The 487587-nt window shown below is 41.4% G+C and overlaps 1 protein-coding gene across 2 annotated transcripts; it reads right to left on the reverse strand.

Annotated features, from left to right (window-relative positions):
* Positions 1-215206: 215206 nt before the first annotated feature.
* On the reverse strand, positions 215207-487368 carry NLGN4X (neuroligin 4 X-linked). 2 transcript variants are annotated; one of them, XM_027050607.2, is made up of 7 exons: positions 487271-487368; positions 450623-451408; positions 339826-339885; positions 335010-335162; positions 231298-231483; positions 226418-227207; positions 215207-217994 (listed from the first exon to the last, which is right to left on the reverse strand). In XM_027050607.2, the coding sequence occupies exons 2-7, from the start codon at positions 451092-451094 to the stop codon at positions 217145-217147; spliced, it is 2511 nt and encodes an 836-aa protein (XP_026906408.1). In that variant the 5' UTR covers positions 451095-451408; positions 487271-487368; the 3' UTR covers positions 215207-217144. The 2 variants fall into 2 exon arrangements, with proteins under 2 accessions (XP_026906408.1, XP_014921328.2); XM_015065842.3 differs by lacking the exon at positions 339826-339885.
* Between the last annotated feature and the right edge of the window lie 219 nt (positions 487369-487587).

The raw sequence follows: 487587 nt of genomic DNA on the forward strand, positions 1-487587 counted from the left end.
AAGGTTGCTTCGGTCGTAAGCAACAGAAACTTGCTGTTGATAGCTTAGGCACAAAAGGGACCCATGCAAAGGATACTGGTGTGTTTCACCCACTGTCAAAGAATGTGTCTATAACAGAATGGACCAAGACAGCTCTGGAGGGTTCTGAGTGGGAGTGGTTGTACTTCATTATTAGAAAGCTATCTGGAGGTGCACATCATTTCAGATGCCCACTCGTGGACCAGTCATCTGACGCCATGCCTTGGGCTCTTACTAGAAAGTTATGGACACACATTCTGAGATGGATACACATCTAGAGATGAAAAGGGGTGGATGCAAAGCCATTTCTAGAAGATGTGATCAGTACTGGAGCCAATAAAAAAGTGTGAATCCAAGAGAAAAGCAAAGTGTTGAGAAAGGCAAATCATATCCTAATTCATTCCAGGTGGGATATTCAGAAATAGAGGAAGGGTGCCTGGATAGCTCGGTTGGTTAAGTGTCTGACTCTTGGTCTTGGCTCAGGTCATGATCTGTTTATGGGTTTGAGCCCCATATCAGGCTCTGTGCTGATAGCATGGAGCCTGCTTGGGATTCTCTCTCCCCCTTTCTCTCTGTCCCCCACCTCCCCACCCCCGCCAGCTTGTGCTTTATCACTCCATCTAAATAAACTTTTTTAAAAAAGAGAAGAGATGCCATATATTGCCAATGTCCTATTTATCTCTTTTGGTCTGTTTAGTGGTTGATTTTTACGCACATGCAGACAGCACGCACACACACAGAAACCCAGGGCTATTCCCAGGCTGCATATACAGAGACATTGACTGTGGTCATAATGGGAGGAATTTGGACTGGTGAAATGCAAGGTTTACTGCTGGCCATTCCATTGAGTGACAAACATCCCCAAAGGGGAGACGTAATGGTGTGGATCATCCTCACCTAATTATGAGAGCCAAGCAGTAAAATGTTGTCTGCACTGTGCATAAAACATAACAGTGCAATCTGCCTACATCATCCACAAGAGGAGAGCAAACAGTCACTGAGACCGCAAAGATGTGCCATTTGGGGACATCCCTGTGGCTCTAGGAGTAGAGGCTTATTTTTCAGGAGCGCTATCTGTGATGTTGGGAGCTGGTTTCCCTATTCTAGCCACGAGGGCACGTGGCCCTGGCAGGTGAAGGAGGAAAGAAGATTGAGCTGTTGTCACCATAAGTCTTGTAAAGGCGACAAGGAAGCCATGACCATCATTTTCACAGATAAACAGATGACCCTCTTTATTTTCACTATGTATTTTAAGCCACGATCTTGTGTGTAGAAATCATGAATCCACACATTGCAACATCACTGATTGCACAGTTTATATATTCCTACTAGCCCAGGGTCAGACTATTTCAATATATGTCTCAATATGTTTCCATCAATAGGAATACTATTGTGACATCCCGAAATCGGTTTCTAATATCTAAACCCAGATAAGACTGTGTAGTGTTTTTCTTTTCTCTCCCCAATGAGGTAATGTACTCTGAAAATTTAGCTCTTTACAAGGATTTATGCAAAGTGAAATTCTTTGTGCCCCAAAGAATATCATATATCCTATCCTACACAATGTGCAGAAAGATACAGTGAGCTCATCTAATTGATATGTGAAACACTACCCATCTGTATCTATTTGTTACACAGAATCTTTCACAATTCATTCAAAAATCAAATTTCCATAGTAACAATATTTTTTTTTAAATGCACTGACCCATCAAGTTGCAAGTTCTCAGTCATAATCTGGCAGCTGTCCTTAGGGGAGCTAAAAATAAATACTGAGTTTATGGAAAGCAACTCCATAAAAGTATATTCCATTTTTACAAACATGTTTTTGAAGTAGACGTTTTGATAATATCCTTGTTATCAAACTGCTTAACGTTTCTCATGTATTTGGTGCTGAGTAGTTTTAGTATATCAAAAATTCTCTAAATTTTAGAGATGTTGTTGCTCTAGTTCCAATGTTGGCCAACATACATTTCCATTTTCTGTAGTTGGTAGGGTCCATTTCAGAGAAATCATGATGTCATTGTCGCTGGAACTGCCTGTTCTATAAGCTAGGGACTGAAAAATCAAACTGTCGTCCTAGGTCTACCATTGGATAGACCATCTATTTCAGTACAGAAAGCCTTCAGATAGCACTGACACCCAGATGTTCCTGAATGGATGGTTACACTCCATGGAGGTATCACCTCAGTTAGCAAAAACTCCTCCATGCCCCTGGCACACGGGCCTAAAGTCACCCAGGCAAGCCTCTCACACAGCATCAGAGGTCTGTTGGAGTTTCCTGGACACCTAAAACCTCCTGCAGATAAGAGCTTTACATTTGCAGATGGCGTGTATTTGAATGGTCACACAGAGGCTCTCTGGTAGGTAGAGGTCAGAGATGTCCCTAAATATCCTAATGTGTACACAACAGCCCCATGCCACACTAAAGAGGTACGTGAGATCAGAGAAAAATGTAGGACATGGGAGCGGGACTCAAAGTGGAATAATGGATCGTGCCTCTACGCGAGGAAGCCCCCATAAGATCCCAATAGTATGAGGCACAGAGAGCCTCCACGGTTGGCAAACACATCTGCATGGGGGCGGGGGTCACACGTCCCAACCCCATGGGGTCAGAAGCCCCAGTGCCCCGACTCTCCCAAACGTCGCCCTGTGTATCTCTTCATCTGGCTGTTCATCTGTATTCTTTAGCAGCCCGTTTAATAAACTGGTAAACAGGAATGTCTCGCTGAGTTCTAGGAGCTGCTCTGGCAGACTAGTCAAATGTGAGGAAGAGAGCTTCAGACTTGTACTAAACTGGAGAGAAGTTGTGGGCCGTCTGGGGACCTGCTATTTGAAACCAATGTCTGCAACTGGGGCCTGGTAGTCTTGTGGGGCTGAGCCTTATCCTGTGGGGCTTGATAACATCTCCGTGTACATGGTGTCAGAGTTCAGTTCAATGTAGGGCAACCAGCCGGTGTTTGAGGAGTGAAAGAGACACACAAGGAGACAAACTGTTGGGAGTGGGGGAAATTGGAGGTGTTTCTAATATTCTAATTCAAGTAGATCTCGAGCCCCAAATATCAGCAGTGCCAAGGTTGAGAGAGGGGGTTCCGATGCCAAGAGCAGAAACTCTGCTTCTTCTCTACCTTGCTCTATTCTAGAAGACCGCGTGTCTTCATTCTAGCCTCTTGATTAAAAACACGGCCTTTCAGGGGAACCTGGGTGGCTCAGTCAGTTAAGCATCTGGCTTCTCAGGTCATGAGAAGACCTGACCATCTCAGGTCATGGTCTCACGGTTTGTGGGTTCTAGCCCTGCGTCGGGCTCTGGGCTGACTGCTTGGAGCCTGGATCCTGCTTTGGATTCTGTCTCTCTCTCTCTCAACTAAATAAACATTAAAAAAAAAAATTAAACAAAACACAGCCTTTCCACTGGGGACCCTGCCATCTCCCATGTCACCTTTGATGCACTTGCTAAATTACCATCTATTTTTTATAAGGATTTATCACCTCTTCCTATTTTTACATGACTTCGAGCTTCCCACATTCAAACCTTGTTCTCTTGCCTGGTTCCGGGGAAATTTTAAATTCTTACAAATTGTCGTCCCTATCAACTTAGTATTTAAACTATTACCATGTATTCTGAAAAATCTTTCTCTGCTACTCACAACAAAACCCTTCAGTAACTGTTTACACAATTCTTTCAATATAAACTCCACTCTATAAAAGTTTCAAAGGAGGAAAGACTGTACAAGCCAGAATATCAGTAGTAGCATACTTAAAATAGTGACACCAATCATTTTATTGTTTTATATAAAGCATATATATGCTTCTCTAGGTTTTATCAAAATCTCATTACAAGTATCTGATATTCTGTCATGAATTATCACTCTTTCAATTCCTCTTCTCTTAAGCAACATTTCCCATCTGGATGGCACAAAGTTCCCTATTTAATCTCAAACTCAGCTCATGTGAACTATGCTAATAGTGTTTTTTGTTAATATATTGGAGTAATGATCTGTGTCACAAGTACATTGTTTACAATACGCTTACAGGATCCAATGGCCACTTGTATTAACATAGACTGGCTTTAAAAAACCCAGCAAGAATCGCATAACACCATTCGCTGGCTCTATTGGTAGCATAATCCATAATGTGACCACATATTTCACCGAAGCATTAGTGGTATGGTTGTTCAGATGTTATGTGTCTGCAATTACATTAAATCTAAAAACTTCCCCCAAAATGAGCTTAGTCATTGTGTAACTTGGTTTTGTTCCTTGAGTAAACCTGTGAAACACCAATTACATCCTGTTCTCTGTTGTTCGTTTCTAAACGATCAGAGGAAACCAGGTCTGGCAACTTAGACAATTGCAACATAAAACCACTCATGAACACCCTTCAGTTAATTGTAAACTAGAGAACTCAGACCAAGCTCTTTGTTCAAAGGAAGTGGCAAAGCTAGACAAAATAATGTTTTTAAAAGTGTTGCGGTGGTCATTGGGCCAATATCTGGGGCATTTAGGGTAGATTTTCTTCTAGGGTTGTCTCCCAATACTTGCAGAGGCTGAGAAAACTTTTCAATAGCCTCATTGATTTAAAGAGGAAAAACTGAGTGCAATGCCCACAAGCATCGATAAAGCTCCCATGCTTCTTGGTTTGAGACTCCTAAATGCTGTATCTTAGGAGTAAGTGTAACCTACTCCAAATCTGGCTGGCGCCAGAACTAAGCCCCAGTGAACCCTATGTAATACATCACCATAATCTGGGATTAGCAGTGCTAACTAGCTACCCAGTGGCAGCAGATGCAAATTTTTTTCTGGATGAAGAAGATTATTCATATTTTGTCGTGGATGATGTCTGGCAGTGAATTAGAAATGACTAGGTACTTAGAGAGAGAAACCCACATCACTCAAACCAAGAAAAAAAATAGGGACGCCTGGATGGCTTAGTCAGTGAAGCGTCCGACTTCGGCTCAGGTCATGATCTCACGGTTCGTGGGTTCGAGCCCTGCGTCTTGCTCTGTGCTGACAGCTCAGAGCCTGGAGCTCGCTTCAGATTCTGCGTCTCCCTCTCTCTCTCCAACCCTCCCTTGCTCACACTCTCTCTCTCTCAAAAATAAACATTAAAAATTTAAAAAATAAATAAAATACAGCCATAGGGATCCACTCCTTTCTGTAATTAATAGGAACATCAAAAATAAGGTTTTCATGTACAGAAGTTTCAAAAACCACAGAGGCAAAATCGGCCAAATTAACATATGCAGTATATTGCATTTGAAAAAAATGGAGACTATGCGTTCATCTCAAGAATATGTGGAATTCTTACAACATTTTTCATGTTTTGGCTATACAGCAAATGTCAACAAAGTTAAAAACAATTGCAAGCATGCAGAATATATGGACCATAGGCCAATTCCCAGCCATCAACAGTCAAATACAATGAGAAAATCAGTACGCTTGAAAAATAGGAAAGCATATTCTTAAATGCTACGTATCGAAAAGAAGTCAGAGAGTATCTTAACTAGATGGTGAAAATGTTCCATCTTCCTAGGATAGAGACTTAGATCAGTGCACAACTACTTTTTTGTGGTTACATGCGGATATGTGTAATTTTGGCTAAAACTTTCCCTCTGTTTCTGCATGAAAGACATCCAACACTCTGAGTTGAGAATAACACCTGGTAGCCTTTTGTCAATATTTCCATGCAACCCTTTGGAAACATGTGCCGAGACAATCAAAAAGAATGAAAGATGTTGAAATTGAAATATAAAACTGTCACTTACAGATGTAGTTGTGTATGTAAAAAATCCAAAATATTTTACACAAGAATGGTAAGAATAAATAATTTTACTGGTGTTGCTCAATACAACGCAGATGTATAGGTTTTTATTAACTTTAACTATACACCAGCAACAAAATGCAAAATACATGCTATCCATATATCACAGAATTGAACATGTACCTGTAATTCTAACAAAAGATGTGCAAGATTCCATGATCTCTACAAAGATTCATACAATATTAAGGTAAATAAGAATATAGAAATAATGTATGCAGTGTGCCTGGATTAGAAAACACAATACAATAAAAATATCAATGTTCCTTCAAGTTGATGTATGGATTAAATATAACTGTATATACCATACTGGCTGGAGATGCTAAAATTTGTGTGAATATCCAAGTGATCAGGAAGAATATATTGGATCACCTGGGTGGCTCAGTCGGTTAAGCATCTGACTTTGGCTGAGGTCATGGTCTCAGTTTCTGAGTTCCAGCCCCGCGTCAGGTTCTATGCTGACAGCTCGTAGCCTGGATCCTGCTTTGGATTCTGTGTCTCCCTTTCTCTCTGCCCCTCCCCTGCTCATGCTCTGTTTCTCTCGGTCTCAAAAAATAAATAAAACATTTTAAAAATTTTAAAAAAAGAAGAGGAATATATTCTTGAAGGAGAAGAAAAAAAGGGTGGTAAGCCTACCCTTCCTTACTGTACCACTTGAATGTGCTATAAAAAGGCAATCCGCTATTGGCAAAAGAGATTAAGCAGATCAACGGAATGACAGAGAGTTTCAAACAGACACACAAAGGTTTCTGATCAAAGTGAAATGGCAGAGCCCTGGAAGAAAACAATGGTGTTTTTGAGACATAGCGCTGGTTCAAGAGGTCCCCTGAAGAGAAGGAAATGTATCTAGGCCTACACACCACACTAGACACATGAACTCCTCGTTGATTCCGGCTCTGGATGTGCACACTCAATAGCTCGTCCAGCATACAACATGAGAAAATAACTTTCTTGAGATCTGCATAAGGAAGAAGTGGTTCAAGAGGACTCAACTAGCACTGACCATAAAGGGAAAGACTAATACATGAAATTGAAAGACAGCTACAAATTTCTATTCATCAAGAGTCATCATTAAGAAGATGAAACACGAAACCACATAGTGGAGAGCAAGAGGTAGATGATAGATATAAGACTGGTAAATCGGTAGACAGGTATGTATAGACTTCTATTACAACGGAAAGACTATTGTCTTTATCGTGGGCTGTCCAGTTGCCCCAAAAGTTTGCTTCTTCACAAGGTTCAAAGGAGTGATGCATTTTATGAGCATATGCATCATGAATGAGCAAGGCAAGCGGTTGTGAACATTTTAAAGCATATTACAGACGCAGCGTATCACAGAATAGGGCAAAGATCACGCTCAGTTATTTGTACTAAAAAGGCAAAGGGTCACGTCATCCACTGCCTCCCTCAAAAAGTGAACACTTCCAGAACTGCAACATCTCCTCCGTGCAACTTCCCACATAATCTTGGGCATTTCGTTCCTTGTGCCCAGTATTATATTCGTGAGAATAGTGCAGGTTGGTGAACACGTTTTCATGGCGGAGCTGTATTACATAGAACACCATTTATTAATCCATTTTACTGTGGATGGACCGCTCTCCCATTTTGGAGTGGTCACAGGTAACACTGCAACGTTTTTTGTTTTTGTTTTTTTTAACCTCTCTACAGGTACACGTATGTGAGTGTTTTGGGAGGGGTGTATACATAACCACAGAATTTCTAGATCACATGATGTGGTAGGTGGCATTACCACCCTGAAAGACATCCATGTCCTAATTCCAAAAACCTGTGGATATGTTCCCTTACGTCTTCTTGGTCGCCCTGTCTTCCTCTTATACGGGCTCTCTGATTACATTGGACGCTTCCATATAACTCCAGATTCAAGATGGAAAAAGAAAACCCAAAGGTTTAAAGCAGCCTTTAAAATGTCTGTTTCAACCTATCTGCAAATAACTGTTGAAAGCACTTGTAGCCTACTTATACATCACTGGGCTAATTAAGGGAAATCGTCCCCCATTTTTTTTTTGATCCAGGTTTTATGAGCCCCGAGTCTAACAAAAGTAAGTGTGACAGGCATTAACCTTCTAACAGGAGTTGATGTCCAAAGGGGCCATCATACGGTTCTCTGTAGAAAATAACTGTGTACTGAGCACACGGTCAGCATTCTTGATTCAAAGGACCTCAGCAGACAAGTGGGTATTTTCTTAAAGGTAGTTTGGGGAGAAGCACATGTGATCTTCCAACCAGATGGACAGATGTCCTGTGCAAACACACTTCAAAAGACATGAGTTCTAATGAAAACACACACTCTTAGCAATTGATACAAGCGTGAGCATTTCTAGATTTTCATTTTCTCAAACTGAAATCAGGGGGAAAAAATTCCTGTTGTTTCAAAGGACAGTTAATACAAATATCAAACTAAGTGTGGAATTCTCCAAAGAAAAAACTATAGAGATTTCTAATCTAAATGGCTTACCTCAATCACTTTATTAGATTATCCTTAGATTTCTGACTAATTTATTAGACTTATCTGTTATAAAGATTGACATCAAATGTAACTGTGTATCATTTCACTATAAAAATCTTCTATATGACATTCCTGTCATATTAAGGGTGAATATAAAAATCATTTAATACAGTTATAACTTTAATATATGAATATCCTAGTATTTAAACATCTCTGGAGATCTTCCTTTTAGTCTTGGTCATGTTCATCCAGGAAAATGACAAGTTCCCCTGGAGAAAGAAGGCTTAGGGGAGATTCTGAGTTTTGCCACATACCAATTCATTAATTCTAGGGTATTTCCTCAAGCATACCCTTTCTCCATTAAAAAGTTCTGCATCTAGGGGTCATGATCTTGTGGTTCATGAGTTCAAGCCCCGTGTCAGGCTCTATGCTGATGGCTCAGAGCCTGGAGCCTCCTTCAGGTTCTGTGTCTCCCTAAGTTGTGCTCAGTCTCAAAAATAAACATTAAAAAACAACTTTAATATTCATAACACTAACAAAAAACACTTGTCAAACTAGAAATCTATACCAAGCAAAAATATCTTTCAAAAAACAATGAAAACTTTTTTGTTTTGGACATACAAAAATCTGAAAGATTCATCACAAGCAGATCTGTAGTATAAGAAATTTCAGTTCAAAGTGAGATTATGCCAGATAGAACTATGGATCTAATCAAAGCAACTGAGAACTACAATGATAATATGTGGGTCAGTGTGCCAGATCTTTTTTATCATTTAATCTCTTTAGTAGATAACTGAATATGTAAAGAAAAGTTAAAACGCTGTGGTTTATAGCATATGTAAAATTATAATGCATGACAACATGGCACAGAGGGAATACAATTATTCCAACATTTTTTAAGTTTTTATCTATTTTTGAGAGATAGAGCACATGAGTGGGGGTTTAAGGGAGAGAGAGAGAGGGAAAGAGAGAATCCCAAACATGCTGAGTGCAGAGCCCGATGTGGGGCTCAAACCCCACGATGTGGGGCTCAAACTCAGGCCATGACCTGAGCCGAAATTGAGTCAGATTTCAGTCGGTTAACTGACTGAGCCACCTAGGCGCCCTACCAACATTCTTTTATTATTCATGAGATAACATCGCCAGAAGGTAAATTGTAACAAGTTAAAGATTTACACTACAAAGAAGGTCATTTCATAATAAAGGGTTCAATTCATGGAGGATATAACATTCTTAAAAATTTACATGTCTAATAGAACTTCAAAACACTAAATACTAGAAGTAAAAATTAAATTGCAATGAGTAAGAGATTTCATTTTCCCTCTTTAATAATTGATAAAATGAGAAAATCAGTAAGTATATGGAAGTAAATAAAAGATTGGGACAAATCCCCTAGTCTTATTTTCGTAAGAGCCCCAATTTTTGAAACATGATGATTCAGGTAGAATGGAAATACACTAAATGACACATAAAGTGCATAACTGGATATTTTGATGTATATGGACAACCATGACAGCAAAACCCACATTTCCCTCCTTTTCTTGGTAATTTCTCCTATATGTCCCATCTACCACCCCCGCCCCTTGTCAAAGAGCCTTGATTCAAGGAGGCAATCAAGGAAAACTACAAAATATCCCACACTGTGTGACAGGAATGATAAGCACACTAACATTCATTTGTGGGGATGCAGCTAAGGAAGTATTAGAGGAACATTGATAGCTCTATATACTTGGAGCAGAAAACAAGTGTATTGTTATCCACCCAAGTTCCATCTCAAGAAGGCAGTCCCCCCACCAAATTTTTTAATTTATAAAGGAAAGAATAAAGAGAATAGAGGAAATTGACTATCCACTATCCATGGAGTCTTGGCAACGTGTGGCAAGGACAGGATGATGCATGTGGCAGCGTGTGTGGTGGCTGCTGATAATGAAGTGGGAGAAGGAAGGCAAACAAAACCTGCCAGGATGCTACAACACATACATTCACACACTGTAAACTACGTGCATCCCAAATACAAAGTCCTATATTACACTAAGTGACCAAAACATGATTCATGAAATGCATGAAAACAAACCACTTTCCCCTAAAGACTGCATAGAAAGGTTTTCAAAGTCACAAGGTAGGAAAACAAGGAAATTAACAAAGATAACCATATAAACCAGAAAGAAAGGGATTTTTGTCACATGAATTCCTCCGATTGGTTCTTGTTACTTCTAGATCAGCAATGGGTAGAGGTCATAGATTCTTATTTAGAATGGGGACTGAAAAAAAAAAAACGTGTCTACTACCCTCGTTTCCAAATCAATAGATTCTAACGTGCTAAGAAACACTTAGGATAACCCAGCAATAGAAGGCACACTATTTTTCAGAGAAGTTTATAGTTAAAAAGTCGTTTTTTTTTTAAGAACCATATTTAAATTCAGCACTGCAGTCTAGGTAATAGTCTTCTCCATAAAATATGTGAAGGTCATAAAGATGTTAACTTTTTTTTCCAATTCAAATTTATTCCTTGGGATGCCTAAATATTTTTTTTAGAAGCTTAAGAATATTTACAAATAGGGGCGCCTGGGTGGCTCAGTTACACATCCGACTTCAGCTCAGGTCATGATCTCCTGGCCCAGGAGTTTGAGCCCTGAGTTGGATTCTGTGCTGATAGCTCAGAGCCTGGAGCCTGCTTGCCATTCTCCCTCCCCCTTTCTACCCCTTCCCTACTCATTCTCCCCACCCCCTCTCTAATAAATAAATCAACTTAAAAAAAGAAAGAAAGAAAGGGGCACCTGAGTGGCTCGATTCGTTAAGCTCAGGTCATGATCTCATGGTTTATGAGTTCAAGCCCTGTGTCTGCCTCTGTGCTGACAGCTCAGAACCTGGAGCCTGCTTCGAATTCTGAGTCTCGCTCTCTCTCCACCCGTCCCCTGCTCACATGCTCTTTAACATTAAAAAAATACTTACAAGTAATCAATATATTTCAACTCTACATGCCAAGCAGAACATGGTCTCAAATTACTTCTATTACATGTTTTATATTTAACTATTAAAATAGCATTCACATACATTACTACCATAAGATCCTGAGCCCTCAGCAACATGCTTTGAAGATCACCACAGAAAATACATTGATTTTCCATTTTTATCTCCTTTCACTTGTTATGTGCCCCGAATCTCTGGGCATTAAGCAATGCTATTTCATCTGGTTGTGTCATCTTTATGAAACCGAATTGTGCCGATTGACTTTGAGAAACCTGCTTTGTTCGTGGGCTGGGGCTGGCCGCGATTTGCTTTGGGATCTGGAAGCTTCTCATCTGTTGCAGGGACAGGCTGGTGGCCATATCCACACATCTATCCCTGTCACAACAGATCTATTCACAGACGACTCTGAGCATGAAAAGCCCCACTGCATATTTGTAACCCATTTTTTCGGGGCATTTCCAGTTTCACTGCAAAAGATTACTATCTACAGAGTCTATTCCCCAAAGCTGAACTTGCTTATCATTCCCCACATTATAAACAGGGCTTCAATCTTCTTGGCCATTTTCCTTAAATGGAACATTTCGGAAGCCGAGATTTTGATGATAATAGTGGCTGGTAGGAAATAATGCAAAAAGAGCATTCAAAAAATATATAAAAAGAGAGAGAGAGAGAAACACTAAGGGATATACTTTTCACCAAGTTTTATAGATTTTGAAATTTTTAATGAGAAGCCTACCTGATTAGGATAAAGAATTTCACTTCATACAGGTAGACATAATGAAAAGTTGAGCCACTCACTGGCAAACAACACAAAAACTATCTCATTCCAGCTCCCAGAGATAAATGCTATTTAAACATTCTCAGGACACCTGGCTGGCTCAGTCAACATGGCATAGGACTCTTGATCTCGAGGTCATGAGTTCAAACCACACGCTGGCCATAGAGATTACCAAAACATAAAAAAATAAGATTCTCATCTATCTTTCTGAGAAGATTTATACATGAGGAGACCTACATTCGTGATAACTAGGTGAACTCTGCAGTGTGTTATGAGATACTAAGTAGATGGTCCTCCTTCAGCTGGGACTTTTGAGGTTGTAAAGTCATGCTCACATCTTGCTTACCCCCTTTGCACCTGTCTCTGGCATGGACCACCTCAGCCACAGAGACTCAAGAACACCCCCCCCACCCAGATCCTGGGCCACCTGCATGCACAGTGGTACGTGCAATCATCCCCACTGCCTGGCCTGCACACTCCAGCCACTGAAGATGCTAAGAACTCAGACAAGCACCTCCTATGCTCAGGGGAACCACCTTGCTGTCCTTAACCATCAGCTTACCAGGTGGAATTTCTACTCAGGCAGAAAACCAGGCTCGTGCCATGTAAGCCCTTCTTTTCTTAGGCACCCGCCATCTTGGGTGCCTGTTGGCCAAGGTCAAAAAAGGGCTGGCTGGTAGAACTTGTCATTTTTATGGCTGTTTGGTGGACGAAGGGTCCCTCCATCATAGCTGGAAAGAGACGTTCTAGCACACTCTGTCCATTCCATGTTAAAGGTGGTGAATGACAAGGAGTCTTCTGTTCCCAGAAATACCATGGATGCATTTTTTGTACAAACACGCACATTTAAAACACCTATAATATTGCATACTCCATACGTTGAAATGCATACCTAGGAAGACATAAATGTAAGGGAAATTCTTGAGGGTCAGAAAACCAGGATGTTTAGATCAGGTAAGTCACTACAGGGGACTTGCACCAAGGATCTCCTGCTCCTGCTATAGAATTTGCAACTTTTTAAAGTTTAAGTTTGCGCCTCACTTTCTCACTTAAAACTTCTGGACCTGAAGTTAAGACCATGGTCTGAAGTTTCCCAGTCTTGGCATATGACTGATCTATTCTATTTCCATCTATTTTGATCACTTGTTTATCTGTATTGTTTACTCCATATAGAGTTTTGGGATTTACTTGTTTCGCAGGACTTTATTTTTAACTCAAGGTAAGATTCTTGTTCGTACAAATTGTGAGTAGATCTTCTCAATGGCTCCTTGGTACCTGGGAAGTTTCCATTGTCTTGAGAAGGAATTACATAAGAATTTTCTTCATGAGAAATGCTGGCTATGGGCAGTTTTCTCACGTCAATCCATTTGCTAATGACTGAAATATGCTGTAATTTAGGAGGTAAACAGTTTCATGAAAATGTTCCCAAGGTCTCTTGTATTTGGGGGATTTGGAGCTCAAGAAAACACCAGCTTCTGTATTTAAGGACGTCTTGAGGGGCATCTGGGGGGCTCAGTGGGTTAAGCATCCAACTCCAGCTCAGGTCATGATCTCAGTTTGTGGGTTCGAGCCCCGTGGTAGGCTCTGTGCCGACAGTGCGGAGGCTGCTAGAGATTCTGTCTTCCTTTCTCTCTGCCCCTCCCCTGCTCTCTCAAAAATAAACAAACATGATTAAAACTGTTTTTCCCCAGACTTAGATATGTTGCAATTTCTATACCCCTCAACCACACCATGTTTAATTTCTCTAATCTAAGAGAATATAGAGTCTTGTACTTGATAAAAATCACTAGTTTTCTCCCCCCACCACAAGAATTGCAAGAAAGGGTGTGTATCTTCCTGTCAGATCTATCGCTAATTGTAGCCTAGAGGAGTCCTTTGTATTAACTACTTTGCCAGGAGACACAGCCGTATGTTTTTCTATTGGTCATCAAAATTCCCTGCAAAGGCCACTTGGTTCTGTGTGGGAAACAAAAGAACAGATTTGTTGAGCGACACTAAAAACGTCTCCTAAGCTTTTGGGTGGAAACTTGTTTGTCCAAGAGCTTCTGAAGTCCAGCACAAGGGTCTTTAGAAAAGCCCCATCCATGCTGCTAGTGAACATTTCACCACCGTGCAAGGGATTCAATTCCTATCATTTCAGATCATTCCTACTGTGCATGAAGGAGCCACGACCAAGTTACTTTTGAGAGTCCAACAAATGGTTTTGTTCCTGGGACCAAGTTGGGTATTTCCGTAACACATGCCCACGTGCCGCGTAGAGAAGGCAGGTGGTATTGTTTGGAAACACATAAGAGAGTTGACAAGAGATTAAGCTGGAGAGGGTGATGGTCCCAGCCTTTTATATGCTGTGAGGGCAGATCACACAGGATGCTTTAATTACAGGAGCCCCTGCTGACCCTCTCTGGTCTCTTGAAACACGCGGCAATAAATTAGGCTGGGCAGGATCTTCTCCCGGGAAGCTGTCCGGGTTCGGCTTGCTTTCCAATTCTTCATCACAAGAGAAGCTCAGAGCGCCCCTCGCAAACCTCAGATGTCACCGTTTGGATCACAGCTGGGCAAGTCTGTCTGATGACCCGCGCTTCATCATAAATGAAACGTTTATTCTTTTTTGCCTTCCATTAAATGTCACCGAATAAAATATCACATTTAAAAGTGGTCTGTTCTACAAACGTACAGGATATTTTATTCATATGAACTGTTGAAAGGGTGGCAGGCAGTTGGTTTCCATTTGAAGGCATGGCAGATCTACCTTCTGAAATTTAAATCCTTACAGAATGGGTCAAACTAGTAGCTAAAAGGATAGTCTTTGCAGCTAGAAGGCTCTGGAGGAAATAAAAAGCTGGACATCAGAAAGTACATAAATTCAGTGCAAAGTCTGGGATTTTGGCATGAATGGGCTTATAAGTGCACGGACCTAAAGGGCAGAAGGGAACACGACGTTCTTTCCAACCGGTAAAAACAAAAACAATTAGTCAAGATGATTATGTATTTATAGGCATCAATGCTTGTCAATTTCAAGAACAATTAATAACTGACCGTTTTCAAAACAGTATGCCTAGCCTTCCCCTCCCCCCCACCTTTATTTAAAAAAATTTTTTTAATGTTTTTATTTTTGAAGGAGAGAGAGAGCATGAGCAGAGGAGGAGCAGAGAGAGGGACACATAGAATTTGAAGGAGGCTCCAGGCTCTGAGCTGTCAGTACAGAGCCCGATGTGGGGCTCGAACTCATGAACTGTGAGATCATGACCTGAGCCGAAGTCGGATGCTTCACTGACTGACCCACCCAGTCACCAACCCCCAATGCTTTTTTTTTTTTTTTTTTTTTAAAGGAGAAGACATCTGTCTGGTTCTGGACTAATGCTGGATGTTAAGGGGTGGCCCTATTGCAAGAATCCTGATTCAGACAGAACTTAGACCACATTAGCCATATGTTCAGCTCCAAGGTGGCTGTGCTCGGACAGTGTAGGTGTGCTGACATTAAGAGAAAGCATTCTTCCTGTTTGCCCCTTTGATCATGGCTTGCCCTGATCAGCATAAAGAATTAGGTAACAGAAAGTAACATATGTGATGGACCTCCAACCTACTGGATTTCACGTAAGGGAGTCCTAGAAGTTTGCTTTCCTACAGAGTATTTCATCACACCCCATTTGGATTGAGCAGCAGGAGACAGATCTATGGGGAGGAGAGGACCATGGTTTTCTGAGGACACTGCCAATGAACACAAGAAATTTCACCGTGGTTCCTGGCTTCGGAAACGAATAACTCCAAATATATGCATAGTTTTGTTTGAACAACAAGCTATAACAAGCAGAGAGGATCCCATAGAAAATTTGGGCAGAAAGGCTATATATGCAATCAATCTGGACTGTGTTCACATCCGGTTTCTCTCAGTCACATGTTACAGCTCTTTACTCTTCAATGAAAGGCCATACTTTTCACATTACATCACCTCAGATTGAAACTTGACAAAGTAAGGTTGCCTTCTGTAATCAGTGTTTCGTCCCAGAAAGTTATATTCCTCTCTGGCAAAACCTGAACCCTGCACTCCAAGTCTTATATTTGGAAAGGGAAATATTGTAAGTTGCCTTCAAGATGAATAGACTGATAGGCTGACTATATACGTCAACCTATGTATAATATATAGGATGATTTATAGTATATAGGTAGTATATTTAACATATTGCCAACTCTGTACAACCTATATCAACTCTATAGGAGAGAACGTTGTATATGATAAGCTGTCGTTACTTTTATTTCTTGAGGATGGTGATTCTTAAACTGGAAGCTTCATTCCTGGGGCAAGATTTGAGCAGACCCACCCCCATAAAAATCCCCTTCTCCCAATCAGATGTGTCTGCTATTTTCCCTACTGGAAAATATTTCAACTGGCCCAATTCACAGTTCAACGGATGTCCCAGTTGGTTCCTAATATGCATACCACTCTTCTCAGCTCACATTTATACAAACTCTCCCTGGAAGACTCACAGTTAGGGAGTGCAGTGATTTTCATATAATGAGATCTAAATGATTATTCCCTAGTATCATACACCCGATTGACTACCAGAAATATCAGCCTCCATCAATTACTTCATTCTCTAAATCCTGCTTTTTCCAAATTTACTTCTGGATTTCACATTTGACTACAATATGGATCACGTTCTACATGGCCATTAATCATCTTTAAGTCCAGATTTTGGCAATATTCATAGGACATATCATGGCAGCATATCTAGTCACCTTTGCTACCCAGATTTACTACAGCTAGACAAAGCCATCAGAAATAACCGAGCCAAGTAAGTTTTCACTGGATTTCATATCCAACGAAAACTATTTCTATGAAGTTAAAACTATAATCGATTTAGAATAACACATTACTTCCCAGAGTTCCACGTGAGGTCGAAAATGTTTTCTCTGCTCCACAAAATAGATCTGAGGAGCCTACATTTGGGGATGTTATCTTTAAAAGTCATCTATTGCAATGTATATTATTTCTCCATGTTTACATAAAAGCAGTATTCAATAAATGAGGAGGTTCCATGAGTTCCTGTTTTCCATATCTATAAAGCTTTCCAAAATGAACAAAATGGAAGATAGCATGCAAATAAATCAATTAAATTGTGCAGTTCGTTATCAGCAAATTCTAAAGAGTGCAAACAACTCATACCTCAGGGGTATAGATGTATTTGCAACCACATACAATGAACTGTCAAAACAAGTTTAACAGAAGTCAGTTAGTGAATCATGTGAGAAATTCTTACTAATTGGAATAAAAATAATTGGTTTGTTTAAGCCATGCACGAAAGTTTGGGACCCTCGTCACCATAAAATCTCAGTAAAAATATTCTAGCAACTTTGGTCCTAATTTTTGTTTCCTCTGCAAATTAATGTTCATTTGAGGAAACACATACATTTATGAAATTTACATAGTATTTTGCCACATAACACATGCATTTTTGGAGTTCTATATTCCTGAAAAAGGACTTCTAAGAAGGGAAGTTGATATCCCCTTATTCAATGTAAACTTTACATATCATGTAAATCCTGTAAATCATGTAGATATTTTATGTTCTTTAAATTATCTGTAAATACAGGATTTTAATCTTTGGATAAATTTCAAATAATGTTAATTATTTTAATATTCCATCTGTGCAGGAAAATTTGCTGACAGAATAGGCTATCTTTTTACAATTTGGCGATGTGTAAACTCAAACTTAGTATTTATCTTATGTAAATATTGTATACCTATAAATTACATGCTTATGTTGTTTCAATTTGCTAACTGCATACATTAGCCTCCTTTTAAAGCCATGTTAAAACCTATTCCATTCTACATATGGCAACATTTTTCTCAGGAGATAAAGCAGTAAGTAGAGAATAAGGCAAAGGAAACAGGATGGTCAACTTCTGCTTAAAAACATGTTTTCCAGGGGCACCTGGGTGGCTCAGTCCGTTAAGCATCCGACCTCAGCTCAGGTCATGGTATCACAGTTTGTGGGTTCAAGCCCCATGTCTGGCTCTGTGCTGACAGCTCAGAGCCGGGACCCTGCTTCAGATTCTGTGTCTCCCTTTCTCTCTCTCTCTCTCTCTCTCTCTCTCTCTGTGTCTGTCTCTCTCAAAAATAAATAAACATAGAAGCACCTGGGTGGCTCAGTCAGTTAAGTGTCCGACTTCGGTTCAGGTCATGTTCTCACCATTCATGAGTTCGAGCCCTGCATCGGGTTCTGTGCTGACAGCTCAGAGCCTGGAGCCTACTTTGGATTCTGTGTCTCCCTTTCTCTCTGTCTCTCTGAAGAATAAATAAAACAGAGGCGCGTGGGTGGCTCAGTTGGTTAAGCATCTGACTTTGGCTCAGGTCATGATCTCATGGTCTGAGTTCGAGCCCTGCGTAGGGCTCTGTACTGACAGCTCGGAGTCTGGAGCCTGTTTTAGATTCTGTGTCTCTCTCTCTCTGCCCCTCCCTCACTCATGTTCTGTCTCTGTCTCTCAAAAATGAATAAATGTTAAAAATTTTTCAAAGAAATGTGTTTTCCAAAGTATTTGGACATGTTACATAATGCCCAAAACACCTTTTCAAAATCAGCTGCACAGTAATTAAGATACCTACTAGGAAATGTATGTGTGCAACTTTGTGGTCATTCCACACAGAGACCAAACAGAAGTGAATTCACGGGAAGGTCATGATTTTAAATTACTGGGTGTTCCTGAGGATCCTTGATGTCTCTGCTCATACCTGGCTCCTGACTCTCAAGGACGTGACCTTCCTGAGTTACCACTTCGCTGCTACTATGGTTTTCTTTGCTTTTAAGTAATTTCTTTCATTAACCTCCTGACAATAATCCAATGTTATGCTGTGGATGTCCAAGTATTTCTCAATGAAATGCAATCATGAACACCGTGACTCCATGTTAGCAGGTCGCTAAGGGATCATAGGACATGTTGGGGGGGGGGGGGAAGGGCAGAAACGAAATAAACATTTGCTGTTGTTTGCTAAGGCTAGCTACGGGATAGGTCAGGATGCTTGTAATTGTACCTGCTGCAAATAACTCTCCATAATTTTCTTGAGTCTTCTGTTCACGAAGACTTGAAAACTTCATATAGTTGTGATAGCATCTCATCCCATAGCCAAGGGAACTAAAAGCTACTTTAATTATAGTGAATTACCTCTTTTCCCCAATCACTGCATGGTTGCTGCCCTTTCATTCACAGTTCTGTCTAGGTCATTTGATAATACTTGGAAATGTCATAAGCTGATCAGATCTGCATTTTAGCCCATTCCAGTTCTCCTTAAACATTCTTCATCATAAAGAAAAAAAAAACGGGGTGGGGAGGGCAAGAAATGGTCGTAAAGATTTTTCTCCCCACTGGGTAATTCAAATATTTTCAATAATGATTAAATGTGGCTTGTGTGTACGTGTGTCTATTTTTTGAGCAGGAAATCGATCTTGTGTAAACCTGGTTATCCCAAATTGGCTGAAAATACTTATGACACTACACAAATGGGTGAAGTTAACTATTAACTATTAAGATGCCCAAAGGTATCTTTGGCATACAGATCGGCAGATGTTGAAAGAGTTTGAGCTCTAGGATCTAGGATCCTAGGATCACGGATTACAAAGGAAACAAATTGAGGAATTATTGGACACTGGAAATTAGTCAACATACGGCAAGAGAAGAGGAATACTAAACAGTCTTTCTATGAATACGTAGCTCAAGGCAACAAGAAATTAGTTCAGAACAAATTGCAACAGCAGACAGCCTAATAAATGACCCTAAAAAGGGCCCATCTGCCCAATCGGGGTCTGGGTTTTTCCGTGAAGACATGCTGGGGGCAAAGTCTCACACCTCCCGGAGGTGGCCTATTGTGATGGACAAAGCCTTTCTGCCCTGGGACACCTTGCTTTCTCATACTTCTTACAGGACAATGGATTTCCCGAAAAACAATCTAATCACCTTACCCGTAACCAGAGTCATTTGAAAACATGATAACCTAGGTCCCCATTTCCCCAGACTCAATAGCTCTACCTTCCTAGAATGGTTTACGTATGAGAGGATTTGGATTCCTTATCCTAACCCCCTTCAACATGCTTTGAAAACGCTCATCTAAGCAAACACTTCTTCAAAAATGGAACCCAGAACTGAAGGCTATCATCCAGGTATCAACTGACCGAGGAGAGGGAAAACAGGCTTACCGCTAACCGTGAGGTGTTTCTGGAAGGATGCCTTCACGCTGGACGACCTAACCCTGCACATTGGGAAAAGAGCCCTCTGAAGCTTTGTGCACAACATCCCTAGGCCAATTACGAATTATGCTTTCTTTCCCCCTATAGTTATGCTAAAGATTTCCTGATTTACATGCCTATCTCAACAGGCAATTTCTATCTAGACTTTATTCTGTCCATTAACGTAATGGCGAATTCCTTCCAATCTCATGCCATCTTAACGTTTCCCCTAAACATGATCCATACCTTTAAGTTACTGATAGAGGTGTTGAAGAGGCCATATAGGTAACGGTCTTACTTGTCAAGTCTCTCCCCAAAGAGTCATCTTTTTTTGACATGGCTCCACCACTCACGTCACTTTGCGCCACTATTGAATCTTTTGCAATTTTGGGTCTCTATCCCTGTGGATGTAGTGATAACTTCACCACACTGATTTTCTGTAGGCTTTGATAACCACTACTTTCGTATTTTGGTTTTTGAGGATTTCTCCTCTTTCATGGACCTGTGAAATATGAGTGTCTCCCCCAATTTTCATTCTCATCAACTGGGTTTTCATACCGTTCCACCATCCTTGGATGGGTGCTTGTAGCTTTAGCTCAGTGTGAACTTTAGAGGCAATATCCAACTTTCTAGAGCATGTGTCTACCTGATATCCCATAAGCCATGACAAACAGAAGCTTGGCCCAGATAGGTCTCTGTTCCTACACGTGCAGTTTCCATCAACGACCATTGAGAAAAACAATGAGCTTACAAGTGAAGACTTTTTTGGTCCTTCATTCCCCAGCAAAATAGCTTAGGACACTAATTGGTCTCCAAAATATTTCTCCAACTCCTCTCATCTAACAAGATGTGTCATCTATTTCTCAATTATCAATCCCATTAATCAATTCTTAAATCCATCCACTCTTTGGAAACGAGTTAAGAACTTTCTTCTGCACTCCTATGACTTTTGACAGCGCTATAATCACCAATTTTGAGATAAGGGTTTATTTTCACCATCGTAGTAGAAATAGATTTTTTTTTTAAAAGAAAAATGGGCACCTGCTGGGATGAGCACTGGCAGTGTTGTATGGAAACCAACTTGACAGTAAATGTCATATTTAAGAAAAATAGGGATAACATGTATCTATGTACGTTAACACAAAAACTTCTTTATATTGAAAAGAAAGAAAGAAAAATGGGATTCTAGATCAGGAGAAAAACCTACCACACGCCCTTGAAAGAAAGAAGAAGTTGAGGGGTACCTGGGTGGCTCAGTCAGTTAAATGTCTGACTCTTGATTGACGCTCAGGTCATGATCTCAAGGTTCAGGAAACTGATCCCCATGTCAGGACTGAGCGTGCTTGGGATTGTCTTTGCCCCTCCCCCACATGCATGCCTGCTCTCAAGATAAAATAAACCGAGGATAAACTTTAATCCTCAGGATTAAATGCCCAAAAATTGCCCTTGGTTTCTGACATTGGTGATTCATTCTGCTTTTGCTCATGTACACTGAGTGATGTGTTGGTCAACCAGTTTAGCCACCGGGTCTGTGGTATTTAGTTACAGGAGCTTGAGGATGAAGACAGAAATCGGTACCAACATGTGCAGTGTCAGTCTAATGAATACCTAAAACCTCGGAAGCAGCTTTGGAATTGAGCAATGGACAGAGGCTAGGAGAGCCCAGAGGTACATGCTAGAAAGAGCCCACATCGCCATGAATGGACCTGTAAAGGGGATTCTTAAGAGGACTCAAGGAAGAGGGAGGAGAGGAGCCACCTTCTTACTGAATCGCTAAGGGGCTGTAAGCAGAGAAAGGTAGGACCCTAGACAGCAGAGCCCTTCTGATGCTGTCCCCCACAGAAACAAGGACCTGTTTTTGGACAGTGGACGACACGTGATCCTTGTTTACAAAGTGGCCGTGAATTTGGCTGGACCGAGTTCATGCCCTAGCATGTTGGCAAAGGTAGGCCTTGTGAGTGACGGCATTGGATGGTCCACACTTCGTTCGGAAAGAGCTTCAGCTCAAAGAGCAGCCCGGGTCCATGTGAGCAGTTAGCAGACGATGGGGAAACAGAAGTCATTTCAAGAGAAAACCGCTCAAAGAGAAAACAGAACTCGGGCATCTGGAAAGGTCTCAGCTGGTCCATATCCAAGGCAATGGATGGATCAACGTGTTGGGGAAAGAAGGAGGGTGTGGACACAGAACCGACCGATGAGGCATTCGACCACTGTCTAAACAGAAGCCAAGATGGTTGTGCAAGACAGCAGAAGCCTGACCGTGAAGGCAACTGGGATTTGCTCCATTGGGTCTGAGACTTGGTTCAGGACTTCTTACCCTTTTTCGTTCTTTCCTCATGCTCCCGTTTGGGACGGGAAGGTCTGTCCTACATCTGCCCCACCACGTCCTTTTGCAAACACACACGGTTTACTCTCCCAGGTTAACAGCTGGGGACGATAGGCCTCAGGATGAACAGGACCTTCAGTCTCACCCAGACCTGACTCACATGTTCAAGATACAGAAGGCGAAAATAAATTCTCAGAAGAGAAAACACCTTAAGAAGAATCCTTTCTCTTCACGGAGATTTCTTTTTATGTCAATATTAATATTCAGCCCTGGCAGAATCCACAACCACCTGTCGTGTATAACACGACAAGTGAGCCCTAATGCGAGTGCTTTTAATATGAATAGACTTCCGGGATCTCGTTCTAAGCTAAATCTGTAAATGAAAATTCACAGCTGGTAGACGTGCTGATACCATCATGAATTAGAGTTGCTGAGTCCTGCAGTCATTATAATGAAATCCCAGTAATCAATGTTGACTGACTGTCACTGCCCATACAGTAAGGTACCGATTTCCTACATGCGTGAGAGCATCGCTAAAATGCAAAGAATATTAACAACTTCTGGCATGCAAACCTTTGTACTCCCCTTCATTACGTGTTAATAGTTCACAACGCAATTTCTTCTATTAAAATATCCCACGACGTTGTTCCGTATTTAGGGGAAACCATGAGTTAGACTCTTGGAGGCTTCCTTCCCCTAAAGACTTAAATTCAAAGCCAATGTCTGTATTATCGTGTGAAAATGCACGTTTAACATGTTTCGTCGAAGACCTATTGCATCACAGAACCACTGTTTACTTCGTGGACAGGAAAAAAAAAAAAATCAAAGTTCATTAAGTGCAAGTAGGAATCTCAGCACCGACAGTCAAGCCTGCGCTGTGTCTCCTGGTCTCCAAGAGGAGAGCTTCCCACTTTTCTTCTGACCTTGAAACCCTCAGCACCTGCCTGACTCCTTCTCAAGTGATGAAATCAACCTACAGAAACTCAAACTACACAAAACCAACAACTACCTTTCCCAGAAAGTTTAGTGTTAGGCGCCAAGCATTGGTTTTCCATTGTTATTATCACCAATTAGCAAAGACTGCATAGCTTAGAAGAACAGGGTCACCTTACTGTGCTGGAGATTCATGGTCCGTGCACAAAAACACAAAAGCACAAATTGTCAGCAGTTTTCCTTTCTTTCTGGAGGGTCCAGGGAGAGCCCGTTTCCAGCCAGAATCCAGCTTCAGGAGGGTGCCACGCAGGGGGCGGCGCCACGCAGGGGGCGGCGCCACGCAGGGGCGGCGCCACGCAGGGGCGGCGCCACGCAGGGGCGGCGCCACGCAGGGGCGGCGCCACGCAGGGGCGGCGCCACGCAGGGGCGCGCCACGCAGGGGGCGGCGCCACGCAGGGGGCGGCGCCACGCAGGGGGCGGCGCCACGCAGGGGCGGCGCCACGCAGGGGCGGCGCCACGCACCCATGTAGACCGTATTGAAAACTATATTAGACACACCTTTTGAGTACAGATACAGGCACTACTGTATGAAACCAACAACTTTAAAATCAGAGTGATGTTTCCCATCTTTAATTGTATCATCAGCAGAGAAATTTGGGAATTAAATCCTGTCCAGAAAATGCTGGGAAATAAAGTAGCTTCTGTGTAAATATGCCAGCAATCAAACATTGTGTCGCAAGGCCAGTTTCAAGGTTTTGGAATGAAGGAGAATGAAAATGGTAACGGTAAACAGGTGTGACTATGCACAGCATGCAGTTGTTAGGGTCCATATTCCAACATATTGGGGAACCTTTTAATGTACAAATTCTTTCAGGTACAGGAGGTACCAATACTCAACGCACGGATATAATGTTAGTATTCTGGATTTAGTATAGAACCAGACTTCATTAAGATAGTTCCAGTAAAAAGAAAGGCAAACCAACAACAACAACAACAAAAAACATTGGTCTATTCAACGACAAGACATTCCTACCTTTTGCCCAAGCCTAACAAAGGCTTATTTCCCAGTTATTCTAGGAGGTTCACATTGCCCGGATAAGAGGAAACAATCCTGTTCTAAAGGAACTCTGCACACCAGTTTCCCTCATGACCACCAATCTAAAGATCTTTAATAAAGCATTAGAAGATCTAAGTCCAACCTCATATAAATGTTAATACATCAGGATTAAAGGAGATCGATTCCAGGTATGCCAGGGTAGGCTGGCTTTAAGCACACACGTGCGCAGCACGCTCAGGACCCCCTCACTCCAACCTCCACGCACCACCAGTGACCCACCCAACCAAAAAAAAAAAAAAAACCAAATTCCAACCACCACCACCAAAACCAACAAGTAGACCCAAGAAATTATTATCTATAGGATATCAGACAAGGGATTTAAAAAAAAAATGCCACATCCAATCTTGATGAAAATTCTCAGCAAACTAGAAACACAAGAGGCCTGACTCAGCATTTATGAAGAGCCTCTAAGAAAAATCTACAGCTATGTATAATAATGGCAAGTGACTGTTTTGCCCCAGTATTAGAAAAACAGGGCCAAGGTAGCTTTTCTTGCCTCTTCAGAGTTAAACTAGAATCCCAAATCAGGTTCATGCTGACAGCCCAGTGCCTGGAGCCTGCTTCAGATTCTGTGTCTCCCTCTCCCTCTGACCTTCCCCCATTCATGCTCAGTCTCAAAAATAAATGAACGTTAAAAAAATTTTAAAAAATAAAAAAGGAAATATTGTAGGATTTCATTTATGGGGCATTCTGGGAAAAGGCAAAACTCTGGAAGAAAAAACACTAGTGAGTGCCCATGTCTGGGGCTGGAGGACTGGGTAATAGAAATATTTTGACTGTAGTACAAATACTAATATTAGGTTTCTTGAACCTCTTCCTAAAGTCAGTAAGGTTTTACTGTACATGTATTCTATTTTTTTAATGTTTATTTATTTTTGAGACAGAGAGACAAAGCATGAATGGGGGAGGGTCAGGGAGAGGGAGACACAGAATCTGAAACCGGCTCCAGGCTCTGAGCTGTCAGCACAGAGCCCGACGAAGGGCTCGAACTCACGGACCGCGAGATCATAACCTGAGCCAAAGCCGGCCGCTTAACCCACTGAGCCACTCAGGCGCCCCTATTTTTTTTTTTAAGAGAAAGAATAAAAGCAAGGAAGGGACAGAGGGAAAGAAAAACTTAAGGTCCACTCTATACATAGTCCAACACAGGGCTCAATCCCAGGACCTTGGGACCACGATCTGAGCCGAAATCAGGAGTTAGACAGTCAACCACTGAGCCACCCAGTCACCTCAGTAAGTCTGCCTTCAAATCAAAAGGGCAAGAGAGCTATGTTTGCAATCGTGCAGTCAAGATCTTTCTTATAGATGGGACAAAAATGGAGCTCTATGGTTTGTTATTTTGGAGTACCCTATTCATAGAGGCAAAAGAATCTTTTTAAATTTTTAACATTATTGACAGAGAGAGAGCATGAGCATGGGAGGGGCAGATAGAGAGGGAGACACAGAATCTGAAGCAGGCTCCAGGCTCCGAGCTGTCAGCACAGAACCCAACGCAGGGCTCGAACTCACGAGCTGTGAGATCATGACCTGAGCCGAAGTCGGACACTTAACTGACTGAGCCAACCAACTGAGCCATCCAAGTGTCCCTGAGGCAGAAGCTCTTTGATGTAATTTTTAAATTCAAAATGAAAATCTTATACTTTTAGGGTACTTAGGTGGCTCAGTTGGTTGAGCTCAACTCTAGGGTTCAGCTCAGGTCCTGATCTCAGAGTCGGTGGGTTCCAGCCCCTTATTAGGCTCTGTGTGGACAGCATGGAGCCTGCTTGGAATTCTCTCTCTGCCCTATCCCCTCTGCTCATGGTCTTGTTCAAAACCAACACCAACACCAACAGTATTATACTTGTATCATCCTTTACATTGGATTCTGAAACAGTTCTATGAGGTAGGTAGCAATTATCATTTTAGGATAGCATAGGACAATGAAATCTGTCACCCCAAATGTGTCTCTTTGGCATACGCATTATTTTAGGCTGATTGCTTTTAAGAAGCAGAAGGCTCACAAATTCCCCTTGACCTTCCCCTAAGGGCCTGAAAGAATTTATACGTAAGACGCACTGCAGGAAAGGAGCAATCACTGTAGAGACCCACGTAGAATAGGAACCAGGTCTGAGAGATGAAGAACCCCAGCAAAGTCCGTTTCTGAAAATTCCTGTGTCCCATCCCTTCTAGATGGCCCAGCAAACGTTGACCAAACATTTGCCCCCTTTTGTCTTCCTCCACTTTGAGGTCTCAGCTCAGCATGGCCTTAAAGTTTCAGTTGCCCAACCGCCTGGGTGTCTCCTATTCTTACACACATACACGATCATGTTTGATTTTCCCCTGTTCACCGTCTTGTGTCGATTCTTAGACCAAAGAAACCTCGCGGTATAGAAGAAATTTTTCCCTAACACTGGGGAAACACTGAAATCCAAAGGAAGCAATTAAACCCGGAGGAGACAAGAAGTTAAAGCTACAATCCATCTCCGGGTTTTCTTAGCGTATGCACAGTGTTCTTTCCAACACCCCACAGTTCATTAAGGCTTTGAATCTCTGAAAAGGAAGCGTATCACACGTTCCTAGAACACAGCTGCATTTGCAGGCGGGCACCCACAGGTGATCGTGGTCGGTGATTGCCTGCCACGATTTTCTTGGAGGCAGCTAATGACAGTCAATACAAATTAGAGCAATTTCCTCAGGATGAGAAATTAACCTGCTAGAGTCTTGCCAAGAAGGAGGGGCTCGGGGGTGGGTATATGTTGTGAAGAACCCAAATCTTCAGGACATTAAAAATAGGTTGCAGTAATTGGAGAGCGAGAGCTGCGTCGGCTCCCTTTCCTGGTTACCCTGGCATAGGCTGGAGCTGTTTATTCAACTCATTACCCTAAATGCACTGAACTGCAATTATTTAGATATACAAGTTGTAGAAGCTGAATCACATGTGCCCGGGTTGCTGTTTTCATGTTAAAAAGGCAAGCATCAAGCTATGTTTATTCAATTCGATACAGTCCCCCTAAAGAGCTCTTGGAGAAAACAGCTTAGTGGGAACCCAATGAACAGAACTAGGACCCGAGGAGGTAGTGAGAGCAAGAAAACGCTGTCTAAATCAAGGATAGAGAAGTACAAAATAGGTACAGAACGTTGAAGCAGTAAGAATAGGGCCAAAAACCACCACCTCTTAAATATCGTAATGAGTTCTTTATGCAAGTTTCTCCATTGTGCTTGGATTTCTTGATGGACGATCCTTATTTTTTTTCAATCCCAAGCCTGCTGCACAGATGCTCAGAGAAATTAGAAGAGATCAGGAATGAATAGAGGAAAAGACAGAGTGCGGAAGAAAGAAGGAAATGTAGTAGGATGGACATTAACTAGGCATCAGAGGGTTAGTGAAGGTGTCAGAGAGGGAGCATTTAAGTTGTGGCTTGAAATTCCAGCTGATTTGCTGTTGGAGCAGGGAGGGTTGCAGAATGCGATAGCAAATCAGTCTCCATCTCATGTGGAAAGAATACCATTTGGCTTGATTTATGATGGAAAGAAACAAACCCTGAGCCAGTGCAGCAAGGCAGGAGTCCCAAACCCCGGCCCTAGCACCTTGCACAACCAGGCACGGATGAATACAAGTACGCTCCAGGACAACCCCTACAGCATTCAGACTGGGAGCCGTTTGGGGATGGGCACATTTCAGGAAGAAAAATCAGGAGCCCACTGCCCATGGCCCATTTTGGCCTCCCTGTCGTACCCATTTTCATTTGTGGAGAGGTCAAATAATATAAGTAGTCTACTCAACCTCTCTTCCCAGTGGTGGGAATCTTTCAGTGAAAGGCAGTATCTGGTCAATGCCAATACCTGCCTCTGGCACATGCTTTCTGAAGCTCCCGGATCGTAAGATTCAAATGCCTGGAAATTGGGTTGATGGTAACTGCCAGTGTCCTAGTCTCCTAGGAGAATCTGACAGAGGAGCTTGTACCACACCAGTTGATAACGGACTCCCAGGTGGAAAGGTGATGGGGGAAGGGTAGGGCAGGAAGACAGGGAAACAAAGATGTAGTCACCCCTGCAGACGATCTTTACTTGGAGCCCTAGGAGACCTGACTCTTTCACAGCTCCTGTTCCCAACATGGACGGGTCCCCCAGACTCAATAAGCGATTGTTGGACACTACTAGGGTGTTCCACATTTCAATTCTGACAATATCTTCCCAGAGATAGTGTCCACATCACAGGTCAAGAGCTCAGTCCCGCAAGACTGCACGCGTCCCTCACTTCAGACACCAGTCCTATACCCCAGACTGTTCCCCGTGCTTCCGACCAGATGACTATAGATCGGAGGTTCCGACAACCTCTCTCCTAGGCTTAGTTAACTTGCTAGAGCAGCTCACAGAACTCATAGAAACACTTACCAAGGTTCACCAGCATCTTACAGGAGAGGATACAGGATATGAATCAAGAGACATCTGTAGAGATTCATAGAACAAGGTCCAGAACAAATGAGCATCCGTCCTCGTGGGGCTCGGGATCCGGGTCAACGGAGGCATATGAAAGCACTCTGACTCCCAAGCGGCCAAAAGCACTTGTCTTGGGTTTTTATAGAGGCTTCATTGCAAACTCATGATTGAGTCACTGGCCATTGGCTGACTCAATATCTAGCCAAGGTGAGGGGGTGGGACTGAATGTTCTAACCCTCTAATCACCTGGGTGGTCCTCGTGGCAACCAGCCCCTGCCCTTGGAGGGGAGTGGTGTCTAAAAGTCACCTTCCTTAATAACAAGACACCCATTTCACCCTGAGGGCTCTGAAGTGTTTTCAGGAACCATGGAGGAAGACCAAATATATCTAAGCAATATGTTTTGGTCTTGTAATAAACAGATAAGTATTTGTTTTAAATCGTTATATCACTGTGCAGTTCAGTAGTTCTCAGACCAAACGAGCTTCAGAATCACCTGGAAGGCTTGTTAAAACGTGGCGACTGGCCCCAACTGCAGACTTTCTGATTGATGGGCTGTTGTTCGCCCAGCGTCTACACAGTGAAAACCATTATCGTCGAGTGTAATTACTTCATCGAATTAATCCCACCTGGAGGAAAACAGGCTGACCTTTTGCATCCTATACCTGTCAGCTGGTGGTTATAGGACATCCCTGGGTGGTGGGATGGCTTAACCTCCTCGATTATAGCAGCCAATTAAATCCCAAAACCAATTCTCCAGGATAGGAGTGAGCCCTTAGCAGTGAGCGTATCGCTGCTGGGGCTGGGTATTATGATTATATTTAAAGGGATTATTATGATATGGGGTAGAAAGTACAAATATTAGTATTTGTGCTTGAGAGTGACCTCAGGTGTTTGCTCATTTTTGTCATGAATTTGTGTCTGAGTTGCATGAATTCCCAGTAGTTTTGAACATGGTTTGCAATTAGTGGACAGCTTGTTGTCAATACTTATTTATTGAACTGAATTGGGTATGGGAACAAGAGTTTCTCAACCATGGATCTTCTTCTGTGGGCTGTATGTTTCAAACCCTGTGGGAATGTCACATTGTGTTATTTACCACAGACCTGTGATATTTTGGACATCTGGTATGTTAGGTCAGTTTTATTGAGGCACAATTTGCCCATGGGGACTTTTGGGAGACGAGTAAAATAGTTTCTTCTGTCTTGTGCTGGTGGTCGTGCAATTATCTTTCATTTTTTGTTTGTGTTTTAAATAACATAGGATCTGACACAGTAAAATAACCTCTAAAGTTAAATCTGAATGACACCCCACAAAGCCAACAACATCATGGTAACGGGCACAAAGGCATCCTTGAACAGACGATGCAATTGGTTCTGTTGCATTTCGACGATCTGGGCTGTGCTGCTGTGGTCAATCTGAGTGAGCCAGGAAACATCTCTTCTACTCACAAAGTGCTGTGGCTGGTCCTTCCTCTTGGCATCAACCGCGTGAAGCAGGAGGTTATGACTCTGCATTCTTCACGTGAGGAAACACGGTGTTCCGTAGAGGGGCAGAGTGGACAAGACCAGTAAGTGATGGGCTAGCAGGGCCGCTGACGCTGAATGAATGACCCTACAGATGAAGAAGGTTAAAGCAGCTGCCTTTTGGGATATTGCAAGCAAAAATGAGGAGTGATCTTTTAGGGCTCACATGCCCCTTCTTCTCTCCATCTCATGGGCAACGCCTGGCGGCTTATGGAACTCGAGGACGGTGGGTTTTCACTTTAATAATGGAGTATTTGAGCACCATCACTAATGTTTTCTTGGCATTCTCTGAGGTGCTTCCTTGGTGCAGTGAGTTCTTGAGAATGATTTCTAGGATATCTCCAGGCTACCCTCATTTCTCTGAGAATGTATCTTTGGAAAATTAACATGTCAGCGCAGAAAATATGATGTCAGTTACCCTATGGCATTTCATGATGGTTTCACCTGTGACCTTTCGTTCCTACCACCTTTGGAGAGCCGGGTAGCCTGACTCCTGCTTGCGGGGCACAAGAGAGCTGTAAAGGCTAGCCTGCCCAGGCTAGCACATAAAACACGTGCTGTTTTATGAGATGCGGGGATAGACGCACAAGGCAACACTAAGTTGAGAGTATCCCAGCGTGACAAGTATCTGTGTGGGTGCGACGTCTCAATAAACACTGATAATCCCAGCCAAGCGGAAGGCGGTCCTTATCACAGTTAATTTATGAAAAAGACAAAATCTGAGCCCAGTGCTTGCCTGCACATAACATCGTCCTACCTACATTTGCAAATGATGCCTCACCCGATGGTCACCATTATCTTTGCCATTCATGCCACCTGTCGATTACTTTGGTTTAAATTGGAGAGGGGAGACCTACCTAGTGAGCGAAAATGTGAAAAGGTACACACCTGAAAAGGCAGGGAATCCGGATGCTAGTTCCGCTATAGTTGATCTGTACGATGATGGATGAGTTACGTAACTTTTCATCAGTCTTGCTATCCGGAAAAAGAAGCAAAATTATTAGACCAAGAGGGCCCCCTTGAGGACTAAAATAAGGACATGGGTTTAGCAGCAAGTGGCTTACAGTGACATTTATGATTTCCTGGGTTTTCTGGCAGGTGACATCCAGGGTAGAGGACTGGGCAGAGAGGGGTCTTGTTCACACTTTGCATTAAGAGCATCTTAATTTCGCCTCTATGTTTTAACTTCTTTTTCTCCTGTTTCTTTTTTATTCCCATCTTCCATTCTCTTTGCCATAGGCGGTGGTTGACTTTCCGTACGGCCAGAGTCGGCAACATTGACACATCCTGCCTTTGCCCTATTTCCGGGGTTTAGCATGTCAGCTGTGACTCCATAATAGCAAACAAAGACAATAAGCGAATTTCCTGTGGAAATTTCCTATCCTTCATAATTTGTATTCTTCCTAATTTCATTGACATCAATGCTGTCATTGTATTTATGAATATGGTATACTATACACTGCAAAAACCCATGTCCTTATTTTAGCCTCTCAAGGAGAGATTCGGGACCTTGGCAATGAGCAATGAATGTGTAGGCTATGGTGTTTTGGTCTTCGGCAATGAGAAAGTTCCTAAACCCTCCCTAAAATAAGGACGTGGGTTTTGTGTCGTGAACAAAGCGGGTTTCAGGGTACGAGAACCCATAGGTCTCCTGAACGTGTCCTATGTTTGGGAGAATAGGGAGGGTTTAGGAACTTTCTCATTGCCGAAGACCAAAACACCATAGCCTACACATTCATTGCTCATTGCCAAGGTCCCGAATCTCTCCTTGTACAGCTTAAATGTGTGTGTGTGTACATGTGTGTGTGGGGGGGAGTGTGTGTCCACAGAATTGTCTTACTGAAAATATTATTTTGGTTGCACAGGGTGTTTTTATTTTAAGGAGAGTTTGGGACTCTGGATATTGGAATCGAGACAAAACTATGCATTTTTGTTTGAGATGTATCTTACATTTCAGGCAAATCAACTTGCATGTCTTTCTTTTTCTTTTTTTTTTTTTGTCACAGCATCCATTTGTGTTTAAGCACAAGTGTCTGCTTATATAACCACTGAATTTTTCCCTGTGAAGAAGAAAATCTAAGGGGTTTATTACCAGCACATTGAGGTATGCCTTGTTTAGACCAAATTCAATGTTTGGATTGGATTAAAAAGTCCTTGCGTTCAGTACCTGCTCAGAGGGAAGGGTTTGGGTAGATAGCCCTGTGGGTTTTATAAAGACAGACATACAGAATGCCTTGTCTCTGGGACCTGACAGCCAGCAAGAAAAATCATTCTCATTTGCAAAGAAACCAACCCGGGGTGACTTCCTCTTTGTGGTCTCTGTGGTTTTCTTCCTTCCGTTCAATTTCTCGGCTCCTTCCCTCCACCTCCAATGGCAATAAAACTCCCTACAAGACACCGCGTCTCCAACGTGCCAACGGCTACAAGGCAGCCGCACCCCTTAAATTCCTTGTCAAGTGTTTTGATATCAACACAGGCAAGACTTTTCGTTCTGCTCTCTCTCTCCACTGTGCCGCATGTCCGTGCTGCCGATATGTAGCCATGTGCGAGGACGAGCAGATTTCAGCGGGACCTGTGGGGGGGGGCTCCGAAAGCAGCCGATTAACCCGAGTGGCTCTGTGCTCATTGCTGCAGCCGTGTGTGCAGCACGTTTCCATTAGCACCTCAGGGAAACCACTGCGGCCGGGGAGGAAGGACTGGCCTTGCCTTCATTCCCGGCCAGTGTTTGCTGACCTGATTCAACCTTCAGCCCTCTCGTGTCCCCGAAGGGCTGCCCGGTGTTCATTCCACTACAGAGTTGTGACCGACACTGGAGAGGTAACCAGGGTGGTGGGGACAACGCAAGGGAGATGACCTTTGGTAAAGCTGCCCTGGGCGGCGCGGTGATTGCAACCTAATGTTTCGGTCACTGGTGTTCCTCGTCAATGGCTCAAGCCGTCGTGTGACACGAGCGCTTCAAAGCAGGATAAGAGGAGGCTGGGAGTGTTCGCATCGCTTATGTAGGAAGGCTTTGATCTGGCTGAAGGTGCAGTCTCTTTGACTGCTGGCTCTGTCCACATGTTTCGCCGTGAGCTGTTGATGCAAACGTCTGCAAAATACAGCACAGTGCTTGACAGCGTGGGTTCCGAAGATGCCTCGAGTTACGTACCTTCTGACATAGGTACATCGTTACCAAGTGGAGTAAGCGTCTAGAAGACTGTGGATGGGAAAGAGGAGCCCCATCCCGGTTGGATGTGCGCAGGGGCCGTCCAGGGTAGACTTCTCTGAGAAAGTGACCTCAACGCTAACGTCTCAACAGGGCGGCTGGGGATTCACAGGGTGCAGACAGAAAGGCAGGCAAGCCATGGCTCTGCATGAGGTCCAGGCTGCTCCTCGGTGTAGGCGGTATTTTGAAGTTGCAGGAAGGGATCGGAGCTCTAAGAAGGCCCCGTGCAGAGTGCGGTGTGAAATGAGCAGGATGGAGTGGTAAGCAGGGAAAGGACCGGCTATCTCTTCTGCCCGGTTACCTGCTCCAGGAGACAGGAGAGCCCAGCCCGGCCAGGGAAGGCTCCAGAAGGAGAGGCCTGGTAGGAAAGCAGAGCAGGAGCACTTTGCCAACATCTTCATTGGGCATAGGAACGTGCATGTTTCCCTTGGGAACAGGACCAGACACTTGTCCGGGGTGGCTCTCCAGACGTGGAACCAAGGAATCTGCATCTTGAGGAACCTCCTGGAAGACTCTTCTTCATACTCCGTTTGACAGCTGCTGATTCAGTAAATAGGACCTGGGCATCAGGTTAACAGGAAAGGGAGAAGAAGGAGGAGGAGGAGGAGGAGGAGGAGGAGGAGGAGGAGGAGGAGGAGGAGGAGAAGGAAAAAATAGGTTCTGTTTCTCTGGAGAACCCTGACCATACAATCTCCTACCATTATGTACTGTTTTGGGCTCTTGGGATTTTCCATCAGACCCTAATTTAGATGATGTTTCCTGTCCCTAGGTATGGATTTATGTCATGTTTCTTACTCACTTTGAAGAATCTGATAGGATGGATGTGCCATGATGGCCTTGACCATTTTCACAGTGACGGAGACTTGGTTAACGTTTATAGTGGTAACAAGCAACAACACTAAAATCTGTATGCGGTTGTAATAAAAGCTGTTGTGGTAAAATCTATGTCTATATCCTGTATTCCAGCATCACCGAGAGAAATGTAATATGAGCCGTGTATGCAAGGTTCAAATTCTCAAGTAGCCACATTTAAAAAAAAAAAAAAAAGGAATGGCAGAGATTAACTTTTCAAATGTAATTTATTGAACCCGATGCATGAAATAGGATTTCAAAACTCAGTATAAAGCATCATGAAACGATTCTATAGTTTTTCTTCTGTAAAGAGCCTCTGAGATTTGGTGTGTATTTTAGATTTAGAGCGTATCTCTGCACGGACGGAACATATTTCAAGAGCTCACAGAAATGTGTGCCTACAGAATGCTTTTTCACATTATGCATGGGCTCTGTCTATACTACAGTCTACACACTTTTCAGTGGGGAGAATCACTATTCCAGAGGATAGGTTCTTAAAAAATGGAAATCCAGAATCTCACAGCATGGACCCTTTTAATACCGATATAACCCGGCGGCAGTCAATCTCCAAAGGAATGCTATCAGCATTCTATAAACTTAGAGCTTATGGTACTTCCTGCTAATTTAAACACTTCGTGAAGCTTTTGTAGGATATTGTCAAGGAATACCCTTGGGGAAGGACTACAGGTGAGTCTGAGGAATAAATATCCCCAGAGATAGGAACACTGAAGCAATCCAGAAGTTCATCTGAGACATGGGGCTTTTTGTTATGGCTGAAGGCACTACCAGATGTTGCATTTGCTATTAATTTAGGCATTAAGAAATTGATCATTAAGATGTTATTAAAAATTTACTGAGAAAGAATATCCCCTGGTCACAGGGTGAGTAAATCCTAAATCCGCCCCACGCCCCTTCCTTGCCAAACTCCCTTCAGGTCTTGGGTGACCTTCAGTAGTTAAGATTATTGCTATTAATATTGAAAGGTGACAAAGGACTTGCTTTGAGTTTCTGATGCAAGCACAGTTGCCTTATACAAGATAAAGTTCCAGGAAACAGAAATCTTTAATTTGTTGATGTTTTTCAATTTTATTGAGGACTAAGAGACAAATATAATTGTATATATTTAAAGTGTAAAATAGGATGATTTGGTGCGTACGTTGTATAATGATCGCAAGACAAAGACAGTAAACGTGCCCAACACCTCACATACTTAACCTTTGTGTGTGTGTGTGCTGAGAACATTTACCATCTATCTTTAGCGACTTTCAAGAAAAAATTCTGAGGCTGTAATGCACATGGTGACAGGAGTTCATAATAAGGGATTATATACTTAACCATTAGATTTTGTAAGAAAAAAGTATCTCATAAAATACCCATAAATGTGTCCTTAATGTGAAAAGAATACTTTTATATCAGAAAAAAAAAGGCCCCCTAAGGACTAGGATGTAAATATCAAATTAAGATATTTTTAGCAAATGACAGGCTTCTGGGTGGCTCAGTGGGTTAAGCGTCCGACTTTGCCTCAGGTCATGATCTCACAGTCTGTGAGTTCGAGCCTTGTGTCGAGCTCTGCGCTGACAGCTCAGAGCCTGGAGCCTGCTTTGGATTCTGTGTCTCCCTCTCTTTCTGCCTCTCCCCACCCACACTCTGTGTCTCAAAAATAAATAAACATTAAAACATTTTAAAAAATGTTTTTAGCAAATGAAATGACTGATCAGTGCACATGATTCCAGCATCGCAAAAGCATTCCGAACTTTCACAGACCAGGGTTACCAAACTGAAGAGCTTGATAAGAGAAATAACAAACATAACAGACTAGACTTTGCCGTGTCTTTTGTAGATAGTTCTAGAAGATTCTGATGATTAAAAAAAAAAAAGAAAGATGGATTGATCCTTTTTAAACTTAAACATGGAAAGCCACATCTCAACTCAATTAAATAAGCCTAGAGCAAGCTAAAGAAATGATATATGCAACTCATTCATTCATTCATTCATTGTTTGAGAATATCTACACCAAACTAGTTACTTCAGATTGAACCAATGCCAAATTGGCATAAATAAATAAATAAAGAGGGTTTGAGCTGATGTTTATTTACTTTTTTTTTTTTAACAAACTGCTTGAAGAATTAATAACATGAGTTGAGAAGAATAGATTGTCCTGAGATAACACAAAGAACTAAAGAAATCTCAACTCCGTTACGAGCGCTGGCTGGTCTGTTAACGTTAAATCGTGTCTTTTGCTTTTGTAAACCGATTCTCCTGCCTTGGAAGTAATCCCATAGCAAGGAAATTCTTTTTAATTCAGGTATCTTGTTAATTCGTAATGCTTCCTCTTTCAAATCGTCCAGATAATTGATATTTGACTGTTTTAAATGTTGACATGAACAACTTAAAACTTCAGGGGTCATAAGTGCTGTAGTGGTGGCCAAGGTGTGTGGATTGCAAACTTAGAGTTGCCTTTTCGGAGACTCTCCGACAAGGAATAGGTCATGTTGGAACTGCAAGGGAAATGTGCAAGTTTTTCCTCTCTCTTTTACACCTTTAGAGCACAGGCTGGTGTTTTTAATCACCAACATAAGTGTGAAGGATATATTTTAAGTAATTTGTCTGGCAGGCTTTAGGAAAATGAATTATTTAAAATAGACCATGGCCCCAATTTTGCTTTTGCACAGCTACACCATTTTCTCCTTTACAAGGACCGTGTGTCAACTGTTTCCAGGTGAGCTCTGTCATCATGCATTCTGGGAGAAGTCGTGCCCGGGTCCCAATCTGAAGGTGTTAAGTGATGGACCAGAAATAAGACAATCTCAGCTCGCTTGTGTCCTACATGTGACAGAGCGATAACAGGAAGGCAGGTTGTTTCTAAAAACAGCACATGATTTTACTACACATACTTTTCCGCAATACTTTGCTCTCTGTTCTCGATAGTGAAATATGTGACTGATTAGGAAACAACGAGGAAGACAGCATACGAATGTACTTAAAAATCGTAGAAATTTTTACCTCTTATACAGCAATGGACACGATCATTTCCTTTGGTCTTCTTTCCGGACATGGTAAAATAGGTTAAACTTCATGCTTTGAATTTTCTACCATATACTTGATCAGACTAGTTTCCTGGCACCAATCTACAGAAAAAAATATATATATTTAAGATACATATAGCATTGCACTCATGAAATACCTAGTTTATTCATTTGCATTGAGATATAATTAACTTATAAGATTGGATTCATTTTAGGTGTACATTCTAAATGATTTGATACTTGCATGCATTGCAAAAATGATTACCAGAATAAGCTTAGTTAATATCCATCACCACAGTTATAATTTTTCTCTTGTGATGCAAACTTACTCTCTTAGCAACTTTCATTTAAACATATTTTTTAATGCTTATTTATTTTTATTTTTTTTTTAGTTTTTTAATGTTTATTTTTGAGAGAGGGAGAGAGAGAGAGCAAGCATGAGCGGGGTCAGGGCAGAGAGAGAGGGAGACACAAAATCTGAGGCAGGCTCCAGGCTGTGAGCTGTCACCACGGAGCCTGACGCAGGGCTTGAACTTGAGTCAAGAGATGATGACTTGAGCCAAAATTGAACGCTTAACCAACTGAGCCCCCAGGCACCTCTATGTTTGTTTATTCTTGAGAGAGAGAGACAGACAGAGTGTGAGTGGGGGAGGAGCAGAGAGAGAGGGAGACACAAAATCTCAACCAGGCTCCAGAGCCTGATGCGAGGCTCGAATCCATGAACCATGACATGAGCTGAGCTGAAGTCCAACGCTTAACCAACTAAGTCACCCAGGCGCCCCTTAGCAACTTTCAAATATACAACACAGGATTGCTAACTGCAGTGACCATGGCATACGTTATATCTCCATGACTTGTTTATTTTGTAGATGGAATTTTGTACCTTTTTTGTTTACCTTTACCTATTTGATTCATCCCCAAGCCTCTCACTGCCTCTGGCAACCACTAATCTCTTTATCTATGAATTTGGGATTTTGTTTATTTGTTTGTTTTTTAGACTCCACATATAAGAGAGATTACAGGGATTTGTCCTTCTGTCTGATGTATCTCACTTAACACAATGCCCTCAAAGTCAGGCCATGTTTGTCCCAAATGGCAGCATTTCCTCCTTTTTACGGCTGAATAATAAATCATTTTATATATATCACATCTTCTTTATTCATTCCCACTGATGAACACACGTTGTTTCCACGTCTTGGTTCTTGCAAATAACACTGCAGAGAATGGGTGGGGAGACACATGTATTTTCAAGATTGTGCTTTTTTTCCCCCTTTCAAAAGATACCCACAGGTGGGATTATTGGATCATCTGGTAGTTCTCATTTTAATTTTTTAAATATTCTCCGTACCGTTTTCCAAGGTGAAATAAACCAACGGTGCAGAGTTTGAGAGGCATTGATTGATTCATTCCTCCCTCATACCTTTCTAGGAAAAGGTACCATTATCCCCATTCTATAGATAAGGAATCCAAGGGTGAAACAGGTTGGTAACTAGCTCTGCTAAGTCCAGACTCTGTTACCTGAGTCCCTGGTTCTAACGTCTGCACCACACTTCCGAAAGGAAACATAAAGTAAGAGTCTTATGCTGAGGGAGAAAAAACAAAATCTACCTCCAGTTAACAATCTCGAATGGTTTCCATAGGGGACAATTGTGAAATGACAGATTTGTAGAGGTGAGGAGGAGATTAGAGATTGCCAGGGACAGGGGATGGAAGGGGTCAGGGAATATGTGACGTTGCTTCTTTATCATCTTGGAAGTTACCCAAATTTATGCATGTGATGAAATCACATAGCACTGCACACACATGCATGCACGTGCCAACACACCTAGGTGCCTATAAAACTGGAGAAAAGAGGCACCTGGGTGGCTCAGTGGGTTAAGCATCCAACTTGGGCTCAGGTCATGATCTTGCAGTCCGTGGATTCGATCCCCACGTCGGGCTCTGTGCTGACAGCTCAGAGCCTGGAGCCTGTGTCTCCCTCTCTCTCTGCCCGTCTCCTGCTTTCTCTGTCTCTCAAAAATAAATACACATTTAAAAAATTAAAATATTTGAAACAGCTTTCTAGGTGCGAGTGGGTGAAGGTTCATCAGCAGATGAGCAGGTTGCCAGCTGGAGGCAGGGACACAGGTGTGGAGGCTGACACCTCAGCGCTAACAGATTTTCAGGTAAACTACGGGGTGTGCTCGTGGAGCACTGAGGAATCATGAAGACATCAGCAGCTGTGTTCTTTTTACAACTACTAAATAACAGGAGGCATTTATTTTGCCGGAATAGGCGAAATGGTTCCTCATTGGAGCGTTCTCAAATGTAGTCTCCATACTAAAAAAATATCTCCGATCCCAGCCTTGGGCAGTGGGGGTGGGTGGAGGGTGGGAGATGCAAACACATCCCTCAACTTTAGTGTGATGCCTGGGGTATACATCATATAGGATATACACAAGCTAAGCGGGAGAAATATTCGATGTTGGCAGACCTCGTGAGCCAGCTGCTCATCCTGATGAATGAGAATAAATTCAGCTCCATCAAGCGTTACACTGACTTAGTTGACAATTAACTTCCACCAGGATGTGCTTATCTCTGTGACTTTGGTTTTGCACTGTTTTTATTTCACCTATTTTTTCAGCAATACTTGGTGACTACTCCCGGTTGTTTGTGACCTAGAGCTGACTTAGGCACAGGCTACCGGTGCTTCTCAAATGTAATATACATGGAGAGCTGTTAAAATGCAGATTTGGATTTGCTAGGTCTCTCTCTACCATGGTCTTCTCTATAAGATTGTGTGGACTGGCATCCTCTCATGGAAAAGGGTATGCCAACATTCTGACTCTACAGAGTTGAAACTGAGGAATGCCAGTTTTCCCCGCATGTTGTAATGTGGATGATAGGTAACGAATCCACTAAGAGATAAGAGGAGTAATTACACGATCTATCTATCTATCTATCTATCTATCATCTATCCATTCATCCATCCATCTACCCATCATCCATCCTACCCTCCATCCATTCAATTATCTATCTAACATCTATCCATCCACCCATCCATCCATCCATCCATCCATCCAATTATCTATCATATCTATCTATGGATCCATCCATCCATCTAACCATCCATTCTATCATCTATCTATCATTTATCCATCATCCATCCATCCATCCCTCCCTCTATCCCTTCATTTATCTATCTAACATCTGTCCATCCACTCACGCACCCATCCATCCAGTTATCTATCTATCCATCATCCATTCAATTATCTAACATCCATTCATCCATCCATCCTGCCCTCCATCTATTCAATTATCTAACATCTATCCGTCCATCCACCCATCCATCAAATCATCTGTCTATCCATCCATCCATTCATCCACCCATCCAATTAACCTTCTATCTATCATCTATTTATCATCTGTGCATATATGTATTCATGTACACACACAGAAACCAAAATACAATAGCCCATAATCATATTCTAAAGAAAAAAATTAACCTTGTCAAAGAGTTGAAAGAACTGGAAATAAATATAATGATAGCAAGTTTTGATAGAATGAATCTTTGGTACTTTCACCAAAATATGTTTACTTTAAACATGAGCTGAGCAGACCTTCAAACTCAAAACACATATGCCCCCCCCCCCCCCACCACTCTTAATATAGAAAGTAAGAGAAAGTACCTAGCCACTCTAGACTGGCCCTGGACACCTGTTAGATGGGTAGCCATGGACAACAAGGAAGAAAACTTAGAAATTAAACTCTACCTGGTTTGTAACAATGCTTTCTCTACAGTGATTTCTTGGAGTGTACAACAAGCCAGATATCTTGTAGGTTCCTAATCCACATAGAGATTGCCAGGACTGCCTGGTACAGGAAGCACGTGCATGTATCTTCCTATCTTACTTCTGTTCCCTTTGCTTGCTAATGGTCCATCCCGACACCAAAAAGCATTACTGGTACCACACTGTCCATAATCTCACTTTATTTTTAATCTCTAGATGTCCTCTCTTTGAGTTCCTACATGCTTTCTCTGAATCTTTTCCACTTTTGGTATATGGATTATTTCAGTATCAGTTAGAACTTTGTAATGTTTCATTTTTGTTAAAAGGTTATATTTAAAATAATTTGGATGGCAGGGGCACCTGGCTGGCTCAGTTGGAAGAGCACCTGATGCTTGACAGTCTTGGGGTCGTGAGTTCAAGCCCTACGTTGGGTGTAGAGATTACTTAAATAAACAATTCAAGATTTTTTTTTAAAGTAAAAATAAAATAATTTGGATAACACAAAGGGCCGACATTTTATTACCAACACTTCCTGAAAAAAAAAAAATCAAAGGGCCAAAAGTAATCTCCAGTTACCTGACAACATTTGCATTTGCCTTGCACTTTCCACCACACTGTTTAAAATATAGACAGCTCTGGGGCGCCTGGGTGGCGCAGTGGGTTAAGCGTCTGACTTCAGCCAGGTCACGATCTCGCGGTCCGTGAGTTCGAGCCCCACGTCAGGCTCTGGGCTGATGGCTCAGAGCCTGGAGCCTGTTTCCGATTCTGTGTCTCCCTTTCTCTCTGCCCCTCCCCCGTTCATGCTCTGTCTCTCTCTGTCCCAAAAATAAATAAACGTTGAAAAAAAAAATTTAAAAAAAAATTAAATAAATAAAATAAAATATAGACAGCTTTGACAGAATCTAGGAGCCATTGATCTAAACACATGTTTTCCTATATGTAAAGCATACGGTTGGTTTTCTCAATGCTTTATTGCATTTATGATGAGCATGATTCACTGGGGCCCTCATTCCCAGTGGATTTCTTTGGATAGAGCTGCAGGTGCTAAATTCTAGTGAGCAACCATCTCTGTTGCATGCAAATGTTTGCACCTGAAAATGTTGAGGCATATTTTTAGACATGTATTTAAAAGTTAACATTATCATTTTATGTGCTACCCAAGATTATCTGAAACTCTTCTCCTTTTTCCAGGTGGTATAGTCAAATGTTAGCTCTGATGCTGATTGGTGGATAACAATATTATTTCCAATGAGTTTTCTTTATTAATTGAGGATAAGATTTGATTATAAGTATATTTGTAATGCTCAAGACACCCTACGAAATATCAAAGAAAAAAATCGTATGTGTTGTTAGAAAATTTTAAAGTGCTTGAAACATGTTTCAGGCATTTTCCTCACTTAACATATTTAAATAACTTTACATGTTTCCTAATAATAAATAATGAATCATGTCCTTACCATTATTAGCAAGGTCAATGCCTTCCTTTGTGTTCATAAGAGTCCAGGCATGAACATCAGTGTTTGAAAGACAAGCTGATGTTTAAAAGGAGCTTTAAATTAAAAAAAAAAAAAAGGCATTGGGGCACTTGGGTGGGTCAGTCGGTTAAGCACCTGACTTCAGCTCGGGTCATGATCTCACAGGGGCTTTGTGAGTTCAAGTCCTGTATCAAGCTCTGTGCTGACAACTCGGGGCCTTGGAGTCTGCTTCAGATTTTGTGTCTCCCTCTCTCTGCCCTTCCCTGCTCACACTCTGTCTCCCTCTCTCAAAAATAAGTAAACATTAAAAAATTTTAAATAACAAAAGGGATTTAAAAGATGAGAATTATTTTCTGTGATATAGAGAAAGGAGGCATTCATGTTAGTTATTGCTTGATCAAACAGGGCGGTGGGGAGTCTCAAGGGTCCTCTGGGTGGTGTTGACAGGAACATGCTTTATTCATAGTGGCTTGGAAACTTTACTACCACTAACACCCCACTGCCATGCCACCAGCACTACCTGGGTTATTACTGGTGTTATTACTAATGGTCCTAAAATGTGACTAACCTTTCTATCAGGCGGCATTCTCAGGGCTGTGTCTCCAGTAAGTCATTTAGTCCTGGGGGTAATCTTATGTTTCATCCCAGTATCATGGATGAGTTCACCACTTCTGGTGGTAGAGTGTTGTATAAACCATGCTCGTGGCTTTGTTTGTTCTTGCTCTCTCCGCCTTCGTACTTATCTGCTCATTCCAACTGCTGGCCCTGTAGACTCGAAAGAAAAATGGCAGCCTTACAGGGTTTGCTAACCTGCCGTCATCACTGGGTAAGGTGACACCCTGATGCTGCTTCTCCAGTTGTACCCTGGTTGACGTACCACCATGATTGCCAAGGAGATGGTCTATACCTTGGATGGACTAATTTGTAGCTATGAAAGTCATGTGATGGAACAATTTTTACTGATGCAATAAAATAGGTGTGATACATATTTAAAATTTGTAATGCAGATTGCACCTCTAAAGTAACATACAATCCTTAAGTTTGTTTGTTTGTTTGTTTATTCTGAGTGAGAGTACAAGTGCAAGTGTACGTGCAAGCAGGAAAGGGGCAGAGAGAGAGAGAGGGAGAGACAGAATCCCAAGCAGGCTGTGCGCTGTGAGTGCAGAGCCTGATGCAGGGCTCCAGCTCAGAACCGTTAGATCATGACCTGAGCCGAAACCAGACACTTAACCGACTGAGCCACCCAGGCACCCCACAATCCTTACTTTGAGAAACAATGAAAACACCACAATAAGTATGTATTCAAAGTTACAGACAATTTTTTATGCTATGTGTTTCAAAAGTTCAGTGAATACTTAAAAATGAATATACTTTACATTTATAATACAAAATATATTTAAACTTAGGGATGTTTGTGTGTGATTTTAAGTACCTTTGGTTGTGGGCATGGGAATAAATACACCAAGTCCCTGAATTTCTCCAATCCATTTTAAACCAAATGATTTAAAATTTCTAACTTACCGAAAGATTTTTTTTAGTGTACTATTAAATTCATAGCTTAACTAATTTTCATTGTGTCTCTAATTGCCCGAGTTCCATTTAAAATGTATACCCATGGACAAATAATGAAAGAATAAAGAAATACGAGAAAAAGCTTGGACATCATATCCACTGGAAAAAAAGAAGCCATTAATGAAACCAGTTAGTTTTCAAAAATAAGATAGACAGCTGGTTTGTTGACAAAAGGTGATTCCTTGCCCACTGTGTCTGTATATCTTAGGTTGAATGTTGTTATGCACAAAAAGTTTTATTTACCTCTCTATAAATGCTTTTTCAAATTTTCACACTCCTTAGATGATTTCTCTGCTAGAGCTATGCGATCTAGAAATTATAGTAGCTTTCAACTGTAAAATTTAAATGGATTCTAATGGGAATTTTTCATTAAACTTTTTCTGTCTTGGTTTTTTGTTTTGTTTTGTTTTGTTTTGTTTGTTTGTTTTTGCCTGGCCTATAAATGACTATTTATTCTATATTTTGTTACCAATAAACAAATTCCCTTAACATTAACCCCTTTCCTTTGTCCTTCACACAGACACATTTTAGCATATTTTGACTTCAGTAATATGAAAAAAGATGAGTATTGTGACCCATATTTTTGGCATAATATTAGACATTCAAACTCAAATGCTTTAGCTGATGCATATGATTTTCTTGACACAGAGGGTAACTTTCAGGAGCAGAGAAACCATTTTTCCCAAGCTGTAAATGTGTATGGGGTCCTGGGAGATGTCTGCCTGGCTTCTATCTATGGAAATCATTATCTGACGATGTGCCACGGTTTTATATACATGTCCCTGTTACATGTTTCATTTACAATTGCAGATATTTTAATACATATTTAATCCATTCTATATGTGTTTTCAACTTATTACAGGACACCACAAATTCAGGGCCACTCTAATTTCAATGTTAAAAACAGACATTTTTCACTGTCTTTGACCTCTTTCTATGAGTTCCTTGCAAATGTTTTCCAATACTGATGAGTATATTGGAACCTCCTTAGAATAGAAAAATAGATGGGGTGGATACAATTTTCTAGGTTGTTGTCTTGGTTTTTGATTTTGTTTTTACATTATTCAGATAAATTGATTTTCATTTTGTTCATATTGATTTGGTTTTGGCTAAAATGAAAATATTATTTAGAAGTTATGAGGGGCAGTCTTTTTATTAAAAAAAATTCATTCTACCTACATGCATGATTTCTTCTAACCAGAGGATTTGTTTGTTTGTTTGTTTGTTTGTTTAAGTAGGTGGGGCTTGAATTCACCACCCTGACATCAGGACTGAGCCAGCCAGGGACTCCCCCTAACTAGAGATTTGTAATCCAATTCTACACCATTGTTGTTGTATTTGCTTATTATTACACAGTAGTTTTGCAATATATTTTTGCCTTAATCTTCTTACTTACCAAAGTTCTTTCAGTTGTAACACTGGAATAGTTAAAGAATATTCAATGTTTGAAATGTTCTTGTTAGACTTTAAGTAGGAATTTTAGTTTAAAAAAAGGAAACCGAACCAGGAATGATATTAATAAGCCTTTGTTTTTTCAGAACAATGAATCTACATATTTTCAAGTATTAATAAAAAGCCAATTTGCCTCTCAAATGCCACAAACACATATTTAAATTTCTCTGGAGAGTTTCACTATTTTTGTTTCAATTTAATTAAATAGCAAGATAGCACTGATTTCATAAATCTCTGAATCAAAGCTCTCTACAACACAATTAAAGAAGGTTTTTAAAGTAAGCATAACCCTGAAATGCAAGGGGAAAATTCATTATGCTTTAAAGTGAAATACCTTTATTTGAACTCAAATTGCAGGAATAACTCTGATTAAGCTACTGATATTTTACAAAACTAACATCTCTTCATGTTTCAAAACGATTGATTTCAAAGGGATCCCCACACCGAGTGTTATACAACTGTAGGCTTTGCATTTGCCTGTGAGTCCCTAAAATTGAGAAACCATTCATGAGTTTGGAAAACTGTGGAGATCTTCCTCTCTACTCCCTTTCTTTCATGACCTACATCTAATCTGTCAGATGAATCCCTTTAGCTAGACATTTCACATATACCAAGAATCAGGTCCCACTTCTGACTGAATTCCATGGCTCACTCCTACCCTGAGCTGACATGTTCATTCCCATGAATTTCTGCTGGCATCCTTGGTCTCCACACTTGGGCACATCCCCACGACTTTTCTCAGCACAGACTAATTGGTTGCCATTAACTCTTTTTTGTTGTTGTTGTTTATTTATTTTGAGAGACAGAGTGTGACTGCGGGAGGGGCAGAGAGAGAGAGAGAGAGAATCAGAAGCAGGCTCCAGGCTCTAAGCTGTCAGCACAGAGCCCAGTGTGGGGCTCGAACTCATGAAGCGCGAGATCATGACCTGAGCTGAAGTCGGTCGCTTAACCGACTGAGCCACCCTGGTGCCCCTGCATCAGCTCTTTCAATAGCACCTGCTACTCTATTCTATTCTTCTAAAATGCTGCTTAGTCTATTTTTTCTATTCTTTATTGTCTGTGTCTTTTACTAAAATATAAGACCCTCAAGGATAAGGATCTTTCTTTTGCTCATCAGCACTCTGCCCAAAACACCTGTCTATCAGAAAACAGGTATGCGATAAAGGAGAATGTGAACATGTAACTGAGTGCCTTCTGTTTCTCTTAGAACTGAGTTAACTCAGTATTGCATAATACCCAGCGTTGCATAACACCCATAACAGCACCTGATGGCTAAAATAACTATTGCCATTAACTACAAAGCTTTCCACCATCTTCAGCCCTTATGAAAGTATTTTCTCTCTGAACCCCTAATACAATAAAAAGTCAACAACAGACCCATATTGTGACTTTCTAAATGAAGAAGGAAATCTTTTCACTTGTGTCACAGCATTAAATGAGGCTGAAATTCAAGCAACACCAAGACTAGAGAGTGGCCCCCACTTTTTGATTGTGGCACAGATTATTTTTGGTATTTGGTAACTGGTTTTATGAAGGAAAAAATCTGAAGGGTCCAAAATATTTAATCATTTACTTAATAAAAGAAATAATGGTGATATGTAGGGTTTTACTTTGCAGATGCCCATAAGGAAAAACCAATCATACTGTTTATTGTAGGCATAATAATAAATTCACAAAACTCTTAGTTGCATCATGATATGGAGACGTTGACTATAAATAGGGGAATAATGTATGTGCTGCTGAAGTCAGCACTACGAAAGAGGAATAAAAGAATTTCCTTAGTTTTGAGAAACTGTGATCCTACCATTAAATGTTCTTCTGTGAATTTTATCCTGAAGTTTAGAATTCTCTTAGGTGAAGGGCTGTTTTTAGTGCTGAGAAACCACAGGTGTCTGACATAAAACAGGCATAATTTTGACAAGGCGAATTCATTTTGAAACACTGTCAGGAAGAGAAACTTAACAGAAGACCATGGGGGAGGGGAAGGAAAAAAAAAAAAAAAGGTTAGAGAGGAAGGGAGCCAAACCACAAGAGACTCTTAAAAACTGAGAATCAACTGAGGGTTGATCCAGGGGTAGGAGGGAGGAGAGGGTGGGGGAGGGGCATTGAGGAGGGCACCTGTTGGGATGAGCACTGGTTGTTGTATGGAAACCAATTTGACAATAAATTTCATATTAAAAAAAAAAAAAAAAAAAGAAACACTGTCAGGAAGTATTACTTTTGGAAATGTTAAAAAAGCCAGAATCACTTTTGAAGTAGATATAGAGAGTGCAGGCATCTGTTTCTTTGATCCTTTAAACACACAAAAAGTAGTCACATTTGTATACTGGATATTCCGTATTTTTGGCTGCACAGAATTAGGTACAAACGTAGAGTAGCTGGTAAACGCAGAATACAGCAAGACCTGTGATATCCATTGGTATCAATATTACACATCACATGTTTTAAAGTAAAACATGGTACTTTTGTATTTCTCTACAAAAATAATACTGCTATCCAAAGTCATTTAGAAGCTCAGGAAGTACAAACCACTAATAGATTTTCATGGTCGAGAAATACATATTCTGAGTGAAAAAGAAAAATATTATCATACCAATAGATACATTTTACCACATCCAACACCAATTCATGGCAAAAACCCTCAGTAAACCAGGAATAGAATGGAACTTTCTCAACTGGATAAAGACTATCTATGAAAAACATGCGGGTGACATGATAATCAACGGTGAGAAACTCAAAGCTTTCCCACTGAGGTCAAGAAAGAAGACAAGAATGTGTCGTGTCACCACTCCATTTCAGCATTGTCATGGAACTTCTTCCTAATGCAGTAAGGCAATAAAATGAAATAAAAGGCATTCAGGTTGTGAAGGAAGACATAATACCGTATTTGTTCACAGATGACATGATCGCCTATGCAGAAGATCCAAAATAACCAATAAAAAAAACTTCAGCAAACAGTAAGCAATGACAGCAAGGTTGTAGATACAAAGGTAACGTACAAAAGTAAATTGTTTCCCTATATACCAGTAATGAGCCAGTGCAATTTAACATTCAAAATAAAATACCATTTATATTAGCATTTCAAAAATGAAATACTTGGTATAAGTCTAACAAAATATGTACAAGGTCTATATGAGGAAAACTACAAAGCTTTGATGAGTAAAATCATAGAACTGGATAGAGGTGGCCCATGATAATGGATAGGAAGATTCAATGTTTGTCAGTTCTTTACAATGTGATCTATAGACTCAATGCCATTCCAATCAAAATCCTAGAAGGTTATTTTATGGATATTGACAAAGTGATTCTAAAGTTAATATCGAAAGGCAAAAGACCCAGAATAGCCAATACAATATTGAAGGAAGACAAAAGTGGATGATTAATGCTATCCAACTCCAGGACTTACATAAAGCTACAGTAAAAGAAAAAAAAAAATAATAATAACCAGTGTGGCGTTGGTAAAGGAATAGACAAATATATCCACGGAACAGAACAGAGAGCCCAGTAGTAGACCCTCCTGAATATAGACCAACTGATCTTGAACAAAGAAGCAAAGGCAATACCATCAAGCAAAGATGTTTCTTCAGTAAATGAAACAACCAGATGTCCACATGCACAACAAATGAATCTAGATGTGAACATTACACGTGTCATGAAAATGAACTCAAAATGGATTATAGACCTAAAGGTAAAATGCAAAACTATAAAAACCCCTAGAAGATAATGTAGGGAAAACCTGGATGATTTGGGGTGTGTGATGTCTTTTTAGATCTCACACTAAAGACACAGTCCATGAAAGAAAGAATTGATAAGCTGGACGTCATTAAAACAAACAAACAAACACTTCCACTCAGTGTAAGACAATATCAAGAGAATAAGAACATAAGTCACAGGCTGGGAGAAAATATTTGCAGAAGACTCATCTGATAAAGGACTGTTTTCCAAAATACACCAAGAACTCTTAAAATGCAACAGTAAGAAAACAACAACAACGTAAACAAAACTATTAAAAAATGGGTCAAAGCCTTTAACAGACACCTCATCAAAACAGATATGCACATGGCAAAATATGCATATGAAATAGCGCTCCAGACCATAAATCATCAGGGAAATTATGTGAATTAAAATCACGATGAGATATCACGACACACCCATGAGAAGGGCCAATTACAGAACACTGACAGCACCAAATGTCCCTGAGGATTTGGAGCAACAGGAACTCTCATTCACGGCTGGTGAAAATGCAAAGTGGTACAGCCACTTTGGGAAGACAGTTTTGTGGTTTCCTACAAAACGAAAGAAACTCTGACAGAAGATCCTGCAATGACACCCCTCGGTATTCATCCCCAAAGAGTTGAAAACACATCTACACAGAAACCTGTATATGAATGTTTATAGCAGCTTTATTCATCATTGCCAAAACTTGGAAATAACCAAGATGTCCATCAGTAGTAGGTGAGTGGACAAATAAGCCATTGGTGTGCCAGATGTCAACAATGCAACACTATTCAGAGCTATAAAGAAGTGAACTGAGAGTTCATGAAATACTAAGCTACAACCTTAAATGCACATTACTATGCATCAGCTGCTTATCAAGTGCCTTCACCTGAAAATAATCAATATGCCAAAGCAACATAGTTGGGCTTGGTATGTTCTGATTTCCTTCAGTACTCTCACCAAAAGACAAGCACGAGAATATTATTAATAATAATCAAAAACTGGAAACAACCTAAATGTCCATCATCAGTAGAATGGGCAAATAAACTGGGATATTCATACAATGGGATACTACACATGAAATATCCTTGATGGAAAAATAATGTATAAAGTCCCTCCTGGAATAGAGGGCTGTTGTGTCCTCACTTCTGGGGATGTCTCAAACTTAATTCCATGCCCTTTGTGCTTGTCACAAGGTTAAGGAGCAAAAAAACAAAACAAAACAAAACAAAACAAAACAAAACAAAACACCTCATGGTACCTCCAATACCACACCATTTCAGTATCCTTGATTAGTTTGTAGGGCTTCACCTACTAGAAGAACAAATGCGTATCACCTCAGTTACTTATTTTCTCTCCATGATCATTGATGATGTCACTTGTTCCTTACAATCAAGTAGTTCTTTTTGAAAACCCATATTGTGTTTCTTTAGCTCTCTGTTTATCCTTCTACCCAACTGCTCATATTAATAAAAAATGTATCTCTATGCCCTATCTCGACCACTAGTAAGTCTCTGTCTCCGTTAATGCATTATGAAAATTTTAAATTCATTTTTATTCTGTCAGAACATTCCAAATTTCCTGGCCCACAGACAGCATCAATAAGTAACCTCGGTCTTGCATAGAGGGAGATGTCTAATCTTCCCAATTAGAGAGGTTTAAAAATAAATATATGCAATTTGAATACATAAATATTTAGGGAATTAGATGAAAATTTAAAATCTCTAATTAACTAGCATGCGTTTAAATTTAATGTGAAATAACATCTTAATTTAGAAACACTGCTTTATGACATAATTTAACGCATAGTTTCAATACATTTTTAAAAGAATGTCTTCCAAACATGGATAACCGAATGCAATTGTTCACGCATATAAAATTTATTTCCACCTAAGGTTTTTGGGTTTCTTTTTAAAGTTTAATTTTCTTTTAGAGAGATTGCACGCATGTGCGTGTGTGTGTGGGAGAGGGGCAGAGAGAGAGGGAGAGAGAGAATTGTAAGCAGGCTCTGCAGTGGTAGCACAGAGCCTAACGCGGGGTTGATCTCACAACCCAGACCAACGTGGGGCTGCATCTCACAAATCAGAAGATCGTGACCAAAGGCAAAATCAAGAGTCAGATGCTAAACTGAATGAGCCACCCAAGTGCCCCCATCTAAAGAATATTTGGACTCAAGCAGATTTCCCTTCCTGCATGATGTGGTCACTGGAATTGTACTGCAAGCCACAAGTGCCCATTTCTATAGCATTAGGGCTTTATTTTTCCATTCTACAAACAAAGCCCTATGGTACGATTTTTTTAATGTTTATTTATTTTGAGAGAGAGAGAGAGAGAGAAAGAGAGAGAGGGAGAGGGAGGGGCAGAGAGAGAGGGAGAGAGAGATCCCCAGTCAGGCTCCACACTGTCAGCCCAGAGCCCAACATGGAGCTTGATCTGACAAACCATGAGATCATGACCTGAGCTGAAACCAAGAATTGGATGCTTAACCAACTGAGCCATGCTGGCGTCCCATGGTATGACTTTTTATATGGTTTTAAAATGTTTAAAACTCACTTGGGTGTTTTCGTGTGGAAATAACATTAAATATTAAATCACTGATTAGTTATTTGTGATATATATATTAGTAATATTATAAATATTTATATGTAATGTATAATTATATACAGTAATATATATTATTAAATATACATATACACTATACATACATATATACTCTATGCTTATATATTATAGTATATATACTATATATTATTACATATAGTCATGTGTCATTATTACTAATGACTAATATATATTACTAATACTTATGTATTAAGTATTATTCTTAGTACTTATGTATTAGTCATTAGTAATAATGACACATGACTGTATATAATTGCATATGCTATATATATAATTGGTTAATATAATATGTATTTCATTTCTAATGTACACATGTTATTATACATAATAATTATATAATATACATAAGAGTATAATATACATAACAATATATAATGTATATTGTTATAATTTTATTATAATATGTATTTGTTACTAATTAGTTATTACAAATGCATAGTAGTTATCAATATATACATATACTCATATTAGTAACATCAGTTACAAATTAGTAATATTAGTTATTAGTAGTAATGACATATAACTAGAATTATATATACCAGATATGGCATATAATGAATAACTAATATAAATGTAAGTATATAATATGAAATATATACGTATAAACTAGTTCTAAGTAATGATCTATATACAACTGTATAATCATACATGATCTATATATAACTGTATATCTAGTATAAATAATTAGTAATAACTAATATGTGTGTATACGCACTTATCTGAGGGATTCATTCGAGGCTCATGTACCTTCTTCAGAGATTATATGGGGATTCAGTTTCAGCCAATTGTGGAACACCCCTGTCTCGACTCCCAGTGTGTGGATTAACTGCATCCCGGACCAGTGTGAACACTACATCCTGCCCTGTCGGCTCCTCGGAAGCCAGCCCGATTGCTAAGCCTGGACCTGCTTGCTGCCTTCCCATGTCACTCTTGTTTGCAGCACTTTGGGAGCAAGAACCAGGGACGGAATGGTGTGGCTATGCATCTTTTCTGCGTACTCCTGTCTCCTCTTGCTATCCAGGGCAGTGTGCGCTCTGTCTCCCTTTCTCAGGTATTCTGGTTTCCAGGTTTCTGGGAGGCATTCTCCTTGGAAATCCACGTCTGCCGCAGAGTGAAGTCTTAGTTTCACTGGTGACGTCAGTATTGATGTACACACTCAAGGACTTCTTCCTTTTCTCTTCTCTTCTTTTTTCTTTTCTTCTCTTCTCCTCTCCTCTCCGCTCTTCCCTTCTCTTCTTTTTTCTTTTCTTTTGAGGGCTTCATGGCCGTCAATCGGCTCCCTTAGTGTTTTATTGACATTGGTGTTTCCAGTATTGGCTTTGAAAGCAGAGATGGTTTAAAAGAGTCCCAGCCCAGCAGCAGCTGCATGGGGTGTGCATGGGTGACAAACGGAGCAAACTAATAGGGGTTCTCCCCTCCTTCAAAAGCAAACCCTCAAGCGACTCCATAGTTCTGCTTTACAGTGATTGTTCTAAATGTTGAGACAGCCCCTAACTTTACCGAAGAATGAGAACCAGATACACAGGCTGGTAAGCTCTGTACATAATGAGTGACGTGGTACATTAATGCTTATTACTGTGCCGTTTCAGCCCTCCAATTTTAGCCTTGTATTCTCTTACCATCCTCCAAATAGATCTCGTAAACTGTGTTTAAGAGAGTTTTTAATAAAATCTGTTCTGGGACCACCATGTATTGACTGCATTTCAAGGGTTTTAAATTTAAGTATGACAGACAAGTCCACACAAGCTTTTTAAATTTAAATATAACAGAATCAGGGAGACCAACACTCTCTAGGCTGTAATCCCAATGCTTTAATTTGAAGGAGATATTTATAATAGGAATAAATGACAGCATATAAACAATGAGTGTAAATGTGGATGCAACCAAGTGGCACTTCAGTAGGCGAATGGATAAACAAACACTAGTCTGGGGGCACCTGGGTGGCTCGGTCGGTTGAGCATCTGACTTGTGGTTTCGGCTCCTGTCACGATCTCACAGTCTGTGACCTTGAGCCCAGAATCAGGCTCTGCACTGACAGGGTAGATCCTGCTTGGGATTCTCTCTCTCTCCACCCCCCTCTCTCTCTGCCCCTGCCCCCTCTCTCAAAATAAATAAATACACATTTTAAAAATAAATAAAATACAAGTCTGTCCACCCAATGGAATGTCATTCAGCAGTAAAAGGAAACGAGTTGAAAAGATATGTAGGAAACTTAAATACATTTTACTAAGTGAAAGATGCTGATCTGAAAAGATGACAGACGGTATGATTCCATCCAGATGACATTCTGGAAAAGGAAAAACTATGGAGACATGAAAAAAAATCACTGGTTGCCTGGGTTTTGGGGGAAGGAGGGATGAACAGGCACAACCCAGAGGATTTAGGGCTGTTTATGATAGTATAATGGTGGATACCTGACATTATACATTTGTATAAACCTATAGAATGTATAACACCAAGAATGAAGGCTAATGTACACTGTGGACCTTGGGCATTATGATGGGTCAACAGATCCATCAATGGTAACAGATGTACCACTCTAGTGAGGGGCGTTGATAATGGAGAAGGGTATGCACGTGGCAACGTAGGAAGTATATGGACAACCTCTGGGCATTCCACTGAATTTTGCTGTAACACTAAAACTGTCCTAAAAATGTGAAGTCTACAGAAAGCATAAATCTGGGTTTGGCCCACCTGATTCGCAGCTTCGATCCTAACAGTGTGATCTTTGAGGATCCTCTCCGGATCATTCTATAGGCTTGTGCTGTTAGCACGTGGCTTCCGAATGCAATGGTGAGTCTTCATGCTCGTGTGGGAATTTGGAGGGAGGGGACAGAATACCATTCAGTGGCAGGTATGCAACAGGGCCTGATGTCACCTCCCCATCTCGTGGCAAAGCACACAATGACAGGTGAAAGATCTGCACCGGGAGACAGCACACGTTTTTGTAAGTTGGAAGACGTCTTTAGGAGAAGTAAATCAGCAATGTCACCAGGCCAACTCTCAATGCCTGACAACCACAGCGTTTCGGCACCAGCTTTAGCTAGAAGTGGCAGCTGATAATTAAGTCAAAATCTCAACATTTGCTCATAAGGGTCCCTTTTCTCCAACACAATAAAATGAGTGCATGAAATTGCAGAATAATGATGTTTTTTAGGGTGATAACCTTGACCTTGCTCTCATTACAGGGGGAAAAAGTTGGCATCTTGGCTCCTATTAATTATTGAAGAAAAAAAAACGCTTGCAAAATTATTAGCCAACAGTAATTTAAGGACAGGAGCATTTACAAGCACAGTTTTCTCCAGCTGGTAAGAGAGGGTGGAATGAAAGACACAAAGTCTGAGAAGGAGGTGATATGCCATCCTGGATTAAAAGATACACGGGACCTATGATTTCACATCACAATTCTCAGGTAGCTTAGCACGTGCGTTATAAGTGAGGAATAGCTTGAATACGTAAGCATTGGAGGAAAAAAAATGACAGCAAATGTGTTAGAGGGAAGACTACATCTTTCTTCTCTGAGAATTATTCAGCAGACTATATCCATATGATATATATATTTTTTGTTCCGTAGTAAATGTGTGCATAGCATTTAATTCTTTGCGTTAACCACGTCACAAGACCACGTATGGTTCTCCGTTCTTAGTGCTTTGAGGGTAACAGTGGTGTGGACCCCCCTTTGGATGAAGCACTTAAAATGTGGGGAAATGGACATATTATAAGGTCTTCAGCTTCCTTTTTTGAAGAAGTCAGTACCATGGGTATAACACTTTTTTCTGTGGAGTTTGCTTGATACGCAGAAATCGTATCAAAGGGGCGTACTGCTCAACTTCCCTAAAATCTGGGTCAGTAATCTTTGGTTTTCTGTGCCTAATGCCTGTGTAATCCGTAATCTATTTTTTCTATGTTTTATTTATTTTTGAGAGAGAGAGACATGGTGTCAGTGGGGGAGGGCAGAGGGAGAGGGAGACACAGAATCCAAAGCAGGCTCCAGGCTCCCAGCTGTCAGCACAGAGCCGGACATGGGGCTCGCACTCACAGACCTCAAGGTCATGACCTGAGCCAAAGTCAGATGCTTAACTAACTGAGCCACCCAGGTGCCCCCATAATCTATTTTAATGTATGCAATCTACTTAACCTATGGCTGGATTAAGAGGAGAATGATATGGACTCTGTGCATGTTAGTATTTATATACGTTTGACTCACTTGGAAGCAAAATTTGAGGCCACATTTTTATCAATTTTTTGATAAAAATTTAACAATGTTTTAGGCTCAGTTTTATCAATCACGCCTGGTGTTTTTGTTGAAACCATCTGACAGCAGTAATAATACAGCTAAGAATTGCCTTGTACATATCAAGACTCAGTTCCTCCTCCACTCGTGATTGGATAAAGCTTTTCATTCACTGCAACTTTTAAAATGTAAAACTTCAAGGGCACCTGGGTGGTTCTGACAGTTCCCCAGCTAACTCTTGGAAGGCGAAGAGGCCTTAGTACATTGTATGTTTTCGTATGCTTTGTTAAATTATGTTTACACATCAATTATTCGTTTGTTTTGTTTTCTTGTTTTGAATTTTAAGTGTGAGTTTACATACATCTGCTAAAAATGGATGTAAATGAGGCACAGAGGCACGTACGACAGAGTAGAAAATATATGAAATGAGATGAACGTTCTCTGGCTGGGAGCATATTTTCTCACGAAAAATAAAACTTCTCTTCCTCCAAATTAACCCAGCGGCCAGAGTGTGGATTCAAATAGCTGTATCTTGACGTCACTCGCTTAAAGGTATTTCAAATGTCAAGTGCTCACATTCCTCCTAGAAGTCTGCCTTTCTATCTCTCGGAATACATCACCATGTCCGAAAACGATCAGACAGAAAACCGTGCGTCCCCACGAGAGTCCTGTCTTTCCCTCATGCCACACACCAACCCCCTATCAGTCGTTGGTCTATACTATGTGCTTAAAGAAATGTCTGCAGGAGGGATCAGCCTGGCAGGCTGAGTCTGAGATACACAGCAGAGACTACATCATCTCCAAATTCTGGGGCGTGTGGGAGGGGATATTACAAATGGTTTTTTGAGGAGCCCCCAAAGTCGTAACCGCAGGATGTGCATCGCCGGGGGCCCAATGCAAAAGAAGAAACATGAGGGAGAATTCCTGGACACAGAAGGCACAGAGTCCTGGCCACAAGCCTCGCCCATGCTGGGATCTGAAACCACATTGGATATTTCCTTTCATGTGCTGTCTGCATTTTTTCTTTATTTTCTATATTTTCTATATTTTCTACTATATATAGCTAACACACCTCAGGGAGAACCCTCTGTGTGTTAAGAGAGTCTAGTACCTTTGGGGACACCTGGCTGGCTCGGTTGGAAGAACATGTGGCACTTGATCTCAGGGTCATGGGTTTGAGCCCTACTGGGGTGTAGAGATTACTAAAAAAAAAAAATAACTAAACAAACATAAGAAAATAAAATAAAAGAATAGTATCTGTGATGTACCAGGGAAATTGCAATCACGCTCCTTGACCTTACCAAGAATTTTGCCAAGGAAAGGGCTCAGATAGAATCATTGGTATTAATAATTCTCTTGCCCCTCATTTTCTGCTAGGGATAATTAGGTTAGTAAAAGCTAATTAACTAGCTCGTATCAAAACTGCCAGCCAGGAAGAAAGCTTCAACTCCATCCTGCCAATATGCAATCACACGCCTTGCATTGCACACTATTTTACCTGAGCATCACATATCACATTGGTGGGCGTATAAAATATTGGCCAGTTCCCAAATGGCGCTTACAAAACGTGTGGAAATGTGTCAACATGACGTGATGTGCGGGCTTCTCATTGTGGTCACATTAAGAATGTATTTTAAATAACATTGAATATCAGGTGGTAAAAGCTTATTCTCACATAAATTCTGCCAGTGTCAGAAGTACTTTCATTGTGAAGCCTTTTCTCTCCTTTCCGTGACACACAAAGGCATCATCGACTGACAAAAAAGAGAAATCAGTTGGAAACAGCGTTTTGCAAAAGGTTCAAATATCCATTTCAGGAGAAATGTGCTAATGCCTTCTAGAACACCACTAGTCACTTCTTTTGGTGCTAAATCCGTAGCATTCTAAAAATAAATTATAAAGTAGGCTGTCCTATTGAGGCCAAATTCTGTTTCCTTTCGACTTGGATATTCTCCTTGCCACCTGCTTCCGAGGAAAAAGCCTGTCTTCACAAAGCAAATGAAGACTTGACACAATTATGTCAAAAGTGGGTGTCAAAAGATTATTTCCGTCTATTTCCCCACTTAAAATTTTTATTTCACATAATTGCATTATTTATAAATTATAAGTATGCAATTAGACTTGAAGTACCTGTAATATGACCGAGTTCTCATCTCCCTGATGGTGATGTAGGTAGAAAGACATGAAACGTGGATTGCATTGGACTACAAATTCAATTTTTCCTGGGAGGTTTTCCCAGGGTGTTCATGCAGTGACAGGGCCGTGCATTGGCAGAGCGCTGGAGCTCCCCGGCTGCACTGGCTGACTTCACTGCACACCTTTGACGTGGGCACAGCTGGTAAGGTCTACATCCAACAGCCTGGGGCTAGAGGCAGGGATTTAATTTGACAAGGAGCTGGGCTGGTAAAGTTGAACTCAAGTCTTCCGCTTTCTGTGAATCCAGGCTGATTTCTTTTTTAAAAAATTTGTTTCAGAGAAACTTTTGACCCTGGAATAATTTTTAGATTTGCAGATAAATTCCCAATGACAGCACAGAATTCTCATCTATAACCCTCAGTCAGTTCCCCCTTCCATGAACATCCTGCATAACCATGCTTCTCTGGTCAAAGCTATGAGGCAAATATTGGTGCCCCCTCATTAATGAGAGTCCAAATTTATCAAACTCGTGTTGCCTTCTTAAATAGATAAAGATGTGCCAGGTACCTGTTATATGCCAGGATGGTGCTTTTTATGTGCATTTTCTAAATAAACCCTCGAAGTAACAGATGTGTATGTTGAGTCTGAGGCTGGTGGGTCCAACTGTCTCAAGGTTGGGCAACCTACACTTGACTTATCCAGGATGGAAAAAGAGGACCATCTTACCAGAAGACTGTATTAGCCTAATTTCTCTACTGTGTTGATGTTCATCTTTATGAGCAAAATATGTTTGCTGATGAATCTGTTTTTTTTTTATCATCCTTGTTCTTATTTAAGCTAATTATGTATTATATTCAAAGTCTAGACAACAGATAACATGCCTCACCTGCCCAAACTCTCAAAACGGAGTAGGTTGGATTTTGACAGCTGGAAGCTTCCATTCAACAGAGGCAAGAATACTTTCTAGGTAAACTTTAAGACACGATCAGAAATGACTGAGATCATAGAACAATTTACAATATCTCTTTAGAATCTAAACATGTTCATGTAAAACAACCACCAACCCACGGTAACTTTTAGCGGGGTTAAGGTCAATCTTGATGGCTGTGTTTGCCAGCTGTATTGTCATGAGTAAGGGCAAGTTTCTTCAGGGAGTTACATAAATCCGAAACACAGCACAAAAATAGCATTTACAGATTGCACGTTGATAAAAATAAGTGTCTATTTTATATAACCATATTTTTAAAAGGTGATGCTTCCCTTGGATAATAATAATTTGGTGTCTGGAAGACAATACTGTTGACTTTTATCTATGAGTATTACTATTCTTGTAACCAATGTGAGTACATGCTTATCACAACACGAGAGTGCAGCTTGCTAAATGTCCCAGGATGACGTACGCATAGAAATCTATGACTGAGGGTCAATCTGTGCACTACCTCCTAAAGCTGACAATGATTGGTTTACCTTACAAAATTCCATCAACCAACTATTTGTTTAAACAATCATCATTTTCCGAGTATCAGTTTGGTCTCCAAGAAAGTAACATGCCCTAGTTCAAGATTGTATACTCAAAACATACTCTCCTTAACTTAAGAGGTTATAAAATTGTGGGGCACCTGGGTTGCTCAGTTGGTCAAGTATCCAACTTAGACTCAGGTCATGATGTTGCAGTTCGTGAGTTCGAGCCTTGTGTCGGGCTCTGTGCTAACAGCCTGGAGCCTGCTTTGGATTCTGTGGCCCACTCTCTCTCTTTGCCCCTCCCCCCCCACTCACGCTCTGTTTCTGTCTCTCTCATCAATAAATAGATAGATAGACAAAATTGTCTCCTGCAATACTTTTTCCAACTACGTTGCTGTGTTGATATAGATTCGTTGTGGAAAATACCAGAAATTCTCTTCAGATGGATTAATAAAAATGGAACACGAATGCCTCTTAGGGAGCCACTTCCTTCCTTTCCCTCCATAAAACCTATGATGAATGATCTGTATTAGAAATTGCTTCACCCATTACAAATGGTTAAACCAACAGAAGGACGCCCAATTTAAACTTATTTGCCAATAACTTGACCTCTTTATACATCGGACTTAAGTGCCATCACGAAAATCAATGGCTATATTTTACTTGTCATCTGCTTTTGCTTTAGGGTCGGGTCCTGTGCATTTGCCAGTCTGCTCTTTTTTTCGTATGTGTGGTGTCTTTTTATTACATCATAGTCCCTAGAGGAATGTTGAAGAGTATCCAAAAATAAATTAACAAATACCTCGCTCGGGTGATTCATGTTTTGTTTTTAATGTCCTCTCTAGAATGGCTGGGAAAACCAAAACTAAAAATCTGCTCTGGCGATTTGTTTTTCCCCATCTGCACATTTGTGTGTGTGTGTGTGTGTGTGTGTGTGTGTGTGCTGTCCGTCCCTGGGAAAGAAGGGTGATGTCTTTGTGACTCCTGGAGAGAGCCTAATGGCAAAATCTCTGGGAGAATAACAGCCTGTGCTGATAACATTCCTCCCTTCCTGGGGAATCTGGGCCGGCTGATCTTCCCAGGCAAACTCCTTCCAACATGCAGCCACAATTAATTATTCCTTGTTGTCACAACGCACCCAAAATATCTCATGAGTTGTCAGCCTGCCACTGTGGAGAGGTGACACATTTTGACAACTACCTATTTGTTGATTTTGCAATTTACATTGCATGTGACAAGTGCACTTTAAGATAGAAGTTTCTGCCTGTTCTTTGTTTTGACCCTTTCAGTTTTCCACGCGAGTTAATTTTTCCGGTTACGGTCATGATGCCGGATTGGGGTTTGGCCTCCAAAGGACATCTTCGGTCTCCTAGAGAATGCAACAAAGTGGTGGGTGGGCAGGGGCGGAGACAGTATCTGCTGGCTTCAGTAAGTGGAAAAGCTGGTGGCAGGGGCCTACTGCTGTCCCAATATAGCGAGGCCATCTGCAGATAGGGGGATCCACGGCCATGACACATTTTGACGATCAGCATTCTTGAGAATTTGCAAAAAGTGAGTTCACCATAAACAAGCCTAGATGATTCTAGTTGCACCAGACTTAGAAAAGTCCTTGCTACCATTCATTATACAAGGTTCTCATTAAAAAAAAAATTGTGTGGTGTCAGTAAATTGTAAATCAAAGAGATTGCTAGTGTCTTGACGAGGTTAGTCAAAGTGTTCAAGTGTTTGATTTAAAAGTAACAGAACGGTAGGATTGGGGAGGAAGAGAGAAGACAGAAGGGTCCCGTGTGAGGTCAGTCGGGTGGAGCCCCTCCTTCTTACCTGGGGAGCAGAGAAGACGGTGTAAGAGAGGCTCGGAGGTGTTATACATACTGCAGATGTCCTTCTACACGAGGCAGCAAGCCATACAGGGGATGCGCACGTCCCTACAATTATACCTCTAGAGAAAATAGGAAAAAACATTTGGCTTTAGGACTGTATCAGATACCCGACTTTACACGTACTTGCATAACACATTTTTTCTTAGAAGTTTTGTCTTTTCTGTGCATACCCATGGATGGTGTAATGGGAAATCAAAAGGATGTCATGCTCTCCTACATGTGCCCTTGGTCTATTTGGTTAATCAGTAGGACACGGTTTCCTTCACCCGTGTAGGAAACACGGTAAATCCAGGGTGTTGCCAAAGACACAAATTATGCTTTACCATTGCATTGAGTCCTATGACCTATCATCTTGGTGATGAAACTCATTGATCACATATCAGGCCGTTCATAAGTTTAATACATGTTCTGGAAAACATTCATCACCAAAGGCAATGCACATAATTTTAATTGGCACAGCCCCTGGATGCTTCAGGTGCAAATGGTAAGTCACACATGGTGACAATCACTTTGAAAGAACTTCCTTACTGGTGTTCACTTCAATTCCCAGTGAATTTTTCTGTTCACGGTTGTCCCAGGCAGCAGTAAAGGGAAAGCTCTGTGTTTCTCTTCTTCATGGAAAGCAGGGGTGATTCTAAGATGCTCAGTAAATCACAGCTCAGCAGAGATAGTTGAACAGAAAAAAAAGACATCCAATAAGCCCAACTTTTAAACAAAAATGTTTATTTATTTGAGGAAGAGTGAGGGTATAGGGGTAGAGAGAGGGAGAGAGAGATTCCCAAGCAGGTTCCATGTTGTCAGTGCAAAGCTGGACGTGGGGCTCAGTCCCATGAACCATGAATCGTGAGATCATGACCTGAGCTGAAATCAGGAGTTGGACGCTTAACCAACAGAGCCACCCAGGCGCCCCTCGATCCGCCTGATTTTAATGAACATCTACTACATGGTCCTGCATGACAGCCAGAAACAGAATAGACTGCATTCGTAGAAATGGTTCCCTCTGTGGAGCTGAACAATTGATGATAAGGAACCCCAAATCCCAGTTGGGTGGTTGGGAGTCACAAGGGCGTGATGGCATACTAATGTAGACGCCATGGAATTAGGACATTCCAGCAGCTCTCTGAAAGATGAGTCTTTATTGTAGCTCATCTGGCATGTATGTCCCATCCTTCTTGGGAGAGTCCTTGGTGTGCTTTTACTGTATTTAAGGTTGACTCTCAGCTGCTCAGCTTTGGAGTCTGGATGAATCACGTTTTTGTGTTTTGTTTTGTTTTGTTTTGTTTTGTTTTAAGTAGGGCACAGGGTTGTCATCTGTGAGTCCAAAATCTTGTCTTCTGCTCCCATTTCTGAAATGAACAGCACTGTGATTCTTGGTCTACCTAGTTCCCTGGGGAAGGAAAGGCAAAGTGAGACCATCTTTGGTGGCCCTTTAAAGTTTGCTTACTTATGTAAACTCTCTGGAAGACCAGGCATGCTGACGTGCCTGGACACAAGTTAAACAATCCGGAAATCAATCAAGACTTGAATCTCATTTCCCCCTTCATGTCCTGCCTAAACCCAAGCCCTGCATGTGGAGAAATGTATAAGCCACTGACTGTAAATAATAAAAAGTGACACATACGAGCATGGGCCAAAATATCTGTCCAGCCATGTTAAATTGAGGTGAGAAGTGTGTACTTGAAAATACGACACTTGCTGGAAAAAAGGTGTGAAACAGAAGATGATATCGATCCAGGAATGGAACGCAGGGCTCATGCTTTGCTAAAAAAAAAAAAAACAAAACAAAACAAAACAAAACAAAAAAAACCCAAAAAAACAATGCTTAAATTACTTCATTTAAAAAAAATTTTTTTTAACGTTTATTTATTTTTGAAACAGAGAGAGACAGAGCATGAACGGGGGAGGGTCAGAGAGAGAGGGAGACACAGAATCCGAAACAGGCTCCAGGCTCTGAGCGGTCAGCACAGAGCCTGACGCAGGGCCCGAACCCACGTACCATGAGATCATGACCTGAGCCAAAGTCAGCGCTTAACTGACTGAGCCACCTAGGTGCCCCTAAATTACTTTAGATAAACATTGTGTACTGCGTTCCTTTTAAGGAACTATAAGTTCTTTTTTTAAGTTCTTTTTTTCTTTTAAGTTTTTATAAGTTCTTTTTCCTTTTAAGAAACTATAAGTTCTTCAGCTCTCTATAGTACTAGCGACTTTTACTGCCCATACAATTGTTGTCATTAACTCTACATAAACACGTATATGATGCTGTCATTTTTTTCTCTTTGATCTGTCAATGTTTTCTCGAGCTCCTTCTTCAGCCAAGAGGCCACAACTGGATCCTAAGGGTGTGACTTCTGTCTCTCTCAAAGCTTTTTTTGTCCCCAGGGGGCACCCATGGTCTGACTTGAATAATCCATTCAGATGCAAATTATTTCACCTGGGTAGGAGTCAAGAGCACTTGGGCACTGAGACTCAGTCCTCACTTAAAATGCAGTCCCTCAAATCTTAGGTCACAAAAGGAAAAACAGGTGTTTTATAATGACTTCCTGACAAGGTACAAGTGGGGAGGGGTCGATGGGAATGATGGTTGCATTACAAATGAAACAGAAACTATGAGGCCATAACAGCCATGGGCTAGTGATGTGTTTTGGTGGCAGCTGGTTAATTTGGGAAGCATGGGGAGAAATCTGGAAACAACCAGTTACTGATTAAGCTTGCTAAGAAAGAGGAACTTGTAATCTTTCTTTCTTACCAAATCAAAAACAGGACAGCCAGGATGATGGATTGAGAGTACTTCTGACTTGCTCTCTTGGGAATAATCACAATATTTTGTAGGTTACAGTAAACCCTGCATCACAGGCACCAAGATCTTTCGTGGCAAAAAAGTACCAGGTCAATCAAAGGAGGAACGTTGTCCCTTTGCGTTAGCATGATGGGGCCACGTTTGCATACTTGTAGTTATAATGCCAAAGTCACTGAAGTACAGTAAGGGTCCCACAGACGTAAATATTTGTATTAAAAATTATTTCCCACTAAGCTTGAATGTCTCCTCAAATACCTCAGACCTGATTTTGCAGGTAATGACCTGCCAAAAAGAATCCAATCCAAACACAACTTGAGAGACAGTGTTGTCATAAACCTGTTTTTAAAAGAAGGTATGCATGTCTTTAGATACTCATGGCATGGTATACTGATGCCTTGTGATATATTTAGAATAACAAACTGAAAATTATTTTGAAACTGCATAGATGTGTGTGCGCACACACATATACACCACATACACATATAGAGATTTCTAAACTGCATATATATATATGTATACATATAGTGTATATAGAATATGTATGTACTCATGTATGTATACCTATATATAGGGAGAGAATTATAGGTAAATAGATACATAGATAGATATGTGGATAGATGGATGGATGGATATAGATACATAGATAGATAGGTCACCTATATTATATATGACATGTGTTGCATAATTAAGATTCTCACTTTTAATCCAAAAGTGAGTTTATTGCTTCCAGGAATATATATTATATATAATAATATATTACAATAGACCTACATATCAAGAACACACACATACACACACACAAAACACATATCTATATACATACATGTAACATGCATATTTACATATATGTGTAATAAATGTATAGAACAGAAATGAAACATACCCATATAAACATGTATTAGAATATATAATATAATGTATAAATTCAGAATTGAAGGTATGATTTTCTCCATTTCCAGAAGAAGAATTTGAAATGTAGCTCTTTAAACGTGTTATAAGCTGTTATAAAAACCGTAAAGAATATAGCCGAAACCTCCTTCTAGACACCAAAAACTACTATCTGTTCAATACAGCACTTACTGCCCCCCAAGCCCCACATATATTTCAAGCACTTTTACTTTTTAAATTCTACATAGGAAATCCCAAAGCTCTTGTAATAGGCATAAATAGCATACCTCTTAGGGATGTCAGAAAAGGCAAGAGGATCCATAGAGATAGTTATGGAGTGTTCCAATAAAAAGAATCATGTTCAGGCACCTGGGTAGCTCGGTCAGTTAAGCATCGACTTTGGCTCAGGTCATGAGCTCACAGTTTGTGAGTTCGAGCCCCGAGTTGGGCTCTGGGCTGACAGCTCAGAGCCTGGAGCCTGCTTCAGATTCTGTCTCCCCTTCTCTCTCTCTGCCCCTTCCCTGCTTGTGCTCTGTCTCTCCCTCTCTCAAAAATAAACATTAAAAAAATGCAGACCTTCAAACTCTAAATAATCGAGTAAGGGGATATGTTCTACAAGTGACTACAAATCAAAAGTAGTTTGAATAAAAGAGACTACCAGTCAGTGTCTGGAAAGAAAAAAATAACCGCAAAGACTAAGTGCTTGCTTGCAGAGCTCTGCTTCTAGGTTAAAGTGTCTAGGAACTTAGCAAACCGCGCAATACCTGGGAATCGTGAAGGTCAGTTCTGGCAAAGTTTCGAAATGGAATTTTTGTGGGGTGATCTTAATGTGGAAACATGGTTTCTGGTGTGAGGTTTGTCACTGACACGGGCTTGCTTTCCAAGATATGGGGCTCCATGATTGGGCAGGTTTTGGTACCGCTGTTCCTGGTGTGATGCTGACATTGATAGATCAGGGCGGGTTTTTATGTTGTTTGTTTGTTTGTTTGTTTAATATAATTTATTGTCAAACTGGTTTCCATACAACACCCATTGCTCATCCCAACAACAAGTGCCTTCCTCAATGCCCAGCACCCACTTTCCCCTCTGCCCAACCCACCATCTACCCTTAGTTTGTTCTCAGTCCTTAAGAGTCTCTTATGGTTTGCCTCCCTCATTCTCTGTAACTTTTTTTTTTCCCTTCCCTTCCTCCATGGTCTTCTGTTAAGTTTCTCAAGATCCACATATGAGTGAAAACATATGGTATCTGTCTTTCTCTGCCTGACTTATTTCACTTAGCATAACACTCTCCAGTTCCATCCACGTTGCTACAAATGGCCAGATTCCCTTCTTTCTCATTGCCACGTAGTATTCCATTGTATATATAAACCACATTTTCTTTATCCATTCGTCAGTTGGTGGACATTTAGGCTCTTTCCATAGTTTGGCTGTTGTTGAAAGTGCCGCTATAAACATTGGGGTACAAGTGCCCCTATCCATCAGCACTCCTGTATCCCTTGGGTAAATTCCTAGCAGTGCTATTGCTGGGTCATAGGGTAGGTCTGTTTTTAATTTTTTGAGGAACCTCCACACTGCTTTCCAGAGCAGCTGCACCAGTTTGCATTCCCACCAGCAGTACAAGAGGGTTTCTGTTTCTCCACATCCTCGCGGGGAGTTTTTGAAACCAGTTCTGGTGTTTCATGTGGCTGTGGACAAGGAATAATCAGTCTCCCCCTGTCCCTGATTTTGAGCATAAGACCTTTGTATTCCCATAAATTTCCAATGCATGACCACATACACTCTGTTCCCTTGGTCCATTTTACCTCCCAACCCTCTGGTTCACATGTCCATATCTGAAATTGTCTATCTTGGCTCTCTTTGGCCTCCACAACTCAATGTAACCTGTGTGGGTTTCTGCTTTCAAATTTTGTCAAAATATGCCTTCTTGTGAGTATCAATTTTCCATGCAAGAATTTCAGGGGTCCCATAGTCCTTTCTATGTAAGAATTTCAGTGGTCCCATAGTCCTTTGTATAAAATTCAAAATGTAATAGGCACACAGCCATCTACAAAAAGACAAAACCAAGGACAAAAAAACCCCCCACAGAAATCTAGTAACTGAGAAATAGTGCTGCTGACACTGCTTACATGCGTGGATAACCAATCACGCCTCTCTCTAGAAAATGTTTTGCTTGTAATTTGAAGATCGTTTTTAGGTTAAGAGTTTTACGGTATTGCTAAGATGTAACTTTAATGAGCCTCTCTGTGTCTCCAAAAACCATATTCATTGATACCTTTTCTGTCTTCAATTCTTATGGTGAATGTGGGTGAAATCAATGTTTTGGAATAAAACTTCTAAACGAGGAAACAAAAGTATTTCAAAACCCTCCTTTCATTAGGAAGACAACGGATTCATATGTTGTTTGTGTTTCTGATAGACACTTATTCAAGAGAAGCTTGTGGCTTTCCATTTAGAAATGATAAAAAAAAAAAAAGTCCCATCCACCACAGGGTTGTCCTCAATACCCTTCCACTCTTCATCTTCAGTTAATATGCCAAATTCTTTGTCCAGCCCTGGCCAGGAGGAGCACAGGCTACCTTTATCAGTGCCTCCTGGGCTTAGGGGTGGCCATGGGACCACATTCAGGACAATGTAAGCGTGATTCAGTGATAGCCAGGAAACGTCCTGGAAACAGAGATGTGATGAAGGATCCACCCAGATCTAACTTGGATCCATCCATATCTAACCATAGGTTATGCATCAGTCTTAAACCATGAAAACACACCGGCAGGGGAAAAGGCAGAAGAATCTTTCATGGTGATGCCATCCCCTTCCATGCACTCCCAGGGAAAATATCTCCAGCTGCTTAATGGTGGTAGCTACTATTCTTTCTGTCCAAAGCACTGGATGTGTAGCACTTTTTGCAATTCTAAGCAATGCAAATCCAGTTTTAAATACAGTTTCTATCTTAAAATGGTAAAAGGAATTCTCCCGTGTTCAGTTGACCCTTGAACAATGCCAGGGGTAGGGGCACTGACCCTGTGTGCAGTCAAAACCCCGTGTATAACTTTGGACTCCCCTAAAACTTACCTATTAATAATAGCCTACTGTTGACCAGAAGCCTAACCAATAAGTCAATCAACACACATTTTGCATGTTATATGTATAATATACTATATTCTGACAATAAAGTAAGCTAAAGAAAATGTGATGAAGAGAGGGGAAAGTGGGTGATAGGCATTGAGGGGGGCACCTGTTGGGATGAGCACTGGGTGTTGTATGGAAACCAACTTGAAAATACATTATGTTTAATATAAAAAAAAGAAAAGAAAATGTGATGAAGAGAATCATAAGGGCTAGAAAACACATTTACAGTTCTGTACTGTATTTATAGAAAAAATATCCCCATACAAGCGAACCCACGCAGTTCAGATCTGTGTGGTTCAAGGCTCCACTGCATTTTTCTTCTAAAGTAATTTATTACAGCCTATGTTTCTATGGCTACAGTTGAATAAAACTGGTTTCACGTGGTTTCAACACACATGTGATATCCACACCGTGTGATATAATGAACATAATGCATATTTATGGAAAGACAATCATCCCTGAAATTTCTGGAATCTGAATGCTCCATTGTGGGAGATCTATTTTAAAAAAATGACTGCAGTTCAGACATACTCTATTTTCAGAAGCAGAATTCAAATGGTATGCTTTGTAACTTCTTACTTCTGTAATCGATATTGGCAATGTCAACTCTTCCGATATTTGTGTAGGACAGGTAGGTAAATGTTTGGGATTTCAGGCCAGTGTGGCATCAGGTACGCAGAATGACATTTTTTTTTTTTTAAATAAAAATGTGCTCTAGATGTAAAGCTGATGTAGGGTAGAGAAAAAGATGTCTTTCTTATACATGCAAGAGTGTTGCTGTGTCTGTTTGGTTAAACTATTGAAATAAGCAGTATAAACTGTCTTTAAATATCACGCCTGACAAGGATTGGAGGTGATTCAAAGGATTAGAGGAAGCTCAAAATGTTTACAGTCCTTTCTCAGAGGCCAGCAGGTGGACACACACATGATGCCCCACTTTGCAGAGGTTCAGCTAGGGGTGAGAAGGCAGTGGCAATGCAGCATAGCACTACAGAGCATCTGTGTGGCTTTGGAGAGAAGGTGGTTATGTGACCAGGTCTGGAAGAAGGAGTCTACACTTGCCTGGCATTGAACTTTTTCAGCCAACCCCTTTTCTTTGAGCTGCTACGTGCTCTCATCCACCTTCTCCCAGATTCCAACTCAATCAATCTTACTGCTGCCTTTGCACTGTGTTCATGGAGCCTAAGGCATGGATGTCCCCAGGAAATGGAAGAGAATGAAAAGATATGCCAAAGAAGGACATGCGTGGGTGTTATAAAGAGGGTGGTAAATGCATATTTATGATGTGATTGAATATGTTAATTAATCGATTGTGCAAGTAGTTAGTGGGAAATATTCCGCTGTTACCCAGCAGGGCCTATTTTGAGGCATTGCAAGGGGACTGAATATGAGGGCATTTGCAGATGCCTCGTTAAACATAGCAAATTGAAAACTTATTTCCCATGAACCCACAAAAAAGAATGTGTAAGTAAGAGGCAAATTTTTTCAAGACAAAAATAGGACAGCAGATGACCACGTGTTAAGATTTCAACAAAGTAACACAAGCTGGAAAGCAGATGGATGAATCCTAATGTCTCCAGATTGGAGAAACTCGGAACGCCTCATCCTCGGGAGAGTAAAACTAGGAAATAGGACAACTCTTGACCCTAAATGCCAGAAATGCTTGGAAATTGGTGAGACCGGAAGCCTCTGGTGGTGAGGGGTCAGGTGGAGATAAAGCAGGGCTTTCCTGAAGAATGAAATCTCCCAGCCCCAGTCCCTCCCACGCGGCTGCAGAATCACCTCTTACTGGGCCTGGCGGGGACCTAGGGGAAATCGTGTATCTCTTGAGGGGACTCCATTCTTCCAGACACCAGCTACGGCTCGTGGGGCAGGGTGGAGTCATACAGAAAACGGGCGCATTAAGGGAAAGTCACACACCACATGCTGAGCAGCTCAGCCACTTTCCACACTGGATTCTCAAATTGCTGACAGCAGGGGTTAAAATATTTCTCTCTAGGAAAACTGAGAAGTCCAGAGGAAACAGAAACAGATACTGATATTTACATGTCCCCACTGAAAACACATGTCCCCAATTGAAGTGTTAAGTCTCAATGACTTAGCAAAATCTCTCCAGTCACATACACATTCCAGTCTGTTTTGGTGCAATGAAGGATCAGCCTTAATTGGTGGTACTCTACCCAACGGGAGAGAGACAGACGAAGAGACTGCTACAACAGTCGTTCTCAAAGTATGGTCCAAGAGCACCTGGGGTTGCACCGAATCGAAACTCTTCATAAAAATAATGGGACTTGACTTACAGTTTGCATCCCTTTTTAAAAAAATTTTTTGAGAATGTACTGAGATGCTTACCACAAGTTTATGTGGCTTTAGATGTCACAACAGGCAAAATGCAAAAGGCAATATCAGGCCCCAGGTGTGTTTCAGGAAGCTAGACATTAAGAAGAGTTGCAGGAATGTAAGTAAGACGTTGTGTCTATTCTAGTTTTCTCTTTTTTGGAAAGCAGTTATTTCTAAAAGTATTCCATTAAAAACACAGATACCACATTTATTTTTGTGATTTAAAACTAAATAAATGAAGAATGGTTTTAGAAAGCCTTAGTTGTAATTTCGAATATGGTAAATACTGATGGATACTCACCTGTAACACGTATCTGTGTAGTGCACAGATAGATCATGCACATGTATCGCAAAGGTGGGGAGTGATCTTGCAAGTGGTGATTTTCACTTACCTGGTCTCAAGGTTTTCATCCTGTCACCGTAGAGAGACACAAAACTCTTTTTGCCTGGTAAGAATGTGCCGCAAGAGGCTGTCTTTAACTTACATTTGGTAATTTCCCTGTGTGTGTGTGTGTGTGTGTGTGTGTGTGTGTGTGTATTCACACATATACGTCCATATATATACACCATATATATATATATATATATATATATATTTATATAATATATGTATATGCATCATGTATATTCATGGGGAAAGACAGGTAGATTGATGATATAGATAGATAGATACAGTAGATTATAGATGATTTAGATAGGTGGGTAGGTAGGTAAATAGAAAGATAAATAGATGATAGATGACAGATATGACAGATTATGGATGCTTTAGATAGGTAGGTAGATAGGTAATGGATGATGAGCATAATCCCCATGATATCCTGTTTCCTCCTCAAAACTTCTAGATAATTTCACAGAAATGGATGTATCATAATAAGACAGCATGTTTTACAGCTGTCTCCCCACCCCAATTTCTCATGTATTACTTCATTAGATCCATTTGTTAATTTCTCCTTAACAGGCAACTTGGCCACTATTGGGTCTCATCTCTGAAATGTGCAATAACAATGGTGAGCACATAAATTAGGTCAGCGTCTCTATGTCTGAAAGCAGTGTGCAGGCGATGTGTTAACTGGTTCAGAAAAGATGGATGTTAGCTCTTCACGTCACGAAGCGTTTGCACCATCTAATAACCCATCCAAAGCTTTGTTTTCACGTGATCTTTTCCCCAAAGTGCTGTGATATTTCCAAGCCTAACCCCTGCAATAAAAGCAGGAATGTCCCTCCTGTCTTACAGGCCTTCTGTCCCTAGCTCCCTAGGTTCAGATCAAGAAGCAAACACATTTCCCAGTTAGAAAGCACAATGTAATTTGAGATATAGAACGGAACCTATTCCAAGACTAAGAAATTAATGCCCACACCCAAAGGCACAAAGTAATTATTTTCCAAAGAGTGTGCCTGCTAATCCATAAATGCCAGATGCACAGAACTTCAATAAGAGTTGCTACGGAGAAGGAATATTAAACAACTCTTTGTACCTATTAAATCCTGCCCTTGTCCTATGCCACATGACGCAACGTTCTATAAACATCACAGCAACTCTCTCAAAAAAGCAGACCCAGCCGCCTCACTTGTCTATATTTTAATTCAGCCATTTATGGCTTCACCCACTTGTTAAGGCTTTGTTTATGATCAGCTGCTGCTGGGAATCAGAATCTGAGGAGGTGCACGAAAGAGACAAAAGAAAAATAAAGTGGAGTCGATAGGAAGGTACAGGTGAGCAGGGAGAATAGCATTGCGCTCTCCTCTCTCGGTATGCATGGTTTAGACTCTCACAGGTCACGTAGATTTCCAGCTCCCTAATGGCTAATGTGGGCTCCTTTAGCATCTCTTTCTCGACAGTCAGATGGTGAACCAGGTTACCTTTATGGCTGGTAGACCATAGCCAGATGGTCCTGTTTTCACCCACATCCCTTTCCAAAAGATAGCTGCAGACATCCACGGGCCCGAGAGATTTTCTCCCTTCACCTGTGCCCAGTGACTGACCGATGTATTGCTGTAAGAACTGAGACCTCTCGCCTCAAGCAGAACAGACTCTGAGCTGCAATCCACACTCCTGAGCTCCCCGTGGGGCCGGGCTGGGATTCCTTGGCCTCTCACCTGCCCATTCTGCTCCCATCACTTTCTGACAAGATTCTCCTGTGACCACCCCATGCTACAAACCTTGGGCTTGTACAACAAGCCCTGTCTCAGCTTCTGCTTCTAGAAGGCCTGAGCAGTATTTCAACACTAGGATGATTACCACCTGCTGCTCCAACAGCTCCCAGGGTTACCTTGAAGAGTCAGCCATTCCCTGTGTGGTCCCTCCGGCTTTGTGGTGACAATCAGCGGAGGAAGGCACAAAGCCCAGCAGAGATGTGCTGTGCTGTGTTGGCTTCTGATGCTCCACCATGCGCCTCTGAATTGGCTCCGTGAAGACAAAGCCCACAGCGATGCTGCGGTGGGTCACGCCCAGCCCCGTTCTCCTGATGCCTTTCCTGCTCTGCATCCTCCCATGGAAAGGGGAAGGAGTCTCTGTCTCCGATTCTGCTACCCTGATGTGAAAATATTCTTGCTCTTGGAAGCACTGGCCAGGTTCTTCCATACTTTCTACTCAGGAACTGGTCAACATGCCAGGTGGGACAGATGGCTGTTCAGACCACTCGCCATTGGTACAACGTGGATGTCTGGGTGAGTCCATTCTCAAGAGCTCCTAGAACTCTGCTTCACGTTCATCCCAAATGGGGCTCTACTGTAGCGAGAGATTTCTAAAGACAGCAAGTCCTTCTGGCTAAATGAAAAACAAAAGAGCTTCTTCCAAAAGCAGGGCACAGTAAAAGGAATCTCCAGGAGAAAATAAGAGTGTAGAGCACTGGTAACTTATGAGTGTTCTTTAGCCACTGTTTGCACTGCACATAGGCACGTGGTTGAAAGGCTATGGGCAACACATGGCCCTACCCCTTCTTCCTGTAACACGAGGGCAGGTGGAGGAGTAGAGCAGACACAGTCTTCTCCACCTGGCCTCGAGACATGCCGAGAGAGCACAAGGTCCTAGGGTAAGCAGGGTTTACAGCGAGCTGGGATCTCCCTTCTGCACTGTAGAGACAAACAGAAAACTTGCATTTAAAACCGTATGTGTGCCATTCAATAAGACATTCAAAAATATAGACAAGACAGCATACTAAAACATTTTATAAGGCATGCATGTCTTAACAAAGTTTAGCAGAATATATAGGGGAATATTAGGAAAGAAAGCATGCCTGATCAAAACCAATAAGCAAAGTTAAGATAGCAGGTCATATGTATCGGGATTGCGGCTACATGTTCATCATCTGCAAGTTCTCACCAATGTTTTAAGACATAAGTCAATGCTTGACGGAAAATAAGGACCCATGTTCTTGAAATCGAGTCCAAAAATATTATCAGTTCCCATGAAGAGCCCATGCAACTCAATGAGGACTATCCTAAAGCTACCACATACGAACTGGTTTCTTGTGGGCCATTTCTCAGAATGTTCAACCAATCGTCTAAGGTCACAATTACAAAACATGGCTAATGAATGAAATGATTCAGAAGCCAGACTCATATGGAATATGCTTCCCTACAGATAATTCATGCCAGGTTATCTATCAGGATGCCTGAAGCCAAGAAACGTGCAAATGCGCACACACACACACACACACACACATTACACATACACTACACATATATACACATACTACACATACACATTGTACACTAGAAACACATTGCATACACATTACACGCACATTAGGCATTTCTACACATAACACACTACATATGTACACATTACACACGTTACACCTACACACACACTTTGGAAAGCTGGAGTTGTGCTTCTGGAAAGGCACAGGTGGATGCTTCTGGTTGAGAAGCAATGCTTTGGAACAATACACAGGTTGTGCAATTCCAGAGTGGACTCTGAATTCACGATAAATAATGCAGTGACTCTGGGCATGACGTGTCAACCCTTGGCGAAACCTTAAGTACACTGGTTTATGTCTTAATCACGCTGTAGCATTCCCTCTCCTCCAGGAAAGACTAAAGTGTTGATCCATTTATGAGAGGGATTGCGGGAGCGCCTGGGTGGCTTAGTCGATTAAATGTCCAACTCTTGATTTCGGCTCAGGTCATGATCTCACGGTTTGTGGGTTCGAGCCCCACACTGGACTCTGTGCTGCCAGCTCAGAGCCTGCTTGGGATTCTCTCTCTCTCTCCCTCTCTCTCTCTGCCCTTCCCCTGCTTGTTCTCTCAAAATAAATGAATAAACTTAAAGAAAAAGAATGATTCTATTGGATGCACAGCATTGTACCTCTAGGCCAGGAGAATGATACAGAGCTGGTGTCAAATGTCCATATTAGCAGTGGGGTATGGATGTTACAGGTTCTCTAAGCTTGACACAGGACTCAAAAATTAGAAAAAGTTTCACAGGTTTGGCACCATAGAAACATACATTTCTGGGATCTGGCATAGCATGCGGTAAAGTGTCAGAAAAATAATACGTATTATAAACACACACGAGATGCTATTCACCTAACATGTATCTATCACTATATCAAAGTAATATCAGTTTTATGGGGAGTTCTAATTATTTTACAAAACCAATGTAGTCACGGTATGACTAATCAAGGGTGAATGCCCATCTCCCCGCATAGTTAATCAAAGATTTATATTTTCTATTTCTTATTTTGCCAATGTGATAAGCTAAAAAAATGGTTCCGTGTCTGTGTTTATTTGCCTCTTTTTTAAATTACTAGTGTGACTAGCCATTTGTCATAGCTTCTTTTACCATTTAAATCTGTTCTGTGGATACATTTTATTGTATTTTAAAATTATTACTGTGGTCATATCAGTATACATGTTACTTCCTTGTTTGAAGCACTCATTTTAAAAAAAAAACACACATGAAAATGGGCCCACTGTTCCTTCTATGTGTTGAAATGATAAAAGAGACAAGACGACGATTTCAGTTTTGTTTCTTTGTTTACAGTTTCTGGCTTTTATAGAGTCAAGATGGTCCTTGATATCATGAATTTTGCCATCTAACACCATGATTTTTATGATTCTCTGCTGTCATGTCAAGCTTAGGAAGGCTGTTCCACTCCAAATGTATAAAAATATCATTCCTCTTTTCTCCGCATGATTTTTTTTTGAGTTTTTTTGTTTGCGTGTTTCTTTTGTTTTTAAGAATTAATATCTTATTTATGCAGGTAGCGTTCTATCTTTATACTAGCCCCCAGCCCCCAGTAGATAGCCAGATGTTCTAACACTGTTTATGGAAATGGTTGGCTGATTGGATGTGATCTGATGTATGATAACTGCCTTATATGCACGGATCTGCCTCTAGAGTTAACATCGTGTTCTTTAATGCTGTATTTCTCTCTGCCCCAGTTACCCACTATTTCCACTACAGTTAGTAGGGAAGAACCCACTAATATTTGAGGGCAATAGTCCTACCTTACATTTCTGTCTCAAATCCTTTTTTTTCTTAATTATCATAGCATATTTCTCAACCCCAATATGCGGGACCCAGTTTGGTTAAGTTATGCCAAACCTCCTGTCCCTTTGTTTGAACCACATCCCATTTATAGATTAATTTAAGATGCATGGGTATCTTGAGCTTAGCATTTCAAAGCCACAAGAAAAAAAAAAAACAAAGCAGTGGTTTAAAATAATAAATATCCCAGAAGAATTTGGTAAGGGCACACTGTTTACATTTCCAATATGAGATTCTCTGGACTCTGCTCTTTTCCTGAATTATTTTTAAGCCACGGGAGCCGTAGGATATTCTGATGATACATGGTCTCATGAGGGAAGCTGAATTTCGCACGGGCTGCTTTACATCAGACCTGAACCAGTAAGATTTAGTAACTGATCTTGCAAGGAAAGAACATTATGCATTAATTGACTTCTGCAGGCTTTTCATCTGTGTTGTCTCCATTGCAAACAGCTGGTGTAGCAGGTGGTATACTAGAATGTGTACAATGGTGGAGAGTATGAACTCAAATTTTTCTTAAATAAAACAACTAACGGTAGATATCCCAGATCCTAGCTACCGTGGTATAGAGAGAGCACTTAAAATGATGAAAAAGGCATGCGACAATTTAATTCCTTGGCTTTCAAAAGCTGACTTTGCCTTGTTATCAATATCAGATTCAAAATTAATCAGTATTGTTCTCTCTTTAAACACATGTAAACAAAATGAGACTGATGGAAATAGACATGTAGAAAGCATGAATGATTTCTGTATACACCTGGCTGAGAACCAGGTCTCTGGACGTTCCCCCCCTCCCACACCCCAATCTACTGCAGTTTTATTCTCAATGGAAACAAAGTTGTGGGAACATCATTAAACAAAACTAACATACCTAAGCAATGGTGTGGTGTTTATCTAAAGGAAGGGCTTCATGGGGTGCCGGCATGGCTCAGTCGGTTAAGCATCTGACTTCAGTTCAGGTCATGATCTCGCGGTTCATGGGTTTGAGCCCCACATTGGGCTCTGTGCTGACATCTCCGAGCCTGGAGCCTACTTCAGATTCTGTGTTTTCCTCTCTCTCTCTCCCTCTCCCACTTGTGTTCTCTCTGTCTCTCAAAAATAAACATTAAAAAATATTTCAAAAAATAAAGGAGGGGCTTCATCAACTTCCAGAAAATCACTCAATTTGCTGAGTTTTAACAAGTCATTGCCTCTGTATCCTGCATAAAAATATTTCTCTAAAGTCAACACACACACACACCTTAGAGGAAAGAAAGCTCATTCTTCTGACATTGCCAGTTTTCCAAAATGAATATTTCACTTTTGAGTATTAATAACAGTGTCAAGTTGTTAAGCCTCATTTTGGTAAAGGAATGGTTAATGAATATTTTATGTTTGCTCTATGGGGCCACAGCATGTGTTTCTAGATGTTTATTACAGAATGTCACAAAATGGGAATCTCCATTTGTGGGAGATTTGAAAATATCTTGCCACAAAATTGATGCAAAGACTACTTCCTCATAAATTCTAAAGACTCCACAGTAATAGAGGAACAGATATTGTTGTGTTCAGATCGCAGAGGTCAGAGCAATTCAAAAGACTCTGTATCTGATCTGTTCTAGAGTATTCTATGATCTCCAAGGACACACACATCATGTCTTCCATTATATCACTAGGTCACTCATGACCTTGTGTGCTATCAACTCAAATAAAAACACAAAGCTACCAATGGGAATGATGGGTTTGTTCTGTCCTTTGCCAAGGTAGCAATGATGCTATATCCACCTATTTGTATACCATCCCCAGAAATGTCTCTTTCTCTTTCTCTTTCTCTCTCTGTTGAACCATTCCCTTGTCACACTGTCAGTCAAAACCCACATTGTCTCTGCATGCTGAGAGTTTTTCCAGCCCCTATTCTGGATCTTTTCTTTGGCCTTCTTCCACCCCCTTTGCTGTGTCAGAAATGTGATTGTTTTGTGAAGACAGATACATAAAGAGAATACATAAAGTTGAATCTTTGCATAAGGCAACAGGTATGGAACATATGAAACTCCCATAATGCAAATATGTATGAGGTTGAACATGATGATATACTACAACAATTCATCTGATTGGAAAAAGAAGATGTTCGTTTCTCATCAAAAATGTTCAGAATATGTCTCCTTCCTCTTCCTACCTACATGTATTTCACTAGCAAAGATACTCCTTAAGCTAAGATTGTATCTTTGATATTAGTTTTTTTGCTTTGTTTTGTTTTCACGGGAGGAGGAAGATCTCAGGCAAGAAAGTCTATAAATAGGCTTCAATGTAATTGCATGCCATTTTAATTGAAGCTGTCGTCATCTCTACAATAAAATTACTACTTTACAAAATATAAACTATGTATTCCAGTAACTATCAATCCCACCGACAACCTTGTTAGTAAATGCAAGAATTTACCTAGATCATCTCTCCCTGCAATTCTTATTCTATTCATAGAGGCCCTCATGGCACTGATTAGGACCCATGTCAGGGAAATTTTCTCCAAGTCTCTTGTTCTGCCCTCATCTTCTTGTTGTCGTTGCTATTTTTGCAATGGTGGCTCTGTTCTTAAACCACGGCATAAGCTCTGATTGACTTGAGAATGAAGACATTTTGTAACACTGCGTCTCAGCCAGTTAGCCTTCATGAACTTTTATCGAGACTTCATTGCCATAAATCTGAATGCTGATAAAACTGACAACGTATGTGAATAACTGCTCATCGATGAGAAATATAGGATGACTCTTCATGGATTAAGTTAAAGCAATATTTTAAAGAAAATTACTTTATACTCCCTAATGGGTCACGAGGAAATGGTAGAATACAGTTCTGGCCTCTCTTGTGCCTTTCTAGCTTATATTAGTGTCTGCACAACAGTCTTTGTGATAGTGACCTGAGTGTAAATTTCTAATCCAGACCCCGCCACCTGTGGTTACCTCATTCGTCATTCTCCTCTTTTCTGTATCTTTTGTGTCAGAGTCATGGGGATGATTTAGAATCATATTAGATCTTGCTGATGCAAAACACTAAACTTTTTTGGGGCAATAAAGACCATAAAGGAGCCCCTCCCCCTCCCTGATTAACTGCAGGGATAGGTTCTAAGACTTCCAGTGGATGCCTGAAACCGCAGACAGCATAAAACCTGTATGTGCTATGTTTTTTCCTGTACGTGCATGCCTGCGGTAAGGTTCGGTGAATAAGTGAGGCACGGTAAGAGATTAACAATAGTAACTAATGATAAAATGCTGTTCTCATGCTTCTTCTTGTGATAATGTGAGATGATAAAATCCCTACGTAATAAGATGAAGTGGGGTGAATGGTACAGGTGTTGTGAGGTCGTGTTAGGCTACTGACCTTCCTAGCACATCTCTGGAAGAGCGTGTTTCCAGAATGCTATTGACCGCGAGCAACTGAAATTGCGGGTAAGGGGGGGGCGGGGAATGCAGTCTGTAGATACTGTAGAAAAATTACAAAGCATAAACACAGAACTATAAATACTATAAAAATCATCTTGAATCTCATGAGTCAAGGATAACTACTCTCAGGGAGTTCTATCATCTGACATACTCTATGGCTTTAAAGATCCACACAAATTTTTATTCACAAAAATGGAATCTAAGATGCACCTCATTTTTAGTTCTTTTGTTTTGTTTTGTTTTGCTTTGTTTTGTTTTGTTTTGTTTGCTTTTCTTTCAGCCTTTTATCCTGGACCTTTTTCCATTTCGATAGACATACACTGACATCATCATTTTTAATGGCCACCAGGTCTAACCGTTCACTAGTATTCCTGTTTTCCTTGTTTGGATAGCCACGACGTTTCCTCATGTTGATGGCCACTCTCCAGGCTCAGTTTTCAAGGTAGGAAACTGAACACACCTACCAGCCACTCTTTGTTAGCTCACCCAGCTAGAAATCAAAGGAAATAAATGCCCCGAAATGCTCAGAAGAACACATAACTTGCGAAATTCCCTGTAGAGGACACATGAAACATCAGATGAAAGAAGAAATCAAAACCGAAGGCATGATCTGAATTCTGCTTCATGAGGTAAGAACCGTGCTGTGTTTCTCTAAAGAACTAACTTTCTAGAAGTTTCCATCTCTACAGTGGACCCTTGAACAACGCAGGTTTGAACCACTTGTATGCGGATTTTTTCAATAAGTGCAGTGCAGTACCGTAAATGTATTTTCTCCTGTGTTAATTTTTCCTTATTCACATTTCCTTTTCTCTAGCTTACTTTATAGTATGAATACTGTGTGTAATACATAGAATTTACAAAATATGTGTTAATGGACTGTGTGTATTGTTCGTAAGGTTGGTCAACAGTAAGCTATTAGCAGTTAAGTTTGGGGGAGTCAGGACTTATATACAGATTTTGGGCTGCACGGGGAATCAGTACCCCCAGCCCCCAGTTGTTGGAGAGTCAGCTAAATTTTTCGTCTTGTGCAAGTTGATGAAATCCAACATCTTAGGAATTGATTGCTAATAGTAATCCACTGTGGAAACATATCACTGACTGGTATTATTTATGATGGATAAATATTTAACATGAATAGCATCATTTTATGAAGCAGGTTCCATATAAGCCATGTGTAATTTGCATTCCATTGGACCTACAGGTCATAGTTGGGGAAGGTAACATGTATTTTACTAATTTTTTTTTTTCAAACTTGACCTAAATCTAATCTAAATCAGGACGTCCTCACAAATAATCAGGACTGGCATGCTTTTATAAATTTTGTGATAATAAATAATTGAGCAGAGAACGTCACTTTGCTAATTGAACACGTGATTTTATCCAAAGATAATCTGAAATCAGATGAGATGAAATGGTCCGTCAGGGGAGGAAGTGATCTCCTCTCTCCACATCCAATTGGGCATCAGACTAAATTCCGCTCTGAGGAAGCACCTGCAGGGAAACGTTGCCTGCAGCCTAAGCCTCTCCTCCTACTCAGCTGGACTCCTGCCCACCCAGAGCTGCGAACTCCCCCCCAAGGCTAAGACAGCTGCAAGAGAAAGAACGCTCATCTTCATGAAAATAGGCTTTGAAGCCCTTCTGCGCATAAACACTCTTCATTTGTTAACGACTTAATCCTTTAATTAAAGCTCACTTTGTTAGGTGGCTGGGCTTTCAAAACCGGCCCATGGAGATATTTGCATGAGTCCGTTAAAGACCATCAGACCACAGGAGATGGTTGAAAATATGGTCCCAGGCTTATGGTAAAGCTAGGCAATCTATCCCTCCCCAGGCTGGGAAAAAATTACAGAAGGGTTTGTGCTGAATTAGGTTTCTCGAAACAGAACTCTTCCTTTGCGTCCATCTGAACGTGATACGTGTCGTTGTATTATTCACTTTTTAATAACTCGGCAATGTTAAGGTTCTTCCTTTTTCTTTTCCTTTGAGTTGAAATTGTAGAGTAGTGAAATGGATTCATGGAATTAGCAATCTAAAAAGGCTAAGAGCTAAATTGAATTGGGTCACTACAACATTGTTTCGCTGGCAAGGGTGGCTATGGTGTATCCTTAGTTCAGGAAGGCAGTTAATCGAAGGTGCAGTCTGGGTGGTGTGTGAAAATCTCATTGCTGCATTTAAAATGCCTGTGGGTGTTTTAAGCTTAAGGGATAGAACTAATAATATTGACATTTTAGCATACTACAGGTATCATGCCAAATGGGAGGGGTGTTGTTTTGTTTGGTATATCTGGAGAGAGAGAGAGAAAAGTGACAGAATGCAGAAGTGATTTTCAAATTAGAAGAGAATGCACATTTAATGACCACTTCTTTTGAGGGGGCGGGGGGGTGCATCCCAAGAGATGAGTAATCACATATAAGCTAAAACGCAGTCAGACATGAGTCAAAACAGAAAAGTAAGAACTAGGAGAGTTAATAAAAACACTCAAGAAAGCGGACAAATACAAGGTGAAAATATCAATATCTGTACGTCTGATATGGCCACAGTAAGGAGACTGAAAGCAATCGCACTCAAAGACGCAAAAGGAGTAGTTTTAAATCTCCTGTAAATGTGTTCGTAGAAAAATGGGGCTACTGTAGAAAAGGACCACATTTTAAATTAAAAAAAATAAGGATTAGGAAAGGAGTTGTTGGCCAGAACGGACTAAGAGACAAGTTTTGGCATCCTTCCGGAACCCGCCGAACATCCTAGAAATAGAAGGGCAGCTTTTGAACGTGGCGATCGGGAAACAAAGAGCAGTGATCTTTGAGAGATAGAAGACAAGTTAGTTGACGCCCATTACTGCCCCAGCATATTGTCTTGAGAGTGTTTTCCAGACATGACCTAGGGAGGCAGAGTCCAGGCAGAACCCAAAAAACTCTCAGAATCTCAGGAGACCAGAGCAGGTTGGCTTCTTTGGACAGAGCACCAGAAAAGAGGTCTTCACCCAGAGAGAAGGATGGAGATCTGTCCAGAGGCCTGATGCTTCCGCTGGAGTAAATATCAGTGCATTTAGATGAGGAGACTACTAGTCAGACTGCTCAAGGCTAAAGAAATAACCAATTAAAAATATCCTATGATCTACTGAAAGCTACATGCAGCCAGGAAACGAATCACCACAGATGAGAGGGAATGTTTCCCCAAGATGGCCCAGGACCAGGACCAGCCCCTGTTCCAATCAACCATCCTGGAAAACTTGATAGAATTTTGCCTCACTAGGAGATGGTTTGTCCAGTCCTGACAACCACTATGGTCCAGACTAACACATCTGTGAAAGAAACAAACTGTGTCCATGTGATTTAAGTGTATCCCAGAACAAATGCCTAGGATATCTATAGGAACTCAAAAATATCCATCACCCAGTGAAGCCACATTCACAATGTTTGACATCCAATCAAATAGATTGCCCAAGACATAATCAGTGCACAGCAGTCAATTGTGTTTCTATATACTGGCTGTTAGAATCTAAAGTGGAATACCATCGGTCAAAACACACCTTTTACTTTGCCATGAACAATACATCATGCACGGGGGCAAATGTAACAGAAGATTGTAGAGACCCGCACACCATTCCTCAGAAACTTGAGTCTGAAGACTCAGTATTGTCAAGATGTCAGTTATCTTCAAGTTGATCCATACATAAAAAAAAAAAAAAAAAAAAAAAAAAGAATCCCACCTGAATTCCCAGTAGGCTCGTTGGGTAGAAAATGCCAAGTTGGATTTGACAAATTGGATGGAAATGTAAAATACTTAGACTGGTCAAAACAATTTTGAAAAATAATGAAGCTGAAACCATATATTACCTGGTTTCAAGTCTTTAATTTGAAAGCTACTGTAGTACAAGACAGTATGCTATCCCCAACAACAGAGACTCATCAACGAACAGTCTATAATGTGTGGACAGAGACACACACATATTTGAACAACTGATTTCTGAAAAAATGGTGCAGGTAAGTGCAGAGAGGACAGTATTTTTAAGCACATGATCACGGAAAAGATATCCATATATAAAAACCAAAAGCAAAAACAAAACAAAACAAAAAGAATACCTCACCATTGCATCATATTAAGGATTTAACTCAAAATGAAGTAAGCTTGAATCTAAATTGAGATTGAAAATCTAAATGTATTAAATTTCTAGGAGAAAACATAAGAGAAACGTGGCAGAGGGTCAGCCAGTGATTTCTTAGATAAGACACCAAAATCACAACCTGTAAAATATCATAAGTAGAACTTCATTTTTTTTTAAATTTTTAATGTTTGTTTCTTTTTGAGAAAGAGAGAGAATGAGTGCGGGAGGGGCAGAGAGAGAGGGAGACACAACCTCCGAAGCAGGCTCCGGGGTCTGAGTTGTCAGCATGGAGCCTGATGTGACACAGGGCTGGAACCCACAAACCGTGAGATCATGATCCGAGCCGAAGTCAGACGATTAACCCATTTAACCGACTAAGCCACGCAGGTGCACCTGAACTTCAAACTTTGAATGTACCTGCTTTTCAAAAGATACCACTAAAAGAATGAAAATAGAAATGGCAGACAGAGAAATCACATATCCAATAAAAAACCTATAATCAGAATATGCAGAGAACTCTCAAAACTGATTAATAGAAAACATTAATAGAAAACATTGATGAAAACATAATTTTTCAAAAAGTAGGCAAAGATTTGAATAGACACTTTACTAAGGAAGATATATGCATGGCAGAAAAGCTCATGATAACAGGCTCATGGGATCAGTCATTTGGGGAGCACGATTAAAGCTAAAACATGACTCTGCTGGTAAAATAGCTAAAATAAGAAATCCTCACCGTAGCATGCAGGAGAATGCTACACGGGGACGGGCACTGTCATTCACTGCTGGTGGGAGTAGTAGTAAAGAGTGGAACCACTTTGGAAAGCAGTTTGGCAGTCTGTTATCAAGTTAAATATACACCTATCATACACCCCTGTCTTTCATTTCTGGTATTTAACTCCCAGAGACACCAAAGCATTTGTGTCTATCAACGCTTGCAAGCAAATGTTCATAGATACTTTTGCTAACTGGAAACTACCAAATCATTCATCATGGGAAATGGATAAATAATCTATTGGGTATGCAAGGGAGGGTTGCTCAGATATACGAAGCAATGCACTGTTGATACATGTAAAAATATGGATAAAAATAATCGTATGCAGTGAGAAGAGTCAGACCAAGAGTAAATACTGCGTGATCCCACTTATTTACATTTGGAGGAAATGCAAAGGAATCTGTAAGCCCAGAAGCAGATCATTGTTTGCCTGGGGAGTGAGGCAGGTGCTGGGGTTTGAAGGGCTCAGTAAGGAAACTTCCAAGGGTGATGACAATGTTTGTAATCTTGATGATAGTGATGATTTCACAGATGTTTATACATCTATATCTTTCAACATTAACCAGTTAGTAGACTTTAAATATGTGCCCTATGTCAATTTTATCTCAGTATGACTTTTAACACACTGACAGGTTGACTGAGTTGCACTAATTGAGGTTTGAATGCTAAACAAACTTCACACTATGGGATAAAATCTACTGCGTTATTGTGGGCTATATTTTTGTCCCATCTCCTCTGTATTTCTCTAATTTCTTCCTTTTGATTAATGTATTTTTTGGTAACATATCTACCATATCTTTGCTCTTCACCTTTAAATGTTTCTTAAATCTGTATTGATCTATAAATTTTAAATCTGTAAATATTACTTTATTTATTTGTTTGTTTATTTATTTATTTATTTATTTATTTATTTTTACTTTTGAGAGAGAGAGAGAGAGAGAGCTTGAGTAGGGAGAGGGACAAAGGGAGAGGAGAGAATCTTAAGCAGTCTCCATGCTTAATGCAGAGCCCAACATGTAGCTCAATCCCATGAACCTGATCATGACCTGAGCCCAAATCAAAAGTCAGACGCTCAACTGACTGAGCCACCCAGGCATCCCTGTAAATATTACCTGTTTTTGTTGTTATTTTTTGAAGGGAGGGATCTGAAATAATTATGGGGTAAAGCTTTCATATGTGTTAAATATAGTTAACTGGGCTTTGGATATTGAAATATTTTGTAATTTAAACATGTAAAATACAAAAAAAAATGGGTAATAGGTTAAAAAACACTAGAAATGGGTATGTTGCAAAGTTATGTAAATAGCATGTTGAAATTCCGTTGGGAGAAAGTACTAAGATATCGGTAATTTAACCTGTATAGGAATTGACAATCATTGAGTCTTTAACAAATTTTTTTTGTTAATGTTTATTTATCTTTGAGAGAGAGAGCAAGAGCATGAGCATGAGCAGGGGAGGGGCAGAGAGAGGGAGAGGGCAACACAGAATCCGAAGCAGCCTCCAGGCTCTGAGCTGTCAGCACAGAGGCTGACATGGGGCCCAATCTCATGAACCACAAGATCATGACCTGAGCCAAAGTCGGACGCTTAACAAACTGAGCCAGCCACCCAGGGGTCCCAACAATCATTGAGTCTTAAGGGGGGAAAAAATCCAGCCTTGCTAATAATAAATATATTCGATTTTAACATGTTGCTATAGTGCTTCTATTAATTTCAGATTGCACTGTCCCGGTTTGACTTGAATGTTGTGGAACTCTTTCTTCCAACCATAGTCATGACTTCGTAAAAGCATAGATTTGGGGAAAGCAGTTCGTTAATCTGAATGAAAAGCCAAGAGACGATTGACACACTCTGATCTAGCAATTCAATTGCTGAAAAAGTATACTCCTGATTTCCTCCAAAATATGGACCAAACAATTGGTAGTTCAAAGGTGTTTGAGACACTATTTCTTATTATGTCAGAATGTTGCAAATAGTCTAATGCCTGCATGTTCTTATAACAACATGAAGCCCAGAAATTGCAATGAGCAGGTGTATTGTAACAGCATGGGAGATGTCTTATGATGTCATGTTGAGTGGAAGCAAAGTATAGAAAAGTAGCCTTGAAAGACAAGGAGACAGAGTCAAGTTGCATAAGTTAAGAGGCTAAAGAGAAATATTCATAAAATGAACGGTAAGTAAAGTACATTTATCTAAAAATTTTTCTATTATGGGATTACATTATTTTTATAACTAAAATAACAGGGGGAAGCAAACATCGTCATAACTATGGGGCATGGAAATAAATGAAGTATAAACTACATTTCCAAATGTGCTTTGCAGAGGCACACCGACGTTACAAGAGATATGGAATTTTGAGGAACTGATACCGTATGAAAGGGATCCTTATTTTTGAGAAAGGATGACCGTAATGCATTTTGTGATGGCTTCCACACAACAGCTTAAGGCAAGATAGCTATGCTGGAAGGAAGGAAACATCCAGGGGTGGAAAATTATTGCCACATCAGATTTAGTTCAAGGACACATCCTCTAGGTCACGGTGAATTTCCATCTTACACTTGCAAGAAGGAGCAGACGGGAACATTACTTTGGGTTTTAATATCTTGAGGCTCTGGGTTCCCAAACTTTGAGCTGTATGGGTCATGGAAGCAGAGGCTGATGATCAGGTGGACCGTGTCCATGAGTGTCTCTGTGCGTGCATGTGTGTGAGGGAATGAGGGTGTCCGTGGATGTAGCAGGTGGTGAGGGAAGACAACAGTGGAGACACAAGCGTGCCTTGAAAATGGTGCCCTCAGGGGTGCCTGGGTGGCTCAGTCAGTTAAGCATCCCACTTCAGCTCAGGTCATGATCTCATGGTTCTTGGGTTCGAGACCTGCATCGTGCTCTGTGCTGATAGGTCAGAGCCTGGACTCTGCTTTGCATTCTGTGTCTCCCTCTTTCTGCCCCTCCCATACTCATGCTCTGTCTCTGTCTCTCAGAAGTAAACATTAAAAGAAATTAAAACAAACAAAAACAAAACGGTGCCCACAGTCCCACATATGTATGACACAAAAGCTCAAAACCCTTCTCTTGTTCACATGTGAGTCCTTCCTGTTGCCCTTTGGGCAGGAAGTCTTTATAGAGGACACAAGGACTCACATGTCTGAGGGGCAGTTCCCCAGAGCCAACAAAGCCAATGCATGAACTTGGAATAGGGTCACAGAAGAACAGAACGAAGACCCAAGCCCTTCCCTGCTCCTTGGTGACAGCATGTGGGTATTCTGCTAAAATTTTCACTTGCGCTACAGATGTCTTGCTTAGTGATTATGGAAAAAGATCACAAATGTCTTAACTCTCTGTCATGTGCACTCATGCCCCCCCCCCCACTCCATCTCAACTTGGCTTGTGGCATGCCCATAAAATGCCCACAAAGCAGCCCATTCGATGAGCTGGTGGCTCATGGTCCCACGGTGTCCCCTGAGGATAGAAAATGATCCATCAGAGCTAGGTATTCTGGAGTAGTACCTGTTTCAAATTTCCTCATGCTTCACTGTCTCCTCACCCTCCACTCGCTCCCCCTGCCCCAGTCACCCTAGGCTTGTGCTCATAGGATGAAATTCATCCATACCAGGAGTGACAGGTGCATCTCACCCCAGTCCCCTCCAAATATTGTATCTGCCCAAAGTATCTCAAACTGGTTGGTGTTCACCTACGTGCATGTAATATTTGGGCATTTTGAGCTTCCTCTTGGATCCTATGATTCAATGTAGCCATTATTTAAGTGTGTGGTATTCCAGGAAAGGGTGGCATGGGAACTGAGGAAAACTTCCTTTCTACCAAGGTTCCCCCGAGGCGTCTGAAGTCTGGTGATATTTTTCTTATATAACAGTTAACAAAGGATTGAGGTGGGGGAAGTCATGCAGTGATCTTAAGTATACCTTAAAATGGTAATATCACAACAGCTGGAACACCTCTACAGTAGCCAAGCTGAGTATTCCAGGAAAACCTAAATTTTTCCTTCCAAATATTCAGAATGGCTCCACTGGTTTTAAATCTAGTGGGGGACACATAGCTCAAGCCAATTCATATACTGCCTTTCCTAGTCAAGTCTCAATTTGAAATAACATCTTCCCATTGGCTCCATAATGGGATTTGAATATTTCAGATCCATTGACCACATTGACCACATCACCATGATGTTTAAATCTGGTGAGTAATTTCTTTCTTAATTTCAGGTTATCTTTTCTTTTAACATGGCTCCATAAATCCTTTGGGTATCATGGATCATGGACCCTTTTATCTTGTTAACAACCTTATGTAGTTGTTAGAATCTCCTGGGCAAATTGCCATATTCACAAAAATGCATTCCATATGTAGATGGCATCAGGTCAGAAGACATAGTTTTTTATAACAAATTCATGCTGATACATATAAATATTTGCTAATTATATACATCAAAAGATTGTTCTGTATTCTTAAAAAAATGGATGAAGTAAAAGACAAGTTATGTTACCAAGATTAAAGCAAAGAATGAAAATCCACAATGTATACTGAAAGTCCACCAACATGTTGCCCTTCTTCATAGATCATCAGAAAATTTCACAATGACCTAATCATTTCCATGCATTTTCAACTAGAAAAGTTATCATCAACATATGTATTCCTTTTTCACATTAAAGCCACATCCCTTCTCATGAGCAAAATAAATAAATTGATCAAATGTCATTTTTATACTAGATGCTACCTTTTGTAATTTAGAGATGTAAGCAGATTGACGTCATTAGAATATCGAGCTGAATTAGTATGTGTGTGATGCAAATAATAATAGCTATCACTAATAACTAAGGATTCGGAGAATGCAAATTTTATATACACAGAGTAATCTGTCAGCCATCTGACTGAGAATGTCAGCTATGAATTTGGGTAGTTGGCATTAGATCTTTAGAGAAGAGACATATAAAGGAGATACAATTGACGTATATATTTAAAAAAAAAAATCAACTAGCCATGCAATTGCCCTATCAGATAAGGATCAGAGGATGACCAACATGACTCAGAGCAAGACGAAAATGGCAGAAGTTACCTGGTGGCTCATTGATTCACATCTGCTCATTAGCTCCCATCAAACTCTGGGCTTAACACTCCACATTGACATAACGGTTATCAGATTTCAGTGTCACAAAATCCCCCTGGTAAGTTTCTACAAAACATGGTTTCCACTGGATCAATAACACCATGTTTAACAATCATCCTCAGGAACATTGGCAAGTCACATGGATCATGGACAATATTTGTGAAGACTATTTATGAGGGTGGAGGGAGAGAGAGAAGGAGGAGGGTGAGGAAAAGAAGAAGGGAGAGGAAGATCAGTTGGTAGGCAATTATACTTTAACATTTCATTCACATACTACAATTTGGGACCAACTACTTATTTAAAAATTTTTTTAAAAATATTTATTTATTTTTGAGGTGGGGGGGGGGTGGTGGCATGGGTTAGAGAGAGAGGGAGACACAGAATCTGAAGCAGGCTCCAGGCTCTGGATTGTCAGCAGAGAGCCCAATGCAGGGCTCGAACTCACAGACTGTGAGATCATGACCTGAACTGAAGTTGGACACTCAACCGACTGAACCACCCAGGACCCCAAGGGACCAACTGCTTCTTAAAAATAATGTTTAACCCTATGGTAGATAAAGTGCTGAAAGGTGCAAATGATGACCTTTTTAACACACAAAAAGCAAGATGAATTACACATATTATAGTACAAAAGGGACTATACCACACCCCCCTCCAAATCCCAGTTTATCGAGTAAAATATCACATAGAAACAAAGTGAGAATTTGTAAAAAGCGGTTTGCTAAAAATGTGATGTCATAAATATTTCAATAAGCTATTGACTTCAAAAGAGATGTTTTACAAGCATTTCTTGCAAATACTGTTCATTTTGTTTGAATAATATTATAATACTTGATATAGCATTGGGGGGACAAAAGGGTTTTCATACACTCAACTCAATGATTTAACAGAAAGGCACTTCTTAGGGAAACATACACTTGCTCTGAGTAAGTGTTAACTGTTTTTTCCCTAACTTTTTTGTCTCCTTTCTTATTCCCAAGGAATTAAGCCCTGCACAATGGAAAGGCAGTTAACGTGTATTGAAAAGATTCCACCAGGTGAAGGTGAGGAGTACATTTCTAGGAAATAGAACAAAGTGGGAAGTGAGGAAATAAAGGACATTTTCATTTTATTTTATTCTCAAGTGAAGTTGTCAACCCTTTGGGAATCTGCCCCTGAGTCATTCACTGAGTCTACAGTGTCTGACCCTGAAGCAGTTTGTTGATTTTTTAGATGACTAACACTTATTCGAAATGCATGAAAAATGGCCGCTTATCTCTGAAAGATGTCTACACTTTTTTGTGTGAAACGTGATACTTTTCCTTGAAAATCAAGTCCATGGAACACACAAATTAAGTTAGTTCTGAAATATGAAGTTAGACCCTAGAAACCAATAACCAGGCTATTGACTGCCCCAGTACCTTGTCTTATAGAGGTTTAATAAATACCTTCCAGGGCCTAGTTAATAACACTTTATTGAGTTTTAGGGGGAAGAAAGATAGCCATCGTTTTTCACTCTGCATTAAACTGACGAACATAGAAATAATAAAACATACAATATGATAATGCCACCACATTTAACCGATCTTGCATGAAAAGGTCATCTTTTGAGCATTTTCGCTAGATTCAAATGAAGTCTCTAGATATACAAGATGGATATTGAAACGTTAACTATGAAAAAATCAAAGGGTGCCAGTTCTCAGATAAAGAAAATCTTGATCTCAGTTCAATTGTGCTCCCATATATATTTTATGAGTTGTGTAATTATTAAAATGCTACTACATAATGGAATTTGAAAATGCATTTTAAGGAATTATTTTTGCTTTAGAAAAGATATGGCAATATTGAAAATTGCCAGTGATTTGCCTTTAAGAAACAGAATTCATTCTCTTTCCCTGGATCCTTTAGACTAGCACTGTTTGACAGAACTTCCTACAATAACGGGAACACTTTATATGTGAGCATTACAATATGGTAACACCGACTATACTTGGCTATAAATTGTATCTACATTGGTGTTAGAGAAAAACTAGTCAAGGATGAATCCCATACATAAAATTCCACATATTTCATACAATCGCATGTAAATACAAAACTTGAAACATCCTTTAAAAATATCTCCACAGATTTCAATGTACATTGAGGGATATGTACATATCCTTCAGAATTATATGAACATGTAGGAGTCTTTCTTTTGGTCTCTTTGGTCATGACTTTGAAAGGCACTTGGATCTCATCCCAACCACAGCACTTTTGGCAGAACACGCTCTTTCATAATAAAATATCTGAGGAAGTTAAGGCTGCAGTGAAACAATATAAATTCTCTTTGATACGAGACCCTAAATTACAATGTTGTCAGAGATTTAAAAATATATTATTATGATTACTGATTATTAGCAAACTGTTGGTCTGATTAATATATATATATATATATATATATATATATATATATATATATATATATATATATATTTACCCATAAGCCTACATGCAGTCTTAATGGATTCTAGAGAAAGCAAACCTAACTTTCATTTGATGAATTTCTTGGCTCAAGCAGACCAACTTTGAAGTGTATTCATGTGGAGGATGGAGACATATGGACGGGAAAGAGTCAGTCATTCATCCACAGCCATCTCAGCTCAACTAGCCTCTTCTAAAGAAAAACAAAAAGTGCATATAAAAGGGTGGTGCTCAGCCTCCACGTGTATAACAGTGACTGTTTGTTGCCTCTGCACATTGTTTCTAATATATACACACTCTCTGCTTGGATCTAGGAAAAGGAAGGGAAAAATTTTTCTGTAAAATGTCAAGATCATAAAGCTTTTAGGTTTTGAGAACCATAAAGTCTCTGTTACAACCAACAACTCAGTTGTAGTGTGTTAGTGCCCACACAGCCATAGGCAATAAAGAGTTGCCCATGGTTCTTTCTCAATAAACACTGTTTACAAAACCAGATGTCAGGCTGGACTTGGTCCATGGCCGTGGTCGGCTGACCCCTCTCATCCAACTCTGGCAGATTCAACACTTACTTATAATTTTCTCATGGCCAGTTTGGAAAGCTGACCTCTTATTTTAAGAGTATGTATGTACGAACCTCATTTTGCTTTAACAGTAACCGTTTTCTCCAAACCCAAGCATGGACGCATCAGTGGCGATGGTGGTCACAATGGACAAGGCCACCTTGCTTACAACAAAGTCTTTAGATATCCAACAAACTCTTAAAAGAGCTCAAAAGTGGTCTTCAAGTCCTCTGAGAACAAGGGGATATTCAGCCATTTTACAGTTGATCTTGTTAATAGTTATCTGAGAATTAGTTGGATGTTGAATGGGAATTGCAGCATTGACCTAGTGCCTCTCTGTTTATAGAAGAGAAGAATGGATTTATCCCTTTAAGCCTGAGGGAAATGATTGCTCATTTTGGTTGAGCATTTAGAATATAAGAATGCAAAACACTGCGACAGCCCACATCTGTTGGGTCTGTGACAGCAAAGATCCTGTACAGTTAAAGCTTAGTACAGTGCATGCCAAGGGGGTGGGGAGAGAGACAGAGAGAGAAAAGAAGGCGAAAGAGGGGGAGGAGGAGAAGAACAAGAAGGAGAATGAGGAAGAGGGAGGAGAAGAAGGAGGAGAAGGAGGAGAAGAGGGAGGAGGAGGGGAAGGAGGGGGAGGCAGAGAAGGAGGGAGAGAGGGGAAGGGGGAGGGTGATTAAGCACATTTTGACCTCTGGGGCTTTGCTGACCCTAAAGGGATCACCTCTCCCAGGACTAACCAGTTCCTGCAATTCGTAAAGATAGGAAACAACTATAGCTCACGCATGTGGTTTTTACATACAAACCAACAAATCTGAGACCCACACCCCAACCCTCCTCTGTAGGGCTCTCATATTCCAGGTTACTATCTCCTGCCCTAATCTCTCCAGAGCCAGGTACTAGACAAGCAGGGACAGCCTTTGCACCTGAGGGCCCCTGAAACTATTCAAGCCAGCCAGTCCTAAGCCTGCTCACCTCTTCGTAAGCGTGTTCTCCTGTTCCCCACCTGTACGTGAATTATAAAGGAAAATCAATAAGGAAGAAAGTAGGAGTAGGGATTCACGTCATTCCTAACATGGGAGCCAAATGTGGAACAAAATGATAGTAAAGGTTCTTGTCTGTTTTCCTCCTGCTTTGCCTCCCGACCACCCTGGGGCTTCCCCTGGTGCCCCACCCCTTGGGAACTGTGACTCACAAACTGTTGCTTCCATGGCGATCGTCTTCTGGTCTGTTGACCTGACTGTCCCTCAGATGTCCTATAATGTACTAATACATTATATCATGAAACTATATATTCAATATGTATACATTATGTCATATATTATATTATAGATTTATGTTCAGGTATATTTATATAATATATGCTATATATTATAAGTACATATATCTATTATAAATACCTAAATAGTATAAGTGTGTTTTACATTTTATACATTTTACGTATATGTATAAATATATGCAATATTTACATATAATATACATAAAATTTGCAATATTGGGATACTGTACTACCGAAATTATATATATAAGTACGTATTATATACACACAGAAGAATGTGCCATCAAGGGCTACATGGGGGGCGGGGGGAGGGGGCAAAACCAGTTGGCTAAACGTCACACACAGAAAAGAGGTGTGGATGCCCTCGCTGTGCAGAGGTCAGCGGGTTGCATTGCCACAAGTAATTCTCGCAGGTGTGTTTTCCTTGTTTGAAGCCTCTCGCTGTGCTTTCGTGCAGGAGTGTCACTGTACCCATATATTGTCTTATTTGAATAAAATAAAACTACCTAGAGTAAGCGTTAGCCTGTGTAGGTCCTCACTGGCGATCAGTAGGACCTCTGAGCCCTTGGATTGCAGCATGTTCTCAGGTGAGTTTGAAAACAATGACTCCAAACTAGCAAGCCAGCTACGTTACAGATGTGTTCGTGGCCTTTTTTCCCCGTATTTTCAACAAGATGTTCCAATGGGATAGGCTTCCGGCTCCGCTGTAATGCCTGGCAATGTATACAGCTTTGTGTAAGGCGTGAGGTAAACAGACAAGCCAGTTTGAAACTTTGACCGAATAGAGTCCACATCACAAGGACGGTACATTCCACCTAGTGCTATTGACCCAGCTGAAGAAAGGACGATGATTTGTGTCTCATCAGGTCAGAGGAAATGACAAGAAACAACTGTCCCCTGGAGATGGAAATTAACATGTGCCAGTCTCCATGGTCATAATTTGCTCATAGAAATCTGCTCTGAAATTAGGAGCACATAGAAGAGGGAAAAGTAAAGGAAGACATCACATTACTAATGATTTTTAAGCCCAAGAGTGAGCACTGAACTGCAGTGACAAGATATTAAATATGCTTGAATATAGAAAGTTAAGCTTTTATATTGGTTTGTAGACACATATATTAAAATCAGAAAGAAATAGTTTAATTACTCATTAATACCACATGGCAAATATAAATGTGTGCATCCGTGTTGACAGTTAACGACGGCTTTGTGCTTTATCAGTTGGGATGTGTTTTCTCAGACTCTCTCCGTGGGATCCCTACAGCTGAGCACGAAAGCAAGGGCAGGTCCAAGTGTCCATCCGTGGAAGAACAGATAAAGAAGATGTGGTGTATATACATACGGGAATATTATTCACCCATAAAAAGGGATGAAACCTTGCCATTTGCAACAACATGGATGGAGCTAGAGGATATAATGCTAAGTGAAATAAGGCAGAGTAAGAGAAACACCATATGATTTCACTCATAGGTGGAATTTGATAAACAAACCAACAAAATGAAGGAGAACACTGAGTGACATATGGAACAGGTGAATCGTTATATTGTACACCAAAAACTAATACGCCACGGTATGTTGATTATACGTGAATTATAAAGGAAAATCAATAAGGAAGAAAGTAGGAGTAGGGATTCACGTCATTCCTAACATGGGAGCCAAAGGTGGAATAAAAACCACAGGGTTCCGTAGCCTTGACCTCAAGCACTTTGCATCGTCCTGCACACGCTGTGTGTCTTGATAATTAAGGGGGGAAAAGAGAAAATAAATCAACGGTGGGGAAAGAAAAGCAGCCAGACATGCAATAAATCAGAGAGAGGGGATGCAAGGCCAAGATTCAAGCACGGGGCATAGAGATACCGGGGCACACACTCACCGAAAGAAGACGACACCGGGTCAACGTAAAAATAGAGTGTATTCGTTTCCTGGGTCTTCCATAATGAACTTTCACAGATGGGATAGCTTGCAAACACAGAAATGCATTCTTTCACAGTTGTGGAGTCTAGGTCTGGAAGGCAGGTGTTGTTAGGACCATATTCCCTGGGATCACAGGAGAGAATCCTTCCCCCCCCACTCCCTGCTAGCCATCCTTGGCTGACAGTGGCTTCACGCCCATCTCTGTCTCTGTCATTACAAGACAGTTTCCCTGTGTGTCTACTTTACCACATGGAAGTCTCCACTCCATGTCTATCTCTGTGTGTCTGTCCTCTTCTTATAAAGACACCACTCATCCTGGGAGAAGAGCCCACCCTACTTCTCCACTATGACCTCATCTTACAGACATTCATTCATTCTCATGACATCTACAAAGACTCTATGTCCAAGTAAGATCCAAGTCTCAGGAGCCAGTGTTTGAGGACACCAACTTTATGGTTCAACCCATAATATAAACAATAATTTTAAAAATGGTCTTATAGATAGACAGACAGCCATGAAGACCTGAGATGTTCACACACAGGAAGACTGTCGAATGTTACACCCACGTTCCCGGGAAAGTCTGAGGTCAAGTATAAACAACAGCAAGAAAAGAGACATACCGTTCTTTCTACTGTGATGGTAAGATGGCCTCATGAAATAATCTTTTCAGTTATTCCCTGAAAACAGGTAGAATGGCACTGGTTTCTGTTTGTTGTACTTTATTCCCTCTCCGTCTCCCAGTCATTGACATGGTTAAATTGAGGGCCAGTTCCCTACACAAGACGAGGGCGCCTACTCTGCCATTTCCTGCTTTCTCGTGAGCCGCAAACAGCGATTTGCACACTTGATATTGAAGGATTATGTAAGTTCCTGCTGGCACTTAATAGCTCATCAATAACGTGTCAGGAATACGTTGTCAAGAAGTTAAAATAAGTCTGTTGGAGAAGGGGGAGATTTTCATTTTACCTTCCAGCACTTATCAGAATGACATGTTTACGAGTTAGTTCAGTGTAAGATGTGCAATAAATTAGGGCATACCAGTATGCATATTTGTTAATTATAGGGTATAAAAAAGAATAAAGAAAGAGGTATTTTCTTAGAAGATCTCAGAAAACACTCAAAAGACATGAAACCAATCAATCACTCAGAAGAAGGAGGCTGAGGAACATGAATATAAGAAATACTTTAAAAAAAGCTCACAACTTTGGGAAAGTTCTCTCTGCTTCTTAAAGCATTAAGTCAGAGAAGCCAGATCTTTCTCTCTACACATCTGAGGGATTTTATTCAGGAATGTGAGCCAGGCCAGGCCAGTTTGACAATTGCCACAATGGTTGGGAACCAAGCGTGCCCCCCAGCATCCCACCCCCTCTTTCAATCCTATCTCATTCGTTAACTTTCTGTATCGAACGTTTTTCAAGTATCAGCGACCACTCTGCCACCAACTGAACTGATAAGCCGTTGGAGGGTGAATTGCTTCTAATGATATAAAAACACCTGCTGTACCCGAGTCCTTATCTGCTTCTCAATGCCAACTTCTCAGTGTGTGAACTTTTCCAATAAAACACATCATGGGTCCAGCCCTGGGATAAGATACAAAATGCAGCAGGGAGAGAAGGAAAAGTGTTGGTCTCCCGGTTGTGAGTCCCAGACCCACATTGGGTGTAGAGGTTACTTAAAATTAAAATCTTTAAAAAGAGAGAGAGAGACACTGATAGTGGATGTGTCCAACAACAGAACTATGGTTTGTAAAAAATATTTTATATTTATTCTACTATGCCACTTTCTGTTGTGGATTTCTTCTAGCAGGAAATGAGAGAGAAAACCTTAGCAATGAGACGGAGTAAGAGAGGAAGGGTGAATAACTTTAAGGAAGAAAATTACAGTGGTTTTACTGAAATCTGTAGCCTGAAAAGGAAAACAGGTCTAGGCTCTGAATTTAGACTTTATTTATTTCTGTTATGCCACCTGACTCAGAATTTGGAAATCAACAGTGACTATACTAGTCTGTGTAGAGCGTTCCAAGGAAGTAAAAAAAAAAAAAAAAAAAGGAAAGTCTTGTTTATTTTCAGACAACCAGTATGGGGTCAAAATGCCAAACTGAACTTTACATTCTAATATTTATTTTGTCTAATAGGGTACATTTTACAGAAAGAATCATATATTCTATAATAGCCTATTTTAACAAGTACCAATCAAATGGTAATTTTTTTAATGTTTATTTTTTGGGGGGGGCGGGGGGAGAAGCAGAGAGAGAGGGAGGCACAGAACCCGAAGTAGGTTCTAGGCTCTGAGCTGTCAGCACAGAGCCTGACTCGAAGCACGGACTGTGAGATTATGACCTGAGTCAAATAGGATGCTTAACCGACTGAGCCACCCAGGCACCCAAAATGGCAAATATTTGATGGTGGGTAGGTATCGCTGTACAGCACCATCAAAAAGGAAAGCAGTCATCCAAACATTCAAATCCAAAAGCACTGAAAGAAAACTCTGTAAAAGTATACATTTTTGAAACTCAATATGGCTTCCATAATTTGAATTTGTGAGATATAGAATAAAAACGCCTCAAAGAACAACTGCATCCGAATTCCAAAGGAGATACTTTGTCCCTGCCAGGGAAATTTTAAAAAGTGTTGTTCATGCAAAAGAAATTTTTAAAAAATTAAATAAGATGAAAAGGTCAGCTCTCCATAAATCAGTTGTGAGCAGTTTTATGGCTTTGGAAGTTTAATTCTACACAGTAAAAAAATGTATGACAAACTGCAATTCTCTGCATGATGAGTGTTAAATATAGTAGGATCCCATCAGATATCTGCATTTGGGGTGCACCAGGTGGTTTCAGGTTGATGGGTCGTCAATGTTTCCATTTGTTCTCGTAGTTTGAACCTTTGTACACAGGTGTGCCCGCCTACCCCAATGTATGCTAGAGTTCTACAAGATTACGGTATCAGTCCTGGGGTTACGATTTTTGGATAATTGTCCAAAGTCGATTGCATTTCAGGTCATTTTACAGAGTGCCTTCCACACAAAAGTTCATGTTGCACATTTCTGTTCAAGCCAGAGGCCAAAAGTACTACAGGCAACTCGTTCATTTCTCATTACAGAAAAAAAAAAAAAAAAAAAAAAAAAAAAAAAAAAAACCTGATATTGTTCAGTAGCAGGACTTATGCCAGACAGAAGCAAACTGCCCTTTATAGGAAGGAATGCTTTATTTGAGCTTTTAAGTGAAGCATAAAAATATCTCCTGTAATACCACCTTTCATCTTTATAATGCTGTGGAATTTACATAGTGCTTTTCATGCATTTTCTCTTTTTATTCTTGCAGTGAAAAAAAAATTGAGAGGAGGATAAGCATTATTAGCTCATTTTATAGAGAGAAATAAATGTAGCCCCAAATCATTGTGTGACTTGCACAGTGTCTACCGGCTGGAAAGTGAAGCTAGAACAGGAACCCAGGGTTTCTGAAGCCCTGATTCTCCCTACGAGTCTTTGGTCCCACTAACAAAACAGTCCCCCAGGGGTATCCCCTACGTTGCACTGACTTCTTGGACACAAGTCCTGAATTTTCTCTCTGGATCTGTTACCTCCTGCATGACACTGGGTGAACATTCCCTGTGGCAAGAACGTATCACTCTTTGATGCCACGGACCTACTGGGATGCTCTGTGTGGAGAAGTCCGTTGTGTGCAAGAACACAATGCATAGCACAGAATTTTCCTCAGAGACAGAAGCATATGCTGGCTCATGGCTTCTCTTTCTGTCCTACATCACGGATATCGCTTGGATCTCCTGGGACCTATAAATGTATGGCTTGAAGATAACCACGGTATGAGGAAATCACAACCCCTGAAATGATTGAGAAATGACATGTGTTCTGAAGATGTGAATAAGTATCGACATCATAAGTGCAAAGTTCTAACCACAGGATTGCTCATGAGGATGTAACCAAGTTGTAATTATTCTGACCCAAGCCTTCATACCAGTGACTGGTTCTCCCAAGAGCCTTTCCTCAGAGATGAAAATTCTTTCCTTTAGAATAATGAATGGGTATCACAATCAACTAAGAAAGTGTCTCAAGCCACACACACACCTATGTGGCCCCTGTTCCATCTCAGGCTGTGTCAGGAGGCAACCACAGAGGAAACCACACTAGGGAGGAGAAATCTGTGTACTTAAAAATCATACTGAAAACATCCAATCTTCCTTCCTCTTCCTTGGAGTGTTTACAAATGCCTCCTTGTATATGGATCCCACTCAATGGATAGTCTTTTCAGAAAAGGGGTCATTCGGGAAAATACGTCCAGGAAGTAATTCAAAATATTGTAGAGAGAGTAGGGATAAAATTGGAATTGTGCAGATTGTTCATAGAGACGATAGTTTGCACCTCCACGAAGGGTGACTGGTGGAAAGAGATATAAAGGGTAGAAGGAGGTGGGCACTGATGGAGAAGCCATTGGAGGAAAAAGTACAGAATTTGGAAATCCACAATTCCCTGGGATTCACAAGTACAATCCAAGCCCAGCCCAGCCACGATGCTTCAGGGAGGAGGACAGCTACTATCCAAAGTCAAAGAGAAGGACTAGAGGAGAACGATCACAGGATTTGGACCAACAAGTAAATCATTGTTGGACTCCATGAGTGCATTCTGGGGAGGTGTTGAGACGACACTCCAGACTACAATGTTCAAAAAGAAGTAATCATGAATACATGACCTCCTGCAGGATGGAGAAGGACTGGAGCAGGTTGGTTTGGGATGCAAGACAGTACCTTCCCAGAGGGCAAACCGGTCACGACTGAGCCCCAAATGAAGGACAGCAAGGAGAACATGGTGGCAGGTTCCCTCTGGTGTCCCCATCAAGGTAGATAAGACAAACACTGTGATTGTTGTCGACTTTAGAAGGCAGCATACTTCTGTTCTCCTTTGCATTCTTTTCTGTGTGTTATTATGAACTTCATTGAGCCAATACCCCTTGCTCTTTGGATAACTTCTGTGCTTTACCTATTTATTGGCATTGGATGAAAAATCTTTGGCTGTAACAGAGGCTGGCTTGCCTAGCACTCTAAATAATGATACTAAATGTATGAACCTACATATTCTTTGTCTCTTCTCTGTCTCTGTGTGACTAACCAGCAAGATTTATGAAAGGTGATTCGAGGTTTGTTTTGAAGGATAATATAGGTATAGTTTTCTTGAAAACAAAGATGGGGGAACAGTGATAATAACAGGGTTTAATTCCCTAACTGCTTAAAAATGCAGTCACGTTCCATGGAGCTATTCTTTCTCGCTCTCTCTCTCTCTCTCTCTCTCTCTCCATATATATATATATATATATATATATATATATATATGTATTTTTTGCTTTGACAGTCTCTTGGCCATTTTTCTACTTATTAGCACTTCCATCAGAAGGAAGGAAAAGGAGATGAAACCAAATATGTCAATTTCAGACACAGAGTCTTATATTAGGCACATCACCACTGTGAGGTGTCTAGACGATTCTTGCTCCCCTGGGAGGGTTCAAAGCCGCCAGCCCTGTGTCCCTACAAAACAGTGGAGATTTCCAGCAAATGCACTTCATCCTTCTTATTCTCCTGTATGATCATCACATTTCACACTTCATCAAAACAGAGGCTCTAAGGCAATTATTCTAGGTGGGCTGGAAGTAAAAATATTAGACATCGTTATCTGCTAATAGGAAAATTGCCTTAAGAACATTAAGAACTTTTAAAAAAAGAACATTAAATATAGACACAGATTTACTTCATATGACTTCCACTTTGAACATAAATAATCTTGTGGTTGTTTTTCTTTCTTTTGGTTAATACTGACTGAACATTCTAAAAGAAACAATTAATATAAGCCAGGATGAATGGATTCTTGCTTTGGATAACTTGTGTTGATTTTACAGTCATTCCATTTTGCTAGCAAGTTAAATTATTAAAGAATCCCATGTATGTCAGTATTTATAGTCTAGCGAGGATTATCACAACTTAAATCTGGCTTCTACTGGGTATTCAACTAATATAGAACAGGTAGCCAAGATACTCCATGGGTAAAATATAGTTTCTGTAATACAAGGTGTCGAGGAAACTGGATATTCACATGCAAAAGAATGAAACCGGAACCCTATCTGACATAAAGTTTAACTAGAAATGGGTTAAAGATTTAAATGTAAAGCTTGAAACCATACAACTCTTAGAAAAAGGGATAGGAGAAAAGCTCCTTGACATTGGTCTTGGCAATGATTTTCTGGATATGTCACCCACGGCAAAAATAAACCAGTGGGTCCACATCTCATGAAAAGGCTTCAAAAGATGAACAAAGATGAAAATCTTAAGTAACGGAGGGAAATATTTGCAAACCATATATCAGGAAGAGGATTAGTATCTACAATTTGTAAGGAACTCACCTGCAAAACACCCCAAATAAACCAATTAAAATGTGGGCAGAAGATCTGAATAGGCATTTTTCCAAAGAAGACGTGCAAATGGCCAACACAGGTACTGGAAAATTTCCTCCACATCCCCAATTATCAGGGACGAGCAATCTCTACACCCAACATGGGGCTCAAACCCACAACCACAAGATTGAGACTCACATGCTCTTCCTACTGAGCTAGCCAGGTGCCCAGGGAAAAGCAAATTAAAACCACCATAAGACATTGTCTGACACCTGCTAGAATGATTGTCACCAACAAAATATAAGAGATAACAGGTGTTGGTGAGATGTGGAGAAAAGACAACTCTTGCACTGCTGGTGAGAAAGCAGACTGGTACAGCCACCCTGGGAGAACAGCATGGACGTTCCTCAAATAGAACTACCATGTGATCCAACAACCCCACTTCTGGGTATATATCCAAAGTCAATGAAATCATTATGTTGAAGAGATGTCTGCACCCCACCCCTCCATGTTCATTGAAGCATTATTTATAATAGCCAAGACGTGGAACAACCTGGATGCCCATCCGAGGATAAGTGAATAAGGAAACAGCGATGTGTGTGTGTAGTTCAGCCATGAAAGGTGAATATGCCACTTGAGGTAATATGGATGAGCTTTGAGGGCATTACGCTAAGTGAAATAAGTCAGACAAAAAAGACAAATATTGGATGATCTCACTTAGATGTGGAACCTAAAAACAAAGACGAGAAAGCACAGACACAGAGTCGACTGGTATTTGCCAGGGGCTGGGGTGGGGGAAATGGATGGAGTGGTGAAAAAGTACAAATGCTCAGTCATGAGATGGAACTTGTGGGGTCTAATGTACAGCATGATGACTATAGGTATCCACAATGAATCGTCTGCTTGCAAGTTGCTAAGCAAGTGGATCTTAAAAGTTCTCACCACACACAAAAATGGTTAAATGTCCTGTGACAGATGAGTTAACTGGCCTCATTGTGCTAATCATGTAGGAATATATACATAGATCCTCACATTAGACACTTCAAATGTTTCTTAATATTTATTTACTTTTGAGACATAGAGAGAGACAGAGCATGAGTAGGGGAGGGGCAGAGAGAGAGAAGGAGACAGAATCTGAAGCAGGCTCCAGCCTCCAGGCTCTGAGCTCTCAGCAGAGGCTGACACGGGGCTGGAACTCACAAGCCGTGAGATCATGACCTGAGCCGAAGTAGGACGCTCAACTGACTGAGCCACCCAGGCGCTCCACGTTGTACACTTTAAATGTACACAATATATCAAATATATCTCATTACATATTATATTATATGTCAGTTCTATCTCATTAAATCTGGAAAAGTTTTTTAAAAATGAAAACCTGGCACATAGTGTGCCTGTCTAATGCTTTTCTGAGACTCAAATTTTAATATCTCTTAGAGTCATTAATACACGGATGACACTAAACTTTGAGAAGCCTTACTGTTAGTAAGAGTTAAAGTCTGGATTTTGCTTTTAAACAGGTTATTTTACAAGTTTTTATTAAACAACAAAGTAAAATTGTGGTAAAATTCCAAAAAGCACATAATTTCCTTAGGGCATTGACTTAATTTCCAGTGATTCTACTATTCAAAGGGTGCTAATGCACACTTATTGAAAACGATTTGGCTTTGAGACATTTTCCATTAGCACTAATATGGGTAATCACACTCCTTCAGTACAAAGTATTTTATACAGACGTTGTGAAAGAGCCGAAAGTCACTATCATACTACAAATCCGTTTTGTAAGTGGCAACATTTAACACTAGGCTCATCAGCAAAGAAAGCTGGGGTAACACTCTGAACAGCAGCACCAAAAAGACCGGCTCAAGTAGATGGTTTGGGTTCATGGAATCCACCCATTCCTAGTTCAGATTCAACAACCACAAAAAAGCCATGTTTCAAACACCTGGGATTTTTACAATTGTACATACGATGGGAAATCCCTAAGTTAAATACAGAGTAACTGAAACCTAGAAGAAGAAAGAAGAAAAATGGAAATCGTGATATAAAGCTTGGGTAAGAGTCAATAGAAGAGATTAGAAATTTAGTACATAGGGTTCCATTCGCAGGATGCCTTTAAATTCCAAATATTGCTTTCAACTATGTATCCTTGCCTCCCTCATACTTTTGGCACACAATGCTGTCTTTAAATTCCTAAAGTATATAAAATTCCACTACTGTTTGCTTTTTTTTTTAAGTAACCTCAACGCCCAATGTGGGGCTCAAACTCATGATCGCAAAACTGAGAGTTGCATGCATTATAGACTGAGCTAGGCAGGCACCCCAAATTCTGCTGTTTGATGGCACAAATCCATGCTATTTCCTCATGCTTGTATTTACTTCACTATTTTATTTTATTTTATTTTGTTTTATTTTATATCTTATCTTATCTTATCTTATCTTATCTTATCTTATCTTATCTCTAAGTAATCTCTACACCCAACATGGGGCTCAAACTCGGAACCCTGAGATCAAGACTCTCCCTCTCTACCCACTGAGCCAGCCAGACGCCCCAGGGCTTGACATTTTAAATAGTTACCTTTCAGAGTGCCAGAGTCAAGAGTGTCTGACCTGTGCAGAGTCACAGTCAGGAATGTATTTAGCTGTTTAAACCAGGAACTACACTAAGTGATTAATCCTGCTGATGATGGAGATGCCATAAGGGAGCATTCTAACCTAAGTTGGATTTTCCAAGCAAAATGCAAAATACCACACACAGGTGCTTCAGCATTTAAAGACAAATTCATAAAGATTAAGTGTCAATGATAAAATGTGAAATATAAATGATGATAACACTTAAATGAAAATGCCTAATATTGGTTCTTTGGTAACAATAACATGTAGTAGATAAAGTATTTAATATGATAATCATTAAAAGGGGGGACAGAGCCCACATATATAGGGTAAGAAATGATGTCAGGACATCACAGCTATGAAGGACACGAAGGAATGGAAAGCAACCTGTTTGATCCATTCGTAGAAAATGCACTTGAGCACTCCAATGATGTGGCTGATTTGCTGTATGTACATATTTCATTTTTCCCAGAAGAAATGGGAACTGGAAACTGATTAATTATATAATCCCAGAGAGACCAGACCTCATTCCCCACCTCATCCACTCTCCTCCTCAAAGACAGCATTTCCAGATGGCTTTACAGTTCTTTCCCCCCCTTGGAAACAAGACTTACTTGCTAATATTTACCCTGATTTAGAACATAGAAAGCGAGAAACAGTTCCAAATTTTTATCACGAAGCAAGCAAAGCATTGACATGAAATACAACAAGTAGAGGACAAACAACAACACAGGGATAGAAATATTTTCAACAACTAGCAAAGAGAATCCAGCTGATGTTTAATGAAAAAAATCACTGTGGTGAATTGAGATTTATTTCGAGGACAAATGTGAATGTCCATTATATGTCAGTTTATTATAGGTATTCATATAATCACAGCCTACATAAGTCATTGCCATAAGTAATGAAAGGCGTTGAATAAAACTTAAGGCTTCTCCTTCATTGAGAGAAAAAAACACGGGCTTCTGGGTGGCTGAGTCAGTTAAGTGTCCAACTTCAGCTCAGGTGATGATCTCGCAGTTCGTGAGTTTGAGTTGGGCTCTGCGCTGACACCTTGGAGCCTGGAGCCTGCTTTGGATTCCGTGTCTCCCTCTCTCTGCCCCTCCCTAGCTCGCCCTGTCTCTCAAAAATAAAGAAACATTAAAAAAATTTTTTTAAAACAGTAAAACAGAAATACACGTATATTATATATGTTTATGCATGATGTTAATATATATCATGCTAATATATATGCTATATAAACTATATATATAAAGATATATAATGTAAATACATATAACGTTGAAGGTACTGGTTAATACAGTTAAATCAGTAAGCATGAAGGGCATCCATATTTGAAGAAAGGAGGTGATTTTTATTATCACTGCAGAGTTTTGATTGCATGGGAAGAAAACCCAAGGATGTCAAGAAAAATGACAGCAAATAACAAGGTTACGAAGTTAGAAAAAATGCATAGGATATGTATTCTATAAATTTCGAGAAAAGGATTAGAACATATAACGGGAGACAGAATTTATAGGAGCATTGAAACGATATATATTTGACAGGGACTGGGAAGACTCATGAATCTATTCTGAAATGTTCTTGAGGGCAGCATAATCCTGATTCTAAACCCTAATAAAAACAATAAAAAGGAAGAAAATTGGAGTCTAATCTTTCAACAATCTTTCTTATCAATGCAAAATGTAGAAAGTTATATATAGTTATTATATATAATAATATGCATTCTGCGATATAATTATATGTATTATAATTATATATTATAATACATAATACATACATACATAATACATAATATTATATGTATACGTATATTATATATAATATATAATACATATATTAATGTATTATACATATATACATATATACTATATAATACATATATTAATGTATTATACATATATACATATATACTATATATACATATATACTATATATATACACACATACGTTTCTAGTGATAAATCAAAGGAAAACGTATCACAGATTACAGCCTTTTCAAGCAGGATTAATTTCAGGAGTACAAGCATATGAAGGTGGTTAAAATTTGAGTCATTTAAAGTAAACAGGCACATTAAAAGAAAAAGGAAAATATAGATGTGACATCTCCATAAAGGCAGAAAAATACATTTTTAAAGGATGCTGAAATGAAGAGGGGGAGGAGCCAAGATGGCGGAACGGCACGGATGTTTCTTTTGCATCTCTCCTCCCTGACATGCAGCCAGATCAACACTCCAGCATCCTGCACAGCTAGAAAACCGATTGGAGGATTAACACAACAATGTGCACAACCTGAACCCCAGAACTCGGCAGGTTTGTGGCAGCGTGGAAAGGTCAACTGGGGGAGAGAGAAGCCGCGGAGGGCAGGGGGAGCTGTTTTTCCTTGCCTAGAGAGGACACAGACTGGGTGGGGGGAGGTACAGGGAGCATCCCCCGCCCCAAAGCAGCCGGAGAGAAAAGAAAGAGTATGTAAAGGACTGAACAAAAAAGGGAGGAAGGAGAGGGTTCAAATCCCACGAACCTGGTGTGCTCTGGAGGGAAGGGCTGATCCATGGGAGCAGAGAGCAAGGTCCCCGGGCCACGCGGGGACCGGCGGTTCCCCTGCTGGGAGGACGTTTAGTATCGTCCGTGCAGCCACCCCAGTGGACCCCAGAGGCCCCAGCGGACCCCGGGGAACGACCACATTCGCTGGTGCTGGAACAGGGTCATTGGGGATGAAGCCTGCTGCCGGATGTGTGTTGTGATTTTCCATAATCCCTGAAACGCTACCACATGATCGATCGCGTGAACTTTTTCTGGGGTGGGCTGGCCCCCAGCTGCAGTCTCCGGGCGTGGGCAGCAGCACAGTCTGGCGAATGTTCCTGGGTGCGGCAGCACCGGCCATCGCTCCACGGGAGCCTCCTGCAGAGGATCGGAGCAGGTCAAAGGTGCGGTCCCTCCGACGGGAGGGGTCGGGAGACACAGCCGCATCTGAGATAAAACTCGAGGGAGGTTCTGCCTGGCAGCCTCACGGCTTGGTCACGGACAGGGTAAAAGCCGGGAGTGGACGGAAGCCGGAGACAAAGGACAGGTGCGCGATTGCAGGTCGGGGAGATCACAGAGTTCCAATACTAGAGCCCCGGCAGCTGGGTGACGCCATAGTCACCGCTCCTGCGCATGCGCACACACGCACCTAGGAGCGCCACAATTCATCCCAGTAAGCTAAGCAGCGCCATCTGGTGGAGAACGAGGTCATTACACTAAGCCCCACCCTACTGGGCCAACCTCGCTCTTCAGGAACACAAGTCTCTCCGCTGGCTTAGTTTACAGACTATAAAGTGCTTCATAGCTTGACTTCTACGGGAAACCAGACATAATTTCAATCATGCTTCATTCTGTTCACTGGCCTTTTTATCCGTTTTTTTCTCTTTTTCCTTTCTTTTTTTATTCTTGAATACAGAAATTTAAAAAATCTATTTTTATTTTCCATTTTTATTACAAAGATTTTTCTTTAATTTTGTCTACCATATTTTTTACTTCTTTGTAAATTTTTTAAATTCTATCTTACTTCCATCATTTCATTTTATTCTATTTTATTATATTCAGTTTTTCAAATTTTCAAGCGTTTTTCCCTTGTTTTTGCTTTTCTCTTTTTTCTTTTATTTTCTTTCCCCCTTTCCCCCTAATCTATCAATCTTCTTTCAACAACCAGACCAAAACACACCTAGGATCTAGCATCCTTTATCTGATTTATTTGTGTTGTTTTTAATTTTTTAACTTTTTTTGCATTACTAGTTCCTTTTCTTCCTCCAAAATGACAAAAAAAAAAAAAAAGGAATTCATCCCAAAAGAAAGAACAGGAAGAAATGATAGCCAGGGAATTAATCCACATAGATACAAGCAAGATGTCTGAACCAGAATTTAGAATCATCAGTACTCATTCTAAATGTCAATGGTCGAAACACTCCAATCAAAAGACACAGGGTAATCTAATGGATAAGAAAACAAGATCCATCTAGATGCTGTTTACAAGACACCCATTTTAGACCTAAAGCCACCTTCAGATTGAAAATAAGGGGATGGAGAACCATCTATCATGCTAATGGCCATCAAAAGAAAGCTGGAGTAGCCATACTTATATCAGAAAATCTAGATTTTAAAATAAAGATTGCAACAAGAGATGAATAAGGGCATTATATTATAATTAAGGGATCTATCCACCAAGAAGATCTAACAATTGTAAATATTTATGCTCCAAACATGGTGCACCCAAATATATAAACCAATTAATCAAAAACATAAACTCATTGATAATAAGACTATAATAGTATAGGGGACTTCAACACCTCACTTACAGCAATGGACAGATTATCTAAACAGAAAATCAACAAGGAAACAATGGCTTTGAATGACACACTGGACCAGATGGACTTAACAGATATTTTCAGAACATTTCATCCTAAAGCAGCAGAATATACATTCTTCTCGAGTGCACATGTAACATTCTCCAGAATAGATCACATACAGGGAAACAAATCAGCCCTCAACAAGCACAAAAGATCGAGATCATACCTTACATGTTTTCAGACCAGAACACTATGAAACATGAAATCACTCACAAGAAAAAAGATTGGAAAGATAACAAATACTTGGAGACTAAGAACATCCTACTAAAGAATGAATGGGCTAACCAAGAAATTAAAGAGGAAATTATAAAGTACATGGTAGCAATGAAAATGATAACACCACAGCCCCAAACCTCTGGGATGCAGCAAAGGCTGTCATAAGAGGGAAGTATATAGCAATCCAGGCCTTCCTAAAGAAAGGAAGAAAGGTCTCAGATACACAACCCAACCTTAAACCTCAAAGAGATGGAAAAAGAATAACAAATAAAACCCCAAGCCAGCAGAAGACAAGAAATAGGAACGATTAGAGCAGAAATCAATGCTATCAAATCCAAAAGAAAAAAAACCAACCAACCAACCAAACAAACAAACAAAAAACCCAGAAGAGATCAATGAAACCAGGAGCTGGTTCTTTGAAATAATTAACAAAATTGATAAACCACTAGCCAGTCTGATCAAAAAGAAAAAGGAAAGGACCAAAATAAATAAAATCAAGAATAAAAGAGGAGAGATCACAACCAACAGAGCAGAAATACAAACAATAATAAGAGAATATTATGAGCAATTATATGCCAATAAAATGGGCAATCTGGAAGAAAAGGCCAAATTCCTAGAAACATATAAACTACCAAAACTGAAACAGGAATAAATAGAAACTCTGAACAGACCCATAACCAGTAAAGAAATAGAGTTAGTAATCAAAAATCTCCCAATAAGAAACCAGGGCCAGATGACTTTCCAGGGGAATTCTACCAAACATTTAAAGAAGAGTTAACACCTATTCTCTTGAAGCTGTTCCAAAAAATAGAAATGGAAGGAAAACTTCCAAACTCATTCTACAAGGCCAGCATTACCTTGATTCTAAAACCAAAGACCCCAGTAAAAAGGAGAACTATAGACCAATTCCCCTGATGAACACGGATGCAAAAATCCTCAACAAGATATTAGCCAACCATATCCAACAATACATTTAAAAAATTCACAACGACCAAGTGGGATTTATACCTGGGATGCAGGGCTGTTTCAATATCTGCAAAACAATCAATGTGATACATCACATCAATAAGAGAAAGGACAAGAACCATATGCTCCTCTTAACAGAGGCAGACAAAGCATTTGACAAAATACAGCATTCTTTCTTGATAAAAACCCTCAAGAAAGTAGGGATAGAAGGATCATACCTCAAGATCATAAAAGCCATATATGAAATACCCACTGCTAATATCCTCAATGGGGAAAAACTGAGAGCTTTCCCCCTAAGGTCAGGAACAAGACAGGGATGTCCACTCTCGCCACTGTTATTCAACATAGTATTGGAAGTCTTAGCCTCTGCAGTCAGGAAACACAAAGAAATAAAAGGCATCCAAATCAGCCAGGAGGAGGTCAAACTTTCACTTTTCACAGGTGACATGATACTCTATATGGAAAACCCTAAAGATTCCACCAAAAAACTGCTAGAATTGATTCATGAATTCACCAAAGTTGCAGGATATAAAATCAACGCACAGAAATTGGTTGCATTCCTATACACCAACAGTGAAGTGACAGAAAGAGAAATCAAGGAATCGATCTCATTTACAGTTGCATAAAAAACCATAAAATGCCTAGAAACAAATCTAACCAAAGAGGTGAAAAATCAATACGCTGAAAACTATAGAAAGCTTATGAAAGAAATTGAAGCAGACACACACACACAAAAAAAAAAAAAAAAAAAAGGGAAAAAGATTCCATGCTCCTGGATAGGAAGAACACATATTGTTAAAATGTCTATTCTACCCAAAGCAATCTACATATTCAATGCAATACCTATCAAAGTAACACCAGCATTCTTCACAGAGCTAGAACAAACAATCCTAAAATTTGTATGGAACCAGAAAAGACCTTGAATAGCCAAAGCAATCTTGAAAACCAAAGCTGGAGGCATCACAATTCTGGACTTCAAGCTGTATTACAAAGCTGTAGTCATCAAGACAGTATGGTACTGGCACAAAAACAGACACTCAGATCAATGGAACAGAATAGAGAACCCAGAAATGGACCCACAAACATATGGCCAACTAATCTTTGACAAAGCAGGAAAGCATACCCAATGGAACGAAGACAGTCTCTTCAGTGCTCGCTTTGGCAACACATATACTAAGACAGTCTCTTAAGCAAGTGGTTCTGGGAAAACTGGACCGTGACATGCAGAAAAATGAACCTGGACCACTTTCTTGCACCATGCACAAAAATAAACTCAAAATAGATGAAAGACCTAAATGTAAGAGAGGAAGCCATCAAAATCCTCGAGGAGAAAGCAGGCAAGAACCCACAGCAACTTCTTACTCAACTCGTCTCTGGAGGCAAGAGAAACAAAAGCAAAAATGAACTATTGGTACCTCATCAAAATAAAAAGCTTCTACACAGTGAAGGAAACAATCAGCAAAACTAAAAGGCAACTGACGGAATGGGAGAAGATATTTGCAAATGGCATATCAGATTAAGGGTTGGTATCCAAAAATCTATAAAGGACTTATCAAACTCAATACCCAAAAAACAAATAATCCAGTGAAGAAATGGGCAAAAGACATGAATAGACACTTTTCCAAAGAAGATATCCAGATGGCCAACTGACACATGAAAAAATGCTCAACATCACTCATCATCAGGGAAATACAAATCAAAACCACAATGAGAAACCACCTTACACCTGTCAGAATGGCTAACATAACAACTCAGGCAACAACAGATGTTGGCGAGAATGTGGAGAAAGAGGATCTCTTTTGCACTGCTGGTGGGAATGCAAACTGGTGCAGCCACTCTGGAAAACAGTGTGGCGGTTCCTCAAAAAACTAAAAATAGAACTACCCTACAACCCAGCAATTGCACTACTAGGCAACTATCCAAGGGATACAAGTGTGCTGCTTCGAAGGGACACAGGCACCCCCATGTTTATAGCAACATTATCGACAATAGCCAAAGTATGGAAAGAGCCCAAATGTCCATCGACAGATGAATGGATAAAGAAGATGTGGTATATATGTATATAATGGAATATTACCCAGCAATCAAAAAGAGTGAAATCTTGCCATTTGCAACTATGTGGATGGAACTGGAGGGTATTATGCTAAGCGAAATTACTCAGAGAAAGACAAATATTATGTGACTTCGCTCATATGAGAAATTTAAGATTCAAACAGATGAACTAAAGGGAAGGGAATACAAAATAATAATTTTAATAATACAAAATAATACAAAAACGGGGAGGGGGGCAGAACAGAAGAGACTCATAAATATGGAGAACAAACAGGGTTGCAGGAGGGATTGTGGGAGGATGGATGGGCCAAATGGGTAAGGGGCATTAAGGAATCTACTCCCGAAATCATTGTTGCACCATATGCTAACTAACTTGGATGTAAATTAAACAATAAATAAATTTTTTAAAAATTTAAGAACTAAAAAAACAGTCAAAAGAAATAACCACTTAAAAATTAAAAAAATAAAAGGATGATAAATTCTAACTATAATTAATAAAATGTATTACCAGCGTGGAATACTGTTTAGGAGCTTCCCTAAATATACAAAGGATTTCTACTTAAAAAATAAAACAGAAACCTCAGCAACTCCTCAAACAGCATATTTTGGGGCTGGAATAGTGAGAGTCCCCTGAGATGAGGAATGAGGTTAAGTACACCCGACAGCCATGGGTCTTTCCAGAATGCATCAGGAGTACCAGGTAGCATACTCAGAACAGTAGGAAAATCAATGAAAATAACATGATTGGAGGGGCGTCTGGGTGGCTCAGTCGGTTAAGCGTCCGACTTCGGCTCAGGTCATGATCTCGCGGTCCGTGAGTTCGAGCCCCGCGTCAGGCTCTGGGCTGATGGCTCAGAGCCTGGAGCCTGCTTCCGATTCTGTGTCTCCCTCTCTCTCTGCCCCTCCCCCGTTCATGCTCTCTCTCTGTCTCAAAAATAAATAAACGTTAAAAAAAATTAAAAAAAAAAAAGAAAATAACATCACTGGAAAAGAAGAACCAACCTTGCGAGCTTAAAATCAGAAAAAAAAATCTACAACTAAGCAATGAGAATGAGTGAATTTACCGGTCAATAAACAAAACAAAACATACAAACAAAAAGAAAGAAAGAAACTCCGAAAACATCCACTGTCTGTATTGACTATGCCAGTAAAAGAAAAAAAAATTAAACTTCCTTCAAAGATGTCATAATGTTTGCCAGGGCATAGATAATATCACATTCACAGCCGCACCTTGCCACAGTTGTGCAAAACGCACAGAGAAAAGTAGAGGACACATCCGTCAGTGTTGGGGTATGTCGTGTGTGCAGATGGGAATACTGTCAGTCGTAAAGGTGTTAGTTTTTCCAAAAGTGATCTATGGAGTCAACGCAGTGTGTGTGTGTGTGTGTGTGTGTGTGTGTGTGTGTGTGTGTGTGAAATAGAGAGAGGAGAAAAAGAAGAAGGAAGCGGGGGGGGGGGGGAGGAGCAGAAGAAGGGGAAGGAGGAGAAGGAGGAAGACAGAAGAAAGCAGTAGAGACGGGGATCCAAACACTGGCGATCAACCACACTCCTCATGTAGACATACTTACAACAGATACTCATGAAAATGATCAAAGCCATAATTGCCAGCAGGCTGTGACCACCTGTGTTAAATGACCACAGAACACAGTAATGTAGAACCTTCCTAAATCACTCACATTCAGAAATAAGGTCATTGCAGATAGAGCTAATCTAGATGAGGTCATGGCACAGTAGGGAAGGGCCCTGATATGCCTGGTGTCCTTATCAAAAGGGGAGACACAGACACTCATGCAGGGACTGTCGTGTGCAGATGCAGGCAGAGATGACAGCAAGGTGTCTATTAGCCAAGAAACGATGAACACGGCCAGGCAACCACCAGAAGCTGGTGGAGAGGCACAGAACGGATCCTCCCTCACATCCTCAGAAGGGACCAACACCTTGATCTCGGGTGTCTAGCCTCCAGGGCCATCAGAGAATAAACTTCCATTATTTAATCGCATCCAGTTTGTGGAACTCAGCTCTGGCAAGAGTCAGAAAGGAGCAGTCGTGCTATTAGCAAATCCTTGCCCGGCTAACCAATCTGAGCAACTTCAACTGCCTTTATGATGCTTTTATTCTTCCTCTTGCCCTCTTTCCACTGACTGGTAGGGGACACAAGGATTAAACATGGAAACTATCTGCAGAATGCAACCGTTTTCCAGAATCTGGAAATCATCTTCCCTTCCCTGAAGATTACAAATATTTGAAGGAGAGTAATACCTCTAACTGTAGTAAAAAATAATGCTGGGATGGGCACTAGCTAATTGCACATGCCCGTTCAATTTTCTTGTAATGTCTATACTTTGGTTTAGAATACAAAGTGAACTTACGTTAAAGTGAACCAAGTGTTGTCGAACTGATGTTTCTAGAAGTCTCCCAGCTTTAAGGAATATAAGGTAATGATAAAGACAGTAACAAATTTACTGAAGATTCATACTGACGTTTCCATGATTGGATGGAAGAATAGTGTATCATCTGCATTCATTTTGAATATATATAATATAATATAATATAATATAATATAATATAATATAATATAATATTTATACTTGGATACCACATTATTTCAAATATTTGTCTTAAATATGGAACATGTGTCCTCATTCACTGCAGCGCCTCTTAGTGTATAGAACCAAGGATGAGGGAGATGTGGCATTTCTTCCCCTCTGGGGTTTATCATTATGTGTCCTTGAGAGGCAACAAGGAAGAAATGGATTAATTAATACCGTAGGGAAGTTCTCTTTCCTATTCAGTAAACCGGGCGGTATCCTGGAGAAACGCATCTTACAGGCAAGATAGTTCCCAATTAAAATGAAAGTTCCGTGATGCACAAAAAAAGTGAAATAGAAACGATGAAGAAAATGCAAATTATATTGATGGTATATATGGTTTAACACCATTTACGCGGAGCATCTATGAATTTACTGCCATTGGGGTAAAATTACCAGAATTGGATTTGCAACAGGAAAAAAAAAAAGAAAAAAGGAAAAGAGACATGTAGTTACGGCATTTTTTGTAGGAACAAAACACATGACAAAAATATGAATACAGACGTTAATGAGCAAGTGATACATACATTTCATTTTCGCAATACCTATCTATTTGTTAAAATATGATGTGGTCTCAGTTCAGAAATGGCAAATGCACATAAAACAATTCCAAAGACTAAATAATGCAACTGGCTCAAATTGATCTGTGCTACTGTCCTAGAATTCTATTAAAGAAAGATTAAGGGGTTTTTCCATGTAAGGTATAAAGTAAGAAATGAAAGTCTGAGCGATTTCAGGGGGGAAAAAATCAAGCCTTCATACAAAGACATGATTCTGAATGAAATGAATCAGGGTAGATCTCTTCAAATAGCATAAATAGCTCAGGAATGGCAAGATAAACTCAACCTTTTACTGAAAAATGATAAGGTTATGAAAGGGGGAAACGTCCTGTATAGTTTTCATACCCTCAATCGGACTCATTTTCCATGGTCTCACCAAAATAATTAAAAACAAAATAGAAAGAAGGAGGTATCTTGAGACTTCCTTTTATCATATCTATGCATTTAAAGTACAGAGTTCCAATTTCAAAGTAAAACTAACCAAAGCCTGGTTAGTTCAGATAATTGCTGATTTTTGTCTAAGTTTTAGAAAAAAAAAAAAAGAACACAGAAGGAAGACCCACAGATACGTTATTAATACATTGCTTCGGATGTATACATTTCACATGAACTGAAGGTGTCTCCAGTGGAGCTCATCTGAGAGGAAAAGAGAAGAAAAACAAAGTATGTTCTTTCTCCTTCACATTTTTATTTTGGTCTAACACTTATTGTGTCTTCACAGAAATGGAAATAATAGGATTAAGAAAAAGCAATAGTTGGGGCACCTGGGTGGCGCAGTCGGTTGGGCGTCCGACTTCAGCCAGGTCACGATCTCGCGGTCCGTGAGTTCGAGCTCCGCGTCAGGCTCTGGGCTGATGGCTCAGAGCCTGGAGCCTGTTTCCGATTCTGTGTCTCCCTCTCTCTCTGCCCCTCCCCCGTTCATGCTCTGTCTCTGTCCCAAAAATAAATAAACGTTGAAAAAAAAAATTAAGAAAAAGCAATAGACTGCTGGTGACAATTAGGTAGATTTTTTAAAGAGTAAATTGTCAAATTTATGATGTAAACGCGAACACAGTTCTTTGTGATCTATTTCGCTTTACCTAGACAGCTCATTATTCAGCAGATTCTCCCTCATTCCCATCTACTCCTTGGGAGTATTTGTGCACGTGCAATACAAACTTAACGTTGTTCAATGTATTTAACAAGATCATGGGGTCGTAGGACTTTGGAATATTATTTTCTGAGATCTATTGGACTTCTATGAAACCATGCTGCTGAAATCATAGTCCCATAAAGTTCTTCTGATTTTGAAAAAGGTAGAGAGAGATCAAGAAGGTATGAGATTGAAAGATCCTATAAATTTGTAAGAGAGTGCGGCGGCCTGATTCTAATAAATCTTATTCAAATAAGAGACGGACCCAATTGATAGAAGTGTAGCGTTAATCCCCAGGTAAACTCTACAATATGGACACACGTAATTATCTAGCTCCACGTAGTGAGTTCTCTGCCACGTAAATTCTGGAAACAATTCTGTCGAGCATGAGAAATGCAGCTGTGAGATAAAGGGTGTGAGTTTTGGCTAATGTATCAGCCTTTCTCTCCTTCCAATTTTGTTATCCTAAAGCAGAAAAGAAAAAAAACCTTCAAGGTTTTCTGGAGTTTTTCATGTGTCAACAAGTTCCTGACTTGAAAAGTCTATCCTAACCCCTACCCCCCTTTCTTTCCTCTTTTCCTCTCTCCCTCATGCCTTCTTTCACACAAACCAGCTGCAAGGTAACATCTTCCAACTCAACAGTGTTTGACCTCCTGAGTGCTGGATTGTCCACTCCTTAGATCACAGTCCATCCAATCCTGTAGGGGACGCTTCACTTGTGCCATGGTTAAAGCCAAACACAGTGATGACAGAAACATTCCAGTTTGAAGTCAGAGCAAGGCGGATGGTGTATTATCCACGTGGAGCGGTAGCCAAGGCATTGAGGCAAAAAAGTGGTCAGCGGGCCTGGGAAGGTAAATTAAGAGAATATCATAAAAGTCTTTGTCTACCAAGTTGTGACACTTGTCCTTCTTCCTTTTGAGCAGTAGAGCATACTTGGCTCTTTAGTATAACAAAGTCTTGCTCACAAATGTGTTAGACTCTATCCCAGAGGGAGAGATTGGTGGTCATAAAACCACCCTGTGGACTATGGCATGCACCCAAGTAAGTGGCAGCAGGGACATATGGTGGAGTGCAGACATCTGGTTGAGTCACGAAGGGTTTACTCTCGGCTGTAATTCCCATCAGTTGAAGAAAACAGTTGAAGGAGAGAAGGGCATGTCATAAACACAATTCTGGGAATCAAATAGAAGGGGGGTCACCACTGGGTGAGAAGCCTCATAAATTTCTGGATGATGGAATGCAGATGGGGACATATCGAACAATTAAACAACTTCAAGAAAGGTGCAGCCCAGAGAGTTCCAGAGGAGGTAGTGACGGCATATGTCATGAAGAGGCTGGCAGCAAAGTCATAATTTGTTGGGCCAAATATAGTGATTTATGTAAAAATATTGTATGTTCTATAAAATGACCACCACCGGGGCACCTGGGTGGCTCAGTCGGTTGGGCGGCCGACTTTGGCTCAGGTCATGATCTTGCGGTCCGTGAGTTCGAGCCCCGCGTCGGGCTCTGTGCTGACAGCTCAGAGCCTGGAGCCTGTTTCAGATTCTGTGTCTCCCTCTCTCTGACCCTCCCCCGTTCATGCTCTGTCTCTCCGTCTCAAAAATAAATAAAACGTTAATAAATAAATAAATAAATAAATAAATAAATAAATAAAATGACCACCACCATCAAGCAATAGAAACATTGTGAGTTCTAGTTAAAAATTGTCCCCTGGGGCTCCTGGGTGGCTCAGTTGGTTGGGTGTCCGACTTTGGCTCAGGTCATGATCTCATGGTTCCTGGGTTCGAGCCTGGCGTCGTGCTCTGTGCTGACAGCTCAGAGCCTGGAGCCTGCTGCGGATTCTGTGTCTCCCTCTCTCTCTGACCCTCTTGTGTTTGCACTCTGTCTCTCAAAAAATGAATAAGTGTTAAAAAAAATTAAAAATAGATAAGCAATTAAATTAAAATTGTCCCCTAAAGTGCCTAACACAACACACAGAAGAATCTGTATTGATAGCCAATTAAGACTACACTCATATGTTTTTTTCTCTGATTTTTTCTGATAATTTTTTTCCAAGTATTTTGCCTTTCTGCTGCACATGAATTTGTCCTGACTGAAGCTCTAGAATTTTCCTTTGTAGAAGTATAAGTATGTTAATTGAAATTAATAACATATATAATCCATTTATTCACATAAATAAAATTTCAACAGATAGAATTTTATTTTTTTGCCTTGTTTTCACAAAGGCTATATTTTTGCTGGTGGTGGTGTTTGGCCATTTGGGTTTTTCATTGTATTAGTTTCTTACATATCTACTTTTTACACACATAAAAGGGAATAGCTGGTGTTTTGGCTAATGTATACACCTGTGAATACAGGTAATTGACATCCCTACCAAAATAAAGGATATTTCCATCACCTCAGATGCTACAAGACAAACGATATGTTACATTTTCCATATGATTCAATCCAAAATAGTTTGATTTTCCCTGTGATTCCTTATTTAATGGGTAATTTGGGTAAATACCTTATTTCACGGGTAATTTGGGTAAATACTTGTTTAATGCATAACAAAGAAGATATATCACATGTCACTCATGTTTTAACATTATTACTTCCTAAAAGAATAAGATTTTGTGTATTGTGGTGTAGATCTGCTGGGCTGTGAATGTACTCAGATTCATCTACAGATATTGTCCTTTTCCCCTCATTTTTGAAGTTCAGTTTTTACAGATGGAGTCATATTTCCTATTTCTTCGAGTTCTGGTAGTTTGTGCTTCCAAGAGCTTGATCATGTCATCCATTTTACAGGGTGTTTGTCACACAACTGTTCACAGTGTTCTCTTGATATCTATTTCATTTTGATAAGATTGGTAGCCATGTGCCTCCTTTCATGTCTGACTTTACTAATTTGATTCTTCTCTTTTTTCTTAGTCTGTCCAGGTAAAGACGTGTCAATTTGGGGCATCTTTTCAAAGAACCAACCTTTGGGTCCGTTGACTCTCTGTAGTGGTTTTCAGTTCCCTATTCTGTTTTTCTCCACTCTATTCTTGAAGATTTCCTTCCGAAGGCTATTTTTACTAAATATACAATCATAGGTAGATACATATGTGGTTTTTCGCCCCCTTGGAAGAGACTTTGTCATGCCTAAAATAATAAGGAAGAAATGGTCAGGATTTTATATGTGTCGGAGAATGCCAAGCTCTGAGGGAATGATCCTAGAGAAGACATAGTTGTGATAGCATAAGACATATTTAAACTCAACAACTAGAAATGCAGAAAGATGGGATTGTCTGAAATTTATCTTAAGGGCCAGTTCTATGGACATGACATTTCAGAGCACCTACACCACCATGAGACATGGAAAGCGAAGGCGGCCGGGCGGGAAGGCTCAGCTGGTGTCAGACAATGCAGGAGAAAGTCAGTATTGATAAGGCACAATGCCATCTGCTTTCCCAGCTACAAAGGAGTCAGAGAATTTTGCCAATCTCTTAGTTGTTGTACAGGAATTTTTTTGTATCACCAAATTAGTTTCTAGTCTCCTTTAGATATTATTTTATAAAGCTCTACTCAAATTGTCTGTATAATACATCGGTGGGCTCTTTAAACATCTTTATTGAATGATAATTTACTATACGTAACACTCGGCCATTTTTAAGTGTCTGCTTTAAAGACTTTTAGTAATTTACAGAACTGGGATCATTTACTTATTTCAAACTAATTCTTTTTTGGCATCATAAAGTTCTTTCCCACCCAACCTCCAGTTCCCTCAGATTCTTTTATCCACAGACCTTCAGATAAGGCAGAATTGCTAAGATATGGCACAAATGCGGTCGATCTTTAACATGAATGAGCAAATCAAGCAGTCTTGGTATAATAATAACTATTAATATATTAATGTTTTTCAAGGAACAGAAGAAAGCATAAAATGGACACAGGATAAAAGAAACCGTGATAACAGACATTTATGGGATGCTTCTGTGAGTTCCTTCTCTTCATTTGGTCCTCAAAGCAATCCTATGAGGTGGAAAACGTCTGTGTCCACTATACCTGAGTGACAATCGCTCTGGAAAGTCAGCTTCAATGAATGATCTACTTCTGTGTAAAAAAACTTCACAGAATGAATTCCTTGCTAACTCCAGGTTCATATAATGACACGTGTGTCTAGCGGGGACGAAAAAAACGTGCCGTTTTTCCCTAGCCATTTTTGTATCTTATGACTACTAGTCAAAGAATATGTCATGGAACCTTCCATCGGAAACTGATGCCATCTTGCTATTTTCTCCAAACACACATGCTCAGAAAATGTTGTCCTCTATCTGAAGCACAGTTGCTATGCTTTCATATAAGAATGCTAATGTATTGGGGCACCTGGGTGGCTCAGTCGGTTAAGCATCCGACTCCTAATTTTGGCTCACGTCATGATCTCACAGTTCACGGGCCTCACATTGGGCTCTGTGCTGAGCGGGGAGACTGCTTGGGATTCTCTCTCTCTCTCGCTCTCTCTCTCTCTGACCCTTGCTGGCTTGTACACGCACTCTCTCTCACTCTCTCTCTCTCTCAATATAAATACACATTTTTTAAAAATGCAAAATTATTAGTACGTTACAACCCTCTGAATGTAATATGTGTGTTAGTAGTTCTGAATCATGGGCACTTTCTGCAGCACCTGGCTGGCTCCGTTGGTGGAGCATGTGACGCTTGATGTTGGGGTCATGGGTTTGAGCCCCACGCTGGGTGTAGAGATTACTTAAATAAATAAATAGGTAAGTAAGTAAATTAAACTTAAAAAAAAGAGTCATGAGCACTTTCTTAAACCTCATGTTCAGGGAACGTACAACATAGGGGTCACCGCATACAAAAAATTTACAAATTCAACAATATGTCTCATACGTGCAACCTTTGCTTTTGAAATGTGTGATGTGTACGATTTGAACGTTTGTGAAAAAATATATATAATGATCTCTATCTATTGAACTAAAAAGTATGCCGTGCTACAGCAGGCTTCAAGATACCTCAAACATATCCAAGGGGAATGAATGAAGGTGCAGAAATGCAAGAAGGCAAGAACGGGACTATAAATTGTTGGTCTCCTTTGAATAAGTGAGAAAAGACGTAGCGACGCGGAAGTCCTGCAATTCACAGAGGCTGTGTTCACTCCTAACAGTGCAGCAATAAAGATATTCTATTTTTTTTACTTGTTTATTTATTTTTGAGAGAAAGACAGTGAGCAGAGGTGGTATGGGGCGAGAGGGAGGCACAGACTCCAAAGCAGACTCCAGGCTCTGAGCTGTCAGCACAGAGCCCGATGTGGGGCTTGAACCCATGAACTGCGAGATCATGACCTGAGCTGAAGTCAGATGCTCAACCAACTGAGCCACCCAGGTGCCCCAAGATATCATCCTATTGTATTCCCTTCAAAGAGGCCATGAGTGCAAACAGTCCCTAAGCACATGGGTGCAGAAAATCGCCACCTGGGCTCCATTTAGCCAAAGGATTTGGCCAAATACCCTCAAAGTATTAACATCCTCCCTTTCCTGCAAAATGAAGCTATTGATGGCTCCTTTTGAGCGGGATGAGAATGACTCTCCTAAAGAAAACTGTCATAATGACTTTGGTTTCCTTGGTAACTAATAGTAGAAAAAAAAAGAGGGGACAGTGGACAGGTTATAATCACATTTTCACAAGCTTAAGGTCAATATTTGCTTTGCTTTAGGGAACAAGGAGAGACCCGTTCCCAATGTGGCTCTGGTCAAACAGAAATACAGCAACCAGCCAGTGACGTCCCAGGAAAAGTCTGGCGTCATGTGCTGGGGACACCTGTGCATCCCAGGCAGGAAGCCTTGCCTTAACACACGAGAGCCAGAAGCACAGGGTATGGACAGAGGCCTCCCAACCACTTGGTGTTGGCTTTGGAGATTTTTTAGTATTGAAAACCCAATTATAACATCAAATTAAAACTCAATGATAGGATTTTAAAATTATCTTTTATAAAACTTCAAGACTAAAACATCTCATGTTAATAAACACAGGATTGTAATAGCTGCATTCATAATAGGTATAAATGGTGCTCTCAAAAATTCAAACACGCTGAAATATATTTTGAAGCACACGAAGGCATATTTCGGGTGATGTTTTTAAGATCTTTTTTTTTTTTCCCCACAACGGGTTTTAAAACACCTAGTCCGAACCACACTTCTACCTTTAACACGTTAAGAAGCACACAGTGACCTTCAAAGAAGCTATTTGTGGTCCCATCAGATGTATAATATGGAGCACAGAATTAAAATGGGAGACGTGAAAATACTGAGCAATTTATCTCCCCTGACCCATCACTGCGAGGCATCAGGATTCTTAATCACACCTTCTAAATTAGTATCTTTATGTAAGCAAGTCTGCCCGTGAGGAAGGGGTAAATTAGTAACATAGAAGGAATTCATTACTTCTCTCAGATAGCACAAATCTACTTATTAATTACATCTGTCCAGGGCATTCCTTAGCGTCATACTAGTGTGGAAAAGCCAGTGCAAGTGTAAAGGGTTCAAGTACAGAAGCCAAAGCAGATGGAAATAAAGCCAGACCCTCAATGTCTCAGCCTCATGAGCTATTTCCAGTGAGGACAGCAGCCATGCAAGATTCTTCTCCCGGGATGGCAAATCTAACAGAAAATCAGGCGAGGTCAGGCAGCATTTACAGGGCATCCCACGGGTACGAAGGCAAGGGTGTCTCAGCTTTGATTGCACGGACGAATCCCCGGGGTGTCTGGACACAAAGCCAATGCTGAATCAGAAGATCTTGGGTGGTGGGGCATAAAAACTATATACATTCCCATTCGGTGCCATATTCTTTCTTTTAGTTATTTTTTTTTTTTTTTAATTTTCAAATTTACTTGAGAGAGAGAGAGAGAGAGAGAGACTGCCAGAGATGGAGACACAGAATCTGAAGCAGACTCCCGGCTCCCGGCTGTTGGCACAGAGCCCGATGTGGGGCTTGAACCCGTGAACCACGAGAACCACGAGATCAAGACCTGATCACGGATGCTCAACCGACTGAGCCACCCAGGTGCCTCTCAGTGCCATATGCTAACCAGGAAGCAGCATATCCCAAATCTTCTGGGAAAACAAAAAGAAGAAAAGAAACAGAGACGGACTGAGTCATCCTGGGGACCTGTTTCCATTAAGTCGTGCGTGACTTTTAGATTCTTTACCTTTACATTTAATATAAATCTGAGCGACTCTTTTATTATGCGCATGGCTACATGCAGACAGCCTTCAACACAGGACATTTTGTAGTTTGCCAGTGTTTCATTAGGATGGTTCTGCAAAGCTAAATTAGATTCCTATCCAAACAAACCAAGCCTAAAAAAGTCTATATTAGGAATAGTGTAACTATTTTCTCTTTGTTTCACTGAAACAGTTAAAAGAATGAGGAAGAGTTCTAGCAATAAACATGAAATCATTGGAGGTTACAGTGTTTTCAACCTCCAGATTACAGGCTGATAAAGCTCATTCTAACCCCCTTCATCCTGAAAGAGTGTTCCAGTAGGATAGATACAGCTTTGTTATTTCTAAAATTCATACAGCAGTTAGGGAAGTATTTATAAATATATCGTTCTGCAGGGTCCCTGTTGCATGCAGTAAGTGAGATATCATCCATTTTCCATGCCTGGGTTGCTGAATGATCATTTGTGAAAGCAATCACCCTTTGAATATAGCTTCTAATAATCCTGTCCATCAATCACATTTTTTTCTTAATCCACCCATGCACCATTTTAAATGCAAATCAAGATCACCTTCCCAATATCTATGAAAATTAAATCCCATCACAAATGAAAATTTACAGCCCTATCTTATATTAGTTCATAGAGCTATATTCTCGATGGCTAAATCTCTCCAACACAGTCAAATAAAGTTAAGGGAGAAATCTAATTTGGCATGCTAATTCAGGCTTGTGGTACTGACCTCTCTTTTTTTCACTGTGTCATTGTCGAACTGGTGACCCCACCCCCCAGCCACCGGACTCTGCAAGTCTGGGATACCCTGGGAACCACTGGTTGCCTACCTTGGCTGCTCACTTATGTTGAGCTCAGAAGTGGAGAAGGCATCATGGCCAGCCAAATAACAACCCTCAAGGATGCCCACATCCCAGTCCCCGGCAACCTGTGCATGTGTGAACGCACTTGGTAAAAGGGACTTTGCACATGTGATCGTGTTAAAAATTCTGAGATGGGGAGATGATCCTGCATTATCCAGATGGGTTTCACGTAGTCACAACGGTCTTTTTAAGAGGGAGGAGGGACGGTCACGGTCAGAGAAGGAGATGCGAAGATAAAGCAGGGGGCGGGTGATGCACTTCGAAGATGCAGGAAGGTGCCTCTAAGAAGCCAGAGAAGCCAAGAATCCGGATTGTCCCTTAGAGCCACCAGAAGGAATGCAGCCTCGCGAACACCTACAGATTAGCCCGGCAAGACCCATTTTGGACTTTGACCTCCAGAAGTGTCACACAGTCTATCAGTGTTGTTTTAAGCCACAAGATTTGTGACAGTTAGTTATAGCAGCCGTAGGGGACTCACAAGGACTTAACCCAGATTGCCTCCATTTGGACCATTTTAGTCTGCGATGCAGACTTCACGGAGGAGGTGACATGCGTCTTGGCCGCCTTCCTAAGCGTGACTACATCACCCGTGACATGATCCAGAGACTTGGGAGAAAACGGGAAAATGTCATCGTGCCTTCAAGCCGTATTGCTTGTCTCTCTGTAAGGACCCACCCCACGTCCCCTCTGCAGGACGACAAGGTGGAACTGAATTACTCAGGAAGAAAAAAACCCACACCCAATACCCAACGCGAGGCAGGAGACGAAAGGGAGACATTTGCAAGAGTCCCTGGGGTTGCAAGGCTCAGGCCAAGAGCTGTGCCCTTCACTCTGCTACACAACAGCCCACTGATACACAGCCTCGCACGACAGGGACACCGAGGCCGATGGGTGCCGCCTCCCCGGTAAGGCACTTAGAGCAAGCCCCATGAAGATTGATATTCCTTCATTTTAACCCAGAACAGCATAATCACAGCCTGACGACCGGTCGCCCCCACCTAATCCTTCCCCTACTCCCTCCCTGCACCCCAAGGCAATTCGGTCCCTGGGCCACCTGCTCCGTCGTAATTACAGCCTTGATGAAGATAAAGCATGTTTGGATCTTTGCTCTTGAGCAAGACATCATTATGCAGGCACGAAGGGATCACTCTCCCGGGAGCCAAAGGTCAGTGTGAGTTGTGAGTGATGGATCTCTATTCCACTGCCTGCAGGCGCTCTGCAAATATTCAGTATCTATGAGCTTCCTCGACTTCGACGGATGTTTCTAACTGCAGGGGGACGGTCTCCGAGATGTATATGCAAGGGTGCAAGGAGAGCACAGGTAGGTTTTCTGCTCGCGGAAATAATTTACGGCAGGAGGGAGTGGTGCTGAGAAATGGTATGGCTCCACAAAATGTATTTTAAAAAATGACTAATGATAAATTCTCACATTCACAGACTCATCGGTATAGCTTCTTTCACAAATATCTGTTCACGGAAGGAAAGCACTGCGCTCCAGTTAAATACCTTAATAATACATTCTGATTTTAAATGGTATGACCAAATCTTCAGGAAGCGACATCGTTTGATTTTTCCCCTAAAAGGGTAAACCGTGTAAACCTGTGATTCTAAAAATATGAAGCATGTAAAACAAAGCCCATGTATAAAATAATGCATCATTTGTAGTGATTAAATTTTTTTTTAATGTTTATTTTTGAGAAAGACAGAGTGTGAGCAGGGGAGGGGCAGAGAGAGAGGGAGACACAGAATCCAAAGCAGGTTCCAGGCTCTGAGCTGTCAGCACAGAGCCTCACACGGGGCTCGGACCCACAAACCACAAGATCATGACCTGAGCCAAAGTCTGACGCTTAACTGACTGAGCCATCCAGGCGCCCCAAACTCAGAACTCAGTAAGACCCATACACTGAGCTGAGAAAACATATTTTGTGATTGTATTCTAGAGAGATATACATATTTATATGACATTTGTTTATTGATATACTGATAATATATGCACACATTATTAAAATTATAAATAGTATATTAGTATTAATGTAATATATAAAATTTATATCCCTATGATATGGCATACTGTGCAATATGAATTAGTATTGCATATAAATGTATACATGTATTCTTTAACTTCATCCCATCCTATATCAACACAAGATGTTGTCATTGTTTTTTCCCCATTCCACACATGATAAACTGAGGCCCAGAGACTTAGCCGTCTTGGCCCCGCCCAGATCTACAGAATCAGAATCCTGGGGCGGGCCTGGAATGTGCATTTGTAGTGCATTTTACAAGTGCTCTTTAAGTAACCCAAAATCTGAGAATCAATGCTTTCCCAGTTAAATTGGTACCAAAGCTGTTTCTTTAGTTTTACATTCTAAGGACTTAGAAATTCAGTGACAATTTTGCGATGATAAACGCAGGTCTTTTGGCTAATTATACGTTGTATTTCTCATAGAGAGATGTAGAAGATGTGAATGGTAATCCTCTTAAAGCCACCCCAAGGAAGATAAGTGATCAGAAATGTATCACTGATCTGCATTGATGTAGTTCCTTTTTTTAAAAAATTTTTAATGTTTATTAATTTTTGATAGAACACAAGGGTTGGGGGAGGAGAAAAGAGAGAGGGAGACACAGAATCTGAAGCAAGCTCCAAGCTCTGAGCTGCCAGCACGAGCCCGACGCAGAGCTCAAGACCATGAGACCCACAGACCAGGAGATCATGACCTGAGCTGAAGTCGGTGGCCCAACCGAATGAGCCACCCAGGCGCCCGTGCATTGATATGTTTTGAAAGCAGGAAAGACACAATGTACATTCTGTATAAATTTGTATATACCAAAGAAGTCCTGTCTCTTAATCAGATGCAAAAGTACTACTGATTATAAATGTCCAATATGCTAACAATGACTGTGTTCATTTCCCAGGGCTGCTATACACAAAGCACCTCGTGCTGGGTGGCCCCAAATCCTGAAACAGTCTCTCCGTCGTGGGGACCAGAAGTCTGAGATCCAGGCGGGCGGGGCTGCTGAGATCCAGGTGGGGTGAGGCTCGCACTCCTCTAAAGGCTCTAGGGAGGGTCCTCGCTGCCTCTTCCAGCTTCTGGGGCTCCCGGAAATCCTTGCAGCTCCTCGGGTTGCACCTACACCATTCCCGTTTCTACTGCTGCCTTCGCAAAGCACTCTTCCCTCTGTGTGCATCCACATTTCCCTTGATTTCAGTAATTGGATTAGGGCTCCCTCTGCTCTAGGATGACGTCATCTGGACTTGATCACATCTGCAAAGACCCTGTTTCCCAATAGGGTCACCTTCCCAGGTACTGGGTGGGCACGAAGTTTGAGGGGGCACGAGTCAACCCAGTAGGGTGACCTTCAAGATGAAAAACGGTTTTCCTATTACACGGGAAGATCACATTTGCGTCATTTTAGACACGTCTGATCACAAGGAGGATGGAACTTGTTGCATAGAGGTGACCACTACAGGAACCACATCGTCCCAGTTCTAGAGATTTCCCGGACATCACAGTGCCTACGGTTAACAATACTTTATTGAACCCTGAAAATTTTGTGAAGAGAATTGATCTCAAGTTAAGTGTTCTTATCTCAAAGAAAAGGAGGGTGAGCAAGAGGGAAATTTTGGCGGTGATGGATATGTTCGTTACCTTGGCTCATAGCAGTGATGGCTTCATAGATCTGTGGCTATGTTCACATGTATCGAATTGTCGTGCGTTTCTTTGTATATCAATTATACCTTAATAAAGGTGTTAAAAAAAACAAGAAGAAAATCCATATCCCCCACAGGTCAGAGGTAAAACTATGATGTAACAGGTCAGGAGCAGGGGGCGATGTGTCTATGCACACTGGATTCCCATGCAGGTGGAGGGCATGTTTGATTGGATTCATTTTCCAAGATACATCCATTTTCTTCTAATGCTACGTACAAAGTTTTCCTGGGTGTTCCACTGACCTTTCCATAAATCTGTTATCCTTCTCACATTCCTCTCCACAGACCCCCTTTTTTTTTTAAATGGTACTTGTAGAAGGAAGATACAGAAATCTATTACACTTTCCTTCCTTGAACCTTTTCCTTTGGTGATGTTTTTCTCTTCCTTTCTGCGTTGTGATAGCATCTGTTCTGTATGTACAAACCATGAAAGGACTTCATGGTCAAGACACTTCCTTGGGTGTTTATTACATAACCAGGTCTATTGAAGTTTTGTAATTCTGCTAATCAGCATAAATCCCTGAAGGAAGATTTAAGAATACAGCTAAATTTTCCTGTTTATTGGCTGTTTTATTTTGCATGCATTGGTTGCTCCTATCTAAATATATTTGGTTTAATTTGTTTTATCGCAGTAACTAATTTGTTGTTGAATAAGCTGGATGCACACTGCCCTTACCATCTACCTCCCAAATTGATTTCCTAAGTGTGAAATTAAAATGTCACAAGAAAAGCAAACTTTAAACAATGGGTTGCCATGCCTTCTGACGGATGCTATACTCCCACCACTAAATCCAGCTTCTCCCGTTATATTGGGAATACAATTAATAATGATTAACTTCAGAATATGGCTTATCACGTCGTTCTGTATTTTCTAGGAGAAAATTAATTCTACACACAGTAAAGTAAGCCTATCTGTCATGTGTTAAAGAGCTATTCAATTCGGAGCCAGGATTTTGTTGAAAACACAAAAAATGGTAGTCCTTTGGTATCATGCTTTTTCCTGTGATGGGAGGAAGGTACCAAGGTAGGTGTTTAAGGAAGATCTACAGGTCCATGAAAAGGTGAGGAGAAAGGTCTATAACACTGGAAATCCTGCATGTTTCTCTGGCCCCATGTGCACAGCCTTGAGCTCAACTCCGTACGGACAAGTAGCCTGCAGATGACAAGAGGGTCAAAAATCACATCCCACTGAGGGTCTCTTATAACAATATAATAATTGCTCCCAAATCTTCATCCTGGTCCGCTGTTTTGCAGATAGATGCTTTTGCTCATCAAGAGGATTGGGCAAAAAGAAATAAATAGTTCACTCCCTGAAACCACACCATCACCACAGGGAAGTAACTTGTGTGAATGTTTGCAGAGAGCTGGTGGGGATTCCACGTGGAGGACATTTCTACAGAAAGAAGATGGCATCATGGAAAGACAGTGGGCTTCTGGAGGCCGGTGGTACCCAGGGGAAGACAGTTTCTTGGCTTAGAAAAAAGTTATAGAATAACTGTGAGTTGCTGCATCTATGTCTTACAAAATCATATTCACATCAAAGATAATGACAAAATGCACTATTTTATGTGTTAAATTAGTATGTAATGATTTAGGAGCAAAGGAAATGGCCTATCAGCAACTGAATTCTCATGCAAACTCTTGTGTTGACTACCCATGAGACTTTGAACAACTGTCCATGGGACTTTAGACCATTTGCTTAATTTTTCTGTGCCTAAATTTCCTTAGATGTTAAAAGGGGAGAAAACCGGACTTTCTTCATGGTGTGACAGACAAATGATGTAATACATCCTGAATGCTTACAGTCATGTCTGGCGTGCTGTAAATGCACACATACCTTATATATTATTCTTACAGGGGAAACCGTAAGACGGAGAGCTTCCCTTATTTGTCAGTTTTCTCAGGGACAAAACAAAGGTTGGAGGGGAAGAGTACATTTCTGCAGTGGAGACTTGGAGAATATCTTTGATTCCCTTAAAGGCTGATAAAAGAGACAATATTGAACTCTGTTGAATCACACCCGTTATAGATGGTTATGCTTGGAGGACACATGGGATCCCTGTTAGCATCAAATCATAGAAGCACTTCTTGTCATTAATTCTTTATTATGAATACAATTCCCCCAAAGGGAAAAAGTATCACTGAAAAAGAAATTCTTATTATTTCACTATAAAATAAAAATGTAAATACATGATTTTTGCAACGGGCTTAAAGCCACTGTTAAAACATTAAAATTAAAAGGGAAAAATCCCTGTGTCCAAATAATGATTCTTTCCAAAGTAATATTTTGGTCTTTTTTTTTTTTTTTTTATAATTGTCCTTTTGAGAGAGTGATTACCTTGAATCATGTTCAATACTTTGTAATGTTTCAATAAGCAAACAGAATTTCCCCGAAGGGCACTTGTGGGACTAAATTGTTTGTTCAAAACATTTTTTTCCAAGGTAAGCGAAGTCCTGTTTAATTTCCCATTTAGATGATTCTTGAATTTCTTACGAAAATCACATTACACTGAATTTTTACTCTGGCATTCAGATTTTGACACACACATTCACATGCAAACACGGGCCATAATGTTCTTTTTTACATTATAGTCAACTCTTATTTAAGTATTCTTTCACAATTGGCTTTAAAGAATCTGCAATACCTCATTTCCCTTGGGCAATCAGTCCACTTTAAATATTTAACATTTAGCAGGGGGAAAAAGGACAAGGCATTGCCATGTTAAATTGTGTAAGAGTTATTTTTAGGGTGGTAGAATAATGCTAATTTCTTCTTTGCACATTTTCTGCATGTAAAGTTCTCTTTCCTTTAACTGACATTACAAAATAAAAGATCCGCTTGCCCCCCTATAAGTTCTTTGTCTTTATCCGGTAGATACAAGATTTTTGTCATATTATGATCACTTGGAACTGATGTATTTTTTCCCCTTGAATTCTTTCCAATATTAACATGCACTTTCACAAAAAAATAATAATATGCCATTATCTACCTGTATCCCTTTCACGTATGCATTTATCTATAAACTCTCCTTTCTCATTAGCTTCCTTACGTTTTGCAAAATGTCATTTCATTTGTTTATTTTTCTAGAATGTGCCTGGGAATATCTATCATAGGGAACAAATGGTCTTCCCATGAAATTACAAGTCCTAATTAAAAGACTGTCTGTTCTAACACAGACAGCCTGTATTGAAGATACAGCTCTCTGGATAGACGTAACAAAGACTTTGTCTTTTCCAAAACAAATTGTTTGGTGGGGGGGGGGGGGATCACACAAACCAGAAAAACCCACACGAACCATCTTGTGACACAGAACAGGGATCGGCACATTCTCCACAAGGGTCAGATAATCCATATTTTTGATAGTGCACACCACATGGTCCACTGTGACCTCAGAACACAGAAGCGGCTGTTGGCAAAATGCAGATCAACGCGGGGGCCTGGCTTCCAGCAAAACTTTACAAAAATAGGTCACAGGGCCTGATGGCCCTTTGTAGTTTCCGAACCACTGGTGTAGAACCCGCCTAACAAGGATCAAAATATGCGTCTCACCATTTATGCAATGCCCAGTGTAATGCCCAAGGTCGCGAACCCCCCGCAAGAGACCACCAGCGTCGTAAGTCAAAGCCAAGCGGCAAGGGTCATTTATTGCAGGTTCGAACCTGGACCTCTGCGCACTCGTCGCCAGTGACGCTGAGAGGTCCCGATCAGGGTTGGTACAGCGTTTTTATAGACAGAGACAAATAGCACAGGGGAGGTTTCAAATTATGAGGGGCCTGATTAGTTGATTTTAAAGTAAGGACATTTGTTGTTCTCTGATTGGGCGTCCTTTGTCTGTCCTTTGGCGGGAAGGCTTTGTCCGTTACTTGTGGTGGGAGAAAAAGGGGGGGAAGGGGGAAGGGGGAAGGGGAGGAATGTGTTAAGCAAGCAGGTTTACAGAAGCGAGAAATGCCGGTTAGTTTATGTACAATTACTCATTCCATTACATATCAGACTACATTTAGGAAGTTTCACAACCCATTCTACTACACAGCGGGTTACATTCAGGAAAGGTCTCACAATGCTCGTAGCAAACAGCAAGGAAAACAGACTTCTCAGCAATTGTATTTCTTATCAAAGATCCATAATAAGCAGAAAAGAGAACCTAGCTTTAGACTAAGGCAGGGCTGTCATTTGGATTTAAAGCTGTTCTTTTCACCCAGGCTTAAATTAAAAACCAAACACAGTCGGTTAAGCGTCCAACTTCAGCTCAGGTCATGATCTCATGGTTCTTGAGTTCGAGCCCCACGTCGGGCTCTGTGCTGACAGCTCGGAGCCTGGAGCCTGCTTCTGATTCTGTCTCTCTCTCTCTCTCTCTGCCCCTCCCCTGCTCGCACTCTGTCTCTCTCTCTCTTTCAAAAATAAATAAACGTTCAAAAAAACCCACAAGGAAAACCAAGAACACATAAGCGGTGCCTGAATCCTGAATCCCTGCAGAGCAGATGCTGGATGGTTCTCTGTCCTGAGTATAGTCTACCTGTATACACGTTTCTGCTGCGGCTTCCATGAAACCGGGGACAGGGTGCAAGTCCCAGGACGCTGCAGGACACAGGGGCACAGAGGTTGTCAGGGCACAGCGTGTCCACAGAGCGCATTTCCTAAACAGAACGTTGTAGAAGTGAGGGCAGAGAAGAGAAGGGGTACCTTTAAAACAAATTGCTTTCCATTCAGCCCAGAAAAGCAGGGAAACAGAACTCTCACAGTGCCCTTTGGACCAGAGAGGACCGGACACTGTCCAGGCCGGGCCGCCTCCCCGGCCCCACACTGTCGAGCAGAGGGTTGCAGGGACTCCCCTCCGCCGGCCTGGGGACAGCAATCGCCTTGTGCAAGATGAGGAATGGAAACCGCCCAGCTACACACACACAAGTACAGGATGAAAGAATGGTAAGTACACCCAGGACATGTCAACAAAGAACATAAATCTAAAAGAGCTCACCACACCCCAGTAGCAGGAAAAAAATGCCTTACAACCAGGTCTCCCACGTATACACGAGATAGGAAATGTGCAGAATAAAATGTGACACCGTGTGACTCGATCCAGCAACTTTTCACCAGCATCCACGGTGCTGTTTTAGAACTAGGCGAGGAAGGGCAGACACTGCAGCAGATCAGATATCCTGCTGCCCCAGTGGGGTATCTGCAAGAATTCGTCTTGGGGGGGGGGTGGGAAGCAGACAGGTGAAGACGTGGAGATAACCCAGGTTTCTATTTTTAACTTATTGCTAATTTCTATCTCAGAGATAGAGGGAGCACCAGCAGGGAGAGGGACAGAGACAAGACAATCTTAAGTAGGCTCCAAGTGGAGCCCCACGCGGGGCTTGATCTCACAACTCTGTGTTTCTCAGGGAGCAGCTGCAGTCACCACACCTGACCCATAAGAGGGCGCCGTGCTTGTAAAGACCGAAATTTGAATACAGTCTGATAAATTCATTGGGATGCACAGGAAAACGTTCATCGGACAGACATCAGGCACATTTAAATAGTTGTTTACTGGGTCAAGTAATTGTATGAGTTAAAACTCTTCCCCCCACATGAATAGCTTGCTATAAACAGTGTTATGGAATAAAAATGACTATTATTCTTCCTAATTATCCAGGCACTCGTTGCCTTACCATGGAATCCAGCCGGAGGTGTGTTATTCTAGGATAGTGCACGCAACGAGACCAGTTGGATGGAAGAAATCATAGAAACCGGTCAGGTTTTAAAAATTAAATTTTATTCTATGGTTTAAGGGAGGCTAAATCAGCAGAAAATGAAATCCTAGCAAAAAAAAAAAAAAAAAAAAGAACTGGAAAATGAAGTTTTGGCCTCAGGGGAAATATCAAAAAATGACTAATGTGAGGGGGAAAAAAACCCAAAAAAACCAAAAACTATAGCTCAGATTGAGCACGTGGAAAAAAAAAGAAAAAGAAATGGAAATCACTAATCAAAAATGTATGACAGAGTCTTCAATAATAAATGATGTGTAAACACAACACTAATGGGACCTTGTACATTGTGGTTTAAAAAGAAGAAAAAAATGTAAAGGATAAAATAGCAGGTGCAAAAGAGGTGAATGTATTTGTCCAGGTAGGTGGTACTTTGGCTGCATCAGGAGGAAGGGAACATTTCCTTTACCATCAATGGAAGGGACAGGTGGCCCAATGGGCTCCCATCAGGGGGCTCCTGTTCCTTGGGATTGAACGTGCTCTTTCAGCAAGGAACCAATTTCAGCAAGGAACAAATACATCTCCTGCCACTTACACCTGCCTTGTTCTCCTGCTGAGAACCATCCAGGTATCTTGGAGCCTGGCTATCTGGAAGATAGCTTTGGTCAGAGCAACATGAATTCAACCAAGCGATGGGTAGCTTTGGTCAAAGGGGTACGGCTTCTTTCTGTCTTGGTGATTTATCTGGTGAATTGGTTGAGTACTTCCAATCTTCGGGTAACAAGTAGAGAAACATTTGGGAAAAGTCTTCTAGTAGTTAGGGCGAATCTAGCAAACAGCCCAGGTTGGGTCTGGAGCCTGTTTGAACATCAATAGCAGTCAAGCAAGTGACCTGCCTTCAAATCCTCGTGGGGACTGGTCAGGCCCTGAGATGGCCTATTACCATAGTAGGTTGCTTGGTGTTTAAAGAGGAAACTCGCTGTCCATTCTGACATTTTCTACAACTATAGACAAAACACTGTACTATGGACCATCCGTGAATATATATGGAGTACTTTTATTTCTCTTTGCTTCATTTCCTTGGGAAAAGAAATATTTTCTATCTGTGGAAGAAGTGGGGCCAAGGTGTCAACAGTACACATCATTTCCTTTTGGTCTAAAGTAAAGCATTTGTGATAAAATTTAATAGTCACTGTGGTGATTAATTCCATGCATCAACATGACAGGGCCATAGGGTGCCCAGATACTTGGTAAAACATTACTCTGGGTTTGTACATAAGGGCGTTTGGGGGTGATCTTAACGTGTGAATCGGTAGAGTGAGTGAAGGAGACTGCCCTCCCTGACTTGGGTGGGCTTTGTCCAATCAGTTGAAGGACGGAACAGAACATAAAGGCTGTGTCTCCCATGAGTAAGAGGGAATTCTCCTGTCTGACTGCCTTGAATCTGGGACATCAGTTTTCTCCTACCTTTAGACTTGAACCAAAACATCAACTCTTCCTGGGTCTCAAGCCTGTGGCCTTCAAACAGGAACTATGCCACAATAATAACAAATAATAAAAAATAGTTGCAGAAATCTAGAGAGAGTGTAGAGATACGAAAGGAAAGCATTCCATTTCAGACCAACGCTCTGAATCTTTTAAATACTTCACAAAACTTTTCCTTAAACCATCGCTGCATATGATACACAGATTTTGCCTTTTCTCAGAGGAAAATGTGGATTTTCATCAAACATGACGTGACTTTTTTGAGCCTGAAAATCCTCGAGTCCGGCTGAACCACATGCAGACGCCTGGAACATAACATAGATCACAGAAGAAATTACCTAGTTGACCACCTGGGAAACCACTATACAATATCGAGGGTGCAGGAAAACACCATTTGAAAACCACTCTGTGTGACCGTTTATTACTAGCAGTGGGACGGAAATGATCAGTAACAGGTGTGTAACCCATCCTTGCTCATCCCTGGTAAAGAAGGAAGATAAATGGGTCAAATCTTCTGGAAACATGCTGATAAGACACATCCTGGCAAGCACTCCGTTGTAATTTGTCAGCGGGAAAGTCTCTATCTGTGGTCTCTATGCATGGAACGCTGTGTGTAGGGTGTATCTAGCCCGGACAGAATTGCTTATGGAAAACATTTATAGGACACGGCCTCATGGAAAATTGTCCGTAGGCTACGTAACTGAGGAGAAACTGGAGACGTCGCATAAGCAACATGGGTCCCTTCGGGGTAAGTAATGCGACTGCATACATCGATGAGTGAATTCGTGTAAGTCTGGCCAGAGCTTGTGTTGATATGGTAAGAAAGAACCACGCTGGAGTCCCCAGACCACCTCTGTTTCTGCTGTACCTCGTTTTGCCATTTGCATCATGGATGGACCTTGACAGCATTATGCTACAAGAGATGAGTCAGAGAAAGAGGAATACCGTGTGATCTCACTTAAATGTGGAGTCTACAAAGAGCCAAACTCATTGAAACAGAAAGAATGGTGGCTCCCAGGGGCAAGGTTGGGGGAAACAGGGAGGTATTGGTCAGAGGGCACACACTCCCTGCTCTAGGATACGCAATTTATGAGATCTAATATTCAGCATGGTGACTGTTGTTAACAACACCACTAACTATAATATACTGGAAAGTTGCTAAGAGAGATCTTAAGTGTTCTCACCACACACACACACACACACACACACACAAATTAGGCTGGAATTATGCAGGTTAGAGGAGTTGTTACTTAACCTTATCCTGGTAATTCTCTCAGTGTATGTGTATCAAATAATCACGTTGTACACCTTAAACTGACACAGTGTGGTATGTCAGGTCTATGTCAATAAAGCTGAGGGGGAAAAAGTAAAATGCAAAGAAAAATATAAAGTGTCTTAAGCAAAGGGAGTGTTAAGCTACTCTCATTAGTTAGTAAATTCATTTGTCACATGAGATATTCTTTAACCAACACTTGATTTTAAGAAAATATGCTTCAGAATACTTCTTTAAAATATCTTTGAGATAATTGTTTTCTCTTTAATTTTTTGTCTTTCTTTATTTCATGTCAGAATAAGAAGTGTCATGCTTTCTTCTCTTTCTCCCTTCCTTCTATTTTGTACAGGGCCCTATATTAAGGACTATTGAGTAATACTTTTAGCATTATTGTGGAAATTCCAGCCTCTGTCTTCAGTGGGATTCTGTCAGCTTCATGGAAAAGGTCTATGTGCCAGGGACCCCGGTGCAAGGCAGTGATCCCATGAGACATAAGCTATATGGCTCGTGAAAGAGGCATCCCCAACATGTACTACGTAGTTATGAAAAGAGGCGTCGTCTTTGTAAAGTGTTTAAATTTTTAAGAAAAGGTAATTCCATTATAGAATGTACAACTTTTACTGTCCATGATGATAAAAATGGACCATTTGCTACTAATATCACCTATAGCACGATGGCCTGAAAGCACATACTTCTCTATAACAGTGGGTGTTGAATATTAAACAGTGGGTTAGTTATCTATCACATTGTTGCTGTGTGCCCATGTCAACTAACAAGTTTCAAAGAGCCTTCTTTGCCCAGATGTCTGGAAGGTAGAATTTTTTGCAGCTTCCTCACTCATATGCCTTGTACCAAGGCTGGAATGCATTAGAGGTGGGGCTCACACGGATGATCAGTGGAAGCATCAATGTATGGCCCATGCGTGTGTCTTGGGCTTCCTCACAAGATGGCAGCCATAGCGTTTCCTTAATACCAATGCTGCTGGGAATCTATTCGTTTGCTTGCATGTTATCTGCAGGTCTCCCTTGGTGAAGTGTTTTAAAACATATTTTGACACATGTGGGTTGTTTATTTTCCTATTATTGACTTTGGGCATCTTTCATATAAGAAATACATTGTAGTAGGTCTTATGGGAAATTGTTTTGCCAATGCTTCAATTTCGTACGTCTCAATCTTACCTATCTTATCGTTGTTGAAGGGCAGGTTAAGTGGGTATATATTTATAGGTGGAAAATTTCTTCCTAGAACACCTTACAACATTACACCATTTTTATGGGATCTTTGGTTAATGACAAGAAGCTGAGAGTCTTATTGTCAATCTTTGTAATTATTTGTTTTCAATTGGCAGTGTTTCCTTTATTCTCATTCTTTTTATTTGCTCTGCCCACTTGTGAACTATTGAATTTGATTGTTTTGAGCGCAGCTGTGTAAAAACCACTCAAATTTTCCATCAATTCTTCATATATTGCTACTCTTTGAGAGTTTGCATAGATATATATATTTTGTACCATGTTTACTAATCTCTTTTGCTCCTGACCTGTTTGATAGTTTACCTGTGTTTATCTATGCCCTGCCTCCTTTATAAATTCCTTCATAATAATCTTTTCTTTCTGCCCCCCACACTATGCAAATTACTGACTCTTTCTTACACATTTCTAATCTATGTTTGATTCTGAAAATCAAGGTATATATTTTTAAAGTAAGATTTGTGGGTTTTCAGTCTAATAGGTCTATTTGGTTTACTTCCAGATTTGTCATTTCGTGATAAACTTTGTCTTCTTCTCTTGCTGTATCTGTTCCTTCTATTATTTTTTTTAGACAGACTTCCTTAAATTCAAAAACTTAAACTATTTTTAGCGATTAATCATTGTAATCCTAGTGGCGATTACTACCTTGTGTTACAGGATAAAGCAATTTTATTACACCAGTACACATCATTTAAGAACTTGACTCAATTCTGATTTTGGTCCCAGACATAAAGCAGATTAAAAGTTGGGTGTGTAACTTTTTAATTTTAGCGCGCGACATCTTGGCTAATGCTGTTTATCTCACACTAGAATCCCTTTGCCCCATTCTCTATTAAAAATCTTCATTCCTCTACACTTTTCAGATAAAACACCCACATCTCCAAGAATCTATATCTACATCCTTTAAGATTTAGAAAATGACTTCTTGCTTCCTTTAGCATCAATGGTATAAATGTCTATTTTTACAATTGATTTTAAGGAATCATTCTCATATGCCATCCTCACTGCATACATCAGCCCATTACGGACACAATCTATGTAGATTTGTTCACCAGAACTTTGCACATAATAATTACTCAAATGTGAGGTGAACTGAATTATTCAAGTAAGCTGTTTTGAAAATATTAATGCCTAAATGTACTCATACATGATTTCAACATTTTCGGTCAGAGTAGGAAGGGGAACCAAAAAGCACACTACTATTTTTCCAGACAAATGTAAGTATTTCCTCATATAAATACATATTTAAAAACTAGTGACTTAATGTATTTTTAAATATACATTGGCAGAGAGAATATACATGTGGCAGAGAGAAAGGTACTAGTTCCTAAGCAATTACAATCAGGAAAGGTGAGAAATAAATAATATAAATATGAAATAATTATTTCATGAAATAGAATGAATTTACTTTGAGACACTAAAAACTTTGTTGGGCTTAAGAACACTCTATTGTGTCCTTGCTGTATGTGATAGGATTGCCCACACTGTGGATTTAAAGCAAGGACAGGTTTATTCAAAAATAAATATCACGATGTGCCCAAAATATCACATTATGCATGATGACAACAGAAGAGGGCACAGGAAATGGGCATTATTTCACTTCAACCAAATACAGTTTCCAAAATATAAGGAGAGGACAGTAAGGGACTAAAACGTAATTAGCAATCATTAAAAGGCAGTTATGATTCCAGGTACCATGCAAATGTCCCATTGAATCAACACATCGACTCTGAAAGGGAGAGATCATTCTCCATTTCTGCATGAATAAAGACTAAAGACAACCGGCAGTTGCCCAATCACACAACTAGCAAAGGTCAGAGCTTCTATGAAAAGCCGGACACCCTACCCCGCCCCCAGCAGTCACACCAATGAAAGTGTTCTTGCCTCATGCAACCCTTTGCTCAGGAAGGAGGATACCATTGGTTCTATCCATCAGCGTTCCATGTTTTATTCCCCCCTACCATCTTCCCTGTCTACTTTCCTTTCAACCATCATACTAACGTGTGTTTCACCGATTCCCAGTTCCTGACAGTAAGAGACGATTCCTATATCATGTATACTCACCATGATCATTTTTTCTGATGCTTATGTATTTTTGAGAGAGAGGTAGAGGGTGAGTTGGGGAGAGGCAGAGAGAGGGAGACACAGAATCCAAAGCAAGTTCCAGGCTCTGAGCTGTCGGCACAGAGCCAGATGTGGGGCTCCAACTCATGAAACATAAGATCATGACCTGAGCTGAAGTTGGATGCTCAGCCACTGAGCCACCCAGGCACCTTACAATATTTCTTTAAGTTTATTTATTTTGAGGGGGAGATAGAGAGTGCAAGTGGGGGAGGAGCAGAGAGAGAGGGAGAGAGAATCCCAAGTAGGCTCCACACTGTTAGTGCAGAGCCCAACATGGGGCTTGAACCCATGAACTGTGAGATCATGACCTGAGCCGAAATCAAGAGTCAGATGCTCAACTGACTGAGCCACCCAGGGTCTCTATATTATTTCTTAAAGAACAGTTTTAATTTTTGTGGGACAGAAAACAATACTTCTAATATACATTTCTTTTCATGCTTTAGTCTGATGATAGTTGAGCACATACTGATCACACAAAACTTCTCAGCCAAATTTATGTCAATGAGTTAGGGCTTCATAAATGTTTTCTGTTTCCTGATGAGTTTTCTATGCTATGGGAAAGACACAGTATAAGATTTTAAAGGACAAATTATGTTATCAATATATACCTGTAATTAGGAACTTACTGGACATGTCATAATTGGATTAAAATTGCTGTTAGAAGCTGTACCTTGACCAAAATGAAGCAGTAAATCAAGTTTTAAGTAGCAAGATACAAAAATGCTGGTTTAAAGGAACACATGAACCCCAATGTTTACAGGAGAACTCTCAACAATAGCCAAATTATGGAAAAAGCCCAAATGCCCACTGATGGATGAGCAGTGGAATATTACTCAGCGATGAAAAGGAATGAAATCTTGACATTTACAACAACGTGGAGGGAAATAGAGGGTATTATGCTAAGCAAAATTAGTCCGAGAAAGACAAATATCATAAGATTTCACTTATATGTGGAATTTGAGAAACTAACAGAAGAACATAGGGGAAGGGAAGGAAATTAAGATACAAAGAGAGAGGGAGGCAAACCATAAGAGACTCTTAAATACAGAGAACAAACTGAGGGTTGCTGGAGGGGAGGTGGGTGGGCAGATGAGCTAATGGGTAAAAAGTAAAAAAGTTTTCCAAGACATTTTTCAGTTTATTTATTTATTTTGAGAGACAGAGCATACAAGTGGGAGAGGGAAAGAGAGTAAGAGGGAGAGAGAGAATACCAAGCAGGCTCCACACTTGTCAGTGCAGAGTATGGGGCTTGAACTCATGAGACACAAGATCATGACCTGAGCTGAAGTTGGACACCCAACTGACTGAGCCACCCAGGCGTCCCCAAAATTTTAAGTAACAATTGAAGGAACACTTAGCAATGATAGCACACCAGTAAAATTGCTATTTAAGTGGTTTAGGTGGTACCAGATTATGTCTATTTTCAACAAAATCAGATGTAGTCATACAGGTTTGTTGAGTTCTATTCAAATAATGGAGGAAAGATACATAGACCAGCATAAAAACATTTTCAATAAAATTGTTGTGATGTGGATTTAAGTTTATCTTTACTTTCTGTGGGTTATTTTCCCCACTTAAGTGAGAGAGAGAGAGAGAGAGAGGGAGGGAGCATGCATAAGTGGGGGAGGGGCAGAAAGAGAGAGAGGGAGAGAGAAAGTTCCAAGCAGACTCTGCACTGTCAGCACGGAGCCTGACACGGGGCTTGAACTCATGAACTGTGAGATCATGACCTCAGCTGAAATGAGGAGTCAGATGCTTATCAATTGAGCCACCTAGGTGCCCCTTCCCCACTTAATTTCTATTGATTATAATCTTTGATGACCAGAAGAATCTTGTCTTAATAGTGATCTCTTTATTCATTCATTTCCTCATTCATTATATAAATATTCATTCTATAAGCATCTATTGAATATACATGACAACACACAGCTCCCAGTCTTGGGAAATTATCAGCAAATATTATCATCTGATATGTTAGAGCTTAAGCACTACCTAGATAGACAAAAAGATAATAGATATATAAATTATAAACATCATAGATATGGTTTATAAATATAGTTTAGAGATAGAGATACATAGTATAGGGGCGCCTGGGCGGCTCAGTCGGTTAAGCATCCAACTCTTGATTTTGGCTCAGGTCATTATCTGATTATCTCTTGATTTTGGCTCAGGTTCATGAGTTCAAGCCCCGCATCTGGCTCTGTGCTGTCAGCTCAGAGCCTGCTTAGGATTCTCTCTCTCTCTCTCTCTCTCTCTCTCTCTGTCTCTGACCCTCCCCTGCTCATGCTCTCTCTCTCTCTCTCTTTCTCAAAATAAAAAAAAAAAAACTTTCGACGCATATATACAGATATGTATACAGACACACACATATAAATTCTAATTGCTGTTCTCATGAACTGAAAAATGAACACAAATACATACGTGTGTAGATCCACACAGAATTTCCACAAACAGCATCAAAGCCATTGCTGGGACATGTAGCGACTCTAGTCCCATAGGTGCTATTATTTGTTCTTTGTCTCCTTCATTTCACACACTCTACACCATCACCTATATATATGCAAACTGTCTAATTTTGTTGCTGGGTCATTTTCATGCTTCGATACGTAAAACCCAGGCCACAGTTCAGAGTAGGTCTTTCTTGTACAGACACGTGCTTTAGAGGTCCTGCTTTTTACCTAATTTGAAACCGAGTTTCCTTCTGTTCGTTAGAAAAAGTCCATGAATTACAAGGGCAGCAAATGACATTCGAATATGTCAGGCAGGAAAACCCTGGCAAAGATGATTCAGGTGATCTTTGCTCACTTGTGATGTTTATGGATAGAGATCACCTAAACGTGTGTTAGTGGAATTTTAAAGACTTCTTGTGAATGCAGGTAGTTGGTGGTTACGCTAAAAGAAATTGACTAAGCACCCAGACTGAGGTCATTATCTGCCTAACCCAACCATTTATTTAGAGGGTTATTTTTTAAAATAATCTAAACCTGATAAATCCGGTGCCGTTAAGGGAGATTTGTAATACTCCACTGACTTCATTTTTAAGCCTCTGTCTTCGGGTGCAGATAGAATCGAGTGCTTTTGCGTTCTTTGAGGCATATAAATGGGTTCCATTGTCGGCCATCCCCTGGGACTTTGTTAGTCCCTGTCAGGGATCAGAGATAAGGGCCGGGGGATGAAGGTGACGGGAGAGAAGAACACAGTGTTGATAAAAATCAGCGCGCCCTTCTGATACTAAGGGTGCTATCAAGCAGCTCCCTGATACAAATAGCTTTGCGGGCTCTTTGGAATCCAACAATTTCACTTCGCGGGAAGTAATTACCCTGTCTGACCTTCCTTCCACGACGGGGCCAGGCTCCCAGATACCAGGCAGCTGGCTTTGCCCCCGGCTGCTAGGGGCTTTCCTTCAATACGTCTTGCAACCGCAAAGATTTGTAGGATTCCGCTTGGGAGAGCCTGTCATTATTTTCTGCTCAGACCAGGGAAGAGTGAGAGGAAGTGTTAATGGCTCATGCGGGTTCCTGGTGTCCTGTTTCCAGCACATGTGGGCTTCAGGAGAAAATCTGTGGGCGTGGACTCCTTGTGAATGGTTTTTGTTCAGCACTAACATGTTCATGTTTGCTTAATAATTACATGACCTATAGGAGAACATGATTACTTGGGGCCCCTTCTGGCTCAAAGGCTCCTTGACCAGTCCGCCCACAGCATTTTGGAAAACGCCGACAAGTACTCCACAAGGGCTATTTAGCACATTTCCCTGGCACTGGCCCTGGTTTCTGTAAGTCCTGTGTGCTTTAAAAAAATTTTTTTAACATTTATTCGTTTTTGAGACACAGAGAAACAGACTGCAAGGAGGGGAGGGGCAGAGAGAGAGGGAGACACAGAATGGGAAGCAGGCTCCAGGTTCTGAGCTGTCAGCACAGAGTCCGACGTGGGGCTTGAACTCATGAACCATGAGATCATGGCCTGAGCTGAAGTTGGAGACTTAACCAATGGAGCCCCCAAGGCGCCTTAGAAATAAGCTTTTGTTCTATATTTACTCTGCTGACCCAGGAAATATTATCATCCCAGCACTTAGAATTAATGATGCTATACCCTTGAGGATTTATAGCAACCTGCGAATAGATGCAGACTTAAATATATAAAATTTTGTTAATGTTTACTTACTTTTGAGAGAGAGAGAGAGAGACAGAGTGAGGGCAAGGTAGGGGCAGAGAGAGACGGAGACACAGAATCCAGGGTGCAGGCTCTGTGCTGACAGCTCAGAGTAGGGCTTGAACCCGTGAACTGTGAGAATCGTGACCTGAGCCGAAGTCGGACGCTTAACCAACGGAGCCACCCAGGTGCCCCTGGATATATAGACAGACAAGCATCAGGCTGCACACATAGACTCGTGCACACGGAGTTCAGGCTTCACCGCCCGAAACAAGCATCAGACGTTCACCTGCCTGTCCGTCTCCAGTCTCAGCTGTGTTCTCCCATCAAGCCCCATCCATAGAAAGACAGGCATGACACTTAAAAGCAGAGCCACTGCGGTTTGACTCATTTCTCTGAAGCAGAACGTCCTTTGTTCTCAGGATCCTTAACATACATGGTTCAGGAGGAGCTGGGGACAAGAGAAACCCTATGATCAGTCCTCCGTCCTGGGAGCAGAGAGAGGGGAGGGAATGGAAACAACACGTGCTACGTGCCCTTAACTGAGTTTGCCGCAGATGAAGATATTGGTAACTATCTGGAGAAAGAAAGAAAGAGCGAACAAGCAAGAGACAGAGTGAGAGAGAGAGAGAGAGAGAGGAGAGAAGGAAGGATGGATGGAAGGAAGGCTGGAAGGGAACGTCCCTGTCTGAATGGTATTTGGGGAGACAGAAAGTATGCAAGAAATTAGAATGTAGTTTATGTTCTGTGGTCAGGGAAACAGTGGCATCCTCAGCAGACGGAAAAATTATAGTTCATGGCAGCCTGGATCATCAGAATAGGCTAACATTGGATACGGCATGTCCAGGATGCTGCCTGGTGAAAAATGGGCCTCATTAAAGCTGATTTCCTTTGGTTCTCTTTTCTATGATTGCACAAGTGACTAAACTATGAACCCGACCCCCAGCCCAAGGCTCTCGTATCATAGAAATGTTAGGTTAGACGGGGGCACCTGGGTGGCTAGGTCAGTTAAGCGTCCGACTTCGGCTCAGGTCATGGTCTCATGGTTCGTGGGTTCAAGCCCTGCGTCGAGGTCTGTGCTGACCGCTCAGAGGCTGGAGCCTGCTTTGGATTCTCTGTCTCCCTCTCTCTCCCTCTGCCCCTCCCCTGCTCATGCTCTGTCTCTTTCTCTGCCAAAAAAAAAAAAAAAAAAAGAATAAACATAAAAAAAAAAAGAATAAACATTAAAAAAAAAAGAAATGTCAGATTGGACAGAAAGCAGACTTTCTTCAATGGGTTTTCCCATGCCCAGAGAGCTAGTGGATCCCTAAAGTTTTCCACCTATCCGTCCATCTCTTGGGCAATTAGAAACACTTCCTATGGTACCAGCACCATTTTTTCAAACACAAGTGGTAAAGTCCTGAAGGACCATGGCAAGATACGCAGCACGTGGCTGTTGGTTTGCTTTTAGGTGATTGGTTGTGTCCTGGCAGAGCGCTATTTGCAGGCGGTCCCTGCAGCCCATGTGACTGGACACCCAGGATCACAACACACTCCTGCCGCACTCTGGAAGCCTCCGTACCCCCAGGCACCTCAAAGCAGCATGGTGAAACGAATGGAAACAGACTTACACTTTCAGCTATCACATGTAATTCGCTTGAAAGCTTCCCAAACTGAAATTCAAAGAGAATGAAAAAGAAGGAACAACAGAATGACCAAGAATTGTGGAGCAAATTCAAAAGTCATAGACTACTCACGCTGGGACTAGCAGAAGGGCAAGAAACAAATAATGAAATACAAATAAAGAAATAAAGAAATAAAGAAATACAAATAATGAAAAACAAATAAAGAAATCCTTAAGGTCATAATGACAGAGTGTTCCGAAATCAGTGACTGACAGGGACCTCATAACACAACTCGGGATAAATACCAAAGATAGTATCTCTGGGTTTCATAGTCAAACAGCAGAAAATTGAAAACAAAACAGAACAAAACCTTGAAAGAAGCCAGAGGATGGAGGAGAAACACGTTGCTTATACGTAAACAAAGATAAGAATTTAAATGGATGTGCCATCAGAAATCACACAACCATTGGGGCGCCTGGGGGGCTCAGTGGGTTAAGCGTCTGACTTCTGGTCAGGTCATGATCTCATGGTCTGTGGGTTCCAGCCCTGCATCAGGCTCTATGCTGACAGCTCGGAGCCTGGAGCCTGCTTCGGATTCTGTGTCTCCATCTCTCTCTGCCCCTCCCCTGCTTGCCCTCTGTCTGTCTCTCTCTCTCAAAAATAAATAAACAAACATTAAAAAAAATGGGGAAAAAAAGGAAATCAAACAAGCAGGAAGAGAACAAACTGGCATATTTAAAGGGTTGAGAGAAAACCATCACCAACAGAAAATTCTATGTCTAGTGAAATGATCCTTTAAACATGAAAGAAAAATACATTTTCTCATAGAAACAAAGGCTGAAGGAATACATTCCACAGACCTGTTCTGCCAGAAACGTGAATAGGTTGAAGGAAAATTATATAGATCATGTAGATGGGAACTTTGGATCTGATAAAGGAAACAAAGCTTCAGATAAAGAATAAAATGGAGGTAGAATAAAATATTTTAATATTGTATGCTTAATTGAGCTAATAGATAACTCCTTGTAATTATAGTAATATATTGAGTGATTTTAACATACAGATAAATGAAATAAATTAGAGCAATGCTGTAAAGGAGAAGAGAGGAATTAGGGACATTTATTATAAGTTACTTTCATGGAACATGAAGTGATACAATGATTATTAAAGGTGGATATCAATTACTTTAAAAGGTATATTGAGAATTCTAAGAAAATGAATACTTTTTAAAAAGAATTAATATGGGAGGAGGGTGCCTGGGTGGCTTAGTCAGTTAAGTGTCCGACTTAGGCTCAGGTCATGATCTCACAGTTCGTGGGTTTGAGCCCCACGTCGAGCTCTGTGCCTACAGGTCAGAGCCTAGAGCCTGGAGCCTGCTTCAGATTCTGTGTCTCCCTTTCTCTCTGCCCCTCCCCTGTTCGTCCTCTGTCTGTCTATCTGTCTCTCTCTCTTTCAAAGATAAACATTAAAAATAAAATTAAATTAAAATTAAAAAAAGAATTAATATGGTGAGAGGGACGATAAATAGAAATTATACAAAAGGCATAATTTAACCAAGAGAAGATGGAAAATAGGGAAAAAGAAAGAACAAGTGTAATAAAATATTTATAAATATGGTAGATATTAATCTTACTGTATAAATAATTCCTTGAAATGGGATGGTCTAAACATGGATTAAATGACAGAAATTATCAGAGTGGATAAACACATAAGACTCAAAAACGTTGTCCCCAACAAACTCAATTCAAGTATAAAGACACAGATAGGAAAAAAGTCAAGGGATGGGTTGTTTCCAACCCAAAGAAAGCTGGAGTAGCTATATTAGTTTCATACAAAGCATATTTCAGGGCAAGGAAAATTGTTCAGGGTAAAGACACACACATTATGCAATGACACTGAGGACAATTCTCTAAGAAGATGTAAAACTGTTTATTATGCATGTGCTGAGTAATAGGACATCCAAATACATGAATAAACACCTCTCTTTTATTTTCATTTCTTTTTTTTTTAAAGTAGGCTCCAGCCCCCATGTGGGACTTCAACTTATGACCCTGAGATCAAGAGTCAGATGCTCTACTGACTGAGCCAACCAGGTGCCCCAACACCCCTCTTTTAGTAACTGATAAATCAAACAGGCAGGAAGTCAATAAAAATGTAGCTAACCTGAGCAAGACTGCCAATCACCTTGATCTAACTGATATTTATAAAATATTCCATCCACCAACCACAAAATACATGTTATTCTCAAATTCATATGGAACATGCACCAAGATAGACCACACCCTGGGCCATCAAACACTCCCTAACAACCTTAAAATCATACAAAGCATGCAAAGTATGTTTTCAGAAACCAACAGGAATTGAACATGAAATCAACCAAAGAAAGATGTTTGGAAAATCCCCAAATATTTGGAGAGCAAAGAACACAATTCTAAAACACACTATTTAATATTTACAATATTAAAAGTAAATCCAAATGTAAGGGGACCTGATCAAAATTTGTGAGATGCAGCGAAAACAATGCTTACAGGCACATTTTTACCACTCAGTGCATCCATTAGAAAAGAAGAAAGACTGACAATCCATAATCTAAGTTCCTGCCTTAGGAACTTGCAAAAAGAAGAACAATTTAAGGCTAAAGCTAGCAGAAGAAAAGAAATAATAAAGAGGAAAGCAGAAATCAATGAGCTTGGAAATAGGAAATCAACAGAGAAAATCAATGAAAGCAAAAGCTGGCTATTTGAAAAGGTCAATAAAATAAAAGGCCAGGGTAGAGGACACAGATGTTCAGGGCATATCACGTATATATGTCTATATAGATTGTATATATTTATAATACATACATTTAAATATATTTTATATATAACACATATTGTATACTTTACAAAATAAAAATCGTTGTATATCTGTAAACCTAAATACATGTTTATATGCAATACATATGAATACACATAGTAATATGTATTGTATAGAATATATCATATCCATTATATACATATGTCTATACATATATAATGTGTGCAACAGTGAATCGCCCTTGTAGTTGTATAAGACTAGGTGTCACACAGCCTTCTGAATAATAGGAGACAATTCCATTCCAACCCTAGGTATTGAGCATTTGCACTATGTTGAAATGTATCAAACAGAAAGATGGATAGAATATTGGTGCTAATCCCAAGTTGTTCACAATATAGGACAGGAGGAGCATTTGGTGCATTGTGGGGAGGTACACAAGGATGAATTTCAGAGTGTGGTAAGGAAGGGATGAGGGGGACCCCAAATGCCAAGTTGAAATACACTGATATTTATTGATGAAGGGCCCGCTATGATCCGAGTGTTTCTATATAGTGAGTCTATAGTTTTACCGGAACTCTTGGAGATGTTATGGATCCCAGTTTTACTGGAAAGGAAACAGCCGCACAGAGAATTGACATCGTTGGGATTCGGGGATTGGTCGGTGGGGGACATTCTTTCAATCTGGCTCTGCCCGCCCCCAGCTGGCACAATCGTCCCCACACCAGTGCCTTCCAGCCCACGTTCCCTGGAACCCCGGGGTCCCCTGGAGGAGGGAGCCCCCACAGGCAGAGCAGAATGAGGAATGAAACGAAGCATACATTCCAATGTGTGTGTTGCATGAGTTTGGCTCAGCAGAAAATTCAGCTGATGGAACATATCGCTGCTACGTTTACATGTGGAACCCACCACACTGCACACTATTAAAGTATGAGGGACACATCAGACATCTGTCTGCACCCACGTTCTGTGCCCTTTGACACCTATTCAACCCAAGCTCTCTGTATAATAGGACACCATAGTTTTCATCTTAGGAGAATATTTCTAATCCTCAGTGTGCCCATGCAAGGGTTTGTTATCAGTTAATCAGGATATGTGTGTTTCACTTTGTTAGAAAATTGGAGACACTTCCCCAACCTAATGACCCAAGGGTAGAAGATGGATAAGAATAACATAAGCAAGGGACAGATCTGTTGTGCTCTTAGTAACATGAGAAAACACTAACCGCTATCCCTCATTGAAGTTTTCTTTGCCCCCAGATGCTGATACTCCCTGGAGGGGGTCTCAGAGAGAACCCAATGTCTCCTGGCAGCCAGGATGTCCTCTGGTCCCCACACTCTCCCTGGAAGGTCATTTTATAAAGTCTGTGTCTTTGAGCGCCAAAGTAAATGGAAAGGTGTCACCGTTCTGTTTTCTGTTTTGGAGCAGAGTTCTCCTGGAGGTCAGGACAGGGACCATTCAATCTTTCTTTCTTCATGACATATCCATTCAGCTTGGTTGTAAGAGCTAGATTTGAAACATGTTTCCTTATTTGCCTTAGCCACGGCATGCCACGTTAACAAAAAATACCAAATCCAGTACAGCCGTGGCTTTTGAGAGGGGCCTCTTTGCGCACTAGGCAAAAATACTCCTCTTCATAGATTACTAATGCCATGTTTCTATCATTTCTGCATTCCAGCCCCACCCTGGAAATGCTAATGACTTACGATCCTCTTGAGAAACTGTAAACGTGCACCATGGCGGTCAACATCGATCCTACAAATAATCACGTTTGAATTGTTGGCTAATTTCACTTCTTGGGTGGATTTTAGTTTTACAGAAAAGAAAAAAAAAGTTATGTGGCCAATTCCCTGGCTGTTCACCGTCTCCTATGAGGCGGTTTTGCACATTCTGCCTTTCGTATACTCAGCCCTATGTATTTCCTTAGAAGAGTTACCTGCAGGAAACACAATGGACTTCCCAGACTGGAAAAACATGAACATGAAATCTATTAAAACAGAACAAAGAAAAATGGATTTCTTTCCCCTCAAAAGGAATTCAAGACTACTAATTCACTTTTACATTCTTTAGTGAATGGATGGTCAAAATGGTCTCGCGTAAGCTAGCTTACATGGAGTATGGACAATGCATCGTGTATCCCTGCAGATTAGCAAATAGTTTCCACATCATGATGTTTGGTTAGTGGTTACACACATCATGTGGTGTAAGGAAACCCCCCCCCCCACTTCTTTTCTAGGAGATGAAGAGGAAGGAAGGAAAGAAAGAAGAATAGAGGACAGGCAGGAGGAGGCATGGAGAGAGGAAAGAGGAATCTCTGAAAAGACAATGAGGGCGGAAAACAGGCACAGGTGCACACGTGTCTCCAGATGTTGCATGAGCCATCTGCCCTGACTCTGTAGATGAGTTTTCGAGATGAGTTTCACCAAAGTCCTTCTTTCCTCCGAGTGGGCTACCATTCAGTCTCTGCACTCCTAACGCCACCTGCCTATAGAGAAGGGATTGCACCTGTGTCTGTATGTCTGAAAAAAAACTACAGAAGGTATTCTTTTAAAAACACCTAAAATCCTTTTTGTGTCACGAAAGGCAAGTTTTATATCTGCCCCAAATTATAATTTCTAAGAATGTCAGGTAACTATATGGCTTTTTGATTTTTAACTGGTAGCCCAAGAATTAAGATATACAACAGAAAGGTAAGTATCATAAGATATATAAGTGTTTAATGGTGATATGCAACTATATATATTATCTATTTATATAACTACCTACCTATCCATCCCTCCACCATCTATCTTTCTATCCATCCGTATATCTATTGATCTGTCTATGCATCCATCATATCTATCCATCCATCCTTGTACCTTTCTAACATCTATCTATCCATCCATCCACCTACCCACCCACCTATCCATCCATCCATCCATCCATCCATCCATCCATCCATCATATCTATCTATCTATCTATCTATCTATCTATCTATCTATCTATCTATCTTCAATCATCTATGAGCTATATGTATATTAGCTACACGCAGACAATTCACTCCTGAAATGATTGTCCCTTTCTTCAGCATGCATGTGTTCCAGGAAAGGTTACCAGCCATTTTGGAGAGTATGTGAAACATAGTGACCCAATATAGGTCCCGATACGGGAATATGGCACACCAAGAAGCCAATTCAGCTGTCTTTGCAACCGAGATAGACACAGGAAGAGCAGTCCACCTTCTGGTAGGGAGCAATGTGCCCCTTTAAGACACTCTGGCAGAGGAAACAGTCAGGGGGTTCATATGGAAGCCCCAAATGGCAGGGTCTCTTCAGGGAGTGAGCTCTGATTTGCAGCTGCTGGTGACTGAGAAGGTTCTCTCTCCGCCCCCTCCCTCCACAGAGCATGCCTTGGGGAAAAGAGCAGCGGGATTTATTTATGAGGCAATGGTAAATGACTCTTTCAGGCCACACTGGCATGGCTCGCTATTCAGTAAATAAAATGCAATCCTTTCAGACTGCTGGTGTTGCCTTGCAGGACTAATATCTACCTGGAGGCTAACAGAGTTCTGTCCAATTTTGGCCATGAGAAATTATATTCCAGATTAGATGATCTGAGCGTACAATATCATAGTCTTGAAATAATGGCCTGAGTTACAATGGTTTGTGCTATAATTCTATCTCTCATTGCTTAAAAAAATATCTTCTCAAAATAAAGATATACTAGTATCAGATTGTATGTGGCACTGAACAGACAGAAATATGCTGGTCCAGGAACAGTGACAAATGAGCACAGGAGGCTGTTTAGAATTTAGAAATATAAAGAGCTTGCTTACCGCAGAGATTCAGCAAGTCAGTTACTCCAGATGTCCATGGGTCTTATAGCAGGAGATGACCCTGGAAATAACATGAAAGAAGGTGACTTCAGTCTTCATTTATTTTTCTCATTCAAGGGAGACCCCTTCTGCATCGGTGAATTCAATTAGGAGGTTGGAAACCCGAATGTAAAGATATATTGTGTGCCTTGAGACGTCTAGCATACCATCAAAGCAAACAGGAAGTTCAGCTCAGCCTATAAAACTAATTACCGGGAGATCTCTCTGCAAACAACCGCCTTAGAGTTTCTGAAGGTGAAGAAATGGGCAGCAGCTTGGATTTTAGCTCTATGGTACTCGTATGTTTTCAGGCGTGACGACATGCTCTTTGCCGGCTTTTCAATCCATTTTAGGAGTACGCGCACAGACGGTAATGCGTGTATAATACATGTTCTTGGATTATTTCTGCTTCTGTCCTGAAACAGATGTTTGTGCTTAGAAATAATCTCTGCAGACTATTTCACCTAAATGGGAAGGACTGATAAAGGGAGTTACCATATTTGTGACAAATACTGTGTGCAATTCGTTTGTAACTAAATCTGCACCGTTTTGTCAGGTAGCAAAATTAATGACTAATGGGTAGGGGGCCCTTTAGAGGTTGCAAAGCTGTTTTGTAGTGCTTATACCCAGAATGATTTTTCAAACATGTGGATCTAATGAAGGTCCTATTAGTCATGGATCAGCCATAAGCCTGTGGGCGAGTTTCTCCACCCTTCTGATGTTCTCTGTTCTCATCTGTAGGGATGCTAGCTGGATAATGTGCAAAATGTGTGATGTACTATTGAAAAGGCACAGTGCCTATTAAGATGATATTATGATGATGATGGTGATGATGGTGATGATAATCATGGTGATGAAGATGAAGAGGAGAAGGAAGAACATGAACATGTTGAAATATTTTTCTGTCTTGGCCTGAATTCCCTAAAAGCAGCACCTGCGGTGTGTGATTTATTGCGAGCGTGGAATATTCCCAAGAAAAGCTCGTAAGAGGGTAAGGGAAGCCAGTAGGGCAGGGGAAGTAAGTTACGTGAAATTGGTGTTTCAGCTGGAGTCCGGCCTTATCCTGGGCCTGGAGGGAGCTCTGAGTTGTGAAGAATATCTCCAAGTGGTCTTCCTTTGAGGGAGCGCTGAATTTTGTGTCCTCTCACCAAACACTCACTGGTTGGGAGCCAACCCAGAGGAGGAGTGAGTGACCTCTTAGGCATTTCCGGGCAATGTGGCTCTCATCAGCTGAGGGCAGCATTTCTAAACCTGGGTGCCTTTGCAATATTACCAGGGGATATTTGGTAATACTTGAACACATCTTTTATTTGACTGAGGATGCTACTGACATTAAGTAGAACCCAAGGATCTTATTAAACAGCTTATAATCCACAGAACAGCCCCTACAAATGAATTATCCAGGCTCTCATGTCAATAGCTCCAAGTGTGGAAAGCCCAAAGGACATGTTTCTGAAGAAGAAAGAATCTTTGTGGGATTGGCAGCCAATACTCATGGCAGCTGGTGAATATGTGCAATGACCCAATGAGGAGAGTCTGGCGGGGCGAACCAAGTCTCCACTGGCGTTTGTATGTCTGTATTGGCAACTATTTTGGAAGAAGAGCTAGTCTTCTGTCTTCTATTCAAGATAGCAATTCTTTAGGGGTACCTGGGTGGCTCAGTCAGTTAAGTGTCCGACTTTGGCTCAGGTCGTGATCTTGTAGTTCATGAGTTCAAGCCCCACATTGGGCTCTGTGCTGATAGCTCAGAGCCTGGAACCTGATGCAGATTCTGTGTCTACCTCTCTCTGTCCCTCCGCCCCTCATGCTCTGTTTCTCTCTCTCTCAAAAATAAACATTAAAACAAAAAGAGAGCAATTCTTTCAAAGTCAGGAACTTATTTTTCTTTTCTCCGTGAATGGTTTCCAAAGATAAATAGCTGGCTGATGCCAACCCAGGTCACTCGGAAACTCCATTTTGCCAAGGATTTGGTACCAACTGCAAAATTAATGTTGGTGTTGCTGGGAAATTCTGAAGGAGCTGACAGGCTTTGAGGAGGTGATGAGAACCCACTCCTGTGATGAGGTTTCCTTGCAAAGTTTGGATGTTTGATTCCCTAGTGCTTTCATTAACATAATTGAAGGGAGGATTTATTTTGTGCTGGTTAAGTGAACTTAAGGAGACTAATTATATGCTGCCCTCCTTGCAACATTAATTTAGTCTTGGAATTCTTAACAGCAGGGAGAGGATGTGCTTAAATATTATACACAATGAATGTCTTTGGTTGTCTCGAGGACAGGGACGATGGCTTTTGTCCATTTGAATTACTGACAATTCATAGTATATTTCTATGTGTTTAAGTAATGAGACTATTTGCTCCTGATATTCATGATTAATAAATCAGAAATAGGAGAAATTGAAAGGAAGGGTATCTCTTGGGGAGATATCTTGGCAGCTCTTTGCCAGAATGATTGATGTCTTGGTTCTTTCTTTATGTGACTTGGAAAATATACAATAGACTGTGGAGGAATATGTTGGTTTTTATCATCAAATGGTGTTCGGGGCAACTGTCCCTGCTCTTTTGTGATTTCCTTCATTTCTAAGCCAACGTGTTAATTTAAAACATATATATGTAATATAAAAATACGTATATGTTATTTCCAGCTTCTTAGAAGGAACTGCTTTTGCAGAAATATATCAGTTTTGTTAAATAACCAAAGTCAGAACTATGACTCTTGACTCTTGCTCTAGAGTAAAAAAAGAAATGAATCAGCAGCAGGTAGCACAGCCAGCAAGACACGGAGTCTTCTAATAAAAGTACTGGGTGCAAACCTAGAAAAAAATTACTTCTATTTTTTGAAAATTACTACCAAATTCCCATTTTTTAAAATTCATAAAATTAACGTTACTTGTGTCTCTCCCTGAGTGACCTGGCTTTTCTCAGATATCTAGTTGTAAAATTTTGAATTATGGTGTGGCGCTTGCTAGGACGGCCTACTCTGGAGAAATGGGGAAGGGGCGGGGATAACACAATGTGATGTCATAGGGTTGCAGGAAAAATAATACTTCAGAAGAACCAAAATGAGAAGGATCGGATGCAGGTGATACTCAAAGAGGTACATGGGTACCGGTGAAATTCTATGAAAAGCATAAATTGCTACGCTATCAAAGAAAATTTCCGAAAGAAGTAACAGTTCCATTTTAACAGGTGAAGTTCAAGTACTTAGTAGCTGAAAATAACCTGTGTTCTTGACTCAAGTCTTCCCATAATCAGGGGCGCCTGGGTGGCTCAGTCCGTTAGGCGTCCCACTTCAGCTCTGATCGTGATCTCATCTTCCGTGAGTTCGAGCCCCGCGTCGGGCTCTGTGCTGACGGCTCAGAGCCCGGAGCCTGCTTTGGATTCTCTGTCTCCCTCTCTCTCTGCCCCTCCCCCACTCATGCTCTTCCTCTCTCTCTCAACAATTAATAAACATTAAAAAATAAACAGTCTTCCTGTAATCGAGGAGCTTGGTGGAGGTTGTACTTAAGATGTGTTAGGGAAGGTGGTTGGCATCTCAGGTAACATACTGGTCATCTGAGCTTGGGGAGCCTGGCAGTGTCTGAGTCCTGAGCCCCAGGTGGCGGGTGTGGAAAACTGACGTCATTCATTCCCTTGTACAGTCACCAGGTATTGAGGTGGGAGGGAGGGGGCTTTGAGAAACAAAAACCCACACGCCCAATGGGATGTCTATGCCATGAACTTTCCGGTTTTCACAACCACTGTGGACTTAAAATAGTAACTACACATCTGTTTTAAGAGAATAAAAACAAAGCAAACAGAGTCAAATGGGACCGGCTATGGGAAATTCTAAGCGGACATGCCCCAATCTCCAATCATGTATGCATTGTGGGAACAGGAGCCCATGGTGATGCGGCGGTCAGCCTCATGTGAGACACAAAGGTCAGAAGCCATTTGCCTACGGGCTTCACGCAAAGGAAGTAAAATCTGCTTACAAAACGCACAAAGGTTTGCCCCATAATTCACAATTCTAAATAAAATTTATAGAACTTTCTGAGATAAAAGTTGAACCCAACCCCGTTTTTATGGGCCTTATATTGAGACTATTTTTTAGGATGATAGGATGGCTTTGTGCTGTCATTTTCAAAGGCCCGTAAAATCAGCACCACCTGTCGCAGAGAGCTGAGATTTATTTTTCAGGAATTTATGGTTTCAATCAGAGTTTGCCTACTGGATTACTGGTTACCGATAATGATTCGGATCACATATTGCTTGGTTACTAACCAAAGCAACTATCATGGGAATCGAACTTTTCATATATTCCTTGAGAGTCACGGGATTCCAAAGAAAAGGATGATAAAGACAGAAAATCAGTAGACTCCACTAATTCCTTCCACACGTACCGAGCACCTGTCACGTGTCACAAGTCTAAACAGCAGAGATGAGGAGGAAAAATCTAGATTCTAAGCTTAAACGCTCATCCCTTAGAACCATGGTTAATCCTCAGCGGAGGGTGAATCCATCAGAGACAGATCCTGAAAGATATGCTACTTTGCCTCATGTAGTGAAGTATCTCGAAACGAGAAATATTTTGGTGTTGAAAATCGGTTTTGGAGGCCGGTCCCTTATGTTGACATACACTGGGTGGATTTAGACGCATGTACCCTTGGACCCAAATCCTGGCTCTGGTTAACTGTGCCAGTGGATAATTTATGCACTCACTGATTCGGTGGCTCAGATGCCTGGTGGAGGTAATGGAAGGAGACAGATTGCCAACTCGAGGGGAAAAGAAGAGTAAAAGGCATTGTGAACACACACAGCAGAATTTTAATGGCCTTACCCACTTGGAGATGTGTCGGTCTCTAATACGTGTGGCATTAATTGAGTGGTTTATTTATTTTCTTCTCAGCATTCTTAACCGACTGAGCCACCCAGGCGCCCCAACTTCTCAGCATTCTAAAGGGCAAATACCTCAAAGCGAATCCTATTTATAAAGCGTATCTCTGTTAGGGAAGCTTGTAGTATATATTTATATTTTGGAAATCTCTATTTATTACTCCAGTGCTTCAACATCTTGGTTAGGTGCACAGACATTCAAGGCAAACCTTCTGGGCTCAAACTGTGGGTTCAGTGCTAGTAGCAGGGAGAGTTCAAGCCAGTGACTCCCCAACTCTTTCTTTCTCATGGTCCTCATCTGTAAATTGCGAATAAAGTACTAACTACCTCATAAGGTTCCTACGGGGACAGATGAGCAAACACACGGAAGCTGCGTGGAAAAGTATCTTGCTCCTATTAAGTGCTATAAAGTGGTATCATATTTAATGATTGATCTATATGTATTAATTATATATTATATTATTGTTATCCTACTACCAGCAGTAACCTTCTGCCTCAGTTCCAGACTTATGTTCATTCAGGTAACACACACATATTTATTTTGGTGACGTCTGTATCAGGTATGATGATGCCTCTGAGTAGCAGTCATAGCATCCCCCCTTGGCTGGGTACCCACTACACTTGCAGCCACTGACATGTACCATTTTAATCCCCATGCCCACCGCAAGTTGTCCTCTGGCTCATACACTGCACTGTTAGCTGGGTAATCTTTCTCTCCAGCAAGAACGCACTTTCATAAAATGCGTGTATTTTCTGTATCTCTATGCAAAGCCAGGGCGCAGTGCTTCACATTTGCTCTATTCAGCGTGTGAATAAAGAAATGGGTCAAACCACCTGTGGAAGTGGAGGGCCCTTTAAAAACGTGTGTTCGCTGATGCCTCTTCAAATCTTGGCCAGCCCCCCCCCCCCCCGCCCCCGTCTCAGCCACGGAGTAAGAGCTACATTCAGTGAGGTGCCAGGAACGTCACCTCCATGAGCTCTATTTCTCATAGCAGCTCCCCAAATAGGTAGAGTTTCGAGAAGCAGCCAAGACCACATAGCCAGTGAGCCCAACATCAGGCTCTGAGCCCCTAGACCAGCTGGGTGTTAAACCTGCAGGACTGCCATTCCTATGGGAGTCTTTGGGGTGGCACAAAAATAATCAATTTAAATCTATATATTTGTCTACGTGTAATGATGATGAAAGAATAAGCCAGCTATATGGACTCGATGGGCCTTTCCATTTCTCTCAACCCTGGCATGTGCCCGGACCAACGTTTTTGTGACCTTGTTAATGCACGTTATGTTTTGCGTGATATAACTACGTGGTGATTTAAATGTACAGGCGTTTAAAGTTCCAGATCTCTTCTCTCAGCCTTACGCAACAGTAGGGACAAGTGGGTTAAATAGCCAGTGTTTGTAAAATGCTTTGTGATTCTGTCTGTGTTTTTCCTACTTCAGTGTGTTTCCAGTGGAGAGCAGAAAAGATGGTGAACTCTGGGAATACTGCCTGGGATATTACTGAATTACCGGTGTCCTGTTCAGTGATTTACAACCTGTGGGACCACAGACCTTAAGGCACTTGTGTTCCAGGGATATTCCCCAAATTCCACTACTGCGTATGCTTTCTTTTGATTTAAAATGTACGTTCGTGGGGCGCCTGGGTGGCTCAGTCGGTTAAGCGTCCGACTTCGACTCAGGTCATGCTCTCGTGGTGTGTGAGTTCGAGCCCCGTGTCGGGCTCTGTGCTGACAGCTCAGAGCCTGCTTCGGATTCTGTGTCTCCCTCTCTCTCTGCCCCTCCCCTGCTCATGCTCTGTCTCTCTCTCTCAAAAATGAATGTTAAAAAAATTTTTTTTAAATGTACATTCATGATAAAGGAGATTTCTTAAATATGTGATACAAATTGTAATCACCATTATGCTGCATTTTGCTCCTAAGGAAATGAAAGAATGATCTTACTATATAATAAATGGAGCTGGAAGTTAAAAGGATGATATCTGAAATTATTCCATTTGTGTTTTAAGAGAGTTATTATAATTTATTTCATATTTATCTAATTTTGCCATAATTCATTTGGTTCTTTCATCTCACCTGTTTTGTTGGACTTAATTTATCTCATTTATTATTACAGGCATTGGAATCACCGGGAAATAACTCACACCACAGGTAATGATGAGATGTTAATATGCTCCAATAAATTATCTTTATTTCTTCTGGAGTTATACTCAAAGACAGATAACTATGTGCCAGCAGTCAACAAAGCAAGAAAAATACTTTCAGATACTTTCTTCTAGGCACACACAACACAGTCCTGACTACATGCTGGGGTTTCATGATAAGAAATAGCCCAATGGATTCTGTGCCATTGTTAAAATGCAGCATGCTGGCTTTGGTTTTTTGTTTTGTTTGTTTCCTGGTTTTAGGGTTCTGTTTCTGCATTTTTTTGATCATATCCTATTGAGCTGGGATCACATTATACTAACATTAATTATATACCTGGTTAACAGATCTTTGTAGAAAACTGAAGATCTATGTTTACACAATATGTATTTGCAAGGATTCAATAAAAAATTAAAATTTAAATTCAGTTTTTAGAAATTAAAATTCTATTGACGGGGGTGCCTGCATGGCTCAGTCAGTTAAGCATCTGACTTGGGCTCAGGTCATGATCTCATGGTTTGTGAGTTCGAGCCCCACGTCGGGCTCCGTGCTGACAGCTCAGAGCCTGGAGCCTGCTTCCCATTCTGTGTCTCCCTCTCTCTCTGCCCCTCCCCCACCCACGGTCTGTCTCTCTGTCTCAAAAAGACATTAAACATTTTAAAAAAGTGAAAAAAATTCTATTGATTAATCTGAACTAGAGTTTGTAATAGGAGAAGTGGGATATGTCTCATTCCCATTATTTCCTAGTTTGCAAAGTAATGAGTTGATTCACAAATATTTTCTAAAGATAATCAACGTGCATATTTTTAGCATCATCACGAACTCACGCATTTAAATATACATTTAAATGTATATGTATATATATTTCTTAATTTTTTTTAACGTTTATTTATTTTTGAGACAGAGAGAGACAGAGCATGAATGGGGGAGGGTCAGAGAGAGGGAGACACAGAATCCGAAACAGGCTCCAGGCTCTGAGCTGTCAGCACAGAGCCGGACACGGGGCTCGAACTCACGGACCGCGAGATCGTGACCTGAGCCGAAGTCGGCCGCTTAACCGACTGAGCCACCCAGGCACCCCTTAAATGTATATTTTAATACATTTAAATTATTATCCTTATTAATGGTCAGAATGTATCATCTTTGGCCAGTGGGAGCCTATTCAAGTCGGCTCTTGAGTCCTTTAGATACCATCCTAGAAGTCTTCCAAGGTTTTGCTTCCTAGTGACTACCCAGTTAATAAAAAGGAATTCTTTTTTGTTTGTTTGTTTATTTTTTTTTTTTTGAGAGAAAGAGAAAGGGAGAGTGAGCATGAGTGGGAAAGGGACAGAGAGAGAGGGAGAGACTGAGAATCCCAAGTGGGTTCCATACCATCAGCACAAAGCCTGACATGGAGCTTGAACTCACAAGCCACGAGATCATGACCTGAGCCGAAACCAAGAGCCACCCAGTGCCCTGACTTCTTCTTTACAGATGAATTGTAAGTGGAAAATTAAGAAAGGAGGGTATCAGTAAACTATCACTATTTTTCAGCCCCTTCAGAATTAATGCATTTAGGCAATGATCACCAAGGCCCGCCCACATCCCAAAGAGAGAGACAACCGTGTCTTTGTAGATCCTGGCGGGAAGGCTCCATGCCACTTATGAAGAAGTCCTGCCAAATTCAAGCTAGTCTTGAATCTGGTCAAAATTCTAGACCCTGCAATTTAAGTGCAACAGAGGTCCAAACTACCTGGTAGGGAGTTCTAGAGCCAAAACTTATTAGATTTCTCCTGAATTGATATAAGTGGCCAACTGCTTTTATCTCCACACCCACCACTGGTCAAGGTCCACCACTTGAGGGATGTGCACACGTGGGGGGAGGCAATACTATGCAGCGCAGGGTAATTCTCACAAAGGGATGAAACTAGGAGCAGTTAGCAGCCAACATTTCCAGCAGATAAGGAAAAGGAGGCCACTCTGAAGATGGGTCACTTAGGACCCCTGTAATGTATGCCACCAACCAGTCCATAATAACTCCTACATGTCAAGCTGTTCCATGTCTTTGAGATTTTCCTTAACAAACCTCATTGTCAATCACTCACTGCCAACTGCTCGATGCCAATTTAAGCTGCTTGGAAGGTCACACGTATGGAGCAAAAGTTGTCCAAAGGAATATTAATGAAAGCAGAAAACATGAGCTTGGGGAGTGATTTTTCACATTAATAGGTTTTACAGTATAGTCTACGTTCCTAACCACCTCTTTGTCACGTATGATAGGACACTCCTTTTTCTTTCTTTGCTTTAAGCAGGAAGCATTTCAACTATCTGCCATCTCTCCCTCCCCATCAGCCTCCAGGCATTAATGACCAGGAAGGCAAAATTGATTCTGGAAACACCAAAGAAAGAGTGGGTATTGTTGTCATTGAATATTGCATTCTGATACATGATCTTAGGTTTCTAGACTCATGATCCTATAGCTATGATGTAAATTAAGCTGTTTGAAAGAGTGGCAATGGACATTTCTAAATACGTATTTTTAATGTGATTTCACCACTTCATGTCATTATATAAACCAACAGATACATTGTCAAGAAATCTGCATGGTTGCAAAAATCCCAAAGAAAACAATATGACCTTTCTCTATTATGTAGAGATTACTTTTAATATTTTGTTTTATATTCCAGTCATTGTCTATGGGTAGAAATAATATCATATGATGCTTACCATAATATTCACATGTTCTACACCTTTTTTGAATATGCATTTTTTCAATTGGTAAATAATAAATATCCTTTGCTATTAAATATTTTTCTGTATTATTACAGTACTTGATGGATTATATGGATATAGTACAAATAATTTATTCAGCCCTCTAATGATAGGGATTTAGAAAGTTGGGGTATCCTTTTATTTACTAACTTTTATAAAAAAGTTAGTAAAAACCTCACTGAATACCTTAAAATGTCCCCCATTATTTCCTGAAGAAAATTCCTAAGATGGAATATATCATCTGTTTTTATTTTTCAAGTGAGAATTGTGTTGATATCTCTTCCAGAAAGGGCAAACCAAAAACAAACAAAAAAAAATGCAATCCAGCAAATTCTCAAGCTGAATTGGGATGGAAAGTTCTGGTTGATGAGTCTTAAGAAAAGCAATTCAGGCTTAAAAAAATTGTGATGTGTTAACAAAATGCACCAAATTTTGACTACTTGGAATGAGAGCAATATATATTATTTTATCTTCTTTTATTACTTCATGGACATTTGGAGAAAATGTATATGTATTTAATGCATTCACACCCTAATTTTCCTGTGAACATTTAAAAGGTTAAAGACCACTTACTATGTATGAGTTTGTCTGTAATAGGAAATTAACTACTCATGCAATTAAGGCCCCTGCTTGGAGCTCCCAGTCTGACTTTGAAGTGCTAATAAGACAAAATTACTCAAATCCAGGAAAGAAATTAGGAAATGTAAAATGTTAATTAAATTCAGAAACAGAACTAATACAAAAACCAATGTGAAATGGAAATTAAACACGGGAATATATATATGTCTGTGTGTGTGTGTGTGTGTGTGTGTGTGTGTGTGTGTGTGTGTGTGTGTTTGTGTGTGTTTAGATAGCAGGTAAAAAGAATCCAAATTAGGTAGAAAATTACAAATAGATCTTTAAAATTGCATCAAGTGATTTTGCCCACCTTTAATAAGTTCAGTGATGGTTTCTCAGAAGGTAAATAAGGATCCAATTACAATAATTGGGTGGATGTTTCCTTCACAAAAGGACAGTCCCATAATTATAACAATTGAAAACAGAAAATCAACTTATCGTCAGATGTCATGCAAGGGCCTTTTCTAGATGGAATGTGGTGGCTAGGATCCCTGAATTTTCCTTTTAGCTCCATTCCGAAAATGAGAGTCATAATCCCAACTAAACCGGGGCGATGTAGGTGGGGTTTACCATGTCATGCCCTCGAGGAGACCTGATCCAAGGTAACTGTCCCATAAACTTCCCAGGTGATTTGAATTTTGACAAAAATTCAGTGGACCAGGGATCCTTCCAGGTTCGTTCTCTGGGTTGCAGTGAAATGGCACTTAGGAAGAGTTTCCTCAGAATCACATCGCGTGTTACCGCTTTTCCCTCCCCTAAAGCAAATCTGTTTTGAACCTTCAAGGTGGTTGTTATTAGTTTTTTAGCACATGGTGAGCAGGAAGAAAATGCAATTTAAACCCATTTAAACCAATGCATTTCGGACCATATGTATATGTGTTTCACACATCCTGCCACATATTTCTGAGAAAAATATTATTGAAGATGGATGTTGAATCATTTTTCTTAGATTTAACATGTACTAACTTTAAAGATGCATCCCAGCAAAGACACTCCTGGATCAATAATATTTCTTGACAAATGTTGCACCTTTCCAATACGGATTTAATTTTTACTTTTAGTATGTGTTGACTGTTAGTATCAAGTTTGTGTTTTTCTCACGAAATTATATTTCAATTGAAAGTATGAATTTTTCGTTTTTTGGTTTTTTTAGTAAGCTCCACGGCCAGCACAAGCTCCATGCAGGGCTTGAACTCATGAACCTGAGATCAAGACGTGAGCTGAAATCAAGAGCGGGATGCTTAAGCGACTGAGCCACTCAGGCGCCCCATGAAGTTTTGCTATTTTATTTGTTCTTTGTTCAGTGATACCAAACATGTGTGTGTGATATCCGAGGTGTCTCTCCTCGAGAATTCGTGTTCTCCACTTTTTTTCACTGAGGTATAATTGGCATATACTATTACGTTTGTCTTGGGTGTACAACATAGTGATTTGATATTTGTATACATTGTGAAAGAGTATTTACTATAATTCTAGGTACTATCTGTGACCTTACGAAAGTAATATAGTATCATCAACTATATTCCCCATACGGTACATCACATCCGCCTGACTTATATGTATTTTATAACTAGAAGTTTGAACTTAATTCCCTTCACCGTTATGCCTTCCCCCACACCCTACCCCTTTCCTTCTGGCAACCACCCATGTGTTCTGTCTGAGTCTGCATTTTGTTTTGTCGGTTTATTTCGCTTTTTAGATCCACATATGGCGAAATCACGCAATAGTCTTCTTCTGTCTGACTTATTTCACTTAGCATCACACCCTCTCACTCCATCCACATTGTGACAAATGGCAAGCTTGTATTTTTTTAAGTGGTTGAGTAATATTCCATTGTGTGTATGTGTATGTGTGTGTCTGTGCGTGTGTATGTGTGAGTGTGTGTCTTCTTTATCCTTTCACCCATGGGTGCACACTAACGTTGTTTCCTAATCTGGCTATTATAAATAATACTGTAATGAGCTCAGGGGGCAGGTATCTATTCAAATTAGTGTTTTTGTTTGTTTTCTTTGAATAGATGACCAGTACTGGAATTGCTGGGTCATATGGTACTTGTATCTTTAATTTTTTTTAGGAACCTCCCTATTGTCTTCCACAGTGGCTGCACCAGTTTGCATTCCCACCAACAGTGCACGGTGGCTCCTTTTTCTCCACATTCTTGCCGACACCCGTTGTTTCTTGTCTTTTCTATACTAGCCATTCTGACAGATGTGAGGCGATATCTCATTCTGGGTTTGATGTACATTTCTCTGATGGTGAGTGATGATGAACATCTATTCATGTGCCTGTTGGCCATCTGGATGTCTTCTTTGGAGAAATATCTATTCAGATCCTCTGCCCCCTTTTTTAGTTGGATCGTTTGTTTTTTTTTTTTTTTTGGTAGTGTTCTTAATTTTTTATGTTCTGATTTTTTCTCTCATTTCTCTTTGGGACCCTGATTCCAGGTATTGTTCCACAGGTAATGGTACTATGAAGGCACTAAGAGATTGGAATAGGAAAGGATTGGGATATATACACATATATATGAATATATATAATTGTGTGTGCACACACACTGTTGGTGGGAATGCAAACTGGTACAGCCACTACCAGTGGGAGGAAGATGGTAGGGAGGTTCCTAAAAAGGTTAAAGACACAAGTACCATATGACCCACCAATTTCAGTACTGGTCATCTATTCAAAATAACAGAAAACATATATGTGTGTGAATTGTGTGTGTATGATATGACACTTGTTACATCATGACACTGTGATGTGTTTCTTAGAAAAGTATAAATATACAAGTACAATCCATCTTTTATTCTAAAGTGGTATGTATTCTTTTTCCTGTTGAAACCATTGTTTTCTTTACATTAATTTTATAGGAACGGCAGTATTTTATTGATTTTTTTAGTTAAATTTTTTAAATGTTTATTTATTTAATAAATAATATTAACAGGGGAGGGGCAGAGAAACAGGGAGACACAGAATGCAAAGTAGGCTCCAGGCTCTGAGCTGTCAAGCACAGAGTTGCTGTGACCTGAGCCGAAGTTGGGTACGTTACCGACTGAGCCACAGAGGCACCGCGGAACAGCAGTATTTTAAATATTAAGAGTTAATCATACCTACACAAATTATATTCTAAAACTGGTGTGAATTCACAGTGAAATTTCTGAAGCTCCTCAGTTAGCTTAGGGATCCCCATCTTCTTAAGGGCAATGTGTAGATTTGCCAGTCTGAGACAGAAAGGCAGTGTAGACAGAAAGTATTTCCTGTCAATTCCCCAGGGTGGACCGTTCTGGGACATTGTCTGGTGGGGCAGAAATAACACAGAAAGCTGTCACCCTCTCATGCAGGTTGTGATTAAGCAGGTGTATGACCATCCTTTCCAAAGTGCGTTCTTACTCAGAACACTCATTTCAGGAGATTATCTGAGGGAGAACAGTGTGGGTGGGTCCTGGGGTCAAATAAAAGGTACGGACTTGCAACACATAGCAGAGTATTAAAATCTCTGAAATCGCCTACAGGGGAGAGTCCTGCTCTCCTTTCTCTTCCCCTGCATTTATTTATACACTTTTTAAAATGGGGGAGTGCCTGGGTGGCTCTGGGTGGCTCAGTCGGTTGAGCGTCCGACTTCAGCTCAGGTCATGATCTCACGGTTAGTGGGTTCGAGCCCTGTATCAGGGTCTGTGCTGACAGGTGAGAGCCTGGAGCCTGCTTCAGATTCTGTGTCTCCCTCTGTCTCTGCTCCTTCTTGGCTCATGCTCTGTCTCTGTCTCTCAAAAATAAATAAACGTTAAAAAAAATTAAAAAATGAATAAAAATTAAAATGAGGCATTTTCTCCTCCCTAAGTATGGGCATATCTTTTTAAAAGATACGATGGAAGGTGAAAAAATTTGAATTGGGAATGCAAATAAAATACAATCTTTATCCTCAGCTTTCTTGTGTAAGTATTAAGTGGGCTGAAGAGAATACTTTTTATGTTTCCTTTTGTATCTGAAGATTTATATCTCATGGCAATAGTTAATTCATTTGACTATTTTTCCCCAAATCACAGCACATGCCTTTTCCCCACTTTATTTTCTGTGAGGCAGATACGTTTTTGATAACAGAATATATTATCTGAAAATATAAGAATATTCTTTTCTTCCACATGACCATATTTTCCTCCAGTTTAGCAAGAAAACAATGAAATGTATTCTTTGGAATATCTTCAGTTGAATCCAGAAACCTATGCATTAATGCTAATTCTACCAGTTACAACTTATATCATGAAAACACACGTATATAGGGATCTGAAAACCAGGCAAGACTGAAATATAGCCTTTTGGAACTTTCCAGAAGAACATTGTCTTTAGTTTCAAATTTGCTTTTTTTTTTTTTTTTTCTGGAAAGAGAAACCTGCTGAGGGATGAAACGGTCTAATTAACTCTCGGGTTTGTCGGAGACACATGTGAAAAAAATAAAGGTGAAAGGTAACAGTTTCCTGTCTTCATTTGTAACATGCCTTGTCATCCACATGCAAGGTTAGTTATTTCTAAATATCTCACCTTGAAGATGTAAGCGGGCTGTCACAAAGGTATGCGATGGTGCTCAATTTCGAAGTCATTTTTAAGAGAAGTGCTTCCAGTTGGAGACACTTGTTACAAAGATGCATAAAACCGCTGGTTTTACTAAGCTCTTCATTCCACTGCCTGTAACATGGATTTAGCCCAGTGACAGTAATAATTGAATAATATCTAACCGGGCTCCAAAGCAACTCAATGACGCCAGTGCTTTTAAGGTTTGGGCAAAGAGTTAAGGGCACATATTATGGGCAGCTATCCATCACAGGAGAGCATTACTAGCACAGATCTATATGCAAACACCATATCATCTGATCTAGAAAAGCTGACAATGTAATGCCAAGGTGTTAAGGAGTGGTGACGAGATCAGTATCTTGAACAGATACCCGCATTCCATGTCCATCGTACCATTAGTTACAATAGCCAACGTATGGAAACAGCCTACGTGTCCACTGATAGATGAATAAAGCAAATATGAGAGAAATGGAGAGAGAGATGATAGACAGATGATAGGTAGGTAGGTATATAGATAATAGTGGATAGATAGAAAGAAAGACACACACGTGGAATATTATTCGACGTCTAGCAAGAAGGAAATCAAGGAATTTTGTCATTTGCCACAACATGGATGGACCTCGTGGGCATTCCACTAAGTGTGGTAAGCCAGACACAGAAAGGTAAGTGACGCACGGTCTCACTCACGTGGAATCTATAAAAGTTGAACTCAGAGAAGCAGCAAGTAGGATAGTACTAGCTAGGAGCTGGGAGAAATGACAATATGTTGGCCAAGGGAGAAAAAGTTACATTTATGCACAGTAAATATACCTGGTGGTCTATTATACAGTGTGGTGACCACAGTCCATAACACTGTGTTGTATACTTGAAAGTTGCTAAGGAAGTAGATTTTAAGTGTTCTCACCATACACACACACACACACACACACACACACACAGATGGTAAATGTGAGGTGATGGACACATTAATTAACTGGATTGTGATGACCATTTCAGAATGTGTACATATGGCCAAACACCAGGTTGCACACCTTAAATATGTATAATTTTTGTCAATTATACCTCACAAAGCTGGGGAAAAGGATAATAAATAGCACCAGCGTATTCCAGGAGGATATGCGTGTCACTTTGGTACACCCTAAGATTGTTGGAGAGTTGTAACAAAACCCACAGTCTGAAAGGTCATGTGAAGAAAAGTCTCAGCGAGCAGAACAGAGTTTTATAGAATTATCAGGAGAATCAGAATTTTGACAGGATCCTTCAGCCACCTGGAAGACATCACTTCCACATTTGGGATCTTTCATTGACTTGCGAAGTGACTTCCATAATCTCACGAAGGTCTAGGGGCCTCGGTCTTGTTAGTACAATTTGCCAGTTCCCCCATCACTTTGTAAATCCTACTTTAAGACGGGTGAATCCTAGAGAATGAAGTCATCCAGATGCACTTTCTCATGGACATTTGATGCGGGGACTTTGGAGTCCCGAGGTGTCATGCCATGAAGGCACACTCAACATCCCAGTGCTTGTCTTCTGACTCTGCATCCTGTGCTCTTTTCAAAACTTCCGTCTACCTCCCGTCTTCCATGTTTTGTATAAATGCCCGCCCTTCTTTTGGATCTACCTCCACTTTCTTTATCTTAGGTCATGTTTTCGTGTGTGGATCCATGGAAGGTTTAGGCGAGCGCCCCAACTTGGGCATTTCTGTATCTCGCGCTGGACTCAGCACACTTTACTCAGCGACTTAATCCTCATTAAGCCCTTAAAAGCATCAGTCTCCCACAGCTTCAGTTTCGGTTTAACCTTTGTTTATCAGTTAATCGTTTATTGTCCAAACTGCACAAGAAAAGTGCTTGTGGACGATTCAATAATCGGCCCCAAGTTCTGACTCCTGTGCCCTGAATGATATATCCACAAGCTTGCCATGTTCTTGGGGGTTTGGGTTGGACCATACGACTTTTTTTGGCCAATGGAAATGAGCCACTAGTATGTGAAGAAAAGACAAAAAAAAAAAAAAAAATGCCTGCACAGATATCATCATCCTTGGGCTTCAGTGATACGCCCCTGTCCCTCCTGTCTGAGCTCCTAAAGGAGCATCGATGAAACATACCTGACGTGAACTGAAGCCTTGGCCCCAGCCGCAGGCAGGAGCAGAGAGGCTGAGACTAATCCACGCCAACAATCCTTTTCAGAATTCAGAAGGGAGGTCACGCTGCAGAAGTATTATGGCCCAGGTGCCATAATAGAGTGCTTACAAATTCTTTCTGAGGTAATTGACACACATTTTCGACGAGTGGCTTTTTCTCTCGGTGCCTTGTATACAACATCCACCTGCACCTCTGCCCTAATAAGTAGCCACTTCAAAGCTGGAAAACCCATCAGTGACCAGCCTCTACAATTGTGTTTCCAGGAAATCTTAAGAGCTGCATTAATGCGCGCGTAACCTATCTGTAGTCGTCTCACCGCTTCAGCACGTGGCAACGACTTCAGCTCTGGCCTTTATAAATATCAGGGCTCGGAAGAGAGAAGAGGTTATGCATTCTTTGTAAGGCACAGGCAGGAAAGCCGTATAATTAGCTCACCTAAGTCAAATATTATCAAGACTGCAGAACTGTGGCCAGCGCTGGCTGTCATGCTAATGTCCCCTTTCCCTCCCAAACTTAGCAGCTGTTGCTTTTACGTTCTTGAAGAAGTCATCCATATAACATTTAGCCTTCACGTTATCTGAGAAATCGAGTAGTATAGATTACAGTACCCACTTCCTGCTTTTCCCTGGACCTAATCCTCTTTTCTAAGCAAGAGTTGATAACCCAAAGGCCAGCTCCTCCCAAAGTCCTCCCCTCCATCCACGTGTGTCCTCTGTTTGACAGAAGCTTCATGTCAATGATTCAATCCTTTGACCTACTCTGGATGGGAAGATCTGTCATATTAGCAATTGAAATTGGATTTTTCCAACCAAATGAAAAGAGTATCTGACTCGACTCATTGTACATTTAAATCACCCCAATCATATATTTTTGTATGGCATGCACTTTTTTTTTCCAAGAGGACAAGAGAAGGGGCATTGAAAAATCTATAAGAGAAAGATGACCTAACTGAATAACTATATCACAACCTCAAGAAATATTGTCCACAGATAAAAAGAAGGCACCTGTCCCTGTAAACACAAGAATTAGGTGGCATATGGAGTGCCTGGGTGGCTCAGTCAGTTAAATGTCCAACTCAGCTCAGGTCACGGTTCGTAAGTTCGAGCCCTGTGTCGGGTTTGTGCTGACAGCTCAGAGCCTGGGCCTGCTTCAGATTCTGTGTCTCCCTCTCTCTTTGCTCCTGCCCTACTCATGCTCTGTCTCTCTCTCTATCACAAGTAAATGAACACTAAAAACAAGAAATGGGTGGCATTTCATCTTGACTCAACCATCAGCCCAGGTATGCAACGATTCAGCTATCAGCCTGTAAGTTAGACCAAAATTGGCACTGAAATCCAACTGATTTCTTTTCCACCCGGGCACTACCCAGAGTCCATTGAAAATTGTACTACACTGTCAACATACTCCTTGCTAACACCCGAACAAGTAATTCAGGCACATGGCAGACCAGCCCATGTGTGAGAGCCAAGAGACATATTTGAGGAACTACCTTTAGCCCTTCAGTAAATTTAAAATAAGCCACATCAAGAATGCTGGTGAGGTTATACCATCACACTTCAGGGGTTTTTTAATGCTGTGGTTCCACTTTTATGTAATAATTATGCCCTAAGTGAACAGTCCTCAACCTACACGGTCAAGAAAGGAATGCCTTCCGTAACCCAAAATATAACTGACCCATCACTCTCTGGGACAGAATTTAGAATGGAGACTCATGCTTTTTAACAGCAAGCCAGGCAATAATCAACAGTTGGGGTTGAGTGGCTGATGCAATACTGTGCTTTTTGGTTACTTATAAAGACAGAGAGTATCAGAATTGAGTGATAAGTCCTATTTTAGTCTGTCACCACTTTCCAATGACAAGGGCCAGCTACAATCTCTTCCACTCAGACCTCCAAGCTACCTGTCCTAATCATGATTTTGTATTCAGCAAATAGGTCTCTCTTCTGGAAATTGCACTTAACGGGAATATCTTATCGGTACTCCGATATCTTAGAGGAAATTCAATGTGGTGCAGATTGAGGGACATGGAGATCTTGGCAAACTGATTCCTAGGTTGAGAGGCAATCCTCTGATCGATGATCAGAATGTATGCGAATTTAGTGGCTTTCAGAGAAACAGGACAGTGAGGCTACGAAAGCTGCACAGGTGACTTCTATCCCTGAAGCTTTGTGACAGCAGAGATATGTCAGGGGTGGGTCCAACTTTATTTTCTCCTTCATCCAAATCAGAGCACGGAAATTAGAGTCAGCAGTGATTAACAGTATCACATAGCAAGTATGAAGTTCTAGGATGCAGTGATGTATACACATCGTTTAACAATTTATATCAGCAACATCCAATAGATGGAAATATTCTTTACAGAAATTTCTATTGGACGCCGCTGATATTAATAGTTAAGTGACATGTAGACCATGTGGTAACCGAGCATGAACAGTGTTAAGGATCCACGGACGCCTTGGGTTTTCATTTATATTCAAGCAAATTTCAATTTTAAAGTAAATAGCCACACACTGAATATATTGGACAATACAGATTTATGGTTTTTTATGTATTTTTTTCAAATTGTAGACTTCACTTTTTTTCTAGGAAATTTGATGCTAGGAATGCTTTTGGGTGTATTTGGAGGGATAGATATACTCTTACATAAAGGTAAGGAATAAGTCAATGCACTGCATATCCCCCATTTTACCAGTTCCTTTCCCCCCAGAAAAACCTTTACTATTAAGTTTATGGGTTCCACATCAAGCCAATGCCATCCACCTGAATGATTCCAGTTTCAATCGTATATTAACTACAGGGACATAATCACTGACTATAGGATTGTCTTTCAGATGGAAACTTGTGCACCATAAAATCATATTTGGGGACTGGTGGGGATATACACCTCATGCTGGAGAGAGGTTAGAATAAACAGGGCAATTTGAGGTGAGCCAGAGCATGGAAATGAGTCAAGAAGGTATGAGTTAGTCAAGAATATCAGCTAGTCTGAGGAGGTTGGTGGACCAATTACAATATTTTTTTTTCAGCCTGCTGTATATCTATATTCCAGTACAGATTTTTTTTCTCTCTTGAATCTCACTGTCTCTTGTCACCCCAGACAAGTTATCCCATCTTGATGTCCTCCTAGAGCAGGAATCCCTCAGTCAACTGCCAGCCAGCCTCCAGGAGGAGAGCCACCAGTCTGACGCGTACGGGCCAAAGCCCTGTGGCCAACCAGCCCCGACCAACAGCACCAGGCAAATAAGGTCATGCTAAACTCAAAGAAGGGCAAGCTAAACAGTCATGTCCGCTCTTGCGGCAGATGGGGAAGGAAAAGCACAACAGACTGATGTTTGGTGGGGCAAAGTTTGGTTAAACATGGGATGGCATTAGGCAAGCCTGTGTGAAGGCAGAGGTACAAAGAGCATCCAGAATTCAGTTAGAAAGGTCAGAAAAGAGGCTACTGCATGGGAGAGAAGTCAGTTCGACCTCCAGTCCTGTGTTGACTCTTTTAGTGTCTGAGCCAGGAGGGTATGGTTTCTACCTGTTCCTAAATATGGAGGCACGTAGACACTGTAATTCCCCAAAGATGCTTCTGGAACAGAGGATCCCTGATACCTTTTATCTCCATGCTACACATGCATTCTCCAATTTATAAAGCATGAGATGCCACCCACCGCCTTTGTAAAAATATAATCATTTGAGCTTTTTAATACTTGAGGTTATAAAGGACTGAATGCATTCCTAAGATAGGCATTTTGAATAAAACGTATTAGAATAACTTTATGGAGACTTGGATCAGCGGGGATTACAAAATGGTATGTGAAGCTGAAGAGTCTATTGAGGAAAAGTAAGTAGCCTTTTCCATCCACGTTGCTAGGTCATATAATACCGAGCGCAAATAAAAAGTTTCTCGTTATTGTTCTCAGTGGTTGGACCTTATATAATGTCTTAAATGCAAAGGACTTCAGCAGATTCACAGGTATGAATTTATATGTAGGTATATATAGGGATATATATCTATGTATATATGTGTGTGTGTGTATGTATATATAGGTATATACTACATATAATAATACATATACCACATATAAAAGTATATATAGACGTACATACTTATATACACTTATATATATACTATATATTCTATATACTATACACACACACTTACATATCAGTATTTACTTATACCATACCAAAAAAGAAATATAAAACATAAATTAAATATATATATTTATAAATACATAAATTATATATACTATATATTATGTATATACTATATACACACATGTACATGTAAGTATTTACTCATACATGCCAAAAGTATACCAGAAAGGAAATATAAGACATAAATTAAATATAAACTTACATTTATATACAAATAAATATGTATTTATATCTATACATATATATGCCTCTATATGCATAGTTATAAATATATGTAAGCATATAAATATGTGCTTATATACACTTATATACAGCATAGTACATATATAAATGTACTTATATATAGTATATACTTATGTATATAAACTTGTATATACTTATAGACTTATATAAATGTATAAACGTATATAACATATTTTATATAAATTTTTATATTTATATTTATATTTATATTTATATTTATATTTATATTTATATTTATATTTATATTTATATTTATATTTATATGCCACAACTGGTTACATGAGGTCCTGCTGTCATTTCTTTTTTGGTAGGAAGTCAATTTAAATTTTATATTGGGTCTTCTTCTGTTTCCAGTTAGGATATAGAAAATATGAAGAAGAAATCACTCTTATGTTATCAAACAGTGGATATGATACAAATTGTATTTATTATGAACACATCAGAGATTTGAGGAAGCCAAGAAACCTATTAAGTTAAATTGTAAAGGAGATGAGCTCTCGGTGTGAGAGAATGGCCAACGGCTGTTATTATCCCCAAGGAGTTGGAGGAAGGAGTAAGAGAAGGGAGAAGGCAAAAAGATAAGGAGGAAGATTTGTTCCAGAAGCTAAATTGCAACTAATTCTCCATGGCTGTATGGTCCGGTGAGACGGTTAGAATCCTGAAGAGACCCACAGAAGGATTCTGCATTTCCCACTGACTATTCACACAAGGTCTGTGCAAATGTACAAAGAGCTCACTCGTGCCTGAGGGCAGAATGGGAGACTTGGTGTACATCCGCAGTTACTAGGTATTCAGGCCTCATCCAAGAGCCATGTAGCCATGCTCTGAAGGCAGAAGCTTGGGACAAGAGCTGAGAGTCATCCTCCAAAGCACTCCTGGCCTTCCTAGATTGTAAGGTGACAGTCTTCTAGAGTCTGGGGGAAGACCATGGGTGCAGAGAGATGCCTCCCCAAAACAGAAATATCAGAGCAGCAGTAGAGAATAAGGGGAAAATCCTTAACAAACCTAAAAGCTGGCCACTGGGCAATAAACAAAAAAGGCCACACATGGAATGAAATTATGCAAACGCTCAGCAATTATGCTGAAAAAACAAAAACAAAAACAAAACCTAAAGCCTACTCTCAAAACACCTGAAGGAATTAGTCAAGTTCAATCAAATCAAAGCTGTAAAAGACAAATTTAGTGGAGATAGAGGTCATAATAACACAGCTTCACACTCTAGTGACTTAATAGGAAAAAGGATATATTTTCCCCCTGAGGTTAAAGATTATATGGTTCACATTCTACCCTTCTTTAATCAAAATACATGGTGTGCAAATCAAGCATCATGAGACATGCAAAGAATTAAAAATTTTAAATGTGTAACACATGTTTAAAAGAGAAATAGTCAATAAAAGCAGACCCAGAGGTGGTGCAGATACTGGAATTACCTGACAAGGAATTTAAAATAACTATGATAGGGGCGCCTGGGTGGCGCAGTCGGTTAAGCGTCTGACTTCAGCCAGGTCACGATCTCGCGGTCCGTGAGTTCGAGCCCCGCGTCGGGCTCTGGGCTGATGGCTCGGAGCCTGGAGCCTGTTTCCGATTCTGTGTCTCCCTCTCTCTCTGCCCCTCCCCCGTTCATGCTCTGTCTCTCTCTGTCCCAAAAATAAATAAAAAACGTTGAAAAAAAAATTAAAATAACTATGATAGATTGATAGGTAGATTGATAGATAAATTGATAGGTAGATAGGAGTTAATGCAGAAGATGCACAAAAGAATGAAGACTGGATGTTTTCATAAAAAGATTGGAATTCTAAAAAGTTACCAAAAAGTAATAGTGGAAGTTAAAAACTTCAGTATGAAAAATGACATATTCACTAGATTCAGCCAACAGGAGATTAGAACAGCAGAAGAAAAAGTGTATGATATGTTGACATAAGTGCATAGAAAAGTACCCAAACTGATAAACAAAAATTTTAGGGCACCTGGATGGCTCAGTCGGTTAAGCACCTGACTCTTGATTTTGGTTCAGGTCATGATCTCATGATTCGTGAGATTGAGCCCTGTGTCGGGCTCTATGCTGACAGCTTGGAGCCTGCTTGGGATTCTCTCTCTTCCTCTATCTTTCTGCCCCTTCCCACTTGCAAAAGCACACACGTGCATGAGCGCGCGCTCTCTCTCTCTCTCTCAAAATAGATAAACTTTAAAAAATTTACATCAAATAGTGGAAAACAAACAGAAGAGAGCATCTGATACCTGATGGAATTTATTGGAAGCTAAACATATGTACATTTGGAATTTCAAGAGATGTTGTATAGAAAAGGCCAGAATAAATATCTGAAAATGAAATAGGTGAAAAAATTCAAGAGTGGATAAAACACATCACCCAAGTGACATGAGACGCTCAAGAATCCCTAAGCAGCATTAGTACGAGGAAAAGTGCACTTGGTCACACTGTAGTCAAGCTGGTGAAAAAGGAAGTGATACGTAAACCTGAAAGCAATCAGACACGAAAGACATGTTTGAGGCAGAGAAACAACGAGAGGGAGAAAATCTGACACGTCACCATGTAAGGGGAGCCCAGAAGACAATGGATTGAAAACCAACTTGCTGAAGGTACTGTGCTCTGGAAATCTTGCAACACCAGAAATGTAAATGATGGAGCCTTAAAATGTAGGAAATAATGTAGTTCTAAAGGGACACATAGAAAACAACCCACCCACATTGAGTAACAGGTGGAGGAAATATTCAAGGAAGACAGGGAAGGTTTGAACAAAGTTACCTATTTGAAATTTATGTAAGGGTATACCCAGCAACTTCAGAGTATACATTGATTTTCAAGTGCATACTCTGGTTTCTCTTCAGATCGTATAAATCTTTCGCCTTTTACTAAAGATTTTCAAGTGCACTTGGAACATTCAGTTATGGGCTGCCCTAAAAATAAAGCTCAAAAATCATTAAAACTCTAGAACCACACTCAGGGTATTCACTGACTAAAAGGATATTGTACATTAAGAGCAATTACATAGGTAGACAATCTCCCAGGTACTTCAACAAAGTAACGGGGGTGTGAATGTGTATGCATGCACCTGTGTGTGTTTGAGTGTATTTGTGTGTGTCTGTATTGTGATAGAGAGATAGAGAAACAGAGAGAAATAAAGAAAATCTACATGTTTAAAAATTAAGAAAACATTTAAAACAATCAGCAGTCAAAGAAAAAACAAAGACAAGAGAAAATAGAAAACATTGACCTGCCTGATGATGAAAAGACCAAAATATCAAATATGTGTGATGTGGTTAAACAGTGCTTAGATTCAAGAAAGAGCATAAAATCAATACTCTAACATTCTACATGAACAAGCTAGAAAAAACAAAATGAAACCATGGTAAGTTGAAGAAATTGATAAAAATTAATGCAGAAATTAATATTTTAAAAATATGCAAAACAGAGATATCAAGATTAGATGGGCTTTATGGGGGAAATTTTAATGAAATTACAAACATTTATAGTGAATGATAAGGAGAAAGACAGAAACAGAAATTAGTAATACCAGGAGTGGAAAGGAGACAGCAGATGTTCAAATGATGAGAAGGCTATACTATAAATAACTTTATGATAATGAATGCGGAAACTTACATAAAAAAATTTCCTCAAAAACCAAAATTTATCAGTTGGATATGTATCAGGGGATATGTAACTATTACAATGAATTTCATAGAGGATAATAAAAAATATCATTAAAAAAAAACCGTCCAGGTGCAGACAGACTTAATGGTAAATTCTCCAAAACATTCAAGGAAGACATGAAAGCAATACTACATAAACACTGCTAAAAAACCAGGAATATTTTCCAGTTTGTCCTAAAAAAGTCAGCACTACCTTGAAACGGAAACCTAATAAACACATCACTAGATTAGAATATTATATCTTTGGTAGCTATATACCTACACTATCCAATAGGGCAGCCATTAACCACATGTGGCTATGGAGTGCTTGGCAATTCAGTAGTCCAAATTGTAACACACACACAAGAATTTCAAGACTGTGTATGAAATGAAAAATATCTTAGTAACTTTTATAGTGATTAAACATTAAAATGATAATACTTTGGATGTACTACACCAAATACATTTAATATTAAAAAAAATAATATTATAGGACAGCCACTCCATGAATGGAGATGCAAGAATGCTTTCCAAACATTAGGCAATTGAGTCCAGCCATGTATGTAGAAAAGTGGTTACCTCATGACTTCGAAAAAGGAGGAGAATGTACACTCTCTGATATCAACATGTACCATAATACTGCCATCAGAACAATATCACTGGGTCATTTGTACACAGGATATTGTACATTAGTAGCAATTAAATAGGTAGACGATCTCCCAGGTACTTTAACAAAGCAATGGGGGTGTGAATATGTAAGTAGACCGCAGGAGGAACCAGGATGCCACAGATAGACCCAAGCCTACATTTCGATAAATGGTGTTGGGATAGCTGGCACACCAAAAAACATGAGAGCTTACACTTCTGCCTGAAGACTTCTAGCGATTGATCCTATATGGGATATGTACCTGAGTTTAAGAGAAATATTTGGGAATAAATCATAGGAGAATTTCATCTGACCATGGAGTAGTACGGTTTCATTGAAAGGACATGAAAACAACCAAATATGAAAGAACAAATGGGAAAATTAGACTCAATCAAAATTGGTAATTTGTACATATGAAAGGTACCATTGATAAAATATTTAGGCTAACCATAGACTGAGCAAAATGGTATACACATATGTTTTGTTATGTATAAATCTCTCTCTATATGCACATATATATTTTTAGAGTCACATCCAGAATATATAAACAATGCCTACAAATGAACAATGAAGGAGAAAATGCAATTAAATGGACTAAAAATGGGTAATTCACAATTGAATACGTAAAAATTGCCAATAAACACATGAAAGTTGCTCAAAATTAAATTGAAAACAAACTACCAGAACGATCTGAATGGCAAAAAATGACAATTCCAATTATTGGTGAAGACTGGGGACAGGTGGCATTTTCACACATTGCTTGAAAGTACTCAATTGGACAACCTCTTTGGAAAGCCTGGTAGATCCTTATGTACAAATAAAAAATATCTAATATTATACATTAGATATTAAAAATTGGTGATTTCTTAAGACACCAAAAGTATATCAATCCTACAACTCAGCAAGTCCCAAGAACGCAAAAAATATATGTCCGTGCAAAGACATGTGCACAAATGTTTATAGAACCTATATGTGTAACAGCCCAGACCCAGAAGATGGCACAGATATCCAACGTCCGGAGAATAGATAAACAGCTGTATATATTTCCTCAAGGGACTACTAATATGCAGTCAAAATGAATGACGTATTGATAAATACAACACTATAATGCATTCCAGCAATGTTATAGTGAGGTTAAAAAATGATACAGAAACACATAGTGTTACGTAATTAATAAGAAATACAAGAACGGGGAAAACTTTTCCATGGCAATAGAAACCACCAAATGGTTTCCTCTGGTGTGGACTCCACACCAGATGGGAATGGGTTTATGGGGTGGGGATATTTGTAGGATACGGAAATGTGCGCATACACTGGGTAGTTGTCACATCGAATGCCGGCGATCGACAGAAAAGCATTAAATTGAGAATTTAAAATCAGTGCGTGTTCTGTGTGTGAACGGTATCTCAGTAAATATGTATATTTTAATCCAACATTCAATGCTTCTCCATAAAACCTGAAAGAAAATGACTTCTCTCCAGCACAAGGCCATAAAAGAAAAACAAAAGGCAAAAACAACTCTGAAGCAAATGATTTAATACCTGGCACAAATTCTATTTAAGAACCAAACGTACGTTGAATGTATTAAGTGTGACACAACTGAGTTTTTAGCATGAGAAATAGCCCACAAAAAAAAAAAAAAAAAAAAAGGAATATAAAAATTCCAGTCCAAACCCTACCAACATCTTTTGGGGATGTTTCTATTCTTTGTTGGGTTATAATTTTCTCCGATTGATTTATGAAACATACTCTTTTATCTGTTCGCATGCTCTGCTGTGTTTAAGGAGTAAGGAACAACAAAAAAGACAGAATGACCATGCTCGATGTTTCAGCCAAGAGCCAAAAGATGGATTGAATTTGGAGAAATCGGTGGGAGCAAGTTTAGCTCCAGATGCAAATGCTATTAAATTATATCCCACTCTTATTCCAGCACGGTCAGCTTCACATGTTTTATTGTATTCCAATTTGATGCTAAAACAAGCCGCAGAATTTAAATCTTCCTTGCTCAGCGTGTGATGACAAATATGGTCTCAGTCATCGTTTCTGAGTCACCTGGGTGTTTACACTCTGGGGAGAATGTAGCCCTGACCTTCTGCATGTAGGCAGTAGCCGATAAAAATAACAGACCTGTTTACCAGTGGCAGGCAAAAATGGAACTGCCTTCTCACTTGCACATGTCACAGAAAAATCTATTGAGACAAGAGACAGGCAGCAATGCAAAGATCATTAACTTAAAAGGCTCTGTCAGAAACCTCATCACACAATACTTTGCTCACAATGCGTAGCAGAGCATTTGGGTCTCATTTGGAAGCCTTGAAGCTTTCAGATTTAGCGCGTAACTGAGAATTTAAGGGGGGAAACACACCTTCGTGAATTTTCATGAAATGAGTGGGCTTAAAGACGAGCCCCTCTCATTTTAACCCATAATATCACAGAATCCCCCGTGCGGTCGGGGGATCCACAACGTTACATTGTTTCTAACGAGTTGAAAGCTTCACATTTTTTTCCCTCCCCAAATCATTTATTTACTTATTTAAGAGGTCTACCAAATAGAAAAATATTATTTCTAGATTACGGTCATGATTTGTAGGTAAGATAATCAAATGAGATAAGCAATCGTCTATAAGGTCCATTTTTATTTTTTCTTTCATTAGGTCATAGATTTCTAGATGTATAGTTACTTGTGTCCATTGGAAGCATCAGAAAGTTACCTGTTACCATGACAGTGTATGTGATGCTATCAATGACTTTTAAGAGAAAAATAAAGGAAAAATACTTTTCTAGCATCATTAAGAAAAAAAAGCAACCAAATTTTAAAAATTACCCATCTGGTTTACATGTTTGTGAAGCACACAGGTGAACGAAATAAAGAAACTTTGTAACGTCTTTTGATTATTTCCATTCACTGAAATCTACTCTTTCACAGCGAGTGTTCTGCGGCGAATAGTGAAATTCAAAATCTTTAACTTCATCTCTCTGCAGTAATGTGTCATTTATCTGGAATCATTCATCCATGAGTTCTTCCAGGAAAGTAGCTTTCCCCAAATCTCACACATCTGGAGGAAAATACTTCTACAAAAGTAGGTGATGATTTAATGTCATCCTTAAGTACTCAGCGCTGTTTAAATGAGAGCTTCCCAAATGGTGTTGTCAAACACATTGGTGCCCTAGGTATTTATTACCTGATATATGAATTTTTTTGCATTAACACCTATTAAAACCCTGTGGAATTGTTACTTCCACAGATCTATTTTAGCAGATGCTAACGTACTGTGTTATCTTTAAAACTAATGGTATTTCAAAGAATACAAGTACAATAGGGTAAATACATCTTAAGTAAGCAGCCTCATGAATTTGCAAAGCAGATGTATCCGTGTGATCATCACCCAGAAGAAGATACGAAACATTTCCATCATCCATCAGGAAGGAAGATTCTTCATGGCCATTTCCCCCAAAAAATCCTTATCTCAAGATCATTGTGGATTAGTCTTGTCTGATCTTAGACTTTTTCTGTCAGTGGCATCACATAGGAGGTGGGCTTCTGAGTTGGCCTTCTTCCACCGAACAAACTGTCCCTAAGGTTCATCTATGCTATGGTCAAATCAGTAGCATTTTGTTTGTATAATGGTATTCCATTGTATGAACATGACACTTTTTTTTATGGGCATTTAGGGTTTTTTTCCCAGCTTAATTTTGCTTATTCTTGATAACTCAGGGTTACAATTATGGAGATCAGTGATCGTATGATAGGATAAATAACTTTATTAATTTTGAACCATCATGCTAATCCATCTAATTGATACTGAATGACCTAACTGTATTTCATTTTTAATATGGTAAGAAATTATAATGTGAAACAACTCAAGGAAGCAGACATAAAATCAAAATGGTCCAAAGTAGAATCCTCTTAATATTATCTAAAATATACATTTTAGGGGCACCTGGGTGTCTCAGTAGGTGAAGCGTCCGACTTTGGCTCAAGTCATGATCTCGAGGTTTGTGGGTTCAAGCCCCATGTCAGGCTGTGTGCTGACAGCTCAGAGCCTGGAGCCTGCTTTGGATTCTGTGTCTCCCTCTTTCTCTGCCCCTCGTCCACTCACACTCTGTCTCTCTCTCTTCCTCTCAAAAATAAATAAACATTAAAAAAATAAAATATACATTTTATCTATTGGTTTAATATTCTCAAAGAGAATTTGGTAGTGACTCTAAAATCTAAATCTAAATCTAAATCTAAATCTAAATCTAAAATCTAACACCAGCAACAACAAAAGTTCACTGGTACCTACCAGGAACGGACTGAAAAATCCACTGGTGTTAGATCTCACCTCAGATTTCTGCCTAAGAAACATCCACCTCTAGAAAATTGTGTTCGAGTATTTAGAATTGCATATCATTCTTATAACATCTACATGAACACTAAGGCCGTGAAAAATTCTCACTCCCGAAAATCACTCTCTTTTATGCATAGGCATTTCAGGAAATTCTGGTAACTTATCATTTTTATTGTGAATCCTTGCTGGTAGTTATCTTTTTAATTCTTCTTTCTCCCAAACTAAGAGAGGTGACTTCTTCTTCAAAGCATAATTTACTTTCTGAAGGAGGCATTCTTAACCAGTGATCCCTATATGGGCTGAAAATTCCTATAACTATTATGTGCAAAGGTACATATAAGCATTGTCTGGTCAAGGTCAATAGTTTTGATCAGAAACTCATAGGTGTTTATGAGTCCAAAAATGTTAATAAATTCTGCTTAAATAATGAGACCTTGTCTAACCTTGCTGATACCTTGACAAATGTCAGAAAAGACTAATTTCTTTTTTTTAAACTTTTTTTTTTTTAACGTTTATTTATTTTGGGACAGAGAGAGACAGAGCATGAGCGGGGGAGGGGCAGAGAGAGAGGGAGACACAGAATCGGAAACAGGCTCCAGGCTCTGAGCCATCAGCCCAGAGCCCGACGCGGGGCTCGAACTCACGCGAGATCACGCGAGATCATGCGAAATCATGACCTGAGCCGAAGTCGGACGCTTAACCGACTGCGCCACCCAGGCACCCCAAGAATAATTTCTTATAATTTAGGGACCCAATCTGTCAGTTGTTAAAAAGCACCGATTCCTGTTTTCAGATGGCAGCAAAGATTTCTATAAAAGTAAAGATTTCACCTTCTGGTAAATTCTTCCAAGTTTCAGATTGTTCAAAAACTAAGAAGATTTAAAGAAAATGAAACTTTTGCCAGATTATCGAACCCACGCAATTGCACGGCTATGGTTTCAGACTTTCTGACCACAAAGAAGATAGGGAGATAAATTATATCCATAATGTGATTTCATGCAGGGACAGAGTAGACGAGTTATATTCACAGATGTCTTCTTAGGAAGTTGTAGGAGAGTTTGTTTCACATTATATTTTATACTTAGAAGGGAGTATTAAAATACCTTTCAATTTAGTTTCTTTTTAATGTTTAATGTTTATTTATTATTTTAAGAGAGAGAGAGAGCGCATGAGCACAAGCAGGGGAGGGGCAGAGAGAAACAGAGGGAGACACAGAATCCAAAGCAGGTTCCAGGCTCTGAGCTGTCAGCACAGAGCCCGATGCGGGGCTTGAACTCACAAACCGTGAGATCATGACCTGAGCCGAAGTCAGACACTTAACTGACTGAGTCACGGGGCCACCTCGACACATACATTTTTTTTAAATCATGGAAATATAAGGAGTCTTTGAATAAATTCCATCTTGGGTGAAAGAAAATGACTAGAATTTTAATATTAAAATTGCATTTTTTAATTTCCTGGCAAGACAAAAACAAAATCTGAAAACCAGTATAACTTTGGATTTTTTGGTGATGCAAGCCCCAAGGGAAAAATAACGGATTGATGAAGCCAGGACAAAAGGTACTTATTTAGATGCTCTTGAAACATTCCAAATGCCTAAGAAACTACATGCAACATTCACTTGTCAAAGCCAAATCTTTGTAACCAAAAGAAGAGAAAAAAGAACAAGGCGTCTCATTTTGGAATATCAGGTTCCTGATGCGGCCACGCTTATGCCTGTAACCCTGCCCTGTTCCCTTCTTGAGCAACCAGCTCATGTCTCAGCCACGCCTAATGGCCTGTGACAGCTAACATCCTTCACGGAAAGAATGTCATACTCATGACTCCCTTCTCCTCGATTCACTGACATTCCTCACAAGTCACCTTAGGTTCAGTTTCTCCAGGAACTGTGCCCTGATACTCTCCACCAGCTCACTCCAAGGCGTGTCAGATGACAATTCTTTGTGCTTCTGTGACACCCATGTACACTTCAATTGCAGGACTTTCTATCTTGTGCCTCAGCTGTTTGTTGACTCTTAACTTTTACACTGTGGATTGCCAGAGGGCAGGTGCTACATTTTTCATCCCTTACGTACTTAGTCCCAACACAGTGTCTGGACATATATTAAATATTGTCAGCCATTAGTTAAAAAAAGAGATGAACAATAATTTTACCGATATCTTGCCTTTATAGCTTAAGGACAGTGAGAATATTATTTAATTTCTTTGGAATTTATTTTGATTTTGGAAAAGCTGTTCCTGTTAAGCAAATCCTTATCTATTTACTGAGTTGGAATTTTACCTGCATTAATAATTCTGGAGATAAAAGGACCCTCAGCTGAATGCTTTTTTACATTGATCATTTGAGTCCCAACAAAACCTGAATTACGGATTAGATGGTTTCTTTAAAAAAAAATATTAAGTCTTTGAACTGCATTAAAGAAAGTTGTCTTGGGGCGCCTGGGTGGCGCAGTCGGTTAAGCATCCGACTTCAGCCAGGTCACGATCTCGCGGTCCGGGAGTTCGAGCCCCGCGTCAGGCTCTGGGCTGATGGCTTGGAGCCTGGAGCCTGTTTCCGATTCTGTGTCTCCCTCTCTCTCTGCCCCTCCCCCGTTCATGCTCTGTCTCTCTCTGTCCCAAAAATAAATAAAAACGTTGAAAAAAAAATTAAAAAAAAAAAAGAAAAAAAGAAAGTTGTCTTTGGGAAAAATGTGTTTTTTTAATTCTTTCTGTTACTTTCTTTGCTCCTGCCCCAGTCAATCTGTTCCACGGTTTCTTGTTTTCTGGTGAATTTCTCAGATTGCCCTACTTTCCTTTTCATAGATTTGCATTCTATTTTACATTCTTGACACGTGTATTTTCAATTATTGCACAACTGCTTTCACTTCTCTCCCTGCATCACATCTTACTCTGATTCAGCCCATCTCACAGTATGTATTCCTTCCATGTGACGCTCCAATGCTTAAGAACTTTCATTAGTTCTCAAGATGAAATTCCTTCCATTCAAGACTTCCAATACTCTGGGCTCCACAACCTTGTCTCACCTTCCCCCTCATGTTACCCATAACCCCTTTGCTGGAACCTGTACAGATGGGAATGCCTTTGGCTGAAAGTAACGAAACATTAAACACCAAAGCAGAGTGCTCCCATGTTGACAAATCCAGTGGCTCAACAAAATTTGCAGAGGATCACCCTCCTTCCATCTTTCCATTCTGCCATCTTGTTCTTCAAGCTAGCTTCTTTCCTTCCCCAAGAGGGCAACTATGGTCCCACACATCATACCACACCTCACAGAACAAAAGTACAACAGAACAAATACACCGTACAGATAGTAACATCCAGTGGTAGAGGAGAAGTTGACTTGTCCTTCCCAGAAGCCCCCCAGGACACATTATCTAAACTTTCCACTCGTTTGAACCAAGGACTTTCTCCCTTCTAGTCAAATCTCAAGAAAGTGTTTGGACTTCTGAGAAGGGCTCACACCAAGGAAAATTATCCTTTGATTAAGGGATAGGGTCAAGAGTTTTTGAGACATCTTAGGGTTGGGTTCATATCTGAGACATACCAAAATTATAAAAAAAAACCCAAAAACCATCTTTTATTTGTTGTCAGACCATTGTCTATTCTGTTCTCTGCCCCCTGAAGCTTAAATGGATGGATTACATCAATGGGATCCTCTGACAGCGGGAAGCCAGGTTAGTAATTCCAATGGGGATCTCTGGCAGGAAAAAAAGAGTTCCTGATTCCAAATTGGTGCAGTGATCTTATCATGGGTTTCCAGAAGGTCAGATCAAAGCTTCTTCTTTCAGGCACTGAAAACTTGCCTCTGTCTTTATTTCTCTGGGCGTAGGGCTGCACTCCCACGAGCCCTGTGGGTCCTACCCTAATATTTGGGCGTCTGCTACACCCTACACTATTCTGGAAAGGAATCCCCCTGGGTGCTACTTGCTACAAAGTTTTTCCACAAAGAGAAAGGGGAATTTGCTACTTGGTAGGGAACTAATGCTATAATACATTATCTGTCTTTATTTATAGATTCTTGACATTAACTTTTGTGTCTTTCCTACTGAACTGTAAATTGGAAATTCTCTATCTAAAGCCCATGAGTGTGCACATTTTTGCATGTATGTACATTTTGGCATTTACCTAAAAGGCCACCTGCTTTCATTTAAGGAATAATCACAGAGATATATGTATGCTGGTTAAGCTCTTAGCCATAACAATGAGTTTATATGTTGTTTCTTTTTTTTTTAAGTTTATTAATTTATTTTGAAAGAGAGAGAGAGCATGCACACCAGAAGTGGAGGGGCAGAGAGCAGAGGAGAGAGAGAATCCCAAGCAGGCTCTGTACTACCTAACACTGGACTCCATCTCACGAACTGTCAGATCATGTCCTGAGCCAAAACCAAGAGTCGGATGCTCAACCAACTGGGAAAACTGAGTGCCCCTGTATATTGTTTCTTAAGTTTAATATCACGTATGAGAAGTATTTTAAAGTCACGTACATGAATTGGCATGTTGGCAACTGGATTGGAGGCAGCTTGACTTAGAAATATTTATTTAGAAATATTCTTCACTGTTACCTTTAAACATAAATCCTATGTGTGTTTATTCCTGAATATAATTCAAAGTAATCACTCAATTACTTACTATTTAAAAGAGCTTTCTGAGCTGTGTACACCATGACCCATAATTTAGATATGGCATTTGTAAGGTATTAGAAGAATAAACGTTGCTATATATTTATATGAAAAATGTTTAAATGAATGAAGAGATTCTAATCAATAGAATTAGCATTCAATATAAAATGCTCATCAGAACACAAAGTTTAGAGCAAATGCTACTACAAATAAATAAAAGTAGTAATTAAGCTACAATAAATTTCCAGTCAAATAAGTCAAGCTGTGATGCTAGACTTAGAGACCCGATTTTGTGAGTAAATTAACTTTAGTGATGACTATAATAGGGACAAAATGTATAGACTACAGAATTAAAACCCATACAAAAAATCTAAACACTATTGTCAAGGGACATCGTATAAAATGCAACCAAACAACTGATTTAAAGGCTTAGGGTAATATAAACTAACGTGGTCATATAACCAAAACTTTAGTTTTTGGATGAGAAAGATTAGAAAATATTTGCATAATATAAACACTGGCTAAGGAAGTGAGTGATCAATGATTTGGGAGGCTTTGAGAAGAAATAACTTTTTTAAAAAAAATTTATTTTGAGAGAGAGCACATGATCAGGGGAGGGGCAGACAGAGGGAGAGAGGGAGAGAGGGAGAATCCCAAGCAGACTCTGCACCCTAGGCACAGAGCCCAATGTGGGGCTTGAACTCACAAACCATGAGATCACGACCTGAGCCAAAGTCGGACACTCAACTGACGAAGCCACCCAGGTGCCCAGGAAATCACTTCTTGATGGCAAAAGCATCTGAGAAATAATTTCAAGGTTATTACATGGTCTTTTATTGATGATTCCAATATTTTAGAGACTAGCTTCATTTTTACACTTGACTTGGTTGGACCCAGCTGTGGTTCTAGATATGGACAAACTCACTACGTAACAGCTGGAATTTATGTCACCGTGACAAATCTGCATTGGCTCTGGGGACATTACAGCAGACCCCTGAACAACTCACGGGTTAAGGGCACCAATCCCTTGCAAAGTCCAAAATCCATGTGTAACTTTTGACTCCCCCTACATGTAACTACTAATAGTGTATTGTCGACCAGAAGCCTTACAGATAACAAAAACAATAATACATATTTTATATGTTCTATGTAGTATATACTGTGTTCTCATAATAAAGTAAGCCAGAGAAAAGAAAATGTTACTTAAAAATCACCAGGAAGAGGGGCGCCTGGGTGGCGCAGTCGGTTAAGCGTCCGACTTCAGCCAGGTCACGATCTCGCGGTCCGGGAGTTCGAGCCCCGCGTCAGGCTCTGGGCTGATGGCTCGGAGCTTGGAGCCTGTTTCCGATTCTGTGTCTCCCTCTCTCTCTGCCCCTCCCCCGTTCATACTCTGTCTCTCTCTGTCCCCAAAATAAATAAACGTTGAAAAAAAAATCACCAGGAAGAGAAAATACATTTGTGGTACTGAATGCCTAATTTATTGGGGGAAAAAATCCACTTCCAAGTGGACCCACTCAGTTCAAACCAGTGTTGTTCAAGCGTCAGCTTTCATTTAATTGCTGTGTTAATCAGACAAATGTGAAATGGGTCTTTGAGACACTGTGTGGTGATAAGTAAGACTTAACTCTTCCTCTTCTCAGATTCCTTCTGACATTCTGAGTTCAGAAAAATCACTCTGTACAATCAATTAATGTATTAATTACAGGAGCTCACGTGGACACTTTTTCAAACCTTTGTCCCTCAAAGCGGAATTCTGTTATATCACAAAATACTACCACAATGTTGGACTTTACACTGCAAATGCCCTTTATCTCGGTAGCCATTGACCATCTTTTTTTTTTAAGTGGTTAGATAGGAAATGTTGCTGGTTTTACGTGAAAACTACTGAACTCTGCCATCTTAGTGTGAAAGTAGTCGTAGATAATGTGCGAACAAATGGGTACAGATGTGTTCCAGGCAAACTTGATTTATAACAACTAGCGATAGGTTGTGGTTGACCAGAAGCGTTAGACTGCAGAAGATAAAGATGAAAAAAAGTATAATGCTGAGAGCATTTTGTTTTTATAAGGACCAGAGGTGAGGTGGAGATTGCTTTTTGATTAAAGGCGGTTGGAACTGGACCCTGCTGACAAGCAAAATGAGGAGAACACGGTAAAACAGGGGACTTTCATGACCTAGGCAATATGCAAGTTATCCATGCTGACTGTCCTTAATTTCTGAAAAAGTGTTTTCAATCTCACCCACATTGTATTCTGAAATCGTGAGGTGTGGAGACTTGATTGGAAGTCCACTCGAAAAAGTGCCAGTGATGAGGGACCTTTGCTACCTTTGCACAACATATTGTAAAGACTGAATCGTGTTCTCTGTGTGGTGGCAACCGCTAAAGACAGAGAGGAAGTACAAAGCAGCGCGTTGTCAAAGACCAGGTCCCCTTAGCTGTCACGCTATTGCGTTCCGAGTTTGCCAACCAGTTCCTGTAACACAACAGGAAGAAACACTACAGGATTTTTTTTTTTTTAAGAAGGATGATCTACCTTTGGTAAAATTTTCTTTCTTGAAAGGTGGCAGTTTGTGAGCTTAAATGTGGAAGGGGGAGGGAAAAAAAGCATTTAGCAGTATAAATGCTATCTTTAATATACCTCAGTTTAATATACCTTTAACATACCACTGTTGGGAACATCTTTTTGATTTATGTTTTGTTCAAATATCTATCATTGAAAAACGTACTTTTTAATACAAAGATATTATCAATATTTCTTTGTAGCAGATACTAGGGATGATTTCCTTTTACCCTTAAACTGTTACTGTACACCATGACCCATCGTATGTGTGTGTGTGTGTGTGTGTGTGTGTGTGGTTTAGTTCAACACCCGACTTTATGTAACTCTCAAAATAACTGTTTATAGGCTGCTGGATCTCCATTCCCAGGTGTAGAGACCTACATGTACCTGGGAACCCCTTAGGCTGGCCATTAACCATATGACAGTCCACCTTCCTTTATTAAAACTGACACAACCTTGAATTTACAGTTCAGACCTCCCATAGGGTCAGGCTGAGTCTAGGAATTTGTCCCGTCTTCCTGTCTCTTATGTCACTACCTTCCCTTCTGGCTCCCTTGGGGACACTTCCTCAACATCTTTGTTAACTCCACTTCTTACGGTTAAATCGATACTGTATGCTCTCAGTCTAATGAATAAATTCAAGTAGACAATGAAATAGGAATCCCCACACAAGGCGATGGTTGAGGTTTTCAAACGTCAGATACATTCATGGAACTTTACCAAGCCAGTGGTTCGTTGTCTTACATGAGAAATATGAAGAACCACACTGCTAAAAATTACCAAATCACCTTTTTTTTCCCGAGCTCTGTCATTGTAGTTGAGAGGTGACGTAATCAAGTGTTGTCTGTGTGGTTGTACTTCCATGGCATTTGGAGGGGGAAATGGGCTCAGCTCTTTGAGGCAAGGGACACTTGTGCTTGTCTGGTTTGAGAAAGCCTTGTCAAAAATGGTTGTGTCGGGGTGCCCGGGTGGCTCAGTCGGTTGATCCTCCGACTTCAGCTCAGGTCATGATCTCATAGTCTGTGAGTTCGAGCCCAGCATCAGGCTCTGGGCTAACAGCTTGGAGCCTGGAACCTGCCTTGGATTCTGTATCTCTCTGTCTCTCTCTGTCCCTCCTCTGCTCATGCTTTCTCTCTCTCTCTCTCTCTCTCTCTCTCTCTCTGTGTCTCAAAAAAAACATTAAAAAAATGTCTTTAAAATGGTTGTGTCAAATTTTAAATTCACTGCTCTTGCATGGGTAAGACACATGGGGGAATAGTTAGGGAGATAGGTAGAATGCACCCACTCTTCAAAGATGTTCATGTACTGATCTTCAGCTGCTAAGAATATGTTAGGGTTATCCAGCCAAAGTAATTGGGTTCTCTGATGGAAGTAAAGTTGTTGGCTGACCTAAAGATAGGGAGATTATCCTGGGTTATCTGAGTGAGCATGATATAAATCACTTCAATTTGGAAGAGGGGGACATGAGAGTTGGTGTCACATAGACAGCAGCATGAGGAAGACTTGACTGGTGACTGTTAGCATTGAAGATGGAAGGAGCCATCAGGTCAGGAATGGAGGAAGCTTCTAGAAGCTGGAAATGACAAGGAAACAGATTCCCCCACCCTTAAAGCCTCTGTGCTATAAATAAAAGAACTACCAAGAGCTTGGTTTTAGCCCAATAAGACACCCAGTACACTACAGTAATAAGATATGCACATATAGTGTTTAAGACGCTAAGTTTGTGGTCATTTGTTATGGCGGCAATAGGAGACTAATCCAGTCATCACTGACCATCACCCAAAACCTCACCTACCCCCCAGAGACAAAGGTCAATGATTGGATATAGGATGATAATAGAATCAGATGGAATGAGCGTCAGGAAAAAAAGAGAAAGTTAAACTTATTTCACATGCCAGAGAATTTTCTTATGTTTCTTTCTCATGGAATCATCCATCCACGCTTTGGGATTCCACTGGCTTCCATCTAGTTACAATATTTAATTAGGAATCCTTCCCCCTTCTTGCCAAGGGTTGAGTGGATGACCCACTTAGGTCAAGGGATCGATGCCTTTCATCTTACACCTATTAAGTGGGGGATTGATCAGTGGCAGGCAGAGAATGCACTGAGTTAAGTCCACCAATCAAAGATGGGCAAACGCAGAGATAATTGTGAATGTCAGCTCTGGCAGTTCAGGGCTCCACCTAAAATGTCACCCAGAGGAGCAAGATTCACGTTGCCTGTGGGGAAAAGGCTGTTATTTGGGTAAGGACACAGGAGATTTGTTTCCAACTCCCACTGAGGTTAATGAGTTCAGTTTTGTATAGACTGAAGGTAAAGAAAGGGAAAGCATTCACATGGAAATGTATTTTTCTAGGCGGTAAAATGCCCAGACCTGAAATTTGAGAGAATGCTGAGCATTTCAGAAAGAATCTTAGGTTCCTGCTGTTTTGCAAAGTGAGTACAACTGTGTTGAATCAGGCTGAAGACATTCCTGGTGATATTATTTCATCTGAGGCAGTGAATGCCTGTTACAGAAGTCAAAAGTTAGGCAAAAACAAAAAAAAATATTCCAGGCTTAGTGCCTTTTCTTGAATAATAAACTATTAACATAATAAAGAAGCATTATTTCTATTTTCCATGGGAGATTATGGGTGCAGCACATACTTTAAAGCAAGAATAAAAATGTGCATCTAGTTTTGAGATGGTCCCTTTGTCCTTGCCTTTTTTTTTCTTTCAAAAGTCTTGATCCAGACTTGTATGTTAGTTCAGATCCTCTGCGAAACAGAAAGGACAGGATTAGAGGACCAAAGGTTTATGAGGGGATATTTGTGAGAGAACATGAGGACAGAGCCTGCAGGGAGGAGGAGAGCCATCAGACCAGATGGGCATGTCCCAGTGGTGCATTGGGGCAGGCAGGCAGGAAGGTGGTGAGGAAGCATCTTGGCTTACAGCACAGTTCAAAGACAGATCCACAAGGCTGTGGGAGTATTCTCAAGTCAGTCACAAATCATCTGCCAAAGGCATCCTGTGACACCGAGGAACAAACTTGCTTTTGACTCTCTGTGGCTTTTAGGCACGGGTAGGGAACACCCCCAGGAGGCTGAAATTTGGTTCAAATGCAGTGGTGGATTCCCGAGCTCAGTAGCTGGGCTCCCCAATCAATGATGCATTCAAAGATGTGCCTGGCACATTTTTATGGCTGCCATAGCTGACTACTGCTTGCTTTTGGCCTCTCATTGTTAGCTCCCATGCAACTAATTTTTACAGTCTGGAAGCATGAGTTTTAGTGTTGCTTTGGCCTGGAGTCCAGTTCGTTTGGGTGGGCACCAGACTGCAACCACTGATGAGAGCTCTTGGTTGACTGTCACTAAACCAACTCTTCCGGTAGAGAGGATGGCATGCAAGATGTTCTCAGCAGCTCATTGGAGAAAGTCTCCAGAATCATGTTGGTTTTCCAATGAACAAAAGGACAAGTGAGGGTATAGGATACTTAGGTTGCCACCATAGATGCCTTGAGTTTCATACAAGAGGGTGTTAGCCTTCTTGAATCAAGCCCTGAGTCTCCTACCCATGGAATCATACGTTGGGCATGTCTGGAGCCTAAGATTATCCCTAAGGAAGATTTTGACAAGGAGTCTTTGCATCCTTTATGCTATGCCCTTTTGAACTCAGTAGAAGAAAAATCTGCTTCTGCCCCTTAAAGAATCTTATTTTCTTTACATTCAGAGAGGAAACAGTATTGATTAAATGTTTCAGGGAAAAAAAGATGGTCATCATAGTGGTGATGATGATAATGATGGTGGTGATGATGGTGATAAAGACGATGACGATGGTAATGGTGATGATGGTGATGGGGTTAATGATGGTGGTGTTGAAGGTCATGATAATAATGGTGGAAATGATGGTGACGGTGATATTGATGATGGTATTGGGCTTCTTGTTTTTCCAAGTGCTGTTTACAACCCCCATATGGTGGCTTGTGAAAGTTTGTATTCCAACCTCAAAACCTTTGTGGTCCACACACTCACATGTGTCTTGAAGCAAAGTGCTCATCTGAAATACAGAATCTCACAATATTCCTTAAATGAATTACTGAGAATTTGGACACACTCTCTACCTATCGTTTCTAATTTCTTCAGAGTTTTTGGTAACTTGCGCATCTTTGGGTTGGCTGTGTTGTCGTAAAGGCTACTTGAGAACCTATATTAGTTGAAAGATGCAGTAAAAGATCTATTCTGATATGCAGATATGTGAGGTGAATAGGTTTAAATGACTCACACTCTCTTGGTCTGTTTAGGGTGCAGTAACAAAAATGCCACAGACTGGGCAGCTTAAGCAAGAAACATTTATTTCCCACAGTTATGGAGGCTGAGAGTTGAAGAGCAAGGCGCTGGCAGATTTGGTGTGGTCAGTACACGCCCCCTGGTTCATAGATGGCCATCTTCTCACTTTGTCCACCCATCATGGACTGGACAAGGTGGATCTCTGCACTTATTTTTTTATTATTATCATTATTTTTATTTGAGAGAGAGTGCGTGAGCATGAGCAGGGAAGAGGGGCAGAGAGAGAGAGAGAGAGAGAGAGAAAGAGAGAAAGAGAGAGAATCCCAAGCAGACTCCACACTCAGCACAGAGCCTGACATGGGGCTCAATCCCACAACCCTGGGATCATGACCGGAGCTGAAATCAAGAGTTGGATGCTCAACTGACTGGGCCACCCAGGCACCCCTGGGGATCTCTTTTATAAAGACACCAAACCCATTCATGAGGTCTCCACTGTCATGACCTGATCACCTCCATAAAGCCCTGTCTTGATAACATCACCTTGGGGGGTAGGGTTCAATATATGAATTTGGGTGGAACACAAATATTCAGTCTATAGCACCGCTGAGAAGCTTTATTCATATGGTTGTAACAGTTTTATTATGCATCAAATGTGGACATAATATCCTCTTTGGCAAGTAGGAGTGACATCCTCGTAAATTGTTAATGTGTGAAAAGAAATTGCTTCTTCCTCTGATAGAGGTGATTTCCTCAGACTCTGAGCTGTTTATTTGAGGCCTCTTGCAGTGTTCAGAATAAATATCTGACAGGACAGCGACATTCCCAGTGACTTAGGTGTTATCATGCCTGGCTTGACGCTGACTATCTCTTTGCCTAGCTAAAGAGAAAGTTTTTTGATTTGTATTTAATCTTTTCCAGTTTGTAAGTTTGTACTAAAATTGGCATAATTCATAAGGATTGAACTGTGGATTTTGTGGTATGTATGGCTTCTGGTTACTTCCTGTGTATTATAAATATAATTGTGAAATTGTTCTTAAAATCAACCATACCTTACGACTGGTATACAGAAGAAGGTATGAAATTAAAGAGAGGCTGGGTGGCTCAGTTTATTAAACATCTGATTCTTGATTTCAGCTCAGGTCATGATCTCACAGTTCATGAGTTCAGGCCCTGCATCGGGCTCTGTGCTGATGGTGCAGAGTCTGCTTGGGATCCTCTCTCTCTCTCTCTCTCTCTCTTTCTCTGCCCCTCCTCCACTAGCACTCTCTATCCAAATAAACAAATGAACTTTTTTTTTAAAAAAAGAAGGTATGAAATTAACAGATCTACCTTGCATGACCCAGCTGTGCCTTCGAGTATAGATAGAAACTCTCTGGACTCTAGTTCACCATGGGGGAAACAAAGAAGGTTTCAGTGGCTGTAAATTCTGGTATTTGAATGAATGTTTATCATTGGCTTGAATGCAATGTCTTCTATGGGCCACAAAATGTACTCGTGAAGATCACTGATCTTCTTTACGCCTTGAGACACAAAACACGAAACAATACCTAAGTAACGAGGGAACAAAGTTCCACAGTAAAAACAGCAACAATCCTGTGGTGCCACAGATGTGCAGATCAATCTCCACTTGCCCACAGAGGAGGTCTGTGGGTTCAGGACATAGCTCAACTCTCTGAGCATCTGCTGTGTCACATGTACGAGATACTTAATAATACCAACATGACAATATGATAAAGACTCGATGTAAAGTGGAAGTAAATTTTCAGGTACGTGATTGGTGCCCATGAAGAAGCTTTTCTTTTTATTATTGAGGAAATGGAAGAGTGACCTCATCATGGCTTTCCCATTTATTCTGATGGCAGTGAGGAATAGAAAGGCAAATCTACAGCGTGATCTTAAACATCTTTAAAACATGAAAGAATTTTAAGTGTTTTGGATGACATGCATGCCATCCAGGATTCTCTGAGGCTATTTGTTAGAAATAGAAATGAAAATTGAGGCCCCCAGTGAATGCTGTGAACAGATACAGCTAATAATTCTTGCATTGCCTTGACACGTTGAAGAAAGCATGTTCTGTGTCCCATCTTGTTGTCCCATTGCACATGGGCTGTGGAATTATTTCATTCCACTCGATTATTTCATTACACAACCAGAAAATCTTCTCACAGCACGTAACGATAGTGGAAATTACATATTTATCCATGTCAGTGCCTTGTTTTTCCCTACAGATGCTTCAGTGTAGTTCAACAGATGAAGAGTCTACCATAGGGCCAGGCTGGGCAAGGCTTTCAGACAGGACCTTGTACGTGGTGCTTTTCAGCTCTGAGAGGACCAAGTCAAATATTTAGAGCTGGTTGGCAACTCAGTGGTATTCTCTCTTGCAACCCAATAGACTTCTTTGGTATTTTGCTTTATACATATGAAAACAACCTACAGGACAAACAGCAATGTACTTCGAGCTTTCTGTGGGCATACCCCAGCTCGTGGACTTCTGAGCGAGAATCCTCTTTCCATGCAGGTGAAGAATATAGAAGGGCACATAGGCCTTCTTTATTATATCATTCAGTGGAAATACGCCCTTCTAAATAGAAATTTTAAGACTTTGACCTTTAAGCGGACTCCAAGTAACCATTCATGGCCAAGATGGAATTGTGTTCATATTCATCATGTAGGCACAGAGAAGTGGTATGGAGGTATTTGAGGAGCTATAACTGACATGAAATCTACATTAACTAAAAGAGTGAATAATCACCGTAATGAAATTTAGAAGAAAACGTGCCGTACAATGACGAGATGAGGATTTCAGAGAAGGTGTCACTCCAACTTTATGTTTAACCAGAATTAACTCAGAATCAGGATGTCTGTTTATATTCCAATAGATTCAGTCTTCCATGGGAGTTTCACTCGAGAAAAATAAGCACCGGTTCTTTCCTTTTTTTTTTTTTCCAACGTTTATTTATTTTTGGGACAGAGAGAGACAGAGCATGAACGGGGGAGGGGCAGAGAGAGAGAGGGAGACACAGAATCGGAAACAGGCTCCAGGCTCCGAGCCATCAGCCCAGAGCCTGACGCGGGGCTCGAACTCACGGAGTGCGAGATCGTGACCTGGCTGAAGTCAGACGCTTCACCGACTGCGCCACCCAGGCGCCCCAGCACTGGTTCTTTCAAGAGGAGACAGTAGGTAGGTATCAGTTCTCACTTCCATAATTTGTAAGTTGTTTCCTTTCCCATGTATATTACTCTATGCATTTCCTCTACATTTTCAGTCACTGTTAAACACTGGAAGACCTTGCTTTTATTGGTATTGTTAATAGAAAATGTCATAAAGTGTTAAATGTTTTGAAACAATCTTTGAAACAAAGGTTTTTATCTGGAGAGGGTGAAGGACAGGCTCCATCAGTTATTATCTTTCACAAAAAGAAAGATGTGGCAAGGAATATGGAGGAACCCCTTCTGTAATCCTTGAGGTACCCTTATGGGTGTGTCGCTAGCCTTCTTCAGATTCTGAAGTCTATGTAAGGAATTAGGAATCCACAATTTTCATATATCTTTTGTCTTCTGGTGCGTGGAGATACCATGCACAGTGGGTGCCAGGCTGAGAGGCAGACATGTACTAGGGGCACCCTTCATATCTGTTCACTTCTGAACTTTGTGCAGATAGTATGAAGCTGGATAGTCCAGGAGAAGCTCCCTGTAGAGGGTTCATTCTAACAGAGGCTCCCATGATCCCCAAACCTGGTATTCACATCTTTGCATAATTCTGTTTCATTGAGTGTTGGCCGTCCCTTGATTTCCTTGTATCCAAAAGAATAAGAAAGAAGTGATAGGATGTCATAAAAGACTATGACTTCTGTCTTACTAACCCTCTTCTTTTTTTTTTTTTTTTAACACTTTCTCAACTTATAGGGATTGATAAAGTAAGTAGTCACGTTTGAGAACTTCACATGGCTAGGATATTAGGGTGGCCTCTGACCAATTGTTATGAACTGAATGTTTGTGTCCCTCACAAATTCATATATTGTAGCTCAAAGTCCTGATGTGATGGTATTTGAGGTACAGCGTTTGGGAAATAATTAAGTTTAGATGAGGTTGGGGGCTACCATGATGGGCTAGTGTCCTTATAATAAAAAGAGACAGCAGCTCTCTTTCTCTTTTTGTCTCTGCAGGCACACTAAGAAGGGGTCATGTGAACACACAGGGAGGGGGTGGCCATCTACATGTCGAGAGAAGAGAACTAAAAATAAAACCCTACCTTGTTGACACTTTCGTGTTGGACTTCCCAGTCTCTAGAACTGTAGGAAATAAATGGCTATTGTTTGAGCCACCCAGTCCAGGGTATTTCTTTATGACAGCCTGAGCAACAGGCTCATTGACAACAACAACGAAGACCTTTATCCAAAAACCCTGGGAAGCTAGATGACTAGTGTCAGCTATTCTGGAGAAATAAAGTCTAGCAGATAATTATCCAGGGCAGTAAATTGGTCGTAGAGAATGGATTACAAAGGATGAAAAACATGTCCCATGATTTGCTCAAACATCTGAGTCTCTTCCATTTTCGACTTCATGTCTGTCTTATTTGGCTCATTATCCACTCTATTGGCAGAAGCCAACTCTTGAGTTCAAGGAATCTTGTCTGCCTTTGGAATTCTGGCAGTCACGTAGGATTTTGTTTGTTTGTCATTTACTCGAATCTTTAGTTCCAATGCTTAAGCCAAAAGTTGGGGGTGGATAGGGAGGGGATGGGGATAGTTTTGATGTTGGAACAAAGTGATTGGGTGCCTATCACTGAGTGTGGAAGATGGGTTGCATATTGGGAGAACCCAGAGGGAGCTGGAAGGCATAACTGTTACCAGCGCTAGGAAAGACCTGCTGGAGAGTGCAAATCAATAATTCACAATCTGCATCTGATAAAATTACTGCTAATTAAGTCTTCCCAATCAACAAGAGGAGTCATTCATTCACGAGGCTGGGAATAAATCCTGCATCAAACTTATGCAAATAGTGATTTTGCTCCTTTACTCAAACTTACTCTGGTACTGAGAGCACTAAATAAAACATTACATATCTTCCTTCCTTCCTTTGATGTTCTAAGTCTCTTGTTCATTATAGCTATAACAAGCTCAAAGCAACGAATTACATGAGAATCATACAGAACTGAATTACGATGCATATGCTTAACTCGGGTTGGCCCATTAAATAGCAAAGGGGACTCTGTTGTCATTTATATTTCAGTGGGATCTATCCATGGAGGCCACAAGTGTCATCACAAGCATTTAGCAGGAAGATAAGAGGGATGCTAAGGAGGTGGTAGTCAGCAGTGTTCTTCAATTCCTATTGCAAAAGTTAGAACGAGGAACGTTGGCCTCAAGTTTCAGCAGCAATGAAGTTAGCTAGATTTCATTAAAATTTTTGAGATGCAAACGTGTGAGCAAGTTGGTATCTTCATATGGCAGAACCAACGATAACCCTTCTAGGGCTCCTGGGTGGTGTCTAACTCTTGACTTTGGCTCAGGTCCTGATCTCGTGGTTATGGGTTCAAGCTCCACATTGGGCTCTGCACTGAGAGTTCATCCTGTTTGAGATTCTCTCTCTCCCCACCCCATCTTTCGAAATAAATAAGTAAACATGTAAAAACCAAAAAGGAATAACCCTTTTATCTCCAAGTCTATATCAATAAAAGGAGAGAGAGAGAGAGAGAGAGAGAGAGAGATTGATCACTGCCATTACTCGTCAGTGAAAATAGAGGCTGCATGATACGTAATTTTTCTAACACACGGTTCTGGATTTCAGACTGTGCACCTAATAAAGCTGAAATACTTAGTTCACATTACAAAGAGTCCAAGAGAGATCACTAAATACGGTGAAGTCTTATCTGACCACTCTTCCTTATTTCATTTCAATACATGGGATAGAAAGATAAGAAGTTGGAAAACAATTGGAGAAATTAATTCCTATGAGAATATTCTTTCTAGTGTTTTTTCAACTTAAAAGAGCACCAGTAAGAGTTTCTCGGGAAAGGGTGACATATTAAGAATGTAATGTCAGGCATCTATGTCTGAGCAGGTGGTTGGGACATTGCTTCCTTCCAGTGTGATCAAAAATACTGTTCTAGGGTGCACTGGTGGCTCAGTTGGTGGAGTGTCTGACTCAGTCTCAGCTCAGGTCATGATCTCACAGTTTGTGAGTTCGAGCCCTGTGTTGGGCTCCATGCTGACAGTGCAGAGCCTGCTTGGTATTCTCTCTCTCCTTCCCTCTCTGCTCATCCCCCACTCATGCGTGCATGCAGTCTCTCTCAAAAATAAACAAACAAACAAACCTTAACAAAAGGTTTTATAATTTTTTTTTAACGTTTATTTATTTTTGAGGCGGAGAGAGACAGAGCATGAACAGGGGAGGGGCAGAGAGAGAGGGAGACACAGAATCAGAAGCAGGCTCCAGGCTCTGAGCCATCAGCCCAGAGCCTGATGCAGGGCTCAAACCCACGGACCGCGAGATCGTGACCTGAGCTGAAGTTGGACGCTTAACCGACTGAGCCACCCAGGCGCCGCAACAAAAGGTTTTAAAAATACTCTCCCAGCAGGGTTACTAAGTGGAAAGAATCTACCTGTGACTGTTATGATAAAAGTATGTTATAATATATTATTTTCTTACTAGCATGACTTACTCTATGGCGAAACTCTACACTGTTGGTATCTCTCTAAAATAAAGATGCAACAAAACGTGGCATATATTAATAGCTCTGCTTTCTCAGTACATCCATGATCGGAAGGTCATGGCAGTGTACATCTTTGAAAGAAAAACACCTTTGATTTAAGAATGAATATAGTTTTGGGGATTGGTGTGTGTGTGTGTGTGGGGGGGGATATGTAGCTGTGTTTTTTAGGTGTTTGTATTTAATCACCATACACACTGAGTTATCTCTCTTCTATCCACTCAACTCACTTAGTGTCCCACCCAAATACTTTAGACGTAGCAATAAAAAGACAAATAGCCCCATTTAAAAAATGCACATAGGATTTGAATAGACTTTTCACCAAAGAAGAGGTAGAAATGGCTACCAAGCACATAAAAAGATGTTCAACACATTAGTCATTAGAGAAATGCAAATCAAAATCTCAGTGAGATACCACATCACGGAGTGGCTAAAATTAAAAAAAAAATGTTGTTAAGTAATCATGAGGATATAGAGTTTGGAGCTCCCATACCCTCCTGGTGGGACTGTTAAATGAGGGAGCTGGCTTTAGGAAACAATTCAGCAGTCACCCCAAATATTAAATGCGGAGTTGCCCATGACCCAGCATTCCTTCTCCAGGCTATATATGTAGGAGAAATGAAAACATACATCCACACAAAAAGTGGCCCATAAATGTTCATGATAATTACACAGAGGAAAAAAAAAAAAACTTCAACGTCCATCAACCAGTGAATGCACACACCAAATGTGGAATAGCTATATGATAGAATATTATTCAGTAATAAAAAGGAATTAAGCACTGATACATGGGAAAAAATGGATGGACCTTGATCGTGTTGTGCTAAGTGAAAGAAATCAGACACAAAAGGCCACCTGTTGGATGATCCCATTAGTAAGAAATGTCTAAAATAAGCAAATCTATAGAGACAGCAAGGAGGTTAGTGATTTCCAGGGGCTGAGGACAGGGTGTGGACAGGGGTGACTGCTAATGGTTTGCAGTTTTCTTTGGGGTGATAAGAGCATTACGGAATTAAATGTAATGATGACTGCGAACACACTAACATATGTGAAATATTGAAAAGTGTGGACTTTAATGTTTTCTGGATTATACTTCAATAGAGTTGTTATTTTTAAAAAAATCTAGGTAGCTTTTCACCAATAGGTAGAAATTAAACAACACCACTTTTTTCTTTTTAAGATTTTACTTATTTTTGAGAGAGAGACAGATGTGGGAGGGGCAGAGAGAGAGGGAGAAGGAGAGAATCCCAAGCAGGGTCCGCACTGTCAGCACAGAGACTGATGTGGGGCTCAAACTCACGAACGGTGAGATCATGATCTGAGCTGAAATCAAGAGTCAGACGCTTAACCGACTGAGCCACTCAGGCGTCCCTAAACAACACTACTTTTAAGCAACCAATGGGTCGAAGAAGAAATTAGGAGGGAAATTGGAAACTATCTTGAGACATCTGAAAGTGAAAATACAGCAGAAGTGGCTGCATTAAAGAAGAGGAAAGGTCTCCCATCAACAAACGAACTTCACCCTCCAAGGAACAAGAAAAACAAGAACAGACTGAGGCCAAAGTTTGCAGAAGGAGGGAATAATGAAGAATTCAGCAGAAATAAGTGAAATAGAGAACAGAAAAAAAAAAAAACCAATGAGACGAAGAGTTGTTTTTAAAAAAATAAGAAATAAAAAAGATATTAAAAAGGTGCCACAGACATCAACAGGATCATAATCTACAACTGAATAACTATCTGCTAAAGGGTCGGATCACCTACAAGAAATTGATAACTGAGTTCCTAGAAGCACACAATCTAGCAAGCTTGCATCCTGAAGAAGGAGAAAATGGGAACAGACCAAAGTCTGGTAAAGAGATGGACTCAGGAATGAACAACCTCCCAATACAGAAAAGCTCGAGATTAGATGACTTTGCTGGTGAATTCTATCAAACACATAGAGAATTAATGACAATCCTGCCATGTTCTTCTAAACAGGTGAAGAGGAGGGGATACACCCAGACCCATGTTTGAGGAGCCCTGGTTACTGTCCCCAACCAGGGGTTCGCCTTGCCTACACCTGGGCACACGCCTCCCTGCTCCCCCCCAAGGCAGCTCCTGGCCTGTGCGGAGCTTTGCTGAGCTGTGTAGACACGCGGGCGGCCCCTGTCGCTACACTGCGTAGACCAGCAGCTTCTCAGCAAGTTTACCAGAATCTATCAATCTCTCCCCAGGACTACACGGTCACACACTGGGCTTCTGTGCACAGTCACGAGGTCACCTTTTCACCCACGCTCTCCTTTCCCATCCCATTGACTCAGGACTTCTACTGTTCTTGTAAAGGTCCTCACCTCCTACTGAGTCGCCTTCTGTCTAGATATCTTCATCCTCCCTGGCCCTAAAGATCGGCTTCCTTCCATCCTTCAGGATTCACTTCTCACCAGACGGTCACTTGTTCCTGGGCAGTTGCCTGTCCGAGGACGCCCCCCATACACCTGCTGTATTTCATCATCACGTCCTGTACAATCCAAAACACCTCGCTGTGAAAGTGGGGTGCTTTCCCCTTGTTCCTACTGGTTCCTTTGTGAGCTAACAGGTCAGCTCTTCTCTCTGAAACTGGGTCTGTCCTGGAAGCTAGCAGGAAACCAGGCACATAAACACCGCTAAATAAATATCCGTTGCATAGACCCATTTTAAGAAAGGGCTTTTGGTACAAACGATTTAATGCTTCAGAATGTTGGGTCTCCTGAGCTGTAAAAATCAGAACGTCTCATAAAGGATCACCAGTGTGAATATATTCTAACACAGTACAGAATTATTTTAGTGGGGCCATGAAATAAATTTCATGGTAAAACAGAATTTCCAAGTGAAATTTCCAGGGAAAAATGGCAGTGGAGCTTTTACGGATCATGACCTTACTTATGATGCAAACCCCATTTGTCCCAATCGAGGGTCTTATACAATTCTCTTCTTGTCATTTTGAAATAATCACATTTTCCTAGAACCAATTTTATAAGTGATGAATACGGTAATTCCCCAATTTGTGTGAAAGCAGTGTATGAAATTTCTCCGAAGTAAGATGCTGCAAATTCCCAGTGTAATATTTTGGAGCATTTGAGCTCAACCATCACAAGACAGGCTCACTGTGCGGGACGGTGATGAGACCCTTAGAGGAGCTTTGGGAGGGGCTGATGGGAAGCCTGGTCACCTGGCTCCAAGTTCATAGGTTGTGAACCTGGTCTCAGTGCCAAGCCATCCAGTGTCCTTCTCTTCTGACACAGAGCGGATAAGGCCACCTACTGGGTCACTCCGGTGGCTTTAGTGCATGCCCTGCATTTGTGTTTTTCCTCTGTGAAAACACCTTGTTCATTATCGTGGGACATATACACGCAGTATGAAAACAGGAACAGATAAGTATAACTGTAATATTTGTATCATGTATATGACATTGTGTGTAGTATGACCCTAAAATCAAACGAGGAAGAGACCTACAAAGTTTAAGTGATTGGCCCCAGGTGTGGGAGGGGAAAGGGAAAGGTATCAGTATAAGTTATCTCCCTTGTCACAAAATCCTCTCTCTCTCACGTGACAGAAGACGTGAATGGAGCTCAGAGTCACTGTGTAATTGTCTTGTATTGACACGTTTTCAAAACTGTCTGATCCAAATGCATAGCAAGAACGGTTAATGGCTTGGTAAAACATGTATGTATACATTCACACGTATATATGTAATATAGGTACACATATGGTAAGATTCACACATGTATATTATTTATACTTATCAACCCATAACATATACTTATTTACAAGGGTTTGGTGTCAGTACAAGACAGTACAAGACAATTAGACAGTGACTCTGAACTCCATTCACATCATCACCGTCTGGGGCTTCCTTCTCCAACGTCAGGCAGAACTCCCCCCGTGGGTCACCCGAGAATCATGCACTGGGAGAAACTGTGCAAAGCTGACCCATTACAGGTAGAGTGTGTCCATTTATGTCTGATGTTTCCTGAAGGTTCCTGAATTGGAGCACTTGGATTTATTACTGTTATCACTGCCCGTTCTTATGGTCTTGAGTTTGACAGAATAATGCCCTTATACAAACACACACATCTTTTTAACCGTACATAATAGTGTGTGTGTGTGTGTGTGTGTGTGTGTGTGTGTGCATGCACATATATCCTTAGCTGGTAAAAATATTTTCTAAAGCACGAAGCATAGCTGATCTTTGGTTGTCCTACAAGTGAACTGGGGGAAAACTGACCCTCGATCCTATAACCTTCTTCAGTTTGCAAGTATTGGCTTTTATGTTGCTGGCATAAGAACATGAAAACAAGAGACTTGTTATGTTGGATGTCTACGCATACCCAACCCAGTGTTTGTTCTTGCCTTTGATGGAGGTGTAAGGCCATGCTCTAGACCACTGTTGTCCAACCCAATGCTCATGTTAACACACTCACCACGTGTCCCAAGAATCTTCTTCTTTTTTGTAAGTGTATTTATTTATTTTGAGAGAGATAAAGTGTGAGGAGGGCAGCGGCAGAGAGTAGAGAGAACCCAAGCGGGCTCCACGCTATCGGCACAGAGCCCAACTTGGGGCTCAATCTCACGAACCGTGAGATCATGACCTGAGGGGAAATCAAGAGTCCAGTTGCTTAACTGGATGAGCCACCCAGGTGCCCCAAGAATCTCCTTTAATCGTATTACTGTAGGCTTAAATTACTTTCAAATAAAGGGTAAACATTGTACTTACCTAAAGATCATTCAAATAGTTAAACAAAAGTAAAGATTCATGTTCAAAAACCATATGTAACGTTTACAGGAGTAAATCAGAAAAAAATATGCAATTTTTACATTTCAAAAGAAAAGTTTGTATGTTGTGCAGGCCTTTCTTCTCCCCACCAAAAATAAGTTATGAGTGTGTATATATAGAATGCATATATGGGCATATGTAATATATACAGTATATATTATACACTATATACTATGTCACTATATATAGCATAAATATATACTGTATGTATACAATATCATGTCTCATAGTATATATTATGGTACATACATGTTATATACTATATATGTGTCATTATTTTTATATGGTGTGTATATATTTTTATATGGTGTGTAATATAGCCATAATTATGTATATCTATATAATTATATATTTGCAATATATATAGCCTAATAAAATTATATACAGTAAAAACCTTGGTTTGCAAGCATAACTAATCTGGAAACATGCTTGTAATCCAAAGCACTCATTCATCAAGTTAAAACTTATTAGAAAGGTTTGCTTATCTTGCGGAACACTGACAGAATGAGTTACTTGCAATCCAAGGTTTTACTGCATATGATTGTGTATATATATATATGATAAATAAAATTATATATAATTATGTATAATATATATTTAATAGCCAGTATTACAGTATATACTAAGCACACACACACACACACACACACATACACACACATATATACTTATATAAGCACACATGAATAAGCAAGTAAGACTTGCTACTGATCGGGGCACCTGGGTGGCTCAGTCAGTTAAGCATCCGACTTTGGCTCAGGTCATGATCTCACGGTTCATGGGTTCAAGCCCCGCGTTGGGCTCTGTGCTGACAGCTTGGAACCTGGAGCCTGCTTCAGATTCTGTGTCTCCCCCCTCTTTGCCCGTCCCCTGCGCATGCTCTGTCTCTCTCAAAAATTAATAAACATTAAAAAAATGTATACCTCAGTATGATTTTCTAAACTTTATCACAGTCTCTTTTCCCTTACTCTGTGTGCTCAGGTCTGCCAAGTGGAGTGTTCCCCATACAGGAGATAAACGGCACAGGCTTCTACTTTTCATGCCAAATGAACAGAGAACAATAAAAAAAAAAAAAGTGAGTCCACATTGATAAGCACAGTTCCTAGAAGTCAGCAAGATAGAGTGACCACTTTCTTCAAATATTGTTTAGAAAGAATCAGATTACCCAGGACCCTTTGAGATTTATAGGAGTTTATAACAAATTCTCAAATGTGCCATTTTGTTTTACCTTCAACTGGATGCGGGGGCGGTGGGGGGGAGGAAGCAAGTCTAACCAACACGGTCCCTCGTTGGCAGGTCAAAATGCACACAAATTAAGTGGCTTGTGTGAGGTCACTTGACCTTCCTTTGGCCAGTGCAGGAGAAAATGCCAGGTCACCTGACTCTGACCCATAGGTGCTGGGGTGTTTCGCTCGTATTTAAACACATGCTTTGCAAGCTAACAAGCGTCCTTAGCACAAAGATCCAACTCTTTTCCTTTCCCTAGAGGTTCGGTGTAGATTTATCTCCATTGTTGAAAAAGGAAGAGGGTTCGTATTTCACTTATTGATGTATCTCTTGTGACCAAACATTGATTCAAAAAAAAAATGCCCTCAATTGTTGCCCCTTTTTACAATTCTGTAAGAAAGCACTTACAGATAGGGTTTTCACACTATCATTATTTTAACACTATCATTATTTTTCTGGACACGCACCTTTAAAAAGACCAGTGGGACCAAAGTAACTATCATCATCCGTTGCAACCAAGAAACATGGCAAATACGGCCCTTATGTTTGTATTTTGCACCTGTAGCTCAGTCCTAAATAAGGGGTCAATGAGAAGCTGAAGGTGTATTTTTTTTCTCCCTCCGCGCCTCTTGGCACATTAAAGATCATACTGTCTCTACCTTCTGTACCAAAGGGACAGGCTAGCATCTGGTTTTAGACTAAAAGGATGCACAACAAAAAGAGACATTCTGCATAACCATAGTTTATAGCGAAAGCATCATTTCATATTATTTCAAGAACTGAGACTCAATACTAGATTTTGTTTGCAACAGACTAGCAACAAACACATGATTTTTTTCCCATTAAAATCTAAGAGATGTTTGTTCCCACCACAAACTACGTTCCGCTTTCTCTCTGACGCAGTTGTTTACAGAGTGTGGTTGACACATGCCTGTTCCAGTCAGTTAAACGGGCCTCTCCAATAGGCTTCGTCTAGCCGGAAGATGCCTCACCGGTCCACACCGGACTTGTTACCTTAAAGAACAAGGGGCGGGGCAAGAACTACCTTAGCTCCCGCTTCTTTTGATGTCCCATGGGCATTATGGAACACTCTGTAAAAATTTAGGATAAAACAGAATAGGGTTCATGACCAATTTACGAGCACGCCTCCTAGGAAACTCACTTCCGAGGTGATTTTGGTATTACGGTTCAAAAGAAAGTACAAAGGAGGATGCTGTTCCAAATAGGATGTGTTTGGGGATGCAGGAAAAGGATGTGACAGAATCAAGACATAGGTGTGGGTTTTGTGGAAGTAAAATAGTTAGCAAGAAAAATCCCCATAAGAGGTTGAAAGGAACGAGTGTGACTTTAATCAAAGGGACACAGTCCCACTTTTATTCACTTATTTCTAATTTTCCCTCTTCGTTGTTCATCTGAGTTCACAAGGATATTTCTCTTAAAAAACCTTTTTTTTGGAATGTTTATTCATTTTTGAGAGGCAGAATGTGAGCAGGAGAGGAAAAGAGAGAGAGAGAGAGAGAGGCAGATTCTGAAGCAGGCTCCAGGGTCTGAGCTGTCAGCACAGAGCCCGACGCGGGGCTCAAACTCACAAACCATTGAGATCATGACCTGAGCCGAAGTCACATGCTTAACTGACTGAGCCCCCCCAGGCGTCCCCGCGACGATATTCTTAGTAAAGTGCTTCAGCACCCCACAGCCGAGGTAGAGCATCATGGGACAGGACGCACGCGTGCACACACACACACACACACACACACACGCATGCATGCATGGTCTACTTCTCTAGTAAGAAAGGAAATAATAATAGCAAAATATGGATGAAATCAAACTGCTATCCCCCATGATGGTGAATTCAAGATAATGGCTACAGCATCCAACTGTATGGACATTTAGCAAAGATCCTGCCATCTCTAATGAGTAAAACTAGCATGGGCTCAAACCATGCACTGTTAAGGGAACCACTGTGATATTTGCTTATCATAATTATATTGTGGGCTCATATAATGAAAGTCAGATTTCTGATGTTTATTCATAGGAATATTGCCTTATGTCTCTCCAACATTTCTCTCAATGTTACAGAGCAATTAAGCACATTACGGTAGATGAGAGAATGGAACATGAGGAACTTTATGGCTTGTTGGTGGAAATACCATGAGGAGAATCCATACATTCTGGGAATCTTGGTTCCAAAGTGCACACTATTCCTTCCTACTTTATTTTCCCCAGAAATCCAGTGTTCAAGGGTCCCAGGAAGACAGAGGTAAATGTAGGATTTAATTTTCGTGGCTTACGATTGAAGGTCATCATTCCTCTAATTTTGTGCCCTGAACACCAACAAAGATAGCGTCATTTTAAAGTTCCAGATCATTTCTGATCATAACTGTCAGCTGCTAGCTTTTTTTTTGTTGTTGTTGATAAAGGGAACAATTAAGTGTTTTCCTAGCACACATGGATCACCCAACATTCAGATACTTTTGCATACTTTGTGCAGACAGGAGGTCCATTGTTATTTTCCCTAGTTACCCCCGATAATTAATTTAAAATACAAAACGTCAGGGGCGCCTGGGTGGCTCAGTCGGTTGTGTCCGACCTCGGCTCAGGTCATGATCTCACAGTTCCTGGGTTCGAGCCTCGTGTGGGGCTCTTTGCCTGGATCCTGCTTCGGATTCTGTGTCTCCCTGTCTCTCTGCCCCTCCTGCTTGCACTCTGTTTCTCTCTCTCTCAAAAATAAATAAACATTAAAAAAAATTTAAATATGAAACGTCAGCTCTCCACATTGTAGAATATCTACATTAACCAAGAGGCACATCTTAAACTGTTAGTTTGTGCCTTATTCCTGTTAGTGCGTAGGATCCATTTATATGTGATTAAAAGGGGATTTGGAAGAAAGGTGAAAAGTTTTGCTGTGATGAGCCGCGTATAGGTCCATAATAAAAATGAGGCTAACAGGTGTGAACGGCGACCAGGTGTCCTGTTAATTTCTTTCTTTCTTTTTGTTTGTTGGGACTTTGCCTGCTCCCGGGATCTGGCGTCCGTTACCTGGATGCTTGTCTCAGTGGTGTTGAGGGCAGAGGAGGGAACTCCCGAGACAGCCACTGACCACTGTTGTCTTTGACCCTGAGCGCATCTGGGAAGCGGGGCTCCCCGGAACCCCCATGGGGACAGCTCAATGCGCCGGGGCTCGTGGCATTGTGATGGTGGGTGGCTCCTATTTGACAAAGCATGAGCTGAGGCCACACGGTTCAGGTGGCCAACACACCTGCCTATGAACCCGCCTCTTCTCTGTGCTTTCTCCTCATTCAAATGCTGCTTCTTTCAAAAGCAGGCTTTATAACACGTAGGGTCAACATTTACAGCAGGTCGCATCTCCCTCTCCTTAGGTTATAAACTACTTACAGTGGGTCCTGGTGTAACTCTGTCCCCTTTATGTTGTCTTACCTTAACAGGCCAAGATTCCTGTTCTATATCCATCCATTCATGTGAGAAGCCGGCATAGCAGGTGTTTAAAAATAGTGCTTCAGTAAAATGAGATCCCAATGATTAACGACACAAAAGGAACCTAAAATTGTAAGTAAGACAATAGGTGATGCTGATAAATTATTATTTTTTTAAATAAAGGAACACTCTACAAAATCATATAGGCATCTGAATGTGTGTGTGCAGGTGTGTGTGTGTGTATGTGGGCGTGTGTCTACATGCAAAGAGCTCTAAAATTTAAAGCTATCACTTTTCTCAAGACAGAAATGACTTTTTTTTATCTTCCAAAATTCCTACAGGAGACATAGATTTCCGAACCAACCGGCTACATTACAGAATAGTTGATAAGCACAGCAAAGCACAACAGATCTTACCACTGACGCTGTGTAATGCTTCCCATATTTGCAATTGGGCATCAGTTGATTTCCCAGTTTTTCAAGAGACATCTCCACTGGTGTACGTTGGGGTACCAGAAATGTATCTCCCCATTTCCTCCCTACATCAACGGACGCACTCAATACCAAGGTCCTGCATTCGGGACCTGAGACGAGGGACTTGGATGAATTTGCTTTTCAAAGCTTCTCCCAGCTGAACCTGCTGGCAATTTTTCTCAATACCCAGAAGCCCCCAAGCCATTTCTATTAGGAGCCTCTGACCTCAGACACTAGAATGAAGACTTTAATGCATTCCACCTGTTCATTCTGGCCAGCTGCTTCTCCGCCCTGGCCAAACGTGGAAGAGGACGCACCCTCCCCATTTTCTCTCAAGCCCTTGTCTGGAGGAAAACACAATTATTTGTAGGTTTTCTAAATATGCGGGTAGTCGCTTTGTGAAAAGGTAGAGTCCTAAAAGACCTCTCTCTCTCTCTCTATATATATATCTATATATAGATATCTATAGATATCTCTCTCTCTATATATATATATATCCATTTATTAAAATATAATCATGAGCATCTGCAGAGAAAGTATTGCTTTTGCTTCCTTAGCAGAGACTAGATTTACAACTTTTTTTTTTCTAATCAGGTGGTCCAGAAGAGGTAAGATGATGAGATGAGAACATTTTGAGGCAGTTCTGAGAAGGAAATGAAGAGCCCTGCCATCTGACTGCTTTGAACTAGTCTGATGGTTCATGGCTCGGTCATGTTGGGCTCTGCTAAAAGTGACCAAACGTCTACTTTTATTCCAGTTTCTTTGCTGATGACAAGTCTGGACCTGTTCCGCTCCTCTTGCTTCCTGCCGAAACATTGTACACCACAAATTATCCTGAGGGTAACTAATCCAGAACAAATTCTTGTTCCCAAAGCCCTCTTAACGCCGTCCTGTGTAAGCCCAAACGCTCCTCTCTGCCGTGTGAACGGCCCGCCCAGATGGCTCACTGTTCTTGCGTGTGCCTGCCTTTGCTGCAAGTGACCAAACTCGAGCTGGATGCCAGAAGTGCCCCTGGTCATCTCTGACCACTGGGCTGTATCAGTTCTGGAACACAGGGCTGTAAAACAGCTCTACCCCTGTCCCTGTCCCCACCACCTCGGAGAAGGATGGTAATTCATTTCTCACGTTGCTTTAGCTTTCCACGGAACAGCTTTCACGGCGCCCAGGGCCCCCTGATCGTGACCGTCATGGCTACTTCTGAACATTCTCAATAGTTAGGGACAGTTGGGAACCAGCAGCCTCTCCAGCACTTGAGAAGTTGTTGGAAATGTGGGGACTCCAGCCTACACATCCCCAGCTGAATGCTCACCACTCTTAGCAGGTGAGGTTAAGGTGCTGTGTCTACACTGCCACTGGCACTGGGTACCATCTCCAAAGCCTGCTGCTATTCTGTCCTTTCACTTCACACACCATCCCTGGCACACGGCCTGTGAGGAGGGAGATGGTCGGTAAACGTTTGCTGCGTGAACACATGAGTGAAAGAGTGCATGAATGAATGCATGCACTCTTACTATTTTTCCAGTTAGAATGCGCAAGAATGTATATATACATGGTGGAAAAAAATAGTGACTCTCCCTCTAGCTAAAATTTACTAAAGATTCGGTTTTAAACATTTTTTTTCAATTTTGAATCCATGAACATGGCATTTCCATGAAATATATATTACATATACATATATGTATGAGAATATTATACATTCACATATATATACATGTAATATACACCTATATGCAATATATAAAATATGCATATAAATACATAAAAATGTATTGCAGATTATATAATACATGGTATATATTTTATGTTTTATGTATTTATATAAATACATGCTATATATTTTATGTTTTATTTATATATATGAAATATAAATATAACATATGTTGTATATAATATATAAATGAATGTGTCATACTGTGAATATTAATAACATTTATATTTTCCTTTATATAAGATAAATACTATAATTATATTACAAATAAAATATATGATGTAAATTCTGTATATACAATATTTCTATATCAACTTAATATGCAATATATTATAAAATATATTTTTATATTACACAGTATGCATATATTACATATGCTATATTATATATTATGTATAGTTTATATCATATAAGCATATAATATGTAGTTATAATAAAATATAATAGGAAGTATACTACTAAATTATTATTATGTAACATATTACATATATATTTATCTCCCGTTTGCCTCATACTAGCAAATGACCCCAATCAATATGTAAAAACCTTCGGTGCTCCAGTGCAGCAAACAGTCACAGGATTTGCTGGGTTTCTTTATCTGACCATCGGCTAATGCACGAGGACACGTGTGCACCTGCATTAGAAATTCCTGCTGTCTTCCTTACTGGTGGAGTTGGGGCTCTGGAGCACACTACCTTCGTTTGAACCCAACCTGTGCTGCCTGGAGGCCACAAGTTCCCAACTCTCAACCTCTTCCACTTTAAAGGAGGGGTATTACAGGTGCCTGTGCCTGGGGGCTCTCCTGAATGTTAATTAAAAGGATAAGAAACAGCCAGATGCACTTGTGAGGACTTGGCCAATTTGCTCTCCACGGGCCCGGGAGGCACGTTCTGCCTCTTGCGTTTTACTCACAATTTCTTGCTGTCACCCGAAGACTGACTCAAACAAGGCTGTTTGGATGCGGGAGGGCATTATTATGTCAAACTCAATGCCAAACCCAGCACCATAAGAACGGGCAGTGATAACAGTAATAAATCCAAGTGCTCCAATTCAGGAACCTTCAGGAAACATCATCATCCCCGTCTGGGGCTTCCTTCTCCAACGTCAGGCAGAACTCCCCCCATGGGTCGCCCAAGAATCATGCACTGGGAGAAACTGTGCGAAGCTGACCCGTTACAGGTTGAGAGTGTCCATTTACGTCTGATGTACCGCGTAGCTTTTAAAATGAAAACAGCAGTCAAAGGGGTAGGAAAAGTAAATAACATAGGCCACCTACAAAAAAAGGATGGACGCGTAATTATTTGCACAAAGCATTAGAAAATACTGTGATATTTTATTATTAAAAATGCTGCTGAAAAGTTTATACATATGTGTCCAGCCATATATATCTTCTATCATTACTTAAGGCAAAATCAAAAACAAAATTTCAAAATCATAACCCAAGAAACCATTAAACCCTGCGTGCCTGTCAAGGTCAAGGATAAAAGCCTAGGAAAGTGTTTTTTTTTTTTTAACTTATTTTCTTTTTCTCATTTTTTTTCTCATTTTTCTCTTTTTTATAGATAGCAAGTATATTTTATTCTCATAGAACTCTATGAAGATTCTATAACTTCTTTCCATGTAGAAATAAGATATCATTTAACGTGTATTAAATTTCTTTTGATCATATCCTCTGGAAAAGCTATTCACTTAACAAGAACTCTTTTTTTTTTTCCTTATCCAAATGTCACAAGCCTGATACATTACTGTGCATATTGCTAGCAGAAGACAATTGGAAATACTAAACAAATATTGGAATTCACATTACAAACATACCAGACCCACACTGATGCCAAGCATCACCTCTCGGGTAGTTGTATGGAGAGTCTATTTGCCGTACCCCGCTGGGGGTAATACATAGCTTGCAGAAATGACCTGACGATACCTTTAGAAAAGGATGAACTGGGGACAAAACTTGTACCCGTGACACGTCTAGCTGCAGGAAAGGATTGTTGGTTGGCCATGTGCAAAGTGGGGATTATAATAGTTCACATATGTATATACAGAGACCCACTCTCAAATCTTAACCCAGATGGACGACAGAATTTATCGTGGGACTTCTATGCACCTGTAAGAACTGTCTTTTGCTAAAGGGCGTTTTCGAAGACGTTGGTATGTGTAGGGGTTCAGTACTCGAGCGTTGTGCCAAGGGGCAAGGACGCTGGACTTATCTTGTGGAGCATCCCCAACGTAGCAATGACTTGTAAGCCTCGCTTTCTGAAATAACCATAGTCAAGCCCAGAGACAGGATTTTCAAACATCTTTGGCTGCTACTTCCTGATGTTGCAATAACTCTTGAAAGACAAACTATAAAGTAACCATTGTTCTTTTCCCTTCCACCGTAGGAAACTCAAAATATTCCTTCAGATAAAATTAAAAGGACAATGGGAATGTGAGGAGGTGTTGGGGGCAAATGTCCAGTCCCCAGCTTGCCAATTTTAAGTGGGGCGAATAATTTCCGTAACTTATCTTGACAGCGAAGGCGACCCTAACTTTGCAGAAAAACCCATGCAGAGGGCTTTTCACGTTCTGTCCTTTCACGTGGGTTTGTTCTCTCCCCGTACGATTCATTGACCAGTGACTGATACACAAGTCTCACAGTACTTTAGACAAGCATATGTGTTATCCCATAAACGATGTAAAGAATAAAAAAAAAATCTTGCTTCCTGATAAATAAGGGACTTACTGCTTAAAGAAAAAACAGGAAACACACATGCCCTCCTTCAATCTGATTAGCTAAGCCGAGCAGGTAGCCCGGCACCCACAGCCCTTTCTGCAGCTGCTGGGGAACACTGAGCCGTATTTACCCGGCGGGGCATGGCCCCACCCCCACTAAAGGCAAGCTTTCTTTCCTTTTTGGCAGGACCCCTGGGGGTGGGCAGCAGGTCTCCCTAAACATATTCAAAGAACCACAACCACAGACCAAGACTTGTATTTTGTTTTTTGTTCCTGCAGTGTCTCTGTGTGTGTGTGTTTCTAATTCAGCAAGCTTTACATAAACTCCACGCTGGGGATGGGGGATCCATCTAGGTGGTGCAACTCCATGGAGGCTAACACACACAAAAATAAAAGTTTGCTAACACAACGGTCGGTCTCCTAACAATGCTGTCGCATGCATCCCCGAAGGGGGGGTGAAGAGCCCCACCACACAGACAGTCTGGGTCCGCTGTGTGACACCACATCGTCCTACAAATGAAATGCGTTAGAAAACCCCATGTGTTTGCTTACCACGAGGAATTAAGAACATCCTCCTGTGTCCTGGAGGAAACAGAGGTGAATGACTAATGTATATATATATATATTTATATACATACAGACCACAATGGGAAGCACAATCTTGCTAAAAGGTCTTTCAAACTGAAAACACCAATAAAAGCTTTTTTTGTTGGTTGTTTTTTTTTTTCCTTTCTCTGTGTGTCTTTTTGTTGAAACTCACAGCTATATACATTTGTTTTTTCTTTTTTTTTTTTTTACAAAGTTTCTTAAATATAGTTCAGGCTGGCGAAACACCTCTTTGCACAGAACTATACATATGTTACTGCATAGTCGGCTCTTGTAATAATAAAATTCTACTTCTCCTTCTGTCTGGATGATAGCTCCATGCACTGGGTAAAATCCCACAGACTCGTCCTTCCCTTAAGTAGAGCCATCCGTCGTATGGCACATATTGTATTTTTCAACTGTTAATTAAAAAAATTTTTTTTCTTAAGTGTCCCTGGCTGAGTCCCCAAAGTGTCAGCTTCTGTTGTTAACACGGGAAGCATCCAGGTCCTGAAGACGGTGATGTCCTAGCCGAACTAAACGTTCTCTGGAGAGGTGGAGATGTTAAAGCAGTATTGTAACAGCAATGTATACTTTTTCACATTTCATAGGGTCAGAAGTAGATCTTGTCGTACTGGGAAATGCCAATGGGATGGGTCTACAGGGACACGATGGTGGCCCTGTTCTTTTTGTCTTATGTCAGTGGGATGACCCACACTCCTCGTGGGCACACGTTGCTTCTCTCTTTCTCCCTCTCTCCAGTGGGAAGGAGCAGATGTAGCGGAAAGGAACAGCAAAGCTATACTCTAGTGGTCGAGTGTCCGTGGGGGAGATTGGTACTGTTTTGTCCTCCGCTGAAGGTGTTGAATGTGTGCAAAGGCTGCATGCCCGTCAGTGTGTTTGGGATCATGGTGATGGTATTTGGTGTCATGAGTGGGATGTCATCTGGAGACCTGCGCAGCGTCAGGGTGTAGTCTGGAGGACAGGTGAGCCTCAGCGTGTCGTGAGCCTGCAGGGACTCACACTCGTGGTCATGTTCCAGCTGCTTCATCTGCAGGGACATGATCTCTTCGTTCTGGATGTGAGCGATGTCGTTTGTGGTATTCCTCTGGGGACTGGGGCGCCTGTGTGTCTCGTGGCGTCTCTTGTCCTTCTTGTAGTACAGAGCCGCAAATGCCAGAATGTTGAGGAAGAGCAGGGAGGCCCCCACGGCGATGGTGACGCTCAGTTCAGTGGAATAATCCCGTTTGGTTTCGATGAGGACGGTTGTGTCCTCGGGCCCTGTCTTATGAGGGTCCTTGGAGTGTTTGGGGTTGTTAGCGGGAGTGATGGCTGGGCGTTTGGTCGTGGGCCATATCTTGGCGGGAGACCGCCGGGTTCCATAGGGGAAGGAGGTCATGTCGGGAGGAGGGACCTTCGTGGTTGTTGACACGTACTGGAATATCTCATTCAGGTTGTGCAGGTGGGGAACCAGTTCCAGCCAGAAAGCCACCTTGGTAGCTCGGTAGTGATCCCTCACTCTGGGCTTCAGGCCAATATGTAGATAGAGCTGGTCTTTGGGGTTATACTTGGACCAGGCCACTTCCTCAAAGCGATTGGGTTTTGTATGAATGAACTTGGTGTCCTGAGGAACAGGCTGATTTGGGTCACTGGGGACAGAAGGAAGAGAAAAGAGGGAAAAAAAGGTCACACCCTTCGACATGTGACAAGTAAATCTCGCCATCAAACAAAACAGGGAATTAGGACCATTTAATTGAGCTCACCAAGACCTGTTTATGAACACCAAGTACTCAAATAGCAACGGACACACTGTGGTTTAATTCAACCATGGCTACCATTTTGTATTTTCCTTAAAGTCTTCTCTTCCTTTTATTTTAAAAATAATTCCTGGTGGCAGAGGTCTGGCATTTTCATAACATTTCTACTATTTTTTTAAATGCATCAAATGATCTTCAAAAATAAAAAAAAGTAAGAAAAAAATGGGTGTAAGAAATTTTTTCAGTATTTCAAGTTTAGCTACTCTTGAGCCATAAATCTCAACCAAGGCGTGTTGTCCACACAGGGACATTTGGCAATGTCTGGGGACATGTTTGGTTGTCATGTGTGGACTGTACTGCCATGAAGGAGTAGAGGGCACAAACATCAATAGTATTGAGGTTGAGAAATCCTGATTTAGAGGCAATTGTTCAAAAAGTAGGCATTTTCTTTCTTGCACCAGGGTGGCTTCTGAGGTGGACAAACACATACCGAAGTTTTAAGAACTAAAATTGTGTTAAAAATCAAATAAAAATAGGACCTGCCATTGCAAAATGTGAAGACACGGTGAAACGAAGGCACCACGAGTTTGCTGTCTTTTTGAAAGAGGAATAGTTGAATATTTGAAAACCTTTCCAAGACTGAGCCACGTAAATATCAAATAACATTCCATTAATTCTAAGAACGGTGATAAGATCACAGCTTTACATATGGTGAAGCTAACATGTTTAGGAGAAGTAAAACACGGTGCAAGAAATTGAGAGTTTCTGTAGATGTTAAGTGTGCCAGGCCAACTCTGAACCCAAGAATTGTCTTGTTATTTACATAAATGGGCACAGGCAGAAAGGGAATCACCAAAATTAAAGGGAAATCCAGAAAACATGGTACTTTAAACATCTTTGCCACCAATTCTTTTACTATAACAAAGAACCTCCCCAAAATATCATATTCTCATTTCTTCCATCTATTTTTACGGTTGGCAAAGTGAAGTGTAAAACATATTTCATCTTAATGTTTATTTGTTTTGAAAATTTTGAGGTCATGCACAGTAAAAGATCACCTAGTAGACAACACTGAACGTTCAGACGTCAGGGACAAGCCAGAGCAAGTTGGGATGTGCACACACAGATCTGGCTCTTCTCACTTCTGTTTTCCATGGAACAACGTTCTGGCAGCATGGACAAAGCTGCCTCTAGCCACTGCCTATATGCTCACATGCCAGAACACTGGCCAGAAGTCCTACCTGAAAGTCCCAAGTCCACACACGACCGTGCATGGTGCAGGATGCAAACGATACCCTGGCCAACTGGTGCATGCAGCCTTTGCTAAAAGAAGGACATTTGACCTCAGTCTGAGGCTGTCAAAATCATCTCCAGGCATTAAGCTCGGAGGCTCTCCCTCATTACAGCTGTGAAATCTTGCGCAAATTTCTGAAGCCTCTCTGGGCCTAATCATCCTCATCTACAGAATGGGTGACGATACTGGGATTAGAAGTAATTGATGGAGGCTCAATAATCATAACAAAATTTTTGGAAAATAGCTACAGCCTAGTAAATATTATCCCCTTCGGCCAATATACAAAGTAGAATGCCTAAAAGTTGCTTAGGGAGGGAGAGAGGACTGTAAAGTAATATACTGTAATACCCACAGCATGTACAGGGTACCATATCCTGCATACAGTATATGCCATATAAAAGTATACTGTTTACCACCGTATATATGGTATGCTATACACTGTAAATAATATACATCATAGCATGTATATTACATGGTACATAGTACACATCACAGTATATTATATTACATATTGTATGTATTGAATACTACAGTATATACAGTATAGTATATACTTCATATAGCATATATTCTATACCACAGGATTTATGCTATATGCTATATGTTATATCCAGTATATGCTTCATAAAAGTATAATGTAGAATATATACTCTGTGAAAGTATACTATATATCATAGTATATACTGCATAATGTACACTATATATATGGATATCTATATCACTAGATATATAGCTATATATAGATACATATAATTATATGTAAATATAACTATATACACGGCATACAGAAAAAGAAATTTTACTACTTAACTGAGTGCACACTCACTTTTATTTTACTCATGGGATCAAGAAAAAAGAATACAAATTTGTAGATCCTAATGCATGAGTTTTCTTTTTTATCTGTTCATTTATAAACATTAATATCTTTAAAATCTTTTTATCTGATTTTTAAAAATACTTGCATGTTTCAGAAACATGTTGGATTCAATATAGCACCTCATGTTTCTTTTATTTGAGTCTTCTGAAATAAATTTTTGAAAAAATTCCCATTTAATTGGAATGTGCCATGGAAACTTTTGTCACCGATTTTTATTTTCTAAAAGCAAGGAAAGGTGGTAAGGACTCCTACTATTTTTCCATTGATCTGATTTCACTGAATTGGGTCTATTAGCTGTGTGGACCTTTTATTAAGCAGAGGGCATCTAGGAAAAAGAGTATTCTGTTCCTGTTGGATATTGGACTCTTTTTGATGAAATTCGGTGTGCATTTGAAAGGTAAAGAAACACATTTATTTTGTTCTCAAAGAATAGAGCAGAGGATTTTGAAAATCCAGATAAGTAAGCTTTAGCCTGATACAATCTATCTATTAAAGTTCTTGGAGGTGCACGGTCAGAAGCCTTAAACCAAGATAAACTCGCAGAGCTCATGAAAGTCCATCATTTTCCCTTGTCAAACACTCCAAAGACAGCAAGACCTCTAAGTGGGATATCAGTGTCTTTTTAGACTTGACTTCCGCATATGGCATGTTTTAATTTCCATGAGTAAAATTAAAGATCGTGATGATTAAGGATAAAAGCAATGGACGCATCTTCTCTCCCTAGTGAAAACCTCAATGCTACCTGCACCCACATTTCCCAGCACCTGAGACACACGTTTTCACCCGTCACAATTTATTTGAGACATCATCTTGGCGGAGGACAGTCAAGTGCATTTCTAAGCCCTTGTGAGCCATGTTATTTGCTAGAGATAGGTAATATGATTCCTGTAGAAACACCAGTAAACTCTCTGATGGGCTCCTTTTGATGACACAAGATTGTCCTCACATCTAGCATAACGTAGTACCTGGTATTTGTTACCAGGTGTCTAAGAAGAAGGCTACCACGTGCACCTACACAACAGGTCAAGATGTTCATTCACTCTGCTTACAATGCTTTTTGGCCGTAAAGGTCATTTTAAGACCAGACACGGGCTGCAGTTCTCTGTAAGCCATGCACCCTGAGGGCCTCTTGAGTTTTCGCAAAGGTTGAAAATAAATTCATCATCACAGGATGATGACGTCAACAGTCAAGATAGCCTCTCGTTAGAACTACACCGAGAGCCTTGGTCCTGAGACCAAGTCAAAAAATTGAAATCTGTGTTGGTTGCGTTTGCCGTGCCAGAATTATCTTTGCATTATCTGAACTCCAATGGCATTTAAGTAAGGCCCTCGATGGACAATGAATCATCTGGTTCCTTAAAGTGCTGATTGCTGCAATATGTCCTACAGAGACCAACTTTGCTTTGGTGTCCCCACAAAAGAGTTCAGGCTGAATCGGTGTTTGATCCACAAGCACCTGGATTCTATGGACCAGTCAGGGCTCGCATTCCCAAAGAGATTTTCTATGACACAGGTTGTAATTCTTTCTAAGCCTTTGTAAACCTTGGGATTAGTTTTCATTTTTCCTTGACATCGCTTTTCATTGAGCAAAACTTTCCACATGAGCTTTACTTATCGTTTTGGCCTATGTTCTTCTTTTCCAGCACTGTTTCGGTTGAGTCTTCTTTTTTTATTTTTAACATTTATTTTTGAGAGAAAGAGAGTGTGAGCAGGGGAGGGGCAGAGAGAGAGAGAGAGAGAGAGAGAGAGAGAGAGAGAGGCAAGGGAGGGGCAGAGAGAGAGGGACATACAGAATCGGAAGCAGGCTCCAGGCTCTGAGCTGTCAGCACAGAGCCCGATGTGGGGCTCGAACCCAGGAACCGTGAGATCATGACCTGAGCCGATTGGCACCCTGGCAGCACCTTGGCTGAGTCTTCTAAGCTGGATCATGGAACCCTCCTTCCTTCCCTCCCTACCCGCCTTCCCCCTTCCGTGTCTTCTATACCCATATTCCCAACATTTACTTCTCTGTGCTCCACAACAACAAAAAGTTGGCATATCATGTATTTACATTGACATAAGGTCACACCTGTGAGCTGTGGGTTGTATACGAAAAGCAGCACCAGGGTATACGCCTTGCCTAACATCCAAACAGTAAGGAACAGCAGCGTGTTGTCTGTAAGGTACAGAAGACTGGAAACAGCAGCCAGTGATAATGGCAAAGCATGTCCTGATGCCATGGACTCCTCTCTCTGTAGACAAGGGCTGTGACCAATGGCTGGGGAGATGTTCTTATAATCTAGGTCCTGTTCCTCTAGTGCTGGTGGGGAGCAGTTGATGGTCTCTGTGTCACGGTCTGAGAATGTGTTCTGAAGAACAGAGTTAACCAGCATGCTCACACTGTGGCGTCAGACATGGTTTATCCTACATTGTTCCATTACTGGCACCATTTTGGCTCACCTTCCCTGGGACCACCGAAGCAGCCCCCACCGGGGACAAGGAAATACGCCCCTGCAGAGAGCCTACTGCACCACTACCCTAATTAAATAAATGAATAGCAACCACCTCTCATGACTTTGCCAAGTATTGACAAATACCTAAATCACTAGACTGCCCACCCGTTCCATCCTCTGTCTCCTTGTTCAACTGGCCACCATGGAAATATTATCCCACACATACTGACGCTGGAAGACTCCACTTTGCATTTCACATTAGAGGAAGTTCTGAGTGACTCTCTTTAAGGATGATTTGAGTCATTTCAATGACCTTTCCAAACGAATGAAGAAAACTGACTGCATTAATATCCCTAAGTATTATTTCAGCCATGGCCCACAGGCACTGCGGAAGTAAAAATAGCTCCTATTTGGATCCAGTCCAGGTTCTTCAGCCTGACATCCACAGCTCTCCATTGTGTCTTTCCCGTTTGCTCAGGGAGAGCTTGACTCTCTCTGAAGTTCTAGACTCCACTTAGATGACACCTGTTCCCCCAAAGCGGACGTCCTCCCCCTTCCGAACCCTTTTCCCATCTGTTCTGGTTGCTTTGACACCTTCATGAACACATACCATGAATGGTCACACAAATGCCTTTGGCCGTGATTAAGCCCAGGCTATTTAACAGTTCCGTCACTACGTTCCCCACATGAGGGTGTGAACCACAGGCGCCAGGCACAGAGATCTTAGGAACCAAGCTATGACATGAAAAGAAGCACTCAATAGCAGAATGCTGTGGTATTTTTAATCCTGGCTCAGCCTTTGATAGGTCTTGGTGAAAATATCCATTTCGCTCTAGGAGATCTTTCCCATCGCGTGACACTAATTAATTTCCTTTACTGTTCTTCTTTCTTTTTTAAACGCCAAGAGGGCATCAGCCCCAGAGCTCTTGGCAAGGCAAGAGGAGCTAACGAGAATTTAATGGCTTTGTTTGGAGTTTGCCATTTTTTTCATGGTTCAGTTACACTGGTGATGAATGATCACCATGTAAGAAAAATCATATAAAGTCCATTTCCAAAACACATAAGGGAAAGAAGTATGTGGTTTTAACTAAAGCGAGTAAGGATGTTTAGATATTACTTAAAGAGTGCTATGTTTGGATGAAAATGTAGGGAAAGCAGATGGCCATCATTTGGGAAATCTTTCTGCTTCAAGAGCATGACACTTGGTTAGGAAAGGCATCACACACCTGAGTTCAATGACACAACTGGGCATCATCCTGCCTTTAAAAGGGGTGATGAGTTGAATTGTTCCCCCATCAAATTAATACCATATGCCAAAGTGCTAACCCCCAGGGCCTCAGAATGTGACCGTATTTGGAAACAGGGTCATTCCAGATGGAATCAGTGAAGATAAGACGGGGCAGGTTGGACTTCTAAACCAATATGACGGATGCCCTTAGAAGAAGACGGCCATCTGCAAACAGACACATAGGGAGGCCGCCACATCACACAGACACAGAAACCACAGTCACGTGGCTATAAACGGGCAATGCCACAGATAGCCTGCAAAGCAGCAGGAACTAGGAAGGAGCACAAAACTGTCCCCTAGAGATTGGAGACGGAACTCGGCCCTGCCAACACCTGCATTTTGCATTTCTAGCATCCAGAACTGGGCAACGATAAATGTCTGTGGTTTGAAGCCACACCGTTTGTGGTACCTGGTTACAGCACCCTAGGGATGTTATAATAACATCATAAACAAGGGTAACATAAAGATAGTTGTTGACTAGGGGACGCCTGGGGGGCTCAGTCGGTTGAGCATCTGACTTCAGCTCAGGTCATGATCTCACGGTTCATGGGTTCGAGCTCCGCATCGGGCTCTGTGCTGACAGCTTGGAGCCTGGAGCCTGCCTCGGATTCTGTGTCTCCCTCTCTCTCTCTGCCCCTCCCCCACTCGTGCTCTGTCTCTCTCTCTCTCTCTCTCTCTCTCTCTCTCTCAAAAACTACATAAACATTAAAAAAAATTCGTTGGCTTGATGTCAATCATCTCTTTGTTGATGAAAGAACCCTTAGGTGACAGGCAAGCATCTGTCCCAAATATCTGTACATCCTCCCTCTCCTACTGCCTCCTATGCCCAACCATGGTTAGACCAAATGTAAAATGTGACAGTTGGACGTGGGTATCCATACAATACACTTGCCACTCTATAAACACGCCATACTTTTGCTAAGACCTCCAAAACTCTGAAGACAGCGTGCACACAGTAACGTTTGGAATCGTTGTGAAAGAATGAGCCCTGAGCATTGAGCCCTCAGCACCACGAACCCTGTCTCTAGAGCTGCCTCAGACTCAAGCACTGCGGGCTGCTGTCGTGTGGGCGCCTCTGTCCCACATCTGGAGTGCCACGGGAAGACGCACATTCCCGCGGAGAGGGAGAGCGTCTCCGATTTTAATTCAGGGCAAGAGGCTCAAGGTTAATGAGAGAAGCCCACCCAGGTAGAACAGAATGATACCTCATTAATTTCCACAATCACGTTGTTAGACAGGAGAAAGATAAAAAGTTGCTGTGACTTTGTAGCCATTTAAAATGCTGGGGAGTCGGGGCACCTGGGCGGCTCAGTCGGTTAAGCATCCGACTTCGGCTCAGGCCATGATCTCACGGCTCGTGAGATGGAGCCCCGCGTCTGGCTCTGTGCTGACGGCTCAGAGCCTGCAGCCTGCTTCGGGTTCTGTGTCTCCCTCCCTGTCTCTGCTCTCCCTCACTCACTCTATCTCTGTCTCTCTCAAAAATAAATAAAAACATTAAAAAATATTTAAATGTTGGGGAGTCTTCTGATGCCTGGGTGGGTCAGGCGGTTGAGTGTCAAACTCTTGATTTTGGCTCAGGTCATGATCTCACAGTTCGTGGGATCGAGCCCTGGGATGACAGTGTGGAGCGTGCTTGGGATTCTCTCTTTCCCTCTCTGTGTACTCCTCACGCATCACACGCCCGCTTTCTCTCAAAATAAATAAACCTGGAAAAATAAAAACTTGGGGAGACTCTTCTATCCTTGTTTGCTTGGAAGCTGCTCAACAGGATATCGGTGGACCTGTTGTTATGTGTGCCTCTTGTGGGTTTTGTACTACATTTAGCTGAGGTCCTTTCCTGTGAGGTATGTATATACACATATATATGAAATATATATTTGTTTATGAAATAAATATGTATAAATGATATATAGATGAATAAGTATTTGCCAGTATGTGTATATACAGGAAATAAATCTCCTAACTGTAGAGAAACATACATACGTGTGTGTTCATATATAGTATAAACACACATGGATCGTATTTCTTAGATGTATTATGAGACTGAATTTGTTCTCGTGGCTATGCAATAAGCACAAATTGCCACGTGGTACACGTGTTTTGATAACCCTACTATTTACCAAAGGACACAGGGTCCTATTTGATAACCCTACTATTTACCAAAGGACACAAATTCTGGGATTGGCTTCCAAAGGTATTGCCGTTTACCCCTGAACCCTGGAGTGGCAGGTAGAAACAGACTTTTAAGTATGCAATGAGCACTCTTAGTAAAAATCTGGTTGGCAGAAAACAATTTAAGGAGGAGGAAAAAGCGAGGCCCCCCACCGTTACCGTGTGTGAATGCATCTTGCACTCCATTCGTCATGGCAGAACCAGACAATCTAGGAGAAGAGCAAGAAAAACCTGCTGTGGGGAAGCACGTACCCGGTTTTGGCAAAATTGGTCCAGTAGGTCATGACCACTGCGCTGAGCATGACGTCGTTCTTGGAGAAGTTACAACTGAAGAGCTCAGTAGGGCCAATCATGGGGATCCCAAAGACGTAGGGGACTTCGTCACCATGGGCTGAGTCCGCCCAGCTGGGCTTCATTTCACTCTGGCAGTGGTGGTAGAAGGCATAGAAGTAAGTCGGGGAGCCGTACTGAGCATGCAGGTCGGCCGTGGCCACTGCGGGGGCCACCCACTGGTGATCCGTGAAGAGAGCCACCAGGGTCTTTCGCCGCGTCTCGGGGTTTTCCTTGTCTGCCCAGTCCGTGTACATGAACTTGATGGTCTCCCGCAATGTGTCTTTCCCCTCTGGGTAGCCGTAAAGGTTGTCCACAAAGTTGGACACGGAGAAGTCAAAGTCGTTGGGCGTCACACCATCTTCGTTGTCCACGATGCCGTCGACAAACTTCAAGCCTTCCCCCTGGTTGACACCAAGCATGATGTCGTAATTGAGGAACTCCCCCTGCTCCATCAGGATCTGAGGGTCGTCTGGGATGACGTCCCCGTCGATGACGGGGCCAAAGGAAATGTGGTACGTGGCCGGGGTGATGGTCTGCTGAATGAGCTCCTTGTAGTTCTTATTCCGAAGGCATTCCACCATGTCCGTGGTGTCCAGCATGTTGCAGCCGACTTTATCTGCCAATATCCGCGTGTACTTGGCTGGCTGGTAGTTCACTGCCCAGCTGGACAGTGCGGTCCCGCTCTGGATGATCGCCTTCTGGAACAGACCTGCAGGTGCAACGTTGTACACATGCAAATGAAAACCCGAAAGACAGAAAAGCAGCTTTTACTTAGCAAAGAAGGCTCTGATTGTCTCTCGGGCATGTGAATTTCTGGATACAGTGGCATTCAGCGCTTTCAGATTTTTTTGCTCATTTCCATCTCCTTCTCTCCTCCTCCCCTTCCCGCTGGACATTTGTTTTATGGGATGTTATTACACACACACACACACACGCACGCACACAGACACACACACACACACACACACACACACGGTTTAAGAAAATGGTAAAAAAACTTTTAGCTCCAGTGGTAAAAAACGTGCAATCTGTTTATCACTCCACAATTTAGGGTAGTCTTGCCATTGGCATCCCCAGATGCTGTTATAAATAAACCCACCCAGGGTAATCACCTACCTCCCATTCCTTAAAAATATGCTTTGAGCCAAGAAGATGTTAAAGACCATTTTGCCTCACTGGCAAATCCAGGTACCACTTCAACATGCAGAAAGAAAAAATCCACTAAAATCAATTTCAGGGTAAAAATTCAGAGATGTATTTCTGTTTCCACCCTCAATATATTGGATGTATTAAGCTTTCACAACTAAAATATTAATTAAGCTAGCTATTCCTAAAGGAATCCTCACTTGATTGCCCAAGTAAAATGTATTTTTTAAAAAAAAATCACTGGTCTCAAAATTGCATCCATTCGAATCCCAGACTTTCCTCTAATGTATTCTGCCACATGTTCAAAATGTCTGTTTCATGAGAAATAAAAAAAAAAGGGCAATTTGATGAGTAAAATTCTGTGTGGCTTACAATATTCTCTCAGTTCTGTCTAGTGCATGAATGTTGGGAAGTAAAAAAAGATTTTTTTTAAACCCTGTATTTTTCACTACTACAGGACAAGAGCTGATGGGGTATAAAATGATAGCATTCTGTTTCTTATCTCTTCCTGCCATTTTCTTGAATTCCAGCATGATGTAGCTCTCATGCCTCAGGGGACGCTGGCAGAGTAATTCAGCTGGGAGCCCAAAAGTTCGTGCCCTGTAGAGTTTTAAGGTCATGCAAGCAATCAAGTGAGGAAACATGATTGCAATCAGGAAGATGTGATTCTAAAGACTGGAAGATTGCCCAAAGATGACACACAAGAGAAGACGTTAAGTTGATCTGGTTTTGCTCAATGCATCATCAAAGTCATTTGGGGGCCATTCTCCCAGAGTTTATAATGCTCTCAGACATGTACAACTACTGACGTTTGTGTTTGGCTCTAAAGATTAATGTGTTGAAGCCTCTTAAAGAAATGATATCAATATGTGATCGACTGAAGATTTTCACAAGTTAAAATAATCAGGATTAGAAAAATTTTGCTAGATGTTTTTTTTTTTTTTATCCTGTTACAACTATTGGCCATGACTGACGTAGCTATGTGTTTGTGTGTGTGTGTGTGTGTGTGTGTGTGTGTGTGTGTGTTACAGAATACAATTTGTGATAAAACTTGAATAATTGGATAAAGAAAAATACCACTCATACTTCATACTATAAAATTCAAGTTTGGTTAGCATTTTACTGTCATTCCTACTTGGCTATCTACCTCCCCTTCAACGTTGTTTTGTACAACTGTGTCCAGTAGATGCATAGCTTTCACACTGTGTTTCCCAGACCACTGTACGTCTTCAGCACAATTCTTAAATATTTTAATTATTGTTCCTTTGAGTAAATGCATGTGTTCCTTATAACTTTCTTGTCTTTTTAATCTTGGAGCTTCTCATTTGATTCTTTGCTATGATACTGTGGCAAACATCTTCAAGAAAACATCATTTTCCATGCATCTGTTGATTGCTTTTTTGGGGACTACATCGCTAGAAGTATAATTCTAAGGCCAACTATCTAGTTATTTTCATAGTGCTCATTACATTGCTGGGTTGTTTTGAAAAGCTGCTGTGTAGAGACGCGACCCATGCCCAGCACTGCCATGGAGCTTGATCACTTCCGACATGCTGATTTAAGTAATTAATGCTCTTCCTCCAATTAGATTTGGTTTCCTGTGTTTGATTACTAAGGAAGCTGGTCCTGACTACTTGCTAACTTGAGAACTGGGATTATATCAGTTGAAAAGTGGGAAAGTCTAAATATTTTCTGTAATGCTATAGGTATTGATATTGCCAACAACCCCTCTAATTATCCACGGTTTCATTTTTGTAAAAATGAAGTGTTAATATAAATGCGAGCCTGTAATGTGACCTCTCCTTAGACATTATGAAATAATCTATAGCCCTGGCACCTTTGATTTGATTGATGGTTGCTTATGGCTCTTGGACTGAGCATCCTAATAACAGGTGCATTTTGAATCTCCTTACTAAGCCGCAAATCTACTGGTCACATCAGTGCCTGTTGCTAGTTAAAATTTCTACTCGAGCTCAACATTTGTATTTCCTAAGAGCTACAGAATACCTTGAGGAAATCTGAACTTCAACACTGGAAGCTGAAAGTGGAGAAGCAGTTGGTAGGTAAAATACCAAATAGGAGAGACAATCAGGGCTTTCCTGATAGTTGTTCTGTGCGCAGATATCCATGATCCCGTACAGCCAGTCTATTCTGCACAGAAGATCAAGGCTACCCTCTGCTCTGGCACAGTTTTTAATAGCTAAGGAAGAATGGTGGGAATAGGTTTGAATCAGGGTCTGGGAAGTTGGGTTTCTTCCTTGCCTCCATCACTTGCTGTGTGACCCTAGGCAGGTTATACAACCTCTTTGAGCCTCAGTTTCCTTTTTGATAAATGAGGGCTTTGGGGTAGATACACTTCAAGGTCCTCTTCAGTTTTTTGATTCTATTTTATTAAAATTCTATGTATTTATTAGTCTTTAAAATATTTTGACCTTTTCATTCCTTTTGCAAGACTCTTTGAAGAAAAACAAATAACTCCTTTAAGGTTTCAAGTGCTTTTGATGAAAATGGTTCAAATAAAAATGGTGCAATTCTTCAACCAACCAATGACATGGAAGGAAATATAACATGACCCTGATAATTTAGATCATCACCGAGAATGTTTATTTGCATTTTCCTGGGTTGTTTGTTTATTGTTTTTTTTAATGTTTATTTATTTTTGGGAGAGAGAGAGAGCACAAGCGGGGGAGGGGCAGAGAGAGAAGGAGACACAGAATCCAAAGCAGGCTGCAGGCTCCAAGCTGTCAGCACAGAGCCCAACATGGGGCTCAAACCCATGAACCGTGAGATCATGACCTGATCCAAAGTGGGATGCTAACCGACTGAGCCACCCAGGTACCTCTGTTATGTTTTTGTTTTTGAGGGGGGAGCCAGGAAGTTATTATGAATGCATCTAATTCTAGTTGACTTCTCTTAAACCCCTCCTCTCAAATTGCTTGGAACATCGGTCATCAGTGGACACGAGGGAGCCACCCCAAGTTAGTGTGGGTGACCCAACTGACTTTTAAAACCACACGACCACGAGCTGCGTTGCTTATGGAATGTAAAAATGTGCATCCGTCTTCCACATGACTGTTTCTCTTCTGTATTACCTCTCCCAAGTTGAAACGAGAAGGCCTTAAAATTTAAAGGTGACGGAATAAAGTCAGGAAGGCAAAAGCAAAGTGTTGGTCTTCCTATAAGAGTCATTATGTTCCAATTGTTGTAACCAGCACTGAATTGTTGTCATTTAAATGGTTAAAATACAAACAAAGCTGAGCTAAAAGAAAACAATGTGAGGGGCTCCTGGGAAGCTCAGTCAGTTAAGCATCCAACTCTTGGTTTCGGCTCAGGTCATGATCTCATGGTTCTTGGGTTCAAGTCCCACAATGAGCTCTACGCTGACAACGCGGAGCCTCCTTGGGATCCTCTCTCTTCTTTTCTCTCTGCCCCTCCATCACTCATGCCTTTGCATGCTCTCTCTCTAAATAAAAAAAACTTAAAAAAATTTTTTAAAGAAAGCAATGTGAGCTCATGTCATCTGGGGACTTTCTGCAGAGGATTCGAGAGAGACTTATGGTGACACCACCAGCAGGCACCTTGGATATGAACTCCACATGTGTTCACCAGTCAGCCCTGGGAGTCGTGCACCAACACGGGGATGCCCTTGTTACCTTCTGAATAGTGCGACAAGGTCAACAGACTGACGCAAGACGCCCCCGCGCCTGAGCCGAAGATGGTCACTCGCTTGGGATCCCCGCCGAAGGCCCCGACATTCTCCTCAATCCACCGAAGTGCCTGGATCTGGTCCAGGAGCCCATAGTTGCCTTTGGCCGCCTGGTCACCGGTACTTAAAAACCCTACAAGAGAACACAGGATATTTTGGGTTGTTGATGATAACAAAGCACATAAACCTCTCCGGTATTTGGAAATAAATCTCATGGGGGTGCCTGGGTGGCTCGGTCGGTTCAGCGTCTGACTCTTGGTTTTGGCTTAGGACATGATCTCTCGGTTTGTGGGTTCAAGCTCCACATGTCAGGCTCCGTGTGCTGATGGTGTGGAGCCTGCTTGGGATTCTCTCTCTCACTGTCTCTCTCTCTGCCCTTGTCCCTCCTGGCTCGCACACATACTGTCTCTCAAAATAAATAAACACTTAAAAAACAGAGAAAATATATCTCATGGTTTACCCTGTTCATTCTTTGGTTGTCTTCCTATAAATGAGAAGCACCAGTGGAAAGCATTTTTCATGGCTGGAAGGATTATATTATGTAAATAATCGTGATGATGGTTATTGCTTCTGTTTCTATTGGTTCTGTTTCTGATGATAAAATGCCTCCTCTATGAGTCTGTACAGGGCTAACATATCAGGCACAATCAATCTCAAATATTTATAATATATGATAATACCAGAGACCATAAATTTTACTAGATTCAAGTTATCATTTGTCTACACACGTTGGTTGTAAAATGAGAAAGTCCTCCTTGAAAAAATTTTTCAGGGATATCCTAAAAGAAGTTTTTCAGGGAAAAATAAGTGTGTGTGTTGGGCTGGGGCATCTGTGTGTTGGTGTCTGTGTGTAAGTGTGTGTGTGTATACAGAAAAGCATTACAGGTTGTCAGCTTTTCCCCATTGAATTCCTTATTGATATTTTCCTTCTTTTTAATGCTTAAGTTTCAAACTAAATGACAGATCCTGGGACTCCACTCTTACTTAGTGCCCACCCCTCTCTATAAATTGAGGAACCAATTTCACCAAAGGCATCACATTCCTAATTTGCCCTTAGAGGCTGCAAAGAAGGCAACCCAAAGCTTTTCCTGTAGCAACGTGGTCAGATGGATCCCAGACTTGTCTGTTTCTCTCTCGTGGCAAAAACGATCGTGACCTCGAAACAAGCCTTCCCTCTGATGTCTGAAGTCGTTTTCCGGACAGACAGGTCCTCTCCTTCTCAAATTCGAAACTACCGCTGCTTGCTTCTGCCAAGGTTAACGTACCGCAGACATGTTGGTCTACCTTTGTATCCACTTCTGTCTTGCCTAGGCCTTCTGACAAAACAACACCAAATGCTAAAAAGGTGTTTTGTTTGCTTCTTAGTCATTTTACTTTCTTATGTGCCCTTGCCCCCAAACACCCCCTTCCATCCCACCTCCTTTTTGCCAGCCATTTCAGTAAGTGCTTATTACGCTCCTACAGCCACCTGCTGCAGTGTTTGGGTGAAGACAGACTGACTGAGGCCCTGAAGTCACATGAAGCAAAACCTGGTTCTGAAAATGCACTAAGTGCACTCACGATCTCCTGTATCTGCTGAGATGCATGGCCAGGGCATCTCGAAGATTCAGGCCTCTCCAGCATTCTCAGGGGTGGAGCTGAGATGAGCTTGTCATTAGGGGGAACGTTCCGACGTTACCAACCCCTCCCTTATTTAATTAGCAATTACTAATTAGCGTTTCATGCCAACGAGTGTTCCCTGGCTCTGGCATTCATCGTGCAACCTTTTGCACAGTTTCTCATAAAATGCATCGCGCCCTGCTTGGGAGCAAAGGCCCTTTCATGCAGCTTTATGTATGAAACGGGCTCATAACGGTAGTTTGGGTGCCGTTTAATAACCATAAGACAAGCCTCTCTTTCCCCATTAAGGAAAGCGGTGATTCATTCCTAAAGGCTCCAGTAATTTTCTGGCAGAACCCCTCTGTCTTCAACACATCCTTCCTCCACTCCCTCTCCCCCTCTGTGAGCTCTCCCAGAATGACCTATTTGCTTATTTTGTTTCCGCGGGGCACCAGTGAGGATTTGCAACATACGGTGAATCGCTAGCCTTTATGGAACTGAAGCCCCTCCCCAGCAAAACATGACTGTTGTAACCTCTCCAATGGCAGGCTAATTAATATTCTATACCCTGGCAAATCTTAGCTTTTCTAACAGCCTCCTATTGAAAGGTTTGATCTTTGCGATTCTGAATTCCTTCCAAAAGTCCTGAGGGAAACAGCTCTCCGTGCATGCCTGAAGTTTAGCAAATGAACGTGGGTTTTTTTGAAGTTGGTGTTTCCATAGTTGCTGCCATGGAATCTTCATTCACTGCATCATCCAGGGATTTTTTTCCACCGTCTCTTTTAATTTAAACAATCAACAAGGCACAGTTTTTATTGCAGGTGCAGAATGAAGGCAAGCAATTTTATTTTACCCTGCAAGAATATATTTCTTTCCTATTCTGATTGTGGAAATAGAGTGCTTGATATAATGCAGAAACAAGATGTGTATCAGTTTCCTATCATGCAGTTCTATGAACGTGGGAGTAGATAATCCGTTTGGAAACGGCCATGCACATCACCAAAGCCGAGTGCTGGTAGAGGCATCCTTAGAAGTCTGTCCCCTCGAGAAGCACATCTCTTTCCACATACGCTGTAGATGAATTAATAGAAGCAGCCCCTTGGCTGGCTAAAACCAGAGATTTTAAACAAATGGCTTCTTTCACTGATAAGCACCCTTGGCTCCAGATCCGTTAAGCATTTCAGCTGATGAAACATTTGGCTTTTGAGATTTACTGTCTCTGAAATGAAGGTTGTAAATCAGTCAGCTCCCCAGCCCCCCTCCCCCCGCCCCAACCCCCCCGCCCCAACCCCCCGCCAACAACAGAACAATGAGACAGAAAGCACATACTTGAACTCAGACCTACTGTGACAAGATCGGGACCAAGTTTCATTCAAAGCGCTGGAAGGAACCAAACGATATACATATTCACAAGAGATAAGCTCAGGTGTCCAGTGGTTATTTTCAAATATGGTCCATGAGAGGGGTGCCTGGGTGGCTCAGTCGGTTAAGCGTAGGACTTCTGCTCAAGTTGTGATCTCACAGGGGTTTGAGCCCTGTGTCGGGCTCTGTGCTGACAGCTCAGAGCCTGGAGCCTGCTTTGTATTCTATGTCTCACTGTCTCTCTGCCCCTCCCCTGCTCATGCTCTGACTCTCTCTCTCTCTCTCTCTCTCTCAAAAATGATTAAACATTAAAAAAAATTTTTTAATATGGCCCATGAGAAATGCCCGCAAGCCAGAAATCACATTTCCCGCCTTGCTCGTTGAGTGAAATGGACATTGTGTAACAATGAGCACTGAAGTCGGTCTTCATACTGTGGCTAGGATACACAGATTCAGGCTTTTGTGGTAGGACATCACAATCTAAAGGTGTCTTGCTCTTCTGAATTGCACCATAGGGCTTAGGAGAATGATTCCAGGTCACGTGGCTTTTCACACAGGCAAGTCAGTGGTTGTAACGAAGCCCGATGGTGTCGGATGCGACGGCCCTTTTGTTCTTCTGGAATAGAACTTTAAAGCTACAGTTAATTTTCTTTTAGGACGTAATTCATTACATAAGTACAGGAGACCTTTTCTTGGGTGACCATTAACTAAAAGATAATTACCAAGAGAATACAGAATATTTTAGTGTATAATTTTATTGTGTGTATTCACTGGTGATTGGTGGAACTGGAGCCTCAACTGTATTTCTTAAAGAATTTCTGAAATACAGTGGAGACTATAAATTATTATTAATAGTACCTATACACATATGTATATGTAGGTCATATATGTATATACATATTTGTATAATGTATATGTATATAGAATGTATATGTATAAATACGTCATTGTGTGAGAACATACGTGTATATAAGTATGGGATAGATTAGATAGATAGATGATAGATAGATAGATAGATAGATAGTTATAGGGATGGATAGATAGATATAGATGGGTGGGTGGATGGATGGATGGATAGAGAAACAGATACAGAGTAGCATGGGAATTGACAAATCATTAGCCATTATTAAATCCTAATACCTCTATCTTATAAATTTAATAGAGCAAAAGCAAAATGGAATGTTTACACAAAAATTCTTCAACAAGAATAGATAGAATTCACTTTAGGTCACATAAAGGAGCCTGGAAAGGAATCTATGATAAGAATAGAGCAGAGGTATAAAAATGAAAATCAGCCACATAAATGCAAATGTCTATTCTCTGATGTTTATAGGAAATCATTCACTGAGTGCACTTATTACAATGTGAAACTGAAGTTTTCCTGCTGGAATCATTTACGATTTAACAAAAGGGTATATACCTGCACAGGATGGATGGAAGGGGAGAAAAGGTATATATTCCAAATTTTTGAGCCTGATGGGGGACAACTAATTGAAATTTAATGTCTCTACTTGTAGTTTTTAGTTTACTTAACAATGACACGAGTCATAACTTTCTACTGCATTTAATTATCACACCAAAGTCATACAGGGTCAAAATCTATTTATAAATCTATTTATAAATAGAACAAAAATTTATAAATCTATTTATAAATCAAAGACAATTACGAACACACACGATTTCTGTAGCACAGGTTTCCAAACAAAGGGTCCATTAAGTTGTTAACGGGAATCCTTGCATTATTTCCATAAAGTATATTATATTTCCACACAGTATTTACACCGAGGCTGTGCAGGTCTTTCATACTACTTTAGTTGAAATTACATTAATTCACAAACTAAAACCAATTATATTCTGGAAACAAAGCACAAAATAAGAAACACAGTTTTGTTTAGTATATAATATAGATCAATATATGAAGGTTATTAAGTTTCACAGTGATGAAATTTGTGGGACTTGCATTTACTTGGCCCTCAAATCTTTTTGCTTTTATTTCTGAAACAGCTAATGTACCTCATCACTCTGCTGGGTCCACACCCCAGAGCCCAAGATAAGACTTCCAGCTCACCCCTCCATCCTGGCCGCTTCCAATCTATTCATTACCATTAGTCTAAACATAGTGCTCCCCAACTTGAAAAAAATCGACAAAACCCATGAAGATGAAAACCTGAAACCCTCTGACACTGAAGTTCTATTTCTATGCTTTCTAGATATATACAAAAAAATCTTTATTTAAAGGTATAAAAGTTGCCAGCCACCCAAGGATCAATCTTTTTGATTGTGACTTTGAAAATGAGAGATGACAGCAATGTCAGTGCCCATGCATAAAAGATTTGTTGCGTAAATCATGTTGGCTGAACCATATAATGAGAGGTTCTTGATTTCTGTGGACACAGAAAAACATTTAAGATCTCTCAGGAGAAAACAGTGAGTTTCTGAATACCGTGTGATAAGATCTCTTTTTTATTAACACAATAAAGTGGGGTGTAAATTATAACCTCTGGAAGGAAATCCAACATTTAAGTGTTTAGCTGTAGGAATGTGAATTGTTTACACTTAATCCTACATCTGAGTTTACATTTTTTCCCAATTTTTGCTTTCTTTAGCAATCACTCTCACACACTCCCACACACACCACACCACCCTAAAGCAAATATGTTTTATAGTCAAATTCCTTAGTGGGACTTCCAGAGCCCCTCCGTGAGGTATCATGTCTATACCGCTGACCATGTCCTATGTATATTCTTCAGCAGACAGACCACGTTAGTTGTTTGTTTGACTGCCTCCAGGAAACGCCTTGCATTTCTGTATCTCTTTGCCTTTTTACACGCAGCCTGCTGCATCCAGAATGCTCTTGACCAAGCTGCGGTCAGCCTGTAACCTGCCTGGTACACATTGCCCGGGTCTGCCTTGCTCCTAGAAACCTGGCCTCACTGCAAGGTGCACCATTTGCTCAGGGAGCACCACCTGTAGACCAACCCCATCACTTCCGGCTGCAACCACTGAGGCAGGATTTCGCACCTCATTTTCCTTCCTTCCACCGAGGCAGGTCTCTTTTTAAAAGTTTCCTGATGGCCTCAAATCTCTCAGCTCGGCAACTTTCTTTCAGTGACTTCCTATTGTAGAACGTACTGCTCTCTAGGAAGGATGTGTGCTTGTAGTTCAGCAGCAGGTTGGAATCTATGGTAATGCCTTGGGCATGCAAGTTTAAGATTCCAAAGCCCCACATGGCTCCAACGTGGAATCAAGAAGTCCCATAGCATTGCTTGGGGGAAATAACTGGGCAAGACCAGTAACATACAAAAGCACTGTGCCTGGTGTCCAGTGTGTATTTTTAAAAAACAGTCACCGAGTACTATGACTTCCTTGATATCAGAAACACTGCTATTTATTTCTGTTTCACGTATGCGTAGCAAGTATGAAGAGATGCCCTTTGATTAAAGAAATGGATCCAGAGGAAAAACTGGTCACTGGTCTACTTAGATTCCGACTTTAAGATTCTGCAGGTGATAGATGAAGAAAACATGTGGCTTATGCCAGATTTTGCATGAAGGTGATGCATATTTATTAATTCTGTTTACTAAATGTTCATTATGTGCTTAAAGTCTAAGGAGAAAAGCAAGGCAAGAAAAAACCCAAACAAAACAAAACACCCCACCACATAATCTACCTTTTCTCCATGTTGTGAATTAGGGAGATGCCATTCTACCAACATTTAGATATACCCAAAATGACCCAAGCAACATGCTAAAACCTGGGGTGGGGTGGGGTGGAATATAGTATTTGAGTAGATTTCTACAGATACCTTGAAAACTTGCACAATTTTTTTTTTTTGCATTTGCAAGCTTCTATTTGGTTTCTTTCTTTATTAAAATTTTTTTTTCAACATTTTATGTATTTTTTAGAGACAGGGTGTGAGCAGGGGAGGCGCAGAGAGAGAAGGAGACGCAGAATCTGAAGCAAGTTCTGGGCTCTGAGCTGTCAGCACAGAGCCCCACGCGGGGCTCAAACTCACAAGCTGTGAGATCATGACCTGAGCCGAAGTCGGACGCTCAACCGACTGAGCCACCCAGGCGCCCCTTTCTTTCTTCTTCTTCTTTTTTAAATGTACTTATTTAAATTCAAGTTAGTTAATATACAGAGTAATGCTGGTTTCTGGAGTAGAATTCAGTGATTCATCTCTTACATAGAACGCCAAGGGCTCATCCCAACAAGTGCCCTCCTTAGTACCCAGTTTTATTTTGAGAGACAGCAGAGGAGGGGCAGAGAGAGAGGGAGAGAATCCCAGCCAGGCTCCGTGCCATCAGCACAGAGGCAGACGTGGGGCTCAAACTCACTAATGGTGAGATCGTGACCTGAGTGGAAACCGAGAGGTTTAAAAACTGATTAGAACTGAAAGTTCTATTTTTGACGTCAAAGTGTATTTATAAAGCACACATAGGATGCACATTTTGTACATGGTAATCAGAGCCCTCTAAAGTGCATATAGAAGAAAAGCCAATTTACACAACAGTATTTTACAAATAGGAAACATAATTGCCATAATTTCTTCTAAAGTACAGTAATTCAAAATATGCTGCTCTGTTTCAACATGATTTTCTAGCCTCCATTGCATGCTAGTGGAGATACTCACAGTGTTTCCTAGTACTTACCGTTAGATACTATCTGGGGGCAGACCAGAACTACTCTGGTCTGTCTTATTTTTCCATAACATAATCACAAGAACTAAATGAAATAAGGACAACGCAGTCTCTCTCAACTCTGTCAAAACCTGACATTATCTCGTAGCTCACACAATCTTTTCTGTGCCCAGAAACATCCCTAGGTTTTCCATCACTGCTTTTCTCCAGCAAATCTGGAACACAGATACGGAAGTTGTTTTAATTGTTTTTAAGGTCTGTTTATTTTTGAGAGAGAGAGAGAAAGAGAGAGTGTGAGCAGGTGAGGGGGAGAGAGAGAAGGAGACAGAATCTGAAGCAGGCTGCAGGCTCTGGGCTGTCAGCACAGAGCCTGATGCAGGGATTGAACCCACGAACCGTGAGATCATGACCTGAGCCGAAGATGGGTGCTTAACCTACTGAGCCACCCGGGCACCCCCGTAAGTTGCTTTAATTAAGAAAAAAACAACAACATCTCAGATGAAATAGCACACTCTTGAGTAATAAGTAAGTGTGAGGGTATATGAAAGAGTTAAAGTCCCACTGCAAAGTTTAGTTTTGGGAACAGAAAGGTCTTTAAAGATGACCTTTTCCAGAACTGAGTGAAGGCACAGTTGTGCACATATCCTCCGTGTATCACGCGCTAAAGCAGTCCCTTTGGCTGAACGCTTTCGAGCGCTCGCTGCTTCCTTACGTTGTCACTTATTATAGATCATGCCCATGACCGTTCTAACATCAGTGTTATTACTGTCTTTGCTATTTTTCTCAGAGCTAGCTGGTATGCCCACGACTCTCAAGGTCCTGTTCCCCACAAACACAACACAGCTGGGGAGGCCCTTCCTAAGGCTCATCACGGTACCTTTGCTCACACACGTGCAGTCATGGTGGACTGGAAGATGTAGACATGTAATGTAACCTAAGGCACCAAGGGAGGAGGCTAGGGGAGCCCGCGTGGCTCAGTCGGTTCAGTGTCCTCCTCTCGGTTTCCACTCAGGTCACGATCTCACCATTAGTGAGTTTGAGCCCCACGTCTGGCTCTGTGCTGATGGCACGGAGCCTGCCTGGGATTCTCTCCCTCTCTCTCTGCCCCTCCTCCGCTGTCTCTCAAAATAAATACTACAAAAAAAAATTTAAAAAAAAGAAAAGAAAGTGAAAAGGTTTTCACCGCTTGCAAGCAGCTACCACATCCCATTCTATCTTTTACTGTACTAATGCTTATTGTTATAATTGGTATTGTCATTTTGGGTAACTCTGGTGGCACCTGAAGAGGCAGGGAATGCTTTCCTGAGGATTTAAAAGGCAGAAATTGAGATTTCTCAGAGAAAAATAACGTACAAAAACATTAAATAGACCATATGACAAAACAGGTATGGATAGATTCATCTCAAAAAGAGGGTAACTCTGGTTTTTAAAGATTTATTTTTAGTGTGCCTGGGGGGCTCAGTTGGTTAAGCATCCGACTTCGGCTCAGGTCATGATCTTGCACTTTGTGAGTTCGAGCCCTGCGTCGGGCTATGTGCTCACAGCTTGGAGCCTGGAGCCTGCTTTGGATTCTGTGTTACCCTCTCGCTCTGCCCTTCTCCCACTTGCACTCTGTCTCTGTCTCTCTCTCCCTCCCACTCAAAAGTAAATAAACATTAAGAAATTAAAAAAAAGATTTTTTTAAGTAATCTCTACACCAAATATGGGGCTTGAACTCACAACCCCAAGATCAAGACTTGTATGCTGTACTAACTAAGCCAGCCAGGTGCCCTCATAACTCTCTGCTCTTAAAGATTAGACAGTAAGGAACATTAATTGTGCTGATTCTCCACGTAAGAAATTTTATCCCACCAACTTTTGCTTAAAGAAAGCAACGTTCCAGAGTCAAGAACATCTGAAGTCTTTCCTGCACAGACGGCATGTAGAGACCACGTTGGGTTCACTGAATTTTGGCCGGTACCCTTGGGTTCAACTGGATACCATTATCCTTATGACGGCCAGAAAGTAAAAGCAGAATCAGAGCCAGAGTCAACTGTGGAAAAAGCAGAGATCTTAAAATAATGAAGATGTAATAGAGATCAAATATTTAACAGGCGTAGGGGGGTAATTTACCTATGAGTCAGTTCAACCTGATCTTCATGGGTGCCTACAATAGTCTAGGCACTGCTTGTCCTTGTGGTAAAGATGTAGCAATGAACCCGTTTTTTGTTTTCTGTTTGTTTGTTTGTTTTTTTGGATGGCTTGAAACTCATATTCCTGCAATAGGTAGATCATCAGCAAACAAATGAAAATTAAATGATGTTTATATTAGCTTCCTTTTGCTGCTGTAACAAAGTGCCACCAACCTGGTGCCTTAATCCCACACGTATTTCTCATCGTACAGTTTTAGAGGTCGGCATCTAAAGGGCTGGACGGCGGGTTCCTTCTGGAGCCTCTAACACTGGGCCTGCTCCCTTCCCTTGTGCAGCATCCAGAGGCCGTGCACGGACTTTTCTTCATGGTTCTGTCTTCCTTCGTCTCAGCAGGCAGCATAGCATCTTCTCTCTGAATTCTGCTTCCAAGTTGAAATGTTCTCTGGTTCTGACCCTCCAGCCTCCCATCCTTGAGGAGATTTTCGATCAGACTGCATCATCCCAGATATTTGAGGCCGATCTCCGCATCTCAAGATCCTTAATATTGCTGCAACATCCCTCCTACCACATAGGCTATGTTCTCAGGGTGAGGATGCACACATATGAACAGAAGGGGACTGGTGTTCTGTCTACCAGGGATGGCTGGCCTTATCCTCGCTGAGTCGGGTACATTGTCCCCAGTCCTGTGACTCTGACAAGCTGAATCAAACCCAGGTTCCTCTTAAACTCTGAATGGTGTTCTGTCCCCATGCTGCCACCACCACATGGCATGCATCGGACGAGGAATGTGAGGTCTTATACAGCTCCATGGAAATGTGATTTACTATTGTCATCTTGTGTATGAAAAATACTTATTAAGGGCTTGGTGGTGATGACGGTTATGAAAAAAAGGCCAATAGCATATTTTGCTCAATTTACCTTTAACGAATGGCACAGTCACTATTTTTAAAGCAGTGAGAATTTACCCAAGTGTTCTTGTACACCAAAGGCATGTTAAACAAGACCATGCATAGTGAATTTAAAAGATCTTCTAGTTAAGAAAAACATATATGTGTATGTATGTATAGATAAAGATATAGGTGAAGACAGATAGATAAACAGATAGGATATATAGATGATGGATTAATGGATAGATTGATGGATAGATGGATAGATGGATGGGTCAGTGGGTGGGCAGGTGGATGGATGGACGGACAGATGGAAAGGTGGGTAGATGGAGGGATAGGGGGATGGATGACTGGATGGATAAAGGGATAGGTGGAAGGGTGGGTAGATGGATGGATGGATGGATGGATGGATGGAGGGATGGATAGATGGAGGGATGGATGGATGGATGAGTGCGTGGGTGGATGGATGGGTGGATGGGTGGGTGGGTGGATGGATGGATGGAAGGATGGAGGGATGGAAGGATGGAGGGATAGAGGGATGGAAGGATGGATGGATGGATGGGTGGAAGGACAGATGGATGGAAGGATGGAGGGAAGGAAGCATGTATGGAGGGATGGATGGAGGGATGGATGGAGGAATGGAAGGATGGATGGAGGGATGGATGGAGGAATGGAAGGATGGATGGATGGATGGATGGATGGAGGGATGAGGGATGGATGGATGGAGGGATAGAGGGATGGATGGAGACAAAGAAAGATAGAATAATTTCAAAGGCTGAGGCATAGCACAGACTCATTTCATTACTATCAGAACAGTTTCAAGGTTGCCAAACCTGACAGACAAGGGCAGAAAGTACTAAAAATAGGGACTCAGAGGGAAATGTACTCAGTTCCTCTCCCAGATGCTTCTGCCACATGACTGTACATTGCCTCTCACTATGTGACTCAGCTGCATTGAAAATGAACTAGAGAGAGCGATGCCACTGAGCACCTTCCGGGTGCAGGTGTACCTTTGTCTCCTGAACACATTGTTACGAGCATGTCTGCATCCTGCACTGTGTTTCCTGGGTGAGCTAGGACCATCCTCTCCAGGCTTCATGGTACTTCGAGCCAGGGAGGGCTGGGCTATCTCAGAACCAGGGTGAGGGATTCATCTGGACCAGCCCGAGTTCCCAGGAAAAATGGACATAGGTAGGCTCCATCCCAGGCCACAGAAGCAGAACCTTTGGTGGTACAACTCAGGGGTAGACACTAAAAACCAAAAGGGATTCCCAGTCGGAGGAGCATGGCTGTCCACAGTTGCACTTGGCAGGTGTAGCTATCCAGGGTTGGCTTTTTAAGAACAAATGGAGCAAAACCAAGGTAGTATTTTTCCAGGTTCAAGACTCTAGGCGGTCATTACACATAATGGGCAGAGTCTGCTGAGCGAGGTTGTCTCAGACTTTGGTATATTTTTCTTAATGTCATCGGGGAAGGTGCCAGCCACTGAAGAAGAAAGAGAACTTGCCACCTTCAGGCACTACCTCCTCTATTATCACCAGCCCCAGAACTGCTCTTCAGAAAGAAACACAAGAAAAAAGGAAAAGCTGTCTCTTCCCAGAAATAAAAATTCTAGAATCAAATGTTTTTGTCTCTTTCTCTCTCTCTCTCTCTCTCTTTTTTTTTTGCTTCATCTGCAGAATTTGTGACCAAATTCATGCTTACCTTCGGTACCTGAAACTCTGAGTGAATCTGGTTTTTTTTCTTTTTAATTTTTTAAATGTTTATTTTTGAGAGAGAGAGAGAGAGAGAGAGAGAGAGAGAGAGAGATATGAAGACACAGAATCCAAAGCAGGCTCCAGGCTCTGAGCTGTCAGCACAGAGCCCAATGTGGGGCTTGAACCCACGAACTGTGAGATCATGACCTGAGCTAAAGTCAGATGCTTAGGCACCACCTAGGCACCCCATAAATCTGGTTTGTTTTTGAGAAAAAAACATGTATGGGGTATTACATTTTCATGCTACCTCACACCGTCCTTAATTTGAGGAAAACTAAAACCAAAAATCTTATAAAGATATGTGTATATACATTTTTCTGTTTTCATCATTTTTTTTAAAAGTTTACTTATTTTGAGAGAGAGAAAAGGAGAGAGAGAGAATCCCAACGAGGCTCTGTACTGTCAGATCCTATGAACTAATGAGACCATGACCTGAGCCAAAATCAAGAGTCAGACACTCAACCGACTGAGCCACCCAGGCACCCCTGTTTTCATCGTTTCTAAGCACGCAATTCAGTGGGATTAATAATATCCATAGTGATGTGCATCTATCACCACTAGCTATTTCCAAAAATTTTTATCACCCCTAACAGAAACTATATGAGGCTACCAGTTCCCATATGGGAAATACTCTGGATCGTAGTGTCCATAAGATATGTCACATACACACTGGGCTAAGTCCACCTAATAAGGTATGACACCTGGATTGAATGACTAAGGCCACTCCCATTCTGTTCCCCCTTGCAATGGACTGAATGCTTTTATTGCCCCCCAAATTCCTATGTTGAAATCCTTATCCCCAAGGTTTATTATTGGGAGATGGGGCTCTTGGGAGGTGATCAGGTCATGAGGGTAGAGCCTAATCCATGAGCAGGACCGTTGCCCTCCAGAAGGGTGAGAAATAAACATCTATTGTTTTTAAGTCACCCAGCCTATGGCATTCAGGCTATAACAGCCCAAGTAGCAAAGAAACCAGTAGTGCTCATGCTGCCTATGAGGTCTGGACATCCATGTCTCCAACCAAGAGTGAAGGTCCTTGCCAAAGTCCACAGGAGTGCTTGTTAGATCCCTTTGCATGACTTTAACGTTGTCGTTTTGTAGTCTATATTTACATGAGTAAAGCGCCCACAGAAGGTGTTTACCTTGAGTGGTGTTAAACGCAAATGATGGAAAACGGAATCCTTTTCGTCTAATTATCCAAAGTTGATTGAAAAGCCAACTAATACACCTCATCCTGGGGAGAATTTGGGTCCGCCAAGATGTCTCTCTGGTTCAGTTTGCTCAGTGTAGAGTCATGGCTAATTGTCAACAGGATGACTCCAAAACTTGGCATTATGTTCAATGTGTAAGAAAGATCCCATTATGTTGAACACCTTTTTTTTTTTCCCATGGGAAAAGTCTTTTAAGTGCTTTCAGGAGAAAAAAAAAAATCAAATGTAAAAAACATATTATTTAACTGACCATGGCATTTAGATAGAATCTTCAAATAAGAGCTAACCTCTTTACACAAATCACCTTATCATAATTTACAAAGTGCTTTTTACACTTTATCTTATTTGTGCCACTGAAACTGGGGTTCCTTTCATTTACCAATATTTCTGGCTCCTTGAGTTATGTGTGTGGTCACACACCTATTATTTTCAAAGAGTTGGGTAACAGGAAACAGGTGACTACCCTCCCTGTCCACACTAAATATCTGGACATCTTTTAAGAAATAGTCATGCCCAAGCCCCAGTGGTAGAGATCCTTAATTAGTTGTTTTGGGGTAGGGTGCAGGCACACATAGTTTTCAAAGCTTGTACAAGTAATTTTAGTGAACAACAAATAACGTGATCTGCTGATCTAGAGACAGAGCAAATAAAAATAATGAGAAGATCTCTTCGGTAATAAAATTCGTTTCATTTTCTGATGACATCAGTATCTTTAAAACATCAGGCAAATATTGCTGTGAAGCAAGGCTGTTCCATGTTAGCAGGCATGAACATCGCCAGCAGGGTCTGTGAAAACACTGGACCCAGGGGGCCCCTGCCCCAAATTTGAGATTCAGGAAGCGTGGGGTGGAAGCCAGAAATGTGCATTTCTAACAAGCTGATGTCACCCTGGTCTGTGAGCTACAGTTTGAACACCACTGCTGAAAAATATCCTGAGTTCTAGAACAAACTGAATGTTTCCTACGCTGTCTTGTATCTCATCCTGCTGTATTTCCTAAAAAACAAAACAAAACAAAACAATTAGTATTTAGTTCACAGGTTTGGTTAGGTTCATGTTGCCTACTGGAGGCAAAAATGCTCTGTTTCATCATATATCCTGTAAGAACGTAAATGGTGCACCACTGTCTTATTTTTGACTATCTTAACAGTGATTGATCATTGGATTCAGGTGGTAACTAATCCCACCAACTATAAAAAAACATCTACCAAGTTTTTCAATGGATGTTTTACAAGGCACTGGTGAAGATCGACATCTATGATTTCATCTGGGTTCTACAGAATTCTGATTGCCTGTTGTGATTATTTCTTCTGCATTCCCTGTCTGGAATGGCACAAAAGTTCCCCAAATTTTGTAGTTGCTCTGAGTTTCAGAGGGAAAGTGGGAGAAAAGCAGGATTCTTTCAGTTGTTGGTATTCAAAGATGTGTGATGGTGCCCTAGCAACGGGACCAATGAGTTGTACTTGTGAAATACACTTCAGTTTTAGAGGAGTTTAGCTTCATGGCAAAATTGACAGGAAGGTACAGAGATCTCCCATGTACCTCCTGCCCCCCCCCCATATAAGCATATGCTCCCGAATTATCAGTGTTCCCCCAAGAGTGGTACGTTTGTTATTATCAATGAACCTACATTACCATATCATAACCACTCAAAGTCCATACTTTACATTAGTGCACTTGGTCGTGCATATTCTGTGGGTTATGACAAACGTATAATGACATAGATCTACCATTATGATATGATACAGAATAGTTTCACTGCCTTAAAAGTCCTGTGTGCTCTACCTGCTCATGCCCCCGCCTCCCCACCCCTTGACAACCACTGATCTTTTTACTGTCTCCATAGTTCGCCTTTTCCAGAATGCCATAGGGTTGGAAGCATACAGTATGAAGCCTTTTCAGATCAGCTTCTTCCACTTGGTAATATGCTCTTAAGGTTCCTTCATGTCTTTTCAAGGCTTGGCAGCTCATTTCTTTCTTAGTGTTGAATAATATCCCATGTCTGGATGGACCACGGTTTATTTATCCAGTGACCTACCAAAGATATCTTGGTTACTTCCAAGTTTTGGCAATTATGAATCAATCTGCTACAAACATCCATGTGGAGGTTTTTGTATGGATGTGTTTTCAGCCTCTCTGAGTAAATACCAAAGACAATGATTGCTGGATCTTATGGGAAGAGCATCTTTAGTTTTGTTAGAAACTGCAAAACTGTCTTCCAAAATGGCTGCACCATTTTGCATTCCCACCAGTGGTGAACGAGAGTTCCTCTTGGTCCACACCCTCTCCAGCATTTGGTGCTGTCACTGCTCTGGATGTGTGGCATTCTAAGACATGCCTAGTGGTATCTTGTCGATGTTTTAAGGTGCATTTCCCTGATAACCTATGATGAGGAGCATCTTTTCATATCGGTATTCATCACCTGTCTATCTTCTTTGGCGAGGTGTGTCTTAAGGTCTTTGGCCGTTATTTGTTTTCTTACTATTGAGTTTTAAGAATTCTTTGTAACCAAAGAAGTATTATATGGAGTATCATGGCGAATGTATGGGTTATTATAAATTTGTCAGGTTTTAATTCACTACACCTGTTATTCTTAAGGATGCTGAAATTGTCCCGTTGTGGCCAGGGAGGGTCTTACCAGTTGGCGTTTGGAGACTTTGTGTTTCTATTGTTTCCTTGTTTTTTCTTTCTTTCTTCTTTCTTTCTTTCTTTCTTTCTTTCTTTCTTTCTTTCTTTCTTTCTTTCTTTCTTTATGTACTTACTTACTTATTTAGTGAACCCTTGAACAATGCAAGGGTGCTGACCCCCTCTGACCCACGCAGTTGAGAATCCAAGTATAACTTTTGACTTTCCAGAAAGTTAACTGCTAATAGCCTAGTGCTGGGTGGAAGCCTTACCAATTATGTAAATGGTTGGTTAACACATAGTTTGTATGTTAAGTATATTGTATAATGAATTCTTACAATAAAACAAACTAAAGTAAAGAAAAGGACAGTAAGAGAAATCACAAGGAAGAGGAAATACATTTCTGGCACTGTTCAGTATTTGCGGGAAAAAAAAATCCACACGCGAGTGCAGTTCAAACCTGTGTTGTTCAAACCTGTGTTCTATATACATACACCCACACACGGACACATACACATATATTTTTTTTTTTATGCCCTTTGACTTTCTAAATTTATAGCATTGAAGATGTGTTATCTCAGCAATGAGACAATTAGAAAAACATAAAAATATTACACTTCAAGAAGGGTATCATCTGAAATAGAAGTCAGACAGACACTCCACACCGGAGGTGTCTTATCGTCTTAGAATAGTTTCGAGAAGCAGCAAGTAGGCTCTAAAACGATTGTTGTTGAGTTCCTGCAGCCAACTTTTGATCAATTGTACTTTCTGTAGCAAATCTGGGAATTCCTGAAAGCAAATTGGATGTGGAGATATAGTGTGAATCAACAAACTTGAAGGAAAAATCATTAAATATTAAGTTTGGAACTCAGCCTGAAACAAATATTTCTGCTTTATCTGTTTTTCTAACAGATGGATAGCATCGGTGAATCCCTATTATTCTTGCCCATCTCTTCACAAAAGTACCAAGGGGAGCATAAAACCAGGTAAGAGTGAATTTACATTAATTCTTGCAGCACAAAAGCAGATCCTTCAATAAGGATGTACTCCCAACATGGGTCTGTGAGCCCACACTGGCCTGGAGCATCGAGGATCTGATGACCATTGCAGCCTGGATCTTTAGGGAACCACAAGGGGCTCCAGTCTTACACGCTGCCCAAGCATCATGGAGTTGTTTCGCTCCGTTGTGCTCCTTGTCTGTCAAGCTCAGTGTGTCCGATACGGAGCTGAACATCTTGACTTCCCTCCGCCCGCTCTCCCTTCCTTCTCACTCCCTGTGCCCATATCAGGAGCATGTCTCCAGCTACTGAGGCTGACACATCTGAAAAGGCGTTTCTGGCTTCAGTGCCCGTTTAGAAACCCCAGCATTTGGTTAACATTCAGGCTGTGCTGATTTTACTCTCGTGTATTGCAGTCCTTCCTACGCATTGTCACACTCACCCCCAACGCCGGAGGGAAGACCCGTATCTATGGTAAAGACACAGCTTCCCAGTTACTCCCCCCCTCCCTGATTCTAAACTTTACTGAATGCCCACACTTTGTTGACTGTCCTCTTGCTAAGTCTTGCTTAAAACTTGTATTCCTCAGAATTCTGTAGGAGTTGTGTGATACAAACACGATTGTGTTCCTAGTCTCGTCCGTCAAACTGTGCACACAACTTGCTTTTTCACCTAACATTTATTACCCTCCTGTTTCTGTGCAGTCAGGTTAGTCCTGTAAACTTTATGTTCTCAAACTCATATTGTGTCCATTAAATGGATGTTGAACGAGTAAGCAAATGCCCTCTTAACAGGTGACAGATGGCCCCAACTCCCTTCCAAAAATTACTGCTCCAGTATCAGGGCGATCTGAGTGGGGAAGGCGGCCAGGGATCAATTGATAGGAAGAGAGATGAGGTTACATTTAGAAAGGTGTACAGATATTTCGGACCGCATGCTTGCTGGATTCATGTGTTTTCCAATACGCAGCGAATAGCGGACCTTTTGAAAAGGTATCTGTCGATTGTGCAATTGTGTATTTAGGAAGAATGTGTGCACATCTCCTATGGCAGTGACTTTCAGCTGGAAATGCTGTCCTGAGCTTTGCCAAAGCCTGTGAGCATCCTGCCTCCCGTCAGCAAGGACGTGACCTGGGCAGAGCTTGCTAACTTGACGTGTGAATCCCCGTTCAAAAATGTCCCCTAAGCCTGTCACGCAGTGGTTAACTTTTTATCTGACTCGAGCTACTAATTAATCCGTTGAATGAAAAATGCAATGCTTCTTATTTGGCAGGCCCTGTTTTAGAGACTGAAGCTTGTCTGTTTTGAAACAAAACAGATATAAGATTTGTTAATAAACCACTGTATGTTAATTTTTGTTTCATATATATCTTTTTATATATTATAACATTTAATAATATATGCATAGGCTATACTGATATTCTATAAGATTTAACTTCAGTTAATGTGGATAATTAGGGAATTGTTTAAGAAAACTCTTTGAGTTGGCTTCTCTCTGTAGTTATAGTCTAGAATAAATTCATTTTAGCCTAATACAATACAGATAGAGATTTTAGGAAGAGAGTGGTTGGGAACTGGCCAGCAATAACAATTACAGAGGACAAGTCACAGTTTTTATGACATCCAGAGGTCTATACACAGCACTACTCGAAGTGTGTCCATGGACCCACAACAACCACATCATGTGGGAACCAGTTAGCTCTATGAATATGCTCCCTTCCCATCCTCTAGAGTTATTGAATCCAAATTTTGGAGGATGGGCTCTGGAATCTGCATTTCAGCAAGCCCTTCAGCGGATTCTGAGAAATGCTGCAGCATGGCAGGTGACTGGGTGGCTCGGTCAGTTAAGCATCTGACTCCTGATTTTGGCTCAGGTCATGATCTCAGGGTCATGAGAGAGAGCCCTGCATTGGGCTTTGCATGGAGTGTGGGAGCCTGCTTGGGATTCTCTCTCTCTCTTCTTCTAGTGCTCACCCTCTCTCATAAATAGATGGATGGATAGATAGATAGATAAACAGATGATAGATAAGGCTAAAGCATGAGAAGCATTTTGGAAGAGTGTTTGGTCATAGAAGTAATTAGCACTCAAAATAATCAATTTGGATAAACATTAAGAAGACACTTGACAAGTCAACTAATGAACTATAGTTCCACCAACTTGATAAAATGTTTGTGCAAGAAGTCTTCAGACTTGTGAATTAATACGACTCGTTTTGTTCTGGGTTGTGGGGGAAGGCACTTGGTCCCTCTTCCATTTAGCATCTGAATCTGATAACGTATGAGATCAATGGGAAAAGGTGGTGAGATAGCCACCTATCAGTAAACATTTCTTAATCTGAAAAAGGCCATTTACCAATACCGTCCTCCAAATCTTTCACAAATGGTAGAACAATAGAAGACTTTCTTCTAAAGACAAGATGCCAAGATACACACTCTCATTTCCACTCAACACTGTGTTCAGATGCCCTAGCAGCTCTATAAGAAACACAACAATGACAACAACAGAAAGTCTGGACGGAAAATGAGGATTGCTATTTCCAATTGGAAATAGTTGCCGAATCCTATTCTCTATGACCTATGCAAACCAACAGGATGTAAATGTTATTCACACTAATGACAACATTTAATAAGGTATCTGCATAGAATATCAGTACACAAAAGCCAATATTATTTTGACGAATCAGCAAGAATTTATGGGAAAATGTTCAAAAGATGTCATTTACCAATCCGTGGGAATGTAAGAGAAACTATACAGCTGTACATGATCTGTATGGAGAAAATACAAAACAACTTGTTAAAATTGTTTGTCAAAAATATCGTGCCCAAAATTTCAAACTCATGGAATTACACACTTAAGACATGTGTATTTTGTATGTAAGTTACATCTTTAAAAAGAAAGGTTTACAGGGGCAACTGGGTAGCTCAGTGGGTTGAGCGTCCGACTTCAGCTCAGGTCATGATCTCATGGTGTGTGAGTTCGAGCCTCCCATAGGTCTCTCTGCTGTCAGCATGGAGCCTGCTTCGGAGGGTCTGTCTCTCCCTCTCTCTGCCCCTTGCCCGCTCACAGTCTCTCTCTCAAAAATAAATAAGACATTAAAAAAATAAAATAAAATAAATGTTTACAGTCACCAGGTTGAAAAATAAACATAAAACTTAGACAACACCTCGTCCAGGGAAGAGGAAGGTCAATGGAAACTCAGATACTACTCTTGGCATAAAAGCTCAATTATTCAAAAAGTTGCTGCCTTTCGCAAGTACATGTAAATATGCACATAGAATGTGGCACAGTGGGCTGGTTATCGGTAATACCACTTCTACTTCCACAAGAGAGCTCTACAAAGTGTTCATGGCCGCAGTGTTTATAAAAGGTCAACCCAGAGTAAATTTCCAGTTTCAGAAAAAAGTTAACTACACGGTGGCCTAGCCACACAATGTCATTCTGTGTATCGGTGAGTATAAATGAATTATAGCTTCACACATCATCTTGGCTGAATACCAAACATATAGTAATCAATGAAACACCAGGCGAAGAATATATAATAATCCCATTTATAAAAGATAGAAAACAGACCATACTTAATACGCATTTTTAGGGTCACGCTAGTGGTGACAGTTTTGAAGAAATTGACTTTCCTAAAGGAAATTTCCTAAAGGAGCTTTGATTTCTTCAAACTGTTAAGAAGGAAGTCATAAGATTCAGAAAGGTTTGTGCAGGAGGGGAAAAGAGATCCAGAAATCTTCCCTGTGTTCTAATTTCAGGCCAGATTGTGTATAGAAAGATGTTTAATTAATTCTTCATGTCTATGGAGGAAGCATTCCCTAACAAAAAAAGAGAGAAAAAGAATAAAATGGTCTTAAAAAGCTAAAGCTGTAAATATCTGGAACAGCTAGAGATATAAAAGAGGTAAATCCTTTCTGTGCTTTAGATCGAATCCACCAGTTCAATAACCAGTATAACCACCAACCTTGCACTTTATCCAAAGAAACCAATGGGTTTATGTTCATGGCATAGCTCCAGGGACACATGAAAATAACTGTTTCTCTGGAATGAAGAAAATGATATGTGTTCTAAGTGTTCTAATTCTTCCGTGTCTTGTGCCAAATGCTAATTCTCAGGAGCTAGAACAACAACAAAGAATCTAAATAATTCAGTCTCGGGTAGTATGGAGAAAGGCTTTATTTAAATGGTTTTTTAAACGAACGTTCGACTGTTCTCTGTTGCCCAGCCTGCAGAATTTACTGCTTATTATAAATTTTTACCAGTGGTTTCCAGACCCAGCTGAACACCTGGGGTGTGTTTTGCAAAAGTCCCCAGAGATACCTCCCGGGGATTCTGACCTATAGACTGCCTACTGGCACTGGTAGAAGGTAATTATTCAAATTGCAAGCGTAGCTAGGAGAAAGGATGTAGCTTCCAAGGGGACGTCCCTGTGTATGTACAAGTCTCTTAATAGAAGCACACATTGACTATTATTGTACCCTAAAGAAGCAAAACTCATCTTAGGGAGAAAACGGACTTTCATAGCATTCCTTCTTGAATCGTGAGTGACAGAGGGTAAAACTCCAGCAGAAGGACAGACTATAAATCTGTTCTGGCAGATCAGTGGCTTTAGTGAGTCAGGGTTCAGACATCTAGGAGAAAACCCCCAGTTTTAGGATGCCCGAGAGGTATCTATCACAAGGCCAGGGATATGTTCCATTTGAAAGGTTTATCTTTCCATTATTTTGATAAAATGCTCAGTGTCTCCTCAAATCATAATTACAGTTTGATGAAAACCACACTACACTACACACACACACACACACACACACACACACACAGCTCGACACCCACAGTTAAGTGGATTTCTGTATATACTGAAGAGTAGCTAAGTTTCTTATGTTGCTGTCCAAGGTGGAGACTGCACAATGCATAACTGGAAGTAGAGAAAATTGGCTCCAGAAAGAGCTGTGTTAACCAGAGTCTCCATCCATGCCCTATGGAAACTGTGCAGGAATATGTGGGGAGGGGTTAGGAATTCCCTGTGGAGTGAATCTTGGAACTGAGTCAGAGTTATCCCTAACCACTAGGGGATGGCCATTCCAAGGGGCCAGGCATCTGGGTCTGTACTGCTCATGGCTATATCTATGTGCCTACCTCGTGGTAGGCACACCACGGGTACTGCATAAATACTTGTTGAGTAAATAGATTTTCAGGGATACAGAAGCCCACTGCTATCTCTGAACCTCAATTCTGTAATTAGGAGTATCACAGGTCAAGCCATGTGAATGTCAGTCACCTCGTGCTTTGTACAGACGACAGGAACCTTCCACACCTGGTTCTCCTTTTTCCAAAACTTGCCCAACTGTGTGGTGTCTGTAGGGCTGTAGGGCTGCAAATCCCATATCTACCTTCTAGAACCGAGACACTCACGTGCTCCTGTTGGGGTCAGTGACAAGGGTGGGTTTCAGATCTGTAGCTGCGCTGGGTTGAGTTCAAGTGTGGGTTCGGGTTATGGTTCAGGTGAGAAAAAGGTTTTGAGTACAGATTTAGATTCCTGTCCAGAATGAGGGTTCATGCCCAAGAGTTAAGGCGTGAAAGGTTTTGAGTATGGATTCATGTTCAGGGTAGGGTGAGGTTAGATTTCTGATTGGATGTTGAGTTAGGGTCAAAGGTCAATGTTAAGATCAATGGATCATTCCCATGTTATTAGGATGGAGGTCAAAGGTCAGGACCAGGATCAAATGCCACGGGTCAGAGATTCTCTGCAGGCTGGTTTTACAGTATGAGTGCAGGGTTAGCAGTCAGGGGTTATGGTCAAAGGTCAAGACTCTGTTGAAAAGTTCATTTTTTTAAGTTAATTATTTATTTTGAGAGAGAGAGAAGGTTCTATCGGGGTGGGGTGCAGAGAGAGAGGGAGAGACAGAATCCCAACTCGGTTCCCCTCTGTCAGTGTGGAGCCTGACAGGGGGCTCACACTCACATACTGTGAGATGAAGACCTGAGCCAAAATCAAGAGTCAGGACGCTTAACCAACTGAGCCACCCAGGTGCCTCTAAAGAGAAAATTTATAAATGCACGTTCAGTGTCCTGGTACCAAAGGCAAGAGTCAAAGAGCTCTGGGGTTTGCACGATTGGATAGAAATTTGGGAAGCACTGCACACAGAGAAAAGCAGAGTGCAGAAATATTTCACATAAGTGTGTCAACATTTAAATTGGTGTCTCCCAAAATACTTCGACTAGGTACATTATGGAAAAAAAATCTGATCACTCAGAGGGACTGAACACACAGACACACCCTTCTAGCTCCCAACAGGCTGATCTGCGACCAAAATCAATTTGCTGTGTGAGCTACCAAGAGGTCAAGACATCCATATTCCATCAAGCAACTTGGCAAAATTATTGTATTTATACAACAGCCACTCCTGATATCTTTTGTGCTCTAAAACTGCAAAATAATTTATTTTTTTAATAACCTTTCCCCTACCACGCCTAATTATTGTATGGTTGATCTCTTTCCACATCTCTGTCTCATAAAAGGATGCATGGGTTATGAAGCTCTCCCCTCTCCATGCATTTTTCTAATTATGATCTTCAATCACAGGACCCAAGACGTAAGGATCCCTGTGGTGTGCTCAGCTTTCAGTTATGTTCTGAAATTAAAATCACACGAGGGAAAAAAAAGGTCAGGAAGAAACACCTAAAATAATTCGGTTTACTTAGCAACACTGACTCTGCAGGATATAAAGCATCAACAAGGGCCCCTGTTTTTTTAAGTACCTGGAGATTCTGCTTAGATATTAATTCTTGACATTTGTCCCTGGAAGCTTACGCTTCCTGTCCAGGTAAGACAGTACTGATACACTCACAGAAGCCCAAACTCACTGGACAATGGGCTAGCATAGGCAGAAAATTCCAAAATGGCATGCCATTGCTTCTCCTAACCCAGTCAGCCATCTGCAAGGTTGGGGAGACCACACTATCACAATATTAGGTATCCTGGAATCCGCTGTGCCCATACATTTCTTCTTTTAAGAGTTGGCGTTTCATTTAGGAAAAGCAGATACGCTTATTTCTAACACTCATTTATAAAAATAAAGCCATGTTTTTCAGGGATTCAGTCAGCACCTATAACTTTATTTTAAATGTATTCTACTGTCTTATCCCGGCACTGGATTTTAAACCCACTTTCGTATCTTGTAACCACAGTTTTATTAAACTATCTAATTTCTTCTGGTTCTTAATTGACAGAGGATTTTTGAGGGCTAAATAGATGAGTCGAACTCTTCCTTAGAGTTCATCTTCAACGTATTCTCTTAGAAGAAAGTAATTTGATCGCCTTGAGTAAAATGGTTTAATAAATGGGAGAAACAGTAGGATCGTATCCTTGTGAGGATAAGGTGCTAAAAGGGTTCCCATTAATGTTCCATATATTAAGAGGAATATATAACACAGTGACACCGCTTGGTCCTATTTTCTAGAGAAAAACTTTTTCAGCTGAGCAAAATGAGATCTACAATCAGAAATTACTTTAAAATATCTTTCTTCCACTACTCGGTGATAACCTACCGTGGCCCCAGAGAAGCTGTTAAAACATAAGAAGCTACAACAGTAAATTAGCAAGCCAGGCCACTACTTGCAAATTTGGTCTGGAACTGACACAAGGCAATGGAAATGTGAGTTAGAAACAAAGCTAAAATGTTGGTCTGGACGTTAGGCTGACATTTTCAAATTATTATTAGGAAAAGTAGTTTAAAGGCAGACTGTTGCACGGACAAAGCAGTATTTCCTAAGAAATGGCTAATTAAAGTACCAGAATGGCCCAAGCAAGACCCCAAGCCAGCAGACAAACACCAGGAAAAACAAACATCGGAAAATGTGTGTAGGTCAGGTGGAGTCGTACAAATTAACAGTCCTTACCGAGCCCGCTGGGGTTGCAAAATCACTTTGAATAAAATAGGTAAGGATATGTATAGAAGATGGTGGGGGCACCGGCTCTGAATTTCAGCAAGGAAACACCCTAAATATGAACAGTTTCGCTCTCTGGAAGGGAGCATTAGACAGAAGGCATTGTAACTCTCTTCCTAAGAATGTAAGACTTCCAAAGCGTAGGATTATCTCCCAAGGTCTTCCCCTGTTCTTTGACGTGATTGAAAGCTGATTAAAAATTCAAGGGCTGCCAAACGGTTGCCTTATGGAAATGTATCCACCTTTAGATTCACTGCTGGAAACTGATGAAGGTGAAAAAAATTAACCTGGGATGATCCAAGGGAAGGGAGAAAACAAGATGGGAATTCAAGGGGGCTCGGGTACTAAGTCCCTTTTAAGGTGACAGAAAAATCACACCCTAAGTAGAAATACTAGAAAAACAACCACCGTATTGGTAGAGTCCATCAATTTCAGGATGTGGAATTTTGAGAAAAAGGATGTACTAAGTAGAGAACAAAGTTAAGGAATAGAAGGATGTTGGCATTTTGAGTCTATTAAATAAGAAAGCACAAATAATTGGGGTGGTGGCCAGCCACATCAGAGAGGAGAGGCAGATATGATTGTCCCTGATGAGAAGCAGTGTCAGCTGAGGAATATTACATAGAATGGGGCAGGGTAAGCAACCTTTGGCATATCTTTCCCAGTTGGGTTTTCCCTCAACCTGGGGAGCCTACCGGCTGAGTGGAGCCTAGCCTAGTCTGGTGGGTGCTTAAAGCCAGATGTCAAAGTTCAACCAACCGCAACAGTCATTTATATAGGGGGATGTAGTAAGCAGAATTCTAAAGATGTTCCCCCCCCCCCAAGATTCTTCTCCCCCTGATTATTCAGTCAAATGTGAATCTAGGTATTCTTGGGAAGGGACTTGCAAATGCAATGAAAGGTACTAGCCAGCAGACCCGAAGATGAGCAGATTATCCTGGAATATCCAAGATGCTCCAACGGAGTTGCATGACCCTTAAAAGCAAAAGATGGAGACAGAATCATCTGGGAGATGCCACAGAAGATGGAAAAGGAGCAATGATGGAAAAGGGAAGTCAGAGTGATTCAAAAGATTTGAAGGCACCATTATGGCTTTGAAGACAGAGGAAGGGGACAGGAGTTAAGAAATGCTAAGGTCCTCAGGAAGCTAAGAATGACCCACAGCCAAAAGCCAACAAGGAAACAGGAACCTTAAATACATGGTACTGAACTCAGCCAACAAACCAAATGTTCCTGGGAGTGGATTCATCCCTAGTGTCTCCAGGAAGGAACATAGTGGGTCCCCTACACTGATTTTGGCTGTGTCAGGATTGATTAGAGAAGCCGTCCTAGAAATGTGGACTTCTGGTCTACCAGAAGTGTGCTATGATAAATTTGTGTTGTTTTAAGCCACTGAGTGTGGGATTATTTGATGATACACGGGCCACAGGAAACACATGCAGCGACGTGCAGGCAGGACTAACCCCGTGGACACACCTGAAGGTGCAGACTTTGGGATTTGGAGAAACAATGACTGAAAATGCTCAGAAAGATATTTCCATGGAGTCCGAGACTCAGAACCCACTGGGAGGTGAACGTTCCTTCTAAGTTAAGGAGATAATTTGAACATATAGAGTGACCATTTCTTGTTAAATCATGTACTTTCCCACCTGAATGAACCTGGAGAACATGCACCGTGGCAGTTCGCCACAATTGCTTCAGAACAGAATTGTTTCCTTCTTGTGTGCCTTACTGGGGATCCCCTAACAGTATCTACTGGGACTGACAAATACCAGGACGATTCGAGAGGAAAATGCAACTGTGGGCACCATCTCTGACCATAAAGCTTATAAAGGGTTCATTCCAGATCTTTCTCTACCAGATCAAGGTGCCCAGAGCTTCAATGAAGAAGCCACCTATTTGGGGGCACCCCATCTGCAACACCAATCCCCAATCTTGAATGAACAAGGGTAGCTCAGATGAAATTTCGGTTTTGTTACAGTGCAAAGAGTTGCTGTCAGTCTAACGTGGAGGTGAAGGCCGCCCAAGCTATGGCAAAAGTCACCAAGAGTGGTGTCCAGAAGCCCTAGGGACAGATATCTAGTTGCCATGGGGCAGGGATGCTGCCCTCTGGGCTCATTTTGCAGTGGTCTTCTCCTGGCTGCCCCCATGCCTGCCTCCCTCCAGAACCACTGAGCAGGACCCCAAAGCTGCCCTCATTAATCAGTTTCCTTCAAGACACCAGTGAGGAAAGCATATGAATCCACACCAGTTAGGAAGATACGTACATCCATGGCTCGCCCCAACCTTGGAAACTCCAGTCTGAAAGAAGAAATTGGCCAAAGGAGAAACACTCTTAAAGTTTTCTTTAGTGTTATTTTTAGTAGAATAATAGCAAATAGCATGGAAAGAACAATCAATATGGAGCCAGAGGACAGCATCCAGATCCCCAGGTTTGCTGATTTTTGGCTTCGAGATCCTGGCGTGTGATGAAAACCCTTCTTCTGTCACATAAAACACAGGTGTAATAATGATACTTTCATCACGAAATTGTTGTGGAGGACAAAAATGAGGCAGGAGGAAGTCTTTGGAAAGAGTATTTATTAAAAGGACACAAAAAATAACACTAATAATCGTAAAGAAGGACGAGAGCATAGCAGAAGGGCTACTGGCCATCTTGTTTCACTGTCCAATATGCAAGAGTCGCAATGACTGATGATAAATGCCAAAGAGGAGTGGGGGCTCGTAAAGACACAGAGACGCTGGGAGAACACAAGGGTAGCAGTAAACAGTTTTCAGAAAGGCTACAGGCAGTGGCAAGATTGATGGCTTAGGTCAGCAAGCATCGTTATAAGAAACCACTTTGAGGAAGCACCGAGAGCAAACTCACCGGGAGCGACGCTTAACCAGATGTACAGCGTGATTTAAACTCCCAGAATAAAATAAAATGGCATATGCTTCAGAAAAGAAAAATGACATATGATTCATTTTGTGAAAGTTTCCAGCAGCAGAAAGTAGGCTGTCTGGCATGCCTTGTTGGTCAGCCTGGAGTAGTCAAATTTGGAAGGGGTTTTTTGCAACAGTGAGAAGGTAGGTGACCTGAAGGAGCAAGAAAAGCCCACAAAATGTACCATTTCAGGGTCACGGCACTCGCGTTGCATTAGGAAACCTATGTCCCCAGGGAAGTCGGTGGGCGCCATGGTTTCCCTAACATGGACCATTCTGGGAAGTATCTTAGCTGATAGGTACTTCTCTCTTTGCTCCAGAATTTGCATAAAGCACACAAGCAAAATGGTACTCATGAATTCCATACAACCAAGGCATTATTTCCTCCTGTGATCTTTTTTGTTAAATTTAATCACGCATAAACCATGTAAGGGAAAAGCAATTCTAAGTCACACTTTGTGCTTATCAATATACTCCTAGACCAGGGATCCTCAACCTTGTCACTAGTGATACTTGGAAATGGATGAAATCTTTGTCACTGTTCTGGGCATTACAGGATGTGTAGCACCGTCCCTGGCCTCTACCTTCTAGATGTCTGTCTAGAACAGACTTCCACACAGCTGGGGCAACGAAAACTATGTCCAGATACTGAAAAACTTCCCCAGTTGGGAACCACCGGCCAAACAATCAGACATCTACTTATCTACTTTACTTCTTTTAAGTGACTTTTCAAAAGTGCACTTAGTTATTATTGCATGTGTTGAAGATATTAGACAACTCGTGTATTTTTACAGTCTTTGTACATGCCCTCAAGGAAAAAAAATAAGAGAGTATGATGGTACTGTACATGGAGAATCAAATTAGGAAATAGTGCTTCCATGGCTTATAAAGAATTCAGTCAAGCAGGAATCACAGCAAAGCAGAAACAAATGTGGACAGAGAGAAACTGATTCATAAGCACAAGTAATAAAAAGATGTTTTTGAACTTTAAGAGAGTGTCTCTAAGATCAAACGTTAAAAATAGGTATGTAAATATGGTGGATGAAGACATATCATTTAGGACTAGGCAAGGAATCAGAGGGATAAGGGAATGTATTCAAAGTGCTGCAGGTCTGAGGTACAAAATGCATGCAAGTTCGGGCAAAGTTTGCAAAAAGGAAGTTTGAAATTCATTAGAGAAGTAAAAATAGCTTCCAGTGATTTCAGACCCTGTACGTGGGTTGATACTGAGGCCAGAGGACCTGAGTTCCATGCAGGGGAAGAACATATATTAAGTAGATATAAGTTTGAATGAGTAGTCATTTTTCAGAAGCTGATGGTATTGTGTGTGTGTGTCTATGTGTGTGTGTGTGTGTATGCATATTTATATTACATATGTACCATACACAAACATATCTGTGTGTATGTATTTAAGACTGTCAAATAGGAAAATACTACATGTTCATAAAAAAAAAATAACCCTTCTGTAAGAAGCTATGAATGTGCTTTCTTTATGTATCTCTTATCCTCACAATATAGATGTTTGTAGTAAAACTTGAACCTGAGCATGGAAATATGTATCTCTAAACAGAAAATGAAATAACTATGCAACTTAAATACTTGTTAGGCAGATAGAGGCTGAAAGGAACGTGGAGGGTATTTTCTGACTTTACACAAACATTCAAGAATAGGTAGGAATGAATTAAACAAAAGAGTAAGTACACAGTTACACAGGAATACACATGACGGAAAACTTGTTGAACACTCAGTCTGAGAGGAAAGATAACTACAAACTGATGTTTTATAAATTGTTATTTTCTGTGGGAATATGTTTCACAAGATTCCTAAAGTAAACATAGATCTTTATGTGACTCCAACAATGGGAAAGTCGTGGATTAGATGACAAAATAAAAATGGTGCTCACAATTGACATTTAAACATAACAGAAAGAAATAAAAAGGAATATGTTATTATAATTACATCCTTGACCTTTTGCTATGCAATGGAAATTATACTATACTGAGATTATAAATAACATACACCTCTGAAATTCATGTTAACTATTATATTCTTTAGGAATTACTGATGACAAATGTGTTCATCAGGATGTTATCTTTCCATTTGAAAAGACAAATATAAGTTTATGTGAAATTGTACAATGCCCAAAGCTATTTTTTTCCCTATAAGAGTCTGAATAAGTTAGTTTTTTGTATGGTTCTCTCTATCCATCCCACTTTACCAGAACCTCATTTTCTTCCCGTTCTTTAAGCCCACTGTCTTCTACCCATGGCACTTCTGGCTCCCATCTGCCATCCAGTCCTAGAGGTCAACACCATACATTTTAGGTTTGAGGTTGTTGCTACAACAAAAGTGTCTTGTTTCAACGGCGTGCTGATTAGCTCAGGCCATATAACAAACCAACCCAAAATGTGAGGCTTGCAACAGTTTACGATGATCTCTCATGGGTCTTTGGGTTGACTGAGTTCAACCGGGAAGTTCTCTTTTGAGATTTCCAGGGTTATAGCCTGTTAGAAGCTGGAGACTGGATCATCTGAGGGTTTAGTGGTGGGATGACCTGTGTACTCACATGGCAGGCACTTAATGCTCTCAACAGAGTGTGTGGCCTCCCCGTGGGGCTTGAACGTCTTGCAATATGGAGTCTGTGTTCCAAAAGTTACTGTCCCAAGTAGCCTAAGCAGAAACTATATGACTTCTTATGATTCAGCTTCTACAATTGCCAGCACATTACTTCCAGAACATCCTATCGGTGAAGAAAGCCACTGAGGCCAGCACAAGATGCAAAACCCTGTGCTTCTAAGTTGGAAAAATATTTGTGTGGTTTTCTCTGTTACACCCAGTACATGAAATCTGTTTAATCACGTGATGATTTCTAAAAGATAGATTATAGGGGCCATAAGAAGAACAATGCATTGAGAAGAATTCACTCTTAACTCAGAAAACCAGAATGCTATGATCAATTAGTGATGTCTACCAAATGTAACAATGGCCTACCAGTTGAACATGTGACTCATACCAAAGTCATCCCTTTAAACACAGGAAACTTGAGAGGGCAGATGATGAACTTGCCTTCAAACTGCCCCAGATCATACATCATATGTCAAATCATACATATGTGGTTGATCACAAGTAGTACGTCAAATGTGTTCCAACATATTGTTTTAACCATGAATTTCAACGGCATCGCTGTTGAAACATTGTAGTTTAATTTTTATAGTAGTAATAAGGACATGTGACATCAGCTGGAATTTGACATTAGCTCATACTTTTTTTAATTTAATTTTTTTTAATTTTAAAATTTTATTTAAATCCGAGTTAGCATGTAGTGTAATAATGATTTCAGGAGTAAAATTTAGTGATTCATCTCTTACCTGCAACATCCAGTGCTCATCCCAACAAGTGCTCTCCTTAATGCCCATCACCCTTTTAGCCCATCCCCCCATCCAACACCCCTACAAAACCACAGTATATACTGCATCATCCATTACAGGAGCAGAAGGGATTTTTCATACATTAATTCAACTCAGCTGGTGGGGGGGCTTCTATATCTGTTATGGTTTAGCCTCTCCACTAGGCATGACGGCTGGATAGTGAAAGGAGACACTGTGCCATCTTGGAGCTTATAACCCAGAACCGAGGCCAGATATACTCTAGAGACCAAAGGCATGGTAAATGTAAAGTAAAGAGCAAAGTGCTTAGAGGTTTGGTCAGAAGACCTACAATATGAAGAAGGAAAGACAGATGATGTGCAAAGAGGCAAAATGGCTTACTAAGTAACAGACCACTTTGAGTCTTGATGACCAGTACCCAATTATGAAGGTGATTCAAAGATATAGATGTGTTTTGATCATCTGTTTAAAAGGCCATTTGGTCTTTCTAGAGGCCAATTAATTTGGTGGGGCAGGAGTGGATGTCTAGAAGCCAAGAGATTGTCACTGAGGTAGAAGTGAGAAAGTATGGGTGAATGGTGTAAGTGTTCAGACTTGGGGCGCCTGGGTGGCTCTGTCTGTTGAGCGTCCAACTTTGGCTCAGGTCATGATTTCATGGGTCATGAGTTCGAACCCTGTATCAGGCTTGTTGCTGTCAGGGCATAGCCTGCTTGAGATCATCTGATCCCCCTCTCTCTTTGTTCCTCACTCACTTGTACTCTCTCTCTCTCTCTCTCTCTCTCTCAACAAAACAAAACAAAACAGAACAAAAACAAAAACAAAATATAAAGAAAAAGAAGTGTTCAGACTTTAATACCATGGTTTCCAATATGGTAGCTGTAAACACATGTGGCTACTGAGCCCTTGAGATGTGACCTGCACAAATTGAGGTGTGTTCTAATGTATGTGGACATCAAACATTTAGTAAACTATACACAAAATATCCTCTCGATAGTTTGTCTGCATTACATGTTGAGTTAATAACACCTTAGAAATATTGGGATAACCTAAATGTATTATTAAAATTATTGCTATTGGTTTCTTTTTACTCTCTTTCATGTTGTTGCTAGAGAATTTAAAGGTACACATATAGTTCATACGACATGTCAGAGGGCACTGGTACCTGGGAGGAAACTGGTGGTTCTTAGATGTCTTGGTTTTCTATGGTTTGCAAAGGTTGGCAGACATAAGTAACCACATTTAACAGCTTAATGAGTGTCATACAACGTTGCCTTGTTCCAGAAACTTTGGTGCTAAGAACTTTTCTTTACGAGGAGATAAATATGTGTGACAGTGAAGGTTCCAAAGTTACCTATGGACACGTGGAGGAGAACTCAAGGGCCGATGGAGTAGTCTACCAAGGTGTGTGGTGGACGATAAAAATCTTCTGAAATTGTTTATGCTGTTCAATCACTGTGACCTTGAAACTTCTGTGCACACATGAACAATGGAAGAGACTGAGATGTGTTCCTATCTGCCTTCACTCCAGCAAAATGCTTACACCATTCTCAGGAGGAAGAAGGGTGGGCAGGAAACACTCCCCACCCAAGGTGAGTACAAGAAGACTCAGATTGGCCATGGTCTTTCAACTGCCTTTCTCTTATGTTTCTGTCACTGCAAATCAGAATCAACTCTGAGAATCATCATTAACCTTTAATAATCAGCATTCGGCCACAGCCAAAGAGGCATGTTTCTTTCTTTCTTTTCGTGAAGTTTTTATTCAAATCTCAGTTAGTCAACACACAATATAATATTGGTTTCAGGTGTACAATACAGTGATTCAACACTGGCATACAACACCTGGTGCGTATCACAAGTGCACTCTTTAATCCCCTTCACCTACTTCACCCATCACCCCCCTTCCGCCATATTTATTTCTGGAGGGTGATGTATAGTGATTCATTGTGTTTTCAACTAATTCTTCTGTTATAGAAGATGCCTACTCACTTCATATGATTATTACCTGCTCCACATCCTCAAGCACTGGGAATGTCCTATTTATTTATGGCTTAATAAAACAAGAACTTGCCACAAGTTCGAGAGTGCACCAGAGTCTGACCACCCACCTTTTCCGATTCTACTCCAGAATCCCAAAGAAGTCATGTGACCCATTTTTTCCTGACATTTGAACAACTGGACAACTGATTGCATGGACCAAGAAAATCAGAAATGTAAAGCAGGTCTTTCACCCTACCTGGTGGACCAAAGGGCACCGAAGTTAAAGTGTGTCCTGCCTTCCCTGGGCTGTGTGTTGGAGCATGAAGGTGGAGAGCACACAGGAGTGTGAGGGCTTCTCCATTCCTTAGTATTTCCTGGGAACAAGCCCAACCTCATGACTTCCCCCAAGCATTTTGAGATGTGGCTTTCTGAAACCCTGCCGGAGCAAGCTGGATGATGACTTGGGAGTTAACTCCTGGATGTAGCAGCTGAGGGCTCAATGGTGAATTAGCAACAGGAGTCTGATGGGAGTGGTCAGAAAGGTACACTGATGTGAGCAGATTCCAGAGAGGGTCAGGAGGAGAGAGACTGAGACATTCATTGGTGAGAACCTTCCATGGGGAAGGGACTGGCATTAGAAGAACAAAGACTTGGGGCCACAGGAGCCGTGGAGGGAGCACTTGTGAATGGGACACATGAGAGAACATTTACAAAGGGTCAGGTATGACCAGCGGGCATGAAGAAATGCAAGATGTAGATGCTGGCGCAGGAGAGTGGCCACATGTTCTGAAGTAGGTGTGAAAAGGATGGGGTTTTCCACACAAGATCATCTATGGTTGAGTCTCTTTTCCTGTCTGCAGTGCCTATTTTTATGTTGGGCTGTTGATAGATCTCTTTGTGAGTGGGTGCGTGTATGTGTGACAAAAATGCCAGACAATGACTTATATTTTAGTCTAAGTTATTCCAATTTCTCTGAAAAGAGCCAAGCAAGAGTGGGACCAAGATGAATCAGTCACAGCTCTCTGTTAAATGTGTTCACCTGTATAGGTTGAATTGATTAACACTGTCTATTTTAAGGAATTGGCTTGTGTGCCTGAGGGGGCTGGGAAGACCGACATCTGCAGGACCGGCTGGCTGGCAAACTGGAAACTCAGGCAAAAGATGAAGTTACAGAGTTGACTCAGAATTCCGTCTTCTTTTGGAGACCGCAGGTTTTGCCATTAAGGTCTTGGCTGATTGGATGGGGGCTCACCCACATAATGGGGGGAAATCTCAAGTTGACTTGGAGTCCACTGACTTTAGATATTAACTGTATCTACAAAACTCCCACACAGCAACACCTCCACTCGAGTTTGATTATATAATTGGGTAAAATTCAACAGGCCTATTTTTCTGCCGGTAGGTTAACAGAGGAGTGGAAGTAACCTTGGTGTATTTGTGTAGATAATACCAGGTCTTTCTGCACGCCCGTCACCAACTAAGCTCAGGTCAGGGCTACTTTGAGAGATCTTTTGATTATCTTTCACTGCACGTATCTCCGAAAGCCCCGTCGGTAGGGAGATCCATCAAAAAAGTCAAGTCAAATACGTCACGAGGATGAAAAGTACAGCATAGGGAATATAGTCAATGATACTGTAATAACGTATGGTGACAGATGGTGGCTATACTTATCATGGTGAATACTGAGTGATGCACAGAATTGTTGAATCACGATGTTGGATAGTGAAAAGTAATACAGCACTGTATGTGAAAAACGGTTCAATAAAATAAATAATTTAAAAATTAAAGAAAAATAAAAGCAATCTACAGGGGTGTCTGGCTGGCTTCGTTGATACAGCATGGGACTCTTGGTCTCAGGGTTATGAGTTCAAGCCCCTTACCGGGTGTGAAGATTATTTAAAATATATTTTTAAATCCTTTTTAAAGAAAAGCAATCCATGAGAAAAGGCGAGTCAAAGACATCATTGTGTTCATTTGAAAAAGCAACTGGTAGAATTAAAAATCGAGAGCTTTCCATTTTAAATTCTGATGAATAGGCTGGAATATTGCTCTTTTGTCTTCCTAGTCTGGAAATGCAACATGACTGATTGTTGCACTAGGAGCAAACGGGTTTGGGAACGTTTCCTGTGCTTCACTGCATTTGCTGTGTTACCAGCCAGGATAGGAAGCCTCCTAAGGAGGTCTAAGGCAGGCTGTAGTACTGATGGCCTCATCCTTCCTGCCATGGACTGTGAATTGAAATGGAAGAGAAGACACTATGTGCCAACAGGCTGGGCCGTGGAGAGTCTCCGGTGGATAGCGAGCATATGTGCTCACCCTAATAAAGCTGTGATTTATGCCCGCTCCACAAAGCCCGGAGAGGAGGTGGGCACTGGCTGGTCGCCAGGGATTCCAGGGCAGCTGTTGCGAAAACTCAGATTCTGAGCTCCGGTTCCCTTTCATCTGGGGAATTTAGGGAAAATCCATTTGTAGGAGATTGTAAGGCATTTAGGAAATAGAAAGGACTGGAAAATCATCACCCCATGGCATTACGTGATGATTCCCAGTGAAATGCTCCCATACTATTCCACCTTAGTGTGTGCTCTCTCTCTCTCAAAATATATGATAGGTGCTCTCAAATCTATCAAAGACTTCACTGATTAAATCAGATACTTTAACTATAAAACTATTCTAAAACAAAACTTGGAAACTTTGACTTTACGGAATCTAAAGTAGACCCTGCCATTATCAGAGGATCTTGTTTTTACAATATTTCCCAAATATAAATCCTTATCATCGGGCAACAACTCAGGACTTCAGCTCAAAATAACCAGATTGTGGTCAAACAATCTATTGAGTACCAGGAGAGAGTCCTTTACTCATCAGTAAGTGATGCAGAAATAGTTCCGTGACATCAGACACAGCTGATGTGTCAGGTATGACAAGAAATGGATTTGTCACCAATGAGAATTTCAAACCTCACTCTCATATGGATGGATATTTAAAGCTTTAGCACATCAAATCATAAAAAGAAATATGTTCTTTAAGAGGCATTCATTGAACCAGTAGAAAAAAATGGTAATTTCCATGCACATATCAAAACAAAATTAGGCTGAGTCTTAATATGTCAGAGGATACAAGTATGTCATTATCCAATCCAGTCAAATAAAAACCACTTCCCAGTGCTAGAGAAAAAAAAAAAAAGAGGTTCCAAAATCGTAGTATAACATAACAGAAAATACTCAGATGGTGACAGACACATATTTAACCATAACATTAACAATATTTTAAAACTATTGTTTCCATTAGAAATGCGTGTTATGACCTTGCCCTGGCAAAGGAAACTATAGTCAACTCTCATTCTCAGTAAGACCGGTCTTAAAAATATGAAGCATCTCAATATGTGCTAAATTAAAGAAACAAGGAGGGATATGAACTAGAAGACATACAAAAGTCTGTGGGAGCACAGACCCACATACAGCAGTGGTCAAGGAGACATAAGCAATGCTGCTGGTAGGGCATGTTTGTTTGGAAAACCCAAGTAGACTAGTCTTGAATAGTCAAGGACGTGAGAAGGTCACAGGGCAACAGGAAATGAATACACTGTAAGCGTGTGCCTTCCAAACACTGTCGGCATGTAGCCTTGGGGGTGGGGGTGGGGTAATGCATGGATATAAATTTTGTGTTGGGTAGAAACTGACAGGAAGTACAAAAATGAAAAGTGCTGGTTGAGCGCGAGGCTACCTAGCCATGCCGTCTGAGGATTACCAAGGTGACCGCCTCTCTCTCTGTTTCTGTCTCTTTCTCCTCTGATGGTGATCCTGTTATTTCCACTTCTTGTGCACTAAGTCATGGGAAAAGTCAGTGTGTGTGTGTGTGTGTGTGTGTGTGCGCGCGCGCGTGCGCAGGGGCAGAGACAGAACCAGAGACCCAGAGAGACAGAGAAATAGACACAGAGAGAGAGAGAGAGAGACAAAGAAGAGAGAGAAGTCAATCATTGGTAAGGGAATCCTCAAACCTGTTTGCCCACTCATCCACAAGCACCCCTCTACAATCTTAGTATTATTTTTTTTTAAGAAACGCCAGTTACCGATAAAAATCCAATGCACTTAGAGCCACCTGCATTTTAATGTGTAAATAAGTAAAATATTCACATCTACTTTACGGAGGGGGCCCTGCTTCTAGCATCACCTTGACTTGCCATCTTTACTGTCGTAATGCTGGGGAGAAACCGGAGGGAGAGGCACCACAAGATTCAGGATTTATGAGGTCTTTCACACAAGGACTGACTCTCGCATTTAACATGTGTGACATTAGGTTATTGCCTTTGCATCGATACGATCAGTGGCAAAGCCCTCACAGTAGATCGTTTTTTCCTCAGGGAGAAAACTTGTGATATGAAATATGCATTTACTTTTTAAGTTTATTTATTTATTTTGAGAGAGACAGAGACAGCGTGAGTGGGAAGGGGCAGAGAGAGAGGGAGACAGAGTCCCACGCAGGCTCCACACTGTCAGCGCAGAGCCCAACGTGGGGCTCCAACTCATGAAACAGCGAGATCATGACCTTAGTGGAAACCAAGGGTCGGATGCTTAACCAACCAAGCAACCCAGGCGCCCCTGAAATATTTATTTAAGCCTCCCTAATGCCAACCCTCCCTTGTGTATCCCACACAGACACACAGGCAGCCGCTGTCTGTGCTCCCTGACTTCCAGATCCTGCTAGTGCACTGAACACAGCGAGGTACAGGTGACGTAAAATCGCACGTCCTGCAAAGATTACAGGACTTGGTGAATTTAACTACAGAGCTGGAATTATTCCTTGAACTACTAACAGATTGTAATGTGGATGACTCACATGTGATGTCCCCAAACCAAATCCTGCCAACAACAGTGACCCAAAAGCCCTTGGCCAATCTTTATTTTCCGTGGCTTTCCATAGAGTTTCATGTATATCTTACCTTTTTCTTAAATAGGAGATAAAAATTCCAGAGTTACAATGTTCCCCAAAGCATTTAAGACCAACGTTTTCCCTATGATGGAGAGAAATAAAATGTTGATTCTAAAAAATATGTTTCAGTGAGTTCCTTTAAATGGCATTTTCCTGGTTTGTGATTACCACTGGGTAATGGGAACCATTTTTAGACATTTACTATAATAACATTTTTTTGCCTTCTACCCGACAAGGACAAGTTTCTATCTAACCAATTTTGCAGACTACATGTGATGGACATATGGAATGCCATTAAGTGATATTTGCTGAGAAATCCACTCACACTAAGGGTCCGGGACAGCAGGGAGCAGTGAGGAAAAAGCTGAACATTTCTACCAAAAAAAAAAAAAAAAAAAAAAAAAGGGTCATCTATGCATTTGACAGGGGTAATGATGATTCTCGGATCTTTTACAGACTTCTGGACAAAACAGAAGAGTATAATATTACATTTATCAGAGTCAGTTTAAATAGGTATCATCTTCTGCCCGATCAGCGTCATTATCTAACTACACATCTAGATCTATGCATCTGTCTGTATGTCCATCTATCCAGCCATCCGTCCACCCACCCACCCATCCATGAATCTTTCTTTCCAACTATCGTTAAATGGCAGCAATGAGGATTGAGGAAGAAATAGAATAAGTAGGACTACATAATGATTACCGTTACATTGTCTGAACCACCTGCCTAAGTTCCATTAACTGGATAAAAGTGTATTTTATCCACTTGAGGTCTAAGGAGCTATGCTAAGGCCAGGGACTCTGGCGGTTGCAAATCACTTTAAATGCTTAACATAGTATTATTATAACCTTAAACATGGTTTTCCAAAATAATTATGTCTCCTAAATTTGTAATGGAACATGGGTGTTTATACCATTTTGGCTCACATTCAACACTGCTGTCTTATCCATTCCCCAAACTATCCCTCCACCTAATTGCCTTCCTCTTCTTGCTTGGTCATGATTTATTTAAGATTTGCCTACAGCCAGGGCATGCAGCATTTCCCTCTACAGAAAGGAGGTTGTGGAAAGCCAAGTGATACAGTATGCTGCAACTTTATGTAACTTGGCTGAGTTTCATTAGGCTCAGCCCCTGGGATAGCCCTGGGTTCACTCTGTAAAGTCAGTGTCACACATCTCCCTGAGCCAAGTTGCTAATGCACAATTCGCAGGTTCGTTTCAGTAGGTAACAGTAACCCCTGAAGATCCAGGGGCAGATGGTTAGCTATACTCCCCCTCTGCCCCTATTCCATCCTATACATCTTAAACTCAAAGTTCACACATACAACCATGTATTAGATTCCTATAACAGACACACCCCACTTCAGTCCCCTTTCAAGAGATCTGACCTCTATCTTGCATCAAGCAATGAGAAATTGTTTTCCCTTCTTCATGGCTCTGCACAGGGCTACTGTTCAAAGCCAGGAGCATGGAGCCATGTCAGAGGCATAGACAATGCTACATTTGTGTACCTCGATCGTGCAAACGTGAAGACTGTCTCTAAAACATTTCAGGAAATCCACATATCTTCACTATCTTTAATGTCACCAAGAAGAGTCCAAGCTAACATTCCTTGAGACATAACACGTAATTCATTTCATGAACAAAATGCATTGCTGACATGCTAATCATAAGCAGCACAGTTGGCCGTGATGTGGATGCCTAAGGGACTAGGCTATCTGATTTTGGGCTAACTGGCCAATCGTGGATGGTGGACATGCCATTAAAATAACGGTATTCTCTCAAAAATAACGAGCACATACGTAATACCATACTGTCTATGCTTTTTGTTACCTCGACTTCCCTTTTAGCTGTATATATATGCTGTGCTCCACATCGTAGACTCCACAGGACATAGGGCAAGGGGAGACAAAGAAAACTGTTAGATCCTCCTTTAAAAGCTAACTATGAAGTATTTGGGGAGTTGGGGGCACAACACCCTCAAGGAATGTTGTTGTTAGTTTTGGTGGTTTGCTTGTTTGGCTGTGATTTACATTTCTACTGCAGGGCACCTCCAACCTCACACGAGAAAGATCAGTCTGCATTTTCTCGACAAGGAAAAGAGCTACTTACAGAGATGTGAGCTAATTGGCGCTGTGTGTCCAATTTATTCCAGCGACATTGTGACGTGTCATAGACACTGTGAATGGACCGAGCCCTAATCAGCTTCCAATTACTTCTGGGATTTCCACAAAAGTGCAAATGGGTACAAAAGGAGAGTTTTCATGACAACACTGTCCATAAACGACCCCAAACAAGGGTTAAGGCAAAGTATGAAAAATAAGACAACAGGCCCCAAATGGTTGTTTATGTAAAGCCCTAGGTCACTAGGACTTAGTTTAACTATGGTGTCGGCTATCCCAGAAATGGGAGTACCAGTCAGTCAGGAATGGCCCGGACAGCACTACTTAGGGTAATTCGACTGACACACCCCTGCCATCCATTAAAGGAAGGTAACCTTCAAATAATCAATCAGAATTTTTGCTTAGTACAACTTCCTTCTGCCTATGAAAGTCTTTCATTTTGTACAGCTCTTGGGAGTTCCTTTCTATCTGCCAGATTGAATGCCTGATCTGAATTGATTTTTACTCAAATAAACTCCTAAAATTTTTAATATGCCTGTTTATCTTTCAACACAAGGAAGTAGTTAAATAAATGGTGGAGCATTCAGTTGAATATTATATAATTGTTTGAAAATGAATTCTTTCTGTAAACTTCCATACTGAGATACAGATTGTAGTAAATACAGCAACTTGCAGTACAGCAGGAATGACAGAATACCAATTTTGTGCAAAGATGCTAAAAATAAACATGCCTATAAATGCATAAATGTGTGTGGCATAGCTGTATGATAGATGTAGATAATTCAAGAAAGAACTATAAAAATTATACAGAAAACACTGATGGAGGAACTTAACTGTCCATGTCACACGTTTCTAAATTGTTTGAAGATGTTAAAAACAATAGATTTTTGAGAATCTATTCTCGAAATATATATATTTCGAGAATATATCTTAAAGACATATTTCAAAAGACTTAATCAAATACCAGACTGGAAGTTAGGAAGTAATAAGGTATAAGAATGCCTAAGGATGCTTCCATTTTGATGGAGAATGGGCAAGAATTTATCTTTACTAAGCTGTTGTGTCTCATATATCACAGGAAAACCATATACGCTATGTTTGAGAGACCTAATTAACCATCTTTTCTATTAGCACATTAACCAGGAGCCTTCCAAAGACGTGATTCCTTAAGATAAAATATCATAAAATTGAGGGGAATTTAAGGTAAAATGGTATCTCAGAAAGGGAGGTTTTGGAAAGCAAATGTATATTCATTTTATAAAAATGCAACAACCAGGCTGCCATGAGAGCCTGGCCATATGGTCCAACAATTACTTTATAATTAGTGTAAATATTCCATCAACTTGGTGAATTTTATACTTTACTGTGGTGTTTCCCATAGCTTGCAATATTGTTCCAAGAAGGTTTTCTTCTAAAAATGTTTCCAATTTTCACATCAATAATAAATTTCAGATTTTAGGAGAGAGACTATTGCATACACATATACAGTAACAGTGTGGGACCTTCTTTGTGAAAGTAAGTTAAATTTTGAATAGTGATTTTTGTGACAAGAAGTAGCTTTCAGAATCAAATAGATACTTTGGTAGAGTCATAATAATAATACTGAAAAGCTTTGGATGCTAATCATAGAAACCTACAGACACTCCATCAAGACTGTTTGACTTTCAAAGCAGTTCTTAGTTAAGTAAATTATAATAATTCCTTCAGAATTTCAACCGTGTTTTCAATAGGGATAGATATCCTATCACAGACATGCTAAATTCTTGAATCTGAAATTTGCATGCATAGAAAATGTAGCACAGGCTGGATGGATATCAAAATCTATATTTTAACACCATATCCCTTTAAGATCTAAAAATGAGAATGTTAACTTGTTTTATATTAGGTTCCATGACATTTTCTGGAATATTCAATTCCATAAAAGTCAGCACAGCCATTTACATAAGACACTGGAGTTTAAAAAGAAAAAGCTAATTCTGATTTACTAAAATGTCAATGTCAATTTGAAATCCTATTAAGGTTGGAAAAGAAGTTCTTTGCCATGGATACTGAAAAACATGAGTCATTTCAAACTTTAAACATGTTTTTACATTTTTGTGAACCTCTGAGGTATCGTCAGGTGGATTTATCACCTGGAAGTCTTAAAACATAAGAAATATGTTACAGGCATACTTCAGATATACTGCAGCTTCTGTTCCAGAGCACTACAATAAAGGGAATATCACGATAAAGGGAATATTGCAATAAAGCAGTATGTTTACACTATACTGTAGTCTATTAAGTGCGCAATAGCATTAGGTCTAAAAAAGTCTACGCCTTATTTAAAAACACTTCATTGCAAAAAAAAAAAAAAATGCTAACCATCATCTGAGCTTTCCGCGACTCACAATCACCAATCACAGATCACCATTTAGCGAATAGAAGAATAATGAAAATGTAAGAAATGAAAATAAGAAATGAAAATGAAAATAAGAAAATGAAAATGTGTGAGACTGTGGGAATAACCAAAATATGACAAGGAAACACGAAGTGAGCAAATGTTGACAAAATGGCACCAGTAGTCTTGCTCATGGCAGAGTGGCCACAAACTTCATTTGTAAAAAAAGAGAAAAATGCAATATTTGCAAAGTGGAAGAGAGCAAAGTGCTGTAAAGCAAGGAATGCCTGTGTGTTGAACCCTCAAAAGCAAAGGTGGCCTTCTATTTCAACGATAGAGGCACACATAGAGTGTATCACCTCTCCAAGACGCGCAATAACCCAAAGAGAAATTTGAAAAGTTCACCGTCACTTTACGCCGTGTTATACCTGTTTTCTCTTTTGTACACCAGGTTCCTCTGCCTCTGTGTTCATAAAAATGTGAACCAAAAGTTCATTTTGTCCCGAGTTCCAGGAAGAAGAGTTCCCAAAGAATAGACAATCTAGTAATCCGAATTATTTGACATTAAGTGTTAGCGTGTGTGTCCATAGAAACAGGAAGTAGAAAGTCCAATGGATTATAATAACTCCTAGGACTGGGGTATCAGAGCCCTTGTTGATCTGTCTTTTGTTTATGAGGGCCTTGGCCAAGAACGTAGAAGGATAGTAGAAAAATTATTCTCTTCTCCCCCCAACACTCATTTTAAGATGCAAAAGGCCAAGTTCTCAGATATTGGGTAATCTTTCCAAGATCGTATCAACTCAGAGAAGAGGCTTACAGCAAATCAAAAGCCATGCTTTTGCCAGTATCTTAGACGACAATTAAATACAACCAGGGGCACCTGGGTGGCTCAGTTGGTTAAGTGTCCAACTTTGGCTTAGGTCATGATCTCACTGTTTGTGAGTTTGAGCCCCGTGTCGGGCTCCACACTGCAGCTCAGAGCCTGAAGCCTGCTTCAGATTCTGTGTCTCCCTCTCTCTCTGTCCTTCCCCTGCTTTTACTGTCTCTTTCTGTCTCTCAAAAAATGGAAAAATGTTTAAAAAATAAAAAAAAATAATTAAATACAACCATGTACATTTATTTTCTGGATAACGAATAATATACAGAAAGTACACGTAGCAGAACCAAAAACATACTTTGAGTATATTTTAATCAAAACCGTAGAAGAGTTTATGGATTTCAATAGCTTTCCTCTACCATCTCCTTAGCTCTTTAACAAATATCTTAAAAACCAAAATCAGGGGGATTTTGTCTTGAGACTAATATAAGTAACTGCCGTTAATAGAGTATGTAGGGAATCCTGTGCACAGCAGCAGAGATGGGCAATACACGCAATCCTGTATCACTTGCTGGGCACGCAGAAAGAAATAAAAGAAAATCCCTTCCCTGGAGGAATCCTCAATTTCTAGGGCCGATAGCACATTTGGCTGATGGAAGTGCCCAACATAAATCATTAAAATACAATGCAAAGTTACTAAAATAACAGTCATTACACTGTATGCCTGGAATGGTACCATTTTTTCTAGTCATAGGTATTCTAAAAAGATTACAACTAACATAAGAACTGGCTGCCATCTAACAAGTGACAGAAAGAAAAAGGAATCTCAGTTGAATTGGCCAGTTAATGCCTCCAAAGAATGCAGCCTGGCCAGTTGTTCTTAATTTTAGATGAGTCTTTTCTACAAAAATGTAAGTAAGATGAGATGTTGATGTCTACTCATGCTTTGCAACTTCAGGAAGAAGAGGGAATTTTCTACATAAGGCGTTCAGTAGTAACAGCTCAAATGTATAAAAATATGAGAATTTCCCCATCATTTGTATGAATTTATCTGGTATATACAGAACACCAAATACATCTAAATCAACCATATGCAGCTGTGCTATGTGGACCATGAGGGTAATGAATATAGATGTTGAGTTGAAGGAAGACATGTGCAGTGATCAGTCGAAATGCCACCTAAGCCTGTCCCATGTAATTGTTATAGACTGAGTGTCTGGGTCCCCCCTACAATTCATATATGGAAACCCATCCCCCCCAGTGGGATGGCATTAGGAAGTGGGGCCACTGGGAGGTAATCAGGTCTCGTGGGTGGATCCCACGTGAATGGGATTAGTGCCCTTATGAAAGGACTCCAGACAGCTCCCTCACCTCTTACACCATGTGAGGACATGGCAAGAAGACAGCCATCTATGAACCAAGAAGAGGGTCTCACTGGACACTGAATCCACATGTGCCTTGATCTAGGACTTTCAGCCTCCCAAACTGTGAGAAATTAGTGTCTGTTGTTTATAAGCCCCTCAACCTATGACATTGTGTTGTAGCAGCTCCAACAGACTATGACGCTAAGTGAATGCTTTACCAGCCTGAGAAAAAGAACAAAACCAGTACCTGTCATAGGCACACAGTGAGCAGTGCTTGATGCACCTGATGATTAACAGTCATTACTTGGTAAGCCAAGGCAAGCATCACATATCACACAACGAATCTCTACATTCACCTTGACCTACTTGGGGGTTACTGTAAAAGCAACACCTGAGAGGGGCACTGGGGTACAGGTGGTTTATTTGGGTAGGGGAACAGTCAATAAACGGAGCTTGCATGAGTGTGTTTCTAATGTGGGCAACTGGAATTCAGTTCTTCTGGAAACCTCTGAGGAACTCTGTAGAACGCGCTTCAGAGCTGTTCCACTGTCTCGACAGAAAAGAGGCTGAGTGAGTGGGGCATTTTTCCACCCACACTTTTAGTTGAGAGCCATTCCTGGATTCTGCTGGTGTTACTTCCGTTGCTCTTCTGGGTCGTGCCTACATACAGCATGGTCCTCAACAGCTTCAGAGTGAGCACGGCAAAGAGAGACCACAATGGTACACATTTTTTTTTTTTTTTTGGTGGGATGATGGTGAAAATGCACCATTTGGAACTGTCCGCTGGGAAGGTGCTGAAGTTGGGCAGAGAGAGGGTGAGTAATCAAACTCCACGCTTGCCTCCTACAGCCCTTCTCTGATGGGCATAATTGCACTACGTAAATGATAAAGTGGAATCTGGGAGAAGCTAAGTCATGGACCCACATTCAAATTGCCTGTAAGTAAGAAATCCTCACTTCCAAGTAAATGTTCTACAGTTCATGTAGGCAATGACCCCCAGACTAGGCAAATGCATGTGAGATATCCAGACATTCCAAATAGTGTCACTCAGTTGGAATGACAGGGAAAATTCAGTGCGTGTTGCCCACAGCACATAAAACCCCAAGAAGCATCTCTCAGTTCCTGTATCACTAGCCTCAACTTCTAACATCTTTTTCAGTTAATAAAATTTAATGTCTCATTGGCTGTGAGGACCCCTGGAGGGAATGTGTCACGGTATAAAGAAAAACCAGCCACACGCCAAGATCCCTGAAAATGTTACTGGTCACTGATCCACTTCTCACACGTTGTAAAGGCACAGCTTTGAAATATTCTTAATTATGGTTAAAAAGAAAGCATCCGGCAACATTTGTTCATTGGAGCTCTCAAAAGGGTAAAATATGGTATATCCTTTACTTTCATTACTCTTTTTAAATATGCTGTCACAAAACAATACAGACAGTTGGGAAAGAAACAGACTTTGAGTGTGAATAAGATGCTGAATCATGCATAGCTTAAGTTAAACATTAATAAACACTTAGTAAATTAATCATTTTGATTTTCCATCACACAGCTTAACTTTTCAGGGCATACTTTGCTGCTTCTTTACAAAGCTGATCTGTTCCTGTGCTTCCTAGAACATGAAAATTCATAGAGAAAGTACAATTTGTATAATAGCGTAAGGGGAATATAGAATATATATAAGGGGAAAAGCCAATGGGTACACTGTACTTTTAGAACACAGAAGAGTAGTGACTTCCCACATACCACATCGGCCCATGATTAAAAATTAAATGTACTTAAGACTAAATAAATACAGGCAGATGTCGACATGCTTTAGTGTCGCAGTTAAACACACTCTTCAAACAAGCTTCCGTGTGACATCAGAGATAAAAGCATCGCGGCCATATATAAAATTTTAATTTTGAAATGAGTCCTTCAAGATAGCTTCGATGGCTAAGGTAGAAGAGGTATCCTTTAGTGAAATGTCAAGGTTCAACCGAATTGCCAGAATGTAAGCTGAAGTCATTTGAGAAGCTGGCCACAGTCCAAGCTGGACATTAGAACAGATTAATGTGAAACTCAATTCCTTAAAACGTGGAGGGAAGAGGCAGCCTTGTAGAAGCTTTCACCTGAAAGTCGATGCAACATCTGTAGGACTGTTTCCTAATCTTACTATTTCCATAAAACATAGTATCCCTGCACATTTCTCCTCAAGCCCCTCAAGAGAGCAGGTGGCAATAAAGCTCCAAATCAAACTGGGGACAAGTTCAGTCTGCCATCTGAGATGAAGGGAGAAAGGACTTCAGTTGACAGAACGAGGCCACTTTATTATGGGGGAAGAGATGTGACACCAGTGAGTAGGGCACAAGGAGCGCCAATGAGGTCTTACATTTCTTCCTTTCTAGCGCCTAGGACAAAATACTAATTTTTACAGCAAAAGGTATTGCAGTCTTACTTAAAATATTATGAAATATTTTTACATAAAATATTTTTACACAAAATATATTTCCATAAAATATTACAAAATGGTGATTGTCACAGAATTGCCTTTAAATCTTCATGGTGGGATTCATCTTTTTAATCAGCCATCTAAAAATGTTAACATGCTTTGTAATAGAAGCACCAGGTAGGGGTTGGATGAGAAAAAAAGGGGTTTCTTATCCCTCTGCATCCTGGCCCCTGTCTGGTTTTTGTCATGTATGCTTCTGAAGGAGCACAAGAGAGCTCCCCTATAAAATCTCAAAACCAAAAGCTAAGGAAGGCAGAAAAAAAGCTGAGCCACTCCACTCCCCTTCTCTTTGTGGGCATTCAGCCTCCTTGTCACTCAGTCTTGCTCAGGGGAGTTGAATCTGGTGCCTGAGAAAGTAGTTCTAAGAAAGGTTTATTTTTAAACCTGTATCATCAGTGCTGTGCTTGGGTATACTGGAGAGAAGCAGACACAGATTGGCTTTCTCTCCTGCAAACCTCCAAAACATACACAAAGAAGGGTACTTGGAGGACAGGCAGGAAAGATTATCGCCCTTACAATTTGGAAACGTTGTTAGCCGTGTGGTACCAAGCCTTGTTTACCTCTTACCACCAGATACTACCTGCCATATGGTGTACTGAGGACTCAACCCTGCTCCCGTTACAAAATATCCACTGACCCTGCCCCTCATCATCTATTGGACACACTGGAGTGTGCCCTGAGTCTTTGGGAGGAGGAGAAGCCACAAGCCGAGCAGCTGATCAATACGTTCTCTTCAATGAAGGGATCAATGATTGATACTGAAAAGGACCCTAGAAAATTCTTACCTCACTGTGTTCTACTGTTCTAGACATTTCCTTCTTTCCTGTCCATCAAAGGACAAATAGAAGTGCTCCATAAAAGTGCCTTTAACATGTCTTAGTGTATTTCCAATTTATGTGCATGGCAATTTTATCTACATGTTGTTTGTACCAACTGTATCTGGTTGTGTTCTCTCTGACCGAGGTGGGATTCAGGAAATGCTATCTCAAAATATGGCACCTTGGCACACTGAAAAAAAAATATACACACATGAATATTCATTCATTCATTCATTCGTTCGTTCATTTAAAAACCCAATAGTTTAATGAGAGCAATTAAATAACACTTAAACTAAATGGAGATAATGTACCATGTTTACATATTGGAAAATTCAATATTATAAAGATGTCAACTCTTACGTGGATCCTGAGAAACTTAACAGGAACCCATGGGGGAGGGGAAGGAAAGAAAAAAAAAAAGAGAGAGGTTAGAGTGGGAGAGAGCCAACGCATAAGAACCTCTTAAAAAATGAGAACAAACTGAGAGCTGATGGGGGGTGGGAGGGAGGAGAGGGTGGGTGATGGGTATTGAGGAGGGCACCTTTTGGGATGAGCACTGGGTGTTGTATGGAAACCAGTTTGACAATAAATTTCATATATTTAAAAAATATAAATAAATAAATAAATAAATAAATAAATAAATAAATAAATAAGATGTCAATTCACTCCCTATTGATCTAAAAATTTACTCCAGTGATCATTAACATCTCAGTGGGCTGCTTTGTGTGACAAGCTCATTCTAAAATTTATATGGAAAGACAGGGACTAAAAGGGGCCAAGAAAATTTTGAAAAAGTAGCAAGAATTGCTCTATCAGTTATTGTGGCTTACTATAAAGCTACAGTAATTACACCAATGTGGTATTGGTACAAGGATGAATGGAAATCCAACTGAACAAAAAAGGAAGTTTGAAAACAGACCTTTGCATATTCAGATGCCTGCTCTGTAACACATTAAAGAATGATGCATGCATGTGTACAAATATACATGTACCTAAGTTTCCACAGGTACTCTGAGTATTTTAAGCTGAAGGAGTTTAAGAAAATGGCAGAGGCCAGAAGGTCACTTAGACCTCTTCCCTCCACTGGCCTTTCTCCCCTGAAACAGGTCATAAGATCCTCAGGTGACAGGTGCCTTCCTGTATCTGGAGGAAAGGAACATCCTTATCTCTAAAGCCAAAGGGACCTTGAGAAGCATCCCCATGAACAGGCCTTTCCCCCCTGGTTAACTATACTTGCCTCAAACTCTGCCCTATCATATTTCTCCATGGCTGTCCACACGTCATCATACCCAGTTTATACTACTGAGGTCTGGTGGGTGGAACTAGATAGAGTGTGTTATGCTAAATGAAATTAGTCAGAGAAAGACAAATAATCATATGACTTCACTCATCTGTGGAATTTAAAATACAAAACAGATGAACGTAAGGGAAGGGAAGCAAAAATAATATAAAAACAAGGAGAGGGACAAAACATAAGAAGAGACTCTTAAATACGGAGAACAAACTGAGGGTTGCTGGAGGGGCTGTGGGTGGGGGATGGGCTACATGGGGAAGGGGCATTAAGGCAGACACTTGTTGGGATGAGGACGGGGTGTTATATGCAGGGGATTAATCATTGGATTAGACTCCTGAACTCATTATTGCACTATATGCTAACTAACTTGGATGTAAATTTAAAAATAAATGAATGAATGAATAAATAAATAAATAACAAAACAAGAAAAAAATTTTAAATAAAAAATATTACTGAGGTCTGTCTGCTTCCTCCCATGTCTGTTTCCTTATTTTCCTGTCCTCTGTTTCCTGCGTGCCATGGATGTAAAACTTACACTAAATAAATGCCTGAGTTTTTTTTTCTGTTCATGTGTCTTTGTTAGTTTAATTTTTAGACCCAACCCGGGGGCTCAAGAGAGTCAAGGGAAACTTTTTCCTCCCCTACAACAGTGAGCATTTGTGCATTTATGTGGTTGATCTAAAATTCCGACATATTTGAAAAAGAAAACCAACTCTTATGAACGAATTCATGCATCTGAGTAATCACGGTATTCCCTGAGGAGTTTACGAAATCTGGGGCCCAAACAGCCAGTAAATAGCAGTTTGTGGTTTAAAAAAAAGTGTGAGGGGCGCCTTGGTGGCTCAGTTGGTTAAGCGTCCGACTTAAGCTCAGGACATGATCTCACGGTGTGGGGGTTTGAGCCCCGCATCGGGCTCTGTGCTGACAGCTTGGAGCCTGAAACCTGCTTCGGATTCTGTGTCTCCCTCTCTCTCTGCCCCTCCCCTCTTCACACTCTGTCTCTCTCTCTCTCTCTCAAAAATAAACATTAAAAAAACCTAAAAGTAAAATAAAATAAAAAATTTAAAGTGTGACTTTTATTGCTAAGTTGCTCTGGTCCCTTTATGACCCAGCCGGTGAGATGTGGAGGGGTGGTTTCAGGAGTCACAAGCAGTGCCTGTTGTGATGTAACAGGATCATCACTGCAGAGACATGCGAACTGGACCCTCGCCCACCGAACCCTTAGAGCTGCCCAAGCTTTTGTGAACGGCCCCTTGAAATCTCCCCCTCAGCAATTCCCACCTCCCCTCTAGAACGAGCTTGGCCATCTGTGTCAGCTCAGGGCTAGCACAGAGTCATCGCACTCATGAGAATATAAGCATCTATGCTGAAGTCCTTCGCAGGTAACCGTATCTGAATTCTGGGAGAATCACCTCCTGCCTGCCTCACCAGGCGTGTGTTCGCCCGTCTAGAAACCAAAGGAACTTCCATGAGCATGTCCACCGTCCGTAGCTTTTTTGAGGCCTTCTCCCCAAGCTTCATCATTTAGCATCTTCCTACACTATCGGTAGCCATCTTATTTTGGACCTCAAGCCATTTATAAAGCCCTCTGCTTTAAGATACTGTTCTTCTCTGAATGTAATAGGAAGATGCCCCCACCTCCAGTTCTACCTTAAGAAATGCACTCCTATGACTTGTAAGTTTAAGTAACATGAATGAGATGCTGGCACGGAAGAGCGTGCAACTCTCCTGTGTGGCTAGGACCCTCTGTTTCCAGCCGTAACTTTCAGGCCTTAGAAGCGGTGAGAGGCCTACCTTAGCTGCCAATCAATATAGCTGGCGATGATTTGAACAATGACGATGTTGGGACGGTTTTGATATTGAGGGCCTGGGCTCAGAGAATCTCAGCATGGCCAAGAAACAGAGACCTGGTTCAGTTCCAATGTTCTTTCCAAACGGGAATGAGCTTTGAACTGTCTTGACTACTGCCTCTGTGGCTGATGTGTAAACACCTTCCGTGATATGAGAATTCACGGTCTCCTGAGGAAGCTCACCCCATGGCTCAAGAGCTCAAATGGAAACGAATGGTAGTTATTATAAATAATTAATAAGCACTGGAAATGATATCCTATTATTAGGAATAGTTATGGGAGAACCCACAAGCCAGGCACAATCTTAGCTTAGCTCTCTCGAATAATGGGAAAATCATCAATAATGCTGTCTTGCTCATTTCGTTCCGAAAACCATGGTTGCCTAGACATTTAAACTTGTCATTCACCGGATCAGGCAACCAGGTGAATAATAATACCAGGGCTGGACCATGAGATCTTCTTCTTAGGCACAATCCGTGGGACCAGCTTTGGAACAACTCTAAGTCAGACCTCAAATGTGCCCGAGTCCATGCTTTGCAAACGGGCTGCTGAGGTTTTTTTTGACAGGTATTTCTGCGGCCTGGGAAAAATCATAATGAATCCTCTCCAGCACGTCTTAATAAAAACCATGAAGTTGCATTTGCAATGATTTGCTACGATTTTCAACTATTCCTTTACAGACCAAGATACCTTCAGTCATGATGTGAATCATTGCCTCCTCTGTGACTTTAAAACGGTCCCTAATAGAAGGAGCAAGTCACAACAGATCCAAGGATAATGCATCCTGATTTTCACTTCTGAGAAATGCTTTCAGCAGGTAGATGGTTTTTTTTTTTTCCAACGTTTATTTATTTTTGGGACAGAGAGAGACAGAGCATGAACGGGGGAGGGGCAGAGAGAGAGGGAGACACAGAATCGGAAACAGGCTCCAGGCTCTGAGCCATCAGCCCAGAGCCTGACGCGGGGCTCGAACTCACGGACCGCGAGATCGTGACCTGGCTGAAGTCGGAGGCTTAACCGACTGCGCCACCTAGGCGCCCCTCAGCAGGTAGATGTTAATTTAGCAAATAGGAAAGGAACAGAAGAGTGATGTCAATGCTTGGGTCCCATCAGCCACAGTTTCCTCAGTGACACTTTGCTTTTTGCAAGGGGATGACATTTCTTTAATCAATTTCATCTCAACTGCCCATATTCTCATTTGGGCATGATTTGCACAATAAATGACATAACAGGCTTTGGGGAAATTATATTAGACAGAATTGGGCTTTGCACAGCCACCCTGCTGTGTTCCCACAGTATGTTCTGTTCTGGGTCAGAGGAGTGAAAATATTAATTGAATCATAATGTGTGTCCTAGAAGCAAAGACCACTGCTGGTGGGTGGACAGAGTGAAGTAGGACATTACTTCAAGACCTTGATAGTTTTTTTTTTTTTAATTTTAATGTTTTCCTCTGTGCCAGACTCAAGAACATCCTTAAAGGCAGTTAATTGCTTTCTGCCATGAGAGCAATTTGAAACATTTTTTAGATCATGGTAATCTAGAACGTTGCGCTATCTCAATAAACATTATCTAAGAAATGATGGACGTGTTTAATACACAGAAGGAATGTGAAAGGTAACACCCCAAACACACATCATGTGGGGTTTTGTGTGTGTGTGTGTGTGTGTGTGTGTGTGTGTGTGATTTTTTACAACTATTTAACTAAGGAACATAATCCTGAAGATCTTGCCTCTCAATACCTTCTCAAATTCTTTCTGTTTTGTTTATTTACTCATGGAAACTCGTACTTTGAGACAAATTCTGTAGCTGTCTCCTTGCTATACTAAGAAACAAGTGATTAGTCACTAAAAGTTCAAAGAAACCAACACGCCACACATTTAAACACGAACCCTTTACTAAACAATAAAAGGAAAAAAAATCTTGGCAAGGTATTAAAATTCGTGTAAAATTAACATAGCTAATGTAAAAGTCAACGATACCTACTGCCTATCCTGGGCAAATGTGAATACATGATTCTTGTCAATTTAACAGTCTGTGCATACATGAATGAGTGATTTACCAAAAAGAAATGTAAGGGCCTAAAAGGAATCCTCCGTGGAGGGGTGGCTCTCCCAGGGCAACTAGGAAATCTCACTTCTCTGTGAGAGACCGCTGTATTAGCTATCATCTCTGCATTAGATAGCCATGTCAACAAGTGTTTTTATTTTTATTTATTTATTTTCATGAATATAATTTATCGTCAAATTGGCTTACATACAGCACCCAGTGCTCATCCCAACAAGTGCCCTCCTCAATGCCCATCACCCACTTTCCCCTCTCCCCCACCCCCCTCATTAACCCTCAGTTTGTTCTCTGTATTTAAGAGTCTTTTGTGGTTTGCCTCCCTCCCTCTCTGTTTGTAACTATTTTTCCCCCTTCCCCTCCCCCATGGTCTTCTGTTCAGTTTCCCAAGATCCACATATGAGTGAAAACATAGATCTGTTCTTCTCTGATTATTTCACTTAGCATAACACTCTCCAGTTCCATCCACGTTGCTGCAAATGGCAGGATTTCATTCTTTCTCATTGCCAAGTAGTATTCCATTGTATATATAAACCACATCTTCTTTAACCATTCATCAGTTGATGGACATTTAGGCTCTTTCCATAATTTGCCTATTGCTGAAAGTGCTGCTATAAACATCGGGGTACAAGTGCCCTTGTGCATCAGCACTCCTGTATCCCTTGGGTAGATTCCTAGCAGCGCTATTGCTGGGTCATAGGGTAGGTCTATTTTTAATTTTTTGAGGAAACTCCACACTGTTTTCCAGAGCGGCTGCACAGTTTGCATTCCCACCGACGGTGCAGGAGGGTTCCCGTTTCTCCACATCCTCGCGAGCATCTGTTGCTTCCTGAGTTGTTCATTTTAGCCACTCTGATCAGCGTGAGCTGGTATTTCAGTGTGGCTTTGATTTCAACAAGCGTTTTTCAATTGCTGCCACTGTCAGAGTCCGTACCCCACCCACTGGCACCTCCCTGACATCCCATGGCAGGGAAGGTAAGCAAAAGCAAACCTGGGCAGAAGTGAAGGGCAGAAATGAAGAGAACAGGAGTGCTGGTGAGCTGGCTTGGGAAGAAGACTTCTTGGATGTATGCGTGCACCTCCCTAGAGGATAGTTAAGCTGTAACTCTAAGAATGTAGGACGTCTGATTTGAGAGGTATTATTTTAATCCCCATGGCAACTGGAAGGTGGGGGGTATAAGGAAAAAGAAGACCCTAGGACTGAAGTCCAAAGCTGAGTTACAGACTCAGGTCCATCTCTCTAACCTATCATCCAGCTCAGGCTACTCTGAGACTCAGTTTCTTCATCTGGACAATTGGAAGGCATCTCAAAGTAAGGATGTAAAGATCACATGCCACACAGTTGGTTGAAAATACTTAGAAACTACAGAAGTGAACACCGATATAAAGTTGAAGTGTCTTTAAATATCACAGGGCCACCTACGTGGCTCAGTCGGTTGAGCGTGCGACTTCGGCTCAAGTCATGATCTTGTGGTTTGTGAGTTCGAGCCCCGCATCGGGCTCTGTGCTGACAGCTTGGAGCCTGGAGCCTGCTTCGGATTTTGTGTCTCCCTCTCTCTCTCTCTGCCCATCCCCCACTTGTGCTCTGTGTCTCTCTCTCTCTCTCAAAAATGAAAAACAAACATTAAAAAAAGAATAAATGTCACAAACCAAAGGGGCATAAAATAATATTTACTCAGTTCTATGTAAAATAGGAATTTATAGGAAAATCAGCTGTTATAACAGCTAAGAGATCATTATATATTCAGCATATATGAAATGCTTAGGTTTCAAATATATAAAAAGCTCTCACAAATCAATAAGAGAAAGTTCAAGTGCATTATGAAATATGAACAAAGGATTTAGACAGATTTAACAGAGATTGATACCTAAATGGATTTTAAACACAAGAACAGATTTCCAAGTTAACTCATATAAAAGAAGCAATTTAAAAATTATTTTTGAGCTATTGGATACATCAGAGTCAGCACACTATGGTTCATAAACCAAATCTGGCACACCACCTGCCTTTTCAAATGAAGATTGGAACACAGCCATAATAGAGTTCATTTATGTCATCATCTATAGTGCTACCAAATGACAATGACAGACTGGAGCGTTTAGACCATACGGCCCACAAGTCTAAAGTATTTACTGTCTGGCCCTTTACAGAAGTTTGCTGATCTGTGGCAGATAGAAATTACACAGTTTACAATACTTTGTGTTGGCAAGAATGTGGCCAAGATGCACTTTCATAGGTTATGGTTAGAAGCTGGTTTGGCTAACTTTCTTAAACTCTATAAATATCCCAACATCTATATAAATTTAAAATAGATATGGAATCTAACCCCCACTCCTAGGGCCTGTTTTTAGCACACCATGGTTTATAGCAGCCAGTGTTTAGAAACCATGTAAGCTGGTCAAGAATTATGTTACGTCCATATACCCAACTGTCATGGAACCTTTCTGAAAATGGGACAGATTCATAAGTGTCAAAATAAGCAATCTCAATTTTATGTTATTAAGTGGAAACAGCAAAATGTTAGGATAGTGATTTGCAGTGGCATTTAAATACTGGTTAGATACAAATATCTCTGGAAGCTTTCTGTAGACAGAAGGAACAGTGGTGTTTTCTGGGAGACCTGAGTAAAAGGTGTGTTGATGTGCGGTCACATAGTTCCCTATATACCTTTTGTTATGCTGGGAGTTTCAACCACAGATACAATTAATTTTTCAGAAATAAGAACAAATACCTGGTCTGCTTAAATGAAAAGTGGTTCAGATATGGATATCTGAAACACATTTGTGGATGCACCAAAAGGACAGGCTTGAGAGTTAGTCCGTAAAAGAAAGACAAGTTCAATTTCAATCCAAAGTCATGAAATAAGTCAAGTGAGGAGACATTACATTTGGAGAGGCTCAAGGGAAAGTAAGAAAAGGAGAAAAGAGAAACCATGAATTCAAAGAGAAAATAAATTCATGAGTTTTTCCTTCCCCAAATTATATTGACTGACATCATAATAAATTTAAAATTCTTCTACAGGATATAGTGGATCAAGAGTTAAAATGACTAAGCAGAGTGGGTGCCAATTCAAAGTCACCAAAGGAAAAAAGACAATCAATGAATATAAATCTCTTGAAATATTGCAAAAATGTTGTACGAAATAAACTTATTATAATTTAATAAAACGTGTAGACCTGATTACAATTCTACAGAAGACACTTTGGGTAGAAATACTGTTACACCATTCGTTAGTGAGACTAAATACATAAATTGCTTGGCAAAAGATGAAGATTATTCTATGCTAAAAGAAAGAGCTATTTTCTATTTATTAGCATAACCCTCCTATTTTAAAAACTTTAATATTAAGACAAGACTCCACCAGAAGCAACAAGGACCTCCAAGCTGCAGAGCCCCTGTTTCCCCTTGCCTCCTCCTTCATGCAAATACTACCCAACCATAAAACCAAATCAAGCCACTCACTCTTCACGGAACCCAGAACCAACATGTCCCTTTTGGAAAGGCATAGGCAATGAAAAACTCCATTAAACACAAAGCAACATCTATGGATTGCCATGTAATTTAAAACCAAGAGCATCACCTCACAGGTAGCTTCCCAGATATTAACAATTACAAAGTTTCCAACAAACATACAGTCTGCCTGTATGATGCTACATTTTAAATTGCAGACAACAGGAAAGTACCCTTTGGGTAGGTAGATAAAAACCGATCCTGTCTTGCCCAGTTACCAAAGGCTGCGCCACGGAGAGTGGACCATCAAAACTGTGAAGGCGGAAGTATAGATCTTCCAGCAACATGAGTAAACACAAGAGAAATGTAAAGGTTAGAGTTTCCATGCTTCTCATCCTGTGAAAACATAGTACAGAGAAAACTCATTTGGTAACTGATGGAACTTCTTACAAATCTGCTTCTCTCCTGCTGTGAAATCACTTAACTCATTTTTCGAGAGGGGATAATATACACTGAAGATTCTTAACCTTTTGTGAATGTGTTTTTCTTTTATAGCTCTCAAAAAAGAAAATAAGCGGGCCCCTTTCATGGCTGATATATCCTAGCGTTTGAAACTGAAGAGTCCCTCCCACCTCAACACCCTTTACTTTGGGCTATACAGATACAATTTTGTTTTAGAAAATCTGTGTATCAGTATGTTTAAGGTACTTCATTCTAAGTCTCCATCGTCTTTTGACAAAGTTGAAAAACAACAGTAAAATCTGGCCCTCTGCTTATATGCAAACAGGCCCTATGGTAGTGCGTTCTGATTATGTTTTTCTCATGATGATAATAGAGGCGTGAACAATTTCATAAAACGACTGAAATTTTCTACCTGCCTGTACTATTCAAAGATTTTTTTTTTTTTTAAAGATGTCCAATAAGGAGCGCCTGGGTGGCTCAGTCGGTTAAGTGTCTGACTTGGGCTCAGGTCATGATCTCATGTTTCATGGGTTTGAGCCCTGGGTTGGGCTCTGTCCTGCTTTGGATTCTGTGTCTTCCTCTCTCTCTCTCTCTCTGCCCCTCCCCCACTCACAGTCTTTAGCTCTCAAAAATAAATAAACGTTAAAAACATAAAATAAAAGATGTCCAATAATATTTCCTCAATATTTCTTGTGAATATAAAGAATATTAGGAAATACACTTTAAGACAGATCTACATGTTTTTTTCTTGATAATTGGTCTCACGTAGGGGAGCATTAAACTCACATTCACAGAATTGAACTAAAGAGAAAGGCCCAACATTTTTCCATACAACCATTTCTGTTCCCATAACCAACATCAGAAGTGAAGTAAAATTATCTTTTAGAAGGTAAGTGATTAAGAAATTTAATTTCTTTTCTGTTTAATTACATAGCTCATAAAGAAGACCATGAAATGAAAATAAAATCGTTTCACTATTCATTAGTTTCTAGATATGCCAGACCTCATGGGGAGAGTGAGGGTCAGGAAGAAATACTAGTTAATTTTAAACCTTGTTGACGTAGGAAAAAAAAAAGAAATACTAATAGAAATACAAATACATATCCATTGCATACTGGGTAGAATTTTTTTTCTCAGAAATGTAACTGATATTCCTAGATAAATAATTTAAAAATAAGCCAGATGCTTTTGAGTAGAAAATAAATGATATTCCACAACACATTAAAATTTGACACAGCAAAGGAAGCCAGCAAGAAAGCAAAAAGACAATTTATTGAATGGGAAAAGATATCTGCAAATGATATAGCAGATAAGGGATTAATCCAAAATATGTGAAGAACTTACACAACTCAACACCACCACCACCACCACCAACAACAATCTGATGAAAACATGGGCAGAGGGGGCACCCAGGTGGCTCAGTCAGTTAAGTGTCCTACTTTGGCTCAGGTCATGACTTCATAGTTCATGGATTTGAGCCCCACATCAGGTTCTGTGTTGATAGCTCAGAGCCTGGAGGCTGTTTCAGATTCTGTGTCTCCTTCTCTCTCTCTGCCCCTCCCCTGCTCCCATTCTGTCTCTCTCTGTCTCAAAAATAAATAAACATTAAAAACTTTTTTTTTAGTAAAAAACATGGGCAGAGGACCCGAATAGACATTTTTCGAAGGAAGACATCCAGATGGCTAACAGACACATGCAGAGAGGTTCAACATCACTCATCATCGGGGAAATGCAAGTCAAAACCACCATGAGATATTAGCTCACACCTCTCAGAATGGCTAAAATAAAAAAAAAAAGATAAGAAACAACAAGTGTTGGTGAGGACGTGAAGAAAAAGGAACGCTTGAGCACTCTTGTTGGGAACGCAAACTGGTGCAGCCACACAGTACAGAGTCTCCTTAGGAAATTAAAGACAGAGGTATCGTACGATCCAATCCTTCCCCTGTTGCGTATTTACTCAGGGAAAAATGAAAACACTGGCTGAAAAAGATACATGCACTCCTATGTTCACTACAGCATTATTTACAAGAGCTAAGATATGGAAGCAGACTTAAAGGTCTATCAACAGGCGATTGCACAAGGAAAATGTGGTGTATATATACTATGGAATATTACACAGCCATGAAAGGGGATGAGATCATGCCATTTGAGACACTACAGAGGGACTTAGAGGGTATTATGATAAGTGATATAAGTCAGACTGAGGACAAATACTGTATGATTTCACTCACAAGTGGAATCTAAAAAATGAATAAGTAAGCAGAAACCACCATCAGAACCATAAATACAGAAAACAAAATGATGGTTGCCAGAGGGGAGGGAGTTGGCATACGATCAAGCATATCATCAACAGTATGCTATAGTCTCATTGTTTGCATTTTTAAGTTTAGTTTTGAGAGACAGAGTGTGAGCAGGGGAGGGACAGAGAGAGGGAGACACAGAATCTGAAGCAGGCTCTGAGCTCTGAGCTGTCAGCACAGACCCCGACGCAGGGCTTGAACTCGCGAGCCGTGAGATCATGACTGAAGCCGAAGCTGGACGCTCAAATGACTGAGCCCCCCAGGCGCCCCATCAGTGATAATTTTCAATGCAGATGCTATGTGTGTACTTTCTCGGATCTATTACTACATGGTGTATATATTCATACCAGAGTACCTTTCCGACTTGGATTGCAAACAAAAGACAAACAGCCAAACACAAAACCTAATTATCCATGACAGATGGCTGAATCGTGTTGTGCTATGAGATATTCTTGAGAAATACGATCATTTAAAAATTTTCCCATTTATAAAGTAGTAATTCTGATGAGATTTCACCTCCTCTTTCTGCTTTCCATTGAACAATTGATAAAAGTTTTGGCAAAACGTAACTGAGCCAGTTTTACAAACTTAGTTTGCAGGGCTGCGTTTGATGTACATGTTTCCCTTCTATTGACTTTAAATTTACCGCTATTGAAGCACACTCAAGGGGCGCCTGGGTGGCTCAGTCGGTTGAGCATCCGACTTCGGCTCAGGTCATGATCTAATGGTTTGTGAGTTTGAGCCCCGCATCGGCTCTGTGTTGTAGCTCAGAGCCTGGAGCCTGCTTTGGATTCTGTGTCTCCCTCTCTCTGCCCCTTCCCTACTCATGCTCTGTCTCTCTCTGTCTCTCAAAAATGAATAAACGTTAAAAAAATAAAATAAATAAAGCATACTCAACACTCAAATTTTTCAAAGTTGATTTGCATTAAGAGTAAGGTAACTAAACTTAGGGGTCCAAGCTGAGTCAAACATTCAAATTACCAATATAAAAGCCTAATTTGCATTCCTGGAGAAATATAGGTTGTTACTATCCCGACAAATTTTAATTTTGGCATAAAATGTACCATTTTTCTTTTATATTATGCCTGGATTTCAAACATAAATTCACTGCTATGGGACTGATCAGTAGACCTACAATCATAAGATGATTATTTATTGAGTAATTAATGTATACAAAGAAGCTGGCTAGGTCCTTTACAGACACTGTCTCATTTATTTCTCTTAGTTGCTCTGCAAAGTAGCTACCATTATTGCCATATGATAGATTTAATTCAGATACACTCATGAACAGCTGGCAATAACTCCGTCATTAATCTTTAAGGTCAATGATCTTACATTACATTATGCAAATATAAAGGAGGACATTTTGATTGGAAAGTTCTAAAAATCTGAATTGTAAATGCAACACTAGCTTTAGTCGTTTCCATTTAAAACACTCATGAGTTTATTTCCAAAATGGCTCTTAATCATGCAGTTTAAAAGATCAAACACTCTTCAACAAACCAAAATAACCAAACTCACATTTTCCAGGAAACACTCAAAGAGTGATTGAGAAGGGTAAAGAAACCTGTGAAAAACCAAGAGTATGACTCAGTGTTTCCTAGAGAAATGTTAATGAAAATATCTCCTCGTCCATAACTCTAACATAAATCCTAATTAAAATCCAAGTTGCGTGTGCTGTCTTGTTAAATGATGATTAACTGTCTGAAATTTCTTTGAAGTTCAAGTTGTTAGGAACAAGATTGCCTATTTAATGCCCGTAAAAGAAAGTAGTAATTCTCTGAATTCTGAACTGCTGTTAAGAGAATATAGCTCTAATAAAATATTTTGCATTATTTCTATCAACTGGTATCTCCTACCTTCCATTTGTGTTAAAATTAGAATAAATCAGCCATGTACATCTTATAGTAACAGACGACGTAACTGAAGCCAACCCCCTTACAGAGAACAAGTGAAAATTTGCATGATTAAGTAAGAATTCTTAAAAAAAATTCCAACGCTAAAATCATACTTAGAGATTGCAGTACTAAACCAATGAGAAAGTCTTGATCCGGGTCGGGAGACCAGTAGAATCCCCAGCACACAAAGCGGCTTGTGCCCCAGGGCATTTTCTATTCTGCAGGACCGACAGTCACCTGCACAGCCTCATTTTTTTTTTGTTTTGTTTTTTTTTTTAAGCAGACCACCATCAAGCCCCATTGTCTGCCAAAGGTATGCAGGACCATGCAGCCCACCCTCCACAACATCTAAACAATTCAGAGAACAGCAGGTCTTGGTTGATTAAATCATCTGGAATTTTAATGTCCATAGATGTCTGCCCTGGAGAAAGAGGCCATTAACCCAAGCATCAATTTATTACTATGCGTAGGTACTTTTCAGCAGCAATGGCCAGTTCACAAAGATGACCAAACACATAAAGAAAGAAATAAGAAGTCACTGGTAAGACCAACAGAAGTAATCGTCACTAAAAGAGACCCTGGAAAAATTAAGAGAGTGTCTTGATCAGACATATATGATAACCTAACTATTTCAGAATAATACACAAGGAAGTACAAAAACAAAAAAGAGAGATTGAAAATTTCTGCAGGGTGAGAAACTATTAATATGGGGGAAAAGATATCATAACAGACCAGCTAGAAATTCTAAATCAGAGGATCATAGAAAGAAAGAAAGAAAGAAAGAAAGAAAGAAAGAAAGAAAGAATGAACTGATAAGTCAGGTTCAAGGGCAGATCACTTAAAGCTGAAGGGAGGGGCACCTAGGTGGCTCAATCCATTAAGTGTCCAACTTTGGCTCAGGTAAAGATCTCATGGTGTGTGAGTTGGAGCCCCGTGTCAGGCTCTGTGCTGACAGCTCACATCCCTGAGCCTGCTTCGGATTCTGTGTCTCCCCCTCTCTTTGCCCTCCCTTGCTCGTGCGCTCTCTCTCTCAAACATAAATTAAAAAAAAAAACATTAAGAAGAGAATTAAAAAATAAAAAAAATGAAGAGAAACGAGTGACTATGAGTACAGGTGAGAAGGAAGTGTCCAGAATACATCACGGAAAGATATCAAAAAAGAATATATATAAAAGAGCATTAGAAATAGGGAAAGTCACATGAGAATTTCTCAAATGTGTATAATCTCAATGCTCAGGATATGAAACCATCAGACACTGAGATGAACTATGAAGGAAGAAAGAGTCATGGGGTGACTGAGATAATGGCAATACCAAATGTAACAGTTAAATATTTTTTGTTCATTTATTTTTGAGACACAGAGACAGACAGAATGTGAGTGGGGGAGGGGCAGAGAGAGAAGGAAACACAGAACCCGAAGCAGGTGCCAGGCTCTGAGCTGCCAGCACAGAGCCTGTCTCTGGGCTCGAACTCACAAACCATTAGATCACGAGCTGCGCTGAAGTCGGATGCTTAACCAACTGAGCCACCCAGGCGCTCCCCAAACGTAACATGTAAAATAACTAGAAAGAGTATATGCAAGAAAATGCAAAATTGAGAACTTCCAACATGTGGAAATTATAAGGAGGGTCGAAAAATCTCAAAGTGTAAAGAAACTATGTAACTAAATTATGAATTGGATGCATTTGCTTAACCACCCATTAGAGACAGAGAAAGGAGATTTACTGGAATAGAATGGAGGTCTGGGGGGAAATATTCAGAAGGAAGCTTGAAAATAAAATTAGATGAAAATTCAAACAGAAAGGACAGAAATGGAGTGGTAAAGATAAAGTCTAAGCTATGTGCAAGTTGACCACAAATAGGAAAGAAGGAAGAAAATAAAACAGCAATATTAGAAGCGGTAATGATGAAGCGTTCTCACAACTTAAGAAAACCATCCTTGCAAAGGTGAAAGGTGATTAAGGAATTCCAATCAGGTAAACAGAAAAAGAATGCAATACCTAACTGCATCAGAGAAACACTGAAGGAACTCAAAAGCAAACAATCTTCAAAGCATCATGGGAATGAAATCTAGAGAATGTATTATTTTCAAAGGAGAAACTCTTGAAGTGACAGCTAAATTCTCTACAGCAACAATGGACTCCAGACAAGAGGAGAAGGATTTCTTTGATGGCTGGAGAGAAATAACCACAAATTAAAATTCAGCAAGAATACTCTTCAAGAGGAGGGAATTGTAAAGACATTTTCAGACAAGCTATCTGAGGTTTCCAAAAGCTCACATGCTCTGAAACATATTTCAGATGATTATTGCGGTTTCTCATAAGAGAGGCTCACAGATAAAGTCAGAGGCACAAGAAATAATGAGGAACCAGTAAATGATGGGACTGTGGGGAAATCAACATTAATGTGGAATACATCAAATAAACACATATTTCCTAGGAGATTCCGAAAAATACACACAAAATCAAATGCCAGTAATAGTAGGTCAGCCAGGTATGTGAACATGGAGGTTAAAATATACTAATTAGGTGGTATTTGCAGAGAAGTGGAAATTGCATTAATTAAAATTAGTGATCACATTAAGGGCCCCTGTTGTAATTTCTGGCGTTCTGCATTAAAAGATTACAGGCACAGTGCTTTAATTTGTAACACAGAGGGAGAGAGGAAACAAAGGGATGAGATGATTTAAAAAACCAGCAATTCACAGGAAAGCAAAAAAGAGAGGAAAATACAAAAGAAGTGGGCTAGTAAAAGCGCATGTTTAGGGTGGAAGATTTAAACCTAAATATATCAAAAAAGAAATGTAAATATAAGTAGATCTACAGTTGAAAGAGCAAAGATATCAGACCCCAATGTATACTACTTATGAAACACACAATGAAAATATGAGTCAGCAGAAAGGCCAGAAGTAAAAACATGGAGATGATCCACAACTGAATTACTAACAAAATACAACATCATTAACATCGAGCTAAATAGATGTTAAGGCATGAAGTGCAGACTGATATAAAGGACCACATCAGAAAAAGAATTTTAATTTGTCACAAGGTATACAAATGCTAGCTATCATCCCCTAAATTGATACGTGCATAAAATATGTAAAATAAAACTGTAGAAAATATAAACGAAGAGAGAAAATTCACAACGATGGTGGGAACACTTAAGAGACTCACTCTAGTCAGTGACAGAATACTCAGACTATCAATAAAGTGATAGAAAATGTGTAACATATAATTCAAAAACCTGAGTTATTAGATGTATATAGAATATCGCTACCAATTCCGGGAAAATAAACACTTTCCTCAAGGATGCAAAACACACTGAGAGGAAATAAACAAAACAATTTTAAATGTAACTAGAAAGAGCACATACATTTCGAAATTAAAGAATGGTCTCTGACAAAATTCACAAGTCAAAGAAAAACTCATAATGGAAATCGTGTAGTATTTCATACGGACAAAAAAAGTATCATTCATGATTTATGAAATGCAACTAATGGGTTCCTTGAGCAAAATTCACAAGTATGTATTAACATGTTAGAAAATGAGGACATTGGATCACTAATAAAATAGGCTTCTATTTCAAGATGATAGTAAGTAAAAAACAGTAAGATTAATGAGGAGGAACCAACAGAGATAAGAACAGTAATGAAAATTAAATCAACATACAGTAGAGAGAAGAGTAAAATGAAAGTTGGTTCCTTGGAAAGTGTAATCAAAGATAGAAACTGATGAGTTTTACTGATAAAGTGGAAAAGCATACATATTTTGGGTATTGAAAAAATAAAACACCGGCATACACTTGCGAAAGTAAAAACATAAAAGAAAATTACTAACTTCTATACTTTTGATAAAAGAACATTTGTAAGGCATTCAAAGACTTCTAGAAGAATGTAGCGTAACAAACTTGACTCAAAAATAAACAGAAAACTGGAATGATGCTACATCCGCTTAAGGTACACATAAGATTTATTGGCCACAAAAGACAACTCAATGCAAAAATGGTGCACTTACCAGTTCTGGAAAACATTAAGGAAGAAATACCTCAATCTTTTTTTTTATTATATTTTTTAATCTTTACTGATTTTTGAAAGAGAAAGGCAGAGCTAGAGCAGGGGAGGGGCGGAGAGAGAAGGAGACACAGAATCTGAAGCAGGCTCCAGGCTCAGAGCTGTCAGCACAGAGCCCGAGGGGAGGGGCGGAGAGAGAAGGAGACAAAGAATCTGAAGCAGGCTCCAGGCTCCGAGCTGTCAGCACAGAGCCCGACGTGGGGCTTGAACTCACAAACTGTGAGATCACGACCTGAGCCAAAGTCAGCCGCTTAACCGACTGAGCCACCCAGGCGCCCCCTTACCTCTGCTACTTTTTGATAAAATGCTCACCATTCGTGAGTTCGAGCCCTGCACTGGGCTCTGCACTGACATCATAGAGCCTGCTTGGGATTCCTTCTCTCTCTCTGCCCCTCTCTGGCTCTCTCAAAATGAATAAATAAACATAACCAAAAAAACAACAAAACAAAACAAAACAAAGAAAAAATACAAATAGCATTGTTTAAATGTTGGAAACACTGTCTTTAAAACCAGAAGCAAAAAATCAAACACCCAAATAATACTTTGCAGTATTTTGCCAGCTAAGGTGAGAAAAACAAACATGTGGTTTTTACTCACAGATGATATGAGTGTATATGTAGGAAATCTCAGATCACATAATTTAATAAATTTGCTGGCTGTAAAGTTAACATTAAACAAAAATGTATTTTAGGAGCGCCTGGTGGCTCAGCCAGTGAACCGTCTGACTTCGGCTCAGGTCATGAGCTCATGGTTCATGAGCTCAAGCCCCAAGTCAGGCTCTATGCTGACAGCTGGGAGCCTGGGCCCTGCTTCAGATTCTGTGTCTCCCTCTCTCTCTCCCTGTGCCCCTCCCTGGCTCACAGTCTGTCTCTCTCTGTCTCCAAACTAAATAAACATTAAAAATTTTTTTTATATAAAAAAAACAAGAATAATTTTCTGAGGGCATCTACCTCAGTCAGTTAAGCATACTACTCTTGATTTCAGCTTAGGTCATGACGTCACCATTCATGAGTTCAAGCCCCACATGAGGCTCTGTGCTGACAGCTCGGAGCCTGGAGCCTGCTTCGGATTCTGTGTCTCCCTCTCTCTCTGCCCCTCCCCTACTTGTGCTCTGTCTCTCTTTCTCCTCTCAAAAATAAATAAGTAAATAAACATTTTTTAAAACTGAATTTTATATTCCAGCAGTAACAGGAAACAAAGATTTTAAAAAGATAAACATTACAAAAGTTCTGAAACCTTTCCTACAAAGGTTTCACAAACCTTTGTAACACAAAATGACACAAAATGCGTATAAGACCTCTATTTGAAACATGATAAAATATTACTGAGAAAAAAAGACTTAAATAAGCTATAGGGACATATCATTTTTGTGAATTGGTCTAGGCAATGTTGAAAGATGTGCAATGAAGCCTGACTGGGCCAAGACATTACAGTTTTCATTCAAAATCAGATGTTTGTTTTCCAACGGGAGATGCTTAAGTGTATACAAAAATGCAAAGTTTCCAGAATAGCTAATGTTCTCTTAAAAAAAGAATAAGAAAAATACTCATTACACTATATATTGTAGTTTATTATAAAAGGCAATTTTTAAGGGGCATCTGGGTGGCTCAGTCGGTTGAGCGTCCGACTTCGGCTCAGGTCATGATCTCACGGTTCGTGGGTTCAAGCCCCGCTTCAGGCTCTGTTCTGACATCTCAGAGCCTGGAGCCTGCTTCAGATTAAGTGTCTCCCTCTCTCTGCCCCTTCCCCGCTTATGCTCTGTCTCTCTCAAAAGTATATAAACATTCAAAAAAAAAAAAAAATATATATATATATATATATATATAATTTTTAAGAATATATGATACTGGCAAAAAGGTAGGCAAAGGAAGCAATAGAACTTTAGCAATACGGTATACATGTTTTTCTCTTTTAAAAATGTTTATTTATTTTACTTTTGAGAAGGGGAAGGAGGCAGAGAAAGAGGGAGACAGAGTTCCAAAAAGGCTCTGTGCTGTGAGCACACGGCCCAACGCAGGGCTCGTCCCACGCACATCGAGGTCATGACCCGAGCTGAGATCAAGCGTTGAGAGCTTAACAAAGTGAGCCTCCCAGGTGCCCCATATTATTTTCAATAACTGGTATTGTGACCTCAACGTGTCTACAGGGGAAAATAAAATGTACCCATTATCTACACAAAAGAAGAGTGTTAAGTCCCTGTGAAATTTAATATAAAAATTAAAAAAATGTGTTGAAGATACTGTGCTCTTATCCTTAGGAAGGAAAATATATTTTTCCCTAAAATTATATTTAGGGAAAAATATCTTCATATTCCAAAAGCAGTAATCCTAAAGTAAAATAATGTAAAGTCAATAAAGTAACTTTATGAGCAGTGGCTCATGAAAAGACACCCTTAGAAACAGTGAAAGGCATGCCAGGGTATGGAAGACATTTGCAACTCACGCAAGACAGTTCATCCAACAGGAAATACGAATGATCCAGAGATAAATGGACAAGCATCAACCTCAGGGAACAGCAAATTATAAACACAGTGAGTTTCCATGTTTTCAGGAAAACAAATACTGGTGCAGATCTCACGCTGCTGGTGAAAACACTGATTCCCATATTGGAAAATGGCTCAGTCTTACTTAAAGTAGATTTACAGTAGCAACTCCACAATGCACATATGTCTCCAAAAACCCATGTGCTTGAGAAATGAGGATGTATTTCCAAGAATGGCTGTATCATTAAAGTTTGTAATAGCCGGGGCTGGAAATAACACACATCTCTATTAACGAGAAAATGGGGGAAATACAAGGTAATGTATCCACACAATGGAATACACAGGACTTCAAATGAGTGAAATAGATCTACAGAAAGGAACATAGACTTTAAACACAATTGTGCATAAAAGTAACATGTCAGAAAAGAATATAAAGTTCCATTCATTTGGAGTCCCCAAATATGGAGAATGGAACTGTGATGCGGGGATGCCTATATTGATGTGGGAAAAATATAAAAAGCAGGTAAGTGATTTGCATAAAGGTCATGACAATGGTTATCACCTGGGTGGGGAAGAAGATACGGTCGGAAGAAAACGGGTGTCTTTATGAGGAGAGGGACATCCTATTTCTTTTATTTTTTTTATTATTATTTCTTTTTTTTACCGTTTATTTTTGAGACAGAGAGAGACAAAGCATGAACGGGGTTGGGTCAGAGAGAGGGAGACACAGAATCTGAAACAGGCTCCAGGCTCTGAGCTGTCAGCACAGAGCCCGACGCGGGGCTCGAACTCACGGACCGCGAGATCATGACCTGAGCTGAAGTCGGACACTTAACCGACTGAGCCACCCAGGCGCCCCTAGGGACATCCTATTTCTTGACACGGCGGTGTTTACTGGAACATTTGCTTGATGTTTTCACGTCGCTCTAAACGTCAATGCTCTATACAAGCTTTCCTTTCTGTGTGTTATATTTCAGAGATGTTTTATTTTTCAATCAGTGTCCATCTAATTACACCATAAATGTTGACCAACATACCTAGTGTCTACTGTCTACCTTCATATGGTCCCATCATTTGTACCCGCACTGCACTGAAGAAAATGCCGAGAGAAACGTGACCACGTCCCTGGAGAGCTAGTCATGCAAAAAGGAAAACGATGAAGGAGCACTTCTGTCCCCTGCTTCCAGATAACCAGGACAGCTCCTAGGGAAGTCCCTAAATCTGCACACTTTCCTACAAACCCAGCGGCAGAGAGCGCTGAACCCACTCATTCTCAGATGATAAACTCCAGTCTAAATGGAGCCGTCTATCCACACAACTCACGCCTCTGCTCACGTCGACCGCACTGTCTGAGGCTTATGTGGCAACTATTTTTTTTTTTTTCTGATTGTATGTCTGCACGTGTGATAACTTATCACAACTCTCTACAGGCCTAGAGCAATTGCTACTGCAGCTTTTGCGATTTATCTAGTCCCATGAAATATTCAGAGCTATTCCTACACAAATGATATGGTACAATTTTTAATTATTCAAGACATTTTGGGGGAAAAGGACCTAATTCAAATGGCAAGCAGATTAGCTAGGTTTTAACACCGGGCGGGTACTTTCAGTGGTGACCCGTGGCTCCAGTGATACTGAAGACGCATTGAACGATCAAGAGCCACTTATCGAACGGACTTCTGGAAGATGAGGGTGCCAGATGAGCATTGTAAAAACGTAAATTTTTTTGTGAAGGTAAATGTAAATGTAAATCGAGCAATGTGAAAATAAGCACGGTGGAAGTCATAGCTCCAAATGGATGCTCTCCTTTGCAACAGTCAATTCCGAAAGGTGTGTATGTGACACTTAGGCTGCACAAAGCATTTTGACTTTCTCCTTTCAATGTGCCTTAAGAGTGAGCTGAATCAAGCTTACATTTATTTATAGCTGTACCTTGTTTTTGAAGTAAAATTGCATTAGCCAATGTAGTCAGTGACCTTACTCAACAGAACCTTCATGTTTCCAAATATAAATCCCTCTTTAAGGATTAAAAGTTGCCTCGTAGCAAGATATTGAAAATAAATTATTATGGGCTCTAAAGGGATTTAAACAAGCAGAAAGGGGAGACTGGGTGGCTCAGTTAAGTGTCCAGCTTCGGCTCAGGTCATAATCTTGTAGTTTGTGGCTTCGAGCCCCGTGTTGGGCTCTGTGCTGACAGCTCGGAGCCTGGAGCCTGCTTCAGATTCTGTGTCTCCCTCTATCTCTGCCCCTCCTCCACTCTCTCTCTTTATCTCAAAAAAATAATAAACATTAAAAAATTTAAAATAATAAATGAATGAGCAGAAAAACAAATGTTTAAGCAATCTTCTTCATTATAATTAGCATATTGCCTACAAAGTGACTGATTTGTGTATAATCATGCTCATTTGAGTATATAATTTCTGATATACTTGCTAAATTATTTCAGCCTAACATACAAGAGTTGGTGCCCATACACCTTTAATATTTTTACCATTAGTCCTTAGACTATTTCCCAACTAACATCGTCCTTCCGTATGTGATCGGATACATAAACTGTGGTCCATCCAGACAATGGAATATTATTCGACGCTAAAAAGAAATGAGCTATCAAGCCCCAAAAGACACAGAGGAACCTTAAATGCGCATTGCTAAGTGAAAGAAACCAATCTGAGAAGGCCACATCCCTTTTGTCAGATCCTGTAGGAATCTATAGAATGATTCCATCTATATCACACGCTACACAGGACAAAAGTAAGGAGACAGTGAAAAAGTCAGTAGTTGCCAGAGATGAGGGGGAGAGAGGCTTGAATATGTAGAACAGAGAGGATCTGCAGGGTGGTCAAGCTACAGATGATATAACAATGGATACAGGTCATTATAATTCGTCCAAATTCATGGAGTATGCAACACCAAGAGTGAATGCTAACATAAACCACAGGTATGACAACATCCCAACGTAGGGTCATCCCTGGTAAGAAAGGCACTAACGTGAGCAGGATATTGATGACAGGGAGGCTGTGCATGTGTGGGGCCAGGCGGTACAGGAAAAATCTCTGTATCTTCTCAAGTTTCCTGTAAACCTCAAATTGCTCTAGAACAATAAATTCTTTAGAGAAAAATTTTTAACATTCGTTTATTTTTGAGAGAGAAAGAGCGACAGAGTGCAAGCAGGGAGGGGTAGAGAGAGAGGGAGACACAGAATCTGAAGCAGGCTCCAGGCTCCAAGCTGTCAGCACAGAGCCTGACACGGGGCTCGAACTCACGAACCATGAGATCATGACCTGAGAGGAAGTCAGACGCTTAACCGACCCAGCCACCCAGGAGACCTGAAGGAAACAGAAGTCAATCTCAAATAATCCCTGAAAATACATCAACTATTATGAGAATTTTTTTTTAATGGAACATCTATTCTATAAACAGGGATGCCAGGAAAGAACACTCCTGAAAAGTCCTTAGATTGTTTTAAGTATAGAAAATAAAATTTTATCATTCTGTAAACTTTTTAAAATTAAAAAAAACCCAGCTGGAATTAAAAATTAAACATTTTTAATTTTAAATACCAGCTGGAGTTATAAATTAATTAAAATTAATTCCCTAGAAAGCAATACAAAAAAAACCATAAAAAGTATGTGAGAAAGCTGAAAAATAATTAAATAGTTTAGGTATCTGACTTCTGCAATTTGGGAGACTTTTTCAAAGATGAGAGTATCAAAACCAGGTGGGAGGAAATTGCCAAAAAGAAAATAATAAATCAGAACATTTCCCAATACCAGAGGAACTAAGTCTCTGAAGGGACACCTGTCGGGCATAAAAAATAATAAAAAGACACACACATCTAGGCACACGACGTTGAAATTTTTGAATACCAGAGAGTCAAGCCAAAGATGGTGTTTCAAAAAAGACAAACTGCACACAAACTCAAATAAGAGAAGTAGAATCAGAATTATATATAAAAGCAGATAAGGCAATGGACATATTCATTCTGCCTTTTGTGAATTTGCTATTTCAAAACCTGTAGTTGTTTTATCCGACACACCTTTGCTGAAGGTCTTCCAAGTTTCCAAGGAATGATTTAGGCACTGAGGGTAAGGTGGAAGAAATCCCATCAAGTTGGGTCAAACAGACAAACATATTAACAAGGAAATACCCAGCATATGTCAGGAATAGGGTGAGGGTGGGGAGGGTTGGGGGAGCCTGTATCCAATGAGGCACCTGCTATTGGGTGAGGTGAGAACAGCCACACCTCTGGCCATATGATACAACTCCACAGGGATTGCTGAGCGTAGGGCTAAAGGTCAGGGTCGGCTTGTCCCATCAGCCTCCTGCCTTTGCACAGTTCAGGAATTACCTGAACTGGATTACCTGGATACAGGTCATTATAATTCAGACAGATGTTAGAAGATGTATGTACCATCACTGATAAGAAGTTAATTCATCAATAATGCCCCAAATCACACTTTCTTAGACATTGGGCTCAGATAGCAGAGCTGTCCGTAACAGTGTATATGTGTATGTATATGCACTTTTTATTATCTTGAATCACAAGAAGACTGTCTTTCTTGCTTGTCTACCAGCAAGAACCCATAGGTCAGAGGGCAGTCCTCAAATCAGAAGACATGGCCCAGAATTTGGGGGTGAAATCTGCAGCCATCTTCTCCCTGTGCAATTGGCACCTGTTCTAGGGAAGCACACCGATTCTATGGTAGGAAAGAGAAAGAAGAAAATGGCCATGTGTTTATTGGCTTCTTTTGCAAAGGAACAGTATCAGAGGAGATGGTGTTTCCCTTAAAGACTGCCTCCTGTTGGGTCCCCCTCATGGTGTAATCCAACATGGAGGCATCACCCACCTCATGGGTCAGACAAGAGATGGGAGAGTGGAAAACTTCCTCCCTACCTCTGATTTCCAACTTGTGTCTGAAGGGCTACGCAGACCTGCACCCCACAAGGTGCCTGCAGCTGACAGCCTTTCCATAAGCTAGTGTGTTCTCTCATGAGCAAGATGGAAATCGATGCGGTGAAGCTTTGGAATTCCCAGGTCTAGAAACCCACTAGGAAATTAGGTCTCTTCTTCGGGATGCAGTATTCTGGGGAAGACATGAGGATTCTAGCCCCATGAGTGCTAATAACAGTACACAAGTGTGAATGATGCCGGCCACTGATGAAAACCCCCGAGAAGACAAGAACATCTACTGTGGCAGATAACGCCAATGAGCTATAATTGAAAGGGATAAAAAAGACACTAAGACTTGCATGTCCAATGTGAAGACAGCCTTCTTACTGTTTGCTTTATGTTACGTGCACTTTAATTTCCTGAGAGTAGCATAATCTGATTCCATTTAATGAACGAAGCAAGGGGCAGGAGAGGAGATATTGAATAAATTTTGACTAGCGGGATTACTTGACAATGGAGGGTCTACTTGCTAAGAGAGGGGGTTTGTGTGTAAGCGATGCTAATGCCTGCCTTCACTCCTGCTACCTCCCCAAGCTGAATACAGAGGGCGGTCAACAAAGTAATACTTCCAAGGTGCTTACTCTCGGCCAGGCACTCCGACATACTGCACCGACATCTACAATCCACAAGTTACCTTCAGCGCTGCGCCTTATGAGGCATAGAAAAACAAACAAAGGATCTAGAGGCACAGAAAGATGAAGTAACTTGTCCACGACCTAAGATCACAGACAGAGCTACAACGGCACAAGCCGGGACTCACATCCAGGGAGTATATTCCTATCTAGGGAGTTCAAGATCTGTGCTCTCTCTTCCTCTTCCAAGCTGCCCCTGCGGCAGCTTGGTGGAGGACACCAATAAGTAACTCTACATTCTAAACCAAGGTCTCTAAATCTTAACAGTAGTGACATTATGGGGCAGAGCCAAGGTTCTTAATCAAGGGACTGCTTCATCCATGCAAGATCTGCCAAGACCTTAAGGCTGGCTCTGACATCATTGGCCTATCATGGTCATTCTAGTGTTGTCAGACAGAGAAAAGAATATGGTAGCAGTTGAAGATACTGAAGGGTTTCTGAAGAGAGGACCCTGTGAGCCGTGACAATGTGGAGACAAAGGGGCACCTCCTGGAAAGAATCATTTTCTAGTCATCTAGAAAGAGTACTTGCACAAGAAAACCACCTCTAGGACCAGGTGGGTGTAAGAAAATAGATGCATCCGGAGATAGCCATGGATGAGAAAATTCAGTAGAAGAGGGCTACCCCAACTCAAACAAATTGCAGTTTGAGGACCCCACCACAAGACCCTGGAAATTATAAATGCATCCAATGTAAAATTCAGCTGTGGACACCTGTCACTCCTAGAAGCCAGCAGTAACAGATTTTAGCTCTAATAGCCACGTGAGAATGTGTAGTTTCCTCAAATTTCCTCGCTTTTTTTGGTGAGGGAAGAAGTCAACATCACCCTCTATCCTTACTGAAATTTTGCCACAATTATGGTTGTCCCAGAGAGTGAGAAAGCCTTAGACTGGAGGCGAAATTGCAATAGGCAAAATTTGGATTGTTATAATCTTGGAGTGCCTAGACTTGGTACACTTCATGCCGCGTATTTCAGACAAAGGCGAAGAAGTCTACAGAGTGCATTGAAAATGTAAACCACAGAAAGAATAACTTTGCTTCTCGCATATGCTATGCGGAATGATGTTAGTCTGGAATCTATCTGTGGATCTCTCCCTCCAGGACACAGGAAAACTACTAAACTTCTAATATCTTAGACCAGACACTTACCAAGGGTTGGGGCTGGAATAAGATAACCCGTGGGGTCCCTGAAATCTCTTATTCTATTTTTAACTGTGTTTTTAACCTAACAACAATGAAGATTGTATATCCTCAGCCAAAACCAAATTGGTAGGTGTATTCTGTTTTGCCAGACCAGACCTACCCACTAAACTTAGCAGTATGAGGATGATTTCAAGGTAGCCCTTCTCAGAGACTCTTAGAAGATCCACAGGGATAGTGAGGGTGTCAGCTTGGTGGAAGGAGCCTCTGACCTCCTGGCCCAACCCTGTAGAATGCAATATCCCCAATGGAAATTGTAAACAATTCTCACGTATTGACAACATGGTAATCACAATGAAGAAGCCTGAGATGGCTGTATGGCAGAACGGTGACCCTTTCACTGTAATTTGGCAATCTTTGTGGGTTAAACATACTCAGTGACTGTCTGGTTACCCGGGTGGCTCAGCTGGTTAAGCATCTGACTCTTGATTTTGGGCTCAGGTCATGATCTCACTGTTCGTGAGTTTGAGCCCTGTGTTGGGCTCTGTACTGACAGTGCGGAGCCTGCTTGGGATTCTCTCTCTCTCCCCTGCCCTCTGCCCCTCCCCTGCTCATGCTCTTTCTATAGATAGATAGATAGATAGATAGATAGATAGATAGATAGATAAACGAACTTAAAAGAAAACATAGTCATCAACTGCTTAATTCTGATGATGTTAGAAGATGTATGTACCATCATTGATAAGAAGTTAATGCATCAATAATGCCCCAAATCATACTTTCTTGGACATTGGTCTTGCTTAATACTTTTGATATTTTAGAATACTGTTGATAATCCTGTTTTGGTATTATTCGTTTCTATAAACTTTGTAACTATTCTCTCTGAGTAAATACTTTTAATAGTCCCTCTCAATTTAGCCAATTTTTTATGAGACTTTTTCCACCCTCACTTGGTAAACTGAAGGAACTCTCTTGGTTGAGTAAATGCATCCTATTTAATAGAAAAGAACATTCCAGGAAGGCACTGGCCTCTTCTGCTGTTGGTGAACCTTACGTACCATAGTGCTCCTGGGTTCAGAAAGCAGTCTGATGCTTTACAAAGCTTCACCCAAAGGGGAGGAGGGCACAGGATCAAAGAGATGACTCAGGGACAAACTAGGCGGGTAGAGGATGTCGGTACACACACTCTGGAAGACCTTCACTCGGAGCATCCTGGTTAGGCCTGACTTATTCCTCACCTATTGTGCAAAAGTAGGAACAAAATGTAGCGCTCAGGCTGATGCATTTGGCAAAGTGGAAAGGGAGTTCTGCAGAGAGAAGCTGGAGAGATCTGACCTCATCCGGGTAAGAGTTGGCCAGACTTTAGGAACTAAGGGCATGCTGGGCTTTACCGAATGGTTACATACAGGCTTTTTTCTTTTATAATTTCTCATGTTATCGAAGAGATCTACATGGCACCATTTCTGAAACACAGACTTCAAGGACGCAGAACAGTAAAGGGGCTGGCAAATTGTCATTGTCACACACATTGAGCGAGAAGTAATGGAGGGAGAGGAAGTTATGTACAACTCTGGGTTGGAACTGGAGGGAAAAACCTGTTCAGGACTGAAGGGAGGTCCTTGGTCTCTAACAACAAACTTCGTCTTACTACAAACCTCTCCTTGAAGAAAGACTACACAGGTAAGAGTGTCAGTTTACAAAAGCCACTGAATTGCACAGAAGGCGTATTAGGCAGGAGAAGTGGCCAGGATGGAAAGGGTGTGGGGACCACGAGTCAGGGATGGCTGTGAGACCCAGCTGGAGGCTGCCACTCAAGTCCAGGACCTGCAGGGAAAGAGCAGGCAGAAAATCTAGAAGCACAGGTGAGTGCATTCACCCAAAGTCCTTGCTTTCCAGTCAAGCTCCTACAATGCTTTCTGCCAACAGGGTCAAAGAGGCCATTTCTGAGGGCCATCAAGAATGTGCTTGGTTTGTACAGGGAGTTGGATGAGAGACAGCTGAACTACCTGCAGACTCTGGAATGAAAATCACACATCAGCTTCTTCTGACCAACAAGAACCTCTCTGGGTCCCTGACTCCGGTATCAACGTCCACCCTATTCCTTTTCTGAGATCTTAAATCCTAGGTCATCTTTAACGAGGAAGTCAGTGGGCATCTACCGTAGACGCACAAGCAGCGCCATCTGGAAGCCTCTATTTCTGTGAATGAGCCCTTGGTCTTATATTTAAGCTTCTTATAAGCCCGGAGCTCCTATGTCTCCATCACGTCACATGGACAGACACCTAAGCGTATCCTGTCACAAGTTAAGAGAGTTATGCCATCAGGGCGATGCCAGACATACGTCTGGAAAGGGTCCCGTCCAAAGTCAGACCCAATTTACCCATTCAAGACAGTGCCTCTGCTGATATGAAGAAAAGATCAACATGTGATCAGTTGAGCTTATCAGAGGTCTACCGGTGTTCCTGAATTGCAGTTTGGGAGCCCGTGGTCCAGGTGAGTCCCCTCCAGATCGGAGCCCAATGTGGACACGGGGGATGACAGCTTCTCTTTCGTCCTTGCCTTTTGGGCATCTTGCATCGCTGCACAGCCTGATTTCAGCTGTTTTTCCCCCCTGCCCCTGTCACTTAGGTGCTGGTAGATGACAGAGGGCAAAAGGTTCACTTCTACAGAGCACTGGAGGCTGCAGGAAGCATTCGAAGGCGAGGAACAAGCCTCCTTTGAAGCTGTGTCAGAGGTAAGTGGTGGTTTTCACACTTTCGGCAGCTGGGTCCGAGGGATCGAAAGGTGTGGACCTGCCCTCAGAGATGACAGTACGAATCCCTGCCTTGGTGGTTTAATGGAAAGAGATGCAGAACCGTGGAAGAACACAGATAATTACTGCATAGATCATCATGTCTTCAACAAATACTGCGTTTATGAAAAAGCCTCAAAGAAAATACTATAAGATAATGTCATTATTATTAGTATCCTTTGTTGTTTCTGTATAAATCAGGTGAGATTTGAGATTCCTTTTCTTATACTGTCTATTTCTGTGTGCGTGTGGGGGGGGGTGGGGATGACCGGTTAAAACAGTGTCAGACTGTGTGATGAGTACGTGTGTACCATGTGTAAACATATATTGTATATGATATATAATACATAGGTACAGATCTGTGTTATATATAAATGCTTTTTTATTAAAATTGTTTTAACGTTTATTTATTTTTGAGAGAGAGAGAGAGGGAGAAGAAACAGAGAGAGAGGGAGACCCAGAATCCCAAGCAGGCTCCAGGCTCTGAGCTGTCAGCACAGATCCCAACACGGGGCTTGAACTCATGAACCATGAGTCCATGACCTGAGCAAAAGTCAGATGTTTAACCGACTGAGCCACCCAGGTGCCCCTATATGAATATGTTTTATATGAAACCATGTACAGATACATTATAATAAATATATACATTACATATATCAAATTTTATATGTGTAAATTATACATGAATGCATACATAACAAGGCTTGTAAACATTTTATATATATTTTATATATTTATATGTTGTATATATTACTTAGAAATATGTATATAAGTATATGCATGTATATGCTATATATTTTGATACATGTGTATATAGGCATGTATACTCATATATACTATGTATAAATATAGGACACATATTTACATATATAAAGATAGGTATATGTAGTATACAGTTATATATATAAGGTCACATGGTATTATATACAGTTTTATTTATGTACTATTCTGTTAGTATATGTCCTGTATATGCTACACTGCAGTATAACGCATATGTAGTGTGTATATATATATATATATATGTACTGAACTATATAATTATAAATATATAGTGCTATATCATTTCACATAGTATACATATAGTATGAACATACATATATAGTACAAACTGAACGCACATATAAGTATATATACAGATCTGTACATATATAAATATACGTAATTTTCTAACTCTTCTGCCTGAGCAACTATTTCTTCCACCATCTCCCAAGATCCCCTACCTTCTGCCACCTGTTCGTTATTTATTACCCAAAAGGATGTGACAAAACAATTGATCTTCCTTGCCTGCAGCCAGACCTTGGAAATTCTCATGCTCAATGGGGAAGTTAGAAGTCCTTCTGCAGGGACCAGAAGAACAAGGAAGGGCTTGAAGCCAGGACAGTGAGGTGAGGTGAGCGGTGACTGTCGAGGACGTAGCATTCCTTCAGCCCGGGGAGAATGGGTGACAGAAAGAGCTGCATCTGGAGAACACAAGGCCCCCGCTTGGGAGGATGCTGGTATTGGAGCACGTGTGGACACAAGGACAAGGGAGCTGCACAGAGAGCAGCCAGCAAGGCGGGGGGGGGGGGGGGGGGTTGGACAAAGGATTGCATGAACACGTATAAGCTAAATTCAGTTCTTGGCAGTTTTCTCCCAAAAGGTGCACGCAAGTTTAAAAAAAATTTTTTGTAGGGGCGCCTCAGTGGCTCAGTCGGTTAAGCGTCCGACTCTTGATTTCTGCTCAGGTCGCAATCTCATGATTCTTGAGTTCGAGCCCCTGCATCAGGCTCTGTGCTGACGGTGCAGAGCCTGCTTGGGATTCTCCCTCTCCCTCTCTCTCTGCCCAGCCTCCACTCATTCTCTCTCTCTGTCTCTCAAATTACCATTTTTTTTAATTAAAAAATTTTATTGTATTTTTCTAATTATAGAGAATTTGCAAGGAGGATAAAAGCAAAGTGTTTACACTCATCCAGAGATATCACCTATGTATTTATGCATATATAGTATACACCCTTTTTTCATACATATATATTACTTATACTATGAAATTGAGACTGTAATCTGTACTTCATTTTTCTGAGTTTAAAATTTGTAAGCATACTGGGGCGCCTGGGTGGCTCAGTCTGTTAAGCATCCGACTTCTGCTCAGGTCATGATCTCACAATTTGTGGGTTTGAGCCCCGCGTCGGGCTCTGTGCTGACAGCTCGGAGCCCGGAGCCTGCTTCGGATTCTGTGTCTCCCTCTCTCTCTGCCCCTCCCCTGCTCGCTCTTTGTCTCTCTCAATCTGTCTCAAAATTGAACATTAAAAAAAAAAAAGAAAACTACACATATGAAGAGGGGACACTGATTATTTGGGGGGGCAACGAATACAAGGTACACAGCTTCATGTAAAATCATGCTATTATTTAAAGTCTTCCTTTAGCTAATCTTATACTATGTTGAAACCATACACTCTGCCCCTCTCCTGCTCACGATCTGCTTCTCTCTCTCAAAAATAAACATTGAAAAAATTTTTTTTAATTTGTAAGCATATTTAAAAATTTTGCGTTTTGGACTTACAAAGTCTTCCTCCAATATTTATTCAAATTCCCTTCATCATGTGGGAACATATAAATTAGCAGTAGTGAATTAAGGAAAATTAGAATACTTGAACAAAGCAATAGTCAGAAACACAGGGGTAGTTTGGGGAGGAAACTGGGCTAACAAAGTTATCAAAGAACTTCCTAAAATAAAGCCTTTTAGGTCCCGACCACTTTTGACAGGTGACCTCTTTCAAAGTGCAGAATAAGAAATAGTTTCCACGCTGTGCTGCTTTGGGGCACCGACAGGGAGGGGACTCTCAGCACCAACGCAGATTTTCCTTGCGTGTGACAGCTGGGAGCCAGTACGTGATTTGGGGCACATTTACCTACGCTCTTGTAAAACCTTAGTTCAGGGGCTCCTGGGTGGCGCAGTCGGTTGGGCGTCTGACCTCAGCCAGGTCACGATCTCGCGGTCCGTGAGTTCGAGCCCCGCGTCGGGCTCTGAGCTGATGGCTCAGAGCCTGGAGCCTGTTTCCGATTCTGTGTCTCCCTCTCTCTCTGCCCCTCCCCCGTTCGTGCTCTGTCTCTCTCTCTGTCCCAAAAATAAATAAACGTTGAAAAAAAAAAAAAAAACCTTAGTTCAATGTCTGTACACAAGGATAAGAATAGGCGGTCAGCTGATTTAGCCTTTCCACACGGCAGGTGGCTTTACTACCACACCATGTGTAAGAAGCCCTTTGAGACTCACAGAGAATCAAAGGAGTCTTCGGGGGAAGTCACCTGCTTGGCCTCACAGGGCTCACGAGGCTGCTGGACAATCCGGATTTCACCCCCCCGGGGAGGGCGTCAAGCAGGGCAGACACGCATTCCGACCGCCTTGATCTGTCTCTCTGCTTTCACACTACATCTTCAGCTCTTTGCATGTTTTTCTGGTATTTCATGGAACATTTCCATTTAGAAATCTCCACATACAGAACGGCACTGTGCACATTTTTACCGTGTCCCCTGTAGTGCCTCTCAAGAACGGTTTTATTTAGATACATTTCTCAACATCAGTGCCGCTGCTGGAGAACTCTGGGCTAATGCTACCTTGAGACCTGAAACATGATTTTCTATCACGTTAAAACATGCTAAATGGCTGCCGAAACTTTATCTCCGGAGTTCCTGGTCAAAGATACCGTCAAAAGCATAATGGATTTTCCCCCAGCAGCTAAAATGAAGAGTTGTGCTGTCTTGGCATTGAAAAAAAAAAAAGTAGCCAAAAGCTGATAAGTCTCTTGGGCTAACTATGACAGTTTTGACAACAAATAAATACAGAAATTAATACACAAATCTGTACAGGTTGCGGGCTTCTTAAAACAAAATGCCCCAAATGAGACCCTTTGTATGGTGCATTTGAATTTTCCAGTGTGAATTACCATAGTTTCATTGTAAGAAAGTGCAGGTAAATAGGCTTGCATGAGGTAGATGCTACCGAAAACTTTGCACAAGGTGCCTACTCAGGGCTGTAGAAATTACTGTATCTCCCAGCCGGCGATTCCTGAACGTGCGCCCTCAATTTAGGGAAGGTTTCGAAGCAACTTTTTTGAAGCCCTGAGCTTTGAAGCAAAGGAAAACCCACTCAGGCACCAAGATGGTATTGACCCAGCTGTGATTGCCACCGTCTCTCTCTCCTGGTTAATCAGAAGCAGTTCCTTCCACAAGAGGAGAAATACACACACATCTTTCCACTCTTTGCTCACTAGTCATATTTGCCCCGGCAGCACTTCTGCAGCTTGAATGGCTGCATGGCTGGTCTCCGCCATCATCGGCCCCATTGTTCATGGCCTCTTGTAAAACTCTCCAAACATTTAAAGGTGACTGAAATGCCACAGGATTAGTTATCCACCTACAGGAGCCGAGGTATAAAGCTCTTGACCTAAGAGACAAAGCTGTCAATCAGCTCGTTTTTCAAACTGGGTCTCTTAAAATCTTGAAAAGTAATTTTGACAAACTTAAGACATACTGTTATTTAAAAAAGCACATGAGAATAACTAAAAAAAAAACAACAACAATATGATATTCTTGCCTTTCCTACAACCTCATCCCAAAATGACATGCACTCACTCATCAGGAACAAGAGAACACAGCATTCACATGTGGGATCAAGAAAAGTTTCTTTGCAGACGCCTCTGGCTCTCAAAAGCCAGAATCCCAGGCATTGGAGGAAGTGAGGCTGAATCTGTGCGATCCAGGCTTAATGACCTCAAATAGGTTGCAAAGACTGTCCTTTGTCTGCATTTTTCTTTGCATTTCATCGTGCTCTTCAAATCCAGGGAGAAATGCACATGAATGGATACCTTAGGGTTTTTCTGTTTTAGGTAACGTACAGAGCAATATTGGTTCCAGGAGTAGAACACGTTGGCTTGTAAATGTAGTGCCTGTTGATGAGTTCAGACCCTTCTCCTCTGCATGGCTGGCAAGTCCTAGCTGTCATTACGTGGAAACCAGAAAGGGGAGTGACAGATTGGTCTGTGGAATTCAGCTGCAGGGGGAAAGCCAGTGTTCGGCACTGAATCCGGCACCTTCAAGGCGGGAAGGCTTGGCCACAAAATCGAACAAATGGCGCAGCGTGGACAGGTCACAATCAGCCACAGAAAATACAACAGTAAGATCAAAAAGTTAAAGACACTGCTATTGGCCGTCCCCACCCAAGTAAGGTCCGTGGAAGAGGTTGTGCAGGCTGTACATGGAGGGCTCCCATCCTCTCCATACCCTCAACCCTAGAAGAAAGATGGCACCCGCTGGCCAGCCACAGAGCGTCTCCCACCTGCCAGTGACACGGCTCTCTCCTTCAGCTTCCTTACATTCTACGGCTGTGCCTGATTAAAATTAGATCCCACTGGAAAATGTGCTGGCCGTGTACGACATCTCGTTTCTGCAACAAATATGTTGGCATTCAGGTTCCTAGAGAAAAGCTGCAAGTTCACAGTCTAGACCCCATTCTACATTTTGTTGAGATATCAGTGCTGCCTCGTGCCCTCTGTGTAATTTGGACCGCGTTATCTGGTGCATTTAATCCTTGGTTACCTGAGAAAGAGAAAAATAGCCCGTTCACTTGGCTGCGGGCCAGGGGTTACCATGCCAGTGTGGCTGGGAGCTGGCTCAGCCCAATCCCAGGCTGTGGTGGTCTCCCGCGGAAGATAAATATTTCATGGAACAGCTACATCACGCAAAACTTCTGAACGACGCTCAGCGATTCTTTGCCCAGTATGGTATCAGCTTTCATCTAATTTTTCCTCCTTTTACATAAGCAACCCTAGAATTACCCTCACTTCTTCAGACTTTGCACTGCACAGCCATGCCTCACTTCCTGGGATTCTCCCTAAGGTCACTTAGGAGAAGCCTACATCCTAGAAGGACTTCTTACCCCTTCCTACTAAGCACCCCACACAGGGTGCATTCTCACACTTGTTGCAAAGAGTCAATAAAGCCAACGTTGTTCAAAGAGATATGTGCATCTAGTAGTTTCTGTTGGAAGACCACAGATATATCAGCTGGGAAAATAAAGGTACAGTGGGACGTTTTTGAAAGTTACCAGGCGGATGATGGGTGTGATATTTTCCCAGTCATAGCCTCTGGAGGAACGTGTTAGCCACTATTTGCATCCCTACTGAGTGCTGGGGATAAGAAAACAGGTCTCTACCCACACAGTCAATGGGTCTTCACCGATGGTTGTAAGCCCATCCAGAATTAGTCAACTTGGCGAGGACGTCTCACTCAGCATTCTCTTGGCAATCCAAGTCTCTCTCAAATGCTGACATGTCACTTAATCATAACATACAACTAACACAGCCCAAATCATGGGCATCAACATCATCACTGACACTACACTATCACTACCATTAAACCATGCTGCACAACTCACACATCTTCCAGAACTGTGGTATTAAGGCAAACGACTAATTAGAGAATGGGCAGAAGATTCTCTACGGTTATAGAATAAGGTGATTTCTCTCGCTCTCTCTATCCATCCACTCACCCATCATACCTACCTATCTACCTATCATCTATCCACCCATCATATCTATTTATCCATCCATCCACCCACCCATCATATCTATCATCCATCCATCCATCCATCCATCATATCTATCCATCTATCTATCTATCTATCCATCCATCCATCATATCTATCATCCATCTATCTATCTATCTATCTATCTATCTATCTATCTATCTATCCATCCATCCATCATATCTATCCATCCATCCATCCGTCCATCATATCTATCATCTATCTATCTATCTATCTATCTATCTATCTATCTATCTATCCATCCATCCATCCATCATATCTATCTATCTATCTATCTATCTATCTATCTATCTATCTATCCATCCATCCATCATATCTATCTATCTATCTATCTATCTATCTATCTATCTATCCATCCATCATATCTATCCATCCATCCATCCATCCATCCACCCACCCATCATATCTATCATCTATCTATCTATCTATCCATCCATCCATCTATCATATCTATCCATCTATCTATCTATCTATCCATCCATCCATCCATCCATCATATCTATCCATCTATCTATCTATCTATCCATCCATCATATCTATCTATCTATCTATCTATCTATCTATCCATCCATCCATCATATCTATCTATCTATCTATCTATCTATCTATCTATCTATCTATCCATCCATCCATCCATCATATCTATCCATCTATCTATCTATCTATCTATCTATCTATCTATCTATCATCATCCATCCATCATATCTATCATCTATCTATCTATCTATCCATCCATCCATCTATCATATCTATCCATCTATCTATCTATCTATCTATCTATCTATCCATCCATCCATCCATCCATCATATCTATCCATCTATCTATCTATCTATCCATCCATCATATCTATCTATCTATCTATCTATCCATCCATCCATCATATCTATCTATCTATCTATCTATCCATCCATCCATCATATCTATCTATCTATCTATCTATCTATCTATCCATCCATCCATCATATCTATCTATCTATCTATCTATCTATCTATCTATCTATCCATCCATCCATCATATCTATCCATCCATCCATCCATCCATCCACCCACCCATCATATCTATCATCTATCTATCTATCTATCTATCTATCTATCTATCTATCTATCCATCCATCCATCCATCCATCATATCTATCCATCTATCTATCTATCTATCTATCTATCTATCTATCTATCCATCCATCCATCATATCTATCCATCCATCCATCCATCCATCCATCCATCCATCCGTATATCCATCTATCCATTCTCTCTCTCTCTCTCTCTCTCTCTCTCTCTCTCTCTCTCTCCTCCCTAAGGTAACAAGTCCTGCTAATGGTTATGCATGTGGCTCTGCAGTTAAACTATGTGGATTCCAATCATATATCCAAAGATGACCAGCAAGACTGTCATTGGGATTGTGCTCAACCTCTCTGAGCCTGGGAGTAATGTCTGGTAAAGGAAAGAAAATGGCACCTTCCCTTTACACAGGATTGAGTGGGACATCACAAGCAAAGATCTAGGAACTAGGTGAAAAGGGGGAACTGTCATTATAATTACTGCTTTTAGTGCTCGCATCATTATGAAATGCCTGAAAGAATAGATTTTCCTATTAAGGTTTAACCATGTACCGTAGCCCTTTTAAAAAGGCAAAAAATAAAAAGGAGAAATGTTTTTTCCTTGATAATTTTACCATAGAAAACACAAGCAATGGTCATCATAAAGAGACTGGTTAGTTTGGTCTTTACAGAATATAAATTTTACCCCTGTTCGCACTCTCTCAAAAATAAATGAACATTTAAACAATTTCTAAAGAATAGAAATTTTAATATTTTAATGATTTGCAAGGTACTTAAACTATTTAACTTTTAAAAAAATCCTAATAGGTTTTCATACCAAAACTACTATAATAGTTAATGATGAGCTGAAGGTTTTTGCTGTTTTCATTTTAACTTTCTTGCCATCCGTTGAAATCTTTCTAAAACAGGTCTAGAAAAATATTATTTGAGAAATTCTGTCTTTGTTAGAGTGTCAATTACAATGTGATTTTCAGTAAATCATGTTAATAGCATTATGGTTTCCTCATTCCCGTCTAGGGAACTGAACAAACAATAAAGTCAGCAAAATTTCTTCAGTCTGATCTTTCCTTCTCTTTAGGTCAGATGGACGTTTCAATTCCAAGAGCAAAGATCAATTCCATTTGGGAACACAGTTGGGTACCAGCAAGCATTTGTTATTCATGCCGCGTCTTGTGCATTCTACAAGTTTATGGGGTGAGTCTGACCTACGCATCGTGTCTGAAGAGCTAAGCTTCAACACTTGGTATGCACGGAGCATTTATTAAATATAGAGTGCTGACTCAGATCATATTTAAGTACGGCTAAAGGAACATTTGATCCAGAGAGATCTCCTGCCACAGCATGCCTGGATCTTATCTGTGAAATGACTTCCAGATGAATCCCTTTACTCCTGAACGAGAAAATGTTCTCAACCTTGCTTCTGAAGCCCAGAAAGATTTATGTCTGCAACACTATCAAGTGAAATCAGTGGGAGTCTTTAACCAAGCCCAAGTTCCTATGTGAACTGTATAAAGGAGACTAAACAGTGTGAAAAGAAAAATATAGACTTCTGTTGAGACAGAATTGGCGGAAATATGTGCAGCTCACTTAACATACGTCACCAAGAAGTGGCATGATCTGAAATGACTTTTCATCATGGTTGGAAGGCATACGTTGTCATTGGGAGACTAAAGTCCCGAGTTTCTTACAGCAAATGGCCGATTCACACATCAGGATCACAGTCATGAGAAACTTTGTACCTGCAGAAGGAGGATTCTAATAAAGGACTATCTACTGATCTTATGTCTGACATGTCTAAGTGAAAAGTAGTATGGGGCTTAAAAAAAATCCCACGTCTCTCATGGACCATGTCAGAAATGACTAGGAGAATAAACTGAGACCCTGGAAGTGTTCTCTGAGTCATAGCTTTTGAACACAAAAACCACTGAATGTACACTTAGGTCACCACCAAGCCCTGCCAGCGCCCTGGCAAGAAACACCAGTTACTAATTCAACTTAGTATGAACCAAAACTCTAGGAAGGAAAGGACGGGAGAAGCCAAAATGGAATACACGCAATTCTATTTTCTTATAGTGGAATCTGTTGGATTTGGGTCACTCACTCCTTTTAAAGGATGTGGAACATATACAACTAAGTGGCTAAGGGACTTGGAAGGAAGTAATAGGATCTGTGTTTATTTGCTACACTGGGCTGGGAGCTTCCCTAAATCATGGACTATGTGTGACAAGGCTGACACAAGGTATGAACTCAACCTGAATTTGTGTTCAATGTGTGACAGGGGACTTAGAAATTAAATGTTTATTTCACTTCATTTTTTATTTTTTTAATGTTTGTTTAGTTTTGAGAGACATAGAGCACAAGTTGGGGAGGGGCAGAGAGAGAGGGAGACACAGAATCTGAGGCAGGCTCCAGACTCCCAGCTGTCAGCACAGAGCCCGATGCGGGGCTTGAACCCACGAAGCGCGAAATCGTGACCTGAGCCGAAGTCGGACGCTCATCCGACTAAGCCCCCCACGTGCCCCAGAAACTAGACCCTTTAACATCCCGGACAAATGTTTGTCTTGCACACCATAGGTACACAGGAAAACATATTCACTGATAATGAATGCAGCCCCTCCTTCTGGACTCAGAGGTGTGCAGACAGCACATATACGGTTAAAGTATAAAATGGGACGGAATAAAGAGAAAAGTTGCTGCAATGTGCTAGTTAAATGGACGCCATCCATTTGGATGGAAGGAAAAGTCTCCCTCACAAGCAGAGGTCAGCTCTTCTCAGAGACACAGGACAAGCTATCCTGGGGACAGGAAAAACAGCATTGCATTGGGCACGAAGGGTGGAGCCAGAAATAACCAGGAAAAGTAGGCAAAGGCACCCTTTTCTTTTTCCACCCCTCAAGGCAAAGCCACACCAATTTCCTCCTGGTTGAGCAGGAGTTGGGTTTTAAAACCAGAAAACTCTGGAGTCCGTTGAAATCTGGTGTCATGTTCCTGAAGATGTTTGGGGACTTAAGTTACGTCGTATATCACATGTGCATACTGACATGGAAACGCTGTGAGGCTGGGATTCCAATCTGGCAACAGGTGATATTTGGGTCAGGGGTTAGAAGCTTCAGGAACCCCTTGGGTTGACATAGCCCAATATAACACTATGACCCCCTTTTTAAATTATATTTTACCTTCAGACTACTGACATTCTTTAGGTTTTCTTTTAAAAAAAAATAGTGTCACCTTCTCCTTAACCGTGTGCGCTGTGCAGTTGAAATATATAGAACTGGGGCGCCTGGGTGGCTCAGTCGGTTAAGTATCCAACTTTGGCTCAGGTCATGATCTCACGGTCCGTGAGTTCGAGCCCCGTGTTGGGCTCTGTGCTGACAGCTTACAGCCTGGAACCTGCTTCAGATTCTGTGTCTCCTTCTCTCTCTGCCCCTCCCCTGCTCATATCTGTCTCTCTCAAAAATAAACAAACATTAAAAAAAAATTAAAAAAAAAAACCAACCCTTCAGATGGATTTGAATCAGTTCCTTTTTAAAACCCTGTATTAATCTTGTACATTAATCTTCAGGACCTGCGTTTTGATGTTGCCTGTGGCCAACTTGCAATCCCCAGATAAGGCATTCAGGAGCATTCGTAATTGGATTTCATAATACGGAAAAGGCGCAAAGAACAGAGCAAAGTGATAGTTTTCGCTTTATGTTTACAGCTTTGTAACTGAAGATATCAGACGCAGCCCCACACGTGGCTGGCACAAAGGCAGAAGCTGTGTCCCGGGAAAAATGCTTCTGCTGCTTTTAATACTAGTGGGGACGCTTTAAAGGTTCAGAGGAGACACTTCTAGATACTGCACGACTGACTACATTATTGGAAAGCGAAGAGGAAGGAGGAAGGAGGTGAAGTCACAGGAAGTCCTAGGATGTTCCATGAGGGTGGTGGTGAGTGAAAGACAAGGTTGCATACGGTGGCATCCCAACACAACGATGCAAACACTGGATACCCCTGTGCCCACCCACAATATCGAGATAATGACCCAGTTGAGAAAGGTAGGAACACAGGTTAAATGCTGTCTTCCAAACATTCATGCCTCCTTGGAGCCTTAGAATGCCACCTTCCTTAGAAATGGGTCTTTGCAGATGTTATCCATTAAGTGTCTTGAGAGGAAATCATCCTGAATTCAGGTGAGCCCTAAGGTCAATGACCAGTTTCCTTATAAGAGGAGAGATGCACACAGGCGAAGCCATGTAAAGATGGAGGCCAAGACGGGAGGGATGCAGCCACAAGCCCAGGGACACTTGGAGCCCAGAAGCTGGAAGAGGCAGGAAGGACCTTTCCCTAGAGCCTGCAGAGGGAGCATGGTCCTGCCCCGCCTGGATCTCAGTGGTCCTGCCCACCCTGGATCTCAGGGGTCCTGCCCCTCCTGGATCTCAGTGGCCCTGCCCTGCTTGGATCCCAAAGGCCCTGCCCTGCCTGGATCCCAGTGGTCCTGCCCTGCCTGGATCTCAGCAGCCCTGCCTGGAACTCATCAGCCCTGTCACCCCTGGATCTCAGGGGTCCTGTCCCCCTAGATCTCCGTGGTCCTGCCCTGCCTGCATCTCAGTGGTCCTGCTCTTCCTGGAACTCAGTGGTCCTGCCTGGATCTCAGCAGCTCTGCCTCACCTGGATCTCAGTGGTCCTGCCCCCTGGATCTCAGTGGTCCTGCCCGCCTAGATCTTAGACTGTGGGAGAACAGACTTCCATTGTTTTAAGCCACCAATTTTCTGGTAATTTGTTATGGCCACCCTAGAAAACTAATACATTGAGATTTTAGGATTATTTAAGAAACTTGCCAGCCATTTGCAAAAAAAAAAAAAAAAAAAAAATTAAGCCAGTTTAGGGAAAAATCACAATTATTGCTTGTTTACCAGCTTTGTTTAAAATAGCCACGGAAAGGGGTGACTGGGTGGCTCAGTCAGTTAAGCACCTGACTTTGGCTCAGGTCATGATCTCAGGATTCAGGAGTCTGAGTCCCGCGTTGAGCTCTGTGCTGACAGCTCAGAGCCTGGAGCCTGCTTTGGACTCTGTGTCTCCCTCTCTCTCTGCCCCTCCCCCACTCACGCTCTGTCTCTATTTCTCAAAAATAAATAAACATTAAGAAAAAATTTTTTTTTAAATTAAGAAAATACCCACAGAAAGAGCCAAAGAGAGAAAATCTCTATCATGGAGCTCTATTGGTTTGGTTTGTTTTTACAAATCTCAAAGCCTGATAAAAAATATAAGGATATGCAAATTTTCAAATGTTTCTTTAAGCTTATGTTTCCATTCAAGATCAAATGCATGCCACGAACATAAACTTGTGTGTCTTCAAGCTAAGTCACACATTAGGAAGATACATCCTGAACTCGTCACACCAGCATCAGTAGATGTATCCAGGAAAATGGAACCTTTCAATATGTGGGAAAAAGGAACAGCTGGTGAACGTAACAAGTGGAAATACATATGGCTTACACAAAATGAGGCATTCGTAGAATTTGACAACCAGGAGTTCACTCCTAGTGCAATAAAAAAAAAGTTGTTCAAATCAATATATTCTCTCCTTTATTAATTAGCTTCCAATTTGCAATTTGGAGCTAAACGCACGGCAACCGCTAATCATCCAGAAGGTGTTTATTCTCTGGTAGACGCTCAGAAGACAAAAGGCAGTATCCGCTATGACCCCGGCCCTCAAGGAGCTTGGAAACCGGTTACAGGAAGTAAACGTTGTCTGCAGGAGGGAACAAAACCGTATACAACACGTTCCAAATGAGTTGAGGGACAGGGAGCAAAAAGCCAATTCTGCTCTGCTTCTGTCCACCAGGGGACACTGAGCGGGGACCGGAGGCATTTTTGGTGGTCACCATTGGGACTTGGAAGAGGTGCCTGGCAGCTACCATGTGGAGGCCAGGGTCGCTGCTCAATACTTTTAAGTGCACAGAAGAAACATCAGTCCAACGTGAGAGGCTACATGCTTCCGCAGGAGGTGAGATTAAGGGAAAGAAGGCTGCTCTATGAATCAACGGAAACCAAACAGGATGAACTTGAGCAGAGGTATAAGAATTATGAAACAGAACCAATCTAGCAGCCTTCCATGCTAAATATTTATCCATAGCAGTCACCATATTGTATGATACTGTGCATTTTATGGTGTGTGTCTGGTTTTTATGGCCTCCTCACTGGAATAAAAAGGGAACGTGCTCGGGAATTTTTGTCTTTTTTCTTCACTAGCCTATTCCCAGTACCATGTGGAAAACCTTAGGATTTTAGTATACATTTACTGAATGAAAGAAACAATGAACGAATGAAAACCACGATTTTTTTTGAATGTTCATTCATTTTTTGAGACAAAGAGAGAGACAGACTGTGAGCAGGCAAGGGGTAGAGAGAGAGGGAGACACGGAATCCAAAGCAGGCTCCAGGCTGTGAGCTGTCAGCACAGAGCCCGACGTGGGGCTTGAACCCACGAACCGTGAGATCATGACCTGAGCCGAAGTTGGACGCTGAACTGACTAAGCCACCCAGGTGCCCCTGAACGAAATCCACTATTGTATTTTCCGTGGCAAAGCTATCTTTGTAAGGGCGTGGAAAAGTGTCTTACCACTTACACTTTACACAAACAAGTCTCTTTCTCCCCCTCTCATTTTTGTAAAATTTAAATTTAGGGATGCCTACAACACCTTGTGAATTGTGCTTGCCAACTCACAGCTGAAGGATTGCTTATCAATGTTTTGTGGATAGTTATGAAGGGCTTTATGACTCCCGGTCAATGACTGCATCTGCACTGCAGTTTGGTTAATGCTGGTCTTCCCCCGATATATGCATCAACTGCTCACAGATTTACATTTCCAAGCCTGCAGTATCAGGATGAAATCCCCAATTACGGTAAACGTGGTGGAAAGGAACCCATATTTGTAGACCCTCAGATGCTTGTCTATTCTGGGTGCACCTTGCCCGTTCTTACATCCAGGAATCAGGTCGGTGCAATGGTTACACAATCTTGACAGGTACGGAAGTCTCTGCCCTGGGGGGACGGGGGGCGATGGCACTGGGCTCGAGACATGCCAGGAGGTCATTATACAGAGCGGTGGATGTGTGAAAGTGAGGACAAAGTTTTCAGACACGTAAATGGTACAAGAGACACAAAGAGTGTGCAGGCTTCCCTCTTTGCGGTGAGTTTTATGAGTAACATGGAGTCTTTTCCTTTGAAAGTCTTGGTGGCAATTTCAAGGGGGAATATGCTGTGGATATGGGTAGAAGGATGGGAATGAAAACTGAGTGCAAATACCAGCGTAAGAGGTGGGAAGTGAGGCACCATCACCTTCCAGGTAGGCGCTGAATGTCTACCGGCAAAGGAGCTCCAAAGACGGACGAGGAAATGTAGACAAGTAGACAAAGTGAATCAGTAAGGAAAAAATTTTCCTCAAAGAACATCCCAGGCCCAGATGGCTTCCCTGCTGAATCCTACCAATTGTTTAAAGGGGAATTAACACCCATCCTTCACACTCTCTTTACAGAAATGAACTGCAGGGGACACTTCCCACTCGTTCAGTGAGGAGAATGGAACCCTGATACCAAAAGCTGATGAAGGCATCACCAGAAAACAGACCTATGGATTCATCTTTCTTATGAATATGGATGTAAAAGGCCTCAAAAAAATGCCAGGAAACCGAATCCAGAGACATATAAAAAGGATTATACACTATGACCAAGTGGGATTTATTCCAGGAGGCAGGTTGGGTTTAATATTCAAAAATCAAGAGTCGGACGCTCAACCGACTGAGCCACCCAGGCTCCCCTAAAAGTTTTTTTTATTTTAGTAACATATTCTGAATACATATTTCTTATCAGATACAGGATTTGCAATACTCTTGATTTTGGCTCAGGTCGTGATCTCATGGTCCGTGAGTTTGAGCCCCACGTTGGGCTCTGTGCTGACAGCGTGGAGCCTGCTTGGGATTCTCTCTCTCTCTCTCTCTCTCTCTCTCTCTCTCTCTCTCTGCCCATTTGCCACTCATGCTATCTCTGTCTCTCTCAAAAATGAATAAACAAACTTAAAGAAAAAACTTTTAACAACTCAATAAAAGCCGAGTCCCCCAATAAAAATGGGCAAAGGATGGACATTTCTCCAAGAAAGATATATGGCCCATAAGCACATGAGATGATGTTCAACATCATTACCATTCAGGGAAATGCATATCAAATATGGTACCTCTTTGCACCCACTAGGATGGCTCTACTAAAAAGACAGATGTGAATGAGTGTTGGTGAGACTACATCCTTTATGCTGGTACCAATGCAGCCCCTTTTGGAAAGAAAGTGGAAGTTCCTCATATCGTTAAACCGAGTATCATATGGACCAGGTATCATACTACTAGGTATATACACAAGAGAAACGCTTACGTAGAATCCCACAAAAACTTGTATGTACATCAGTATCTAAGGCACCTTTATGCATAATATCCAAAAAGGGGAGACAACCAAAATATGCTCACCAAAAGATGACTGAATAAACCAAGTGCATCATATTAATACAATGGACCACTATTTGAAATTTTTTTGATGTTCATTTATGTTAGAGATAGAGAGAGACAGAGTGTGAGCAGGGGAGGGGCAGAGAGAGAGGGAGACACAGAATCTGAAGCAGCCTCCAGGCTCTGAGCTGTCAACACTGAGCCCAATGTGGGGCTCAAACTCACGAACCGTGAGATCATGACCTGAGCAGAAGTAGGACACTTAACTGACTGAACCACCAGGAGCCCTGACTTTTGTCCCCTTTCTTAGAAAAAAAAGCCTTTACAATCATTTTTCTCTTAAAATAGAACATTTTACCACATTACAGGTAAAGGGGAAAAACGAGGTCTTAAAAAAATGATCGAGTTTAACACAAAATACACATAAACTGGACAAATCTTTAACTGTGAAATTCAGTAATATTTTATGGATGAATACACCTATGTTACTATCACTCTGTTCTGATGAAATATGTTTAGCGCATTGAAAAAGCGGAGAAAGCAGAGACAACATAGCATTCGCTCAGGATGCTTTCAGATGTGACATCCATGCATGGTTTTTAATAAAGAAGTTCTCCAGAAAACCATCAGTCATATTTCTAGAGGACTTTCATATAGGTAGATGCTTAGGAGGGACAGAGATAGCAGTGAGGGGAAAGGATATTCAGAGGTTCAGAAACGAACGGAAAACAGGCACTCCAGTGGGGTGTCTTCTGTGTGTTCAGAAAGCAGAGGATGGAGTAAAAGAATATTTATATATAGGGGGTGCCTGGGTGGCTTACTTAGTCAGTGAAGCATCCGACTTCAGCTCAGGTCATGATCTCACGGTGGGTGGGTTCGAGCCCCGTGTCGGGCCCTGTGCTGACAGCTTGGAGCCTGGAGCCTGTGTCTCCCTCTCTCTCTGCCTGTCCCCTGCTTGCGCTCTGTCTCTCTCTCAAAAATAAACATACGTTAAAAAATTTAAATAAAATATTTATATATAAATATGGCATATTATTATACACATATATACACATACCTGTATACAGTATGTGTATATATATGTGTGTGTATGCGTGTGTGTATGTGTCTGTATATGGGGCACATCATTAATAAAAAAGAGGAATAGAGTCATCTAAACCATTATCAGGGTATTTTAGTAAAGAGTCAGGGTCATTCTGAATGATAGAAATTGTTGCTCAATCCAAACTGGAAATATTTCCTCTTTCGAAAACTGTTCTCTCACTTCTGGTACAACTCTTAGTTACACTGGGTAGAATTGATGATGTTTTTCCAGGAGGCCAGGTCATACCTCTGTCTATACCAAAATGTGTGTCTTTTTTTTTTAAGTTTATTTATTTATATTTGAGGGACAGAGACAGAGAGCAAGGGAGGGGCAGATGGAAAGGGAGAGACAGAGAATCATAAGCAGGCTCTACACTATCAGCAGAGCCCACCATGGGGCTTGAACTCACAACCCATGAGATCATGACCTGAGCTGAAATCAAGTCAGACACTTAACCGCATGAGCCACCCAGGTGCCCTCAAAATGTATTTCTTTTTTGAAAAATTTTTAACATTTTTATTCATTTTTCAGAGGCAGAGTACAAGTGAGGGAGGGACAGAGAGAGAGGGAGACACAGAATCCAAAGCAGGCTCCAAGCTTTGAGCTGTCAGCACAGAGCCGATCATGGGGCTCAAATCCACGAACCATGAGATCATGACACTTGACCCACTGAGCCCCCAGGCACCCTAAAATGCACTTCTTTATAATGCATTTATGCTACCCACCTGTTCATGACTGTTTCACAGGACATTTCACAAGACACAGCCTTCCCTCCGTAATATCTGAACCTATAATAAAAGCTGTAGTACTGAATGCAATGAATATAGTTCATCCAGTGTCATATTATTAACAGAATCACCAGAGCCTTGCGACTGATTTACCTGCATAAAGATTTTAGCTCATCCATATCTAATGGCCAAAGGATGGTTCCATGCAGTGTTCTAGAATATTTCTGATTCTTTTATACTGGGAAATGCACACTTCATTCAAAAAGCTATTGTGTTTTTTTGTTTTTAAATAAAAGATACACTGTCCTAAGCATTAGGCTCAACATACCTAAGCAACATGTTCCAAGGTGATTTTATTTGAGAAATACATTTTCATTGTTAAATCTACAAGACAGCCGCGGTATCTGAGTGAGATTTTTCTTCCCGAGAAATTGACTTTGAATCTGCACCTTGCATCTGCTAGGGTCATTTTCACAAAGCCAGTGACTTCTTGACATGTGATTGGGAAAAAATAGGAAGGTATCATCAAGAATAGGGCACCCCGGGGTATCCCTGCCGCGGGCTAGGTATAGATGCGTACATTCCTTCCACACTTCTTGTAAAGGAGGTGTTCAGGCAAAAGGCAGAATAAACAAAAACTGATCTGCAGGCCAGATTCTTTTGGTCATGAAGCGTTTCCGCCTTAGGGGTCTTTAAATGTCCCCCTCAGGTTGCCTTTGGGAGATTTTTCCATTATGTGACTTGGAAGGACTAACTTCCTTGAATATACGAAGGGAAGGAAGTCAAGATACAGGAGAACTATGGAGGTATTTACCTTGTTAGGGATTGTTTAAAACCCATTTCTCTGACACAATCATCAGCAGAATCTGAATTCCCAGCCATGTCCAATCAAGCTAATGCATTCTGACCCTCAGGTTCAATGCTTCTCCTTGGAAAAATTCCTACCTTTCTCCCGTACCCAAATGCCCATCACTGTTTTCCTTGTCAGTAGAAGGATGCCTGTGTTCCTTTTCCCAATAAAGACAGCAGCCACTTTACCTAAAACAACTGAAAAGAGTCAACCGTTCATGTTCATACGCTGGGTGAGACGAAAAATTAAGAAAACCTGCAAAAGAAAGAATGTGTCTTCTTTTTGACTTAATAATCAGAAAAGGACTCTGTTCTGAATGCAAACATTCCAAGGAAGGGACAGTTTTCAAGGGTTACCCCATGCAATTGTTAACTCAAGCTTACACAGTCCTCTGCAATCAGTTAAGCAGCAATTACTGTATTTACTTAATAGGTTCTTCAATCAAGTGTGTCCTAACACCTTGATTTCCAAGAATGGCGATGCACACGGATCTAAAATTCCATCTTCCTTGAGGAAATCCTGAATCATTCTTAAAGGATCAAGTATATTCTCCGTAGAGTGGCACGGGCTGGTCATAGTCAGGCTCATTTGAGATTAAAAGTGAAAAGTCTTTGGTTCTGATTTCTCTCAACCATGATTTTCTTCACCCCTCAAAAAATCCGTTCATATCCTTGGGTGTCTACACTTGCCACAGACGTCTTATTCTTCCATGGACCCAGCAGCTTGCAACAGAAGGGACCTGTCTCCCTTGTTCATACTCATCCTCCTGGTTACAAAGTCTCCACCCCACGGCAATGCCTTCCAGATCTGCTCCCAGGGCCCTCTGAAGTCCCAAACACAGGACTTTATTCTTACACGATGCCTCTAACTTATTTGCTGAATGCATCAAATCAATGCAGTGGGCATTTTCAGCCACCTGAAAGGCAGGCAGAAGAGGAAAGTCCAAGCCAATGGTCACCAAGGGCAGAACAGGGCCATGAACTTGTCTACTCCCAGAGCTCAGGTTCCACACCAGCAATAACAAAGACCCGATTATGGTGTTTCCAAGTGGGTTATTAGATGCATCGAAACCTACTGATGAAGACAACAGAAGGTGATGTATTTTTCTTCGGGGGAGGGAGGACATTTCTTGATTTTTCTATTTTGCATAAATTTTGGCACAGAGAAGAGGCAAGGCCAACCCTCCTTTGAGCAATGTACGCATCCTACGATTGTGTTACCTGCAGTATACACATCCGTCCACATCCCAGCCCATCTTAGAGAGTCACATGGGCAAGCAGTGCAGCAGGGAGACCCAGAGCTTGTTCCTTTCTACCACCGACTTTCAATATCCTGGTTTTGAGTGGTCCCACATAATTCCTCTCACCTCCAGATCCCATTTCTCGCCATTTTCTCCCATATTCCTTTACTTCTCTAAGATTATGTATATTTCTCTAAATGCAACACCTCACTTTTCCTCTCGACGCCCTGAACTTTTCACCGCATTTTAAAACAATGTTTATTTTTGAGAGAAAGAGAGAGACAGGGTGTGAGCGGGAGGGGGCAGAGAGAGAGAATGAGACACAGAATCCGAAGCAGGCTCCAGGCTCCAAGCTGCCAGCACAGAGCCTGAAGCAGGGCTGAAACCCACGAACCACGAGATCATGACGTGAGCCAAAGTCGGACGTCCAACCGACCGAGCCACCCAGGTGCCCCTATGTGGCATTTAAAATGCGGCTTAGCAATGCATGGTTTCTAAGACACAGAATGGCAACACTTCCAGTGGGAAATCAAATCAGGGCAAACCCGTAAAGAGGGAGAATATAACGCGAGTTAGGAGGGCAGCAGCAAGACGAGGAGATCCTCAAAGTGGGCCAGATTATCGTTTCCCTTTATAGATACGTGTATGAACTTTTGACTTGATCTTAAGATGGGTTCCATTTGTAATTTAAAACAAAATGCTTAAGGGACGCCTGGGTGGCTCAGTCGGTTAGGCATCCGACTCTGGATTTCAGCTCAGGTCATGATCTCACAGTTCGTGAGATCGAGGCCAGCAGTGCGCTCTGTGCTGACAGCACAGAGCCTACTTGGGATCCTCTCTCTTCCCCTGCTCCACCACCACCTGTCTCAAAATAAATAGACTTTAAAAAATTAAAATAAAAAGCAAACCAAAATCCTTAGTAAGAGATAAAAACAAACCAAAGACAACAGAGTGTCTAAGAAAAAAAAAATAAAACAGTGACATTAGCAAACAGCAACCAATAAACTCCCCAAAAAAGGAGATGTATCCTGGGTACAGCAGCTTACCATTTTCAGCAGAGGTGTCTAAGGCGTGTTATAGGGACCCACCAAAGTATCATGGATGTAAAATGCTCGTGCACAATGCACACAATATGTAATTCAGACCATAGCTCTTTACAGGAATGTATCAATCCTTTGCCCCAGTGATTCCCAGACTCCTTTTATGGACTGGAATCAGACATAGAACACCAACGTATCAAATGGATGATGGCGAGAGTCCTCTGGCTGATGTCAAAGAGCTGCCTACAAATGCCACCCACCTACCCCGCATTTCAGCTGGAAATCGAGACCCCACAAAGGAGACGAGAACCATGAAGGTGGACACACCGTCATAGCAGGCATACGGCTCAAATCCTGTGAATTTTATTGATTTATTTTAATGTTTATTTATTATTTTGAGAGAGGGAGAGACAGAGTGTGAGCAGGGGAGGGGAAGAGAGAGAGGGAGACACAGAATCTGCAGCAGGCTCCAGGCTCCGAGCTGTCAGCACAGAGCCCGACGCGGGGCTTGAACTCGCGAACCGCGAGATCCTGACCTGAGCCACACTTGAGTGCCAGCAACTGAGCCACCCAGGCACCCCAAAGCGTGTGAATATTTGCTCTGCAAGTACACTGCCTTTACTTCAAACCATTTCTGTGTTATATTCAATGCCATGATGTCACTGCGTGTGAATGAACTTACGCAATTACTCACCTTAAAGACAACTTCAGGATAACCCCTACGCAACCTTCCCTGAGGCAACAATTTTACACCAGTTACAACACCTGAGAAACAAGCAGGTGTTTCTGATACTTTTTTGAATCCTTGAAAAAGTCAGTTATATAAATCTATGGGCAATGTTTGCTAAGACCGTAGAATACCTGTCAGGCGAGAAATCTGTTGAAGTCACCAACTGGCTTAGTGGCATGGACTCCATTATGGGCAGCACGCAGCAGATAGGCAACGAATGGGCAATACCAATCAATCCCACACCCAACTGGCCCTTATATAAATCATTAGATCTACAGCACCGAAGAGCTTTGCTGTGATCCATCGATGGTGCTGCTGGGGTGAATACCACCCTCACCGTGCACCATGATAACGAACGAGCAATCAAGACCCACTTGGAGGCACCTAACTGTAAGCATCGTAATCATAATTTTGTATCTAGATCAACTAATAAGCACATCTGACTTTTTTTGCGTAATTATAGAAGCTACATCGGTTTCCAAACTCATTCTGTAGTTTACCTGATTCATGCTTAATACAGACAGGAAAGCCTGGAGGTGGGATCTTAGTGGAAAAAGTACAGAGTTGAGGCTTCTCTCAGCCCTGAGCTGGGAGCCCAGCACTGATCCCCACAAAGGGTATCGCTGGGAGTCAACCCTTCACCCTTCACCTCTACATGTCCTTTTCTTGTAAGTAAAGTAAAAGCAAACCCATCCAATGGGCGTGGTGAGGATTAAGTGAGCAACGACAGCCATCCATGGCTGGCCAGCCACAGGTTCTCGATGAGTGGGTACTAAAGCATAGAAGTCAGACTGTTGTAAAGCAAAAATAATTTAAAGCATGCATGAGGCTTCAAATTGCAGGTGAATCACTCCCCAAAAGGGAGTGATACCATGGGAGGTAAATTCAAATGAATGTTTAAATGGTGGGAGAATGAACTAATTCAAGATGTAAAGGCAAAGTGGAGACAATGAATGAGTGAATAGAGAGGTTAAGAGCCACAAATAAATACATTCCGGGTATTTCCATCAGAAGGCATTCGTCAGGAGCTTCTCTTTTATGTCTAAGGTCTTTGGACGCTTGTCATGAAAAAATAAATAAATAAGAGGCAGATGTGATGGAACTCAAGTCTTGGATATGTATGCCTTCCTAATGACCAAGGTGCAGAGCAGAAGAGGAGATATGGTTATAAAAGAGCATCTTTTTGGAAAATAAATGGAAGACGAGTCCAATGACTAGACTTCATGGAGACATAAATAATGACCTTCCAGTTCTGATGATACGTACCAGTTTGCCTGGCTTCATTCCAGCGTATCAATAGCATATTAACAGCTCTCAACGCATCCTGGACTAGATAACAAGTTATATGGCCAATGGCTGGCAAGACTGTGCCACACAGTCATGAGTAAAGAAAACATCCATATTCCAAAACACAAGTGTCTTCTAATCATTATTTTTTTTTTAATTAAGGTTCAGGTTAGGGGGCGGCATTTGATACATACTAGTGATTACATTGTTTCGCCAGCTGCGATTACACGTGTAGAGCAACATTGATATTCATATGTTGTCCACAGGTATTAGTAAGAATGGAAATTATAAGGTGATTCGGTGTCCTTGTTGCCACTACTGGGCTATGAGATTTCACACCTAAAGCCTCATGCTGAAATCTGTGTTCGTTCCATGCACAGCCTCCTGTGTATGCCGTAATTCCTGTGGTCCAACCCTCCTCCTTTGGGTGGGAAAACAACATTTATTACTCCATAAAAACAATACTATCAAACAATATTTTTCCAATTTCTTAGACAGAAAAAGAGCACTTATGCACTAATGGCTTCTTTGAAGAGGAAACTCAATATTTCCACGTTTTGCGAAAAACATATCTCTCCGTATCAAAAGCACTAATTAGAACGTTCGTCCCCACGCACGGTTGTGCCGTTTTATCGGATCATCTTTTTAAATATCCGGACGGCAATGGTTTAAAAATATTTCTCAACACCGAAAATAGCCGGCTTCCTGCAAGCTAAAAGGAAGGGTCCCTTAACAGTTTTGAAGAGGGTCGGGAAGAAACGCAAGATCCGTGGTAAAGACAGATAAACTAAGTCACATTTCAGAATCTCTAGCACTCTGTATAATCGGCCAAGCTGGCACGGTTCACCCCAGCAAATAAAAGGGGGTCTGTGGCCTTCGCAGCGTCTCCACAGTAGCTCATTCGTGCACTGTAAATAGACCGGCACAGAGATGCTAAATTGATTCTTTGATTTCTCTGTCGCCCACTACAGCTCTCTGTTTTGCCACCGCGAGTTCTTTTCTAACTCTCGGGAGCAAAACGTGGACTTAATGTCTTTCAACGGGAAATATTTTAGAAGCAAACTTTTGTCTTTTGCTTAAAAGATCCGTATGTATACATGTATAAATGTGTACATATGTGTGTGCATACGTACATGCATATATAAATATATATACACATTTACATGTGTATATAGTGTGTGTGTGTGTGTGTGTGTGCATAATCCCACAGCATTTCCCAGATCTGCACATAATTTCACAAACATGCCAAACTGATAAGGGGTCACCATGTAAATGGAGCTACATCCCACAGCTGGGCTTCAGAGGGGGAGAAAATCGATTTCCTTTCAAATCTAAGGTTTTAAGGAACATCAACGCATCATGCACCCAAGAGAACATTCTGTTACTCCACGGAAGCAAAAGCTTGTTCAATGGGCACTGCTTCATTCAGAAAACAGAGCCCAGGGTTCCGTGCTCGGTCTGATGATGCTACAATGCCCTCTTCGCAAAGACTATATGCACTGTGCTGACACGTTGTATCCTCCCTCCACCTCTATGTCAGAATGGACCTTTTGTAAGAGACCAAGAAACACGATTTCCTGTTTCAAGGACTAGCGGCAGAAGCAACTACCCAGAAACGGCTGAAAAAATGTTCAGAAATGCAGGCACTCATGGGGATGTGATGTTAACTACAATGATTCTACAAGGACCTGGCTCAGAGGACCTATGAAAACAGAAAACGAAATGAAATCATAAAAACGAGAGGGTTCTTGAAGCTAATGCTTTTTATTTTCTTTCATGTGCAAAAACCAACGGGGAATTTTGAGGACTTTATCAACGCTCCAAAAGGCTCAACTTTGCAAACATCTGTGGGTGATTTGCATTTGTAAACTACAAATGCATTTCTACCACTGTCCACCCCCCCACCCTCCCAGCTCCAGGGGTCTTTCCTAGGTGAAATGTTTTCACATGTAAATGAAAAAAAAATGCTCAAAATAACATGAAAACATCAAGGTGAAAATAAAATATTCTTGGTAATATTTGTCCCTTTGGAGAGAACATTTTCAGCCACAGATTTTGTTCGGCAGAGCTCCGTTTACGCGCTCTATCGTCTTAAAAACAAACGTTTTCATGTACGCCTAGGAATATTAGTCGTGAAATGTACAACGGTAGACAAAACTACAAAAGAAGATAAATCTCAAAATAGAGCCCACCCCAAATATCTATTTTTCCAAGCCCCCAGTGGGGAAAAGGAAATAAACAGCAAAACCATGGAGAGCTCTTACTGGTGGATTTCCATGCCCTCACCCTTTACGGTAAATCAGAAACTGTTGCAAAATTCAAGTGAGAGCCAAACTCCATTGTGTGCAAATACAACAGTCATTATAACCCCGCCAAAGAGGCACAACGCTCACAGATGATCAGTTAAGGAATTAGGTGAAAGATTTTCCAGCCCCCAAGCTAAAGACAAGTAAAGAAATCTACCATCTACGGCCCTCCATCGTCACTGCTTCCCGAAGGATCACCCATCAGCAAATGAGTTCCCTCTACAGGACTGTGATGCCCAGAAAGTATTCATTTGGCCCAAAGATAGAAATGCGCTTGAGTAACATTTGATTTTAATTTGGGACCTTGGAGTCTGCCTTTGTTGGAGGAAGGATAGGGGTTCCCCGAAACACAATTCAACGATGAAAAGCTGCATGCCGGAAAAAGACGACCAAACCTCTCCTGCCGCGAGCCCAGGGAAATAGAACCTTCCAAGGATCGGAGTAACACAGTGCAGATCAGCTACTTCCCACACAGTAAAAAGCACCACTTTGTCACCGCCCCTTGCACATTTACCCGATGCCATCACTCACCTAGAATTCCCAGCCGGTAGTTAATGGTGATCACAATGACATTGCCGTAGCTGGCCAGCACACTGCCGTCTATCATATTCCCAGTGCCCTCCATGTAAGACCCGCCGTGGATATAGACCATGACCGGCTTCTTACTGTTCTGATCATGGATGTCTGGAAATAGAAAGTCAAGTAAGGAAATAGAATAAAAAAAAAAAAATCACACTGACGAACGGATACTATGCAACAGACAAAGGGCACGGATTATTATGTTCTTCCGTCTTTGGACTGCAATCAACCATGCATCTATGTGGAATTACATACACCATCGTAAGACTGCCTAAGAAAACTGCTCAATGTTATCATTTTTTCTAGTCACAGAAATGGTATTTTTGAGAAGCGCACGGACATCTGGAGTAATATGAACGCCTATGTACATTTCTGTATCTACCTAAAACACTAGAAACTAGAAGATTTTGATGAAATGCTTACTTCCTAAACAGTGCTCAACTCCTAAAAGGTGACTTATTCAAGAAGCACACGGCGTAATAAGTTTCATCATCTCGGGAAGTGTGCAATCTGCTTCAAAAAGAGCATTTGTTTTTACCTCTCTATTCAGAGATGAGCCTACAGATGCATTTTTAACTGAAACATGAGAATACATGAGAACCAGTGAGGCTGAATGTAGCAAACTCCAAGTAAACGGTTAAAAATTATCAACAGAACAGAAACGTGTAAAACTGAAAACAGGGCAAAACAAGATGTCCGAGCAAAGGTCTTTGTTCTAGTTTGCTGACTGCGATAAATATCTCAACATATTTAAGTAACAATAATGAAAGGGGCGCCTGGGTGGCTCAGTGGGCTCAGCATCCGACTTTGGCTCAGGTCATGAATTCAAGGTTCACGAGTTTGAGCCCCGCGTAGGTTTCTGTGCTGACAGCTCAGAGCCTGGAGCCTGCTTCGGATTCTGTGTCTCATTCTATTTCTGCCCCCCCTCCACTCACGCTCTGTCTCCTCTGTCTCTGTCTCTGTCTAAGAATAAACATTAAAAAATTAAAAAAAAAAATGGAAACAGATGTAATAGAAATGACACAAGACTCCCACCTCAACATGAAATGATTGACATGCAATCTATTTTCAGAGGGATACGAACCCCAGTTGAGATCTGCAACCACTGGGCACCCTTGGTAATGACTTTGTGGCTTTATTTCATAATGATGTAAAAACAGTGTTTCACAATGGTCTGTGAGGACAGGAATTCAGAGACCATCTGTCCATTTGTGGAGCCTGCTTTGTGAACAGGTATTGATTAAATCACCTTTTAAAATCGGTCCTTAAGTTTACATTTAATGTATCACACTGATTCCTTTTACAATTATTTCTGAATATCTCTCTACATGTATCCATAGATATATACACATAGGTGTGTGTAAATAATGTATATATCTGTCTGTCATCAAAAGAAACCCAAATGTATCCAATGTACATTTATTGTCACCTTTTTTTTCAGTCAAGTGTTTTTTCTCCTCCTTCAGCAAGACGCTTTTGATATCTCAAGAAAGGAATTTTAAGGAAATGAATCACTATCATTTGGATGAGGGGGGCTGCTAATAAAATGAATTCTGATCACAATCTCAAAATGAGTTCATTGGGTGCCTCAGGAAGGCGGCTCGAGAAACCCACTGGTCACAGTCAAATACAGAAAAAAGTGTCATGCTGCCATGTCCCTGCAGATCCTGAATGGATAGCAGACGAACCGATCTTATTTTCTCAAATAAAATTCAAATATACGTAAAAATGCTTTCTTCATCCCTTGTTCATCAAGCGCTACGTGGAATTCTGAAACACACGGGTGTTTGGAAAGGTGTTGGGTTTTGAACCACGTACTCCTGTGTCTGGCTCCTGATTTGCTGGTTTTCCCCTTATTTCTTTTAGCAGGTGCAGGCTGTTGGGCGGTCCACTGTGGAACAGGACGTGGTAGAGACTTGGAAGGGCTACTTGAAGGGGTTTTCTCAGAGAAAATGCTAGGTTAACATCTCTAAGCTTTCCAAAGGCATAGAACAAGGTTCTCGTGAACTTGAAGAGTAATAAATAACGAATGCCCTGTTAATTCAAAGTCAAAAAATATATATCACAGGGTGTTGGTATTCAGTGACTAGGGGGCATTTTAAGGGGAATAAAGTTGCATTTCGAGCATTGGGAAAACAGATCCTAAGAATCAAAAATGCTCTAAGAGATGCAGAGTAAGAGGAAATTATATCCCTGGCTGGTGTAAGAGAACCCAAAAAAAAAAAAAAAAGTTTTGGGTTTTGTTTTAATACATTTTCTTTTTGTTTCTTTTTAGATGATCCGATAGAATCTTTTTAAATTAAAACAAAATTTTGTTTTCATACATTTCTTTTTTTTCATTTTACATGATCTAATAGAATCTTTTTAAATTTTTAAATTATTTTGTTTTAATACATTTGTTTTTTTTCTTTTTACATGATCTAATAGAATCTTTTTAATTTTTTTTGTTTTAATACATTTCTTTTTTTTCTTTTTACATGATCTAATAGAATCTTTTTAAATTAAAAAAAATTTTAATACATTTCTTCTTTTTATTTTTACACGATCTAATAGAATCTTTAAATTTTTAAATTTTTTTTGTTTTAATACATTCCTTTTTTTTTTACATGATCTAATAGAATCTTTTTAAATTAAAAAAATTTTTAATACATTTCTTCTTTTTATTTTTACACGATCTAATAGAATCTTTTTAAATTTTTAAATTTTTTTTGTTTTAATACATTCCTTTTCTTTTTACATGATCTAATAGAATCTTTTTAATTTTTTTTTGTTGTAATACATTTCTTTTTTTTTCTTTTTACATGATCTAATAGAATCTTTTTAAATTAAAAAAAATTTTTTTTTAAATTTTTTTTTTTCAACGTTTATTTATTTTTGGGACAGAGAGAGACAGAGCATGAACGGGGGAGGGGCAGAGAGAGAGGGAGACACAGAATCGGAAACAGGCTCCAGGCTCTGAGCCATCAGCCCAGAGCCCGACGCAGGGCTCGAACTCACGGACCACGAGATCGTGACCTGGCTGAAGTCGGACGCTTAACCGACTGCGCCACCCAGGCGCCCCATAAATTAAAAAAATTTTAATACATTTCTTTTCATTTTTACATGATCTAATAGAATCTTTTTAAATTTTTAAATTTTTTGTTTTAATACATTTCTTTTTCTTTTTACACGATCTAATAGAATCTTTTTAAATTAAAAAAATTTTGTTTTAATACATTTTTTTTTCTTTTTACACGATCTAATAGAATCTTTTTAAATTTTTAACTTTTTTTGTTTTAATACATTTCTTTTTTTTTCTTTTCACATGATCTAATACAATCTTTTTAAATTTTTATTAATACGTTTTTGGATTCAGATAAAATGGCAGGCGTTCTGGGGCCCGCCACAACAGAGAGGCTGGCGTGCGAGTCAGGTGCGGGATGAGCTATTCTAAGGCCATCGGAAAAGATCTTGCGGAAAATATCTTGCGAAGAGAGGTAGGGACAGCCCTAGAAACACACGGGAGTTACAACAATAATTAAATAATAACAATGTTAAGACAAGAGCAGGTGTGAAACCAGCATTGGACCCACTTCTTGGACCCAAGTTGATTAAACGGCACCACCAGGGACTCCTTGCTGTCATCATCCGCTTCTGTGCCTCGAATTGTGTTTCCCCCCAAAACCCAAATGTTCCTCAAGGGCCTTTGCCCTGTAAGGCAAATGCACAGAGGTCCGTGCACTTTCCTACTTGGACGGCAGAAATGGAGTCTCCCTGGCAACTTATCTGGGACTTTCTGTCTTGTCTCTTTGACACTGTTTGTTCTGCTGAAGGTACAGGTACAGTGTGGTCCTGGTTGTTAGAGACCACTCTCTTCCAGAGTTTAAAAAGCATCAGTTTAGTTCCAGTGGCTGATCTGTCCAGCAACTTGGAATCCTTCAAGAAACAACAACTTTCCACGGCAACCAAACATTTTTTTGGGGGGGGAGGGTAACAAAAAAGCTTTCAAAACAGCCTTGGTGTTGGAAAGGAAAAGATAGACATGTAGGTTTTTGACCTTTTCATTTTTCACATCTTTGCTATCCCTGCTTCCTACCCCCCAACCCCACCCCCCTTTAAATGCTGCTAAAAGGCAGGCAGCAGAGAAACAAGATCTTGTTAAAACACTTTGTCATGTATTTCACTGTGAGCCAGAGAAGATTCTTTGAAACTTAACTGTGAATCCGGATATTTAAAAGAAAAAAAAAAAAAAAAAAAGAAAGAAAGAAAAAAAAAAAAAAAGAAAAAGAAACAACCAAAACCAGAAATGCCAGACACCCAAAAAGTTCTACGAAGGTGTCTCACAGAGTTTGGCAGCTCGTAAAAGGAATTAAGAAAACCAAATCTCCAAAATACAATATTAACTTACAAATAACTTTGGAAGGAAGAAAAGAAAGTATACATGCATGTGCTAAAATTTCATTTTCTCTTCTTATGACCAAGCCAAAAAAAGGGGGGAAAAAAGGAAAAAGGAAAAGAAAAACATACGATGCCTTGTAAATAACATTTTTTTATTAACTCACTTCATATTTAGAAACGTTTATACTTCTTATGGGTGGTTTGCATTCAGCGACAGGGTCATTGAGATTAAAAAGCACAGTGGTTTCCAAACAAGAAGAAAATAAAAAAAGCACACAAAAGTGTACTCGTTTCAGAGAAGGGGAGGAAAAAGAGGTTGAAATAAAAAAAAAATAGAGAGAGAGATATAAAATCATGCATCAGGGTCGAGCTTTGAAAAAACAAAAAATACCTTCGTCTTCAGGACGATCATTACTGGTTATATCATCTGCGTTTTTCTTTGTGTTGGCTCCTGGGGTCATAATGAGAAGGAAAATAAAGGGAAAAAAAAAGAGAATTCAAAAACAACAGGTTTGCAAAAAAACCAGAAGAGAGATACTACCCAGTAAAAGAAAAAAATGTCACACAAAAAGTTGAAATTTGTTACATTTGGATTTCAAAAAAAATGAGGTAGGGGGTCGATGCAAAATGCATAAAAACATAAAGATGTCAAGAAGAACAAATTCAAAATGTTACTTGCGAAAAATATTCTCTATCCTGTGAAAATGCAGTTTGGGGGGTTATAATGATAGTACTGCAAAAAAAAAAAAGGAAAAAAAAAGAGCTAATGTGAGTTTGAAAAAAAGAAAATTAAATTATTAAGAAAGATTTTCCACATTCTCAGAAGAAATGCACATGAAGTATTCAATGTCCCTCTAATTTTAACATATTATAATCTACATAAATTCATGAAATGTCACCGATACACCTTGGTTATAAAATTCCATAATGGAAGAAGAAACACATTTATGCAATAAACACAGAAGGACTTTCAGTAAAATACTTAAAATTGACATTAGTTCCATGCAGATGAACTTAAAACACAGCGTTTCAAATACAAATCAGAAATGTCAGTTGATTTATTAATTTGAATCATGAAATTCACCTCTCACCAGTGTCTAGAGAACTACTCAATATTTGCTCCTGTTTAGTATAAAAACAAACACAACAACAAAACCAGCATTATCAATCAGGATTTCTTAAGTTAAAACATTATCAATCATGTTCTCTCTGACTGAAACACTTATTAAATATTATTTCAACGTTACCACTCATTGAATTTAAGATAAGTATATAATAAAGTCACCTACCTTGATGACCTGAAATTTAAACCAGATAAGAATGTCCATGTAGACAAAATATGGCGGGCGGCGGGTGGGGGTGGGGGGTCCCTCAACTACACCACAAACACTCTCTTCCATATTCGGTATGAAGTGCACCATTTTCCTTTTTATATTTTCCAGATACAAGATGACAAAACATTTAATAATGCTTGAATTGTTTGGTTAATTAGCTCAATTGTCTTCTTTTCATAGATAGACACAATCAGGACATGCATATTCCAGATCCACTAGCTGCAAAAAGGTCTGAACCACATCCTTCTAGAAGTTCTAAGTAACTCAAAAGAACTCAGCATGTTGTGAAGCCAAAATGTGAAACTGTGGTGTTTTTGTAGTCAGAGAAGTCTTGCATATTTTCTATTTTATGTGGTTTAACACCTTTTAATGAGCACACCTAGGTGGGTGGGAAATCCGATTTGTTGATTTTTGAGGCTTAAATATCCCCAGTCGATAATTTCAAGCTACCAACATAAGGTCGTTGAAGACAGCTGCAGAGAGGTGCCTGGGACCCCTAGAAACTCCAGCCTAATTCCACCCTCATCCACCTAAAATTAGAGTCAAGTCTTATAGAAACCACCTCTCCTTACAAAACTTTCATTTCTGGTCCCTTAGAAAGTATCCTGATGCTGATATCCCAATCTATCATAGTCATTACCTTGATATCAACATCTATTTATTGCCCACAATCCTACTGCATTTGAATATCTAAAAAGGGGCACCCCGGGGCGCCTGGGTGGCTCAGTCGGTTAAGTGTCCGACTTCAGCTCAGGTCACCATCTCGCGGTCCGCGAGTTCGAGCCCCGCGTCGGGCTCTGGGCTGATGGCTCAGAGCCTGGAGCCTGCTTCCGATTCTGTGTCTCTCTCTCTCTCTCTCTCTCTGCCCCTTCCCCGTTCATGCTGTGTCTCTCTCTGTCTCAAAAATAAATAAACGTTAAAAAAAAAAATTAAAAAAAAAAATAAAAAGGGGCACCTGGTTGGCTCAATCGGTCTGACTCTTGATTTCAGCTCAGGTCATGACCTTGTGGTTCCTCAGATCAAGCCCCACATCAGGATCGGCGTTGACAGCTCAGGGCCGGCTTGGGATTCTCTGTCTCCTTCTCTCTCTCTGTCCCTCTTCTGCTCATGCGTGTGCATGACATCTCTCTCAAAATAAACAAACTTTTTAAAAATAAATGAATAAATACCTAAAAGAACTTTAAAAAATCAAATTAGCTTGACTGTCTTTGGGTTGTGTTTGTCGGGGTTTATCAGTATAGAACCTGTTTCAAAGTGAACTCATGGACTGAATTTATGACAAAACTATGTAGAAGCTTATAAGGGACACCCTTCTCAGAGAAGTATGCTACGGGAGTGATCCACAAATCTGTGTTACAAGTCCTCCCCTCATTTCTGGAAGAAAAAAATTTGCATTCCTCCATGTAAGAAGATTTTGTAAGTAAAGTGTGAGTGACCTGAAACACATCGCAGGCTGGATGAGAGGCAATGGTTAGGGAACCTTCCCCAACAAAGAGAGGAAAGTTCTAAAGACTACGAATGCTTTTACAATTTTGATAACATAGTTCCAAGGCTGATTAAGTAGCAATCCAGGGTAATCTACTGCCTCTTTGATTCTTTACCAAACTTTCTGGTTAACCAAAGTGTGATTTTTAAGAGCTTTACTGAAGCATGATTTACATCCCATAAAATCAACTCATCACAGTGTAAGATTTGATGATTTTTTTTTAACGGAGTTGTGGCAACTATCAGCATAATCCAATTTTAGAACATTTGCATCAACCCAGAAAGACTGTGTTCTAATTATAGGTGCCATGTTCCTAGCCTCCGTCTCATTAACCTACTTTCTGTCTTTCTACATTTGCCATCTCGGGGCGTGTTGTATAAAGGAATTCGTATAATGCCCAGTCTTTTGTGTCTAAAGTAGACACTCTCACTTAGCGTGTTTTCAAAGTCCTTTATGCTGTAGCCTGGATCAGTACTTGATTCTTTTATATGGATGAATAATATTCCACTGTATGGATAGACCGAATTTTGTTTTTCCATTCATCTGTTGGTGGCCACTTGTACTGTTTCCACGTGGTGGCTATCAGAACGCTGCTCGGAACATGTGGGCACAATATTTCCATTAGGATATAGGTGTTTCTTTCTGTTGGGTAGATATCTAGCAGTGGAATTGCTATTTTATATGCGAAATTGATGTTTAATTTTTTTTAACTGTTTTAATGCTTATTTATTTATTTATTTTTTTGAGAGAGAGGGAGAGGGTGAATGGGGAAGGCGCAGAGAGAGAAGGAGACACAGAACCCGAAGCGGGCTCCAGGCTCCGAGCTGCCAGCACAGAGACCGATGTGGGGCTCCAACTCACAAACCATGAGATCATGACCCAAGCTGAAGTCGGACGCTTAACCAACTGAGCCATCCAGGGGCCCCCCAAGCGTAACATTTAAAATAACTAGAAAGAGTACATGCAAGAAAATGCAAAATTGAGAACTTCCAACATGTGGAAATTACAAGGAGTCTCTGTCTCTCACGGTCTCCCAAAAATAAATAAATGTTAAAATGTTTTCTTTACATTGGGTTCTGTGTCCCCTATTATTGAATTGTTAAGTGTTCTTTATTTTTTTTTTAATTTTTTTACATTTATTTTTGATAGAGACAGAGTACAAGTGGGGGAGGGGCAGGGTGAGAAGGACACATAGAATTTGAAGCAGGCTCCAGGCTCTCAGCTGTCAGCACAGAGCCCGACATGCGGCTTGAACTCATGAACCATGAGATCGTGACCTGAGCCAAAGTCGGATGCTTAACCGACTGAACCACCAGGTGCCCCTACATTTTTTAGATACAAGTCTTTTTCCAGAAATATGATCTGCAAATCTTTTCTCCCAGTCTGTGTGGCTTCTCTTTCAGTTTTCTCAGTGATGTCTTTTGAAGTGCAAACATTTGTTTTTAATTGTGATGAGGTCGATTTTGTCCATTTTCTTTCAAAGCTTGTTGCTTTGGATATCATATTTGAGAAATCCTTGCCCAAGCCAAGATCCTGAAGATTTTCTCTCATGTTTTTCCCTCAATGCTAACCAGTTGTCATTCTTCACCTTTTAAGTGTCTGAGTTACTTTCAGTGTATGATATGAGGTTAGGGTTGAAATTCATTGTTTGCGTCTGAGTATCTCACTGTTTTAGGACCATTGATTGAAACGCTAACGTTCCCTCGTTAAATTCTTGAGACAATATTGCTGAAGCCAGTTGACTATAAATGCCAGGACTCTATTTATTCCTGGACTCTTTTAATTATATTCCATCCTGCGTTTCTATCCCCATGAGTCCCTACCTGTCCTGAAGACTATAGCTTTATGGTACGCTTTAAAATGGGGAAGGAGCGGGGCGCCTGGGTGGCTCAGTCGGTTAAGTGTCCGACTTCGGCTCAGGTCACGATCTCACGATCCGTGAGTTCAAGCCCCCCGTCGGGCTCTGTGCTGACAGCTCAGAGCCTGGAGCCCTTTTCAGATTCTGTGTCTCCCTCTCTCTCTGCCCCTCCCCTGTTCACACTCTGTCTTTCTCTGTCTCAAAAATAAATAAACGTTAAAAAATTTTTTTAAAAAATAAATAAATAAAATGGGGAAGGAGAAGCCAGCCAACTTTATTCTGCTTTGTGAAGATAATCTGCTCATTGTAGATCCTCTGCCTTTACACACAAATTTTCAAACGAGCTTGTCAACTGAAGAAACAAAAAAAATCACCCATCGAGATTTTGACAGAAGTTATTTGCCAAACTGCAATTCTGAATTAATTTCATATAGCACAGTACGACCCAGAAACATCATTAGGTATCACCTTTAATGTTCAATGTGTACTTAATGTTTCACCTTTTTGTTCACGTTTAGTAAGTTGTTGCTGCATTTTTCTTTGCAAATATAGCTGATTGAACGTCCTTTAAAAAAAACAATGGAGTTATCCTGAATATCTAATTTAGTTAGAATCGTGAGCTATGGGAAAAAGATTCTGGTGGGATTCATTCCGCAGTAAACCCATCTTGCACAAGCCAAAAAAAAAAAAAAAAAAAGGCATTTCAAAATCCACACACGCCATGAGGTTTTTTTTCCACCCACTCCATGTCTATACCATCGTCCAAGTGGCAGAAAAATATTCCTTTACATCTAATAATTAGGCCCTCTATGAAACCTCCATGGGGAAATAGCTCTAAGTATTAAAGGGAATATTTAAGCAACTTCAAACAAATGCATAGCTGTTCCATTATTAAAATTTAAGTATGATTTTATAAATAAAATATCTCAATGTCGCTGGTCCTTGAAGGGTGTCCATCATTTTTTATACCTGTGCTTCTGATGTGCGCTTCTTATGGTTTATCTGCATCATTTTCAAAAGTAAAACTATTTAAAAGAGTACTCTGTATCCTAAATGGAGAGGAACTACTTTGTAGAGAATTCAGAAAAGGTAGAGCATGGTAAAGGAAAGGAAAATCAATGAAAATCCTCTAGATGCTGATTTTAACATTTCAAGGCAAGAGAATAATTTCATAATTCCTCTTTTTATTATCCATTACCTTTGTTACCAGTTATGTATGGAAATCCTCAAACACAGTCATCAGTGTGAGATGATCGCGTCATTTACGCGAGAACGTAACGAAATGATAGAATATGGAAAACCTTTAAAGTATTGTTTTCAAAATGAGATATCATATTAAATATGTATTTATTAGTTCACATTGTTTTGGGTCTCTTAACAGTGCAAATTCCAAGCAGAAGGTAGACTTGTTTTCTTAAATACAAAAAGAGTGTGTCTTAGCCAAAAGCATTATTTTCATCACACGGGAAGTTGTGTAATGGGCTACAGGGGACATAAATGCTTTTCCCGGACATCACACACGTGTGTGATTGATCGCTTTGTCCCTCGGCCACAGAGGAACGCTTCTTTAATCTTCTAATTCAGTAATGGGCTCATTTCAGCAATAATACGCTGAATGGGATCTGATCCATGAGAGAGTGCCCATGCCTCATCACTTAACTCACTGGTAAACCCATTCCTTCTAAAGACAGGTATGGATGCTTTAAAGATGCCAGCCTTGGCCGCCAGTGGGTACCACGAATAAATACTCCACACATACATCTTAATATACGCTCTCACCCTTACTGGAACATCGAAGTGAAAGATAACACGAAACACTTCATTCAGAGGGTTTCATCCAAAGCATATGTACCTTGAAAAATGGGGTCCCCACAGATGAGTTCACTTTCTGCATCTGAAGCAATCAACATAGTTGATCTTCATCACCACCCCCCCCACCCCCGCCGCCTGGAATCATAACATCTGAACCAGATCGAGTTGCACTCAGGGAAAATACAGGCAAGGCTGGGGAGCCTGTCTAATTAATGCAGCCTTCAACGAACAGGCTTCCTGACATCTGCATTTGGAATTTCTGTTCATTCCATGCCTTGGTGACACAGGACAGGAGGGTGATACGGGACAGGGTCGACTATGGGAAATCAAGAGCATTCCTTTTTTTTTTTTTCTTTTAATGTATTTATTTATTTTGAGAGAGAGAGCATTAGTGGGGGAGCAGCAGGGACACAGGGAGGCAGAGAATCCCAAGCAGCCTCCCCACTGTCAATGCAGAGCCTGACGCGGGGCTCAATCTCCTGAACCGTGAGATCATGACCTGAGCCGAAACCAAGAGTGGGAGACTTAACCAACTGAGCCACCCAGGTGCCCCAAGGGCATTCCTTTTTAATGTGGAAGGAGGATTCTTGGTGATCAAAAGCCTTAGGAAACAGAACATATGGAAGCCGGTGGATTTCTCTGAAGTCATAGGCAGACGTCTATTTTGAACACATTTTGTGATGGCATCCCCAAGTTTGAAGGCTTCTGCTCCAAGACATATGAAGAGATATGGAATTGCTGGCTTACTGGGTGTGGTCTTGAGGTCAAATACCTAGGATTCATCCCACAGACATTTATTATGTGACTTACACGTGCTTGAGATTTTCCTAATCGTTGTGAAATGTTCTGCCAATCACCTTATCCTGCGTTGTCCATGTATCTGTGACTACGGTAAAACCAAAGTCTAATTCTTTGTAATTTTCTACCAGTTTCAAAATGCCTCACTGTAATAGTGAAAATAATAGGAGGGTTTTTGTTTTTTGCATGTATTTTTTGCATGTTTGCTCTGATTGGCTTGGGAAGACAGATTGAGAGAAATATGAATAATAATTTGTTCTTTCTTTTGGAATTAGGAAGAATTCTTTTCACACTTTCTTTGGTTGGAATCAAAATAAACCTAAAAGTACATAGGTCCCTGATATATGTTTGTGCTTTTTATTAAAATCTCAAGGCACTGCATAGCTTCACATAAACATTTTTTTGTTGTGAATTCAGTTATTGAAATGTTTCTGTTCTTGGGAATAAAACACAAATCCTATTAGATTTACAGGAGTCTCTCCTTTTTATTAAAACGTTCAGCTGATAGGATATATTACCTCCTCACACAATCTGTGAGCTTGAGATTAAATCACAATGCATTTAAAAGCTGGAACTAATTTAATATTGAATTATGCTGGATGCTTTTCCTGCACCTGTATTTAGAAAACTCATGTTGAAAATGAAATTGGCTTTTATTTGCCCTAAGATACCTCCAGAAATGTTGTATTAAAAAATGATAAACCTCTGTAGATATGTATATAGGTATACATATTCATTCTCCTTGCCAAGAGATTCTGGAAGATTTTGACCCCATGGGCATCGTTTTAACTCTGATGAAAACCTTCTTTCCGTAGTCAGAACACAGACTACTGGCAACTGGGTGGTTCTCTATGCCAGGAGACTTTTCGGTTGTGGCATTGGAATTACAGAGAGCTGGGACCTTTGGCATTTCGTCCCCTTGCATTCTACATAGAGGAAGAGTCGCTTGTCCAGCATCACCAATAAAATCTGTCCAGTTACCTTTGGGTTTCCCTGTGTCTGACTTGGGGACTATTGCACAATCTTCCCCTAAAAATGAAATTTGTTTGGACTTATGCAAAATCCTCCCTACCCTGCAATTCCTGAATCTGTAGTGCCAGGAGATCCTTAACTGAATGTCCCCAAAGAAGGCTCTCAAACTATTTTTAAGAATCACAAGTCACTGAAGCCTTTGGAAAGCAGGATGATATCTTACTGCAGATGACGACTTTTGCAACCTCTATCTGCTTTTGAACTTCGCTGACTGGCCACAAAAAAGCTGTTCGTTGTTCTTTTCAGTGAGAACACAGAAGACATCATGATACAAACAATAGAAATGTCAACAAGGACACCAACGTAAGGGGAAGGATGCCTCTCATGTCTTTTCCAGTGTGGCAATGTTCAGTCAACACACTGTCTATAAAGGACCCTGTGATTTGCTGAAAAGATCCAATGCCCTGCCCCAGGGAGGTGTTTTACCATCCACACCTGCTAACATAGCACTCTTGGCCAACGAAATGTGATTGGAAGAGACATACGTCACCCCCAGGCGGAAACATTAGGAGGCATCGCGTTTCTGCCGTATTTCTTCCCCTCTAAAACCAGACCAGCATGTCCCGCATGGGGACTACCACTTCAAGTTTTTGTTTGGGAAAGAAGAGGGAGTAGAGAACAATCAGTCAGCCCCAAATGGACACAAACATCATAAAAGGGAAATAAGCTATTGTTGTTGTCGCAAGCTGCTAAAATTTTGGACGCTTTTGTGACAACTGCACAACCTAGTCTAAGATCACTGTCGTAGCCATCTGTTTCTCTCCATGAAGTACACATTCTCTCTCTCTCTCACACACACACAGAACACACACAGCCACGTGCATAGTCACACTAGCACACAGCTTCCTAACATCCCAACACGTACCTCAATCCAAGAAATCATTTTTATTTTTTTAATGTTTAGTTATTTTTGAGAGAGAGAGAGAGAGAGAGAGAGAGAGAGAGAGAGAGAGAGAGAGAGACAGAGTGTGAGTGGAGGAGGGGCAGAGAGGGAGGGAGACACAGAATCTGAAGCAGGCTCCAGGCTCTGAGCTCAACGCGGGGCTTGAAACCACAAACTGTGAGATCATGACCTGGGCCGAAGTTGGATGCTTAACTGACCAAGCCACCCAGGCATCCCAACAAACTGTTTTAGATCAGAAGCGTGTCTGGATTCTCAGTGCACTTGAAATTTGGAAATCAAAGCCAACATGATAGTTTTTCCTAAGGGTACATGTTTACCTTTTCAGAAAATTACTTTTTTTAGTAAGTGGTCCTAATTTCCATATCACTATAGTGCAATAAAAAAGGGAACACCGACATAGGGTATGAAGTACCTACATAATTATGATGACCAAGCACAACACTATCATGATTATACCCTAAAATAATTAAGACTAGGCAAAAGTAAAGCAGTGTAAACAATCATCAGGCAATTTCTGAAGAGCTTAAAAGAATCACGTATCTGAAAAGATCGGGCACAACCTTCCTTCAAATCTGCTGGTTCTCCAGTAACACACGGATGGTGTCTTGCACAAAGCAAGCACTCCACACATGTTGGCTCATGTTATCGCCAGAAGTGGCATTGTTTTTCATAGTTCCCTATACATTTTCTGCGGTTTTCTGTCTCCCACATTTTGCTCATGCAGAATTTTCTTCCTAGCTACTGAGACTAAGACTGATCTAACTTACCCCCTGCCCAAACTTATTCCTCAACTCTGCAAACCTTATGCCGCCCAGTCTAAGGGCCGGCAGCTCAAGGGCATATTCCCAGGACGAAATCACATCTTTATTAATGTATTACAGTGGGATTTTGTGGGTGTCCCTGTTACACCTGAGTTGTATGTCAATTATACACTCTACACTCCCTAATGATAGCAGGTGTCCATCAATGGGGGAATGTGGTATATTACAGATTTTGCATAAATCTGTCATTTATATACATTATATATACACAGTGGAATATTACTTGGCCATGAAAAAGGAAATCCTGCCATTTCCAACAATGTGGACAGATCTTAAGGACATTATACATAACCAAGATAAGTCAGACAGAGAAAGACAAATATTGTATGATCCCATTTATGTGTGGATTCTAAAAAAGCTGAACCTGTAAAAACAGAATACAATGACGAATAGTGCTTCCCAGGGGCTGGGCGTCAGGGAATTCCATTTAGGAATCAGAGAAGGGGGATATGACTGATGTCTGCATGTTTTGGGGTTTTTTTTCTTAGTAACTTAAATTTTAGGACTGGTTTTCAATTTTAAGTAAAATTGTGAAGACAGTACAGAGACTTGTCATATGTCTCACACCCAATTTCCTCTGTTATTAACATCTAACATTAGTCTGGTACATTTGTTATAATTAATGAGCCAAGACTGAAATACTATAATTAACTAAAGCCTGACATGTATTCAGATTTTCTCAGTTTTTACCGAAAACTGTCCACATCCCATTTCAGTCCTCGTGGCTTCTTAAGCTCTTGGCTGTGAGAGTTCCTCAGAATTTTCTGAGTTTTGATGACCTAGACAGTTTTTTTTTCTTCCTTCCCAGATTTTATTTAAATTCAAGTTAGTTGACCAACAGTGTCGTATTGGAGAACCCAGTGATTCACCTCTCACATATGACACCCAGTGCTCATCCCAGCAAGTGCCCTCTTTAATGCCCATCACCCATCTAGCCCATCCTCCCCTCCTCCCCTGCAGCAGCCCTCAGTTTGTTCTCTGTATTTAAGAGTCTCTTATGGTTGACCTCCCTCTCTGTTTTTATCTTATTTTTCCTTCCCTTTCCCTGTGTTCATCTGTTGTGCTTTTTAAATTCCACATGAGTGAAATCATATCCGTCTTTCTCTGACTGACTGATTTCAATTAGAATAATACACTCTAGTTCATTCCACCTTGTTGCAAATGGCAAGATTTCATTCTTTTTAGGACTGAGTAATATTCTGTTGTGTCTATATACCACATCTTCTTTATCCATTCATCCGTCGATGGACATTTGGGCTCTTTCCATACTTTGGCTATTGTTGATAGTGCTGCTATAAACATGGGGGTGCCTGTGTCCCTTCGAAACAGCACACCTGTATCCCTTGGATAAATACCTAGTAGCGCAATTGCTGGGTCATAGAGTAGTTCTATTTTTACTTTCTTGAGGAACCTCCATACTGTTTTCCAGAGTGGCTGCACCAGCTTGCATTCCCACCAGCAGTGCAAGAGAGATCCTCTTTCTCTGCATCCTCGCCAACATCTGTTGTTGCCTGAGTTGTTAACTTTAGCCACTCTGACAGGTATTCAAGGGTTCCTTTTTCATAACATATTCACCAACACTTGTTGTTTCTTGTGTTTTTATTTTAGCCATCCTGACACATGTGAAGTGATGTTTCATTGTGGTTTTGATTTGTATTTCCCTGATGATGAGTGATGTTGAGCATCTTTTCATGTGTCGGTTGGCCATCTGGATGTCTTCTTTGGAAAAGTGTCTATTCATGTCTTCTGCCCATTTCTTCACTGGGTTATTTGTTTCTTGGGTGTTGAGTTTGATAATCTCTTTACAGATTTTAGAAACTAGCCCTTTATCTGATATTGACAGTTTTGACTGTCTATAGGAATTCTGTAGAATATCTCACAATTGGGGTTTGTCTGCTTTTTCATGATTTTTATGGGGTTGTAAAATTTGGGGAGGAAGCCCACAGAAGTCAAGTGCCCTCATCATCACATCATATCAAGTGTGTATGCTGTCACCATGACTCATCACTGCTGATGTTGGCCTTGACCACCTGGCTGAGGTGTGCTTGACTCCTTTCTCCACTGTCAAGTGTCATGTTCTCTGCTCCTCTCAGAATGATGCTCTCTGGAAGGAAGTCAGCATTCACAGCCAAACCACAGGAGTCGAGATTCATGCTCCACTGGCTTGAGGGAGAGGATCCACACAAATCATCAAGAATGCTTCTTCATGGGAGATGTGTCTCCACTCCCCGTGGGAGGGAGAATCATGCGACCCATTCCTTAGGAGATCCACACTGTAATCCCCCGAACCTGAGAATATGATGTGATACATGACAAGGGGGAACGGAAGTTGCAGATACAATGAAGACTTTTAAATAAGGAAATTATCCAGGATTATCCAGTGGGCCCAATGCCATCACAAGAGTCCTTCAGAGTGGATGAAGGAGGCGAAAGAAGAGAATCAGTGCCAGAGACATGTTGCAAAATATGACACCTGTGGCCTTTGCAGATCGAGGAGGGCCCGTCAACCAAGAAATACAGGTGACCTCTCGAACTGAAAAAGGCAACAAAGAGATTTTCCCCTGGATCCTCCGAAGGGCCGCCATCTTGTAAAATACTTTAATGCTACTCAGTGAGATCCACTTGGGATTTCTTACCTCCAACACGGTAAGATAAATTTGTGTTGTTTTAAGCCAGTAACTATGTGGTAATTTATTACAGCACAAGTAGGAAACTCAGAAATCATGTTTCATTTCTTCATTCAGTCACTGATGTCAATATGAGGTTATGGATATTTACTTTACACTCAGTTACAATCCACTAACTATTTTGTTGCTTGAATTGCTCCAGCTCTGGCCATTGAGAACACTTTTATTAGGCTTCTGTGCCCCTTCAATAGACCCCTATCATTACGGTTTGGTTTTGTTGTGTTGGGGTGTTTTATTTTATTTTGTTAGCACTTACTTATTGTAAAGTGTTCCAGATTCATCTTGTCTGTTTCCTACCCCATTTCTAGAAGCGGACACTTTTCCAAGGAGCCCAGAGTCCTTATACTTGACATCTTACAGATCAAGATTTTACAGGTCAAGAAGTTGAAGGAGACCAATTGTAGATAACTTGCCGCAACAATGCAAGACCTAGTTGGTGACACAGCTGATAATTACAGAACAGGCTTTACAGCACATAGTTGTGTCTGTAATTCATACTACCTGGTGACAGAGTAAAAACGTTCACTTCACCTACCCGTCTTGCTGGTCTATTGCTACAACAGTTACTTCATTTTGACGCTGTTATTTAAAAAAATTTTTTGTAATGTTGATTTACTTTTTGAGAGAGAAAGAGACAGAGTGCAGATAGGTGAGGGGCAGAGAGAGAGGGAGAGAGAGACAGAATCAGAAGCAGGCTCCAGGCTCTGAGCTGTCAGCACAGAGCCTGACATGGGGCTGAACTCACAGACTGTGAGATCATGGCCTGAGCTGAAGCTGGACGCTCAACCGACTGAGCCACCCAGGTGCCCCAGAGCATAAATATTTCTCAATTGAATAGCATATAAAATTTTTTGTTTAATTCTATTATAAATAGTGTAGGAGGAGCATTTTTATATAAATCCTTGAGATTGTCATTTACTAGATGTATTTAATCTCATCTATTTAAAGAGACTTTAAAAAATTTTTTTTCAATGTTTATTTATTTTTGAGAGACACACAGAGACAGAATGTGAGTAGGGAAGGGGCAGAGAGAGAGGGAGACACAGAATCCAAAGTAGGCTCCCGGCTCTGAGCTGTCAGCACAGAGCCCAACATGGGGCTTGAACGCACAGACCGTGAGATCATGATCTGAGCTTGTCAAACGCTTAACTGACTGAGCCACCCAGGTGCCCCATTATGACACTGTTATTAACTAATCTGCAATGTTGGCCTAATACAGGTACTTTGTAACCATCTGAACACTTATCAGGAACTATTTCTGATCCCACTATACAGAGAAGACAGTTGTAGGGAAGAGGGCTTATGGAACTTGCTCCAAGAGATCAACCGGTCACAGTTTTGAGATGCCAACCCAGGCCCTGAACACATTACAGTAACATAAAAGTCAACATTTTAGCAAATGGGGGAAAATATGTTATGCAAGGTGGTAGGTCAGTCTGTGACAAGGTGGCTTTGTTTTCTTCCCCAAACTAAATAGTAAAAAAACAGAGACGAATAAGCCATTGAGTATGCCCTAAGACCTTTGGTCTAGTAAAGAAAACAAAAATTATACCTACATGAATGACAGCTAGTATTCAGGGAAAGGCATGACCTGGGTGTTGTAGATTATGATTTGAAGGAAAGAAGACATTCTGGGACAGGAATAAATAGAGAGATCTATCTGACTGGGGGCAGGTCCCTAAATCATCAGAGTATCATCTATCAGGTATAACACATTCTTTAGGCAAGACCGTGGCAATGAGCTTGAAGAACACACTTGTGTTTTGGATACAGTCCTAGGTGTTAATGATAGATTTTTTTTTTGTTTATATTTTACATTTATTTATTTTTGAGAGACAGAGAGAAACAGAGCACAAGTGGGGGAGGGGCAGAGAGTGGAGACACAGAATCTGAGGTAGGCTCCAGACTCCAAGCTGTCAGCACAGAGCCCCACGTGGGGCTTGAACCCATGAACGGTGAGAGCACAACCTGAGCTGAAGTTGGATGCTTAACCAACTGAGCTACCCAGGTGCCCTGATAAAGAGATTTTTAAGCTATTTCAAGCTATTGCCCCCAAGGACTCAGAATCCTTAGGTGATGCTGTAAACATAAAATGCTACCCAGCTCTATTAAACACATCTTGATAATCTCTAATTTATACTGATTTCAATATCATTATATATTTACATCAGCATTACATTACTTCTGAAAATAATACTACATGGTGATTGTATAATGGGATTTCGATGGGATTTTCAGTAATACAACTGTTTAATCCCATACCCTTAATGACTCTAAGCCAATCAATTCATTCTATTATAAACCCATAAACCATTTGCTTTGAGCCAAGATGTAACCTTAATATGTCTCTAGGTGTTTACAGATTTATGCTAAACGAGTTCCGTTTTTAAAACCATGTTATTTTGAGATCCGCAGACAAAGTCAGTGCTAGCTTAATGATTTCATTTCTTTGGTAATTATATGCAATTTTAGGTATTTATGAAAATCTCTCCAGGTAATGGATTTTGGCTTATATTATTATTACTTTCATTCTTAGAAATAGGGAATGATGGAATTCAGCTCCAAATATTTAACAGTATAAAAGAGTCAATAAGAAGGTGGTGAAGAGTGTTAAAATATCTTCAAATTCCAATCTTTTCACCAAGAAAACCCATTTTCTGCTGCCATGGCTACATCTGCGTGCTGGTCAATATCCAACCAGGTTTCAGGTTTGGATAAAGCCTCTTCTTTGCTGAGTCCTCCCCTAACAAGTAACTTCACAGTACAGTGTCTACTTAGCATTCCTGGATGCAAATTTCCCAACTGGAATACCCAAAAAGCAAACAAAAAGATGTGAACATCACAGAAAATGAAGAAGACCAGAAAAGCTAACGTTGCATCTGGTGGGTTGATATGAACCTCATTAAGGAGCTTTAAAGAGAGTTCAGTCTTGCCCAGGGATCTTCCTGAGGCACCATCGTGCTGGGAATTGTTCTACACCTGTGACAGGAAATAAGTCAGGAAACACTTGGGCACATGCTGCATCCAGACAATTATCACAGAGAACAAGTGCCTGTCTATACAAACCAAAAAAAAAAAAAAAAAATCTAGGAAAGGTATTCCTAGCTCAGAGGGTTGCCTGGGCATTATTTCAGGAAAGCTCCTGCCTCCAATATGTCTAGGTATATGTTCAAATGAGACAAAATGGAATCCAGCCAAAGCATACAGGTAACACAGCGGGTTGGTGCATGGAAATGGTACCTGCACCTTACTGTTGCAAAACTGGTCAATTCGGAAAAAGCTCAGGAAGCTCGATGTCATTTTCCACATCCTCAGCTAGTACAGAGGACTGGAAGGTTAACACTTCTGTTAACTACGACCTGATTAATACTTCATGTGGACACATACTTATTTACTTAACGTCTTAGCAAGGAACAGTGCTGTCTGGAGGGATATCTCATTGGCAATAGAATTTGAACAGGTGTTCAATAGGGTCCACCACCCCAAAGGGTCTGTATTTGTAAGGTCCCCTCCCTCCCCCCAACACGGTATGAGTGCTGGTAGTCTGAGATCGCCCCGTTGAGCGACGAGGACTTTCTGGAGCAGTGGCACAGGACAGGACCTCTCACAGAGCCATCTACTATGTGGGTACATCTGGACTTGCTCAAAGGTGAGGAAAGAGAATAGAAGACAACACAGCATGTGTTTTGTGGGCCAAGAAGCAGGGGGGAACAAACGAGGGCCACAGCTTCCGGAGACTCTACGGGAATATTTTGCGAAGCATCGGCCATTTCTCACGGAAGAAAGTAGGATGTAGTTTCTCTGGTGCAGAGGCAGGAAAAGAGAACGGTCTGAGACAGAAGAGGACACAGAAGTAGAACCCACATTCTTGGTAAGGAACAATGCGCAGGGCACCTGAGATGTCAATCCAGGACATCTAATTCTAATTGTCACCGGGAGATAGGACACCAGAGAAGTACGTCTTCAAGGGGAAACGAGATGGCTGTGTGCTGTATTTACCCATTTGAACACCCTGATGTAAGGATAATTGGGAAGACAACTACCATGAGGAGAGAGGAACTTCAACAGACAGAAAGTACATGATCAATTCCTGACACCTCCTCAGGTATAAGGAGTATCCGGGTCTCCACAGGCAGGCCCTGTGTGCCAGAAGGACCCCTCAAACGGCGACCACATCAACCTGGAAGTTACCATGAGGAAGCCTAGCACGTTCTGATGTCTCTCCTGGTGACCGCTTTGATAAAGAACATAAAATGTTCATTTTTTCTTAAAGGAAGACTATGTCATGATCCAATAGGAATGAAGTTTACTATAGGAATGCTGTAGACGGTTCCACAGAAAGAAGGATGGTATTTCACTGGTCTCGTGAACAGTGGAAAGAGCAAAGTCAAATGGAAACCAAGGAAAGATCCAGGGAAGGGTGCCTGGGTGGCTCAGTCAATTAAGCACCCAACTTCGGCTCAGGTCATGATCTCACGGTTCGTGGGTTTGAGCCCCACATTGGGCTCTGTGCTGACAGCTCGGAGCCTGAAGCCTGATTCGGATTCTGTGTCTCCCTCTCTCTCTGCCCCTCCCCAACTTGTACTCTGTCTCTTTCAAAAATAAATAAATATTTAAAATTAAAAAAAAAAAAAGAAAGATCAAGGGAGAACAAAGTATTTGAAAGGTGGAAAGTATGGGATGCCTGGGTGGCTCAGTCAGTTAAGTGTCCGACTTTGGCTCAGGTCATGATCTCATGGTTCATGAGTTCGAGCCCCACATCGGGCTCTGTGCTCACAGCTTGGAGCCTGGAGCCTGCTTTGCATTCTGTGTCTCCTTCTCTCTCTGTTCCTCCCCTGCTCGCACTGTCTGTCTCTCTCTCTCTCAAAAAAATAAACAAACGTTGAAAGATGGCAAATAGCATTTGACACAGATAATATGTTTAACTAAAGGACTTTAGTATCTGGAATATTTATTTGCTTGAATGGGGAACCCTTTTCTAATCCCGCAAATGAAGTGCAGACATATCCTTACATGGAACACTCTTTGGGGAAGAGTAACAACGTGAATGTTCACTAAACATGTAAGGAAAGAGATCACGACATGATCATCATTTTTTCAGAGACTTCTGCAAGTTCAAGTCAATATGCTCACAAGAAACATAATGAGAACCAAAAATACTCAAAAGGAGACCCAATGAAGTCATTACTGCACATGATTATCTAAGCAGGGGAAAATAATTTAGGACATCAGCTAAACAAATTACAGTCGGTGAGGTATTCGTTATAATGGTATGAAATCAATACACAAAATCAATTTTCATGCCTGTGAATATTAGCATATCTAAAAGGAAAGCCTTCTCATATTAATAATAAACGGTCTGATAATAACCTTATGAAGTATGTAAGATACATCGTATAAAATATATAAAATCTGAGACACGTACAAGATTTCTATACATTCAGAAGCTGTCAAGGGCAGAAATTAAGTGTGTCACAATATCAATATATTTTCAAATTTGTTAGTTTAAAATAGTGAGCTTTTGGGGTAGCAACAAAATCATTCTAATCTGTATTCCAAAAAAAATAAGTGAGTGTGAGTAATTTTGGGTTGAAGAAGGCAAACACCATTCTTCTGCCCTCATTATATTATTTATTATAAGATTAATTATTTTAGCATGAGCATGATGAAGTCTTTCTTTTTAAAAAGTACCATTAGCTACGTATTTGAAAAAGAGGGAAGCATGACAAGTTCATTTTACTGCAAAATAAATTGTGGATTAATTATTTATGCTTAAAAACAATGCCTATGTTTATGAAACAATTACATAATGTTTGCATTGATGCTTTAGTTCAACATATATTTACTTATATAAAATTTTTTTAGCATTTATTTATTATTGAGAACAGACACAGAGTGTGAGCAGGGGAGGGGCAGAGAGAGGGGGAGACACGGAATCCGGAGCAGCTCCGGGCTCTGAGCTGGCAGCACAGAGCCCAACGTGGGGCTTGAACCCCCAAACTGCGAGACCATGACCTGAGCTAAAGTTGATAGATACTTAACCGACTGAGCCACTCAGGAGCCCCTAAAGAAAGTGTTTATTGATACAGATGCTCACATTTTTGTGCTATACAGCCACAGACACACACACACACACACACACACACACACATACACACACACACACACACACACACAGGATTAGTCAGCTTTTCAACTGCCATTCTGTGAACGTGGCCATGAGTGTATACACAGACACACATGCATATACACACATACGTATGTATGAATATACTTTTGTCATTTATTAGACATGATACATTTAGTGTGCACATAAATATATGTAAAACATCAAATAATAGAAGACATGTATAAAATTTGTACATAGACATTTTAATGAATAATAGAATCACTCAGGAAATATATACATATATTTTGTACACACGCATACATATATACATACATATTTAAAACAGAATGGTATCACTGAGGAAGTATATATATTTAGATTTATATATATTTATCTTGTATACATATATTTACCTAGTACACATATAATGTATATTTATTTTGTATATATATTTATAGCATGCAAATATATAAACATATACTTAATAAGTGTTAAAAATATAAAGGTATATATTTGGTAAGTATATAAAAATACATTTAATAAGTGTTAAAAATATAAAGGTATACATTTAGTAAGTATATAAAATACATTTTAATAAGCATATAAAATGTATATTTAATAAGTATATAAAATATACAATCAATAAGCATATAAATATATAATTAATTCATATATAAAATACATATTATTAAATATATAGTGTATAAACATTTGTGCTTTTCTAGATATACGTAAATTACATATATATTATGTAAGCATATGAAAAGCTAAACAAAAAAGGAGGCTCACGGAAAGGAATCAAAAGGGGCAACGACTTTGTGGCCATGAGCAGCGTTTCCAAGTCGGGGACAGAAAAGGAAACAGCACCCGTGGAGGACACAGGTAGGATGATGGCGAAGACAGAGAAGATAGTGCGGGAATCACAGTGAAGACTGAAGACAGTACTTCTGAGTCAATAGCCCCGTCATCTCCAGAACAGCGCATGGAGAGAGCCAGACCCAGAGACACGTCCTGGCAATGTACTTGAAAATTCGTGGACTGAAGGAAAACAGAGTGACAGGCATCCCAGTAGAAATTACACTCAGTCTGTGTGCAATAGCACATCTCTTTGGAGGCCCCAATGGACAGCACACCTGCCCAGTGCAAGGGGAGGTGAGCCACGTAAATGGTATCGAAGGGTATGCTGACCGTCCCCACCCATTCGCTCCCCCCAACACGCCTGGCTGTGATTGAGGGCCAGGGGACCCAGGCGTGCAGCATCCCCGGGTCCACCGATGCTCATTTTCTCAAAGCGGCCAAGGAGCTGGCCAGCCAGGAGACGCTCAAGGAGGCATGTGGATGGGAGATGAGAGGACAGGAGGCATGAGACCCTGGGAGGACAGGTGCCCCCCGGTCCTGCTCCTGTGAAGTTCTTCCTGCACCCTGTCCTGGGGCTCCAACGCACGTCCATGCACTGCTTGCCTGTTTGCCTGTGGTAAGCGCCACCCCCCACCCCCCTGCCATGTCTTTAGGATGATTACAAACGTGCCAAGATCTCTCTCCCCTGGGAATTCTCTGCAATGCTAACTGGAGCTGGTGATAAAGCAAGGTATCTATCAGGTTTGGGTAGAAAACCTTTGCCAATCTGTCCTTTACGAAGTGATTTTCAGAGACCAAAGGATAAAAGACTATATCCTCCCTAATGCCCAGTAAAATGCATAGGAAGAAACACTCCAATAATCTAATGAATCAGGGAGAATTAAACTCCATTAAGCTCAGGAATTCAGGCAGGATGAAGTCAGATGAAGGTTAAGAATGCGGGAAATTATGGGGCGCCTGGGTGGCTCACTTGGTTGAGGGTCCGACTTCAGCTCAGGTTATGATCTCGCGGTTCGTGAGTTTGAGCCCCGTGTCAGGCTCTGTGCTCACAGCTCAGAGCCTGGAGACTGCTTTGGATTCTGTATTTCCTTCTCTGCCACTCCCCCGCCCGCACTGTCTCTCTCTCAAAAATAAACATTAAAAAAATTTTTTTTTAAAGAACGGGGAAATAATGGCACAGAAGAACTGAAGAGTATACACCAAAAAAAAAAAAAAAAAAAAAACCCACCACCATTTAAAATATCTTATTAATGAATAGGACAAGGCCAAATAAACATTATTTGCCAAAATAATACTTTAACTTAATAATGCAATAAGAAACCATGTATGACAACCACAGCTGGTAGATTTGTTTTTAATTTCAAGTTGTAGCAGAAGAAAATAAAGATTAATGGGAGGTCACAAATGACCTTACTGTGTTCAAATGAAGAAATTAATGCTATTGAATAATTTTTTTAGTCTTAAAAAAAAAGACACTAGAATTGAGGGTATGACACCGTCATTGTTCTGTACGTGTAATGGGATCTATGACTGAGGACAATTCTGTTCTCCATTTCATTTCTCCATAGTATCTGTTGTCTTCTCTAGGGATGCGACCTTAATCCATTTGGACCACTGAGACAAAATAGCATAGATGAAGTGGTTTAAACAACAGATACTTGATTTTCACTTTCTGGAGGTTGGAAGTCTGGGATCAAGGTGTCACTGGATTTAGAATATGGTGATACCTGCTTCTCGGTCCATCTGTGGTTGTCTTCTTGCTGGGTCCTCACATGACAGAAGCAGTGAGGGAGATCTCTGGGGTCTCTTTTATAAAAACACTAATCATCATGGGGGCTCTACCCTGATGAATGGATCACCCCCAAAGGCCCCACCTCCTAATGCCATCAGCTTGGGGGTTAGCAATTCAACCAGTGAAATCTGGGAGAACACATTCAGACCATACGAGATGCTTAGACAACATTTATGTGCATGAATTCACTTCAAAGAATGGCTTGTTTCTCTGTTAATAACTATGTAAAATCTCCGTGTTGAAAACACAGCCAGGACCCATGGTTTTTGAAGGGTTAGCAGACTTCCCCAGCAGAGCCACAGAATGCTATTCATAGGAAGGTAAGTTGGGGGTTCCCACTGTCCATTTGTTCTAAAATGCTAGGGCTGAAGAGACCGGCCACAAGGAGGCTCTGTCTTTGCTCTTATGAAGTCCATAGTCTCTTGGAATATGCAACAATTAACTTAATAATCACACCAAGTTTTTAAATTCCTACTGTGACACAATTATGCAAGGGCAGGTTACCATGTGACTATGCATGGCACATATACATCCTGGCGACCCTCTAATAATCTGCTGGTCAGCAGTATTTCCCCTGAAGACACAAAGGGAATAAATATGCAATGAACCAGGGGCTAAGAGGATGAAAAGAAATGAGAAAATATTTCAGAAAAGGCGCAGGGGAGTCTGGTGTGAAATGAAATCAGGGAGATGGGCAGCATCTGACCTTGGGCAAAGCTTGGGGTGGATGGTCATGCACTGAACAGCATCCCCAAAACTCACATCCAATGAGAACTCAGGGTGTGACCTTATTTAGACATAGGGTCTTTGCAGATGTCAATGGTTAAGGATCTGGAGGTAAAATCCTCCTGGATTTACAAGTGGGGTCTAAATCCAATGACTGGCGTCCTTCCAAAAGGGGAAGACAGATGGAGACATACTGAGAAGGAGGTGATGGATGGAGACATGGAGACACAGAGTGGACAAGCCAAGCAACCCTACAGATTCCTTGAAACCCTAAAAGCTAAGAGGGAGGCTGGGGACAGGTGAGTTCTTCCTCCGAGCCTCCAGAAGAAACCAACCATGTCAACATCTTGATCTTGGACTTCTGGCCTGCTGAGCTGGGACAGAATACACTTCTGCCATCGTAAGCCACCAAGTTTACAGTAATTTGTTATGGAGTTCCAGGAAACTCATGTCTTGGGCATTTAACAACGAAATGGTGAGGATACCCCAAGGCAACATCTAATGAGTGGTGTCCTCCTGGAATCCTAGCCAATTGGGCATGAGCTGCACCTGCTAAGATCATAGAAGGGTCATCCTCGGATCAGGTTCCATTACGTGGGAATGAGGTGGGATTCCGATGGCTTGATGACAGTATGTGAGATTCTAGGACAGATTCTTTGTCAGCTGACCTGAGTACAAGATTGTCCTGCTGGCCTCGAAGAGGTAAGCTGTCCTGTGGTGAAGAGGCTGCCGGTAGCCAGCAAGAGAGGGGCTTGGAGCCAACAACCCCAAGGAACAGAGAAACCTGCCCACACCGGAGTGAGCTCGGAAGACCATGAGGTCCAGACAGGAAGGAAGCTGGGCCGGTACCTTGATGGTGTCTCTGTGGGACCCTGGGCAGGGAACCCAGCTGAGACACGCCCAAATTCTGGACCCACAGAAACTGTGGGATAATGAATGAGCCCTGCGTTTAAGCCACCAAGCTGGTGGCAATCTGTTGAGCACCCGTAGAAAACTAGCACATGGGGGCCGCCATGGCGGTCTTTGGAAGGGGATGGCATCCTGCATCATCACGTTTGACTGCCCGTCTCTAGTTATGTCACAAAATTTGTGTAGCGAACCCCACAAATCCCCTCAAATCCCAGGCAAGATGATTTCTGTCAGGGACTCAAGGAAGGCAGGGTCTGAAGAGAGGCCAGCGAGCAGCAGCAAGCCATCTGGGGTCTAGCCATGTGCGTGGGCATTTGGGCCGCCTGTCAGCTGTCCCCCCGCAGGGTGGAGCCAGCACGGCAGAAAGCAGTCCCTTCTGTTCCCAACACACCCCACGGGCCACCTCCATTTCTGCCGGCCACGGTGCACGTGTGCGTTCCTTTATTGGGGTGCATGAACGCTCCGTATCGCATGATGTAGGCATTGCTTCTAAATGCACGATGGACAAGGAGCACGCAGCCCTCCAGCGATCTCTGAGCCTATGCACGCACTGCATACGAGCCAAGGACACAGCAAATTATAACGCTGCTGACAAAGGAAGTCAATGCCTAGATGGCTTCCCAGCTTTCCTGGTGCGCCTTGCTTCTTTTTCTTTGTTTCCCCTTTTTATTTATGTCCACGTTGGTTCCAACTGCACCCCCCCCCCACCCCCATTTAGCCACCTACCGCATTACACACGACATGAATTATAAAGGCTGGAAAGACCGGGACCGAGGTGGATCAGGAAAAGGAATTTCCCCCGGGACCGGAGGCCACCTTGCGTCCCAAGCCTGACCATGTACGCCCTTTGGGAGTGTAAAAACCAGAAATGCGGATGAAGGTGGGGTGTCCCAGTAGCGATGCTGCAATCATCTGCATCCGGAGACGGCGTGTACACAGAGTGATGACTCGGTAGGGAGCAAGGATTCCCACTTGCAGCATGGATTCGAAAGGCACACAAATCATTCACTTAGCAGCCTGTGAGCAGTTGGGGAGGCCGGGGTTTGTCCCCGGGGCTCATGGGGCAGACGGGAACTCAGTGAGCGTGCCGGCTCCCAGGGCACCGCATAGCTGCGGCAAGCGTCCCCGGCCACACACAAGCGGGGGACAGGCCGATGGCTTCCCGGAGCACAGGATCATCACAAAAACAAGGAGGAAAAGAGGGTTTTTTTTTTAAACGTCAAGTCCCGTACAGGCATGTGACTCTACGTTTCCATCTACAGGGAAGGCGACGTCCCTGATGGATAGCACGATTTCATTCATGACCGCGGAGAGCCTTCAGAAAACACCACCACATTTGCTAACAGCACGCCGTAAACATCCACAGTAACTCCGACTCCTCAAACAAAACCAAAATGAGTCTTTCAGTGCGTGCTTCACCATGCTTTACTTGGGAAGCTTTCAAAACGGGTGAGCTAACTAATCCATTCGAAGCAGAGATATTCTATTTCACTTGGATGCTCTTGTTGCTATTAAAAAGGAGCATCCGGAAATAATAGCTTCAGTCGCCACCCATTATCACCTATGTTTTACGTGTCACCTGGAATAGTGTCCTTCCTTGTATCGTTACTCAACAATAGGGCCGTATTTCTATCCCGGTGTCATTTGCAAAGCGAGAAATGATCTACAATAATCAAAGCAGAGAAGTTGCTAAAAATCCACGGGTTGTATGTCCTATTACCATTAGTTAGGAACTAACGATTACTTCCAAATAAAATCTTTTTGGCTGTCATTCAGTAAAGAGGGAGTTATGACAATGATTTTTTTTTTTTTAATTTTCGTCCCCAAATGAGAACTTTTCATGTTCTTTGGAGGAATAACAAGATTGGCTACATCCTAAATCTGACCACATTTAACCACAGATTTAAAAAAAAAAAAAAAAAACACAAAAAAACAAACGTGTTCCATGCGACCCATTTCTTCCAATACGGCTTTTGGAATTCTTGGACGAGGATAAAGGCACAAATTGAAACAGCACAAACGAAAGGCACAAATGAAAACGGCGGTGGAAGAGGAATTAAATGTTGACTGTGGATGCCCCATACTGACGTTAGGCCAGAGCAAAGCTGTGGGCTCACCTTCCTGCACCTTCTCCCTCAGGAGCCACAGAACAACCCTAGGTCTCCCAGGGGCAGTCACCCCATGACTCAGGTGGATGAAGGCTCAGCAACTCTCCTGTTTCACCAAACACACCCCACGGTGATGGAAGGCAGATGGCCAGCAGCTGAACTCACCAAGCAGAAACACTCTCCAACCGCCTAACACCCTAGAGCAGCTGGCATTTGTGCGTTTTCCTCCCACCATCTTGGAAGTCCAAATCCATCCAAGTGGAATTATCCATTTGCCCACTTTATTAGTCTACTCCCGTTTCCTAAGGGATGGGCCCTGTGGATGCAAACTGCCTGCTGGCAATGTTAAGCTTCCCTAGTGTTAACACTACACTCTCATCTATGATGGATGCGGTCATTTCGTTGTTGGCACCCTATTCCTATCTTATTAAACCTAAACGAGGAGTCCACACCATCAATACAGAACTGTAATTGTAAGGGGGCGATTTCTTGCCGTGGAAGAATGGGTCAGTGGAACCACGTGATAAACCTTAGCATAAGAGATTAAAAATAACGCAAAGCTCAATGTCAGGCAAGTGACCACTTTTTTTTGTTTTGTTTTCTTCTGTTGGGGCTGAAGGAAGAAGTCAACCTCCCTACCAGAATTGCCTGGAAACATGTGTTAATTGGACAGCTAGATGAATACATGTAACATGCACTATTGCTTTGAAAGCAAATAATTAGAGAGAGCTGAGAGGAGGTGAGCCAACAATCCATTAGCCACTTTTAGCCAGACATTATGAGTTGACAGACTGAGTGAAGCAGAGCAGATTGGGACCAGGCCACTGTGAAGATAAATTCTATTAATGGATCTCGCATGCATGGCCTGGGATACAAAGCTACAGAATGGTTCACAAGTCACTAGGAAAAGGAAACTATTGACAAAAATCAGCAGAAAGAGGTGGATGGCCTTTATATCCCAGCAAATGTCAGTGGTAATTGAATCGGCCTAAAGATCAACCGATTTCTTAGCTCCTGAGAGGGAGTCTAGTGGTGCTATGAATATTTTTAATGATACAGATTTAACGAGGGAAAGCAGAATATGAAAACAAAGACAATGATAGGAGACACGGAACATCTAACAGGTACATTAGCAAGGGTGCTGATTTAATGCATTAAGGTGATGTGAATAAACAGTTCGTATGGTCCTGGGACCACATCGGAAATCATAAAGTATGCCAAAATGCAGTTTCATAATGTTGACCGAGTAACATGCATACGTACTTGGTTTTTGCCTCGACTAAGTACCGATATTTTGCCAGCTATGGGAAGAAGGCTCTAGGAATGTGGCCACAGGAAAGCAGGTTTTGTTTCCTGTGGAGAGGTGGTTTGATTCTGCAGAATCAGTTCAGAGACAGCACTGGGATTGCAGGATCACAAACAATTTTCCCATGCATCCCAAGGCGGAGAGGACTAGACAGAGGAAAAGTTCAACAGTATGAAAGCCATTAAGAGGGTCGAAATCATTTAGAGTAAGAATCAGTGACTCTGCTAACAATAGTTCATCAGACAGATTAAGTTACAAAGTTCCCTCTCATCACTTTTTCATATTTAAAAACCATTAAAATGCACACCATGTATATATGTGAGGACCACGGGTTTCATGGACATGGGATCACTGCTGGAGACCCTCAGGCTGATTCAACTCGACGCATCTCCATTTTGGCTCCATGTTCTTATTTTTGTAAAATGTATTTTTTCTGGTAATGGATTACGTGGTACAAAGTAAGGGAAGATGTTGCATAAATTGAACCATTACAAGAAGAAGAAAGAAGAAGACAGAAGAGGAAGAAAAGGAGGAGAAGGAGGGAAGGAGGAAGAGGAAGAACAAGAAGAACCAATACCAGCGTTTATTTCCAAATTAGTAAAATCAAGTGTAAGTCAACAACAAAATGCCCCCAGATGAGCCAAAAGCAACTTACCTTCACACCCACTGTTAGATTTTAGTTAGAGACTGTATGGAGTTCCTACCTAAAAAGGTTCTTGATGTAACAGGTCTGATCAACTGATCACAACAAAATAACACTTTTACATACGGTAGAATGAACAAGTCACATTTTGAAATATCAACAAAAAGATGCTATAGACGCAATGAAACCGACCAACATGGAAACTGATCTTAGGGCTTGGGGCAGAATTTCAAGCATCACAATCACAATGAAAAAGACTTTTCAGTAAACTGTTGAAATGTGTATACAAACATACATACATACGTGCAGTAATCGAAGCATTGGAAGCTAAGATATAGGCAAAATTATACTTTTCACCTCTAAGACTAATTTTTCATAGTCCCCATTGGATGTAGACAATTTTGATGTAGACAATGTGTTCCACACATTTAGCTGTGAGACCAGAAAAAAAGCAAATAAATGTTTCTGCTATAGACAGATCATTAAAAACTATGTGAAAAATAATTATCTGATAGAAAAACACAAGCAGGGGCACCTGGGTGGTTCAGTCGGTTGAGCATCCGACTCTTGGTATTGGCTCAGGTCATGATCTCATGGTTCATGGGATGGAGCCCCCCATTGGGCTCTGTGTGGGCAGTGCAGAGCCTGCTTGGGATTCTCTCTCTCCTTCTCTGCCCCTCCTCCACTCACGCTCTGTTGCCCTCTCAAAATAAATAAATGCACTTAAGAAAAAACAAGAAAAAACCCTCCTGGGATACAGACAAAATAGTTATTTTGTTTAAATTCTGTTATTCAAACTACCTGGATATCTTGCAGGTTTATAAAAATGAACTCTTCATTGTCAGGAATTTTTATTTCTAGCATATTATAAGCAAAGGGGATTTTATGTATTTTAGGGAAAGGCCTATCAAATTAACATTTAAAAAAATAAATTTGGCACATTTTTACCTATAATTAAAATCATTAAACATGGTCTTAAAGATACAAGATAAATTATGAGCGCCGTACTTTTATATCAGATGTTTTATCTACATAGACAATCTGAAATTCTATGCCAACTGCATAACCTATTTATAAATAATGACTTAAGTAGGAATATACAACTGAATATTATATGGGTTCAATATGATGGATGGGCTCCCTTTCATTAAAGGATGAATCATTGAAGATTTAGCAGAAATGTAATCTCAAAATACCTGACCTTTGGTCTACTGAAAGATTCATCGTGGAGATATTTTACAGCAAAGAAAACACAAAGAATCCATATGAGAATCCATATTGATCAAAGGGTATTAGATTTTGGAATTAGCTCAAAAAATATGCATTGCTCACTGGAATTAAAATTTAAAAACCATGCACTGTATCATCAAAGTGTGGGCTGGAGTCACTCTTGTGTATTTGGACAGCTTCCGGAAAGGCGAAGAATAGGATTAAATTTTGTTGGTAGCTATATGTCACCCACCAGTGAAAGGGAAATTCGTAGTGTCTGTAAATTAACCTCTCTGTTTATGGCAATACTCTGGTAAAGCAAGAGACGCCAAAACAACCATTCATGGGGATGATATCAAACTCAGCTATGGCACTGCTTAGACAGTAAGAAGACAACAGAAGGGAAAGCACCCTCTGACAAATTTCAGCCCACATTGATGGTGTTTGCTTCAACTTTTCACTGTTGTCTGAAATCCACAACCATCACCTACAAACTGCCCTACCTGCACAGAACAGTGTATTCCCAGCAAATACTTTCTGCCTGAAAATAACCGAATGTCACAATATCCAGTGGATTGAGAAGAAGGCAGCCCAAGCTTCAAATGGGACACCTCAATAAGATCTTGACTAGATAGGATGAGAACATAAGCCAGCCAATTATTTACTGAGAGAATACTTTTTTCTTGCTACTTTCAATCTCAACAATATACGGTATTGCTATCATCCCTTGTTTACTTTACATCCCACTAAATAGAAAGTACATTTTTTTTTCAACAAGGCGCATGGACTGTTTCCTGAGAGGAGGAATTTCAATGAAACAACTAATATTTTATCACCCATATGACTGACTGTATAGCTAGCTTTCCCCATCTTACTACTTTGGGGCAGAATTTGAACACAATCTGTGCTGCTGACATTTTAGGGCAAACCTTGAGAGCTGTTCTCGCTCAGACATTGGAGAATTGCATGGAAACAGGGCAACCTATTACCCTTTTTGAACCCTAAGATTACAGACACCCAAACACTCAGAATCCTGTGTAGACTGGTAGATAGGTTTGTTTCCTTAATTTCGCTATAGGTCAATGGTGGGGATACCAACCAAGGCTGCTTATCACACATCTAATCCCACTGATGTACCAATCCAACAACAAAACAGCCGCTCCATCAGAAGTGCTCTCCTCTTGTGGAGGAAACCCAACAACTATGTTACTGTTCAAAGTACTTTCTGCCCCTTTGTGGGAGAGAAAAAAAATACACTGGTAGCTGTTTGATGACAGTCTGTCTTAAGACTTAAGAGTGCTTGCCCACCCGGGAAGAATTTTATCGCCTCACCTCAATGACATTAGATGCACCCATTTGGCATGTTTTAGCCAATGATGCATGAACAGCATTTAAGAGTGCCACTTCTAGGAGAAAAAAAAAAAACTTGAGAACTCGAATGTGGTTCTGCTCTGTTTTCCTTCCACTTTGCCATAACATCAGAGATGTGTGTGCACCCTCAGATTGTGTCCTAGAATGCAGAGAAGAGCGAAAGCCAACCCCTGGAGAGCATGTGACAGTAGAGAGAAATAGACCTTTGCAGGTCTCATGCCGTTGACATTTTAGGGATATTTGTTAACACAGCGTAACAGAAGCTAAACAACTGATGGATACGACGTGCCTCTAAATCATTCCTACGGCACACGGAGTGCTGTTGGACCTGTTTTCCATCATGGAAGGACTCTTGGGTTTATATATTCATCACCAAAATTGCTGCTGCTATAGTAAAAGCTGCCAATAACCTCCAGGCTTCTCTGTTGGTGGGCTCCAGACTCTGACTTCTCTCCCGTCTCTTTTCTATCTTCGTAGTCTTGATGACATTAATTACCACCTACGCAGACTACTACAATATTTTCCACCTCAGCACAGACCTGTGCCTTGAGCCTCCCCGAAACTCAGACATCCACTGTCTGGGGGACTGCTCATCTTTGACGTCCTAGATGCACCTTCAAAATCAAGCTTTGAAACCTCAGCTCCTCCTCAAGATTCTCCCCACCAGAGCCTTCTCCAATTTCATCCATGAGCAACTCCTTCTCCTTTTTCCACGTTTATGTCAAGAACTTGGGCTCCTTTCCTTTCTTCCACATTCTACGTGTGAATTTTATTTTCAAAAATATAAAAAAATCCAAACACTTTTCCACACCTCACCGTGCCCATCTTAGACGGGTACTCATAATTTTTCATGGCAACTCGTAAATTAGCCTTCTGACCACACTCTTGATCTCTGCTCCTGCCCCTACAGGCTGATCTCAACAAGACAGCTAAAGCTGTTCTTTAAAACACACCTCACCATGTCACTTCTCTACTGGAATGCCTCCAATTCTTCTTTTGTTCTCTGAATTAAAGTTCTTGGGGTGCCTGACTGGCTCAGTTGGTTAAGCATACAACTCTTGATCTCAGCTCAGGTTATGCTCTCATGGTTGTGAGGTCAAGCCCCACATCAGGCTCCATGCTCAATGTACAGCCTCCTTAAGCGTCTCTCTCTCTGTCTTCCTCTGCCCCTCTCCCCGCCCCCCCCCCACCCACTTGAGTGCTCTCTCTATAAAAAAATAAAAATAAAATAAAAATAAAGTAAAATAAAATGAAAAATAAAAAAATAAAATAAAATAAAATAAAAGTTGTTGATGGCCTTATAACACTTGGATCCCAGTCACCCACTGCTGTCTATTGTCCTTCCCCAACACAATGGGAATGCTTCCACCCCAGGGCCTTTGCACTGGTATGTTCCTTCCGCCTTCTGGTACATCATCATGGCTTTCTCTGTCACCTCTTTCAATTCTTTACTCATCCTTTTCCTTCTCAGTGAGGTCAAAGATGACCACCTGCCTACATTTGTACTTTCTTTGGGAATCCTGATACTCCTTATCCCCTTTCATTTTTGTCATACAGTCCCTCATCTTCCAAAATAATATGTAACCTATTTAAGTCTTAAATTTATTTTTCACGCCCTCCATAGAATATAAATTGCACTAGGCAGGTAATGTCATCTACTGGGCACACTGATGCATCTACAATGCTTAGCACAATGCCTGATGTGAAAGAGGGAATCAATATTAAAAACTAAGATACCATAAGTGTCATTTGTGGAATTATGCAATGCTACCCTCCTGTGTAAAGCAAGAATGGGAACGCTTAAAAATCTTATTTAATACATTATTTGGAAGTTGAATTTTCAGGTGAGTTTAGAGAGAACCATTTAAGGACAACTCAAGAGAATGTGCAGAATGTGCTTCACCAAATACAAAAATACTTGTGATGTCCTTCCAAGGTTATTGAAGCGTAATTACTCAGATGGCCGCCTCTAGTCCTGCAGGTGGCTTTGCCTCGATTTGCTCATTTGGCTCTTTGTTTTTTGTCACAGGTGAACTGATCATTTCTTTTTATTTCTTCCTTATTTCTGTCCTATTTTTGGATACCATCAGTGAGTCCGTATTCCTTGTGCATGGAGTTGTTGCAATTTGATGACCCCATTCTGTGCCTACTTTCCCCCCAGTGTCATCCTTATAGGGCCTCATAAATCTCAGGTTTCCTAGAAGGTTCTTAAAAAGCTGGGTTTGGGTTTGCCAAGATTTTATCATCACTCCCCTTCATTCCTGGAGCTTAGCCAGGAAGCTGCACACGTAGGAAAGGCATGTGAGTGATTATAAAGCCAACCTCTGCCTCTCCCAGGAAGACAAATGTCCACATGGCCTCAGAAACAGGCGAACCTGTGCTGTTTCTCACAGTCTCTGGAAGAGACGTGATGACTTCTTCCCCCCTGGACGCCATTCTATTCCAGGAAACACACCTGTAATTACCTCATCTTAAAGTCAAGAGAGAGGGTCTGCTGTGAGCTAAAGATGGAGGCCATGAAGGGGAGAGAGAGAAGCCTCTTAGGTGAGGTATGTGTGCAAGTGTGCTGATGGGAACACATATGGAAACAGGGATCAATGGTGCCACCAAGAGAAGACAGGGCATGCCAGGGGAAGCAGGCAGGAATACATGGGGACAATCAAAACATAAAGACAGGGACACTTGAGAAAATTGAGAAAATTAAAAAAATAAATAAGAGTTAAAATTTAAAAAAAATAACAGAGCAGAGAGGAAGTACAGTAACTGAGCCACATGTATTGATCCCTTTTACCCTATCTTATCATCCAAGTGTTTTGGGGGGATGGTTGAACGTTCTGTAGTTAAGTATTGGATATTTGAGAATGATGCTTACCCTATACCTAGAGTCTCCTCTTTAAAGCCAAATCCAGTATATAATCTCTGGAAATTTTGCTTTGGTGCACCAGGAAATAGAAGCTATTTTTTAAAAAAAAAAACTCCCTCTATCTCAACCATGTAAGATGGGTAAGGAAACATGGCCTCCATTATTTGGCACCTAAATTGTCCTTCTATATTGCTTGACACATAGTATTTGTTTTGTTGTTAAGACTGCTTTTAAAGTCTTTAAATTTCTGATTTTAAAAAGTAAAAAAAAAATACAAATAAAACATGCCCAACATTTTTAACACTCAATTCAATTTTATGGTCCCCTGGGAAATAAAGTAGATAGTTTAAACAAATGATAGTAATCTTAAGATTGATCATTAAGTATGATACTCATTTTTTAAAAATGTTTATTTATTTGTTTGGAGAGAGTGAGAGAGCCCAAGTGGGGGAGGGGTAGAGAGAGAGGGAGAGACAGAGAGAGAGAAATCACCGGATTGGGGGAAGGTCAGGGAGAGAGGGACAGAGAGATAATCCCATGCAGGCTCCTAGTTGTCAGTGCAGAGCCACACACGGGGCTCAATCTCACAAACCACGACATCATGACCCGAGCCGAAATCAAGAGTTGGACACTCAACTCACTGAGCCACCCAGGCACCCCACTCATTTTTCAAATGACACTAAATATATTAGGTTTAACATTTAGTGTCCTGACATATCTTAGTGTCCTGGGTTGGTAAAGCATCCATGTGCTCACATAGAGCTAAATTATGTGTAGTATTTGATGTTGACCTTCTGGTTGCCCTGCTCAGAGGTGTAACGCACGTCCTGCGGTTTCTTCCTCCTCAGTGATTTCCTTTGCTTATGAACATTGTCTACTTAGTAGACATTCAGTGTCCTTTCCCTGGGTTATTTGTGATTTTTGTCTTTCTTCCAGGTTCTCAGCCCTTGTTCTGGCTGTATACTTTAATGTTGGTCTCAGAGCCTATCTGGTAGCTCTTTTCCTGCCTCCTTTGTATGCCTCATTCAGACTCTCGGTGTTTTTGCTCTTTGGTTTTTTTGTGGTTTTTGGTTTTTTTGTTTTTGTTATTTTTCACATGGCTTGGCCATTTCCACGTTTCCTTTTGTTGTTGAAGTTCTGGTCAAGAAAATAAACCAGCATATGGATGCAATTTTGATTCAGTAAAATCTCGGAAGGCATGTAATTTTATAACTGTCACTTGGCACCCTGTCACTGCCATCCTGCGCTCATCCATAATAGATCGGGCTTTGTGGTGAGTAAGGGCGTCCTTTGTTCATGTAGCCTGTGTGGCGCCATCTTGTGTTCCCGACATCCTTCAGAGATTCCCTTCTCCTTCCCATTACCCTTTTCTTGACATCTTTTTCTTCTTGCTTTGGCTATTTCTTCCCTTCTATCTTACTGCTCCTCCCCTATTATTTTCATATGATGGTGTTACCCTGGCACCTTGACCCTGGAGAAGACACACACACATATACACACACATGTGCTTATCTATGATAAAGGCTTTGTCCCTGTACACTTCTTCATTTCAATGTTGTAGTTGGGTTGGGCTCTTTGAGAATTCTACCGCCGTGTTTTGTGGTCCTTGACCCTGGAGAAGACACACACACACCACACACACACACACACACACACGCTTGTCTATGATAAAGGTTTTGTCCTTGTACACTTCTTCATTCCAATGTTGTAGCTGGGTTGGGCTCTTTGAGTAGAATTCTACCACCGTGTTTTGTGGTCCTTGACCCTGGAGAAGACACACACACACACACACACGCTTGTCTATGATAAAGGTTTGTCCTTGTATACTTCTTCATTCCAATGTTGTAGTTGGGTTGGGCTCTTTGAGTAGAATTCTACCGCCGTGTTTTGTGGTCCTCCACAGTCCAGCTCCACATGGGGTGACGGCTTATCTCCAAGGACTTGCCTGGGTAGGCTAATGCTGCAGCATACCAGTTTCCACATACCACAGACCTCTGCTGTCTCCTTTCATGTGGGCATTCTACAGAGGGTCTGGAACAATCTGCATTTCACATTATTATTTTTACCACTTACATAAATTTCTAACCCTCATGCTGTTTTGCAAAAAATTAAAACAGATGGAGACAAATGGTATGTGTGTTCATGCTGGAGTCACTCATTTAAATGAACACTGCAACGATAATCTTCCTCTGCTGTTTTCTGGATTCTGTTTCTCTCCAAAGCTAAGGACAGAAGAAACTGTCTGGGAGCCATTTATTTCACTTAAAACTGGAAACAAAAGAAGTATCTTTTTTCAAACCCCAAATATCTGGTGGCTCATCCACGTAGCTTTATAACATTTTGTCCTCTCTGTGATCCGTGTTTTGAAATGCAGTCTTTTAGTGTTTACTGTACAGTTTTATGTTAGTACATAAAATCTTACCACCGATTAAAGCCCACGGTCATAGTTAGGACTATCTGGCAACACATGTGGCAAGTCCTACATCTGGGAACTTTAAAAAAGAAGAAAGAGACATATTTTTTATCTGACAAGAAGGTTTATCACTCAGCTACTCCACATTGCCTCCAGGGGCCCATGTCGTCTCTCTCTCACCACACTGCCATGTTTGGCCATTGGGTTTCATCTTGTCCTCAAGCTTGCAGCTCCTGATGACTATGCAGGTGACCCACATCCAGGCAGGGGGAGGGGAGGAGATTGGTGCAAGATGTTTGGGTCCTTTATATTATCAGAAAAAAAGATTCCCCAGAAATGATCTCCATAAGAGTCCACAGATGCCTGTTTGGTCCCATTCATCTTTGATGCGCCCTGCCCTCTACCCACTTCAGGCAGGTTGGGAAACCGTATTGGGCCAGCTGACCAAAGTGTGCCCAGTTCTTAGGACTGCTGGACTCTAAATGGGAAATTCTGTTGGAATGCTCAAGTTTCACTGAACCACCTTTCTAAATCACAGCCTTCATCTGAAAGCAACAGTGTAGATAAACACTCCATCACAAAAGAATGAAACCATATTATAGAAACCTAACACCCCATAATGAATGATCCCCCGTACAAGGGAGACATAAAAGAATTCAAGACATAGTTCTGGAGCTAAGGATTGAAGGGACAAGACTTATAAAAACAAAAAGTTGAATGTTAAGTTAAATAAAAATGAGGATCCAGACCTGAAAACAATATTATGAAAGTTAACTGTCCCAAGTAGTTGCACAGCCAATTACTGTTACCAAGGAAGGTTAACAATCATTAATTACTAAGAGGAATTCTCTTCTTATAGATATGAAACTTCAGAAATTAATATAGAAAGCAAAACTGAACGCTCAAACAATGCCCCAACAATATTTTTAAACAAATTCGCTTGGAAATATGTAACAACCCAAGAGCTCATGCAGAAATAGGCTCTAGAAACCGTCTTTAATCATTTTAGGGAGGAATGGATCTGTGGCACTGATGCTATTTGGATCTCTAACAAGACATGCCCTTCGATGAGGGGAGATACTTCACTGGGAAAATACAGAATAATTTTATTCATACTGAAATGAAAAATGGACCAAAACTTTCTGGATGGCTGATATAAGAAATGCTTGATGGTTGTACATCTATGAGATAATTGGAAGGAATTCAAGTTTCCATGGATGGAAAATAATGATGTACGACTCTAATACAACAAAAAGACACTACAATCAACTCAAGCCATATTCATTAAGCTTTCTGCCTAGGTGCCTAATTCCACACAACTTGTTAAAATGAGACAATGTCCCCATTCCTGAGATGTTCCTGAGATTAGCAGAACACGTACATAGCAAAAACAACACCAACAGCAACAAACAAGACTGTGTATCACCCTTAAAAGAAGCATGTGAAAGGTTTTAGAAACACAAGTTAGCAATTAAAGCTAAGAAGCTAAAAGGCTTATACTTAAAGCTTGCTTATTTCCCTAATATTAATGCAATAAATTGTTCATGCCACCCTATAGAGATTTCCCATAGACTTGGGCACAGAAGCTCTATCTTTGATAGAAAACATCATACCCATTTGAAACTCAGTTTCTTTCCCAGTTCATAGCCTTACATGGGACAGAAAGAAGGTTATCTTTGCATAAGGCAGAAAGCCACCATGATTTCAAGACAATTAAGAAGGGGATAACTGTAGCCAAGAAATGGGATCCCTGGACTTTTGGATTATTTTCATATTCTGGATCACTGGTGGTGGTGGGAGGGAAAAATATGTCCATTTAAATTAACTTAAGGTTAACAGTAACACTTTTACGACAATAAAAAAACATGTGTCTAGAATGAAATCTAAAAGCAGTGGATTGTCCAGGACAAGAATTGCCATGCGCGTGAGGAAGAAATGAAGTGAGAGATGCAGCCACATTAGACCTGTGGGCAGTTTTTGTTCTGCTTCCCACCGTGGGGAGGAGAAGGCGAGAGGCACCCTCATCAGATTGATATCATCATGATCCTGGACACAGCCAGCTGGTCTGCACCTTGTTATACAGCATGATATCACTTAAATGCATTTGGTGCTTAATGTGGCTGGAGATATCTCCAAATGTCAATTGAAATCCTGCCCTTAATTCGTCGTGAGCAAGACTTGAATTTTAACAGGAACGACAAGGCCCCTTGCCCAGTGTCATTAATGAAGATACTCGAAGAGTGCTTGAAAGTATAAAAGCAGCATCCAGGGAGCCTCGTGCATACTGCAAGGATGTGGCTTTTCAATGCCACACCTCCATTATAAATTCAGTACCACGGACAGCTGATGACGACTCGAGAGACTGCGAAACCATTCACATCAAAACCATCTTCTTTTCCTTTTCCTTTTCCTTTTTTTTTGTCCCCCAAGAGGGAAGATAAGTATTGGTCCAAGTGATGGCAGGAAAGGCATATGCTTCCTTCCACGTTAGGGGCCGTAAGAGAATGTTGGAGACAGATTTCTCTGATGTTTGAGGAAGGTTTTGCCGTCTGAACATCTGGATGTCAGAGTTACTTATCTTTAGGTTGATTTTTTTTCCTCTGTGAAACAAACTGAACCACTTAACACTGCCAATCGTGGCCTCCAGATATGGACTGAGAGCCCTCCAAGAGCTCTATTTCTAGGATACTCCCCGTTTTTCTCCTACATCTTACTCCTCCATTTTTCTAGGCATTCAGTTAGCTTCACAATTTACTTCGAGTTATCTGCTAATCCCAGACCCTCCTCCTGACTTGTGTGGGTATGTGAGCCTCCCCTGAGCATCTGCCATGATGCCTTACTCTCCTTGCTGCTATCATGTTGAGTCCACTTTGAGTTCACTTTGAGTGAATATGTTTATATTCACTCTCCCTTTCACTGCCTCCAGACCCCTTGTTAATCCTACCTCACCCCTCACTAAATTTCTGCCCTAAACTCCTAGCTGGAGTCTCCAATTCCTGTAATCCACATTTGTCCGTGCTACTCAATGCTGAGAGACCCATCTTTCCAGAAACTGGGGTCAATCTTACCTACAACCCAAATGAAGCCCAAACTCTTTAGTCCCACATTCACTCTGCTCTGGGTCATTCCCAAATCTAGCCACAGGCTCCCCTTCTGCTCCATCCTCAAATTTACTGTGTTTTAGACAAGAAGGATCCTTTGTTCTTCCCAAATTGTGCCTCACACTTTCTTATTCTGACACCCTACTTACAATAGTCCCTCAAGCACAATGTCAATGGCTTCTCTTCCTTTATTTCCCTTAGGAATCAGTCAAAATTTACCTCCTTTATGATTCCTTTCCTAATGCTACAATCTAAACAGCATCATGCCTCCCTTGCACCCCCATTACACAAACCCAGATTCAGTCCCTCACTTTGTCCAGGAAATAACGATATTTTATTTTAGTTCCATATTTTATTTTCCTTAATAGAAGTAGGCATTGACTCATTACATATTTGCCCACTGGCACACGTTGCAATGATCTGTAGAGATTTGGAACTCAATAAAGATTTGCTGAGGAGATGAATTAGTGAATTGTATAGAATGACAACATTAGCACCGAGCTTAAGAAGATGTTATAGAATATAGAGAATTAGGATTAGAGTTGTTAATATTTATGGAGGATTTTAGCATTGTTCACAGTGGTGAAATTACACGTAAAGGACCTCTGACATTCTTGCCAAACTTGTGTCATCGTATTCAAACAAAGTAAGAGGGATGCTCATGAAAGAACATTCAGGGCACTGGCACAGTAGTTCATGCTTTGAACAGGGAAGACAAAGCAGGATCTCTACACTCACAGAGCGTATGACACAGCCGAGAAGAAGCACAAACAATGGGAGGGGGCAGTTATAGGTACTTTATAAGACTGCATCATAAACTAGGAAAGAGAAAAATTAGAAGACAGAGTAAACAATTTTTTAAAAAGTAGGGGATAAGGGGCGCCTGGGTGGCTCAGTCGGTGAAGCGTCTGACTTCAGCTCGGGTCATGATCTCGTGGTTCGTGAGTTCGAGCCCCACATCAGGCTCTGTGCTGACAGCTTGGAGCCTGGAGCCTGCTTCGAGTTTTATCTCCCTCTGTCTCTGCCCCTCCCCCACCCCTGCTCACACTCTGTCTCTGTCTCTCTAGTAAAAATAAACAAACATTAAAAAAACTGTTTTTTAAGTAGGTAATGAGAGAACCCAAGAAAGACTGACTGCAAGTGTTAAAGGTTGATCTGAGTTTTGAAAGTGGTTAATGAGCGAGAAATAGAAAGTTTCTCAAGCAGGAAAGAAGCATCAGAGAGAATGCTAATTGTGAAGCCAGTATTCTGTGGCAAGGACTGTGATCCATGCCGTTTAATGCCCAGTGGGGGTCTTCTTAGGTTTAACCGAACATATAAGACCACAAGACCTCCAAAAGTCACCAAGGTGCCAGCAACTCAGAAGGACACAACCAAGAAAGCTGAACTTGTCCACAGAGCTGCCCCAAAATGCCTCAGATGCAAAGAGGCAAGGTCCACACCTATGGGGTTAGTTCCTTCTTGGCACAGAAATTCCAAGGCTTCACAGGAGTGACTATCTCCTATAAACACCACAGAAGCACAATTTCCAAACCCCACACTTACAAAAAGCACTGCCCTTGGGAAAAAAATCTCGGTAGATCTCTAATTCCAGGATGACACGATATCCGCCCTTTGGATGGACATGATGACTCAGCATTTGAGTGTCCGAACGATGATGGGATAGATACATATTGGTTATCCTTCATAAAATACTGCAATGAGAATTAATGTTGAGCATCACTGATCCCCAAAATGTAAATACAAAGCAGTAGCACCAAAAAAATTCCACAAAGCCTGTTTAATAAATAGTCCCATCGACTGGCCTTACATCGATCCTATCAATATCACCGCTACAACGCTTCACAGATGCAAACTCATCCACAGCCACGCAATTCATTGAAAGGGGCTTCCTGCATTATCATTTGGGAACAGAGAGCTTGTGTATGGATCTGGCCCTTTTCCCAGTTGTTCTCATGGAATGTTTTACAGTCTCATGGAGCCAAACCTATGTAGAATGGTCCAACTCTTCTTATTTTCTTAGCAGCTACGCATGGCTAACCTGCACGGGAATAAATATTCTGAGATCAGTGTGGTGCTTTTCCCTTCACCAACCCCTTGAGAAATTCTGGGTGAAATGTTAGCAACTCATACCTTTCAAGAAAGTTGCATATGAAGACTGGTCGTGATCAACTGCACTCGCTCTTTCTCCAGTGAAATAAAATACCAATTCATTGTGGTCTTTCTTATTTCCTCAACACAGGCAAATACGGAGATATGAAGTTCACCTGGACCCTGCTCTTTGGTTCGTTATGCTGGTGCTTCTCTGAATTCAGTGTGTTTATTTCAAATAGATGCCAGGGGCGCCTGGGTGGCTCAGTGGGTTAAGCGTTCAACTCTTGATTTCAGCTCAGGTCATGATCTCACAGTTCATGAGTTCAAGCCCCGCATCAGGCTCTGTGCTGACAGTGCAGAGCCCGCTTGGGATTCTGTCTCCCTCTCTTTCTGCCCCTCCCCTGCTCTCTATCTCAAAATAAATAAATAAATAAACAGTAAAATATAAAATAGAAGCTCATCTCTTTAAAAAAAAAAAAGATAGCAGTAAAAAAAAAAAAAGACTATTTCTAGCATCATCTGGGATCAGACCCTAAAAGAACACAGTCCTAAATAATGTTTTCATATTTCCAATATGTTCTTCCATTAAAATTCTAAATTTAGTTTTTTTACCTTTTTCCTTTCACTCCCACATACGTTTTAAATATAAAAATTGATCTACCTCCTGCCAGTCTGACATTTGCACAGGTGGGTATTTGAAAATGATTGCATTCAATTTTTGGTAACTAATGCATAGGGAAAAATTTACATCATGTGGTTCAAATATATTTTTGTATGCTCTTTCCTCATAATTTACTTTAGCATCAGTATTATCACATTCCAAATTTTACAGATTTTTATACCAAAATTATCTCATTTCTCCTTAAAATTTTGTCTGATTAACCTTTGTGTTTTCTAGCATTACATAAGAATTGCCCTTTGTGTTTTTTTCCCAACTACCCTTCTCCTATTTCAGAAACATTCAGCTAATTATCCAGCCATCCGCTGACTAAACCAAAATGGGAATTAATACAGAAGTTTGGCTTATGGAAAGATCAACATTCATAGGAAGATACTTGTCCTTTGCCAGGTTCAGTGCATTTTCGTCGCTTGGCAGATGATAAGAGACTCTACATTTTAGCCCACCACCAGCTCTGGAAACCACAAATGGGATTTGAAGCAATGTGCTCCTTTCTAATCCCGCTAGCCACAAAGGAAGCTGGGTTCCCTGCAGTGTGACCCTGAACTCCTACCGTTAGTTTATTAAATTTCAGCAAACTTGCAAGCCTCTGTCACATGGTGAAAAGACCAATGTCTAGCCCCAAATCTGTCTGGGACATATTTGTCCTGTTCTTTGCATTACTGGGTTTTTGTTTGTTTGTTCTCGGTCACCTTCAGTTGTTCACCTCTTAGAGACCTGTCCTGGTCACACAATCTAAAATATCTGTACCACCCACACGTTTTGCACTTTCTTATTTGCCCTATGGCTCTTTTCCCAATCTGAAATTCTGTCCTTTAACATTTTTAGGTTAATTTATTTATTTTGAGAAAGAGAGACAAAGCACCATCAAGGAAGGAGTAGTGAGAAAGGGAAAGAGAGAGAGAGAGAATCCCATGCAGTCTCCATGCTGCCAATACAGAGCCCCATGTGGGGTTCGTTCTCAGGAACCATGAAATCATGACCTGAGCCACAACCAAGAGTTGGATGCTTAACCGACTGAACCACCCAGGCACCCCTGAAATTCTGTCCTTAATACATTTGTTTACTGGGTATCTACTCCCTCCCCAGCTAAGATGAGGAAAGGACAATTTTGAATCCTATGTACTATTACATCCTCAGGGTCAAGAAGAATGATTTATCAATATTCATTGATTGGATGGAAGGATGGATGGATGTGTAGATGGATAGGGGGATGGATGGATGGATGTGTGGATGGATGGATGGGGGGATGGATGGATGGATGGATGGGGGATGGATGGATAAGTGGAGGAGGCTCTACATGGGTCATTTAACATGCTCCCATGAATCTGTGTTGTGTCTGTTTTCAGGGGCTCTTGGGTTGGACAGCTCGTCCTTCTCTAACTTCTCTGATCTCTCATTTTGTCTATCTTCTCACTACTGAATGTGTGCACCCTGGCCAAGTTGGTTGTGGTGGGTTATGAAGAGAGAGTTGTTTCCATGACTACTAAGAACAAAAATTCTAATAATATGCTAACCTAGCTTCTCCTCAGTCACTGCCAACCACCATCCTGCTTAAGTGATCCCAAAAGTCACTTATCATGACTTGACTCATTTTATATTGCTGAGCCTACCCTTCTGGGTCCCCACATTAAAGCATGTACAGTAGGACATCATGGAGCTGTCAGTCCTAATGATGGTTCTGTCTTCTGTGTTGGGCACATAGTAGGGACTTGTGTCCAACATTTGTTTCATATGAGAATATCCTAAAACACATAATTACATCTGATAATGCAGTTATAAATATTTAATATATGAATATTCTAGTATTTAAACATCTCTGGACCTTTTCCTTTTACCTTTGCTTATGTTCATCCAGGAAAATGACCACAAACCCTCTGGGGAAGGCTTAGGTGAAGTTTTGAATTCTGCATTCATTCTAGGGTATCCATTCATTCATTCATTCATTCATTCTAGGGTATTTCCTCAAGCGTACCCCTGCTCCGTTAAAAAGATCTTCATCTAAGGGCACCTGGGTGGCTCGGTCGGTTGCGTGTCCGACTTCGGCTCAGATCATGATCTCATGGTTCATGATTTCGAGCCCTGCGTCAGGCTCTGGGCTGACAGCTCAGAGCCTGGAGCCTGATTCGGATTCTGGGTCTCCCTCTCTCTCTGTCCCTCCCCCACTCATGCACGCACACACTGTCTACCAAAAATAAACAAGCATTAAAAACAATTTTCAATACTAAGGAGATCATTGGCACCTTGCTATCTTGCCACCCGAGGGGAAAGGGAATTTATACTGATTGTGAACACCCAACTTCTAGGAATGCTTTCCACAACGCTCTGAGGATGCATTATCCCAGTTTTCCACACAGTTGTATTAACTCCCTCTGGATCACAAAGGACAGATTTTAAACAAGATCTGTCTGACTCACACTCCTTCTTTGATGTGAAAACATTTTCTGTTCCTGGTCACCGTCTCTACAAATTGCTGGGTGAGGACATGAAGCGTTATATTCCCTGTCTTCTTGAGGAACTTAGTGTTTAGGAGGGGAGATAATGTAAATGTATGAAAAATACAGTTTGAGCCATATGGAAATGACAATAATTGACAGTTTTAGGACCAAGCACATGGCAATCCCATATGGTTCAAACTTATATATATATATATATATATAGGAAGAAGAAATTCCTGTCCTGACATGCTGAATCCAAAACAGGATTCTTTACCTTTCCTGGGTCATGGCCTTCTCTTAGGAGATGTTTCTCTCAATGGGAAATACGTTCTCATCTATTCACAAAAATGTCACACAGGTAAGGGGGTGGTTCTTAGACCCCCTGGGAAACCATGGGTCTCGGCTGAATAACATCTACTTCCAAAGATGCAAAATTATCTTCAGCTAGTCCTAAACGTGATACAGGAAATGTTTGTGGCCTCAGGCTCTTAGGATTAAGTGGAACCTTGAAATTTAAGTGAAAGCAGCATATCTTTCTTTTCTGATCTAAGTGTATTCTCAACGAATTGGCATGTTTACGTAAAGCTGTTCAGGCAATACCGACCAAAAGCAAGCTCTCTATTATTTGGGAGGAATATATTTAGCCTGAAAACTGTTCCTTGGAAGATAACAGTAATATTGCTTTTCTTTAGAAAACAAATTGACCTGGTTGATACAAGATGATAGTATTTAATGTAATAGTCAAGCTTGATAAGCAACCGTGCAGGTGTCTCCAATCTCATGGAGGGAAAGTGCCTTGCTGTAGAGGGTATGGTAGGAAGATCTTCGAGCAAGAGTTTCAGACTTCAGCATGGAAGTTCCCCCCTCATTCTTCCCTGTTTGGCTACCAACTACTCATTTATCCACAGTTATGAGCCACATCTTTAAGACGAGATTTAGATTAGATGATCTCTGGAGATGGTTATGGGTGAACAATCCACCCTCGGGGACCCACACATTTGCATTACTTTTAACCCAGCTTTCCATAACTACTGGACACACTGGCACATTCATCAATCCAGGGTATTTTCTCTCTTCCACTCTCTCAAGGCCCCTGTGGTGACACCCTCAACGCCCACATCCAGTAAACAGCAGAGTCACATGAACCACTTGGATATGCAGGTAATGACAATGTGGATCCTGGATAGGCCAGGAGGGAAGAGAGACTGCAGGCCACAATAAGGTGATAAGGAATCTCTCCTTCCTCGCCCCTCCTGTCTAAGAGACTGGCAGCAGGTGGGGCCTGCATATAGGTATGTGGGTTTAGTTGTGCATAGGTGTATAATTACCCAGACAGACACACATATATGTGCACTGATGGCTGAGTCTCTACACACATCCTCCGTCTATCAAAACGAACTCGTAAGAATACATGTAAGAACTGCCACCAAAGCAAAAATTCACCTGATATTATGATATGGAATAATAATGATGATTTTAAAACTTGAATAGAATAGTAATTCTCTCTATCCAATGCCTGGGTGTAGACTTTCACAAACCACATGGACTGTATTTCCAATTCTTTTCCTTTTCTTCTGGGTTACATTTGTTCTGAGTGCATTTACTGAAATGCAATTAGATGTCTATTGAATCTAATAAGAACATTAAGATTATTTTTAAAAAGTCTGATAAACTAAACTAAAAACTAATTGTCAACAAGTAAGGCAGCAGATACACTCTATGCTTAGACTCTCAGGACCAAAACTTTTAAACTTCTATTGTAGGCACAATTCTACTAAACAGCATGGTTATCGGGTTCTCATAAATATTTTCTTAATGGAAAGAAGGTGCAAAGTAGGCAGAGTAGCAAACAGGACAGCTGGTCTACCCCATGATGAGAGGTAGCTGATGGAGAGGTACGTCCAAACCCAGAGTCTCCCAAAGGGATCTCCCAGGGACCAATTGATACTTTTCTCTACAGTGGAACTTTCCAGACTCACGCCTGGCTGGTCAAGTCAAAGCCTTGAGGGGAGAAGGTGTATCTGAGCATGGGCTTCTTTCCACTTAGCAGGCCTGCTGGTCACCATGGCCCCAGCAACAAGAAAGGGTTTGCCTCCCTGGGGACAGAAGCCAGGACCGCAACAGAAGCAAACCACACACAAAGAGCACTGCCCACATCAAGGATGCAAAATATACTGGGTCTGGTATCTTGGTCTATCACTAGAGTAAGAGATATTTTCCTTCCAACCTTCCCTCCAAAGATGCAAGACGAACGAAAGAGCAAATGATCTTATTTTCCAAAAATGGGGTTATGGTGCCAATGCACAGTTGGGACCACAGGACATTTTCTCAGCCAAGACTGAGACAAAACACCACGAGACCCCTACATTTCTTCGACTATGCTACGATGCATAAAGGCTTAGACCATTCTCATCCCACTCTGTTAAATTCTCGACACTTAGCACACATGGAACAAGCAAACATTTTTAATAACGCACTGGATAATTTTCCAATATACAATGAAAATAAGTGCCCCTTTGCCCCATTTTGGCCTGAATTCACCCAAGGCAATCCTGTGGTTCTAACAGTCTGTACTTGGGCAAACAGTCAACTCCCACGCGCATTTGTCAACCAAGAAATCATTTGCCAAGTAATATCTGAAAAAGGCATATGGTCTAAGCATGAGAAACACAAAAATAGGTCAAACGATTCACATATGTATGCATATGTACATATGTATGTGTATATACGTATATATGCAATACATGTATATTTATATGTGTATTTATGAATATGTGTATGTATATATGTTTGTATATATTCTCCAGGAAAATGAAAGGTAGGGTACAGAAAGCCCTTTTGTACCCAATTTAATAACTGACTGGAACCTTCCCAGATGGAGAGTGGGGAGGAACACATCTGAGTACAGCTTGTCAGAAGGGAGGCCTGGAGGCGTGTAGGAGAGCAGGATGTGCTCAGGCAAATGTGAGCAGTTTGTTCCCAGGGGCAAGAGGACATGGTCTATGGAGGTGGGAAGTGCAGGAAGCTGACCCTGGAAAAGAAACACAGGTGTGTATTTTACAGATCCTTCTGCATTGTCCCACAGGTCTTGGGTTCTCTGGGGGTGGTGAACATGTAGTCACTGGAGAGATGTGGTCATGATTCGTCTTTCATGAGGAAACAAAGTCACCAGATCTGAGAATCGGGACACGCCTATGACAGTCACATGAAGGATGCATTGGAGGAAGGAGAGGGACAGTCGAAGCGGCCAACCAGACCAAGATAATGAACACAACAAGTGCAGCAGTCACTACGGGCTTTGAGCAGTCACCTCATGTTCGGGGACGTTCTACATGCAGAAATGGTGGCATATAGTCAGCCATTCTGTAAACGGTGACAAAGAGGAAGTAAATTACTCCTGAGTTCCTACCTTGGAGGCGCTGGTGTTTAGGGTACCTTTGACCAACACGAAGGTGTAAGGAAGAAACACGGTTTAGAGGAAAGTGATCTGTCAACATTTGGACATGTTGGAAGGTTGAGTTTGGAATGTCTGAATGACACTCAGAAGTTTTTCATAGGAGTTAAAATTCAAACGCTGACTGAAATTAGTGGTCTAGGCTGCCAATAAAGAGAAGAAGCACTCACACAGATGTGTAGCTGAAACTATGTGGGTGGACTGAATCACTCAGGGATTAACTATAATGAAGAGAATGAGGGAGGCGCCTGGGTGGCTCAGTCGGTTAATCGTCCAACTCTTGATATTGGCTCAAGTCATGATCTCATGGTTTATGGGGTCTGCTATGAGCGCAGAGTCTGCTTGGGATTCTCTCTGTCTGCGAAGCCCCCACTCACATTCTCTTTGTCCAAATAAATAAACATTTAATAAGAAAGAGAGAAGAGAATGAGGTCAAGAACAAAATGTTGGACAGGCCAATATTTAAGAATGTAAATTAAGTGAAGAAGGACCCCACAGGGTTGTGGAAGAGAACCATAAGATACGGATGCAATGAAAATTTAGGAAGGAGTACAGGGCCAAGCTGACAAGCACCCATAAAATGTGCTAAGGGGTTGCCACTGGCCTTGGCAGTGTAGACATTACTGGCCATACTGTATTGAAATTATTTTCACATGAGGTTGAGGAGGGTTGAAAATCAGTTTTGGGGAAATGGAAGGGGAAGAAGGAAATGAAAGTTCTGATTTCGAGAAATGTGACTACACAAGAGGAATATATGTTATAACGTAAACTGGTGCAGCTCGTATGGAATACAGTATGGACATTCGTCAAAAATTAAAGGAGGGCTACCATATGATCCAGCAATCCCACTTTTAGGTATTTATCTAAAGGAAATGAAAACACTAATTGAGTATATGCACCCCTATGTTCCCTGCAGCATAATTTAGAACAGCCAAGAAAAAAGCCAAAACAGCCAAAAAAAAAAAAAAAAAACACCATGAAAAAAGGAAATCTATTTGTGACAATACAGATTCAACTTGAGGCCATTATGCTAAGTACAATAAGTCAAATGGAGAAAAACAAATACTGTGTATCTCATCGTAGGTGGAATCTTTAAAAACAACAAGAACAAGGTCGTAACTATAGAGAAGAGATTGGTTGTCACTAGAGATGGGGAATGGGAAAAATGGGTGAAGGGGGTCGAAAGGTACAAAGTTCAGTGATAAAATGAAGTCATGGGTGGGTGCCTGGGTGGCTCAGTTGGTTAAACATCTGACTCTTGATTTAGGATCAGGTCAAGATCTCATGGTTTGGTTCATGAGACTGAACAGCACATTGGGTTCCTTAGTGACAGTGCAGAACCTGCTTGGAATTCTCTCTCTCTCTCTCTCTCTCTCTCTCTCTCTCTCTCTGCCTCTCCCAACTCAAGCTTTCTCTCAAAATAAATAAATAAACATTTTTGTTTAATTAAGTCATGGTGGGGTACCTGGGTGGCTCAGTTGGTTAAACATCTGACTCTTGATTTAGGATCAGGTCAAGATCTCATGGTTCGGTTCATGAGACTGAACAGCACATTGGGTTCCTTAGTGACAGTGCAGAACCTGCTTGGAATTCTCTCTCTCTCTCTCTCTCTCTCTCTCTCTCTCTCTCTCTCTCTCTGCCTCTCCCAACTCAAGCTTTCTCTCAAAATAAATAAATAAACATTTTTGTTTAATTAAGTCATGGTGGGGTGCCTGGGTGACTCAGTCAGTCGGTTGAGTGTCCGACTTCGGCTCAGGTCACGATCTCACAACTCTGAGTATGAGCCCCGCATCAGGCTCTGTGCTGACAGCTCAGAGCCTGGAGCCTGCTTTGGATTCTGTGTCTCCCTCTCTCTCTGCCCCTAACCCACTTGCATCCTGTTTCTGTCCCTCTCAAAAATACATAAACATTTTAAAAAATTAAAATTAAGTCATGGGGACATAATGTATAGCATGTAGACTACAGTTAATAATGCTATGCTGCATATTTGAAAGTTGCTACCTCAGTAGATCATAAGAAAAAAGTTAGTAACTGTGTAGATGTAAACTAGACATTTTGGCCATTTCACAATATATAGAAATATCAAATCATTACACCTGAAATAAATATATGTCAATATACCTCAACTTAAATACCATCCTCATAAAATTTATGTTAACATGGAATTGGTTCACTATTGTTATTTTAAATGAATTAATAAATATTTTAAAAGTTGAAAAAAGCATCTGGTGGAAACACATAAGAAATGAATAAAATTATCCATTTGCTGCCATAAATAATGAACAGGTAGACAGAGTTAGGGCTGTTAAGGGTGGAAAGACGGAGTGGTGAATGGATAAGGAAAAAGTACTTGGTGGTAAGGGTTGACTTCTAGATCATGGGCAGAAGGTTGGGTGCTGCTGAGATTCTGGGAGACAGAATAGATGTGGGTGCACAATTATCTGCAAATGCATTGTGCTATGTGGTTCTGGAGAGTTCATTCCTGATGGATTGTTCTTTCTTTGAGGAGGGAGAAGACCATTTTCTGATTAAAAAAAAAATGAAGGTGGGAAGATAGAAAACCATGGAGTGGATGCCGAGGGAAATGGATAGGACAGGTGGTGAGGAGAGAGCTTAAGTGGAGTGCCAGCCATCCCTACGATCTCCACTGTTTCCAGAAATCACATATTGATGGTGAAGCCAATCCATGACATAATTCCACTGGCCCAAGGGACCAACACTGTGGGACCAAAGAAATGGATATCTGGGTAGACACAGAACTTGGAGTCAGCAGGACGAGCTCAACCCAAGAAGAGGAGGGAATCAAGGGTGTGAGCGAGGGTTTGAGTCAGATTCGACAACCTATGTCACACACATGGTGTCTGAAAGGAGAGGCAATCCTCACAGCCTGGATGGAAAGCAAAGAGAGGAGAGGGGGAGACATGACTGGCAAACCAGGAGCCTGGCCCCCCTGTTCTAAAAGGATTCAGAATCAGGAGGAGGGGGAAGCTTGAGGAATGATGAGATCCTAATGAGGACCTAGGGATGGCTATGGAACACAGCTGAAGTCTTCCAAATAGGGGAGACCAAGAACTTCATATGCTTCCACTCTTTCTGAGCCTTTTCAGTCAATGCTGGCTGCATAGACCTAACCCTAGCACGTCAACAGCCATCTTAAAACAGGTACATTCTCGAGGCACCTGGGTGGCTCAATCAGTTGAGTGTCCGACTTCAGCTCAGGTCATGATCTCAAGGTTTGTAAGTTCGAGCCCTGCACCAGGCTCTCTGCTGTCAGCACCGACCCCGCTTCGGATCCTCTGGTCCCCTCTTCCTTTGCCCTTCCCCGCTCACATTCTCTCTCAAAAACAAACACACAAAAAATTCTTTAAGTAAACTAAAAAAAAAAAAAACAGGCATATTCTCATCTTTGAGTTGTAGGACATAAGGGCTCTGGCCTCAAGTATTTATGTAATACGTTGATGTGGGGCACTTTTCTCTGGGATTACGCTAACCAGAACTCACGCTGTTTTCCAAGTCTGCACAGACATTCTGCTTACACAGCCTCAAGTAACGTCCTCCCACATGCTTTCCGTACCCACTCTGAGGATCTCCCTACCTCGGTAGGCCATGGCAGCACACTGCGCCCAGCACAGAGCAAACACTGAAAGACGCTCTTGTTGATGATGTGAATCAAGCCAGCATCTTCAGAACACCATCTATGGCTGATTCTGGTGCCACTCTCTCAGGGGTGACTGATAACTCAGCACCGTTTTTCTTTGTGGGGTTAAAGAAAGGCAAAGGGCCAGTGAGAGGGGCAGCCCAGGAATGGCCAGGAATCTGGAATGGGGTAAGGGGGGCCCGCAGGGTTTCCTCTGCCTCTTCTTACTTCCAACGCCTTTACATCAGTGTCCATTTCCTGGATGTTGTATGGGTTTAATACGCACCGTTTCATGGTGATACTGTAAAAATGGAGCAAGAAAAATCATGCAAACACTAAAAAAATGAACTATTATTATCATTATTACTACTATTTGTTGGGGGGTGGATGATGATTCCATTAAGCTCAGATGGAATCTTTCACACCTGCTGGATGCGGACAGAACTATGAGGAGCAAGGAAATGCATGTCCATATGCACAGGAAATGTATAGCTTTCGAAGAGATAAGTGGACAAGAGTTAAAAGGTGGTGTGGGTGAGGCCTGGGAAATAGGGTTTCAGAAAAGAAGATGTTTTCATGTGTAATGACTACTTCCAGGATATGAAATAAAAATTTTGAAAGCTGAGATGCTGTAAATCATAGAGTATTTCGCTCATTTCTCTGACGGGTTTCTTCCAAAACAAATAATAGAAAAAGAAAAAGAAAGCAACAACAAATAGGAAATAGAACAATAAAGCAGAATGATCAGCAAGCCATATATTCCCGAGTGGATTTCCCTGTAACAGTGAACCACAGGAGAGGTTCCAGAAACCTCTGAGATTCCCAGTCCAAATCTCAAAATTGGGCTGATGGGGACAATCATTTTGAGAACTCATCAATTCTATCTCAATTAAGGGATTATTTGTGTTTGTTTCCATGTAAGGAAGCTTTAACTAAACTGATTTGAGAAAATATTATGCCATCAGTGGAGTCTAAATCCTAATCTGTGTTTTTCTTCTGCAACATATTAAGCCATCCGCTCTCCCCCACGGATTCTCACACGCGTGGAGATCTGCATAGGCTGCAGAATTATTTTTTCTTATTTTTATAATGATCATGCTTATTGTGATGAATTGAAAGAATATGTAAGCATAGAAATAATTACAGTTTTCACTTTCTCTGCCAATCCCTGTCTGCCCCAAGGCATGGGAACTTATATGTCAACACTGCTTATTTGTTTATTTCCAGACTTTTTCTACGCCGTTATACACATACATGCACACACACATTTTAAACACATATGTGTGCCCACATTCACATATATGTACACATACAAATATGTGTGTACATTCTTGTGTGTGTGTGTGTGTGTGTGTGTGTATATGTAGGTAAATACCTATACTTGCCTATATAGATTTACATTCTAATGTAAATATACATCTTCACATTTCTATTTTGCTTGTTTTCTTTTAAATGAAAAGTAGTTTTAGATTGTAAGTATATACAAGAATTCATTTGCTCATCCCCCTGATAAGAAAAATTTCAATAGCAATGGACATCTCTGTCCATGTAAGCCATAGACTGAATGTCTATGTCCCCTCAAAATTTGTATGCTGAAACCTAACCCCCAATGGGATGGTATTTGGAGGTGGGGTCTTTGGAAGGTAACTGGGTCATGCGGGTGGAGCCCCCCTGAGTGGGATTAGTGTCCCATTCTATAATGTCGTCCCTTATATAAAGTGAGGACACAGGAAGATGGCCATCTAGGAACTAAGAAGCAGGTCCTCACCAGACACCAAATAGGCCCATGCTTCCATCTTGGACTTCCAGCCCCTAGAACTGTAAGAAATAAATGTCTGTTGTTCACACCGCCCGCTGTGCGGCCGCCCCGACAGACTAAGACGACGCATCTTTGTGCTTATGCATGTAGGACAGATTCCTGAGAAAGAAGTGATGGAGGGGAAGGGGGGGTCTCTTTTTAAATCTTAATATAGCATATCACATCTCCATCAATTCACCCAGCCACCAGTAAGGTGTGAAAATGCTTACCGACCATGCCCACAGATAACTGCATTTAGTTTTGTCATTAAACGAGGCAAAAGTATAATAAAATAAAGTAAAATAGACTTGACTTTGCTTTAATATGAATGTGTTAGGGTACGTCTCTTGATGAGGTTTAGACATTTTATTTCTTCGACTATGAGCTTCCATAATGGCTTTGACAGAGTCATTTTCAGTGTATTCCTCTCTTTTCCGGTGGCATTTAATTTGTCACTTTTATTCTCAATTTGCTATTCTCATCTACACACAGTTTCCATATCCTCCCCGTAGCATTTCCCTGCTACAATTCACAGTGGGGCAGGCATTTTGCACTAGCCAAAATTTGCAAATCCACGAGAGGGGAAAGGTGAAACACAGCACCCTTTGGAAATTGGCCAAAAATGCGAACGAAAGCGGTTTCATTTTCTATGTGACATTTGTCATGCTGCACGCACAGAGCATTTTAAATTGCACATCTGACCTTTTTAACAATAGCAGGAAATGCCAAGAGAAAATGCAAAGCTCTTCATTTCCCCTCGTAAGCCCCGGTAGAAGCCATTTTTCACGGTCCATGGCTAGAGCCTATGATAAGATTGTCAAGGTGCCTGAAACAAGCCATCAATTTCCAAGCAGTTTTCCATGCATCCAGGGGAACATCACACACTCATGCGGCACCATGCAGGGGGCTTGTTTTCGTCTGCTCTGCCTCAAGGACGCTGTTGAACAACACCACACGAGTCAAGGCAAGGTAGAAAGGAAATCAGCGTTTAAGATGGCATTATCTACCAGAACCCAAGCAAGTCCCACATCACCGTTCTCAGAACAGAGTTACTTATACCCTATTAGGTTACTAAAGAGGAGACTATGAAAGCCTTCTATCAGGGACCCTGAGGAATGAAAACTAGAAAGAAAAGAAATAATAAATCTCCACGTTCTCCATCAAAGCGCCATCGTCTTGTATTTTGTGTTTAGCTTTTGAACCAAAGGAACGATGGCTGTCTGTTGAGTTTCAAACCTGTTTAATGATGAGGTGAAAAGAATATATCATGTCAGGGGCATGTAGGTGGCTCAGTCGGTTGAGCGTCCGACTTCGGCTCAGGTCATGATCTCGCAGTTCGTGGGTTCAAGACCCCGTTGGGCTCTGTGCTGAGAGCTCGGAGCCTGGAGCCTGCTTGGGATTCTGGGTCTCCCTGTCTCTCTCTCTGCCCCTCCCCAGCTCATGCTCTGTCTCTCTCTCAAAAATAAACATTAAAAAAATGTTTTTAATTAAAAAAATATATCATGCCAAATTTCACATAATTATTTTAAGTTAATGAACACATCTCCACAGATTTAAGAGAGTAAACATACAATGAAGAGTATGATTATGTACAGTCATTTGATTTTGAGTACACTGAAAGTAAAATAATTTTAAATTGTTGAGATTTAATAATTAATTAAAATGAAATATTAAGAAGTGCCTCTCCGTTATTTGAACTACTTTCTTTTTAGGAAATAGATTTCTGCTTATATGTATTTGATATAAATAATTTCACTATTTTTTTTCAAAATGTCAAAAGAAGAAAATAGCACATATATGAGATCTAAAATGTGAGTTTTCAAGTTAAAGGAAGGAAAACACCTATCTTGCAAAGTTCTTCAGTTTTCTTTGGAAAACCCATTTTGACAATCACTTTTTCAAAAAAGGCTATTTAATATTTCTTTTTTCTTTTATGTAGTCAGTCTTTCAGTTCATAAAGCCACAGCATCAGGGGAGGCATTGAGATTTTGATTTGTTGTAAACAGACCATAAAAGGCAACCATTTTCATAATCACAAGACTTATTGCAACAATAAAAGTCCCAGGGATGGTGGGGGAGGGGTAAAACAAACAAAAAAAGAGAATCCCAGGGATTGGAAAGAGGAGTAAAAACATAAACAAATAAAAAATAAAATAAAAAAGAATCCCGGGGAGGGGAATTCTCAAAGGCAATCATCATTTAGGGTAAAACAATAAGTCGCTCTCTTCACCATTGGCAGCGCAGTGCCCTATGATCTCTTTTGGTGCTTTACAAAAACAAATCCAGTTAAAGGATTAAATTAACTTTTCCCACGAGAAATATGCTGAGGAGATAGGATCTTACAAAATGAAAAGCATGTTGCAACTAGTTGCACAGCACCTTCAAATAAACAGAAGCACATGTGATACCAAGGACAATCGTGGGGAAGTTCATGAAACAGTACTTTTAACTCTAAAATGGTTCAACAGTCTTCGTTTCCTCATTTTCTAGAGGAAGGGGACCACGCTCTTACACAACAGGAAAGGGTGTGCACGATCTTGTCCAAATTTACTTTCCCCATTCCTGAGTCTCCTGGTCTCTCCCATCCCCAAACACTGCGCATCGTTACCCTATGGCGTGCTACCCCATTCTTGACTGTGTCCAACATGGTACCTGCCCACTTGCCCTCTGTTCTTCCCATTGAACTCTTTTCTCACTTGAGCATCAAAACATGATTCAGCCACCACATCTGAATAGATAGCATATGGCACCTCCTGTCTGTCCCCACAACTCCCGTTACGCACATTCATCACACAACTTATCACGCACTATCTACAGGACATCCTAGGTTCTCAGCAGCACGACTACCTTTGTTTGTCTCATGAGGGAACACTCTGCCCTGCCCAGGGTCTGGTTCCTAGAAAGGGCTGCAGAAATGTCTGCTGTGATGGTTTTGTGTAACCACAAGGATTAGTCATGGCAGGAGAAATGAAAATTAAATTACTAAAGCATCTTTCAGTTGTGATCAAAATGGTTTGCTTCTTTGGGTAGAAAGCAAATCATCTACTTCCCCCAAGATAAAATTGAGGAATTGCTCCTTCCTGAAATGTTCACTGCATGACAAAGCTTACGTCGTGTGGCACTGGGGTCCTTCCTGTCAGGGACGGTGACGTAACCCATGTCAGCACCATGCATACATCACAGGGCGTTAGTGACATAAAGACATGGCTGTTTGGCGTTATTTTGACAGTCCGGTTGACCACTCCCATCTGAAAGAAAACTTTGGTGCATCCTCAACATCCAATTTCCAATTTTAGAATTTCCAAGTTTCCCTTCGGTTGTCTTTGTTGTATCCTTCAAAATACAGTAGCCTACAAGTACCAGACCACTGCAAACAAGCTACTTTCTGTACCAAGTTTTGCAATTTTCTATTAACTCAAGTTACCTCCCTAAAATGTTATTATTTTAAATCATCATTTATCATTCATATTATAATTTATTATGTAATATTTATATATTTATACCAGTTATTATAGATGCATTGCTTCTTGAGGATGTTATCACATTTAAATCATTAGTATTTGAGCAATATTTTGCAACCCAGAGATGCTTGATGTGACAGGAATAGTACTCACCATCTTATAATCGTGGGAGGCTGCCATGGTCCCTAAATCATTAACACTGGTCTGGTTTTCTTTTCAAATACTTAGCACTCATATTCACATTTACTATGTATGACTTTTATATTATATATTTATGCTGCTATTTATCATTCATCCATCAATTATTATGGAGGTTATGGTATTTAAATAATTATTCCTTGAATAACATCTTGTACCAAGGATTAATCTCAGAGGACCCTTGCCGTGAAGGCAAAGGCTTCCAATAATCATACATCATGAGGTTGCGTTGTAAGAAGAGACAATGCTCTTTATAATCTCAGTTCAGACAGAAATACAGAAATGGATCAGCTCTGGATCCAATGGATCCATTGGCCTGCCCTTGTGGCCCTTGTAAGCGTCCAGTGTATCCCACCTGACGTGTTTCCCATGCAGGTAGGTAAGCGAGGCAAAAACTAAGGGGACAGCCAATGTCCTCTCTTTCCCTTCTCCAAAGTCTACGTGTATTATTAATACCTCTCTGGTTTTCTTCCCAAATATCCCTCCAATGGCTCCACCTACTTTCCCACCTTTGGCATCCTAGTCTGGGCCGGCAGCCTGTCTCCAATGGACCGCAGAGTGACCTGCTGATGAGATGCCCCCCTCATTCTGCCCATTGATTCCCAACCAGAGGACTTAATCACAGTACTGACTGACCCACCCCTGCTTAACGGCCTCCAGCAGAGACCGGAATGACCTGGCCACTCTCTAATTGTCTATCCGTAACTCATGTCCCTTTTTTTTGGTTCCTGTACTCACAAATGTTCCAGCCCTAGAGCCATGGACAGGATGTTCTCACATGTCAATTTTCCCCTCTCCACTGTAGAACCCACCCAACCCCTAAGTCCAAACTCCATTCTGTCCTTCCCTGAAACATGAGGTCAGCTGGCTTGGTCACGATCACAACATTCCCTTTCCTCCATGGCACTGATTACATTTTGTAGCTTATATTCACTGGGATGTTTATGTGATTACTGGTTGTCCCTGTATTTCTACTACACATCCCCAGAAGGCAAAGAGTGAGCATCTGTGCCTTGAAACATTTTTCCCCCAGAGCAGGTGCTGTTCGAGAAATATAGGTGGTGAAAGATGAATAAATGGTAATGCCTATTGAATAAACAAAATGGAATGTGTACCTGACACTCCACATTTTGAGACTGTACCTCCTGTCATCCTGTACTACTTGTTAGAGGAGTTTCACGCATGGCTCTCCTGCCTGGGTAAAAAGAACTTAATATTGGAGCAAGCCTTAATTATTATCATAAAATAATTCCATACAGCACCTAGAATTCTTCCTCAGAACTCACTGGGTGTTCAAGAAATAATTGCAAAATTGAAAGCTGTAGGAACTGAAGGGTATTCTTATGTAAACTACAGTTGCTCCCCATGGGAACAGATAGATTTTAAATATCTACAAGTAGCATGTAATTAATTTCACCGTTTTCTTGCCCATAGACCCACCGCAGGAGTATAAAGGAGAAGGCAGGTGAACTCCCTGCAGAGAAAGACTACCCTCTCCCCGTCCAAAAAAAGGGTTGGTGTGGGAGGGAAATGTAGGTGGAAAAGAGTGGGAATCTCCCTTCATTCCATTTAGCAAAGGTTTAAACGGTGGTGATGCCATGTCAAACAGCACCTTGTAGAAAGGGTCCAGCCTGGTAAACGTGGAAATGTCTGCTGTGTGTGTGTCTGGAGGCCAAGTAGGAGAGTGGGCAAATGACTTGCCTTCAGACTTGAGCCACAATAAACCACCTCACTTGGCCACTAGTGATTGTGCACAATGGGGGAGGTATGTAACCACCAAGTACCTCCATTTTCTCTTCTGTAAAAGGAGGATGATTAACAACCTGTCATAAGTAGTGTCAGGAACCTTGCACCTGCAAGTTGATGGACCAAGGGGAGGTTAAATCTGAGAAAAATCCCCACAGGACACAATAATAGAAACACTAATATTCTGCACTAAGATCACCTCACCTGGAAAGATGAATCTGGGACGTGTTTTAAAAATGTAATTTTAGTTTTTTCCTTTTGTACGTATTTCCTAATAATCTCAGTGTTGAGCTAAACTTTTAGTGTTTGGTCTTTCCATATTCTTCCATCATGAGCATATTTATCCATCCATCCATCCATCCATCCATCCATCCATCCATCCATCCTTTCCTATCTATCTATCTAATCCATCCATCCATCCATCCATCCATCATATCTACCTACCTACCTACCTACCTGTCCATCCATCCACCCATCCTATCCTATCTATCTATCTCATCCATCCATCCATCCATCCACCCATCCATCCATATCTACCTACCTATCTACCTACCTACTTACCCGTCCATCCATCCACCCATCTTATCTATCCATCCATCCATAAATCCATCCATCATACCTACCTACCTGCCTACCTGTCCATCCATCCACCCATCTTATCTACCTATCCATCCATCCACCCATCTTAACTTATCTATCTATCTATCTAATCTGTCCATACATTCATCTGTCTGTCCACCATCCATCATATCTGTCTATCTACCTACCTATCTATCCATCCATCCAATCCACTGTTAATATATTTAGATTAACATAATTAAAATTATTTTCATCTTAAGAATTTTGAGAAGCTACTAGGGAAAATGGAGTATGTTACTACTGTCACATTCCTGAGATGAAAATCAGCAAATAATTACTATGTCATATCTTTACCTTTACATTTAGTTTTATCCTCCTCTGATTCTATGTTATCAGAAATTCATTTTAAGATGTGTAAAAGTAGGTAATATGATTAGATTAAGTTGCATGCTCACACCCACAAAAATATGTTAACGTTGCTGTATTTTAATAACAATATAATTTCATTTTTTATTTATTTTTTTATTTTTTTAACGTTTATTTATTTTTGAGACAGAGAGAGACAGAGCATGAACAGGGGAGGGACAGAGAGAGAGGGAGACACAGAGTCAGAAGCAGGCTACAGGCTCTGAGCCATCAGCCCAGAGCCGGATGCGGGGCTAGAACTCACGGACCGTGAGATGGTGACCTGAGCTGAAGTCGGACGCCCAACCGACTGAGCCACCCAGGCGCCCCTATAATTTCATTTTTTAAATCAATAGTGTAAGTTTTAAGAATCAATTAAACAGCAGCCCTACAAATTGTATAAAAAAACCAAGATGTTATCATCTTATTACTCTGAACTGTGTGAAAGATGTAAGGCAGGACTTTTTATTGATAAAAGGTATATTTGAGAGCAGTGGTGCTCAAGCAGGGATGGTTTTGGCTCCAGACGCTACTCTACAGTGTCTGGAGACATTACTGGCTTTCATAACTTGGGCGGGGGGGCGGTGGCGAACACCACAGGCATCCAGTGGGTGGAAGCCAAAGACGGCACTCAACACCTAACAAGGCAAAGGCAGCCCCATCTAATAAAGGATGGTGCAGCCTCCAACGTCAGCAGTGCCAGGTTGAAAAATCCAGTGTTACAGGGGAGAGACAGAGGAAGGAGGGAAGGAAAGAGGGACAGAAGGAAAGAAGGAAGGAGGGAAGGAAAGAAAGGAGAGAAGGAAAGAAGAAAGGAAAGAAAGAAGGAGGGAAGGAGGGAGGGGAAGAAGGAAAAAAAGGAGGAAGGAAGGAAGGAAGGAAGGAAGGAAGGAAGGAAGGAAGGAAGGAAGGAAAGAAGGAAGGAAGGAATAAAAGAGGGAAGGAGAGAAGGAAGGAAAGAGGGAAGGAAGGAAGGATGGAAGGAGGGAAGGACAGAAGGAGGGAAGGAAGGAGGGAAGGAAGAAGGGAAGGAAGAAGGAAGGAAGGAAGGAAGGAAGGAACAAAAGAGGGAAGGAGGGAAGGAAGGAAAGAGGGAAGGAGGGAAGGAAGGAAAGAGGGAAGGAGGAAAGAGGGAAGGAAGGAGGGAAGGAGGGAAGGACAGGAGGAGGGAAGGAAGGAGGGAAGGAAGAAAGGAAGGAGGGAGGGAGGGAGGGAAGGAGGAAAGAAGGAAATACAGAAGGAGGGAAAGAAGGAATGAAGAAAGGAGGGAAGGTAGGAAAGTCAGAAGGAAAGTGGGAGGGAAGGAAAAGAAGGAACAAAGGAAAGAAGGAGGGAAGAAGTGAAGGAAAGAAGGAAGGAAGAAAGGAATAAGGAAAGGAAAACAGGAGGAAGGGAAGGCCTAAGTAGGGAATTAGGGAATGAGGGAAGGAAGAAAACAAATTGCTATTACTGATGGTCTAATAAGTATTTAAAAACCTTGCTGGTCATTTATTCCTAACAGTACTTCTGAAAGCTAGAGATTTTAATCTCCATTTTTCCGTCAGGATATTCTGCCTTGAGAGGACAATGGGTTGCCCCAAACTGTGCTGGTCCCAAGACCCTGCTACTGGGAGGCCTCCTGGGTACCGAACATCACAGATGGGGGAACAGCCACATGCTTTACCCCCACTGCTACTAGATACCTGCTAAGGTTTGTCGTGTTACATCTTGTGTTCCAGAAATGAAAGCGTCACAGAGGAGTACGCAAGACCTACTTTCTAAAAGTGCATTTCCTATGGCTCAGTGGGCTCAGCGTCCAACTTCAGCTCAGGTCATGATCTCACAGTTCGTGGGTTCGAGCCCCGCGTCGGGCTCTGTGCCGACAGCTCGGAGCCTGGAGCCTGCTTCGGATTCTGTGTCTCCCTTTCTCTCTGCCCCTCCCCTCACCCCCGCCTGGCTTGTGCTCTGTCTCTCTCTCTCAAAAATAAATAAACATTAATTTTTTTTAAATGAAAGTGCGCTTACTTACAGAATATTACAGGAGAATCTATCAGTGGGTCAATGTCTGCTCCTGCAACTTAGACGTTATTCAAAATTGATACTGGCTGGGTTTCATTCCATACAAGCGACAGTACTGTTTTAATCCTATTTTTCTTCTCATCCTCTGGTTTTAGGTCAACATTCATCATTACAACACGCACCTGTATTCCTGCCAAACAATGGACACTATAAAATCCCCTCTCATTAAACCTATTTTCTCATGGATGTGGATTATAGAGTAAGAGATAGCTCATTCTCTCTGAAGAAAAAAGCCGGCTCCCTTCTCCTTCCCTCCCTTCTTTTATTCTTCCTTTCCACTTCCTTCTTTCCATCTTCTTTTTTCCTCCTTTCTTCTTTCCATCCATCCCCTCTCTCTCACTCTTTCTTTCTTGATAGGGTGAGGTTCTATCAAAGGAAAAGCTTCCACTTAGGTCATCAGTGGTTTTATGTGTATGCATAAAACAACGCTGAGAGGCATTCCTTCCAAGGAACCATGACACCCTGATAAGACACACTGTTAGTGAACTTCCCAGCTCCCTCACGTAATGGGATATCCAAGAGTGATCTCCCCCCACAAGCCGCCGCAGCAGTCTACCTGAGCTAAAGTGTACCTGAGTGTCTTCGGTAATGAGAAAACTGGACAAAGGATTGGCCATGAGAGATCCATAGCCATAGTCCCACATGTAAGAGAGGGGATGCTTCTACCGAGGTGAGAAGTTGGGCCCCTAAGTGGGCTCAAATCTCACAAAGGAAGCTCATGTCAGATTGAACAGCAAACCTTTCTGGGGAAAGAATCACCAACATAGTCCTGAAAGGTCCCACAGATTTAGATCAAACAAACATGAGCTTATAGTCAGACATCACTGAGCAGAAAAGCACCGAGATGCGCACGTGCGCGCGCGCACACACACACACACACACACGGGCCTGAGGGCTGTATACAAAATATAAACAGGTATTTAAGAAATGTTTAAAGATATGAAGGATGGAATATGACAACATAAGCAAGACCCAGAAATTCTTGTTATCAGGGAATAACAAAGATCTTAAAAATGACCACACAGAAATTAAAGTGAAAACTATGTGTTGAAATAAATACAAATCCATGGACTAGTCAAAGAGCAGATTAGACATGAGAAAAAAGAAGTAAAGGAAGATATGTCTAGAAAATTTTACACACAAACCAAGTCCTCTTTGAGGTGCCTGGCTGACTCAGTCGGTAGAGCACGCGACTCTCAACGTCAAGTTCGTGAGTTTGAGCCCCACGTTGGGCACAGAGCTTACTTAAAAGTAATAATAAATAGAAAATTTTATAAAGCACAGCAAAGATATGGAAATTAACAGTTGGAAATGAATTTAGGTGACATCTGTGTGAAAATAAATATGTCTATCATATCTAATCAAAGATCCAGAAGGGCAATGTATGAAGAATGAGAAGACACGTATTTGAACATCCTTTTAACGCCTAAGCAAATATTTAGAAAACACTAGTAAAATACATACGTGTGTGCACGTAGATGTGTATGCATTTAAATTTGAATGCCTTGAACTATATTCCCAATGTAGATGCTTCATGTTATTTATTCATACAGACAAATCCTATCAATAAAATAATCCAACACTAAATGGGATTCCCTTAATGTATTTTATATTCTTAAATAACAGAAATGCCCTAATGAGAAATTAAAACCAGTCTTTTTTTACCATGATCCATTTTTCACCTAGTCATAAATATCAAATGCATTTCCATTATCCTGATTGGAAAGATACCAAAGTTTATAATTCTAGTTTTAGTCGGTGTCCCAGTGAACACGCACTATGCAAAAGTAACTTAGAGACCGTTCTCATTCATTGCCACAATAACCCTGGAAGAGGTTGTTTTTTTTTTTTTTTCATTTTACCGCAACATGGATGCCAAGAGGTGACATGCATGGATCAAACATGCAAGTTTTGTAAAATAATACATATATTTCTTTTATTTTAGAGAGAGAGAGAGAGTGTGAGAGTGGAGGGAGAGGAGCAGAGAAGAAAAAAAAAGACTCCTAACCAGGCTCCATTCTCAGTGTAGAGCCCTACATGGGGCTCAATCCCAGGACCCTGGGATGACGACCTGAACTGAAATCAAGAATCAGATGCTCAACCGACTGAGCCACTGAGGTACCCCAAGAATATTTTCTTTTTTTATCCATGTTGTCTCCCTAAGTATTAGGAATGATGTAGGGCATCTAAGTGAAGCCGGTGAAAGGTAGTGCCCAATTTCAGACCTCTTTAGCTCAGACCTGCAGGGAGCCACTGTGGCTTCCATCAGAAAGGGGATGCCTAAAATCAGTGACCGGATGCCCCAACGTGCTTGGGATTGAGGTGTTCCCTGAGTCATAGGGCTTTCAGTGCCAAATCTGGGGCAGTCTCTCTCAAACCAAGATGCGTAGGTCAGCCTACTGTAGATTTCCATCATGGAGTGCAGGGGATGCTAGACAGGACAGGCACTGCCTCTCAAATACACGTGATGATGGATGAGTCGTGGAGGAAACTGATGAAAAAGACCCCAGAAGATCTACTTCAAGTCATTAATTAGCATGAACTCTTTATCTGGCTGGCCATGGGAACTTAAATGATAAGGGACCCAACCATGATATATGGAAGAATCGTCAGCCACGGGTGTCTGTACTGAAGGGGGAGAGAAGGTAGGAATTAGCAGCGTGAAGTTACCAAGTCAGGGTGCACACATCCAGGGTGAGCCATGCGTAAAGGTTTAGAGTATTGAAAAACATTGCATTCAATAAAAACAAAGGAACAGGAATTTGCATCAAATTTGCACTAGACAATCGTTTTCTAGAATAGCTTTATTCTATTAGAACATTCAAAATCCCACCGTGAATAGAATTCCATGTTTATGAGGGTCAGCTGTTCAATTCCCAAATTACATGTGTATGTGTGTGTGTGTGATTACAGTAACAGTAATAGATGTGTAAGTGTGTGCCGTGGCTTCCAGATTTGGGGATACCGTACTGAGGCTGCACACTCTTCAGTGATCGCGTTGTACTCTGGAGAACACGTGTCGTTCTACACTCTTGTGGATGCCAGTGTTTAGACAACACTGGGTCTTGAGAAGACAGTAGGTTCGAAACAGCAATGTCTCAGAGCTCTGGAGGCCTCTGTGCCTGGGAAACTCACCAATTGCACTTTATCTTTCAAGCAACTGCCAACTCAAAGAACTAGGCTCTTCAGGGCACCGGGGCGGCTCAGTCGGTTAAGCATACGACTCTTGACTGCAACTCAGGTCATGATCTCACCGTTTGTGGGTTCGAGCCCCACATCAGGCTCTCTGCGGTCAGCACGGAGCCTGCTTCGGATCCTCTGTCTCCCTCCCTCTCTGGCCTTCCCCTGCTCGCACGCTCTCTCTGTCTCTCAAAACTAAGTAAACCATTATAAACAAACATTTAAAAAAAATACACATTCTTAAAAAAAAGAACTAGGGTTTTCACAGTACTCTTTTAATACTGAAGAATTTCAGTTTGGGGTTTTGTTTTATTTTTTTCTTCCTCAGGACGAAGTGTTGTTTTCTGGTCTTTGTAAACAGGGGATTCCACGTTTTGTGATTATATCCTATGATTGCAATGACTATAAATAATTATCCAGAGACATTCTCATTCATGTACTAATGCAGGCAGAATCCACCCACAGATGCCAGGGACTCATAAGAGAAGGCGATAAATTCTGGCACTGGCACAGAATGGGGACAAATATTCCTTCTCAGCTGGCTCTTGGCATTATCTAGGAGACATTTTTGGCTGTCCCAGTGGGGATGCCTAATCACATCAGGTGGGTACAGAAGCACCGCTAAATACCCTCCATGCACAAGACAGCTCCCCTTAAATGTCAGCGGTGCTAGTGTGGATAAACCTGGTATTTGGGGAAGAAACAGATGGAAAAACCAAAATGGCCCCTGGCTGGGCTCCATGAACTTGCTATGTTCAGCATCTATATCTGAACACAGTCTCCAACGTCCGATGTCTTGGGCGTTTCCCAGAGGACATCTGAAAACATTCATCATGGAGCCAATTAATTACATGAAGAGAGAAGGCTCACCATGAGAAACAACTGTTTCTACAACAGCAAGAATTGTTCACATCATGCACAACCAGGAAGAAGCTATTCTTCTCTGCTACATCCAAATTCTATGGAAAAGGTCTGGTTTCCTCCCAAGGGGGTGCTGCTCCTGAAAGGTCCCCCGAGTGACCGGCTGGAGAGCTAGGAGGAAAGGTATCCACTGGTCTACCACGTGCCAAGCATGCCAGAGGACGGCTCCTTTGCTCCACCTCACACGTTTTCATGGGTTCAAAGCCAATTAACACTGGCCCTTCCCGTCTCATCCAGCCACACTTCCCGCATGCCAGCCACCGCATCGATGGCAAACGAAAACTATGATCTCATTATTTGAGACCACGGGCATCGAAAATCCACTCTGTGATGCCGTAACATGTGAACTCTGAACGTGTTATTCTTTTTTTTTTCAACGTTTATTTATTTTTTTGGGGGGACAGAGAGAGACAGAGCATGACCAGGGGAGGGGCAGAGAGAGAGGGAGACACAGAATCGGAAACAGGCTCCGGGCTCCGAGCCATCAGCACAGAGCCCGACGCGGGGCTCGAACTCACGCGAGATCACGCGAGACCTCGCGAGATCATGACCTGAGCCGAAGTCGGGTGCTCAACCGACTGCACCACCCAGGCGCCCCTTAACGTGTTACTCTTAAGTTAGCCTTTAGAATACGCATCTTTAAAACAAGACGGTATGGTATGTTCCTATGCCATAACTGTGTTACCAATGCAGTCGGTATTCCGTGTTGGAAAGAAATGCCCATGGGTCCCCGAAGGACTCAAATGCCACCTACAGAAGACTGGACAGTTGCATATCATTAGGTGATGAATTCCAGGTCAAAGATGTTAATTTGCTGAGGGCTTTTGGCCTATTTGATGTTAAAATCCCAGTGACTGGGGCGCCTGGGTGGCGCAGTCGGTTAAGCCTCCGACTTCAGCCAGGTCACGATCTCACGGTCCGCGAGTTCGAGCCCCGCGTCGGGCTCTGGGCTGATGGCTCAGAGCCTGGAGCCTGTTTCCGATTCTGTGTCTCCCTCTCTCTCTGCCCCTCCCCCGTCCATGCTCTGTCTCTCTCTGTCCCAAAAAATAAATAAATGTTGAAAAAAAATTTTTTTTAAAAATCCCAGTGACTGATGCACATAGGGGCATGAGCATGACTTCTTATCACAGAAGCCAAAACAAAAAACAAAAACAAAAATAAAAACCAAAACCAAAAAGAAAAAACAAAAACAAAAACAAAAAAACCCCAAACAAACAAAAACCAATTACAGACATCTTTGGCTAGAATCAGCTATTTCTGCCCCAGCAAAAGGAGATTTCCAAGTCTAGTTATAAATAAAGTTAATCACTGAAATCATGTGTTCAACTAGTTGTGTAAATACATCTCAAGGACTCATCATTATCTCCAGGCAGTGGCATTCCTATAAAGGACGGGGAAATTCTGCCTGAACGCGGGGGTCTGAACTCTACAAGCACATTAATTAGACGTGTATGGGTCACTCACTTCTCACACATGGTTAGTTCATCTAGCGATGATGTATTTACGCTGTCCATCTTACATGAAGAGAGTAATACCATCTGAACATTTACGCGGCACTCTGGTCGCTAAAAAGTCCTACTAAAAACTGAGAGCAAAGACTATCCAACTGAATTAATTAATTTCTAAAATGCCGATTTCAAAGACATTTGTTCTATTGGTCTACTAAGATGCCTAACACAGACCCTTCAAAGCTGATTTCAGTAGGGGGTGCCCAGGTGGCTCCGTTGGTAGGGCATGTGGCTCCTGATCTCAGGGTTTTGAGTTCGGGCCCCATGCTGGGTGTAACAATTGCTTAAAAACAAAATCTTTAAAAAAAAAAGAAAGAAAATGATTTCAGTTGGGTGAAGAAAAAAAGAATGCTGGTTATGATCATGGCAGACCTTTGACACAGACTCATGAAAAACAAAATGCTAGAACAGATTTTATTTCCTCCTTTCGAGACAGGATGATTGTGTTGCCTACAAATAATCTTCTTGCTCCCGACGGTGTTGAAAATAAACTAAAACTATAGTATAGTGTAAACGGAGGCAATGAGAAGGTATTGCCCCTGTATACTCTACAGAGAAACAGAAAGGAAGAAGATACTTAAAACAACATATGGACCTCTCCTAGTCCCGCGGGTACGTATGACTGTGCCTTTTAAGTCCGCCACATCCAAAGTAGTAGGATGCTATTCTATCCTGCTCGGAAATGTTTCTTTTGAAATTATTGGTCCAAATGTAGGAGGACACCCAAGGGACTCAGAATACCAGGGGTCCAGGAAGAGCTTGGGCCCAAGACAAGAGCAACTAGTCAATGACAGCTGTTTGGTCTCCATGGTATGGAGAGCCGGGAAGGTATAGAAATTGCTCAACATTATAAAAAAGAAAATCCATACAAATGGGGGAATATTGAATTTGGCCATTTGGCTACAAAAACCAAAAGATTTCCAAGACAGGATCAAATAGGAATTACTGAATATTAACTAAATATTAACTGGGTGTTCATATTTCAGAACGGACAAATCTAGTAGTGATATCAGGACACTAGCTCATCGAATTTTATCATATTTTTCCAGATACTGTAGAACTTAAGATAGATTACTAGTTTAATTTTGTGTCATCAACAGTAATATGCTGACTGGTTATACGTGCCTCAGAATTGCAATCCTGCTGTGTGGACACCTTTTCACTTAGGAATAAAATTAACAAAAAATGGGTTAAGATTTGTATGCTGAAAATGACAAATACTGCTGAGAAAAAATTAAAGAACGTTCAGATAAATAGAGGGCTAAATCATGCTAATGGACTGAAAGGCTCAAAAGTCTTAAGTTGTCAATTTCCCAAATTACTTAAAGACTTATCACTATTTTCACAAAAATCCCCAAATCCCATTTCTTAATTAAAAATGACACACATTCTATAAATCTATATGGCCTTACACCAATTTTTTAAAAACTTATTCGTAATATTTTACGCTTTTCACTGCTATTGTTAATGGCATATTTTAAATTTCATTTCCCAATGGTCTCTTGTTGAAGATGGAAATAAAACGTGTACATGTTGTATCCTGAGATACTACTCAAATCACTTATGAGTTTTAGTAGTTTGTAAAAACCTCAGGAGTTTCCATATAAACAATCACGTCATCTACAGTTCTCGTGTTCCAAATCCACCTACTTAATTCTTTTTTACCTTTACCGCAAGGTAATGCCTCCAACTCAATGTTAGCTAGAGGTAGGGAGAGTAGACATCCCTGCCTTGTTCCAGATCTTAAGACGAAATCAATTAATAGGCTGTGATAATGTTTTGTTGGCTATTCTTCCAAAAATACTTTAGTAGTGGTCTCTAATGTAAGCAATGGAATAAAATCTAATGAGAACATCCCAATGGTATTGTTCTGATTGTAGAAGGATCCAATTCTGGAGGTCCCCTCATCCTAACCCCAGCCAGTCAGCTTCCATATATGAACGTAGGGCAAATCTAGAACCCCAGATCTGAAGACGTGATTTAACAAGATGTGGGAAAATAGTCAACGATTAAAAATGAACAAAGTGAAATCTTAGCTCTTGCCATAAATAAGTACCATGACTTTTTTGTGTTCTACAATGCTTTTATCACATGTCCTCTCAACTAACAAAGATGGCACGTGACTCATTACTTCAGGAGATGCCTCACACACCGTAGTTTAGCAACTGCATACAACTCAAAGCCATTTCAACTCAGACTTCAAGAAAAATGACACATGTCCTCAATTCATGGCCCTTTGCAGTTGCAACATTAAGAATCAACACCCAGGGGCACCTGGGTGGCTCATTCAGTTAACTGTCCGACTCTTGGCTTCAGCCCAGGTCATGATCTCATGGTTTGTGAGTTTGAGTCCTGCATCGGCCCTGCACTGACAGCGCAGAGCCTGCTTGGGATTCTCTCTCTCTCTCTGCCCCTCCCACTCGCTCTCCTGTATGTAATGATACTTGGTGTTAATTAGCTGATGGTCTTTCCACTCCCAGTAGACCAGAATTTCTCAGCCTCAGCTCTACTGATAGTTTGGGGCTCATCATTCCCATAGGACATCTCTGCTGTGTTGAAGGATGTGCCAGAGCATCCCTGGCTTCTACCCACCAGATGTCAGTAGCAAACCCCAGTCATGACAACCCAAACTGTCTCAAGACATTGCCAAATGTCCCAGGGTGAAAAATCACCCCTAATGTAGAACTACTGGTTTACAGTATAAGCCACATTAAATTAGAAACCTATCTGGTTTTACCCAACGTTCTGCCACCAGAGTCTAGAACCATAGACAGAACGTGGGAGATGCTCATGACGTTTGGTAGATAAATGAACAATCGAGCAGCAACCGTGGGTTAATTTCAGATCCTCTTGGAGCAGATACAATATTCCGGGATACTCAATTCGGCGGCACTTAAATTCTATCAAGCTCTGGGCACTAAAGTGATTCTGGAAAATTTGTAACAACCCAAAAGCATCTCTTGTTTCCTCCTCTGACTTTTGTTCTTACCACAATTATTTTGTTCTTCCTTGTTGTCCGGTTGATGCCAAATTGCCCTCCAAGATGGCAGAACATGTTTCCTCATTCACTTGGGTGCTTGGTCCTATGTACCTATCATTAGGTACCAGCCTTTCAAGGCGGAGTGGGACAAAAAAACCCCTACTGCCCATTGTGACATCACCAAGAACTACGTGCCTCATAATGTCTTGTGCAGAGCAAACGCTTCTTAAATACGTGTGCACCTGGACTGAATTGTATAAATTAGCATTAATTAATATTTCAACATGGATGGTCTCAAGGCTACTGGAAAAATTATCAGGTGACAATGTTATGTGGTTGACTTGAAGTCAGCAGACTTGGCTTGGGAGTAAAATCCTGCAGAATCAGTCTCTCTGAGCTTTGTTTTTCTTACCTATTGAGCAAAGTGACAATACGCCTTCTCCACCTTGTTCATCAGCTGCTGTCCAAAACGAGAGGCTATCTGTGAACATTACGTAGAAGGCACTTTCTGTGGTTTTATGAAGAGCAAAGGCACGGTCTTCACTCAGTCAAATCTTACCGTCTGGGACGGCTGAGTGTTAGAAAATACAGTATAACATACAGATACCGATAGAGTTCAACGGGAGTTCAGTGGGGGGAATTTATCTCTGCGCAAGAGAAGTTGGCAAAGGTGTCTTACAGAAGGAGCTACCCATAATCAGTCTTCACGGGTGGGAATTAGACACTGGAAACTAGGGAGGGAAACCCAAGAAGGGAGACACCAGTCGTCCCGTAGCAATGGCTATATTACGATTCATTTATTCATCCACGTACTCCACAGATATGTATTAAGCAATCAAGTTGTACTAGGCACCGAAAGTACAGCGCTGAAGAAAACAAAGGCCCCCACGCTTTTGGAGTTTATATTGGGGGGAAATGGCAGACATGTGTTACACACACAATCAATACCTATCTGTCTTGCACACTCAATTCCATCCTGCTGATCCTTCTGCTACACCATCACCCTGGATGCAATCTTTATACTTAACACAGATTAAAAGTGATTGGATTTCAGAAAACTGGGGACGTGTAGGAGCCCCAGGACACAGGCGAATTATGTTCAAAAGGAATACAAACATCCTACCAAAGAAGAAAAAAAAAATAAAGGGAAGATAAACAGAACTTTCCAAGTGTAAGCTCTATGTGCTTGGCAGGGTATCCCCACATGAGGTCTCTCTGAATGTCACCTTGTTGTAAAATCCAATATCCAGGCATTGGATAGGGGACAGAGGGACCCATAAATATGACATCTAAATAGGAAGATACACATGTTTGTGTGCATTTGCAGGTGATAGATCATATGTAAATATATAGAATCATATATATAGATATATACATTATACATAATTTTATATACGTGTGCATTTGGTCTTGCCCAGATACTTAACAAAGACCTGTAACTCATTTGCTCATCCAAATCTTTTTCTAAAGTTTATTTATTTATTTTTGAGACAGAGAGAGAGAGCAGGGGAGGGGCAGAGAGAAAGGAAGAGAGACAGAATCCCAAGCAGGTTCCACACTTTCAGTACAGAGCCCGACGCGGGGCTCAAACCCATGAACCGTGAGATCATGACCTGGGCTGCAATCAAGAGCCAGATGCTTAAGCAACTGAACCATCCAGGTGCCCCTGCTCATCTAAATTGTGTGTGTGTGTATAGCTGGTTGATGGTCTATATACTTAAAAAGACTCTCTTCACATGAAGAGACCTCTTCATTGGGGAGGCAGAGACAAGACACGGAGTCAATTCTGTAAGCACGGGGATCATCCACAAATCACTCATGGACAGCATCCAAGGGTCTGACCTGCTCCATGAAGCAGTAGCCTAGGGAAGGTGTGGCATTCCTGTTTTTGGAAATTATTAAAGTCTGAAAAGACAAGAGCCCTTCTTCAGAGGGTAGAATGCTCAGCCTCATGGGGTATCCCAAGGCCCCTATCCTTCCTGATACTTCTAAACACACCCTTGAAAACCAGAGGGCAGATATTCACGGGGTTGAATCTTAAGATTTACTCATTTTGTTGTTACACACAGAATGTTTGTCAACACCAGGCAAGGAAAAATGAAATCCAATTGCGGAGCTCACGTGGCCTCCGCTCTACCAGACTGGATATGTTGCCTGCTGTCCCTTCTCCTCTGGAGCACCAGCTGCATTGTTCTTTCCCTCCAGTTTATGAGAAGATGCAGCTTAGGGGAGCCAGTAGCCAAGACTCAATGCTTCCATAAAAGGGTGCAGCCAACTGTCATCACATACAACATCCACCAAATTTTCGTACGACGGACTGAGCCCTCCGATGCAACACGGTGTCGTTGCACAATGTCAGCACCATCATTCCAACAGACCACCATCGTGTCTGTGGCCTTCGTGGGGCCCAGTTACAGCATGGCACCGGAGGGCGATGGTCTCACTACAGCTCGACACTGGGGAAGCTGGATTTCAAAACATCAGCCCTTAATGCTTCAGGATTTTCCTTCACAACACTGTCTAACTGATACTTCGGAGGCCACTGGGGGGCTCAGTTGGTTAAGCGTCCCACTTCTGCTCAGGTCATGATCTCATGGTTCATGGCTTTGGGCCCCATGTTGAGGTCTGTGCTGATTGCCTAGAGCCTGGAGTCTGCTTATGATTCTGTGTCTCCCTCTCCCTGCCCCTCCTCTGCTCTCTCTCAAAAATAAACACTTAAAAAAATAAAATAAAACATTAAATAAGTAATAAATGGGGTGCCTGGGTGGCTCAGTCGGTTAAGCATCAGACTCTTGGTTTCAGCTGAGGTCATGATCTCACGGTTCATGAGTTTGAGTCCTGCATCCAGCCCTGTGCTGATAGTGCAGAGCCTGCTTGGGATGCTCTCTCTCTCACCCTCTCTCTCTCTCTCAAGATAAACGAATAAACTTAAAGAAAAAACACGTTAATACTTTGTACTACACAGAAATCCACAATATCTCCACGGTGTATGAACTGTTAGGGTGTTTCTAATAAACCGTAATGTGGGTATGTTGCACTCATTCCAGAATTCTGGGTGGATCAGCAGCAAAGAATAGTCATGGAATATATATGTGTTAGGTGTGCATATGTATGGTATGCTTGGGTGACAGTGACGCTTTTGTGTCTTAGCAGAACAGGTGCATGAGAGGTGTGGGCAGGCATGCATCTGTGTGGACACATTTGTGCCCTTGAGAGGTCTGTGCCCACACGCGCACACACACACGTAGTATATATTTCTCCTCGCTTGAAAATCTCTTGAGCGTTTTCAGATACTGCAGAGACGTATATTTCAGATTCCAAAAATGCTCATGTTTACGCCAAGGTTGACTTCATCCACAAACTCTTTTATAACTGCACATTTATTTTCTACTCTGTAATAATCAACCTAAAGAATTCCTGGAATTGCAAGTACCCACAAATTTCTAGAGATACAGAAATGAAACTCTGTGGTTTCAGGTGAGAAAAAAAGAACACATTGCCTAGCTGTTAGATTTCCTTATCATCTTCCCCAGTGAGGGCTTCAGACAGCATTATATAGGGAGAAATAGATTGTTAACTACCGTCACGGGTGGATAGTATCTAAATATGCATGTGTTTCTGTGTTAATCAGGGAGGTTATATCCCAGTGCATTCATCCATTGTTTTTTTTCCTTCCTCATCTCTCCGTCTCTGTCTTTTTTATTCTCTAGTTGACCAACAGTGTAGTATTGGAGAACCAGTGGTTCATCACTTACTTATGAGACCCAGTGCTCATCCCAGCAAGTGCCCTCCTTAATGCCCATCACCCATCTAGCCCATCCACCCCTCCAGTAGCCCTCAGTCTGTTCTCTGTATTTAAGAGTCTCTAATGGTTGGCTTCCCTTTCTGTTTTTATCTTATTTTTCCTTCCCTTCCCCTATGTTTTGTTTCTAAAATTTCCACACATGAGCGACATCATATGATATCGGTCTTTCTCTCACTGATGTATTTCGCTTAGCATAACCCCCTCCAGCTCCATCCACGTTGCTGCAAATGGCAGGATGCCGTCCTTTCTCACGGACAACTAGTAGTCTGTTGTATATAGAAACCACATCTTCTTAATTTTCTGTCTTGCTTGGATTCTGAAGGTCTTGCTCTGTCTGTCTCTTTTAGCTGAGACTGACAGACAAAGCAAGATGCAAAAGACTCTCAGACCTAGGAACTCGGTGAAAGTTTCTAAAGGAGAGAACACAGCAGCTCCCTACACGTTCCGTGGGGACCCTCCCCATTAACGGGATCTAGAACCTGTGAGCCACCTGCATGGCAGGTAAGGGATGGGGGCCAAAGAACGTCCCACGTTGATCCACAATGAGCCAAACAGACCTAGTGGGGGGTCCCCACAGCAGTATGGATGGAATCACAACTGTGACACATCTCTGCAGCTTAAACCAGAATAATACTGCACATAACAAAGCATTATTAATGGCTAATTAATAATTAGCATAATCAGTTGCATAATTGTCAATTTCGTTAACAGAATCGAACCAAGTTAGACCACGCACTCAAGATTATTTTACAACTACCTAAAAGTACACATCCTTTTTTTATATAAACTTAACTCCCAGTATAGAACATGTCTGTGCATACTAATATAATTTAGAATATGGAATAAAATATTTAAGTTGGTGTACTTTAATGAAGGCAATAAAAGATATGTTATATGAAGACTCTAGATTAGCTTGTTTAAAGTAGACTAATGAGTTTTACGTGAGCAAATATTAAGTGGGTTCATTACTTGTCACTGCTTAGAAAGTGTCATGGAACCTGTTATAGTAAATGAATTACTATTTTCCTAATGGATGTTAACTTGGAAATTACCATCTTGCTCTAACTGACACGGAATCCCAGAACCGTGCCTTGGATTCCTAATAATTCATGCGGGGAGTTTAATGTGCAAGCTGAACACATAATACCAGACTTATCCCCCACATCATTGCTCTTCAAAGAGATGTCTTTATTTTGATGGGAGTTGTGTGGGGTTTTTTTGTTTTGTTTTGTTTTGTTTTTTGGCTTGTATCATCTATAACGGTAAGGGAGGCAGTTAAATTGCTTGGTGTCTTTTGGAAATGAGTAAATATGAATTATTACTGCAACCATACTCTATGAATTCCGGGCTTGCTATTCTTTGCAACCTACTGTCCACCTGCCCACTGACTACCATGATCCTGGATGATACCTTTGGGACCACATACCACAGGTCAACTTCTAGTGACCTGGAACCTTTGACAATGAATATGCTTTGTGGGGGAGGGAGGGAATTTAGAATCTTTCAGTTTGGGGGCATCTGGGTGGCTCAGTTAGTTAAGCATCCCACTCCTGATTTGGGTTCAGGTCATGATCTCACGGTTTGTGGGATCGAGCTCCACGTCAGTGCAGGGCCTGCTTGGGATTCTCTCTTCCTCCCTCCCATTTCTCTCTGCCTCTGCCCTCCATCTCAAAATAAATAAATAAACTTTCAAAAAATAAAATTACAATCTTTCGGCTTTTACAAATATCATGTAACACCTCCAGAGGATCCCGGAACATCATCTCATACATAATCCAATTCATTAATAATTTCCCGGCAAACGTCTAAATGTCTACCCCAGAGTGGGATATAAAAACCATCCAATGCCATCTGTCAGGTCAGCTTTTGCGTCAAATGAGTTATAAAAGCACTTTTACATTTTGAAACTGGTTTTGATTCCTTTTTGTTGGGCTGGGATATTTTGTGGATACTGGAATCTGGATGTACACCTCTCCCGATGTCTAACAGCGATTCTGAGGACAGCACCTAAAACAAGGATCCATGAACGTCCCACTTAGTAAAAGAGTTTTAAGTTGTGGTCATCGACGTCGGTTAACACGTGGATGCTGGAAATGCACGCGTGGTGGATGGGATCTGTTATGATGGCTATCGATACTCAATTACTAAGTTCTAGCAGTGCCCAGAAAACTACATGTGGAATCAGAAGACCAAGGCTGACACCCCATCGCGCCTCCGAAGGCCATCACCTCCTGAGTCAGCACCAGCAATCTCTGAAGAGCCTTCTCGATTGGCCCCCAAAGGCCTCTGCCTCATAAGATCTGGGACTCATCACTGCTTTGGGAGGTGGTGACAAGGCGCAGGAGCACGTTTCCTCAGTCACGCGGAAGCTGGTGGCTTTTCGGAGGGTATTTGAAAACACTTGACCTTCAGGACAACATTTCGTTTTGTCTTGAAGATATGTGCGTCATCAGAACAATTTGAAAGGGAGGGCTTTACCTAAGGCTGGGCTGGCCTGGCTCTTTTGTCCGGCTGCATTAAAAACAAAATCCTTGCAAGTAAGGCTCTCTCATTTCTGTCAAGGGGTTAGCAGATATGTGAGGGGCACTGCTCATCTTGATGCTGACCACAGAGCGGACATGGGAGGCCACATCTATGCGGACAGTCCAGGGCGAGGTATTGCTTGCCCAGGCAGGTGGCTGGGATGATACAACTCAGAATCGCCAATGCCTTTCCAGGAAATGATCTGCGTTCAACCTGGAAACATAAAACCTGAAGAATTCTGCACAGCCATGGGGGTGCAGGTAACCTGACTTTTGAAGCACGGATGCATTTTTCATCCTTGTCTTACTAACAGGGAGACACTGTCGCCGATAGACGAGGTGGAAATGCAACACGGAGTATCTTTAAGACGTTGATGTGCTCTGACCCCAGCTCAGCCACAGCCAGCAGAGTGCCCTCTGCGGGGCTCTGGATGGTTGAGTTGGATACGTCCTGGCCACATGGAGTATTCCTGCCATTGCCGTGCTCACCGGGGCAGCCCAGCAGCAACCAGCTCCCCACGGTGCAAGTACCTGTCACCTGCACATGTGTGTTTCGAGCTTTCTCTGGTGCCTCACAGGGAATGGGGCACTGAGACCTACCTTGCACACTCCGAGGAGTCTGGGGACGTCACCCACAGCAAGCTGACAGATGACAGCAGGACAGTGGGCCTTCACTCAGTTTTGACCCTGAGAAGGTACTCCACACACACACACACACACACACACACACACACACACACACACACACCCCGTAAAGGTTTTCGGGCAGCCCCATGGGCCAAGCACCAGCTACCAAATCGATACAAGCCTTCGCAGCTTCTCTCTCATCCCAAGGCCCAGCCAGGTGTCTTGCATCCTTAATCTCGGCATATCATTTGCAATAATAAAATTACTGTACGAAGCTGTGTATAATACAACAATGCACAAAGTCGTGGATGTTATAACAATACTATCATACAAATTTTCCTTTCATCCCCTGCTTTCATTTTTTTTTAATTTTTTAATGTTTATTTATTTATTTTGAGAGGGATAGAGAGAGAATCCCAAGCAGACTCCATGCTGTCAGCATAGAGCCCGGCGTGAGGCTCGAGCCCACGAACTGTGAGAACATGACCTGAGCTGGAACCAAGAGCGGGATGCTTCACATACTGAGCCACCCAGGCGCCCCATTCAGTTTTATTTTTTATTGAACTTGCATGATCCTGGGAGTTCTTTTTTCATAAAATGTTTATTAATGCAAGTGTGCAAAAGCAGAACAGAAGAAACACAATGGTTGGTTGGAGAAATCAATTCTCCGTAACCATCAAAGGAAGTGACTGCAGAATTCTGTGTGTCAGCGTTCACTGCCTGGTCAATCCCCACCCGTTGCCATCTTTCAGGTTTGGGGCAAAATTGCACTTCCTTCAGGAAGCCCTCCAGGCTGTCTCCATGATCAGGCCCCATGTTGCTGGTAGCTGCTCCCAGATATAGCTGGTTGAAGGAGCATAGGACTAACCACTTTAAGCCCACCGAGATCCAATTGTCTGTCTTCCCTTCTAGCAATGACTCTTATGCATCATGCTCACAGTGTAACCAACCTTTAGAAATCAAGTAATAACTGGCCCCATACAATAAGTCTACAGCAAACCGCTGAATCACATAAAATGTGGGGTTATGGAAGGTGGGGGGGTCGTAAAATGAGAACAAGAACCGCATTAAAACTGGGGACTAGGGGCGCCTGGGTGGCTCAGTCAGTTAAGTGTCTTGACTTCAGTTCAGGTCATGATCTCATGGTCCATGGGTTCGAGCCTCACGTCGGGCTCTGTGCTGACAGGTCAGAGCCTGCTTGAGATTCTGTCTCCTTCTCTCTCTGCTCCTCCTCCGCTCGTACCTTATCTCTCTCTCAAAAATAAGCATTAAAAATTAAAAAAAAATACTGGGGATCAACCAAGACTCGACTCAACTTCCAATATTATATTGGCACATTTTGTACAGCAGACTGTTGAACACGGGTTTGAACTGTGCAGGTTCCCTTATGCATGGATTTATTTTTATTTACTTATTTTAGAGAGACAGCACACAAGAGTGGGAGAGGGGCAGAGGGAGAGACAGCTCAGCACGGAGCTTGACGCAGGGCTCGATCCCACGACCCTGGGATCACGACCTGAGCCGAGATCAAGACTCAGAGACTCAACCGACTGAGCCACCCAAGCGCCCCTATACACGGATTATTTTTTGATGAATGTGGTGCAACCATACTGTAAACACATTTTCTCTTCTTTATGATTTTCTTAACCTATTTTTTGTCTCGCTTACTTTTTTAAGAATGTGATTAAGTATCATAGGTAACATACAAGATACGTGTTGACCAACTGTTTATATGACCGGTAAGACTTTGGGTCAACAGTAAGACACTAGTTAAGTTTTGATGGAGTAAAAGGTATTCACGGATTTTTGACTGCGTGGGGGGTCAGTGTGGTGAAAGGGTCAACTGCATTAGGTGCTTAGTCCTAACAGACAAAAGAATGTGTGAACTGAGTCAAGGATTCATCCTTTTTGTAAACTCCCTGAGCATCTGTCTCTAAGCAGACAATAGGAACGACAAAGGAGCCAACCAACAAAAGAGGAACGTTCAAGCAACAGAGCTCAAAGTACTGGGCCTCCTCTTTCGAAACGGTTTTGTGACCGCAAACTTTTCCCCCTATGGGCACTGGATCTCCTAACACTTTCCTGATACAGAAAAGGAAAACCAGAGGGTTTCACTCCCTCAGGTGTCGGGCAATGGCTGTACGTATTCCTTCTCTCTCCCCACTTTGGCCAACCCACATGGGAAGGTGAAAGTAAAGCCACCGGGAAGACACTAAAAGCCTTTGGGGATTACAGTAATATCTCTATTAGCAAACAGATGTGTTCTGGGCATATGGGGCGCTGTTAGAAGCTTTGCTTCAAGGTGCAGAGCAAAGCTGGGGAGAGGAAGGTGGAAGGAAATAGTCTACCTGGCATGTTTCTTGAGTCCCAGGCAGTGGAGGGCATTCCCAAGGAAAGAAGCCGGTGACCCAACCATGCCTAGAGAGCTGGGCTAGCACAGCTCTGGGAGTCTGTACATCCCCCTCAGGAGGCAGGTGTCCCCAGCACACTGGTTCTCCCCGATATATATTGCTCTCGACTCAGGCATCCTTGGTTCTGGGACTCTATGTACTTGCAGGATGCTGGGGTCACAAAGGAGCTGGGCAGAGCTTCACCTTCAAAGGCTTCGCTCTACAAAAGTAGAAACAGAAGTACCTGTCTCACGATGAACAGCACGCTGGGCAAACATTCCGGGAAGAAGGATAGAAACGCATCCCCCCCCCCCCCGGAGGGGCTAGTAATGTGCCCCCAGGAGAAATAGCTTCTGAGTGCCCTCAGGAGGCGTGTCCCCAATCTGTGAGTGTCTCCAGTAGGGTGTAATCTTGAGTCAAAAGGCCTTTGGAGGAAATTGAAGGCAATGACAAAGAGGGCTTGGGTATGAACCTTGACATTGTCCATTCCTGAGTCTGTGCAGAGGAAGGACCCAAGGTGTGAATCCGAAGGGGCACGTCCACCGTGAAAACCAATGCCCGGGGGCTGTGGGAAGGAACATACGTACTCCGCCTGGCAAAGCACATCATGAAAACCACAGAGAAGTGACGACCTAACAAGGTCATGGGGCACATCTACGGCTGCTCCCCCAACATTATAATGTTACGATTTGTAAAGTGTCATTGATGGTTGTACTCAGTTTCATTTAAGGAAAATAAAAAAATGTGAAAGCTTTTGTAGATGCACTTACGTCCAGAACACCCCCGACCTCAATGTACACCTTCAGATCTTAAATTTATCATGTGTAAGATATCATACCCTGATATTTCTAGATATCTAACCATAGTTGTTAAGGGAAAGAACATTGTGAATATTTGTTTAAAAAATTCAGAGTGGGATGCATGGGTGGCTCAGTCGGTTACGTGTCTGATTTCGGCTCAGGTAATATGTCATGACTCTTGGGTTCAAGCCCCATGTCGGGCTCTGCACTGACGGCTAACAGCCTGCTTGGGATTCTCTCTCTCCCTCTCTTTCCGCCCCTGCCATATTCATGTGCTCTGTCTCTCTCTTCCTCAAAATAAATAAACTTAAAAAAAAATTAAAAATTCAGAGGAACAACAGAGCCCTTAGTTTCTAGGAGAGTGATTTTAACTAAAGAACCTGGGGTCGTAAGTAAATGAATACATAACCCAGTTTCTTGGAAATCAAAATTAATTAGAAGATCCTTATGTCCTAAAATGCGACATATAACTTTGTTTTGCTGGCTTATCTCCCAGGTACAATAACAGCATGCTTAATGCTCAGAAATGAAAACAATCTCAGTTCCAGATTATTTCTCTGTTGTAGATAAATAACATAAAATTGGATCAAAATCTAACAAATAAAATAACCAATCTGTACTGATACAAGTAAATGATTTGCAGAAATAAATAAATGGGGGGAAGAGAGAAATGTCTCATGAGGAATAACTTCAAATAGTTTATATAGATCCTCTGCACTCCAGGACGGAGAAGGTAAGTCCCCATTCCTTAAGTATTAGCTGTACCTTCCTGACTTCCTTCCAAAGACCACACACACATCAGTAAGGGGAAGAGTCACTTTGCAATGGACAATGTAATGAACCTGTCGTTCCTTAGGCAATCAGGGGTCAAGGTCATCAGTGAGAAGTCACATTGGTGACAGCATGAACGTTGAAGGGCCTTCTGCCTCTGTGGACCTTCTCTCCACAAGCCATGACCCCAATCCAATCGTGAGAAAAACATCACGCAAATTCAAATGGAAAGACCAGTCCTCAAAACTGCCAAGGTCAAAAACAAAAAACAAAAAACAAGGAAAGAGCAAGAAACTGTCACAGTCAAGAGAAGCGTTAGCAGAGGGGCGCCTGGGTGGCTCCGTTGGTTAAGTGTATGATTTCGGCTCAGGTCATGACATCACGGTTCGTGGGTTCGAGCCCCGTGTCGGGCTCTATACTGACAGCTCAGAGCCTGGAGCCTGCTTTGGATTCTGGGTCTCCCTCTTTCTCTCTCTGCTCCTCCCCCACTCGCATGGGCTCTGTCTCTCCCAAAAATAAACTTTAAAAAAATAAAATAAAAAAACAAGGCAGACATCAAGAGTTGCATGCTCGACTAACTGAGCCAGCCAGGCAACCGTGAAAAAAAGCATTAATAAAAAAATTAACTGGTAGTTCAAGTTTTTAAACTTACTAGGAAAAAAACCTCTAATGAAAAGGGGGGGGGGAGGTAGAAGAATGTGAAACTTTGTAATAAATCCCAATGCTGAAACCATAAAAACGGCCCAGCTCTATAGCACGTGGCATCATCAGGGTCCCTTGGAATGTCCTGACTCAGACTGGATAGTAAGGGTTAATTCAGGAAGGGGTTATGCTTGCTCCCCCCAAAATACATGATTTGAAGCCTCGCAGACTTGAAATATTTTTGTTTTTGTTTTTTGGAAAGAAGCTGGTAGGAAGGAATAACCTGAGCAGCATATCAGTCACTTTTATTATTTATTGAATATATTTTTACTTATGGAATTTACTGACACAAATTCCAGTGCTCCGCCCTTGTTTTTACTGACACAGAAGCCGTAATTTCGTGAAGATATTCTCATTACGAGGTATAGTTCCCCTTTAAACCACATCTTCACATTTTCCCTGACAATAGGCAATCTGTGTTAAAAATATCAAGAAAGCTCTACTTTAATGGACAGCTCTTAACAAGAACAAGTCTCTGTGAAAGTCTCTTTCCATCAGAGAAACGCATAGAGACACAATTCCAACATTTCACAACTTGAACTATTCAAGTTTAATTGTCTCTTAATCATTTGCGTTCTCCTTCGTTATTACAGTAATCACAGATGCATAAACTAAACATCAAATTATAGCATCTTGTCTTTAATCCCTTCTATTATTTTTTAATGTTTATTTATTTTTGAGAGTGAGAGAGACAGTGCATGCAAGTGGGAGAGGAGCAGAGAGACCCCCAAGCAAGCTATACGCCCTCAGCACGGAGCCTGATGCAGGGCTCGAACCCACGAACTGGGAGATCATGACCTGAACCAAGATCAAGAGTTGGACACTTGAGGAGCCTGGGTGGCTCAGTCGGTTGAACGTCCAACTTCAGCTCAGGTCATGATCTCACAGTGTGTGAGTTCGAGCCCTGCGTCAGGCTCTGTGCTAACGGCTCAGAGCTTGGAGCCTGCTTTAGATTCTGTGTCTCCCTCTCTCTCTCTCTGCCCCTCCTGTGCTGTAGCTCTGTCTCTCTCAAAAATAAACAAACAACAACAAAAGTCAGACACTTATCCCAGTGAGCCACGCAGGCACCTCCCATCCCTACATTTTTTTTTAAAGGTATTGCGTGTGATTACCCACGGTGACTGTAGTGGACAAGCGGTCAAGTATTTTATACTCGGAGGAGCTTAATAAACATTCTCGCCACTTTCCTGAATTTCTGCTTCTCAGATATCACTGCTCTCATCCTGCAACCCATGGAATCCTGTTGCTAACCTGCTACTCAGCACTTTATTACTATTATTATTATTAAATCCAGAAAAACCATCCCTAATGGAAAGAAACAGCAGTCATCATGTCTCCAATTGGTGTCGCCTATAACTGGGAGTCCAACTTTGGCTCAGGTCATGATCTCATGGTTTGTGAGTTCCAGCCCCGCGTTGGGCTCTGTGCTGACAGCTTGGAGCCTGGAGCCTGCTTCGGATTCTGTGTCTCCCTCTCTCTCTGCCCCTCCCCCTGTTTGTGCTCTGTCTCTTTCTCTCCTCTCTCAAACATAAATAAACGTCAAAAATTTTTAAATTAAGTAATAATAAAACAGCTCACAGATATAAGATTTTAGGAAGACCAGAATCATTGTCATATTTGGTATCTGCTCAGATAATTATACATCTACTTTGTGTGTTGATGAAAATGTCAAAAGAAATGTTCTCTAAGTACTTTCTGAGATGATCTGGTAGATATGAGAATTTTTGAGTCAATACTCAATGTTGGATTATTGACATTTAAAAACCGTGAGGACAACCACATGACCCAAAGCATACATTCACAAAGAATGTATGAGTCGGGTAAGAAAAAAAAGCAGGAAATGTACATTCAACCTGAGGGTTGGCAGCACTCTGGGGAGTGGTGGGGAGTGTGGCTATGTAGCAAAATGAATGTCATGTCTAAGAGGAAGACCTACTCTTCATCCCTAGTCAACCACTGGCCCAGTGTTGCCCAATCTTACATATTTTTTCCTAAAACGTTCATTTGTTTTGAAAGACAGAGAGAGCATGAGCAAGGAGGGGCAGAGACAGAAAGAGGGAGACAGAGAATCCCAAGCAGGCTCTATGCTGTTAACACAGAGCCCGACAGGGGTCTCAGTCTCATAAACCGTGAGATCATGAGCTGAGCCGAGATCTAGAGTCAAATGCTTAACTGACTGAGCCACCCAGGTGCCCCCTAATCTTACATATTTTTAAGTGATGTTGCAAATGTGGATTTTCTTGCAAAAATATTCCAGCTTCTAAATATTGCCAGAAGTTTTCATTTGGTACAACACTTTTCAGGGCCTATTACGATGATATTCACTCTCGAAAAATAGCTCCAAATGGAGATTAGAGCAATTATTAACCCCCAGGGAGGGAAACTACATAGCACGTCTTATCACTGATTTGCAAAACAGCTACATAATCTTTGGTACACAGAATGGAGGCAAGAATCGAGATGTACCATAGAAATAAGCATCTCTGAGCAGGTCAAATTAAAGGCCGGTGTCCACAGGGACGAGTACTTTGAATGCTGAGTCATCCCCTCACGAACTCACCTAGGTGATATGTGGCAGTTCGTTGGAGGTCCAAAGAAAAAGGAAACGGAAAAAAAGCCAGTGAGTGAAAGGAGAGTAGTGAGAGTGAATGAGTTCCCTGGTACCTGGGTCACATCAGCTTCAGTGTCATCACGAATAATAAGATTAGTAACTGCTCACGTTAATTAAGGACCTCCCAGGAGCGGGGACGCTGGGCTTGGAATTTATATACATTATCTCAAGAATCTTTACCACAGCCCCTGGGAGGCAGGTATGGTAGGATGAGGCCCTCTCTCCCGGGCAAAAATGAGCATGAAACACACAGTGTTGTTTGTGTGTATTGAACGGAGTCCCAGGAAACTGTAGAGAATGCAGGTGGCCCCAAGCATCTCCTACAAGAAATAATGTCTGCAGTAACAAGGTTCAGTCAACAATTCCAGGTCCTACATCCTTGGTTACTTCTGTCTCAGGAAGCATGGGGGTGTTTTTTTGTAATGATTTATTTGGTTTTTAATTTACACCCAAGGTAGTTAGCATCTAGTGCAACACTGATTTCAGGAGTAGATTCCTTAGTGCCCCTTACCCACTGAGCCCACCCCCCCTCCCACAACCCCTCCAGCAACCCTCAGTTTGTTCTCCGTGAGTCTCTTCTGTTTTGTCCCCCTCCCTGTTTCTATATTATTTTTACTTCCCTTCCCTTGTGTTCATCTGTTTTGTCTCTTAAAGTCCTCTGGATGGGTGTATTTTTTAAAAACATTTATTTATTTTTGAGACACAGAAAGAGACACAGCATGAGTGGGGAGGGGCAGACACAGAGGGAGACACAGAATGTGGAGCAGGCTCCGGACTCTGAGCTGTCAGCTCGAACCCATGAACCGTGAGATCATGACCTGAGCTGAAGCCGGACGCCCAACTGACGGAGCCACACAGGCGCCCCTGGATTGGTGTATTTTTTAATGATTTACAGAGAGCCCCACCCAAAATGTTTTCATTAGAGGGAAAATCCTGCTTGAGGGCTAAGGCCTCTAAAAAAAAAAAAACTCTAGTGGCCATAAAAAGGCTATTACCCTAAGGGTTTCAGGTGGGAGAACTCTTACTGCCTACCAAAGCCTGGCTTGGAATATTCTGGAACATTCAAAAAAAATTTTTTTGTTGTGATTTTGACACAAGTGAAATCCTGTGGCATTCTTTTGTCTCGATAAAAAGAGCTTCCCAAGTTCAATTCGGGTCTTTGAGATTGTCCTTACATCATTAAATGAAGGCTACATGGGAACCAATGGTAAGTCATTGATGGAAATACCTTGACAGAAGACAGACATGTCAGGTTCTCATGCAATGAAAACCCTTGGCAATTGGAGAGCCACAGACGGTTGAAGATCTGTTGGCCCACAAGTAAACAGTAACAGACGGAGATACAGCAAGATGTTCTGAGAGAATATTCTTGGAGCCAGAAGTAATTCCTTTTTTTTAAAGACATCTGGAAACATCTTCCTTTTATTTACAGAAATAGTGATATTCCAAAAGCACCACGCTCATGGCATTCTCCACTCCATTTTGCAAACAAGCCACCTAAATTTCTTCCTCTGTTTCTTTGATCCAACTATTTTGCGTTTTCGCAATGAGTGCAAAAACGGAGACGCCTGGAGATGAGAGCTGTGCTCCTTTGGGACAGGAAGTGGCTCCTAGGATCTTGATAATCCAGGAACAAGTAACAGGTGAGAAAGAGCTTTCTGGCTGTGTGTTCATCTGTCCTCACTGTGTGGCTTGATCGCTCCTTTTCCTACCCTTGTGGTACGGAATCAAGAAGTTCAGGGTGAGGTTTCTGGTCACTCAGTAGAGGCCCAGTTTGCCACCAGAGTGGGGATTTTATGGCAAAGAAAAACGCCAGGTGGGCAAAACCCATTCACATCCCCTCCCCACACCCTACTTGCAGTAGGCTGAGTATTGACTACTAGACTTTGTGGAGCCTCCGTAGGAGCCTGTGTGAGGATGGGAGGGATGGGAAGGGAGGAAAAGATAAGATGCCCTTCCTCTAAACTACACAGAGGCATTAGATGGAGAGCAGGGCTTTTGCTTGGCCCTTGAACGTGAATGCCCTACCATGATATCTGCTGGCCCCAAGGAAATGATGACAAACTTGTAATATTTAAGAGCCAGGTGAAGAGGGAAAGCACTAACACACGGGATGGGAACAGGAAACAGGAGCAAAAAATTCTGAAGGGGGCCAAGACAGACTCGGGGGGAGGAAAATTAAATGGTTAGATGTAAAAGCTCAAAGAGTGAACTGAAATGTATCGTTTTCCCAAAAGTATCTGGGAGAGAGAAATGGGCAGAAAATCCTCTAAATGCCAACATAAGGAAGATGGAACTATAAAGGTCATCATTCGTCCAAGAGGACACTCATCTAAAGACAGAGTAACAAACATTAGTGGCTAGAAATAATGGCTAAGAATTTCCAAGAAGTAAAGCAAATGTAAGGCTTATGACAAAGTACTCACAAATTAAACAACTAGCCTATTTTTAATCACTAAATTCAACACCTGATGGGGCCCTGGGGGGGCTCAGTCAGTTAAGCATCCCACATCAGCTCAGGTCATGATCTAGTGGTTCGTGAGTTCGAGCCCCATGTCGGGCTCTGTGCTGACAGCTCGGAGCCTGGAGCCTGCTTTGGATTCTGTGTCTCCATCTCTCTCTCTCTCTCTCTCTGCTCCTCCTTCGCTCACAGTCTCTCTCTCTCTCTCAAAAATAAAGAAACATTAAAAAAATTTTTAATTCAACACCTGAAACCAGTTTTAACCTATACGTTAACTAAAACTTAAATAAAAATTTGAAGAAAAGAATATCCTTATTGATTTCAGCTTTATATAAATTCTGTCTATTAATGCAGTATTGTATTTTTCATGTGAAGTCAGTATTCTCAATAAAGCTAATTTCCCACAAAAAAAAAAGGGTAAAAAAATGTAACTTCTGGACCCGTTTATCATGATTTTTAAGAACATTAAATGCACACAGAATACTTCTAAATCGTCTGGTGAGAAAAAAGCAGGTGACAGTCAAAGGAAGGACCATGTGGCTCATAGGGGCTTTTTCACACCAACACAGGATAGAAGAAATACAAGATACAGATGGCATATTACTTCCCACAAGGTGAAAGGAAAAGAAGAAACTTAGACTTTTATATCCAGTAAAAGTAGCTTTTAAATGAAAAGGAAAACCAAAGATATGGTCAGGTCTGAAAAAAATCTTACAGAACGTGCCACATGAAACCCTCTTTGAGAAATGATTTATTTCCACAAAGAGAGAAATGAATCCAAGATAAAGCAAAAGAGTACAGATGAGCAGAAAACATTTCATAGGCTCAGAAGACAATAACCTAAAAAGAAATCCTCCCTATATTATACACCTGAAACTAAAGCTACGCTATATGTTAAGTAACTGGAATTTAAACTAAAACTTTAAAAAATAAATAACCAAGAAATCCCAAACCAATCTAGAGCCAAAGTTCCCTTAGTATTGGCACGGTGGGACATGGGAATGGGAAAGGACTTAATCTAGATTTTGTTCTAAAGACAACAGTGGATACTGAAAAGGTTGATAGGCAATAATGAGAATAAATATGGGTGTTACATGGAAATATATTGCAGGATTCCACTTTCAAACAAGTAAAGGCACATCTGATGAATCCTACGTGTAAGAGGGAAAAACACAACAGGGAAGAAAGAGTAGGGTAACAATGACATCACCCATAAAAACTCAAAAGCTATACAACAAAAGTTCGGAAAACCAAAGAAAACAAAAATCAAACAAGCATGGTGACCAGAAGACAGAAAAATACAATGACAAAAGTTATAATCTCTATAATAACGGAAGCTGGGAAGTTTTAAGTGGGATAAACTGATCCAACAGGATTATCGATAGCTTTATCAACATCCATAGTTAAAATGGATATATTTGAATAGATGTATTTAACACAAGAGGGAGGCCTCATAAACTTGAATATGAAGAACCTGAAAATATAAAACGTATGGTAAGTATGATTGAAACATACCTGGGATGGGAATTTAACATTGGACAAAAATATCTTAAGTATATAACGATCATATACTTGTGTCAATCTACACAACATGTTTACAATAAAGGGACGTTAAGACAAAAATATGGCGAGAGATTAAAATGACACCTTCTTCAAATCAATAGAGTTAGGAGACCAAACACAAAAAATAACATACAATATGGAATATTTGAGTAGCTCTGTAAGTGTTCTCTGATAGATACACATGGAAATCTATGCCCCCTAACATGTATACACATGCACATACATACATGTGTGAATACGTGCATGCATGGATACATGTATGCGCTCCTGTGTGTCACACAGAAATGTTTCCAAAGCATACAGCATATGAACGCATACAGCAATATAGTCTTTGAAGCTAATCAAATAAAGCAAAAATTGACAGAAACATCCTACAAAACTGTTAGACGCTAAACGTATGTGTAACGTGTAGTGGGTGTATACCTTTAGGCTAAAGTGAAAATACAAAATACGTGGCATCCAATGATAATTCAGGTGTCTCGTGTGAAAATTTGTCTGACAGGTCTAAAGCAGTGCTTACGGGGAATAATTAAAACTTCAAATACAATTATAAGATAATAAGAAAGATTGCAAATAAATGAGCCGTGGAGGCAAATCAGAGTCAGAATAATGGAAACAAAATAAATCCAGCTCAAATCAGAAAATAACATATGATAAAAAGTAAAAATCTGTGAAACAGGGAGCGAGAAAATAGTCAAGCTAATTAACAAAATGAAAGCTAGTTTACTAAAAGCTTATTAGTATAAGCAAACTTCTGGCAACAGTGAGTGAGCAAAACTGAGAAACAATGAAAATTAATAATCTTGAAAAGTGAGGGAAATCACTTCAAATAATTTCAAATAAAATAAAAATATTAAAATATAGATATTTTAATGATATAAGCACTGATGTTAAAAAATAAATTTAAATAAATATTTGAGAAAAAAGAAAGTGGAACACACACTTAAATAAATTCACTAAAGACTATTATTACAAAATAGTAATTTTAAAATGTCTCACATAAAAATTCAGCAGCCAAGATTATTTTCAAGCAACTTGTAGCAATCCTGTTGCTACTGAAATTTTGTTCAGAAAATATAAAATGAAAAGAAGCAGCCGAAATATTTTTGTAAGATCAGTTTAACTATATGGACTGTATAAGATTAGAAAATCAAATTTAGAAACCAAATCAAACTTACATTCAAATCAAAATTATTAATCAAATTCGCTTATGAATGAAGATGTGGGCATCCTTAGTGAATATTAACAAAGCAAATATAACAGGGTTACTGGCAGGTGTTTGAAAGTTCACCTTAAGATCAACTCAGGGTTGTTTCCAAAATGCCCTAACAGAAAAACCTGTTATTAAACCAAATAAATAAAAAAAAAGAAGAAGAAAAAAAGAAAGAAAGGAAAATCTTGGGACCAGCCATAGAGATGCCAGGAAATTATTTTGACAATTCAATGTCTATTCATGATTTTCAAAAATGTTTTAGCTGAGTAGAAAATTGGAAATTGAAGGTAATTTCTTTTACTTGATAATGAGCACCTACCAAAAACATCTAGCCAATATCACATTTATTCAAGAGTATCAGATGCCTTTCCTATAAAATCATGAACAGGGGTGTGAGTTTTCCCTAACACAGTTCAATACACCACTGGACATCCTGAATCAATGCAATGACAACAGGCATATAGTCCATAAAGAGCACAAATATTCAAAGGGGAAGAGAGAAAATGGTCATTATCTGTATGGCATATGGTCATTTTTATGGGATCCATGCAAGTTTATAGATCAGTTACTAGAAATAATAGACAATCAAAAAAGATGGCTGAATATATAATCAAGACATTCTCTTATACATACAAAATAAGATACTATTTACAAGGAGGAGGAGGAAGAGAAGGAAGAAAGAAGGAATTAACCCATTAGTTTAACAAAGATCAAGTTATATCTGAATAAGATTTTAGTAAATAAACATATTTAAAAAAATAAACATTAAAAATTCTTAATAAAAAAATAAGTGGTGAACTATGCCAGTTTATGGATAAGACAACATGAATTTGGAATGATAACTCTTCTTCCTAAAGTCAAGTTTCAAGTCAATACAACTCCCAACAAAGATGGCAGAATTTTGCAGAATTTGACATGTTGATTCTAAACTGCACATAAAAGAACAGAATGTACATAAAACAGACACAAAGAGAATGTTGAGGGAGAAAAGCACAGGGTCATTTCGTTCTACATGAGTCACGCTTTGCCTACTTCAGGAACAGACGGGTGACTGAACGAGACCAAATATAAACACATAGATTGCCCTATGCATAGGTGGTCGATGGTAGAAGGTTGAACTGGGTTATTTTTTGGCAGACCACTTTGAGATTGACTCTCTGTAAGACCCACAGTGCTGTCTGCCCTGAACCCATAGGAGTCAGTCTTGTCTCTGGCTTCCCTTGGGTGAAACCAAGGGAGATCCTAGCAGACAATCTGGAGGCCAAACAAGAGAAGAGCCTATCTCCCCTTAGCAGGCATGACCAATAACACCCAAATGGGTATCCGTAAGTTCTCATAAGGGTTCCCTAATATACCACCCCAAGGTTACTGTGCTACCCTGTATCAGCTTCCCTATCACCTGCCCCATCTCTTAATACATACTTTTTGTGTGTCATCTGTCCCAGGACTGCGGTCGAAATTACAAACCCCTGGGAAATGATTCATCATTTATATTACATGTTGAACACATTGTTTCTCTACCTGCAGAAAATAACTCTGGATCCCTATCTCACACCATATCTAAAAAGAGTCTGCGCAGATTTAAAATGCATGCATGAACTCTAACACTCACAGAAAAATATGCAAAAGAAAATTTCTGTGATCTTGGAGTAGAGGTCAGGAATTCTTAAATGTGCTCAGCTTCATGCGTCCTGCTTAGAAAAAGACACAAGGGAGAGAAAAATGTTGAGGGATCCTTGCTAGATCAAAACTACCGATTTTTGTTTCAACAAAGAGTATCAGAAATGATGCCAATGGACAGGACACAGGTGAGAGAAGAGGTTTGCAATCTGCACACCAACAATGGCTGACTGCTTAAACCACAGCTTGCTCACACTCTTGGATGGCTGAAGAGACAACCAGGACGTGGGGTCTTAAGGGCTGGTGTTGCCTCAAGGACACAGAGCTTCCAGGCAGACTCCTCCTGCCTGCCCCCCTTCCCCGCGCAGCATATTCTGTTCAGACAACTGTAAATATTCTCAGCACATAATGTGCCCACCTGTCATCATCTTCTGTTCTTGTGATTACACGAAATAAAACGGAGAAGTTCTGGATAATTATTCAGGGGAACTTAAAAAAAAGACTACAAGACTATTGGAAAATAATATGGTGAAGATGCTTTTATATAATACTACATTCTGAATGTGTCCTTGTATCACTAAATATTATCCTATATAATGCAATTTTAATGGCTAGTATTGCATGCTTGTATTGTATCTCTAATTATGTAACAATTTCTAGAATGTTAAAAATTGTTGTGGCTGTTCCTTTTTCTTTCTCTCTCTCTCTCTCTTTTTTTTTTTTTTTTTTTTTTGGTCATCATAAGCACGTGACAATGCCAATCCCTACACACGCATCCTTCTGCATGTGTCCAATTGATTGCTTCTTGAGGATAAAATTCCTTGAAGTGCAACATATTCCTGGCACGTAGTTCACGCAATTTTGCTACCTCTTGCCCTGCTTTCTCCGAGAAATATTATGACCATTTGCAAACACTCCAGCATTGGATGAGTGGGTATTTCCCACAGCTAAATCCACAGCTGATGGAGTTTTTAATAATTGTGGTTTTATGAGACAGAAGAGGGAACGATTCTGTAAAGTACAACAGCTACAGAGAAAGCTGAAGCCCTCCTCCCAAAGAGAAAAAGAAACCACTGGTCTAATATTTATAGCCAAGATGCATGTAAATTTAACAAATGCCTATGGTCAGCTATACTTTTCACATCCGGGTTGTTAGCAGCTTGCAGGAGTCATGGGGAGGAACACAACACTTGCCTGTCCGTAGAATACTACTTCTGATGGACTTAAAAGGTTGACTGAGCTTGATTCACTGGTGCTTGATTTACTGACTAAATAGACAAATAGGGACCCCTAATTACAGTCTTTCCTCTAAACCATTCAGTTCACAGATACTTGACTGCTTCATAGCAAGGTCTTTGGTTTATCCTTATTTTTTGCACCATTTCTCTCCTTCTTCTAAAAAACAACGAATAGCAGTATGAGAGTTTCATCTCCGTGACTCAAAGAAGTCTCTGCTCACTTCCCAGGTCTCAGACATGGGCAGGTGGTCAGTGAAAAAATCTAAGTCTATGATGTGCACCTCTTGGCAAGTATGTGTCAACCTGCCAAAACCCAACGAAAAGAGTCTTTTAAAGAACACGCACAGAAAATACAAAGCAAACTCATGTACAGACATGCAAGCCTGACAATTTTCTAATATTGAAACGTAAAAGAATAAAGTATTTGCCATCAAATATATGGTTTTCAAATTCTATGCCAATTGTGAAAGGAGATACTGAATCTTTAATGGCGCCTGGGTGGCTCAGTCAGTTGAGCGTCCGACTTCGGCTCAGGTCATGATCTCATGGTTCACGCGTTCGAGCCCCGCGTCGGGCTCTGTGCTGACAGCTCGGAGCCCGGAACCTGCTTCAGATTCTGCGTCTCCCTCTCTCTCTGCCCCTCCCCTGCTTGCGTTCTGTCTCTCTGTCTCTCAAAAATAAATAAACATTAAAAAAATTTTGTTAAAATATTCCCTATGCCCCACATCTTCCTACAAATGTCAATCTTAACGGGATTTTCCCTTGGCTCCTCATATAACAACATTATATATTTTACCATATTGAAATTCCGCATGAAACCTGAAATGGGAAGAAAATCCCCCATGTGAATATTTTGTTGTCACTGTTGTTAAAAAAAAAAGGTACCCCCATAAGGCCTAAAGCTTGCCTACAAAGAACACGCTTTTGACACAGAGCATTCTTTTTGTTTTTAAGCATTTTGTGTTTTTGCTTTTTCCCATGGAACGGTGCTGCTGGTGGTATTAAGTGTCTTCCACGCGTCCCTAATAAATCACCGCAGCTTTGTTTTCCTGGCTCCTCTGTAAATCTGGCAACAATGATGTTAATTGTGCATGAAAAATATATTAAAACTGTAAATCATCTCTATTTTCGAGGAGGATGGGGGAAACAAATCCAAAGTAACAAATCAAACGCTCTTTCTTTTGTCCGGATTTGGCCAGAGGCCATTATATTAAAAGCATAAAATTACAGCCTGTTTCCATCAATTAGGCCTTATTCTTCGGTTCTTGAATCTAATCATGAACCTATAAAATGTAACACAAATCTCATGTTAATGACAACTGATTAATTTCGTTAATCGTGCTGTAAGTTTCTCTTTCTGTAGTGCGTTCTTTAAAGGACTCGTATATGCGGACCTTTTTTGTATCAATTGTATATAAAAGGGCCAAAATACTTCTTTTTGATATTATCTTAGAGCTGTAAGGATGGCATAGAGGAAGAGGTTGGTCACTTTTCTAAGGATAATCGCTAAATTTTGCTTTTATTCCATGCAATACTCAATAGAATGTTTTTTTCTACAAAGGATGAAAGATTGATTTTTTAGAATTTTTTTAAGGTTTATTTACTTTGGAGACCAGAGACAGAGCACGAGCCAGGGAGGGCAGAGATGGAGACACAGAATTGGAAGCAGGCTCCAGGCTCCAAGCTGTCAGCACACAGCCCAACGCGGGGCTCGAACTCACGAGCCATGAGATCATGACCTGAGCTGAAGTCGGACGCTCAACCAACTGAGCCACCCAGGCGCCCCGAAAGATTGATTTTTTTGAAGTGTATCTATGGATACTTCCTTATGGTCTTGCTAGACTGCTCAACTTCAGACACTGAGAAAAAAAAATGTTTACAGCCTGATTTAGGAAGCAGAATGTGTATATTTACCAATGGATTTATTCATCCAAAATTTAAAAATAGAAACTAACTGAGAGACAAAGGTCTCCTATTCCCCGTCTTTGTGCTACTTTAACCCTCTTTTAATGTCCTATTTCTTGATAAACTAGCTCGGCAAAATCATCATCTGACAAACTCACCCATTGGTCAACTGATTCAATAATCTGATCCACACTTGCTCCTTTGATGGCTTTTAAAAATGAGATGCCGTAACCTAAGCAAATGAGTCTTTAGTGGTCAGAAATTCAGGCTGGAGGCCAAGAGAATGTAGGGGCAAATCACCTCTCTGCAGCGTAAATCAAATTACAGCATCTAGATGCCAGCTTGGGCCAAGCCAGGCAAGTTAACGAATAACTGGCACTCTGGGTAATTTATCTCCAAATGCAAATCTCAGCCTGTCATTTTCCTTCTTAAAAATATTCCTTCATGGGACTCCAGCTGTCAACAAGATAATTCCCAAACAGGATACATGAGGTAATACATGCCAATTGCCTAGTATACTGCCTGGTGCTTTAGCAAGTGGTCAAGAAATGTGGGACGCTCTCCTCTTCCCCGGCCCGTTGGAGATCGATTGCAACTCGGCTCCAATCTGCTTCTGCAGGAATTATTTCCCCAGGTGACTGAACAACAGATATCATGAACGCTTTGCTGTCACTAAAATTTTTGCCAAGTATGTATTTATCTATGAGGAATACAGACTTGTTAAAAAATAGTGGACCTAAATATATACAGCCTCCAACTCTTGATTTCAGCTCAGGACATGATCTCACGGTTGGTGAGTTCAAGATCTGTGTCTGACTCTGAGCAGACAGAGCAAAGGCTGCTTGGGGCTCTCTCTCTCTCTCTCTCTCTGCCCCTCCTCTGCTTGTTTTCTCTCTCTCTCTCTCTCTCTCTCTCTCTCTCTCTCTCTCTCTCTCAAAATAAATAAATATACTTAAAAAAAGATTTCTTCTATAGATGACTGACAAGACTGTACTCCAGAAAGACTTGAGTAAGATCTTGCTCATATATATCCGAGGTTGAGAGACTCTGCTATTAAGACCCAGCCTCTCGGTAGAGGACTGTGAATTAAATGCTATATGCCTATCTCTATAATTAAATCACATGCACAGCCCATGTGGACCCAGGTACGCGAACGTACACGCCCTCAAAATGTGCAGAAACCCTGCCTCCTAAATGCCCTGAAACCCTGTGTTCAACTTTCTTGTCAAGGGTCAGGAGCAGGTGTGGCCTCATCCCCCACCTTCCTCCTTCCATTGTTCGGAACCATCACATGCCAACGTCTGGAGTGGTGGGTACCATTGCAGGCACCAGCTGATTACGCTCCCTCGCTGGGTGTGGTAGCCACAGGAGGATCCTGAATGTCTCTACACAGAGCTGTGATGTAGAACCTGGACTCAGGAAGTCTTGGTCCAGAAGGGGAATCCAAGGCCGGCTGGTTCTGCTCACTGTCCTCAACTCTATGGTTTCAGCAAACTTGCCTTGGTACTTTATATACACTGTAAGCACGTCCTTAACATACAAACCATGTACGTCATTCCAGGATTATATCATTAACATATCTCCTCTCTCTTTATTTATCTTTTATTTTCCTATCATAAATAACACCACAACAAAAATTCTTAGGCATCAATCTCTAGGAGCATTCAAAATATTATTTCATTAAAATGGATCTCTTGAGATGGAAGGAATGAATCAAAAGTTATGGACATTAAAACATCTTTCTCACACATATGGTTATACTACTTTCCCCAAAACCTATGTACCAACACACAAAAATGCGCACCAAAAAAAGTCATGCATGCACGTGATCTTCAGCACTAAGTATTTTTTAATTTTGTCTTTGCTAATATTATCGGTAAAATCATGTTTGCTTTTATTAAATTGCATTTAATAACTCTTAATAAAATTACCTGGGAAACTCTCAGAAAGACTTAGGTCTGAATTCTTTTCCCTTTTATGCACTGGGCCATTTAGGTAAAGGATGAACCCCTCCTGGCTTCATGTTTCCCATTTGTGACTTGGCACTTTGGAGAGCTATTGGGTGCACTCGCTGATAGAAAATGCACAAACTTTAGTGCAAAGTTTCTGCTGTTAAAAACTCATTTGCTGAATACCAACTCACATAATCTTCCTTACCATCGCCATCATCACAAAACTCATCATCATCTTCATTGTTATTATCATCATCACCACCACCACCATCATCACCACCATCAACACCATCATCACTACCACCACCACAATCATCATCATCCACACCAACACCACAACCATCTTCATCACCATCATCACTGTCACCATCACCACCACCATCATCAACACCATCCCCATCATCATCGCCACCACCATCACCACCACCATCATCCCCATCATCATCACCACCACCACCATCATCATCATCACCACCATCATCACCATCATCAACACCATCCCCATCATCATCACCACCATCACTGCCACCACCATCATCACCACAAGCACCATCATCACCACCATCATCACTATCACCACCACAACCATCATCATCACCATCCTCATCAACACCATCCCCATCATCATCACCAGCATCATCACCACTATCATCATCACCGTCATCATCACTGTCACCATCGCCGCCACCATCAACACCATCATCACCCACCGCCACCACCACCACCATCACCATCATCAACACCATCCCCAGCATTGCCACCACCATCACCACCACCATCATCCCCATCTTCATCGCCACCACCATCATCACCACCATCAACACCATCCCCATCATCATCACTACCACCATCACCACCATCATCATCATCACCACCATCATCACTATCACCACCACCATCATCCCCATCATCACCACCATCAACACCATCCCCATCATCATCACTACCACCATCACCACCATCATCATCATCACCACCATCATCACTATCACCACCACCATCATCACCATCACCATCATCATTAATACCATCCCCATCATCATCACCAGCATCATCACCACTACCATCATCACTGTCATCATCACTGTCACCATCACCACCACCATCAACACCATCATCACCATCATCAACAACATCCCCATCATCACCACCACTATCACCACCATCATCACCACCATCATCATCACCACCACCACCATCACCATCAACACCATCCCCAGCATCGCCACCACCATCACCACCACCATCATCCCCATCTTCATCGCCACCACCATCACCACCATCATCACCACCATCATCATCATCACCACCATCATCACTATCACCACCACCATCATCCCCATCATCACCATCATCATCAATACCATCCCCATCATCATCACCAGCATCATCACCACTACCATCATCACTGTCATCATCACTGTCACCATCACCACCACCACCATCACCACCATCATCACCATCACCACTGCCACCACCACCATCATCACCATCATCATCAACACCATCCCCAGCATTGCCACCACCATCATACCCATCGTCATCATCACCATCATCACCACCATCATCACTACCACCATCACCACAACCATCACCACCACCATCATCAACACCATCATCACTATCACCACCACAATCATCATCATCCCCACAAATACCACAACCATCATCACCACCATCACCACCACCATCATACCCATCGTCATCAACACCATCCCCATCATCACCACCATCATCATCATCATCACCACCACCACAGCCACCACAATCATCACCGTCGCCATCACCATCGCCATCATTATCATCATCCTCACGGTCATTATCACCTCCATCATAATCACCACCGTCATCATCTTCATTTCCATCATCACTATCACCACTATCATCAAAATCATCGTCTATTCCTACTACTACGGCTGTAGCTGCTGCTAGTATTACTATCTATAGTAATTCATTTATGAGGTGGCTATGTCCTCGGGCCACGGTTCTGTCCGTCGTTTGTTTAAAATTAGATTTTAAGGACCTATAGGTAACAACTCCTTATTGTGTGTCTCTTAGCCGCCTGCAGATATATTTTGCAACCAGTTGCCCTTGGAAGTCACTCCACAAACTGACCCTGGTCTAAACTATATGAGCCATGGTTTCTTTAATGGGTTTCATTATTTTTTTTCCTAATGGCAGAAAGGACTATTTCTTTATATTTGGTTTCACAATGCTTCAGGCCCATTTTTCTGAGGTCCTATTTATGACTATTTATTGTATCATGAATCTCATCATTAGCCATCATGTAAAGAGTCCTATAAATATGACAATAGTTAATACACACATATGTATGTTTGTTATGACTATTGCATGACAAAATCTTTGTCTATCATATGTGATGTTATTGTATGACTATTATATGACAAAATATTTGTTGGTGTCACCTTCACAGTCATTAAAATTCAAATTCTTAGGGCCCATCCCCAGAACTGATGAGTCAGGAGGAGCCTGGGTGGTGGCTAGGAGTCTGCATATGAAAAAGTTCCTGGTCAGTTTGAGAACAACTGTGCTATGACCTTGGAAGTCTGGACTATGCCATTATATGTATTAACTACAAGATTCCCAATGACTTCATGAAGGTAGCCCTTTACATCAAGGGTCAGCAACCTTTTTCTATAAAGGGCAAAATAGAGGGGGTGCCTGGGTAGCTGTCCGTTGAGCATCAGACTTCAGCTCAGGTCATGATCTCATGGTTTGTGAGTTCAAGTCCTGCGTCGGGCTCTGTGCTGACTGCTTGGAGCCTGGAACCTGCTTCAGACTCTGTGTCTCCCTCTCTCTCTGTCTCTGCCCCGTCCCTGCTCATGCTCTGTCTCACTCTGCCTCTCAAAAATAAATAAACATTAAACAAAAATTTAAAGGGCAGAACAGTAAGTATTTTGGACTTTGTGAGCTATCTGCCCTCTTTTGTAGCTATTTGACTCAGCCATTGTACCAAGAAAGCGGCCACAGGAAATAGGCAAATAAATGGGTAGGGTTGGGTTCCATTAACCTTTTTTGCAAAAACAGGCAGCATCATGATGGATTCTGCCTATGAGTCATACTGTCCCCTCTTGTTTCACATCTTTAAATGGAAGTGAGGCCCTGTTTTAGTTGAACATTTGTCCTTATTGGGTATTTCAATCTTCATAAGATCACATCTATCAATAGTCTCTGTAGGTCAGACAATGATGAGAGCACACTGTCTTGCAATTAACTGACCACAACAGTGACTTCAAATTCACTCTCTCGGTCTCTTAAACCATGCTCAGCCAAAAGAAGCAATATTGACATCAGCTTGCAAGCTCCATTCCTGACCACGGTGACCCCTCCGCCTGAAATCCGCCTCACCCACCAATCCGGTCAACTGTTGTCTTTCATAGTTTGCCTCGGTGTATCCTGACCTCTCAGTCCAGAAACATGCTCCTCCCAGATGTTCCCATACCTCCCCAACTTGTCCCATCATGGCGCTGATTATACTAAGTGGTAACTCTGGTTAACTGTCCGCCTTCCCCTGTGTGATCTGCAGGGGAAAGGATGGCACCCTTTCGGCAAAGTGGCCAGACAACTGTAACATGCTCAGTAAGTATTCGTTGAATAAATAAATTTATCAATTGCATTTGTGCTAATGTCAGGAGCATCTACACGAGGAAATGTTAAGAAACCAAAGAAATACAATGAAATGAGGGTACTGGTGGCACCTACTTGGGTTTACAAAGCTGCATAAGAACTGAAGACCAGGTTTTACTACCATCCTGAGAACCCGCCGACCTCAAACTCTCAGAGAAGCCCAATGAGCAGAGGAAGCAGCTGAGGATGATGCCCTGTGCTTCCTGCAGAATTCCCTGGATGCCATCTTGCCAGCCATTTGTTCAGTGCCCGACAATGCAACTCTTACCAATCCCTCCCACCTACTAAAGGCTTAGTCTGAAATTTGTTCAAATTCAATTTCGTTTCTCCTAGATCAACTCTCTAAGTTGGGTAATCCTTCAGCAAACCCAGCCCTTTAGCTGGAATGCTTAGAAGAAACAGACACAGTAGGTTACGCCCTGTCCTAATGAGCTTGGCCCATTTCAGGGCAATTTTTCCACCTGGAGTCATAGCTCATGCTAGCCCTGCTTCGCCACCCAAGGCCAACCTCCAGAGCCAGACATCCGTCTAGAGGACAGCACCCCAATGTGGTTTCGCCTCAGTGTTGTCCAAATACAAATTTCCTCACGTTTCAGAGTTGGCCTGTGACCCATGCTGAACCAGCGGCATCGTCCCCAGGCCAATGTACTTCTCGAAACTCAAGGATGATATCACAGGGAAATGCTGGTGACCGTTTTTTACCTCCACATGGAGACAGCCTCACAGAGAGACAGAAGAAATCCAAGGATAAACCAAAAGTGTCAGGTTAGTAACGGCAATGATTCAGATCCAGATCCACATGGCTTAAAAAGACTGAATTGCCCAAGTGTTCTGCAGGACAGATGTCTTAAATTATGGAGTCGGCAGCGCTGGTTACTTCTCTAGGGTCTGGGGGAGAACAATGTCACTCTCTCTCAGTTCTCAGTTTCCGGTGCTTTCTAGCAATCTTTGGTGTTTTCTGTCTTGTGGATCCACTACTCATATCTCTGCCTCCACCTTCTTATGGCATTTTCTCCATGTAGATCTGTCTTTTTCCACGTGTCTTCTATTGTAAGGACACCAGTCATAATGGATTTAGGGTCCTTCCTAATATAGCATGACCTCATCTTACCTTGATTACATCTACAAAAGCCCTCCTTTCAAAGAAGTGGACATTCACTAGTCAGGGATTACAACTTCCATATTATCTTTCTGGGGGGACACAATTCAACCCATAACACGGGTCAACTCAAAAACCCAATGACAAGAGAAAAGTCTGAAGGACTAAGAGCCATGGTATGATCTGTAAACGTCTTTTAAAAGATTCCAACTGACGGGGCGCCTGGAAGGCTCAGTCAGTTAAGCGTCTGACTTTGGCTTGGGTCACGATCTCATGGTTTGCGAGTTCGAGCCCCGCGTTGGGCTCTGTGCTGACAGCTCAGAGCCTGGAGCCTGCTTCGGGTTCTGTGTCTCCCTCTCTCTCTGTCCCTAACCCATTCGCATTCTGTCTCTGTCCCTAACAAAAAAATAAATAAACGCACGTCAAAAAAAATTTTTTAAAGATTCCAACCAATAGTCTGTGGCCTTAGGATAACAATTTCAAATCTCACAGACCCTTAATTCCTCTCAGGCTAGGACCTCATAACTTCTAACCTGATGATTTCTGGCATCTCAATTATTCTTTTTTTAATGGGTGTTTATTTATTTTGGGAGAGAGCATGAGTGAGAGTGGGGGAGGGGCAGGGAGAGAGGGAGAGAGAGAGAACCCCAAGCAGAGTCTGCAGTGTTAGCCCAGAGCCTGATGTGGGGCTCGAACCCATGCACTCTGAGATGGTGACCTGAGCCAAAATCAAGAGTTGAAAGCTCACCCTAATGAGCCACCCAGGCGCCCCTCAACTCAATTACTCTAACCTGTGACCGTTACTGAATATCCTGGAAATGACTCCAGCACCATTAAGTCAAATCACAGTCAACTGTATTTAAAAACAGACAACGCCCTGCTTCCTCAAAACTACAAAGCAATTAGCTTCTTGGCTGTTCTATCGCAATTTTATGACGTCTTCCCTTGTAACACCTCTGGGGCTTGGTATTTCAGGGAAATGGGCAGCACACAGGCTTTGGCCCGGCTGCAACTGGGAAAGATAATGCAGTCAACATGCTGCAGGGATATCCAAGCCTCAGCCGCAAATTACTTTGTCCCGGTGTGTGCGCACACACTTTATCATGGGAAGCAGAGGGATCCTGTTTTCCATTACTTTCTAAATCATGTCGTAAAATAGGATGCTACTTCTTTAAAAAATTATGAGAACATATGACTTTCAGGCACGATGTATGTAAGCCAAGAGCTTCAGGCATTCGCTAAAGAAAAAAATCTAAGGTCAACTCCAGCCTTGTTCAGAACATACATCGTGATGGAGAATAAATCATCAGAGGTGCCTGGGTAGCTCAGTCGGTTGGCATCCGACTTCAGATCAGGTCATGATCTCACAGTTCGTGGGTTTGAGCCCCGCGTCAGGCTCTGTGCTGACAGCTCAGAGCCTGGAGCCTGCTTCGGATTCTGTGTCTCTCTCTCTCTCTGCCCCCTCCCTTGCTCATGCTCTGTCTCTGTCTCTCAAATAACAAATAATCATTGAAAAAATTTAAAAAATTAAAAAGAAGTCAGTTGAGCATCTACTGATTTTGGCTCAGGTCATGATCTCACAGTTAGTGGGTTCGAGCCCCGCATCCCGCTCTGTGCGGGCAGCTCAGATCCTGCTTGGGATTCTCTCTCTCCTGTCTCTCTGTCCCTCTCCTGCTTGCTCTCTCTCAAAATAAATAAGTAAAGTTAAAATAAAAAGAATAAATCACCTTGGGGAGTCTTTGCACTGCTAGGTAGGAGGGTGGGTCAGTCTCATAGCCACGTGCTGGAGAAAGCTAAACCTGCTGAGGAGACCTACAAAAGTCTACACAGGAAAGGGCATAATACCTTGTCTTCAAAGATTTTCCAAGCAACAGAGTGAGCAAAAGAAGCATCCAAAATTGCCCCGGCTGTGTTGGTAGACAGTTCACAGGTATAGATCACCAGCGCTTTGTCTAACAACAAAGTCAACTCTGTTAACGGAGCTGCAAAAGTCTTTCATGGCCAGGTCCAAAAAAGGCTGAGTGGCCAAGTGCTCCCCATTCACTCACTCATGTGACCGACGTCCTCCTGCGTAGAAAAGGTTTGTGGGGAACGCGGTGCATGTGCGCTTGTTATATGTTGCCTGCCTCTCAGCACTCGCTTCGTAAGAGAAGGCGCTTGGTTTTGTTCACTATTCTTTTTGTGAGTCTCAGCCCCTGGTCGCCTGGGTGTTGTTCCTTCTCTGCCTCTCTCCCCTCGGTATACGCTCTGTACAGACGCTGGCCAAGAGGCAATGCCCAGAGCATGGTGGATGCCCAGAAACGGTTGTACAAGGAACAAATGGAAGAATAATCTCAAAACAAGTTTTAGAGTCCATCGGCAGTGTAGACTTGTAAAATAACCACAACTCTAAGGACACGGCAGATGTTACAACTGGGCATAGGGCTTCAGTGAGTAAAGAACAGGCAAATATGGCAGTAAGGAAGACGGCGGATGCAATGAGCCCTCGAGAGGAGGTCTTTGTAATTCCATGATGGACGCCCATCTTGGTGCCATCATGCACTCCAGGGAAAATTGGACCATGATACCCAATATAGCCAAATCCCTTGATGGGAAACCTGGACCATGATACCCTATATACCAAGATCCCTTGATGGGAAACGTGAGACCATGGTACTCAACATACCAAGATCCCTTCGTGGGAAACTTGGACCATGATACTCAACAGTCCAAGATCCCTTCATGGGAAACTTGGACCATGATACCCTATATACCAAGATCCCTTGATGGGAAACTTGAGACCATGGTACTCAACATACCAAGATCCCTTCGTGGGAAACTTGGACCATGATCCTCAACAGTCCAAGATCCCTTCATGGGAAACTTGGACCATGATACCCTATATACCAAGATCCCTTGATGGGAAACTTGGACCGTGATACTCAATACAGCAAAACCCCTTGATGGGAAACCTTGACCATGATACTCAATGCACCAAAATCTCTTGATGAAATGCAAGCAACTTGTAAAATGTACTACAGTGGAATTCGATCTCAATGTTAGTTGATTTGAGCTCAACAGGAAAGATCTAATCTAAGTTGATAGATTTTAAACATTTAAATTTTCTTAGGGAGAATGCAGTTTTCTCTCTGCGCTGTGCTACTATTTTTGAATCTAAGCTATTCTTAAACACGCAAAACTAATGTGATAACTTTATTTCATAGTCTCTGAGTAGATACATTACAAAATATAGTGATGAGGGCGCCTGGGTAGCTCAGTCAATTAAGCGTCTGATGTCAGCTCAGGTCATGATCTCACAGTTCGTGAGTTCGAGCCCTGTATCAGGCTCTGTGCTGACACCTTAGAGCCTGGAGCCTGCTTCGAATTCTGTGTCTCTCTCTTCCTCCCCCACTCATGCTCTGTCTCTTTCTCTCTCCAAAAATAAATAAAAACATTTAAAATTTTTTTAAAAAAATAAAAATAAAATAAAATATAGTGATGAAAGTAATTCAGTAGATTGAAGAACTGGGAAGGAGGCAGAAATCTTTTAATAAATGATATATATATCTTTAATTTCAGGTGAGAAAAGTACATTTGAACTTGTTAAGAATGGAACTTTACGTTCTCTGATTTAACGTTACTGCCTAGTGGTGCTGAGAAGAAAAATGCGCATTGGAATTCCTGGGGATGGAGTCCCAGTTATGAATCCTCTGACGTCAAAAAATGTAACGGCAAAAAACACCCAGGTGAGCGCTTTGCATGCAAGATTATACCATCAGTGCACTGTCCTATCATTTTGTTAGGTTTTATCTCTCCCTCCTCCCCATTTTTGCACTTTTTATGTCTTAGCCTATCTAGACAAGCGATACATGAGGAGCTTATTTGGAGGAGTTCAGAAATCCCTTCCTCACTGCAAAACATACGTATATATGCCTTGTGTATCATGTCAGGATTGGTGGAAAACGTTCCCTTGTGGATCCGCAATAGAAAACATCAACTTACAGACTGCCCTCCTTTTATTTTTTTTTCTTGAGATCCTAACAACTCCCTGAATTCTTCTGCCCACTGAACCCTTTCTGAAACTTGAGTTTTGTTACAGTTCATTCATTTTCCAAGCAAAGAGCTTATATTCTCTTCTATCACCATTTGGACTGGTCCAATGCCTTGTGTATGCTAAGTGCAAATGGTCATTTTTTTAAATCGGTAATTTTTGAATGAATCAGCTAAAAGGGCTTTAAAGGCACAAACGAGAAGAAAAGAGATACAGAATCAAAGTTGGGATGAGGAGATTCATAGATTGACTGGCCTGAGTTGGAAATAAGTCAACTCGTAGCAGGTGAGTTGGATGTTAAGTGAATACTGGACTTCACTTGTGGATGGAGGGATGAGTAAGTCCCCAAAGAGATGATGCAGAATGTGGCTGAAGGCATCAGTTTAAGGAAGAAGGAGAGTTTACAAACTTTCTCCTATCTTGTGGAAACGCACCACAAAACTCCCTTGCTGAAGAGTCAATCCCTCCTGCGTTCCTCCCTTTCTGCTGGGAACACCCTCTCCCCACAGAGCAAACGAGCATGTGCTCACAGCAGACAAGAGAGTGTTTTGCTTAAAGGGGACGTCAGAGTGCTTGCATATTCGGAGAGGAAGGGACCCGTATAGTGTTAGTATGTTCCAATGTCCAACTGGGCCTTTTCAGAAATCGTAACACATTTGATCTTCATTGGACAGTGGATATCGTGCTTGAGTGGACACCTTTCACACACACACACACACACACACACACACACACACACGTTCACTTTCCAAAGTAATCAGATATGTGACATCTAACAGGGAAATGTTTTTCACTTAAAAAAAAATCTGCGGGGCGCCTGGGTAGCTCAGTCGGTTGAGCATCCGACTTCAACTCAGGTCATGATCTCAGGTTCGTGTGTTCGAGTCCCCTGTCAGGCTCTGTGCTGACAGCTCAGAGCCTGGAGCCTGCTTCAGATTCTATGTTTCTATCTTTCTGTGCCTCTCCCCCACTCACGCTCTCTCTCTCTCAAAAGTAAACAAACAAAACGTTAAGAAAAATCTGTTTCTCGTTTGTAGAAACCTATTTCTCTGAACCCAAATATAGAATATCTGATTGGATCAGTAAAATAGAGACCAGTCACTTTTATTTATCTTAACGACTATCACTCTTTGGCTTTTCTCCTGGATGTCACCTGTGAGCTCACTGTGTGATCTGTAGGTCGGATGTGTTCATGTGTGGGCCCCCGCTTTGCACACCACACACCCTCCGTGGTCGTCGAATCCAAAGCTACAGAAATCTTCGCTTCTGTTCGTTTTTGCTGCCATTTGGATAGGAGCGTTCCAAGGAGAGGCGCTCTTAGACATAAAAGAGGGAAAGTGAAATGAATTTAGTATGAAAACAGCCTGGTTCAGGAGAACCAAACCACGGAGGAGGAAGGCAGGGACCTACTCCCGACCATCGAACATGAGGAACTGAATCTTCCAGTGAAAGCTCAATGTAGCGAGAATAACATGAAATTCACATGAAATTCAACAGATAACGTACTGACCTCTTCCATGTCAAAATTATCTGTATAATCATCTTGTTAATTATGATTCATAATTAAGCAGCGGCATACTCCAAAATTGCTATAATCCTAAACAATATACAGAAGAGGTCTAAGAGGCCTGCTATTATCACTAATATCGCTGACGTCACTAAATGTGGAGAAGGTTGAATGTCTCAATCTTCTAAGCTGGTAGAGAAATGCATGTTATCAGTAATCTACTCCAAGATAACCGTCTTCGCAAAATACTCAATTCCCTTCCAGGAATCCTTGTCGGAGAGATTTCTGTTTAATAATCTTCCATAATTACCTTCCCTTACGAGCTACTTCTACACAACGTCACAGACCCGAGTGACAGACGGAAATGACAATCCTTTGTTTTCACAGAGTTGCATGTTGATTCGTTAAAACATCTGTCTCACTGTGTTAACTCTAACTCGGTTACCCTTTTACTTTGTCACCTGCATGTGACTTACATGCATACAAATGGACTGAGACTTGATGAGAACAGAAAGGAAATTAATCTCTCTTTTATCTCACGTTTTAAAAAAAAAAAAGACTACTATTGTCTTTGGATGTGCAAAGGCACTCTTCCAAGAAATGAATTTTAATGCTTTCTTGATGATTAATTTCTGTAACTCACACAGGATGCTAAAAATGCATTGGACAACTGAGGGTGGAAAAGACCAGGCTCCGGAATAAGGGAGAACAGAATAATTCTGTGCTCTTGTAAAACAGTATCATCTTCCCTCTACATTCCCTTTTCTTAAAGCCATACTCAGCACTATCAGAAAGGATGGTCCCTTGATCCCGTTCCTTAAGCTGACCCGTCCACTACTACAGTAAATGATTATGTTACAGACAAGAAACATTTATTACGCACTGGATTAATATTTATGTTAGACTCCACAAGCACATGCAATTTTGCTGATATGTTGTTTTTGTTCCCTTTTTGACGATGAATTATGCTGCACTAACATCGGACTACAGAGTGGTTACACGTGCAGGATACTTCATATATGAACGCCTTAAATCCCAGTGGATCTCATTCACACCCACAGGAAACAGAGGCACGTACAAGCCACGTGACCTGTCCGCCATCATCCCTTGGCTGGTAAGGGGAAAGGCTGGCATGTGAACCCAGGTGGGCACGTTCTTACAGCTATCTCTCTAGACTCAGCTGGAGGCAGGAAGCGGGTTTACATCAAAAAGCATAAAGATGAGGGTTGATGGGGGGGGTGGGAGGGAGGGAAGGGTAGGTGATGGGCCTTGAAGAGGGCATCTTTTGGGATGAGTACTGGGTGTCGTATGGAAACCAATTTGACAATAAATTTCATATATTAAAAAAAGTAAATAAATTTTAAAAAATGCCCAAGTTCTATAAAACTTAGTAAAAAAATAAATAAATAAAAATAAAAAGCATAAAGAGACTCTTGTGGTTTGCCTCCCTCTCTGTTTGAAATAAACCCGTAAGAGACTTTTAAATACAGAGAACTGAGGGTTGATGGAGGGGCAGGGGAGGGTGGGGGGAAATGGGGGGTAGGCACTGAGGGGGGCACCTGTTGGGATGAGCACTGGGTGTTGTATGTAAGCGATGAACCAAGGGAATCTGCCCCCGAAACCAAGAGCACACTGTACACATTGTATGTTAGCCAACTTGACAATAAATTATATTAAAAAAAAAAAGCATAAAGAATCACTCTGCCCAGATCTTGGTAGGATCTTGAGGTCTACAGGCGAGGAGCCCAAACTATTTTGCTAACATGGGTGCAAACGGGACACCATTTAGACATGCAGCTCCCATTGTGAGCGAGATTTAGTAGACAGAAGAGGACCACTTGGGTGTTTTGCTGTGGCTCATTCATTGACATTGACTCTGGAAATTAGTTTGAGACACCTGGGTAAACGTAAATGTCCCTTCATGACATCCCTGTGTACAATCCCTCTGAAGTATGACAGTTCGTAGGATTTGCCCTAGCCCTATACTATCACAGTGGACACAAAGGTTGCGTTTCTACCCAACAGAGTTAATGCCTCAACTCTGCAGAGTGCCCGCAAACTGGAACGAGTACCATCTCCTTGGTATGCGTGCAGAAAGCAGCAAATTTTCACCAGCCAGCATTAAGAAGGTCTTCCCACCTATAGGTAACACTGGAGATGGAAAGGAAAGCACATGGAGTCTCAGAATGGGTAGGGGTTCCGAAGGCTCAAAACAAAACAAGTTGCTTCAGCCATTACTCTGTTTTCACTTAGGGTATAGGCTTCACTGTGGAGTTCTAGCAGGATTGTAACACACTGCCGTGCACGCTGCATCGTCACACAGCAGCAAACGGGTGTTACCTTACAGTTGGGAAGGTCAGAGTTGGAAGCTGGCACCAGGAGACAGAAAGCAGCAGAGCCAGGGTGCAGCAACGGACGGAGGGTCTTCGTCATTAACCGGTGGTCCCACCCAGGTTGTGCACGCTATGCTCCCCTTAGCATAAAGTCAACCGATGAGCCAAGGCAATCCCACATGCAATGGAAACGGCCCTTCACCATGGAAGGTGTCACAGTTACAGGTGCCAGGGACTAGCAATGGAGGTGCCTTTGGGGAGTCGTTTTTTTGCCCACAAGCGTCCATCTCCCTAAATTAGGAATCCTCACGTCCTGTGCAATCCCAACATCTAAGCAAGAGGTGGGCACTCAAGAACTATCTTTGGGAGTCAAATCAAGGTGGGCATGGTCAACCCCGTCACCCTCTGATTGACACAGAAAGAATGAATCTAAAAAATTGAAGGATCGGGGTGCCTGGGTGGCTCAGGTCGGTCAAAAGTCCAACTCTTTTTTTTTATGTTTATTTGTGTTCGTTTTGGGAGAGACAACGAGACAACAAGCAGGGGAGGGGCACAGAGAGAGATGGAATCCCAAGCAGGCTCCACACTGTGACAGCTCAGCTGAGCCGAGATCAAGAGCCAGACTCTTAAGCAGGTACACCACCCAGGTGCCCGTAACCGTCCGACTCTTTATTTCGGCTCAGGTCGTGATCTCGCAGTGTCTGAGTTCAAGCCCCGCGTCGGGCTCTGTGCTGACAGCTTGGAGCCTGGAGCCTGCTTGGGATTCTGTGTCTCCCTCTCTCTCTTCCCCTACCCTGCTCATACTCTGTCTCTCAATAATAAATAAACGTTAAAATTTTTTTTTAGAAAATTGAACGATCAAAGTGGTATATGCAATATTGCTGTCTTACATCATTACATAAATGCATTGATATGAGTTAAGGCAGTCCATAAAGGGAGGTCCTTGGAGGAATCGGCATGTTGCCATTTCAATATGCTATTAAGGGCGGGGAGTTTATTCATTAAGTGAATAACCAACAATTAAATTTCTAAAGCTCCACATTGATTCTCAAATTGATGCAAATATTTTAAAAAAGAAAAGAAAAGGAAACCTCAAGACTCCTGACCCTACAGGCTGTGATTTGTTCTTTGTGCAAACATACAGGCAGGTACACCTTCACTCACGAGCGAAATGCCAATATTTATACGTTGTAGGAAAACACATTCTGCCTTTCAGCCCCTACTGGATTTCTGATTCTCTCGTCAAGATCACGTGAGATACTGTTTGCAAAACAGCTCTGAACAGGTAAGCAAGCCACGCTGGCCTTACTCTTTTAAGTTTGGATTGCTTTTCCATCAGGTAGCATTTCCCAATTCCTAGTCAGTAGCAGACCACAGTGAAATGGCCAAATCCTTCATGTTTCCGAGCTACACAACTGCACATCTCAGTGCTGTAGTCAGGAAGGCTACTGATTTTTCTCCGGGGTTGGTCTCTTTCGGACCAACCGACCTCTCACCGGGAGGGGAGAGCCACAAAGTCCCCAGCACGGCAAGCGTACCAGGACGGCGATTTTCATCTTGTATGCTGTGTTGTTCTCTCTGTCCTTTCCTGCCTTTGCTTCTTCTAATTTCTTATTTGCATAGGTCGCGAGGAGAACAACCACCACCCAGCTAAGCGGCTTCAGAAGTGAGCTGTCTCATTAGTTTGGGGTATGGTTATGCTTCCCTACAAGCACCACCAGCCAGAGGTTATAACTATATTAGTGCACAAATATAATAGTGCACTGTCTTTCCACCTCTTTCTCCGGGGGTTCTCTGTGATGTGGGTAATAGACCACCACGGTCTGGTGTTTCGTGACGTGCTGAGGCTACCTTTCAGCACTGACAAGGACACAGCACAGGACAGCTGATCCAAGTTTGGACACCGTGGATCCCTTCTTGCACGCCTTCAGGCAAATCTTGAGTAAAAATCATTCCCCAAGGATTAAAGGGGGGCAAAAAGAACAAAAAGAAAAAGAAATCTCTCCCCTAAAAGATGCAAAGGACACATTTTCGTTTCTATAGTTGATGGTGTCTATGGTTCCTGTAAATTACTTCTTTTAATTCCAGTAAGATGTACCTTTCAGGCTTTTGTTTCCCCTTGTCTAAAAATAGCATACGCAAATGGTCAGTGAGAAATGTGTTCACACTGCAGCATAACATTAGTCTGGTTAGCCTTTACAAATATTTTTGTTTTTTAATTTGAAATCTACACAGACAGGAAGATAACCAAATTTTACTACCGTTGGATTAAATGAATAAATCAAACATCATTGGTTCTTACAGATTTTCATGGCTGTGCTACTGAGAAGAAAGGGAACATTTTGTTCAAGCAAGCACATTATCTCCTAATGTAGCTAGAATCATGGAAGGATACTCGTTAGCCATTTGACTGCTGTGAATATTAGGAGGAAACAAGCTGTAAATTTATGTTAGCCATAATGAGTCTAAACAATGAAATCCAACCATTGTATGAAATATCCCTTGCTTCTATATTTAAAACAATCAGTGGTTTTCCTTTCAAGACTCGGAAGGAAGGAAGGAAGGAAGGAAGGAAGGAAGGAAGGAAGGAAGGAAGGAAGGAAGGAAAAAGAGGGAGAAAGGAGGGAGGGAAGGAAAAGAAAGAAAGAAAGAGAGGAGGGAGAGAAAGAGGGAAGGAAGGAAGGAGGAAACTCCTAAAATCTTTAGGCATTAATGCAAAAGAACCATGCCTTCTAATTTTCAGTTTGCAACTTAAACATGACAGTGTTCTTAATTCTGTTGTTTTCTATAGACTCGTCCCTTTACAGATGACGCGGGCAGAAAAGGTAACACTACATGCTCGCACTGGTTATCTGCTGCAGATACACATTGTAAACACGCTAAAAAGGCAATAGATGAAAATAATTAAGTCATTAATTACAGCACCGTCCATCTCTGAGTGCTCGGTAAATACAAGGGGAATGAATCATAAATTAGGGTCGTCGCTGCATTCACAATATGAAAAATGTAAACAGGTCATAGGAAAAAATATCATGCACAGGACATTCGAAAACCCTGTTGGCAAATCCAACACTGGGCGAGCCCGTGCTGTTTACTGTTTAAATAAACTACTCACCATCCTCCGTGGGCACGTAGATGTTTAAGTAAAGGCAGTCTTCGTTTTGATCTTGAACGTAGGTCATTAAAGTATCCAAATTAGCAGTAAACCAGATGGGCAGCATATCATGTAATAAAGACCTCTCGTCCAGGTGTTGTGGGCACACAGCAGCGAACTGGGTGGCATTTCGAACTCCAGTCCATGAGGATGGGGGCTCTGGGGGCTGAAATCGCCTCTCCCCAGTGGGAGGAGAGGCATACGGGACCCCCAAGTACTGCTCCACTGGACCCAAAATCTCATTGGGCAATGGTGTTCTTAAGCCCCGGATTTTGCCATAATTTGTGTTGACCACTGGATACTGTGCTTGGCTGTCACTGAGCGTGAACTTAATGGCAAGAGCGGTTATCCACAGGAGAACATTGGAGTTCAGCATGACGCAGACCGGGGTAAAGAACAACGGAAGCCATAACAGTCCCTTGGGCCTCGACATTGTTCACTTCCACATCCGCGGGTGTCCGTGTGATACAACTCCAAGCAAACAGAGCCGTGAGGCGAGCCCGCAGAGAGATAGGGCTTTCCAGGGAGCAAAGGACCCAGGAGGGGAGCCTCTCAGATGGGTCATAGACAGAGCCCAAGGTTAAGAAGAAACCCAGCAGTTGTCTCGGCAGCCCATTGCGAGAGAGAGCAGCCCTCTCTTAATCCTGGCACCGAATCCCGGCAAGTGTGAGGCTCCAAGGAGGCGGTGACCATCCGATACCCGAGGACAAGGATTCCTTAGGAAAACTCCCAGGCAGAGCAGTCCGCCTAATGGGGGAGAAGAAAACAAAAGCAAACACGGATGATGATAATGAAGCCAAGGATGCCAAGCAACCCTCAACATGACTCTATGAAATTCCTATTTGCTGCTGAGCATCTATCTTCATGTAACAGAACCTAGCAAGAGCCTCACTTGTCTTAATTCTTGTTGGGTGCCCATTACCAGGAACGACACAGGACATTTAGAAGACATTCAGCATTTGTTGAACGTTGTCTTTGTTGAGTTGCCCAAAAGTGATACATATTGCTCAAATGACATCTCCCAATTTCACCGTTAGCTACAATGACCAGCCAATCAGTGGACAGGTGCTTCCCAATGTTTGTCAAGCATTTAAGGAAACTGTCACTATTCCCTAAGGTCTGAGAGTCATGGAACATATGAAAATTTTTTCAGTACAAGGAAAGGAGAAGTGTGCACGCTCAGGGGCGCCTGGGTGGCTCAGTGGGTTAAGCATCCGACTCTTGGTTTCAGCTCAGGTCATGATCTTATGGTTCATGGGATGGACCCTGAGTCAGGCTCCATGCTGACAGAGTGTAGCCTGCTTGAGGTTCTCTCTGTCCCCTCCCTGCCCCCCTCCCTCCCTCTCTCAAAAAAAAATAAATAAATAGACTTGGGGAAAAAAAGAGTATAGGCTCTGGATACTGATCTCTCTTGGGTTACTTAATGGCACCTATCTTTGGACTCCACACATCATCACCCTGAATCTCCGCATCCTTGTAAGAACTGAGCATGACCCTGCATTTCAAGTACATTCTGTAGTGCTTGTCCCATCAGGACATCATTCATAATTAAAAGTGTTGATACCTAAGCCATCCAGGGTAAACTTCTCACCTTGCAGCCCATTTTAAAAGCTGATGGTACTTTTGAGTTACCCTCCCACTGAGTCTGTTCTCCCAGACTTGTCTCGATGTAGATCTTATGACTCTCACTAGATCAATCGTTCCTCTTACGGCATTAAGGAATGTTGTGCATGAGCAGGAAAGGATTGTGAATGATCCATTAGGGATAGAAAATATTACATGAGGTGGTGCAAGGAATCCTATCCTTAAATAGAGTGTTCTTCAACTCAAAAACAGAGAATGCGTTTGTAAAGATGTTGTGGGCAATTCAGATTATTTCTGGACTAGACCATAAGCACCCAGTTAAGTGCACAGTGGAGGAGAATATGTCAGGAGAATATGTCAACGAGCTTTTTTTTTTTTTTTAATTAAACTTATCGGTGGGATGCCTGGATAGCTCAGTCACATAAGCATTCAACTCCTGGTCTTGGCTCAGGTCATGATCTCAGGGTTGTAGGACTGAGCCCACATCGGTCTCCATGCTGAGTGTGGAAACCTGCTTGGATTCTCTCTCTCTCTGGCCCCCCTCAAAATAAATAAAGAAACGTAAAAAAATTAAACCTATCAGAGCTGGAACTGTCATGGAGCTATACCACCTCTGGGGGAAATTCCATAGTCTATGACTTCCTGGGCCAAGTTCATCAGACCTGAATGAAAATGCACTCGCCATTAATTTGTGATTCTGAGAGACTCAGGTCCTCAAAAGGCTACCTCTGTGAGCTGAGGGAAGGGAGCTGAGCTGCTGGGAATGTAGGTCAATGGTGTGTCAAACCTTCTTCATGGGGTGTGGCGAGCAGGACTGAGAGGATCTACAAGCCACATGTGTGTTAAGAGTACACAATGGGATCAGCCCTAGAGTTCACGCTGAGCCCAATGATCAAGCCTGTCCTCTGCCTAAACCAACCTCCCCACAGGGTTCTGAGGGCCAGAGAGAGATCATGGACCAGCAGGACCTAAGAGAAGGTGTTTGGGGATGTGTGAACACCTTATAGGTAATGTTCATCAGTTCAGGACTGTCTTACTTATTTCCTCATTGTTTGAAATTTGGCTAATTTGCACAAAAGTAATCTGATCTGAAGCCCATGGTCTCTCTACCTCAGCAGTGTTGCCATTCTGCACCATGTACTTCTTTGAGGCAGGTGATGTCCTGTGCCTGGTAGGGTGTTAAGCATCCTGCCTGGACTCCACCTGCTAGATGCCAGTAACACCTCCCCACCCAATTGGAGCAATCACAAATGTCTCCCGTTATTGCTAAATGACCCCAGAGTGAGGACCACAGTCTGAGTCATCCAGCATGGAATTCTGGGGGCCATGTAAGTGACTTAGGTATCCATGGGTACATTTTAAACATTATAATATGTTTGTGGGGAGCCTGGGTGGCTCAGTCGGTTAGGCGTCTGACTTCGGCTCAGGTCATGATCTCACAGTTCATGAGTTCGAGCCCCACGTCGGGCTCTATGCTGACAGCTCAGAGCCTGGAGCCTGCTTCGGATTCTGTGACTCCCTCTCCCTCTGCCCCTGCCCTGCTCGCACTCTGTCTCTGTCTCTCAAAAAGTAAATAAACATTAAAAAATGTATTTTAAGGGGTGCCTGGGTGACTCAGTTGGTTGAGTGGCCGACTTCAGCTCAGGTCATGATCTCTCAGTTCGTGAGTTCCAGCCCCGCATCGGGCTCTGTGCTGACAGCTCAGAGCCTGGATCCTGCTTTGGATTCTGTGTCTCCCTCTCTCTCTCTGTCCTTCCCCAGCTTGTGCTCTCTCTCTCTCTCTCTCTGTCTCTCAAAAAAAATAAATGTTAAAAAAAATTTTTAATGTATTTTGAAAAAAAACCTTTGTAATATGCTTGTGTGTGTGTGTATGTGTGTATGTGTGTGTTACATTAAAATATCTGGCAACTTTAAAAGTTTTAGCATTACAAGTAATACAGAATTCAAAAGTAAATCTATTAAACACACATCATCATCATGATTAAAAAAATCCCTATAAATTCAACCAACCAACATATTTGGGGACTAAAAAAATAAAAGTCCTCTCATGTAAATGTCAGACACTGGAAAATATTTCAAAAGGGGTGAAGTGTTGTTATATATGCATATAACATATATATACTTAATACATTGCATACATCTATATATAATCTTCTATATATTATAAATATTTTATAAATAAAAAGGGCATACTATAAAGTGAATTAGTAAAGGGGCACCTGGGTGGCTCAGTCAGTTAAGTGTCCAACTTCAGCTCAGGTCATGATCTCACAGTCTGTGGGTTCAAGCCCCTCATCAGGCTCTGTGCTGAAAACTCAGAGCCTGGAGCCTGCTTCGGATTCTGTATCTCCCTCTCTCTCTACCCCCACCCTGCTTGTGTTCTCATTCTCTCTCTCTCTCTCTCTCTCTCTCTCTCTCTCAAAAATAAACATTTAAAAAAATTTAAAGCGAATTAGCTGAACAAAAAATTTTAATGTAAAAATGATGCCATTGAATAGATAGAATTTGAGAGTTAACGGCTTTATAGCATGTTTTCTCTGCAAAGGTTGCAGAAAGAGGAATATCTGCTGGTGGCATTTCGGCATGATTTATAACTTGATAGGGTCTTTTGTAATGATTCTCTACAGGGTGGTTATTCTGTCTGAGATTGTAATTAAGGCAAAGCTCACGCTGTGCAGGCGTTTCAGAATATAAATGGGTCAAAATAAAAGTCTCAATACATTTCTCCCCAACATGCGCATCACTCAAACTGAGATCGGTTTCATGTTAAAATATGTACTTCGTGAACATGAGTCCTGACCAAACTTATTTTGGTGTCTTGAACCCAACGAGGAATAAAAGCATGTCCCCCACCCCCTGGGTGTTCAAAACTTTACGTTTCCATGTGGTGACAAATACGTTAGAAGACAGAGAACTTTCTGGATACATCTTCAAAAGCCCAACCACTCCACTTGGAAAAAAAAAAGGTGGGGGGAGGGAGCCAGAAACAACTCTCCTCCATGAGGCTCTCAGCTACGTGGGAGGCCTGAGATTCACGGAGGGCTGGTGTCCAGAGATACTCTGAAGAATCACGTTCATCTGACCTCATGAGCATCGGGAATAAGAACAGCTGATTGTGGTCCCTGCCCAGTTAACGAGCTTGTACAACAATCCTTCCATAGGGTTTACTAAGAAATCCGAGGATAGCCATTCTTCCAACTATGTGCAGCCTGCACACACACACACACACACACACACACACACACTTGTCAATCCCTACCAAGGTTCACTCAATGCCAGCCATCGGCCAATTAGCATATTTTTGCATATATTTAATATTCTGGTCTTACCTCCTAGGTGAGCAAGGTTACACTCTATTGTCTTGGGCGAACGTTACAGCACATTCACTTCTCATTCATCTATGAACTTTCAGTTGTGAAAATCGGATCCCACAAAAATATACCATGTTGAACCATGAAGCTCAGATGTAGATAAAGTAATTGGACAGTAAATAAAGATGCCAACTATACAATCCGGAAGGTGGTTGCATGCTGCACTGCAGGCTCAGGGCATCAATCAACACCACCGCCTGCCTGCCCACGTCTGTTCTTTAATGGGTTAGGAACACACCTGAGCCACAGTGGAAAAGGAACTGGAGTTTCCAGCAAGCGGATCCACAGAACCCGGACTAAACACAAGAGAAAGAGTTAATGGCTTCCATATGGTCCAGTCAAAATTGGCTGGATAGAAAGATACTCAACAGTTGTAGCCCAAAAATCAGGTCAGGAATAAAGGGTTTTTCTAGAGTCAACTCTGTGGACACAGGATGCTACAATAGCCACAGCAAAACCTAATCACAGGTCGAGAAGCATTTCAGAAAGATCAGCTTCATAGGCGATGGGGACACAGTGGTGGATAAAGACATGACCCCAGCCCACTACAAGCTACGTTCTTATGAAACTACCCTTAAGAGTACGGCTCGATTCCTCATCCACATTCTGTGCTTAGCAAACACAAAGATCAGCACGGACGGAAAGGTCATTAAATGCTTGATTTTCTGTGTCTAATTAAGCTATTATGAAAAATTATTTCCAAATCTAAATCAAATAAGTTGCAAATATCTGCAGCTACGGGTGGACTTCTGTCACCAAACTTGGTCCTGCATCTTCAAAGTCACAGTGTCATGTCTCCAGAACCTTCTCACTTACATTACCTTGTGATGTTCAGAAAACTCTCATTTTTGATCCCGTCGAACTGGCCCTGTCCTTTTGTTCCCTACATTTTAATAACTGGTACCATTATTTGTCAAGTTATTCAGGCTAAGTTAAATAACACATTTGGCGGGCGCCCCTCCCCATAATTCAATACGGTAAGTCCTCAAATCTGCCAAGGGTCTTACGGGACAGGAGGCCTGACCTCAGTCATTATGGCTGAAAGATGGAAAAGTCAAACGGTACCAAGTGTTGAGCCAAGACGTAAGGCAACTAGAAAACTCATACGTGCTGGTGAAAATTAGTGCCATCCCATTAGAGAACAGTTTGGTGTGCCATGGGGAAGTCAACCACAAGGAAGACTTTGGTTCCGATTAACTGCACACACATGGAGAGACATACACATACTACCTGGTGTTCATCATCTCTGTCTCTGCTCTCAAGCTTCTTTAATATGTGTGTCCAGAGACACAAAACAGTGTCCCCGTGCAGACATAGTCACAGGAGCAAGGAGGATAACACAGATGTGCATTAACAGGAGAATGGACACATAAAGGTTGGCACATGCAAAGAGCATCCTACCCAATAGTGAAAAATGAATGAAATACGGACATACGTATCAAAATGGAGAAATCGCCAAAATAAAAAGCAAGTCACAGAAGAATATGCATGGCGTGGTTTTATTTATATAATACTGTATAAAACTAAACCGGGCATTGGTTAGAGCTTATTTGTACTAAAATATTAAAAGAGGGGCCCCTGGGTGGGTCAGCCGGTTAAGCCTCCGACTCTCGATTTCGACTTGGGTCATGAGCTCACGGTACGTGGGATCAAGCGTCACATCAGGCTCTGTGCTGACAGCAAGGAGCCTGCCTGGGATTCTTTCTCTCTCTCTCTCTCTCTCTCTCTTGTCCTCTGCCTCTCTTCCCCTCTTCCCCTCTTTCTCTCTCTCTCTCTCTCTCTCTCAAAATAAAGAAACCAAACGTTAAAAAAATGAAATACAATATAAAAAGAGCAACGGCATTTTTAAAGCCAAATTCTGCTTGCGTCTGGGACACGGGACGGGGTAGAAACAACACACACATGGATAGACACAGATATCAATAGTGTCCTATTCTGTCGTCGGACAGCAGCATATGCGTTTAATTTTTATTTTTAAATCAATGCATATAATTTACATATTCACGTGATTCTTGAAAAATGCAAATGTTAAATGTTAACACACCTTCATGTCCCCACGCACCATCCAAACAGATTTAAAAGTTGAAGGAGAGACAGAAACTGGTTTTTTTTCCAAAGTTATGTTACGAGCCCCAGGGACCAGGCCATCCGCTACATAGCCCGTTCCTGGCAGTATGACTAAAATGAATACCCAGCTCAGCTGCGAGTGCTCCTGTCTGGTCACTAATTAGCCAGGTAACCTGTGGCCCATCACTTAGTGCCCAGGGGCTTCAGCCCCCTGAACAACACAAGGAGGGCTTGGACCAAGTGGCCTCTTATGATGCCTTCAGCCTGCGGATTCTCTGAAACCTCACCCTATTATCCTCCACACGGAGTGTCCATGAAATAGGGAAGCCGGTGGGAAGAAGAAAGTCCCCCAGTGAAGCGGTAAGACCCGACTTGGGTGAGATAACTGACAGGGAGAAACAAGGGAAGGTCTGTTGTGTCAGAAGCAGCTGAAATTGCCTTACAGCCACACCCGAGAAAAACGCATTTCGTGGGGCACCTGCCTGGCTCAGTCTGTGAAGCCGCCGACCTTGGCTCAGGCCGTGATCTCGCGGTTCGTGAGTTCGAGCCCCGCGGTGGGCTCCGTGCTGTCAGCTCAGAGCCTGGAGCCTGCTTCGGATTCTGTGTCTCCCTCACTCTCTGCCCCTCCCCCTGTCATGCTCTATCTCTGTCTCATAAATAAATAAACGTTAAAAAAAATTGAAGAAATGCGTTTTGCAATACCAGAGAACATATATTAGCAGGATAAATATGTCACCAACTTCTTTCACCTGATGTCTCCATCGAGATTCAGGAAGAAGATTGTCTTGCATGCAATATTCACTGATTTCTTGTATTATTTGTTGTATATAAATGATGTACTCTTTTTCTATCCTATCTAAGGATGTGGAGTTATTTCATAAGAGTTTGTTCTTAAAATTTTTATATATGCATAGTGTGTATAAATGTAACAGACATTGTTTACGTTTATATAGTACATATGTCTACATATGACATATATGTTTCACACAAGTATTCCATTGTACATGACATATAGGCAAGTTTTTACACATACAAGTCTACCAATCCAAATTAATAATGTAGTGTGAATATACATGTACATGTGTGTCTCCAAACTAAGCCACTGAAATATTAAGCACATTAGCTTCAGAAATTGTGCCTTCTCCATTTTCTGTAAACCCCCACAGTACCCTGTTCGGTGCCTTTTATGTTGTAGATAATCAATAAAACCGGTTGTATGTGCTGTTGCTTATCCCTTTCCAAACAGAGGGCTCTAAGCATGAGCTATGTGAAGAGCAAGCCTCACAGACACACAGAAAGGCCTCATCATACTGATCTGCTCGCGTGTTGAATAGCTGGGGGCCTTCTGGGGCTTGGGCAGGAACATGATCTGAAGGCTCATGCCGTCTACCTCTTAACCCAGGGTTTAATATAAACTCCATCAGCAACCACAGAGAAGGGTGTAAACCGTCAGGGACTCTAGTTGCTTCTGTATAAAATGGGCAGGGTACAGGATGTGACTCATGGACATGAACAGGTATGTTCCAACACATGGAACATACGTGTGTGTGTGAAAATAGACATATATTTATATAGTATCTATAAATACACGTATGCATCAATGCATATAAACATATATACATATGTATACAAATATGTAAATTTGGAACAAGAAGTATCCTCCCAGGAAATGCTTGCTAATTATAATTACTTGCTGAAGGGCGCCTGGGTGGCTCAGTTGGTTAAGCATCCAACTCTAGATTTTGGCTCATGTCATGATCTTGCAGTTCATGGGTTAGAGCCCCGACTGGGGCTCTGTGCTGACAGCGTGGAGCCTCCTTGGGATTCTCTCTCTCCCTCTCTCCCTCTGCCCCTCCCCGCCTTCTCTCCCAAACATTTTTTTAAAGTAATAATTACTTGCTGAGGTTCTAAGAAATGCTTTCACTGCGGGAGCCGCTCTCCTAAATATAAAGAAATGTCAATCCAATTCCCATCTGAACATAGTCTACAGCCCAGTTGATGCGATAAAGCCCGTATTTAGATATTTTTTAAGCTTATTTATTTCGAGAGAAACAGCATGGGCAGGGGAGGGACAGAGAGAGAGAGGGAGAGAGAGAATCCCAAACAGGCTCCTCGAGGTCAGTGCACAGAGCCCAACGTGGGGCTCAAACCCACGAAACCGTGAGATCATGACCTGAGCTTAATGGAATGAGCCAGCCAGGCGCCCTGAGCCTGTATTGAAATTGCTATTATTAAGCAATCACGTGGTCTATCTCCACCTCCTGTGGGACTGTGGGCCGATGATGCAGGATGGAACCTGGGATGGAATGTCTAAGACATGCATTGAAAATTTTAGGTATAGAGAGAGAGCTGGGTTGTGCAAGATAGGAAGAGAAGAGTTAAGCTTTGAAATTCAAGAGTGTGAATACAAGCTTACCAAGATTTATGGAGAGTGGGAAAGATAATACCAGAAGGAACATTCACATTATGTCATAGTTACTTCCTAAATGTTTACATTCACTGCTAGACTATGAGCAATTTAAGGCCACAGACCAGAGATAATTGATACTTACAGTGGGAAAACACAAGGTCTCAGCAGAGGTTATTAAATTAAGCAAAGGGATAGGATGCATAACGGCAGAAGAACTAGCAAGGTCAGGTTCCCTGATGCTGGCCTTAGCTTAGCTCCTGTAGGTACCACGGTAAACCTCTACACTCACCACCAGTGACACTCGTGTTTCTGACATAAACTCCCTTTGGGCTCCATGATCTAGCCCCTATGGTTTCTACCCATAGGAATGCTGTCTTTTTTATTTTTTATTTTTTAAGGCTTATTTCTTTTTGAGACACAGTGCGAGCAGGGGAGGGGCAGAGAGAGAAGGAGACACAGAATCGGAAGCAGGCTCCAGGCTCCGAGCTGTCAGCACAGAGCCTGACGCGGGGCTCAAACCTACGAACCGCAAGATCACGACATGAGCCAAAGTCAGACACCCAACCAACTGAGCCGCCCAAGCACGCCATCTTGGTTCCCTTGTTGACACAGCGGTAGAACATGGTAAAGTCTCTGGCATTTTACCAGTTTCGGCTAATTTCAATGAAAATTAACTTAAAAAAAAAAAAAGCACTCTGACGCAGTTCTTCGAATAAATTTGCCTGCACGTCTGCTTGCAAGTTAAGGAATCCCTGGTGCCAGGCACTCATGACTAACCATAGGAAGGGTTTCCCCTCACTGAAAAGATGGGCAGAAATAATTTCAATCTGTCAAAGGAAATGTTTAAGATAGAGAGGAAGTTGAATGAATTCTCCTGCAAAAGAAGAGTAAAAAAAAAAAAGACTTTCATATTTTTCATATTTATTAACAGCCCAGCGTGGCCTCGAGTTGGTACCTTAGATATGGTGGCTGTGCAGACAGATGGTTGACTCCTTGGACACTTGGAGGTTAGTGTGGACAAGATGTGTGTGCTCCCAGGTTGGAACCGTCTCGGGCGATAATGACAGGCATGTCTCTGTGCGTCTTCAGTAAGTAGCTTTGAAAGTGCTGCACACAGCCCCTACTTATGAGCTATGTGCCACCCAGAATGGAGAGTGTCTTTGGAATGTATCCCAAGACACCATCCATGACCCAAGGACCACTTCAATCTGACATAACCCTGGCAGGAGTGCCCTCTTTTTCCTCCGAAGCCTGTCCCCTATTTGCCTCCAGGATTACAGGATACTTCATCTCCCAGCGGAGGCCGCTCTCGCTTGTATGGACGACCGTCCATTATGGAAATTACTATTTCCCTGTGATGTTTCTTGTGAATGTTGATGGTGTGCCCTCGCAGGTGTTTCTGACAGTGTGGTCACTTCTGATGACAAGGCAATGGGCTTAGAAAGCTGTCAGGCTCCTCCCCTCCTTACAAAATGATCCTTTCTCCACACACCCTCCTTCCTGAGCGTGACTCTTGCACAAGCTCCCAGGAAAGGCAGATCTGTCTTCAGTGTTGAGCACCATCTGCCTACGCTTTCCCTGAAATGTGTCCTCTGTGTTCCTCCAATGGCAGACGTAATGTGTGCAAACACACTCTTCCCCAGAAATGGAGACACTACAGACAGACGTGACAGATTGGCCTGAGGATCAGAAGCTAACAGAGATGAGGCCTTCCATGTCTAGGACACGAATGGGGCTTCTGAGATCTGGAACAGGGACAAGAGGCTTCCCTTAAAAGCCTTCCTCTCACATCTGGATGGGGAGGGAGGAGAGAAGCAGAGTGGAGTGGAGAAAAGAGGGGAGGGGAGGGGAGGAGGGGAGAGGAAAGGGGAGGAGGGGAGAGGAGGAGAGGGGAGGAGGGGAGAGGAGGAGAGGGGAGGAGGGGAGAGGAGAGGAGAGGGGAGGAGGGGAGAGGAGAGGAGAGGGGAGGAGGGGAGAGGAGAGGATAGGAGAGGAGTGAAGAGGGGAGGAGGGGAGAGGGGAGGAGGGAAGGGGGAGGGGAGAGGAGAGGAGGGGAGAGGGGAGGAGGAGAAAGGAGAGGAGGGGGAGGAGGGGAGGAGGAGAAAGGAGAGGAGAGGGGAGGAGGGGAGGGGGGGAGGGGGAGAGGAGAGGAGAGGGGAGGAGAGGAGAGGAAAGGAAAGGAGAGGAGAGGGGAGGAGGGGGAGAGGGGAGGAGGGGAGAGGGGAGGAGGGGAGAGGGGAGGAGAGGGGAGGAGGGGGAGAGGAGAGGAGAGGGGAGGAGGGGAGAGGAGAGGGGAGGGGAGGAGAGGAGAGGGAGGGGAGGGGAGGAGAGGAGGGGAGAGGGAGAGGAGAGGAGAGGAGAGGAGAGGAGAGGAGAGGAGAGGGAGGGTAGAGGAGAGGGGGAGGAGGGGAGAAGAGAGGGAAGGAGGGGAGAGAAGGGGAGAGGAGAGGAGAGGAGAAGGGAGGAGGGGGAGGAGGAGAGGAGGGGGGAGGGGAGGGGAGGAGGGGAGAGAGAGGGAGGGGGGGAAGGGAGAGGAGAGGAGAGGAGAGGAGGGGAGGGAGGGAGGAGAGGAGAGGGAGGAGGGAGAGGAGAGGAGAGGGGAGGAGGGGAGAGGAGAGGAGGGGAGGAGGGGAGGAGGGGGGAGGAGGGAGAGGAGAGGAGAGGAGAGGGAGGAGGGGAGAGGAGAGGAGAGGGGAGGGGAGGGGAGGAGAGGAGAGGAGGGGAGGGGGGAGGGAGGAGGGGAGAGGAGAGGAGAGGAGAGGGGAGGAGGTAGAGGAGAGGGGAGGAGGGGAGAGAGAGGGAAGGAGGGGAGAGAGGGGAGAGGAGAGGAGAGGGAGCAGGAGGGAGGAGGGAGGAGGGGAGAGGGGAGGGGAGGAGGGAGATGAGAGGAGAGGAGAAGGAGGAGGGTGAGGAGAGGGAGGAGGGGAGAGGAGAGGGAGGAGGGGAGGAGGGGAGAGGAGAGGAGAGGGAGGGGGGAGGAGGGGAGAGGAGTGGGAGGATGGAGAGGAGTGAGGGGAGGAGGGGAGGGGGGAGGGAAGGGGGAGGGGAGAGGAGAGGAGGGGAGAGGGGAGGAGGAGAAAGGAGAGGAGGGGGAGGAGGGGAGTGGGGGGGGGAGAGGAGAGGAGAGGGGAGGAGAGGAGAGGAAGGAAAGGAGAGGAGAGGGGAGGAGGGGAGAGGGGAGGAGGGGAGGAGGGGAGGGGGAGGAGGGGAGAGGGGAGGAGGGGGAGGAGGGGAGAGAAGGGAAGGAGTGGGGAAGGGAAAGGAGAGGAGAGGGGAGGGAAGAGGAGGGAAGGGAAGGAGAATGGAGGCAAGGGGAGCAGGGGAGGGAAGGAGAGGGGAGGAGAGGAGAGAGAAGAGGGGAGGAGTGGCATCTCTCCTTACAAACACCTACCCCCAAAGCCTTATAAACATTATCACAAGGTGAAAGTCACTCAAATGGAAAGGGTTCTGCCAAGGCAGGCAGTAAACAGCGTTCATCAGTAACTGTTCCTGAGACCCTAACATTTCTTAAATAAAAGTGACAGGGAGACTCTAAGCCACTAGATTCCCCCCACCCCGCCTTTCACCGACACGAATTCTCACCCAGGAATTCTGCCCACCACGGTGAAACCTGGTGAGTCTCACGCCCATCGCCCACCTTTGGCCAAATCCCGAGGCACCGATGCAGACTTTACAAAAGGAAATGTGAACGGAGATGCGGTATGTACTTCTTCGATTTCAGATGTAGTGTAACGTGCGCACACACACACACACACACACACACACACACACACACTCAGTAGTATCAGAAACCCTTGATAACTCCTTCAACAAAACTGGTTTCTTTTTAGGGGTGTCTGGTGGCTGGGTCGGTTAAGCCTCTGACTCTTGAATTTGGCTCATGTCTCATGATTCTTGGGAATCAAGCCTCAATTCCTGCTTGGGATTCTCTCTCATTCTCTGCCTCTCTCTCTCAAAAATAAATAAACAAATAAATAAATAAGCATTTTTAAAAAAAAAACTCATTTCCTTTTAAGCTTATTTTTCTTTAAGACTTAAAAGTGTTGGGGCACCTGGGTGGCTCAGTTGGTTGAGCATCCGACTTCAGCTCAGGTGACAGTCTTGCCGTTCGTGAGTTCGAGCCCCGCGTCGGGCTCTGTGCCAACAGCTCGGAGCCTGGAGCCTGCTTCAGATTCTGTATCTCTCTCTCTCCACCCCCACCCCGTTGCTCATGCTCTGCCTCTCTGTGTCTCTCAAAATAAATAAATGTTAAAAAAATATTTTTTAAAGACGTAAAAGCGTTGGGGCGCTTGGGTGGCTCAGTCAGTTAAGTTTCAGCCCAGGTCATGACCTCGCAGTTCGTGAGTTCAAGCCCTGCATGGGGCTCCCTGCCGACAGCACAGAGCCTGCTTGGGGTTCTTCCTCTCCCCCTCTCTCTTCCCCTCCATTGTTTGCTCTCTCTGTCTCTCAAAATAAATAAACATTTAAAAAATGATAAAAGAAGACTTAAAAGTGTTATTTTTAGAAAAAGTGTGTATTTTTCACCAAGCTGACAAAGGAGTCATACACACACACACACACACACACACACACACACACACACAGACACCCCAAGCGTTCATGGTTAAGAACCCCTGATGGCCGAACTACCTCAGGGTGGAGACCAGTTAGTCCGCGACGTTGACCTCGTGGGTCCAGCAAACGTTATGGCCCCACTGTCTGCCACGTCTAAGGCGGATGTGGTCGGGAGAATGAACAGCACCTACACAACTATCTCGTTCAAGCTTTTCTGCTCTCCTTCCCTCCCTTGGGAAATCCTGCCCTTACCGTCAGTCCACCAGGAAAATTAATGACACTTCCCTCCACCCGCAGCTCTTGCTTGGCTCTGATCGTATCCTCCCAGGTCAAGGACATCTTCCCGGTCGCCCCTCCCTGGACACACTTTGGTGGAACCTGAGACCACATCAACGTGACCTCCTGGAGGCCAAAGCTGTGCCCACAGCAAATGACTAAGAGCAACACTGGAGTTTCCCTCATCCAGGAACTGAACAACTATCTGTGCCCCGGGGAGATGGGGATGATCTCTGGATAACTTCCAGAGAGATTCCACCAACCACATGGTCTTTCTCTGTCTGAACCAAGGCACTTAAAAGTCAACCCTACAACTTGAAAATAAAGGACTGTTAAATTGGATGCTGTGTACCCGGGGTGGGGGGGGCGGTGTCTCTTCTATGAAGCCATGAGAAAGAATCCCAGGGATAAACAGAAGTGATGAGAGACATGCACGACCAGGAGTGATTCCAGATCCCTGTCCTCTTAACCTCATGCTCCATTTCTCAGAGAAATATCAGGAGAGGCTCAACGTTATATAAGCTCCAGAGCGTTTCGCATCAAATGGCAAAGTCCTGAAACTCTAAAAGGGTGGGTCTATCTCTTGCCTGTACAGGGAGCCTGTCTGCCGTCCCTTTTGAATCTGGAACTCCGTCTTGTTCTTCTTCAATATGTGTGTGGGAAGATTTCTTTCTCCCAGTCACCTCCTCCTCTATACAGAAGGATATAAAAAGGTTGGTCTTTTTTTTTCACTACAGTAATCAGATGTCACAGATTGTCTGCAATTAATGCTTTCCTTGGCTATTTTCAGACCTCCTATTAAGAGCTATTCTTTTACCGTGGCCTATTCTCCCGAACCCAATTAAGCCCAATTAAATCCTCTGCCATGACTGTTCTATTTCCCCCATGTTTAATTATCTCTTAACAAGTCTGTGAGCGCATGTTTTCAATTGGCCACCCCAGACAGTGTCACTCAAAGGATGTGGGACACACGTCTATAAAATCCGGATGTGAAATCATCACCTGGCAAACTCCCCCAAGTGGAAACGTCCCAACGCGGAAGGTTCCATATTAAGACGTTCTACCGCAACTTCAAATATTAGAGCACCGGGGGCTGACTGCAACACAGAGATCTTAAAACAACAAATAGGGAACAATTTCCCTCTATTAAGTATGTCCTTCGAATTAACTAGGTCGTCAGAGAACATACTGAATTTAGGGTAGCCCAGATAAATGGCTTCAATATGTATCAACAAACAAGCTTCACTTCTATGGGTGTGTGCACATGTGTGTGAGAGGGTAGCTGCTCCCCTCTTGACTAGATTAAAATTACAAGCCTCAGTCCCAATAAGGACATTTTTGGTGTTTCATTTTGATGTTTATTTTTGAGAGAGACAGAACACAAGCAGACAGAGCTGTCAGCACCGAGCCCGATGCGGGGCTCGAACCCAAGAACCGCGAGATCAAGATCTGAGCCAAAGTCGGACACTTAACCGACTGAGCCACTCTGGTGCCCGTGGGTTTCACTTTAGTTCACAAATGAAGAGCTTATAGAAATACACTAAAGAACATTAAGAATGCATTAGCTTTAAGAATACTCTAAAAGAGAAAAACTGGGGAGCCTACACTCAGAAAAGGTCAAAGGAAAATCGGAAGAGGAACGATAGAGACCTAGCTCGCCATCAGAGGAGACCTCTGTGGAAATACTCTGGTTTTCCAGATCATAGAACGGGGACCTCCAAGCAGCACAGACCACAGGCATCTTCAGCAGAGACAGGGAACAAATGAGTAAGTTTGTTCCATCAATAATTAGAGAAACAGACTCCACACTAAGATCATGTCACCGGGCCAGACCTAAATGCCAGCACTGCACAGTTTAATGAGTTAGCTTCTCCTAGGATAAAAGGGACTCAAACATAAATGCTTCTGGAAGCCACCGGCTTCTTGTTGGATAACAGACCTACAGGTGGAGGATACGCTGAAGGAAGGCAGCCCTTGCTCGCTGGAAAAAACAGGAAAACGGTGCTGTTGATAATCACCAGCGCTCGTAGGCAGGAACTCAGTCCTTCCCACCATAGCAGCTGGGGAAAGAGCAGGTCATAATGAAAGAAATTTTGCTTCAATACCAGCATCCTTGACCACTGAACAAATTTCTGGTGCCGGTAATGATGTCCCTGGCCCTTCAGTAAAAGGGCCTCATGGAATGAGACCAGCGGAACGCACAAACGCCACTTGGGATGCCCACCAGGGAAATGCAAACTGAGAAAACTGTATTTAATTCAACCTCATGTGCGGTCACAGAAACAGGAGAAAGTGGAACAATGACATCAGAATGGTGCCATTGACTGGGCACAACAGGCTTTCCGTAGGATAGGCAAAGCCCTCCAAAACAAGAACATTCTGTGACTTCAGAAAAAAGAAGGAAAAGGAAAAACTCAAACAACCAGAAAACAGAAAGCTTTTGAGAGAAAACATTAGGTCATTTTTAAGTGATTACAGGCTTTCTCTAAAGAACACATCACATAATAGAGGGGGGGGGGGAACAAGAGTGCTGAAATTTGCTCAGTCTGGAGCCTTGGTTTTTTTTTTTTTCAACTTTTTTTTGTTGTTTTTTTTTTTGGGGGGGGGCGGACAGAGAGAGACAGAGCATGAACAGGGGAGGGGCAGAGAGAGAGGGAGACACAGAATCAGAAACAGGCTCCAGGCTCCGAGCCATCAGCCCAGAGCGTGACGCGGGGCTCGAACTCAGAGACTGCGAGATCGTGACCTGGCTGAAGTCGGACGCTTAACCGACTGCGCCACCCAGGCACCCCGGAGCCTTGGTTTTTAAGGGAAGGCACTGTGTCCAGGCGAAGGGAATAATGGGTGGGATTTTAAGTTAAAGCAATAACCTGTTCTACTCTAGATTCGTGCTTCTCAATTTCTACTGTGATAGAGAATCCTTGGGGAACCCTGAAAAATCCCACTGTGCAGACAGCACTCAGGACCAAGTCAGCCAGACTCTCTGGGGTCAGCTCTTAAGTTCTCCAGGTGATGTGCGGGGTCAGCCACATTTGCAAAATGGTGCTTCTGATGGGGATCTTCACACACACGTGCCATGCAATTTGGGCCCTATTTCATTTGTTTCTTTTGGAAGCACTGTTTCAACAGACACTCGCATGAAGTCATAAAGGCCAAAGTATAAGCACCGGTAACACCCAACAGCAAATCCCTGCCCCAAGATACATGCCCACCATGACCAAATCTACCTCGGGAGATACTTCCAGATCCCTGCCCTTTTCTTCTCCAAATAGGTTCCACTGTAGTTCTAAATAATACTTTCATGCTGCTATTTCTTCATGTATTATTTCTGGATATTATCTACAATTTTTCTATGGGCAACCGCCAGTACCCGATTTCCATCTTTGAGCCCCACATCCCAATATCCTTACAACGCTATTTAGGGTATATCACTCTTTAGTATTAACATTGTCATAACCAAGCGATTCACGGCCACTCGGACCCAGCTTATAAAATTTCCCTCCTTGAATAACCTGTTCCATGTGGGTGACCGGTTATTCAGTAACGGCTTCAGGTTTTCATTTTCATGCTTTCTCTAGATCTGTTCTTCGATTTTTCTAACTGCTCCCACAAAACCGTAGCCCATCCCAAGTACTATTTGCACAGGTCAAATGCCTATTTCCTGTTGTTTATTTTTTTTTTTCCCTCCATGTCTCTCTCTGTCTAGGATCCTTCTTGTACCAATCTGCTCCCTGCACTCATCTGGGACCCAATTCCTTCCGCCATCTTCCACTGAGTCCATGGTTTCTTGGAAACCAACTCTTTCCATTTTATTTACTCTGCCATTTGAAGGAAGACACAATCACACAGCTTTCTGAGAAAGAGTGAATGAAAGGTCAATCTTTTGAGAGCCTGCATGAGTGCAAGTTTACTCTGACTTCACATTGACAATTTGGTTCAGGATAGAGCTCCATGTTGTCAACCGGTTTTTCTTACTATTGTGAATCTTTTCCTCTGTCTCAGAACCTTTGGTAAAGACTTTGAAGGGTCCCGGGGCATTCTAACTCTTGATTATTTACGTTCTTCTCTCTTTTTATACGCTCCTCCAATGCTGTGAGGATCCCAAGCTCTCAGCATCTTGTCTATGTGGCTACTGTCCTGAAATCCCACGACAATGTGCTGGGGAGTGAGGTTCATTCTACTCATGGGCTGGGCGTCTGCTGCACCGCAAAAGTCTGGAAGCATAAGTCTTTCAATGCTGGGGGAAAATTAAATTACTTATAAGTCATTTCTACCTCTTTCTGCAATCACTGCATGTATGATAAATTCCCAGACTGAGTTTTAATTAATTCTTTTTAATTTCCTTTCCCATCGCTCTCTCCTTAGATTTTACCAACAAGAAATATCTTCATATTTATTTTCCAATCTAATTCTTTACAACAAAGCTATTATGTTACTTTTTCATGGGATTCTCATTTCGTTCGTTCGTTTGTTTGTTTGCTTTAAGGATCAATAGTTTGGCTTCTCCCGCACAAGTTATAGATTAGAGATTTTTTGAGTGTGTGTTTTCTATTTGATGCTTTGTGCACTCCCTCCAGATAACTTTTTTCTATTGGCTATCCTTAGACTCTCTTATGAAGAGTTTCACTAGAATATGTAGGGTGGTAGAGTATCTTTTCTCATTTGAGAATAAGCTCCAAATGGGGGTTTTCAGCAGGTGGACCTCTGTACAATGAAAAAGCAATTTACTCAAATGGTCTTCAAATGCCATTTATGGGATTCTTTCCGTGGCCCATTCAATTTCTCAAAAAAAAAAAAAAAGAATCTTCCAATATCGGTTTGTATAAGGGCTTTCACCCAGGGGACATAGGGGAGAGAAAAGGCTGTGTAGCCAGTGGTAAGCGAAATGTATATAATTCCTAGTTTTCAGTCTGAGTCCTCAGTCCTTACTCCACTATACGTGAAGTGCCTGGTGTTTACTGTCTGGGTTGAATTCCTCCAGAATAAATTTCCTCTGTTTCCTGAGGAGGAGCGTAAAAGACAGTGCTTTGCTACACGTGATGGAATCCTGTGGTCGGAGAGAACTTCACCTGAGCATAGAGTCTGGAAGACGTAACAAGATGATTGGGTGTGTTCAGTCCAACCCGGTTAGAGAGTAACATGGGATTGTCCACCACCACGGAAATGACTTGTCTCACTCTGACAAAAACAGCCCTGCAGGTAATACAAGGACCTGCATTAGACAGTAAACTAGAGGGGCATCTGGGTGGCTCAGTGGGTTAAGCATCTGCCTCTTCATTTCAGCTCAGGTCACTATCTCATGGTTCATGGGTTCGAGCCCCATGTTGGGATTCTCTCTCCTTCTTGCTGCTCCTCCCCCTGTTCTCTCTCTCTTGCTCTCAAAATAAATAAATAAACTTGTAAAAAGTTTTTTAAAAAAGTAAACTAGCAAGGGAAATGGTTTGGTAGCATAAGATTACGTGCTTTATATACATACCCCCGTGAAGTATGGAGAACACTCTCTATGGAAGGCAATTTGTTTACATCAAAGTAAGCACTTTCCAAAGTGAGACACAGCTTGACTCAATATATTTCGTGTAGTATCTCATTCTTCCTATACATCGTGTCATCAAGTACTTTTGCTTTTCTTGTTTATCTGGCACAGATGCATCTAATACAGTTAGATTAAACCAATTTTTAAAAAACTAAGAAACAGGGCTAAAAGCGAAAACTTCCACGGAAAAATAAGATGGACCCAGGAGTGAGGGTGAGTATACGGAAGGCACAACAAAATATATTTGCCAACAATGAGCTCTAAACTGTCCTCACTTGGGGCACCTGGGTGGCTCAGTCTGGTAAGCATCTGACTCTTGATTTCAGCTCAGGTCACAATCTCCTGGTTCGTGAGTTTGAGCCCCACATCGGGCTCTGCGCTGACAGTGTGAAGCCTCCTTGGGATTCGGTCTCCCTCTCTCTCTGTCCCTCCCCACTCGTGCTCTGCCTCTCTCTCTCTCTTTTAAAATAAATAAACATTTAAAAAACTATAAAATATGGCCACTTTCTTCCATCTATGTCATCCAGTCAGCTCAAGAGAGTGAGCTGTGTCCTGTCCATCATGTGGCTACAGGGCTCCTGGTGACCTCTAGTGTTTCCACTCAGGCTGAGGTCTCCCGTCTAAGCCTGGGTAAGAGCCTCATGTACACCTTTAGAGAACACAACATCCAATGAACCTGACCACAGGTCTGGCAACAAGTGCGAATTAAAGTCAATGAATATGCTACATGCTATGTGGCAGGAAGCGGACCCCAAAATGCAACGCGGGCAAAAGTGCAGACCTTGCTACCACCGTCGCTGGCATTTCCACACAGGCCATCGTCTCATTGAGGCAGGCAGAGACAAAACTAATGTCAACGCTGGGTGAGAAAACGGCGTATATACCCAACCGGTTACACTGCTTATCCCCCGAGGGGTAAGAAACACAAAGATGACTCTGAAAAGTGGAGAAAAGAAACTATTAAATGTAGCTGCCTATCAACACAGAAGAATGCATTACGGCTGTTCTGCAAAAATGCGAGACACCGCATTTGTTCAGAATTACAGACATCCTCTTGCCCTTTGGTCTTTTATACCTAAGGTATCAGCAATCTATGACAATTTCCATACCCTCGAATTTGCAAATGAAAACTCCATGGTTTATCGGAATGGCACTGTGGGATTAACTTTCCAATTTTAGGATTACAGATACAGAAAATTAAATCCCATACGTTTTCCCCGGAAGAGAAGCTTACGCAGGGTAAGGCTGCAAAGATGTGGAAAACATTTACGCTTAGGGAGAAGAAAGGAGACGACAAGGGAGCAGATGTAATTTTCTGTGACATCAGTGATGTATCATGTTTGTCTAGTCCTTTAAGCTTGCGATGGTTGACTTTCGCTACTCGGACACATGGGATCGTGAACGTAGACATCAGAGAGTTTGGGTGGCCTGCTATCCTATCCTCAGCCACAGAACCCATGTCAGCGGGCTGGTCTGCACTCCCACACGCCTCCTCTTATTTGCTTGTTTTCCATGCTAGAAATGCTACGCTAAAAATAGGTCTGATTAATCCCTTTGGCAAACACACTGTCACTGCCTTCGGAAGAATAATTTTTCTAAGTGCATTCTCATTCTCAATGCACATAACCGTTTCAGAAGTCAAGAAAAGAAGTGGCTTCTTCCCTTTGACAGAACATGACAGATCATCTATATTCCAGCAATCACACTCCTGGGTATTTACCCAAAGGAGCTGAATACTTCCGTCCAGACGAAAACCCACATGTGGATGTTTTCAGCAGCTTTATTCGTAGTTGCCAAAAGTTGGAAGCAAGCAAGATGTCCTTAACTAGGTGAATGGATAAAGTGTGGCCCACGCAGACAACGGAATAGTACCCAGGGCTCACAAGAAGTGAGCAATCAAGCTAGGACAAGATGGGGGAGAATCTTAAATGCACATTATTAAGTGCAGGAAGTCCATCTGAAAAGGCTGTATGATTCCAGCTCGAAGACATTCCGCACAGGGCGAAACCATGGAGACAGTAAACAGATCAGTGGTTGTCATGGGGTTGAGGTGGGTGAGGGAGGGATGGATAGGCAGAGCAGAGAGTAAATTTAGGGCAATGAAATCACCCTGTATGATATTGTAATGGGGGATATATGTCATTATACATTTGTGCACAACATAGAATGTACAACCCCAAGAGGGAACCCTTATATAAACCGTGGAGTTAGAGTGATAATGATGTGTCAATGGTAGGTTCATCCTTGGTTAAAATGTATATGTAAATATATGGCTGTATTTACATATAGGTATTTACATATATATTTACATACACACACACACACACACACACACACACTCTGGTTGGGGTGTGGATAATGGGGGAGGCTATGCATGTGCAGGGGCAGGACGTATGTGGGAAATTTCTCTACCTTCTGCTTGCTTTTGCTGTGGACCTAAATCCATTCTAAACATATAAAGTCTTAATTTTAAAACACTATCATTTAGGGGCACCTGGCTGGCTCAGTCGGTACAACGTGTGACTCTTGATCTCAGGGTTGTGAGTTTGAGCCCCATGTTGGTTGGATGTAGAGATTACTTAAAACTAAAATCTTCAGGGGCACATGGGTGCCTCAGTCAGTTGAGCGTCTGACTCTTGACTTCAGCTCAGGTCATGATCTCACAGTTCTCACATACAGCCCTGCACTGAGCTCAACACTGACAGCACGGAGTCTGCTTGGGATTCTCTCTCTCCCTCTCTCTGATGCTCACGCTCTGTCTCTCTCTCTCTCTCTCTCAAAATAAATAAACTTTAAAATTAAAATCTCAAAAATATAAATAAACACAAAAAATTAAAAAAATTATCTAATTGCCAAAACTTGTTTACATAAACAAGTATTTCTGTCGCCCAGCCGCATGCCAACATAGTTCCAGTCGGAAGACCTGGTCTTCTCATTTGCCCCACACAAGTATCCCGTGAGAGGGATACCACTGGGCCCATTTTACAGAGAAGAAAATGGCCCAAGCAGTTAACCCCTGTCCAAGAAGACAGAAGTGGTGTCAGGATTCACGTCATTTGTTTCCTTCTAAATTCTGTGCTCTTCACCACTAGGATATAAAATATTTCCAGTGTTAAGGCATTCTGTGCAGTAGAGCTGAAACAATTCAATAATATAACTCCTCGGTGTTAATTGAGCTTTAAATTTTCTGGTGCCTCTTAGCACTCTTATGTTAAAGGATATTTGGCAGCATTAACATAAAGAGGTTGCTGACTTCAAATCAATCCCTCTGTAATTTAATTGAGTTCTTAAAATACATCAGCAAAATTGAATATCTAAAATAAAAGCCACAATCGGCAAAACAACAAGGATTACTTGAGAAAGTTTTCCATTCATGTTGTGGAAATACTATTTACAAGTTGATGTTAAGCAATTAACGCATGTCTTAAGCTGCGATCAAAGAGCTTGCAAAGGAGAAACGAGGGGCTTCCTGACAAATCGTGAGCATTCCCATGGCCTCCATTTTCTGAGTCTGGATAATCATTACATGTCTTTTCCTCCTGACAATTCAAGTGAAATATCTGTGTCATCTAGGAAGAGAAGAGCACCCTTTAAATTCGGATTTTTAGAAAGTTGGTGCCTGGTCTTTGCACACGCGCATAAAAATCTATGACACCAAAATTGTTCGGTCAGGCTTCATATTGTGGTTCAATATTGTTTCACTGTCCGTGTTAACTGCACTCTGTTCCCAACCCTCCATGGCTAACTCATGGCCTTGTACCTGCTCATTCATATAGAAGGCCAAAAGGCAACTACCGATTGACTTTGGGTTCGCAAGGATCTGAGCTCAAGCCCAGTGCAAAGACAACCATGCCCTCCAGGAGTCACTCTGTGGCTCTACATTCCCAGGTCTCCACCACAGACCCACCCTACGACATTGGTGAAGGCCTTTAACCTTCAGAGTTCAGTTTCCTCACCTGTGAAGATCATGATTGTGTGGTAGGTGGAGTTAATGGACCCCAAAGATGCCCGTGCGTTAATCCGCAGAACCTAGGACTATGTTACATTATATGGAAAATAGGAATAAGGACTGCAGATAGAATTATGGTGGCTAGTCAGTTGTCCTTGAGATGGGGAGACGATCCCGGATTATCCAGGTGGGCCCAATGGAATGACAAGGGTCTTTATAAATGAATGAGGGACACAGAAGAGAGGGAACCGGGGAGATGGTAGCATGAGCAGGACTCAGCCAATGACTTTGAAGATAGAGGAAGCGGGCAAGGAGCCAAGTAATATGGCAACCCCTGTCAGATGTGGCCAAGAAACAGGCTGTTCCCTAGAACCTGGGGAGAAATGCAGCCGGCCGCCATGTTGATGTTACTGCCAACAGACTCACTTTGGACTTCTGAACCCCAGAACTGTCAGATAATAAATGTGTGTTGTCTTAAGCCAGTGGGTTTGCAGTCATTTGTTCCAGCAGGCGTAAGAAACCGATATGAATGTAAGTACTGGCTACGGTGGTTGAGATGATGGAGTTCATATATAAAAAGCACTTGGAACAGGTCCTAGCACAGAGGAAACGCTATCTAATTGTCAGCCCACGCTTTGGTTGACAACCCAAAGAGATAAGGCTGGATTCAGGAGGTAGAAGGCTAGGGTGATACAGTGAAAAGAGAAATAATGGTATTTGGGGCACACAATTCCCCTTACTTCTATTATACGTTGGAATAATACCCTGTTCCCATCTATCGTTGTTTGATTCCACAAGCATTATAATATATCTTGACATATGTTTATTTCCCATATAGGATGTCTAGATGTACTTATAATTTAAATCAATTGCCAAATAACAGCAGACTGCTCATGCAGAATCATGTCCTTGGAACATGAAAAACTGCTCATACACCGAAGCAGCTCGGGACATTTTTAAAGAACACCAGGAGGCATCTAGAAAGTTCAGACACATGACACTTAGTGGGACAGTGATGGAGGCAACTCAGATAGCATCAGGAAGTTGGCCAGGGGTTAGCGCTCTCCTTATGTGTCTCGAATATTCCATGACCAACTGAGATAACATGCAGACTCTATGACATACTTTAGCACAATCAAGTGCTACCACGTTCATGCACCACCTTCTGATACCTGAGTAAAGACCACAATGCGCTTTGCTGTAAAGAGAAGCGTATCCCTGCCTGCGTTCCTATATGGATTCTGTCACTCTATACTCCTTCCGGGAAGGCACATCTCCTGTGAGCCTTGTGCACACGATGGACAAGACAACCACCGAAAAAGAGCCCACAGTCATGTTTCTGGCAACCATCTCACTTGCTTAGACCTGAGTTTCTATCCGTGGAAGACGGACAAGAGATATCTGCCCAACTGTTGGCAGAATCAAACACATACGCATATGAAAGCAAGGTTGAAAACCACAGAACAACAAATGCATCCATAATTATGCCAGTGGGCACTATTTCATTCGTTTACCATCAAGTATTGCAATGTAATGAGAGCCACGATCTTAACCACCAGGCAAATCACTCAACATCACGTGTACAGTCCAAAACAGCGTGAGAACTAGGTCTCCCTTCGCTGGCTTCTTCTAAAAATGAGTAAAATATAGAAACTCTAAGCATATATTTATCTTGTCGGTCAGGTGTGTGTGCTGAGATAGTTCACATAACCCAGGGAAAATAGAGGAAAGCTGAATTACAGGGCGCTGGCAGAAATGAACATCAACTCCAGCTGTTGAAGGACTGAAGTAAGGAAGCTCCCATACTAATAAAAACTAAAAAAAAAAAAAAAAAACCTAGTAAGAAGTAAAAAACAGCCAACCACTGGGAATGGCATGGAAAATAAGGCATGTTTCAGTCACAGCTTAATAAGACATTAATATACTCCAGACACAGTGATAAGGCTTGGGGCAATGTCATCTCCGCAGCAAGATCATTCCAGCCTAAACGTCAACCACCTCCCCTGAGTCTCAAGGGCTTTGGAGAAGTCATTTTTCTGGACAAAGAAATTTGAGTAGGTTGACATTTGGAGTCCCGCTACTCTGGTGATTTTTATGGCATTCCTAAGAGGGAGAAACCCAGATGTCTGAATTCCCCAAGGTGCATGTGGGCCCCCTGGTCAGTAACTGAGCGTTCACAGACTGTGATGCCCTCATTTGCTCAGTGTTTTGTTCACACCATATGAGGGAGCAGTCACCGAGTTCAGCATCTCAGTACTGACTCCAGGCCACCTGAAACCCGACCTCTCGGGTCCATCAGGTGGAGACAGCAGGGGGCCCAAACAGCAATTCCAAATCACAGGGACACCATCCAAGTTCAGGTGGAAGCCATGTGCAAAACCAATGTGGAGAAGGAGGTAGCCTTTTCTTAGCTTACAGGGCTGAGAAGTGGGGTCCGTCTCTTCCTTGCTAAGGACACCTCCTTATGACTCCCTGTCATCTACTAGTTATCTCACTTTTCAGAGCTCACAGGACATGATAAAAATAAATTAACATCCCATCACCAAGATCCCTTGGTTTTTAGTAAATTCACCTCCTTTGGTGTCTGAAAAGTGCTTGTGCAGCTTTAGGAAGGGAGTTCAATTTGCAAAGGCTCCAACACAAGAAACCCACAGAGAACAGCAGCGTTAAGTGCATTTCCACGTGGGCGAGCGCTCAACTAAACCTTACTTCATGAAACGACACCGAAATACCAATTAACATGAAAGACGTCCCATGTAATGCTGGATATGTCCGCTTCTTGGAGATCATGAACACTAAACACACTTGTTTGCTGTTTATAACATAGAAAGTAGCAGCAGAAACTGTATTAAGGAAAAAAAAAACTCAACTATGATTTCCCTCAAAAAAAAAAAAAAGAAACAAAAACAAAAAAAAACAGAGAGAGATCAGAGTTGCTGTACACTTCAGGTAAGCGGTTGTCTACATGACCTTCAGAAGGTCTAAACTGCTGACAGCAATTTTTTTTTTTTTGTAATCTTCACTTTCATTTCTTGATGTTATTTTGAAAGCATTATTCTTTAGGATTTTCCCTAAGAGCAGAGCCGCCCTGGCCTACATTTTTCTTGACGTGCAATGCATGTAAAGCATTCCTGGGGATAACATTACTGCACTACGAGGCACCAATATTTCGCTGGTCTCCCTCTAAGCGACAGGGATGGTAACTCTCTGTGCTTCGGGGAGAAGTTAATTCTCACCTTGCTTGGTGCATCCACCATTCTCCAGAACGTTAGGAAGGGGCTGTGTGGAACCAGGAGAGTCTAGGTCATTTGCAACATCTGCCGTCTTTTGACGACTGTGCGTGAATGTCAATGAATTTTAGCAGACGCTACAGAGAACGCTCAAGTTTAATGGGTGTTTAAGTAATCGATCACGATACACCCAACACAGACATGCGTGAGGTACAAAACGAATACGGATACATTTATGAGAGCGGGACAAAGTAGGGAGACCATAGCTAAACACCATGGTCACCGCTTCTGCATTAATTCAGTAAGTTCAATAATTAAATATTAATTCAATTAATTCAATAAATCATTTCTGACCCTGTGGGGGCACTGTGTCAGACAGGGTGGCAGTTACCACGTTACAAAATATTTTCTATACCAGAGGGATTTTTCAGAGTGGTTGGGAAGTCAGACATTTAAGTAAACTAGACAAGAGAATGCAGTTGATGGAAGTGACCTCTTCAATAAGTGATAATCACAGAGGAGAAAGACGTCCCTGAGAAATGACACTTGGGTGACATAATGACATAAGACAAAATGGGATTTTTTCAGGAACTCAGATCCAGGGAGGAAGGTCTGCTAAGGGAGGGGAAGAAGGCAGCACATCAAGACACATGAGGGTCTGAGTCAATACTGCTGGTTCTGGAAGGTTCCAAATGGTTTGACATGCCTCAGACAGAGCACGTGGAGGGTTGTGAGAGATGGGGTGCCATAGGGGGACAAGGGCAGGTTACCAGAAGCCATATCGGCAGCCCCCAGTCTTTGTTCACACAAGAGAGGGTCCTCCCTCCCTCAAGTACAAAGGGTAGGATTCCAGAAGGAGACAGAGCGAAGAAGGAAGGGGCGTGGGTATCAAGATAAGGGAGGAGGGCTCTGGTGCACAGACTCAGAAGCAGCCTCGGGAAGGACGAGGAGACACAAGAGCTTGGCAAAGATGAGAAGAACATCCCAAAGAAGGAGACAGATGTCCTGGAGGTCATGGACGATGACAGCTGGAATGCACCTACAGGTGCTCACAAGTTCATGACCTACTAAGTGTAGAAGGCTGAATAATGACCCCCCGGAGTCATCTACTTCCAAATCCCCAGAATCTCCGATCCTAGAGCAACGGGGCACTGACCACTGTGCAATCAGAAATCCACACCTAACTTATGATTCCCCAAAAACTTAGCTAGTAATAGCCTTCTGTTGATGGGAAACCTTACTAACAACATAAAGTCAGTAACACATCTTGTATGTCATATGTTATATACTGTATTTGTACAACAAAGTAAGCTGAAGACAAGAACAAGTTCTTTTTTTCTTTAATGTTTATTTTTGAGAGAGAGAGAGAGAGAGGGTCGGAGAGAGAGAGGGACAAAGGATCCAAAGTGGGTTCTGTGCTGACAGCAGAGAGCCCGATATGGGAGTGGAACTCAGGAACTGTGAGATCATGACCTGAGCCAAAGTCGGATGCTTAACCGAATGAGCCACCCAGGCACCCCAGAAAAAAAAAAGTTCTTAAGAAATTCACAAGGAAGAGAAAATACATTTGCAAGACTGTAGTGATAAAGAAAGAAATTCATGTACAAACAGACCTGGGGAGTTCCGACCCATGTTGTTCAGCGGTTAGTTGTGTATACCTTCCCACAGCAAAGGGTTTTACAAAGACGTTGCAGATGTGATTAAGTAAAGGGTCTCAAGTTGAGGAAATGATGCTGGGTGATCTGGGTGAGCCCAGTGTAATTGCAAGGTTCCTAAGGGAAGGAGGAGGGAGTCAGAGTCAGAGAAGGAGTGACTGCACATGACTGGTGAGGCAAAGAGGTGCAGTGATGTGTGTGGGGTGACACGCCAAGGGACACTGGCAGACCCTGGATGTGGGGAAAGGCATGGAAATGGTACTCTACCATAGAGCTTCCAGAAGGTACCAGCCCTGGGGATGCTTTGGCGTTTGTCCCCGACAACTCACCTCCAGAGCTGTATTTATGAATGTGTGCTATTCAAACTGTTAGGTCTGTGATCATTTGTTATGGAAGCCGTGAGAAGCTCATGCCTGGCACAAAGAGCAGAAAGTAAGGAAGATAATTGCTAATTCTTCATTAAGAAAATACACAGTAGGTTGGGGCACTTTTGGGGGCTCAGCTGGTTAAGCGTCGACTCTTGACTTCAGCTCAGGTCCTCATCTCACAGGCTGTGGGATCAAGCCCCTCATGGGGCTCCGCAGTGACCACGTGAAGCCTGCTAGGGATTCTCTGTCTCCGTCTCTCTCTGCACCCCCCACAGCTTGATCGCACGTGCATGCATGCGCGCACTCTCTCTCAAAATAAGAAATCATTAAAAAAAGAAAAAGAAACACAGAGTAGGCACAGGCACAGGGGTGCGGGTGAAAGAGTTCAAACCCAGGGAACCTAAGAAAGAAATCCGTATGAAAGATCCTCCTCAGGAGACATCCAGCACAAAGCACCGGTGAGGACGTGTTCGCCATGAGAGCTGGTGTGTGCTTTCCACGCCCTGAAACGTCACGTCATTTTGAAATTTCCTTTGAAAGCAGTTAAGCCATTCCCAAACAAAGAACTGTTCTAATTCCTCCTTAAGGTATATGATCAATTCATCGGTGTTCAGCTACACAAAACCAAGATGGCATCACCATTGACAATGACATCAAACAGTCTCTATGCACTTTAGATTACATGGACTTAAATGGACTTCCTCCTTAAATCGGTTCTAATTCTGGTCAGATATTCTAGAATCCCAACTCAGTAATCTTTTACTCCTTTTTAAAAATTTAAACGATGGTTGGGGCACCTGGGTGGCTCAGTTAAGTGTCCGACTCTTGGTCTCCACTCAGGCAGGTCACGATCTCACACTCTGTGAGATCAAGCCCTGTACCAGATTCTGTGGAGGGCCTATTTGGGATTCTCTGTCTCTCTCTCTCTCTCTCAAAACAAATAAACAAAAAAGAACTTAAGTAAAAAAAATTTTTAAACAGTGGTCAATGACACATCATTTCCAAGGCTGGTTCTAAGACTTAGAGACAGAAATGGCAATGATCTTTAAATAACCTGACAACCTGTTGATGGTAAACACAGTAAAATGTTTACACAGTAATGGGATGTTTCCGAGCATAAAATGATAAATCACAGTTACTCACTGTCAGCTGCAGTCCCCCTCATTCATTCGTGTTTGAGCCAGGATTTGGTTTAAATATTTTTAAAATGCACACTACGGTATCTTATCAAAAGATTAAATTAGTTGAGAATTGCAATGAAGTCATGATCACAGAAGGCTAAATGTAAATAGTAACCAGAACAGAGCAAAGGGACAGCTATTATGACAGGCCACCTCTGTGGCCACCATATTTCCCATTGTAAAGCTTACCTTCATTATGAATCTATAACTTTGGAAAGGTAAGAAATTAATGAGGACACGTATCTTGGACACAGAGGGCTCTTCATTCATCTGATGCCATTTGCTTATGACCTTGCCAGATTTTATTTGTTAACCTTCTTCCCAGAACAGCATAATTTGAACAAGACAATCAATTACCATTAAAAGGACAAGTGAAAGACGAAGCATTCCCCAAGGAAGGCTTAAATTTTCTAAGTAATTGACAAGAAAATATAGCAGCTAAAATAGTAGTCCATTTAGAAGACTTAACTACAGATAAGTCAATGGCAAATAATTTATATTCCTCTGTGCATATACAGAAGACCAGAACAAATACTGGAAAACCAAATTTCTAGAATCCACATTTCAGTGCTTCCATGTGGCTCTTAGCCTAGAGTCAAATACCATAAGACACTGCGTTTATTTCCTTTTCATTCCAGATTCACAAAATGCAAGGAAGAAGCTAATACCACTGGGTAAAAAATAAAATGTTTGGTTTACCTAATGTGATACTGTGATTTATAATAAGAAAATTATATTGGGTCTTCATCCCCCTTTCCAGCAGAGCTCCTAAAACCCTTGGAATTTCCTAAGTGGTAACAGCAAAAATGGTGTTTTTGTTATGTTAATGAAGTGATTTTTGGAAAGTATCTACCAGCGGGTGCTGGTTGCTAATGGAGACATCCACATGATCGATTAGAGTATTGTAACTTTTTGTCCTACCTCTGACCCTTGGGGAGGGGACAAGAGCTGGAGGTTGGATCAATGGCCAATGGCCAACGACTTAATCAACCAAGCCTGTGAAATGACGAAGTCTCCATAAAACGGAAAAGGATGGGATTCGGAGAGCTTCGAGGTCAGTTAACATGGAGGTTTGGGGAGAGAGGTGCACGTGGAGAGACTAGGGAAGCTCCACGCCCTTTGTCCATACGTTCATCCTTTCCAGAAAGCTGTTCCTGAGTTAAACCCTTTTATAATATAATAAACTTGTGATCTGGGAGTAATGCGTTTGTTTGAATTCTGTGAACCAGCCACTTTAGCAGATTAATGGAACCCAAGGAGGGGGCCACTGGAACCTCTGATGTATACAGCTCCAGGATTTTCTGTATAATAGAAACAACTTGCAGCCTCTCGGAGGCTGGTCGCTCTGGACCAGTTTGTAGGGAAGCTTCAGGCATGGAAGGATGCCTTCCCAGAGCTGGACAAAACTGGCATCACGTAGGCTTGTTCCCTGCACATCTCAGCTGAAGGGACAGGAGGAGGTAAGGGGACTCGTCCAATGTCACTAACCCATGTGGTCTGCTCAGCCAGAACTAGACCCTGACCCACGTCGAAGCACCGGGTTGAGTGCGTTGACTTGCACTGACTCAACATTTCCGGAGAATGCCCTGTGTGCCATGCACCGTGCTAAGGATAGGGAAGAGTGAAGAATTTTCCACTTAAATTTTTCAAGTGCGTATAAAGGACACTGGGAAGGTTCACGTAAGGGGACGATGAGCGATGCTGAAGTTCAGTGTACTAACCATCTTGATGTGGATTATGTTACACTTAGTGTCACCAAGGTCCTAAGTTTTTGCCTTGCCCCATCACCCCACGTCATGTTTAAACAAAGTAATACTTCAGGACACCACGGACAATCGTGTTTCAGCATTCACTGGGGAAAGGGACGAAGTAGGGCATATGAAAAGAACATTCTTAAGCAAAAGATCCTCAATCATCTACAACTGAAATATATTTTGTTAATCGTTACTACCAGAGCACGCCAAGTATGACATCCGATAACCTGCAGGAACAAAACAAAACGACGCCCTTCCCTATGGATATTAATTACCCACTTGAAGAAAGCGTGCTGAGTCAGAATTATCTCGCTCTCCGATTCTCCAACACACCAAACATGGAATCAATGAACTCCCCGGTTTTGACTTCATAAAATGCACTTTGTTAAAAAGGTGAGTGAAGCAGAATAAAAATCCCAGTAAGTGCCTGCAGTTAATCAAAGGTTGTTTTTTCTAGATCAGGAAACAAATGGACTGGGGCGTGGCAAAGCCAGGCAAGGGGGCTCCCCATGGTTGGCTGCCTTCATTGGGAACCTCACCCTTAACCAACAGAGCACTGAGCACAGACGGCCACCACAGCCAGAGAGGACGCACGCTAATTGGCGTGTGTCAGCTGCGTCACATCTGTTGTGTGGATTGGTGGCCGTCAAATCTCTCCCTGGTGCATAGAGATTTCACAGGGGACATTCCAGTATGCTCCCAGACCCCACTGATGCATGCATTCCAGACTGCAGGTTACAAACACCTGCTGTCTGTTTAAAAGGTTGAAGAGGACGCATTAATAGAATTCCCGATGTGAAAACATACATACGTATATGCATGTATTATATATATATGCCTCTAATAATTGATTTTATATTAATATATATGACTAATTTGTGAATCCAGGGTGTTCACCATGAATGGCACTCCCACCCTCCAAAGAATCCTGCCATGCCCTAAAGTACAGATTGGTAAGTTCATTGTACAGGGTCATATAATAAGTATTTTTGGCTACCAGGCCCTGTGCTCTGGGACAATCATTTAACTCTGGGGCAGTAGTGTAACAGAGCCGTGGACAAAAAAGTAAATGCCAGGGGCACCTGGGTGGCTCACTGGGTTAAGCACCCAGCTCTTGATATTGTCTCAGGTCATGATTTCATGGTTTGTGGGACCGAGCCCTGCGTGGTCTGTGTTGATGGTGTGGATCCTGCTTGGGATTCTCTCCTTCTGTCTCTCCCCTCCATCCACTCACACTCGTGCCCTTTCTCTCTCAAAATAAATAAAGAAACCAAACAACAAAACAAAACAAACCAACGCCAACACCAACACCAACAAAAAACCCGTAAATGCCAGAGTGTGTCTGTGTTCCAATAAAACTTTATAAAAACAGGTGACTTCCCAGTGGCCATAGTGGGCTCACCTTATGCCTTTGCGTGTCTCATGGTCATTTACTCAAAAGCTGAGTTTATGTATGTCTTCCAGAGATCAATAAAATAAGCTTACACATAAATAACTTATAAATAGTGTATAATGATCTACTTTACTAGATACACTTGCCCCTTTTTTCTACTCTGAAATATATCGCTTTGGCAGAAAAGCAGCATTACATCAGGGGGGAAAAATAGGCAGTATTATATTGGTACAAAACAAACGTTACAGGTCCAAAAAATAGTTGAAAGGAGAAGGATCAAAGAGACCCAAGAACAATTTATATTTACATTATACGTAATATGTATGCAGGTCATATACAACATTACATATATTTGCATTATTATTATATTTATATATATTCTACACCATTACATTTTTTAAAATTTTTTTAAATTAAAAAGAAATTTTAACGTTTATACACTTTTGAGATACAGAGAGACAAAGTATGAGCTGGGAGGGGCAGAGAGAGAGGGAGACACTGAATCCGAAGCAGGCTCCAGGCTCTGAGCTGTCAGAACAAAGCCTGATGCGGGGCTCAAACCCACGAACTGTGAGATCATGCATGACCTGAGCTGAAGTCGGACGCTTAACCGACTGAACCACCTAGGCGCCCCTTAAACTTTATCATTATATTTAAGTCTGCTTCCCAACGGCTGCACCAAATGAATTTACAGAACTACTCTGCGTCCCTCCGAACCACAAATTGTTTAACAAAACAGTCACTGGGATAATGTGTTCAGGACTAAATAGGCTGTAAACAAACCATCTCAACATTGGAATGTATTATTAGTCCCTAGGATTGTCCAGATCATCAGGATGTGTTCAGTATACTCCTAAATTGAGTTCCATAGAATACTGAACTTCCTAATTCCCAGTTCATCTATGAACTATGAAAGTTTCAGCTCCAGGACTGCCCTGAAAGGCATTTTCCTCGGCCAGCAGTTGCTAATTGAAGTAAGTCATCCTGGGAATACAATCGAGGCATTTCTACCATCGGTTCACCAAGACCGTCCCCGACTCCTAGGAAAATCCCCTGCAAAGAGTCTCCCTCCACAGCGTATGAAACCAGAAAATGCTCAGTCAACATTGTATAGAAAATGTGACGAAACTGGCATAGGCTGAAATTGTCAAGGATTAAAGAGGCTTAATGACTTCTCTGTATTTCCTAGACAGCTGGTTTTCTTCATGTACGATCCCAGATTCCTCATAGTGAGAAGCCTGATCATCAGGAACTAGCTACTTAGCAGCAGACCTAGATTAAAGCGCCGATGCCCCGATGCACGTGTCTGTGTGCTTTTCCACCAAAGCCTGCCCCCCTTGTGAACAGCAGTTACTCCAAATTAAGACCTACAGAGCTTTCCGTTCTGAGAATGCCTGAGAAGGAAAATCCCCTGTCGTTAGCTTTTCATTCAGCCACACCATCCTCCGGAGACAGTGCAGGAAGTTCCAACGTGGGATCAACATGCATCAAGGCCACCCCAAACTGTGACCTCAAAGCACGCCCTGGCTCAGAGAGGCAGTTTAGACAGCCTCTTGGACAAACATGTCGATAATACCCGGTGCTTTCAAATGCAGATTGAGGTGAAGTGCATACGGCCAAAAAAATAATAAGTGTTCCTAGACTCAGAAGTCCTCATTCTCCTCTCCTGATTGTGCACTTTATATAATGTTCCCTTTGGGTTTCATTATGGGAGCTGTCACATTATGAGCTGTGACTTGTCTACAGCTCGGAGGCTGATGCCAGACCTATTCCCATTGCTTCTCCCTGGAACCAGGACGGCCTGATTATATTAAACAGAGTGCTTCTTGCACAGCGGCTAACCGAAATGATTACCACCAAGCTGCATCAGGTTCCTGTTCCAAAATCTTTTCGTGTGAGAAGGAAGACAGATAGTTCCGAGACTTCATGCCCTGGTTATAAAGCAATGCTCACCCAGATTGGAAAAAGGAAATAAAAATGAAAAAGGAATTTACATAATGTGCTGTTAATGATTATTGAGCTATAATGCGCTGATGACAAACTGTGTGTGTGTGTCGAATACCTTTGGTAAAATAACCTATACAAGATAAAAATAGCAATCATTTTCTCATCTATAATCATCTTCCAAATTTGCATGTTCATAACAAAAGGGGGACAGCTTTAGTCTTTACTAATCAGACTTATCTTTGAAAAAAACAAAGTTTGGAAAAAACAAAGTTTCCAAACTTATCTTTGGAAAAAAAAAAAAAACAACCTAGCATTTCTTCATGGCTGGAAATGGGGGAGGAATTTGGAAATCAAGTTTGTTGGGAACAAGAATCTCATACAAAACATGACCTTGACAATCGTGTAGAATCCAGGAATCCTACAGAAGTTTGTTACCGAAAGAGTAAAGATATGGAAATTATGTGGTCAGCTGTAGAGAGAAGCTTAAAGCCGTTTGTGGTCCAAACTGTGGGAAACGTTTGGACGCTGTGGCACTCAAACTGACAAGAAAAATGGTAGATAACGAATATTTGAGCAATATAATCACAAATACTACCTTATCAGGGCTTGAATGGACAGCTGAGCCATGAAAAGACAGAAGCATTTACTCAAAACATATTAAAACACACCCTTTCTCAAAATTAAGTATGGCGGGGGTTGGGGGGTGGTGCAGCAGACAGGTCCAGACTCTGAAGTGTGACATGATTTACTTAACAAGTTCGACCACAAATCATAACAGTATTCTACCCATTTCCCCTTCCTTGGGATCTGTTCTACTTATGTTCTCCAGATAGAGAGAAAGATCCTGTGGCCTCAGCGGGCCCCCACTGTACATTAGAACCACACGTCTGACATTTTGGATCCCATTCTGCAGGGGCACTGCCGTTCAAGTGCCTCCGTAGCTTGAGATGCTCACTCTAGCCCACTTGAGAAGCTCACAGTGGGCTTTCAGTGACCAATGGACTTGAGGGTAAATTTTGCATCGGCTTACATGAGGTGAATCAGAAAGTCGAGCCTCTCCTCTGGATACCTAATCTATGAGATACACTCGGCATTGGGGCTCTTTGTATGAATAAGCAATTATTACAAAACTCTAAATTTCCAACGCAGGCCATTGTATGTACTCCAAATAAGCTTGAAATCACTGCTTTGCACTTTGGTTCATTTCGAATAGATTTTAAAAAAGAAAACTAATCTTACTACCAAAGTCGTCAGAAACGATTGCTAGGTTGGATTCAACCAGGCTGCAAATCAATGACACATGCCAGCAGAGGCCAATGATTATTTTTGATACTTACCATTACGGTGTCCTTCTAAGAAGATGCCTTTAAAAATGCCTCCACGGACATATACTTGATGTCTTTTCCATCTCAACACATTTTTTCCCTATTAAAAACAAGAAGAAGATACATTGGTCCCCTCAGTAAGAGAGATGGGTGTGCCTGCTTCAAAGCCAACAGGATATTGCTCACACAACCTGTCTTTTGGGTTGTTCCAACAACTAGCGGGTCATGAACTAAGTTCCTTAGTAAGTCAAGCTCCTACTCACGATGGGCATCGACACGGGCGTGGCTAAATACAGATTCCACGTGGAGACACCCTGGTCCTCACGCAG

Source organism: Acinonyx jubatus, chromosome X (assembly GCF_027475565.1).
Source record: "Acinonyx jubatus isolate Ajub_Pintada_27869175 chromosome X, VMU_Ajub_asm_v1.0, whole genome shotgun sequence".
NCBI classification, from domain to species: Eukaryota; Metazoa; Chordata; class Mammalia; order Carnivora; family Felidae; genus Acinonyx; species Acinonyx jubatus.

What these genes read in the sequence shown, in the direction of transcription:
- NLGN4X (XM_027050607.2), bottom strand. Translation starts at nt 451,094, where the DNA reads ATGTCGAGGCCCAAGGGACTGTTATGGCTTCCGTTGTTCTTTACCCCG. An exon ending in CTACGTGCCCACGGAGGATG is followed by an intron (nt 339,886 to 450,622) that starts GTGAGTAGTTTA and finishes TTATGACCCCAG; the next exon opens with GAGCCAACACAAAGAAAAAC. An exon ending in CTACCGGCTGGGAATTCTAG is followed by an intron (nt 231,484 to 335,009) that starts GTGAGTGATGGC and finishes GTTCTCTTGTAG; the next exon opens with GGTTTTTAAGTACCGGTGAC.